General features: G+C 42.6%; 27 protein-coding genes and 1 long non-coding RNA gene across 40 annotated transcripts in view; 14 read left to right on the forward strand and 14 right to left on the reverse strand.

Moving 5' to 3' along the window:
• The first annotated feature begins 6,186 nt into the window (after positions 1 to 6,186).
• On the forward strand, positions 6,187 to 36,951 carry LOC121622287 (prospero homeobox protein 1-like). 2 transcript variants are annotated; one of them, XM_041959214.1, is made up of 5 exons: positions 6,187 to 6,513; positions 9,542 to 11,611; positions 15,512 to 15,619; positions 20,791 to 20,985; positions 33,500 to 36,951. In XM_041959214.1, the coding sequence occupies exons 2-5, from the start codon at positions 9,608 to 9,610 to the stop codon at positions 33,683 to 33,685; spliced, it is 2,493 nt and encodes an 830-aa protein (XP_041815148.1). In that variant the 5' UTR covers positions 6,187 to 6,513; positions 9,542 to 9,607; the 3' UTR covers positions 33,686 to 36,951. The 2 variants fall into 2 exon arrangements, with proteins under 2 accessions (XP_041815148.1, XP_041815149.1); XM_041959215.1 differs by lacking the exon at positions 6,187 to 6,513 and adding an exon at positions 6,693 to 6,800.
• A 24,479-nt stretch (positions 36,952 to 61,430) lies between these two features.
• LOC121622029 (N-lysine methyltransferase SMYD2-like) lies at positions 61,431 to 69,922 on the forward strand. The gene is made up of 12 exons (XM_041958811.1): positions 61,431 to 61,600; positions 63,362 to 63,425; positions 64,477 to 64,587; positions 64,675 to 64,735; positions 66,243 to 66,367; positions 66,515 to 66,582; positions 67,265 to 67,367; positions 68,176 to 68,286; positions 68,494 to 68,614; positions 68,783 to 68,957; positions 69,176 to 69,284; positions 69,612 to 69,922. Exons 1-12 carry the CDS (start codon positions 61,431 to 61,433, stop codon positions 69,690 to 69,692), a joined length of 1,299 nt encoding a protein of 432 aa, XP_041814745.1. The 3' UTR covers positions 69,693 to 69,922.
• Positions 69,923 to 70,332: 410 nt separating this feature from the next.
• LOC121621947 (tyrosine-protein phosphatase non-receptor type 14-like) lies at positions 70,333 to 106,565 on the reverse strand. Its single transcript, XM_041958690.1, has 20 exons — positions 106,164 to 106,565; positions 95,695 to 96,096; positions 92,832 to 93,007; positions 84,613 to 84,710; positions 83,472 to 83,539; positions 83,035 to 83,105; positions 82,847 to 82,934; positions 82,619 to 82,707; positions 82,380 to 82,467; positions 82,077 to 82,159; positions 81,834 to 81,894; positions 81,072 to 81,150; positions 79,534 to 80,003; positions 78,117 to 79,442; positions 76,308 to 76,448; positions 75,004 to 75,222; positions 73,579 to 73,707; positions 73,116 to 73,350; positions 72,495 to 72,658; positions 70,333 to 72,351 (listed from the first exon to the last, which is right to left on the reverse strand). The coding sequence occupies exons 2-20, from the start codon at positions 95,866 to 95,868 to the stop codon at positions 72,223 to 72,225; spliced, it is 3,888 nt and encodes a 1,295-aa protein (XP_041814624.1). The 5' UTR covers positions 95,869 to 96,096; positions 106,164 to 106,565; the 3' UTR covers positions 70,333 to 72,222.
• A 14,295-nt stretch (positions 106,566 to 120,860) lies between these two features.
• Positions 120,861 to 126,207, forward strand: LOC121621853 (pro-opiomelanocortin-like). 2 transcript variants are annotated; one of them, XM_041958537.1, is made up of 3 exons: positions 120,861 to 121,103; positions 124,212 to 124,306; positions 124,730 to 126,207. In XM_041958537.1, exons 2-3 carry the CDS (start codon positions 124,220 to 124,222, stop codon positions 125,315 to 125,317), a joined length of 675 nt encoding a protein of 224 aa, XP_041814471.1. In that variant the 5' UTR covers positions 120,861 to 121,103; positions 124,212 to 124,219; the 3' UTR covers positions 125,318 to 126,207. The 2 variants fall into 2 exon arrangements, with proteins under 2 accessions (XP_041814471.1, XP_041814470.1); XM_041958536.1 differs by having other exon boundaries at positions 120,862 to 121,103; positions 124,180 to 124,306.
• A 1,092-nt stretch (positions 126,208 to 127,299) lies between these two features.
• On the reverse strand, positions 127,300 to 158,456 carry LOC121622078 (protein EFR3 homolog B). Of its 4 annotated transcripts, none has more exons than XM_041958902.1 (24): positions 158,324 to 158,456; positions 157,752 to 157,890; positions 147,918 to 147,994; positions 144,875 to 145,002; positions 144,160 to 144,310; positions 140,628 to 140,749; positions 140,144 to 140,293; positions 137,305 to 137,439; positions 135,720 to 135,798; positions 135,128 to 135,263; positions 134,816 to 134,977; positions 134,447 to 134,558; positions 134,005 to 134,056; positions 133,011 to 133,183; positions 132,821 to 132,896; positions 132,561 to 132,722; positions 132,094 to 132,225; positions 131,936 to 132,003; positions 131,701 to 131,828; positions 131,146 to 131,237; positions 130,936 to 130,984; positions 130,564 to 130,670; positions 130,411 to 130,460; positions 127,300 to 129,866 (listed from the first exon to the last, which is right to left on the reverse strand). In XM_041958902.1, exons 2-24 carry the CDS (start codon positions 157,756 to 157,758, stop codon positions 129,761 to 129,763), a joined length of 2,454 nt encoding a protein of 817 aa, XP_041814836.1. In that variant the 5' UTR covers positions 157,759 to 157,890; positions 158,324 to 158,456; the 3' UTR covers positions 127,300 to 129,760. The 4 variants fall into 4 exon arrangements, with proteins under 4 accessions (XP_041814836.1, XP_041814837.1, XP_041814835.1 ...); XM_041958903.1 differs by lacking the exon at positions 158,324 to 158,456 and adding an exon at positions 158,145 to 158,163; XM_041958901.1 differs by lacking the exons at positions 157,752 to 157,890; positions 158,324 to 158,456 and adding an exon at positions 154,394 to 154,514.
• A 5,561-nt stretch (positions 158,457 to 164,017) lies between these two features.
• On the forward strand, positions 164,018 to 173,403 carry si:dkey-206f10.1 (adenylate cyclase type 8). The gene is made up of 20 exons (XM_041959374.1): positions 164,018 to 164,173; positions 165,428 to 166,171; positions 166,764 to 166,913; positions 167,147 to 167,277; positions 167,479 to 167,590; positions 167,688 to 167,815; positions 167,978 to 168,136; positions 168,258 to 168,492; positions 168,649 to 168,819; positions 168,933 to 169,033; positions 169,556 to 169,757; positions 170,016 to 170,108; positions 170,263 to 170,423; positions 170,548 to 170,629; positions 170,773 to 170,931; positions 171,167 to 171,313; positions 171,662 to 171,754; positions 171,887 to 172,001; positions 172,148 to 172,350; positions 173,188 to 173,403. Exons 1-20 carry the CDS (start codon positions 164,018 to 164,020, stop codon positions 173,401 to 173,403), a joined length of 3,558 nt encoding a protein of 1,185 aa, XP_041815308.1.
• A 3,571-nt stretch (positions 173,404 to 176,974) lies between these two features.
• Positions 176,975 to 187,994, forward strand: parp1 (poly (ADP-ribose) polymerase 1). The gene is made up of 23 exons (XM_041958394.1): positions 176,975 to 177,171; positions 178,885 to 179,047; positions 179,281 to 179,396; positions 179,488 to 179,702; positions 181,594 to 181,684; positions 181,820 to 181,936; positions 182,177 to 182,353; positions 182,523 to 182,685; positions 182,780 to 182,920; positions 183,037 to 183,276; positions 183,384 to 183,449; positions 183,527 to 183,659; positions 183,761 to 183,956; positions 184,061 to 184,189; positions 184,753 to 184,836; positions 184,966 to 185,088; positions 185,175 to 185,303; positions 185,427 to 185,525; positions 185,654 to 185,806; positions 185,970 to 186,097; positions 186,198 to 186,259; positions 186,462 to 186,576; positions 187,134 to 187,994. The coding sequence occupies exons 1-23, from the start codon at positions 177,049 to 177,051 to the stop codon at positions 187,213 to 187,215; spliced, it is 3,045 nt and encodes a 1,014-aa protein (XP_041814328.1). The 5' UTR covers positions 176,975 to 177,048; the 3' UTR covers positions 187,216 to 187,994.
• LOC121621771 (adenosine receptor A2b-like) lies at positions 179,779 to 180,873 on the reverse strand. Its single transcript, XM_041958389.1, has one exon. The coding sequence runs from the start codon at positions 180,871 to 180,873 to the stop codon at positions 179,779 to 179,781; it is 1,095 nt and encodes a 364-aa protein (XP_041814323.1).
• Positions 187,995 to 188,628: 634 nt separating the features above from the next.
• Positions 188,629 to 197,218, forward strand: lin9 (lin-9 DREAM MuvB core complex component). Its single transcript, XM_041958395.1, has 15 exons — positions 188,629 to 188,668; positions 189,648 to 189,680; positions 190,260 to 190,351; positions 191,566 to 191,679; positions 192,788 to 192,918; positions 193,175 to 193,300; positions 193,473 to 193,630; positions 193,856 to 193,989; positions 194,163 to 194,291; positions 194,829 to 194,930; positions 195,027 to 195,107; positions 195,216 to 195,341; positions 195,544 to 195,726; positions 196,014 to 196,111; positions 196,244 to 197,218. The coding sequence occupies exons 1-15, from the start codon at positions 188,638 to 188,640 to the stop codon at positions 196,347 to 196,349; spliced, it is 1,644 nt and encodes a 547-aa protein (XP_041814329.1). The 5' UTR covers positions 188,629 to 188,637; the 3' UTR covers positions 196,350 to 197,218.
• A 216-nt stretch (positions 197,219 to 197,434) lies between these two features.
• mixl1 (Mix paired-like homeobox) lies at positions 197,435 to 198,966 on the reverse strand. Its single transcript, XM_041959303.1, has 4 exons — positions 198,870 to 198,966; positions 198,537 to 198,757; positions 198,259 to 198,385; positions 197,435 to 198,012 (listed from the first exon to the last, which is right to left on the reverse strand). The coding sequence occupies exons 1-4, from the start codon at positions 198,964 to 198,966 to the stop codon at positions 197,435 to 197,437; spliced, it is 1,023 nt and encodes a 340-aa protein (XP_041815237.1).
• A 3,264-nt stretch (positions 198,967 to 202,230) lies between these two features.
• On the forward strand, positions 202,231 to 211,119 carry acbd3 (acyl-Coenzyme A binding domain containing 3). 2 transcript variants are annotated; one of them, XM_041958385.1, is made up of 8 exons: positions 202,231 to 202,522; positions 204,532 to 204,673; positions 205,125 to 205,265; positions 205,483 to 205,641; positions 205,972 to 206,146; positions 206,402 to 206,657; positions 207,318 to 207,605; positions 208,590 to 211,119. In XM_041958385.1, exons 1-8 carry the CDS (start codon positions 202,255 to 202,257, stop codon positions 208,802 to 208,804), a joined length of 1,644 nt encoding a protein of 547 aa, XP_041814319.1. In that variant the 5' UTR covers positions 202,231 to 202,254; the 3' UTR covers positions 208,805 to 211,119. The 2 variants fall into 2 exon arrangements, with proteins under 2 accessions (XP_041814319.1, XP_041814320.1); XM_041958386.1 differs by having other exon boundaries at positions 207,321 to 207,605.
• Positions 211,120 to 213,274: 2,155 nt separating this feature from the next.
• Positions 213,275 to 317,329, forward strand: nhsl1b (NHS-like 1b). 3 transcript variants are annotated; one of them, XM_041958358.1, is made up of 8 exons: positions 213,275 to 213,745; positions 295,664 to 295,816; positions 299,844 to 299,971; positions 302,358 to 302,556; positions 305,135 to 305,266; positions 307,144 to 310,467; positions 311,533 to 311,665; positions 314,719 to 317,329. In XM_041958358.1, the coding sequence occupies exons 1-8, from the start codon at positions 213,427 to 213,429 to the stop codon at positions 315,392 to 315,394; spliced, it is 5,064 nt and encodes a 1,687-aa protein (XP_041814292.1). In that variant the 5' UTR covers positions 213,275 to 213,426; the 3' UTR covers positions 315,395 to 317,329. The 3 variants fall into 3 exon arrangements, with proteins under 3 accessions (XP_041814292.1, XP_041814293.1, XP_041814294.1); XM_041958359.1 differs by lacking the exon at positions 213,275 to 213,745 and adding an exon at positions 255,243 to 256,713; XM_041958360.1 differs by lacking the exon at positions 213,275 to 213,745 and adding an exon at positions 265,240 to 265,308.
• A 2,196-nt stretch (positions 317,330 to 319,525) lies between these two features.
• On the reverse strand, positions 319,526 to 323,406 carry hebp2 (heme binding protein 2). Its single transcript, XM_041958937.1, has 5 exons — positions 323,362 to 323,406; positions 322,970 to 323,071; positions 322,244 to 322,379; positions 321,448 to 321,628; positions 319,526 to 321,300 (listed from the first exon to the last, which is right to left on the reverse strand). Exons 2-5 carry the CDS (start codon positions 323,042 to 323,044, stop codon positions 321,117 to 321,119), a joined length of 576 nt encoding a protein of 191 aa, XP_041814871.1. The 5' UTR covers positions 323,045 to 323,071; positions 323,362 to 323,406; the 3' UTR covers positions 319,526 to 321,116.
• Positions 323,407 to 324,606: 1,200 nt separating this feature from the next.
• On the reverse strand, positions 324,607 to 334,930 carry cmtr1 (cap methyltransferase 1). Of its 2 annotated transcripts, none has more exons than XM_041958504.1 (24): positions 334,748 to 334,930; positions 333,291 to 333,395; positions 332,934 to 333,085; positions 332,590 to 332,748; positions 332,280 to 332,372; positions 332,085 to 332,156; positions 331,491 to 331,585; positions 331,016 to 331,088; positions 330,720 to 330,918; positions 330,505 to 330,623; positions 330,215 to 330,311; positions 329,938 to 330,070; positions 328,836 to 329,015; positions 328,693 to 328,749; positions 328,509 to 328,566; positions 328,308 to 328,376; positions 327,866 to 327,997; positions 327,357 to 327,482; positions 327,041 to 327,132; positions 326,891 to 326,959; positions 326,558 to 326,605; positions 326,330 to 326,442; positions 326,039 to 326,147; positions 324,607 to 325,862 (listed from the first exon to the last, which is right to left on the reverse strand). In XM_041958504.1, the coding sequence occupies exons 2-24, from the start codon at positions 333,388 to 333,390 to the stop codon at positions 325,727 to 325,729; spliced, it is 2,481 nt and encodes an 826-aa protein (XP_041814438.1). In that variant the 5' UTR covers positions 333,391 to 333,395; positions 334,748 to 334,930; the 3' UTR covers positions 324,607 to 325,726. The 2 variants fall into 2 exon arrangements, with proteins under 2 accessions (XP_041814438.1, XP_041814437.1); XM_041958503.1 differs by having other exon boundaries at positions 334,534 to 334,930.
• Positions 334,931 to 347,716: 12,786 nt separating this feature from the next.
• si:ch211-225h24.2 lies at positions 347,717 to 361,964 on the forward strand. Its single transcript, XM_041958892.1, has 4 exons — positions 347,717 to 348,107; positions 354,050 to 354,106; positions 358,872 to 358,987; positions 360,124 to 361,964. Exons 1-4 carry the CDS (start codon positions 348,021 to 348,023, stop codon positions 360,560 to 360,562), a joined length of 699 nt encoding a protein of 232 aa, XP_041814826.1. The 5' UTR covers positions 347,717 to 348,020; the 3' UTR covers positions 360,563 to 361,964.
• Positions 361,965 to 362,472: 508 nt separating this feature from the next.
• Positions 362,473 to 378,446, reverse strand: fbxo25 (F-box protein 25). Its single transcript, XM_041958442.1, has 10 exons — positions 378,390 to 378,446; positions 377,432 to 377,610; positions 370,370 to 370,473; positions 368,863 to 368,912; positions 368,636 to 368,728; positions 368,445 to 368,538; positions 365,662 to 365,846; positions 365,209 to 365,391; positions 364,677 to 364,820; positions 362,473 to 363,298 (listed from the first exon to the last, which is right to left on the reverse strand). The coding sequence occupies exons 2-10, from the start codon at positions 377,557 to 377,559 to the stop codon at positions 363,209 to 363,211; spliced, it is 1,071 nt and encodes a 356-aa protein (XP_041814376.1). The 5' UTR covers positions 377,560 to 377,610; positions 378,390 to 378,446; the 3' UTR covers positions 362,473 to 363,208.
• A 1,807-nt stretch (positions 378,447 to 380,253) lies between these two features.
• On the reverse strand, positions 380,254 to 383,436 carry fam110c (family with sequence similarity 110 member C). The gene has a single exon (XM_041958601.1). The coding sequence runs from the start codon at positions 383,280 to 383,282 to the stop codon at positions 382,239 to 382,241; it is 1,044 nt and encodes a 347-aa protein (XP_041814535.1). The 5' UTR covers positions 383,283 to 383,436; the 3' UTR covers positions 380,254 to 382,238.
• An 8,899-nt stretch (positions 383,437 to 392,335) lies between these two features.
• On the forward strand, positions 392,336 to 407,542 carry acp1 (acid phosphatase 1). Of its 2 annotated transcripts, none has more exons than XM_041958906.1 (6): positions 392,336 to 392,399; positions 393,216 to 393,289; positions 394,010 to 394,123; positions 403,392 to 403,453; positions 404,425 to 404,530; positions 407,237 to 407,542. In XM_041958906.1, exons 1-6 carry the CDS (start codon positions 392,357 to 392,359, stop codon positions 407,312 to 407,314), a joined length of 477 nt encoding a protein of 158 aa, XP_041814840.1. In that variant the 5' UTR covers positions 392,336 to 392,356; the 3' UTR covers positions 407,315 to 407,542. The 2 variants fall into 2 exon arrangements, with proteins under 2 accessions (XP_041814840.1, XP_041814841.1); XM_041958907.1 differs by lacking the exon at positions 394,010 to 394,123 and adding an exon at positions 394,195 to 394,308.
• Positions 407,543 to 410,469: 2,927 nt separating this feature from the next.
• Positions 410,470 to 413,822, reverse strand: LOC121622324 (ALK and LTK ligand 2-like). Its single transcript, XM_041959274.1, has 6 exons — positions 413,565 to 413,822; positions 412,737 to 413,084; positions 412,308 to 412,361; positions 412,022 to 412,102; positions 411,838 to 411,912; positions 410,470 to 410,660 (listed from the first exon to the last, which is right to left on the reverse strand). The coding sequence occupies exons 2-5, from the start codon at positions 413,026 to 413,028 to the stop codon at positions 411,848 to 411,850; spliced, it is 492 nt and encodes a 163-aa protein (XP_041815208.1). The 5' UTR covers positions 413,029 to 413,084; positions 413,565 to 413,822; the 3' UTR covers positions 410,470 to 410,660; positions 411,838 to 411,847.
• A 50,490-nt stretch (positions 413,823 to 464,312) lies between these two features.
• On the forward strand, positions 464,313 to 464,840 carry LOC121621594. The gene is made up of 2 exons (XR_006007652.1): positions 464,313 to 464,637; positions 464,737 to 464,840. It is a non-coding gene; the product is annotated as an uncharacterized LOC121621594 (long non-coding RNA).
• Positions 464,841 to 466,232: 1,392 nt separating this feature from the next.
• tmem18 (transmembrane protein 18) lies at positions 466,233 to 469,103 on the reverse strand. The gene is made up of 5 exons (XM_041958077.1): positions 468,469 to 469,103; positions 468,177 to 468,294; positions 468,007 to 468,061; positions 466,695 to 466,788; positions 466,233 to 466,593 (listed from the first exon to the last, which is right to left on the reverse strand). Exons 1-5 carry the CDS (start codon positions 468,559 to 468,561, stop codon positions 466,495 to 466,497), a joined length of 459 nt encoding a protein of 152 aa, XP_041814011.1. The 5' UTR covers positions 468,562 to 469,103; the 3' UTR covers positions 466,233 to 466,494.
• Positions 469,104 to 469,212: 109 nt separating this feature from the next.
• On the reverse strand, positions 469,213 to 473,390 carry LOC121621593 (uncharacterized protein C1orf115-like). The gene is made up of 2 exons (XM_041958078.1): positions 472,935 to 473,390; positions 469,213 to 471,115 (listed from the first exon to the last, which is right to left on the reverse strand). The coding sequence occupies exons 1-2, from the start codon at positions 473,247 to 473,249 to the stop codon at positions 470,978 to 470,980; spliced, it is 453 nt and encodes a 150-aa protein (XP_041814012.1). The 5' UTR covers positions 473,250 to 473,390; the 3' UTR covers positions 469,213 to 470,977.
• Positions 473,391 to 474,203: 813 nt separating this feature from the next.
• On the reverse strand, positions 474,204 to 486,703 carry si:dkey-119f1.1 (uncharacterized protein LOC557127 homolog). 3 transcript variants are annotated; one of them, XM_041958336.1, is made up of 27 exons: positions 486,636 to 486,703; positions 486,082 to 486,245; positions 485,769 to 485,904; positions 483,979 to 484,084; positions 483,602 to 483,738; positions 482,907 to 482,968; positions 482,706 to 482,786; positions 482,463 to 482,564; positions 481,887 to 482,006; positions 481,663 to 481,761; positions 481,218 to 481,364; positions 480,295 to 480,383; positions 480,041 to 480,205; positions 479,297 to 479,475; positions 478,854 to 479,055; positions 478,608 to 478,722; positions 478,290 to 478,450; positions 478,058 to 478,193; positions 477,618 to 477,698; positions 477,352 to 477,522; positions 476,763 to 476,900; positions 476,461 to 476,606; positions 476,148 to 476,273; positions 475,864 to 475,969; positions 475,497 to 475,649; positions 475,263 to 475,360; positions 474,204 to 475,043 (listed from the first exon to the last, which is right to left on the reverse strand). In XM_041958336.1, exons 2-27 carry the CDS (start codon positions 486,205 to 486,207, stop codon positions 474,953 to 474,955), a joined length of 3,273 nt encoding a protein of 1,090 aa, XP_041814270.1. In that variant the 5' UTR covers positions 486,208 to 486,245; positions 486,636 to 486,703; the 3' UTR covers positions 474,204 to 474,952. The 3 variants fall into 3 exon arrangements, with proteins under 3 accessions (XP_041814270.1, XP_041814271.1, XP_041814272.1); XM_041958337.1 differs by having other exon boundaries at positions 486,082 to 486,223; positions 486,636 to 486,692; XM_041958338.1 differs by having other exon boundaries at positions 486,082 to 486,218; positions 486,636 to 486,657.
• Positions 486,704 to 487,263: 560 nt separating this feature from the next.
• ak9 (adenylate kinase 9) lies at positions 487,264 to 499,768 on the reverse strand. Its single transcript, XM_041959375.1, has 35 exons — positions 499,753 to 499,768; positions 499,458 to 499,555; positions 498,803 to 498,866; positions 498,669 to 498,721; positions 498,434 to 498,530; positions 498,179 to 498,291; positions 497,834 to 497,986; positions 497,536 to 497,658; positions 496,995 to 497,069; positions 496,675 to 496,776; positions 496,326 to 496,465; positions 495,898 to 496,220; positions 495,390 to 495,508; positions 494,911 to 495,058; positions 494,704 to 494,800; positions 494,514 to 494,599; positions 493,794 to 493,988; positions 493,170 to 493,306; positions 492,782 to 492,985; positions 492,419 to 492,694; positions 492,211 to 492,332; positions 491,601 to 491,820; positions 491,398 to 491,466; positions 491,100 to 491,315; positions 490,615 to 490,833; positions 490,289 to 490,505; positions 489,975 to 490,176; positions 489,705 to 489,851; positions 489,363 to 489,580; positions 488,834 to 489,030; positions 488,489 to 488,658; positions 488,217 to 488,315; positions 487,915 to 488,017; positions 487,647 to 487,761; positions 487,264 to 487,472 (listed from the first exon to the last, which is right to left on the reverse strand). Exons 1-35 carry the CDS (start codon positions 499,766 to 499,768, stop codon positions 487,264 to 487,266), a joined length of 5,142 nt encoding a protein of 1,713 aa, XP_041815309.1.
• A 388-nt stretch (positions 499,769 to 500,156) lies between these two features.
• On the forward strand, positions 500,157 to 549,556 carry fig4a (FIG4 phosphoinositide 5-phosphatase a). Its single transcript, XM_041958485.1, has 24 exons — positions 500,157 to 500,365; positions 500,521 to 500,631; positions 502,336 to 502,434; positions 503,618 to 503,741; positions 507,332 to 507,488; positions 508,101 to 508,151; positions 509,093 to 509,256; positions 510,271 to 510,399; positions 512,470 to 512,570; positions 513,436 to 513,598; positions 516,559 to 516,656; positions 520,128 to 520,261; positions 521,095 to 521,211; positions 523,113 to 523,158; positions 523,561 to 523,709; positions 523,889 to 524,055; positions 526,868 to 527,006; positions 530,284 to 530,342; positions 531,186 to 531,333; positions 531,641 to 531,724; positions 534,790 to 534,988; positions 541,253 to 541,347; positions 544,148 to 544,222; positions 548,581 to 549,556. Exons 1-24 carry the CDS (start codon positions 500,363 to 500,365, stop codon positions 548,756 to 548,758), a joined length of 2,790 nt encoding a protein of 929 aa, XP_041814419.1. The 5' UTR covers positions 500,157 to 500,362; the 3' UTR covers positions 548,759 to 549,556.
• Positions 549,557 to 558,930: 9,374 nt separating this feature from the next.
• On the forward strand, positions 558,931 to 559,938 carry LOC121622300 (G-protein coupled receptor 6). Its single transcript, XM_041959229.1, has one exon. It carries the CDS (start codon positions 558,931 to 558,933, stop codon positions 559,936 to 559,938), a length of 1,008 nt encoding a protein of 335 aa, XP_041815163.1.
• Positions 559,939 to 570,741: 10,803 nt separating this feature from the next.
• Positions 570,742 to 573,269, reverse strand: ccdc167 (coiled-coil domain containing 167). Its single transcript, XM_041959114.1, has 4 exons — positions 573,145 to 573,269; positions 572,834 to 572,928; positions 572,619 to 572,671; positions 570,742 to 572,051 (listed from the first exon to the last, which is right to left on the reverse strand). The coding sequence occupies exons 1-4, from the start codon at positions 573,193 to 573,195 to the stop codon at positions 571,933 to 571,935; spliced, it is 318 nt and encodes a 105-aa protein (XP_041815048.1). The 5' UTR covers positions 573,196 to 573,269; the 3' UTR covers positions 570,742 to 571,932.
• A 451-nt stretch (positions 573,270 to 573,720) lies between these two features.
• Positions 573,721 to 576,716, forward strand: part of kif25 (kinesin family member 25) — a 7,798-nt gene continuing 4,802 nt past the window's right edge. The window contains exons 1-4 of the mRNA XM_041959376.1: positions 573,721 to 573,789; positions 573,936 to 574,001; positions 575,126 to 575,248; positions 575,415 to 575,556. Of these exons, the coding sequence (XP_041815310.1) occupies positions 573,721 to 573,789; positions 573,936 to 574,001; positions 575,126 to 575,248; positions 575,415 to 575,556 (400 nt within the window). The remainder of the gene's footprint in view (positions 573,790 to 573,935; positions 574,002 to 575,125; positions 575,249 to 575,414; positions 575,557 to 576,716) is intronic.

The raw sequence follows: 576,716 nt of genomic DNA on the forward strand, positions 1-576,716 counted from the left end.
GGCGGCCCAATCTCCTCTGGTGTGAAGGGTCAGTGAGAGGTCAAGAGAGGTCACCAGCGAAAGGCCCGTGTAGCATGGGTGGGGGGCCGCTGAGTGCTGGGCCCAGACTTCCACGCCGGGGGTCAAAGGTTACGCAGATACATAAAGCAGACAAAGGGTGCCAACAGGTAGGAGACATGTGTGAATGTCCACTGCTGTAACAGGAGAGCTCGCTGCTGCAGAGAGCTAAACTTATAACTGGAGACCAATGTGTGTGGTGAGAGAGGCACTTTAAAGCTACTTAAGCCTTGTACATGTCACTTCATACCCTATAGACGCCTCTCTTTATAGTATTTGGGGAAGTGCAGAAAGGCTGAAGCACAGGTAACTGATCACTAATTACTCTTAATTGCCTCAGTCAGCTACAGAAAGCTCTGCGTGTGAGTGTGTGTGTGTGTGTGCGCGCGCGCGCCCGTTAAACAACCATAGTCGTAGAGGCTATTAAAAACTCATTAACCTGCGTTTTATTTGAAGCCCCCTGCCCCCGTCCATCATGCCCCTAATGTATTTTCCGTGAGGGTTTTTTTTCCCTTCAGATTTAATTTAGCTCCTCTTTGATTTTACGACTCGCCTCTGTTATTGTAGGATATCTTCTCCTTTCCTTGTAATTTTATTTTATGACATGGAGTGAGTCGAGTACAATACGCCCCCCGGGGAGGACCACTTACCTCCACGCCAACAAATATAATTACCGCTGATCAGAGGAGCGAAAACAGACCGCCGCTTATCTGCCACAGACCGTGTTTTTTTTTTTTTTTAAAGAAGTATAGTCGCACTGGAGGATGATGGCTATGGAAATCTAAAAAGGAAAAACGCAGAGACCCGCACCCTGCAGGTGGTAGAGGGCTTGCTGCCAAACTCCATTGAAAAATCTGGAAATTCATGATGCTTTGTTTATGAACAAAAAAACATACATTACAGAAAATTTATGAATTTATAATATAAATCCCCGAACCCCATTATTAAATTCGGCCCTCATAAAGTGCCAAACAAGAACGTTTATTTTAATTAAATTATAACTTTCAGAAGTGCTAACCCGTTATTCCCTCAAGCGTATATCAAAATAGCCAACACCGTGGGGCGGTAGCGAGCAGCGTGGGCAAAATCTAAAAGTTGATCCACAAATCAAATTGAGCCAGTCAAGCCAACTTGAGTGTATGCCGGATGGAGCATACCGATGGAGCAAACGTTGTTAAAACAGCAATTCAAGTCATTTAACAAAACACGAAGCAGAGAACGGCCGCGTTCAAATTATGTGATTATTAAACGGAGTTTGGCGTGGATTTCGACCTCGCCTTGAAACGCACTCAAAGCAGCCGGAGAGCCAGCTGTGACCGCGGCCTTGCCGTGAATAAAGCGGACTAAGTCACCGCCAGAAGTAAACAGATAAAGTCCTTTCGTGTTTACCAAGTAAAGTCCTCTGCTCCATGTTGACAGGTGAGAGTTCATAGGAGCAAAGTTGGTCCCCTCCCAATGGAGCTGCCAGCCTGACTGTGTAACCCCCAAGAAATGGTGAGTGTGTGTGCAGCCTGTGTGTGTGTGTGTGTGTGTCAGACAGAGGGAGAGATAAACAGGGAGAGTTGCTGAGGGGGCTCTTTGACTTTGAGCGCATAAGCCCTTATTTCATGGTGCCATTGTTTGTTTTAAGGACGTCAGGCTTAATACAGTTCCAGGCGATTTCCCAGCATGTCTGTCCGCCCAAGCACCTCCAAGGCGCTCTGTGTGTGTGTGTGTGTGTGTGTGTGTGTGTCACACGTGCGCGCGCGCCCTTCATTCTCGTTGACTTTCGCCTAACCCCCTTTCATAAGCAGCGATTTTAAAAAATGTGTCGACTTTCAAGGTTGTGCGTAAGACACGCTGAGAGATCTCGAGCTCTGTAGAGTTTACTGCGTTATTTCCCTGCTCAAAAAATGCCAAACGCGTGCCTAATTTCGAGGATTTTACACACGGCTAAGACTAATTATGATGTTTAGAATATATCCGCGGTTTTAATGAGTTTGGCCGCAGCCATATTCCCATCAGCCTTACCGAGCAGCATTCTTTTAATTGGCTATTATTTCCTGCGCAGGCCAGACATGGAGCCTTATTTAATGTTAGAGCAAACAGGTTTTTATCACGTCCTAAAAACAGGGTTTGTTCAAATCCAGAAAAGTGTTGCAGTGCTGTGCAGGCCGCGCGCGCGCGTGTTGAGTCCGTGAGGAAACAGGGATGGTCCAGAAAGAATGTGCTCGACTATAAATATGAATTTTCACATGTAATAGTACAGAAATGTGTGTGTGTGTGTGTGTGTGTGTTGATAGTTGATAGTAGATTGTTATTGATAATTATCATCAGGTTACTCAGTGTTTGGTTTTTCACGGTCACGTTCTCTTTACATTGTGTCATTTGCTTCTGCAACAATGGTCAATACCCATTCATGCAAATAAAGAATATTTGAGCGAGAGAGCGAGAGAAAGAGAGAGAGAGAGAGAGAGAGAGAGAGAGAGAGAGAGAAATATGCAGCATGTCTCACTGAATGCGTAAAACAGGCCACAGAGGATGACCAACCTCTCTCTCTGTCTCTCTCTCTACCTCTCTCTCTCTCTCTCTCACATACACACACACACACACACACACACACACACACACACACACACACACACACACACACACACGCCTCCATAATCGCCTAGAAAGAGGGATGTGGGTCACCGGGGGCCACACAGCTATCACAGCCCCATAGCAGCCAAGAAGTAATATCTAATAAAAACATCTATGTGAATTTCTGTCATTTTACTACATTTTTCTTGTGCGTGCAGGTCACGCAGGCTCCTTTTTTCCGAAATGGGTTTTGCCTTGACTACAGAAACAAGTGCGATACATATTTTCCTCCAGCATCCTCATCTTTGATGGTGAAAGCTGAATACATTAAGTGCTGGACACGAGGCCCAACAGGGACTGTAGAGGCTCTGAGAGTCAGACGCCTACTCACTTATTCCACTCGGACAAATCCTGCATCCTCCTCTCCTCTCCTCTGTCCTGTCTCCTAAACCTTTTTATTCAGGGACCCGGAGACCTCTCCGGAACAAAACAGCTTTTAGCGCTGCCATCTCTCTCTGCTTGTGTTTTCGCAAATAGCTCTCCCTCTCCCTCCTATTTCTCAAAACAGAAAAAAAGAAAAAAAAACTGTGTGTGAAAAGAAATGGAGCTGTTGTAGGAACTCATCAAGTCATTATCTGATTAATGCCATTTTATATCCGCTGCTGCTCAAGAGATTGCTTCTTCTCCCGAGTAATATTCATTCTCTCAATAATAATTCAGGTAGGTTCAATTCAGGAAAGCTCAGTTTGGTAGTGTTTGTTGATTTTCTGCATTCAATTCGCTCCAAGAATAAGACCAAAGACAAAGACCCCTCTAGTAACAGTAGATGCAATAATAATAATAATAATAATAATAATAATAATAATAATAATAATAATAATAATAATAGAAAGACAGTTGGCCCCGTCGTTGATCTAAATTAATACTGAGGAAAAATAGGCCACTGGCTCTCCTCCACTCCCGCATGCCATCACCGCGTGCCCGCTCTTATTATCACTTAATTGTGGTCAGAATGAGATTTTAAAAAACAAAAGAATTACCTTTATAACACCTCTGGGAGAAATATTGTTTTCACTGCCTCCCTCCTTCTGCTTTTGGGCCCAGCTCTAATAAATATGTCAATAAATTCTGCCATCAGTGCGCAATGCCAGAGCGCATTATCAGTCTTGGGCATCGAGGTGTGTCGCACTCGACCCAAAAGAGGGGGGGGAAGTGAGTTTGAAATAAATACACGGGTTGATCCACCTGGAATGGGCCGCGATAAGAGCAGCCAGTGTGAACCAACACGTTTCCTCTACACCTCATCCGAGTCTTCCTTTCCCAAACACGCGCTCCTTTAATGTCCCGGCCTGTTTTTCCAGCCTGTGCGCGCACCGACGGCACCCAGGGGAGCCGAGGCCAAATCAGCCACAGGCCAGCGAGGGGAGAGCAGGGGGCCGGGACACCTGCTTTGGAAAAGACACTCCAGACACTAAACTTTGCTGACTTCGTTGCAATTCGTTCGTCCTAAAAAACACTTGCTTGCGACATGGAAAAGAGACTCGCCTTTTCCTTTTTGGCCCATGACAGAGGAGCATATGGAAAATAAGATTTATCGTTAAGTACTTTAGGATCCTGTTTGCGCAGAGGATAAAAAAAGAAGATTCTGCGTGCGACAAATGAATCCAAAGTGAAAAGCTGGAGGGGAAAGGGCAAAGGCACGCTGGTCTGATAAGAGGAGTGCATGAACTACTTTTCTCTTAACTGATACCAATAATAATAATAACACTATTACAACATTAATAATAATAAAACATATTTTATACGGTCGTTATGAAATTAATTTATAGGTAATTTGTTTAATACGCGGCTTACGCGTTCTCTAATCGCAGAAACGCAGGCTGAGGCAGATGGATGTGACCTGCTTCATCCACAAATATCTTTACACGCGATGGGGAAAAATCTCTTGTTATAGATTAATTTCAACGGCACAAAAAAAACATAATTTCCTAAATAATATTGCCAAACAATTTGCGCATACACCTGTTGTGAAGGTCGAATGCTAAAATATTTGCAGAGCACACAAACTGCGGTGTAGTTCTAAGCATCCAATTTGTAAGAAAGCAGATGAGGGCGAGCAGCCGTCACCGTCTCAGAAATCAGAAGCGTCAAACGGGTTTTTCTGTGGCGAGGATCAGGTGTCAGCGTCCGCGGGGTTCAGTCTTACAGGTGGGCAAGCTCCAGAGGGAGAACAAAATACCTTACAATTCACTGGAAACCTTCACATCTGCACACACGAAGGTGCATTTTAGTTTTCATTCACCATCAGCTTCACTTAATAATCGTTTTTCTGATGACGGCGCACGCTTTACGCGCGGGGATGCTTTAGTGGCAGGCTGTGGCTGCGAGTGACAGACGTTTCATGATGATTTTCGGCTCTTCACTGAGCGTTTCACAAAGAGACGCTTAGCCCTCCTCGGATATTGGCTTCCCTGGATCATCTGAATTCCAAAGCAAAGCTCGGAGCCTCTGCGCTGCTCTGCTTGTCCATAAATCAGACTTTGCCGCGACCAATGAGAAAACTCTGCGCGTAAAATATCTCTACATGCCACTTTGAACCTCCAATACCCAAGTGACCCGCTGCTGTTATTCCCTTTGAGAAGCCGCAGTCTAAATATGCCCCGTGTTGTCTTTGCATTGAAAACATCTATATGCTGACGTTTAAAATATAAACGCTATTCAGACATGTTAAAAGATCCAATTACAAAGTTGGTTATTACTAAAAATGAGCGGAATGTCAACGCGTTTGAATAGACTCTCGAACACAATCGAAGCGTGCATTAACAAGCGATGAAAAAGTCGTTTGGACTGTAAAATACACTGTTAATTTGGAATTTTATTGCCACGATGAAGCCTGAAAGGTGCCTGGAAACATTTGCATTAAAACGGCACAAAACCATCCGCCTCAGCAATTCATTCCATGATGCATTCATCTTAAAAAAAAAAAAACAACAACAACAACACGCTTTTATGCTTAAATGCACTGAATCCACACACACCCGGGGAACAATCTCACTTGTTGCCAAACAAATCGACTACTTTATCTGCTTGTATCAAGAATTTGATCTCATTTTCTTTAAACTTTATTAAAAATCTCTTTGAATCAAGCAGCAGTGACACTTTACCAGACATTCAAAAATACACTTTCCCATCTAAGAGTTGAACATGAGGATAAACAACATGATCAGATGCAGACTATGTGTTTTATTGCGGCTTAGGTGGTGTAATGTCAAAGTGCGGAACGATTCTTACTCGCGCAGTCGTTGATTTGGGAAGAAAGAGATTAGTAAGAGTGGTATTTCCTCTTTTTTCCCCCCTCTCTCTCTCTCTCTCTTTTAGTTGCATGCTCAAGTCCCATTCTCTGGTCAAGTTCAGTGCGTTGTTCTCCGGCCCGGACGGACGCTTCTTATTGGTAGGTTGCGACAGTTACATCACGCCGCTCATGACGCGCACGTCTTCCTGTTTCCTTCAGCCGCGTCTTAAAGTGAATCTTAGTGGCGGAGGAGCGCTCCAGCATCCAGTCCTCTGCATCCAGTGCGCCTCGGAGACGCACACACGCAGTCTCTCTCTCTCTCTCGCTCTCTCTCTCTCCCTCTCCCTCGCACTCTCTCTATGTCTCTCACTCTTTTAGTCACAGCAGAGGATAGAGGGAGAGACCGACGCGCAAGAGCTCTTTTCATCTTCTATATTTTTTCCTATTTTGTTCCTTTCGCTTGCGTCGCCGACTTTATTCCGGCTCTCCCTTCTCTGAGAAATTGTTATATCCCAGAAATCCAGCAATCCGCCGTGCTCTGCGTATATCCTCTCTTTTTTTCCGCCGTAGGAGTTCAGGTTGTCCCCCTCTTCATCTAAAGGGTAAGTAACCTTGTCCTCGGATACCTCCCTCTCTTGTTCTGCCTCGCCTGCGCACGGTGGGCGGAAAAAAATAAACAAATCAAACATCATTAACGAGGAAATTCATTCTGGCCATCGGCAGCTAATCATATCTATCGGGCATTATTTCGCTCGGTTTGGGTCCCCTTGTCTTGGTGTGTGGGGAAGAGTTGCGTGAGCAGCCCGTGCGCTGTGCGGGGATGATTTGCGGACGGTAGCTCAGCCTTCCCCATCAAAGCGGAGATCAAGTTGATTTGCAACTCTGCGAAGTAAGTTTGGGAAGCTTGTTTTTCTTATTTATTTATTTTCATCAACTGGGTCCGTGATGTAGAACATGAGCTGAGATCTGCTTGTATTTGGTATAAAACCGTGAATTTGCTATAACCTCATGTTGTCTTTGTCCTGTGGGCTAAATCTCACTTTAACGCCTCACAAGTCCATTTTTGCTAAGACAAAGTCCTCCCCCGGGCAGCTGCGGAGCTTGTCACTTCTCCTCCTTAGTGAATTTGGTGTCTTTTCCTCTACGGCAACACTCTTGGACAATTGTTGTTAGTGCGCAACTGTGTCTCTCATGAGTTTGGACATTTTAGTCTGTCCATTCACCATCAAATGCGCAAAGAAACAGCCAGGCCTCACTTTAACATCTCATAGCGTTGATGTTGTTGATTTTTAACACCTGAAAGCTACAGAAACTGTAGATTATTTTAATTTAGACCAACTTTCAGATCAGAACTCCACATTGTTTTGTCTCTCGTCAAGGTTTAAAGGTTCGTTTCGGGGGTTTGGAAAAACAACATCAGGCGTCCAGGAAAGAAACGGGTTTAAACCACGAGGTGAAGATCTATAAAAGTTGGAGTGAACATCAACAGCTCGTTCGAGTTCATGGCTTGAAATTGTTGAAAGGATTTTTAGGAGAGGGGGGAGAGAGAGAGAGAGCGAGAGAGAGTGCGCATGGGCAATGGGAGACAGGTGCGCCGTCGGAAAAGACAGGTGCTGGTGACTATTTCAAGCTCATTGTTAAGACCCTGAGGCGATCAAGTCAAGTTTTTTTTTTCTTGGAGATGTATCACCTCTTGTCTGAACTGCTGGATATGGCTGTCAAGACTTGGGCCAAAGCCATTTATCAGAGGGATGTGTTTTAGAGTAGTGGCGTTACTTCGGTTTTTAGGAGGAAACATTGACCTGTTATTCCAGCACGTTTTGATTTTTATAGTTTCATCTTTTGAGTTTGCAAAACGCCAATTTACAAAATGTTTTTCAATGTGTGTCACTTGTGCGGTGCATCGCACTACACAGCGTCCAACAAAGCCAAAAGCAAAGTTGTGTGTGTGTCTGAGTGTGTGTGTGTGTGTGTTTGTGTGTGTATCTGTGAGGCTAAGAAAGAAGAGAAAGAAGGCTTTCTTTTTTTAAAACGACCTTTCACATGTGGCCATAATGTCAAGATGACACAGTTTCTTTTAGCGCGAGCAAGCAGAGAAACATTCGAGAAAATGTTTTTAAATCTCTCTGGAGTTTCCAGCACTGACACTGAGCCTATAGAGAGATGTCTCTGAATTACTTCTGTCTTACAATAATACAGCAAAATTTAACACAGGTTTGAATCAGTCGTTTGACGTTTATTTTAATTCAAAATCACATTTTTTTTACAGGTAATTTGCAGATGCATCTTAAAGTAAAGTTCAAGTGAAGCAAAGAATAATATATTTATTGTTTTTGTTAAATATATGTGTATATTTTATTATTATCATTTTTCCGCTGAGCCATTGTAAGTCTTAATAAGGGCTGGTGTTTTCCTGAAGAGTGTAAAAAGAAAAATGTAAACTGTTGCACCGCTTTTATGTCGTTAAGGAAACATTATCAAATGTATCAATTTACTAACCGCAGACATAATTTAGTTTTTTAAACACAGGCATACAGATTAAATTGTCTCTGATAATATCACCACATTTGAGATTGGACGCATCTGATCTGGCTCTGACTAAGACACTGCCACCGCTGCTTACATAGCATTATTGATGCAGGCCTGTACGGACAAAACGTTTTGCTTTCAGAGGGGCATTAGGGTTTTTGTAAGAGCGCTTTACGTTACTCCTTGCCAGAGTTGACCCTCATGACCTATTCATTTGAGCAGAATTAACTGCCCTTGCCAGATGAAAAGACAAACAAAAAACACAGAAGTGAGCTCATGCTGGCACCAAAATCAATAGGCCTATTTTGTGTTCCTTTTATGTGTCACTCTCTCCATTACTTAAGATATGATGGCCATATTGATTAATGCGGACGCAGGACTTGCACTTTAAAATTACACAATGTGTAAACATGGTTTAAAAAGAAAATATTTTGTAGAATTGATCAAACGATAGCTCACTTAACAGGATTTAATAAAGAGTATTTAAAGACATGTGCAATGTGCACTGCCTCCTCTTGTTCACCACATTTATTACTCTTACCCTATTTCTTTTAATTTTATTTTGTAAATTGATAGCTCCTCTGTTGGCTCACACCACACAAAAATGGAAATGAGGACAAGTACTTAAGTAATTATCATAATTTTATGCAGCTTTGTGTTCCGTGGGAACTGGTTCAGTGTCGCGCGGCGTGTAACAGGGGACAGGATAAAATGTAGGACTTTGCCCTGGAATGTCGAGCCAAGGCCTAATTCTGACCCCATCTTGCCTGTTCTCTTTACCCCTCTTCCACTGATCCTTACTGCCTTATTTGAAACATGGATGTCCCTGTCTTTGCAGAAACATATGAGGAGGGATTGCCAAGGGGTTTGAGACAAAACTCTTCAGTTTATGTCCATAATGTCGGCTTGTGCAATCCTTTATAGGCTGATAGATTTTTGATTGTTTCATTCTGTCAAAAACTTTCAAGCTTTTCTATTCAGAGTAAATTTAGTTTTTGAAACTGAAGTGTTCTAGGACATGTCCTGCCTGAGTGAGTGATTTAGCCTCTGAAAATATTTTTCACTTTGGTGAGTCATGCATCTGTGAATTTTTGCCCGCAGGTACTCAGAGGCTTTGATCCTAGAGGACTGGGTTTGTGGGATATGGCCCAATAGCAGCAGCCCGTGATGCCGGACCATGACAGCGACTCCCTCCTGAACAGACAGACCAAGCGAAGACGTGTGGACATTGGTGTTAAGAGGACCGTGGGCAGCACAGCCTCCTCCGCAGCAGCAGCCACAGCAGCAACCACTGATAACATAGCCCGCGCCAAAGCAGCCATTTTCAGTGCCATGAACTCTCTGAGCTCCCACTCTCACCACGGATCAGACACAGACTCCATGGAGTGCTCTGTAGTGCAGCCACATGGTGGGCCTGGCGTTGTATCAGCCAGCGACAGTGAGTCCAAGTCCAATGTACTCCGAAAGCTACTGAAGAGGGCCAACTCATACGAGGACACCATGATGCCCTTCCCTGGCACCACCATTATCTCCCAGCTTCTCAAGAATAACATGGCTAAAAATGGAGGAGGACCCGAGAGGGGAGAAAGAGGGGACAGGGGTGACAGAGGGGACGCCGGCTTCCCTGGATCAGGGCTCTCCAACGCAAGTTCAGATGCTCCCCAAGAGGATGCCTGCAGTAACTCTTCCCAGGACAGCACCCCTCAAGAGTGCTTGTCACCGTTCGGTCGTCCTCCTGGCCTGGCCACCTTTGACATCGAGCGTCTAAATGACGAACACCTGCGTGCCAAGCGAGCCCGCGTAGAGAACATTATACGTGGTATGAGCCACTCACCCAGCGTGGTGGTACCTGCTGCTTCCCGTCATGAGCGTGACCATGAGATGGACGGAGACCGGGATATGGAGCTAGACTGCCCACCCCCTCAGTCTCAGCAGCAGGCCCCCAGCAGCCCACGGGGAGGCGAGGTGTGCAGCAGTAGCAGCCGAGAGAACAAGCGTAAGCAGCGTCTCCCTCAGCAGCAACAGCAGAGCTTCACCCAGCTGGTGTGCCAGAGGAAGGAGCAGAAGCAGGAAGAGCGACGGCAACTGAAGCTGCAGCTGGAGGACATGCAGAAACAGCTACGCCAGCTGCAGGAGAAGTTCTTTCAGATCTATGACTCTACCGATGACTCAGAACACAACGACCTCCACAATGACCTCCACAATGACATAGGAAACATGTCTGAGGACAGCCCAACCCGGTCTGACACTGGCGGTGATGACCGGGGTGGAGATGATTTGCGCTCTGACAATGAGATGTCTGACCTGGACCCGGGCCATTTTCTGGACAGGGCACGAGCACTGCTTCAGGAGCAGGCCCTGCTGGCGGACGGGGAGAAGCCCAGAAGAGAGGGGCTCGGCCGGAGCAAAGCACAGGGAGGTCCAGGTTCCTCCATGCATGCTGAAGGTAAACAGCTGGCAGAAACACTGAAGCAGGAACTCAATTCAGCCATGACCCAGGTGGTGGACACTGTGGTTAAGGTGTTTGCCAAGCCTCCACGCCCTACACCCCAGCAGGCCTTCCCCCCACTTTCCATACCTCCTGAAAGATTTCCCACTGTTGTCAATGGAGACAACCCCAACTTCCACACCGCCAACCAGAGGCTGCAGTGCTTCGGTGATGTCATCATTCCCAATCCACTAGACTCCTTTGCCAGCATGCCCGGGATGCCAGGCGCCACCAATGACCAAACAGAGGCGCTGCCTTTAGTCGTGAGGAAGACACCCACTGAGCACCACCACCAGTCCTCAGCTGTGGGCGCACATGGCGGGCACCACCACCCCGCCCTTCACCCCTCCTCACTCTCTGCCTCCATGGGCTTCAGCCCCCCATCCTTTAGACACCCCTTTCCACTGCCTCTCATGGGCTACCCTTTCCAGAGTCCCCTTGGTGCACCCACAGGTGGCTACACAGGGAAGGACCGTTCCTCACCAGACTCCATGGACCTGTCCCGGGAGACCACCAGCCTGAGGACCAAGATGTCATCAGGTCACCACCTGGGGCACCACCATCGCTCCTGTTCACCAGCGCACCCCGGCAGCACAGCCGAGGGACTCTCCTTGTCCCTCATCAAGTCCGAGTGCGGTGACCTCCAGGACATGGCTGACATCTCACCTTACTCAGGCAGCAATGTATCCTTTAAGAAAGTCTGGGTGGAGTGCGTGTCTGAGCGAGAGTGTGTGTTTTGACGCGGTTGAAAGGCAATGATAAGTGAATGGCAGTGACCCTGATGTTTTAAACTCTCCACGGTCCAGTCGAGACCAGCTCATGCCTGTGTAAGCCAGGAAAAATCTGATTTCAGGTGGTAATTCCCTGCAGAGACAGGTGCGAAACATTGCATCTGAACCACAAAGAGTTAAAAATCAAATCTCTTTTAGCCTGTTTGAAACTAGCATAAGAATCTGAGAAATTGTTGATGAATCACTTTTCCTCCCACTGCTGTTCTCTTCTCCATTGTACTGCATTGTTGCATTTATTTTTATACTCATACCTCTTCCTTCTCCCAGCACCGTACAGCCTTTTCTTCCATCTTCAATCCTAAGTGCTTTAAAAGCTTTCTTGTCACATATCACTTACTCACAAAGATTAGGTCCCCATGACATTTACTGCCCCAATTCCTTTTATAAAAAAAAAAAAAATGGCCTGAAAGAACAAGGAGGGAGATAGCATCCTGAAACTTGGCACACAATGGTGTTATATGGCCTCCCTTATAGTTTAACCCCAGTGTGCCCCAATCATACCCTACGGATAAAGAGGCTATCCCCTATGGGAGGCTCAAATTGAATCCCCCGGGGACTCGGGGCTAATAGCTTAAACAGATACATTCAGTCCCTTCTCTGTTTCCCCTATACCTCCTTAGTCCCTAAGTAGTCAACACCCCTTAACCCTTATGAAAGTTTGATTTGTGTCACGCTGGTTGTCCTTAGAAAGCTTTGTCTTCACGTCGTTTACATTCAACACATGCTCAAGAAATTAATCCAACAGCCTTTTACCTGTTCTGGCTTTATTAGGCAGGTTAACATGTGTGTTTAACACTTTGGATGCCTTGTTTTTTTTTGTTTTTTTTTGCTCTTGCGTGTACCTGAGTGCCAAGCCTTGTTCAAGCTTGTGTCTTTTTGTGTGTGTGCATGTCACAAAAGGTTCGCCTGAGGACTCGGTAAAGATGTATATTTATGATTGCTTGTGTTTTCTCTTGTGTTCCTCTTATCATCCATCGCTGTTGTAAAAAGCCCACAATCATTGTCGTTTCTCTTCTCTTTTTTTCATTTCATAAAGATCTGTCAACAGCCCGGGGGGCCCTTCGGCTGTTGCTTGGCAGCCAAATACTTCTTTTTTTGTTTTCCCTCCCTGCAACCCCCCCGCGCTCCCTGTCTTTTCTTTGAAGCGGACGTTAACAGGTGTTTGCAGCGAGCTGTTTATCTTTCATTACCTCGCCTTGTCTTGTCTTCTGACCCAAGGGTGAACGCTTTCCAGAGATCCATAATCCTTTGCTTCTACGGGCTCCCGATGGAGGGATGAAAAGAGAAAAGGGAGAGAGACATACAGAGACTGAGAGAAAGTAGAAAACAATCAAACAATAACCACATATGCCAGATGCTGTGGCTTTCATTGTAGCATTTATAAATTCAGGGCATTAACAGATGTACTCCCCCAAATGGAAAGAATAGGCAGGACAATATGTCCACATGTGTTGTTTTATTTTTGATTCCTGGAGTTTATTCCACAGGTTTAGGAACAAAGTTTGGCATTTACAGGATATAGTTTTACACATTTTTTCTTATATGTTGTGTGACATTTATGAATCAATTTATTTGCAGTTGCGCTCTTACAGCTGGTCCCAGTGATGTAGAGTTTTGTCATATTTCCGTAGCTTTCTTTTTTTTTTTTTTTTTTTTCCCGAGCCTCAGAAGCCAGAGACAGCTTGTCAGACATTTTGCGAGGTGTGTTCAAGTTCACCAGCTCTCGCCAGCATTATGGAGCAGATGGCTGCTATCAATTTCCTCATTTGTTCTCAGTCCGACTCCAAATATTCTTGTCCTTACACCTGGAATTAGGAAGAGGAGCAGCTATTTCCCTCTCATGACTTTGGGCTTTGGGGAAGTGTTGTGAGAATGATGATGTCTTGTCAGATGTGGCAGGCGAACAGTGGGCCAGCTGGTATGAGTGCACCATCATGACAAAATAATAGCCTTGCACGCCACCCCTAAGTCCAATCACAATTACATTTGCAAGCTGTGAGTGAATTGGAGATGAAAATGCCTCATCAGGAGATATGAAGCTTCTTAATTGTCGTCTGAAGGGAGGTGATATTGTGTTTATGGCCGGAGAGGCAAAACCTCGACGTCTTTGTTTTAAAATAATTTTTAATTCCAGTGATAAGGGGAAAGCGATGCTAATCCTAATTGAAAAAGCAAAAACAAATTAATCCAAGTGTAAGTGCGCAGCTTTCACAGCAAATAAATCCCACCTTGCCTTAGTGAAAAAGAGCTCCCTTTTCCTCTGTCTCTCCCTCTCGCTGTCTGAGGATCCATTGTATCGCCTCCACTTGGAGCAGATGGTGTGGTGTGGAGAGTGAAGTGCTGCTCTTTTGGCCAGGCCTGACAGAGTAACACCAGCCTGCCAGGGTTTCCCCCACAAGACCCTCGCTGCGTATACAACCGACTCTCCCTCTCTCTCACTGAATCAGACAAAGTAGACAGGGTCTTTAAGGAGCCAACCCAGTGTGGTTCAGCATTTGCTGGCTTTGCGGTGTAACCCCGAGGCCAAGGGCAATCCAATCTAGCAGCTGATGCCTTCTTCCCACTCTATAGTTACAGCTACATCTGGACACTTGACTGATTTTAATGATCGCAGCCACCCCTGTAGATCATAAATAATGTCAAGCAATGTATTTTGTCCACTCAAGTGTAAACAGTCTTCATGAAAACTTCGGGCTGTGTCTTCTGTGTAATTTAAAGCCCTGTCTTGCTTCTGCTTGATGAACACCCTTGTTGAAGCGGCCTGAGGTTTTAACACGCAGCCCGCCCCCCCATCGCTGTTCCCTTTTCAATGTCTTATCCTGCAGATTGATATTATCAGATGCATTATACGGCTGTTAATTCACCATGGAAATGGCTTGGGCCGCTCGGTGGCGCAGATGTGTTTCAGCCCCCCCCATCACTGGCTGTGTCCAAAGCCTCAGAGCCCCTCTTCTCCTTCTCCTCCTCCTTCTTTTGCTCCTCCAAGGGTTTGGCAGTGGCAAGAGAGGCTGGGGGGTAGGGGTGGAGCAGAGGGAGGAGGAGGGGGATGTAATTGAAGGTTGGAACCAAGCTTTCCCTCAAGGTGCCCCCACCAGCCCATCTCCATCCTCTCTGCTGTTCAATCCAGGCGATCCATTAGGAAGACAAGGCCTCTGACATGTATTTGAATATGGCCTGCGAGTGTGAGGAGGTTTTTCATGTTGCTCGGGCCAGTGTTTGCGACTATCTCCTAGACCTTGTTTTGTCACTGATATGAGGCCAGCATCACACAGTCATATTCAGGCTTGGCATGTGTTGTCGCCAAGCCATTAGGCCTTCTTGCCCGTCACTGGCGTTAACTGCTGTCTTTGTCTGTGATATGCAAATGTCTCCTTTTTTCTTCTTCCTTTTTTTTTGGGTGGAGGTTAGCGTGGGGTGTAGGCAAAGGCGTTTGCTTACTTTGACTGTGAAATGAGCCTCCTTATGTAAAAGCATCGGCTGTACTGCTGGCCAGCGTTTTATTTACCGTGACGCTCTCACACCTGATACGGACGATGCTAATTGCAAGCAAATGGTTTTGCTTTGGTGCACTGTCTTCAGCCCCCCCCCCTCCTCCCAGCAGCCCTGCATTCATGCCTGGAAGGAAATTTGGTTACCCTTCATCCAAATGACGATTTCTTGCCAATCTCACTGCCAATTATTAGCACGCACATATTGTATTTGTGTTAATATCAGTTGCTACATTTGCTTGATCTGCCATAAGTTGTTTCCCTCCAAACAGTTGTTAATGTCCTTAATGGCAGCTATTTGCAGATCCAAGAGGGCCTCTCTCCCAATCATCTGAAGAAAGCCAAGCTCATGTTTTTCTACACCCGCTACCCGAGCTCTAATATGCTCAAGATGTTCTTCTCTGATGTCAAGGTAAGTCCAAACATGCTCTTCCTCTTCAGTCCTTTTTTTAGTTTGCAACCTTTGCCACTAGCTTCCTTTTTAACGTTGGTACACACCGTCTCCGCTCAGCTATTTTCAAGCTCATTTGTTGGAGCATAATCTTCTTCAAACGGTGGCTTCTTTAGCGGCGTGTAACAAGTGTAAAGATGGATGACACTCTGGCGCATCTGCTCTCTCTTCTCTGTCTTTCTTCCCTGCACAATTGTTAACGGACCTGCTTTAAAAGGGGAAGTTTGACTTATTATTTGCGATGTGCCAGCTCTGGTTGCTGAGAACAGTGTACGCTTGTCTGTCTTGAAATGAGGCCCTTTCCCTCACTAAGTTATGGTTTTATGCAAAAGATGAAAGAAGAGGAAGTTGAATGGGTTTACATGAGGGAGCTGGAGAGCCTATGAGTATTCTAAAGATAAAGAGCGAGATGAGTAATGGAGGGGTGGAGAGGGCAGAGAGGAGGATGGAGCCTAGAGACGGAGGAGTGGTTATCTGAGCAGGTGTAGGGAGGATGGTTGGATAGAGGGAGGGGAGAGGAGAGAGAGTCGGTTTAGGGAACATGGCAAGGATGAGCGTTGGCTCCACTGGGAGTTTAATGAAGGAAATTTGGAAAACAAAGCACAACAGCACAATGGCCGTTGTAGTGTGCGCGACCGAGTTTGTTTGTGTTGTTGTTGTTTTGTGTGTGTGTGTGTGTGTGCCCCTCTCGAGCCATACGGAGGGGTAAACACTGTGACATATCCAGGCCATCTTATTCAAACGAGAAGATAAAGGTCCCCTTTTTTTCCCAGCTGCCCCCTCTTGGACGCCGCCGCCGCCGAGCACGACTCGTGGGTCACGTGAATGTTCCCCCAGCCCGTCATTGGTCAGGTCGAAAATGAGGGAACGTGTTGGCAGAGCGGGTCGGCACCTGCAAACGTTGATTTGTCACAAAACTCCTGAATATTAAAAGCATCCCACTGATCTGACATCGGTGCTATTTGCCGTTTGCGTAGACATTTAAGACTCGAATCACTTGTTTCACTGACAAATCACCGCAGATGAGCTGGCCTCCTCATGAATGGCCTCATCAGATACTTAAACAAGGTCAAGATAGTTAAGGGGATTATGAGTCACACTGGTTTGTTTTTGTTTTCAGTGGAGGACAATGGACTCAAGCTGTAAGTTTGTAGACATGTATGGGAATGAGACTGACTATCTAATTAGATTCAGCCAATGCGGCCTCTTAGTGAGTGGGTGTCCTCAGACATGAGTCTTGAAGGCTAATCAGGTCTCGACTAATCAGGTCTTGGCTGTCAAGAACCTAATGAACGTGGGAAGTGGGTTGCCCTAACAACTGGGGGACGCCGCGGCTGTTGTTCCTCGTGATTAAGCTCCTTTTAAGACTATTGTGACTTTTCTTGACTTTTGGTGTTTGTGAAATGTTTTGACAGACGTGTCATAATACCATTGTTGGTGCTGCTAATGACAGCCTATAGTATCATCCCGCTAGCCTTGAGACTCATTATTAATGCAGACATTGTTTTGAGGGAGGGCAAATAATTACGGCAAGTTAATGAACAGATTAAATAAAGATTCAGTCAAATAATAAAGTCAGCCATAAAGTTCTTGCCTTTGTAAAGCGATAGAGTGAGTGGGTGTGCTGTATATTAATTATAGGCTGGATCGGGATGTACTGTATGAACGTTTTCATTTTTAAGCAAAGACGACCTGCACACACTCACACACACACACCTTGCTTTCTTTGTCTGTCTCTCTGTGGCTCTTTTAGCGACAAGCCTCAGTATTTGGGACGGCCATGTGCTGTGGAGTGGCGGAGGTCAGGAGGGTTTTCCCTTTTCTATATGTCATTCCTTCTCTTTTCTTTTTTTTCGCTGATGGTGTGGCATGGTATGTGTGCCTCGGCGGGGCCGGGGAGAAAGAAAAGCCAGCCGCTGGATTTGAGTCGCCGCAGCAACAAAAGCCCGCTTTCCAGGGCCGCTTTTTGTGTGCAGTCAGCCAATAGGCAGCCGGAGATTATCTCCCACAATTCACCCCTGCGAAAACAGGAAACGTTGGAAAGCCCTGATGACTGTGAAGGGGCTTACGAGAGAGAGAGGGAGAAAGAGAAAGAGAAAGAGGGAGAGAGGGAGAGATGGAGGCCCGCACAGGCTTCTCTGCCTTTCTGCTCTCCTCTCCGGTTGTTCTGGATGTAGCTTAGCACTCTGAGGTCATCTGTGTGCTTTCTGCTCCATTGTCGACCACTATGTCAGGGAAAGCGTTGGCGAGAGACGCACTTCGGGTTTTCATCCAAATGCTTTTCAGCCAAATTTTTTCATCCCAAACCAAAAAAGAGAATTCCACTCTCTGTATTAATAAATCAGCTGATGTGTGTGCAGACGTTTGGACCTGATGGTCAAAGTGCCTGAATACTTCTGGCAGGCGACTAATATAGTTTAGACCAAAGATACTTGAGTGTTTTCCTATTCTGGACTTAAGTGTGCGCCTGTGCATGAGCCGAACATATGTGTATGTGTATGTGTGTGTGTGTGTGTGTGTGTGTTTGTGTGTGTGTGTGTGCGCGCGCCGCTGTCTGTCTTGTGCTGTTAGCACTAAGCGCTGACCTTTCACAGGCTCTTGAGTGTGAGTGTGAGAAACACGCTCTCACTGTCTCTCTCTCATCTGCCTCTCAGCCAGGCGCGGGCACACACACACACACACACACACACACACACACACACACACACACACACCCTTATACACACTTATATGCTCAAAATGCAGTGCGTCGACACACACACACGCACACACATTTTCCTCGCTGCATCTCATGTCTGTGCCGGCTGACCCCTGCCAGCTCTGATTAAGGAGCTGCAGTGATGTGCTCCTTTGAACCAGCACTCTCCTTTTACGCTGAACACACTCGTCCTCAGCCGCTATCAGGGGTCCTCTGTCCCCCACCAGCAACTTAATGAAACAAGACTGCCGGAAGCGGCAGGGGGGGGGCTGCCAAGTTGATGCAGATATAATGTAATTTAGTGCATTTACCTGCACGTACAGTAAATATTGCACGCTTTGTGTGCTCCATGCTGTGATTGAGCGACAGTTCAGTTCACTCGCACGGGCCCCCCCAATACATCTTCCCCTGAGCTGTCGGTATAATAAAGTAATCCTTGTCCGAAGTGACAAATCTATCCGTCACCCGGCTGCAGTGACACCAAAGGTCTCCTGCATGAGCGATGGTAACTCTTTCACTGACTTTAATCTCAGGATGTAGCGCTCCATCCTGCACGCGCCTCAGACGCACACATGCACGGCCGGACAGCCAATTCGCTAATGTCTCAGATTCGCAGCCAATAAGACTCGGTCTGATCTTCCACAGCAGGACGACACCAACAACTTGAGCGGAATAGTGTTTTTGTGCTGTCACACTCCGGTAGTCGGCTACATTGTGTGTGTTTAAGAATAGCCCCGTGCAGCCGATGTATTTGTAAGTGTCAGTAGTTTGTTTGTTTGACACTCCGATGTCACGACCCCAGCTTGCTGACTGCTCACGTTCCGACCCTCTGCCCCCCCTCACCACCACCAGCGAAACGCCATTGTCCGACGGCGCTGACCTGCACCCGTCCTCCTCTCCTCCCTGCCCCCTCCCTTTCCCTCCCTCATTTCCCCATTTATGCTCACCCTGCACTTTACGACAGCCACCATGCTACCCCTCCTCTCCCCCCATACACCCTCCCAAACCCCTGCCAAACAATGTCAAGCGGACTTATTCTTTTCCACTCCGCCATTATGTCATCTGCTGATCATTCCAGAAAGGCATGGCGCTCTCCTTTAGCCCCCCCGTCCCACCTTGGCCCGGCTCGGTCCGATTCACCAACTTTCCTGCCTGTCTTTTCCGTTCCCTCGCCTCGCCCTCCCATCTCCGTGTGCTTGCGTGCGTTTGACTGCCATCCCGGATCGCGAAGAGTGTGTGTGCATGTTTGTGCGTGTCTGTGTGTTGTCGAACAATAGCCGGAGCCTAATCTCCATGTCAAAACCGCTCTGCCTCCCCAGCGAGCAGTCCGCTCAGCGTTTAGTAGCGTTTTGTCCCCCCATTCTTCCAGCACCACAAAAAGAGCAGAGGGGAGGGGAGGGAGGCGTGAAGGCCTGTGTGTGTGTGTGTGTGTGTGTGTGTGAATGAAGGGTGTGGGTGATAGTTAAGGGTATCAAGCATTTCACAGGCTAGAATTTAGAATTTGTGAGACGTAATTTCAGGGAGTCTCTGAGGAAAGAAGGATTGTTTGACTGTTTTTAAGGTTTCCGTCAAGAGCTTTCAGTGGGTCATTTTGGGGTGACCGGGCCAGGGGGCTACCCTGAGCCCCCGAGGTCCTTATCTAGTGGTCTGGATGTTTGGACAGCGTTTTCACTGCCCGAGACCAGGCGGAAAAAGAGCCGAGGCTCTTAATAGGTTTACCTCGTCCTATTGAATCCAGCCGAGCGGCACAGATCAGATAGCCACAGTCTTCTCCGCAACGCTTATCGTCTCTGTCTTTCTCTCTCCTCCTTTTTTTTCTTCTTCTTTCTTTCTGCCTGGGAGGTGCGGAGAGGGGAGGAGAATCAGGGTGTAATTGGTGAACGGGGTTAAGTACATGTTTGAGCCCCCTGCGGGCCAGGGCGCTTCAGATGATGACTTAATCGTTTTTCTGGTCAATTATGTGTTTGCGGTCTCGCGCCCACCCCCCCTGCCGCCCCTCCACCTCTCTCTCCACTCTCAGGGTTATGATAGGGGGGAGGTCTGCTCCCAGTGGGGAAGATGAACCACACACACACACACACACCCTCACTCCCTCTCTCTTTTCTCTCTCCCCCTCCTTGCTAGCTGTCTTACTTAATGTCTCTATTATCTTCCTTCACTCCACAACCAATGTGGACTCTTTCATCTTTATTTCTCTGTTTTTCTCTTCAGCCTTTTAACTTCTCACTTCAGGTCTCGACTCCCTGATGTGAAATGACATGCTGTCATCCTTGCACGCCTTCTCGCTCACACTCCAATCCAATGCTGAATAAGGTTTAGACATGACAGTCTTCGCCCTAAACTGCTTGCGTTGATATCCGCTCAAAATGTCTTTGGATTTCAGGTGATTTAACAGCCTGAACCGCTGCTAACTCCCCCTCATCTCTCGTTCCAGTTCAACCGCTGCATAACCTCCCAGCTGATCAAGTGGTTCAGCAACTTCAGGGAGTTCTACTACATCCAGATGGAGAAGTTCGCCCGCCAGGCCATCAACGACGGCGTCACCGGCAACGAGGAGCTGAGCGTCAGCCGCGACTGCGAGCTCTTCCGAGCCCTCAACATGCACTACAACAAGGCCAACGACTTCGAGGTAAACGCCAACGCTTTCAGCAATTTCGAGAGGAGGAGCCGCGAGCGCATGCGGTCAGAAACGGTGAATTTCACCTGATACCTCGTGATGCAGACGGGTAGTGTGACACCGTCTCGCTGTGTCCTCTCTGACACCGCCTCGCTGGGACTGCTCTCGATGCTGAGTTCAAGTCTCTCATACATCCTGCCGCAGTCTGCGCGCCGCACGACTACGTATGTTATCGCTGTCCTGTGAAAACCATCTCTGGAATAGCCTGAAGCTCTTTCTTAGAAATACCTACAGAGAATTATCTCCACTTCTTTCTTCAGTTTATCTGAAAAATTCAAAATCACCACATTTGGAGGTGAATTTCACCGGACAGCAATAATATGAGGAAAATCATTTTTTTTACTAAAGCGTGCATCAGAGGCTTCAGCCCTACATAGATGCGAGGAACTCTCATCCAATGAGGAAGAAACCTGACTGACACCTTGCTCGTTTTACCTCTTCCTCACTGTGAATTTCCCGTCAGTGGTTGTCTGCGCGTGTGTGTGTGTGGCTGTGTTTTTGAGAAACATTTTACTTCCCCGTCCTCATTTACCTATCATCTGTCTTCCAATGTATTGTAATCATAAATTCTCAGCAGGCAACTTCACCTTTAATATGTTTCATTTCTCACACTTCCTCTTTTTGCCACGGCCTGTGTGTGTGTGCGTGTGTGTGTGTGTGTGTGTGTGTGTGAGAAACGTTTCAGGATCGCCAGTGCTCTCTCAATGTCAGCTGACAATAGACCTTTAAAAGGCTTGTGTTAAGAAGGACCTGGAGTGATCTGGGTTTGTGTGTGTGTGTGTGTGTGTGTTTGTTAGAGAGAGCGTGTGTGTGTGTGTGCGCGTGTTCGTGTATGTGTGTGAGTGTTTTGTTGTTGCTGCATTTCCCAGTGTCCTGTTCACCTCGAAGGGTACAGCCGTCCCTTGGACCGGCCTGGCATGCTGGCAAAGCACTTCTCCAGCATGTGTGTGTGTGTGTGTGTGTGTGTGTCACTTTGAGGGGGGAAAAAATCTCACTGTTATCAAGGTTAAGCGTCCTACTGTTTTAGTGAGAGGAAGGGGAGAGAAAGAGGGGGAGAGGGGGAAGAGGGAGATGGATAGATAGGGGATAGAGGGTGAGAGCTCTGAGACAAAGGAGAGAGCGATGAAGGGAGGGAAGGAGAAAGGGAATCGAGGGGAATGGAAAGGGGAGAAAGAAGGGGAGAAGGAGAGAGGGGGGAGGAAAGAGAGATGACGTGCAGGAGAGAAGTGCCCTTGCGAGCAGTGGGAGTTTTGCAGGGCTCACATTTAAAGTGCTTCACTCTCTTTCTCTCTGTTGACGTCTATCGCTCTCTGTCCGTTATTCGTCCACTGGGGCTCCTCTGTGTGCACCCAAACACACACACACTTGCACACTCAGACACACACTTCCCCACATCCATCTTCAGGCCTCTTTAGGGAGGCTTTGAAAGACTCTGGCAGGCAGAAGCACTTGTATATATGAGGTCTCAATAAGCCCAAAGTCCATCAGAGCAAAGGACAAAGAAAAATGAGACGATTCCTCCCGCTCGGCTTCTACGGCGGCTGCAGCGATGATGTGTTCGGAGGCTGGGGGATAAGTTCGAGATGGAGTGAGCTCAAATGGGTGCAGCAGAGTTCGGATTTTTACACCACCGTGTAAAAGCCAATCACAGTAAGGAGGACGACACCCACTACAGGATATAGAAATCCCAGATGGGGAAAACACAGAGCTTCATAAAGCTTGATGTATATATATCTTTCTCCCTGAGTGAATAATCCAGAATTTAAAACTACGCAAATATTGCTCATTTCAAAAGCTTCGCTTCTGAGCAAAAGATGTCTCTGAAAAGTCCACCCTCATCCTATGTTTCCACACTACACTTTTACAAGTTGCATATCAGACCACAATTACACAGAGAAACTTTCCCCTCTGCGCAAGCTCAGACAAGCACATTTGAGGAGGTGTGGACTTTCATTCGGCGCACTTGTGCCCTAAAAATAAGTAAATCTAACTACGCGAGGGTTGTATTGCGGAGGGGCGGAAACTGGACGCCACCACTCAAAAGCCCATGTCTTTGAATGAGGCTGTGTGTCAGAAAGAAAGAAACTTCAATGCATCCGAATGATTTCCAGGTTTGCGCGACTCTAGCACGCTCTAGGAAGAGCAAATCCCCAAAACCGTTTGCACCCAACGAAAATGTCCAACAACCACCCCCCCCCCCGCCCACCGACAGCCACCTTCTTCTCATGAGTCATATCTCAGACAAAACTATCATTCTTCTCCTGGCACCAGGAAGCTACTGTTGAAATGGGCTTAAGGGGAACAGCCTATTTGCATACATAAATGTGAAAATTTGCAAGAAGACAGACAGAGAGGAAAAGAGTGAGAGAGGCCAGGTGAATAAGTCTTCTGTTGGCCGAGGAGCTGCAGTAGTGGAGGAGGGAGGGAAGGTGTTTTGCATATTAAGGTTTTTTTTGCTAGGCAGGTGTCTGAGAGATACAGGAGCTGATTAGAGTTTAACACAAGGAAAATTTGCCCAGCCATGCAAATTCTAACCCCCCTGACAAACCAACCGCCTTGGTGAGCACGAAGACTCTGTGTGTAAGTGTTTGTGTGTGGCTTTTGGTGTGTGTGCGTGTGTGTGTGTGTGGGAGTTATTTGTGTGTATGACCGTGTGTGTGTGTGTGTGTGTGTGTGAGTGCGGGTGCGTGGGTTGTGTGTTTTTCGCTGTTTGATGTTTGTGTGGGAATGGTGTGTTTGTGTGTGTTATGCATGTGCATGGACACATTTGTTATGTTTTTCCGTCTTGAATGTGCATGTGTGTGTGTGTGTGTGTGTGTGTGTGTGTGTGTGTGTGTGAGTCATAGAGGTAACGTGGAGATGGAAATGTACTGGATGTGTATCAGGATGCCCCCAAGGCCCTTTTCTGTGGATCTCTCCCCTTTCTCCTCCACCTCCTCCTCCTCCTCCTCTTCCTCCCCTACCTGCCTGCACCACCACTTGAAACAGGAGCCTACGCAGATTCAGCAAGCGCACACACACACACACACACACACACACTGAGTTTTCCCTTTGCCAGATTCTGCATCATCAAAGTTCCATCCACCTTGGTGGCGTCTTTGGAATGAATATGTCCTCTGTTTCAGTGATCACACACACACACACACACTCACACACAACACACACACACACACGTCTGTGGCCTTTCTTGTTTGATGCTAATCTGCTCTGTCACTGTGCTGCCCTAATACGCTCCCCATCTCCCTCCCAGCTCCTCTTTTGTCGCGATTGTTTCCCCTTTTCCTTTCATATCCCTCCTCCCTCGCTCCCTCTCGTCGTTCTCTCTTCCTTCTGTTGCCTCTCTCCTTTCATTCTTTCATCCTCCTCTTTTGCATGTCTTCCGTTACTCTCCCCCCCCTCTCCCCTCCGTCCTCTCCCTCGCTTTTCCCCCCATTAGGAAGTTTTAATGGCATAATTGTCACATTCCTTCTGGCACAATGAACACCAGCGGTAATTAAAGAGCTTGCCGTTAATTACCTAGACCCCGGCTCTACTTTCCTCTTTTCTCAGCCCCCCTCCTGATCCCCTCTCTTCTTCTCTTTCTTCTCCGCTTCTCATTCGCTCTGTCCATCGCCATCAAAGTCTTCTGAAAACACACCCGGCCTCCCAAAGCCTTGACTTTGAGCGAGCAGCGCTTTAATGTGAGGACTCAAGTGAAAATTCTCGCTTAGTGTCCTTTTCTTTTTACTCCGCAGCCCCCACTGTCTGTCTTTGAACCCCCAATGACAACACACATCATCTTTCATACGACAGGAATGTGTGTGACCTGGTAATGGGCTAGAGAGAGAGAGGTGGGGTCTGATAAAGAGGCAGTTTTATGATGGCTCTGGGAAACTCTCAGATTTCCATAAGACAGACTAGGCCAAGTTTCTTCTGTCAGTGACCACTCCTCCCACAGAGGACACACACACACACTCATGAATACACTCGCACTCATACACACCTCGGCATTTAAAAGAGGAAGTCCCTATGATCTCTATGTGAGAGGGAGGGACCAGCGCACACGGTGACAGGCCTTCGTCCTTGCACACACACATGTGGGTATCATGTGTCCTCCCTTATCAGCTGCTCTTTCTCCTATTAGAAAGACGTCTCACTCTTTTTGTCCCTCTTCCTCTTTTGTCTGTCCATCCGTCTGTCATCCCTCTATTTGAATAGATAACGCCCCTCCACGGACGCACATCTCCGCTGTGCCTTGACCAGGAAATGACAAAAGAAAGTTGGGCTTTTTTGCTCCCAAGCTCTCGTCCTCCCTCGCACGCCACCTCTGCCTTTTTCCTCTTTTTTCCTCCCAGCTTTTCCTCCCGCCATCCCTTCCATCTCCCTCCTTCCCACTCTCTCGGTGTCTCTCCCAACTCTCCATCCATTACCAGAGCCACAGAGAGCGGAGAGCAGATGCTGTCTGTCCAACCGCCGTGCCCCATAGCATTGTGTGCTTCACCTCTCCTTCCCCCCTCACTCCCTCGTTCCTCCTCTTGACGTCCCTCTCGGGGCTCCATTTGTTCTCCACCCAGAGAGGCTAATGTCTGTTTTCTCCTCCTCCTCCTTTTCCCCTCCCTGTCTCCCTTGCACTCCTTCATTCCTGCCCTGTTTTTTGGGGAGGTTCTCACCACACAGGGCACAGAGTGTGTGTGTGTGTGTGTGTCTTTGACCGGGGTCCGACCTCAGGGAATTCGAGGTGAAAAGGTCACGGCCGTTGCACTGGATGCACGGGCGGCAAAGATACAGACACAAACAAGTGTAAACATACATGAGTACCTACAAAAACCTACTTGCACACAGGTGTGGTGTTTTCTGCGAAAGGCTCTAGGGTTCTCTTTGAAGGGCGATTGAAAACAAAAAGAGGTAGAAGATAGAGAAGAGAGATGAAAAGCTGGCGGTATAGATTTAGGTTCAGAGCTGCCAAAAATACAACCGATACAGTTTGCCAGTGGGTTTATGTCAACTACACACACATACACACCTCCCCTAACTCGCTTCCTCCCCCTCATATCTACAGTATCTGCTGTCAGTCCCCTAATCTCCACTGCTCCCATTGAGAAAAGGTTGCACCAAACTCTCCTACACGTTCATCTTGCATGCACGTTACAGCTGTGCGGCATCATATACAGCAACAAATAATGAGCAGAGTACGGGCCGTGCTTGTATACCCACATGCAATCATGTGTGTGTGTGTGTGTGTGTGTGTGTGTGTGTGCGAGCAAGAGGACACACCAGCTCCAGTTTGCAGAGATGGTACCATTAAGGCAGTAATGATGACCTGAGGAGAGTAGCCGTCTTATGTTGTGAACTCATATTTATCATTCGCAACGTGAACTGAATCGCAGATGTGATGGATGACGCAGGGTGAGACTCGGAGCGACAGATCCAGATTTTCATCCAAGCGTGTGCCGCTGTTTTACTGTCTATATATAAGTCCGTGAGAAGTCACAATTTTGTGATGCTTAAAGACTCGAAAGTTTGCTTTTTTATGCAGATAGTTTCAGTTTTGTTTCCCCAAGTTTGAGGATATCCATCTCTAATACAGTGGAGGGGAATATCATTGCGTCTGTGGTGCTCAAAGCATCAACAGTTGTCATTGGAACTACTTTCTTCAAGAAAACCAAAAAGCAAAATATATGATATTAAAAGCCTAGATACTATTTGAAGTTAGTGGGGAAAAAATGTGTTTCTGGGGGGGTGAGCCGACCCTTTAAAGACAGACAGGTAACAACACTGAGCTCACTGTACACTGCTGGTCCCTGTGGCAAATGCAGCTACAAAAAAAAAAAAAATTCTAACAAATCTGATATTATTTGATATTACCGCTGTGATGTGAGCGCCATTTACGACTTGTCTTGGCCTTTTTAGATCTCTTGGTGAGAAGAGTTAGGGAGAGAAGAGAATAGAGAGCAGGATCATCTGCTTCTCAGTGAATAGCCGGGGGCTATTGAGGGCCCCCGTTTGACGTAGTCTGACAGGTCTTTTCTTCACCACGTGGTGTGTGTGTGTGTGTGTGTGTGCACGCTCATACGTGTGTGAGATGTGAGAATAAGCCACTTTATTCTGTGCACTGATTAAATGACCAGAGCCGTGTGTGGAGCCTGGGGCACCAGGGGTGGCGAGGAATCACTTAAACATAAAGAACTACATGATCCCCTCTCTCCTTTTCTCACCTGCTCACACACAAACATCTCCTCTCGCTGTTCCCTCCTTCCTGCTTTTCCACCAGCACCACCCCTCCTCCTCCCCTTCCTCCTCCTCCCTTCTTCTCCCCCCTCCTCCCTCCTTCTGTCCCTGGTCACCTTGTGAGGGGCAGCCTGCTCTGTGGCACAGCTGCTGATTATGTCATTATTTCTGGACCATTTTGGTCTCCCTCCGTGTGTGTGTGTGTGCGTGTGTGTGTGTGAGACTAATGAAGCGTGGCAAAGGGACTCATGCCAAAATGACCAGGGCGTGCATCAGAGCTGCAGATGTGTCAAAGCAACCCCCCCATTCACGCACACACAGACACACACACGCACACACACACACACACACACACACACACACTTCCCATTTCCCTTGCTGATGCCAAACTCTCCCTCCTTCAAATCCAATCTGCATTATTTTTCTTTCTTCTCCTGCCATCTTGTTCTCTTACTTGCCCTTCCTTCCTTTCTCCTTCCATCCATCCATCCATCTTCCATCCTCCCTCCTTCGCTGCAGCTCCTTGCTCTCCATCCTTTATTGTTTGCCCACCCACCCACACCCTCCTTCCTCCAGCCCCTCTATTCTTCCTCTCCCTCCCTCCCTCTGTTCTCCCTCCTCTCCAGATGTCCTGTTCCTATCTTCCAGACTCCCTTGCTCCTTTCTTTCCCTTCTGCCTCCTGCCCTCTCAGCCTCTCTGAGCCGGGTTGACTTCCTGACCTCCAGAGGCCCCGTTACAGCGCTCTGTGACCCCCCCTTCGTTCAGATCGCTTTCTCTCAGCCTGTGTCCGCCATAGAAGCTCAGACGATGAATTTTTAAGTCTCTAAACAAGGGCTTGAACTGTGATTTCTTGCTTCTCCTGCTGTTTGCAATTCTTCTGAGTCCAGATTATTTTTCTGTCGGTTGTCTGTGGCTGTTGTCTCGCTTGATATAAAGCTAGCACCCTCGCAACGACCCCCAATTTCTATGAAGCAAGGGAAAGAGAGGGGATGGCAAAAGGGAGGAAATACATGTCAAAGAGGCCCTGATATGATAGGAATTCTCAGCCTGTGTGTGTGTGTGTGTGTGAGTAGGGGTGGGGGGTTGAAGCAAGTTAAGGTGGAGGGAGGAGCGAGGAAGATGGGATAGGAGAGCGACTTCATCAGCGTCTTTGACCCTGTCCCGTCCTTGACTCCCCGGCAGAGGTGCACCTTGAGAAGAGCCCATGTGACGCTGGTGCTCATGCTCACATACGTACGCAGACCAGACAGCAAGACACACACACACACACACACACGTATGCAACAGCCCCTCAAGGCTCCATGTCCTCAAGGCTATCAGTGGAGTGAGGGTGGCCGGTGTTTGCTCAGCTTTGAGGCCCGTTTCCCATCCCAGCAGGCGCGTAAGTGCACCTCGCGAGAGCTTTGAGGAAAATTCAGGACAAGCGGATGGTTGAGAACATGAAGAAAATGAAGCGCTTGGGAAGGAAGCGGTTGAACGCGAGACTCGCTGCGACTGCGCCCATTCTTTTCCTCGCTGGTCGTTTGGACTCTTCAGCCATGGCACAGTCTTATCAGCGGTAGAGGGGGTTGGGGACAAGCGTAGCGAGGGGTAGGAAGAAAGGGGACATGGGTTGTGTTTGCCTAAAGTGACAGTGTGGGCCAAGGGCTTATCAAGGCCTTTGTAGATTATTGATCAGAGCAGATACGCGAGGCACAGGGGCCTATGTGTGCGTGTGTGTTGGAGGTTCGGGAAGCTCTGGCTTGACTCACTGCAATGTCTGCTCAACTTCAGGTTCAACTCTTGTTTTTAACCATGTGTTTCGCTGCCAGCAGAAGTGAGAATATTCTTAAGAAACAGTCAGTGTAAACAAACACATTACACATCGATGCCAGATGACCCCATCTGTGGCATTTGGGGCATTGCAAAATCTATAAATTCCCTGTCTCACACACCCACACACACACACAAACAAACACAATGACCGAAAAGCATGGGAAGTGTTGGTATTCCCAGGCTGAGCTGGGGTTAGGAATTAACCTGGCTGCCAGCGGGGGCTTCTGTTGTGTCCGTGCATTTCATCCTTCAAGGCTGCAGCTCGCCAGCGCGCACACTCGCTCACACACACGCAGCCTTATCTTCCAGGGTCTCGTCTTGTTTGGCCAACGCTGTGCAAATAGAAGGTGCAATACATCTCCTGACAGTTCCCAAAAGCAAGGGGGAGAAACACGTTGGCCAAACAAACAGCCAACCCTGAGTCAACGAGAGAGAGGAGATTTCTCAGGCTTTACCGAAACACAGGCAAAGACACACACACACACACACTTACACGGTGTGTGTAACAGTAGCCTTTATCTGAGGGCTTGGGCCTCCGGCTACCTTTTTAAACGTTTGTCTAAGCAGTCTTAAGACAGGAGCCGCTGCAGGAGTGAATAGCTCCCAGCAAGCCGTCCACAGGCTCCTATTGTCCCCCGTCATATTTTATTATCTCATCAAAAAGCAGGAAATCCGATTCCCTCTCTCTGAAAAAGAGCTTATCCGTCTGTCTCAAAGCAACCTGTCACGAGAGAGGGAGATGGAGAGAGGTGGAGAGAATGGAGGAGAGAGTTGTGGGGGGAGTCAGTGAATGAGAGTGATTAACTGCCTCATTGCGGCCTCTTGTCAGAGAAGTCTCTCTTTCTTTCTGTCTCTCTCTCCTCCTTTCTCTTTGACTGGCATTTACCCAACGCACAGCAAAGGTTAGGCAAACGTGTGCGTATCAGAGACCAGCCTTTTCTCCTTTTGCTGATTCTTTTCTCTCATTTTCCCTCTCTGTCTTCCTCCTCTCATATTATGTTACTCAGGGGCAGAGCGGCAATAATATCCCTTTTCATGAAGGCTTTTGTTTTTTTGGACCCCCCCCGCCACACACACACAAGCACACACATCCATCCTCTCTGTCTTTCTCACACCTTCTGTCAAAACAAAACTGCTATTTTTCCTGAAGGCCATATGATTTTATCAGCAGAAAGTGCGTGGGACACATGAACTTAACTCAGGCTCATCATGGCTGAATTTGAAAATGAATTTTCACGTTCTCATGCCCGCTGTGTTTCTCCGCGTCATGACCGTGAAGTTGTAAATAAATGCAAATGCAGATTAATGACAACAGCTGTGAAAGTTAAGAGACGGCGGAAAGTTGCCTCCGCTGCCACGCAGCCGCTGACCACGTCCGAGCAGTATTACGTCATCATTTTCCAAAAACCTCCACGCTTAAAGGCAAAGCTGGCATTTTCAGACTTATCCGCCCTGGAGACGGTTTTTAAAAAGCTCCTGTCGGATGCGAAAAACTCGTCATGTGGAGCAAAAAGCCAAAAGAAAAAGGCGCGTTTTCAAATGTAGCCGGCATAGCGCGGACGCACTCTCGGTCACCTCGTTTGCCTTTTCCAGGCATCATTCCACGCACACACAACCCTCCATCCATCGCTCTGTACTCTTTTTTTTTTCCCCTGCCTCTCTCCCTCCCTCCCTCTCTCCTCCCCTCTTTGTACATCTGTCCTTTAATTTTGGGCTCTGCTGAGAAGTTGTTAAAAAGCCCTATGAAATATGTATGAAGGATTGTGAGCCACGCGATTGGCCCCATTTACCGGACAGCCGAGCGAATGAACGGCCACACTGGATAATCCCCCACAATGCCTCTGGAACAAAGGCCCAACAGCTGACCCTAGAGAGAGAGATGAAGGGGGGGGTAGTGGGACAAGGGAGGGGTTACAAACAGTTAAGGCTCACTGCTGGTCAGGAGGCAGCTTGCTCACATACACAACTCACACGTACTCGCAAAACAAAGGCTTGCGGGACAGGAATAACTCCCTCTGTTCTGTCGCTCCGCTCCCTCTCCTTAGACTCTTCTCGGCCCCTCCTTCTCTTGCCATCGCTCTCTCCCTCCCTCCCGTTCTCACTCTCTCGCTCTCTCAGTCAAGAGGATCTGAAATACCAATACCCTTTTCTCCTTGACATTGCTTTCTCCTTGCAGTCAGCGTTTTGCTGTCCTTTTATAGTCAAAACGTCAGGAGAAATTCCATGCAGGAATATTCTTAGTAATGCGGCACTCCCTGCGTCTAACGGCTAGGGCGCTGTGCTGCACCGGCCCGTCGGCGAGGGCTTTTGGGAAGAGGGTGCGCACGCCCCCACGGACACTTACGGCGCGTACACACAAGGTTGCCCTCGCGTCGGGGTCATTGTGCCAGTATTTCAGAGACGACAGCAGTCCAAACAATGAATTAAATCCACTTCCATCGCACCAGAGGGGAATTCAATATTTGGGGAATTGGGTTAGCCTGTGTGTTTTCTCTCTCTCTGCCAAACACACACACACACACACACACACTGTACAAGCTCCTTATTCACGACTCACCTTTTCACTTGCGCACTGGATAGAGATATGCTCACACACCAGACACACGGGCATCTTAGCCTCCATTCATCACCCTGAGGGGGGTGGGTGGCTGTCCCGTGTGTGCAAGTGTGTATGTGGAGAGAGATGATTGTGTGTTTGACTGTGTGTATGTGTGTGTGTGTGTGTGCGTGTTCCAGTGGCCACTAACCTTGCTGTGTCCTGACACTCCTGATGAGTATCTGCAGGACACTGGAGGAGAGGAGCGGAGCGGAGTGCGCACTGTCAGGCATTTGGGCAAGCTGCTGTATATGTGTGTGTGTGTGTGTGTGTGAGAAAGTGCGTGTGTTTGTGTGCGCACGAGCATCAAGGGAGGCGGGCAGGGAGACAGTCAGCATTATCCAAGCAGGTGACCCCTGAAGGCTGCGTCGCCCTGGAGCTTTGAGTCGAGGAAAGAGACTCAGCCAAATACACCAGGGTAGCTAGTGTGTGTGTGTGTGTGTGTGGTGAGCATTATGTAGAGCTCTGTAACAGTACAGGATGTGTCATCTCCTTGGCACAAGGAGGTGTGTGCACCGGTGTGTGTGCTCACGCCTGCATGAGTGTGTGTGTGTGTGTGTGTGTGTGTGTGTGACAGAGTGTTGGCTTGGGGGAAGGTGTCACAGATCTTTGCCAGACTAATCATCTCCATGGTGTCGGTGAGCGCTGCTGTCAGGGACACTAAAGAGGCGGCGTGTCTCCCCGTTCCCAAAGCATTTAGTGCTTCCTCTTTCGCCAGCACCTCTCTGCCGCTCTTCGCTCAGCTCCGCTTTTTTGTTTGGTCACAGATTTACAGTGTGACTCGTAAAGATGTCACGCCCGCCGGGTCGTGCGGAGGGAAGTGGGAGGTGGAAGAAACCTGAGAATTCACAAGAAGTGACTTTTCTCAGGCCGACGCCTCAATTAGCTTTTAAGGAAGTAAATACTCAGAGGATGGAGATTTATGGTTTTAGATCCAGCGTGACATGTCCTACAAGGGAGGAGATGGAAGTGTTGAGCGTAATGCAAGCGAGCGCTGCTGCAAAACGACAGAGCTGGGAAGGGGAAGGAGCCCGGTGACTGGCAGGTGGAGAGCTTTGAAGGCTCCAACAGGAAACTCTCCTGCTTCATCAGTACAAAAGATGAGCAGCTGCGTGAGAAAGCGTGCGGTTCTTTGATAAGACGCCAAAGATACATAATAAAGTATAAGGAGAGAAGTTAACTACGACTCCCGAGGAGCGTTTCAGACATATTCAGCTGCTGAGCTGAAAACGATGCTGTGAGCATCAGGAAAAGCGAGTTGTAGAACTCTGATGCAATTTAAAACAATTCATTTTCCAGCTTTGAGTCAATCCGAGATGATTTTGGCAACCATCACACAGTGCTTTGTTTATATTTGAAACTACAAAGCCCTCTGAATACGATGCAGTCCTGATTCATTCCTCTAACTGGCAACTGAGGCTTGTGGGTATTGCATTGTTTACATGTATCCACTATATCAAACTGACAGGAAAAATGGCCATAATGTAAACCTATAGTACCCCTGAGTTACCAGTGACATTCCTTTGTTTCTATGCTGTGTTATGTTGAGGATTCTTCAAAAACTACAGAAGAACTACTAAAGAACCATCATGGTGCCAGATGTCGGGTTTTCTTTTTTCTTCTGTTTCTGCTTTTAGGACTAAACTGCGAAAATGATGAGAACCATTATAAGAAAAACATAAACATCTAGAGAAAACAGAGAGAGCAGACTCAGAATCATGATCAGGACTGCACCCTCAAAGCTGATTCTGCTCTTACAAATCCATGTGTGCACTCAGAGTTTGTCTCGTGCTCTCTCTCAGATCCACAGACGGACAAACATTTCTGTCCCTCTTGTGTCTTTAAAGGTCCCCGATCGCTTCCTGGAAGTGGCCGAGGTCACGCTGAGGGAGTTCTTCAACGCCATCGTGGCCGGCAAAGACGTGGACCCGTCCTGGAAGAAGGCCATCTACAAGGTCATCTGCAAACTGGACAGCGAGGTCCCCGAGGTCTTCAAGTCCCCCAACTGTCTCCAAGAGCTTCTACACGAGTAAATTTCTCCTCCTCCTCCTCCTTGCTCGACGCTTTGCGCTTTTTTTTGTTATTTTCTCTGATTTCACAGAATTTAAAAATGATGTTCTCTTTTGTTTTTCCTGTTTTCCCCCAACTTGATTGAACTCTGATTTCCCGTTTTTTATTTTTAAATTTTTGAATGTATGAAAGTTATGAAGTAGCATTCCCAATCTGAAGCCTCTGTGGCAGTTCCTAAACGACCTAGCTATTGTGTTGTTGTTCTTATATGATAATTACCATGATGGTTATAATTTGTTTTGTTTTTCTATGATTCTGAACTGAAGAGACTCTCATCTTACTGGGTGTTTTTTGGACCGTGTGAACCCTCATCCATTTTGGCCTGTTTTACGATCAACACTAACTAAGTCCTCGGTGTGTGGAAGGAGTTCCCGTTGACACGACTAAGAACATAGGCTGGGTTTCCTAAAGACTTTACTCACGGCACCCAGGGGCGTCCCTCCAGCCCAGTGGGTGTCCAAATGAACTGTCCCTGTGAAGTGGGTGCCCAATAGACTGTGCTACTGAAGATGTCCCGAACAGGACAGTCTCACACACACACACACACACACACACACACACACACAAGGCCTAGTGAGGTTATTAATGGACTAAGACTGGACTCGTGGTACTGGTCTGTACTAGTCTGTGGGACTTGGACTGGTTTCAAATAGCTACTGAGCTCTACCATGTTTTGAAGTGTGTTTTCCCCGCAAGTAGGGCATTGTGTTTATTGGCTGTACATTATTATTTTGATTATTATTATTATTGTTATTGTTGTTTCTGATTATTTGTCATCACTGCTTGCTGAAGATTGGCACTTCGAGATTTGTTTGTCCCTTGATGCCGTTGCAGAAAAAAAATAAATTATTGCTATTAATATTATTCCACAAGAGTTTAGATTCTGAAATATTTCACCCCCATTTCCCATCCTCGTCCTTACTCTTGTTTTTGTTCGTCCACCTCTGAAGTGGACTTTGGTTTATTTCATTTCGGGGTTTTTTTTTTGTGGTCGGGGTCTGGGGCAACTTGCCTGGAAAGTGTTTCGATCTGGAGTTTTAATAGAGGGCCATCAGAGCAGGCCTCTCTATACGCCTGTAGTGACTAGCCTATCCTGCACAGGAACAGTCCAGCGGCATTGCCAAAGGAGGAGTTGGGCTGCAGAAACACATGAAGTAAACGGTGCAGAAGTATAGGGATGTGCAGAAGAAGTGTGGCCTTTTGGTGCGTGACTAAATTTCTATAGCCACTCCGGCTTTGATAACTTTTAGCTCCCACTAAAAGAGCCATTAGTTCTGGCATCAAATTAATCTTATTTGTCTAATTACCTGTTCAGGATCGGTGAACATACACAAAAATGCATTGCTTTTTTTTTTGTCTTTTTATCGCGCTGTTCACTGAATAGCTCATGTGTGAGATGGAGTCAGCCTGTTTATATGGCAGGCTTATATTGTGATCATCGTATACAAGGTGTAAATGACAAGTTATCTCAATAGCAGCTGATACTTGAATATATCAGAATACTGTGGCGATCTAAAGCACAGCGTCGCTGAAACAATACATCATTCAGCACATACAAATAGAAGCATCACAGCGAGGAAGATAATTCAAGGAGGGCAAAAAGAGAGGCGAAAATAAGCTGAAACACAGGCATTCATTAATTCTGCTTCAAGTGCAACTTCCCCACAAACAACGCACACATGCACACACACACACAGCTCCTTCCCTCCACATTCACCTGCCTTTGAGTGATCTAGCCCCTCTCTCGCTGCAACAATGCGAGGTCGGAGGTGAGCACTCACCCCAGGGGTAGATGGAGAAGCTCTCAGCACTACAAAGAGCGGGGACAAAGGCGCAGAGCGAGGAGCGACACGCACCTGAAACCCTCAACTCTGTCCCTCCGTCCCGAACCGGCAGCTTTTAAGACCCAAAAGTGAGATTCTGTTGAGGCCACTGTGCCCCGTTTGTTGAACGCCATTCCTTTTACTCTTACCTGAGATTCTAATCCCAGATTTTCCACTTGAGTCGTGTCTGTAGTGTTTTATTAATTTCATCCGCCCTCTCAGGCTTTTAAGAATTTTAAGAAGCGGTTAGCGTTAGTTGCCCTTTTGATGAGGTAAGTTTGGAGCAGTGAGAGGACTTGAATGCTGTCTAGAGTGCGTGCGAGCTGTTGATCTCACCTTGGCGACATTATCTTACGGTGTGTATGTGTGTGTGTGTGTGTTGTCACAAAAGATCAAAAGGGGCGGGTTGCTTAACCTGCTGACTTGTCTAAGCGAGACAAAGCGCCCGACAAAAGGAGTCAGAGAAAGACGGAGAGCTACTCCCTTCATTATGTCCCCCCCCCCCCCTCCCTCCTCCTCCCTGGACAGCGTTCTTCTTAAGATCCAGAGCCCTGAGAGAGCGAGTCGGACATATTTCTCACTGAAGGATGGGCCAGGCCCTGCATGTCTCAGAGTCTCAAAGCACCAGCCAAGGGCTCTAAAGCACCACAAAACAAAGGAGAAAGGAAAGGACACTTTTATCTGATGCACAGATTATTATCGCTCTCCACCCTCCCCCTTCCTGCAACCCCGCCCTAAAGTTAAAGAGTTCCAGGATAATGAAGACTTGTGTGCTAAAAAAAAGAAAAAAAAAAAAAAAAAAAAGGATTAGCAAGACCTTAATACCGTGTTGAGAATATTTTTGTCAAGTTTTCCTTTTCTGGGGTCGTTTGATTTTAAGGATAACATTATTGAAATACATATATAGCCTTTTTTTAAAGAATTGTAAAAGATAAATCTATGGGAAAAAATATATACGGTAGTGGACGTTGTTTGGAAGGCGCCGTTAGAAATCGTTTCATATAAGAAAGCTTGAGGGTATTTTTAGTGACGGCTTTGTTTAAATCTGTATTCTGAATAAGTGAGTTGTTGGTAGATTAGGAGCAATAGTTGTAGGTTTTTTGCAGGTTTTGTGACCACTTTTCATTTTGGTTTCTTTACCTTTTTGTATTGTGCTGAATGGCTGTCCTCTCGAGATCAGAAAAATAAACTTGGAATATGTTTTCAGAGTATGAAATATTGTTGTTGCTACTGTAAATACTGTCAGGACGAAACAAAGAATAGCTGTACAGTTTTTTCTATTATCACTCAGAGTGCTAGAGACGGGTGGGAGCGGTTAAAAAAAGAAGGGTGGAGGGAAAAAAAAAGAGGGATGACCTGCTCTCTCCAACTGGACTCGTAACCATTCTTCCAAAAAAAAAAAAAAAAAAAAACCCACAGAGGAGAGGTTTTGGTTGTTGTTTTTTTTTTCCTGCCATGCCTTTAACGGGGTTCTGTTTCCCGTCGGCAGCGCCATTGAAATTGCACCAGCATCCCTTTCTTTAATTTTTGCTTACAGAAAGACGCATTAGGCTGGCGGTCGGGCAATGATGATGTCACGGAGCGGCCTGTTGGCAGTCTGCGGACCCGGTCTTGTCCAAAAACAAGGGCAGACTCCCGCCGACGTAGCTCTAGATTTGACCCGGGAGAGAGACAGGAACTCATTATCATCAGCAGAGTAGTGTCATGGAGGGGGCACATGTTGTACAGTAACAGTTTAAAAAGAGACTGCAGACAGAAAAAAAGTGATTTATACCCTTTTTTTTACCCGGTTCAAACAGCTCGAAGACGTTTGGACTTTCTGTGGAATTTCTGTAGGCTTTGCATTGTGTGCATGTGTGTGTGTGTGTGTGTGTGTAGATGTATATGAGTGTGTGTCTGTGTGAGAGAAAAGACCGATTATGAGAACCTGTGAACCAGTGAGTGACACAATTCTCAACACTGTGGCCCCTCCCCCACCCCTGGGAGTACCATCCTGACATGTAAATGATTCTCATTAAGCGCTGGCAAAGTGTGTTTGGTGTGTGTGTGTGTGTGTGTGTGTGTGCGCGCACGTGTGTGTGCGTGTTGCGATAATTTCCTCTGATCTGTTTTCTGACCTGTTTGAAAGGGGTTTTTTGTTTCTCGATGCTTTCAGTAGTAATTCTTTTTTTATTATTATTACATTGCTCCTCTTTTTCTTTTCTTTTTTTTGTAAATATCGATGACGTGGACTTACAGTGATAAATACTGCCTTTGTGTAACTTAGCAATATGTTATGTAAATAGTGTTTTGTTGATGCTTTTTGTATGACATTATTATTCGATTCTAGTGCAGTAATTCCAACTGGAACAGCCATGTTTCAATTACAGTTTGACTAGTTACACACAGGTTGTAAAATAAAACTCATGACATGGCTGCTTTTTTTCTGTTATTGGTGTCTATTTGTCTTGCAGATTTTGTGTAATTTATTGGTTTAATTTATCCTAATTTATTTGATGTTATTTTCTTTTGTTTTTTCAAACAGGGAAGGCTGTACTGCATTTCATTGAGTAGAACCCACTTAAAAGATTTTGATCCTTATCTACCGAATATTGAATTTTAAACAGGAGTATTCTGACGTGCTCGTTCAATTGAGGGAAATGACAAAATGGAGATCTTGGCAGCTACATGGAACTGGACAGTTTAAAATAAAATCTAAAAAAAGGTTGTTATGTTTTGTTCCAGGACAGGGCCGAGGGTGGGCTAGAAAGCTGAAACTAGTTTGAAGCAGTTTTGTATTTTCTCTAGAGATTTTTTTCCCCCTGTGTTGCTTTGGCCCAGCCCAAAAACAACCAGTAGTCAAATTGCCTTTCGTGCCTTCACCCTCTATGAACTGAATGTATGTGCAGTATATATGCAAGCTTGTGCAAAATGAATAAAAAATGGAAATAAAAATGAAAAAGAGAGTAGAAAACGTCTGCTGTTTATGGTTCTTTTATATCACCTTCTGCAAGGTCTACGTATGGTGACAAAATGTATTATGTTTGTGTGTGTGTGTGTGTGTGTGTATTACTTACACTGCGGGTATCAAAAATTTGGGGTTTCGTCTTCCTTATGGGGACAAAGCCCCATAACATAAACCATTAAATTTAAGGGTGAAGACTTGGGTTAGGTTTAGGGTAAGACTAGCTTCAGGCAAATAGCTGTTATGGTAATATTTAGGATGAGTCTGTAGGAAATGAATGGAAGTCTATGTCAACCCAAAAGTGATGGAAACACGACTATGTGTGTGTGTGTGAGAGAGAAAGAAAGTGATTTAAGTTATATAAATATGTGTGTATTACTGAGCCATCTCCTATCTTGATCACTGCATCACTGACTACAATGTGTTTACTGTATAGATACTTTGTCCTGTGTGAGTGAATCAGTACTGCGCCGAGTGATTCAACGCGCTAATGAGAGGTTTGGCAGCAGCGCACCAACCTCCCGGCCTAGTTTCCTCCACAGACAACTGCAGATGCCGCCTTATCGGGCTAAACGCAAAAATCGTCACAGCCAGGCACAAACACACACACACACACACACATATAATGCAATCATCGCTTTACAACACTAAAGCTGAATAAAGATATCCACTAAAACACGTGGAAATGTACACAAGTGCACGAAAGATTTGGCAAATAAAGACTAGTTAAAAGCTCAGGTGAAAGTTGAAGAAAACAGAGGGACAGGAAATGCGGGTTTGTTCTAATTAGAGCTGCAGCTAACGATTATTTTCATCTGCGATTAATCTGCTAATTGTTTTTCTCAATTAATGATTTTGCCAAAAAAAAAAAAAAAAAGCCTCCTACAAATACCTGTGGTCATTTTCCACAGCCCAAGGAGATGCATTGAAATTGTTTGTTTTATTCAACCAAGAGTCCAAAACCCAAAGGCGTTCTGTTTGCCACAATAAAAATGATTAATCGATTATCATAAGGATCGGCTGTTGGTGTGTACGTCTTTGTGTGTGCGTAGAAAACTCCAAACACAAAACAAAAAAATTTGATCCAGCACACGCTATGAAAGAAAACGCTCCACGTTCACACGTATCTAACATTTTCTGTGGTTATCTTCTCTGCTGATGAGTTTGTGAGTCTTTTAAGAAAAATACAAGATATTCGCAAAAGGCTCTGAAGTGTTTTCTCTCTGCGTCATTTTGCTGTTTTCTTATCATGACCTCTGCTGTGCTTTCCACCACGCCTGCCCGCTGCTCTGTTCCTTTTCTTCCTTTTGTTCTTGCCTGAATGCTTTTCACTCTTTTTGCTTTGATGCTCATTTTTTTGAGTTGCTTCTTTTGTGTCTTTCTTGCTTGCTTGCTTTTATTCTTTTTTTTTCTCCTCCTCTCCCGTGTTCCTTTTCCCTCTCGTCCTCCGCCTGCCTCCCTCCGCTTGCCTTAACCGGAGGCTACAGCTCCTTAGGTTGGGCTGAGACAGCATCTTTGTACAACACCGACCGTCTGCTCTGTAATCAAATACCATCTGTCGCTACATCTGAAGACTCACTCTCTCGCTTCCTCCATCACACACACACACACACGCACGCATGTAGGCACACACATGCACAAGCACACACACACACACCACATCTGTGCCTCCCACTCTTGAACAATGTGTGTGTGTGTGTGTGTGCTTTTCATGTACAATGACCCGTGTACTTACAATCATTCCACCTGATTCATTCTTGGCCTGCAGGGAGGAAGTCACTGGAGTCACTTTCACCACTTCCTGTTTTTTCCACCTCTCCCGCTGGGGGTTCAAAGGTCATTGTCTTCAGGTATATCCATGTTTGTTCTGTGGCTCTGTGTGTCAGCAAGACCTTGGCTGCTGTATCAGACGGGAGATAGTGGACTTTAGTTCCTCAGTCTTAGATCAACGGCCCACTATCTCAAAGGCTGCCAGCCTTTCCCAATGTTTGCCCAATGTTTGTCCCTGCTCCGGCACAGAAAACGTTGACACGGTCCCCAAGGTCCCTCTCCAAGTCCCCCCTCCCTTCGCGGTCGCCTGTTATCACACGCTCAGGTTCAAGAACATTTTCTGTTTAGTGTTAAGTGTGTTTTTTTGTCAGTTGAAATAGTTTTCTTTGAGCTTGTACAGTATGTTTAGCGGAAAGTGAGTTTTATGGCTCGGCGGAAGTGGAGGATTTACAGCACGCCGACCCAACAGCAGACGGAGAATTGTTTGGTAAATATCACCACACACATGCGCTGATGTAACTCCCCATGCTGAGGAACCTTTGTGACGAAGAAACACAAGGACTCAGGACCTCATTTCGATTTCTTCTCTGTGCGATCCTCCTACCAGCGACCAAAATGAGCTGTCCGCCGTTTGAACCATTTTGACACCTACACCTGCAAAATGACTGTGGGCTTGAAACTAAAACAGCAGAATACTATTGAAGTTCTTCTCCATCAGAGGGCTTTTGTTTACAGAGGATGGCAATCTGTATGTATGTGTGCATCTCCTTTGATTTGCTTAACAGTGCATTTATTCCATCACTGCACCAAGAATCAGCAGTGGAATGTAACTAAGTACATTTACTCAAGTACTGCACTTCAGTACAAATTTGAGGTACTTGTACTTGAGTATTTCCATTTTATGCAACTTTACACATCTACTGCACTACACCTCAGAGGCAAATATTGTACTTTTTACTCGTTGTCTGACTTACTAGTTACTTTTCAGATTACAATTTACCTTCCTGTCCAGTGAAAACCATGTATCTTTAAATGCAGCTAAACTGAAGGATTACATGTTCCTTTATGTGCTCTACTACTTCTTATGTTAAATAAACTATTTAAACCATCTTGGATTTGCTGGAAAATGAATCTTACAAAGCTGAATACAGGGTTATTAATCTGAGAACAGGGAGGCTACAAACATATAATGATCATTTAAAATATGATGCATCGCTGCAGATTAAACTACCCGACAGCATATAAAGTCCTTAAAATGAGCTCAACCTTAAACATCCACAGCAGTAACATGCAACATACACATGAATGCAGCAGTAATATTAATCCACAAACATCATATATAATAGTAAAACACTGACAAGCAGCATTTTACTGCACAACAAGTGCTTTTACTTGTAGTGGAGTATTTTCACAGTGTGGTATTAGTACTTTTACTGTCGTAAAGGATCTGAATACTTCTACCACCACTGCCTGGAATGTAACTTTTCACACAAAAAGGACTCCAGTTTCAATCAAAAACCATGAAAACAGATTTCCACATAGCACAGATTGATGGATTCATTCTGCATGTGTTAGCAATTAAACAGAGGATTTCATCTATTGTGGATGGGACAACACACTGGTCTTGTGCTCCAGAGCCACTGGCACAGTGCTGCCCACATTTGGCATCAGTGATGGGGACACCTAGTGGTCAGTATGTGCAGCATGCACTCTGTGAGTGCTGTTACTGATGTATGCTTCATATCATCTACATGCGTTCTCTGCCCCTTTCGTATTTGTCCGATTCCGTTTGTTCTTCATTCATCCTCTTTTGATTAATTTGTGCTTTATTTATCCTTCCTTTACATCTCCGAGTCACTTGCATGCGTGTGTGCATTTGTTTTGTGGAATTGGAAGATTCCAGTTGGACAGATCATTGTGCCCCCCTTTTCCTCCCAGCCTCTCTCTCTCCCTCTCTCTCTCTGGAAGGCTCCAACGCAACTGGAGCCTCGGAGGCTCAAGAGAGGAGCCTGGGAAAGGAGGAACAAAGGGCCGTCCGTCTGCAGCCATCACCACTCCGCACCACCTCCCCCCACCCCCCTTCTTCCCTCCCTCGGTCCCCTCGCCTCTCTTCCCTCTCCCCACTGGCCAGCGCCCCAAATTAAGACTTCAGACAAGAAAATGGGCTCACTAAAAAAGGGAGAGAAAGCGAGAGAAAGCGAGAGAGAGAGAGAAGGAAGTCCATAACAAGCCAAGAGGAGCAGAGCGACAAAGCCTCTGTTGTTGGATGGCAGGGCCCCTCTGTCGCTCTGTGAGGAACTGTCACTGTGTCAACTTGGACCCCTTGTTGCGAGTAACACAAACACAAACCATAATGAACACACACACATACAGGACCAACACGCACAGGCAAAAACACGCTGCAGAGGACACGCACTAAAGCGTACAGTGTGTGCACACACAAATCATGCCAAGAACATACTGATACTGCAAAATTAGTATAGACAGTGTAGGTGAGAAGACAGCGGTGGTGAATCCCCACAGCACACCTACATTTTGACTGCCAAGAAAGGTGAGGTGTTAGGGGGGCAAAGTGAGGAGGGAGGTACTTCCCTTAAAAATGAATGAAAGTGAAGGTTTGTGAATGTGCGGTGTACACATGTGAGAACATGTGTTGAGAGTAGACAATGGCAGGACAAATGAAATATAAATTAAAGCAGGACACCTATTGAGACAAGGCCTTCAAGGTGCACTGGGGGCCCCGGGGGCAAACACCTGCTGTAGGGTCTTATTAAGTGCGCACACGCACCACACACACACACACACACACACACACACACACACACACACACATACACATACACAAAACGCACAGTATCAGACAGTGCTTGGTAAGTTCGTCAAAGAAAGATCAAAGAACTGCAGATGCCACCCCACCCACCCCAACAAAGAAAGAAAAAACAAACCTCAGCACACTTTGGAAGTGGAAGTGGTCACAGGGGTGTGTGTGTGTGTGTGTGTGTGTGTACATGTGTGTGCTCGCATAACAGTGCATTGGGGGCAGAGATAGAGACTGAACTGGTTTGGCTTCTTCCAGTCTAAACTGGGTTTAGTGGGTCCAAGACAGATGGCACTCAGGGCAAAGCCGGTCTGGGCTCTCTTTCTCTCTCTCTCTCTCACACACACACAAACACACATCTCTTTTAATAGCCATTATTGGCATCCTTTGCCTCTTCCAGATCCCTGAATCAGAAATCACAGAGGCCCATTATATTTCCTATTGACCCATTTGGCAAGATGGTGGGAGCATCGAGTGCTGGATTAAAACGAAAGCAGTTTATAATCCAGTAATTCTAATGTTTTAATTACTTAGATGAACAGGAGGTGTTTGAGCAAAGGCTAATCTCTGAGACATAAGGGGGAGAGAGAGAGGGAGAGGCGGGAGGAGATTTGTCTTTCTCCTTTGCGACACACACACGCAGGCTTACTCGTGGAATATTAGCGGCGTATTAAAGTTTATCACCTGTTATCAACACAGATTAAAAGATTCGCAGACTTTGTAGTTCATGTTAAGGTGAGGCCCACAGAGCGGAGGTGCGAAACGATTACCAAGCCACTGCGTGTTGGTATGTAATTTACATTTGCATTTTACTTGTTTCGATCCCCACTTCTTCCAGTTTGAAAAAAATCAGCATTTTAAGGCTAAACTGGGTGAAATATAAGAAGTATTTTTTTTTTACTGGAGACCTGGTGTATCTTGAGTGACATCCATGGCTGTAACTGATCCCACAATTGTCTTTGATAGCCACCCCTCCCGTCAATCAGCCTGTAGGACAAAAGCTGCTAAACTGAGGCTGATGACCTCATGCCTGGGGTCTGCTCCATACCGAAGGGGTCTTAACACCGTTCAACTTGCCCTTTGTGTCTGCAGCCGTTTTTCAGACACTGCCGAGTACCGAGAATCGCCTCGCACCATCTCTCGAGGCTCGGGATGCACGCGCGTACACAAACACATGCGCCGTTGAGCCAGGAGTGAGCCTTAAGACAAGGGGTGACAACCGGGACAGCTGCAGGGGCTGGAAGCCAGTCTTAGCCCCCCCCCACCACCACCACCACCACTACCCATACCGCCTCCAGCCAGCCAAACAAGCCATTGTTTCTGGCCAGGCCCTTTGGTATTTCATTTGTCATGAAATGGATACGGACACGGGACGACCATGAGGCTCTTTCTCCAAAAAAGAAGCTGCTACTGCTGCTGCTGAGCCCAGATTGTTAACTCCCCTCATCCTTAACCTTCTCGTGGAGCTTGCCCCAAGCAGCCTGCTCTGAACTATTAATAAACCTGCTTTTTCCAAGGTAGAGATGCAGGGAGGGGGTGGTCCGAAGGGTATTGTTCTCCAAAAGGGTGTAAGAAGAAAGAAAAAGGGAAAGAGTGAGCGTGTAGGAGGAAGGGAGGTGAGCTTATGTGCCAATCTGTTTTTGTCATCCTTTATGATCTCCATTTTCCCAGGCTTCTCAGTGGACATTAGGCAGGTCAGGCCTGTGAGCCAGGTAGGTCGTCAACGTCCTGCTCAGCTGCTGTCGATCTCTGCTGAGAGTGAGTCTGGTTTTGTGGGTATTATGACAGAAGGGCCGTATCAGCCTTTCAATAATTGGCCAACCTTTACACGTCCGCATGGCTGCTCTACGCTAAGCTATTCACGCATGCCATGTCTTAGAGCAACTTTCAACACGTAGTTAACAGCGAAAAGGAGGAACTGACAACATACAGCTGCTCATCTCGCGGCATTCATGAAAACAGTGAAGACATCATGTTCATCGCCCTCGCAGCTCCATCATCTTGAAGTCCCCAAGACCCAAAGAGTTCACGGGCACAAAAACAATACCCCTCTATCTCCGTCAAGGGCATTCCTTGGCACAACAATAGGACCATCTCCTCCCCCCCGTATTTTCCTTTCCTCCCCTCCCTCCTCATTCTCCAGCCCCTCCATCAAAGAGCATTCCAGCTCCAGAGCCCCCTAAGCCCTTCACTCTGGGCCTGTCCATGTGACACGGCACGCAGACAGTCATCTTTAAGAATTGATTCACTCTGGTATCCAAAGCCTATGGAGCCTGGCTGCCAAGATACCCAGCATAGGCGCCACTCATGGGCTCCAGGTACACAACAGCTGCTCCCTAACAATAAAGGCAAAAAATGGAAGGCACTCAGGGGGAAGATGCAGCCCTAACCTCCCTCTCAAGCCTGAACTGGTCACCTTGAGCCAGTTGTTGCCTGCCTGCCTGCCTTCAGAGACGACAAAGGATTGGGTCCAACTTTGGGATGAGGGTGGCGGAAGGGGGTGGCCATTGAAATAAAATCACAATGAAAATGGAGAGGGAGGGAGGCGCGGGACAAAGAGGGAGAGGAGAAATATTTTTCCCTTCCTTGGAAGAAGCGAGCACTCGCGGCTGTGCTACCAAGATGGTACCGAGCGACACATGGGGGACCATAAATAAGACGGTGGCATGTTGTTTTCTTCTGAGGCACGCTGTGTAGTCGCCTGGAGGTCAAGTGAAGGAGATGCAAGCCATCCCAGAAACCTCACACACACACACTCACAGAGAAGTAACACCGGGTATGTCGTGATACTACAGATAGAGATCACAAATCAAACCGAAGGAGACAGGAGAGATATTACCTCACCTGAAGTGTTTCCATAAACTCCAGTGTACCAAAGCCTTGGGAAGTGGTATCACTATTCAAGCAGGTCCTGACCCACACACACACAGATTTATGATGATACAATCTAGCACATCATCCATCATAAATAAAGGAGATTAAATGAGGCTGTGTGTATAGTAATTCCACCCTCCGAAATTATATATACTGTTGAGGCACTGTATGGTCTAAAAACTACAGACACAGATTCCAGGGCGGTTTAGGAAAGAGCAGGCATGGCGAAGGAGGAATGCAAAGGACCGAAAGGAGGCAGAGGAAGCAAAAGAGGATGAGGATGATGAGGACTGAGAGGAACTTGGCATCACGAGTCTTCCTGTTAAAAGTGGAAAGGCCGAAGAGGGAACGCGAGAGCGATGGAGAGACAGGGGGAATTTACCAAAGCAGCTCAGGAGGGCCCTCATTACGATATTAAACAAGATTTAATAAGTGAGAGTGATTTGATGAGGTGATTATCCTGGCCCATTAATCAAGCAGGCTTCTGGCCTCGCTGTAATATGGCCCATCTTTCCCCCTATACCAAAGCCTCTTTAGATGCTGAGCTCCTTACTGCGCTAACGCCGCTTCAGAAACAACACCAGGCATAAAAAAAAAGGCATATTACGTCTCATCTCTCAAGCCTGTGGGTATTTCCAATGCTCACTCATCCCTCCACCTCCCTGTCCGCTCTTGTAGTGCATCTGGTAAATTGAACTCCTTAACATCTGGGTCAGAAAGTAAAGTCTTATCAGAGGGAGCTAAGAGTGATAACTGGCAATGATAACGAGAAAGCATCTGTTGGCTTTAAGGCTTTTGGTTGGAGAACAGAAGGAAGTTGTGCGGATTTCACTGGATTGTTGGGTTTTGTACAGAGGTAGGGGAAGCGTGTTTGTGTGTGGGGAACTGTGTGTGGATGGGCTGAATCATAGAGCGCTTCTTAGGAAAATGAGGCACAAGTTGCATTAGGACATGAGAGCGAGCACAGACTGCTGTTTATGCTCAACAAGGTCAAAACAGAGTAATAAGCCTGGCAGACCATGCGAACCAGACCCTCTGGGGCTACAACTAGGTTTTTATCAATTAATTGTTTAGACTACAAAATCTGAAAACTAGCCCATTACAATTTCCCAGAGCCCAAAATGGCATCTTTGAATTGCATTTTTTGCTGCACCAACAATCCAAATCCCAAAAGACGGTCAATTCACAATAACATAAAGCAGAGAAAAGGAGAAAATGCTCACAGCTTTGAAAGGATGGAACCAGCACAAGCAGCTGATATAATTATTCTGTCAACTGATTAATTGATTTTCTTACAACTCATTTCAGTTTTAACACTGTAATTTCTGTGTATCATACAGTAGGATATATAATGTGATGTACAGACGGAGCGTATCTATGCTCCCAGGGCCTATGTCCCCTGGTTAAATAATCTGTTAACACACATTAAACCTCCGACTGTGTATGGGTAGGACCCTGGGAGAGCACATATGTAGCACTGGGAAACATAGGACCCTTTGTCATGCACCCATTATATGCCATATAAATATTTTTAAAGATACATAGAAATGACCCCTGTGCAGCAGCTATTGCCAGAAAAGATGCAAAAACTGCTTTTCAAAGGGGTGAGCTTCATTTATAAAATTATTTTGGCATGTTTGGTAAAAGTAGTTCATTAATGTGGTATGAAGTCTTTCTCCCTGTTTTTAAAGGCGATGGGGTTTGATTTTTTTCTGACAGTTGCGTTTTTTTTGAAGCCATTGTGGATATAATTACTCATAACAGTTCTTCAGCTGCGCACCAGATAAAATCCGATGCGGAGAGTTTTTACTTGATGTTTCCCACTTTGGGCAAAAACACCCTCCAGTGCCACAAGCTGCAAGAGATGACACATAAACAAAAAAACGGCTTAAACAGATAAGTTGAGGTTTGTTTTGTAGGTGTGCAACTTTCTCCTTAAGCAAAATAGGTTTCATTAATGTGCCGTCTGACTCATGTATTTAAAATGTTGCCTTTATATAATTGTTTACTTCTGACAGTTCACCTTTCCCTTCATGCAGCCATGTTTGTGTAATGCTGACTAACTGCCTTGGGGTTAAGGTGAGGGATCATACAATTTACAAGTTGCAACTTGGGCATCGAGTAGCATTTCACAGCACATTTAAAAGAGTTGATCTTGCACCTGAAATGCAGCGTTTTACTATTAGTCTCAGGAAGCAGCTACACGTCTGTGTAGGAAGCAAAATGCATCACTTTCTGTGCACGAAAGGAGAGAAAAACAGCTTCATTTTTAAGGCAAAAATGCCAAACACTGATTTCACCATCTGAATTTGAGTCTCTGCATGTCTATGCCATATAGGATAGTAAACTGAAATCTTTTGGTTTTTGGACTGCTTGGCTAAAACAAGAACAAGTAACATTGTGATTAGCAATTTCAGCATTACATAAGAAATTAATGAGTTCATTGAGAAAGTAAGCAGCAGCAGATTAATGAAAAAAAAATCATTGGTTGCAGGCCTGTTCCAGTCTCAAGCTTTCACGAACTGACTGCAGGATGAATCACTCGTGTGCTATTTTGGTGAAATGAAGAAACAAAATGGACTTTAACATAATGTGAGAACACTTCAGACTATCGCTGTGAAAGTCCAGGCACAGGTAAATCAAGAGAGCCCAACAGCAAGACATCCTGTCATTTTCTCCTCACACTAGAGCGAATCATCCCCATATAGGGCAACCATGCACCTTCAAAACTTTAACCTTCAGTGGGTACACTGACCGACCAAGTCCACACTGGCACAGCCCAGATCCACATATCTATAAGATATGTAATTTACTATGTGGAATTACATGATAGAGCAACTGAGTCAAAGACAAGAGGTTAAATAAAGCCTCAAGAGTGGGAGAGAATAGGTATTACAAAGACAGCCAACCCCCCCAAAAAACATTTTAAAAGCTCAAGTGGAAGAAGATTACCTTAAAGCAGGCGTGGGACGGAGCTTTTTCTGGGAACTGCCAGAGTGTATTAATACAATAAGCACAGAAAATATAATACAAGAATGTTTTTATCAACGTAATCCGGAGAGATGAGGCCGAACCAACCTGGAAAATAATCCCAAGGAGAAGGTCCCCTGGTTGACTGACACACAAAGACACACACACACTTATGGAGATGCGCTCACACACAGTGTCTCTCTGTGTCTCGTCCTCGCTTCACATAATCGAGAGATAATCTTCAAGAGGATGTTGTCTCATCTTTACTGCGCCGTCCCGAGCAGCAGCAGCGGTGAAGGTCGGCAGGTCAACCGCTGGGTTAAGCTATCAATGAGAGGTCAGTTCGCTGGTCTTTCCATTAGTATCACATCTTCGACATGATGCTCCAGCATTATTTGGATACTGGAAATGTTAATTTGTTGGCAAAGATCCTGTTTGATTTAGGCTGGATGTAACTCCTCCACTCTTTGCATTGGAGAATATACCAAAACATGGAATAAGTCAACTGTAACTACTTTCAAATCTAAATGAAAACTACCCCTTTTATCTATCTATTTATTTTGACACTGCATTTATTGGCCTTCAACTATTCTCTTTTGTCTTTTAAAATGTTGATCTAATGCATTTCTTTGCCTCGTGTGAAGCACCTTGGGTTGCCTCTATCTTTGAGAGGTGCGCGTTCGCTTGGCCTGCCGTTATAATAAAACTGATAGTAATGAAATAAAGCAGCAAAACTGTCATTGAGGAGCACGTTGAGGGAAGAAAGTCGGGGTGCACTTGAAGGACAGATACAGCATTTGGTAGCTGACACTCTGACAGTTGTAAGACAATGTCGCCTTGGCGAGTAACTTTCTCTCTCTCCCTCTCTCTCTCTCTCTTTCTCCCTCTCCCTCTCTCTCCCTCTCCCTCTCTCTCTCTCTGTATCTAAGCAGCATAATTTGAGTAAATGACAGGGGAACATCTGCTGTGCATAAGAGAGAGGCCAACACTTTAACATGCAGATGTCTCTCTCCATCTGCATTAATTCAATAATTACCGCAATGGAGGGAGGGGAAAAAATCTTTTTTTATAGCTTAAGACAATGTTATCTGTGCCAGTTGGTATGGGGAGGGCAAAGGGGGGGTGAATGTGTGTGTGTGTGTGTGTGTGTGTGTGTGTGTGTGGGTATGTGTGCATGTGCTGCTGGAGGTTTGTGAGAGGAGGGGTAGATTATTACACCATTTAGCCAGAGCAAGCTGTCACATTGCGGAGAATCTCACTAATTCCATTGTGCCCTTGGTGAGTCACTGGCAGACTCCAAGTGACCGGCAATGCCTCAACGCCACCACTTGGTCACCGGACGATCAACCTGCTTCACTCAGGGTGCAACTGTGTGTGTGTTCATGTGTGTGTGTGCGTGTGTGCATGCATTTGTGTGGGTCAGATGACTATAACCTGTGTATTTTAATGCTTGTGAACGTGCGAGTGTGTGCATTAGGGTGTGCTTGCATGTGCGCATGCAACCACATCACAACTCAAGCAACAACCTTTGTATGTGTGTGTGTGTGTGTGTGTGTGTCCATGTATTACCCATGTTGCGGGGACATAACTGTGTTTACACAGTCACATTGTGGGGACTCACCTTCTTTATGGGGACAGATTTCAAGTCACCATAATGTAAATCATTAAATTTTAGGGGGAGAACTTGGATGTGGTTATGGTTAGGATAAGTGTCCAGGAAAATTATGCAAGTCTATGTAATGTCCCCAAAAATGATGGAAAAAGCTCTCTCTCTCTCTCTCTGTGTGTGTGTGTGTGTGTGTGTGTGTGTGTGTGTGTGTGTGTGTGTGTGTGTCTGCACGCGTGGTCGATCGCGCGAGAGGTGACGGTATAGCACAGCCCATCGGGCGAGGTCTCCGAATCGCCAATTAAAGGGAATTTGAGGCACAGTGGCAACACCAGAGAATGACAGGTCAAGGCTTTGACATACTACTAAATCAGTCCTTGTGGCATTTAAAATGTCAGGCAATCATATTTTGGCTGGCACCATCAATTACAATGAAAATACTGGGCCAAGGAGAGTATTAACATGTAATGGTTTCCATTCAAATAGAGCTAATTACTTTATTGAAAGGTGGGCTCCAATATCTAATTTTCATCAAAAGCATTTATAAAGCAATCAGACAAATCTGATTATAATGTCCTTGTTAAATGAATGGAAGAGACTAAAACTGCAAAATTATTTCAATGATAGTATGAGGTTACTTTTTGCACACTTATGGCAATACAACCAGGAGTTTTGTTTAAATCAATTATGCAGAGATGAAAAAAAAAAGAAAAATCCTAATTGTGCTGCAACGGTCGCAGGTTGTACAATAGATTAACTTTTGTTCTAGGAAAAAGGAAACCGATGCACCGACAACCTGTGAGGGTGCATGACCTCTCAAATAAAAGGTCACACTGTCAATACGTGGCTTATGGACACACACAAACAATTAAAGGATGTATCACTGTGCATATACGATTACACACATAAATAAACATACAACCTGACATAATACCCGTGAGCATGCACGCACACGCTCGCACCGCCACGCGGACATCCGTGCACGGTCTCACACACACACACATCTGACTCCTCCATGCCTGCTAAACATAGGGACAAAGGAAAATATCTGTATACTTAGCAGGCCAACTTCCTTTGATTGCAGCAGTGCTGCTGTAGGAAACAATGCACAGGCGCTATTAATACACCAAGGAGAAAGAGAATTCCTCTTAGAGGAAAGCTCAAAGGAGCCACCGGCCAGGCTATTTACAGACTGACTGACTGATTGAATGACTGACTGCACTATACTTACTGTAGTCTCTGCGTCTTGTCTTACTCGGCTCCTTTTTTCTGCAAGGACTCTGACATGCTGACACATACAGTACATTGCGCGTTAGAGAGGCAATGGTACATATTGTTGCATAATACCGTCTTTTACACATTTTGCTGACTTTTCTGCAGGGTTCAGTGTACAGATATCAAATTGAAGCAAGTGCATGAGGAATGTAACAGATCTCTTCCACTGCTGTATCACATCCACACGCCTGTGACATTTGACTGGCGGTAAATAGCCACCCGGCCACACTTATGATCGCCTCTCCTTTCTAAAAGTGCCCAGTTAAAGAGCATCAAATCCCCACTCGCTAAACCCACACAAGCCCAACCTTCATTAGCATAGCTAACAAACTCCCTGAAAGAGCAACAGTGAAGGGAGAGAACAATGGCAGTCTATTAAAGGGGGAGATGAGGGGGTGAGAAGGGGGGGGGGGCTATTGTTCTGGTCTTATTTAGCCCTCGGTGTCACCCTGCAACTGTTGTCACTTCTAAGTTTAGCCGAACGGCTGAAGAGGACAGTGAAGAGAAGAAGGAGGAGGGAAGGCAGGCAGAGGAGGAGGAGGAGGAGGAGGAGGAGGAGAGAAAGATGGAGGACAGAAGGAGGGTGGACAGGGAGAGATGGTGTGAGAAGATGGGTTGAAGGGCAGAGTGAAGCGATGTTAGTCTCACAAATGTTCACACAATGCAAGTCAACTGCTCTGAGTGAGAGACTTAAACAATGTCACCAAGACGTTCAGGCCTAACAAAATATGGCTGTTTGCAGTCATTCCACTGCAGATGAATTATATCCCATTACAAGCACTTAATAAGGATAAATACTGCATAAACTGCAATTATGACTTTAAGCAGATTTGTCTATTTCAATTAACAATTAAAAGCCATGTTTTAAAACCATTTTTTCTCAACTGGCCAAAGCAGTACTGCTTTTCTGACTAATTAATAAAACCTCTTTTTTATCTTGTCTCATAGGCTACTTGAATGTGTACAAGCAGCCAGCACAGTGGAGTACCTGAAAACACTGACAGATTCACCACCCGATAAAGCTGAGTCTTTTTTAGGACTGCAATAAGCCTTTATTTTCATTATCAATAAAAAAGTGAAACATCTGAATTCTAATTTCCCACAGCGCACTGGTGACTTTCTGTCTTCAAAGAGTTTTTTTTTTTTTTACACAAAACATGGCCTGATGGCCCATGGCCGCCACCAAACATCCCATGTAGGCTCAAGTTTCATCAGAGAGAGATGACCCGTCTCAATGAAGCTGAAATAAAAAAATCCCCATTCTCCAAGCCGTCGCCAATGCAGCGTTACTGTGGACAGCTTTTACTTCAACTTTCTACAAAAACAGTGAACAGCACTTGTCACCGGCTAGCTACCGATACATCGGGGCTACTGAAGTCTGAGCTTTCAGAGCCAACTGAACTGCTAACGCAAACCAGAAAGACAAAAGGCAGACTATGAAAAGACAAAACATATTTTGACAAAGCACGTATTATAGGCTTTCTACAGCTTTTTAAAATGTTTTTATTGCAGACATGACTCAAAAAGATGAACTGACTAGGAGAACTTGTGTCACCGTTAAGTTGTGTCAAATTGCCTTAAATTGTTTTTACACAAGTTTGCATTCGCATACATACAAAATGTACTTTGGCCTCTAAATTTGAGGGCTTAGCGTCTTATTTTGTCTGACCAACAGTCCAAAACCCAAACATTTTCAGTTTACTATCATGTATGACAAAAATAAGCATCAAATCCTCACATCTGAGAAGCTGAAACCAGCAAAGGCTTGGCATTTTTGCTTAAAAAATCACTAAAACGATCATTCAGTTATCAATTGACTAATCTTTTTTGCACCTTATGTAAATTATGCATATATTCTGTTTATTTCAAGGTCTTACAAAGTCAATTCACCTCAATTAAGATAATTACCAAGTTGTGTAAAGTTGATTTAGTTGAGTCAACAAGTGCTGAAAGCAGATGTATCCTGATAAGCTCAGACCCAAACAGAAACTTTTCTCCTGATTGAGTGATTCCCCAACTCTCAAGCACTTTGAATTTCCTATTGAGTGAGTTAAAAAAAAAAAAAAAGAAGTGTAGCACAGACACATACGAATGGAGAATTTTCTTCTGTGTGTGTGTGTGTGTGTGTGTTGTGTACTGAGGAAACAGAAACAGCAGTGTCTGTGTTTGAAAGGCATGAAAGCAAACCAGACTACAAACAGACGGCCAGAGGAGCCAAAAGAAGAAACGAGGCAAGACCCAAGGAAAAAGAAAGAGGGAGACAGATTAGCCCAGCTGTCTGCTCATAAAGCGGCTGAGGGGTGAGGCGCTAAGCCCTCCAGTGAAAGCAGAGCTTAGGTGGGTGACACAGGGCAGTGGACCCCACTCAGCCCACAGTGGCCTACAGCGTAGGGCCCGAGCCAAAGCAAAGACACATGGATAAACAGTGGGAGATGAGGCTCCGCGCCTGCAAAGCCCACAGGGCTAAGACGGCAGAGCAGGCGAGCAGGCAGGCAGGCAGGCGTCACATTCCCCCCCAGCCAGGAGTGGAGACAGGGGGGTTAAGGCTTAAGGCTTGGCTCCCTAACTGGCTGACAAGGGAACGAGAATGGTAGACACTGTCTCAGTAAGTGAGTTCATCATCGCGAAGAATGTGGGTTTACTGTATACTGCCTGGGTTGGGCTCAGGAGAAGAAAAGAACCATTACACAGGGTCTTGGCAGGCACCCCCTCCCAAAACACAGCCCAGAATTATCAATTACTCTGTCCCCGCTCTCTCCATTGGACGTAAACAAGCAGCATCTCTCAAGCCGTGCCCTGCCGATGACCCCTAGTTAGCGCAGCAGCCTGGGAGCAATGTGCGATGACAAGGTCATGAGTATGAAGCGAGGAGGCCTCAGTCCAGCACTGCGGCGAGACCGAGAGTAGAAAAGGTCTTTAACCGCACTGGATTACACACACAACCCTCGTCCGCGACCTCGTGGCAGAGGGGCATTAGCAGCTGCCGTTTTACGAGGTCCCCGAAGTGACAATGTACTGCGTATATCCATCAGCAGCATGGCCATAAGTTATACATACAGTGTCTTCTCAGGGTGTAAAAACAGCCAGTCTTTATGCTGTTTGATCCTTGAAGAGGTGCGAGGTGAAAAGGGCTCTGACAGCGTGCAGATAAATAATGAGACGGTAAAACTGTAATGGTGATGCACACAGAGACATAGACTCAATAGCAGAGCAGTCGAAAGCAATCAACTGTTTACTACGCAGAGGTCAGCAACAGGTAAGAATCAGTGAGGTAAAAAACAAGGTGTAGGCGAGTAGAACCGGGGACGGGCTGTGGCCGAGAACAAGCAGGCAAGAGACATGACCGAAGGCTGGAACACATGAGTACATCAGCTGAACTGGCAAATGAGTGGGGCAAGTGGGCTGGTATACCTGCTGGGCAGCTAGTGAGGAGAACAGGTGCGCTGGAGACTAAAGGAGATCAGGTGGCAAGAGCATACTGAGGGCAACTACAGGGCAGGTGGGGAATGGCAAAAAGAGGTGAATGAACAAAAATGACCAAACGGATAGCCGATGTGACAAAAAGTGTAGATTTGTCATAAGCTTTTGAGCCCTGTGTGTCTTCCTAAGATAACTTACTAATAAAAATACACACAGAATAATACTGATACTGCAAAGCATTGCGTGTTTCCGTTGATAAACCACCACCTCCACCCTGATTTGTACAAAGCTCAGATACACGGCGCTCCATTGTCTGTTGTCTGGACAGTGTGGTGCCCCCTGTTGTAGCACCACGGTCCTGTGTCAGCCAGCCATGTCTGTTTGGTTTGCAGCATCGTTTGCTGTTTTAGACATTTTAATACAAAGACTGAAAATGTATTTTTGTGCTCTACATTACAACTTTGCACATGTGAAAGTTAAAAGAAGTTATTTAGCAACTCATTTTATTTTCCCAGCTTTTCCTGGGTTAGAACGCAAACAAGGCGACTTAAACACTTAAAGGGGGGCCTCATCTCTGCCATGAGCCTGAACACAATCACCTGTCTACAGCTGTGAGTAACAAATATCTTTCTTACCAGTTGAGTTGTCCATTATTTACTTGAGTAATCAACAGTTGTGTGTCTAAAATATCTGAAAATAGCAAAAAATGTCCATCACAAATTCCCTACAGGCCAAAATGATGTGTTTCAGCCTGACGTTCTCTTTTGTCCGACCAGCAATCCAAACAATGAAAATACTGAGTTTACAATCAAATTTAACAAAGCAGCATTTTTTTATAGAATTGAGTGACAATTGAAAAACAGACATAAATGATTAACAGAGTACTTAAATTGTTGCTTATGTTTCTGTCAATTCACTAATCAAACTGTTTTGAGGCAGTAAAGGACTCTTGCTTTTGTCAAGGGCAGCGACTAAAATTTATTTCCACTGTGGAATAATCTGCACTGTTGTTTGTTGGTCTATTAAAATGTCGAGAAACGGTTGGAAAACAATGCTCATCAGCTTCCCACAGCCTGAGGGGATGTCTTCAAAAAGCTTCCGCAGTCTGATCAACAGCCGAACAAACATATTGACCTCACGACACCACAGAACAGTGAAGCGAAGCTAATCCTCACACTGGAGAATAGAACTACAGAACGTCTGAAAAATAGCTGAACCAATTAATGTGTTATCAATAAACTTGTTGATTAATTTCCTGCCAGTTGACTAATCAACTAATTAGCAACTGTCCTTCTATTTGTAACTAAGACCAGTCAAACTTTGTGGAAAGATGGAGGACAGAAGAACATATGTTGAGCAAACATGTTCAAACTCTGACTTTCGATTAAATCTATAATAATTGGTTTATTAAATACTTTAATTTTAACCAATACAAAACGGTTTGGATCCACTGAATTTCAGCTTGCAAGACAAAAAGAAGCCCTAAACTCATCTCTCAGACCAAACAGGTCAGGCCGACTGTATCTGTTTAATACCTCTGTCCAGTCTCTTTCCTGTCCTGTCTCTTATTCTGTTGATTTTTCCCTAACAGGGTTTCCTTGAGAACTAAATCTACTTAGGATTTTATTGTTTCTTATTATTTCTCGTCATTGGAAATTATAATCCCTTCACCTAATCCCCCTCTCCCTCCCTCTCTTTCAGATCATATTCATCAAGATCATCCCCTCTGACAAAGCAAGAAATCAGCACAGCGGGGAGGTCTAAAGAGAGCACGTAGCGAAACAGGGGGTTTCTTCCTAATCAAATCAGGTTCCTCTGATGTAATCAAGACGAGACGCCAAAGACGACGACATAATCTCACGGGGACATGCCTCCCTTGCTTGTGCGTTATTAAAAAATGAGGAGGAACAAATCTTTAGATTGAAAGACTGGAAAAATGGAATTATAATAAATCGGGGGAAACTGGGGCAAGGTTGGATAAAGCCTTCAGATACAGATGAGGGACAAATCTTCATAGTGGTTTGTGCTTGTATGTGTTTATGTGTGTGTGTGTGTGTGTGAGGGAGAGACAGACAGACAGAGAGCAGGCGTGTGTGTAATGTGTTTGCATGGTTGCTTATGAAATATTTCAATTTACTCAAGATCAAGTCCCTGACCTGAGCACTCCCTCTCTACCTCTGTAAAAATCAGGAGTGCTGTTCGTCCCACTAGAACTCACTCAGTGTTGTCAGATGATCTGTCTGGATCTGAGGTGAGTGGTGGACTGTGATGCATCATGGAGGGGCTTCTCAATCATTCAAGGTTGCACTTACAATTATCGCCCACATGATGGCACAATGTGACAAAAGTGGACATCAGCTGAGAACCTGAAGGCTCTTTCGAGTAATCTGGCCTGGTCTGATCCCCATGATGAATGAAGAAGTACATATAATGCATAATGTAAACAAAGCCAGTTGCGACAGTTGAACACTCAACTTCATGAATGCATTTTGTGCAGTGATCTGCAAATACACAGCTGCCACAACACAAAGAACGACACTATGCAAGGAAGTGGGCATCAGCTGCCAATACATACCTGCCGCTCACCACCAGGTGGCCTTAGTGAACTACAAAAAACAGCATCAAAACTATCGAGATGAACTGTCATTACACAGCACGTGAATCAGATGTTTGAGGTAGATATTGGAGGGCACAAAAACTTTCAAAATACTTATTATGGCTGCTGTTTTGCCTGCAGGTGGACAACCAGTTTGTCCTTTAAAGAGCTAAAATAGGCCGATGTGCCGCATCATCAATCGATTGATGATGAAAATAATCATTATTTGCAGCCAGCTCAAGGTTGCAGACTATGATGCTATACTGTACACTGTCAGGCAATTAAAATGGTCTAATATCAAAGATTTCACCACTCAATTTATCACATGTATCTGTCTTGTTCATATTTCTGGGTCTACTAGGGCATTGATACTAGTGCTGCCTTTGAAATCATCATCAATAAGATAAATAACCTGTATTTAATTCAGTGCATTAACCACAGATAGACATTGCTGTCTTTTTTTCTCCATTAACAAATTCCCAAAAGATTTTCCAGATATTAAATCACAATATGTATCACTATCTTGATAAAAAAATCATCTGTGATTGAGGATTTTATCAATATTGCCCACATCTGTAGCCTATCACATCCACTGAGTGGTCCACATGACAGGGGCCAGACCGGGGCTGACTGTTCTTTGAAATGGACCAGTTGAATTAAGTGCTCATTTTAGCAGTGGCCTCAGACAGTCATCTCAAGAGATAAGGTAGGACAATGTGGTGAGTTAATAACTTGAGATTTGTAGTACCCTTCTGTTGTGGTCGAATACAAGAAATCACATCAAAAAGAAGCAATGCCACAAATCATATATACATGGCTTACACACTGTTGTGTAACTTACAAAAGAAAACACAAGACAATATGCAGCACTACAAAGCCTATACTTGAAACAGGTACAGACTGAATGCTAAAATTAGAAACATTCTCAGATTTAAAAGTTTATGTTCACATAAAAATGTATCAAGGCATGATAAACAAATAGCTTACACACTCTTCTTATATGTTTGGCATACAAGAACAGCCTACAGGGCCTACAGTATAATGACTCATTATACAGCAAGATGAAGAAATTCTCAGAAGCAACTAGCAAACCTCTACAGGCTCATTCACATACCACACACCATCAACAGGCGACTAAACATCCAATTATGATAAAGAGGGAAAATTATTCAAAGTCCCTGCAGACTTTGTCCCTGCAACTGTGAAAATAGCACCAATAACACAACAGCTTTACAAACAAGGGAAAGGCTTAAGTACATAAGATAACTTTATAATGTTAACAACTAAACAAGAAGTAGTGAAATACACACAGTCAGAGAGACACATTTAACCATCAGAAACAGCCAGCAAAGAGGCAGACAGATACATAAATAAGCAGATGGATTTATCTGACTCACGTTGTTTGATGCTGAGGTCCATCCTTTCATGGAGATGAGGTGGTGAATATCCATGTCATGTAGTCCCACTGCACCTAGATTAAATTAGCATGTACTGTCTGCCTTAAGAGAAATTTGTCTTGGGCTTTTGAGAGCCCCAGTTGATGTAGCAGGGTAAATCAAACTACAATCAAACTACAGTTATTTTTAATAATGTTGCACTGACTAGTGCTGTGATTGCTGACAGAATTTCTCAGCTTGTCTCTCATACAAGTCTTACAAGCACACAGTTAGCTAGCTGATGTGGTTAGCAACACTTGTAAACAAGCTAACTTTCCCACCTGTTTCATTTAGAAAAGGTCCCACTGCATCACTGCTAACTAGTATGTCTTATGGAAACACCGTCAGCTAGCTGATATGGTTAGCAACACTTGAAAACGAGTTCACTCTCCCAGTTGTATAATTTAGAAGACTCCCACTGGACTTCATCCATCACTGCTAACTAGCTAGTCTTACAGAATCAAAGCATCTGATGTCATTAGCACTAGCAAACTCCAAAAGCTAACTCTCCTAGTTCATTCATTTAAATTGTTATCTGGCTTTCTGTCATTTATTATGAGACAGCAGTATGACTGGCTTCACAATTTACATAATAAAAGAGCTTCTTCACATTCACTTTCCTTCAGTGGCTTCTTCTATGGAGTTTTACGGCAGTTGGCATCTATATAAGTAGCATTACCACCACCTACTGGAATGCAACAGCTTCACAGTGAGAATTATTGACAGTATCCACCAAAAGAAGTCGCATGTTCTTACTTCACAAACACCTGAATACCTGAAATGGCTCGGCCTTTGCTGACATCGGCATGGCACTTACCACTTCCTTCTGCAATCTCTGTGCTCTGAGTGGGAAACAGTCCACACAGCTTTTGTCTCCAAAGTAATGAATTTTCAAGACTTTGTCTCTCTGTCCCTTCGACACACACTCGATGATGATTGACCCACTCCTTGTAATCCCTCTAGATAAATGTCTCTGGTCATTGACTGACTGGAGTCGTTTAAACCACTCTCCTTCCTCCTTCTCTTCTTACTTTCAAATCATTTTATGTGTTTGTTTACAAATTTGTTCTCTGACTCCATTTCCGCTGTCCAACCCTCATAGCTAATATTCCCAGTTGTTTCAAGTATGAAAAACTCCACTGCAGTCCATCCACCACTGCTAGATATCTAGCACATCTAACAAAAATACAGTTAGCAAACTGATATAGTTAGCAACACTGGAAAACAAGCTAACTCTCATGGTTGTTTCATTTATAAAAAGTCCCACTACACTTCATGCATCACTGCTAGCTAACTAGTATATCTTACAAATCCCCACTAGCTAGATGATATGGTTAGCAACACTTGAAAACAAGCTAACTTTCATGGTTGTCTTGTTTATAAAAGAGTCCTACTACACTTCATCCATCACTGCTGGCTAACTAGTATGCCTTACAGAAACACAGCTAGCTAGCATTAGCTGATATGATTAGCAACCCTTGAAAACAAGCTAACTCTCCCAGTTGTCTTATTTATAAAGTCTCACTGCACTTCATCTATCACTGCTAGCTAAATAGCATGTCTTTAAAAAAGCAGCTAGCTAGTTCATATGGTTAGCAACACTGGAAAACAAGCTAACTCTCCTGGTTGTTTCATTTATAAAAAGCCCCTCTGGGCGTCATCCATCACTGCTAACTAGCTAGTCGTACACACACAAACAAAGCAGCTGTCATTAGCACTAGCAACATTTACAACAAGATAATTCTTCTGGTTGCTTTGTTTCAATTGTAATCTGGTTTTCTACGGTATAATATGAGACTGAAGTATGACTGGCCTCACAATTCACATAATATAATAACTTAATGTTCCTTCTCATCTTCTCACTACATTTACTGACCACTCATTTTCGGAAACCTAATTAAAAAGTTGAGAAAACAATTAGAACTGCTTGTGACGTGATAAATGTGATTATTCAGCATTTGATTACAATGACAGCGATAGGTAGATTATTGGAGTGAGGGAATACTCTAGATGACTCTTTAAATCCATTACTGGGTGCTATAGCAACAGCTCACTCCGTGTCTCTGGGTGTTAGTCGGACTATTATTGGGAGGGTGACGCCCCAGGACGCAGCTGGGGTGCGACCGCGGCGCCACATTCCACACCTCTCCCAGCGAGCGCACTCGATTTCGGCACGATGACGGGCAGCATCGAGGGGCTGGAGAGGTTTGAAAGTCCGGGGAAAGGACGAGGTCTCCGCGTGACCAGACCCTTTAAAGTCGGGGAGCTGCTGTTCTCCAGCCAGGCGTACTCTTACGTGCTGTCAGTGAAGGAGAGGGGCTGCTACTGCGAGTGCTGCTTCACCAGGTGAATGACTTGCCGTGATACAAGAGCCTCCTCTGCATGTCCTGCAACACTACATTTAATTTCTTATTAGATCTGAGTAAATTAAATCCTTAGATTATCAGTTCGTTAGCCATTAGTCTTTAATGCAGCACGTAACCTGCTGACCACCACACAGCACCATAAGGCTACTTGGCATACAAATGCATTTGCATGAAATCTATTTTGGTTATGAGGCTCGTCTTCCTGATTGGTGCTTCATGTATATCCTGTTCCACATGTCTTTCTGCATACCTGCTGTGGCCCCCATATGTGTGCTGAACATTAAAAACATATGTTGTCAACTGAATGGCATCATGCTTGCATAAGATAGTGTCTCTACAACCAGCTGGAAGTTAGTTGTGATCCATGAAGGGGCTGTAAATTGAAAATAACGCGTTGGTGATCCGTCATGTGGACACATTTTTATCGTGTTTAAATCCGTTTATTTAGATACCGGTGAGAAAGAATAGAAATACAACTGCATTTATTCTCCTGAGAACATGTCAAGATTACAAATTTAATCATAAATCATGTTCACCATCCAGGAAGTCATTCTGCTTGTGTTTGATTGCGCAATAAGAAGTTAAAATCTAATCTAACGTTTAATTTTAATGTCATTTTCTTTGTCCTGTAGTCTACAGGTTGGTTTTGGTTGTGTACTGTGATGTCAAACTCCATCTCTCTCTTGCAGCAGTTTACATGTTTGTTATGCTTAACATGAAGAAATGAAGGTTCTGTGAGGTTCGTTATGTATGATTTACATAAGAAGGTACCATCTTTTGACCTCTTTAACTGATACCGATGTACTGGGAGATGTGCGCTGCTTGTGTGACAGTTGCTGATGCTTTAACTCTCTTCCTTCAAACTGATGTGAAAAGTTGCAGAAGTCTGTTTGTGCAGTCCGGACGCAAAAAGTAGACGTTTAAAGATGTCTTCTCCCCCCAGTCCAAACTCTAGCTGTGAGCTCTTTTCACCCTGACGCAGTCCTTTCCAACTCACTATAAATGCAGCCTTAGTCTCGCATAAATAGACCTTGACCTTGTTACCCTCGGAGACGTCTCTCCATCTTGGCAAGTGTAGGGGGAGCCTGCACAGCATCTGCTGATGCAGTTATAGAAAACCCCTTGTTTTGTCAGAGAGGATCAGAGATTGATATAGCTCACTGTAAAAGGTCGCAGCAGGTGAAATAGAGTGCAGACTCTGTATGTTTGTAAAAACCAACCATCACGGTGAAACTTGTGGTTGCGCCTGCACTTTACATCAGGTAGACTGTTCCAGCTTCAGCTGGCCGTGTTCAGCCCCCACTAACCTGCTTCTCGGACTTGCCGTCACTACCAAGTGTCTCCAAAAGATTTTGGATGGACTTATGGACTGCTTTATGGTAGAGAGACAGCTGCTCCATCATAAGGTCAGCTCTATTAATACCACAGAATGTTTAAAGCCCTTCATTGCTATCAGTTACGACAGGCCGCTGGCAACTGCTGCTTCCTGTCTTAGAGCAATGGAGCAAGATGTTTAAATGTCCATACACACACACACACACACACACAAACAAACACAGACAAACACACACAACCAGACACTCCACTAGACATTCAGCAAGATAACCTGCTATCTTTTGAGCTCTGCTGTCCGATGTTTGAGTGTTGTTTCTGTGTCTGGGAAAGTAAATTAAACAAGGATGAGTGAGGCTCCATCAGTAGCTAATAAAAGCGAATAGAATCTGATTTTTGTCTTTCATAGGAAAGAAGGCTTGGCAAGATGTGGGAAGTGCAAGAACGCCTTCTACTGCAACGTGAAATGCCAGGTAGGAAACAGCTGTGGGAACAGAACGACTCTGTGATGTAAAGATTCACATGTTAGTGGCTGATGAACAAAGTCTCATTAATCTGAATGATTTGTGTGAGCCTTGATTTTTCACCTTGCAGCACCAGCAGTTTAAATTTCATGTCAGCTTCATGTTCACCTCTAAAACAGGTGACTGAATTCCCTTCACTCTAATGGGAGGATGCAGATCCAAGCACAGCTAAACCTAAGTACAGCTCAGCCCGATGAAATACATCTTAGACCAGGGCGGCCCAAAGAGGGGCCTGTGGGCCAAAGTTGTCCCACCATAAGATTAAATATCAATTGCTGTTTTATTTGTGAGGTAGAAATGCTCTTAAAAAATGTAGGATCCCTGATTATTAATCATTTGCACAGTGAGCAGAGTGACACTTCGTGCAGGAAGTCAATCAAGTAAGGTCCAATGTGTTTGATTTAGTGGCATGTAGTGATGACTCAACACCCTTCACCTAAACCTCCCTTCCAAAGCGTGAACCTGCACAAGCCGCTCTCTAGAGCCAGCGTTAGGTTTGTCCTTTCTGGGCTACTGTAGAAACATGGCGGGCTCCGTTGAAGAGGACCACTCTCTCTGTAGATATGAAGGGCTCACTCTGAGGTACAAAAACACAACAATTCTTAGTTTATGGTGATTATGCACTAATGAAAACATGCTTTGGAATATTATATTCAGTTTCTATAACATACTATGGTTAAGCATGAGCATGATGAGATGCATATGTGATAAAATTGCCCTCACTTGATAATAATGAACTAAATCACAGAGGGGGACCGAGCAGCCGATGAATGGGTCAGTTTTCGTACGGAGGGTTAAAGGGGTGAGGGTAGCATTGCATTAACACAGTGTGGAGTCACATTCCACCATGATGCTTAATGCCTCAGCTGGTGGTGTAGCTCAGAGGCAATATACGCCAACTGTTGTGGCTTTTCCTGTGGTGGGACCTAAACTGCAAATAGCTGAATCGGCTGTAAACTGCTGGGTTGCTGTCATGATGTCTGCGTGTGTTTGCGAGCAGAAGGAGGACTGGGCCATGCACAAGCTGGAATGCTCTGCAATGACCGCATTCAGAGAGAGCTGGTGCCCGTCTGAGATGTCCCGCCTGGTGGCCCGGATCCTCGCCAAGAAGGTTGGACTGTTGATAAAAGTCGCAGTGTCCTTTGTCTGGCACGTGCCGCGGTTCAGTGAGGTCATTTTTATTCATCGTTTCCCACAGAAAACGCAGAAAGAGAGATGTGCCTCTGAGAAGATCCTGCTCATAGGAGAGATGCAATCACGTGAGTTGTTGCTCTTTGGGGATGGCCCTTACAATCCCAGCTGGAAAGCCGCTGCAGATTCAGCATAAAGTTTCCAGAGACTCTGAGTCTGTACTTCAGCTTTAAGTGTCCCGAGATATTCCTCTTAAAAAAAGCACAGCCCATTCAGATTAGACCGAGAGAAACACGCAAGGGCTCATCTATATATATCCTATAGCTGTGGGTCGAATGGCCATTAGTAAACATAACAAGTGTAACAACTTGAATGGGAAGCAGGAGCACTTGAGGCTAACACGCGGTGCCGACTGCATGAGTGTCAGTGATGCTGGAGCTAGTTGATCGTATTAATTTACAGTTGAAGTTCAGTTCAAAATCATTAAAAAGTATATTACAGTAAAACAGAGTTAAATCTTTATCATACAAGAGCCAGTGGGTTCTGAGATTGCAAAACCACACATGCGTCTTTGAAGGAAAGAGAAATGAAAGGCTCCCAACTTTGGCCAATGCATTCAGCCTCTTTTGCTTCCCACCTGGACTGTTTACCTGCATGCAACCAAAGCCCGCTCAAACGTGATTGGTCAGTACTACGCGGACTACAAACAGAAAGCAGAACGCATCCGATATTAAAATCTCGTCCCAAACCGTCAGCGGTTTGTGGGTAATGTAGGCACTAGGCACAATGTAGGCATTTTTCTTTAACAATAAAACATTTTTGTAACATTTTTTAATAAAGAAACACACAGTTTTGTCAGTGTGAAAAGTTCAGCTTTCCTTTTAAACACTGAGTTGGTGTGAGTGTCTGGCGTAGGCGAATAAAGTGACTGGAGCGTTATGGGCCAGGGACAAGACGCAGACACACACACACACACACATTCTGGCAGAGTGTAGTACACAGATGATGTGGTGACAGAGAACCTGTTCCTGCCTTGGCATGGCGAGAGTGACGGAGGAAGGAGAGCTGTTTATCTCAGTCTATTTACAGTTACAGACCAGGTGAAAAGTTTTCTAAACCAGCAAAGATCATCACAGGAACTGAGCTTGAATTGGATGTCGCTCACATCTCTTCAAAATCAGATATGAACCAGGTCCACAGCTTAATTGCAATTCACTGTAATCTGAGCATCCCTTTGCAGCAACCGTGCACGCAATGTGACGAGACTGGGGGTGAGAAATGGTAAATCAAACACAGATTTAAGGACAGACTGTGCTCTAAGGTAGCTTCAAATAGCAGCAAGATATTGCAATTCACTTAACTGGTCACTTGTTTGTGCAGATAAGATTTCCTACAAATGACCTTGCACAAAATAGTGTTTCATTTGGTTAAAGAGGGGTGATATCAGGACGGTACGTTGTGCTCTGTCACTGTATCACTTCTTAATTTTAGTCTGGCATCAGAGATGTTTTATATGAAATCACAGTCTAAATTAGATACTGCTCACAAGTCTGCATGCTGCCCTGGCTGAACACACGTTAAATTAAAAAAAAATACATGCTGGATCAGTCAAACAAAGATGTCTTCTTGCAACAGACGTGGACGACGTGGATAACGAGAAGAGGGAGATGCACGAGGCTGATGTGGCTGCGCTGCATCGTTTTTACTCCAAACACTTGGAGTTACCCGACCATAAAGACCTGCTCACACTCTTCTCCCAGGTACACCATACATACACACACACACACACACACATACACAAATACAAATGGATATCTACACGTACTCGCATTTTTGCTGTAGCACTAATCATCAATCATTTAAGAGGAAAGAAGCAGATTACATACTATCTGTTCTTTATTCAACAGGTTGCCTGTAATGGTTTCACCATAGAGGATGATGAACTGTCCCACATGGGCACTGCAGTCTACCCGGAGTAAGAAGGAAAACTTACATGCACGCATACGATTACACTGTTATTCTGTACTGTTTCAACAATGCATGCAAAGGTACATTCATTTTATTTTGGGACGTTAGTCGCTGGCTTTATTCTCCCGTCATTGCTCTTGAAAAAACACACTGGAGACAGAACCAGAAACCCCTCACAAAGAGAAGATGTAACCAACCAGACAAGCCATGTTACTCTATGAATGCAGAATGCTGCAACTGGCAGGAGTTATGTTTAAAGGACTGTATCCAGAGCAACATGTGACATACATCTAAAGACCGGCAGTTCCCAGCAAAACAATCCTTCTCCAGTTGCTGCGCTGGTCTCCCTGCTGTGGCTGAGGCTGTTAAGTCGTTAAACTGGTGAAGGTGAATTTGCCCACTCGGCTCCATTTTTAAGCTATTTCCAGCCTGCCACCCAGGTATCAGCAAGGTCGCTAGCATATTTCAGTCGACTGCACCCGCACACACAGAGAGGTCTTGAGTGTCCTCAAGACCTCTCTGTGTGCGCAGTCGTGGCATAGTGATAATGCCACTTAAAATAAACCGGTTATGTCACCGTTACATCACTGCTATGAGCAATAAAAAGCTGGCACTTTTGCTCCAGCTACATCCGTTGTGAGAGAGGAGAGAGGTGGATCTTTACTCTGATCTGTGTCTTCCCTCCACAGCGTGGCCCTGGTGAACCACAGCTGTCGGCCCAGCGTCATCGTCACATACAACGGGACGACGGCTGATGTTCGGGCGGTGCAGGACATGAAGCCCGGAGACGAAGTGAGGAAAGGCAACAGCTGCCAGTAGAGGGGGTTGGGTCTTAATCACTTTTGTTTTTTCTCCCGAGCGTGTGTGTGGCAAAGGGAGCATGGGCAGAGTGTGTGAGCTCAGTTTGTTGGATCGGGGGATATGTTTGTTGTTTAAATGACACACTACTTCCTTTTCATCCTCCAGTAAGATATAGGAGTCAATTAAATGATGGTGATTCCTGCCACCTTGTGATTAAAGAATAGTTCAACACTATGGCAATATGCTAATTCAGTATCTTGCCAAGAGTTGGATAATAAGATAGATACCACTCTCGTATCTGTCCATTAAATATATAGTTTCAACCCAGAGATGCTTAATGTAGCTTAGCATAAAGACTGGAAGCGCGGGGAAACAGTAAGCCTCTCCAAAGATGTTTCTGGCCGGGCTCAATAACTTCCTGGAGTCTTGTCATCACCTCCAGGATGCAAACAACCAGGTGAGACTGATTGCTTTCCATAAGGGCAGAGCCAAGTCGGCTGTTCCCCTACATCCAGTCTTTGTGCTAAGCTAAGCTAAAAGGCTGCTGACGCTAGCCTTTCATGTGCCGTGCATACATGAGAGCGGCCCTCTCACAGAAAGAAGGAGAATAACCAGATTTCCTGAAATGTAAAGTTATTCCTTTTTTGGATCTTGAAACAAGGTGGACTTTCACTGCTGTCGTAGGAGAGTGTGTGTGTGGTTCGAGGGGGATGGGGGGGTGCAGCAGCTGATGACAGAGTTTATTTTTAGGAGTTGATGCATTATTTAGGATTGTCACGTGTGTCATGTCCACCTCCAGGTGCTCATCAGCTACATAGACCTCCTCTATCCAACAGACGACCGCAACAACAGGCTAAGAGAGTCCTATTACTTCACCTGTGAGTGCCAGGAGTGTAAAAGCAGGTCCAAGGTAAGACGCCAAAGGAAGAGCAAAGCGGATAAAGACTAAATTAAGTGATTTGTTTCGGTTAGCAAACACAAGCAGGGACCGTTTATGTGTCATGTATACAGTGTGTAACATGTGACTTCCCTCCAGTTTATTTTTTTACATGGCTGCCATTGTAAATCACATTTTAAAAATGCTCCTCATGCTCGCGTGTCCTGCCTCCACCTCCAGGACAAAGCAAAGCTGAAAGTGCGAAAGAAGGGGGACCCCCCTGAGCCGGAGGTCATCAGCAACATGGTGCGCTACGCCAGGAAAACCATCAGAGAGTTCCGCGCCTTCAAACACACAAAAAATATCCTTTAATACCGCTGAATAACAATAACACCTCCACTGTTGCACAGTGCGGTAAAGATTTGTGACGCAGAGACGTTGCTCTTCCAAAAAAAAAGCAGCTTCAAGTGATCAGAGGCCCTTTGACATTTTGGCCGCTTGTGTTGACGCAGCCTTGACTCTGTGGCACCCCCTAGTGAGCTGCTGGAGATGTGTGAACAGAGCCTGGAGGAGATGGGGGCCGTCTTCGACGACTCCAACGTCTACATGCTCCACATGATGTACCAGGCCATGGGGGTTTGTCTCTACATGCAAGACGCAGACGGAGCTATCAGATACGGCGAGAAGATCGTCAAGTGTTTCAGGTGCGAAGAAGCACATCTTTGTACACACCGTCCAAACCACGCAGCTCAGAAATGACAGCGGTTCTTGTCCTCCACTTTTCTGTATGAATACCGTACAGGAAGATTATAGGATTATAAAAAAGGTGTGATATCATGACATTTTGCTTATGTTCATTTCTCAAAAGCAATGATGTACCTGTTTAAGTTTAATCTGCACGTGTGATCTCTCTGCAATGCAGCAAGCTGTATTCAGCCTACTCTCTGAATGTGGCCTCCATGTACCTGAAGTTGGGCAGGCTGTACATGGGGCAGGAGAGGCACTCAGTGGGCATCAGCACTCTCAAGAAGGTAACATGACCTGCTGAGCAGGATTTCAAGACATAATAGGAGGGGATGAAACAATCACTTTGCCCCCATTATTTAAGGTCTAGCTGAAGGAATAGTTTGTTTGAGTGAACAAAGAAAAATTGATATCACCCTCATATCTGTATGGTAGATGCTGTATGAGGATGGAGCCAGCAGGAGTTAGCCTAGCCTACAGCTAATACTTTATTCTTGTTGTTGTAACAAGTGAATTTTCCCGGCGTGGGATCAATAAAGTCTTATCTTACCTATCTTATGTCCTTGCATGCTGTGAAATGTTGTAAAATTAGATTTGTTTGTGTGTTTTTGCAGGCAGTGGCCATAATGGAGGTGACTCATGGGAAGAATCACTTCTACTTGACAGAGTTGCGCAAGGAGATGATGCAAAAATGAAGTTAAAGAAATTGTGACTTTCCAACCTGGCTGATCTTAAAGGACTGCAGACACTCCTCTGATGAGGAGCTTTAAGGAACTGAAGGCACTTACTGCTCTTTCTGGTACTGAAGCAAAGAAGAAGCGCATTCATGTTTTTTTGTTTTTTTGGTATGAAATGTTTTTGTAGATTTCACTTTTTACATCAGTGTTATGTATGCAAGAACTTAGTCTACTGAATGCAGGATACTGTTGCACCAGACATGCATTTAAAGGTGCATTTTACTCACGCTGACCATAATGTGTTTAAGAGCGATTTCCTCTTTGTTTCGGCTCGTGACTGACACGTCAGCTGGACCCTGTCATCCATCAGTCGAGTTGTTTACATACGTGTGCAGGGGGTCAAATGCAACAAAATCCCTGTCAGCCAATCAGGACAGCTGCCTCACCACAAGGGGCCTATTAAAGCTGCAGATTGTGCCCGAGTCACAATGGAGGGCTGTGGTAGAGCACTGTGTCTGCATTAACGCCTTGTGTGACTGTTCTGTGCTAATTAACGTCTCCAGTACCGCAAGAGAAACCCTCTCCAACACACAGATTATCACCAGCTGAAAGAAAATGATTTTAAAAATTCAAAATAAAGGCATTCATGGCCACAGTCTTAAAGAAAATAAGGCTTTATTGCATAATAAGCAAGTACGACAGCTTCATACATGTCTGGGGAGAGAAAACAAAAGACTTGAAGCACTGAAAACGCATATACAAAACATATGTACACATACTTTGAAAAGGTATTTGGGAGTTTTGCCAAAAAAAGGGGAAAAATTAAATATTAACAAATAGAGGAATGCCGTGTGAGAAAATACTGTCACAAAGAGAACAGAAGTGCAACAAAACACTTATATGTCAAGAGAGCATAAAGCTTATACTTACTTGAGAATATATACATTAAAATATAAAAACGCATGCATAGTTTATTATGTTGCGGTATTTTTAGGGTACCAAGTCAAACAAAAAAAGAAAACTATATAAAACATTTGTAGAAATCTTTTCTCACATGCCCGTTATATACAATGTTACTTTGGACATGGCTGGCTTTGCATTCAGAAAAATAGAAAAGTATATTTAATGTAACATGTAAAAGTAATTTATAAACAGGATGTAGGAACATGGCGGCACTTAATTATTGGGTTTGGATCAGATTATTAGAAGCGGCTGCCTTCTTTTTCTGTTTTTGGGAAACTCAGTTGTGTCACTTTTATTCTACTATCCTTCAAAAATAAGCCAAGATATCAGCGTTCCTCTACTGCAAAGTCTTTACCAAAGGCGTTAGGTAAATTATTTGAAATGCTGTTTCTGTAATAATAAAACACGAACTATTAAGTACTGATTTAAAGATTTAATCTTTGGAGGTTAAAAAAAAAAAAGATTTTAGTTTATCAAACCCATCCAGGATCCCAAAACAAGGACAGGGATGTCAGCCAGGCGGCTTCAATAAGGCACAATGATGCAGTATTTACAGTATTTGTTGTATAAGGACACAATTCTCTATTGAGTGCATATGCAGTGAGTAAAATTATACTTATAAATTATCTCCAAAGTCACTGGACCAACACCTTTTAGACGTCTGAAATGCTTTCAGGTAAGAAATGCGATGAGACACATTCGATCGCAAGGAGCTGTGATTCAGATGAAAATGTGAAAGATGGACCTCAATAGAAACGCGTCAAACGAGGCTGCCCAGGAGGGGAAATGAGAACGATCCTTTTGACAATGACGAGGAATACAGTAAAAACTATGACAAAAGATGAAAAACAGTATTTGATCAGTCAACGTGCTTGTCAACGCTCCTCCGCTCAATGGCAAAGGTGAGCACAATCTCGATAGAAATAAATAAAAACATTTGTTACAATGTTGAAGTAAATATTTGCTGTACTAATCAATACTCTGTTAAAAATAATGGAATTTTAGAACAGTGATTTAAAGAATACTTTCGTTTGGCAAACTCTTTCAGAGTATAGAAAATAGTAATATAATACTGCTGCCACCTACTGTTCATGCAGCATAGTGCCATTTCCAATCACGGCTAAATCATGGATGAGAAATGTAACAGGCGGGCAATCAATCCGAACTCAGATTTGATTTCTCGAGAACACGTTGGGGGGCAGACAAACACATTCACACCTGCAGGCAAAACAAGCTGCGTATTCACCTGACCTGCATGGAGAAAAGGCACGAGCATGCGTTCTCCACACAGAGGGACCAGATCTAAGAATGAAACTCAGGGGGACAAAAGAACGTCTGAATACACTGATTAAGGTTGTCAATTTCTATACAGGCCTACACGAATCCTTCCCTCCCTTGAGTTGAGCTTGTGTGAAAATCCGCTACAATTTCCAAAAACTGCCACTTAGAAAACTCAACACGAATCTCTGCTGCTATCGGTTAAAGTGTATCTGCTGTACAGTCCTGGCGTTAATTTGAAGTACCGTTGTCGTTATCTGGAGTCGTTTTGCCACGTCGGGTATGGTCAGAGTTCAGGATCCCGGGCTCAGATGAGGCGGGCGTTCTTGAGGGACTGGATGAGGACCTGATAGACGAACTTGTACTGGGAGATGGTCTGCACCATCAGCATCCTCTGCTGCCTCAGCCCTGACAGCATGGTGGGAACCTCCACTGGCTGAAGGGAAGAAGAGACAGGTGGTGTTTGAAAAACAAGAAATACACATTCAGCTACATTAAAAGTCCATTAATCTGCCTCCTCCTCCTCGCAGTATGTCATGAATTTGCAACGCCGACCCCATGAGCCCACTGTCCACCCACCTCGTTGTGCTCCAGGCAGCTGATCATGAGCTCAGTGAGGATGACCACTCCGGTGCGACCCACCCCGGCGCTACAGTGCACCACCACGGGGGGGTTGAGGCTCTTCGAGGTGTCCAGCATGGAGTTAGTGTGTCTCCTTACAGACTGGATCTCCTCTAGGTAGGCTGCAGGAAAGAAGAGGGAGACAAAGGTAAGATGTGGGCAGCGTGTCCGCCAGTTTGTGGGATGTAGTTAACTTTAACTTCTTTAAAATAATCACAATTACACTTATTTGCTTTACTGCTGACAGTTAGATAAGAAGATCACTACCTTTCTTTTGGCTGTCTGATATATATATAAAGTGTGTGCTCTTTTTTAACCCCTGGAGAGAGTAAAGATAGCTTTTCCCTTAATGCTTACAGTCTTAACACTAGGCTAGGCTAACTCCTGCTGGCTCCATCCTCATACAGCATCTACCATACAGATATGAGTGTGATATCAGTTTTTCTTCGTTCACTCAAACAAACTATTCCTTCAGCTAGACCTTAAATAATGGGGGCAAAGTGATTGTTTCATCCCCTCCTGTTATGTCTTGAAATCCACACAAACTGATGATGATAATGATGACGCGGTCCCACTCACAGAGGAATCCCTGGACATATTCGGGACAGCCCTGCTCCGGCCAGTCAGTGTACTGCAGGTGCCAGACCGTCCTCTCCTGGCCAGACAGCAGGTGTTTGACCTTTAACCCTGTGGTGGCGTAGCAGCCTGAGTCTGTGCGGAATTTGGTGGTCACCTTGAACTTGCCATGCGTGGCGGAGTTGTGTTTGGAGCCCAGTTTGGGCCAGTAGCGGTGACTCTTGGACCTGCCACCCTCCTGATTGAAGGATGAGTACGGATTGGTGATTGGAGGGAAGGAAAAGAAGAGAGGATGAGGGGAAAATAGAGGTACACAGCGAGCTCTGACACTGATACATAAACACAAAGACACACAGGCACACTCTCACTGTCGTCCTATTTCTCACACACAGACAGGCGCCAGCTGTCTGCCGCTGAAAAACATCCACATCTGTGCGCGCCATGTGTGTGCAATGTGTGTGTGTACCTCTTCGGCAGTAACCATGGCGATGACGTTGACCCCCTGCTCCCACACCATCTGCCAGAAGTCGGCACAGGTGTTGGCTAGCGGGCCCTGGGTGGCAATGTAGTGCCACTCCTCCCCTCTGATCATCACCTGGGAAAACACACACACACACACACACGTAAAGAATCAATTAGTGCACATCAAGATGACAAGATGGGTAAATAAACACATTTGCTCACTAATAACAAAATTTAAATTACAAATAAAAACTCACACACAGGCCAGAAATGAATGAATTCATGCTTTTAAAACATATTAGATGTCAGCAGGTAATTTACACACATCTGCAGTATTCCCATCCACCACTGGAGGGCAGTATAAACGTCATTTTCACCCACAGTTTAGTCTTTTCCCTCCTTTACAAAACTATCAGTCCCTCTTCCTTAGCTCTCCTCTGCTTGCCCTCATTACTAAACTTCACACAGCACTGAAAAACTTACCATCTTCAACACACTCCTACCACACAGACTTCAAAGTGCCATTACATAATGAGCATGTCCAGGCTAATTCCCCAGGCCACCTCGTGACTGTAAACACTGTATTAAGAGATGGATGGGGAATAAACAAGGCCCATTGTTCTGCGGCAGCAACCTTAAATGACGGGGGGACTAAGAGGGTTACACCGTGATAGGTGGCGACTCAGCGCCGCTTTGGTGCGCACGCACGACATGCAAACTCATGCTTGTGCACACTGTTCGCAACGACGAATACAAGGGCTAGTGAGAGCAGCTCAGGTTGACTTAAGAGGGTTTGGAGTTTGGACCACATTCTTTGGGAATTCCACGAGCTCTCCAAGCTTAAAGGCCCAAACAGCCTCCTTTCAGCTGCCTTTCATCCTTTCCTCTGAGCCATTCCCCGCTTAAGAATGACCACAACAAAGACGAGCAGAGAGCTGCATGTATCAACTTCATGCTCGTTGTTTTAATTCATGCCGTCTGATGTGGTTGCTGCAAAGCACTCTGAGGCTGTAAGCGTGATTAAGAGTCATACGCATAAACCTGAATCTTATAAAACACTTCGTGAAATATTCTGGAACTAAATTTGAGTGTGATTCAAATCCGGGTTGTCATCAAAATCCAGTGCTGCATGATGTTTTCTATCTATAGGTGTGTTTTCTGAAGTTTTGGAAAGATACCAATTGACTTAAACGTCACTCGGGCTTCCACTCACTGAAGAGACGAAAGACAAGACTAAAGTTGCCATATTTCCATCCATTTGAGGTTAGCGCTCTCTTGTTCTGCACTGTGTTAATGACACCTGACCGCAGAATTAGCGCCACCCACTTTATCTCAACGTAGCAACTCTCAGCATTCACATAACAGCAGTGGATGGAACACCTCCCACCTTTCATGAGCAAACATGCTTCACGTCGCATAGCGAGCGCACCTTGATATGCGAGGCATTGATGTAGCCCGTGTTGTTCTCCTTGTTCGGCACAAGCTCGACCCGATTCTCTTCGTACGGGACGACGTCGCGGAAGCGGTTGCGCTCCGTGTTTTCGGGCAGAGTTGCTGTGGTGAGGACGCAGTCTGCCCTTTTCTTGGGAACCTGCTCGTACTCGGTGAAGACCCGCTCCTCCTCCAGCTTCAACTCCAACGTCTTACACTGGCGGGTGAAAGAAAGAGAGAGGAAAGGGTGTTAGTCATTGAATTCCAAGCAACACATCATTCAGAGGTTTCTCTTTCAGTCCCAGAGGGGCTTTTATTCATTTACATTCCACCATATCTAAGAGACTATTCAGACTGGGGGTAATCCAGACATCTCATTATAATATACGTCCACATTTCTAAACTCTCGTCATCACTCACTGCTGAATACCGACGATCAAAGGAGTCAAAGCATAAGGCATGAACGCAGCTGTAAAAGAGCAGAATATGCAGTGGTGGTATTCATCCTGGTGGGGGTTCCTGTTTATTAGGCCAGTCATGTTTGAGAGGGCAGCGTCTGTCTCTCTCTCTCTCTCTATCACTCTTTCTGTGTGGCTCTCTCGCTCTCTCTCGGGTCACATTCTTAACATACCGACGGGCCTAGAGGCGATAAGCACCACCGTGCCACGCGTTCCACAGCCCACTTAGGGCTTGCCCCCGTTAGCTTAGCAACAGCGGGGACAAAGGCTGGGTTTCACACCTCCGCACTCAACGGACAGTATTTGTGAAATGAAATGCATGAAATAGCGTGATCGTCAGAGACTGTCTTCGAGTCTTAGCGGCGACAATCTGCAGCCAAGCTTCCTTTCTCACTGCCAACAGGTTAGGGGGCTGTAAGTTAGACATTAGTCTGGCAATCGTTAAAAGAGCATGCAAGCTTTGAGTTTTTTTTAATTATCCAATTGAAAGAAAAAACTCTCAACCTAGAGTTGTGTAATTGTGGTGTGAGAATTTTCCATCTGAAAGTGTTTGTTTACGTACTTTTTGAGCAAGTGTGAGTAAAAAAGAAGGCTTGTATCGTATCTACGCTACCATAAAATTTATGTGAATGAACCTATAATTTTCACCTTATAAAGCATCCCAAAAGATTTGGGCAGAGCAAGATCTGCTAAAATGAAACTACTTCAACCATAACACCATCATCTATCAGCCAAGAGCACATACTGTCTCATTAAAAAAAAAAAAAAAACAAGCATAAAAGGACAACTGATAGAGTCCTGACACAGCTCCACCTGTTTTATACAGTAAGAGAGGACATCTTACCCGTTCGTCGGTGGCAGCCTTGGCACCGTCTTCCGCGGGACTTTCCGGGACGGGCATTCGGGCCACGTAGAGGCCGTTGAGGGCGGCCATCATCAGCGGCCTCTTCATGGAGTCCACGGACATCTTCTGTCTTTCCAGCGTCTTCAAGAGAGAGGAAAATCCGGGTGTCATGGTTACAGGTACCGGCAGCATTGCGCGACTGACTGACCTGCGCCGGCCTGATAACAGCGAGCGCGTACATGTGCGCTGTGTAGAGGTGGGTGGGGTGAATGTGACGTGTGCGCGTGTGTGCGTGTCCTGTTTATAGGCCAAACCTGGCTGTACCAATCCCCTTGTATTGGGTCCAGGTGTGAACTAACAAGCCCCGTATATAAAGCCTATTAGGAGTAGACTTGCAGCTTCTTATCCATCTCACTTTACTTATTCTAATGCTCTCATCCTCGTTTTGTCCTTCCTCACATATTTGTCATTCTTTGAGTCCTTTGTTTATTCCCACCTACCTCTTTGGCCTCCTTTCCCTTACAGAACACACGCTCCCTCTGTCACCCTGTCTTTTTTCCTCTCTAGCACACTAGCCAAACTCTGACCCAAATCGCACGGTCCCTCCTTCCTCCACGGATTACCTCTCCTAATCTCTGATGCTATTAAGCCTTCAGAACAGCTCCACCCTTCATCTCTCCACCTCCACCTCTCCTCCGTGGGTCGGTCAAAACAACAGCTTGGGGGTCACCAGGGGTACCCTCTATGTATGAGATGAACCAGATGGAACAAATGAGGGGTAACAGCTTTGGGAGTTAGAAAGAAATAATGATAAAATATTTCTGAGTCTTGTTGACGTGGTTGCACTGCTGGCCACACCAGGTCACTCCTGAAGAACACAGGAGGTTTATAGCAACTAAGTGAGGCGATTACATGATTTAACTTACACCTGCACTCTGGTGCTGTGTCAAGTGTTTGTGCCTCAACAGAGAGCCGACCTGCACAGAAACACCCAAACCCAAAGAATAATCTGAGGGATTTGTGAGGGTTTTAGCTGCCTGGGGGGACTCAGAGCCTAGTGCTACCCTCTCAGATGCTGAACCCCGGATTACTGCTAATCAGGAGCTATGAAACTAGCTAGCAAACAACAGACTGAGATATTTAGAACTGTACCAGTATGGTGGGGGGTTTTGTCCAGTACAAAACGATGTACTTACTTTCTTACTTTTTATGTCATGATTTGACATCTTGCTTAAAAAACATATTATTTCCTTATACTGACACTATGTTCCTGAGGTTTTGTCTGTTTTTTCCTCTGTTGAAACAGGTTTTTGGGAAGATTTTCCTTATTTGAATGGAGGGTCTAGGGACACAGAGTGTTGCAGGCTGTACAAATTGTAAAGCCCAGATGAGGTAAATTATGATTTGTAATATTGAGCCATACAGATAAACTTGACTTGGCGTATTTATGTTGATTAATACAATCAAAGTATAATAGCATGACTGCAAATACCTTACATTCATGGAGGTTCTCATTTAAACTGTTGATTATTCTACTTAATTAAATAACTTAAGTACTGTAATTTAACAAAATCATTTAAAAATCATTTAGAATACAATAGTATACAATCTAAAATCGTATAACAGAGAGAAAAGCAGCAAAGTATTGTCAACATGGCTCATTATCTAACAACTGACTAACTGATTAACCAACCTACCATTTCAGCACTAATAAACAGCATGCATTATTAAAACAGATGTTGGCACAAGCATGAAACAACTATGGATTAGCAGGCGCAGCAGTACTGATTTACTGAATGACTGTCTTACCCTCTGAGCGATTTCCCTCTCCACTATGCTGTCTTCTAAGGAGAACATCTCTGACACCGGCCTCTCTTTGACCGGCTCCTTCCTCACCCTCTCTTTCACGCTGGTCAGGTCCGGTTCTGAAATGGATGGACCTAAAACTGCTCCATTCACTCCACCCTGGTCCCCTCGGGTCAGTGTCCCACCACCGCCTGCACCACCACCTCCAGGTCCGTTAGGGCTCGGCCCGGTTTTGAGCGCTCGGCCCTGGGCTTGGTGTGGGTCCACCGGTCCCTGGTTGCTCTGGGGTCCTTGATTATGGTTGTGGTGGTGAGTGTGGTTGTGATTGTGGGTGTGGGTGCGGATTTGAGCATTGCTGGGAGGTCTAGGAGGGCCAGGGTACTCTGGAGGGGGTTTGTTGGGCAGCTTGGCCAGAGCAGCCTGGAGCTGCGCGCTGATGCTGATGTCCTCATTGAGACCTGGGATTTGAACATCCAGCTCAGGCCTCTCCTCTTCCTCTTCCTCCTCTTCTTCACTCTCACTACTGTGTATGAGCATGGTAGCATTCGAGAGAGTCTTTTGATGCTGGTAGGCCACTGGCCCAGGTGGTGCTACAGAAGCCTCAGGGGCTTTCTGGGCAGGTATCTGCATAGGCAACTCCTGTGGCTGCTGAGGTGGAGGTTGAGGCTGCGGCTGGGGTTGTGGCTGAGGGGTTTGGGGCTGGGGTTGCGGCTGAGGAATGGTCTGAGGCTGAGGGGGCATCACGTGTTCTCTGAGAGTATTCCTTCGATGAAGGGGAGCATTCATGCCCTTCATAACCATGCCCTCCATCCCTCCTCCTCCACCCCCTCTCATGCTACTGATCACCTCCATGCTGTGTCTCTTGCCCAGGGTGGAGCGGTGCTTAGCAGCTGCTGTTAAAGGTTCACTAACCTCCTGCAGGGACTGGTGCACCACGGCCGAGCTGTCCGGCTGGAAGGTCTTGACCGACAGCTGCACCATGCGGGTGACCAGCTCTGGGCTGCTGCCCCCGATGCAGCGGTGACGGTGGCTGGCCAGGTCTGGGGTGCTGGTAGCCGGGCGGAAGGAGCTGGAAGGGTAAGGTGGAGGAGGGCGCGACATGTGGTTTCTCAGCATGTTAGCTGTCGCTGCATAGCTTCCTGCATTGTTCCCCTGTTGTTTGGCATTTGCCAGCTCAGGTGTGCTGACAGTGTGAGAGATGGAGCTTCCTACTCCTCCAACCCCGCCACTGCCTCCACCTCCATTAACGCAGGGTGAATGACAGTGGCCCTGGCTGTTGGCTGGTCCTCCCTGATGAGGGCCATGGGACACAGGCTTACTGTAGCTGATCTGCAAGGTGGACATTCACAGAAAAAACAGTGTGAGGTGTAGAAAAGAGGAAGAAATGACAACCAATCAAACACATAGCGTCCACCTCTACCTGTGGTGTGTACTGTCCCGGGTTGGGCCCCAGGCCATGATAAGGGCCCCTCTCCCTCATCTCTGGCTGACTATACACCAGAGCCTCAGGCTGGCGGTAAGCACACGCATTACTGATGTTCAGACTCCGCAGCGATTGGCTGTGGAGGTCATGGTGAGCGGGAAGCATGCGCCGCTTCTGCCGCATGACAGCATCATACTCAGGCGTGGGCCGGTAGGACGGAGCGATGATGGCGCTGTGGCGGTGGCTGGGGATGTAGTCGGGGCGCATGAGCTCACTGCCAGGGATGCTGAGGTTGGAGGACATGGGCGAGGGCGGGACGAAAGTCTGGGAATGATTGAGGGAGCTGAGGCTGGGGCTGCTGTACATGCTCCCATTGGGCACGGTACCATTTCGGAAGGGAAAGTCCACCTGGCAGCGGTCCAGACTGGTCTCTGACTTGTAATAGGGGTCATCATGAAAGATACTGTCTGAAGATCAAAAGAGGGAGGAAGAAATAATGAAAAAGGAGGATGCTTCCTTTCTAGATTTGTGATTTTTTTTGTATGATGTATCTTTATACATCTGTTCAAACATCTGTTCAAACAGCTGGTGGAGTTCCATGCTTCAGCTTTTCATGAAAGTATTACAGAATACAGAACATGATAAACCCACACATAATTAAAGATAAACTCAAACTGATAAAACAGTATATAAAGTAAATGAAATCAGGAAAAAAAATGAATATGGATTTTGTCACAGAAAAGCAACAATGGTGGACAAAAGTTTCCTTTTGAGCAAACCTGATTCTTTTTAGTTATTCAGACAATGCTGCGCTGGTTCTAGTGTTTTCCAGTGTTTTGGCTTAATTTTTTAGCTTTTGATGAACAATACTTGTGGCACCCGAAAGGTGTTTCTAATGTGGCAAAAATCATTGTTTGGGTCATTGTTTGCACTGCAGTAGTAACTACAGTGGAACAAATCCTAAAAATGTCCTCTCAGTCGTAGGAGTTGTAGTAAAACCAACCATATTTTCTTCCCACCATCAGGAGACAGTGGTATGCATGTTATTCCTCTTTATTCAACAAACAGAGAATTCTCTCGTGTGAAACTATCTCAAACCCACAAGCAGGCAGACATACATAATCTCCATCCACACAAACGGAGTGTGATGCCTGAGGTCACACTACAGAATCACTCCCACGCGGAGCAGCACACCCAGAATGTTTTTCCACTCGCTCCGCTTTACTGTCGGGCCGACGCGAGTGAAGCTCCTCGGATTATAAGGAAGGCTGAGTGTGTGAACGAGTCAATGAAAGAGCGAAGCGCAAATGAGGTCACTGCTCGGCATCCCAAACGCTGGGCTCTAATTGGCTGGGAGATTGTTAAACTACAAATGGGCTGTGAGTCACACGCCTGATGGGAAAGACACAATTAGCTGAAATGCTTCAGTTAGTATCAGGGAGGCTGAAATCTTAAATCACACTGTGGTCAAAGCAGTGAGCTGGAAGGGCTGAAACTGTGTCTAAATGTGTGTGTGCGTGTGTGTGTGTGTTTACCTTGAGAGCTCTGCGTGTCCTGATAATGCTCTCCATACTGGGAATGCATCGACTGGAAGTTACATGACTGAGGCCGCGGCTGAGTGAAGAAACACATTTTAAAAGGAAATTCAATTTAAGGAGATGCAGTGAACTGTTGTTCTCCATTACTTTATGCACGTCTTCATAATCTAACCTCTAAATGTCACATGGCAATATTGCCTCATTAAAAGTTTCATTTTTGTTCGCATTATGAATTAAAGCTGTTACTTGACTTTCTTCCTGTCTTATATTCAAACTGCAGGTGACTGCGAGCGACCCATGTCTACTTTAGGGCCGTGAAGCTGTCAAACACCAAAGCCTGCGGTTCTCCAGACAGACATCCGAGCACTCCAGTTGACTGACTGAACAGCTATTGTGCCACATTTAGCCGAGCCATTGTCTGGCCAGCAGGGAGGGAGAAGCACAAATCACTGCCTTCATTGTCGCACCGGAAATCAGACCAAGCAACACCCTTGCAAACTTTCCAACAACACCCACCACACCACCAACGCACGTTAAAACCAAGGCTCCATGGCACAATTAAGAGCTGGCCTGAGTGGGAGAGCGGGGTCAGATCTCTAACCACGGCCGTTTCTGTCCTCCCTACCAAATTCTCCCTCTGTCTCCTGGCTTCTCGTCTCATTTATAAAGGTCAGAGGCAATAATAAACAGGACTGTGTCAAACCACTGAGCAACAACCAGCCATGTTGTACCAAAGCAAGCAAATGTTTCTGATGGTACCAGAGATATGCGGTGGGTCCAGGTGGGTCTCCTCCTGATTGGTGCAGGTGAGTGAGTGGGCCTAAAGAGAAACAAACGCATTTGGTGACAAGGTTACTGTTACACAATGTTTTTTGGTTTTTCATTTTTGCACAACCTTCAAAAGGTTGGTGAACTGTATTTTAAGGGAAAAGACAGATAAAACTGGATAAATAAGTCCTTCGATGGCCTTCGGCTGGCCTCTCTGGTGGCCTCGAGACTCACTCTGCACAGATCTTGTTCTGTTTGTAGAATTTGTGTCTGGCCGTGAAAAGACGAGCGATGTACTTGGCCATTTCCATATCCTCCTGCAGATACAAACACAGGGAAAAACATTGATATTTCCAATGGACACAGTCGTATTTATAGAAAATCAAGAGTCCCTGTATTCGCTCCTGTGCAAGGATATCTGAGAATGTGTTTGTGCATTTTTTTTTTTGTTTAACTTCCCACTGGAAACCTTGTGTAAAGCATGTGTGTGTGTGTGTGTGTGTATGTGCTGAGACCACCTGCAGACACAACACTCACCATGTGAAAAAAGATGGTGTCGTCTCTGCTTGTTATCTCCACTGTGATGGCTGACTTGTTGTGCGCTATGGTGCCGATGTCCTTCCACCTGTCATGCACAGGGAAACACACGCACAAAAAGGCACGCAGGGGTTGAATTTTTTTCCCACACGTACTTTCTTGCATATTCGTTCGTTTGTGTTATCCCACTACCTCACAATCACAGACGCAAAACAGATGAACACAGGGGGGAGACTTACTTGTGGAGCATGATGGATCTGCCGTTTCTGTGTTTGGCAAACACCCCAATGAAGGACACACCAATGAAAATATCATTGGTGTAGTTGTCCTGTGGGAGAAGAATTAATAAGTGAAGCTTTTTTATTATCAAAGAAACTGGCTTCACTGTATAAGTGTGTGTGTGTGTGTGTGTGTGTGTGTGTGTGTGTGTGTGTGTGTGTGTGTGGGAGGCTGGTGGTGACATCTACCTTAGCAGGAAAGCTCTCCTGCCCGAAGCCGTCCAGTTTCTCCACCTCCTTGATGTACAGCAGCTCTGCTTCAGCGGCCTGCATTCGACTGCAAAGCACAGACAGATATAGCAGGTACTGGGTATCCGCCTCATTGTCTCTGAATCTTTTTCACGCATGCAAATAGTATAAAACCAAGCTGACAGTACCAGTGGCTTTTGTGCTCCTCAGCAACTTTCTGGGTCAAGTCCTTCAGAACCTCTTTTCCATTGGGCCAGCTCTGACAGAGAAAATGAGGAGGAGGAGGACAGGAGAAGAAAGGAAAGGGAAGCAACAAGTGATGAAGGATTACAGATAGAGGAAGGACAAGGTAAAAACACTTTAGAGCTTTCCAGCTAAGCTGTAGTCAGTGGTGTAGCAATGAGGATACGCAGTAGCTGGCAGCGGAACAGAGTTAAACCGTGTTTCATTCATGTAATACATTTGGTATCCACTAGATCTTTATCTCAGCCACTCAGCTTCTTGTTTTTTCTGTCTGTTTTCTGCCTGTCAATCAGGCACACAGAGGTGACACAGGAATGTGTGCCTTCAGGCGACACACCGAGACACAAGCACATATTTGAACAGCGAAGGTTTGAGGACTCACCACTGGGAAGAGCACGTACTCCCTGAGGAAGTCCTGAGACATGAACTGAGTGAAGTCTCCGAAGTCAGCTGGAAAGCATAAAACACACGCAGATTTATCATCGCTCAGGTAAAAAAACAATGTGAAGCCTTTTTACTGTGTATGAACGCAACATCACATTACCTACAATGTAGTGTTTTTCATAGCTGCGTTAGGCTGTTATGGACTGGAAATAGACAATGCTTTTGTTATTTAAAAAGAAGAGTTATTGTTGGCCTTCATCTAAAAGGTTTTGTCTACATAGCTGATAAGATGCGGTAAAACCACATTCATTCCTCAGGAAATTTGTGTGCAAAAGATGCTAACATGAGAAAATATCATGTCAGGATAATTACAGTCTTTCCAGTTGACACCAAGGTAAAAATTGATGTTTTCTCTTTCCCCATAAAATTATAAAATCCACCCACATTCCAGCAGTAAATACTGAGCACAACAGGTCTGCCTTGTTCTAAGTAACACATTTTGATATCAAGACTGAGTTTTATATAACATTTTTATGGAAGATATTTGGACAGTTGCCACATTAGGGAAGCAAAATATCCAGTATATTTCAGCTGATAGTCTTCAGTTAACTCACAAACTAATTAGTTCTCTTGATTAGTTTACAGAATGTGTTACAAAAATAAATGTCTACAACACACTAGTAATACCCACACCTGCACACAATCTCCATAACATGCTCAGATAGAGCCTCTGTGTGCATCCTAAGTGCTGCTGCGTTGTCTGTCAGACAAAGGGAAGTGCAGCAGAGGATCCTCGTCTCCCGGCAGATAAGGGTCTTCCTGATGCTACCAAGGCTAACCTTGGAACTAGCGATAAGCTAACTGTCTGTTTACATTCCCCCTGAGACACAGACAGCACCCAGGAACAAGACTGAGGAGATGGAGTAAGCTTGTGTGTGTGTGTGTGTGTGTGTGTCAAGACTGATACCATAGGAACTCAAGTGGACTGGGCTCTCCCAGTGGTATGCAGCCATATTAGGTAGTGAAGTCAAGATGACCTGAGAAAGTGTGAGTTTGAGCTCACTCTGTCTCTCTTGTGCTGCCTGTCTCCCTCTGGTAGATTATTCACATGGGATGTTTGTTCATGCACGTGTGTGTACCTTGTACTGCGAGGCCCGCTAGTATGATCCCCTGCTCTACCGAGCAGTGGAGACGTCCGTCCAACACCTCCTTCTTCACCTGCAGGTAATACTGATACCTAGGAAGAAAGAAGGAAAAAGGAGATTAATGTTTGAGTGTTTGACTTTGATAAGAAATTAATGTGCTTAGCCACGCTAGCAGCTAGCTGTCGGGATGGAGATATTAGTTTGTCGGTCAGTCCGTCACTTTGGTCCATACTGACATATCTTGACATTTATCAGATGGATTGTGCAACCATTTATGGTGTCCAGACGATGACTTATAGATCAGGTCAAAACCAGAATTTGCTCAATACTTTGGTTTACGACCAAATACCTGAAAACTAACTTCCCTGAGTTTCCTCTAGTTGGCACAACAACTACTGCAGGGATAACTTTGACCAAACGCCGTAGGTCGACCTGAAAACTAATGGCATTGCCATCGGTTTTGTGTTTAGTGCTAATTAGCAATGGTTAGCATGCTAACACACCAAACTAAAACAGTCACAATGATAAACACATATACTCGGTTCACATCAGCTTGTTAGCATGCTGGAGAGCTAACATGTACAAAGTGACAATATCAAAACGCCAATGCCAAGCAAGTATAATGTTTACCTTGTCGACCATTTCAGTTTAGTGTGTGAGCATGCTAACCTTAACCTAACCTTTGCTAATTAGCACTAAACTTTGTTGTGCCTGAATACAGCTAGCATAGCTGTAGACTCCTAGGCTTGTTCAAACTGCAAATACAGCCTTTGTACCACCTAAACTGTGCAAAAAAAAAAAAAAAAAGAAAGAAAATCTGACTCAGTGGGTGGTAGCATATTAGTTTTTCAACTTACCAGAATTTGGTTGGTGGTTAATGTTATTTTTCCAACTAGCCACACTGTCTCTGAACGCCACTTATATAAAATCGAGTTGGAAAACATGATGGGTTTCAGTTCAACACATTCACCCAAAGAAAGTAAGAAGAGCTGTGCTTGCGGCGTTGATCATTAGCAACTGAAGGATCGCAAGCATCCACTGAGACACCACAGAGAGACATATTCTTCTGCTTCTGGTTTGTGCAACAGAAAGAATGCGTCAAGACAGTATTGGCAACGGCATTAGCCGGTTCAAACAATGCCAGAGAAGCCTGCTGCAGAATCCAAGTGAGGAATGAGTGAATCACCTCTATTTGAAATACCAGTGACTCATTGCTGAGTTGAGAGGAATGTCAAATGTATACCAGTAGGGGCCAAACATTATGGTTTATGGAGTCTGTAAAATTTCAGCCAACAGAAAGCATGTTACACGGAGCTGACGCTAATCAGGATTGATCTTAATCTTAGGTAGGACCAACACAAGCTGGACAAAAGAGAGTATTTGCTGTGTGAATGTGAGGCAAACGGGGGACTCGGCGAAGTGGTTTTGGGCAGTGGTGGTTTTGCCAAGTGTAAACTGATATGATGACACTGTTCAGATTGTTGAGCGGCCCTCGCACAACGTGGTAAAAGTCCCAAAACCAAGAGGCCGAAATACGCCGAGCTCCTTAAGTCTCTGAGCTCCTTTTTGTCCACTTTTAGCTGTGGTCCAACTGGATGTTTGTCTTTTGAAGAATGGAGTGGCCACACAGGAGGAAAGGGAGAGCTGTCAGGGTGACCGGGCCCGGCTGCATAAAAACTCGCGCACCGTTTCCTGTTTGTTGCCATGGTGACCGCGGGCCGAGTCTTTCCAATGTGGGCTGTGAGACACCTTTTCTGCTGTGTGCGCGCGGTCACACGCAGCCAGAAAGAGCTCCGAGTGGAAGCGCACATTGGACGGTCCGTGCCAGGGTACACAAACGTCTATGTGGAAACCACTGAGCTCTACATGCTTAGTCATTCACTCAGCCTTCCTCTCAAACACACTGACAATACAAATTAGTTTGAGCAAATTCAGTTTTCTTTCCTCCTCGCTGATTCATTAGCTCCATCTGAACTATGAAGTTCCCCTCAGAGTTTTGTGCCCTCCTTTACCTCCTCACATCTTTCATGTTCATATTCCCCTTCACATCCTCTCCCCCCACTTCTTCTCAGTCTTTTCTTTTTTGAGCTCCACTCAGCATACTCTCGGGCCTATAATCTGACCCCGCCCTCCTCCCTCACCCTGTCATTACACTCGTTGGCTAAGCTGCCATTCCGTTCCCGTGGCAACCCTCTAATTAGCCAACCCTAACCGCCGCGGCTGCATCGGAGGGGGGAGGAGCTTGATGCGGTCTGGAGGGGAGGAGCCTCGCGGGACACAAAACCCTTCAAATGATTGTGGACTTTGTTTTTACAAACTCTCAATGTTTTCCCAGCGCTCTCCATATGGGGTCTGGGGAAATGTTGAGGTTGGCAGCGGTTGGTTCTCATTCTGAGGTTCAATGGTAACAACATGATGGTGTTTATACATATGCGAGGCTAGCGGTGGAGAGGCGGACAGTAAACTGTTGAAATAACTATGAACAAGTGAAAGCGTGACAGTGAAAGGCAGTAAATGAGAGTCTCAGAGTGCTCCTCATGGAAGACCCACAAAACATCACATAGAGCAGCGGTTCAACCTTTGAGGCTTCTGGCTCTTAAAACAAACCTTGGTCTACTTGTGAACCCTGTACACAAGTTGCGTATATCTGCATGTTGTGGCCAGTCTAGTTTTTTTTTTTTTCTAGTACTTTTCAGAGGCCCAAAGAAGTTAAAATTATCTTGCAATTCATGACAAAGAAATGCAAGAATTAGAAAAAAGTCTGAAAATATAAACACATAATTTTCTTTATGGTAGCAAAACTTGGATTGGGCGATATGACCTAAAATGTAAAGACAACTATCAACTAAGATAACATACTTCAGTATCACAGTAGCTAACAACCTCTTAGTTGCTTAATGAGTTTAACTACAGTACAAGGTTTTGATTGATAGTTTTATCTTGGGCTCGTGTTAATACTGTAAAAACAGTCGATATCCAGCACTTGATTTTGTTGTTTTTGCCATCCGTCTTGTTTACTAGCAAGATAAATGATCAAATTTACTCTGAGAACTATAAATGAAATGGTAATTTTTTGTGGATGCATTTCCTGTCTCATACTGGCTAACTTCTGATACATTTATCCTGTTTAATTACGGTATAACCACTTAAATACAGAGAGCTGTTGGCTGACTGGTTGGCTGAAGTTCTGGTTAGACAGCTTTAGTTGTTGTTGTTGTAGCAACTGTCACTTTATAGATATTTAAATGCTGCATCAGAACACATTTATGTTCAGTGCAAGTTCAATGTAAAGCCATACAAGCCTTACAAGATAATGTTTGTGTTTTAGCCTAGCCCCATAGTGGCTAGTCCACATGCGGCATATTGAATCCACCATATAAAGATAAACTATATCCATCTGAAGTCTCAACATTGCTAAAATAAAGACCATCCTGTCCTCAACTATGTTGATACTTGACAATGATCATAAGATCTGCAAAGTTTTGCCTGTGGAGTTACAGCTACTATTCTCTAACAGGGTTTATGTCCAAAGTAAAGCACAACCAACAACACTGAAATATTACATCTAAATGCCTATCTGTCCCCATTCCTCTGGATAATGTGCAGAACACAATGTCAGCCATTTCTAATAGGACTATTCCTTCAGTGTCTAAGGAAAGTCTAAGTCTAAGGAAACTGTCACAGTGAGGTCTGTGGATTATCCAGCGTAATGGGAATTCTGTCATTTTCTCTGCCACAAGGACCACAAATGAAATTCCCTTTACCTTTATTGCATTGGGATGAGCCTAAACCTCTGACACAAATCTTAAAAACCCGAGCTAATAAAACCAAATCTGCATGGCTACATACCATCGGAGGTACTTGAGAAAACATGTTGATCTTTTAAATGACTTTGAACAAGTAAATAAAATATACGCTCCATAAAAACATGATTCATTTTTGTGTCACGTCCTACAGTGTTGTCACGTTCTGGCCACAGAGACTATTACGCCTAAGCCATGTCCACAAAGACGTCATTATGGCGACACACACCTGGCATGTCAGAATGACATCACTGTGCTGTAATAACAGGTGAACATACAGACATAGACATGAGGTAGGGCTTTCTTCACTAAGAGTTACTTGTGACTTCCACCATGGCAGAGTGCTCTGCTGGCACTCCAGGCGCCACACAGGCACAAAGAGCCCTTTATATGCCCACGCATGTTCAAGCCCCGCTCAAGACACACTGCCAGATGTCCAAGTGGCCTGGACAACAAGCCTGCGAGCATATGTGCATGCATGCATGAATGTGTGTGTGTCCATATGCCTCCTCCACCCCCTCCACCTCTGCAATGGTATGACCCTGATCACCCCCTCAACCCTGGATGGGTCCAGACGGCTTCTGTGGGAGGCAGGAGGATTTCACTTTGAAATGTGTTGAATCAGCAAGGGGCACAGCAGAGTACAGCTGTGTGTGTGTGTGTGTGTGTGTGTGTGTGTGTGTGTGTGTGTGTGTGTGTGTGTGTATTACTCACACTGTAGGAACATAAATCTGTTTACACAGTCAGACTGTGGGGTCATGTCTTCTTTTTGGGGACAAAACGCAAGTCTCCATAATGTAAATCGTTAAATTTTAGGCTGAAGGCTTGCGTTAAGGTTAGAGATAGGTTTGCAATGTCCTCAAAAGTGATGGAAACACGAGTGTGTGTGTGTGTGTGTGTGTGTGTTAGCGAAAACTAGCTGAACAAAGCTAGGATTTCAAGGCTACTGGTGCTGTTAGCCTTGGGGGCTGCTGAGGCCAGCTGGCCTCGCTCCGGTCAACAGCTTTCTGTTTAGGTTCCTTACTTTCTCTCTCTGGGCCACTCTGCCCCTCCTTCATATCAGTGAGACGGAAGAAACAGAAGGCTTTAACCACACACACTGTCTGCAAGATGTGTGTGGGGTAAAATCCAAAGATTTTCAAAGAAAGAGGATATCTCATTAGCAAAACACTCCAAACAATTTGTGTGGATTTATAGGTTGACATGTAAAGGACCATTCTGGCTAACGATCCTCCAAACTTCAAACCCTGTGGTTTATCCTTCTGGCCATTTTGGTGGGAATGCTCCTACAAAAAACTTGCTCCGAGGCATTGCTTTTTATTAGCTTTCAGCACTGCAGAGCATGCACAAAGATGTGTTCGCAGGAAAAAAAACAAAAACGAGCAAGAATGCCAAAGAACGTTTGTTTGTATTTTAGAGAATCTCTGGAGATGAAGAGGCGAGGACAGAGACAGGGTGAAACATCTTGACTGGAAACATCTTCTCTTGGCTTGAGAAGCATTTCACAAAACAAGCTTTTAAAAAATATATGGAGAACTTATCTTACGGTAATAACTGCAACTATCAGGACACAGTGTTTATATGGGCTCAAACTATCTTGCATTACTGCCTTAATTGCTTCATAATTGGATTACTGGTGTGAATATGTAGCCGGTCCTCACACACATACACACACAAAAACATACTTTAGCCCCCTGCTCTGAGTAATTTTCACAGCTGCGTGGCGGGAGGAAGAGAGGGAAGGAGAAACAGATGAATGGATGAGAGAGGAGAGGGAGATCTAGTATCAGGTTACACATCAGTCAAACACTGAACTTCAAAGACCTGACCACATTATAAAACTCACATTACGTTCACAGTAAATCTCATTTACTCAGACGAGACACAGTCAACACTCCGTCTTTCTGGTTTCTGGCAACCAGTTGTGATGAATTCGTTCGTAAAACCTACTCCTCTGTTGTTCTTTTCTTACCGTCCACACTAATTGCTGCTAAAATGAACACCCATGACCTACATCTCAGCTGGAAACAAATTTAACTGCATATATTTTAAGGTCACAAAGTAGGATGTAATGTTCTTATTCTAAAAGCAACTTTCCTCCAAAAGGGGTTTTGTGCAACAGTAAATCAAAGCACCCAAACAAAAAAAAAATCCACTCACTCCTACTCGAGCACAAACATACTATTCTCTGTGGATACATAAATATGTGTAAGTTCCAGCAAAAACACATGCGGGCAGCAGGCTAAAACCGCATAAATAACAAGGTACAAACCCAAAGCCAAGTCTTGCTGCCAGACTTTTACTTTCTCTGTCCCCACTTGCCTTCCTCTTCGCCTCTGTCATTTTTTTCTCCGACTTCTGCCCCCCCCACCCTCTCAGACCAGGTGTGGGGAAAAAAAAAACAAAGATCTGCTTCACTGGATCTGACCCAAATCGACCGTAAGTCAATAGATCACCTGCATTATAAAAACAGGGCTGTCAGTCGTAAGTGTTATCATTGCCACGCTGATTGATGGGAGCCCTCAAAGGAAAGTAGAGACAGTTATAAGAGCAAAACATGCTTTTAAAGATTTGGTGAACCCTTAATTAGGTGATAAAAAAGATGTGTTTTGAACTTCATCAAACAAGTTGTGAGGATTGTCCGCAACTTGATGTGAAGAAAAAAGGGATGAGGCTTTTAGGACGGCTTGCCTCGGGGAGCGCGTATGTTCTTACAATGTGCTGTATTGTGACTAACTCTTCTGACAGGGCTGCAGCTGGCTTCTGAGAGGATTCTTGGGGGAGTGTGCGAGGTGTGTGAGGTGAGAGAGTGTGTGCGCGTGTATGTGTGTGTGTGTGTGTTTTGTAAACCAGACATCCCCCACCCCCTTTACCCCCAGCACTTCTGCTCGGAGGAATGTGTGGTCCGCCTCCTACGCTGGACGGCTGTGCCAACATTCCTGACTGAACAGAAAAGGAGAAAGAGGGAGAGAGAGAGAGAGAGGGGGAAAAAAAAGGAGGTTGAAGGGACCAAGAGAAAGAGATTAAAAATGTGGGACGAGAGTGATGTGGAGATCTGCTCTTGATAAAAAGGAGTAGGGGTGACACTATGTACAGGGATTGTCAGAGAAAGAGAGGGGGCTTGAGAAAAAGAGGAGACCATTGTTCCTTAAATTGCCCCTAAGGCCCCATCATAACCCCTTCAACCCCATAACCCCTCATACACAGACACACGCACACGCACGCACACACACACCACAGAGAGACAGAGACACACAAACACAATGAAAGCCTGCAGGGGTTTCTTGGAATACCATCCCTTTACCAGAGCAGATCATGGCTTCTGTATAACGAACCTGCAGACGCACACACGCACGCATGCATGCACGCACAAACACACACACACACACACAGAGTGAGTGCATCAGGGTAATCACTGACTGACAAATGATGATTTTGTTTCAATGTGTAGTCCTGCCTCTCAAAAATACACACACACCTTAAAACTAACTGCGTCAAAACGTCAAGCTGTGACCTGCAGTCGACCTTTCCCACATCCAGTGAAGCAGAAGCCCCGAATTCACCAGCTCAGTGCGAGGCAGACCTGCCGAGTGTGTGTGTGCATGTGAGTGAGGAATCTGAGATGGCAGACTGTCCACTACACACTGACCCCTGGATGCCCTTTTCACAGCAAGCTAAAGGTGCTCATTCACACCCTCCCTCTCTCTCTCTCACACACACACACACAAACACAAACACACACACTGTGGTATTAGGAGAAAATGGCCGCTAGTGATGATGCAAATATACCATAGCCTGATAACCAGACTGGCATGGCATCAATCTCATCCACGCTCCCTCGCTCAGTAGGGAGGTGACAGCCCTGTTCCTAGCTCTGATTGGTCGCCTGTGTCTCTAACCGGGGGAAACAGCCATCCAGGGTATTCTAAGATCACACATAAGATGTATCACACGGAAGTCAAAGCAAATAATGAACCTTACAGGCTGAAAATGCACAAAGTAACATTGATGCAAGTCTTTCCCTCCTACAGTATGTCATCAATCAGTGTTACCATGGTAACAGTGATAGATGCTAGTTTTTCTTCCTCCTCACAGACGCATAAGCTTTAAGTTGTGTTCTTGACCAAACTCTACCTCTGTGATCAATGATAATACGCACATGATATCAGACACTAAAGGCCACTTCTGTTCTATTTCTGCTTTACTATGTTTAGCTCAAGATATATGACAATATGGCCAGTTTGGCTATATTGGCTATGGCTACATGGTATTTGCACTATTACAGATTACAACAGAGAAATTTACAAGGCACCAGTAGATAAGGTTGTTGCTGTTGTAAGTGGATATAAGCTAACACAGCAGGTATGTGGGTGTCTGAAATACTGTAAGTGCTGTTTGGAGACTCTTTACCTGGTAGCTTCTTGCTCCAGCCGGGAAACACTGGGCACGTAGAACATGACTCCAAAGAAGAGCAGTGGCTCATTGCCAAACTTGTCCAGCTGCTTCTTGAGGGGTTTCTCCAGCTCCACCCAGCGCTGGGCCGGGGCCTGGGTCTTCCCTTGGAACCACAGCCCAAAGAAATGGGTCTGGAGAAGTAGGGAGAGACAGAGAGAGGGTCAGTGTGGTGCAGAGCGTCAAGGGATGGAGATGAAAGGAAAGGAAACAGGACAAGATGGAACGTAAAGAGGAGAGTGGAAGTGGGATGAGGAGGAAGCAAAGAAAGGATGAGTTGTGTGAGATGGATGGAGAGGGATAAAGAGGTGGAGGAAATGACTTGGAGAGACCAGAGGGAGACGGAGGAAATGTGTTAAATGGAAGAGGCAAAGTGTTGGGGTGGGAAATATGGGTTTGTAGAGGTGGGGAGAAATTGGTTTAGGAGGGAAATTGGAAATTAGTACAGAAATACATTGGGGACAACTGAAGAGAGCAGAGAGGAGATTAACAAGCAGCTGAAATACAACAAGCACATATTTTTCCTTCAAATCTGATCAAACCTTTGATGTCAACAGCGTAACTCTATTAAACAGAAATATTAGAGCACACTCACTGCCAGTAAGATTCCCCCAGGGGAAAAGAAATAGGCAACCATCCTATCTGACTAAATCAAAATGAAGACTAAGTCTCTCACTCATGATTTCATCATGAGATCCACATGTTATCTGAAAATGAACCACAACTCAGCTGTATTAACAGCAGAAACAACACGACGACAAAAGGCCCTTTGAAGTGATACGATCAAACATTTAAACTGGTGAGCAGCTCATCTAAAACATGTGGTCCAAACAAGAGCAAGCGGGTAAGCAGATGAGCTCAGAGGTGCTGCAAGAATCAGCCACTACCTCAACTCTGAACGCAGTGCTGGTCTGCTTTGGGGTGGTTTCTTGACATTTGATGATTCTGACATTGAAAACACAATGCTAGAAATCCTGTTTACATGGACCTGGGGCAGGTTTGAACATGCTGCCATGCTTTGCAACATGATATGATTTCCTGTCACGTTCCACTTATCAAAACAAACAAGCTATGCATGAGCCCTGAGATGTGCACATTTATCTGGAATTTTGGAGATACAGTAATTTATGAAACATTTGCTTTTGTAAGCAGCCCTCACAAACGGCTCTTTTGAGCTGCTTTGGTCTCATAAATAAAGATCTTGCCAAGTTTGTCAAGCTTTTTTCATAGTTTTAGCCCCCGTACGACTAATGAGACACCATGTTTCATTGGCTTCATGTACGTGTGTCATTCATATCACAGGTAAGCGCACCTGTTCACTACTGTAGCGAAAAGTCGTAAAGCTGCAGCTGCAAGGCCGCAAACGCTCCTTCCTCGCATGCAAACAGACACACACTCAAGGCCTTAGGTACCGCAGTAAAGACGAAAACAACAAACTCAGAAGGACACACACACTGAGTCCTGAGATGGCATGCGTGCAGGGGGGCAGACGGCAGATGAAGCTGAGGCGTCACACCACCTTATTTATGACATCGCTGACACCTGGTAAATACCACAACACTGTGTGAGTGCGCACAAGTACGCCGCCCCTCTCTCTCTCTCACTTTGTCAGCAGCTCCAGCCGGCGCGGACACACAGTTAAACACACGTATTCATCAAGCTCAATCAGTCGTCACCCAAACAGACACATTCTTTCTCTGATGTGTGAACAAACTGGCCTGTCACACACACAAAGCAACCCCACGCTGCAAGCAATAAATCCCATGCGAAGCTGTCCAGAGGGAAGACGATGCCTCGCCTCTACCTGTGTGAGTAGAGTGAGGTGGTCGTTAAACCTCGTTGAGGGGAAATGTAAAGACAATCGGGGGAAAGGGAGGGGAGACGCAGCGAAAGCATGGAGAGGAGGGGTGGAGTGAGTGGCACAGGGGGATGAGCAGGATCTCTTTCCTCTGCAGTGAAAAGAGGACAGAGGTAGCCACGCTTCGTTAGAGACAGACAAGGACCCTGCAGGAGAGAGACAGCAGAGGGCAGGGAGACACACTCAGGGTGTGGAGAGAGACGCGTGGCGATCACACACACACACGCACACACACACACTGACAATGCATTCATGGGGAGAGGGGGAGAGTCAATGTTTTGCTTGTCTTTATTATGTCTGTGCTGCATATGGCAACATATACAGTGACACAATATTAATTTGGCTCTCGTCAGAGGTTTTACCAGACATTTTATACCATGATAGCTCTTCCCTTAATAAATCTGGATTAGAGCATTATGCTATTGGCCAAAAATATCTGACAGGTACAGAATTGATACAGGATGAACATTTAAATAAAGCAACGAAACACAAAAAAAGATGGGGATCATTTAACTCCAAGTCTGGCCTCCCTGCATTGGCTTTCCATTCATTCTCACATTGATTTAAACATTTTATTGTTGAGCACGAAGGCTTAACGTGAGCAGGCCCCAAATCATATCAAACATCTGCTAACGGCTTCTGAGCCTGGGCGCTCCTGTGAGATCAGCCGATGGTGGCTTCCTGGTCATTCCCAGAGCCTGTCTGGTGACTAAGGGCGATCAGGCTTTTGCAGTCCAGGCCCTACAAACTCTGGCTAAGATAATGCTGCTAAATCTTTCGCTGCTTTTAAATCTTTTCTATTTTATTTCATTGCATTGTTGATATTTGGTTATCATCGTTTTTATCTTTTGTGAAGCACTTTGCAACTTTGTTAGGAAAACTGCTATATAAAGTGAATTATCATCATCATCATTGTTATTATCATTACGCACTAGGGCCACATAATAAAATACTTGTCCTCACCTCCCGTAGTTCCAGCCTTTGGGCCACCGCCTCCAGACATTCCTGTCCCGTACTCTCCACTGACAGAGTGCATTCAATCACATTGGTGTCCAGCAGGCGAATCCGTGTCACAAAGTAGTTCTTGCTCAGGACGTTGTAGCGCCGTGTGCGCCGCAGCTTCAGCCGGAAGGGCATGGCTGGCTGGAGGTCACGGCAGAGTCAAAGGTCAAAAGTCAGTTGGGAGCAAGCAAGCGGAGAGAGGGGTGGGCGGGCTCTATGACCTGGCCGCTGCCCTCCTCACTCTCGCACGACGCCAGCCACGCCACCGGGTGGAAAGATGCACCCTGGCAAGGCGCTGGCCCATTCCCAAAGATGTCCGGAGAGGAGGAATAGGACGACGAGGAGGGGGAGGTTGAATGGGTGCTGTAGGGATGAAAAAAAGGAGGATTCGTCAATAACAAGAAACTATCTGCAGAGTTTTGTGTATTCTTTTCGAACTACACGGTGCTCTAATCAGTAAACATTCTTCCTATCAAACCCTCCCATGCCACAGCTCCCTGTATTATCGTCCTGCAGCCTCCCATAAACGGGCAGAAACAAAAAACAGACGAGGCTAGCAGAATCACCGGCGATAACGGCAGCGGGGCTATGATGTTAGCAGAGGCAGGAATCGCTCGGTAGCAGACGGCTTTATCCTATAGTTATGGCAGCTGGGCTCTCTCCAGCCCCATGAGGCCCGGCGTCGGCCAAAGCTGGGGGAGACAGAGGCAGAGATGTAAGGCTACGGATGAATGGACATCAAACAGCCGAGCGCAGACATCCATCTGAACCCGGCAGCTGGCTTTGAGGAACTAATGGAGCTTCTAAGTCTCATATCTGCCTGTGTGGGAGGCCTTTCCTTCCCTTTTTATCTCCCCTCTCCCTCTCCCTCTGCCCGGCTGCAGCACAGTGCCAGACATTGTAGCGTACAGCGTAGCCGCATGTAAGATCACACACATGCTGCGGTGGCACATACACTTCCACAGGCACACTTTTTGTCCGCTAATGCCACAAAACAGAAAACGTGAATGCATGTTGTCAATGAGAAACTTATAAAACTGTTAACTACTGCAGCATAAGTGAGGAAGGTGACACACACACACACACGCACGCACACACACACACACACACACACACACACACACACACACACACACACACACACACTGTGGTTTTAAGGTTGAGACAGGTCTTTGGGGAACACTTTGAACACATCTCTGGGTTAGTCATCAGTTCTTAGCTTTCATGTCTGTGATGAGGAAAGAGCTTTTGAAGTAAGGCAACACAAACACGAGCATATTTACTACATATATTCGCACCTGTAGTATAAACAGTATGCAGCACTGAGAAGCAAACCTAAAAAATGTTCACACAGGTTAAAACCCAGCTTTAACTTGGGCGATTAGCCACCAAGTGATTTCTTTTACGGGATAATGCCGGTGCTGTCAACGGGAATTAATTCAAATAGCTAAAAGCAGTGTCATTTCAAGGGTGGTGGCCACTTTGTAGCCTTGTTAGACAGGAACTAGCCCACAAAACCAAAAAAAAGGCTCCACACCCCCCTAAGCAGGGAAAGAAGAACTTCTCCTCAATACAAAAACACTGACAAAAGTCGCAGAGAAAACTGGCAACGCACTGCAGAAACTTCAGGAAAGTGCACAAAAACAGACACACAAAACAGCAAAATGCACCGAAACGAAGAGAATGTGTGCAAGTAGGAGAAAAAAAACGTAAACAGGAGAATGAAAAGACCAAAATACGGCACGACAATGCTCCAGTGATCAGGAGGTAGGAGGAGGAGAGAGGGAGAAGGAGGAGTAAAGATGGAGTGGATGTGTTGCTTCTTGTCCTGGGCTCTGGCAATGTGCTGTTGATAGTCAGCTTGGACCCCGGCCCAGATTCCTCTCTACACTGACTGGAAAAACAGAGCACACCTGACACAAGTATGCACCACAAGGAAGGAAAGTGTGTGTGTGTGTGTGTGAGAGAGAGAGAAGAGCGGGGGAGAGAGACCCAGGGGGGCAGGGAGTCTTGAATGAGAGAGGGCGAGAAGCTACAATCTGCTGACTTACAGTCATGTTGTTTGGTACGAATTGAATCACACTTGCTTCACGCTTGTCTTTTGTAACAGCCGTGCCCCTCTGGGAGCTGTAACACATTCCTAACCCCTGAATCCATCAGAGACAGCTCACTGTAGTGTGGCATCATCTTATTGGTGTGTTTTTTTAACTGGGCGTTCAACACACACACACACACACACACACACACACACACACACACACACACACACACTCACACACACAGCAAGAAAGCCACAGCATGTGAATAACTGGGCTACAACGGGTGAGTAAATCAGCTTCGATTTGGGATATGTGGCCACCGTGACCCCGGCCGTCACCCAACCCGAACCACGGCCCCTCTGGTCCTCCCCCCCGGGCTCGGGCTTAGGGGAAGTGACATCACAGGTTGACGGTAAACCCCCCCCCCAAATGCCTGGAGAAATGTTCCCAAGCACACAGGCCCTGCGAGATCCCTGTCAACAAGTATACAGACGCAGATAAATACACAAAGACACAAATAAAGACGCATACTTTCACTGTGTAGTGTACAAACATAGACATGCATGAACAGGGAACACCGCAAACACACACACACAGGATCACACACACACACACACACACACACACCCACCAGGTTCTTCGGAGGTTAGCCAAAGGACCAGACAGCAGTTAGTGCAACTCTAAACTAGTAATCAGTGGCATGGTTGGGAGTGTGCGGTTGAGTAAAGCCAGACAGACAGACAGACAATAGCTTGGGCCTGAACCCACTCCTCGACAGAAAAAAAACGCTGCTTCAACGCCGCTACAGCACTGCAGCGACATTCTCTCCTGACCGTCGTGTTTATTTCCAGCGTGCAAAAACAGCGTATACGTTTATGAATTTGCACATTGTAATTTTGTGGCACGGAGAAAACGAGAGGGAAAACTGAGGGAAGAGGTTGTTTTTCTTTTTCAGAGTAGCAAGCTTTAGCTAAATATAAATGAAACCATTCCCATCTTTTGTTGTGCTTTTTTTTTTCTTTATCCCCCAAGACTGGTGTGGTGAGGGGCAAAAAGGTGAAAACAAAAAAGGGAGATTTTTTTCCCCCTTTCTTCTGGGTGTTTAAAACCACATCACCACGAGCGTATCCTTCCTCCAGCGCTGTTGCATTTGTTTTATGAATCAGTCAAGATAAAAAGTTCTTTAGAGTGCAGGAATCGATTCATAAAAAGTCATCAAAGAGTAAACTCAAAAAGATGAGTCTGACTTCGCAGACCTGCACACTCTTAACTGAACAACAGAATAAAGAGGTGCACGTGCTCCCACATGCAGTTAGACAGGCAAACAGCTCTGTCAGCCTGCCAAATGACAAATTTAAAGAAAGATGGCTGATTATTATTCCCAGCATCTGTAGCTCTGTCACAGCCAGCATGCTGATTGACCCTCCCCCAAAACAGCGGTCGGCCAATCGCAGCTTAGCAACTGTAACATCAGAGCAAGCAACAGATTTCTGCACGTCCCGACGCAGTGTGCATGGTTTCGGTTTATGACCAATATAGTCTTTTAAGAGTTTTAGTGGTGGTCTTTGCTTTAAAAGTTTTAGGGATAGGTTAAACTGTGTGTTGATCTGCTTTAACAAACATGCAATCAATAGCAACCAACTCCTGGAGCTAACGTTAGCTTGATTAGCTAGCTCATCACAGTTGATTGAATCCACCTGCGACAGGTGTCGCCAGCCACAAAAGAGAAGCCTGCTTTTGTTGACCTCTGTCTGAAATGAAGTGGTAACTCTTGCCCTGCTATTATTATAAACTGCGTTACGTGCCTTGTGGGAAATTGACAGGTGTAGCAACAGAAGCTAGCAGAGGCAGGGTGATACGTGTCTACAGCTCTAAAACTATTTTGGCACAGGTTTCCCCCTCAGGGTGTGATGTTTTGCTACCAGTCACCTCTCAGGTCTGGATTCAGCGCACAGAGGCCACCTGAGAATTATAACCCAACCAAAACAGCCAGCCTGGCAGCATTACACAACAAAACCACAACCAGACTGCTGCTCATCTGCAGTCCAAAAAAAGCAGGAAACCATAACGAACACCTCAAATGTTTAATTTGACGTAATTGCTTTTACATTATTAACACACTGATTACTAAACAACTATTCCCGAGTGTCTGTCTGTCTGTCTGGGTGCTGTGTGCAATCCATCTCCCTCCGTCTCAGGGCGGACCCGTCTGTCGCTTTGCCCCATTCACATCCACACAATAGCGGGAACAAAACAGCACTTTGTCGCCTACTGCTAAGACCATTAGGCGCAGGCCGCCAAGAGCAGAGGACGCAAGTGTAGCGTGCGTAACTCAATCAATCTGATCTCTGTTGCTCGTCTCTGTCTGACATACCAACACCACCCCCCTCCGCCCCTCCTGTTACACATGGGCGCTGTAGCAAAACAAACGGGTTAAGTGCTTCACAGCTCGTAACTGCTCTTCCTCCCGCATACTTGGTCTGTGAGACGACACCAGGCCTGGATCACGCAGCGGTGGAGTGCAAATCAAGTAGTATTTACAGACTAAAGATTGCCTATCAAACTTGTTAATTCATTTTCTGTCAGTCGCCAGACAAATCCTGTAGTCCATAAAATGTTGGAAAATAGTGAAAATTACATTAAATTGTTTTTGTGAACAATGAATAGTCAAAAACCCAAAGATATTTAATTTACGATGATATAAATGAGATAAATTAGCAACTTCTCACATTTCAGAAGCAGGAACCAGAGAATGTTAGATATTTCTGTTTGATAAATGACTTAAAGATAGATCCACTATCAAAATTTTAGTTTAGTCCATCAATTAACTGACTAATAGCGTCCAAACAGTCAGAACACTTGAACCGTACACATCTCATAACTAAGCCACCTGTTACTCCGAGCAGAGCTAAAACATAAGATTTTGGAAAATACTATTACTGTCTGACCAAAACAGCAAGATCTGGTCTGAGTTTCCCCCAAATCTTCTTAAGATTCTGATCCTCTGTTACCCCACAGGCTCACCACAGAACCAAGACAAGCTCAGTGGTGAGATGCTTTGGGGAAATACGGCTCTGAAGTCCACACACATTCCTGGACGCATACAGCCAAAGTTTACCTGAGCAGCAGCAGTTGCTAAGGGCTGACCCTGGATCAGACTGTATTCTCCTGGCAGTAAAACACACACTGTTGTCTTGCGCTAAAAGCACACAGAGTAAAGTGGGGTCAGGTCGGCTGTCAGCTCCAGGGAATGGCCAGCCTGGTAGCCGAGCAGCTTGATGGTGGGTCCACAGGGTAGAGAGGATGGAGTTGGAGGATAATCTGATCCTTTAGAATGGGTGAACTATGAAATACAGACATTTGGGCCTGTTGCCAGGGGGCAAGCTAATCAAGGACAGACTGGACCTCTTTCACTGGTGAGCAACGTTAGGTGTGCACATTTTCTGTATTCATTCATATTTGTGGGCCAGATGGAAAGCTTTTGGAGGCCAGATGTGGGCCGCCAGCCGCCGGTTGATGATCACTGGAGTAAAGGAGCATGCACACTGCCCACCATGCCTAAGGGACAGCAGGACACACCACGTCTCTGTTATCTGACACTTCGGCCATGTGGGTTTCTGTCTGACCCAGAGGACAATGTGTAAGTGTGTGTGTGTGTGTGTGTGTGTGTGTGTATTGTGTCAAAAAAAAAATCTTAACTTTGCTCTTATGTTTCCTCCGCTTAAAGGAACCTAAATATACATTCCACAATATATACTGTATACTTGCTTGCACACAGTCCTTTACACACATACAAACACACACATGCATGCACACAAATACTGTCTGTCACACACACAAACATTAGCAGCTGCAAACAGATGGTGGAGGCCAGCAGCCAGACAGTATGTTTCTAACAGGCGCATCTGCTTCTTCACTTTCCAGCTCGCTTTATTTCCCCCCTTTCTCTCTCTCTCTCCACCTCTGAGACAAAGACACACACACACACTTACACATGTGTGCACACACACACACACACACACTTACAGTTCTCTCTACTACATGAGAGCACAGCAACGGTGACAACACATAGAGCAGAGCATTTGCACAGAGGTGACACCCAGACGGCGAAGGAGTCTTCTCTGTAGCTTTGCACACTCTCTTTCCTTCAATGTCTCCTCGCTATCTCTATCACACACACATACGCACTTCTGCACAGATGAAAGGGTTCAGCTAAAAATAAAAGCTAAAAGTTAACCTTAATTCAGAAATGTAGTAATTGCATGCAAAACTGAGAGCATATTCCTACATCCTTTATTGTATGCGAGCTCTGCTCTGGAAAGACAGATGTTAATTTAGCAGCTGAGTTTGAGAACCTTTAATTATTCTGTGAATAACTGCTACTATCAGCAACATCAATTTAATGCAAGTAGGACTGCTCTAAAAAAGACCCACAATATCTTCCACTTGCAGAGGATACTTCAGCCTGAAATTCTGGATCTTTGTGCATGCCTGGATGCTACGTGCTCTGCGCAGTCCTTGTTCCATCCTGTGCAGTAAGAGGTGTCAGTGCACATTTTAGTATCTGAGTTTGACGGACTTTGTGCATCCAGATATTTTGCAGCAGCAGATAAACATTACTCTCACAAGTGCTAATTTGTCAGCTTCTGATGCTTTGTAGTTTTGACTGAGTTACGGGTGTAGACAGATGTAGGAAGCAAGATAGAACTGTCAGCACAAATCTCCAAATCACCTTACAAATCTCCAAAATCTAAAAAGATGTGGTTTCTAGAACACAGAATAACTGCTGCAGATCATGATTTGGGAGGATAATCAAAAGAACAAACTCCACTTGTGCTCCATAAAATGATAAAATCATGTGGTTTTCCAGCTCTGTGTTATTGATAGTGGACATCTGACAGCACATGTACTCCTAAGAGCAGGAAAATAACAGAAGGATGCATTCATAGGCTGCTGCACTGTGCCACGGTTGACAGTACTAGATAGGGCATGCTCGATGTTTGAGGCTGGCATAGCCATCTAAACACTGTCACAAGAACATGAAGAGGGGGGAGGATCAAAGAGGGACGCCGCTTAACACTGGCCAGAGACTGGTTTTCCAAACCAACAATGATGTAGCGCTGCCGACTCATCCTGCAGCACTGAAATCTGGGAACTGTGGGCATGGAGGCAGGGAGAGTTTGGAGATATAATTGAGGGGAATAGTGCAGTGTGTGTGTGTGTACACGTGTGAGTGTGTTTGTGTGTCTTACAGATGCACACAGAGCGTTGGTGATTCCCAGCACCCCAGTGAGAAAGATAAGATACGTGAGGATACAGAGATCAGGGCAGAAAGGGAAGAGGAGCATGACACCGGTGCTTCTCAGGCTGTTATCATGTTGGTACAGTTGTTCAGGAGAACGGGGGTGAGGGTGGAGGGAAGGAGTGGGTAAACACGGACAGTGAGACTGATAGCGGCGGCTCTCCACCTCAACAACAGAAGCATGGGACCATCAGTCATGTGTGTTGCAGCCAAACCACGATGCTGTTCACATTTTCCATGCGCACCCCCCCCCCCTTCTCCTGGGAACCACATCACACTCACACAACCACACACACAAATACACACACACACGCTCAATCACCAGAAAGCCACTCAGTGTTTTCTCACTGAACCCTGTGGCACGAACACTAACAGGGACCTCAACAGCACTGAGTTTACAGGCCTATGAAAGCAGCAACACTTTGGGGTTTGCTACTGCTTACATCCGGCTGCATCTAACACACATCATGGCCACCAGGAAAGGAAAAATCACACGTTTTAAACTTGAGATCAAACGGAAAACGTCTCCGCTTGATGCTCTATTAGAAGTGGGCTAAATCCCGCGCACGCTTCCTCGCAAAATACCCTTGAAAACATGCGTGCCGCCACATCACAGGAAAAAAAGTCACATGCCTCCAAACTTCAGGGCTGATCGGCGGGAGAGGTGTCTGACAGTGACTGACAACTCACCCGCAGCACCTGGAAGGTGCCTAAGGTGGAGTGTGGGAGAGTTGGGGCAGGTCGCAGCACGCTCTCCGCTCGGTTGTTGTCTGCCCGGCTGCCAGAGAGCACGGCACTTACACAACTCACAGATCCTGTGACCAAAGCATCCCTGCAAGTCTCAATACACTCACCACACACACGACTTAAAAACACAGCGTGCACAATATTGTATATTATACTACACCTTTTTAACAACCTTATCATTAATTACTGCTTCCCAAAACTCTGACTTTTGATGTATTATTTGTTGTATTATCAGAGGTGGGTGATACAGCTACACTAACATGACAATCATAAGGATTAATTACATTTTGAGATTCAACTAATGACCGTAACTATAAGCAATGAATCTGCTGATTATTTCTCAATTAACTGCCATAACATGGTGAGACATGCCCGTTGCAATCTCTTACTGCCCAAGGTGAGATCTTCAGGTTGATTGTTTTGTCTGACCAACCGGTCAAATATATCTAATCTAATTTATGATGAAGAAAGCATAGTATCCTCACATAGCATGATTTAAGATTAATTAATAATGAAATTTGTTGTTATATTTGTTATCCATAAAGCGATTAATGGGCTTATCGTTTCAAAACCAAAGCATATCTTCGGAAATGCAAAACCACATTAAAGGGATTTTTATCATTAATTTGGACAGCGTTAGTTTGCATCACTACAGTTTCTCAAATTCAAATTTCGCGAAAGAGAAAGAGGTCGCAGCCTTTTCCAGTGTTATCATCTTGCCACTGCGGCGCTGCAGAATAACAAGAGAACCACAAGTTCACTTAGAAGGAATTCTGTCTGTTTCTTTGCCTTCAGTTCAACGGCTACACCAGAGATGCTAACTTTTCTCCCTCTCGCTCTTCCTGCGCTGCAGCATGAGCACTTGACCAAAATTACAAGTATGTTTGTCCCACATAGCAATCAAATGGCCTTTAGACTCAAGCGACCACTGGCTGCACAAACAATAGCCACTTTTCCTTTTACATGCAGGCTCACATTATGCAGTAAACACCTATTATAATCGTACCACGCTGACCTTAAACAAAACACGCCTGTGGGACGTCAGCAGCACCTCGAAACTTTCCTTTTATGCTTTCAAACAAGACGGAAGGATACGGAGGGGGCAAAAAATGAGCAGCACCGCCTTTCTGGAAGTAAGTAGACACATATTAGATCTTTAAACACTCTCCTTTGTGTGTAAACAAGCCTGATCACAAAGGAGATGAGAATGGATGGAGCAGGGATGGAGGCTACGGCGGAACCTACTACTCTGGCTTTTGGTCCTTTAAATTCTCCACCAGTGTTTTTAAAGTGCTGTGTACTCCCCAAGCCACTTGCTCTGGCACCATATAATTTACACAGCATGCCTTTGAGCTTATAAAGATAGCCAGATGTGTGTGTGTGTGTGTGTGTGTGTGTGTGTGTGTGTGTGCGTGTGTGTGTGTGTGTGTGTGTGTAGGGCCTACGCCTCCTGCAACTATGCTATATTTGTCTTTACAGAACTCTCCCCTTTTTACAGTAATGGTGGCAGTCCAAGGTGCGTGTCCAAACACATCTTGTTCACGCAAACATGCATGCTCTGTGCACACACACACACACACACACACACACAGGGTGAGAGCACGACAAACAGCCCAGCAGCAAGGTGGTAATGTCATCATGGCCAGGGTTAAACACACACACACACACACACACACACCATGTCATCCAAGCCCATCATGTCCAACTGTAACTGGACGACTCCATGAATCGTTCACAGTCAACAAGCTTCTGTCCGTGCAGGTTGTGTTCAGTGTAAAAGGGTCATTTCTAGGTGTAATAACAGAGCAGGATCTAGACCATCCAGGTGGTGTAAACTCTGCCTGGCGTGTGCCAATTTGCCTCCCAGAAAGATGTCCCAACTGGATCCCAAAGGGGGGCTGGTCCTGCAGAGGGCTGCAGAAAGTCCCATTTAGCCAAGTGTGTTCATTTAAATTCAGGGTTAGCTCATTAACTCTGGAGAAGAGGGCTCCAGGCTGCCATGATCAGAGGTGTAACCACCGCTTTCCAGTTATCTACAGGTTATTTAGCTCCCTGTGAATATTGGCTCACATCTCATCAAGCGTAGAGGATCTGGGGCTCTGTCTGTATTTTAATGTATGTTTCTGTTCTGAAGGACGGGGTTGGGGGGTGGAGGGGGGCATATTTGGGATCCCCTGCCAGCCCTACGTGGCCAAGCCGTTTGGCCTACATTTTAACACTGCTGATTGGGACTTAAAAAGAGTTTTCCTCCGCTTCCAGATCGTCCAGACGTTTTGGAAACGATCAGCAGCACAACCACACACTCCTGGAGAAGCCTTTTTTTTCTGTTCAAGACAACTCACCCTCGATCCTGCGCTACATGCCGTTTTCTGCTCCCCGCCGGAGAAACTCTTCTTTACTCGACGGCGTTGAACTTCACAGCAAAGAGATAATCCTCATAGAGTGGTGTTTCTTTTTTCCTCTCCTCTAAATACGTTTAAGTTCCCATGCGGAAAACAAAATCTCGAGAGACTCTGGAATCATTTGAGCGCAACTTTCAGAGGAAAAAGTCGCAGGGGCAGTCGCAAAAACTCCACCTGGAGCTGCTTCAACTCCCAAGGTTTTTGGGTTTGTTTTCTTTTTGGTCTGTGTTAAGTTTTTCAAGGAGAACAAAAAGCACAAACAGTCACCAAAAGTTCTCCAACTTGACCGTGAATAACAACGACGTGGTCTTCCTCTCTCGCAGGGACTGTACGTATGTTTATAGTAGTGGTCCCTCCAGTCCAATGGAGGCGTTCAGGAAAGGGGAGAGAGGAGCCTGTGCTGCGTTCAAAAGCGGCAGAAAGTGCTGGAATCACGAGTTTCACGTTGAACGTCCTATAAAGGGGGTGTAAAGCAATGGTTCGGGACCTTCACAAAGGGTCGCACGCAAATCCAGGGTGGTCATGAGGCAGTTAAAAGGATATTAAAGCAGAAAATGAACGTATTACCTGTGACAACATAGCACCAAATTATGTATGCTAATTTTCAGACATGTGTTGTTTTCCAAATGAATTACAGGATAATTTTAACTCTACAAATCACGGAAGTGAAACAGGAGAGAGGGGGAAGTACATGAGATGGGGTCACAAGAAGGCATAGTTTTGTTTCAAGAGGTCACAAACCAAAAAGTTCCGAACCACTTGACAAAAAGTATATCTGAGGTGTTTGACAGTTGATGGTCAACATCATGAATTGCATAGTAACTTCCTTAAAGAAGCAGTTTGACATTTTATTTTACATTATTTACTTTCTTGCTGAGGGTTAGATGTGTAAATTGATACCGCTTGCATCTGTATGTTAAATATGAAGCCACAGCCGGCAGCTGTTATCTTAGCTTAGCACAAAAACTTGAATCTAGCTCATAACCCCCAGTTAAACCGCAACTTTGTCATTTTTACACTTTGGTGTCTGTACAGATTATCCAACAACAACATGTACAAAGTTCATAAGATCATTTTAGAGGTGCTGGTCGGTGGATTTTGTTTCCTTTAACAGAGCCAGAGTAGCTATTTGCCACTGTTTCAAGTCTTAAGATAAGCTAACCAGCTGCTAGCTGCTTATGTTTAGCATACAGACATGAGAGTGGTATCAATATCCTCTTCCAACTCTTGGTTGGAAAAGCGAATCTTTTTTTCCTCCACTGCTACACATCAGCAAAACATAGCCACAAAAAGCTTCACCTGACATAACTGAAAAGCGGTACATACAGCAGAGTACAGAGGCCGCAGCCGTGGCGGGGACCGTGAAAGCAGCAGCGGGCCCAGATGCCTCCGGAGCGCCGTCCCCTCCGCTCTGACATCACACCGGAGGAATCTGAGGAATGCCGGGCTCCTGGGAGAAGTCCTCCTCGTTTAATGGTTTTCCAGGGGCCACAGAGGTGACTAAACGTCGAACAAAGGAGGTCCCCTCGCATATTTGTGTCCCCCCTGTTTTGCCTTTTGGCCGGGGATGAGTTAGAGCCTCTGTGGGGCAATTTATTTGCATAAGCTACATTTTTACAACATGTAGGCTTTAGGCTGCCTATAGGCAAATTTGGACATGATTTCACACAATGTGTAGTATATTTTGGTATATAAGCCAATTTCTGAGCTTGTCCTAAGCAGCACTTAATTAATGAATGTGTTTATTATAAATATAAAAAAAAGTTTAACATAAAAAGTGTCATGGACTTCTATAATTAACATTATATTGTGAAATATATGAGGAGGATAGTATCTGGTGTTATGTGTGATTAAGAAAAGGGCTGGGCCAGGATTTTCCATTGTTAAGACATATATTATAGACCTATATTTCCATTGTTCATCCCCAGGCGGCGCCATATAATGACACTTTCTGATTTGTATTTTAGCATTTATTAGTTGCAGCCTATTTTTTATACATCTTATCTTACTACACAATGGTTTTTAAAGCCTATCCCACATTGCAAGGAAAATCATTCTGGTGCAAAAAACTGCAAATGAGTTGTACATACCATTTCTTCCCCCATGTTTCTATCTTTATGTTCAATTCCACTACCTTAAACCACCTCAAACAAGTCAAACTTTATCTCATTTAATACGATGCTTCTGCTGCAGCATACTGTCACCCACCTGCTATCATGCATGCTGTTTTGAGCCCTTGTGAGTATGGTCCGTAGTGGTCTCATTATACCTTTTCAAAGCAAACTATAAACTCCAAGCATCAGACAAGGAAATCACAGGAACCTTTAATGGTACCACAGGGGAGTAAAAAAATACAGAAAAAAAGAAATTTCCATTCAGAGTCCTGCAAATTTATTAAACAGTTATGATCATCTGTGGCGTTCAATAAGAGAAAAAGTAAAAAAGGAAAGCATTATTTATAACTATTTGCACATTATTGTGGTTCTCTGAAAACTACATACTGATATGTTATGCATTTGTTTGTGATTTGTGTATTTGCATAATAATAGTGTAAAAAACAAAAAATAAAACAAGCCTTAAGTGAAAAAAAACAATTGAACTCTGCAGAATAACGGCAACTCTGCCTTATTTGTGACTAAATTCTACCCTCTTGTGGCGAAAATGCAACTTACAGCAGCAGCAATGATTATTATAGAGTGGCACTTAAACGTGTGTTTACAAAGCACCAAAAAAAAGGAGTAAAACATGATTTTAGTCTATAGTATACTGTAGAGCATCTAAGAAGAAAACATCTAAGCAAGTATCTTCTCTGATTGCCTAAATCAGTTCGAATGGACACACATTATATTTGGCAAGACCTTTACTGGTGTACACCACTGCAGGCTGCAGTGTTTGTCACATTATCTTGTAATCTCCTATGTGATGTGATGACATGGGACATTTCTCTCTTAGCGAAAACAATTCTTGTGAGCATTTAATGGCATTAATTAGGATGCATCACTGGGATGGTTAAACCGCCTCTTCAGTAGGCCCTCTCTAAAGAAAACTTCCAACCTGAAGTTAGTAATGTACCTTACCTACTGTAACATTTCTGGCCCCCTTAGTTTTACCCTCAATTAAGGGGTAAAAAGGGCATAACAGTGAAATATTTTCATCCCAGGTCATAAGCGTGGGACCTGTTTCATACATTTAATCTTTTAATCTATTTACTTTTTCAAAGAGTTACTGTTTTCTGCATGAGTGTCAGAGCCCAAACCATTCTGGAGCATGTTAGGATATCAGCCATTGTAAATTTAATACAGGCAACTGCAAACAAACATCAGCCTGTGAGTAGACGTTTTACAATATCAGAAGCCTCAGTCTCAATATTGCCCCCAAAAGAAACATTGCATTTTCACAACAGGTTTCAATTCTTTTCCTCTTCTCAAATGAGAAACTGCTACCACTGTGCCTCTGCCTCATAAAAGCTCAGGTATTAAATTTGTTGGGAGGCATTCTGTGAGATCAGTAAATGAAGGAGAATTGGTGAGTCAGGCTAAAGAAATGGATACAACAAAAAGGATAAGCACAAGCGCTGCAGACAACATGAAATAAAGGTGAGGTAAGTGTAAGAGCATCTAAGCAAGCTTAATTAGTTTTTTAAAAAAGGATGTCAGAAATTACATGTTTTTTTTCTATTTGAAGTACTTTGGAAAAAGGCAGAGGACTGTGCTTCCTAAGGTCTCCTGTGGGAGATGCTGTGGGAGTGTAAAACAATGGCACCATTATGAGACCTTCATTCCTATTACATCCAGTGTGAATTATGTTCTGCTCCACTTGCATTAGGGGGGGCTGAGCATGTGTCTACCCTTATAGAGGGCAAGAAGAAGAAACTTGTAGGAGTTGCCCTTTAAAGTATGATTAAACTTTGGATAATTGGATCACTTGCAGCATACAATGAAAGCAGTTACTGCACACTGTGGGAAGCCTGATTTTATCTTAACACACTGGGGCTGTTCCCATTACCAACCATAACAAAGTTAAATGTGGAACATTGTGTGATAACATTCTGGTAAGTGACTAAGAGGTTGTTTGTGTGTTGGTCCACAGGAACAGAAAGTTAAGCCCTGTCCCCTTGAGGAATCTATTAACATCCGCAACATTAAAACGTTGGCATCTGGGTTAGACAGACTGAAATGAACAAAACTTTGTTGTGTATGAGTTCAGTACACACATGGAGGCAACAATCTGTATGCTTGATATTAGAAAACATTAAATTACACAAGCAGAGAGATGATTCTGCTCATCAAGCTGTTAAAGAATGTCATCTGGAGCAGTTATATTTCAGCAGTTTCAGGTGGAGAGTATGAGGTAACAGGATGGTATAGCTATGTGATATTTTATAACGTGAACAGAGGAACATAAGACCTGTATGGAAGGGGTGGCAGACCAGGGTCAACACAAGCAAACCCAGTGACGAGCGGTCATGAATCCAAAGTCCAATAAACAGGCAAAAACAGATACAGATGATTTGGGAACAGAAAAACATGAAACTTACACAACAATCTGGCAAGGAACAAAGGAATCGGATCATTACATGTAGTAAGGCTGATGATGGAATGAGCTGCAGGTGAGGAAGCGGGCTGGGAAGTCAGCTGCAGAGCAGATGAGACAAAGTCAGAGGGCAGCACTGAAGGGCCTGAGCAAACAGTAATGTGTGTGAAGAGGAGCGACAGGGTATACTATCAAAGGAGGAAGTTCTTATGCTCCATGTGGTGCCAGTTCTATTGAGCCTATGGGAGATGCACGGAGATTAAAAATATTCACCCTGGCAAATTAGATCAATATTATTAACAAAATCTGCATTCCTCATTCCTTCTCTTTTCCTTTTATTTCAATCTGGAGGCTGATTTACAATGATTAACAGGGCTAATAATAGCTTACATTATTAGAACATCACATATTCAAATGAAACATTTACATACTTCCTCCGATTACTGATCATGCATTGATAGGCTACAACCATTAGCTATCAAACAACAAAGCCATAATTCATGGCTATCAGAAAAATCTTATTTAAGTAAAAGTTCATAAGTATAGTCAATAAAATGCACTTAAAGTATCAAAGTACTAATTGGAGGCAGATGTTGAGGTGGACCGAATGAAGTCTGATTGCTAAGACCTAGCTGCTAACTGTATAAAAATTCACCCCTCATACAGCTATCATGAACCAGGCTGTAAATGTGTTTTTTTTTTTTTTTCTGCTGTAAAGTTGGCCATGGGGTCTATGGGGATTGACTCTCTTTTGGTGCCAGCCTCAAGTGGTCATTGGAGGAACTGCACTTCTTAGCACTTGCTGGCTTCATTTCTCAGCTATGGAGGTTGCCACTTGTGTGGCTGCAATGTTCGTTCATTCGCTACACAGTGACACAACATCCATTTTTCTTTCATACTTTCCTTTGCCAAGACTACTTCTTGCATTATTGTTTACAGTCTGATTAGCAACTTGAGATGAAAAGATCACCGTAAACAGATGTATGCATATGAATGCAGATTGATCCAGGGTGGAAAAGCTAATTAAAAGCTGAATTTGACCTCAGACGACGGTCGTTGGCTGGTTGGGTCCATGGTTGCGCCTCTTTGCCCTCCACTGCATGCAACCAAACCCTGCTGAAACACGATTGGTCAATGCGACTCTCAATACTAGCCTACACCAAACTCCAAACAGAAACCAGAATGCTACTGGTACCAAAATCTTTGCAGATTCGGCATTCGTGCACAGATACGTTTCTAGAACGTAGCAGCTGAGCTAAATTCACATGAGCCAGTTTGACCTTCTGGAGCTGCAACCTCCTTCACGTGCCATTACACAGACGTACTGGCACAGCATTTACCACTAACAGCTGTGTCATTCAAACACTTCAACAGGTGATGTGACCAACTGGCATTTCCCCTGTGACATCAGCTGTTTCAAGATGCAGCTCTTAAGAGAGAGAAACAGTTTAGTGAATGTCAGTGAAGTAAAATAGACATTCCTGATTAGTAATTATTGGAGTGATGGATAAAAAGATGAAGAGTTAAAAGGTTTCTGGGTGCCATAATCTTCCTGCAAGACTGGAAATAAAGGTACTGCTCACGTCTTCTAAACTAAAACACTAACGCACACACCTGCGCCTCAGTGTTACCTGTGAAGCGTTCGCTCGGCGTGTTGGATGAAGTCCATCGGCTCACCTGAGGCGTCCTCACGTCTGGCTTGAAGCCAGAGCAGCTCTCCTCTGCGGCTGTTTGGATTTGAGGAAGTTCATCGTGGGACGCAGAAACTTGTGGGCGTTTCGTTAAGATTTGTTCAACCTGAGGCGGATTCTGGTACAAGCCGGCATGTGTTCAAGTGCCCTTAAGTACGGCGAGAGGCAGAATCCATCTTCTAGCTAAGGCCACGGCCACAGTGAAAGGATACTTTTGAAAACACACATCTCTCCCTCTCTGTGTTTTAAACTCAGTGTTTCCCGCCCACAAACGCTCAACCTTTCTAACATGCTCTTCCAAGGTGACAACTTCAAAAAAGGCCTGCCTCACACCGGAGTGCTTGGAGAAAATGGAGCTTTTAAAGAGATCTGATGTTTTACAAGCTACTGCGGCACGTAAACGTGACTTCTCACTTCTTTTCACTCGAGTCTCCCCTTTGAACCTCAGCTTCTTCCTCCCACGACGCGAGGGAGGAATCAAGCCATCGCACATTAGCCAAAGGGGACGTTCCTCCTCACTCCGGCAATATTTTGAAGCGACGTCAGCCTATTCATGACGCACAGTTGCATGACCTGACACTGAGCTTGTAATGGATTGCTCTAGATAATGAGAAAAGCAGCAAATACCTCACATAAAGTCTATAATTGGTTTGTAAAAGGTTACAGGCACAGTAAGTCCATCCATTTCAAGCTGAGGTGGCCTGTTATGGGGCTAACAGCCTATATAGTGGATGTAATATCTGACTCTGCAGCTTTGGGGGGAAATAATTGGACTCTCCTCCTCTCTGTGGAGCTGAGATGCACTTGGAAACGAACAGAGGACATCGCAAATAGAAGACGCCCGGCTGGCTAATGACTAAACAGGAAAAAGGTGGCATGGTGTTTTTTTATGATTCATATATTATTTAAATCACAAACAGCAAAGAGCTGGAACAAAAGAGCAGAAATGAGGCAACATCTGACACGTGAATTAGACTTTTCAAATGTATCAGCGTCAGGGTGGACATGGCTGTTGTTTATTAATCTATGATCTATTTGCTGTGTTCCCACATACAGTTTAACAAAACAACAGGGTAGCAGTGACACAGTGATGGTTATTCTGGACCCCCACGTAGTCGGGCACAGAGACTGCATGCTGCCTCCGCCTGCAACTCTGGAGGTCTAGTTTTTGACAGAAAGTTGAATATGTGATATATTTGAGCTCTGTTGATTCGAAAATGTTTAACGTCTTTGTGCACTTTTTTGTTTTTTAGAAGAATGGCTGGATCAGAAGTTGCAAACAAGCAGTCGCACATTTCTCTGCTTGGAGACGTTTCGGGACCAGAATTTCACCCGGCAAATGTTTGACAGTGCTTAAATAGGGGGTAGCAGTAAGTCTGCAACCAACCGCATTCCCCACATGCAGCTGGAAGGCACGAATAACAGTTTAGTCATTGTAATGAAAGTCCACAAACACGGAGCAAGAAGATCATAAATGCACCCTCAGAACGCTTACATTAAATGGGTAGATTAGTATAAAATGAGCTCTTGAAGCCGTGAAGGCTAAACTGTGTTCTCAAAAAAGATCCAATCCGAATTATTGCAGGTTTTATTTGTAGATAAACCGCCATGCTACATCTGCATGGCGTGTGAACAACAACAACCCTGCACAATAAATGCAACAAAGCCTCACAAAAATGCCAAAAGGCAAACACTACATCAATATGTTCTCATAAAAAGTAACAATAATCAAATTTACCTCCATCCTATTAAGACTGCACACATAAAGTCATGTAGGTCCTTAGAAATAGACTGTACAGCCTGCAGGATGAGGTTGTTATGTTGTATTTACTATGAGCAGTCTGTATTCATTTATTGTTGCTAATTTTTCCTATAGGGTCGTCTTCAAATGTAACCGCGATATTTGGGAATGTATCAATTTAAGAAGGCAGCTTAGCTTTTGGGGCTTTAAGCACTTCTTTTACTGTAATTTGATTGTGACTATATAAACAGAGGTTTACTTTTCTGGCTCCATGTTTGACATTGGAGGCTGCCATACAGTAAATTGTTGTTTGGTTCATACCTTCCTGTTGCATGAGTGGAATATAATTGGTTGCAGATTTTACAGACACTGACAATTGGAAATATTTAAATAGGCCTATTTCTTCCTGTCACAAACCATTTGCCTGGTGAAGGTCTAGCACAGAAACATTCCAAATGAATGTAATATCACAAGTTAGACAGTGTGCAGGTGCTTGTTTCCAGCTTTTGAAGTGATGAATGACCCGTCAGTGGTGTTCACCGATCTGTTTATATGTGCAGCAAACACAACCCCACTTACAGGACCCAAAGGTAGGATGATTTACGTAACGTAAACCATCACTGCTTAAGGGTAAAATCTGTCAATGTTCAACATTTGAGTGCGATCGACCTCCAGTGTTGTGAAACCACGTTACGTGGGGCAGAAGAAATTCAAAGAAAGTGTAGGCACTCGATTTCTGCGGCCTCCCACCTCCCTACCTGCTAGTCATTGAGAAGCAAGGCAAGCAAAGTCGCTAACAGTTGCAGTGATGGGAGATACAGGTTGCAAGACAGACGAAGGAGATGAGGATTCACAAATAATCCCGTGGGATTTATAATCGGAGAGAAGACCTTTACTTGCCGCCCTGGAGAACGGATGAGCAAGGAGGCGAGGAGGCAGCACAATTGCCGGGTGATTAGTTAATCTAATTAATTCCATTCTTTGTTATCAATTCGTCTAAATTAATTGTATATATATAATCTGTCACAGGCAGACTCACTCAGTCTGAACGCCTGTGCGACTGCGGCTTGTCGAGACTGGTTGCTCGCGGTAGCCAAGCGACACTTTGTCATGTGTTTCTGTTGTATTTACAAAGCTGCTGTGGACGGCTGTATGTTCGCTCATGCATGGGGTCGGGGGTCATTCAAGGATGATGATCTGAGTGCATTTTTTTGATGCATCATGCTTATTTTTTAAATTAATCAATCAAAATTTACTTTGACGACCCTAATTATTACCTAATTGGAAAAAAAAAATCCCCTGGGATTGCAACAGTTTGCCAAGCAGCCGCCCAGGAATTGTGGTTGTTACTGACAAAACCAGCTCAACTCAGCTCCTTTTGGAGCTTTCAGTCGGTCCTCTTCAGCCAGTGGAGTCCGCTCAGTAGTTTGCTCAGGAAACTTTACATGTTCAAACTCTTCATCATCATCGTGGGCAGATAATAAGACACTTTCCTGTTCCTCTGGCGTGAACTTTCATGAACAATCTGGAGACATGGTTGAGGGTAGAGCCCCATCTGAAACATGAACGGTGTTTGTTACATTTTTGTGAACTCCCATCAGAGTTAAATCACCATCAGGGAGGACGCAGCCTCGGCCAGGTCAACAACACTGCCGGGTGGTCCTAGATTTCACATTACAGCGACGATGAATAATTGCTTACAATTTGCCACATTTATTACACTATTAAAACTGCAGTTTTTTATGTACACTCCCAATGACAGATGAAAACTGCGATTGGAAAATCACCTTTATTGTAAGGGAACCCTGCAGGCTCTACTCATCTTGTAGTTGCTGCTGCTGCTGCTGCTGTTGTTGTTGTTGTTGTATGTCTCAAATTCAAGGTACTTCTACTTATTTTGAGTGTTTCCATGTCATGCCACTTTATACTTCTACTCAACTACAATTCAGGGGAAAATAATGTACTTTTCACTTCAGTACATTTATTTTACTGCTACCAGTTACATTAAAATTGTACAAATTTGAACACAAAGAGCTTATAAATTACGATGCTTTGTTATAGGTTAAACCACCCACCACTACTGGAGCAAAAATGATTAGTCGACTGAGAGAAAATTAATTGCCAACAATTTTAGTCACTGTTTAAGTCATTTCTCATGCAGAAATGGATTTTTTGGATTATTAATTTATTAAACACAGCAGTGTGAAGGTCTCACTTTGAGCTTTTACAAAACAATATATCGATTAAAAAGAACATAATCAGCAGATTAACCCATAGTGAAATGAATGATTAGCTGCAGCACCTTATACAAATTATTTCAAAATGAGCTTTGTTCACATGGTGGCATGATGAGTCCATGTGGTCGTGGCACGCATGCTGTTCTCACCTGTTTGTGGCCGGTCGCTGCTGTGAGGGGTCTTTGCATGAAAAACTCTCAGTCTCAGTCAAACAGTCTGCTTCTCAGATCGTGTCTGATGGGAGTCACTCCCACACAGACGTCCAAGAGGGATTTGATTTGTGTGATTACTGAGCAGCTGGAGGATGTCGTCATGTGTTAAGTAATGTCCCAGCACGCCCTCTGACCTTAATCAACCCTACTGATGAACCTATTTTGTGTAACTATCAAAAGCATGGCACAAATGCTGTAGCACATTTGATGAACGTGGCAAAACATGGAAATGAGCATAAAGCATACACCGGATTACAAAATTGTTCAGGTTTATCATATTAAATGGGCTTTGCATGAACAAATATATATTCACCAACAATTCAGTCACAGACATGTGTTACTTATGTTTAAAGTATGTCAAATAGGCCCTGCAGAGAAAATGTCAGTAACACTCAAACAGACTTGTTTTGGGTTTGTGGAAGGCAGTGCTGCGTACAAAATTCTGTCAGTGGCATCCACAGATACAGAACATGATGAAAATGCATTTTATTTATCCAGGTTTTATAGATGGGGCAAGTGTTTGCTAAAACTAAAACACATTAGTCCAGTAGCTCTGGATATACTGTAAATATTGCCAAACACTGTATTTGTGCATCATATTGTTTCTGAACCAACGTCATACGTAATTTTTCGGTCCTACATGCTTATATGCAGCATGAGGTCACAGTTTGATGGTTTAATTGTACGAAAACATGTCATGGGTCTGACATTAACACAAATATTTGTTTGGACTTGATCATCTACTGTTCAGCGCAGCAAACCCGTCAGATGTCTCCTCCAACCTGCATCTGTCGTGGTGAGATCTGAAACGATCCGTCTTTTGCCTTCAGACCCTCTAAAACCTCTGCGGATCGAGGAGATGATAATACTTGTGCACATGGCAGTTGGTTAAATGGCAGAGTCTTTATCAGGCAGTGATTCACACCCGGCACAGCTTTGTCTGGGGGTTGCATTATTATTAAGCGGTGGAAGTAAACCACATCAACAGGGAGATGAAATGCGCTCCTGAGTGCTGCTGGAATGCATCATCTCCATTTGTTTTTCACCTTTATTTATCCATCGAAGAGGTGGCTTTTTATTTGAGCATTCATACCCAGTAATGAGTCAAATTCACAAGGAGGAGCCGACCAGAACAAACACCACCTGCAGATGGAGGCCCACATGGAGGTTAAGCGGGTTAGATCTATACAGGCTTTGGCACTTGTTGCTGAGGGAGAAAAGACAATTACTCCCACTTCAGACTAATCAGGCTTAAACTCCTTATTTCTCATTGTCATTTTAATCATCTTTAATCTATCACTATCATGCTCTATTCTATTCTTTGACTTCAAAGCTATAAATCAAACAGTCAGTCATGCAGGATTGAGGATTATCTGTTTCTCCCCCTGCTGACACTGACACCTTTTATGTATTTTAAAAAAAAAGCTCAAACAGCTGTTTTTCATCCATGTTTCCTTCGTGCGATTACAGCACCACCTTTTGCACAATTTCATTTTTAAATTGCATGTAGATGATGTTCAGAAAAACAGGGGTGCCAGTAAAAATGTCCGTACACATATTCGGGTGTAAAAAATGTTGCAGTAAAACTGTGAAAATAAGGCTTAAATCGACCGGGAGAATCACTTCATTCATGCAAGCAGGACATGATAAAAATGCCAAAACTCATTTCACGTTACATAAAATGCATAACAGCGAGACATCTCCAAAGCTAAACAATCCGCCCATTAAATGCACATGTGCAGAAAATATTCTAAAGTTTGATTCAACAGGGTGTCAGTTTGCAGAAGAAAAAAGGCATTTGTTTCTCATTTGTATAGGAAGGGCAGAGGCGCAGGGCCGCCCAAGACTGTGCGTCATTCGAGTTCTTATTCATGCCTGCTCGAATAGCTCACCTAGAGATAAAGGGTCGACCGGGATGCAACTCCCCTTTGACAGGGTTTTTAAAGTGGTTCTCCTGATTGCTTACTCTTAAAACAAAATGTCTCCACCTCTCTTCTCACTGGAATGGCTGGCTGTGTTGTTGATCGAGTCAAGAATCAACGTTTTAACACAAACGCTGGTGCCGAACCCCCCTCTGGAAAACGTCCTTTGTTCTCATTAATGCAACAATAGATTCTGCAAGGTCACGCTGCAGCGGACTGCAGCCTGGAAAACTGTGTGTTGGGAAAGATGACAAGAATTCAACCTCGATGTGCCCTCTTCACAGTTAATAAACTCCGTATGTTATGATATGTAAGGGATGGAATGCTGTGAGCAAAGTCTTTCTTCATAACTGTTAGAGCTAAATAGCTTATTGAATGCTTTAGGCTTGTTTATTAACAGTAATATTAACATTAATATGAATTGCTGCAATGGAGCATGGTGTTAAATCATTTGGTAATGATTTAAAGTCATTCACCCAAACAAGTGAGTCTTTAAGATTTGCTGCTGCCTCAGCGTTTGTTGGTGAAAGTGTTACAGTCACAGGAATGTGGACTTTCTGTCTTAATTCATGCCTCTGTGACACTTTTAGCATCCTGACACGGATGAGTAATGTGAAGCCAGGCTTTTATTTTCTTAACCGTGTTGTCATTTCAAAATGAGCACACTTTAAGCACAGTGACATCTCGTGATTCGGTTCTCCTGTTTTCCATTTCATCTTGACCACAAAAGGGAACACGGTCGACTCGCTGGAGAGGGAAAAATGCATTGGTTCAAATAAGAGGACCTTTCTCTCCACAACAAAGCATGTCATGAACATGAATTGTCATTTATTTAAAGCAAGAGTTATTTCATAATTTGAGGTTTTGTGAAGTCATCACATTTGTGAGATCCTTCCAGCATTGCTTGGTGTATTTTTATGACAGTAATGTTTAAACTTGTACACACACACTGCTTTGAATGTCGTTTAGAGTCACACCGTATATTAATGCCCTTACGTATATCTGCACTTACATACCATGTGCATACCATGTGCACATGTACATTTAGTGCAGATATCTTGACATAGTGTTCAGGTGGAATTAAGTTTACCTGCTGTGGCAGAGGGAGCAAAACTTCACGTTCATCAAGATAATAATAATAACTGTGTTTAAATAATAATATATTATATAATTATAATTAACTGAAGTAGTTCAGCTCATTATCTTAAAATGAATCACAGCATGATTCATGTTTTCAGTATTTATTCACACATTGTAATCACAAAACAGCTTGTTTACTGTACATGATAACTGTGCTACTTTGCGCTGGTTTACAGGTTTGCAGGAAGCGAACAGGTACATGTCACCATTTCAACACTATCAGCATATCAGCATTTGCTGGCAAACTGCATTTAATGAACTAAACAACAATGTATTTGTTGTTTAGTTACTTTGTCCTCTTATACAAAAATGAACAAAACAGACTGTGTGTTATTAATCGGTGTCTCCTACAGCAGCTGCATGTTGCCTCCTCTTGTCCTCCATCAAAGTCTGGCTATTCTGTGTGCTTCATCCTTGTGCATTATTCCTTTGATCTACAGTCATGTAGCAAAGAGAACGTGTACGGTACTGACATTTAACATGTGAAAGGAAAGTCATTTTCTTTTCAATATCACAGCCTTTCCTTTTGTAAAGCATTTTGTGTGTGTGTGTGTGTGTGTGTGTGTGTGTGTGTGTGTGTGTGTGTGTGTGTGTGTGTGTGTGTGTGTGTGTCTTCTCCATTCACAGTGTAGTAATGACATCCAGCCAGTGATTCAGGTCTTCCTAATGAAGTTTCCATTCAGGGATCCATGCACACGTTTTAAAGCAGGACAGCAGAAAAACCGAACCAATCAGTCAAATTGATTAACACACTTCACTGAGGCTCTCCAGCCTTCTTTAAAGGATGTTGCTCTCGGTGATTAAATGTGACCTTTTAGGGATTTAAGGGCTGGGATTTACAGACATCCACTAATGAGCAGCAGTTTGTTTTTATCGGTGTATGGTAATTTAAACATGCACTCAAGAAATTCACCTCATTGACCCAAAACATAGCAATTACCCATTAAGGTTATTCTAAGGCTTGTAAGACTACAACCAGAGGAAGAAGAGGAAGGCAGCAACTTATCAAATAATTCACTAATGCTTCACCTGTTGTCTGGTGACGTGAGCTGCACCATTTATTAAAAAGTGTGTGGGCGGTCTTTTGCACCAACCATACACAAAGACATAAATGCACACTCCTCCCCATCCGGAGAGGAGTGTGCAGAGGAGACCCCTTACCTCGATCACACCCAGAGGCCTTGACACTCCGAGCTCCATACCTAATGCGGCTATAAAAAGAGCTTTCCTCCTCTGAGGAAGGAAGGAACCGCAGACCCTCTCCAACGGAGCATTTCATCACACAGCAGAGAGAAAGCAGCAGAGGAGGAGAGGGATCACAGCGAAGAGTCGCCACTCCGGAAGATCTGTGGACAAACGGAGGGAGGAAAACAAGAAGAGGGGAGCCCAAAGCGTTTGGAAAAGGTAAAAAAAAAATTGTCCTGAACTTGTTTTGTAGATTGTTCTGGATCTGGATTGTTGTTAGCCTCTTGTTTTTCTGAACAAGTGAGCACTATCGCATTGATTAATAACACTCCCTGACTGATTGATTTAGGATTATCCAACATTTCCTAATGTGTACGGCTGCTTTTGCTCTGTAAATTATCATTCAAATGCATTTATTTTTCATAGTTACACCTCAGCTTTTTTGTCCAGAGTTTTGTTAGGTGACATTTGAATTGCTTTCCATTAAAATGTAATTCTTCAAACACTAATCTAACTTGTATACACCCTTTAAATTACTCCGTGTATCATTAACACATATGGTTTCAATCTATTTTGATTGCAGCTCTCGGGCTTCTCTCATCAGAGTGTGCCTGTGGAAAGCAGAGCTCAGCTGAGTGAGTCATACTGTAGGAAGAGTGTAGACGAGTCTCTGCCAGAGTTGCAAAGCCGATGGCCCACCAAGGAGTCACTCCTTAGAATAATAGAGAAGGGTGGGAGAAACAGCGAGATGCAATTTACCAACAAAGGAAAGAAAATGAAATCATCCCCTGTTAGGCACCGAGATGAAGAATGTGGAAAAAAGGCGGGGATGGGATTTTCTGAAGGTGCCTTAAAATGTTAATATGTAGAACAGATGATGACTAATTAGTCAGTGTTTAATCTCAAAGTTTAGTTTAATTATTCTCTGTTGTCCAGGTTCTGTAAAAAAATTCTAAAAAAAAAAAAAAAGGCTTGGCATGGGAAGAGAGGAGGAGGAGGAGAAGTGGTATCAAAGATAACAACAAGGAGATATAAGGAGGCGTCAGCCCAGAGGGGATGTGTCATAAGGGAACTCATTCAGTGCTGTGATCTATTGAAAGAATCAGTTTGTAAATATACCTCCTTACTTAAGAATGAATATATTGTTTCTGTTATGTTTGGGGCCGATATAAATGCAGCCTTTTTCTTGCATGCATCACTGTTTGTGCATTGATCTCTGCCTTTAAATTGGGACAAAGGCAACGTTTTTTTGCCACTAACTCTCACAAAGCGGCTTTAAGTCATTCCACCTCACCTTTCAGTCCCCTCTCTCTTAATGTTAAATAGGCTCAGTATAGGTGAGGAAATTCAAAGCCTACTCACTGAGGCAACGAGTCACTTAATTACTACCATCATCTCTGTTGTGTGTCCTTGAAGAGGTATAAAGGGTCTGTGGCATTTCTTTTTCTTTTTCTTTTTCTTTCTTTCTTTTTTTTTTTTTTGCTCCAGCAGGGTTACTACATTCAATTCTGAGCCACTAGGAAAATGTATATCAGCACAGCTTAGGGATTGTGTGGAAATGATGGCAGTGGGGAAGGAAGACAGGAACTTATGTTTGTTGTTAGTCTGTTTTTAAAAAAAAACAGGATCTTCTCCAGGGCCATCAATATTTGTTTTGGACCCTTTGACTGAATCTGCCTCAGCTTGGCTGTACTTTCAGGTTCACTAAGGTAAAGTCAGTCCCACCAGTCAAATGTGTATCTGCTGACAGCACAACTGAACAAACTCACCTTGTTTTAATAAAGGAGTCAGTTAATTATCGTCCTGTTTCCATCACGCCCTTGCCAGCCGTGATCTGATTTCACGCTGTGTGCAAAAGTGGTTATACACACAACAGCCCACGCTGGCTTGATGTCGTCTTTCATTACGCCCTTGCAAAGATTTTAAATTGACAACAACTGTTGTTTTGTAGGCACATGTTTGATGAACGAATGGAGTCAGTGCAAAAAGCTGCATGGCAAAGTAGTGTTTTCTGTGGCTGCTCCTCAATTAAAGTCACCCCATCATTAATATGTTTAATGCTTTGAATGTGAAGCAGCAGCAGCAACGTGTTCAGTTTGCATTAAACCTGACTCGATGCAACTCTGTAGGAGGACGAACAGTAAAAGTTGAGGCCGGTGAGAAACGAATTACACGACATTACATGCATGCTTCGTTTCTTTTGAGTCCCTCGTGCTCATGAAGGAATCTTTGAATCCAGCGTGGGGGTTGGCGGACCCCGCCGCTAACAATGAAAACTAGTACCAAGAGAGGTAATTACTAACTGTTGCATTGAATGAATATGCAGAAAAGGCATCCATAAGGGGGATCAAAAAGGTGTGTTTGATCTCATGAAAACCTGAAGGACTGTAACTGTAACTTTATATGATACATTTAGGCACTTTAATATAGCTTTGCTATGTTGCCCACTAAAATTGTGGCACGCTCCTCACTCCTTACTAACTGTTAAGATACACGTCACCCACGGTCTAAAATAAATGCAATACAGAGACATGATTGTTGTGCGCAGATTTTGGCAAAACACACCTTTATGGTGTTTTATTCTATTCTGCTTTTATGTAACTGTTTTCAATCTTTTTGTTATTTTCAACTGTAACTCTCCCAAGATAAAGATCATATAAAATCTGATTCTGGAGAAGGAAAAATACAAAGAATCTGACCTGCTCCCTTCTCCCATCTCCACTCATCAAAAAGAAAAAACACATAATCCACCTCCTCTTCTGCCTCCAGAACCCATAATATTTTCGTGCAGCCCGTCAGTGTTCAGACTACGATCCCTAATCAAACCTCTTTTGGGAACTCTTAAAGAAAAGGCCCCGCTCAAACATTCTCCAGCACTTTCATTATCAACCACTTTAAGTAAGATTAATGTGCTGCTGATAAACAAGACCATCTGTTACGATACATGTGATGCTGGCTGGAAGGGGAATGTTGATTAATGGCATTTGAGCTCACAGTTCTTATTCAGCCCTGACACACACACACGGCTACAAATCCACAAATTACCTCAAAGATGCCGTTGAAAGGCATCAAGTTAAGTGAGGAAGGAAGGGAAGAATTATGCAAGTGCAATGATCGAGAGACACCTGCTGTATTTCTACACAAAAGTGGCAATTTCTTCCTATTTAGGCCTGATTAAGTGAATATTTGAGCCTGTGTTATTAAAGTCTTTTCTGTGTTTTGAAGAGAGTTCCCCTGCTGTGGTTGACTTTCTTTCCAGCTCATAGCCTCACATGTGTTTCTGTCCTCCACCCAGACTGAAGATGGTGTGTCTGTGTTGGTTGTTAGTGGTGGTGATGGCATTCGTGTGCGTCCCCGGGTCTGGCTCGGTGTGTTGGGACAGCGCCATCTGCAACGACCTGAGCAACAGGGGAAGGATACTGGTAGGTCTGGTAGTTTTATTTAAAAAATGAGTCTGAATCTGGAGTGATGTGTTTCTCAATCCGTGTGATAACTTGAGCAGCAACCTTCTGAGAGCTTTTATCAAAAGATCTAGAGAGTTGCATTGATATCGTCAATTTCCAAAATCCAAACAAGGATCGAAAAGAATCCTGTATATTTATATAAGTTAGAAATTTTGGTCATTCAGATATGTACATTTGAGTGTCATCAGCATAATAACGATCAGTATCTTTGTTATTTGGCAAATCATAAGATGACAGGAGCATCTGCTTCAATAAATCAGTATAAAACCGATAAAATCCAGTAAATTGCACATTTGTGTATCATCGTCAACTCTTCTTGCTGCACATGAATCACAGATAACAGTGCTTTTGAAAATGTTTGCTGTGATTCTTTCCATGCAGGACTGTATTCACCTCTGCATGTCCGTGATCCAAACTGAGCTTCCAGATCTCAGTGCTTTGGCCCTGAAGATTAACGATGACGATGACATCTTACTCAGCATCCTCATGGCTGCGCTGGCCCCTGAAAACAAGATATCAGCTCTGAAAGCCCACAGCGACCAGCGACGGTCCTACTCCATGGAGCATTTCCGCTGGGGCAAGCCCTCTGGCCGCAAACGCCGACCTGTAAAGGTTGTCGCCACTTCCCTGGAGGGAGGGGGCTCCTCTGAGGGTGGTCTCCCCTCTCTGGTCCGCAGGCAGCTGAGCAGTGACGCTGATGAAGCAATGGGGGACCTGAATGGGGAAAATCTTCAAAACCAGGGATTGGTTCCGGTGAGGGTGAGGGCCAGCTCTAAGTCACACGTCCAGTTGAGCTCGCAGCAGAGGAAAGATGGGACCTATCGGATGAGTCACTTCAGATGGGGGAGCCCACCTGTCTCTAAACGTAATGGCAGCTTGACGAAGACGTGGGAGGAGAAACCTCAGAGGCAGCTGGCCAAGCTCTTCAGGAACATTATAGCCAAGGATGTGCAGAGGATAATGGGCTAAATGGAGGATGGAGAAAAGGGGGAGGGCCGGGTAGTTGAAGGAGTCTAATAGCCATTGCATGTTAGTACCCTCAGATCTTAATTTTAAATTACAGAAGCTTGTCCTTATCATCATTAGCATGTTGTTGAATGTCTTTTCTGAACCAAAGGTTTGTCTCATTTAAAACTTAACAAAAAATAAGAAACAAGGCAGTTTTATGATGAATAAAAACTATGACGCACCCACAGGCTGCCTTGACCCTCTTGGTCTGACTGGAAAGCTTTCGGAGGAGTATTTCTTTCATGTGGGAAATGTCACTATTGATCCAAAGGTTTCATAAAAGGAAGCAAACAGAGAATGCCTTCCCAGGGCAAGAGGTGGGCGTGAAGAAAGTATTTAAATGCACAGTATGTAATTTCTGCAGCCAGAGGTCTCAGTCAAAACAAAGAAGACAAAGGACACAGTTTGATGACGATTACGTGAAGTAGTGTGGGATCACGGGAGTTGTTGTCTTCACCACTGCCGACGAAAATCTATCCGGCACGACGAGGCAGTGCAAGTTTCATTCACGCTGCGTTTCATCACGTTCAGCGACTCTGTTTCTCACTCTCTGATCATCATCTGCTGTTTCCTGTGTCGCCACTGACAGGCGGCCACACGCAACACGCCAATGCCTTGAACAAAGCTACAGATTTATCTGGTTTTGAACATTGTTGCAAACATTTGGGATAAAGGAAGTACACAAGTCAACAAAATATATATGTCGTTTTCAGACATTTCTAGGTGGAAATGTTGCATACTGTGCATTTAAAAATCTAATAAGAATAAATATCAATAAGAATAAATCCAGTTTATTTACAGAGTGGTGTCTTTTTGTAAATTAATATAATATTAAAGATAATTCTTTTTGTGGCAAACAATAATGGTGATTGATTCATTGATTGATTGGATGAACACAGACTGACTGAACTGACTGAAAAACAAACAGCAAAACATGAACTTTCACTGTTACGCCGTAACAAATGTGAGTTATATTTGATTTTAAGACAAGTGGTAGCATTTGTCAGTTAGAAAAATAGGCCTTGCGACAAATCTTTATAGGCCACCTGTGAGTGAAGAAACAAACGTGCACCCTGAGGGAGCAGTGGTTGAAAAACAGTACACTCTCATAGTATTTATTAGATGAATGCAGCACCTTCAGAAACCCCGTCACGTGTCAAACAGACAGTGTGCATCGGCTCAGGGTTGCAGTCAGGAGTTAAAACTATAAACAGGGATATGGTTGAGCCCGTATACAAATCATAACTTTGCTTAAAGGAATTTTACAGCATGTCTGGTTTGGATAAAGAGAAATTCCCCCAAAAAAAGAAAGGGGAGAAAACTGCAGTACCAGGACTTAAAACTTTGTGGTGGAGTTTTCTTGTTTCCTGTGAAGCATCTGGTTGAATTTGACATAAAAGAAGAATTCACAGCCAAGCTCGCAGCTCCGCGAGGCCGCCGGGGCTTGTGGGAATGTTATTACTTATGCAGGTATTTCCCCAGAAAACAATGTTCTCGACAGTGATATTTTCGGTCTGACGGTGGCACTAGATGACAAGTCAGGGAAATCAGGTTTTTACAGTTCATGGATGTCTGTTACAACCTTCTGTTGAGGGCTGTGGCAGGAGGAGAAAAGACACTGCTAAAATACACGTTGGATATAATTCTGATAAACCTGCCAAACAGATGGCAGGCATGAAAATAGCAGATATGCAACAGAAGCAGTGAGGCAAGAAGTGCAACAGAAGCAAAACACTGTCTGTCACAGGCAGGTAGAGAATAACACTATGAACACTGGTGAGGAAACGTACATAATACTGTGAACATTACAACTGAGTGAGCGCTGAAAGTTAACCAGTCATCTGTGTCTGCATCAAATCTGAAGCCTGCCTCCTCTTCCTCATGCAGGCCACATTTGAAAACAACAATAACAGAATGAAATCAGAAACAGACCTTTTGTGGTTACAGACAAATTTATTGTAGAACACAGCAACGTCACTAGCATGCAAAGTCAGGTATGACACTCGTAAGGCATTTTCTCCATGTAAAAGCTGCCTTTGACACTAGGTAATCCAGTTTTTAAAGTGCAAAGTTCACAGAATGAATAGATTTGACCTACAGCACTACGTTGTAAACAGATCTATTAACCAGACATGTAATGACAAAAGTAAGATTGGATTACCGTCAGTTAATATTACATTACACTATGCAATGACAACAAGCACACTGGCAGATTTTACAGGTCTTCACTGCGAAGTTGCAAGATGCCGAAAAGACAGTTTCACGAGGTGTCACTGGAAGGTTCAGACAGCTGCACATTGCTCTCAGATATCTTGCTCTTCACTAATGTGGTGTGAAGAGTCACTGGACGAAAACTGTAAACTGTGTTTGAAGAGTTTGGTCTTGGATAACGACGATTAAGACACACATCTGCATGACTGCTCATAGACTCACTCACAAAAAGGGTGGACACTCTGATACACTGGCATGTGTGGACATAAATACACATACAGAGGACACTACGTTGTTAAAAAAAAAAGGGGGGGGGGGGGGGGGTAAAACAACTGGACTGTAACACATGACAATGAGGGACAAACCAGACTTTGTTTACATTAAACGAGATGGCTGCAAGATGGCTGCAACATGGTTCACGCTCGATGCATTTAACTCACAGAAGCACAGGAGCAGGAGGCTTGTTCTCTTACAACATCACAAAACTGACCCATCACAGCACCACGACAACAGACGGTACAATTTCAAACACACAAAAGGATGTGCTACCGACGGTTGGGCCGTGTAAGCCAGGCGAGTGCCAAATTATTGCCATTATACTTTGTTTTCATACCTGTGTGTGTCTATGTGCACGCGCACGCACAGAAATGGCTTTTAGACTTATTGAAATCTTGCTGAATGAGACGGGTGCACAGCTCGGAGGCTGCAGCAGTAGCATGGCGTAAAAAGAGAGTGCAAACTCATTCCAGAAAGACTGAGGGTGATGAGAATACAGGTCATGACGGCGGTGCTACAACCTGTCTTTCACGATTCTATCAGATGGGCTCGTAAATACTTCATCAGGACACATTCAGACTTCATTAGTGCGACGCACTGGCCTTGAGATGATGCAGATTTCTGCTGCGGGCTGTTCAGACCCTTGTCGACAGACCTTTACGATTTCATGTGTTGCTTGTTACTTTAGATTTCAACAAAATTATCTGAATACTAACTAAGTAGCTTCCTCCCTCATCTACGGACACAATCAGTGCAGTGGCGGTCTAAAATTTGAATTAATATACAGAATATATACACACACAAAAACATCCCTACTCTGTACATCAGCTTAAAGATTTATATATCTCTCTGTATATACACATTTATATGGAGAGGAGAAAAATAAAAGATCCTTAATTATCCTCTAGTGTCTGATCTGGTAAACATCACGGTAAACACTTCAGATGCTTGGTGTGGACATGACTGGCGCAGTGTGTGTTTTTGTGTATGTTGTAACTTGAGTCACCTGTAAGGCACACTCACTTAGGGACAGACAGACAGAAAAAAATCATAATAATTAGGTTTTTTAAAAAAAAAAAAATTCAACCAAAAAAGCTTGGTGTAAGAAAGAAATGCCCGTCATGAAAGAAAAAGCACTTTTGGCTTAAACGATAAAGCAAAAAAAACGGTGAAGCATTAAACACTGAAGCTGTTCAAGGGCTGAGTAACAAGGGAGATGAGGAAGGAAGAGCTTCATATATATCTCTCCATACTTCAATCAAACATACACAACAATACACTGACAGGTAAATTAAAATTCATCTAATACACATATGCTCTTTCTGGCCATAAAATCAACAAACGTACAGTCATAAAACGAAACGTACAATGACGTGACAAATAAGCTGGATTGGTCAATTTAATTTTGTGATCAAGGGTCGTATGGCACCCTGTAAGGGACAAATGCGTCAAAAGAATTGCAGTGCTATCAAACATGTCCAGTTTCAGGGCATGCAACGAGACAATTCACTCTAAAGCCGATGAAATAACGTTCAGTCTGTCACTGAATTTGTCCTCACAGTTCTTGGCTATTTCTAATGAGAACATCCACCCAGTGGAGCTTCTACAGAGATCTAAGGAGAACTTAGGAGTTTCACGTGGAATAAGTTTGTTTTACTGCCGCATTTATTGACATTTGCCAGCTTGTTTGTGGCTGCGATCACAGGCCAAAAAGAATTGTCAGCTAAGTTAATCAAGAAGTGGCTTGTTCTTTAGTTGGCTTCAAACAGCTGTGGTTTTCTTCTGATCCACTGCGGTTGTTTGAGTCCATGATCCAGATGCTTTTACAGTGAGGATCGGCTGCCCCTCCCCTGCCCCAAATCCCTTTCCTGTCCTCAAATTTAAGTAGTTCTGTAACTTTGCTGTGGACTGTCTGGCCTAGTACACACAGAGGTCAGGAAACTTCATCTCGTAGATGGGGACAGATCGACTCTGGCTTTGGCCGTAACCTGATGAAATGGTTCCAGATGGGCTGGGCGGGGGTCTGAATGGGAAAAGGAAACAGTCAGCGGTCATTGTCATCATCAATCACTTGGTCAGTGTCGCTGCCATCAATGTCTCTGGTATGACTCATTATAAAGTAACACATTAGAGTACCCTTTGTGTTACTTCTAAAATTGAAGTATTCATAAGCAAGCTGTTACTGCGAACACTTTCACAATGTGAAAGTATTCACACTATTATGAATTTGTGGGTTAGAGGGACGAAAACATCACAGTGAAATGCAAATTGTGCCTTGGCGTTAAGTGTTTGTCAGCTGCAAAGAGCTCTACTTCAATTCTGAAGAAGCACCTGCAAACCAAGCACAACTCCACAACACTCAGGTGCCCTCAGACTCTAATGTACTTCAAATAATTCAGCTCTTTTCATTGCAGCTGAATTAGACGTTGTATGAACTTGTTGAGACTATATGAATTGGACAATATAATTAGTTACTTTTTAATGGCAGTAATCTTGTAATGTAGCAAGTTCCTTTTAAAAAAGTAAATACTATTTCATTATAAACATCACAAAGTATCGTCTCCTACCTGATAGTAATCTCAAAGATCTGATTAAGTTTGCTCTGCAGTAGTGTCGCCTAGAAGGGACAAAAATGATCATATAAGACAACAGAACAATGCTGAAACAAGAAAAAAAGTTTGGAAAACAATATGGACGACAGAAAAATGCCGTTGTTGTACCCTGGCACCGCAGTGGGCTGCTATCTCCTCGAAGGGGGCCTTCTGAAACTTCTCCACCACTTGTCTCCTCCGCTCCCTCTCCTGCTCCTCCATACCCACACTGTCCACTAGAGGGAGACGAAAACTGTGTTTAAATTTCAGTAATGCATTATGCTGCACTTTACATTCTATGTTGACAATGTGGCATTCGTATTTCCATTATTAAATTCACTGAAAAGTAAGTAAAATGTTATTTTCTTTGCTTTCAACTACAATGACGGCACATTAATACAAATCAAAAGAAAGTTTTATGAAATAGGTGTGGTGATCCTGTGTTAGTATGTGCTTTCATTAATACTTTAACAACACAAAAGTAAAAGTGTGTGAACATACCGATGGCATTTTTCAAGGTTTCAAATGTGATCTCCTCTGCTGGTGTCCTCTGCAGAACAGAACAAATGAGTACAATGCTGCAATAACTTAATACGTCCTGAGAGGTATAAAGCTCTCTGCTAACATGCTTGGAGAAGGGCTGCACTTCCTTAAAGCGGATATATTTGAGTTTGAGAGCACAAAATTGTTGGAAATGCTTTTTGCCTTCACCTCCTCTTTCTCTGGACTGTTCCGGGACTCCACCTCCACCTGCAGTGAGATGGTCTCCCCAATACTCTTTCTCTTGGACAGACGGTCCTCATCTGGAAAGACAGTGCAGATTCTTTCTTTTTCTTCTTTTAAAATCAAAAACTCTTAAATAATCTAAAACCATTAAAACTGCACGTTTTGATGCATTTATTGAATACGTAAATACAGAGTTAGCCCTAATAGAAAAACAGAGAGACTTTGATGGTCTGAGAGTTAGAGAAGGATCATCCTTCCACTCAGTGATCCTGGCTCGAACCCCAGTGCTGCCCTGATTGAGTGTCCTTCAACCAAACACTAAATCCCCACTAGCTCCAGGGGAGTAGCTCAGTTCTACATTTCCATACAGGAATCAATAAAGCACCCAGACAAAGTTGTAACATGCTGCCAAGTCAATAAACATTATCACTATTTACTGGAGAGAGGAGCCTGTTACTCATTGTAAGAACTCCTACACTTTACCACAGTTAAGGTTCAATGCTACACCATAAAACAAGATATACTGTTTGAACTCCTTACCGGTAAACTGCGGCACGTAAGGCGTAGCCAGTCTCTCTGTGTTATAACCACTACCTCCAAGGACCTCAGTGATCTTCGACTGGAGGAACAAAACATCCCCTTCTACCTTCTCCAGTGACGAAGGCAGCCTGAAGAAAGAGGTGATTTTTTTATTTCCATTACTGCCTTCTTAAAAATCAAATTGAATGTCTATATGGTTTGGGAGAAAGGAGAACTGAGTGTGGCTGGTACATACCGGGGGTTATCAATAAAGACACCTTCAGGCAAAAGGTAGGGACTTTCTTTCTGTCTCACCTCAATTACCTGAAGGGCAGAGGGGAAAAGGCAGTTTATTAAAAGAGGTTCTTGGCATTCAGACACACGCACACACACACACAAAGCCCAGGCTCAGACCTCGTGTATGTGCTGGCAGAAGGCTGGGACGGTGGTGAGCTGGCAGATGAGGTTGAGGTAGGCGGCGGCGAGGGCATGAACGGCGCAGCGGTTGAAGACAGGCAGAGCCTCATCGGTGGAGAGAGCCAGATCCTGCACAGCAAAGGCAGAGACATCTGCAATGATCCCTGGAGTGTAAAACACCCCAGCTGAGGAGCTCGACCACATTAATTCCTCTCGACTTGCACTCAGACTATAGGTTTTATGAAGACTGTGCATCTTAATCTTGTCTCAGTATATCAATATTTAGATGCTTTATTTATTTTTAGTTTAACCACTCATCTATATAAAAGGTATTTCTGGTTTTATCTCCTTATTTTGTGCTGGCAGACAACCATGTCTGGGAGTAACGACAGCAGTAAATGCCTCAGTTATTTCCAAACAAAATAAATCAACAAGTAAACATAAGACATTGCGTGCATCGGTACCTGCAAGGCGAGCGCCAGGCGAATGAGGTCCACCACCACCTCTTCGTTGGCCAGCTCCACGCTGAGAAGACCCAACAGAGCAAAGAGGGTCTCGTAGTGCAGCCGGCCGCTGCTCTGCTCCTTACAGCCCAAGTAGATGTGTCGGTACAGCTGCTGGCCGTGCTGTGAGAAGGAGGATGGTGAGTCAGAAAAAAGGGATTTCAAGTGCTCTGGATTTGCGAGTGAGAATATTGATATGTTGAAACATTCAGAAAGCCAACCTTTTTCATGAATAAGTTGTCCTGTCTGGAACATTTGTCAACTTTGAGCTTGAGGACAGAGATGTCTGAGATGATGCTGCATAGAAAGAAGACAAGGATTAACACAGACAGTCAGTGACGTACAGCTAAGCTCCAAATTAGACTACAAACCTGCGGGCGGACACACACACACACATACACACACACACACCTTATGTTGGAGAACTTGGGCGTGTTGTCGTGCCTGTCGATGAGACTGAGAAGGATTTGGAGCACCAGCAGCCGGACCTCTGGATCCTCTGTTAGAGAGAAGGACAGCAGCGGCTCCAGGAATGAGCTGGGCAGCGCTGTCAGCATGTTGGTGGTCTGGAAACCTGCCGTTACCTGACAGATTGAAGATCGCAAGCAATTAATGGTTTACAATGTTCCAAAACATGAAGAAAATTCATGATAAACACTTTGCGGTTGTGGCTTGGCCGTTGTAGCGTGCAAGCTATAAATAATGCATTATTCCCTACACATAATCTGACAGCTCTGGCTGACCATTTTTATTTGTAATCAACACCACATCTGGAGCTCATGACCTAGACAAGCCTAATGAGGCCACTGACTGAGCAGCTATGTGATCTTAATCTAATGCAACTGTTCTGGTGTTTGATTTTCTTCACATGAATTAAGATGCTTTCAAATGAGCACAGATTAAATGTTGAGTGAAAGCGATAACTCTTCTGGGCTGATGTGAGCACTGGGTGTGCCTCCCGTTAGTCCCACACTCGCAATCAAGTGCAGGAGAGAAACACCAGACGATCACCAGAAACGTAGCTCTGCTGCTTTAGCTCACTGGAAGACGAATGTGAAGCTGAGCGGATAAATGAAATAATGAAAGATTATGGAAGACCATAAGAGCACTGCCAAAACAAACATGGATAGAAAATGATTTTTTCAAGAGCTGTATGCTGAGATGATAGCTATTGAGAAGTGAAGTGTCACCCTGACTGATTGGACTGGATTGGTCTACAGTTATATCACTGTCATGAACTCTTTTCTTAAAAGGATAAAATGCACTGGCTCAAAAGGACAGACTGAAAAATAAAAATCTTAAAAATTAAACTGGTGATCGTCACCATCTGTGTTAGCCTCTGCATCTTCAAAGCCACATCTTTAGAGCATTCTAAATAAACAGTAATGCGGGGTTGAAAACATACCTGGACCAGGGACTTAAGTAACATAACCTGGATCATCCTGGTACCCTCAGGCCTGGAGATGAAAGCAAATTAAGATGCACATTAAAACTCTAAGTCACCAACCTTCAGGTCTACACAGATTTATTTACAAAGTACTTTTGATCGATGGATGGAATAAGAAAACAGCCGGGTGTGAGTGCACAGTATGTGTGTCCTGAGCACATGCTGAACAAAGGGAATGTTTTTCAGGCTAACTTTTTTCAACACCACCCTGGAACTGTCCCTACAGGCCATTTTAACCATCCTGAAGTGAATGTGAACCATCCAAAAACCAAAATCCCTCTAGTCTCAGAGGTGTCCCGGAGAAGATCTCTGTTCGTCTCAAACACATTTCTAAAGTCCCCTGGATGACGGGACATGTTAGTCTCGAGCCCTGGTTTCTGGGATTTGTGAGAACACTGACCCGGAGCCTGTGGAGGGCAGAGCTAGGTGAACCCCAGGGACAGGGATCTTGCCCATGATGAAGAGCATGACCTCCGATCTCTGGTATGTTGGGAGAGTGTTAGCAAATGAACCTGAAAGAGACAGAAAGAGAGAGGACAGAGAAATGAGCATCAGATGGATGAGAGGAGGATTTGGAGCAAAGGGTAAAAAAAAAGAGAGAAAAAGGAAATTAATACTGGTCTGCACAGAACGTGTGCACACAGGCGTGAATTCAAGCACAAGTGAGATAAACATAAGCACAGCAAACTGATCCAGTCCATGAGCCTGTCTTGCGAAGCCTCCCCCACACACACGCACACACACACTCAAACACTGTCCAAAGACTCACCAATGGTCCTGATAACAGCCTCCTGTAACTGCCTCTCCTCATGAGCTTTGATGATCTTGGTGCCGATGTTGGTGCTGCCGTCATAGGAGCCAGTCAACTCGTAGTCCACGCTCAGACGGAGCTGTCGCAGCAAGGTGTTAAACACCTCCAACACTGTGGGACCTGCATACACAAGCCGTGAATAATCAGAAGACTACTTTACCCAGAAATACAAATTTGCACCTGATGTGTGATGTACTTAGTCCCCCTTACAACGTGCCACCTGGGACCTCGCTGCGCATGTGTGTGTGTGCAGTGTTTCAGTCTTCTCACCTACAGAGCCGCTGGCAGCGATGGCGGCTGCCTCCAGCAAGACTTCCACTATCCCTGCCCGCACGGTGGCTGAATTCTTGCTGTTTGCATCCAGGTGACCGAGAAGCTGCTGGATTACCAAGTGAGAGTGCTGGGACTAAGAAAGGCGGAGAGGAGGAGTGAATGAATGAATGAAACCAGAGGGACAAAAAAAGAAAAACACAAGAAGAAAGAGAGAGAAACAGAAGTGGCAGAAAACTGGTAAATCAGAGTAAGTCATTCAACCAGGTAGCAAGACTAAAAGCTTTGGAGATAAAACATATCACTCGCAGTTTTGATTCAAGTCCAAAATGAATCACAGCTGTGCTGAAGGGTTGACACCCAAAATCTTCAAACATCTCTAATTTTCTGAGCTATTTTGGGCTGTAAAACCGTAGCATCTCGATGAAAACACACTGGATTTTGCACTGCTAAATTGTGTAATAACCACCTACAAGATAAATTGCACAAAATGTTTCATTTGGACCTGGATTTGAGGTCAATGGAGTGAAAGAGACAAAAACAAGGGGTGAGGAAGAGGCCTTTGTGGATATGTAGGCACTGTATCACTCACCTGGATGGAGTACATGATGATTTTGAAGCAACGCACAGCAAAGGTCTTTCCCTCCCATAGAGAGTGGTTATCTAAGTGCCTGGGGGAACACAGACAGGAAGAGAGGGATGCGGAAGATACAGAAGATGTAATTATAAAGCGCCAGCAGTGATAGAGAGAAGCATGGGATAGAGAGCAAATTTATAGTTCCCCAAAAAGCCCAGACATCCAGACTCCATATGTATTTTGCATTTAAGAATGATACATGTATTATAATGTACTGCAATGTTTACAGCCAACAATCAATAATACAAGAATTTAAAGACACACAAACATTTAATTCTTTGTTGAATATAGTCAGGATGTTGATGTAGGATGCAAAAAGTGCAATAAAATAATAAAAAAAAACAACAATCCCGATCAATAATAACAGTCAGGCTGACAACATCCATTAAACACAATCAAGATAATTACTGCTGAGCAGTTGATCGACTTGCAGGACGCATGGAGACAGAGAGGTGGGGACAGAGTGATATAAATGCGTAAAGCATGAGGCAGAAACAGAGACAGTGATGGATGGAGAAGGGCTGGTCTCACACAGCACATGACAGGTGAGAGGGATTGAGGGGAAAATTGAGCAAAAACAGAGAGAAAAATGGATGGATTGAGTGTTCAAAGGAAAATTAATATATCAATTTTTTATATATAACTGCACAAGATAATGGTAGCTAGAGTTTCACACCAATGGATTCAGGCTTTCCATGTTGTTATCCATATCAGCTGTCAGAAAATCTGTATAATAAAAAAAACATGCCCTCCTGCAAGCACATGACACATGTATAAATACTGGCTGACATATTTTATCTACGGTATTTTGCGGTGGGTCTCGGAACTCATTTAGCTTTACCTCATGGTCAGCCTGCTATTCCCACCATACCAGCAACTTCATTGAAATATAAAAGAGGAAGAATTACAAACACTGGCTGAGATGCAGGGAACGAAGCCAAGAGGGGCAAAGAACAGATGGAAATACAGCAAACAAATAATTAAAAGTCAACACAATCCCAAAAAGAATGGGCATTAATGTCGCATGCAGGGAAAGGGAACGGCTCAGACGAAACAACAGTAGAACTGAATTGATTCAAATGAGGGAGAGATGCAGGAAGCGCAAGATTGACAGAGAGAAAGTCAACGAAAAACAATAATCACCAGAGGACCAGTCTTGGAGACATCAAAAGTTAAATTAAATCATGAATCATAAAAGATGATCTGAGAAGCAGGATGAAGCTGCGAAAAAGCAGGGAATCTGCGATGTCTTGTCACAAAATCACAACCTTGCAAGCCAAACCTCAACATAAACACAGTAATATACAACATATATGTCCCATCTGCCAATCATGCACTCAAGTCTAGTCAAAAACAACTACGTAACCTTGCATCGACCTTGTCGCGCCCCCCCCCAGGTCCAATCACTGCACAGACAAAAACGCTGCAACGTAGCACGAAGAAGCATCCTTCCTTCAGGTTTGGTCAATACGTCAACAACAAATCACAAAAAGACGATAGATATTGTGCGCCTAAGAGTTTGCGGGGCTGCCTCACTCACATCAGTACAGGCGTGACGGCATTCTTGATGTTGCCATAGGCGGCTCGTCCCAGGAGCTCCCTGAAGCAGCGCTCCGTCAGCTCCACCGGGCTTTCCTTCTCCTTCTCTGACGCCTGCAGCGGGGAGGGGGAGCGGCTGGCAGCGAGCGGTGCAGGTGAGGAAGCAGAAAAAGAAAGAGAGGAGAGGAAAGAGCAGGGAGGAGGCAAGCAGAGGGAGAGAGGGAGAGAGGGAGAGAGGGAGAGAGGGAGGGAGGGAGAGAGGGAGGGAGGGGGAGGCAAGTCGCGAGGGGGAGAGAGCAGGAGAACAGAGAGAAGGGTTTGAAATCAATTTGATTCAATAACAGTAACATTTCCACAAAGGCTCAATTTTTTTTTTTCACAAAAACTCTCTCAAGAGTGCTGTGTCACTGTAGCGTTCTCTCCTGAGGTGACTTTCCCTCCGCAGTTGACCCGCACTGGAAATTTGGCGACTGTGTCGGCGTCGTGTGTGTACACATTTGTGTATTGCGCATCTGTCATCACCGTGGGGGATATGTTCGTGTCTAAGTTTGTACACGAGTGCAGGATTGTGTGTGTGTGTGTGGGCACTCACACCGGCTCCAGCCTTTCGTCGTTCTCATGCATTGTTAAAACCTCCACCATAACTCTATCTTGGTCATGACTAGCCTCGGGTGGTCCACCAATGATGACATTATTTATTAAACAGCTTAACTTTTTCATCTTGCCTGCTGCTGCTGCTGCTGCTGTGGAGGAAATGTGACTTCCTGCCTCTCAGCAGCTCTTCTAACTTCACTCCATTCAAAAAAGGTAAACAGCAAAACCAAGAACACAGGACTACCACATCGGTTTAACTCTGAGGGTCAGTTAGCTATTTTCCTGATTAATCGATTGTTTAGTGTAGAAAATGTAAACAAAAATGTGAAAAATGCTCATCACGATTTCCCAGAGCCCAAAGTGACGTCTTCAAACCGCTTCTTATAGCCAACCATCAGTCCACAACCGAAGGACTCTTTATTTGCTATTATAAATGATTAAAAAAAAGCTGCAAATTCTGATATCTAAAAAGCTGGAACCAGCAAATGTTTGACTTTTTTACTTGAAAAATGACAGAAACAATTTATTGATTATCCAAACAGCTGGTGATTCATTTTCTTTCAAACCACCAATCGATCAATCGACTAATCGTTGCAGCTCTGTTGCTCAGCCGCTCTCAGTGATCCGTGTCCGATTGAAAATGCATCTAAAAACACCCACAGGAGACTTGCTGGGGTCACCCTCACATCCTTTCATGGCACAGGTTTGGCTAATGACCTGGAAAGTCACACGGAAACATGGGGAGAAATCAGCACCATCTCAAAGCTCATTTGGCTCCTGCTATCTGGCCTCGTATCTCCTCCCACCCAACACTTCACAGAGGCTGTTTTAGAGTGTGTAAAAGGCACGTTTCAGGCGAGGATAATTTCTGTAAAATTTCACTGCTGAGGCGCCTGGAGGGAAATTTCTTGGGGACCCTAAAGCCCTCGCAGGCACCTTCACACCACATTAAAACAAATTAATCATGCTGGTAGTTGTTCTTGTGGTCTAACACTAAAAACAGCGTCCTGATTTTCTCCAGAAATAAAATTTATACAGAAATTAGATTCAAACTTCAGAAGGCTTTGCTGTGCCTGACGTTGATCTTTAAACTTGTACATGTGCTCGGGGATTAATGTAGAGAGAAAGGCACCATCTGTGAGTTTAATTAGACTCTGCACTGACTGCTGTGGATTCTACGGCTGGTAATGACTGGCTAAACTCAGAGTGTGGAGGAATGGAGGATGCACAGCAGGGGCAGGCCTCATAACACAGCGAGCGAAGGGAAGCTGAGAGGGAAATGTCTCTCTCTGTTGGAGTTTGTCCATCTCTTTCTGTCCATCACTCTACTTTCTATTATCTACCCTCATCCACCCAATCTTTCAGTGTTCTTCTCTCCACCCTCCCCCTTTGCTCCCCTAACCCTCAGATGTCGGCATTGACGTCAAAGTCAATTTCAGCATGTGGAATACTGCCAAGAGAGGGAAGCTCCAGACTCTGCATCGCTCTCTCTCTCTCTCTCTCTCTCTCTCTCACTGGCAACCTCTGCAATGCTTGCTCTGTTTGTGTTTTTACCCATTGCACTATTTCTGTTCATGCTCTCCCCCTTTCCCCCCCTCAAAATCTGCTGCTGTCTTTGTCCTTGGATGCTGCAGGTGGGCAAACAGATGACCATAAGGGGACCGGGGCTGTCAGTGGTTCACTCAGTGGTGACAATGATGATGAATGATGTGAGTGATGGCAGACCAGACTGCCAGGACAAATATGGCCTAACGAAAGGCACAATGGCTCTGGACCGTGTGACCGAGGCACAGCGGGTCAACACTGACGCATTTTGGGTCATCAACTTTCTCACCCATATGCTGGCACAGTCTGGCCTTTTGTGTGAGGATGACACACCACATCTACCATTTTTACCTGCATTAAACTGCAGTGAGGATGTAACTTTGTCATGGGCCCCAGAAACACAAAATGCCAGTAAATGCCAATACAATACAGTAGCTAATATTCATAACGGCCAGTTTAAGTCTTCTAGTCAGTAAAATCTATATGAAGGAAATTGTGATTTAGGAAAAAAAATACTGCAGACAAAAGATGGAGTCATCTCAAAAACCACTGGGATATGCCTTAATTATTACCTTTACCTTTATAATGTTATAAAGCAGATAAAACATCCAAAACACTTCCATAAAACATTTGTAACAGGTCTAATAGTGAAAGCAACACACATAACCCAACCCACTGACATTTTCCTTGTGAGCACTCACCTCTCCGTACGCTCTCCACTCTGCAGGTTGAAAAGCAGAGAAGGGACGATCTTGTCCATGTGCTGAGGGTCCCAGATGTTGGCCTGCAGCTCATCATTCACCGTCTTCCTCACCACACCCTGCAGGCCCTTGATACCTGCCATGCGGATCCTGCAGGTAACATTCAAAGACAGACATCATTTGACTGGTACCTGAATCTATAAATGGATGATTATATTTAGGAAATCATATTTTTGTCTCATTTTCAGTCTGTATCCATGTGTCTGGCTGCCATCCTTTAATTCTGCAAAGCTATATTTAACTGTTCAAAGCTGTAACTGCCTATTTTCAGCTGAAAACAAGATTGCCTTTAAAGGATTTGTTTAAGAAGATATAAAAATGCCCAGGGGCAGTGGCAGTCTAAAAAGGACTCCCTGAAGCAGTCTAAAAACAGCAGTTACTGAATAATTCTGCCTCTAGCTCAATCAAGCATCTGTCCACTCACTTGGTGCGGATGTCAGGGTCCTCGTAGCTGGAGTGGCACATCTCACTGAAGCGTGACACAAAGAAGTCATAGCTGCGGTGGTACGATGGTGTGTCCTCTTCTATGTTGGCAAACTTCACAAACTGAAAGGGGAGGAAAAAGAAAAGAAAATACATCTTCATGTCAAACTGAATCTCTACAACTCTCGCGGCTTACAGTTATAAGTCTACTCCTCAAAAGCCCAAGTTTATTAAGAGTTTATTTTTGCATTTGGTGAATGGTGAATATCTCCTAAATTAAAGTCAAACTACAGCACCGTAACATCTCATTAGGAGTGAAAAGCACAGGGCAGAGGGGGGCTCTCCCGCTGGGCCAGAAAATGTCACCATTTAAACATGCTGACATTTAGCTTCACAACACTCTCCAATTAATAAATTATGGACTGGATTACTTTAGAGCCGAAACAGAAAGGATACTACCTGAAGCAAGAATTATAGAATGAACATTCAGTGGAGCAGATGGTAATTAAAGTACATAAATTACCCTTTCAAAAATACAGGCTGGATGAGTGCAGTAATCCAAAATGCAAGGCTAAGAAGAGGAGAGTTTATGTAAAAAATGTAAAAGAAGCCCCTTGTCGATCTATTTCCTGCCTACAAAATTAGTGTTTGGAGTGGTTTTGAAATTAAATGAAGTACCCTTGAACAAATTAAATAAAACGAACCGATAACTGCTCTTGAGATGCTGCAGTAAATTTCTGCAGCGGTTGATACCTCGGGGCTGCCTAGTATTACTGGCAATAATGGAGGAATCAAGGAATCAATGTTTCAACTCTCTGTCTGCTGAAAGGAACTCTGTCTGATTGAAAGCTTTAGGAACAGGGTCTAAAACCACAGGCGATGGAGAGCTGAGGTTATAAATGTTTTTGTTGCAACCAAGACTACATCAGGAGAAACTAAGCCCTTCCCTCAGTCTTGTATGCCACAGCCACTCATGTACTGTAAGTAACAGCGAGTTGACAGAAACACTGACTCTGGTACTGCTGTGTTGAAGATCTGGCTCGTGTTAGAAAGGGCTCTGCTGTACAAGGTTTTAGGTCAGTGAAACGGCGTGTGAGAAAACCTGCGGGGCTTGAGTCCTGTGGTGATAAACTCTGTAATCTGCTGCCTTCACCTCTCTCCGACACTGGTCCAGATGAGCCGTACAGTTCACACCAAGAGGGAAAGATGCCATGTCCATCTTCACAATGCTCAATAACAGGCACTGTGATGCACAATTAATTATACAATATGGCCTAGCATTTGTCCTAAATACACAGCGTGTGCAAGGGAGATTGATAGCACAAAGATTATGAGAGAGAGGCCGGCGTGTCTCGTCAATCTGTGTGGATGACTGCGGCGCTTTGCCAGTGTGGTTTGCAGCTAATCTGATTTCCTTTATGTGTCCTCTGCTGACCCAGGCAATAGCGCTGATAGCTGCTCCCCACATCTGAGGACACTCATCACTCACGCTCCTTCTGCCCACCACTCTGAGCGCTGATCTTCCTCAAATACTAATATAGTGTTCCCCTCAAGGTTAACATCTTTTACTTTGTGCCGTCACATCAGGAAAGTAAATGCACCCTGTCAACTTCTGATTAGATAATACCTCTAAATCCACTGAAATGGGCTGCATCTGATGCAACAGAAAGGCACATCAGACGCACATTAGTGACCAACAGTTCGAGGATGTGGTATTTATCTACATTTATACTAGCAACCTGCCTTAGCTTTTTTTTTTTTTTTCTTGTGACTAGGGTTTAATCTCAGAAAACGGGACTCCCAGCAATAGCAATCCATACAATGTCCTGTTTCCCCAGAAATATAATAACAAGAAAAATGACATTTTGAACACACTGAAACATATTTGGAAAATATGCACACCTACAACTTTCTTGAAATATATGCAACATCTGTGTGTATGCACCGGTGGAACTCACTGAAAGCTTATTGTAATTCATAAATACATTCGACAGTACGGCGAAATGTCAGAGCAGCACTGAAGAGAGACGACCATAGTCTCCTGATCTACCAAAAATCTCACTCCAAGTGAGGGAGAGCTTTTTAAGATCTTTGCTTGTGAATGATGACTTTATTTTCACTCTTTTTTCCCCCGCTGCGCCCTTACTTTCGCTCCTCTCCCAATATTTTCACATCTAACTGGCTGAATAAAGGGTTTATTTTGGCCGAGTCAGAGTCGGTGGTGATTGTTGGAACGGTGGAAAGGCAAGCTTTATTTTCTTTCTGTCAAGTCTGAATGAAGTGTGTTTTATGATGACAAAATTACTGTTTCTGTAAATGGAGTCTGGTGGCTTTGGTGAGAGTGATACAGCTGTTTCTGGTTAAACAAAAAGGATCTTGCCCTTTAACAAAAAGGTATCTTTGTAGGGATCCTTTCCATAATGTTGTCAGACAGGTAGAATAACAATCTGAGCCTGTCTGTGGCAAAAACAAACACTTTTAGTGGACATGCACTGACTGTCTACAAACGCCCAGGGGATTACATTGCAGCCCGTTTCATGGCTGCCAGGTGCAGTGCTCTCACTCAGTACTGGACCAGCTTCAAAAACTGTTGGTCCCATTAGTCACTCCAGCACAAAAAAAAACCTTAGGAAAATGTCTTAACACCCATTTGTCCCGGGCACTGAAATCGTCCAGGATGCATGGACTGGCTTTTCAGAATGGAAACTCTGTATAGAACCAGTCTAAGCTTGATAGAACTGTCAAACATCAATTGAGGATGAGGATCAGCAAACAGATCACAAGCAAAGACCTTGGCATTTTATATTCCTCACGGCTATAGCAAAGCTCAAGCTGTATGCTAAGTTTATGGTAATTTTAATGTTGATTAACATAAATGGCACTGTTTTGCCTTAATTATTATTACCAAGAAATAACACACTAAAGATGTAACTGAAGTTATACTTTATAACAAGCAGAGATGCCAGGATTGCTGGGATAGTGCATTTCTGTTCCCGGGAAAGAAAATGGCGTCTGGCTTGGCCAAAGCTTTGTGTTTGTTTTTTTAATATTAAATTGTATTTACAAAGATAATTTCAATGTTTGTTTGCCAAGCTATGAATAGTTCTTCTTCTTCTTCTCAAAGCAGCTGTGTATAAATCAAATGTGCATAAGTATAAACAAACATTTTATTTTTTTTTAAAAAATGCCTGCGTTTGGCTTTGGCAGTAAACTGAAATTGTACATTTTTCACAAAACTACAATAAGTGAAATCATACAAAGAGCAAGTCAAACAAAGTTGGACAGTGCATTTACCGTTTGCCTGAATGCAACGACAAACTTTCAACACTAAGTTAAATCACTTGATTTGGCTATTCTAATGTTTACCACACAATGTACTTCTTCCAGAATTATAGCCCAAACAAAATGCAAATCATCATAAAGAAGGAACAAAGCCACCAGGTTTTTTAAACGTGCAGGGTGGTTTCATAGCCACAAAACTATACAACAGCTGAAGGATTCTTTAAACTAGTAATATAATCCTAGAGACTCACAGAGTTGGTTCCTAGGATCTGCAGGCTGGGTTTGTCAGACTCTAACAGCTTGCGCACCATCTTGAGGAAACTTTCCACAAACAGGTTGATGCTCTGACAGTGGCAGGCCATCAACAGCTGGTCCAGGGCTTCCATGGCTATGCACACATACCTGAAGAGCAGGGGCAAGAGACACAGAAACATCTGGATGACACCATTAACCCTGTAGGCAAATATATTACGTGTGTCTAGATATTATATATGGCTAATAATAAAATAAATGCATGTAGTCTGAATGTCTATGTGCATACGGCAACAGAAAGGAAAAAATAATAAGCTCTGCAAGATAAAGTCTGGAGACTTGCACACTGAGCAGTTGTCAGCTGGCCTCTGCCAAGCGTAAATGTAATCTGTACAGGCTGTTTGCATTGCAGAGAATCAACACGTGAATCATCAGTGCATCCTGGCCATGAGTCATAAAAGACAACAACTTCTTTGACACATAAAGTCAGTACAGCATGTACAGAAACATCACCGTCGCTGAACCTACACAGCGCCTCTCTGTCTACGTGGCTACGACTTCTTCCTAGGATTTTAAAGTATCAGCTTTATGGTGTTGAATTCAAATCAGTTAAAATGTGGCAGAGAATAAATAATACAGTATTTGTCAGGGCAGAGGCAGCTGAAATGTTTCTCGAGAGGTCATTTTGAATGGCGACTGACTGGTGATTCTCACCCGTATCTGTGTCGGGCCACATCCCTCGACAATCTCTCAGACAGGTAAGCTCCGATGCGGTCGAGCTTCTCCGGAGCTGACAGGGCGTAGAATGTCAGCTTTTCCATGTTGGCCTTCACCAGCCCATCCTAAGGGGGTGAGACAGAGGGAGACAGACAGAGAGGATGAAAACAACATAAAGAAAGTAAGGAAGAAAGTTTAGGGTTCTCACTCACATGGGTTAGTCACTTACAGGTCAGAGATCTCCTCTGACAGTACATGAGGCTGGCATGTCCACTTAACGAAGAGCCAGCAGGTTAAGACAAAAGAGCTATCTGAGCTAATCCAATATTATGTGTACTGAAGCTTATACTACTCAAGGCCTAAATTGTAAGAGTATAAGTAGATCACAAAGTTTCACCTCATACTTTCCCCCTTGACCTACTTTGCTGCTCTTCAGCCTGGTCAATGGGGATGAGGGAGCTAAAAACATCTATAGTCCATTGAGATCCTGTTTACATTTAGACATGCAGGTCCAAAAAGAACAGAACATTGGGTAAACGCTGTTTTCTTTCTGTAAAATGGTAATATCTGTTAAGACTGTAATGTCACGCAGACATGAAGACTGGCAGAATTTGTACCCTGTGCATAGCTATGTAAGGCAAAGTGGCTCTAAAAATACTAACTGTAATACATGGGCCAAATATCATTCATGATTCATCACAAAGAATCCCAGCAAGAAAGCATCTGTGCAATGTTGGAGACGAACAGGTCAGAACAACATGCTCTGACTGACACGAAGATGGCTTAATGATAACTGGCTCTCCCCTTAGAAGGAAGAAACTTTTCATTTTTTGTTTAGATTTTGATTTTATTAGTCAGATATTCCTCTATGAAGGTTTATTCTGTTCATAGAAAAAATGTTGTGCTCTACCTCTAATAGTCCTCGTTTACAAATTGAATATTACTTATTTAATTGTTCAGTATGAAACAACAGACATCTGTGTGTGGGATGTGAGGATCCTTAAAATAATATCTGCACAGATGTTAAGTCCTGATAGTCCAAAAGTCTGACAGATCAACAATGAAAACTACTGTCCTTGTTTTTCAGCTCTCCTCTCCCTGTGCATTTTGAGTATTATTTAAAGCTTGAATTTCTTTAGGGGGAGAGGGACAGGCCAGCAAACAAGTCTTGGCAGCCAATTTATATTCATTGGCATATGATGACATGTCTTAAATGAAAATGTAAGTGAAAGTAATATGGAGACTAAACCATAGCAGCAGCCTATCCTGTCATACAGATGAACACGTATTGAAAGAACAATCATTAGAGGCTGGTAAAAGCTGAATATATTGGTCTGATTTATCAAATTGGGATTGGATCTAACAGGATGTGAGTGGTTCTGTGACTTCCTGTACAGACTGACTGCAGCTTTTTGTCACTGCCCCTGCTGCCACCGCCTGCTGGAGGCACAGCTCATCTCAAATGATTCGTCTGTGTAAAATGACCATACGTGCAGGAGAGTGTAAGCAGCACTGCTGGCCGAGCCCTCTGCTTAAGTTAGTTTGAAGTTCTGTCGGTAGCTTTATGTCAAATAGCATCAATTGGCTGCTATCACAGCAGATATTTTGACGTGTTACAGCAGGACTCACACAGGTGCAGTTAACATTAACAATGGTTACCTTATTTAGCCTAAGATTTTCCAGTTCCTTGGTCCTGCTATTGTGCATGCCCACTCATAAACATGGCTTCCTGGCACACCTAAAATAAACTGGAGCCTCATTAATTTGTGCTTCTCCTGCAAGGACAAGTCAAAGTGTCTGTTGCAGAAAAAGGGAGTATTCCTCTCATCAGAGGGTTGTTGTGGAGATCAGCACAGGGTGACAGCTCTGCTTCTCTAAAACATCCTGTGGCTGGAATCCATTATCGATTACACCACCAGAATGTTGCAGCTGGCTATAAAACACCCTCCAGCTGAAAAGCTGATTTTTGGCTTTTGTTCATTAGAGTCAATCATTTTGTGCAGGCTTCTGTAGAGTGTTAACAGAGTAAATCAAGGAACGTCTACGTGACTCTTTGTAGTCTCTTCCCCTCCAATAAACTTCACAACCAATCAAATTTAAACTAGTTGTGGACACACAGCTGTGGGGACATTCTTTGTGTGCAGAAGACACACACAGCAAATACAACTTACACTTAAGCCCGTTACCACTAATTATCTGGGAAAAACACTGAAATACAACAAAAATGTACAAACTACCACAGGTTCACACAATGTGACACAATTCTGAATAAATGTTATCAGACACCTTCATTATTAGCAAGCTGCTGGGATACAGTTAGTTACAGTCAAGGCAGCGTGGAGCCAAACTTAGAAGTCATTTTTGGGCGCACAATGAGCAGGTGCACATGCACGAACACAAACGTAAAACAGAGAAATTGGATCAGTGTGTTCTCGTATGCCCAATGCATTGCAGTTTTGGCCACAGACCTGACAGGTAAAGTGGGTTACTGCAGCAGCACAGAGGCACAAATGAAAAGTTTCCTCTGCAACAAAATCAGCTCCTTCTTCTCCACCCAAATTAATTCTCTTTATGAGTCATCTGTATCAGATCCCACTTATAATCTGAGAAAATGGTAGCGAAGATGAGGTCTGTGGTTTGATACCAACAGCTTTGAAGGAGATAGTTAGGTATGGAGGTGGTGCAGAGTTTTCTTATCACATGTATCTCACCCTTCCTAAGTCTAAGACAATATCATAACGTGGTGTTTATATTTACCTGCCAAGGGACTGCAGATGGAAAGCTTCCAGCTAAATCTGGTACAGTGCATTATTTCTCACAGTTTCTTCTCACATTTTTGAAATGTGCACTGTTCCTGCATAAATTAAACTTAAAAACTAGATGTTTAGATAACAATCACCTTACCAATAATGAACCAAAGGCAATAGAAAGATCCATACAATTTCTATACATAATCATAGAGAGGACAGGGGAATAGCTATCAACTTCACACAAAAAATGCACATGTTTGGGTTAGGAAAGTGTCACTTAAGCGTCTCACCTCTGGGTCTTCTGGGAAGATGTTGTCTACCAGTCTCTTGTACCGAGGCCTGAGCGCCCCACAGCAACCACAAACCCCTGAAAAAGACATGGGATGAGGAGGAAAATTAAGCGCTTGAAAAGTAAGTCATACAAAATGAATGTGCGTTGCTGTGTAACAACTGTCAGATTGAGTCAGCAATGAAAATGCAGCACCAGCTTGTAAAATAATAATGGGTAAAACTAACAAGCAAATATTGACTACAGCCTCGTCAGTATTATTGTTAGGGTCTTACTGAAGTGTCACACTTAAATATAAACGTGCACATTGTTAATTATAATACGTAGGTGCAGTTGTCTAGTCTGTCTAGTTAGCTAAAGTGTAGAGAAGCAGGGTACTTCCTAGGGAGCTGATGAATATGGAAAGACGAGACAGACTGGCCCAGCTCCACCAAAAAACCCAAAACATAGCAACAACAGACAAAACTGCATGCTCAAAAAATACTGAAGCTGCCAACTGTTGCATTAAAATCAACATGTCAGTACTGGCTTGATGCCATCACTACCTCCGAGCCCAACATTAAAAACATTAAGATATGCCCATCTATATGAAGCTTCTGGTAAACAGAAGCTTTGCTGAGCGATGCCAATTCTGTGCAAAGAGATTTTAGTAGAGCCAGATATGGAAAGAATGTGGTCACAAGACAAATACAGACACAGCAATGTTGCTCAGATGATAAAACACACACACAGACAGACAGCCAGACAGACAGACACACACACACACGCGCACACACACACACACAAAGATAGAGAGAGAGAGAGAGAGAAAGGGAGAGAAAGAGAAAGAGCGACAGAGAGAGAGAGAGAATCTCTCACAATGCTATCAAGATAGCCTTGAAGAGAAAGGTGCAACACACTGAAGAGTGATTTTTCTGACTTTGCACTGAGGCAAAGCAGGCAGCAAAGAGAGAGCTGGATTCTGATTGGTTGAGGGAATTCAGCAGTAGTGAGTCATAAGGGGACCCTGGGAGAATGTAGAAATGGGGAAAAATGGGATAACCTCCAAAAACCCAAGATGAATAACTTAACCCTTCATACAGCTCTGCATAACAATTATTATCTTTCAGCTCACATCAAACAAGGATATGTGAGATTAGGAGTCACAAAAGGTAATGAAAAAAAGCAGGTTGTTATGGCGTCAGCAGTGCAGTGAAGTTTAATGAAGAATTTGATAGCCTGACACTTCCACACATGTCAGACAAAAGTAAAAGTAAAATTTGCTGATGTGCAGAGAGCACACTGACCAGACATGAACAAGATTACCTGCTTACCTTACCTTACCCCCAATTTGCCACCACATCCCTCACAGCATACAGTATCCATCATACAGCAGATTCTCCCTTTTTAATGCTGCACCAGAAATACCTAAGAAATCTGATGAACACTGCTCACACCATGTGACACTCCTACAGGGAGTAGACTGCCCAAACCAGCTGTTCACTAGCGCTACACATCCTAAAAACCCAAAAATGTATTTTCTCAACACAAAATGGACCAACTAGGCACATTTCACAGCGACGATAGAGGCAATCAGCTGCCAACGTGCGCCTCACGACTCACAAATGCAAATGGACAAGATGAGCTCGGCTATAAAAACACTTCGCAAGACACACAGGAACCAAGTTTCCTGTTCAATACAGTTGATTTCCTTGTGATATATGTACAATCACAATTTACAGAAATAAATGAAAAGATTTAAACAGAAAACACCGGAAATAAAGTTCCCAGACCGTTGCAGCAAAGACCCCAAACAAAACATTTGGCTGTGACTAACAATTATTTAAAAGATTTAGCAATTATTCAATTAGTAGCAAGTTCTGAGAAATGCCCAACTCGCCTTCCTAGAGTCTTCAAGTTGTTTGTTGTCCAAAACCTAAGGATATTCAACTGACTGACACAAACAAAAGCTGCAAATCCTCACATTTGGCAAGCTGGTGCCAGCAATTTTGGGCGGCATTTTTTATTTAAAAATGACTTAATCGATTATTTTCTGTCAATTATGTAATCTTTTTTTTTTTCAGCTCTATCTTATCTCACCTGAATGTCTTTGCCAAGTGCATCCATTCATACAAAGTTATTTTGTGTGAATGTGAGTGTAAATCCAGTGAGTGAACTAGATGTTTTAATGAGGAATAGCATACTTGAAGTTCAATATTTTGGTTCATTCACAACTTTTCAAATCTGTAATGAGGAACACAGCGTGAGGATTATGAAAAGAACGTGTCCTATGTCAAAAGTAATTATTTCAAACAATGTGGCCTTAAAACAGTGTTGGTTAGCCCATATGGGCACTGTAACTCCATCTTTTACACCAAAATAAATGCAGCTCTGTTGGCAATGAATGGCAAAAATTTATACAAAGTACTTTATAATTTGCACCCATTCACACACTGGTGGCAGACGCTCCCAATCTGGACTGACCATCAGGAGCCATTTGGGGTTCATTGCCTTGTCAAAGGGCAAATTGACATGCAGACAGGTGTAGCTGGAGCTGAACCACCAACCCACTCCACCTCCTGAGCCAAAGCTACCCCAAAAATATTCCCTCCTCTGGGCCACGTTCCTACATTCATTAGCCTTGTGTTATTATCAGTGACCTGCACCTGGGAGGAGGGCAGTCAGCATGGGCAGGATGTCCTTTTAAAGCCTTTTAATAGAGTAAAAGGCATCTTTAGTGCCTTGACCACTTAAAAGTCTGTGTTTCAAGGTCTCTGTCTGCTCTCTAAACGTTCTGATGGAGTCCGCAGCAGGAGCTCTGCTGGAGCTCAGGCTTATCTCTAAGAGCTGCATGTCTATTCATAGTGCTGCTCCTCTCTCCTCCATCACTTCAAACACTAATGAGACCTCTGCACCCCTCCCTCCCTCCCCCTGTCCCTTCCTCCCCCTGTCCCTTCCTCCTGCACCCACCCAACCTCCCTGTACCACCCTCTCTCATCGTTGCTGTATTGGCCCGGGGCCTGAGTGTAGGAGTCGCTGATGAATTAATGAAAATGCAGCAGGTCCCAAGTGTAGAGCGGAAAGGGTGGAGGACAAAGAGTGACAGAGACACAGGCAGTGAAAGAGAAAGAGAGAGAGGATGGAAGTGCGAAGGGGGAGGTGGACTGTGGTGCATGGAATGAGTCACAGATTAGTGCTACTTATTGCATCTTCTCTGTCCAGTATAAATCTGTCCTGTCCTCTCTGTCAGCAGTAGAGGGAAGAGATTTTTTGGGAGGAGTAGAAAGAGAGGTAGCCTCAGAAACATTTTTGTTTTGTTTTTCATGGGAAAACTTCAGTAATGTTACTGTGCCAAAACTCAGTAGGTGTAGCAATTTACATATAATTCAAACCCCTGTGATGTGTTATGATTGGTAATAAACAAATATTCCTATTAATAGGTAGTGTTCTATATTTTTCATTTTTTATTGTGACCTGAAAGTTTCTGCTATTGTTTTTTTTGAGGCCGATTACAAGCAGCGTTAATATAAAATTGTACTGTACATCTGAACAGTTTTTTGAGACAAAAGCCAATTCATCTTAAAAAAGGAAAGTAGTGTCTGCATTTTCAGAAGCTTGATGAAAGGCAGTTGATGCGTTGGTAGCTCAGAGTGGCACATACCAGATACTGGACACGATAACAATTAATGCTAAAGGACCAAACAACAGCTCCAAAGACATTCAGTTTAAATTATATGTAACGGAGCAATTTTGCCTGATAATGATTAAACTGTGTTGAAAAATTTGTTGCCAATTACTTTCCAGTCAATTAAGTGATTCATTTTTTCAGTCCTGAAACACAATGGCGTTAATGAACATTAACATATTCAGCTTCCGAGGTGCTCATGACTTCGAAATGTGCTGCAATACCACGTTTATGCTGGAAATGACACCAGCTGCCTCACTTCCACTGCAAGACAATGCTGCAGCTGTGTCGAGTTTGTGTAAACAAAAAAAATCAAAAGAGTTGTTTAGCGTTCCTGGTGTTGGTAATGGTGGGTTAGTATGGAAAACGCTGAGGAGGTGGGCGGACAAGAAGTTGGATGACAGCGGTGTAAAGCACACATAGGGGGTCTCACGACATCCACCCACTCTGCATGGCAAGCTGACAACACGTTTAGGGGCTGGACACTGAGCTCCTCCACAGTTCCATACACTCACACATGAGCCTACACACAAATGTGCACACATACACACACACACACACCAAAGAGGATGAAGCAGAGGAACAATGAATTATTGGTTGTGGGTAGACAGAACAAGAAAATAAAGAGAGGGTGGACATCTCTGCAGCCTGGTGCACCAGAGTTGGGAACTTTAGCCTGTGAGATGTCTCTTACTTGCTTCACTGAATGGATCGTAAGCAACACATCCATGAGGGATGAATTTACGTGTGCATATGTGTACACATGTGAGGGGTCTCCACCCCTTAAATCACCACAGCAAGGAGCCAGCCAATCACAATGCTATTTTTGCCCACATAACAATGGGTTGGTGCATTAACAGATTACACTCTCCATTTCCCCCCGGATGTCAGCTTAGCGTTTCCACTTCAGGGAGAGAGTGAGAGAGGCAGAGGGAGATAGAGAGAGGAGAGAAAAAAACGCATGCATGAAGTGACAATAATAGGAGAAAACAAAAAAAAGACATGAAAGACATGTTTGTGCATGATAACATTTAAAAAAAATCCTTCACACCCTTACACAAACACAGTCAAGTAGGAGTGCTGCTCTGTGGGCCGCACATGTTAGCACTGGGCAAGCACCACAAACCAAAAAAGTTCTGCATTAACTTCTCAGGAAATGGGAAACTAATCACAAAAACACACACACACACAAGGTAGTGTATGACAAGAAGCCCAGCGCATCTTGCAGCGTCATATCTGCACCTGCTGTCCCAAAGCTGCTCTGTTGTACCACGAGTCACATGGCTGACAAGAGAGGGTAAATATAGTCCTGATGCCCTGCAAGGAGAATATTAAACACACTTTGGATCTGTGTGTATGTATATTTGTGCAGCTGAGAGAGAGACAGAACCGTTGACACACATTTAGACCTCACCTTCACCTGGGGTCATGCAAAGCACTGGTTTTACAGGCCACGCACACGAGCATGTATACAAAAACACAGCAGCAGACAGTGTACAGTCTGTCGCCACCTCCATGCTGCATATGCATTTACCTGTGCAAAATACATGACACTTCTCATGATGCTTACAAAGCATGTTGTCCTTCAGGGGTGTTCTTACATAAGAGAGGGGGAGATCGAGTCCTGCTATTTTTACATCAGCAAACAAAGACGGGAAAATTGTCCTTTAACTGTGGATTCAAACGGTGAAATTCACGCACACAGCCCAATCTACAAACATGCAGAGCAAACCAGACAAGCGGCGAGGAGAGTGTAAGCAAATAATGAATAACGAGCAAGGCTGATTCAACAGCCAACCAATATGCACATAAGCTGTTGTTCAATGAGCTGAGGAGGGGAGGTGAGTATCATGGAGAAGAGGCTGGTAGCATGATAGAAAGCATGACAAAGAGAAAGAAATGTGAATTTTTGTCACTAAGGTACGCAGAGAATGACAGCTTTTCAAGCCCATTGCATATAGAACAACAATATGCCATGAAGAGCCCCATCTATTGAGACTGCATCTTTAGGATATTGAGGCGCACACGTACCGCACACACACTTTGCTGTATGTACAGCACATGCATTTTTTTTTTCAACCATCTATCCATGTGCACTAAGTCAGACTCAAAGCACACATCCGATACAGTGTGGGTGGCAGTGAACAAGGCTGGTATAATGCGACCAACATACTGATGAACAGACCCAGCTGCCTTCAAATCCCTGTGACACAAGGCCAATCCGACACGCTATGAATCACAGTCAAACAGGCACTGACGCTGGGATGTGAGGGGCTCAAGCTCAGAGCACCATTTCCATACAGTAGCTCACCAATGTACTGCACAGTGAAGCCTATCCCAGCTGCCTAGCTGATCTTCCAGCGTGCAGTGTCTGTGTTGATAATTCATTAGCCTACAAACTAAAGTCTGTCCATCAATAGTCGGCAATGACTACTTTTTTAATTAATGTTAATCAATGAACCATATACAAACATGTCCCAGTAACACCAGAGCTACAGCTAACCAAGGGCATATTCTCATGATGTGAACATTACAGAAAAGTATACCAAATTTAAACTTTTAACAGCACATCCACTACTTTTTCTGATTTCAGAGACACATGAATCTATCACATGCTACCTAAAATACTGAAGAATCATGAAAAATAGGACAGGAAAATTAAGTATCTGTACAGTGAGCTTCATAGACATCATACAGAGTCTATCACACAGGTAACAACAACAACGCGTTACAAGTGCAGAGAGCACAATGCTACCACGTCAAATAAAACAGAAGGAAAAAGACAAATGTAAGACAAAATAAGTATCTATTACCAAAAATAAACATCTTCAAAGCAGCTTCTCCTTGTAAGCTAACACTGTAATTTAACAGAGCGGTATCCTCATGAGGGTCCAAGTTCCCGAAAAGCGTTTGTAGGAGACATTGCACTCTTGTGACGGCTGTAGTGTCTGACAAGAACGCTTAGAGGAAACGTGTTTGCAGAATGTAAGAAAACTGGCTGAACGCTGGATGCTTCACATAACTAACATGCTTACACAGCCTAGAGCACACACAAACACACAATGGAGGAGTGATTGTTATCCTTACCGTACATCGATCGTGATGTTGGGAGTCTCTCACTACAGACGCTTATGTTTCCTTAATGCAGCTTCAGTCGCTCATACAGACACACTGCCGTGCCAAGAGGCACACTGAAAACGCACACAAACACGCACGCACTCCGGGATAAATGCCTGCACGTGTGCTTGGAGCTAAAATGTGCGCCGTGATTGGTGCAGAGGCTGGCTTGATGCAATGAATTACACACACTCTTGCTGCCGCGCAGACACGCACACACACACAGGCACATACACACGCGCACAAAAGGGGGCTGAAAGGCAACGTCAGAGCGAAGCGTGCCGTGATGACCTTGGATTTTCCCGTTTGCCTTCTGCAACAGCGCTCCTTCTAAAGGGGGTAGTGCAGATTTCACACGCAGGCACACATACAAACACACCCACCTCACTTATAATCATTTCTCCCAGTTGCAGAGAAAGGAAGAGAAAAGGGGGGGGGGGGGGGGGGGGGGTGAGAGCAAATGAGAGACAATGTACACCACACGGATAGGATGGGAGAAGACCTCCCACCCACGCAATCTCCTTTTCTCCCTCCCTCCACCCCCTGCTAGCATCACTCTTTCCCTCCTCTCCGTCATTAATCTTCCCATGCCTCCTGCTTTACTTACTCTCAGATTTTCCTTCTATGCTTATGCAACTTTCTACCCTATTTTCCTTCCATTTTCTTAATACCAAAATGTCTGCCTTTTCCCCTTTCTTCATTTTGCCAGGGAGGGACATTTTTCACAATCGGTGTCTGGTGGACACCTCAAACATACCAGTATTTATCTTACAATCAGTCACTTTTTCAGAGCAAATACATTGCAGAAAATGTGTGCTTGTAATCTGTAGAAATGCAAAGCTGAAATGTTGAAGATGTCACAGTTTGCTCTTTCTCTTCCTGGTTTAAATTTCCAAAACCATACTGAATAAATAAAGCACTTTTCAGCAGCTGCCTTGCCCCACTCTGATAGCAGAGCGTCTAACCTGCACATGAATACACCACATGAGCAAACCTTTCCAATCAATTCATGCTTTTATCTGCGTTACCACACAGCCATAACTGTGACAACCGTAAAACCAGATATGATGTTCACATAATTGGCTCTAATGTACAAGTTTGCAGTGGAAGCATAAACCTGATGCTGCTGCAGTGTCCAACTAAAAGCATGAACAATCGCTTGAAATGAAATGTATGCCCACTCAACCTTTCTGGTTCACATTTTGTCATTATTCCAAACTGCAGTTTATAGATGACATTGCATGCATTTTCAAGCATTTAAAACAAGGTTTTTGGAAACATGTAAAATAAAACCAGCTTATACAGCGTCCATCCAGGATCCATTCCAAAGCTTGGTTTTGTAATTACCAAAAGTGCTCAGCTGTCGTTGACTGCACAAGGAGAAGAGAGTGGGCTACATCAGGACTGTTTCAATGAGTTAGAGATGGAGGTGAATTGTTCTCAACTGGGCAACTAATAAAAAAATTCAATCGCAGCTGTTCATCTTTGGGCTCATCCTTAGCTGTATGATACTATCACTCGCTGCATCTCACTGCAGCTTGGAGCAGATATATTTGTGAATCTTTTTTTTCTACATGTGTTAAATAACAGGGGTCTTGTGTGACATCACTTTACATTAGTCATCTACAATCAAGCTTTATTATCCTCATTCTCACATCACAGACCTCCCAATTGCTGGCATAATCGTCAGTATTCCCTGTGGAGCCATATGCATCTCATTCTGATGGAAGAGCCACATTCCTCTTAAGACTGAGAGCATTTACTGATGTCAGATTTTATGACTCAGTCAACGTAAGGCATAAAGTAAAAAAAAAAAAAGGACTGAATGAATTTTCCCTTTAATCAGCACTTTTCAACAGCAACCAATCATAGCCTCACCTGCAGGCCTACTCAAGTGCTCAAGTACCCTCAACAAACTATGAAATAAGCTGAATCAATTTTACAGGGAAGGGGGAAGTTCACTGCAAGTCAAGCCCCAAATGTTAAGGTTCGTTTGCAATATAAGATGTTTTTGTTGGGCATCATGGAGTCGTATGGAAGAAAGCAACTTTTTGAGATAATTCTCTGTGCACAGCAGAGAAGGAGCCAGAGAGAGAACAGAGGAGATGGTGTTGTCACTTACCCTTGCCAACGCGATGGTCCAGAAGGGTACGACAGTCCAGTGCCAGCCTCTGAGAGGCTGGGACATCAGGCGCAGGCAAGGGCATGGCAAGCAAACAAATGCACAACAGCTCACGAACACACACACAACCAAGCACACACTACTCCTTTCATAGACACAGAAAAGCTCCTAACAAAGCCAAAAGCACAAATGTAACACAACAAGCAGCAGGTTTTGGTTGGTTCTAACCTTGTTTTTTAACTGTTGAAAAATATGGCTACCAATAAACAAAAAAAAAAATCTGCCTTCAATTTCACAATTCCTTGGCAGAGAAACTAAATGCAAAAATTTACTCACTCACATGCAACCTCAACTGCTTTTTGGCGGCAATAGACATATACACTCAAACATGTATTTTTCCCGTGGTCAAGCCTGAACAGAAAAGCCAACTCCAACTTCTGTGTCAAGTTTCACGCTCAGACAAACTCACAAATTCACTAGAGTCCCTGCTGAACACCAACTTGTATGTCCCTGTCTTGAGGCTTCTGAGTAATTAATGTTAGTACATACACAGATTGACCGAATTAACGAAGAGATTAGCGATTAGTCCGTCAATAGCAGCTCTGCCCTCTGTGTGCGCCTCTCTCATTAATAAACATCTCACTGACACAATGGACCTCACTATCCACCCCAAGTCTCTCTCTCTCTGGGCGAGAGACACAAAGAGACAGAGAGTGGAGGACGGAGAGAGGCAGGGAGAGAGGGGCACTGTGGGACAGCTATTCAGTCAGTGGGCTTGAAGTTCAAGGAATGTGGCCATCAACAGATGCCAACACGGGCAAAATGTCTGGTGAGTGATTACTGAGCAAATGCACATATGACACGCTGCAAGAACAGTAGTATGTCCTCAAGAAGACAGCAGGTGTTGTAGGCAATAGTTTGGTGCCGCCTACCTGTCATGTTGGATGCTTGTCACAAGGCGGCGTTGCTCTTCCAGGATCACAGAGGCAGGGAGATGGATGGCACTTCCGCCCCGAAACGAGTCTCCAAGGGGGCTTCGAAAATCAGGAAAACCGCTGGATTGTCTTTGGCCTATGGAAGTTAGTATGAAACAGAGCCGATGGGGAAATATTTATTGTTCGTATTTACACATGTTGGCTCTAATCAAAATACGGGAAATACCAAGTAACTATGGATAAGAAGATAGTGTAACTTACTACATCTAATGCTGCTACATCTTAATGTAGTTCTTACATTCGGACAGAAATTCCCAATCAAGACAGTTGCTAGTAAATTAATTTAACGCTAATATTAGCAATGCTAGCTGTCACAGGTTTAACACCTACTTTGTCTTCTTGAGGTAGATTAACTGCTTCGATACTTTTCCTTGCTTTCGATAAGGTTTAAAAATAAACTTACGGTTGTCAAACCCCACAAAGCTAACTCATATTATTCAAAGCTAGCAACCGTCTGTGCTAGCAGCTAACGACAACAACGTTAATTGGTGTCAACGCCCATTACTTACCATGAAGTGAGCAAAATTGAAATCCTGGAAATGTGTGGCATACGGATAGTTAATGTCAACCACCTTGAATAAAGTTCAACAATGCCAGGACAACAGACGTTCAGTTAAACCAGCGTTACTGTTCCTCAAGCTACCAGCTGTTGCTGGCTAGCTGTAATATATGACAGCCCACCACTGTACAGCACCTTTACTAATGTCTGAACACATGCAGCCCAGAACCCCAGTAACGGACCAGTCCCTGCATTTCATTCACTGGCTAAATAATGGAAAAAATAAACATAAAATCGTCCAAATACTTGGCCAAATCTTTGACTAAATAAATGTTTTAATATTACAGCACTATTTGATATTATCTTGAATTAAATATTACATATTAATATGTAAATTTATGTAGTGGTGAAGGAAGTATTCAGATCCTTGACTTAAGTGAAAGTAGAATTACCATGGCCTGAAAATACTCAACTCAAAATGTAACTACTATAAGTACAGAAGTATTATCAGCAAAATGTACTTGCATGTACTGCATCAAAAGTAAGAGTAGTCATTACGCAGAATGGCTCCTTTCACAGCTATATACAACTGTGATGTTATATTATTATAGAATATACATACTAATACTATACTATAATACATACAATAAGAATATACTTACAAATACATGTAAGAGCATTTTTATGCTGTCAATGTGAAGCCAATTTTTTAGCAGTATTGTACTGCATCATATGTAAGCATACCAAATGTTGTTCTTTGTCAGAGTAACTTTAGTTAGCAAATACATGAAGTGGAGTTAAAAGTACAATATTTTCTGCTGAAATGTGAATGAAAATGAATGATTACTGAAACTCAGGATATGATAGCACTGATCTAAAAATCAGTATTATACAGGCTGTATCTGTAGATGGCTCCTCCTGGTTTTGAAACAAGTCTGTTTTCCACCAGTTGGTGACAGCAGTGAGTCAGGAGAATCTGATAAGAGATTTTTATGCGCAAAACAATCAGTTTTCTGAGATTATTATCATGCCTATTTGGTTTCATTGCAATAAAATTTACTTCAGGACGATGTGTGATAATTGGTTATACAACATGTCACATTTTCCGCCACCTTTTCTGAAGTCTAAACTTGGTGCTTCGCAGTAGACCACTTAGCATGCTCAGGGCTTTAATTCCCAGGGTCTTTTAACCCCAGTAAGCCATCAGATCCCTGAGTCTTTAATGTGACACTATTTTTGTCCTCCTATGCATTCCTCTGCTGCCGTCTCTTTATCTGTTCAGCCCCCTTCAGATAGTTGCTGGTGTGGGACCCTTTTTAATAGGGATAATAGAGCCTTAGCTGTGTTGAGCTAATGTCGCCTAAGCTAAAACGTCTGGGAGGTCCTCATTGCAAGATAAACTTGTAATTGCAAGTAGTTATTGTAGTGCAAGAGTAGAAAACCATTTGCAGAACTTTGCAGAAAATGTCAACCTCATAAAGTAAAAGTAATTCAGGGTGGTTCCATGGATGGGTTTCCAAGTGGGCCTCTGTGATATGATTGCTATTAGCATCTCTTGTTGCACAGGCGAAGGGCTCAGTCAGTATATTGAAAAACTAAATGACCAACGTGTCAGTAGGAAAGTGTTTTAGCACAGTCTCTGCTTTGGTCTGCATCTTTCTTTCACTTTGACCCTGACTGACCTGTGCACGTCTTCACTTTCAAGAGCCTTTAGCAACTGACAACAAAGGCTGACGTGCATTCATCTTGCAGCTGTAGCCTTGCGCACATGCTTACGCAGCACGTTTGTCATAGATACAAATAGACCCCAGTGTCCAGCAGAAGTGAAAAGTTTGGCCTGCACAAAGGCCACAAGGTGTATGAGGATCAGCTGATTAGTGGACAGCCAAGACCTTAATACTAATTAGCTTCTGGGATTTTGCCCTTTAGTTCATCCTAACTCCTTCCTCAGGTGGACAGTTCACAGGCACTCAGACTCACTGAAGAAAATTACAAATTGGATGTGAACCATAGCGAGACATTTGCAGGCATTAACTGCAAAAGCTCACAATGAACACAAAGATTAGATCAGATTAGAATGATCTACAATGATTTACACATTCTCTCTTACTGTTTATAGTAACAGCGGCCTCTCATTCAACATTTTCATAGGCGCTGTATTGGATGTGTCTGCGTACAATGCTTATGTGGAGGCAGTTATAGTAGAACTAATTGCCTTAGACCTTGCAGCTATTTTTAGATGTACAGTAATCAGCAAGAAAGGTCTGAGCTGAGTAGTTACGGTGAGACAGATGGGAACTCATTAGATCAGCCTTAGAGGCCTTGTGCTGCCTGGACACAATTAGCAAAGCAAGTCTCAAAAACTTTAACCAGCTTATAACCATTAGGGACCACAGGCCTGCTGATGGTATTAGCCCAGTGAGAGCTCATCACCATCAACACCGAGACCTGTTGGTCATGTTGATATTTTCTTTTGTTGGTCTGCGTCTCCCAGTTTCTTTACCTTGTTGATAGATAGTACGTTATGTGTAAGATGGCAAACAAAAGTATACTATAAACAGGTAAATTCTTAACTGTAGCAAGTGGATCTAAACAATCTGTCTCATTTGTCGAGGGATCACAACATTAAGATGCATGATGCTAAGAGCATTTGTGCATTGCTCGCAGAATAGCATAATAGCAACCAGCCTAATACAGCAAGGACAGCCATAAAACAAAAAGACACAGTGCAGCACTGTTTTCACACTCTTTAATGTGACCGTGCAGAAAATAATTCAGTTAATCAACATTTTGTTCAAAGGGTAGAAAAAGATCAGAAAGTAGATTTAAAAATGTTGTGAGATCTTTTTTCCTGCTTTCTGTTGTCAAAAACAGGTCTAACGCTTATTTTAAATTCCCAAATGATTCCTCTGTTGGACCAATTTAAAGCCCAATGAGAAGCAGCTACAGAGATAAAGTTGTCTCATGTTGTATTATAATTGAAGGGAAACAGCATTTTGATAAGGTCTATCCCATAAGGTGTCCTAAAGCTCCCACAGTAGCTTGCAATTGTATGAAGCACAATAAAACATACAAAAATGTACTTATTTAATGCATTTATTTTTCAGCTAGAAATCTAAATATTTTCTTCAAATTGTTGCTCAGATGGATGTGTAATAGCCTGTCACGCCTTCTTAGAAACAAACAAGTTTGAGGCAGTTTCATTAGCATCCATTTGCATTGAATCACCCCAGGTTGCTGTTACCATGTGGGAGATGATTCATCTTCCATGCTCTCACAGTCTGCCTGGTTTTGTAGGCTTTTCGGTAATGTTTTTAACTGTTTACCTTTTTGCCTCTAATTGCACATTTGCATACCGACATAACCAAGAGCACCAAGGCAACACAGAGGTAGCAAGTCTGCTTTCAGTTTCTATGATGGCTTACAAATTTGGAGTAGAGTCAGTGAAAAAGAAAAATGCAGAGTGTATGAAAAAGCTCAGATCATCATGCTGTTTAAATTAACTGTCAACCCTGCTTTTTCATGATTGGGCCGACCTGGCCAAAGGTCGAGAGCATTGCATTTATCTCGCAGTTGTCTTGGCAGCAATGATCTCAACTTTTACCGGCCAGTGAGAGTGGCTGCTGACTAAGTAATCCTCTTTGCACTCCTCACTCCTGCAGCTCGGCTTCGTGGCACTTGCTGACTTCATTTCAAAACAGTCCAGGTGGTGACCTACAATCCTGCCACTGTGACTCTGTGCATCTTGGCTGGACCTTTAAATCCACTTCTCTTCATCAGTTTTACACACTTCATCACAGTGGGGACTACTTCAGGTGTCATTCTCCCTTACATGGATTATGCCTTAATTTTCAGATCTGCATACGATTCCTGTACGATGGAAAAAGTGGACGATGACGGCCTGGTCGTATATATATGGCAAATGCTGGACTTGAGGAGTGGATACACAATATGTAAAACAATACAGGTCAGTTTTGAAACTCTTGTTTGTCAGATCAGTAGAAGGCCACAAGACTAACTGGGTAGATCTTACAATAAAATTGTTATTTATATTACAAGTGTTGGAATTTTGAACTCTTCAGGTTTTTTCCTTCTCCATGCACCCTGGAAGTAGTGCCTCCTCACAGGTCTTGTTTTCCCAGAATAGATATTATATGTGGAGCCTAAATGTATTAAAATGTAATTAATTCTCTCTAATGTTCGTTATGTGAACAAGTATAGAATAAAATGCTGCCATGTGAGAGTATTCACTCACAATGTGAATATTTCCAGCTGCCATAATTACATAATACCTTAATTAAAAATGTGTCTCTCCTAATATGAAGTGTTTTATAATATCAAGTCTGTGAAGTGTGGATACATGGTGAGAATGGGACTGGTGACGGTGGACTGTGAGTGGGTGGAAGAACAGCATCCAGAGCCAGAAGGACCTGGAGGAGTTTAACTCTGGGTATTAACCAGCTCAGGTCTAAATCTGGCCACCAGATAATTTGTTGGAAATCTGCCTTTCTTCTGGCACACACTGTGTCAACACGTGGAGCCTGGCTCTTTCCAACATGCTGAACGTGCAGCAGAACCAGCTCTCTCCGCATAGATCAGCATTTTAAAAAGCATTTGAACATTGAAGATGCTTTCATATGATTCTTTCTGGAAGGTGTGGATGCATTTATTTGGAAGCATGTCCTGAGTGGCCTAAGTGGTGGATCATATCAGGAGCCACAGAGGCTAGAAAATTACTGTATATACAGCAAAAAAGAGCAAAGCATTCAAAGTAAACACTGCTTGACAGGTACAGTATGGGAGATGTAGAGATGATGCAGTGCTAAATAAGGAGGTGGATAAACTTAATCTCAAGCCAGCAATCATCAGAAAAGAAACAACAAGAACAGGAACATGAACCAAAATCTTCAGAACTTTTCAGATGAAATTATAAATCTTAACTGTTTAGAGTAAAAAAGAAAAGAAAAGATGGATTAAAGTAAAAAAAAAAAATAGTGAACTGAATTTAATTGGGCCTGCTTTAGATTGAGGACAATCCATAGACGTTTAGATAAAAGCAGAAATGATGATATTTAACTCAATTTGTTAGATGTTGATGTGGCTTTGCTCTTCGGTTTTGGCATGCTTAAAGGAGCACTCCAGCAACTTGATATTGCACTTCTAAAAAGTTAAGAGACTCCCAGAGAGTCAATTTAAAAAAAAAAAAAGAATAGAAGAAAGAATAGAAGAAAATCGAAGCAGCAGAGGTTCAGATCCTGACTTTCCTTCCCTACTACGAGTAAAACTCCAGAAATAGTGGATCCTACATTTCCCATAATGCAAATCAAAAGTGTCATTCACTATTCCCTTGCCTCCAACCTCTCTGCCTGCTGAAGACCCATATCCCTCAAACCCTACACCTCCTGTTTGTAAGGATTTCGGTTCTAAATTTTGTAGTCTCCGAGGCTAAGCTGACGTAACCCTGATGACATCACTGTGACATCATCAGGGTAGTGGTACGAACCACGAGTAGTTTACTGAAATTTATCAGACTGATGTAGTGTTCATTGTGTTGATCATGTGCGAAAAGCACATTGTGTCCTGAAGCAATACTGACTTAGCACTAACCACCATCTTCGCCTCTTTTTCACCTCCAACAGTATCTCGAGGCTGCTGCCTCCTCCTGATCTGAGACCAACAGATGAAGTCAGCAAAGGTCATCGCCATGGTGACCTTTGCTGAAACAACACAGGTCTCCCCTATGGAGCTGTGTGAGCCGGCCTGTCTGACCGCGACCCTGTCCCCTGGGCTGCGGCGGAAGAAGATGCTTTGGCAGAATGCTGTAAAACACATCATTATCCAGCAGGAGCTCAGCGCCCAGGTGATTGTTTATCCCACAGCAGCAGTGCAAAATAACTATGTACATTTAGTCAAATACTGTACTTAAGCACAGTCTTTAAATATACAGTACGCTTGTATTTCAGTATTTAATTAACTTCTAGGAAGAAAACTAAATGAAATTGTTAATTTTAAACTTTAAATAAAGTTAAAAAAAACTTACAGGATAAGGGCACAGTGAAGACCTGATTATGAGCTATATTCACAGAGCCGTCACTCTACTTAACAGCCTTGTTCTTCATTAGAAAGGTACAATTAAAACAGACAAGGAACTAATTGAACCATGCCAAAGAGTCATTGAAAGAAAACATTGAATTTGTCAAAAAAAAAAGAAGCCTATTAAATGTGTATGATTGTTAAAAATTTTCAAAATACATGATATAGGCAGAAAATTGTACAAAAAGTTCATTAAAAATCAGAAAAACCTCAACTCTGAGGAAATATTCACAGGAAATAATCGGATCATAATTCATCCAAATCTCTAATTTTATACAAACATTCTGCAGTTGTTGAGTTCACTATTTGGATTAATTGCATTTATCAGTTGTTCTGTGCTATTATTGTTATGCATTGAATATAACATGAAATATCCATAAAATATGTTACATAGTAAGGGGTCGGCTGTTTACTCACTTATAGAAAAAGCGTCCCTCCAGAAAGGAGGTTGCCAAACAGGATCGTGCGGACTGTGTGTACCAGAACAGACATGGTGTCCTCTGACCCACAGCCTCATTTCACACAAACCAAAGAAAATTGAACTAAACTGAAAGTCATGATTGATGTCTGTGTCTGACAGCATGAACATGAATTAGTGGACCACAGCAGAGTCCAGACCCTCATGCAGTAATGTAATGTCATAATTCAATTAATGTAAAGGAGCAATGGCTTTAAAAGACCAGTTCCAGAACCAATACACTTACTTTTTTTTAATTGTTGTGAGATATCAAACAGATAGATATGCATCACAAAATCAGAGCAAATACAAATAAAACTATCTACATGGACGCCACAAGGGGTAGTGAGAAAATACACACACAGTGCTCATAGATCAGTCTCTGAAAACACAGTTAAATGGCGATTATTAAGAACTGTAGACCAGGTAGATAAAAGGACACCTGCTTTTTAAGTGGCCATTATTAGTTTGCTTTCCACTGTAAATAGTTGAGCAAAGAGAACCAGAACAGGAAAAGTGTGCGATGTTACAGTCAGCACATCTGATTTCATGTTGTGTTGACAGGTGGGTGTGGAGCCAGCACAGAAAATCTTTGTGACGGATGCCTACATGCAGGAGATCAACAAACAAATCCGCAACAAGGCCTCACGCGGCGTCACAAAACGGCGCTCCTCCACATTGAGAGTGCACACTTCCCAGTCTCGTGACTCCACCTGCACCCACACCAGCGTCAGGAGTTCTTTCAACGACTATGCCAGCGATGCAGACTTCTTTCTGCACTGGGGCCGCACAATTCATGGGGTCTACATACCCACCCTGAGGCACACCTTCAAGTCTCGCGACCTGGAGAAACTCTACCAGCAACACTACTCCCACCAAAGACGCAACTCTCTCGCCATCACCAATGTGATCGATGCAGTGGCCAAGCTGCATGTGTTGGTTCTGTACCTGGTGCTGACCCCAGAGGCGGTCACAGACACTCTGCGGGGCTGCCTGACCGGCATTTTCATGGTGCTAGCTATCGCACTGTGCATCATAGTGTTAACCTGCAAAGACTCCATGTCCCCGCGTTGGCTTCACTGTGCCGGCCTCGCCAGCTGGCTGTCGCAGACCACGCAGGTGCTGGGAGGACTGGTTTATGGACTGGAAAGCGACCCTTCGTGGTATGTTCTGTTCACGTTGTTCGCCACATACACGCTGCTGCCGTTACCTCTGCTGTGGGCCATATGCGCCGGCTCCCTCACCTCAGCGCTGCACCTTCTGCTGGAGATAGTGCACCACTACAATGATGCCGTGCTTTTGAGAAAGGTGAGAAAATCATCTAACTTAAACTGTTTTTTTCTATGTTTTTCAAAACATTGTTGAATCTGCAATTTGTGGAAGTTCAGTATTATCAAACCAAAACGTTCTTTTATACATATAATATACATATATAACATTCCTTTATTGCTTTACTTTCAAAGTATGCTGTACTATAAAATATTATAGTTTTCTGAGGTGTCTCATATGTATTTATATCATACCCAGTTTTAAGTTCTGGATCCTAAACTGGAGGTTTGAGGCTTAATAAAACACGGACTGATAATGTAATGTCTGTCAATGCATTTTGCAATACCCAAACCTTTTCAAAATGTGCAATTCTCTCTTGAGTGCACCAGCATATTGTGCAGAATAAGTCACATTTTATCCATGCTTTCGACTTATTTTACTGTTATTACTCCCATCTACAGCTCCAGATATTGTCTACAAGCTTACTAAACATGCACATTTTCCCTCTGACATCCCTCATGATGATTAAAAAGAAGAAGATGACCCAATTTCCTATTTCTTATCCTGTTTTTGCAGTAGGTTTTCGTGGTTAATATCAATTGTATGAATGCAAAATCTCTCTGGGATGCAGGTGTTTGCCAAAGGCCTGCTGTACCTGGGTATGAACACAGCTGGCTTGTTCATCCACTATCTGACAGACCACGCCCAGAGACAGGTTTTCCTGGAGACACGGCGCTGCATTGAGGGTCGCCTCAAACTAGAGCAAGAGAACCAAAGACAGGTACCAGGACTGCTGCCCTGGTGCTATAGATTAGCCATGGTGGAGAATAAAGTCAGAGATATTTTGGCATATATTTGTTTTCACTGTTCTCCAGACCTTGGGAGACAGCTTTTACCAATGTTTATTTTTTAAAGGATTAAAAAGCACCTGTTAAATTCTCCTCTGACCTGTGTATAAGCAGGCATCATGCTGGTTATAAGCTGTCAAATAGATTTTATTGTTTTTCCACACAGGAGCGTCTGGTGCTGTCCATCCTGCCTCGCTTTGTTGCCTTGGAGATGATAGCTGACATGAGCTCTCTGGAAGATGAACTCAATCCTCATGATTTTCACAAGATCTATATCCACCAGTATAAAGATGTCAGGTACACACATACGCACAATGTTACTATGTTAGTATTTACAAGGCTCATATAAGAGGATTTTAATGTTTTTGTTAGTGATGTTATAGGACTTGGTGTCACATTCAGTTTTGCGTGTGTTCACTGGAAGCAAACAGTTCAAGAGGAATTTCTGTTATAATGCCACTTCTTTTACAACTCTCTCTCTCTCTCTGCTCCTTGCAGCATCCTTTTTGCAGACATCAAGGGTTTCACTCTGTTGTCCATGAACCTGTCGGCCCAGGATCTGGTCCGAACCCTCAACGAGCTCTTTGGACGTTTTGACCGACTGGCTGATGTGAGAATTCAAGCTCTTTTGTCTTGAGGTGACATATATTTGACGCAACTTCCATTCTGTCAACACTTTATTTCCTCTTGTCATGTCCTTATCGCAGGAGCACCACTGCCTGCGGATAAAGATACTGGGAGACTGTTACTACTGTGTGTCTGGGGTCCCTGAGCCACAGCGTGCCCATGCCCGTCATTGTGTTGAGATGGGCCTGGCTATGATCAACACCATACGGTTGGTCTTAACGCACTGGACTTCTTGAGGGGTTATCACACTGCCTCCTGCAAAACACCTATCAACTAAAAAACAACAACTAATGTCACTTCTTTTGCATTTCAAGAGAAGGCAGCAAGAGAATGGTGTAAAAAATAAGCATATTCAACTGTTGGTCACCAGGTACGTACGGAAACAGCTGAACTTTGACATGGACATGAGAATCGGGATCCACTCGGGCTCTGTCCTGTGTGGGGTGCTGGGCCTGCAGAAATGGCAGTTTGACGTCTGGTCCTGGGACGTGGGCATTGCCAACATGCTGGAGGCCGGAGGCATACCAGGGTGAGCGGCCTATGCTACGAGTGTTCAGCGGAGTAGCGCTCTGATGTGAACATGTGATCTCTGTCTGGGTGTGCCTCGCTAAAAGGTGCCTTTGCCCTCGTTTTTGTTCTCTCTCATCCAGACGCATTCACATCTCAAGGGCCACTCTGGACTGTCTTGAAGGCACCTACAAGACAGAAGCTGGTCATGGCCGCGACAGGAACGAGTTTCTGAACAAACACAACATCGACACTTTCCTCATCTGCCCTCAGGAGGGAAGGGACAATGTTGACCATACCGAGCCCCCCAGAGTCCTGAAAACCAATCGAACCTGGAACCCAGAGATGCCCTTTGGGAATGCCATTGACATGAACAGTGTAGGTGAAAGGATACAAAGAGATTGTTGGTCCTAGGTAGTAAAAGATTTCAGTTCTAATACCAATGGCACATATCTAATGTTCTTCAACCGTAAAAGATGAAGTTCATCAGTATTCACCAGACTGATCTTACAGCGTTTTGTTCTTTTCTTGCAGATCCTGGCCTCCTTTACGAACGGCTCGCTGCCCAACATATGGCAGTCCACCTCCAAGGAGATTAACAAACGCATCAAACATGCCATTGAGGTTCGAAGCAGTGACCGCATGCACAGGGAGCACATCACTCCTCTGACCCTGGTGTTCAAAGACACACACATCGAGGACAAGGTGAGCAGGCGTGGACGCTGGTCCAGGCGGTGTTCGGTAGGATGAAGTGAGCTGATGCCGCAGAGCAAACCGCTGACTGTGACCTGTGTTTGATCTCTTTTGGGTTGGTCCAGTTCTCCCAGATGAGAGATGAAATGTTTAACTCCAACCTGGTCTGCTCCTTCATCATGCTCCTCTTTCTCATGTCTGTCCAGGCCCTCATTCCTGCACCCAGGTAGGACACCAGCAAAGCTAGCTAGCTAGCAAAGTTAATTTAATTTTTGTGAGTTTATTAGACTTGAATGGTTCATTTATTCCCTTTTATTCAAAGTCTGGAACGTTTTGAATTAATGTTCAAGGACAATAATATTTTCACATCAATATTACCTGGTCATTGACATTTTCTCCTACATATTACACTTGGAGTTTAAAGATATAATGAATTAGAGAAATATGTAATAAATCTTAATTAAAAAGTTCTAAATAATCAGTTTTTTTCTGCGTTTTCTCATTGAAAATATCAGCTTTCATGCACATGTTGGTGTAATCCTACTTACTCACTGATTTTAAAGCTGTATGTGTAGGATTACTTTTTTTCTTTGGTGCCACCTGGAGGTACTATTAAGAATGAAATATTATTTGAAGTTCCTTTAAATTCATACATTTTTAAGAGTGAATGGCACAATTCCTACCTGATTTATCTTCTTTACTTCTGCACTTACATCCTTCCTCCTGGTCCTCTGCTCCTCCTCTGCAGGCTGTTCCCAGCCGTCCTGCAGTTCTCGGTCTTCCTGCTCGCCTACATGCTGCTGCTGCTGCTGGCCCTGGCTGAGGAGTTCAAGTGGGCTCCTGCCGCGCTGCAGCACTTCTGCTGCTGGATCCACGAAAACAACAGTGCCCGCAACCTCCTCACTCTCACCGCCATCGTCATCAACTTTGGCTTGGTCTCTACTGACATGGTGAGAGTCACAGCAGCGCAGGGTCACATTTCTATGCAAGTTTCTTTTCCCTGCAACTTTCCTCTCTATAGTTTTTCTGTGCCTGCTCTTTGGAGGTTGTCATTCTGACTGGCATTTTAATCCAAATATAACTAAAATCTGGAAAAAACAGCGGAAATCTTTGACATGTCTGAGTAAGAAATGTGTATCTGTTACACTGTGACACAGTCTCTTGTTAGTTATCAAAGGTTTTGTGTGATTTGTATGTTTTGCGTCCAGCTGTGGTGCATCCTCACAGACACAGGAGATGCTGATGTAATGGACAGAACCAACACTGCCTCACGTCCACTCACAGTCTGCACTTACCCCGAGGTAAGGACGTTTAGGAGGTTTACGGAACATCTGTCATCACAAACATCTGGTCTTCGGATGAAATGTTGCTGACACATTTTCTAGACTGAAACTCATCTCATTCAAGTAAACAGTGTCATTGAAACGCATCTTCTTCGCCATCTTGCCTCATCAGGTCTTTGTATTGAGCGGTGTGATCGCCATGGTGACCTGCGCCGTCTTCCTGCGTCTGAACTCTCTGCTGAAGCTGGCGGTGTTGCTGCTGGCGGTGGCTGTCTACTCCTACCTCATCCACCTGGCCTTCCTCACGCTCGCACGCCACGACGTGCCGCACAGGTCAGCGTCAGCTCAGGCTGTGACTTTTTTTAATGCTTTTTTTCTACATTCAGTTCAATGTTTATGATTGTTTTGCTCACTGCTGAACTCTATATTCCACCTCTCTCCATTAATGTCTGCACAGTTCTCACTATGTCAGGAGAAAAGGCATTTCCATCCTTCTCATGGCCATGTTTATTGTTGCGGTCTTCTACAATGGACGTCAGGTAGAGTCTTCCCTGTTTTAAGCAAGCTGCTGTTTAGTTTGCTCTAACTGTGTTAGAACTGCCACACTGAGCAGATGGGTAAAGGAGTGTGTCGCACGCAGCCAGGTGACCCCGGGTGCTTTTATCTCTCCTTTGCTTTCCAGTGGGAGGCCACCGCCAGACTGGACTTCCTGTGGCGTCTGCAGGCCCAGCAGGAAGTGGAGGACATGAGAGAACTACGGGAACACAACGAGTGTCTGTTGCACAACATCCTGCCAATGCATGTGGCGCGACATTTTCTGGACCGGAGCAAGAACGACGAGGTGCAGAAAACATGGCCTCTGACTATGTTGATTTTGGCCTTCATTGCCTTTATCAGGGGTGCAAAAATATAGGGACGATAACACAAGTCTATTTAAAATGATATTTTTTAAATGCTGATATATGAGTTTATTTGCTGATGCAGCTGACCTCATATGATCAAATCAATCTGTACACACTCAAACAAAGAAAAACATCCAGTCACTATGAAAGTAAACGACGCCATTTCCATTTCAGGAGCTTTACTCGCAGTCCTACGATGAAGTCGGCGTCATGTTTGCCTCCATCGCTGGCTTCAATGAGTACTTCGAGCAGAAAGAGATCAAACACGAGGGAGTGGACTGCCTCCGACTCTTGAATGAGATCATCGCTGGCTTTGATGAGGTGACAATGGAGCTGGAAATGACTGTGTTCCCCTGTTTGTTAGATTCAGATTATCTTTTGTTGTTTACTGTTAGATTAGATCAAAATCTGAATAAAGTGATATACTGAAGTGTCACAGCTGCGCTTAAAGAGTCATTTGTGCAAAGTTGTACAGTATAGAGATACAGTATATTCTGTATGCTGTACATAAGTATTCACCTTCCTCTTTAGCTGATAACAGGGTTTAATCTAAGCCATGATGTTGACAAATGGGATTTCTACCCAATGAATAACAGCTGCTCTATACGATACGAGATATGATCTATGTGTAACTTTGCCTCTTTATCTCTAAATGTTTCTTCTGCTAAGCTGCTGGAGGAGTCGTACTTCCACTATGTGGAGAAGATAAAAACCATTGGGAGCTGCTACATGGCTGCCTCTGGCTTAGCTCCAGACAGGCAGGTGGGAGATCCTCTGCACATGCAGCTCTAACTTGTTTGTTTGGACTACATCTGCCCTTCCATCATGCAGTCTCCCCTCTCCCTGCCTCTGTATCTAACCATCCATCCATCTCTCTCTGCCTCGCTCTCTCAGGCGTCAATGGATGAATGGAATCACCTCAGCGAGTTGGTTTTGTTTGCGTTGGCAATGCAAGAGACCTTGAAAGAGATTAACAGGCACTCTGCCAAAAACTTTCAGCTGCGTGTGGGTAAGTGGCCACACACACACACACACTTGTAAACAAAGGGTGGTTGATATAAACTGCTCTCTGCAAGGATTTCCGGTGTCATTGACTTAATACTAATTCACTATTTGCCTAAAGTGAATTACTCGTCTGTGATACATTTGAAACAGGCATCGCTCACGGGCCCGTGGTGGCAGGGGTGATCGGTGCCACCAAGCCGCAGTATGACATCTGGGGGTCAACCGTGAACCTGGCCAGCCGCATGGACAGCACAGGTGTGAGCGGACGCATCCAGGTGCCCGAGGCCACGCGCAGGATCCTGGCAGAGTGGGGTTTTGTCCTGGAGCTGCGTGGAGAAATCTTTGTCAAGGGGGTGAGCGGCAGAAGTGAAACTTTTCCCATTGCTCATAGTTCACATCATTATAAGAAAAGGGTGGAGCAAGCGTTACCTTTCTCGTTTTCTGTTTTTGGACATATAGCACTGAAATGCACTCAACACAGCGTCATTTATTCTTTTTGAAAACACAACAGTTTTATTGCATCGCTTTTCTCATCAGCTGTCCAACAGCGATGTTAAATTAACCACTTGCATGTCAACCTTATAAGTTACCTGACTTCACACTCACTTACATGCAGTAAAAAGTTTATGTAAGTAAAAGTACAAAAGTATTAGCATCAAAACATACTGACGTAAAGGGACTCATTATATGGATGGATTTGAATTTTTGATGCATCAATGTATTTTAATTGCACATAACGAATAACATCAATGATGCTCCTGTTCATTTTCAAGTGTCCCAGTTAACCGTCCGAGTCATCCAGCTTGCACAATACTGAATGAAACCTCTGAAACCTGCATGCCTTAATCCAAATCAGTTGTTATTAATGCTGTGAGTTGCACATTTTTGTACCATGTTTAAAAAACATGCAGTGAGGAGAAAGGGAAAAAGACATTTACAGTAGACACCTGTGTCAGGGATCAGGAATGGACAGTTCAAGCGGAGAAATAAACTCTGCTCAGCATGAGAGGACAACAAGGCAAGGGGGACATCTGCTGGCGAAAAGAAAACTGTTCAGGAAGAGGCGATTAGAGCATGATATGTGTAGATATTACTGCACTGTAACCACATGTGTGATCTTGGCAGTAGAAATCTAGAGGGTCGTTGAGACAGGACGACCGCACTCAGTGACCTCTGCGCTGTCGCTGCAGGTGAGTGAGCGTCAGGGGAAAGTCCGCACCTATTTCATCAGCACCGTGCGCAGCAAGAGCGGCAACGTTGGAGCAGATGGCCGCTTTGGGGGGCGGACAGGAGGACGCATGACGCTAGCAGGAGTGGTGTTCGGTCTCGTCCAGGCCAGACACAAGGAGAAGATGAGAGAGACCAACGGGGGGTTCAGCCTGACTCCCCACGCCCTTCAGTGCTGAGGGGGCTCTGAAGGTCAAATGACGGCAGGTGGAGGAGGACACAGACCGGGCTGATTGTTCCTGCCGGTTTACAGTTTTGCTATTTTGCGTTTCAGACTTTGCCATAATTAAATTAGCTGCACAAACAGAGAAGAGGGTGTAGGTGTTGTCCAAAGGATCCAAATCCTACCAGAGCCTTTGTTCCTGTCTCCTCCCAGACTGCGTCTTCCTCTGCGATCCTTTATCTAAAAGAAGAAATGTTAAAGGTTTTGGGTTGTTTTGTGCTTAAGAGAACTTGTCCAAGTGCAGGTTTCACATTAAGCTGTGTGTTAGTAAGAACCTAACTGTCCTACTGGCCTCTTTTAGTCTGAATAGGCATCTTGAGAGCACTGCTTTCTGTTTTTTTATTGCCATATCTACACACTATGAGCTCTATTTTCAGTTCATGTTGAACAAAGCTAAAGACCAACATGTCTTGTTATGGGGGGCTGGGATAATCCTCCAGCACATCCTTACACCTCTAAGCCAAAACACAGAGTACCTCAAAACTACCAACCTCTCATAGACTACCGATGGCCTATATAATAAAGTGTTTTTTACTCTGCGTCACTCTTACAATTCAATACATTTTGTATTGCGAGTTTGAGGCATTATTACTGCTATTCAAGCTTTTCAAAACATCTGCTTTAGTCGGACTTCTTCTCTCTATCTGCTCGGTTCCTTTTTCTGTAAACACTTTTCACCTGTGTGTAGCTCCCACTGAAGTGCTACCTCTTGTCAGCTTTGATGTCAGTGTTGCTCTGGCTTTCTGAGATGTTTGTCAAATGTGTGCATGTGACAAATCACGCCGTAGCCAATTCAGTTTTGCCTCAGAACACAACTACTCTCACTTCCGTTACTTAAATGCGGTTACATTTCCAGCGTAGCAGTGGAACTCAACAAAGAGGTGCGTGTCTATCTGTTCAACCAACTTTTTTGCCAAAACCATCTCCCACATCACTCTTCTTCTTCTGCTTGTTTATCAAAAGCAAATGACACAGACAGTTGCTTTGATGTGTAATAATGATGTAATAACATGTTATATTGTAGGCCTGATGCATATCACTGACATATGAAAAACCCCATGTCACTGCAAATTATTATGCTTTTTTTAATGTTGTAATTGAAAGATGACAGTCTCCTCTGTGGGACTTTTCTCTGTGGGACATTTATTGGGTGTATAAAACCTTTTCAAAAACTCAAAAAAAAGTTTAAATTTCAATCCATTATCACAATGTAGAAAATTGGAAATCATGTGTGTGTGTTGTGTAGCTCAGATTTGTAGCTCAGATATGTTTAAAAACATTACTGGGCTGAGCCTTTAAAATAAGGCTGTGTTTTCTAAAAGTTTGGCATCCTGGAAATGTTATGTATAACAGCAAAATGGTTATTAATTTTTCCTCGGTATATTATGTTTGTTTTTTCATCATTTTTACAAAAACATTTAATAGTCTACATTTTCTGCTAATAAAACCAGTAATGACAACAAATCTGACTGGTATTATTTTGTTTTAATTGTTCAAATGATTCATGCATACCTGGGTTTCCTTTATGCAGAGTGCATTTACACATAATTTATCTTTTCCTCCTGCTGGAAAAGTCTGTGTTTAAGTTTATTTTGGACCTGTCAAAGTAAGGTCTTCAGTTACTTTACAGTCAGAAATTCGTACAATGTTTAAAAATAGTAAAAACGTGTGTCCTCCACCGGAAGTTGTGTATTGTAACTTGCCAGCATCGGCAACCAAGACGTTGGACGATTTTTACTGCACCTTTTCAAGGATATGCATGTATTTAAGCAAAGAGGGATGCTTTAGCAGATTGGAGTATCAAAGATTGTGAATACATTTTCTTCAATTTTATCCTTAAACTGATTAATCTTTCCGTTATTTGGTATCAAATCCTAAATAAATCGTTCATTAAAAACAAAAATACTTCGAAGTGTGCCTCCATGATCGATGCTGACTTTCTTTGCAGGACGATTTCTCCTGCCTCGATTATTTCTGGCTGCGACTCGCGCGGGTATTCTACGGGCGACTCCTCGATCGTTTATTGTAAAGATGGATCACTACTAGCCGTAAAAATTGGTTTGTCTTGTTCTTGCTTAAGATTTTTCTGAGGAAGATAAAGAAGGATAAACACAATGAATGTATATAATGGCGTCTAATGGCCCTAACACATGTACAGTAACCTTTAAAGAAGTAAACAGATGTTTAGATATGAGGATTTTAAAATTACTAAGGTTATAAATCAAAACACACCACCCCACTCCCTTAAGAAATATTGACTAGTCAAATATTTCATGTTTCATCTAACTCCTCAGTTATATTTTTTGTTCATGTAGATCAGTAACTTACACTGTGGCTGTAGCAAGTCACAGTCAAATCACATGTCAATTAGACCATGTCAAGTCTGAAATCCTTGAGCTATAGTCCAGGTTAATCTAATTAAGCAACACTGCAAGTCATTTGCACGTGTTTCAGGTCTCTGAATGGTCATAAAATGATTTTGATATTTATCAGCCAGGTCATGCCGAGCAGTGCTGTGATGATGGTGCAGGAAGAACTCCGCTGATACAAGCTTGAGTTGAAGAGAACTTTATTAACAAGCAGCATCAGATCAGCCGGCCATCCAAGAGAGCCTCTGGCTCAGATCAGAAGACTCTGCCCTTGACATACAAACAACACAATATATGGCATTGGTATGATGTCTTACTCCACCCGTTCCTTTCCCTAACTCGAGAACAAAATCATATTTTAAGAATTGTCTAACTGAGAGTTGTTTTCCTCTGCTGTTACCAATTATGCGTGTTGACCTATGTCTATCTTTGAAAGGATTTACATCCAGATAGGCCACTATGCTTATACCACCACATCTGGTCTCCTTCTTGTTGATCTGATCCTGCATGACCTCACATACCACAACCCAGACCGGTCAACATTTTAGACCTCAGTTTACCTCTGATCATGCTGTTGTTTGATATTGGATTCATCTGATCATATACTTCAAATTCAAGGCTGTGGTATACCTTTCAATGCATATATAGGCCTAAAAATTAAATAGTTCTACTTGAGGTGTGTGTTGATACAATGTGTGCCTGTTGCAGTCTCTTTTAGGTACTCTTCATTGTTTCAGGTTTTTTCCAGTCAAATTTTGAGAGTTGAGTTTTTAACCTGTCACATCTCAAGTCAAGTCCTAGTCTTACATCTTTTTTTAATTTATGTGACTCAAGACAGAGTTTCAAGTCTACCGAGTAGTTAACAGATGAGGATACAGGTACCAATCCACAGCTGGGACACTGAATCTCTACTGTACCTTTAACTCTGGAATAATCTACAGCAGAGATTTAGATTTTTAATCTGGTTTCAGGAGAATCCTTAAAGTAATTGTTAAGTATAAATTCTTAGTGGTAATCTATAACGGAAAGCTGCTGATGCTTTGTTGGGAAGGTTTGGTGTCAGGAAACGTGTCAGAGTGAGAACTCTTCGCGCGTGTCTTCTCTCTGTGGTGCCGTGCAGGCACGCGGGCTTCGCCTCTCTGCTTGTGCGTTGATTGTTGTGGCTCTTCGGGATCCGGAGAAAGTTCGCCCCGCGGTCACTTCGCTTTCTTCAGCAGTGCTATTGAACAAGTATGGCAGACTCCCAGGAGGACAAGCTTTACAAAGCGGAATATGCCAAAAGCGGCCGCGCGTCGTGCAAGAAATGCAAGGAAAACATAGCGAAAGACTCGCTGAGAATGGCCATCATGGTGCAGGTAACGTAGCGACGTCTGGAGTCAGTCCATCAGGGAGAAACCTGCTCCGTTAGCTAGCTTACTGCCAGAGCGCTATCCTCTCAAAATTATTGTTCATTCTGCGAATATAGTGGCTATGAATCAGCTCACCGGAGAATAAAAATGTGTAGTTTATAATGTGGTTTCAGTTGTGCCACTTAGGCCCTCGTTAGCATTTAAATGGCTGACATTGTCTGTTGAGTCTTGTTCACAAAGAGCCGCGCAGCTTTTCTTACTGCCGGATTCTCTCACTAATTCATCCCGCTATTCGTGACAGGCTCGCCGATACGGTTTTATGAAACTTGAGATTATTATGAGGACGACGACCGTGCAAACGACGTGTGAGCGAGCGTCTGCGTCAGAAGGCGAAAATCACAACAGCATCACCGCGACGTGAAGTCTGTCCGCCGCCCCACAGAGAAATAATTAACTAAGAGGCTAAGAAAGCTCCTGACGCGGCTGCACACAGTCTGCAGCCTCCTTACTTTTTTCAATCCCTTGACATTTCATTCTGAGGTCCAGTCAAACCGGATCAATATGTTTTAACGTGGGTCAGCAGGGGCACGTGCGCATGACGTTTTAATGAATGGCCATGTTTCAATAAGCCATTATCGTATGATCTACAGAGAGTTTGTGTTTGTAGTCTTGGTAAAACTGCTCTCATACTGTGTGTGTTGGTCTGGAAAGTACTGTGTCATGCTCATTGTGCCCAACCCACTTGGACTTAGAAGATGCCACACAGCATTGCTTTGGTGAAACGTGTCAAGACAAGTGCATACTTTCTTACATAATTGTTAGAGCTGCAACAATTAATCAATCAGCTGTCAACTATTAAATTAATTTTCAACTATTTTGAAAATTAATTGGTTTGAGTTTTTAAAGAAAAAAAGCTAAAATTCTCTGATTGCAGCTTTTTAAATGCGAGTATTTTTGCAGTTTCTTTATTCCTTTATGACAGTAAACTGAACATCTTTGGGTTGTGGACAAAACGAGACATTTGAGGACACCATTGTGCACTTTGGGAAACACTGATCGATGTTTTTCAGAGTTTTCTGACGTCTTATAGACAAAACAACTAATTGATAGGTCGAGAAAATAATCAGCAATGAAAATAATCGTGAGTTGCAGCCCTGTGTATAACTGCATTTAAATAATTTTGTATTCTTCCCCAATCTCCACAAATATAATGTGCTAAAAAAAGTTTTCTTATCCAAAACGCAGCTCAGTTTTTTTTTTTTCACAATCATCAAACCACTGGACATGAAGTTTAGCCCTTAAATCTTCATAGTAATGAGCAGTAGAATAACGTCTCACATCTCACCTCCTCATGGAGACCATTAACATCCCTGTTTCACTAGTGAAGTATGGTGTACAATGAATGTGATCTTTGACTTTTCTCACAATATATTATAGATGTTTTTTTATAAAGCAACATGTTCATCATTTAGAACTGTTAATCTGCTATAAGTGTCACATTTATGAAATCTGTTTTATGAAAAATGAATAAGTCGCACAAAGTCAAGATTACCTCACAAGTTCAGGAGTGTCCTTGAAAAACGTCCCAATTAAAGCTCTTTCATGTGAGCTGCTGTTAGGACACAGCGTCTCTGTTCCACAGCAGGACCGTCTCACATGTAGGTCATCCCATGTTCACTGTAAACACTAAATCTTCCCTGTTCGCTCTTTGTCCGGCAGTCACCCATGTTCGATGGGAAGGTCCCCCACTGGCACCACTTCTCTTGCTTCTGGCAGCGAGCAGCAGCTCAGTCCACTGCTGACATTGGTGGGTATTCTGACCTCCGCTGGGAGGACCAGGAGAAGGTCAAAAAGGCCATTGAAAGTGGTGGAGCGGCAGGAGGTCAGTACTTGTAGCATTCGATGCCATTGATTGTTAAAATGTCACGTTAGCACACACAACATGTACAGATGATATACTATATAATTACTTTATAATTAGAATTTACTGCCTGTTGTGTTAAAATAAGCATTCAATTATAATTAAATATTACTAATCTTCAGGAATCTTGCACACCTACAGTATATATATGCTTTTTATTACTTGATTACGATTGGATGACTTCCGTCTTGCAGGAAAAGGAGAACAGAAGAGTGGAGCTAAAGGAGAGAAGACACTGAATGACTTTGCAGTTGAATATGCCAAGTCAAACCGCAGCACATGCAAAGGCTGTGAGCAGAAAATAGAAAAGGTTAGCAGCATTGTTTTCACGTAACAATTAATAGTAACTAATATAAATAATCAGTATGTTTAATATGACATCCTCTGACCTCTTCTTTTAGGATCAGATCCGTGTATCCAAGAAAACTGTGGACCCAGAGAAACCCCAGCTGGGTCTGATTGATCGCTGGTACCACACTGCCTGTTTCGTAAGCCGTAGGGAGGAACTGGTCTTCAAGCCTGAATACAGCGCCGCCCAGCTGAAGGGTTTCAACGCACTACGGGCAGAAGACAAGGAGGAACTTAAGAAGAGGCTCCCTGCTGTCAAAACTGAAGGGTGAGATGAAGAAAAGGGGATAATATTGTTCCCTGCAGGTTGGGTTAGCTAGCGTTTGCATTTTGACATTCACTGCTCAGGTCCGGTCCGTCCTGTCTCTGTCATCACCACTAGCTACAGTTGAAGCCTCTCTGTCTCCCACCGTCCTGCAGCACAGGAAAATTGCCTTGAAGGTGTCCCTGAAAGCTGTCATCGTGTATGCGTACAGGAAGGGGTTGACAGCAGAGTTTGCATGTGACAGGATGATGGCAGTGAGCAGCAGCTCTAGAGGCACGGGGCAGTCCGGGCAGAGCAGCAAGAGGCAGTTGATTATGTGGAGCGGGATCCAGCAGACTGTGAAGAGGAAGAGAACCAGGAAGAGCGACGTCGCGGTCTTCACCTCGCGGCGCATGCTGGCGGCAGCTCTCATTTGTCCCTCTCCTCTATGCTCAGATGCGATGCGCCTCACCTGCTGCTTCACTGCGACAAAAATCTGAGCGTAAATGAGAAACATGATCACCAAGGGGGTGAGCACACAAGCAAAGAAGTTGAAATAGACCATGTAGGTCATGTCCACCACCAAGACAAAGAAGCAGTAGCCGGAGTCAGGTGGCGTCTTGTGCCAGCCCATCAGAGGCACAAGCCCGATGAGAAAGGCCAGAAGCCACGTGGTCAGGATCACCAGCACAGCGTTGCGAGACGTCATCAGGACCCAGTAGCGGAAGGGCATGAAGATGGCGACGTAGCGCTCCACAGCCACCGCGAGCAGGCTGAAGATGGAGCTCTGGGTGAACATGATTAAAACGCTCAGCATGAGCAGACACAGGTTGAGATTGTGACGCGGCAAACCAATATCAGTCAGGATGGCGCAGGGAATGGCAATCGCGCCCACACAGATGTCCGCGACTGCGAGCGAGACCAGGAAGTAGTTGGTGACGGTGCGTAACTTTCGGTTGAAGCCCACGGCTGCACAGACCAGTAAATTGCCAACGGCGGAGAGAAAGGCGATGACGAGCTCGGCCGCCACGTACACCACATTAGGGGAAATCACCAGGTCAGTGGGTGGAGGTGGGGGAGAGGGTAAGGAGGAGGAAGGAGTGGAGGAGTTCTGGAAATGCTGCAGGAATGATGGAAGCGATGAGTTTCTAGTTTGGAAAGAGTAGAGGCTCAGCTGTGCAGTGCTGCTCTCCATGGCTGTCCTAAAGAGCGAAACAAGGTTCAAGTTAGAAGTCAAGCTGAGCTGCTCAGTGTGGTGATGCAATGGAAGAAAGCAGCGAAATGACTCACCAATCTAAAGCAGTGTGGCTCTTTACAACAAGTGTCAGCGCTCAAAAAACATTCATTGCGTTCTTCTGCCAGCAGCCGTCCTGATACTGGACCCCTGTCTTTTCACGTTAAAGATCACACTTCTGCTTGAACAAATCTGAAGGATGTTATTTTATAGAATTCCCCTCTTCCCTCTTGTTGTCAGTTATTGTCTGATAAGGGATGTTTGCCTTGTTTTTTTGTTTGTTTTTTTTCAGCATCCGCTGCTCAGACAGAGGCTGACTACTACTCAGTGGTCATTACCTGATAAGTGTGGCCTCATGGGGAGGCTGATAAATAAATGTTTCTTGTCAGGGCAGGGTGGATGATATCAGCACTGACACCTGGGATTGTGGAGACATGTAGCTGCTTGTGTGTGTGTTTGTGTTCATGAACTGATGAGGCCCTAATGAATTTGTCTAATAAATGAAGGTGTCAGACTGAGGCTTGTTTGTTCTTGGCTGTTTTCCAGTATCCCCGTTGGCCACATTTAGGAAGTTGATATGGATATTTTTCATCGTCTCTCTGTGTTGTTGTGTGCTGAATGATTGAGATAAACAAAACAAAAGTTTGGAAACTTGTTTTGAACTTCTGTTTGCTGTTACAGGAAGCGTAAAGCGGATGAGGTGGATGGAGTATCAAAGAAACAGAAGAAGGAGGAAGAGGACGAGAAGAAGAAGCTGGAGGAGCAGCTGAAGGTACTTTTCATTTTTTAATAATTTTAAACATCACATTTACTGATCTACATAGTAAACATCACATCACATATTATGTTTTTGTTTAATATGTGACTCTGTGTTTGTTTGTTTTTTTTTTTTTTTGTATATCTGTAGAACCAAAGCCAGCTGATTTGGGGAATTAAGGACAAGCTGAAGAAGTTTTGTTCAACCAATGATATGAAGGAGCTGCTGATTGCGAATGATCAGGAGGTTCCCTCAGGAGAGTCCAATGTAAGAAACTTATTACACTCCCACTGTGTTCATTTGCATAAAAATAATATTATATTTACACAGTGAAGTTGAGTTTTCTTGTGTAATTGGGAATATTTGCACCCATCATTTAAATTTTTCATATCCTGCTTATTTTCACATATTGTTTTTTTTATCACAGTCTAACGTGGATTATCAAACCCATTTTTTGGCAATTACTTTGTCATGTAGAAACTGAACCATGTGTTGTTTAAATGACAGGTGGTGGACTCCCTGGCTGACGGCATGGCTTTTGGTGCTCTTGAGGCATGCAAGGAGTGCCAAGGCCAGCTGGTGTTCAAGGGTGATGCTTATTACTGTACAGGGGACATCTCAGCCTGGACAAAGTGCGTGTTCAAAACCGCAACACCCATTCGCAAAGACTGGGTCATCCCCAAGGTAGGTCACCTCATTTCATTTCTCCTTCTGCCTCTTTATATAGTATAACTTTCCATGCTGAATCACCAGGTGGTGGATAAAAATAAGCTATCCTTTCAAGAGAACAAGAAAATGCTGCATATTCCTGTTAGATTTTCCAACTTGAAATATTCTGGCTTTGTCATTTTAGGAATTCCATGAAGTTCCTTTCCTGAAAAAATTCAAGTTCAAGCGAAAGGACAGGGTTTACCCGAAGGAGGCTCCCCCCCAAACCCTTACTGCAGCCAAAGCAGAACCATTGGCGAGTGCGTCCAGTGCCCCGACTGAGCGACTGCCAGAGGGAGCGCCTGCAGGTTAGTGAAGAGACCTGAACACAGATTCAATCAGAGCACTTCCACGCAGTCGTATTGTTTTAACGGTATAATTTTACAATATCTGTGCTTGTAGACAAACCTCTTACTGGTATGAAACTGTTGGGTGTGGGCAAGCTGAGCAAAAACAAGGATGATCTCAAGGCTGCTGTCGAGGAGCTGGGCGGGAAGATTACCGGCACAGCCAATAAGGCCTCCCTCTGCCTCAGCACTAAGAGTAAGCAACCAATCAAAAGCAAGAATGCTTGGGCCAGTCAGTTGCCGTGGTTCCTTTTTGAAAAGCTTACTGAAGAACGTGTTTTATTCGTAACATGTAATCTAACATTTTCACAGAGGAAGTGGAGAAGATGAGTAAGAAAATGGAGGAAGTGAGAGACGCCGGCGTGCGCGTGGTGTCTGAGGATTTCCTCACAGACATCAAGTCGTCAGGTAAAGCCCTCCAGGAGCTGGTCTCCCTGCACGCCATCTCGCCCTGGGGTGCAGAGGTCAAAGTCGAGGCTCAAGCTCCGTCTGTGGCCTCCAAGTCTGGAACGCTGGCTACCAAGAGCACTGGCAGGGTGAAGGAGGAGGAAGGTAATTTGTCTTAAAGGGCTGATTCATTTAGGTGTGTATATGTATATTATTGGACTGTTGTGCTCCCAGGTGTACTTTAATAAATAACTGGATATGCACTACTACAGGCGGTAGCAAAACCAAGAAGATGAAACTCACCGTGAAAGGAGGCGCTGCTGTGGATCCAGATTCAGGTAGTCATGAGTTCCCTGCATAGGTTTTATTTTCTTTCCCTTTTTGCAGCCTTGACTGATGATTTTTATTTTCTCAGGTCTGGAGAACAGCGCTCATGTCCTGGAGCAGAGTGGGAAGATGTACAGCGCCACGCTGGGTCTTGTGGATATTGTCAGAGGAACGAACTCCTACTATAAACTGCAGCTGCTGGAGGATGATGTACAGAAGCGGTCAGTGTAGCTGCAGAAAATTATTGCACTTCTATTGTTTTTGTAGCACTGAGGTTATTAAACACTGTCTCTTACACTGCCCCTCTTTCATGCCTGTGCAGGTACTGGGTGTTCAGGTCATGGGGCAGAGTGGGGACCACCATCGGAGGAAACAAACTGGACAAGTTTCATGACAAGAACTCTGCCATGGACAACTTCCTGGGTGTGTACAAAGAGAAGACGGGCAACAACTGGGGCTCCTCCAACTTCACCAAATATCCCAATAAGTTCTACCCCCTGGAGATTGACTATGGACAGGTACACACAACACACAGTGATAAAGGAGCCGCCCTACAGCGCTTTTTCCGATTCGGACTGGATTTAGTTTTTCCCTGTGGTTTGTCGGTCATGTTTCTTGACAGGATGAGGAAGCGGTGAAGAAGCTAACAGCCACTGCTGGCACCAAGTCTAAGCTGGCCAAGCCCATCCAGGAGCTGATCAAGACGATCTTTGACGTGGAGAGCATGAAAAAGGCCATGGTGGAGTTTGAGGTATAACTTCTGTAAAAGAGAAACCATATTAGGCAGATTTAGTTTGTTGTAGCCTGCATCATATCACAACTTCTGTCAATATGGAGAGCTTTTTTAGAATCTGATAAGCTGGACTACAACTTTGCACTCCTATGTTTCTATATATAAATACACAGCAAATAAAAACAATAATATAACAAATAAACAAATTTTTATTTGTCCACCAAGTACTGTACTTCTTCAGCAATGTTTAGCCAAATGGTTGCCAAGCAACACGCAGATGCAGTGGAGAGCATGCTTAAAGATTGGGATGATTATTAACACTTAAGTGGATATCGCCATTAAATGTGCACTTGTTGAAGTTGTGTTCAGTTATGTTAGCGCTTCTCTTTAGGGTGTTTGAGTTTAAAGACTATTTCACAATGAATACACTGGAGCTTTCCGTTTTATAAACTTAACTTAGAGCTATAGTAGAGGAACTACAATGAAAATGAATATTCCACATCTCCATCTCATTCGAACATAAGTTTTTTTTGTAAGGATGCACATATTCGTGTATCTTATCTGTCCTTGTCTCTTGTCAGATCGACCTCCAGAAGATGCCTCTCGGAAAGCTGAGCAAGAGGCAGATCCAGAGTGCCTACGCTCTCCTCACTGAAGTACAGCAGGTCAGTAACCAGCAACCCCTCCTGGACGGTCGTCTCACTTCTCACCTTTCTGTTGGGAGTTCCCTGTTGTGGACTCTCACTCTCTCTCTGAACAAAATCTTTGACTATTTATTTGTTTTTTAATCATAGGCCGTGTCAGATTGTCTTCCTGAGTCCCAGATACTGGATCTCTCCAATCGCTTCTACACCCTGATCCCTCATGACTTTGGAATGAAGAAGCCTCCACTGCTGAGCAACCTGGACTACATTCAAGTGAGACCACAAACACTATTTTCTACTTTACATTCTATCTTATACTGTAAATGGATCTCATAACATCCAAATACATCACGGTTCAGGCTAAAGTTCAGATGCTGGACAACCTGTTGGACATTGAGGTGGCATACAGCCTGCTGAGAGGAGGGGCCCAGGACAATGAGAGTGACCCCATCGACATTAACTATGAGAAACTCAAAACCAAGATCGAGGTGAGGAGTCCTGCACCGTGCGCAAGATTATTTATTTTTCCTCATTGTCCTCTATGAAAACTGTTCAGTGTGGTCATCGTATGAAGAGATGGAAAGATTACATCATGCTATGTTATTTCACAGGTTGTTGACAAGACTACGAGTGAGGCTGAGATCATTATGCAGTATGTTAAGAACACCCACGCTGCTACGCACAACACTTATACACTGGAAGTGCAAGAAGTAAGTCATTTTGGAGAAAGCGTTTTTTCTCATTCTGTCATAAACTGTGTCAGTTCTTCTGTGAACCTCTGTTGTCCAGCATCAACTATCATCTCACTGCGTCTCCCGGCTTTTTTCGCATCTTTTAGATCTTCAAAATTGCTCGAGAGGGAGAGCGCCAGCGGTACCGTCCATTCGAGGAGCTACACAATCGCCAGCTGCTGTGGCACGGTTCTCGCACCACCAACTACGCTGGTATCTTGTCTCAGGGTCTTCGCATTGCCCCTCCTGAGGCCCCGGTGGTGAGTTTTTGCTTGGGGGAACCAAAAGCTGCACCTCCATTTGTTCTCACGCAAGAATGTAATACCTTCGCTTTGTCAAATATCCACAATCTGTAATGTTTTTAGTTGGTTTTCCTCCTGTTCAGTCCTGTATTACATTACCGTTTTGCTTCATTGTCTCTAGACTGGTTACATGTTTGGCAAAGGTGTGTACTTTGCTGACATGGTGTCCAAGAGTGCAAACTACTGTCACACCTCCCAGTCAGACCCTGTAGGCCTCCTTCTGCTGGGTGAGGTTGCCCTTGGCAACATGTAAGTGACCATCTGAGTTTTGTTTTTGTTTTTTTTCTTCTTGTGCTTCAAAAATATGTGATGGTAATGTAAATTAATGTGTCTTGTTTTTATAATGCAGGCATGAATTGAAGAAGGCCTCGCACATTACAAAATTGCCTAAGGGCAAACACAGTGTTAAAGGTGAGAAACCTTTGCATTTCATTTTAATTGTTTTATAGAAATTGAAATGGAATTAGAATGTATTTGAGAAAACAGGTGATATTAATTATAATAACTTTCTAATTGAAATGACAGGATGGTATTATGGTGCCTTGTGTTAATAATATACAGTTTGGTTCGTGTTCTGCTACAAACTTGAATTCACAAACCTTTTTTCTTGCAGGTTTGGGTAGAACTGCTCCCGATCCAAGTGCTGCTGTCACTTTAGATGGGGTGCAAGTGCCCCTGGGAAAAGGAGCCCACACGAACATTGAGGACACAAGTCTACTGTACAACGAGTATCCTTTAACTCTGATGGCCTGGTTTAGGAGTTTGATGATCCTTTTGCCAAATGACCCCACATTTTTCCTGCTTTGTTGTGTGTTTGATTATGTAACAGTGCAGAGTCAAGGTCAGTACATGTTGTTTTGGATACTGAATAAACGGACTCAAGTTAAATCTGTAGCCGCTAATTTGTAACCTCTGAGCTGTTGATTTTTATCTCGGATGGCTGTTTCACAGGTGCGAGGTCTGCGGTAACACTCATCATATCTTATCTTTTCATGTGCAAAGTGTTTTTTTCTAACCTCCCGATCGTGAGTTAGGTCACTTGAAGGCACCAACTGTGTTTCACACCTGGAGAAAATTTGCTATTCTCACATAAACAGACACATAAATGATTGTCTCACTTGGACTAGTGGCAGCCACTGACTGTTCAGTTAGAAACAGGGCAAAAATAGAAACTGGAACTGAAACCTCTCTGTTTGATTATGTACTTTTTTCCCCCCCTCTTCTTTTCGCTGCATCTGCCCTATATCTGCACAGTCTTTATTTTCCTTAACCGCTGCTCCCCCAGGTACATCGTGTACGATGTAGCACAGATTAACCTGAAGTATCTCCTGAAGATCAAGTTTAACTACCAGACCTCCCTGTGGTGAGAGAGACTGTCTCCGAACCCTCTTCAGTGAAAACAAAAACCACTGTTGCCTCCAAACGCCTGGGCTCCGCTCTCTGCAACAGAAGATGTTTGGCAAAGGAGCAATGCTATACCACACTTTACAATGGTTATTGAAAATCTCTAGTCACTTTATTGCTTTTTCATCAGGTTAACTAGCTGGCAGCCTTCCTTAATAATACATTAGGTACTTAAATACCTACTTCAGAGTCGCTCATAAGACAGACACAGGTCAATATAGTGGTTGATAAAGATAAAACTGAATTGAAGCACGGTGCATATTACATAGAAAAGGGTTTGAGTTATTCATCTTCATTCTTCAACAAGCCTGTAGTTGATGAGGCATAGTAATGCAAATCTAGAAGGAGTTTTGAGTTGTGACCAACCCATCTGCAGACATACTCAAACCAATGTTTACATTTTGCTAGGGTTCCCCGTTAAAATAGCCTCTAAGATGAACGTTTTGTAGACTGTTGACTTCAACGATACTGTACAAGGTTTGACATGTATATATTTGTTTTGTTGTTTGTCTCTCAAGCCGTCTTCCTTGCCCAAAACGAAAAAAAACAAACAATGTGGTCAGTCTTGACACAAAGTATTCTGTGAAAGAAACAACTGCCATGGTATGTGGCAAACTTTTTCCTAGTGTTTTTCTTGCTTACCTCAAACAAAATAAAACATTAAAAAATCTCAAAATTTCATGCCTGTATTTTTGAATGTTTTTCTTTCTTGTGCTGCGTGTTTGATCCAGTTTCAGTTCTAGAGTTGATTTCACTGTGGAAATAAATGAACATTTACATATCGAGTTCTTGAGATACTTGATTTATTTCCTTTAAGGGCAGGTCAGGGCCAGCTACTGAAGTTTACTCCAGGATTTAGGACATAGTCAGCAGGATGGTTGAAGCTGGATCTTCTAGGACCTTGTAGAAAATATATAGAAATAACATTTACTCACCTAATTTCCAATTTGAGAGAGGCTGGGTTTCATGAAAGCTGCTTATATTTCTGACATGGTCTTGTGCTGCTGTGTAGACCTCCAGGTAAAAACAAATTGTACCTGGAGGAAAACATTTAAACTAACGAAACACTAGCACCCTTTTCCCAACAATGAAGGAAATTCAAGAAAAAAATCAGTAACTGAAGTGCTGTACGGAACAATGGAGGGATGCTGAATGGCTATTCTGGTTTCCATTTTTTCCCAACTGTTTTCCAAACATTTCTCCTCACATTTTGTACGAGAGTTTTGATTTATATTATGGAATGTAAGTATATTTATGCATATTAAATACAAAGCCATTACTGGTAATTTATAGGATTTTTATTTCTCAAATCGCCCTCCAGATAGCGTCCCGACCCAGAATGCATTTTGACAAGGTCTTTGAAAAAGCGGCGCGGCTAATTCAAGATGGCGGAGATGGACCAGCTGTTAGACGAGAGTGAGTAACAACACATATTCAAGGAGTTTTGTATTGTAACCACGCAGCGGTCCCGTAGTAATAAAATAAATATTTGGTGTTAAATTGCTATCGTTGTCCATGTAATGAATATCGTACGTTTTGGGCAGCGTTCATAAAGTCATTTATAGAAGCAAAGAGATACCGGTCTCTCCAAGTCAGCTAACGCTTGTTAGCAGGAGAGGCTAACCATAGCTAATGTTGGAGTTGAGCAAGTTACTTTAGCCTAACTGGGTAAACAAATAACGTTAGCTTAGCTATGAGCTAACGTCTGTTAGCCTTAGTTCGTAGGCAGCAATAACAAAAGGACTGCCGTAACGTCTCTATCGCCAAAGTACATACGCTAGCTTCTAGCTATCTGCTTTGCTGGGCATAGTTGTTTTAGTCTTCCGTGACACCTTCCTTCTATTTAACGTTCGTTAGCGCTGGTTAACGTTACATGGTCACGCGTTGTATATAATTTTGACAAGCTGGTGAAGGGAAACTAGCGAAGTTATTTGGCTATTAACTGCTGAAGTGGTCATTTTGGGTCGATGTGAGCGTAGTTAATGTAACTAAATGTTATCTCCGGCTTTTAACACAGTGTAACGTTAGCTCGTTTAGCTCATTTCGTTGATATGATCTGTCCAGCTGATGTTATGCCCGTGGTTGACAGCTCAAATTGGGGGTTAGGGCCTAACTGACTGCGCTAGCTATATCTATCTTCATTTAACCTGTCTGGCTGCTTTGAGAGTTTAAAGGACAGCTTCGTGGATGACAGTTATGTGCAGACGACTTCTTTGATAGATGTAATAATTATATCATATTAACCGAAAATTACAGAGCATGGCCTAATTACCTTTTTAATCACAGCGACATGTTTTGCTAAATATTTACTGCATTTTATTGTTGTCTACTATATGTTTTCTAACGCCATTATTGTGTGACTTTAAATTGATGTATCTCAATTTGTCCTCCTCAGGCTCTTCAGCAGAGGCACTTGTCAGTCTTAAAGGTATGTGGGCAGTATTTTTAGCTGTCATCTTTGTGTACATTTGTTCTTGGCACTGTGTGTAAGTAAACTGGCAACTACTGGAAACAGGAGTCAAATTCCTTGTATGCCTAAGCATAATTGGCCAATGCAGATAATTCTGGTGTGATTTGATCTTGTCTGCATGTAGCAGACTAATGCCATAAATTTCCTGATTAAAAGTGGTAAAAAAAAAACAAAAAAAAAACCATCTTAAATCCTTCATTGGATTAGATGTCTGTGTGACATAATGTCAAGCTTACATTGACAACCTACAGTGCCCTACATTTGCGACTGATGCAGTCTGGGGCACAGTGGAACTAATTGTCCTATAATTGCTTTCACGGCTGTTTTGTCCCCATATAAGATAAACGTTTTGTGTTTTTAGACTTTTCATTTCATATCTATTCCAGTCTCGTTTGGAAGTGGAAAATTAATTAACAACCTGTGGGATTTAAGAATAGCTTTCAGCCTGATATATGATAAAGGGTAGGACTCACTGGGGTCTTGTATTGGGTGTTTTTACACTATTTTGAATATATGCATCTTGTTTTGTTTTAACAGAAGGGAGTTTGTCCAACACTCTGAATGAAAAGAACAGCTTCCCAAGAGCTCACAACACCAGGGGAAGACATTCCTCCCTCACAATGGACACTGTAAGAGACACGGTGTTAGTTTGTGAGTCTTAAAAACCGTGAAGAGGTAGCAATAGAGGAGCTTCTGTTATACACTTTATAATGAATGCTAAGCTAAAAAACATTGAATGAAAAATTAGTTAATATGATGCAGTGAAGTACAACACAAACACAGACCTCTCACAAGTTAGCATAGGGTGGAGTCTGCACAATTCAGACATTGTGAAAAGTAAAATTGCAGGAAAACATGACTAACTTCACATAACAATATTTGCAGGGAAAATGTGTTGAATTGCATTGTACTGTATATTAGTTAGAAATTCTATCCATCCTCATGCCTGATTACAGCATGGAGAAAAATACATGTGAAATATTTTTAAGCTGCGACCCTCATATATACATGTTTCATCTCCTTTTGGCTCAGAAACCTCCACTGGTTTGAAACTATGTTAAGAATCGACTTGTTATTTTCTAGTATAGGATTAGAAACTGCACATTAGTGACATAGTCTGAATTTATGCATTTTGTTTGTAGTAGGACTAATTTAAAATAAATAAGTAGATGACATTGTTACTCAGTAATTAAGGGATCCTTGTTTGATATGAAAGTGTTGCTGATGTTGATTATATGGTCACTGTCCATTGATAATCTTATCAGCTGCAGTTAATTGTTTTCTGTGCAACTGTCTTTTCCAGCTGATAAGCTTAATCTATTGCTTCATTACTCTTTTTCACACCAGCGTGATGTGGAAATGCAGATTTGGGAGGAATATGCATTTCACATGCAGCTGGTCTATACATGGTCTGGTGAAAACCTATAATTGTATTTCATTTTGCACTGAAATAAGGTGGTAGTCAGTCTTTTTGAATGTTAGTGGCATTGTTCAGGACCCTTCTGGAAACCTGGATATTTTCGTCTCACCAGAAACTTGTGTCATAATGGCATGTTACCAATCTAGGGGGTTAAATGCAAAGCTGAGAGCTCCCTAAAAAAAAAAAAAACAAACAAAAAAAAAAAACATGCACATGTTTGCCAGAATACATACTGAATATGCTTGATACATGTTGTCTGAAGCAGGTGTAGCTGAAGGGTTGCTTTCATTACCCCCCCCCCCCACACACACACACACACACACTGGACATTAAATTGATTTGCAAGAATAATGCGCACAAGTATTTGCACCCGGCGCATTATTAGCACTATTCATAAACGCCAGCCCACATTTGTCCTTCCAGCCCACGCGGAGCTCAAAGAGGAGCCGTTTGTTTCGGGAGGAGGATGAACAGCCCCAGCAGCGTCTCCCTTCCAGATCCCCTCGGAGGAGCCAAAGGGTCACCACCACACCGCAGGTGACCACTACACACCATGAAAGTGATTAATAGTGACTAGACATCGCCTTGTGATTATACCTGAGCTATGTGAGAGCCGGGGTGCTCTACAGGAAGTATTCAACAGCGGAAATTTGACTAATTTAAAAGTTTGACTGCAGGATCATGAGTGTTTATTCACATTGCTCTCACATAAATGCAAGTGTGCATGTGTTTGTTCACCCAAAACACAATACCTGTACATTAGCTGTAAGCTAGTAAGCATCAATAGGCACCGTGTGTGTCTCTGTGTCTGTTTGTGTGGTCGTTTGTTTGTGTTTAGTTCAGCCTCTGACTTAACTCAGCTCTTACCAGAGATACCAGTTCTTTCTGTTTTCCTCTAGCTCCTCTTACTTTCCTCTCTCTCTCTATACATTCATTAAGTAATGTACTTTTTCTCTCCAGTCAACAAGGACAGAGAGTCTAATTAAAGATACCCCACAGTGCAGGTCAGAACCTTGCCGCCTCACAGCTGCAGACAGGCTGGGAAGCAAGAGTGAAGATAAATCAACTTTTTAGTCCCAAAAGTTTAAAGGATAAACTCTGAGCTCTCCTGTCAGCGAACAGCAGCTCTCTTGCTTGGCATAAGTAAGCACAAAATGGTATTGTCTAGTTATTTTATCTTACACGAGGAAAAGACATTTACTGTTCATAGAAGATGAACTGGAGCCAACATGTAGTTATCTCTTAATCTGCGTTTTTACTCAAGTCTTCCTGTGTTTTAATGTGCGTTTAATGTGAAGCCACAGGTTTTGAGAGTGTTTTGTTTGTCTTTGCATAACTAGTTTTTTAAAAGAGCACAGAGTGTCCCATCTTATTTGTTTAATGAAAGTAACAGGCTGTGGTATGGAATAAAACTCGAGTGCCTACCTCAGCCTCTCCTTTGTTATAATGATTTTAATGATGGGAACAGGAAGTTACTGATGCGTCTGTGAGTGAGTCATTTGTGGTAAATCTTTGCAGCTGTTGTGCGTGGTGGAAGAAAAATGAGAATTGCTAAAGGCCTTTCTTTAATTTATTTTATGTATACATACATACATATATGTACCTGTATGTGGAATGACAGTTGTTTTAATGTTTTTCTTTACAGAAATTTTCTAATGTGGTGACACCAGATAAGAAGGCATCCCAGAAAATAGGGCTGAGATTAAGAAACCTCCTCAAGCTACCCAAAGCTCACAAGTGGTGCATCTATGAATGGTTCTATTCCAATATTGACAGGTAAAGTGTCACTGTCACATTTAGTAGACAACAATTATGAATTGATGTAAATTCTGAGATGCTTTAACAAAGATTAAGATTTTTGTTCATCTGTAATTACACAGAACATGGTTTGAAACATCAGCTGCAAATGGGAGGCAATTTGGATTTTCCCAGTCAAGAATTGGAAATGTTTGTTGGACAAGCTTGTATTATATTATGTTGTGTATTTCTCTCCACCCCAAAGGTTTTTTTTTAACTTAATTTTCTTTTTCAGGCCTCTCTTTGAGGGTGACAATGAATTCTGCCTGTGTCTCAAGGAGTCTTTTCCCAACTTGAAAACAAGAAAGTTGACAAGAGTTGAGTGGGGAACAATCAGGAGACTGATGGGAAAGCCTCGACGGTATGCTGCAGTCTTTAAGCTCTGTGCCTCTACTCATAGTTTTCGTTCATGTTTACCTGCATTTTTGTCAGACGTTTTAAAGTATGTGAAAGTGTTGTCTGTCTGTATCTTTTATAATGGTGTTTCTTCAGACAGGCTTTAAAGGAGCACTATGCTTTGTTGTCCCATCCAGGTGTTCGTCAGCATTCTTTGCAGAGGAGCGGACAGCACTGAGGCAGAAGAGGCAGAAAATGCGCCTGCTGCAACAAAGAAAACTGTCTGACGTGTCAAACTGCAAAGATCTTCCAGATGAAATCCCCCTGCCACTTATCATAGGAACCAAAGTCACTGGTAGGTGACTGAAATGACCACACAGCCCTGGTTTTATGTTAGGTTGTTATCATTGCAGTCACATAACCCACAAAGCAACACCATAAATACAGCGACCTTATAGCTTCATGTTGATTAGCTGATAAATAAATTCAAAGCCTCGAAACAAACAATGCAAGTCAGGGTGTCCCACGTGGATCTGTATGATATTACCATTTCTGATTTTGTTTCCTTTTTGTTCCACAGCTCGACTCCGAGGCGTCCATGATGGGTTGTTCACAGGGCAGATCGACGCAGTGGACACCAGCGCTGCCACATATCGCGTCACCTTTGACCGCAGTGGCCTGGGAACACACACTGTGCCTGACTACGAAGTCCTGGTAAGATTTGTCTGCTGCCTTGCTAAGATAACAGCATGGTCAGTTTTTACCACTTGTACTTCAATTCAAATTAGAAATGCTGTGTCAGAAAAGGAAGTATAAAACAAGAAATTCCTGCCCTAAAAGAATTTCATCAAATTTTATATAATACACCTGGTGTTTGTGTTTTCCAGAGCAATGAGCCCAATGAGACTATGCCCATTTCAGCCTTTGCCCAGAAGCATCGGACAACACGCTACATGCAGAACCTCATGACTCCACCTAGAGGGTCGTACCCGTCCGCTACCACTCCTGTCCTCATGGTACTGTGAACCAACATCTAATGCCAGATGTGCATGTGCTGCATGATCACAATATGTCCCCTTACCAAACAGTTGTTAATGATATTCGACACTGCTTAATTCTGCTGTGTTTGTGAGTGGGTTTATCTGCTACAGCATCTACTTGACTGGGCAGCCAATAATTCCTAGTTTGTTTTGTTGAACATATCAAGTACAAGCAGGCTGTAAATGTGTGCATGCAAAAGTATATTTGGAAGTGTTAGTCAGTGGTTTTTAGTACAAGGGCAGTTCATCCAGTGTCATCATAGAAAAAAAGAACTTAACAAAATCTGCGAACGTTAAAATTACTTCTTGTGTTATCTGCTACTCACTTTCTGTCATGACTCAGTTTGAGCTTTATTCTTAAGAAAATAGATTAAAAGAAGTTAAATACTTGACAGCACGTCAATACTTAAATAGTGGGCATCATACTACCCATCAGACTTCAGAATAATTGCAAATCTCCTCTAGATTGCCTCTGAATACAAGTTACTTCACGTCCATTTTTTGCAATAACAGGACAATGACCCTCTTATTAACCAATCACCATGGAGGAACAAACTGCCTGGTGCTGAGGGAGATACTCTGGGAGGATTTCCTGTCAAGTTCCTTGTCCAAGTGGTAAGTACTTCTAGTCAAATACTAAAATCTAACATCCTAAAACTGTATAACACTTTGTGGTAACAAATTGTTTGCTTTGTTTTTTTCTGTGACTAGACAAGGCTGTCCAAGATCCTCATGATCAAAAAAGAACACATCAAGCACTTGAAAGAAATGAACACAGAGGCAGAGAAACTGGTACAATCATCACAATTTAAAAATGAAAGATGTTTCAAACCTATGGAATGTTTTCTGCGATGCACACATCCAGCCTAACTAAAACTATGGTTGTGCTTTTGTGTTCAGAAGTCGTACTCGATGCCTATTGACCTTGACTTCCAGAAGCGATATGCTACCACAGTGCTTGAGCTTGAACAGCTCAATAAGGATCTCAACAAGGTGCTTCATGAAGTTCAGCAGTTCTGCTGTGAGGTAAGTCAATAGATACACCACAGTCCCATAAATATTTACTGCTGCTGAAGCATAGTACAGGAAAAGTACCTGAGATATTTCATACCCTCCTCTGATATTTCTAGCCTCTCACATCCTCCTCAGTCCTGAATCTGAAAAAAAAACAAAAAAACGAACCAACAGAGCCTTGTTTAAAATGTGAATCACCCATGTGTCCGTCCAGCTTGCTCCAGATCAGGGAATGGTTCCAGCTGACCATCCCACGGAGCTGCGGCGGCGTTGTGAAGATGAGGCCCAGCAGATGGTGCAGCTGAGCAACGCGACGAAGGACGGACAGCAGAGTGTGACAAACCCCAGCTTCACACATCTCATCTCCCGCCTCACGGCTCTGCTGCTACAGATCAAGGTAGAGGATAAACAAACACTGAGCTGCTGCCTCTGCTAATTCCAGCTCACAGATGTCCTAACATACATGATGTCAGGAGGACAGTGGATGCACGCAGTGTGTTAGTCTCTCCTGTTTTTGATGGGTTCATATTGCAGCATATTTTTTTATGGCAGAGAGCTCGGCAATTTGGCAGCAACATCAATGCGCTAATAAGTTTGAAGAACACTGAAGAATATTTAAATGATGGACTAATACTTCCATAACCTCATCCAATAATCTTTGAATTTTTGCCTGATTTGTTACAGTGTCTCGCAGATGGAGGAGACCTGAATTCATTTGAGTTTAAGTCTCTAACAGACTCCCTTAATGACATCAAGGCATCTATCGATCCCTCCAACCTCAGGTAAAGAGACCCTGCAGTGTTTCTAACTTCTTTTGCTTAGCCACGATACACTCAGTGTCACTACCAGTCGCCTTTCAGTCACCCTCGTGGTTCTGTACATTTCTTAAACCCTTGTCTTCTCTGCATTTCCAGCTGCTTCCAGAATAATGTCGAGATTCACGTGGCACACATCCAGAGTGGCCTTAGTCAGCTGGGCAACCTGCATGCATTTGCTGCCAACAACACCAATGCAGTCTGAGTACCTGCATCATCCACACCACACGCAGGTGCATGCACACACAGGTGCGGGCCATTTTAATATCGTCCTTTGAGATGGTGCTTTCGCCTGAACTGTTAAAAGACTGCAAACAAAAAGCTCCCGTGGATGTTGTGGACCACCGCCATGCAGTCTGAATTCAGATGCACAGAATTTTTGTGCTGACGGGAGGGAGGATGTCATAGGTATTTTACCCACCCATTTTATTGTATGAGAATGTTGTTGCACCCAACTGAACACAAACCTGAAAGAATCTTAAATCTTTTGCCACAAATCCACATCTCTAAACTCTCAATGGTTATTTATTGGTTTCATGTGCCAAACATCATTCTTACAGTTTTTATAGTCCATATTTATTTATTTTTGAGTAGGTGAGTATGGTTATGAAACAATATTTTGCTATCTCTGAAGTTTCCTCCTGTAAGTGTTGTGTTCTGTTGCTCCACTGATGGTAAGCACAGGGAGGCTAAAGAATGTTTTATAAAATTGTTTATTGTAGATAATTGTACAATATCTCTGATTATTAGGTCTATTGTCGACATTTCTGCTGTGTATTCAGAAATGGCTTTTATAATTTTGTGTGCACTGAAAAGAGATTTTGGTATTTTTATAAAGGAGAACTCTGGGGTTTTGATGCCTTTTACTCCCTAAGATGATCTGAGCATTTCCATATTTGGCATGGCTGTTGCTGCAACCCCCACACTAAGCCTGCATCTCTGATGTAACCTCTAAAAATTCGAGTCAACTGTTTTTTCCTAGAGAATCTCCTTTTTCAGTTTTGTAAAGTTGTATATGAGAGTGCCTCAGGGCAATTGTATATAAATGTTTCTGTCTTTTTATATTAAACATCATATTGCAAAGCAGTATTCTAAATTCGTAGTCTTTATTAACATGTTGAGTTTTCATTTTCACAATCACAAAGTTTTATTACTATTTTATAATAAATACAAATTTTCATTTTACACAAACAACCAACTGTATATGGCCTCTTCAGATACGTGTAGCTTTCTTTTTACATGGGCTCTTATGATACATGTTGCTTTCTTTACATTGACTCTTATGGTACATCACATAAAACCACCAAAGCCAGCCATGGCCTCGTTTTCCCAGTCAGAGTCCGAGTCGGTAAAGTCCTGTGCCTCAGTGGCGTGGATTGGGGAGAAGTGACTGAACCTGTCTCCTGTGGCCCTCACATGTGGATACTGGACTTGGCATCCGTTGTCCTTTGGTGACGACCTGCTGAAGTTATTCTGGGTCGGAATGGGAGGAATCACGACTTTCATCTCTGGTCCAATGGTCTTGTTTGGTGGGAAATTGTCGTACTCCACCAGAACCTTTGGATCCCGGTTGTCAGTCATGTGCGCTTCGAGCTTGGCGTGGTGCTCATTGTCTTTGGGATACAGATGGACATTGCAGCATGGGACATTAACACTCAGCTCGTGCCGTTGCATCTGCTCAGGTTTCACTCTGGTTCCCTCCTTGTCGTAGATGCAGGAGACGAATGTGTGTTCATAGCTGCTGGGTTTGGTGGGTATACTGGTTCTGTGAGCATCCTCTGTGTTATGGTGCATTGTAGGTCTGAAACTGTCTTCCAGTCCAAAACCTCCTATCCTGTGTGCCTCAGCTCCATGATTGCTGTCATAAACTAAAAGAGGAAAAAAGCAAACAATTACTGAATTGCTTCTGAAATGATCTCTCTCTTGCCCTTTCACACATTGCCTACAGTGGATTAAGTAGCAGTTTTCAAGCATCTTAAATAAAATTTTGGTGGCTTTAAAACCAGTGTCTTCAGTAGCAAATTGCCATAGTCCTGTGATTAATTTGAATTAAATGGCAGGACTAAAAATTATTGTTGGTGGAGGGGAAAAAAATCTACGGCTTTCTGAATTACCTTTCTCTGCGCCCATCCTGCTCTTGATTTGGCTGAAGGGGCCAGCTGCTGGCGGGTTGGCGACCTTCTTGGACACTGATGAGCCAACTTGGCGACGAGACTTGGCCCTTCTGTTCTGAAACCACACCTGAAATTTGTAGGGAAAGAAATGAACGTGAGCACAGGTAAACTCCTATTGATACAAACATCATAGCATCATTTTGGATTAACCGACTTGTGGACTTGTGCGTAAATTACGCATTGAATAGTCTGAGGTGGGATTTAAGATACTACATTACCTGAATTCTGGACTCCGGTAGGCCGGTCAGAGCCTCCAGTCTCTCCCGCAGGTAGATGTCAGGATATTTAGTGTCAGAGTAAACTTTCTCCAGCACCTCAATTTGCTGCTGGGTGAAGTTGGTCCTCTTCCTCCTGTGGGTCAGTATTGCCACGCATTTGTCCGCCCTCTGCACAGAGTTTGCAGAGCTGTAGTAGTCTGCAACGTCCGACGCTCCATAATCTGAAAAGGAAACGTACACACTGTTAAATTAATACCGTTAGAGAAGCAGGAATCTCAGAAACGTGACGCTGGTCTTGTGCGTAAATTACGCACAGCGATGCCAGGCACCCACCTGAGTTCACCATGCTGCTCATCTGCAGAGATCCTTCGTGATACATCTGGAAATGATTCAGATCCCCGACGCGCATATTCCCATGAACTGAAGACATGATCCTCAACTGTTACCTCCTGCGACTGACTGAGTTTGAGACCTGTGCGCTCGCTTGGGTTAAATCCCCCTGCGATCAAAGGTGGTGCTGGCCGTATGTGTGAATGGGGCAGCCATTAGTGCCGGCTGGCACTGCAGCGGCCGCGCAGCAGCTTCAGACGTCTGCAGGCCGGTGGAGGCGTGAAGGCATCACACCTGGGACGGTGGAGCGGCCGCAGGTCTCTTTAAAGGGTTTTTAATGGAATCTGCATGCTCAATACACATCGGCAGTGAAAACATTTATCCGCTTTGGAATGGATGAAGCAGTAACCTTTAGCCTTCAAAGAGAGACAGTGGGAAACTGCCATTTCCTCACCAGGTTAAAGCCTCACAAAGGCTGCAGTTTTAACTTGATAACACAAATGATTTTTTTCCTGCTTTATCCAACAATCTCCTGTCAAATTTAATTTTATTTTGCATTATTTAGCAATAAATCTATTATCTACATACTTCAACAACTGATGGAAGCCATTCTGCACGGCTGTACACCAGTTCACTATGCATTAGGGATTTGTGCACATGCACAAATACCTCATACTGAGTATATTTTAGTGGTATAGCAGTAAATGTGATGAATTAATCCAAAGATACAAATTCAAATAACTTAAAGGGTGTGCCTCTCAAAGTGTACTTAAGATTCTTAATGTAGTTCTGTGACAAGACATGCTCTTTTAAGCTTGTGATTTTCTTATTTGGTCCTGATCTATGTAGGAAGTAATGCCTCCTGTCCCTTTTCAGTGGCATCAAAGTTAATCTCAATACACAAACCACAGTTCAAAAGTAATCAGGAGTGGGCGCTTGTTATTGAATGGATCACCTTCATCTGATTCAGAGGGGGGTCAAGTCAGGAGGTCAGGGAACACCACAGATTAATTTCTTCACACATATGTGGACAAGACTTCCAAGAATCAGCTTTTATGTTTACAAGTAAATCACAGTCAAAGTTTTTATTTTTTTAGAGTGATTTTTCATACATACTTGCACAAGGCCCACAGGCTCAATTTTATAGATCTTACATAATCATTTTGGGTGTGGAGTGATGTGATTATTGCATTAAAGTGGTGATGTGCAAGACTTTTTATTGCATCCTTATTCATATGAGTTATGGGATACAGCTGTACAGCTGGGTTTAAGTCATCATGGAATATATTGCATTTTTCTCTGAATGGGTCTAAGTTAGCATCATACTTCCAAAGGGGCCCTGTATCATGGACCTAAAAAACACCAAACATCATGTCTAGTTAGTTTCTTGTTGATCTCTGTGGGAAAATGACTTGACAGCCATTGTCTCATTTCACATTCACAACAGCACTTACTGATTGCTGTACTTTGACACATACAGCATTGTTCAGGTAGGATGTGCTTGTTGGACAAGACATTCACAGCTCACAGGCTTCTTTGTCTGAGGGCCCTAATTGGGTATTGCCTGTGCGCACAGACCAGATTGCTATGCTAAATCCAGGCTGTTGAAGTTCCTGATCTTTTGTAATGATCAATGACAGCTTGTCTGAGAGCGATCTGCAGATCATGAAATAAACAGTGGGCGCCTCATACATTCATCTGTGGCCACAAATTTCTTAAGATATGACCAATGAAAATATGAATTTAGTGCAGGGACATTGTCATGCACTTTCAATTTTAGTGTTTGCACTTGTCAGGATTTTCAGTTTGGCAGGCCATGATAGAATTTAAGACATTTGTATTGGATCAGAATAGTTTGAAATTGATTCATCTTCATATATTGCATTTAACAGACTGAACTTTCAATCATCAAACAGTAAAAACACTTTGGGATTTCCAATGGCCATTCCCAGTTGTAGACACAAACAAAAGCATTCACACCTTTAAAGTCTGACCACTGTTTAACCCACAGTTTGGCCTGACCACTATACATTTAAGTGCAGACAGACAGGTAAGTTATCCTCAGTTTGCAGGTAGATGTTAAAATGTCAGCTGTCGTATGGGCCTTTGTTATGAGTTCAGTCTTTGTGTATTTGAGGGAAGTTTTTAAGAACTATAGTATGTTCATAGTTTCATAATAAGATTGTGTGCTCGGTGTCACGGTGCATTTATATGATCACGAGCAGTAACTGAGTGTGATGATTGTTGCTTTTGTTTCTGAATCTAAGCACAGAATTGTGAATGTCACAGCAATAAAAAGTGTTTATATTAGAGCTGGATCAGTAAACCACTCGGGCTGATACAACGACAATCAATATTCGCTTCCTGCAGATAAACTGGCATTATTGTAACAAGAAATGTCAGTACAACAGATCCATTTGAGGCAAATTAGGAACAATGTCTCATTTACACAGAGTGCCCACCAGAGAGCACTGACAAGTTTAGTTTTCAGATCACAATTATTTAATAGCCAAATTGAATTGATCCTTCTTTTTGTGTTTATGAAAATTGACTTTCAGCCAATATATTATTATTATATTTAAACTGTCTATATTGATATCATATCAGCCTCTGTCTAAAATGTGGCCATTTATTTTCATTCATGTAAAATAACAATCAGAAGGGAAAAAGTCGCACAACACATCTTGAGAACAGATTGAATTTTTCAATTGTTTTTAATATGTTTTATGTATTTTATTGTGTTTTGTGAGAATTATACATCTATTCGCGTTTCATCTGGCTGCAGAACAAATGCCCCCTTTGGACAACAAAGCTTAAGCTGATTTAGTAGACTAAGATTTTTTTGAGATCAATATAACATATATTTGTTACAAATTGAGACGAGTGAATGTGTCTGAACTACCCGATTTATTGTTAGCTTTTCTTGATCGTCATATGAAGCATCCAATCACTTGTCAGCTTCTTTAATGTGTATTTTTAAAACATCGTTTATTATAGAAATGCATATATTCAGTGCATTTACAAAGATTAATGTCAATTCCTCAGCGTTAAAAGAAAATCAAGATGACATTTTACAATTTTTACCATCACTTTTAGACATAATTTAAAATTTTGCTTTGTGAATAAATTTTCCTAAGCAAAAACACACACAAATGATGAACAAAGAACATGGCACAAGAGTGTATTTTTCAAAATACAACAAAATCTGGAAAAGATTAAAATTAATAACCGTCCAAAGTGTGAAAATAGTAACTTCTGTAAAAAGAAAAAAAAAAGATCTTATCGGATAAAGCTTCGTCATTATTTACATCGGGGGAAAAAAATCTCCCGGAACTTCCGTCAAGTCTAAACGGAAGTAGGTACGTGGCCGCTTCAGCTGACAGTCTACATGATGGCGACAGAGGTTCAGAGCGGCGACCTCGACAGTGCGACTTCCAGCCGGCTCGAAGTTTCCATCGATGGCCTCACCCTCAGTCCCGACCCGGAGGGCGAGCAGGGCCAGGTCGAGGAGCCGGACCTCAAGCCCGCGGAACCCGGGACCGACACGCCGGGTGCCGCTGGAGGCGAAGATGGAGAGTCTGGCAAATCTGCGATAGAGAGGAAATGGGGCTTTCCTTTGCAAGAGCTTTATGGAATGGGCCTTAAATTCTTCAAAGGTATTTAACGTTTGTTGTAATCGCACAGCTTTAACGCACAGAAGCAGCTAGCCTCCGAACCGACCGTTAAATTGTGACACACGTCGCTCCCCGGACGCTGAGGTTAGCTAGCAGATTGCTAACGTTAGCTGTTAGCTGTCACCGCCGGGGGCTGCTGCTGCGAGCCGCAACATTACATTAGCTACATAGCTAACGAGTAGCCAACACCGCCAACAAGCTGTTAGCTGCCTGGATAACAAGCTCGGCACTTCCGAGTTGCCCGTCCGTGTCTCTGTGTGGCCTGAGGACATTTTCATCCGGCTCTTTGCCTGGTGTTGTCTCCCCTCTGGTTACCCGTCTTTGGGTTTGAGCAGAATAACCTGCCTTGCCGTCAGCCTGTAAGTTATGCGACGGCTCCATCAATTACAGACTTGTAATGTAAGAACCCACCCATCATAACTGCATGGTGGTTTATGATGATTTGTTTGGGAGCTTTAAACACGCCCTGCCCCGCCACGGCTGCGGCGGTGTGTCGTATGCGTACGCAGATCAGATCTGATAAATTGTACGCGGACTGGATCCTGCTGTGTTGAAGGATTTGATTCTGAGGATAAGACTGGACCATAGTCTCGTGTTGTTAAAACCAGTTTACAGTGCTGCCCGGAGCGACGTTCTGGGCGCATACAGGCTTGTGTGACCACTAGTATGTTTTACAACCGATCCGCTGCCTCCTATCCGTCCTGTACCACTCCCTGCTGTCCCTACACCAGCAGGAAATCCAAGATAAAGCACGAGTGGATTACTCATATTTGTGTTTCCATGCATACAAACTGGACTGTCTGAACAACTGTTCGTCTTATACATTTACACACTCCTGGGAAGAATGTGCAAGACGTGTACTATTCTTTCTCTGGTTGTGACCATAAAGTTCAGTTTTGGTCTCATCACTCCAAATGACTTTGTTCCAGTGGTTTTGAGGTTTGTCTCTGTGCTGTTTGGCATATTGTAAGCGGGCTGTTTTGTGGAGCTGGCAGAACGCAACCTTGTAGCCCATGTTTGTTCAAGTCCCTCCTTATTGTGCATCCTGAAACAGCAGCGGTGCCTTTTTTGCAGGGAAGCCTGTGTTTCAGCTGAAGTTGCTTGTGCGTTTTTTCTTTGCATCCTGACCAATTTTCCAGGCAGTTGCGGCTGAAGTCTTTGTTGGTCTACGTGACCATGTCTTGGTACTAACAGAACCCCTAATTTTCTACTTCTTTATCAGTTACTTTAAAAAGTTCAGCTGCCTTTTCATACATGTATGTTTGTTTATCCAGCAAAATCAGTGCTGGCCCGGATGAAATGTGCAGCGGTCTCTCTTACTCCAATACAAAACCAGCTATGCAATTAATTTTAAGCTTCAAAACCACAGCCTCATTTGAGTTATGTCATGCTCACTAATACGTGTCAAAACAGCACAGCTTATCCAAATTGCATCAGTCTTTCAGATCGAACTTGTCAGCCTTTGAGGAAATGTTTGAAATATACACAAGGTATAGTCAGTTGTTACTTTGGAAATATACTGAACATTTTCCAGCATTTCTTCTGGGCATTTCTACTGTCTATTAAAGCAAAGCACCTGTGATGACTGTGCAAACAGGTTTGGGCCTGGTTGTCATTCTGTGCAGTTGTAATCTGTGCTTTGTATTTCCAGTCATGTATTTCTAGTCTGGTGAGGGTTAGGCCTAATTGCATAACTTGTATACATAAATCTGATTCTTGCTTCACCTCTGGTTAAGCAAATTTCAGTAGGATTAAAGTGCCATGGGGTTCTTATTAAGTTATAGAGTGTCTGTGGGTTTTGAAAAGGAGAATGGCTACAATCAACAGAGTAATTCTTATACAGTCTATAGTCTTGGAACAAGAACTACTTTTTTTACTACCACGTTGTACTAAGACACAAAGGTGTATTGTAGTATTCACCAGCACTTTTCACCACTGGACAGAAAAGACAAATAAATCCAAACTCACTGCTTCCACGTCGCTTCTCTCAGATAAAGACGGCAAGGCCTTCCACCCAACCTACGAGGAGAAGCTGCGACTGGTGGCTCTGCACAAACAGGTGTTGCTCGGCCCTTACAATCCAGATGCTTCACCGGAGGTTGGCTTCTTTGACGTCCTGGGCAACGACCGCAGGTAACCCCAGCAAACATCTGTGTGGGCACGTGACCTTTGAACTTTTTTCCTGTTTTTCAGGAAATGCGCGCACACGCCTCTCCATTCACTGAAGTGTTAATATGGTTCCTTTATCTCTTAATATTCGTTTATGTCTCAAAAGTTTAGCCTTGTTTCACAGCCACACTCTTATTATTTCAAATTTATTACTGGTTCACTCATTGTGCAAATATCATGTCCACAGTTAAATTATAAAATATTCTTATGATTGTAAAAATGAGGTTTTCCTTGTTTTTTGTTCTGGTCTAAAGACACAATAGATGTTACAAATGCTACAGATTTTACTTTTCCCCAGTTTACTCATTGTAATACAATAAGATCTCAAAAGAAGACAAAAGGTACTTGATGGCTGAGCCTACTTCGCCCGGCTGCCTATTTTATCTATCCTCACCTCCATTCTTTCTGTGTGCAGAAAAGAGTGGGCCTCCTTGGGTAACATGGAGAGGGAGGAGGCCATGGTGGAGTTTGTCAAGCTGCTGAACAAGTGCTGTAACCTCTTTGCTCCTTATGTCACCTCACACAAGATCGAAAGGGAGGAGCAGGAGAGGAAAAGGTAAAGTGCTCGTCATTTCCCCTGGGAGAGATCCCTCTGCCACAGTGTCTAAATACAGACTCTGTCTCCATTTGTCCTATATGCAGCCAGTAAAAACTGTGAAGCAGCAGTGGAAATATTGGACATTTGTTGTCTGCTGTTGTGTGACATTTTTCCACAAATTTAACCATTTCCATCATTTATAATATCCTCTATTATTTTTTTTAATGTACCCCAGGAAAGAAGAGGAGGAGCGTCAGCGGCAGGAGGAGGAGGAGAGGGAGCGACAAAGGCAAGAGGAGGAGAGACGGAGGCTTGAGGAGGAAGAACGGCTGAGGAGAGAGGAAGAGGAAAGGAGGCAGGCTGAGGAGGAGAGGCTACGGGTTGAGCAGCAGAAGTATGTGTGTCTGTATCCCTCTGTGTGTCTCTGCATTATGTGCTTGGGCTTGCAGGATATCGATTTGACTTTAGCATGACTTTTGCATGATCGTCACACTCTCGTGATATTGATATCTGCAGGTCTTTTAGTTCTGGAGCAGGGCAATCATTGCACTTTAGCGGGGTCAGCGCTCAGCTGAAGCCTGGCCCACAGAGGACACTCTCCCCACTCACTATGACTCTTCACTCTATGTTAAAACCCTCAAACTTTCCACTGTCCTCCATTGCCTCCTCTCCATTTCCTATATTTCCTTCCTCACCAACTCTTCTCCTGTGTTCTGTGTCCCAGGCAGCAGATAATGGCGGCATTGAATGCGCAGACAGCAGTGCAGTTCCAACAGTATGCTGCTCAGCAATACCCCAACAGCCCAGAGCAACAGCTGGGCCTCATCCGACAGCTCCAGGAGCAGCACTACCAGCAGTACATGCAGCAGCTCTACCAGGTCCAGCTGGCCCAGCAACAGGTAGCATAAATGTCATTGATTCTTATTTTACGTATCAAGTAGCAAGTTTTAAGCTCCTCAAATAATAATGTTGTTTTGTGATGAGCGTAGTATTGGGCAAACTCCTCAGAATAACAGTTTTAGTCATTACGTGCATATAAATGTGATTCATATGGAGTGTGTGCTCCTTCCAGCAGCATTGTAGAAACATTCTTGGTTATGTCTATAGTTTGGTCTTCAATGTCTTGACTCAGTGTTGTCTTGCTTTGCTCCCAGGCGGCCTTACAGAAGCAGCAGCAGCAGCAGCAGCAGGCTGACTCTATGGGTCAGGGCACCCTGGAATCTGGCAGCTTCAACAGTGGTGAACCCATCGCCGCCTCAGCAGCGGGGCCGTTTTGTGCAGCTTCACCGGCTACTGGAGAGGAAGCCCCCACAGTCAATGGAGGCCAGTCAGACTCTTACTCGGAGAGCATGGACCGGGAACCAGAGCCCGAGCCGGCGGAGGAGGTCTCGGAGAACGGGCCTTTATTAGGTTGGTGGGCCGTGGATGTGTTTGTCTTGAAAAACAAAAACTACTGAAATTGACTTCATGCAGATAGAATCTATATTTTCCCAATTGTGCAGCGAATGGCTACAGGGAACTCTGTCAAAGAAACAAAGCTTTATACCAACACTGAAACCTGATTCTTAACTGCTTTGTCCTTGTTGATGTGACCTGGAGGACAGGCAGGAGAAGAGCTGGAACAAGTGATACACGATAGCCTGCTGGTTTAGGTATCATCCAGCCACACATTCTGCTTACGGTAGAGTACAGCTCTCACTCCAGAAGCGAACAAGGCCTTGGTCTGATTCCAAAACATACATCCTGAACCAAAGAATCCACTGTGGCGGGCTGCTCACTCTCAAAGTAATGCTTTGAGGAAAGATGGATTAGATAGCTCAGTATGCAAAAAACATGTACCCTGCAGGCTCTCTCTTTTTTTTCTCTCTGGCACGCACGCATATACTGACAATATCGGTGGCCTGTTAGTTCAGCTAGTTTTGCATTCAGTCGCTGTATGCTGGCACAAAATCACTTATTAGGAAATTAGGCGAATATGATACTTCTTTCCTAATCAGAAACCCGCACAAGCAGATAATATTACACATTTTTGCAACAGGTTGTAAAAAATCTCTTGTCCTTTGATCACAGCAGACTCCCCACCAGTCATAGCTGCGCCCTCCATGTGGACACGTCCACAGATCAAGGACTTCAAGGAGAAAATCCGGCAGGACGCAGACAGTGTGATCACGGTGGGGCGTGGCGAGGTGGTGACAGTGCGTGTACCCACCCACGAGGAGGGCTCGTACCTGTTCTGGGAGTTTGCCACGGACTATTATGACATCGGCTTCGGGGTGTTTTTCGAGTGGACGGATGCTGCCTCTGCTTCGGTCAGCGTGCACGTGTCGGAGTCAAGTGATGAGGACGAGGATGAAGAAGGTGAGGTGTGGGTGGGAAGTCTGTGTGAATAAGCCTGCATTGTTATTGATGCAAATATTCTGAGGTGTGGAGGCAATGCTAGAGCAGGCTGTGGTGGTTGTTTAAATATAAAACAGCTCCTGGTCAAAGTATGTGTTTGAAAAGTCAGCTTTACTTACTGGGAAGTTGTGTGTGGGTGTAGGGTCTCCTACCGTAATATGTTCATGATTACATAAACACAAAATATTTTTCCAAGAATTGAAAATGGAAATTTGCCAGCTGTTTTTTAGTTTCACTGTTAGGTATAAAATACTGTTGATGAATCATGATTACCCTCTTTTTCCATTTGCTATGGATACCGCGTACCACATACTCTGCTATTTGATGATAAGCCAAGTCATGGTGGCTTTTAATCTTCCATCTTTGCAACAGATGCAGTTGCTTTGAATAGAAATGTCTGTTTTCTCGTTTTGTTTTTGTTGCATTACTCATGGGCCAGTGGAGAGATGAATAACTGGTTGTATGAATGAACTTTTATTCTTATCTCAAGTTTAGAACTTGCTTAGACCATAGTTAAGTATCTCAGGGGGGAGAGAAAGTCCTGCTCTTGTTCTTTGGTGGAAACCAGAGCCGTGGTGTGAATAGAATGAATTCTCACAATATGTTGATAAGATAGAAGGCAATAATAACTTTAATAACTTTAAAGAAACTATAACGAAAAAACTCTTTTGAGCACAGAGTAGTTTTTTGTTTCCTTACTTTGAATGATTAAATTATTTGTGATTAGAATTTTTCTACAAATTAGAATTTACAAAATATAATCCACGTGCTTGCAAAAAATTATTTTCAGTGCATAAAAATGTCCCATCGTGTGCTCAGGATTGAGGCACAAATATAGCTCCATAGTATTAGGGTTAATGATAGTATTGTGTAATTATAGTGAGGATGAGGCTCATTGGTGATTCCCTCCTGCTTCATCGTGATACGTTGTTTTTGTGTCCACAGGTGAGCCTCCCAATGAGGAGGAGAAGGCGAAGAAGGAGGCAGGGAAGCCCCAGGTGGATGAGATTGTGCCGGTGTACCGGCGGGACTGTCACGAGGAGGTGTACGCCGGCAGCCACCAGTACCCTGGCCGCGGAGTCTACCTGCTCAAGTTCGACAACTCCTATTCACTCTGGCGCTCCAAGAGTGTTTACTACAGAGTCTACTACACCAGATAAGCCTGAATACAGACACAGGGGGAGCCAAGGAGTGTGTATGTTCATATGTGTGTATGTATGTGTATGTGTGTGTTTGTTTGTGTGTGTAGGTGGAGATTTATGCTATGGCAGCCTGTATGTGTGTGTGCGCGCGCGTGTGAGGGAGAAAGTGACACCAGGTCTATTCCGGACAACACCACCAGAGGGTGACAAAGAGACAGACTTGGAGCCCATGTTTGGAGATTGGACTGATATGTGTGTGCCGTATGTGTATGCGTGCCCCAAGATACACCCATGCTAGAGCCTGTCATCGAGCCCTTGGAAGAGGAGTGCGTATCCCTGTTGTGTATTCACCACCTGTCCTTGCTGCGCTCACATTTACCAAGCTGTAGGACTTTGCTCTCACATTGTATTCTTTTCACCCTGGGCTCCTCTTCTGTCACCACCCCAACCCAATACTGTCCGACGTGGCCTTGTGGCTGCTTCTGCCTGGCTTTCACGACCATGAGCGGAAACCTGGCGAGTCCGGCATTCTGTGAGCCAACTGTTTCCTGTTTGGTAGTAATGGTGGTTGTTTATCCCACAAGAACACAATGTTGAAAATCAAATTATATGGCAAAAGTACTTCATAACACTATGTTTTCTGTTCCGCAGAGAGCCTCTGGTCTTTGCCAAGTCTCACACACACACACCAGTGCACAAAAACTTAATCATTCTTTTTGATGCGAAGCAGTAGTGTGTTATTCCTCTCCCTAGCCACCATGCATATATGAAGATCTGACGGGACGATGTAGTGGAAAAGTGCTTTTTTTGGCTTATTATCACACAAAACCAGTCTGTCTTTCACCTTTTATTTCTTGACACAATCTGATTGACAGAGTGCACCAGAAGTAGTTTTTTTTTTATTATTATTTTCTTTTAAATGAGTCTACTGGCAAAATCTATGAAGGACAGGCAAGAAGTCATTCCATAGTTTAGCTGAGCTCCAAATGAAGTGTTGAAGGAGAGGGAATAAAATGACATGCACATGAAATCATACAGAATAAGAAGTTTAAAAACAAATAAACATGATCTCTCCCTTTCTCCCTCAGATATGTTTATCTGTGTGATGCAGTTTCAGTTTGTTCCACCTTCAAGCAGTCGCCCCAGTGCTTCTTTACAGCAGTGTTCCTGTTTCTGAGGTTAAACCACGTGACTGAGTGCATTAAATCAGCTGTCCTTTGCTCATCACTTCTTTATGAAGAATCAAGAAAAAAGGTGCTAGTATTAAGACAGACGTATGTCAACATCACCTGGGAGGTTTTTATGTTTATCGTCCTGTGTGTTTGCAGATGCTGTGCTCAGATCTGACACACCTAACAATAAAAATTCTGTTTAGGAGCTCATCATGCACTGTTACATCTCTGCAGCTCTCAAAAATCCATAAAACAAATACTGTGTTGCTGTTGTGTTTTTTTTTCTTCCTGGATTGAATTAACTCAAATTATCATCTCAAATAAGGTATGAATAAACAGAGATTACGTAGATTTATTTTTTTGTCCTGGGTGATGTGGTTGCTTACTAACTCAGCTGTGACAAAGTGTATTCAACTTTTATTTTTTAAGTTAATTTGTTGCCATAATTTAGATTCATTGTTGTTCAGTTCCACATTGCATATGCATGCTGTGTGTACCAACCGCATAGGTGCATTATGAACAATGTGTTCAGTAGGCATCAGAGACATTTGGTTTCACTTGTTCACTCACTGAGCTGTATTTGTACATTTTTATGTGTGTATGGAACCAAACAAGACACAGAGACGGAATGGCTTGCAAGTTGAGTAATCCTCCAATGTCCTTGCTGAGTGTCAATTCATCATATTATTTAATTGGAGGCCACTCCTGCCTCTTTTCCATTCAGTTATTTGTGTAACAAAATGTCACTACTCATGGCTTAACAAAGCCATAAAGTTGAAGAAAGTTCCCATCTGTTCTGAAGTGTGATGTTTGTTTTTCTTAAGTTTCTTATTGCTCACCAAATGGTTTGAGCTGACTTGTTCAAGCCTTGTATGTAAATAATTCTATAAACAAGTTTATGTATGGGTTTTTCAATGTGGAAGAAGGCTACGGTTTTGAGAATCAATGCACTGTAAAATATGGTGAATGAGATATATGTATACATTTTACCCCGAATGAAAGTCCAAAACTCATAGGAAGCGTACAATTGTAAGACCCCACTGACATGACAGACAGAGAAGCTGATCTTTTTGTATTGTTTTGACTTGTTTGAATCTCTTATGAGTTGCAAGATCTTTTTGGGCATATATTTAATCTTGATTAAACTTATGTTCATCTCTAGAATTGGATAGTTTGTCTACTTTTCTTGCTTTCTTAATTTTCATTGTTTTATATGAGCCACCCTTTCAATCACTGCACATTCACTGCCTCAAAACAGATACAAAAAATTACTTAAGTTGGTTCCCATCATCAGTATTACAAGTCAAGATTCCACAAAAGTTGGGACGCCGTGTTCCCGAGCTCACGTAGTAACATCGTTTATACAATCATGTGTTTCATCCTTGCTTGTGAACGACTGAGCCTTTCCAGGATGCCCCTGTCATACCCAATCATGATGCTATTACCTGTTACCAATGAACCTGTTTACCTGTGGAAACATTCTGTTCTATCTACTTTACCCAACGTTTTGGGATTTTACATTTGACCTTTAAACAGCAGAAGGAGGCAGCGTTGGGAATGCGAGGCCACCCAAAAATGGCCTTGGGACAACAGAACAGTATTAGCTTGTTCCTTTTTCCACCAGCGGAGAATGTGTCATCCTCATGCTGCTTTCCTGTCAGACACGTTTCGTGCTGAGGGAAGGACAGATGCGGATGTTACTCATGCGTAACAGGATAATCTATGTTTTGCATGATTGCATGTAAAGGACAGCTGTGTCTGGCTTTTACACTTAATGTCGGGTGACTGCTGCAGTGTATATACCAGCAAGAGAGGAATTCAAAGATTTGCAGTTAGCTGAGTAATGTTGAAACACGGATAGTGGGAATACATGACTGGAAGGTCACATTAGTGGCCCTTGAAGTTGCTGTGTTCGCTTGAAGACACCAGGGGGCACATTAAACACTACAGAGACACGTTTTACCAACTGGACGTTGTTGGGCAGACTTTCAAACGAAGGTACTGAACTATAGCTGAGCTGGGTAAATGGTATGCTATCAATGATGACAGTTTGCTCTTTGGAATTCAAAGAGCAACGGTGGGAATGCCAGGCGGTGGACTGGACACAGGCCCTGGACAAACATGCCTTGTACACACAAAGAGGAGATAAATCAGAGACAAGTGTTCACAGAATGAGGTTTCCAGTGGTTATTTTAAAAGGTATGAGCAAACAACTAGCATATCCTTTGTTTAAAATAAAACCGCTAACGACAACTTGTAGGCTAATGTTACATACGCATTTGTTTTTTTATTTAGCTAGCAAGCTAACTTAACTTGTCAGTAGCCATTTAGTTGTTTCATGGGTCATCACTACAATATCAGAAAACATAAATTTCAAAAAAAGTTTAGGAGTCACCAGATAATAACAATTATGCCCACACTTGTAGGAAATTTGCTGGTAACTGTTAATATGTGTTAGCTTAACCTAACTAGCTCGCTAAATAGCCTAGCATAAAGTTAAATATGTAAGATAACATAATTCAAACTAGCTACTATGTAACTTGGCTCGCCGGTTAGCTAACTATAGTGTCGCATTATTACAGGAACGGGTAATATAAATGTCGTTATTTCTCTGTTTAGTTAAGATGAATAATACTTCTAAAAATATATATAAAATATTAGTATGAGTTTTAGGGGTTCAGGCATGGGTTGACAGAAGTGAAGACACTTAATGCTTTCTGCTGCTGGTTTTGTGTGAGGCTATTAGGTTGACAGATCTATTAAATTAATGCATAAGTTCATTAACTTGCCCGAACCTATTAACTGAAATTGTACTCAATTTGGCAGTGTAACCTTACTCCAATGATATCATTAAAAGTGAATTAAAGAAATTGGTTAGGGTTTAGCCTCTGTTTCATTCTCTCTATCTGTTGCCATAAAGTAATTAGTAACAACTAATGATTATTCCGAGACATAGTGGTTCATAGCGCTTGAATAAAACAGTGATTTTAGCCTCACAATGTGATTCCTTGTCACTTTTCAGTTTGACGGTAGCCCGGGTCCAGGTCCGTTTGGAAGAAATCCGGTCCACGTTTTCCATCAGATCGACGCACTGATTCGAAGGGAGGCAGGTAAACCTCCTTTCTGCATGTGGCTCCGGTTCCAGTTGCCACAGGTGGTTGTAGTATTTTCCGGGTTTTTATTTGTACTTTTCCCTACTTTTCCTTGTGTTTTTTTTCGCTTTTCTCTCCAGCCTGCACTCTGTCTGGTTGAATTTGAATAGACTTTGGGAGGCAACGTCTCCAGTGTACAGCAGCACAAAGTCCCATGCTTTGAAAAACAAAAATATGGCGGGATTGAAGGATTATATTGCCTCGCATATAATAGCAGCCGCAGGACGGCAATACGTCTTGGACTTGTTTTAAATTTGTGAGTTTTTTTGCGTGAACAATTTTCGTTCCTGCCGGAGTTATTTGGTATGAAATAAATATGCCCTTTCATCAGAGGAGCATCGAGCCGCGGCGTGTTAGCAGGTTATCGGCCAGGGATGGCTGGACGCCGGCGGAGGAAAACGGGAGACGCAAACTGCGAAAACCCGTTTTGTTCTCGTCCTTGGATGAGGTTAGCTGTCATACACTGACCAGCATAATTCACCAACTTTCCGATCTTTCTCGACACGCCAGCGACATCTTCCTGGGCATCGAGATGGAGGCAGGGATGGTGTTCAGAAGATCCTGCAGGATCCAGGGACGGCTTCAAAGTCTGCAGGGTGAAATCCACAAGTTTGATCCCAAGAAAATCAAAATCCGTAAGTTTGCAGTGCTGGTGGCTTAGTTTGCAGCGAGAGTCTGAAGTGTGAGAGCTAGTGTACGCCTGTATCTGTGAATTCTGTCCTCATAGCAATCGTGTAGTAAAATTGTAGTAAAATCAGAGGGCTATAAACTTCTAATTTAGAGCCACAGACATGTAATATATCTATTATGAATGTACACATGGCACCGTGGCACTTGTGTGCCATGGTTTCTCACAACAGCTGGATATTTATTAATGCCATAGAGAAATATGGTAGAATATAAAAGCAAGTTTTCATTTCAGAAGTCTGGCTTTGAATTGTATGTATCTGGAGATGTGTCTTTCTTCACTGTCATAGCAACATAATCGCTGGTGTGGAGAGATGCTGGTCAGAGCCAAGGTGACTGTCACATTTTGTCCATTTGAAGGAACCAATGACCAGAGTCTCCTGGGCTCATGGCTTTGTCTGTCTCAAGTGTGTTGACTTATGTTAATAGGGATGTTGAGTCCTGTCAGAAATGATAGATCTCTCTCAGTGCAGTCGCCATCTGTGTTTTAGGTCTTCAAAGGACACCATGATCACAGGGGGGCTTACAACGCTTTTCTTCTTGCCATTTTGTACATGTAAACAAAGTTGGTCAACTCAAAGATAAATGGGAAATCAATTTCCTCTGCTGCAGCCCACGTTATCTTCAGTTGTTTTTTTGAATTGTTTTTGCTACCCTGTTGTCTTACTCGCAGCGGTTATATATTAACTCAGACTTTGACTCATACTATGGCGACAGTGCCAGCTCAAAAAGATTGATACGGCTGTCATTTGGTCTGTTCCAATACAGACCTGCAGTAGAGCCTTTGAGTTGCTCTGCTAGTTCAGACCCCTGTTTCCTATTTAATAGGTTGTTATGGGGCACTGTATATAAACATAGTAGTTAAGGGATCATGTTTCCCATTGATTCGCTGTATGGCTTCTTTGTTTTGTGTAATTTGCCTCAGAAACATGTTGCAAAGTAGGATTCAGAGGACGAGCCCAAGTTCCTCTGAGCTTTGATGAAGTAGGAGGATTTTAAGTTCTGAGTCATGAGCTTTTGTTTCCTTTTTACTGTCTTTCTTCCTATCTATTCACCCTGTGTTGTGTCTGACTGTGACTCACTCTCTCTCACTCTGTCTCCCTCTCACATACACGCACACACACATTCAAAAACTGGTTGCAGGGAAATGATAAGCTGAGCAGACAGTTCCCAGACACACGCACACGCAAGCTGTGTTTAGGGGGTACCTGCGACATGACAGCCACCAGACATTTAACCAAACCCCAGTGCTATTGCTTGGCATGACTCCACTGCTGTTATTATCTGTACCTGTTGAAGTTTTCATGCTTTCCGAGGTGGAGCTGGGAGTTCCTTCTTAAAGCTTAGTTCCATTTAGGCCATACACTCAGTGAATGAGTGGAAGTGTGAGAGAGTAGACAGGAATGCGGTGTGTTACTGAGGGATCTGTTGTTGCGAGCTCCCACATAGCCCCAAGGCCAACAGTGGATGTACAGAAGCACTGAATTCAGATTAATAATGCTAACTCTTTCCACACAAACACCTGTCTTTAAAATATGTATTCCTTCTGTTGCCCTCCAGCATTACTCCAGGAGGCGAGTAATGGATTTGAATAGGTCATCATACAGAACAGCTGGTGGAGTTGTTTTGAGTGGGTATTTGAATGAAAATGAATATATGATGCAGAAACAACTCATCCACCGACAGATAATATTGTTTTGCAGCTTTCGCTTACTCAGTGTTTTCCACTGTAGTAATAAAAAACACCTGACTGCTTCTTGTAGTTTTAACCTTAAATTTGATGAGATCAGGCATTTGACCGGCTCCCAAAGGGAGTTTGCATGTAAGCATCTAACTGTTACCGCTCACTCTGTTGTCTTCAACTACTGTTGGTCAGGATTCCTACTCTAACCTCAGGTCAGAGATGGATCATATTACTGGTGAGGGGCAAAGAGAGGGGCCCCTGTGTGCTGGGGCACTGACACTGAGGGAAGGGTGTTGTGACTGTGTGTGTGTGTGTGCGCGTGTGTGTGTAGTGTCTCGTTTTGCTGTTTGGACGCCGTGCAGTAAATCATCAGGGCCGGTTTAAACAGGGACATGATAGGCAAATGGGATCCTCAGTGTGTATTTTGACTGTCTCATGCCACTGTTCCATCCATTTGTGCAGAGGTGTACTGATCACCAGGTTGGAGGTCATTTACTCCGGCCTCAGAGGGGAACACCTGACACTCCAGAGTCCAGAGTTTAAGCAAAGTCTGGTTTGGCTGACTTGGGTTTCTGCTGTAGGCCAACAAGGGTCAGCTCAGCTCAGCTGTGGCTGTCATCTACTATTGGCAGCAGTTGCACGTTGTTTGACAAACCATAACCGTTTGCTATTGTTGGATAGACAATACATTTCACACTTCACACAGTGCTACTGCCACACCCTGATCAATTAATGACATTCAGACGACTGAGACAATGACAGGACAATTTAGACAGACACACACAGAAACAAGGGTACACTGTGTACAGTCCCAAGGTGCACCCATGGTAACGTCATGCTGTCTGTGACTATGAGAGGAGGATTGTAGGCACTGACGAACATTTGCAGCTACGAGGATAAGGTTTGTGGTGAAAATTTTCAAATCAAACAACTTTGTCTGCTTAAGAACTAACAGGACTCATAGAAAATGTTATACTATAACTCATGCTAAAGTTAAATAGCTTTCATGAATAATTTATTATCATTTCATGTCCGACTGTGTGAGAAGGGTCTGAGAAAGTCTTGGGCCCAGTGGATGCCAGACAGTATGATACAGTATTTGAAACATCAGACTGTGTAATGAAAGCTTGTTGAATCACAGAGCTACAATTTAAATAAAAAAAAACAACAATTTGCGTCATCCATTGTGGGCACTCTAATGTTTTGAAAGTAGCACAACACTAAACAAGCATTGACCATAGTGTTGACTTATATACACAGAAAAAAGGAGGAGCTGGAGGAAGAAAGTATGGGAAAAGAGGGCATGAAGGCAGATTTTGCAAAGTGAATTTGAAGAAAATAATGTGCGAAGGAGTAGCATTATGCTGGATTACCAGGGTATTATGCATTGTTTTATGTCATATTCTGATTTACACATGTGTTGTAGCAACAGTCACAAAGGGTGATTTTGGTCCTAGATGTCTGACACAAGCCAGACTTCTGACACTGCCAGAATTATGATGCAGCCTGATTTTGATTTCCAAAGCTTACAAACCAAGACCACTGCTTTTTATTGCCGATCAGAGATTTAACCACGTTTGTCTCAAAATTGTTCAAAAAAATTCTGGGACAGGCCAAAATTCCACAGTGCAAAGGGCCTTTAATGGGGGACTTCTTAGCCTAAGCCAGTGACATGTCACAACTCTGATTTTTAAGTGAAGTGTGTTAAACACCAAGTCCCCTCTGCCAAATATAGCACTGGGTTGAATAGGGAGTACGCTATTTTAATGTGGAAAGTAGGTCAACTAGTGAAGGTTAATTGGAGTTAGAAGAGACTTAGGGCCTCCCTGTCAGATATATTGATGCCCATGAGCTACCTGCTGCTATAGGGCTCTGAAATAGAGACACATAAACACAAATTGAGCAAGAGAAGCCAATTTGGATTGGACACATGTTTCTGTGCTGATGTCCACAGTCAATCCTTCTCTCAAAGACACTCATGCAAAATGCCTCTGCATTCCTCCCCACATCCTTGTTATTTATAGATGTATGTCTTTGCCCAGTGATCTGTCTTCTGTAGCATGCTATCATGTTTAGCATGTGTTGCTATGGTCAAGTGCTACTCAAGGACCTGTGTGTGCATGGGCACATACACACTTGGCTTGTTTGTTGATGGACATTTTGGCTCAGGCTGCCAGCCCACTGGCCACGAGTGTTTGTATATAGAAGTTCCACCCAGTAGTGACCATAACGACAGTGAAACTAAACAGATTGGATGAGATCCAAGTTGTGTCCCTTATTACATGACAAAGAATAACGAAGTGCAGTCATGCCTACATAAACTAACTGCTGTGTATCATGTTTTAACTGTCTTCTATTTTTCCTGTTTGACACACACACACACACACACACACACACACACACACACACACACACACACACACACACATGCATGGCCATGAACACACACATGTCCACAGTTTATCGCACCTCAGTTCCTTCTAGTCACTATTCACTCTGGCCTGCCATGGTCCCCTCCATTCATTGATAGAGAGCAGTCATTACGCAGCCAGAATCCACAAGTCAGTTCCCACAGGGTTCATTCCAGTGAAAGCAGGCTGGCCTGGTTCTAGAGGTTGACCTGGTCTCATGGGGAACAAAAAAGACGGGTCGGGAGGCACAGAGACAGAGGAAGAAGTGAGAGAAAAATAGGGAAAAAGACTGGGAAAGGGCTGTAGCTTTCCAGGAAATGGAGGGATATTGCCATTGAGCTGCGTCTGACTTGGACTGTGTGAATGTGTGTGTATACATGCAGCCGCCCTCTCTCACGCCTTTGTGCAGACTACCCAGGATGTAGTTGCAGCTCTGGCTCGGGCACAGAGGAGTGTGAGGGAGTGAAAATACAAGGGAGAGATGACTGATGAATGCAAGTCTTGTTCTTAAACCTCTCATGTGTATTTCTCTTTTTGTATGTATATGCACTTGTCAGCAGTCTGTCATTGTTGCCATACAGTACTTGCTGATTTTCACATGTAATATCCCAACTCCAGCTGCCTCTACTCAGTGCTGTCTGACAGTTCTTCTGCTAAATAAAACTAAATCTGTCGGAGACGGATTTGCTCTTGATGGTATGAGACAGAAAAGTTAATAAGGAAATGGCTAAATTTAGAGGTGTGTGTGTGTGTGACTGTGTTTAAGCCCTGGTTTGAGCAGTGTGTGTTAAGCCTGTGTGGACTGCTAGGAAGGCAGTGAATACCAGATGACTCTAATGTATACGCCAGTTTATTTTATCAGTTATTTCATGCCATGCTCATCTGTTTTTCCCATTTCATTGTTAGTTAATGGCTCTATTGGCTCTATTCAGTGCTGAATGTATCATGGAATATTACTTGCCATGAAAGAACAGATGCTGCTTTTTGATCTGTACCTCTGCTGTCTAAACTTCTTGGCCACTAAGAACACCCTTGAACCGGTGGTGCACGGCTCAGACATGGTTTGCCCTACACAGCATAAAGTCTCTAAAGATTTAATCATGGCTGTCCCCACACACAAACACACACACACACACAAACACACGTGCCACGTTCACACACTCAGAGGAGCCAGATGCAGGGCTTGCAGGTTGGCAACTTGGCAGTTGTGGGTGCTGCAGGGTAATCCAGGGTTTAACCAGCCAGCGGGGAGATGAGCAAGATTTAATTCCCACTGTCACGACCTGTGCATGGAGGAGGATCCAGAGATGGACACCCCTCCATTTCTTGGATGGTTACACGTTTGTAAATGCATGCATATGCACACAAACATACATTTTTTTGGAATTTTATTTATAATTGATTGACACACTTTCCTCATTACTAATTTCACTTCTTGAACACACACTTGGTACAGCAGCTGTCAGTGTGTCCTCCTTTCTTTCCCTGGCTGAACCACCAGCAAAACCCTTTATGCCTTATTGAATCACAGAGCTAAAGTATCCTAGAATAATTTATCAAGTTTCTACATGTTAGTCGTAGCACTGCAGGAATATTGAATATATAATGTACAGTATATGCATATTTCTTTGTATTTGCTTGTGGGTTTGACATTGCATTACAACTGATTTATTCCAGAACTGTACACATTGAAGAAAGGTGCAGTTGAAGAATGCATTTGCAGAGTTCAAGCCGAGTTCATAGTCCTGATTTTACACAACTATTGTTTTGGACAAAAAGTATCAGCAACAGCCAGATGTTCAGGTCCAGTTGTATTTCCTCTGGAGAGTCAAACAAGCTGAACTGACAGCAGCGCTTAGGTGAAATCTGTTGAGAACAGATGAGCCTGTTCTCTGCTTTGTTCCCCTACGTTTGACTGGGCAAATTAAAAAGAACCAAATGTACCTTTGAAAGGATTGTATATTCTAACACAACATCTGACAAAACACTTTCACAGCTTACGTTTAGTTTACATATGTGGCTGTTTATCTAAGTCTGTGCACAGATGTGACATGATGCCTCAGCATATTCCATTGTCAGTCACTCTCCCTCTCCCTTTTGCCTCAGCTTTCCCTCCCTCCTTCCTCTGTTTTAAACTCTCTTCCTCTCTCCCCTCTCCCTGTCCTATATTTCTCTCCCTTTCTCTCTTCCTGTTGTTTCATATGGCTCCCAGACCTTTCCTCTCTCATCTCTGTCCATCCTCTGCACTTTGATGTCAGCCCTCATACTGCCACGCTGACCACAACAAAGTCAAGGCCCCTGCTCGCACTTCATCTTTGCCTCACTCTTTGTTTCACTTTTAATACGTGTTTTTGTCTTGCTCTATACATCTCTTTTCTCTCTTTCTTTCTACCTTTTTACTCTTCCTCCATCTATGCTTTTTTACCTCTTTGTCAGGGAGGACCTTGTTGTTACAGCTCCAGTTATGTGCTAAGGTGCCCTGAGGATTGATCATAAACCTCTCTTCTCCTTACATGTGTACTCTATCCATATACTGTAATTACTTACCCATCACAGCCTAGTGAGTGTGATTACCCAGACTGAGGTTTTACTCCAATGAACTTATTATCATAGTTCACAGTAGCCCACTTTCGTAAGTAAAATTTGGTAGATTATGAATATGTACTAGTCTGCGCATATTTGATCACTCAGTCAATGAAGGGATACAGAGATGCTGTTGGTGTCTTGTTTTTCAAGGAAGTACAAGGAAGGCCAGAGAGAGCTGAGTAGGGCAGCTGCAGTCTGCAACTGCTTGTAGATAAAGCCTTGTAATGTAACAATGAGAGACAACACAATATTTATGAGTAATGTATGTCAGTTTAAATCCACAGAAGTCTACAATAAAGGCCTATTGGTACCACTAAAAATCAAATATGTGCCTTTGTCCCTTAGCCAGCTCTCAGGTGTTTACTCTTGGCCAATTTATTGCACTTTGGATACCTGCAAAAAGAGCTTTCAACTGTTGTACCACACATGGCAGCATTATTATTATCATATTATTCAGCAGTAGGTTGTAAACATTGCCTGTAGCAGTGCTTTGCACAATTGTTGGAACAGTCGGGAACTGCCGTAATTAATTTCAAGGTGCAGAATGATCAGATCAGCACTGTTTCATTTGATCTATTTCTTGTTCAGATAATGTCACTTAATGATTGCCAGCTAGCTAATGATGATCTAGTTAAAATCACTGGCTGATGTTCACACGACAGCATCCTCACAGCCATTTAGATGGAGACTCTGTAATTTAGGTCACGCCGGCATTGAGACACGCAACTCTTCTTTTTCCCAGCTGTTTTCAACCAGCTTTCGTTCTGTGGTCTCTATGATAGAGGTTGTTTGCATCTGTGTGAATGTGATGCTCATTGTCACACTGAGAGCCTCTTGCTTTGTTGTGCATTCCTTGTCAGCCAACAAACTTATGACTTATTTTTATAAACTTTTCAGATTTACCCTGTTTCCTTTAGTGCCTGTGCCACCTGCTAATTGTATGTTTAGGGTTTTCATGACAGTTATCCTCTGAACCTACAACACAATGGCAGCTACTGTATGGTTGATATTGATATACCCCTTTCACACAAACAAACATCTTGGGAAAAACCCATGTTTGCAGTTGTTATAAATGGGTTCGGTGAAGGGTGTCACAGGGTTGCAACATGGGTGGTTAAAATAACTACAGCATAACTGTACTATAGCAAACCTGTTGAAATGTTTCATAACTTTTCATTAGGTGACAGAATAAACAAAAGAAATCCTGTAAAGCTACGCAACAACCACTTTAAATGGCAGCAAAATATAGGATTGAAGACATCCTGTCTAATATTACAGTTTAGCAGTGATGTGTGTGGCAGGTGGACAGACAGATAGCCAGGCAAACACACATCCATACAGTACATAATGACATTCTGCAGCAGGTGGGAGCTCGTCTTACAGGAACATAAAGGCTATTGTTATCATCTGCATCTGCACTTTACTGCACTCATGGCCTGGAAACACAGTGTACACGCTCACACAGGCACACATGCACCCGGACTCTGTGACCGCCTCAGGAAAAATAAACAGGGATTTTCTGCCACATCTGTCACTTGTGCCACTTAACCAACACACACATGGAAACATACAGACGCACACGCCCATGCACACAAATGCATTGAGTGGAAGGTCCTGTAGCCATTGTCATTCACATTAGAAGCTGTAGAAATATAGCGGCTTTCTCATCTCAGCAGGCAGCAAATCAAACTGGAAATATCAATATAAACCTGCAGAATATAGAGTGCAGTGAGCCAGAGCTTTATCTGGATCAGTTTTGAAGGCTGAACGAAACAAGCAACAGTTCAATTTGTGATCAAACTGAATATTTGCTCTTAAAAACTGCTCATGGGAAGATGAGTCGTTTGGCCGGAGCTATATTTGTATTGGCAGATGATTCCTTAGAAACAGCTGTCTGTTGTCTCGTTTCAGGCATATTTTTAGTGTTGTAAACACGAGACAACTTGGATTTTGTCAGCTGAATAAACAAGCTGAGTGACAAGTGTGTGATCAAGGTTTCGTCTTAACCAAGCAGACACAATATTTGATATTTGAGGGACGACATAGAATTTGTTTATTCTATTGTGTGAATGGTGAAACACTTGATTCTGCCAATTATGTGATGGAAAAATCCCAGATTTGAGTGGGTTGGATGCATGTGTCTGCTATCAGTAATTTTAGTGTAGCTGGTGGTGGTGTGAGGCAGGTTATTGTGCCACGGTTGTGTGAGCCTTGTGCTTATCATTGCCCCAGTGACTGTTGGAAGACAGAGTGGTCACTACGAGGGTTGGAGATTACCACCAGCACCAAATGCTCCTTACATTACAATGTAGTTTGTAAGATTCTTTACTTTCGTCAGTACCCACCTACAACCCAATAACTGATTGACATTATAATGAACTATAATGATCCAATCTTAAAGTTTTGGTGAATTTTGAATAAATGGGGCACTTGTTTCTGTTTCAAAATGCTCTATTTCCTGTCTTGGTCACCGCCCTCCCCATGTGTGTTTGTGTCAAAGAATGGTGACACCAATCTGTTGTCCTCAGTTCCTGCCAACGGTCAAAGGGTCCATTGTCAGCATGTTGACCTAATTTGTTATATATGCTTTGTATACATATCCCACCATGCTGCAGAACTGTGCTATGTATGCATAACGCATACAGTACATGCATGCATGCAGTATACAGTATGTGGCTTTGGCCGTTTCAGATTTGTCTTGCACTTGTTAAAGTCAATGCAGTTCTGTGCCACTTTATATTCATTTACCAGTTACCTGCTTACCTTTTTATCAGACATATTCTAAAAGCCGGTCTTGATCAACAGTCCCACAATTAAATATAAAAAGTTTGGTGAGCTTGATTTTACACTGTACATTAAGAGAAACGAAGTTTAGTAGAATATGTGAAGAACATCCTCACTCAGTAAAGCCTTTCTGATCTTTTGTTGGCTCTGCCTTTGGCCTCTAACTAAAGAGAATTTACAGTAAAGTAATTAAAGGAATAAGATGCAAATATGCATGTTACCTGATGGACATTGGCATCACACTGTGTGCCTCACCTGAGTTTGAGCTGTTCTCTGGTGTGCCTTTTTTTTTGTTTTCGTAGCCAAGCCTACCAATACAGTGTGATAATTGTTTCACAAACGAAATCTGCCAGTGCAGATGGATGCTTACAACTATCTGGTTGTAAAATTGTCTTTATTTCAGCAACCTGCTCATTCATCAGACCTGCTAATGTCTGTCTTTCTCTCTACTGCAGAGTCAATAAGACTCATGAGGCTAAAAATAAAAGACTGATTGTCCTCCTTGTCTTTGCCTGGCTGTCTTGCACCCCCCCTCTTTTGTTTAGTCACTCTTGATTCAGTTTAGAAAATTAACTTTGGAAATAAAAGAATTTCCAAAATGTGTAGTTTCTCTGTAAATTCTCTCTGTTTCTTCTCTTTGCGGCTGTGTGTTTGGTTTGGACATCTCAGCCTGCAGCTGGACACTGACACAGTTTGAAGAAATGTAGCACATGTTTTTTAGTGCATATGCACCCATACAGAGAGTTTGAGACGATTTGTTTTACTGTGCTAATTAGTCAGTTACTCAAAACAAATAGGCCATAATTTGGTGCTCTTGTCTGTTTCTCCCTTGCCTGAATCAGATTTTTTGGCTGATCATCCATCTTTCTCTCTCTCCCTGCAACGCTGCATGCTGTGTGCATGTGTGTGTCTGAGAAAGCGTCTGTCACTGTGAAGTATGACATACTCTGCACAGGAATCCCCACTGACTACTGAATCTTCCTCTGTAGCAGCTCTAGCTGTCCGCCGCATCCACAGAGACCTCATTGTGTGTGTTTTTGTGTGTATGTGCATGTACATGTACATGTGTGCACTTAAACCTGCTTTCCCCCCTTAAAGCTTCCATCTATCAGTGTTTTCCCTGATACACAGGCTACTACTGCTCAAGTGCTATTTACATGGGCTGTTCCTGTCTGTGTGGGCTATCATGTTGGCCAGCCCACATTAAGTCTCAAGGGTTATGTAAGAGTAAAACAATGATAACATGTTTCTCTGTCCTCTTTCCTTTCCTTGACATTTATTTACCAATGTTCCATGTTTTATTTCTCTTACATTTCCCCCCCCTTTTTCCTCCCTTTTTCATATGTCCCCCATCCTATCTCATGGTTTCTTCCTCACTCTTGGCCCCTGTCATCTATTTCTCCATCCCCATATGCTTCACACTGTCATTTTTCTTCTATAAACATATGAATCACTGACAAGCCTCAAGTTTTCATAAGGTTTTACTCTTTCCCTCTCGTCGGTATTGCGTAAAAGCAGTGCAAACAAATCCAGACCACTTGTTGTGTTATCTCCATCTCCTCTACAGCATGCTGAATGCACACATACACAGTGACACAACGCGCACACACACACACACACACACACACACACACACACACAGTGCAAAGGTAACGCTAGTGCTTTTATGATGGTGTTGCAGTCTATTAAACATGAAAGTTGCCTGAAGGAAAAAATAAGTTCAAGGACTGGTTGTAGCATGAACACACACACATGCACGCGAGTCGGCAAGTAGCCTTGAAGCGGTGCTGTGTGATAATAATTATGCTTTTCAATACATGTCATGACTCTATCTGTCAAAACTCATAATAAAATAACTAGACTTGGGGTCACACTAATGTCATTCAAGGAGCTATAAAGTCAACTTCCACAATTCGCAACAGCAAAAATTGCACTGACAAAATAAAGAGAGACTGAAGAAAAAGAGACACTGTGCTGCAGTACTGCAGATGTTACAACATTGGTTTATTAATAACATATTGCTAGAGAGTACATCATTAGCTGATACATTTTTTTTGTTTTTTGTTCCTTATTTGTGCGGGTCAGCTATTGAATAATGCACCTTAAATGTTTGCCTTAATGTCACACACACACACACACACACACACACCACACACACATATCTATGCACTCAGTTTGTAATCCTACACATCTGTATGTTACAATGCTCTCTGAAACACCCAGCTGTTTTGTACGTGTGTGTGTGTGTGTGTGTGTGTGTGTGTATATGTGTGTGGGCACAAGACCATGTGTGTGGGTTTTTGTGTTCAAAAGAACAAGAGAGCACATTTAGAGGCCCTCCCATGCCACACAGTGAGAGGGGATTTTCGGAGTCAGTGATGGGGATTATGAGGAATATGATTTCATACGGCTACAGAATGGTTAATCTCTTTAAGCCCTGCTGAAGTCTGCACGCCCATTCCTGTAACTGCCCAATAATGGAGGCAACAGAAGAAGGTACGCTGGGAAACAACCTGTGCGTGTGTGTTTGTACATGTGTCTTACCTGTTGGTTTATAAGTAAGATGGGTGTGGAGACACGTAATTTTGGATATCAGCAATTACTTGCCTGTTACGTGAATGTTGACATTTGCACTTGTGCTATAATATCAAAGTGAGTCATTTCAATCCACGTTCCATTGATGTGCTGCGAGCGAGTGCTGCTCGTGTATCATGGCCGTATAGCTGCTGCTGCTGTTGGCCTCACCTTTCTTCTGTCCTAGATGTTGAGGTTTGCAGATTATAAGTATAAACCTGCCTTTTTTCTGCCCAAAACTAATTGTGACTCTTCTGCTCTGAGTGCCTTTCTCAGAGTATTTCAGTGATGGTTGTTTAGGGAGTGAAAGTGTGGGAATTTGAATGGTCCAACCTTTTTGTCACAAACCTGCGTGTCTACTCTTTAGGCTGCTGCCAACTTGTGTGCACGTGTATTGACCCAGCTGTGTTTTTGACCTTCTCGTTCTGTGTGCGTGTGGAAGGAGACCGAGGGTGTGTGTGCTTGAGTGATTGAAGAAAACTATGACCATTATAGCTGTTTGATTAGGTGTGTTCCTTAGCCCAAGGTGTTTTTTAATAAAAGGTTTCAGATACCCATTGATGTTGGTTCAACAAAGCTTTCAGTGTGTGGCCACTACTTGTCCGTGCATTCATTTTTTTCATTAAGAGGTGGAAGTTTTATTCCATTCAGCATCTTATAATAGATTCAAACCTTGCAGACTTTTATACAGTATAGTTGCGACTTAAACCACTGCACCATCTGCTCAGCTCTCTTGTCTGCTAATAGAGAACCTGTGGAAAAGTGTTGAGACTTTTGTAATTGTCAAATTACATGGTAGCAAACATTTCTGTCAAATGTAGTTAACAGAGCAATAAAGCACAAAAACAGTATTAACTAAGGCTACAGTTAATTATTAATTTTAATATTGATTAATCTGCTGATTATTTTCTTGATTAATTTCTATATAATTATGAAATTGTTATAATTTCTTGAAGCCAATGTTCAGATTATCACTTATCATGTAAAACAAAGTAAAACAGAAAATCCCCACAACTGAGAAGAGGTTTTGCTTAAAAATTGAAATGATTGGTGGTCATCAAAATTAATTGATTTTTCGCTGATCGACTGATGGATTATTGTACTGTTTTGTAATAATTTCATCTTCAACATAACATAACATAACATATAACATAATAATATAGTCTTGTTGATAATCCATATTCAGTGAACCATGCATTTGAATAGGTAAAAGAAAATGGAAGAAAATGAATTGAATTAACAGAATTCACATAAACATGGCATGTTGGATATCAAATATTAAGGCTTTGAGGCCTTTTTTCATGCAAGAGAGTGCCAGCATGTAGACTGATGAAAGGAGTTGGAATGATAAGTCGATGGTTATCATTCTGAAATGATCTGAGAGCATCGGTGCCAGCTGTAGGATATGAACAGCATTGTTCAGCGATGCTAGTGTATCAGGTATCTATTTTTGTACACCTGTCAGTGGTGTCATCTGGGCTGAAGTCGTTGTAGGGCAGTTTCACTCCAGTTGGATTCACTGCTGTTTGTTAAGGATCAGGTTTCTACCTCAGGGCGGTAGGCATTTTGTCTGTGCTCAGGGTTTGTGTGTTTCAAGTTGCACTGTTTCCACTGTAATTGTATGGAGTCATGGGGCTCAGTGTGAAATTTTAGTCCAACTCCTCACTTGATCCTCAGTTCTTGTTCCATCGTAAGTTGTGGTGCTTCTTTTCCATCAGATAAGTGAGAAATTTTGCTTCTGTTTTGTGTGTATATGTGCAGATAAACTTGGATTTATTTGGGTATATATTGTGCATATGTCTGAATGTCAGACCGGTCAGATGATCTAAACTTTAAAAAACACTTTTATCTTCTCTTAAGTCCTGTCACCTCTATAAACACTGTTTATTCCCATCCGCCCCCATTTCCTAAATGCACCACACCATCCTAACTGTCTCTCTATCTCTCTGTCTCTCCCTCTCTCTCACACACACACGCACACACACACACGTGCACACACAGACTCAAACGTAACTCCTTCGTTTGATCCGTTAACCTCAATGAGGCCCACCGCAGCTAACGAGGCGGCACCACATAAAAGAACCACCCCCCAGCATCCTCAACCCTGACAATGTGCCCCTACAGTCTCCTTGAATCGAGCTGAATTCACCCCATCAGCTGCGTCTCCTACTGTCGGGGCCTCACTTCCACTTCACCCCCAACCTCTTGGTTGGAAAAACTTTGTCTGGAGGCTCAAAGGTCCTCGAAGAAGATGGAATGGGAAAGCAGGTTAATAAGCCCAGTAAGAGCTCTTGGCCGTGGGGAGCAGAGGTCCTCTGGGCCCCTGATACTCTGGAGATCAGACTGAGGATCTTTGTTGTGCAAAGACTGATCTGGAATGGTCTGGATGGAAATGTCAGATCCCCCGAGGGCTGCGAGGAAAATAGAAATCCATCAATCTTTCTCTTTTATCAATCATTTATGAACAAGTCTGGTCTTTGTGCTGTGCCCTGCTATCTTTTTGCCAGATTTTCCATTTTGTCTTTTATGTTTTCTCCTCTTCCACTCTGTATGATTTTATTTTGCTCTCTTTCTCTTAAACTGCTTCTCATAAACATAAAGTAAAAACTAGGAAACACAGCACTGTGCACAACAGCACCTCCTCCCTCCGTACACCATTTTGACTCCCACACACAACTTTGGAACAAAATTAATGAGTAATGTAGTGTTTTTTTTTGTTTGTTTTGTTTTTTTAATTTAAGGAAAAATGGAGGGCACTTTGGCAATTGCAAACCTTCCCCACTGCAGAGAATATATACAGTGCTGTTACACCTAAAGGCCTCCTGTCAGAAAAAAGTTTAAACTGCAGTTGCGTGCTCCTGCAACACTGAAAACAATAATAAATGGCAAACAAAATCACCACAATTACAACAAGGGTTGGTTACCAATATGTGACTCGATCTTTTATGCTATTCCCAGTTGGCAATATAGCAGGATTCATTAAGCTCCAATGCTAATTCGTTGCTCATCAAACCTATTATCTTGATCTTTTTGTTAGCAAAAAATGATAAAGATTCAGGCAGTTGAACTGATTAAGATGACAAACATCACTGGTGGCATATTATAGCAGCTCTAAGTGATTAACATTAATTCTGTAACTGCTAATTAAATAAGCTAGTTAAACGTAGCTGTTGTCTGCTTAATGCACTAATTTTCAGGTTCTTGCTACAGCTTATGAACATTAGCCTACCTGTTAGCCCATACAGTATATATTGACTCAGGAAAAGGGTCCACCAACAATCAGAGGACCAACAAAAAGAGGACCATCCACTGGGCTTAGTGGATTGAACAGTTACAGGTTGCCAGTCCACTGTATCAGCTTTTTTAAAGGTGAAACACATTTCTGTCCTTCTTTATGGTTTTCGTGCAGAATACATATAGGCACAGTTCATGGAAATGTTCTCTTCTTTGCCTTTTGTTCACTTTAATTTGGCTCAACTTCCAAACCTTACTCAGTCTTACTGTGATATTTAGCTCATTGCATTTCTTCCACCTCCCCCTTCCTCTCTCTTTTCACGCCTCTGTCCTGAAAGAGTTTTTTGAGCTGATCTGTTTGCCGTTCAGGCTGACAAGTCAGGCAGGGCTATACACAACAGAGAGAGGAAAATAGAGGCTAATTCCCTTTGGCACACCAGTGCAGCTACACACTTAAAATTGCACACACGCCAATACATGCACACAGGTTCTTGGCCGGTCTCGCACTCGTCCAGCAAGCTGACCATTCTGCAACAGTCACAACTCAGTGGCTCAATAGAAAGAGGGAGCTGAGAAAGGGAGGCAGCGGAAAGGAGAGGATAAGGTAAAGGAGCTGGCAATGTTAGGGAGGATAAAAGTATCAATAGAAGTGTTGACAGCTGGAATAAAGAAAGCTTTTGGACTGCCCTAATTACAAAATCTTTAAACCTGTCATTTCAGCTTTAGAGTATTGCCATTGTTTGACATTAGGTGTATTTCTCGTTTTTCTTGAAAAATGTAATGCACTGTAAAAGGACGAACAAGCATGTCAGACTGTGAGAGCAGAACAATGGACGCTCTGACACTGGCTGATGTTGCTTATCCTCAAATATAACAGGGCTCCTACGCAGCTCTGAAGAGCCTGGAAATGTATCTGAAACACTGTAATTTTCAGGTCAACTTAGTGATTTACAGTTTTTGGAAAAACACTAAATGTGTCCCAATAGTACATTCACATCCCTCTAGCCCCTCTGTTGTTGCACATGCTGCTATTTGTGGCATTAAAATCATCTTTTTCTATTTAGGGATGTGACATTGCATATGAGCAGGAAGGGGGAGAGAGCAGAGACTCAGAAGAAAGTGGTGAGGTCAGGAGGGGAAGGGGCAGGATGAAGGGAGAGAGGAGTGTTTATGGTAAACAGCCACTAACAACAAAACTGGATGTCCTAATTGGGCAGGGAGGTGTGTGGGTGTGGGTGTGTGTGTTAGAGAGAGAGAGTGAGAGGATCTTCAGGAAAACAGCTGCGTGGCTTCTTAGGGCTGGGGGGCACTAGGTCGGAGAGAGCCCCCTTTACCAGCTAAGCCGTCTAAACACTCACATACACACATACACACCCTCTTGTCTCCTCACCATATGGGAACCCAACCCAGTAGGCCTTTCATGTGGTTGTGGGCTGGGGAAGGAATGGGAGGGGAGGCAATTTCAGGAGCAGGGAGGTGTCACACGAGGTCTAAGCAAGTCTCCTCTTCCATTCCACTCCTCGCCTCATCCCTTTGTTTTTGCTGAAGTCTTGCACAAGTCGGGGTGCATATTCTTTTTTTTTTTTCAGGGATTTGAAGCAATAGAGTGGTTTGTGGTTTGGGTTCAACCCCAATAGTTTCCCATTCTCTGCCAAAGTTTGGGCGTAGTGCTTTTGGTGTAGCTGACTAAGTTTTGCCACATGTGCGCTTAAGCAATTAAAGGTCGCACCCCAATACTTTGTGAAAGGCTTTTTTTGCCCACTCACTCATAACGCGAATGTAATACAATTACACAGGCATTGGCTAGTACTGGAATTAATCGTGTAACTTCTAAATATGTTGTAAGTACATATTCGAAGTGAACATAACCCAGGAAAAGTGGCTTTTGTAAAGAATAAACCCTAACTCTCATTCTCCAGCGTCACCCACACTATTTTGAATCATGTGTTGAAGTACACGGTGATGATGTATGGTGCTGCCCTTCCCATTTCAGCCTCTCTCTCTTCTTGTTTAATCTCTCCTTCCCATCACCCAGTCTCACACAGGAGCCCATTGTTTGAGCTCACGTCTACCAGCCACTCATGGCATGGCCTAGACAGCTTGAAACATAGTAACAGCATAAGTCAAGCACACACACACACGTGCATACATGCACACACCAGTTTGCTCTCTTTGACTGTTTTTTCCTTGTGGGTCACTGGGACACTGTAAATGGAATCAGGTCACATTTCCATATACCCATGTAGAAATGTAGTGTCAGATTTCCAAACTATGCATCCTCATTTCATACATGAACACACACATGCATGCTATCATCTACTTTGTGCATGAGGATCGTATTCTTTTCCCCCGGGTGTATGCATGTGTGCTTTCTCCCTGTGTCTTGTGTCGCCCTCCAGCAAATCTGGATCCTCTCTTGTTTTCAGTTTATGAGTTTGTTTGTGCACGCTTGCTTCCCTCCCTCTTATTTAATTTGTTTGGTTTCCTGTTGATACTTACGGCGAAGATGAGCCTGATAATAACAGAGAAGAATATGATATTGTGGTCAACATTAAGAAACAGTGATTAATCCCAGTTTTATGAGTAGCCCATTTAATTATTTTCATTGCACTGCTAGCATATTGTGTCAACATCCTAAAGGTGCTACATGGAGGTGATTAGTAACAATAAATCCTTGAGGAGACTGGCAGCTTTTATATTAGTAAGGCTTGCGGCCTTGATGTATCCCGTGTGATTGACTGCTTTATGGCACCAATCAGGAAGAGCACTGTTCCTCTGTTCACACAGCTTAGGTAGGGAGTTTCCACAAAGGCACCTTGCAGAGCAATTAAATTATAGCCTGATGGAATAATGACTTCCAATATGTCTGTCATCTTGTGTAAGTGAAAAGCAAACCTAAGAACTAAACTTGACTGGTGGGAGTTGAGGGAGCAGTTGCTCTTTATAACAGGAACCGATGCAGCTTACAAGAAACATGGTCTCTGTTTTGAGAGGCTTGGCTTTGACGACACCCCTGCTGTGACACAACAAATCTTTTCCACCACATTTTCTCCAAAAGTAATTACTGCAATCCAAAGTGCCCTCTGGAGTATTCTTGTAAACATACAAAAGTTATGTGCACATTCAGTGTTACCCATGGAAATGACTGAGGTGATTTATCGGCTGATATTAGCTTATTGCACATATTGTATCAGTGTACACATTTGCCAATAAGTAACAAGAAATGTCAGTACAAAAATGCTATCAAGGCAGATATAAATTGAAGTTGGATTTTTTTAAACTCTCCAAGTATCGGTAGCAGCTTAACAAATCAAATACTGAAGGTATATTAAGTTTGTTAGCAATTATTTAGTCTGAATTATTGATATGATATTACTGAAAGTTTAACTGGAGAATGCTACTTATGAAATTGGTGATCTGCTAGAGAGAAGATGTATCACCCTTTTGGGTTTGTTGGAGCTACAGAGACACTCTAATTGTATCGTGTACACAGAGTGAGGCTTTTTCTCATCACAAAAGATCAGACAAATTGTAATTGTCGTCAAATTAATTACGGAATTGACATTAATTAGCGACAACTGTTGTGATCTGCTGTGGGTGGCATTGGTATTAATCAGTGAAAGCCAACAGGAAAGGCTACATGTAGCATTTGACTGCTGAACCCCTGAGAGACGTCACAGACACATTTCCGGCTGCCTGTATATGTGTGGTCAGTGTGCCCTGCTACTGCGTGGAGGGGACATTTACTGATTACACTCCATTGCTGGCTTTTCTCTGCTGCAGCTGTCTTCTGAGACTGTCCAGACACACATGCACTTGTTTATGTGCACACACTGCTGTCTCATGGTGCAACAACTCATTATTCCCAGAGCTGGTGACAGGTATTCGTACTTGTAGTCATCGTCATGTTTGCATTTTTCTGCCTGAATTCATTCTCTCATTAATCCCTTTGTTTGACTGTGACTCAGGAATCATGGGATTCATGCATGATCAGATGTCTCTAAGCTCAATCAAACATCTTGATTGGCTCACTCTGTGGTCTCACTGGTGCCAGACAGCAAAGCTGGTCCTGTATTTATGTGCATGTTTCTCTCGCTACGCTGATATGTGTGTGCGCCTCTATATCCCTAGTTGTGTTTATGTTTGTCTGATTGAAGGCCTTGTTGACTTTTCTCATGCTGCTAATGAGTGCGAATTTGGCATCAAATGCTGATGAGTGTGAGAAAAGGTCTGGTCTCACACACACACACACACACACACACACACACACACACACACACACACACACACACACTCCCTCAGTGTGAAGGCAGAGTTAAAATGCAGTGTAGCCCATGTGGCAGTGTTTTCACTCCGGCGTGTCAGTGCAGACCAAACCCATTCAACCACAGCAACACAGCTTCACTCCAAGCGTGTACTTCTTCATATTCAAAACAATCCGTAATGCTAGTCGGTCTATTCAGCATTTTTAGAGGGGTTTTGAGGTTGTTGTGTTGTTTACGCTTAGATTCTATCCTTTTTCATTTTGCTCTTGGCTCTTTTTTTCCCTCTGTGTTCATTTTCATGGTTCTCTTTTGGTCTTTGTGCATCTCAGTGTTATACTGTTTTTTTTATTATCAGGGATTGTTTTAGGTAGAAGTAAGTGAAGAGACATGGGAAACAGAGAGAGGAAGGAGGAGAGGAAATGCATAAAGAATGAAAAAGGAGGAAATCCTTACTCTGTGGAAATGTGTGTGTGAATACTGAACGCTGGTGTCACACTTGTGGCTGCCGCTCGCTGATTTTTCACACTTAGCAGATTGTTGACACACAGACTCTGGCAGACAAAAAAAAGTTGCAGAGACATGAGAGAGAAGGAGGAATATAAAGTATTCAAGATGAATGCAGCTAAAAAAAAGGGTTGTGGAAGAGATGAGGGATAGTGAGATTAACCAAGATTCAGTCCACCATGAATGTATAAACTCTGGGAGAACATAGAGAAGAAGAAAAATCAAGACTCCATGCGCATGACTTTTGTAAGAAAAGGTTAAATAAGTTTGATGGTAATTTGGATAGTGTGAAAAGATGAAAGAAAGTGAGCATGTTCATGTGAATTTACAGGGAAATTTGCACTTTTTACTGTACAATATATGTCTGTTCTTGTTAATGCCAAGCAGTCCACCTAATTTTCCTTCCTCTCCTACTGTTATCTTGCCTTGGCATTTAAAGTTAACCTCTCCCCGTCCATACTTTACACTGTTAACCATGAACTAAACCTTTGTCAGAGATGCATTTCCCAGCATCCTGTGGGAGATGGCGCTGTCAACTACATCCTGTTTCATTTCCTGTCCCTGTCGCCATCCTCCCTACACCCCAGACCCTTGACCATATATTCAGACCTCAGAGGAAAAATACTCTTATTCGGACAGCTGTCACATCCCTCAGATTATTCCCCCTGATTGTTCCCCTGTCCAGGGTAGCGTCACCGGCCACAGGACGTGACACGTCTCTCACCGCTGTTTCCTGCTGAATTGGAAAAGTAGAACAGCAGTGATGAATTGGCCGAGGAAAGGGATGGTCAAAAGGTTTCCGGATGCTTTGCAAGTTATGATTAAGGCAAACAATGCAAGCAGCAGTGCTGAGACTTGTTCACACACATAATTACCCTTTTCACTGGCTTTAAACATACTTTAGGTCAGAGCTGATTCTATACAGACTCAAAATGACGTGCTGAAGACACTTGTGGTTGCGGGCCACATCACAGTTTTGATACGTGTCACTGATTGGACCTATTTCTCCCATCTTTTTTGGTTAACAGTGTTGCTTTATGAGTGCGAGTGATGTTTGTGAAAGCCCTCCATAATTACATTAGATAGAGAAAGCTGTTTGTCTACTCAATAGCTGTAGAGGAGTGGATGGAGAGCAGAGAAAACTATTGAGACAGCACATGGACGAAAGCAAAAGAGGGCTGAAAAAGGCCAAGACACTCAGAAAGAAGGTGGTGAAAGGATGCTGCAGAGACATAAGGGTAAATGTAAAGACTGGCAGGTGAGGGTGGACAAAAATTGCAGGTTTTTGAGGTGGTGACGTGGAGTTTCAAGCGAAGAGTGAGCAAGAGACTGCCAACACAGTCAGAGCTGCAGGTGCTCCCAAACATTTTTAAAGACATGACAACTTGCACACGAAATTCAGGAAACAAAGTTGGGTGGACGTTCAACTTTTACTCAAATTTTAAATTTTGTGTCCTTGCAACTAAAGCCCTCTTGAGGCTAAGTTTTCCTTCACCAAACTGACTTATATCAAATTAAACCTGACCATTCTTTAGCAGCTAAGCCCTACAAAGAGCCTATTTCAGAAGTGTGTGTGAGTGTGCACTTGCCTGTGTATGTGCCGATGACCCCCAACTTGATAACTGAAAGGGGCCTGAGGACCCATTAGAAGCACGTACGGGCCATGCAGCATCGCCCCGGCAACAACTGCCACTGGCAGATAGCATCAGCATCACCGTAGCAACCTTGGGGTTGGGAGGTTACTGGTTAGGGGCCCTCTTGAATGCATTACTCCCTCTTCACGCACACCCCTCTTTCTTTGTGACAGGTTTTTGATTGGACAGTGTCTGTGTGGGCTCTCCACACGTGCAGCGAGGCGGTACAGAGGTTGCCAAGTGTGATTGTGAGTGGGGGTGTGTGTGTTTAGTATTTACACTGATGTAAGCAGTGCCAGGCTACTTTTGGGAGCCAAACTTTGCAGTATATTTGTTGCAGTGTAATGATCAGATAACATCATGCCTGTTAAAGGGATTAGGATTTGGAGCCGGAAACAAAGGAGGAACCCCTACGCAGGTAGGCGTGTTTATGTCCGTGTGTGTGTGGGAACATGTGTCTAGGCAAATTATTTGTACACACTCACATGTGTTCACAGCTATCTCACTGGAAGAATAAAATAAGCAGAGGGTGAGACAGGGAGCTAAATCAGAATGTGTGAACTGGAAAAAGAGGCAAGAGAGATAGAGATACAAAGCTTGTGCTAATCATCAAGTAGTGCAGAATGTAGACTGTGAGCTTGCTTTGTTCAGGCTCGTGGTTTGCTGGATGACCTGGTAAAAGAGCAGCAGGAGCTTGTGTCAGTTGAATGGTGGGCAGCAGAATGAATGGAAACTGATGGAGAGATTGGTGGACTTGTCACCGCAGGTTTTTTTTTTCCAGCGCTTTGATTTATATCGTATCAGTGGTGATAGGTAGGCTTTTCTCCTTTAATCTAAACTATTGTGTTATTGCTGATGACTGAGTTATAACAACAGGTCCAGCTGTAGGTTTGTGCATTGTAGCAGGAGTATGCATTGTTTTATAAGTGGTACTGACAAACTAGGATGTCCAGATAGATCCAAGTTCCAAATTATTGAGGGACACAACAAACATATATCTCTGCAGTTTCCAGTCTTTAGCAGGTCAGAAGGTGGACAGGAGTAGTACCACAGGATGATGTAATTACAATAACATACTGTGACTATTTACCATCTGCCATTTAGATAATTTAACCCGTATTATTGAATTATTAATTAGGATCATATTTGGAAACACATGGCACACTACACTTTCCCTCCAGCAGTGGAAAGTGGAAACACACATCTTAAGATGAGGTTGATGTATTTTGTCAGTGTAAACATAGGATTTAAAAATTGTATTTATGCATTCATTAATTATGCTTTATTGGTTTTGCATGCATTGATGGTGTGTTTTCTGTACATCTAGTCTAAATCTAGTGCAATTCAATACAGTCGTCCTGCAATAAATTCAACATATATCTTAAATCTGATATGTAGCTTTGTCAGAGGAGTGTTAAGGAGGAGGCTGTGATTGTGGATGCTTTTGAAATGTATTGCTTTAAACTACAAGGTTTTGAATAACTTGTCTGTCTACAACAAAACAAGATGATAAGCCTAAAAAAGTCAGATTTATTGCAGGGCTGTAGATTAGATTTAACAGAGTAATAATATTCATCAACACATTTCTCTCTCACACATCACACTCTCCCTTGTTGTCTCCCCATTTTATCAACATTATTATTTGCTATGTATTTATTATTGTCTCCCTTTCTCCCAGCATGATTTTATTTTGTCTCTGCATGATGCCTCATTTTTTGTTATTGTTTTCTTTCTCAACCGGAGTGTGATGTGTTTTATGAATGTAAATCTAAAGTTGGATTTGTAAGTAGTAGTATGCAGTATTAGAAATGAATGTATTCAGTTAGTAGCCTGAAAAAAACTGCAGCAAAAAACTGCAGACCGTGTCAAAGAGTCTGTGTCTGCAGTTGGACGTATCATGATCAGTCTTTATCTTGACAGTTTCTGCACTGTGAATAAAGTGAGGGCAAATGGACAGTGTGCAGGATGCTTGTGAAAATTAGTTAAAATACTCCTGTTGTTCATCCTTCACATTTGTTTGTTTTTTTTTTTTAGAAGAAGATGGGTCTCTCTGAACTGAGAATAGAATATTCATATTTATTTTTGATTAAACAGTCATATTTATTTGCGTTTAGTCACATCTTTTATGTATCTCTGCGTCAGTCATCTCATGTCTGAAGCACTTTCTTCATCCTTGTCTCTCTATTCGTCCTCCTCACGTCAGCCTTAATGGCCTTGCTGAGCGCTGAGTCATAAACTGCGGTTGTGAACAGGTTTTGTCAAAAATGCACACTGCCTCCTCTTTTTCTTCTCTTTTTCTCTGTCTTTCTCACTTAATTGGTGGTCAGGTGTTCAGATTTTGCCGTCACTTTCTTCATTCTTAAAGCGTCTGCACATTTTGGATGTTTGCCTCTTGTGTGCGACGTCACTGCAGATAAGACCACATTGAGGTGTGTAAAAGGTGAGCAGGAACACACTCACAGGAGCACATTGAGCAACTACTGTGACTGGCACAGAAACAACTTTTGTCTCTCTGCCAGTAAAGGATCATTTCCTCTTTCTCCACAGACATTATTCACAGCACATTTAAGTGCCTGTGAGCTGGGTTGACAGCTCTAGATAAGCTTAAATCATACATTTTCACAAATCTAGTTAGTTTTCTTATCAAATGGTAGGATAAGCAGACATGTTATAACATGCACACAAACAAAACTTTCCTGAGGGTATTTTTGCTCAGTATGGTCTTCATTTTCTCACAGAAAATCTCATTAGAAATCTCACAGTTGACCTCGGTTTTAAGGTCATGGGTTGGTACATTTTTGGTACTGACAAAAGACAAAAAATGTAGAAAATTCAATTTTTTGTAATTTGTATTGAAAAAGGGAAAACATTGAACAGTGACTCATTGTGTTGTTGAGGCACTCAAATACCTGAAAAAGTCAAACTGTCAGTCAGAAAAAATAAACACAAATCAGCAATGCTCCATTGTTAGACTCTGACCTGTTGATAATTCCTGAACAACTTCTAGTTTTTATGTTTTATTTAACTTGTGTTTATACTTGGCATCGCAACAGACTAACATGCACACCTAAAGGCACACTGTAGCAGAGCTCAAGCACACTACAGTAGGCTTAAATCCTGTATTCTTCAGATTGAGTATGGTCACATATCTATAGAGTTAAACACTATGGAATTAGTTATTGCTTTGGTCTGAATCTGCTGTGAAAACTTGCCTGAAAGCTGTCAGGAGAAGGACTCGTCTTCCACTCTCTTTTTGACACATTTGTGCAATGCTTAATGGTTTTTCTTGAAGTGTTTCCACAGTCAGCATGCACTTTGACACTAATTGTCCCATTTCACTGTAACTAACCGGGAAACTATTTGCGCCACTGTACGCTCCCGTACAGTGGCGCAGCATCAGTACATGAGGTTTGACTAACCGTGGTAAGCTGACTAGCACGCTACCGCTGCTACACAACAATTAGTGCACACTGCCGGGTAAAACTTGCATTCTGAATTTTAGGTTACGTGCATGTGAGTACATGGCCATAAATAGACTAGTTTGACAGGAAAGTTTTGTGTCCTGAATGGTTAGGCATGAATATATGATGATGATGGTGACACTTTGAGGGATTTGATTCATACTTTCCACGCGGAAAACAAAATATTTAAAGTAGCTTTGAGGTACTTTAACAGTTGTGTCCACCAAGCTGTCCTATCAGTGAGGCCACAAAAAGTTTGGATCATTGGATCATGATGACTTAAGATGATTGCCTGTCTTGGTGGACAAACTACGTAATGGACAGACTGTGTTCAGTTACCTCATTTACCTTGTTATAGCTGGCATACACACTGATACTGATATATCTACAATGAGCTTATAAGAAGGAAGGCAATGTTGCTGTTTTGGAACAACTAAAGTCTGTTTCTCTTTGCAAAATGACTCTTTTTCCCAGATTTCAATTTGATTTGAGTGTAAGGAGAAGTTGAAGACAGTACATTGCTGTAACTGTGGTTCTGGTGCAGCCATAGCATTGAGGACCTGTGGTCGCTCTTCTGTACTCTGTCCCAGCAGTAGTGGAACTAAATGCCCACTGAAGTCAGGAAAGCACAGTCTCTGAAGTCTTCCACTGCAGGCTGAGAGCCTGCTCTTTCAGACTACACTTGTATCTAAAAGCACCCATACTGTAGCACTGAACATCCTTTTAGTTGTTTGTTTGATATCTTGTTCCTATCGCGTTTAAATTCACTTGCAGTATTATAAGTCTCTTTGGGCAAATGAGTCTGCGAAATGAAACTAAAGTTCTGTAATGTTGCTCTCTTCTTCTCTCCACATGGTTTTGTTCTGGGACCTGACCTCTACCTGACTTCTATCACGCCCCTCTATGACCCTGCCTGCACAACTTAACAGGTAAGTGCTTTTATTTGACACACTCAGTGTTTTACAAGCTATTTTTCCTCTAATTCATAACACAGTACAGTTTTCACCCAAGGTCCAGATGTTTTTGTAGTAGTCACCTCACCCACTCTCTTCTTACCCACCTATATCTTTGTCTCTATGTTACGTTTTGAACTCCCTATAGACAGTCAAAGTTCATGATTTATAGATTTCTTTTCAAGTGATACCCAGGGGAGCTGGAGGATGTACCTTTTAGGAATGTGGTTAGATGAGGACAACTGTGCTGTGTGTTGGGTGTGGAGACAATTTGCTTGCAAAAGTGTGTTTCTCAGGTATTGGAAATGGCCTAAGGGTTGTACTGTTGATGTGAGAAAGTGAAATAGTGCCTGGTGTATGTGTGAGATCATTAACCTCAGTGTTTTGTCAATGCTATACCATGCAGAGCCCACAGGCGCCATTCTGTTATTCTCTCTCTGTCTTTGTGTAACACACACACACAGTCATACACACTCGCTTTTGGTAACCGCCCAAAGAGACCAGCTCCTTCAGCTCAGGCTTAAGGTGTTTTCTCACTGTTGTGCGCTGACCTGCTCTCACACCCCTATGACCCATATCACTTCTCTTCACACTGGTCCCCTTTCTCTCTCTCTCACCTTCAGCCTGTAGCTGCCGCCGACTTGTCCAACCAGTCCAACAGACCACTTAGAGCCAGAGATTTACAAGCCATTTTTATTATTCCAACAGGAAAAAAATGTTTTTGTAAGGAAGGGGAACCTCCACTCTTCTGGGTCTTTTAAGGGTTTGGGAAGTGCACAAAAGGTCAGAAAAGTGTTGAGAGCATTCATCTGCACACAGTTTGTTGCTGTGAAAGGCAGTCTTTTAAAAAAGTCCATTTTATTGTATTCTTTACAGGGAAAATGCACGTTGATCGACATTGCTATAAATATGGAATTGTTAGCCAAAATGCATATTTTCAAGTGTTGTCCCTTAGCTAGATGTTGAGTTAAACATTAAAACAACAACCCAGAAAGTGTATCACACTGAACACTAGACAAATCTGGGTGAATGTTTTAAAGTCTGGAGCAGGTATGGTCTTTAGAAAATGACAGTAGGAACTGTATTTCCGAGCGTGTGGTTGCTGATAACACCTCTGTGTTGGCAGTAGTTTGAGACTGAGTTGGTTTTCAGTGTGCTGAAGATGAATCGAATACTGTTTGAATGTTTAGTTAAGTTTACATGCTATAAAGTTTGTCAATGAACAGTAGTTTTGAGTGACTAATGGCCAAAAAGCAGTTTTAACTTGAATTGATAAGAGTGTTTGTTTTATCTGTCATGAAGCCACCTGGGGTGATAAATATTTCTCTTTTTTTCCAGTGGAGAAGGCCGATATTCTACCATAGATTTTTATCTAACATAAATCTGTGCATGCAGATGTAGATGTGTGTATTGAGATGTAAATGCCTGTGAAGGACTGTACAGTCCCTCCTGGGTTTTCTTCCCCTAAAATGAGATTAAGTGCGTGTGTGTGTGATTGTGTGTGTGTGTGTGTGTGTTAGCGTGTGTACTGTAGTGCTGTAGGCTGCTTTCACATTCATCTGTGTCTCTACATACTATTAACTCTCCTATTCTCAACCTCATTAAATGAGCCTTTGGGCAAGAATTAGATGAACCGTTCTCACTCTCTTTCTTTCCTTTCTTGTAGGAATATAAAGTGTTTGATTGTGGAGCACAGAATATCTTTTTGTTACCTTAGTAATCACCACTGCACAAAATAGAAGCCGATAAATCTAGAGCCCTCTATAGACGTAAATATTTCTGAATAAATGAGCAAGAATCACACTTGCTGAACACTTAAATTAATATGCACCATTTGGATTATGTCAGTTTGGTGTGGTCTAGGGTTGGGCAATATGTAAAAAAAAAAAGTTTGATCAGATTTCCATTTGCAGTGCAGTGAGAAGAGCATCGCCTCAACACATGAATACACAAATCTATCAAGTGAAACAACCCAAATTGTTCCAACTTTGGCTTAAAGGAAGTATGTGTTCATGTACGACCCCATTGCTCTAAAACGGTTTTCAGAGCCTTCAGTGCGGTTTTGTTTGCCTCTAGACTGACTCAGATTCAGTTTTATCCAAAGGCCAGTGTCAAAGTAATTAATCCATGCAATTATTTGACACTGAAGCAAAGCCAGCGGTGAGGCAACTGTCTTTCATGTGGGGAAATCTGCAGCTATGGCCTGGTTCTCTAATGATGGAGTGACTGTGTTGTCTAGACGAGTAGGAGGTGGAGAGATCGCCCCTAGAAATACAGCAACAGAGAGCGTGTCACCCTCAAATAACTATATTTATACATTTGGCTGAACCAAAAGGCTGTACCCTTCACTTGGCTATGTGAGTCAGTGTTAGAATATGGTCTACTGACTTTTATTAAGGGTCTGGAGACTGTGGAGGCTACTTGTATTATACAGGAGTTGTTAAAACATCAGTTGTCTCACTCCACTGATAGAGGAGTCTTGTTCGAAAAAAAATACTCAACAATTTTCCTAAAAATATAGCCGAGGCTACCTTCTTCTCAACCACTTCTTGCCTTAACCTTTTCATCACCAGCTTTGAGGCATTTTGATTTGTATCCTGTCATTTCCTCATGTTGACAGTGGACACATTCATTTCTCTGTGTCTTCGTACATTGGTGCATCTTCTCTTCTCCAAGTTGGTTTTGGCAGTCACCAGTGTGTCACATGTAGCCAGGACTTAATACTGAAGGGTTTTCCCTGGCTTTCAGAGAGCCTGAACTGTGACCTTAGGGTGGTGGATTTTTCATGAGATTAGACCAGTGAAGTCTCAACACTGCCATCACACTTAATCCGTAGAAGCATTTACAGTATAGTTCATAGCTGTTTGGATAATTACATATCTTCTGTTGTTTTGACGCTGCTCTCCAACGTGTTGGTAAATGCTGTTTCTAGCTACTGATTACAGTATTATTATTATATACAGTATGCAGTACATTTCTACCACAAATGTGAGCGGCCGATAATGCATTCATCACAAGATATAACACATCTAGGCTAAAGTATCCACATTTATCAGGTTTTAATTTGCTAGATACGCCAAATGTTGAGTTGCATTATGGGAAGTGTACTATCCAGTGTTTGTGGAGCTTGACCCATAAATGGGACTAAAACTCATGACTTCTCTGCGTCCACTGCTTTAATTGTGTCCATTTTTAAAGTACAGATCTGTCTCTTGTGAGATTCTCAACTTAGTGAAGGTCCAGTGCAAAACCTCTTCGATAAGAACTTGAGATACAGTGAAAAAATACACAACACCTGTCTTGGATGGGGCTGCATTTCATGTTTTCATTTTCTTTGGTTGGAAAAACAATATTTTCCTCTGGCTAGTAACTGAATACATATGTGCTATTATGATGGGTGTAATGTGTACGGTTTAAGCACCGGGGTGTGAGTTCACATATCAGCGTAGATTCGTCTGCTAGTCTTTTGTTGTCTGCCTGCTACAGGAGGTGGTCACTTGACCGGATTTAAAGTGTGCACACATGGACACATGCGCTAGTACAAGCACATGCATGGACAAGTAAATGCAAACACATATAAAGAGATCACAGTGTGAAATGCACACCCAGACACATGGACGCCTGTACACAGGCTTAGACACACACCTGTGAGCAGCCTCACAGACACATGCATGCAGACAGACAGGCATGAGGACTGGATACACACACACACACACACACACACACACACACACAGCAGGAAAGTCCCTGCTGTGTTGGTGCGACGTGGGTGGGTGGCCGCGACCAGTGGCCTTTGGCTTTGAGTCCGAGGTAGGCTGAGAGTTTGTGTTTCACCCACTCAACGCAGAGACACAAAGACAGGCTGTGTTTGAGAAAAGAGAGATTTGACAAGGAGGAGAGAGGTCCAGAAAAAGGGGGAAAAGAACGAGGAGAAATGTTGAAACAGTGATTTCTGGGATGCGTCAGTAAGGTTTTAGTTCAACAAACAAAGCATGGCGAGGTTCAGGAGGGAAGATGAGACTGAGACAGAGATAGATGAGACAAAGGGATGTGGAGAGATGGAGAAAGACAGATGGGGAGAAGGAAAGAGGGAGAGAAATGGGGGGTGGCCAGATGGAACTCCACTCTTAAAGTTTTGACAGCTCGTGGGAGGAATATCTTTAGGGAACTCTATTTCTGATTGGTTTGTGTGTCGGGATACGTGTGTGTTTTGACAGTCTTGTCGTGTTATATGGTTAATCATAGCATAGCAAACATGAACTCCCTCTTTGTTTATATTACTCCATGTGGGTGTGTTCCACTCAGACGCTCTATTTTGAGTTGATCTATTGTCTGTGTGTGTGTTCGTGTGTGTTCATGCTCGTCCACCATTGCACCCATGGTTTGTCTGCAATGTGCCTTGAAACCCCAGTGTGTAATGGCTGGAAGTCAGTGCTGCCAGCTGGTCTGGCCAGCTACTGCTGATCTGGATTCTGCTCTTAAATTCATCACGAAAAGTTGAATCGCTTTGGGAGCTGGTCTTGGATCAGGAGTAAGGAAAGTACGCCAGCAGGGTGGAAAGAGGTTATAGACAAGAATTTGTGTGTGTGTGTGTGTGTGTGTGTGTGTGTGTGTGTGTGTGTGTGTGTGTGTGTGTGTGTGTGTGTGTGTGTGTGTGTGTGTGTGCTGGTTTGATGTAGTGCTATGAGCCAGGATAAAAGAGGGATGAGCTCAGAATAACGAACGATTTTGCATGTAGTGTGTGTGTGCGCGCGCGCATGTGGGGGTGTGTGCGTGTCAGACGGCTCACAGCTGTAGAGGGCAAAACGCCAGACCTAAAGTCGGCCCCTATTGTCACAGTAACGGTCGGCCTGCCGTCTGCCCAATCAGCATAATTTACTCTGTCTCTCACTCTCGCTGTCTTTTTGTCTTTTATTTTGTGTCTCAATCTCTCTCTCTCTCACCCCCCCTTCTGTTTGTCAGGTTTCCTCTCTTTTTTCTTTTTTAACTCCCATCTCACTGTTGCACTTTATCACTTTCCACTTTTATGTCTTGTTTTATCCCTCCACATTGCCCTCTTCCTCTCTAAATCAGTGTTAATGCCAGCGCTGAGTGTTTCTGGAAGAGCCGCAGATACTAAGTGTGTTTCCGCTGGAGTACAAACCCACACACGTGCACACACACATACACAGCATGATGGGCCACACACACACCAGTCCAGTGCAAGGCTGCTGCTACTGTTATTTCACACGTCCTGGTTTTTTATTAGAGTTTTCCTCTCACTTGTGCGCTTGTTAAAAGGCTTTATACATGTAAACACATGGCATATAATACTCACACCTCTTAGCAAGCTGTAAACTTGCACACGCTGATTAAAAAGGCACCTTCGCTTTCATCCTGCTTTTTTATATTCCAGCATCTATGCATTTTTTCCCCTTTGTCCATGTTTTTTTACACTTTGTATCTGCCTCATACTCCGTGTCAAACACGCACACTCTCACACAAAGAAAGAGGTTTCAGCGTTTGACTGTGGCACCTGTAGTACGCATGCCCCAGTGGGGTTTGGTGGGCGTGTGGCCAGATTGGACTCCTGGTGTGTTGCCAGATTGGCTGTCAGCACATGAGCTGAACTTTGCCTTTGCTTCTGTCTGACCATTCAACCCTCTCCCCCGGGAGTCCAATTTAATTTTAGTAAGAAATGAATCTGAAACCACAGAAAACCATGGCTGAGAGTGCTTGATTTATTAAAAAAATGCTGGTTGCATATTATTATTGTTTTAAAAAAAATGTTGATGTTAAACATGTTTATATTCTGTCCTTACTCACTTTTTCATATTCAGGGTCATGTTATTCAGGGAAATTGGAGCCTTTCATGGAACTTGGCCTAATGAAGGAAAACACTCTGGTCTGATCATTGGTCTCAGGGCTTTACAACAGAGCTAATACCGTAATTTTGTAATGTTTGTATTTCTTTAAGAATGCCATAACACAGTTGCTGCAAACTCCCAGCTGGTGTAAGCAGTCATATGAGCGTCCGTTTTTCCTTCTTATTGTCTTTAATTTAATGTCACATGGTTAGAATCTGCTTAAAGGAATGAGGCTGTCCTTTTTCTGGCAGTGATGAAACAATTACAGTTAAATCCATGTGAAATGCATACATCATTGCTAAATTCATGCTAAATCTGGAATATAAGCAGTTCCAATGAACTGAATGCACACACCGTGAGGTACATACTCACACACAAGTAGTAAGTCAGGTAAACTGACCTTAAATACAGTATATTGGCAGAGCTGCAAGCAATGATAACAATATATACATAAATGGCAGAGATGCTGAAGAGCTACTGAGAAATGACTCTGCTTGGATATCACTGTGGGAGGTCGCTGTTGAGTAGACACACGTGTGTTTTGTCAGCATGTCTTGCTGTTTTCACAACACTTAACATGGATGTGACACATCATCCAGTTTGTAGACATGCACAGCAAAACACACACACGCACCCACAGACATCTGTGCATATGTGTTAGTGAGTGTGTAAATGTGTGTGCACATAGCCGCAGGTCTACATTAGCATGTTTACAGTGATGTATTCATGTATGATAATCTGCACAAAAACTGTACATTCTTCAGACCTGACCGGTGCTTCCCCTTAAACAGCTGCTCGTCAAACTGCCGTCACCACACAGGTTTGGAAGAAGAAAAAAAAAACTTGCGTACACACAAACACACTTTCTCGACTGAGCACAGGTCGTACCTGTGAGATCTAAGAACAGGTTCTGCCACATGTCAGAGTTACGCAAGCCCTGTTTAAACACTGTTGCAATGACAAACATTCTTCCCAGCAGTTCATAAATACAGTAGACAGAAGGCAACACCTTTTGGGCAGTCAACTTAGACTCAGCTCATCATAAATTAATACTTAAATACTTACTTTTTAATTAAAAAAAAAAAAAATCTTTATCTGTTTTGTACTCAGATTTTCAGATCGGTGTGTACACAGTGTGTCATTTGCATGGTGAAATGCAGGTTTGTCAGTTTACTCAGGGTGAAAGACTTGTTTCCTGTCAGGTTTCAGATTTCATAATGTGCTTGAGAAAAGCATTTTCTAGAAGTCATATCTGTTGAGTTTAAAGCACTAAAGAGGATGAATAGAAGAAAGTAACATTACATTTAAGTGGATACGTAACCCTAAATAGAAGTCTTCTCGCTTCACTGAAAAATCTTCACACATCATCCACAATCCTCTTCTTATATATGCTGGAATTCACCATCTGTACATGGTTTTATGAATTAACATAGCCTGTGTGAAAACTTCAATGCATATGTAAACCACATCTGGCCTCAGGTCTGCTGGAAAAGCTCCTCCACTCAGGCATGACTGATCAGGAATGCACAGTCGACCGCACCCTTTCTCCCCTTCAACCACTGGACGCAGGCCTGCTGTGTGTGTGTGTGTGTGTGTGTGTGTGTGTGTGTGTGTGTGTGTGTGTGTGTGTGTGTGTGTGTGTGTGTGTGTGTGTGTGTGCGTGTGTGCGTGTGTGTGTGTTAGAATGCCCTGCTCAGATTACCAGAGTTCATTTGTCTTGTAAGCTATAGTGCCACTCCTTTCTCAAACTTTAATTCTTTTGCTCTAGTCTCACCTCATTGCTTTCTTCGCCTTTCCTTCTGTCTCTCTCTCTCTCAGTCACACAGACTAACTGAGACAAGTCGTCTCACCTCGTAAATCTGCAGCATGAACACAGGGAGTCTTATGAGCGCCACTGTCATGATCGTGCTGGAAGAAGTGCATTCTCCAGCCCTCATGCTGGACCTGGCTGTTTTAACAGATGTGGCTCAAACGCACACCCAGCCTGTGCTTCCTTGTTCTTTCTCTTGACAGTGCGCACGTTCATAAAGTATTTGTGTGTGCATTCAGTAAATCTGGCATTCTCTGGTTTGGTGCAAAGATGTTCAAATATTCACATTTGTGCATTAAACAAATGTGACTGACTTGTAGCCATACTTGAGTTTGTAGTCGGCTGCCGCTTTGGGGTCAAGGGTGAGAGGTCAAAGGTCAGTACCTTCTTCACTTTTCTCTTTGTCTCTGTGGATAAGCTGCACCCACAAACGACTCTTAGATACACATATGCACACACATATATACACACACATTCTTAATTGCATACACACAGGAGGGCTGTGTGAAATTGGTGCTCACAGCTAAGCCAGCAGCTTTTACCAGAGAATAATAGAATTAAGCAACACACACACACACACCACTTTCTGCTGGAATAATGGATGCTGGGATAATGGAGCACGTGGCCAGAGGAATGAGGGGATTTGTCTTCAAACCAGAGTGAATTGACAAGGATTGACTCCATGGGTCTGGACCGGCTTAGTTGCTGTCTAACAACCCCACACAGGACCCTATATGTGTGTGTGTGTGTGTGTGTGTGTGTGTGTGTGTGTGTGTGTGTGTGTGTGTGTGTGTGTGTGTGTGTGTGTGTGTGTGTTTGGGGTGGGGGGGTGTCCTCGAAGGCGGCTGTTCCACAGAGGCCAAATATAGTCCTTGAATGTTTGAAATAGCAGTGTTATCCCTGACAAAAGATTGCTATCTTTGCGCACACGCACACATAAACACACAAACTTTATTCCCTTCAGGCCATGAGATAATGTTGTTTATTGACTGTAGTCTGATATTTAAGTGTGAGGTATACACATACAAACACACAGACCACGGATACACAGTTTTCCAGCCCATTTAATCTTTCAATGAAGACTCAAGGCTACACTGACCAGCAGAGAATAATTAGGAACTCAGAAGATTTTTCAGTCTAATGGTGGCCCCACGTGGTTGGAAATGGTAATTACACTTCTAATAAGGCAATGTGTAACAGTTACTATACACTTAGATTACTGAATATAATTTTCGATATTTGCAAAATACTTGCAAAAAAGAAAAAGAAACATTATAATGATGACTATCAATGATTTTCATGGTAAATTAATCTGTGGAATGTTTTCTCAAGCAAGTTAAAAAATACTGAAAAATGCCCAATATAGTTTCTCTAAATTCAAGGTATAGTCTTACAGTTCCTTCAAACAAACCAACAAAAGGAGTAAAAAGGAGTAAATCACACTTTAGAAGCTGGATTTAGAGAATGCTGGAATATCACTGAAACAATTATTTAATTATCAAGTAATAATTATGATAAAAATATTTTTTTGCCCATTGAAAAATCAACTAATCACTTAAAACTCTAAAACATAACATATATTATATAAGAACAGATAACATTGTCATCCAAGTTAATTTCTTATAGTAATAAGTCTTTTTCATGTTTAAGAATATGCACAACAAATCACAATCAACAGACGTCAAAGCTCCAGAGAGTCAAGGGCCTTCGGTGACACTTTCCACTGCCACCAGAGGGCTGTTGCTGGCCTGCTGGCCCTGCCCTGCCCCCTGGAGGTCTGAAGTTGCTAAGCAGCTAACCTCATAGAGAGATGTTTTATACTGTGACTCACTTTTTCCTCATGCTCCTGGTCTATTATCATGTGGATAAGTCACTTTTATCCTGTGTCACCTGTTTCCTCCTTAGACTGCTTGTTTTATCAAGTTGACTTACATAAGAATGTGCCATCTTCATTTTGTACCGATGGCCTGTGTGTGTATATATCTTGCCTGTGTGTGTGTGTGTGTGTGTGTGTGTGCGTGTGTATATGTGTGCTTGTTCATTCATTGTACTGAGACTCCCAACAGTAATAATTAAGGTCAACCTCTCTCCACCCTTCCCACCTGCCATCATTCTTAGTGGCAGTTTAAGTGCATTGTGCCACCATATGAGGTTAGTCTATGTACTCTATTGACCCTGTTGGGGCTCAGATGGCTAATAGAGTGAGTTGTCCTACAAGGACACACACAGGCGCGCACACACACACACATATCGACATATGTGCATATGCCTTAATATGTATGTGAATACATAAAAGGGAAAACCTTTCAGGCCACACACCACACAACAGATTCAAGCGCTATACATCAGTGTTATCCCACACACAAATCATGCGGTTTCTTTGGCACACCACATAAACACCCATGAAATCACATAGTAGAGACTCTGTCAGTGTGAATGATATATCACCTCTTTGCAAAGCCTCATGGGAGTCTGAAGAGGTCACCAACACTCTTCTGACCCTTGCACTAAAGTTACAACAACGCAATTTTGTGTTGCTTTTTGTTCACTGCTAAGCAGTTTTATTAATCCAATTAATGTTAATGATTGCTGGCGGAAGACAGTGAAGGACAACTGTAGGACGACTTTAAAAAATGAGGTTTCAGACTTGCCCTTACTGACTTTAATTTTTCATGTGTAACAAACATAACGTGCGTTTTAAGAACAGGAAAGGCTGCATAAATTATTTTCAGGGAGGGATAAGAATACACTGAATATGTGTCTACATAAAAGAATGGAATATTAAAGAGGAATAAGATAAAGAGCAAGATAAGCTCTCAGGTTCAAAGAGAGGTCAGGGTTCAGAGTTCTTGGCATTACAGGTCAAACAGTAGTCAGGAGGTGACAGCAGATAACACTGTCTTTAGTGTTGTTTAGTGAAGATAAGAACAGGATCCAGACAGGCACTCACTCAGCTAAACTTCCCAGCAGCTGTTGCTTGGCAACTTACAGTAATGTAATGTACTAATGTACAGCGGCATCATGTCATTTTATTTGATTCTATTACGTCTGAGTTTTCTCTAACCTATTCAATATTGTGCTTTGCAGCAAGCGACACACTGTCACGTCAGCAACCATAGTAATCACTGTGGAGAGCTTAAACATGCGCTGCAGGTTGTCATATGCTTAGGCACTCTTTAAACTTATTTGTACAGTTTGCTGTGTGTGAGTGGGTGTATGCGCGCTTGCTGTGCGCACCTGTGTGCCATGTGATATCTTCCTGTCTGAATCGGTTTTACCTTTCTTGTTGACCAAAGGTTCTCTTTCCGTCATCTTGGCTCGAGCTCAGCTAGCTATGCCACAGCCTGGCTGGGAGTGAGTTTGAACTTTTATGGAGGGTCAAAAGTGCACTGCTGTAAGGAAAGCAGATTTATAACAAAGACCAGAGCATCTTTGCAGAAAGTTATACAGAACAATAATCATTTGTCTTGATTATCTTCTTTTCATAGCCAAAATTGTAATCAGAAGTAGTATTTGATTAAGCGCCCTGCCCTAATTGATAGAGAGTGTAAGCCATCAGAAAAATACTGTCAATAAATTCTTGCAAACACGACCATGAAAGCACAGTTCTGCACGCACACACATGCTTGCATACACTACATAAATGCATTTGAAAATTTGACAAGTTTTTGTCTAAGTAAGGAGAAGAGGCCCTTCTTACCCTTCAGCAAGATTCCAACACCTCCTGCTGGCATCTAATATAGAACGTACAGTACACTCACTCACTCACTCACTCACTCACTCACTCACTCACTCACTCACACACACACACACACACACACACACACACACTTTTGGGGATGGTACATAGACTTACATCCATTTCCTAGAGACTTATCATAACCATAACCATAACCTCTGCTTGCCTAACCCTGACCCTTACCCACACTTTAATCCAAGTCTGGGGATGTTTGTTCCTGTGAGGAAGGCAAGTCCCTTGACTGTGTAAACAGATTTATGTCCCCGCAGCATGAGTAATTATTGTCTACACACACACACGCATGCACACACATACACTGATTTAATCCAAAACTGACACATCCTGGCCCTTAATTTCTACCGTCACCTGGACTAATTATAAACTGAATTAATTTTATGTTGATCCGCATGCGATTGCAGTGAATCTAAACTGGGTAAGCCAGTTGTCTCCCCCATGAGTCAAGCTGTCCCCAGTCAACGGGTTCGGTTCGGTTTGAAATTTGTCTCTAAATGTGGCCTTTTGACAAATGCACACACACACGCACACACATAAACAGCAACTTCCATATAACTGTCACAGTAAACGTGGGGTGCTGTCTGGTAATAAAAGCCTTCCTCTGCGGTGCAGCTGAACCCCTGTGTTTAACTGGCTCTGTGAACGTGTTACCACTGAGACACACACACTGTGAAGCTGTACTTACTGGGATTTGAAATTTGGCAGGCACACTCAGCCAAGGCTTTTGTCTTTTTTTGGGAGGGAAAAAAAGACAATTGTGCACTTGTGGACACACTAAATGCTACTTTTGTGTGTGTGCGTGTGTGTGCGCTCTCATGTGTTGCATTCAGGTAGGCTTGTTTATCTCCTATATTTACCCTTTGTGTGACAGTGTCTGGTCAGTGTGTATCGATGTCAGGCCTCTGATGTCTGATTGGGTTACTTGGCAACCAGGTTGCTCTCATGATCACCATCCCCTGTGTGTGTCATGCAAACGGGCGACAGCATGTCGAGTGTATGTGTGTGTGTGTGCGTGTTTGTGTGTGCACCAAGGTAAAACACTTTTCACCTTTGTGGTGTTTATTTAGCAGGCTATATCATTTGGATGGCTTAGCTAAACTCTCTTTCATTTTGAGGGAAATTACAGGATTTAGTTTTTTCAGACTCAGATGTTTTATCTTGGCAATCAGTGGTTTCAAAAGACTGTTCACTATTCACTGTATCCACGTTGTCATCTGCAGTTGTTGTTTCTGTTTCTTACGTGTTTCTTTTACTTGCTTTCTGAGAAGTGTCACACTGTCATACGTTTCTGCTATTTACTTTTGTGTTATGTGTCTTTTTGATGCAAGGCTGTGTGGATTCAGTTTATCTTCTAAAACCCTTTAATATGATCTGATTTCATGTAATTTAGCTTTAATTATGCCAGAAGCTTAAGTTTAGCCCATCACTGTCTGGTCTTGTGTTTGCTTTGCCTCCTGTCTCCTTTCTTATCGTGTGTGAGAGGAATGTCCCAAACTGGCTTTGTGACTTGTACAGCCAGTTTAAACAGCAGTTTGTTCAGCGTCTCCATCATTTCACTGCTGGTCACTGCCACATGACTCTAATGATATGATGATCATAGTGATCACATGTTGATGCTTCCTTGATACTATGTCTTGCCTGGAACCTTCAGAACGTGGTGCTGAAATGACTGTAAGCTCGAATTGTGTGTGTTTTTAATACCAAAAATGACCAGAAAATGAAAGGTATGTGATGTACCACATCCGCTGATATACTGTAGCTGTGAATTAAAAGTTACAAAGAAATACAGAAATTAAAAATGCAGTATTAAAATTCCCCCTCTCTCAAAATCATAGTTTTTTTTATGTTGATGTCATCTCATAAGTTCTTCATTTTGTTATTATTAAACACTTGAGTAGTACGGCCCGTAATTTGCCTCATGATCATCTGACACACATATAAAATTTTAAATTATGAATTTCTATGGTTTCATCTCTGCTTTATAAGTTCTATAGGTTCTTAGGTATAGGTTCTTCAAAGACCAAATATTTGATTGGGGTCTTTGTAAATACATATTGAGGCAACAGATGAAAGCTAAACTGTTACAGATTGATCTTGACATTCTCCTCTGACCAGAAGCAGCCAGACCAAAGCTGTTAAATGTCCACTACACCGCCATCCAGTTGAACGAATTGATTATTGTCCCTGGTGTCACTCCTCTGTGTGCAGCTTTAAGGGAATGAAAACAAGGAGATTTATGGAAATGGTGAGGTGGGGGTTGAACCAGGATGCTGACCTCTTATGATGATCTTTGACTTTTCAGTCCCCTTCTGGGAGTTATGGTAGTAGAACAGCTTTTCCTCCTGAAAAGAGGAAATCAATAGACTAAACTGGTCCTGACTCCCCGTGTATTTCTTGCCCTGCATTTATTGTAAATTGTCTTCCACATTGGCTTCCTGGTGTGAATCAGAACAGAGTTGATCATTTCCGCATCAGAGCCAGTTAACATCTGGCCCTGCACTGTTTTAATCACCTTTTTTCTTTTTATACATCATGTGGTCCCTTTTAAACTGATCCCTTTATCGGTGCACAGAAGAGAGTCATGCCGGTTAATTATTGAAGAGACTGTGGCTTTATGTGCCATCAGTGCAGACAAAGGTCTTAAAATTTGTGTGTGTATGTGTTTGTAAGTTAAGCTGGAACATCAGTAGCAGGCAGTTGTCCCTTTTGTGTAAACAGCTAGTGCTGTGATAGTAGATTTTCTTTCTCTAAAGGGAAAAAGAAAATGAGTTCAGGGACCTGTCAGAGCCATAGGGGTTTAAGTCTAGGTTTACACCACATCCCAACCACGAATCTGGCATCGGCTTTCAGCTGTGTAATGGATCCACAAAAGGATATGCACAATAAGGAGTTATAGCTTTAAATCAGTCTCCACACTGAAGCCACTTCCTCCAATACAAATCTTCAGGTCTAATCGAGGTTGTGTGAATGGGAACAAGGTAGTGAAAGGGATCGATTAGGGTTAGAGAATTATTTTGAAACATGTGCTTCATGCACATAAATAGACACATTCACACACACACATTGCTGATTTATTGTCACACCTTGGTGGTCACACACTCCCTTCTGCGGTTACACATGGGTGGGAAAACTCCTCCTTCCAAACGCACTTGTAGCGTCCCATAAAGATTTTGTTTTTGTCCCTGGGGCCCTCTGAGTGCTACTTTAGCCTACCTAAATATATATTTTACAAAAGAATTAACACAGATAGCATATTTATCCTAAAAATTTTGAAAACAAGAACCAGTTCACTATGACTAATAAATCCGTGTTGGTTGGGTGTTGTCATCAACCTGTTGTTGAACCGTGTTTGGTGTTGTCTTTACTTACTTTGAATTTGTTGTTCAACCAGTTGCCTCCACCACCTCAGGCAGAATATCAGCTACAGTAATGCTATGAGTGTCCTCTAACAGTTTTAAGATACAGCGTATTGAAACATACAGCTGAGTGCAATAAACAGTCTTAAAAATAGTGGTTTCTTTGTGCATTGTTGGTCATAAGAGAAGTGACACTGGAAATGTACAATATGTTGTCTCATAGTCATAGTGAATCACAACTTGCTATTAGTGTTGGGGGGGGGGGGGGCTTGATCAAACGCTGTCTCAGAAAAAGAAGCACCTGAGGGTCCAGAGATGACAAGGATAACGAGGAAAGTAAACAGGAGTCGGGGAAAAAATCGTGTGAGGCAGGGAGGAGTGGTTGCCATGCCGGCAAACGGATGGAGGGGAGGGGCAGAGATCAGGGATCACAGAAACCAAGAAAAAGAGGGAGGGACAGAGGGAGGGAAGGAAGGAAGAAGGGACAGGCTGACTCGTATTTCAGCACCGTGGCTACTAGGGCTGGGTGTAATCCTAACCTTATAGTCACAACACTTAGTGAACTCTCATAGACAGTCACACACTTAGACTCTTGAGGACTGACCAAGACCGGAGTTCAGGGAATCCTCGCCTGCACGTACTTCTGATCAGCCAGCCTGTGCGTCACACTACGTGCGTGTTCAGCAGGTGTGGGCTTCCCTTCCTGATTCTTACTTGTGCTGATCAGCTGATTGGAGATTCAGATCCAGATGGCTGTCAACACCGAGACCTTTTTCACAACATCAGCATACTTGGCATGCTCCTTCTTCTTCCTCCAGTGACGACAACGCACCAGGGAGTAATGCAGCCAGAACAGCACAGAGAAGAAAAGGAAGAGGGTGTCGGCAAGAAGTTGGGTGAAATTCTCTTGGAACCCTGAGAGGAGGTGTCAGCTTTGCCGCCAGGCATCTACACACACACATAATAGAGGATCCCTTGGAACTTGTGGCGGGAGGATTTCATATGCAAGTGTGTTTGCGCCAGTGTGTGAGCATGCATGTAACTTCATCAGGCTGGGAATAGACCCAGGGACGCTGAAACCTCTTAACCTCCTGGTCCAGCCTGGCACTGAGACGGTGTGTGTCAGCTGGTGTGTGTGTGCTAACAACTGGAGATAACAGCTCTCAAGGGCACACATGGTTGTAAACAACAAACACGGACTTGCTGCGATTGAAAGTATCTTAATATAATTTGGAAATGTCTCTTCACCCTGTCATGCACCACCAAGGAATATTATAGTCAACAGTGAGTGTGCACATACAAGTGTGCTCACAGGAGTGTGTGCTGCAGAGAGTTGGTGATTTTTTCCACATTGCTGGATTGCCTAATTAACCCTTTTGGATTTGGGAATCACGCCCAGAATCTTTTAATACAAAGGACAAGAAGAAAGGAAAAGAGTTTATTTAAATCTGAGTTTTGGCGTGCGACACACAAGATTAATTGAAGGAGAAGGAGGTTGTAAGTTCAGACCTTCTGTGCCAGAGTCATGATGTGGAACAAAGAGAGTGAAAGAAAAACTGGTCTACGGCTGAACTTCCACCTGGAACTAATTTAATTCTTAACATAGAATCTGAATAGTTTGAAGCATTTCAACGTGTGCAGACCTGGATGCTGTATTCAGAAATGTTTGGAATGATTCAGACGTAGAGTGAATACCTGCCACCCAACCTAAGGATCTACATCTGAAGATTGTTCTTCCAAAGTAGCACTTGGTTTTAAAGACATTTTAATTCTACATCCTCCTGTCTCGGACTTGCTTTTTCCCTGAATGAGAATGAGAGGGGACAGGAGGTCCTCTTCCTTTCGTAAGGAGAAACCCGCAGGCCTATCCCGGGCTCTCAGTTGGCTCAGCGTGTCCACCCTCTCCCGCCAGAGCAGGCGCATCTTCCACAGCCAGAATGAGCTCCACGCCATCCACGACCGTCAAGCGCACCTGTACTCGCACACTCACCTTCATGCTGCAGACAGAGATGAGGAGGATGATGATGACAACTGGGTGTACCAGCCACAACACAAAATAGGTGAGAGGGGAGAGAAGAGAGTAAAGTCAGCACTTAAGAGATGATCTGAGTCACTGCTTATTGATCCTGTTTGTTGGGTGTCTTTATGTAGATGCACACCCACCAAACCACGTGGTATGTTTGTCTTGGCTGCATCGCAACTTGTAACAATGCTTGGAACTCATTTGAATGGATTTCTGTTCTCATTCCCTACCAGGAAGCCAGTGAATGACTTGTTTACATGCACAAGCAATGTAAGAAGTGGGTCACTGTCTTTTTATGGCCCCTTGTTCTCCATCTGCACGTTCCTGGCACTTCCTGGTTGCTATAGGGAGCGAGCGGGAGGTGGCCGCATTCAGCGGGGCTGTTCGGGGGTCATTTTGTGTGTGCGATAGGTGAACAATGATGTGTCAGGCCGGAAACAGGTGATGTCACGGGCTCGGTGATGTCACAGGCTGGTGGCGATGTGAGCACAGAGTCTGGTGCCAGGGAGCGGGTATGTGTTTGCGCGAGCGTGTGTGTGTATATGGAAGCTTGCATAGTTCATCACTCGGACTTAATCACTTGGAAGTTATGGTACTGTAGAATAATATATTTTCTTCACAGACATTTCTAGTTTACATTTAGACAACTTGGCTAAGGTAAGAGTGCCATTTATTCTTCTCTCAGTACAGTACCTCATGGTATTGTGTTTCCTGACTGGGCTCATTATTTATTGATCAGTTCATTAGTTGTGTGTGGACATGCATGTGTGTGTATTTGGTCAGTGGTGTCAATATGACTTTGGGGACAATGGCTGTAACTGTAGCCTAACCTTTATCTGAAAATGGAAAAAGACACCGATGCCTGTACTATAGTCATTCCGAGCTGAAGTGACGGGTCTGTTTCAGCTGGACTCCCATCAGGAAGGACTAGTTTGACACCCATAATCATCACTCACTCTAATAATACCTATATATTCTGATGTGATCACAGAAGTGTCAGCTTTTGAATACGGCAAAACAATGCAATGTATAGGAGCTGTTTGCTTTGCTCATGGTGCATGCTGCCCATGTTCATATGCACAGTTCTGTAGCAAAGTATGCTGGCCTCTTGATATTTGGTCAGACAGGACCTCCTTCACTACATTTCTACCTGTATTTACTTCCTGGCTCCCGCTGCAGACACATTTAACCAACTGAACCAAGACGAAAACAAATCAAACACATTAAAAAGATTTGACAATATAAATATCATGTAGCGAAGCATAAGTTGCCTTTTTTTTTTTTTTTTTTTTACAAGTTTCAGACTCTTTTTGTGTTTGCTAGCCTGCAGAACAATGATCTGGCTCAGTTGAACCCTGCTGCATACAAAGCAGACTTCCTGTGTCTTAATGTGGCCTCCTTATGAGTGAACAACGCTGCTGGACTACGATTATCTTCCATCAACATACACAACATCTTCAGACTTGGCCTATCATGGGTGTTTATTATTTAAAGCATATTTAATAAATACGTATGCTTTAATGCATCTGTTATTGCTTTTGGCTACACTGACTGTGGCTCTTAAAGACTCCTGGACCTACCTAAGCACACGTTGCCATTTTGGATCCCTCACAGGAATGTGGAGCTTGTTGCTGTTGTTGTCGTTTATTGCATGTCTCAATCCTTCCTAGTCACTTTATCACCTCTGAACCTGCCCCTTCCTAAAACAGCTCAGGGCTCCACATGGCTGGCATGGTTTGAGGTCCTCACATTTTTCTCAAAGTCAAAGGGTAGAAACTGTGGTCACCATTTTGGAATGAGATAACTAAAACCAAAGCTGTAAATGTTCACCATGTTATATTTGTTTGCGTAAAATTGTGGTGTTGATGATCTCAAGGTCTCAAACCGACAGGTAGGTTTAGGTATTTTTGAGCATGCTGTTTGTGCATGTGCAGAAAGATCCTTGTGGCTCCATAGCTTTCATTTTATTCCTCTGTTTGATCTGTCTATCATCTTTACCCTCTTTGAATCTGTCTATCTTGTCCGTGTTTGCTCCCTCCTGTAGTTCTTAGGAAAGCTCTTCTATCTGGTGCCTTTTTGACACAGATCCTAATTTCAATCTATGATAACTGTGCATTTACTTGTTAAATTTTCAAGGAAGAAAGGGGGAGTGTTTATTGATTTTGTTATATTAGCTAAGAGCACAGCTTGGAGGTGGAGAGGGTACACTGGAGAATGAAGACAAGCAATAAGGCTGATGTCTGTGTTAGGTCAATCCATTTACACTTTGTGTGTTTTGACTGCTAGATTTTTGTTTTTCAGAGTCTAGAGCTCCTAGTGTGCTTTTTTCTACCTCACACACCCTCTTTTTTTCTCTCTTGCTCGCTCTGTCATGCACAAAGTCTGTATCTTTTTATAGCTAATTCTAGGCCAGACTAAGTGTCAGAGACGGGTCAAAATGAAATTATTCCATCCATAGCACACGGAGACAAGTGTACACACATACTGCACGCATGCACACTGCACACCACACAGAGGAAACATCTCATAAGAATCCCCTCTCTAGTTTGAACCTGAAGTATTTATAACATCTGGATCTTGCTTCCCAACTGCTGCCAGGACCCATTACAAGTCACATGGGCAGCTGCGCACTGTGCCTGTGTGTAAATATAGGCCTAAAATGAGTGCCTGTGGCTCCAGAGCCTGCAATTTTGACTCAGCTTCCAGCTCGATTGGTTGGGTGTTTGCCTCGGTTGCCAAAGTAACGAGTGTGCGAGTGAACGCTTCCTGGTGTGGCTCAGCTTGACCTTCCTATTGGGGCAATTCTGTGCCAATCATGTGTGAGAGAGCCGTCTGTTGCACAAGCTGCTATTGGCTGTCGTGGTGAACCTTAATTGACTTGAGTTGTATGGGATTAGAAAAATTAGAAACAGAACAACACAAAGCTAATTAATTGTAGACGTCTTGTGGATTGTTCTGCCCAACATTTCATAGAGCCAAACATCTTATTTATTAATATTCATTTTAAAGCCAGATTCCTGGAGTAAGAAAACTCTCATTTAACCTGAGAAGAATCAAGAAAAATGTGACTCCATATACTTCTTCACCAGCAAAAATTACACAAGGAATCGAGAATTTGCTTTAGGAATTGTACTGTAGGTGAACAGTGCTCCTTCTCCCAGTTCAGTAACACTTTCTATGAAGATCACATCTATAGTGCACTATAGTTTACTTACTGTTCTCCAAGCATTAAATACTTTTTAAGCCTTCATTATACAGCGTTCAGTAGATAATAACATGGGTGGAGAGGGAGAGAGGAGTGTGACATGCAACAAAGTTCCCTGGCTGGAATATATGGCATGCAACTTAACCACCAGACCATCAGCTTGCCTCAAAGATTTAATACCATTCTGTTTTATGAGACCATCCTGGAGCTGTTCCACCACCATCCAAAATTTGTTTGACTTTTTCCTGCTGTGAGCAGCTCCTCTGTTTACTTTGTGCAGAGTGTTGTGGGACAACAGCACACACATAAAATCAAGTGGGTTTAGTGTGCATATTGAGATCTCACATACTCACCACATACTCAAAACCTTGGCTTGGGATACATTTCTTTTATGATGCCCACCAAGCTCTTATCATAAGGACCAGAAGCCTTCAATTGGCAACACTGGTGAAAAAGAGGTGATTGTGTTATCACTGTTTTTTCTCAGCTTCCTCCATCAATACTTTGAACTCACACCTCTTCTCGCTGTCTCCTTTCCTCTCGCTCGTCTTTGCTCTGTTACATGTATACACAGGGACACAGTGACCAGATCAATCTCCTCAATCAAACCTATTGATCTCCCCGTTGTGGCTGTATGTCTGAATCAATCAGGTGACAGGCATTATGGCTGCTCTGGAAGGCCATGCCAAGAAATGGATCGGACGGTGGGGTTCCCCGGCAGGCTGTTCAGGCCCCTCAGGCCTTCTGAGCCTGAATCTCTGTATGGCTGGGGATGTGGGCTTTACATCATTACTGTTTGTTACAGTGTAGGCTGTTTATGTGTTGTGTGCAGCAAGTCTCCACATGAAATGAACTTGATGACTCGCTGAGATTTACGTTGTTGGCAAGTAGGAGTGCACCGTGTTAACATGAAAGTAAGGAGATTGAAGGATTTAGTAGAATTTCGTGATGTGTTTCTACGGTATGTCACCTTGGGTTTTTTTTACCTTCATTTCCAAATTTAGGGGAACAAAATATTGACCTAAATATTTACCATAACTATGCACACCAGTGTTGTGGCAGCCAGAATTGGGTCTCTCATTATAAAAATGCTGTTAGCAAGCCGTTAATGAATTTAGCCTGTATGAAAAGGTCTTAATCCGTGTGAGGTATGTAGTGAAATTTGAGAGGATTCAGAAGAGGCCAAACTCTTGTGTGACAGTTTTTTAGTGGGGTTTTGGACCAACTAAGGGATGGACACATTTCCACACGCACACACACAGCTATACACACTCATCATGGTTATGTAGTCCATGTGTAAATCCAGATTAGCAGATGATAATTCGCTGTAGGGGGGATGTGATGTATAAACCAGCAAGGCCTCATTAAAAGACAGACATGGAAATCTGGTGATGTGGCCGACAGCCCAGGGCGTATACACACTGCTACTGTAAGCAGAAATATATGTACACACAACTCATGTGCACGCTTAATCTTAAAAGAAAGACATATTAAACTGTTTCTAATCGCCTTTTTCCTCTGTCTCTCCTATGTGCTGACGATGATATGGTGATTTTCAGGTAAGTCAAATCTTTTTCTCTCTGATCCGCATCACAACCTTGTTTTTATGTCTCTATTAGTTGATCCCAGATCAGACCTACTGCATGCTGAAAACCCTCACAAAGCCTGCCACGCGTCGCAGTCGAGTTTTAGCCTGCATTAAATCGCATTAACTCATATTTTCCACTAAAAACCAAATCTCTGACCTGCACCACCTACCTTTTTGTATCGTATTGTGTGTATATTATTGCCTTTTGTATTACGGGATCTAATCCATGACTGCCCTGACTCGATGATGAAAAGGGGGATATAGAGGATGATGGTCTGTAAGGGGATGGGGTCTAGAGGGCTTATGTTGAAGGAATGCACTGATGTTGTCCCAACACAGTCCAGAGGTGAGAGATTATAATCCACATATACAGCAGCTGTGATGATGATCTTTTTCAGTCACTGTCAGCATAAATCCAATCATGCTTTCCTGTCATATGGTGTGGGTTTTCTATCTATTACTGCTGATTACTGATCAATCTGTTTTAACTGAGAGGTGTGGCAGGGTCAGATTTGTCCAGGTTCCCTCTCAGTGCGTCTCCAACTCTTTGAGCTATCGATGTGTGATGTCAGCTACAGCAAGCTTAGCTCTTATCTAACTGTGTTATTCAGTTTTATCTTGCACTGACGCAGAGCTCACAGCTGACAGTAACAACTTGTCGTGTTTACGCTGCTGCGGATACGATGTGAAGTACACACAGTTACTGATGCTAAAGACAAGATGTTATCTATGGGCTGTTTGGCATGATTCAGCCCTTATGATAGTGTTTTATTCGTTGACAAAGACTGTATTTTGGAGAATGGCAACAGTGGTCAGTTGGAATGCCCCTGAATACAGTCTTTATATCCTGTAGTTACAGTACAACTGCCATTTAACCAGATGACCTGTGTTGCCACGCAGTCCAGAGCTGAAATGTCCTGAAGAAAACAATTTTTAAAATCATTCAGACTCCACAGCTTGAAAAAAATGAAGGGAATTTGCATAATATTATAATATTATAGATATAATATGGCATAAATATGACAACAAATAAAAATAGTGAAATAAATGTAAAGAGTAATAACTGATAGATGGATAAGTAAAAAAAGTAAATGCTACAGAGATGAGACATTTGGCACAGTCATTAGTCATTTAGGCAGTTTCACCATATAATTAAATTAATTGTGTTTTGGTGTAGCATGATGACAGTCAAACCAAGCCAAAATGTTGCCACACAGATTGAGCATGATTTTTCAGAAAATCAGCAAAAGAAAATGCCAGTTGTTGCGTGTTTCCATCCACCATTGTTGTGGGAATGTTAGGAGTTGGGCACATTAAGATAGATAGTTGGTGCAGGTAATTCTCCAGTCAGGGGCCGTTGAACCATTGGAGAATAAGTAACGTAAATCATCTAAATATTCCTCAGGGAAGAAGACGTTGATACATAGCAGGTCAATAGCGAGCCCTGGCCTTCATATGAAAGTGAGCAAACAAAAACATGCTCTCAACGTGAATGTTTAAAAATAGGGAAGAAATTCCACCTCTCTGCTTTTTACGACTTCATCTCGGTGAGGCCAGTGATTAGGCAGACCTCAAGTGTTTCTTCAGAGTGGAGGGTTTTATGGTGAAGGTTAAAGTGAAAGCCATTTTGGGCAATGCAGCATCCAATTAAGGTGGAGGTTTGATGAAGTCAGGTTTTATTGGCTGGTTTGATGGGTCTATTCAGGGATTTGTGTGCATTTTAATCGTTTATTATTTCCATGGTTGTGTCTTTGTGGCGTTCTAATTTTCTGCACACTTGCAGAGGGGCTCCATATCACTCTTACCGTCTCTCTATTACAAACACACACACACACACACACACACCAATCAAGCCATAATTGGTGACATCTGGTCGAGGCAGACGTGTCATAGCCTGCAAGCCATGTTGCGGTGGGATTAACGTGTTCATAACACACACACACACACAGACACTCACTCTAGTCTGTTTTAGTGTCTGACTGACAGACCTGATGAAGTGACTTTCTGTTAAGCCCATGGCCATCATATATTATAAAAACCTGTGTAAAGGATTACAACCCAATGTGTAGAGTAGTTTAAATGTCACTGTAAGCCTTTATAATGCTTTATGATGACATATTGCAGTAATAATTCAAAGTATGAACATCATAGTTTTCAAGGTTAACTGTCACAATTGCTATAATTACACTAACCGTTTTGCATGAAAGGTCACAGTGCTGTGAACATGATGGTACTAAACCATGATGGATGCAGCCATGACACCTGTAATGCCACTCTTTGTGTGCATCAAGTAATGCACACAGTACATTCTGCGTGTTGCCTTTGCGGGTATCAGTAATACATGATAAATAGAAATTAAAGTGTGGAATGTGTGAGTCCTCTGATTAGTGTTTGAAAGATCTGCTCATCAGTGTAATCAGTGGATGCTGTGTTTGATCAATGAATGAAACCTGTGCACTCATAATACGTTTATTGGTCCCACATTACAGCTTGTTTAATGAGGCTCAAGCGGTTTTTACTTTGAAGCTTAACCAACCCTTTAAGCGGCAATCAACTATTTTGCTGTATACGAAAAAAGCCATTACAGAGCCTCATTGGAAATCAATGCCATTTTGTATTCAGCAATCTACTCTGGAGTGAGCCAGATTTTGACACATTCACTATCTGTTGTCACTGCGTTTGGATTTTGGCACCCCACAGCCCATTTAAGGACACTTGTGCTACAGTTCTAATTATGTATTGATTTGGGGTATTTTTTTGATGAGGGTACTATTTCCTGTCCTTTCAAGGTTGCTTTCTAAAAATTTCTTCTTTTCTTCTGTGTGATTTTTTTTTTTTTATCATAGTAATATTTTAAGGTCTCTAAAGCACTGAAGAACTCAGTTTAGGTGATCTATAAGAAGTGCTACTGTTGTACCCCTTGAAGTTGAACAAGATGGAACTTAACCACCAAAGGCGAATGGTATTTTGACTTGGCAGTGTGTCCACAGTGTGTGAGTGAATCAGTATTTCTGTCTCTCATCTGTGTGATGCTGCTGGTATTTCAGGGCGGCCAGCGTGGAGGGTTTGGGATGCACTGAGCTTGTAGCTGCTTCTGATAACAAACAGTTGAATTGTGGGGATTAAAGTGATTATATTTGATCAGCACACAATGGATCGGCCTCAAGCCGGGGCCCCCTGCCTCCCTCTGAACTGCTGACTGCCCAGATTCTCTACAATCACAATCCTCGACGAGGCTCATGCTCTGTGTGTTTGTGTAATTTTGTTTTTATTTTTGCCTGCCCAAACAAGAGCATTAGATCTCATTCAAATTCATTTATATACTAAAAAATGCAACTTTTCTATCTGCATTAAGGACACTATGGGGTGACAGCAGCTTCAAGAGTTTTAGATGGAGGCTGGGCTTCTGGCTCTCAACCTCTTAACACTGATGGGGGCGGAGAGATGGGGGGGTGTCAGTGTGGTGGAGAGACTTTCAGAGTGATGCAGGGAGGGAGAGAGAGAGAGGGGAAGGAGAGTGGGGGGGTCGCAGAGCAGTTTCCTGCGGTGTAGAAGTTGGCTAGCCGCCACTCAGAGCGTGTGCATGTGTGTGTGAGGGGAGAAAGAGAGGGAGGGAGATGGCAAGAGAGGCAACGGGAGAGAGGAGTGTGTGTGTCGGGATCTGTGTGTCTGTGTGTGAACGCGTTGACCGAGCTCTGTAGAGAAAGAGGGAGAGGGGGAGAGAGGAAAGAAAGAGGGAAATCAGGAAAGAGTGAAGAGGAAGACCAGAGAAAGAAACCGCTACTTGTCTCTTTTGGATAAATGGGGAAATAAGTGAGGAGCCATGTTCTGTCTGAAAGGTAAGTGTGTAAATGTGTGTGTGTGTTCATTACATGTGTTCGCATCACCCCAGTGTGAGTGTGGGACTTTTCCCCCAGACTTTCTGAGACAAAGAAAAGTTGAACTCCATCTCTCTCCTCTGTGTGGAAACTAATCTCTGTCACAGCGGTTTCCTCCACACAATATCCTTCCTCGTGTGTTTCTCTTTAGTAAAGGAACCTTCCTCTTTTCTCTCTTTAATCATTTCTTCCTTTGTTCCTTTTTCTGGCTCTGACTTGTTCAGGTTCACTGACTTTAATCCTACCTCTCCTTCTTTTTTCTCTGTCTATTTGCTTTTTTGATTCTTCCCAGTTTCTCTCTGATTCATTCTTGACTTCGGGGAAACATGAAGAGGTACCAATATTGAAACCCCTCTATGCAACTCGCTCTATGAGCTTTGAATTTGCTTAATGAAACTTTCTAGTGTATTTTAATGGAGGCGAGGGATGTGTGTTTGTGTGTCTGAGTGTGTGTTGTCCACAGTAACAGCTGGTGGAGCAGCAGTTGCTGGCCGCTTGTCCTGCAGAGTGGGGCCATGTGTTGGCTATTACTTGACTGGCCAGTTAAAGTATAAGATAAGAGGTAAACTGGTTCCTCTTTCACTGGCAGCCTCATTTTGTCTATTCTCACACACTCTTGTTTCATTGCTCGCCTATATTGCAATATACTTAATGTTCAGTGTATGACTGAATGCATCCAAACTGACTTCACTGTCAGCCATGTATGAAGCATGAAGGCATAAAGGTGTCCAGTAGATGATGTGATGCTACTCACACAAAGAGAAACAGCAGCACGGGTGTTCACAGGTTTTGCTTCCATTGCTTTTTGACGAATGCATGTTGATGCACAGTTGTAAGAACATCATCTTCACCTATCACCATCTCAATGAAAATCCTTAGGGTTCTGGGTTCTTTTTTCCTGCACCGGTTCGCACATGTATTGCCGAGCAACAGTCAGCCTAAATTGTAATGTACAAAATGAGCTCTTCAAATGCAGGAAACAACATAAAACTTGGAAGCCGTGAATGTCTAAGTTGAAAAATATGTGGCAACACCAGGCCTACAGATGCAATAAAGCAGGGAACAAAATGGCGCTCAGCTGTATCTTACTAAATGGTCCAAACTTCTCTTATCTTAGAAATGAGGAAATCATTTCTCTTGTGAGCTCAGTGAATTTTCTCTTTTTGTAGCCTGTAGATTTATGACTTCCAGAAATGAAGTAATATAAACTGAGCACTCCAACTATTTGTGGCACTATCCCAGTTCATCAGCTGTACACGGTGATTTATGTTGTCAGCTACACAGTTTCGACGCTATGTGACTGTGGTCAGATTTGGAATATGGAGACGAACAGATGTGGGAGTTGTGTTAGGGAAGAAAAATCTGTTTTGTTCGATGAAGTCATTCACCATTTTTAACAAGATGGCCTGCTTGGTGGAACTCTGCATGTTCTGCTTTGTGTGACCAACCAGCCAGTTGCATGGAGGGCAGGAAGGTCTTTTAACATGACAAACTGACCTAAATACTGTGCATTAAGTTAAACACTCATCCAACCAGTAGATTACTCTGCATTGGTTGCCAGCTTCAGAATGTCTGCTTATGTTATGATTTAAACAAGTCCCCTCGGTTGCCAACTCTGGGGCAGATGTGACACATATTCAGTCCATGTTCCTCCACATCCAGCTGTGGCCAGAGTAGATTCTCATCTGTTTTGAGGACACACTCACTCCGCTCACTCCCCCTCTCATAAAGCCTTGCATTTTTAGTGTAAGCCCTTTGCTTGCCAGCCAGACCACTTGGTGTGGCTTTTGGTATATTACATAAGTTATTTCCGCTCTTGAGCTCCACTCCAGTAGAGTGTGTTAAGGAGACATTAGATGGGACTGAGTAGGGATTAGCTGGAGTGATTTTGGAAGCATCGTGCTCACTCAAATTGGAGGTTTCCTGCAGTGTGAGGGGTATGGAAATGCAACATTTCTGTCCATGTTAGTGAGCATAAGCCCTGTCAAGCAAACATATTGCACAGACCTCATCCTTGTTGTGAGGTCAGTTAAGGGCAGATCAGGCCATGTCCAATCTGAAGGAACATGTCTGAGTGGAACTTGCTCCAGTGTTCCCTGTTTGTTTTCAACCGCTCGGACGTGTGAGCGTTATAACGGTTACGACATTCGAGGGTGAAGATGCAGATGTGTCGATTCAGCTGTGCACAGATGCTCCGTTTATGAATCGAGCACTTAGACTATATGAAGGCCAAAACCGTCATCCAGTTTAAATAGTTTAGTGTAATTATGTCATCATATGAAGTATTCCTAGACTTATCTAATGAATAAACTAATGTTTTTCTTCATTTGTTTGCAATAAATGCTATTGAAAATGAAAATATGAATCTGTTATTGTATCTAATTAGTCTTTTTCAGCATTTGTAAGTTAAGTTGTAAATAAAACTAAAAGGTTCAATTTCGATCTGCTTTTGTTGGATGAGAAAGCTGAAAACTCTGCAGTTTTCGCTGGCAGCCTAATGTTCACAACATGTAGCAAGAACCTGAAAATGAGATGAGCAGTGATAAGATATGAAATGTGTCTTCAATATGAATCTTTGCTAAGTACAAACCCTGGCTGGCAGAACGCATGATAACCAGTGAGCAGCCAACAGTTTAATTACAGCTGTTACGAAAGTAACGTTAAGTAGTGACAGCTGATATAATCTGCTGGTGGTGACGTTGTCATTTTCACCAGCAAAAGTGATGTTTTAACTCCAGCTAAAAAGGAGAGACTGTTGCCCGAATGTCTAGAACACAGTATCCTTTATTCCAGCCTGATGTGTTGGTTTGTGTGTGTGTGTGTGTGTGTGTGTGTGTGTGTGTGTGTGTGTGTGTGTGTGTGTGTGTGTGTGTGTGTGTTATGCTGGCATGATTGTGTCTATTTTACAGGACCTATGTTTAAACTTTGATTGAGGATTTTTGCAAACATGGTTGTCTGCGACCTACACGCATGTGTGAATTTATTCCAGGAATGTGTGTGTGTGAGTGTGCGAGAGAGTCGCACACAATCTTGGGAAGACAGCAGGAGCTCAGTGTGTTTTTTCCTCAGGGCAGCTGTGTTAGATTCGGCCTACAGGCCACTGACCCACATAGCTATATGTCTAAACCTATATTTAACCTTAACTCCTGCAAGGCCTTCTAATTAGAACTCTCATCATCTATCTGGTACTTACACATCAAGTCAGTTTTCAGTCTGAAACATTTATCTCACTTATTAATGCAGAAACACTCGATTATTGCCCGTTTTTTTGTCCACAGCTCCAGAGTTTCCACATTGGCATATTTGCAACGACATGAGTTTGTGAAAGTAAATTTTACATTTCCTGCTTCAGAACATTTGTATGTATTTGCATTATTGGTAGTGAGTATTTGGTACTGTGCAATAGAAGAAATACTTTTAGATTTTCAGGAATCATGTGCAACCAATTGACTTTTTTTTTAGCCACCCTGTTAAAGTTCCTCCCTTGTCAACCAAGACAGTCCTTCAATAACCAGTGCACCTGTGCTGTGTGTCAGGAGAGACTGTGAACCCTTGACCCAGTGCTGACCTTCCCTCTGGCCTTGTGGGTAGTGGTGTTGATGGACGTTCTCACACTCGATGTGGCAGGCTGCTTATCTCCAGCGGAGGGGAAGAGAAGAGGGGTGAGGACAGGAGAGAGGTGTTGAGGTGTAAACGGCAAAATACGTGATTTCAAACATTTTAGATGATGGCGAAGGGCTTGGCTGAAACTCATCTGTTTTTTTTTTTAATCTAGTTCGACAACTTCAAACTTGAATCACTGTGAAATACCGCTACATGGCTTGATAATGAACCTGTAGCTTTAAAAGATAGGTAAGGCAAACTTATATAAATAAATACTTATATTTATAATGAGATATTGGTGTGTTTGGGCATGTTCCCACCTACATCTTGATCTTGAGTAGACAATACCTATGTGTTCGGAATCAAAAGACAAAGGCAAATATGGCCATTTAGAGCGCTGTGCAAAAAATAAAAGTCTCACTGCATGTTGCTGTTGTGTACCAATTATAAGCTGTGAACGATTCATGATTACCACTGAAAATATAAGTTACATTTCAGGAACCTGGGCTGTTGTAGGTCTTCAATTTAAGGAAATGCTAGCTGCTAGAATTGAACTAATTAGCAGGTATTTAAGTAATTTGCAGCAGCTGATTAGTACCTTTCCTGCAACATTTAAGTAGTTGTTCCTGGTTGGTTAGCTATTTTTAAGGTCTATCTCAAGTACATAACTAATGCCAAAAGCATTGAAAATTTCATTGACATGTTCAATGACAACAAAGACTCTTGAATCTTGAATCTTGAATTTTTACATTTTGACATTAGTGAATTTTGCAAACTTGTAAATTAGCATAGGATTTAAGGAGGAAACTCAGCGAGATGTTTACCACTGTGGTCTTGATAGGTAAACAATAGATGGTGAAGTTCCAATTGCCTGTGAATGGACTCTGCCAGGACTCCAGTGAACCTTTTGTCCTCTCAAAGGGGTTTACAAAACAATGGCTTTCTGCAAAGTTTTGATGTTTAGGCAGATATTGGAGTCAGTAAGGGGGACTTATTGTATTTTTAGTATGAGACAGCATGTCTTATGAGGAGAGGAGCTGTGATGTTTCCAGGGACAGTGCTGGAAAACTTTTGTTGTGGGTCAAGTTTGGAAAGACAATGGCTGACTCCCTGTGGATGAGGGGATGACTTCCCCAGACGAGGACAAACTCAGCGTGCAGGTGCTCCTCTTGCTCCATTCAGACCTATGTGTATCCATGGTTACCATTGTCCCTTCTCCAAAGCCTTCCACTTTGGCTTCCCCCACTCACAAACACACAACACACACACATACATACACACACACGAACGCACACACACACACACACACACACACACACACACACACACACACACACACACAGTCTATGTGCACGTGAGAGTATGCTTAGGCACATTGAGTTTATATGGATGTGCACACACACTGTCCTGACTTGAACTCAACATGGATGTTGCATTGTTCAAAAGTTGTGATACCCACATGCACACATGCACACATGCACACATGCTCATGCACACACACACACACACACACACACACACACACACACACACATCTCACTATATAATCCTCATTCATGGGCAGTGGGCTGTGAGAGTCTGACCGCCATGCATGCTGGGTCTGGACAAGACCTGAACATTCACCGCCAACGAAGACGCACACATTGGTTCTGTGTGTGAGTGTGTATATATTCAACTGTCACCACCACAAAAATACTGTACATGTTCCTGCTTGTAAAATTCCAATAATGTTTGTCTGTGTGTCACTGTAAAACCACCCCCTGTTGTGATGTTATGATGCTATTATGCGTGCAGGTCTGCATGACTTTAGACCCCCTGATGTTGTTCTCTGTGTGAACTGCATGACCCACTGTGTCTGTGTGTTCATGGATTTAGGGCAACAACAGTGTTGAGTGCAATTTAGGCCACAGTCAGAATCTTTTGGCTTGCCCAGTGTGTCCACATACTGTTTTAAGTGTGTGGGTGTGTGCATGTATACAGTGGTTTGTCCATTATGTCCTGTGTGTGTGTGTGTGTGTGTGTGCGTGTGTGCATTCAGTGGTTTTGGTTTTGTAATCAGCTTGTGTGTTGGCTGACTCACCATGCTGTGGAAATGATAACCATCGGTAATGGCTGTTTTAGCCTCTGGCTATCTGCTGAGGCTTTGGCAGGATAACAACAGCACGACACAAACACACATCCACCCACACACACATACACGCACACAGCCTATCCCTTTTCCCCCAGAGTTGTAATAGTTTGCATGTACCAGGGCTGCGATTATTTTTATTATCGATTAATCTGCAGATTATTTTTTGATTAATCATTTAGTCTTTGAAATATCAAAAATAGTGAAAAAATCCATCCATCCCAGTTCCTAAAGTTAAAGTGATGTATTCAGATTTCTTGTGTTGTCTGACTAACAGCGCTAAAACCAAATATTTTGTTTGACAGTGACGTAAAAGAGAGAAAAGCAGTAAATCTTTATTTTGGAACCAAGCTGGAACCAGGGAATTTTTGGGCATTTTTTAGTATTTTTACTTGGAATAATTACAGAAATTATTACTTGATTATTTGTCTGTTGAATGACTAATCCATTAATTGTTTCAGCTCTAGTACACTTTTTAAAGTATTTTTAAGTACATATTGAGTATTGTTAGCCACCACCAGAGGGAGACATTTGCTTCAGTATTCTCAAATAGTTCTTGCCCACTTTTCATTTTTCTCTTTTCTTCTTGCTCTCATTTTTGTTTGTTTTTGTATTTTCGTATTCGACCCTTAATTGGTTAATGGGAGATCACTGTAATATCCAGCCTTCAATCCAGTCCTGCCCTCTACTGGTCTTCATTTTATTAACCTGGGCATATCAAGTTTATCCTGCCTCACAGCCAAGCTGATTAAGGATCACACACACACACACACACACTCACAGACACACACACACACACACACACCCTCACCTAGCAGGTTAGTATGATGTTTTTTTTTTGTTTTTTTTTTTACCACTCATCACTTCTGTCACCATGTTTTTAAATCTGTGTGTATCTCTTTGTTTGCTCCTTATCTTTTTATCTGGTGTCAGGTTGTATCTCTGGGTCAATCTGTGCCTTAGTCTGTGCTCCTCTGTCAGTTCAATTGTTCTTCACAACTCTTTCTTGCGTGTATCCACTTCAAATAATTAGGTTGTGTGTATTTTCCGCTGGATCTCTGTAGTTGGTAACAGCAGCCAGGTGAGGGTAAACCTAAAGCAGTAGGTTGATATTTGGCCCACATGCTGCCTTCCTCGCACTTGAGTTTGCGTCATCCGAGTTAACCAGCTGACACACACCACGCCAAGTCTTCTTGAACTTCCACACATTTGAGCACAGAAGGTGATGTAGTCAATTATCTACAGCCTGGTGTCCATCTGTGTTGTGTGTGTGTCTGTCACAGTCGCAGTAGGGCTGGAGGCTGGATAATCTGGGTTTACAGATTAGAACAGCAGCGTCGAGGAGCAGAGGAAAGAGGGAGGAGCAGGAGCCGAGAGGAGAGAGGCTGTGTGGACGCCACTGAACTATGATGGTGCTCTGTCTCAGATAAAGGATCCTCTTAGACAGAGAGGATGCTCTTAGACACTGCAAACTTGTCTGAACACTCTTTTGGAAGCCTTGTTTTTTTCTAACTTCCTTTCTAATTTACCAAATGAGGTGGTCGCCATCTTTGGCCATGAGCTGGTTTCTTGACTTTTTGTGGATCTTCTTTTGCACAATTTGCGGTGATGCTTTTGGGTCACAGCAAAGGAAAACATGCTTTAACCACAAGTATTTCCAATAACTGCCTTTTGTTTTCTAAACCTCATTTCTGAATCTTTGGAGTATTTTTGAAATTTCTTGCGGACATTTTTGGGAGTCATAATTCCTGTTTTTGCAAGCTGCCGGGGTGTCTGCCAGACGGCTGACTGATAATCATGCAAGGTTTTTAATAGCATTATGCTGCAATAATTCCTTGGAATATTTGTTCTGGAGTTAAATCTTGTAATCTAACACTGTGCACAGCCTTCCTTTGTCAGGCAAATCAATGCAACTCAATAGAAACCCCTGAGAGAGGGAGAGGAAGGACAAAAACAGTAGGAGGAGACAGAGAGGGGATTGGGTCCCCTGTGGGTTGCAAAAACCTCCAAACCTTCCCAGAAAGAGAGGGGGAGGCCTATTGAGAGTTTAGGAGGAAGGGGGGAGGTCCGCCACACGCACACATCCTTAACAGTCACCCCTCCATCCCGCCACCTCAAGTGCCCGTCCAGAGAGAGAGAGGGTCGTGCAAGAAGGAGGAGGAGTTGGGGGCTTTGGTCCTGGATAGAGCAGAGGAGGGTGGGTGTTGGGGGTGGGGGGCTAGGTCTTAGCCGGGGATGATCACATACGTGCACTGTCTCTCCTCGGAGCCGGTGGTCAGCTGCTGGCACAGGGCCTGCTATGAGGACCCCCCTGGCGAGAAGCAAACTCTGTGCTCCTTCCAGTCCGCCAAGAAGATGGGGAACAGCCTCGAGCCCCAGGCCTTCCCCAGCCCCAGGCCCGCCAGGCCAGAGGGCTGCCTGCGCAAACGTCTGCTTTCAGTGTCAAAGGTCCATCAGAGGCCGGACTCTCTCTGGACACCCAAACCGCTGCTTGGACCAGTTGCCAAAGGCTCACCGGGAAAAACACAAACCTTCCAGGATGGCAAAGGTACAGACTAGAGAGCAGAACATACATTATTTACTGTCATGGAGTTTGTTGACTTGAAGTTGTGGAGTTGGAAGCCAGAGATTTGAAGTGGTTAAAGTGTCTAATTGCTCCTCTCTACTCCAGACTGTTGTCAAGATTTGGCTGTAGCTCTGTTCCTTCTCATTTTAACTGATGATTATAGGGGTTCTTGCCTTCAACTTTGGAGCTTCAACTTTGGAGCAGGACTACTCAGGCAACAGTCTCTATGAGCCTTTCAGTAAGACCTAACAGACTTAACATGACACCACATTGCTGTTTTGCTACAGTTGTGATTGTTGTATTTTTTCTTGGCTGGGAAACAGGCTCCTGCTTCAAAGTGAACTTCAGTCACCTAAACAGTTTGTGGGAGTTAATTATACGCTGTAGGTCACAGTGTCAGAGAGTCACGACACATGCGGTGGAAGCTTTTCCCAAGCAGGGCTTTGTCTCCTCTTATTAGGTGATTTCCATCCCCTTGTAAATGAGTGGTCTGTGCCGTCTGTCTTTGTGTGTGTAAGTGTGCATCCTTACGTGTGTATATGTGTGTAATGCAGGGCGTCCCGTGCAGCATCAATGCAGATTGTGGCTTTGTGACCTCAGAGACCTTTGGCCTTTGGTGGTGGCAGAGGCTCTCCAGGCAAGAACTGGATGAACCCCGGAGAAAAGCTTTCATGAATGCTGTCGCTAATGCTAAAATATGTGACCTACCATGTAGCACATTAGATATTGTCTGTGACATCTGTGTTATGTTGTATTTGCCTCAGGATAATATCATTTCTGCTTTATTATATGCATATTTAATTACTTTCATACTGTGCATGGACATGTGTTTGAGCTTGCATTTATTCACTCATGCACATATTGTCTGCATGTTTGTCTTAATGAGTGTATGCCCATGATGCATGCTTGCATCCAGACCATGCTTCACTCTCTTTTGGGACAGTAGGACATCTCCCCAGGGTGGCCACCCCTGGGAACAAGACACAATAGCTAGCAGCTGGAGGTGATGGGCCAGGCCTGCATGGAAGTGTAACAGAGCTGACAGTATCGGGGTGATGGAGCTGACTGGGTTACAGAGGTGACCCACTTTCACCTCTGCCCACTCCATAAAGGAGCCATCAGGGAGATGAGAGACAGTGCTGAACAATCTGTCACATGATCATTATTTAGCTGAAAGAATACTTAAGGATATGATATAATGCTACTTATTTGTGCTTGTAATGCGAGTGATCAGCCAAATCGTTGTGACAGACAGAAATGTAGGATAAGTTAACCAGAAAATCCGGTCTAGGGGAGATACTTTCTCTTTGCGATAAAACTTTTGTAACTTTTCTGTTTTTGTTGTTTCTCATATGAAGTCTTTTTCTGTGCAGCCCCTTTAATTACTGCGTCCTACTGTCTTTCTGCATGGACATCTATCTAAAACTGAATCACTTATTCCTGTGCATTTAGCATAACTATGCTGCCAGACGAGTGCGGCCCGTCCTCACGCCCGCTTTGGCTAACACGCCGTGACAGCTCAAGATGTCGCCACCATGGGTACAGTATTGTCTGGGCTCTGTAGGTTGAATCAACCTCCCAGTCGCTCTGTATTCATGCACCGCTGAACAGACGACCCTCAGACACGCTCACATTTGAGTTTGGCTAATATGTCCTTTGTGTGTGTTTGTTTCTGTCTTCCTCTATGCATGCCTTGTGTTTTTACTCTCTTCCTGTTTTCAACCCGACTCTCCAGTTCTCTCCATAACTCTTCATTTTCTTACAGTTGATTGGGAATGGAAATACTCATTTTCCTTCCATCAGCTTTTCCTCCTATCCTCTTTCTATTTTATACCAGTTTAGTGGTGGAGCAGGTGTTGCACCGGATCCCCCATAATCCCTCAGTGGGAAGTCAGGTTCAGCTATCGACCAATCACTGCCAACAGCTCCCGGGGGAAGAGCACCTGAGGGAGGCCAAGCTTGTAGAGTAACTAGATAAAGCCAAATGAAATGGATTGGCTACATTTATGGGGGGAAGCGCTGCTGAAAATCAGTTAGGTTAATATAATTGTGGCGCTGGGACTCAGGAGCGGTTTGCTCTCCTCCTCCTCCTCCTGCTCCTAAGCTCTTTGTCATTGTCTCCCCTTCAGTGTTTCGTTCACACAAACATAACCACATTTCCCATATTTTCAAGGCAATAAAAACCTGGGCAGGTTCACCTTTCATTAGAGCATTAAAAATGCATGCAGTCATTGTACTGTTGGTAGGATATTAGATGAAAAGTGTCCATGTCTTAAAAGAGGACACAAAGAGTGTCCATTTTTCTAATCCTTGCTCTCATCCTCAAAAGATTGTGGATAGGAGACAAAAGAAGAAACAAGGTGAAAGATGCTCATGTTCTGCTCTCTTTATTCCTTCTGTCCCGTCTCCTAAACCACTCTAGTTATTCTAAAGTGCCCTAGGTTGATGTGACACTTAACTAGTCTTGCTGTTTGACTGTCAACAAAACCGTGCAGAAAAACATCCAATCAAAGCAACTGTTTCCCCTCATTCTCACATTTTAGGGTTTGAGGTGAAACGCCATTCAAAACAACATAATGAAATCTGTTTGTTAGTTGCCCATTCAAGGCGAACACCTACACTCATACACACCCAAACATAGATGAGTAAAGACAAGTACACCCTTAGTCCTGAATGTGCATGACCCCCCCTCAATAGCAGGTTGGAGGTGGCAGAACAATGGAGTAGAGAGCATGACACACAGCTTAATGAGATGGAGGAAAGAAGGGGATTTCTCTCACACACACTCACACACTTTTGGGAATTGGGGGGTCAGGGGTTGCTTATGGCCATTCAACTGTAAAATGGGTTAAGGCTCTGTTTTCCTTCAAAGCAACTGCCTCAATCTCTCCCGCTCTGCTTCTTCTCCCTGTCATTGATTAAGTCTTTAACTGTGCTTGTGTCCGTGTGAATGAGTGCATGTCTGCTCTTTTTTTTTTTAAATACCGTTAGTCCGCTCTGAATTTAAAAGCTACAGCAGTCCTATCCGTGTTGTCTCAGTCCACGTTTTTAGACATTCATTCAGTTAGGAGATAAAGGAGGTGAAGGGTGATCAGTGGCTAATAGCTAGCTGTGTATCTAACAGATGGAGACCTCTCAGCTTGTTAAAGGCCTAATAGGTAATGGCTGGCTAGTGATTGGCTAAACAGGTGCTCCTCCATCATGTGTGACCAACCGACTAATGAAGTCATCACTGACAAATATTGGGAGGTAATTGAGTTTTGTGGGGTTCTCTGTGTGTGTGTGTGTGTGTGTGTGTGTGTGTGTGTTAGTGTCTTTGTGTTTATCCACAGATCCCAGGTGCTTTTTCAATCATGGTTTAATCTTTTCTGCTTAGTTGTCATTGCTGTGGAGTAGGTGGCACTTAATTGATTAAACATTTTGTCCAAAAAGTGTCAGAAAATAGCGAAAAATGCCCATTATAATTTCCCATACCCCAGGGTATAAGTGACTTGCTTTGTAAGACCAACAGTGCGAAACCGAAATGTGTTAAATTTAGTATCCTCACAGCATATCCTCATATTTTAGAGGCTAAATCCTCAGTATGTTTGGTACTTCTGCTTGGAAAAGGACTGAAACAATCAGTCGATTAACAAAATGGGTGCAGATTAATTTTCTGTCCATCAGATAATTGTTTCAACTCTACTAGCAGCCCAGTTCTCTTTCTGCCCTTCTGCTTGTAAAGTGAAGAACACAACTTCTTGTATGTTTAAGGTTTTCACAGCCGACCTGAATGACTAATTCTTGTATGTATCTCCAAGGTGTTTCTGTGGAGCTTGATGACGTTTAGATAAAAGCATTTTGTGTACATCAAGTTTCTTTTAAAGGATTTGGAGATTTCCTTTTCCTCATTTATGATCCTGTTTTTTGTCAAGGAAATAAAACATGAGAATCACCACAACTGACAAGTGAACTCCCAGTTTGGTCATTTAGATCATAAGCTGGAGCTGAAGCTAGCGTGCATGTGGTTTTCCCGGGGAGTCGGTTTTGTCTTTCGGTGTTTGTGCCTCGTTTGCCTGACAAATTTTTATAGATAATCCAGTCAGATTAATAGTGTGAGTCTGGGTGCTCAGATGGCTTTTTATTTGGGAGACTGGAAGCGGTGGTCGAGGAGAGGGGAGAGGAGTGAGTCAGAGGGAACAGTGTTTATTCCAGGAGGGATCAGGTGTAAGGAACCCTCACAGCAGCATATGTGTGCAATTGAGTCTCACTCAGTGGGTTGATTATCATATCAGGACATAACAGCCAGATAATCACTAGACTCTGCAGAGACATTTACCCCTCCATTAAACAAATAGGTCAAACACAGGGAGCTTTGAAGTGGCAGAGGATTCATTGGTTTTAATAATAACATGTACAAGAACAAAACCGTTAATTGTTATTATTTTAAATTCTTGTTTCCTTCTTCACAATTGTCTTTCTTTTTTCCTTCGCTCAGTCTGTGAACTTTTACTGAAGTATGTTCAGTGTGTGGTTCTGCTCCTGCTGCCCGCTCCCTGTTGACAAAGGGAGCCTCCTGGAGGTTGGGGGAATGTATTGCACCACATGGCAGACACATGATGACAGGCACTTGATGAAAACATCATAGCTGACACAGTTGAGTCGAAATAAGAACGTGACTTTGTGGTTTGCGTGTATGTATGTATGAGTTTTCTGTGTATAATTACAGGTGTGAAACGTCACCTTTTAGGGTTCAAATGGATCAGTTAATTGGCTGATTATATTCATGATTGATGGTGAGAAATGTTTGTTGTGTACATGCTGTCAACTCACAAGTATCAGTCTCCTCCATTAGCAGTACAAAGCTCATGTTTTTATTCTAACAGAAAAAAAATCTTATTTTTTTATCCCCTGTATAAAGAAGAAGTCATGATGAGCTACGACTCATCTGCACTGGAAAAACAATTCCATTTAACACTGTCATAATACCCACAGACTGAAAACAAATGCAATTTCAAGACTTAATCTGGCCTGTGTTTGCTCGAGCAACAGCTTTTGCCCAACTGTTTAGCCTCAGTCAGTTCAACACTGGTCTTGTTGTTAGTAATTGAAAAAGCCATAGTGCAGGTTAAGTGCGTTTAAGCACTCCGAGGCTGCGCCAGCCTCAGTCACAGCTCATTTCTTTAATGAGCATTGCTATTAGAGGGAGCTTTTTTCTACCTCATGCTGCTTCGAGTCTGGTCCTATGAGGTTTCTGGCCCTGTTTGCCCTACTGACCAGTCTGCTCTCTGTCTGCACACATGGTTACATTCCTGACTTCTACTGTATGGTTCACAAAAAGTGCACACAAGTACATCTCCTTTGATCCAAGGAAAATTACATAAACATCTGAAAGAAACGGTTGAAAGGGTGTGCAGCAAACAGCTAAATCATGCCATGTAGATCAGTACTTGACTGTTTTGTTTGCGTAAATCTAAAAATCAAAAAGAAAACAACAGTAAACAATCAAATTGATAAGTAAAGCAAAATGTAAGTAAACATATTGAACTGATAACAGACATAACATTTAAAATGTAAAATACCAATAACCACAAATGAATAGTGTCATTGCTCTGGTCAGGGCACTTTGTTCAGCCATCTAACCCATCTAATCTTTCATCACTGTAACTCTAATCAGCCACAGACCCCCCTCATTACTCCACCATGCATCCCAGCACCAGTCTCCCTCTCTCTGCCTTTTCCTCCAGGTCCCTTTATGTCCCAATCAGCTGGAGGTTCCATTAAGCCTCAGAAAGCAAAGCCAAGCTTCTGAAAAGCTCATGTCCCCCCATAGAGGCTGATTGTAAAAGGAGAGAGAAGTGAGGGAGGAGGGGGAGAAAGTGATTTTAAGAGCCTCTTTAAATCTGTCTCGTTAATGAGTTGTCCTCGCCATGGAAACGTCTCTTTTTCGAGGGTTTTCCACTCCACATGCATAGATGGATTACAGTTGAGGACAAAAAAAGAAGGAAAAACATAGAGAAAGGGAAGCTACAGGCATTTGCTATGCTTGTAAAACGACAGTGGAGGGCAGACAGGTGACAGTTTTACTCTAATTTTATTTGTTTATAGCAGAAGCTACATTCCTAGACAGTCGTTAACCTTTTTTCCAGGAGCTATGCAGGATGATGTTGGAAAACCTATTACATTTATGTCAGTTGTTGCAAGCTTTCACCACAAGGTGGCATCATAACACAGACAAGCTGAGGGGCTAATTCTGTGAATGACACAACAGTGCTTTTAGCCTTCAGTTTCTAAGTTCACCTTTGTATCATCAGTTTTAAACAATATAGAAATAACTGACATGCACACACACACAAACACACACATAAAAACACATTAGTGCATGAGACTTAACTGATCAGATTATGGTAATTGTGTAATGTAATTACTTTCCCATGAATTAATTGCCTATCAGAGAGAACCCACCCATTTATCCACACTGAAAAGAGACATATGAGGTGTCACAAGGAATTTAATTTGGAATAATGGCAGTAAATTTTGGGAGTATTTGATCAGGGAGCTGGTCTTGTTTCCCTCAGGGCCCATTAGGAGGGCACACTCATTGCATCCAAGAGAGATCCGCTCTCTCTATTAATGCCTCCATCCCTCCATTATTGCTCAGATGGGACAGAAGGGGAGGGGGGTAGGCGGCCAGAGGGAGGGGGAGGTGAAGGGGTAGCTTATTAAAGAAGGCGGTGGAGGAGACAGCGAGGGAGTGGAGGGGTGGAGTGGAGTTTGGGGTCCTGCTTTTTTTTCCCTCCCCAGACAGCGTGGGATTATCAATGGAGGAACCCAAGGTTAGCACATGCAAGGGTGCGCACACATGCACACTTCTGCATAACGCGTCCCTGAGTCTGTTTGAGATGTCAGATGTAACCACCGGTTACAGTGTGTCAGTGTGTGTATGTACATATGTGTGTTTTATAGATGATACTGATCCACATCATCCTATGAGCACTAAGCCTGTCCTGAGACATATTTAACTCTGTCTTTACCCTGGGATTACATCTCTAATACTGTGGCAGCGCTGCATTACTACAGTATAACATCCAGTAACATCCATGTATAACACTACAAAGGATAGTGACAAAACCATAGCTGTAGCTGACCATGACCTCTGGTGCTCGTTTGTGAAATGTGATCATTAGTATAAAACAAATCCCTATATAAGTGAACAGTGTGTTAATTTTCTTTGTGTGTTGAGGATATTGTCCACTTCAACTGAGGAGAGTTTACTTTAAAGTGTCCACACCTTGTGAAAGCAATTTGGACTCTGTGTGATAAGCTCTAACAAACCAGCTAACAGAGAGGAGATGGAAATTAGATCAATATTGCAGGCCTGATGAACCAAATCCAGCCAAGCATTGTAAATGTATTGGTACATAACAGTAATCAATGCCAGCCACCAGAACCCGCATCCGATTTCATATCTAACCTCCCAATTGTGCTCCTGCCTCGAGGCTGATCGTCGTGCACACTTCCTGAGTTTATCATGATTGGTCAATTGGTTGTATTTCTGATTTGTTGATTGGATGGTTTGGTGTTGCAGCTCCCCCCTCCCGTCCCCGACTGACCTACTGTTGCTGATGAGGTGCAATGTGGGAAGTGGGTCAAACAGCATAGTGTCAATTATGCTCCAGTGGTGGAGGAACTGTAAATAAACACACATGCACACATTGTAGTTGATATGGCTATAACCCAGTTCCCATTGGTACCCCTGTGCCTACCCGATGCGCGCGCACACACTCATACACACACATTCGGCTTTCCTTGCTGTGATGCAGTCTAGCCCCAGGTGGCTTGTTGCTTTGTGCCCTTGAGCGACTGGAGGCACTTAACCTAAATTAGCTCAGTCTGTCCCTGTGCCTCTGTGTCTCATCCTTAACATGAGCTAAGCACGAGGGTCATGGTAACAGCAGAAGCAATGTTGTGCTTTATACCCAAGCTACTGTGTGCAGCAGTATAAAATAAAGAGTATTTATCACCTCCGCTTTCACCCGTGCTGATGTTTAAAGGCGTCATGTTTTACAGGTGATTGGATATTAAACTTGCACTGCTGTTTTGTTGGTAAATCACTCTTGATTGGAGTGTCAGTTAAATGCATTCAGTGTAAAATGTGCAGTGAAATATTGATGCTAATGAATCACATTGTTAAAGCAAATGAAGTCATATTCCAGCTGCTACCTATTGATTGCTGTCATAGTCCCAGCTTGGACATTATTAACATCATACTTTTAATTAAACCAGTTCTGAGGTTCATGTGTGGTGCCTAAAAGTCTAGAATTGCAACAACACATGCACATACAAAATGTACACAGTGCACAACCACAAGCGCAGCACTCCAGAGTGTATCACATCTGTGTGTTTGTGTCAGATTTATGGCATTTTGTGCATGAAGTTAATTAGAAAATTGGATTAATGATGGTGTGCTGCTATGAGGAGGAGAGAGGGAAAGCACACACACACACACACACACACACACACACACACACACACACACACACACGCACAGGCCCTTAGGAGAGAGGAGACAGACAGACCTGGTGTTGAAATGTAGGTCAGGAAAGCAGCATGGCAGCTAACATAATGTTGTGTGTTGCATGTGTGTAGGTTCGTGTGCATTATAAGCTGTGTGAGGTTACATGCTTGTATGCACATTGACTATAGGCACATGCACATATATTGTCTTATAACCTATATGTGCATGTACGTGTGTCTGTAGCAGAAACAAAGACACAAAAAGGATAAAGGGTACAGGGATAGTATAGTAAGCTGGACCTCTTTGAGGTATAACTTGTAACGTGTGATTAGGTTTGTTGTCTAAATGCAGATTGTAGAAACAGCCCCATGCACTAATTCACACATGCACAATAACATGTACACCCATACATACAAAGCATGTAGAGTGATGTCATTGCTGTAAGCCATTTGAATGCACAGGACCAGTGAGACACACAAACACACTTAGGCCTTGTGGTTATTGATGTGGAGGGTCCAATGGAGAATGAGACGGGCCAGAAGTCGATATGAGTGGAGACAGTTTGGCTGGATGGTAATGGCTCTTAATGTAGTCTGAGGGCTTCCAGGGGTCCGTCTTTATGTTACACTACCAGTGGCTGGATGGAGCTTTCCACTGGGAACTCTTTTTATGATAGCATGTCACACATGTATTACACCTGCAGAGTCAGAATAGGGATATTGTTTGTTGAATAATTGAATGCTAAGAATTGATTTTAAGCCAAGGTCAGCACTGAATGACAACCTGTCTGCTGTACAGCCGAAATGCTGCTCAGCTACGGCACAATACAGTCATGGAGTGATGCACGTGAAGACAAAGGATTGATTCTTGACCAGAATTAAAGGATAACTTTCGTTTTTTACAACCTGGACCTTATTTGTAGCATTAAATACGCCCATTTACTCACCCAGACAACTTTGGTGGCATTTGGAGTCGTTTTGAAGAAATTAGCCCCAGAGGAGCAGCACGTATATCCGTATAATGCGAGTACTCGGGCATCCATGCGCAGCCTCTATATAACGCATAATCTGCAGCGAAACTCGTTCATATTCCAATATTTTGTTATGATATGCTGGTGCTATTCCCCTCTGAGCCTGTGGTGGCATGTGGGTGAGTAAATGGGCGTATTTAATGCTACAAATAAGGTCCAGGTTGTAAAAAACGAAAGTTATCCTTTAATCAAACAAATACAAATAGTCTACAGCTTCGCTCGTGGCTCTGTGTGGTTGTACTTCAGCAGAATGATGCTGTAAGCTAAATGCTAAAGCCAGCGTGCCAACATGCTCACAATTACAATGCCAAAATGCTAATGTACAACAGGTTTTGTTTACCGTCTTCAGTGAATTTGTTAGCATGCTAATAATTGATGAGCGCTAAACATAAAGAGCATCATCGGTTTTCATAGGAATAGTACGGGACAAATGAAAATTTTGACCCAATAATGGCACAAAATAAGAAGTCAGCAATCACCAAACTTATTACAGTTCATGCTAAGGGGAACATGAATGCTTTCACTAAATTTCACTACAATCCACATTTCCATCATTGCCCTCAAAAACTATATTAGTCGGCCTCATGGTGGCACTAGAAGAAAAGTCAGGGAATTATGAAAGTTATTAAGATGTCTGTGAAGATTCATCATCCAGGTCATAGTCATCCAAGGAGGGTTGAGTCAAGGGCAACTGGACTTGCTTGTATAAACTTGACATACTTATAACTTATTTCAAGTTTCTACAACCAAGTCCAGTTGCCCTTTATTCAGCCCTTTTTAGATAGGGCTTAGTCATTAGGATACATCCTCTTGGCACTTTGGATATTCTTTCAGTCTGGACCAAAGTGGTGGACCGACTGGCCGTCATTGCCATCCATTGAGCCACATTGCGAGCATGGCTAAAAGACTTGTTGGGCCACTTGAGTCAAAGTTCAACATGTGGAAAACATGCACTGAATGTTGTCCTCCCAACTTACAAACTTTCCAGTTTCCAACAGGGGCCTGTTTCAGTTTCCTCTTATTGTCCTGCCAACGTCAGGGGGGGTGACAGACCAGTGGGGTTAAATTGCATTAGATTTAAACTCTGTTGCTAGGGTATGGGGGGGTGGGTGGACGTTTAGCTACAAATCCATCTTGATGGGGACATAAAGCACCTCAAGTTAGCAACAAAACTGCCACCCTGAAGGCACCAAAAGCTCAGGCGTACAAATCAGTTTGCTCGTAAAATAACAGCGTTTTAATTCCCTGCTCAACGGGCATTTACATTTGTGTGACCCGCCTTGTATTGTGGACATGGGGCCATAAAAGTTCGCTTGTTAAATGAAAGTATAGGAAGGACTTATTTAACCGTGTAGGCCTCCTTGTCAGTTTGTGCTCTTCCAGCTGTTATTACTATTAGGTGACCTGGACTTTGTTTTTAGGCTTTTCTTAGCTGTTCTTGTTTTGTTACTACAAGTCTTGCTTACCAATGTTTTTCAGTGCAGATTAGAGTCTAAGGCTGTGGACTTGCCTTTCCACAGTCTCAAATAGAGGCACATATATCCGCTATCTGTCCTTTCTGTCTTTCTTTCTCTTTCATCCTGGCTTGAATTTCAAAGAGGGTCAGCAAGGAGCGCACAGGTCAGACGCCAGCCGAGGGAAAATTAGGCATGACCGCCAAGCCTGCTGGGCCTTTGTACATGTTTGTGTGTATTATATGTGTTTTTATTGAGTCTCTACCTATGGCTGTTTTGCATGCACACTCCATCTATCTCTCTCTTCTCGCTTCATCTGTTTCCATGCCCCCCACCCCAGACTTTTCTCTCCCAGCTGCCTTTATCTTCTCTCTCTTTCTCGTTTCTTTTGTCCCTCTAAACGCTGCCTTCTCTATCCTGCCTCGCATCACTGCTCTGCAAAATGGCTCTGCCTCTGCCACATCAAAGAATCTTTCAACATTTTCGGATGCAAACTTTGCCTCTCTTTCCTCGTGTCCTTTTCTGAAAGTCTTTGTGCAAAGTTTTGCGTTTGATACCATCTCCATTTTTCTCTCCCACATTAGTATTGCGCTTCCCTTTTCAAAGACGTCTCTCTGATTCACACACACGTCAAGCTGTGTGAGAACAGCTACAGGGTGTTTGAACAGAAAACAACAAATACACCTGTGTCGCCACATCAAGGCCAGGATATGCACATACAGAAACAGCAAACACGCAAAGATCAGAGGCTGGTTGTGTTAGTGATGGTGTGTGCATGCTCATGCCGTAGTTTGCGGGGTGTCACACAGACTTAAAGGGTTTTCTCATGGATCACAAAGGAGGAGCAGCCTATAGAGGGAGGCCCCACTGCCTTTCATTGAGAAGAATAACCCAGCGTACACACAGACACTCACAAAATGCAGTGGTTTTCATTGCTAAATTGAATTCATGTAAAATCTCCCCAGTTTATGCTGTTTTTCTTTTTTTTTTACTTTGGTATAAGATTGACAGACATCTGTATGTGTGTCTCAGTGTTTGACTGGATTGAATTCACACTTAAGTGTTGTACTTTTCTAAATCCCCATTGCACACACACAAAAACCCTCTCACTAAAATGGCACATTGTGTGCCACTCCCGTAGATTGAAGTACATTCGTCCCCCTCAGCCTGGCCTCTTTTAACCCCACCATATTCTGCATGTAATCATGCAAATGCACTACTGATGGGCCCATTCAAACCCCCCAAAACAAAAGGCTTGTGGCCACTGACTTTCTGATGGTAAACAGAGAGGGGTTTGCTGTCTGCAATAACAACAGTCGGTCAAATTGAGTCATAGAATAAATGTTGTGTTGTTGGGTGATCTGTGTGTTTGTATGCAGGTATGTAATTTTTCTAACCTGTATGTGCACACAGTCATTATTGTCACTATGGGATATGAGATTGTCTGTGTGAATGTATAGGTTGTTTGTGTGTCCGTGTATGTGTGATGGAATCCCAGCTGCTTCAACAGAGTAGGTCAGACGGAAAGACCAGAAGAGGGGTGAGGGGAGGACGGAGGACTGTCGTTACCCAGTAACCTCTGTCTGCTAAACTGACGGAAGTGCAACAAAAGAGAGAGAGAGAGAGAGACGGACGGGCTGAGAGGGAGACAGCAAGAGTTTGGTGTCAGAGAGAGGTCATTCGGCAAGTGCTGGAGCTTGTTGAACTTAGTGTGTATGTGTGTGTGTGGGTGTGCGATGTGCGAAGTGCGGGAACCTCCACCCCATGCTAAAATCATTAGTGCCAGAAAAACAGATATCACAGCTTGTTTACTCAGCCTAGTCTCTCCATCACCTTGGTTTCTGTCTCTCTCTCTCTCTGTGTGTGTGTGTGTGTGTGTGTGTGTGTGTGTGTGTGTGTGTGTGTGTGTGTGTGTGTGTGTGTGTTTATTCAGGAGTGAGTTCGAAGTTTAACTTTGCTTTACTGCCTTTTTATGAGCACTATAGGGAGTTGTTTCCATCTTATCGGTTTACATCCTTCTTACCCATCTTTTAGGTTTGTGTTTCAGGTTTATCAGCATCATCGAAACACTACTGTATCATAATGTTGTTTCTTTTCACTATCACCGCATTGATGCCATTTAGTAAAGCTGCATTAGTGCGAAAAAAATTAAATGACAATAATGATACAGTTTGTAAAGGAATTCTTGCATTTCACCATGGTTTATTATCATCATCTTACATACTACCCCCAGCCCCCCCACTCATTCCTGATAGATTATTCATGCCTTGCTCTGGATCTCAGAGAGCACCAAAGCGATCGGGTTCCCATTGACCCCTGATGCTGCGCTTTCATTCACAGAGATGTAGGGATGAAAGAAAGGGGGAAGGGATGAGAGAGTGAGCATGTTGCGCTACATGATATAAATTATAGATTTCCATTCACAGAAAAAGAGAGATAGGGAAGTGAAAGACAAATATGATGTAGGGTATATATTCATTTTTCCGGCTTTTTGGCACATTTCCTGTTCAATAATTTACAGTCACATGAAATCTATGTAGGAAACATTTGTTGAGCCTCTTCCTTTCCTTTTTTCACATTCTTATAAACAAAATGTTTTAAGGGGGCATGTCAGCTTTAAAAGTTAAAAGAAAGATGAGTGCTTTTTGATGGATTCAAACCAGTGACCAGCCTGCACCTGTTTACATCTATTCACATGTTTAGTAGTAACAACGCTCACAGATGCAAGCTAATACTTAGCTTTGTTTTAGAGCCATCACATTTCCCTGCTTATCTCCACCTCACAGGTTTTCTACCTATTAAGGGGCAAGTAAAATCAATACAGGCTTGATTACATTAGCAGTCATGAAAGCGTTCATGTCTAAAATAAAGACAAGAGAAGACAAGAAAAGGAAATTGGGGTTGGGAGGAGGAGGAGGAAAGAGAGGGAGAGAGATTTGACATTAGCGGATCAGATAGAGTTGAAGGGTTTTAGGGGGTCAGCTTAGCTCTCCCTTCCTAAGTCCAATTAGAAAAATAAAAGCTGAGACCTGTCAGATGAAGGGGAGGTGTGTGTGTGTGTGGATGTCAGATTCAGGCTCTGTGGGAATTTGAACGGATGTCTGATAGACGATATTGAATGAGAGAGGGAGGTGTGTGTGTTTGGGGATTGATCGAATGATAGAAGTAGGGCCGTGGAGAATTGAAGTTAAATTCATTAGTTTGGGATAAAAGAAATAAGTAAAAAGCCGGGTGTGTATGTTAGGTAGTTTGTGTAGCAGCAGTAGCCTCTGCCAGGTTGTTGTTGAGATCCAAAAGAGGTGTGAAATCTGAATGGAGAAGACAAGAAAGCAGGAGAGCAATAACAGGAGGAAGAGCAGGAACATCAATCTCTCTCCTTCATTATCACTCCGCCACATTCAGCCTTGAGTCTTAATAACGTCTGTTGCAACAAGACCTGTTAATTATTCACACCCCCCTTCCCCACATTTCCTCTTTTTTACCCTGTCGGTCACCACCTTTCCTCATGTACATGCCGCTTGTTGTTGAACAAGAGGAGATAATCACTGTTTTGCCACAGGCCCCAATACTAATGAACATGTGTTGAGATTCTGTGTTTGAATGCTAACAACTGCTTGATAGTGTCGTCAGTTTTATCACCAATTTAAATGATAAGATGGCTACAAAACCTCACAATTTAAGACAGTTGTAATTATCTCAAAGATGACCTGAAGAATACAATGTCATGAATTTCCATGAAAGGATTGTCAATTAGTTGATCAACAGGAACTATTATAACAAGTACTGCTTTAGTATACTGGTAGTTAATTCATCTTTACTCATTTTTCATGCAAACATCTATATTTTGTAGGTTAATCATTAATATCAATCCTAGAATGTTTTCTGGTATGTGATTTTAAGGATTACGGCTAGGTTGTAAAAAGGAAGGAAAAAGAAAATATTGCCTCGGCTTCTGTAATCAGGATGTAGCCTATTAATTGTATAACCAAGGGCTAATATGAGTAGGACTGCTCGTTAATCATCTTCATAATAATCCCTGATGTTTGTTGTGCTAAATAAACTCTTCCTCTGAGGTCCAAGCTTCATCCACTGAGTCCTTCACGCTTCCCTCATATGCTGCTTCGAGTATGAACAGATGAAAGATTGATATTGTTTGGGCTGGGGTATACGGGGTGGGTTGGTGGGGGTGCTTCCATTCTCCGCTGGGAGTGAGTGGACGGATGTATGGACGTATGGCTGAATGGATAGATAGCCCTAATCCTAATGGTGGCCTAGATTAGAAGCCCTCCTTCAGCGGATAGAGTTGTTGACCTGTCTGTCACACTGTGCGTGTATGTGTGTGTGAGTGTGTGTGCATGTGTGCGTGCGTGTTGACACTGTCCTGAGAACAATAGGCTCTTTAATGAGTGTTGCTGCTTGGGCTCGCGTCTGCATAAATGATCCTAATACTGTACGCGTGCCAAACAGTACGAGACACAAGCCAAACGGAGGCTACAGACAGAACATGTGGACTCAGGGAGGAAGATTTTAATCCTTGAATTAATGCGTTTACTCTGAACCTGAATGGGTTCCTTTTTGCTTCTAACCTGCGTTAAAAGTAGGGGTGCAATTAATGACTATTTTTATATTGTTTTTTTTGTCTGACCAACTGTCCAAAAACCAAAGATATTCAGTTTACAGTGACATACAACAAGAAAAGGCAGAAAATCTTTGCATCTGAGAAGCAGGAACCAGTACATGTTTATAAGTGTTTTATTCAGTTATCAGAATTATTGCTGATTCATTTTATGCAGATACACTCTTAATTGGCTAAGTTTTTCAGGACTAGTTTACAGTCCTGCTGACACTGCTCAGCTTTGACATGGTCAGCACTGTTTCTGTAATTACTGATTACAGTTATGTATAGTTTATATGAAATTAGTGTTGCATGATTATTCTAGCTTTGGTGGTGCCTTGTAGGCCTTTCAACCATAAATTTCAGTCTGCGAAGACTTGAACTAGATTCTAAGTTGTATTTTAACTTTTACTTTAGTGACCTAAAAACAACTTTGTGGCACCTGCTGTGATGAATCTCTGGTTTAAACATTTTATTTCATTTCACATTATACACTATCTCATATAAACGTACATTTTATCTGATCTGCATGTGTCCATGTGGAAGCTAGTAAGTTGTTAACCCATTACCGCAGTATTTTATGAAAAGGTCAAACACAGGTTGAACTTTCAAGAAGAAAATGACATTTACAGAGACATACTACCCACATGTAGAGATCCATAACTCAAGGACAAGAGCAACCACAGACACCTTGAATAGACACTTGAACAGCACACAGTAGACTGATGTTAGTAAACAAACATGCACACCGACAAATCCAAAAGCACTCCAGTCTGGCTGAAAGGTTCAGATGACCAAGGTCGGGGGGGGGGGGGGGGGGGGGGGGGGATGAGAGGGAAAACCTTTTTTACCCACAAATTCAAGGATCATTTGCAGTCCCATTCAAGCTCTTGTTGCAGCCCCCTCCCTCATCGCCACACACCCCCTCCCTCGCCTCTTCAACCATTTGGGCTGAAAAGAAATACGATCGAAGAAGGAGGGGCAGCTCTTCCCTTGTGGGTGTGTGGGCGTCTGTGTGTGTGTATAGGTACGCCTTTGCATGGGTTTGAATGGGTGGGTGCCAGAGAGTGTGTGTGTGATAGATTGTGAGCCGACTGGACAATGGGAGGATTGTATGTGATCTATATTAATGTGGCACGGATTCAGTGGCCATGTGCGCACACAGCAGGCTGGGAATGATCAGACAGAGGAAGAGAGGCTGATGGAAAACATCCAGAGAGAAGAAAAATGGAGATTTATAAAGAGAAAATGAGCACAGTCTAATTTACTTTTCTTGGTTTTAGACACTTTAGATAGCTGAAAACAAGGACAGAATCTGCATAGTCCTTTTCAAGACCAGAGTTATGTTGTTTTACAAACCATAACATGGTACAAAATGAGATTAAAATGGGATAAATGTCAGATTTCAGTGTGATTTATTGTATCTACTGATACAATGACATGCAGGTGAAAGCTGCAGCCTCCTGAGAACACCTTGTAAAAAGCTCAACGTGTTTTTTGTAAGTTTGCGCAAGGTTTTCCTGTAGAGGTGGCTGATAGTTTAATCAGGTACATAAATATTCCCCAGATAAGTCGGTTGTGACGGTGAAAGCGGCAACACGCTGATTACTTTTTGCAAGAGCTGGGCACAAAGTATGGAGAAGAAAAAAAGGAGAGAGCGATCAAATGAAATGAGAATCGTCCTTCACGGCAAAATAGCATGAGCGTGCCTGCTCGCCCTAATAAAGCATGTTTAACTTTCAGCTATATTCTGAGTCCCGCAGAGGAGAGAAGAAAGAGAGCGCGAGAGAACGACTGGTGATGAGAAATAAAGGGAGAGGCAGCCAGAACTCCTTGGTAACCAGCACAGAGGAACAGAGGGGCCGGTCCTACACCCCTCCTGCTGTGTGTGCGTGTGTGTGTGTGTGTGTGTGTGTCTCCGAGGACTGGACTGCCTGAGGGAGGAGTGGCGGCGGTGGTGATGGGGGGAGTGGTGGACCGGGTGTGTGTGTTTAGAGAGAGAGATAGGGGTAGAGGCTCATTGTCAGCATAGTCGACACACACACTCTGAGCCAAGCTGCTGTGTAGTGACAATGTGAGTGGAGAAGAACGAACGCCAGCAGTTTTTCGTCCCATCTTCTCTCTCTCTTATTTATTCCCTGGATATCTGGGTTTTTTTGTGCCATACAAGGACAATTTTTTTTTTTAAGAGAGACACACACACTCAACCAGAATAATGGTGTTTATTGGGACCTCGTTAAAATCTGTGATTAAATACTTCAAGAGAAAGGGTAAGATATGTTTACTTACCTTGTAAATCAATCGCTGATTTATCATATGAGTAGTTTGGACATGAAAAACTAGAATAAATGAGCAGCATTTAAATATAATTTGCACTGTTTTACATCATTTTGACAGGACATGTGACTGTATGAATTTTCCTGCAGCTTCGCATTTATTGCTAATTTAAAAAGCCATTTTAAATCACTTCATTGAAACATTTCTGTATCAAATGTGGAAATGCGCCAGCTTTCGTGATTTGTATATGATTATATATAACTACTTGTTTCCCGTGGGCTTATGGCTTCACTGCTGTCTCTGCTGAGCCCATAGACAACCCTCTGTTGCACCCTGTTACCAGGTAACCACCGGGCCAGGACTGCACAGAGGCGACGACTATTAGCACTAAATGACCCAACAGTGTTTGTAAAGGTGGCAGCTGGAAGCACTTGAAATCACTGCTACTCTATTAGAAATAGTTGGACCTTTTTCCGCCTTCTTGGAGCAACTTTTAAGTGTTTTGGTTTTTTATTAGTGTTTATTAAGTTGTGTTTGAGCTGACTTAAGCTTGATATTAAAAGACACCATACTAGATCCATGTGCCATGCTCTTACAGTAGATTGTGTTTAGGAGGATTAGTTAATGCTCTTATTATTTTATCAGTGGCTGTGTATCAAGCATGTGAGGATGTTTAACAAAGACCTGGTTCATGCGGGGCAAGCTGCTTGTGTTGGCTCTAATCTCAGGTGTATTTATAGCATGTGTGTATGTGGGTGCTTTGCAGTCAAGGCTGAGGTGATGTTGTTAATCATTAGCTCAGCGTTTTTGTACTTCTCCCGTCTTAACTTGCAGTCTTGCACATGCCTGCACTTTGGTCCTGAGCTGAGCTCCTTGCAGTCCAGGGGACAGTGAGCTTAACACTGAAGAAGGTTCATACGCTCAGCTTTTACACATCATCAAGGGTGCACAAACTTTTGAGACATAGAAAGAATTACAATTAATTTGGGCCCAATGTTAAAGACTACTACTTCAAATTTGACTGTTAAATGAATATTTTTAGGATTTACATTATCAAGACTACTGTTAAAGAGGCATATTCCCTAAAATAACTTAAAATAAGATGCTTTTATGTTTTTGTGCCCTTTTAATGACTTGATTGTGTGTTATATTGCAAAAATTAGTCTGACCCGAGCCTATGGTTTATGAAACACGATTTGTATTATGCACACAAGTCAATGCTTTATTGGTTGGTAAGTGATCAGGGACGCAGTTCAGGATTAACAGTGACACTGTCAATGCGATTTGATCATTGTTATTGATCAGTTTATAACGCCGGTGTGTGTGTGTGTGCATGGAGATGAAGTTTTCCACGGATTACTGTGTGCAGCCTTTACCTTTGATGCACCATGCAGCCTGTTTGTGTCTTTCTGAGTTTTCAGTAGCCTGTTTGCTCTCAGTCTGTGTTTGTTAATGTGAGCAGGGAGAGCTGGGATGTCAATGGACAGAGGGATTAGTAGACTTCTGAAAGACTTTCGCGCCACAGTCCGGTGTGTGTGCGTGAGACTGTGGGTATGTGTGTTCAGGGGCTAGAGGGTATTGTGGCACTGAAAGGGCTGATGTGGAGACTGATGCAGAGGGACAATACAGGCTTTGTGTCCATAGACCCCATGTCCTTGGGTCTCCTATAGCCTGGCCCAGGTCTATTCAAACCCCATGGTCAGAAAGGGGGGTGGGGGAGGGCTACCTGTGCTGAGTTTGTGTGGGAGAGCAAAAAATTTAGAAATGGATTTCAATAAGAAATGGAGAATGTGAAACGCTTATTTAGACAGGCAAGCTGCATTTAAGCATGGAGTCATACACAGCTGGGCCATCGCTGCCTTGCTCATAGGTACGGTGTGACAGGTCTTTTGAACTGGGTGGCACTGTGAGATCCAAACCAACTTCTAGTCTGTTTTTCTAATCATCACACCACAAATTTCCAGTGAGCTGCATGCAAGCACGTTTTGTGAAAACTGTGTGTGTGCGTTTTACCCTCATGCAGCTCTCCAGTTCCAGACTTGTGGTCAGAGGAGCTTTGCCTCGTGATGTATTTCATTGATTGTTCTGACCGATGCAGACAGCATGTGTAACGACACGGGCAGACAATCACAGTGACACACTGTTTTCATATACCCAATATTTAGCGGTTTGCACTCATCACACACCCTTATATAATGCTAACATGCAACAAACCCCCTTAAGGTTTGTGGTGTGGTTGTCCGACTTCTCCTTTTGTCACCTGTGCATCCAATATTTGCACATACTTTGGTAGTTTGTTCAAATTGCACGGAGTGCCAGACATGTGTAATTATTAGAGATTAATTCAAGTGAGGCTACAGTCACACAACATGCATATTCTGCATGATTTACTTTTCCTTGTATTTCTGCAGCATGCATTGTACCAGGTGTTATCTCAGTCAAATGGTTATTTTAGCTGAAAGCAAGCGAGCGCTGTTCGACTTTAGCTTGCTGTCTGTGTGTGATATTTGTACTTGTCTGTGACTAAGCATGCAAAATGTGTAGGCTTGGAGGTTGTGGCAAAATTTGAAGTGGAGATTTGTGAATGAAGTATTTGGTGATAGAGTGTGTGGGGACATGAGTAAACACATGATGCCTCTCCTTAGCTGGAGAAGGACTTAACGGCTACTCATTCTTCAATGAGCTGTAGAGACAGACGTTAAGGTACCGTTTGGTCAGCAGCAGCAGCAGCAGCAGCAGGACTTGACACACTGGACTGTCTCATGAATCATCCGAAAAACAATGCTCAGCTTTGCTGTGCTCGTTAGGTTGCAGACCTGTTATGGTCACAAAAGAGCAAAGTTGGATGGGCCAAAGAAGGACTTTAATTAATATGCTCAGTGAGACCAGTCAGAGGTTATCTGTATATCAAAGCAGTTGTCTCACACTTTCTCCGACGACCAATTTGCGGTCATAGGACCCCACCCTGTACTTGTACCTCTGTGCTTCTGTCCTCCCCCGACACACACAAACACAGTCACTATGCATCCTGCAATGGCTCATTAACACCTGTGAAAAAGCACTCAAAGGAAAACTGTCCACAGCCCCTCTCCTTTATCCACCCCCTTCCTCCTGGTTCCTTCAGACATCTCCCTCAGTCTCAGTCAGATGGACATGTTGTGATGGTCAGGACAGGGACAAACAGATAGCAGTGTTATCTAGAGTGAGGCTTAATGGAGCTAGTCCTGCATCCACGATCACCAACTTTGGCTTGGATACGCTCACTTGGTAAGCTCAAGTGTGTCTATGGTTGTGTACGTGTGCATGTTTGCTGATATCAGTATTTACGTTTTGCTGACACTTATGTTCAGAGTGGCCTGCAAATGCAGCATGGGAATGATCCTCAATTCCTGGATCACCCAGAGAAGAAGCCACCCCCAGTTACAAGGGAAACAAGGAAAAGCTCCTTAAAGTCTTGTTTTTTTGAGGATGTGTGACTCAGAGGAGTGCTCTAGAAAACCCACATAGAACCTGGAAAGGTTTTTTTCCCTTTGTTGTTGGTTTTTATCTTTTCTTAAATGGTCTTGAGCTCTAGCTAAATGTTAAATGAGGGCTTGGTACTAGTGTGTGCAGTGTTGCAGTGCCTTATTGTTTTTCATAAGTTGTTTTTCTAAGGACAAGTTAGTTTGCTTTAAAGCTTTTGTGAGTTTTAAGTAGCCTGTATTTTTACTGAATTTCTGAGCTTGGTATCATCAGGTTAGTGTTTCCCTCCAACTTACTCTTGATCTCTCCTCCCCCTCCCCTAACTTGTGTGGCCTACTGTGTTCTGTCTCAGATACGTGTCATGTTGTTGGTGTAGAGTCTGACACCTCCATGCAAAGCACCACCTTCCCCTTCCTTTACTCCACCAAGTATAATCAAATTCCCTCAGGAGATAGCGCTGTGAGCACAGGAAATGTTGTGCTCCATAATTTACTGTTTTCCAAAGGATTGATTTTAGAATTAGTGAACTTTTCTACAAAAATGTATTTCAGCTTTGTCTGGGTTATCTTTTGCTTGAAGATGATGCAGTAAAGGTTCCTTCGGGAAATCGACTAGAGTCTGTAAAGGTAGAACCATAAGTCAAGATCAATCAAGTTCCATAACCTGATCTGTGTGTCTCTGCAGCTGTGTCTAACCTGGATGAGGAGAGCAAGTGGACGGTCCATTACACAGCTCCGTGGCACCAGCAGGAGAACGTCTTCCTACCAGGCAGCAGGCCGCCCTGCGTGGAAGACCTCCACCGTCAGGCCAAAGTCAATCTCAAGACAGCCCTGCGAGGTAAGGACCTCTCAAAGTGGACCTCGTCAGAGAGTCTTAATGGATCTGATATTATCACAGACAAAATCTGATTTAGAAGAGTCATTTCATGTGGAGAAGGTGACTATGATGTGTTTGCACTGTTTCGGGTTTCAGGTAAAATTCTTGTATATTGTAGGTAGTGTAGTCATAATTTGGACGTGGATGGTTTTTCACCCTGCAAGAACAAGGTTATTTGGTCATTCTCGGGTACGCTCAAGGAACCAACAAACCGCCAGTTTTATTTAATATTTGGCGATGGGCAAAATATTACTGTTATATTATCTCCCAAAAAAACATGAAATATGTACAAAAAATGTGAAAATGATCAGATCAAACGTTAGAAAAGCTTGGTTGTTAATATATGTGTATTAGGGCTCCAGCTAACTATATTTTCAGCCATCTGCAGATCATTTTCTCAATAGACCGATTAATTAATTGTTCAGTTTGACACATCCAAATGTCTTGTTTGGTCTGAGATTCAATTTACAATAATTTAAAACTGGAAAATCTTCACATTTAAGAAGCTGGAATGAGAGAATTTTTGTCAGTTTTGCTTGAAAAGTGACAATGACCATTAATCAGTTGTCAATCCTGTTGCACTAACTGTTCATTCTCCAACTGACATGTGTCAGTGGAATTACAGTTCAAATAACAAAGTTTCTGAGTCATGCCCATAGCTATCGCCAATAAATCATTAAAATCCATATCAGCCAAATGAGCCATAATAAAAACTATGACAAATCTCACTAGTGGGTGTGTTGCTGGACGTCATCACATTTGGCATCCGGTAAAGGTCAGCTTTCATTGTCCACAACATTGTTAAAATTTCCAAACCTGTAATTTGCGTTCAGCCTTAAGTTTAGTCAACAACACATCAGTGGGAGATCCCCTTCTTCCTGTTTGTCCAGTAAAAGTAGAGGACAAACAGACAGCCTTGTTGTCAAACAAACAAACACAGGGAGTCAAGTCACAGCGGACTAACAACTGTTTGAAATTGCCACAACATTTCCAGAACAGGATGTGGGAATACCAGTAAATACCAGCACCTGTTTCACTGAAAGTTTCTGGGAAAGTTGTGTTTTCCGCCCATTTCTCAGATAACAGTTTTAGAGGCAGGTGTGAGAAAAAGCTGAGAAGTGTGTGTATGTGGGTGGATGTGTAACAGTAAAGGCTTGTTGCTTAGGTGTTACAGTGGCCTTGTGTGCCAGCGGATAAAAAACGAGACTGATAAAGGGAGATAAATAGGGAGGGTCTGGTTGTAACCTGACGCTTACGGTGTGTAAAACATTAGTCACAACACACACACACGCACACACACACACCTTTCTTTGTCTTTCCCATTGTCTGACCCCTGTGCTGTTGCTGCTGCATATTACTTACTGCAATATAGATGTTGCTAGGTACGCAAACACCACCTGGGAGGTTGCCTAAATTCAGCCACCCCCCTCATCCTGTCACCATCCTTTCATCCTGTCATCACCGCCCAGCCCCAGGGGTCCTAACTGAAAGACAACAGGTGCCCACTGAGAGCACCTGTTCTGTCCATTTGAGTCTTGACATGTGGTTTAGCGCTACAATTCCCAGCAGAGTGTGAATATTACACATCTAGCTACAGCCAAGCCATAAGGAAAGAGCTTTAGTGTTTTCTTAGTATTTTTTTTAACAAAAACAACAATACAGCTCTCTCAATGGCAATTCAGCTTCTATAATTTACATTTGTAAGAGTATTAACTGTATTTTTCCAATGTGTTTTAGAATTTAGTGGTTATATTAGAAGGCTAAAGCCCCGCTCTCATGCACGTGTAGCCAGTCACTAAATCCAGTGCCACCAGCCTTACCACATCAAGGCACACGAGTCCTGCTCTCTGCTCTGCAAAGCAGAGTAATCAATAACCAATCAGATGGCGGTGTGCACCCACTCTGTTGTTCCTTTCACACACTTGCATGTGTTTCAGCTTGTGTTTTATCAGTGAGGCTTTTGCAGGCGGCTGGCGAGTTACAGAAAAACGTGCTGGCAGGGTCGAAATACATCAGCGAGGTTACGTAACAGATTATTGTCAATAGTATTCAGAGAATCATGCATTATCTCTAAGGTCGCACAGAACGTCAAAGATAGTTTATCTCCATGATCTCACAATGATCGTCCATTCTCATCATAATCAGCTTGACAAATAAGTTAACTAACATTAAAACAGCTATAATTGATGTTTTTGTAATTTATCAAGTGACAATTTGACGTTATGAGAGGGGTTGCTCGTAGTCGCCTGAATTATCGCCTAAATCTACAACTACCTTCTGTTTCACTGAGAGTTAGAGAGTTTCAGCTCATTGTTTAGTTGTCTGGCTCAACTCTGCTGTTTTAGTTCACTGTCACTGCTCTCATAATGTTGCTTTTGGCCACATCAGATAGCTGCTTTCTTCAAAACAGCTGAAAACCTGCAGTAGATTACCTGCTCAGACACAGTTAGCGACTAGTTTCTCTGGCATGTGTCTACAGTGGCCCAGAACAGACAAACCAAACATTGGCTCGATAGAGTGCCTTTCTCATTTTGCATGGACATTGTAGGGGAGGGTGAGGTGAAAGTTATTCAGTTGGTGGCAACCTCACTGCTAGATGCCACTAAATCCTACACACTGGACCTTTAAAAAGGTTAAAAGGTGTCACATGTCAATGTTGTGCTCACAACTTGTGTCTGCTGTCCCCTAAGTTGCCAAAGACATGAGTTATTGCAGGTTTAATGAAAAGTTGTACAAGAAACACTAATATGGCAGCTTGAACCCGGAAGAAGAAGAAGGTTTTAGGGTCACTGCTAAATGGTAGACACATAGTCATGATCAAATATAAGATTAGAATATAATTATTGTTAATTACAGGTTACTCCAAATAGGTGTAGTGTATTCTTTATGCTCGTCTTCTCTCGTGTCACTTAACAGTCCCTTCCTTCACTTCTGCCTGGCAACAAGCAGCGTTCAGCTCATCAACGTCTATTTATTTTTATCAACCGTCCCCAATCATGCAAGACCAATCATCTTAACAGCTCCGCTCCCCCGTCATCATCCTCATTATCATCATGCTTTCTAAATGCCTTCTTCCACACCGCTACCACATCACCTCAGCGTTACAGTTGCTACCTTTGCCAGCCCCATTAGGATCCATTAACTGACAGTATTATACATGCACCAGTGTGTATCTCTGCAGAGCCAGGCTGCAATTAGCTGTGGAGATAAATGGCACATAAAAGGGATCAAAAGCAGCATCACTGAGGTGCCAGACTGGGAGTGATGTGCATGTGCTTTGTTACACATGTTATTCAGCAAAAAGGGAATTTGATTGTGAATCACACACTGAATAAATCCCAAAGGTGCAAGATAAAAGACCAGAAACGTTTTTTATATTTGTATGGGTCAGGGATAATGTGCAAACAAAGACAAAAACACATGTTTGTCAATTGATAGGAACATATATATAATTCTTCTTCATGCTTAAGTTATTTAAATAGAAATGTGTGAGGTTTGTCCTCACACATGTTACAGGTATTACCAAAAGCATACAAAACCCCACTGTGTGTAGTCGAGACTGTTGAAGCCGTACTACATGAATATAATTAGCTATTAAAGGACTAGACAAAGGATGCATTTGTAGATATTTGCAGAGGGAGAAAGAGAGAGATGATGTGCTAAATGCCCCCTGAGGAGGGGGGATGGAGGAGAGAGAGGGATAGCTCTGCCATCTGTGTGTGACAGACTGAAACTGATATCCCCCTCCTCTGGTTACACACACACATTCATTTATAAACTCTCTTCTTATCACACACTGGCATACACACACTCACACCCACACGCCACAGCCCCGTCGCAGCAGGTGGCGACGAGAGGAGGTGTGAGCAGCACTTGGCAGCGTCCAGCGGGGACGGCACCCACGTGACTGACACGCTAATGGAGACCAGTACAATCCAGTGTTCCCCTGCGTATGTAACATATATCTCTGTTTCTGCCTGTCCTGCAGAATGTGACAAACTGAGGAAAGATGGTTTCCGGAGCTCTCAGTACTACTCCCAGGGTCCCACCTTTTCTGACCCCTCACAGTCCAACAGCAGCCTGCAGGACGATGAGGATGATGACAATGATAAGAAGGTACAAATATGCACAAGCACCAACCACACATGCACACACAGGTGTCCAGGTGTGACACACACTACAATGTGACTACATACGGGTGCAGTACATATACGTATGTCGGTATGCAGCTTTACAATCCAATGCGGATTCAGCTGCGTGTCAACTCACCTCCAGTGATTTAAACAGTGTCAGTCTGCCCTCTAGTGGTCAGACATGAAAACGTTTTCCTCTCTGTCCCTACCCGGCTTCTCTTTCTAATTACTATCAAACTATCAACTAACAAACAGTCATTAAAAATTCTTCATCTCTATTTGACATTGTTCTCATGTACATCAGATATTGATGTAGTAATTAGAATTAATGGTAAAATGGAGAACTAGCATTAGCAGTCACATTTTATTATGATTGTCAGCACGAATCACGAAAAATTAGAGTTGAATTAAATGTTCAACTCACTCTGTTTTATTTTCACCCCATTTTCTGACCTGTCATCATTTTTCAGGCAGAGCTACATACACACAAAGAATAAACACTTCATTATACCTCTCTTCGCTCTACACTTGGTGGGGCTGTTGTTTGTCTAATTTGCCAGTACGATAATTCAAGAGGGTGATGCATGGAGAGAGACAGTGAGAAAGAGAGGCAGAGGTGGAGAACAGTGGCAATCATCATAAAATCGTTGTCATTTTTAATCTAAATCTAAAAAATAAATCTAATGGGAAAATAACACAGGCAAAAACTAGTATTTATAGCTCTTTTTCCTGGCAGAGCATTAGTGTGAAGTGAAGCCTCATCTCCATGTGATATGAGGGGTCCTGAATGGTCCAGAGGGTCTTTCTCTGTTATTATCAAGGTCTCCTTTGTCCCCCAGTGCCCCTCAATGCCAGCCACTCATTTCATGTCTACCTCGACCCTTGACCTTCATAACAAGCTGTTGTCTTTCCAAACTGTCGACTCCCATCTCTTGTTGTCCGCCTTTCTCTCTACCCCCTCGCCATACCGCACTTCAACCCACAGCAATCTCCTCCTCCTCTCCGCTTTCCTTCCCCTTTCCTATTTTCCGCTGTCTGTCCCCCTTCCCCTCTCTTCCCCGTCACTTCCTGTTGTCCTGAGGCCAGTGAGCCTAACTTTGCCTGACAGCAGCATCAAAAGGAGAAACAAGGCTCCTGGTTCAGACACAGTGATGCAAAATAACAAGCTATGCTTACCACCAAACTTTTGCTCAGATCCTTTCTTCACCCCCCGCCCCCCTGCTGCCGCCACCCATTTATTCATCCATCCATGTGTGGTTTGTATGAAAAACCTTATAGCCAGTCTGATGGTTTGGATTGTCAGGATAAGCCGTAATGGACGTAGGGAAGGATTGCTGGATGTATTCTGGACAACTTTATTTCAGCAATTTTCAATCTCGGACCGACAAACTCGAGCTGAGGAGTTCCCACCAGCCCTTTTTGTTCCAGATGCAGTCAGGCAAACTTTGGGTGAAGCAGCGAATGTCTGCCCATGGAATTGATCTATAGTCAGAACAATTAGGGGTTATTTGTGTTCAATCTGCTCTGAATTCCAACATACTTCTGATTAAAAATAATGCTTTCCAAATCTCAGACGGACATTGACTTAAACATTCAGCACGCTGGAAATTTCTGCTTCTCCTGTCGGCAAACAGCTCCGTTTCAAGCCTAGGTGCTGCAGCGATACGTTGTTTTGTGTTGGCTCTTTGCAGTAAATTCTACTTCAAGATATTAGTGTGTGAACGCAGTTTAATGCATGAGTGATTCTCTCTTTGTCCTCGCTGTTGCTCTCTTGCTCTTACCCAGCCATCTCCGACTGCTCCATCAGATTACTGTGATAGATGTGCGTGTGAGTGTGTTTATGTGTGTGTGTCAGCGTTTCCATTTGTGTTTGATTGCTCGTGAAACATGTTTGCAGCGTCACAAGCTTCTAAAGGTCACAGCAATGTAATACATAACGTCTGTTTGTGTGTGCCAGTATATTTCGTACAGCCTGTCAGTTATAGTGTTGGAGTTCTATAATATTCAGTCCACACTCACGTTGCGTCTTCACTTATCTCGACATTTAAACAGAACATTTTTGTTCATCCATCTGTGCTCTGAGTCAGTGTGACAGAATTTTTGTTTTCCATTGCCTTCCATTGCCGCACATCGTCTTGCACCCCCTCACCTCTGTCACTCCCTTTTCCTGCCTTGCCTCTCTTTCTCCTTCTGCATTCAACTCTCTTCTTCCTGCCTCAATTACCTGCCGCTGTTATTCTCCTTTTCATCCCTTGTTTCTGTTGTCTCTCTCTCCCCTCTGCCGTGTCTCCACTTTTTCACCTTTCCTTCCTGCTTCCACTTAATGTTTTTACATCTCGTTAACCCCATTCCTCCACTTTCTTATGTAGTCCACAGCTTCATCAGCAGAGGACGACAAGTCTCAGCTGTCCATGAGGCCCCAGACCCCGCTGGGTGAAGGAGGGGAGGGGTCCGAGGTTGACGGGCAGGTGTTATGGAACAAGGCTGTGCCCCTCCCCACCCCAGAAGAAAAGATGAGGCAGACGGCCAAGTCCGTGCCCACAGACATAGTCGCCATCAACGTCACAGGTAAGACCTCTTGGTAACTGCAATCTTCCCACCATTTTGTCCACTTCTCAACTTCTAGTGAGTAGCGATCAATCGTCATCGGTGTCGGTAGTGGAAAACAAACGACCTGCTCCTCTATTTCCATACTGAATAGCAACACAGAAAGATCAAACTACTTTGAGTTTGATCTGGTTTCATTCATCCCTGGAGTCTGTCCTGTAACATTAACCTCTCACCCTTAATCACACATTGTGTTTGTCTTAAATGAATTTTCTGACATTTTATTGACATTTACGTGATTGCTGTATTACTGAGAATAACGTGAGAAGATCTATATCAATTTAACAAATAAACAAGAGCATTTACAGTCATACTAGCTAGCAGGTATAATATTTACCATGTTCATCATCTTCATTTAGCATATTAGCATGCTTTTATTTGTGAATTAGAACTAAACACAAAGTACAGCTGAGGCTGATAGGAACACCATTAGATCTGCCTCTTGATGTATTATAATAAAAACATTAAAAATGTTGACCTGATGGTGGCACTAGATGTAAGACAGTGGATTAGCAAAGTAATTATAATTCATTCTGAGTGGAACATGAATGTTTCATGACAATAGTTGTCAAGACATTTCAATACCAACCAAAAATGTCAATGTTCAAGAGGCCGTACAGGAAATATCAAGAGATCACCAAAGTCAGTAGTGTCTGTACAAATGTCTGTGGCAACCCATACGTGTGTCTGTCATCGGCACCCCGATGACAGAGCCATGTCGCTAGCGTGGCTAACAACAAACATGCCATTTAATAATTTGAACTGTCATATTTACTTGCAATATCTAGTGATTTTATTGATCTTCTAGTCTAATTCTCAGTAAGGCAGCAAAGAAGGGAATGAGCCAGACAAGCAAAATGTCAGACTGTTCCTTTAATCGAACCTCTATGGCTAAGTGGATATAAACTAATCAATTACTGTATCCAGTCATCCACAGAGGAAAAAACTGTATGTGTCAGTCATGGGTGTCTGCCTCTCCTCCTGCACCTCTGTGAATATTCCCCTCTGCCTTCATGCTTCTTGGACACTGACCTTCACCTCCCTTTATGCGCGTGTGAGCGAAGCATTTGTGTGTGAAAATCGTTTGACAGCTTATCCGAGGGTCAAGGCTTTTCACTGACTTTATGTCAGATCACAGGGCGTTTGACAGATGAACACTCGTACACAGCAGAACGTGTCGATGGAATTCCCCTGTTAGCATGTCACATTTTTCAGTGCGATGTGCCACACACGGGCCACACTCATACAGACACAACGTCTCTTTTAAGCCAGTTCTGATGATTAATATAATGCGCTGTAGCTTGTTTGATGCTTCACTCGTGAGACATAAAATCCCATTAGACAGATATTTTATATGCGGCGTGAAAAAAACAGAATAAAAAGTGGCAGTTCAGTATCAACATCTGAATTTAGCTGTTGTCGAGGGCATTTTACCTGTGATCCTGTCATCCTTTACACATTAATGAGTGCTTAATGTGGTCCAACTCCACATAAATCACTGTTGTCTTCATCTCCTGCCACTTTAGATTACAGAGACAGACAAAGTAAAACACACACAAATAGACGGAGAGAGAGTGAGATCAGGGACTCTTCTGTCGCGTTGAGGGGGGTTGTGATGGACACTATCTGCCCTCATATCAGTTTCTATTTCCCTGACGCCTGCAGGCTGTCTCCAGCTCGCCAAATAGCAAAAAGAAGAGCAGTTGCTAGTGAGATATTACTCATCCTTTAGGGAAACTGGACAGAGAGTGAGAAGGATATTGAGAATCAAAGACTGTGTGATTGTGTGCTTGCTACACCTGTCCTCTGTCCTGTGCATGTATGTTTCTGTGAGCATGCAAGCTACATCTCACCTATCTTACAACATGAATGTTTACACTTCAGTCACTTATATTCAGAGCTGGAAGTGAACACAAATCATCAGCAAAATTTGCAGCTTGGCTAGTAAATGAGTGAAAATGGCTGGTATTTGACTTATTTTTAAAGCACCTTTGCTGATGGATGAAAAAGTTAAAGATTCATGTCATTCAAATGACAGAGAAACATTTCTCATTCACCTCTAGAGAAATAATGCAGTATAGATACTTTTAGTTGCATCTGCCTGTGTTTAGAAATCTGCCTCCACCACAATAAATGGAGGTCAATGGAATATTATTTGTGGCGCTCACAGCATTGAACATTTACATGAGGGAAGCCAACAGTTACATCACCTAATTTAGAATTAGAGTCACAGTTATGTAGTTAATCCCCTGAGAACGATGACACATTTTTTTCAACTTTTTCAACTGTAAAATGTCACAATTAAAAAAAATTCACATCAAGATTGTTTAGAAATAAAACCATAAATATCTGCATGAGAAACAGTTTTCTCATAATTTGGTTGAACTGACCCTTTCGGTTTCTTGCCCTGTTCGTGTCGCATGTTCAACTGAGAAGAAAAACAACCCTTCTGCATGTTGTTGAGTTTGTTCCTTCCGACTAACCTACTTCTGTTTGCCTGTGTGTCCGCCTGCCTTGCTCTCGCCCTCCCGGCTACCAGGGGCAGTGTTTGACCGACAGGCGAGCATCCGGCGCTCCCTCATTAACACTGACACCGTGTCCCGCCGGCCCAAGAAGGTCAAACGCAGAAAGACTATATCAGGGCTGCCTGACAACATCAACCAGGAGCTAGGTATGGATCACTGAGGGGCAATGTGTTGCCCTCTACTGTCCACAGACCTGTACCAACACTCTGGACAAGCATCCCTCCTTATTTTACTACTTCTTATAACCTTACTCTGGATTTATGCTTTTATCAAAAACAACTTACACAATGAGTGGAGAATTAACTCACCCCACCCAAGTTGTTCTCAGTAAATCATACTGAGAGGGAGAAAATGACATGTGCACGTCCACAGTGTTGGATCAAGGCCCTGCAGTTGTTCGGTCTTACCCTGTTTCAGTTCTACATACCAAATGTCCTCATTTGCTGTCCTCCACCCTGTTTAACCACATCCACAGCCAGGAACCAGTTATGAAATCATTTTCAGTAGCTTTGTGATTTTAATTTGACCCCTTTTCCTCCTCTAGAAACTTTTGCCTTCACAGAATCTCATTTCAGACTTTGCCTGTTGTAAAATCATGCTACACAGGACAAGTTAAGTGCAGGGTTTGCCATTCTTTAATACGCATTGTGCCATAATCCTTTGGGGTCAACTTTCTACAGTCCTTTTTCTGTGAAATGTGTGTGTTAATTGTGTGTGTATGTGTGTGTGTCTGTGCCTTAATCCCGAGGCCATATTGAAAATCTTCTGTGTCCCGTGTGTGTCTTAGCAGCATGTGCTGATTATGAGAGTATGGGTTCGTGATTGTGGCTTCTTTACAGACATCACAACCCTCTACTTTTTATTTAGAACACATTATCCTGAAACCCTCCAAATAGATGAGGGCTAAATAACAAATATGGTTCAGAGGTCCCCTACCATTAGTTACTCAGTTGAGCTGGGTGTTAAGCACGCTCTAAGCTTACTAAGCTGACACTGCGCTGTGCCGACTGCACCGCATGGCTGGTGTTTATTTACACGTCTCTGAGCTGTAGGATGGCAGCAGCGTTTAAGGAGAATGTCATTTCTCTGTGTGATAAGATCACCAAGGCTGATAGGAAAAGAGCTTTAAAGTCTGGTTAGTGCCCAGCCGACGACAGCCTCTGAATGTCATGATTACTGGGCCGGGGTAATTGTCCCAGTGCTTCATCCCTCCCTCTCCTTGCACTAGAGCTGCCTGCAAAAGTAGACCTGCAGCTTAATCTATCGCAGCAGCAGCAGCAGCCAAGCTGTCACTCCAGCTTTTAGCAAAGGAGGAAGAGAGTGTATGTGTGGTTTAGAGAGAGCGGCACAGGGGGAGAGAGAGAAGAAAGGACACACGAGTGTGTATGTTTTGGGATACGCGCATCAACAGGAGAACCACCACAGATGGGAGACACACTAGACATCCTCTCTCGTCTTACAACTCAGTCTTCAAATTGTTTGTTTACTAGCCGGTATGTTCGCTGTGTGTGTGTGTGTCTGTGATACCTGCATTTCTGTTTGTCCTTGTGTCTACAGCCATCTGTATATTCTCTATGTTCTGTCCTGTATGACAGTGCATGACTGTGTCAACATTGTGCAAGGTGCACATGTGTATTTGTGTATGTTTGCATCCATGTATGTGTTTGTTTCTTAGCTGCCTCATGTCTTACCAGCTGTCTGTCTTGGACCCCAGCGGACTGTTCGCTTTTCTATCAGACTGAGCCAGAGCCAGAATAGAAGGGAGTCTCTCTGTCTTCCCTCATATCCTTTCCTCCTTAATGAGGAAGACCATAAGTTATTAACACATGAGACATGGTTACAGCAAATCAAATTAATTAGCTTTCATGTGACTACAGTTCATATGACAGTCCAGCCAAAGGAGCAGAAGGCATTGTGGCTGAGGAAATTAGAGAGAGGAAAGAGAAGGGTAGTGGAGCGAGAAAGCACAAGCGATTGATAGTTTGATCATATGTTTATCTTACTTTCTTTCTTCCTTTGACAGCAGCAAAAGGGTACGGCGGAGATATCCGGCCGCACTCCATGTTCATCCCAGGACAGTACTCCACCTTGGGCCGAGTTGGGAGCGTCAACTCAACACTCCGACGTTCGCAGACCAGAGACTCAAGCTGCCAGACAGAAGAAGTGAAGATTGTACCGCCGTCCATGAGAAGAATTCGAGCTCAGAGAGGACAGGGCATTGCTGCTCAAATGGCCGGCATCTCTGCCTCCTCCTCCACAGGAAGTATATCCATCTCGAGCAGTGACAGCTCCGGGATCTTGATGCTGCCACATCAGTTTAACGGAGATCCTTCCCGGTTTCACAGTCTGCCCCGACAGGGTGCCAGGGTGTCCCTCAGTGCTGACCCCATCTATAGTAGCACGCCCATCAAGTCAGAGGAGCAAACTACACCTCAGAGGCAGATTGGAAAGCTTCAGGTTGACGATACAGTGGTGCACATGAGAAACGCCCCAAGGACAGGCACACTGCCCAGGCCCAAGTCTCAGGAGTTGAGGGGGACACAGGCCAGTGATTGGGGTGGCAGTCCAGCATGTGTGGTCTCACCGCATGCTGCCTACTCCACCTCACTCATACCTAATGCCACCCTATCTAACTCCTCTGAGGTCATTACCCTCAAGACCTCCGGTCAGCTCTCCCACTCCCCACTGTCAGCTTACCCCACAGCTCGGACGGCTTCCTCCACCAACACTGACCCTCTGATCTCCAGTCCAGCAGCCTTTACCCACAGCTCCACCTGCCCAGCCTTGGCCACTTCTACCCCCACTCATTCACAGCAGGATGGTAGTCTGGCAGTCGCAGCACCTGCCAGCGAGTCAGGGCACTCGGACAGCAGTGTACACAGCCACAGCACCTTGGCCCCAACTCCACCATCCTGTCTGCCGGAGGAGCAATGGATCTACGACACGCCAGAAAACGTGGTGATTCCACATCGTACTCTCACATCCAGCTGCTCCACTCCCATAAACCAGCTGTATAGCAGCCTGGACCTCTCCTCCCGGACCACTACTGACTCCAGCTCCCTCTATTCCCAAGACAATGATGGATACTACACCTCCATGCACATGGACTCAGGCCTGCGCTCCCGCAGCCATGGCAGTGGGCACGGGGCGGCGGCAGGACGGGCCACCAGACACAGCATGTACGAGTGCCGCGAGATGGCCAATCAGGAAGACTCTGGAAGCTTGTACAGTGATCGCTCTCTGTCCCGGAGCATCTCCCTTCGCAAGGCCAAGAAGCCTCCCCTGCCCCCAGCCCGCACAGACTCTCTTAGACGCAAGCCCGGTGCAAAAAAGCCCCTTGGAGGTGTTAGCGCCATCAGTGGTGCTAATGAGACAAACGGAGCCATGCTCAATGAGTCTCTAATTGCCAGCTTGCAGCAGAGCCTACAGATGGGGCTGAGAGGAGGGAAAGGAAAGGGGGCCTCACCTTCCTCACCCTCTCACAGCCCGAGCAGTGACTATGATGACCCTTGGGTGCTACGGCCACGCAGTCAGAGTAGCATCAGTGCAGGTAGCTCTGCCGCATCGCTAGCAGCTAACGCCAACTGTGGCGGTGTGTCCAACGTGTACTCGCTATGCCATGTGACGCCTGCTCAAAGCGAGACCAGCAGCTTGCGCTCGGACTATGCTGATTCCTGGGGCTACTACATGGACTACCCTCATAACCACGGCGACCAGAGGGCACAGACCCCTCCGGCCCACGCCGCTGATAGCATGTCGGTTGGTGCTCATCCAGGAGAATTACAGAATGGAGGTGAGATTCACAACAGCCCGGCCCCGAGGGCGCCAGACCAAGAGGGAGGAGTGGCAGTGAAGCCCAAAATGTCCACTTCCTCACCAGACAGGGTGCACAGACTGACCTCCCCATCTAGCGGCTACTCAAGTCAGTCCAACACCCCCACAGCAGGAACCCCCGTGCCCTCGTTCGTCAGGTCCATGTCTCCCTCGGGCAGCCGGCCCAAACCCAAAGTGCCCGAGAGGAAGTCATCTCTCCTCTCCTCTGTATCCATGTCCTCCTCTTCCACCTCCCTTTCCTCCAACACCTCTGACTCACTTAAAAGCTCCGGGCCTCCTCCACCACCACCTCCACCTCTGTCCCTCTCCTCCTCCTCAGCTCCCAACACCCCTCTGAGCCCACCTCCACCCTTCCCTGCCCCTCTTCCCCCAAGTTCCAGTGCAGGCACTCCTCTGCCAGCTCCCCCATTACCAACCACTCCACAGGGTCCAACTCTGAGCCCACCCCCTGCTTGCTCCACCTCCCCAGAATTCCCTCCTCCTCCATCCCCTGAAATGCTAATCCACCCCAGTTCATCCTTCAATAGGAGCTTTAGCCCCCCCCCTCCACCTCCACCTCCTGTCCCCTTCCTGGGGCCACCTCCACCTCCTCCACTGCCTGCTTTTGTCCCACCGTCCTCCTCTCCATCTTTTGTGAAGGCAGTGAAGGATGATCTTAGACCAACTCTTCCCAGCAGCCCTACTCATTCATCTAAGCCTCTGATCACCCCGTTTGCGCTGCAGAGTGTTCAGCTCCGCTCTGTTAAACGGCCAGAGATGGAGATTAACGGCAAATCAGACCACAGCAAAGGTCTGGAAACAGGGGTGGACCTCCTTCAGGGTCTAAAGCCCCAAATCCTGGAGAAGTCTCTTTCCCTGGATCATCCCTCGGGGTTACCACTGTCAAACTGCTCCCCAGAAGAGGATTCACGTAACTCCTCACCTTCACCTGTGTCTAAGCTCTTACAAGAGCTGTCTTTAGACTGCAGTATCACAGATTACACACCAGATAGCGCTGTCATAAATGGAAAAGCTGAGGATCAGAGTTACTTTCTCTTAAACGGAAAAGAAAAAGTTGAATTGCCCAGTCCCCCACAGAGCTCCCAAAGCTCTCCTGTCAAACAGAAGCCCCCAGCAGTCTCCAAGAAACCCAAAATCTCCTTTCTCCCACCACTTAGCTCCCAGCCAATCACTGAACAGGTTCCATATCAGCATGAGGATAAGACCAGCCTGTTACAAATAGAAGACCAAGTAGATGCGCCGCAAAGACAAATAAAGCAAGAGGAGAAAGAGAGTAAAAGTGAGCAACAGGAGGAAGAGGAAACTTCAGAGAGCGCCGAGCTTCTGGCAGGGAGCGATGAAACGTCCACAGTGAGCCAGGACGAGTCCCATATCTCTGCTTCTGCTAACCAGGACACAAGTCTTGATGATGGACTGTGTACCAACGGAGAGGCTTATGAAGAAGAGGAGGAGGAGGGAGATGGAACAAGTAGCACGACTGGATCTGTCAGCTCCAAGGAGGACGACACTGGTGGTGAGTGTGACTGAAATTAGTTAACAGGTGGATTTAATTTATCATGCTTTTTTTTCTCCACCAAATCAAATCAGAAACCTTCAGTGTCAGATAGTGTCAGTCAAAACCGTCATTTACCAGTTAGTTAAGCCTGTTACCACAATCCTGTATAATTGGTAGTGATGCTGCTGCCTGCTCGCTGTGTGTCCAGCTCCTCAGACAGCTGTAAAATTAATTTTGCCCTCCAAAGCAAAGGATCCAAACTTGAAACCACAAGCTTTTAAAGGTTGGAAAACTGTGAAAATAGCGCAGGAGAGACGGCTTATCTCTGGGACAGCACTGCTGCAGCCTCTGGGATTCATCCTCTCTCACTCTCTCTTCTACTCATCCTTCTATATTTCATACGCAGAGATCTCTTGTGGTTGCTGTCCCTTCGTTTTTCCCGCATTGCTATTTTTTTGTGCCCCCCCACCACACACCTCAGCCTCCACTGTCTGCCCGACTCCTCTCTACCATCCATTCTTATAGCCAAACATCCCATTTTTGCCTCTCTGCTTTTTTTCCCCTCTTTTTTACTGTTAATCTCTCATCCTCAGTCAGCCCCTCTCTCGGTCCCGCTCCCCATCTATCCCTCCTCTCTCTGAGGTAAGGGAGGGGGCAAGTGTCCCAGGGGAGATGCTGTTCATGGTTGGAGGGGGGAGGGGCTGCATCGTATCAGAGGGGAGGGGAGCAGATCTGGTAAGGGGATGAAGGGGAGGATGGTGAGAGCGTAAAGTGAGACTGCCTGCAGCGGCTCAGGCAGTCGAGGCGCAGACGTGAGCGCGGAGGTTGAGAGGAGGAGGAGGAGGAGGAGGAGAAAAGAGGCTAAACTAGAAGAGAAGAAAAGAGAGGAAATCTAGAGACAAACAGAGAATGTAAGAAGACAGTCCAGCACCTCCTCCGTACCACTTCAGATTTTATAGGCAGCCAGGTTAATGCGACGGGATGGTGGATTCATGAGTGTGTGCTGTGCTGAGTAAACCTGAAGCATGCATGTTTGCTCTCCCGTCACTGTGTGTGTTTAACTTGCGTGTCTCTCTGTTTCAGGTGAGGTGTTCGACTCCAGTACGGCTGAATCGTCTCCGGTCCCGTCAGCCAACGGGGGCTCCGAGGAGAGCATGGTGACCCCGACTCCCTCGCGGGCCCGAACCACTGAGGACCTCTTTGCGGCCATTCACAGGTACGTTGATGCATTTACCTCTTTTTTTTCCCCCACTGTTACTCCAACTTCTTCACTCCTCACCTGTTTCAACTCCTGATATATAATTTCTTCCACTGAGCTAGTGTATTTTTCCTCTCGTACTCTTGTTTTCTGTTTGTTTTTCCCTCCATCTTGGCCCTCTCTCTCTGTCACCTTCTCATTTCCTCTTTCTCACCCCCTCATAAAACGTATCACCCTGAACTCCAAGCTCCTTCTCCCCCTTCATCCTTCAACCCATAATTTCTCTTTTCCCTCTCCATCCCCCTCCTCTTCTCCTTCTTCTCCTCGTCCTGCCCTCTACCTCTCAGTCATAACTTTACCCAGCGCTGTCCCATCTGCAAGCATACACATCTGTCAAATAGCTAGTCTCTGGAGTCTCCCAGCCCAGGAGAGAGTGGCTTTTTCTGTCCCCGCTCAGTGAGGGGACTGAGTCAGAAAGCAAAATCTAGTCAAATGTTTATTGAGGCATCCGTGTTATTGTACTCACATTAGCGTTGCTCATTCTCAGCCAGAGAGAAAAGGCGGTCGCTTCATCCATTATTTAAATACTCGACACCCTCCGGTCCTAATCTAGGTTAGAGGCCACTGGAGAGATTTCACTCTCTCTTGCTCTACAGTCTCTGACATATATTGCATACGTGCTCCCGTGCTTCAAAGGCAGCAAACACATAAATTTCTCATGCAGCCCGCCAGTTTGTGCTTCACGGTCACGTGCAGCGGCAGTCGGAGTTCTCTTGAGCATCACAGGATTCCATTTCACGGGATTTTATTTCTGCTGGCGACAGATTGTCGATGTATTTATGGTGCCCACGTCACTTGTGGAAGTGCGATTTATTGTGCAGCTTAATTAGATGTGAAGATTGTGTAAGCATGTGTGCATAAATCTCACAGTGGGACTGTGTTTGTTTACCACTTGCTTTGCTGGTCTCCTCTTCCGTTGCACCTCCTTAGCACAGAACCTAAAGAATCATTTTACAGATTTTTGATAAGTGGGAAGTGATGACAGACTCCTGTTGGGGATGTCAAAGTGAGAGGAAGCAACAGCTGTGAAGCCAAAAGGAATTAACGCACATAATCACATGCACAAATTAAGAGGTAATGTGCAAAAAAAAAAAAGAAGGGATCTTAATAAATTGAAATTCATTTGATAGACTTTATTTGGACACTTTGCCTTGAAATATTTAGTTATTAAATTCAGAAGCATATGATATGTTGTGCTCTGGAATGTACTCCTTCAAATTCACGTACTTCTTGCACCGATGCTGTCGACCTCACTTCCTTCTTCACCTCTCTGACACGTCTCCTCTGCCCCGTCTCACCTGTCCACCACCTTTGTTATTTTCCACTCTGTCATTTCACTTCCTACGTTTTCCACCTTATCCCTCTCCTCCTCTGGGAAAAACTGAGAATGATGAAAACCTTCGATGAAATGCCTCCACAGCAGCAGCAGAAAACGCACCTCGTCCAGAGGGAGATCCTCCAAACCAAACGTAATACAGCCAGGAGAAAGAAATCGATCAAGTTCGAGATAGGTCTTAAATTGCAGCCTTGTTTACCTCTACGGCCGAGATTGGTATCGCTGCCTTTCTAGGGTGGCTGTGTGTCTGCGAGTTTAACAAACCGTGAGTTCAGTATGGACGCCTCATGGTCGACTGAATTCAGGTGTGAGCGTAGGCACGTGTGGATGTGTGTGAGAAAAGTCTTATGTAATGCTGATGGGCTAATGTGGCGAGGGAGCTCACAGGGGACGACACTAGATGGAGGTTGAATTTGGGGCACAGACACATATTTTGCAGGCTTTCTGAAACAGAAAGCAGACTGAGACTCTCTCACAAACCATTTCTATCCTCTCGCTCTCCCCCTCATTTGACCTTCACACGTGTATGGTCGCTACAGGTTATTTGTCCTTTATGGAAGAATTTCTTTTTGTAGATCTAATCTGGGGATTAAGGATCTCACTGCGTCCTTCACTGCTCTCTTTACTTTCAGCATCAAATTGCTCTCCCTTATCGGAGAATCTATATTTTTCATGCCTTTAATCATCTCTGTCTCCCCTCTCCTCCTCTCTCCCTCCTTGTGCAGAGGGGGCATGCAGTGGGTGGGTGCAACCTTTCTAGAGAGGTGCGAAGTGGCAAGTAGCCCCTTCACTTTAATTAGCCAGCCTTGTTTCTGCCATCACGGTGATGCTACCTTTGGATTAGTAACAGTAATCCCAAAGCGCAACCCCCTGGACCTCGGACAGATTAATAAGGCTGTTTTCCTGCTAGCCCTAATCTGCTGTTTTCTGCCAGTCGCAGCTTTATTGCTATGCTTTGGTGCAGGAGTTATGGACAGTGTAGGCTGAGTGGTGCAGTCAACCACTCTGATCCCCCCCTGCTGTGCGGAGGCTGAACTGTCCTTGTGTGATTAAAACTGCTTTGGGCACTTTTCCCAGTTTGTGTTTTTGATTAATTTCATTGTGCCGCGTCTGAGCTTTCCTGCTGAGGTGCAGTGTCTGCAGCTTCTCTCAACTCATTGGATTTCTCAAATAAAAATGTAGAACTCTTCTTCTCATCGCCCTTCCTTTCCTTTTATTTTTGAGCATCCACGCCACTCAGTGCTCCTTATTGTTTTACTTCTTTAAGATTCGTGCAGTGACGCATGATTGCTGGGGGCAGTGCTGACATACGGCAAATTTGGGACAAAGATTTGAGGCGTGTAGGCCAAGTGCTTTAAGTGCGATCTTTTTTTTTTTTCTTCTTCTTAGCACCGACAACACAGAAACATTCACAAGGCTGCTTTCTGCTCAGTTAAATGAAGTCCCATATGCTGCAGCCTCATTTTAATTTGAATAATTGGATTTGATGTCATCGTTTCCTGACAAAACTGCCCCCAACTCTTGCATTTCTTCTTCTTATTCTTCCAGTTCAATTTCATTTCCATTAAATCATTTTACTTTTTACAAATTCATTAATCCTGCTTGTACTCACTCACTTACTCTGCAGAATTTCTAGCAGCATGTCATTAATCCGGTTATCCAAATCCTACCCTAGGTCAAAGCGCAAGGTCCTGGGCCGCAGGGAGTCTGACGAGGACAAGTCCCGAGCTGGGAGCCACCCACAGTCTCCACCCGTCACCCCGACAGGCATGACCCCAGGGACGGTGTCCTCCTTGCCCCGTCAGACAGGCTCCATCCAGCGGAACCTCCGCAAGTCCTCCACCAGCAGCGACACCTTCAAGGCCCTGCTCCTGAAGAAAGGCAGCCGCTCAGAGACCAGCTTTAGGATGTCAGCCACTGAGATGCTTCGCTCCACTGACCCCCGCTTCCAGAGAACACGCTCCGAGTCAGAGTTGGACCCCCCCACTGCTTCCCCCTCCTCACCGATGGCGCCACACAGCCCCTTAACCTCCCCGGGCCGTGGTAAGAGGGCGACAGATGAGTGGAACCGCTACGAGGCCTTTTCTCTGTCCTCGCCGACATCATCGTTCTCATCAATGAGCGGCTTCAAGTACGGGCGCTCGCGTACGCCGCCCTCTGCTGCCAGCAGCAAGTACAACGCACGCAGCCGAATCCTCAGCAGCCCAATGACAGTAATCTGTGAGCGTGAGGGGGAGCTGGCGGAGAGTGAGTACGGAGACACTGCAGAAAGTCTGTCTGGACCAGCGGCCCAGACTCTCCCTATGCTCAAAGACTCCAATGGCACTTTATCTGAAGAGAGCAGGAGTTAAAGAGCAAGGACGGCCCCTGAGACAGGGAGCTGAACTCACTTGTCATAACCAGGTAGGGGGACAGGAAGAGGAGCCAATAGAAGGCCCTCTAGAGACACCTTCCTGAGCCCCACCCCCTCGGCGCTGCCTCTGAGGGAGTGGACATGTCGGGTCCTGATGTGAGGTCTGAGGTCGCCCCATCGTGGACCAGGCTGAACTTAGTCTGAAGTGGATAACTGGTTCTGCTGCAGCTATTCAAGACTCCATGGTTCTCACTCTCTCCTTTGTTTGGTGACTCACCCTTTGTGTTAAAAGAATAGTGTTTCTTTTACGCCTGGTGTTCTTAGTTTGTTTTCCATTTGTTTTGCTGTTTTTATTTTTATTTTTTACTTGTCCTTAACACGCAGGAACCCTTTAGTTTCTTTGAATGACAAGGTTAAGATGGCAAACTAAGGTGAATTGAAGGAATTGAGAAGTCACGAGTCGTTTGCTTTACTTTGCTGCTGTGGTGCTATGTAGCTAGGCAGGTGGACAGCGTGGAACGTAAAGGCGTGCTGGACGCTCGCCTTGTGAATCTTCTCAGCTTCTGCGTCGCTCCTGTTGGCTGTGGAAAGTGTTTGAGGGCACCGTGGTTTGCAAGTGTTGGCTTCAAACAGCCCATAATACTGTGGGAAGATCTGGAGGATGTGGTACAACAGACAGCTCCACTGGTACAACGTCTTTGTTTCGCTTCGCCAGGTTTTGCTTTCTGCTCTTAGGTAAGCGGTTTAGTTTGCAGAGCTGGTGCGTTCAGTGGTTCAGAGGAAGTGCAGAGGGCTCTGTGCTGCCACCTAGTGGTGGACAGGAAGTGAGCAACAGTTGGGTCCGCAAAAACTCAACCAAAACAGCAAATTTACTCTAAGAAAAAGGCTCACAAAACCTCTATTAAATGAATTTTAGTTTGGAGATTTTGCACTGTGCGTAGGTGTCTTTGTGACTTTAAAAAGTATGTTTTAAAGATTGTTTTAATAAACAAGTGATGTCACGACTTGTGTTTGGAAGTTTAGAACGAATCTATAAATGTAAAGCCGGAAATGACATTAGAAGAAAAGCTAATTTTACTGTCCGGGTCTTTTAGTGATCACGTTGGTAACCAAAGAGCTGAAAAAGTAATCTGGACGTGAACACAATCGGAGAGTGCGGCCGCTCGTCTGACACTAATGCATTTGGTCCAGCTGATGCTAAGTTTGCTGAGACCTGCTAGAACGTTTTAGGGCTTAAATGATTTCTATAACGCTGTTTTGACCTTTCTAAGTTTATCCTTTTGCAGTTATGTATGGTTATGTATATAAATACATAGAGAAATGAGTTTTAAGTAACATTCTGACTTATTTTCCAAGACTTTGTACATTTTTAGACCCTGTGTTTGCTGGAAGGGAGTGGTTTCCTTTTTTTGTAGATTATTTATTTTCACATAGCAGGGCTGCAAAAGTCAACCAGCAAGGTGATAAAGGTGCGGGGAAGGGTTAGACAGAGGGCCACATTTACTACGCTGATCCCACCATTTCTTTCCTTTAAAGGTGCTTCAAAGTTAGAGGAACGCAATAATGTCAATATTTATGCTTAAGCCTTCTACTGCTCTTAATCTTGAGTCATGCAAAGCCCACGCTGGTGCTCGCAGTGGAGTAAATGTGGTCTCTTCAAAGTCATAAACTGAGGTGGCAGGCGTGAGACTTCATAACCTCCTAACAGCCATAACACCCTGTGGTTTAATCACCTGTGACCAAAGTGTGTCTCTCAGCTCCCGCCCGGCCATGATTGAGCACTTTGGGCCCGGGCTTGTCTCATGACAGGAAACGTCTCAATGGCGGGGGGCTCGTGAAAACACGGGAGGACTGACGAAGTGGTGGAGCAGTGGGAGTGGAGCTGAAGGCAGGCTGCTAACACTCTTGTGTATGTCTGTGTAATAAAAACAAGGTGATATTTAAAGAGCTGGTCTCCGTGTCATTTTGTGTGTGTGTGTGTGATTCACGGCCATCTGCCAGCCCTGCACCCCCAAATCACCGCCTCATTAGCGCTGTCGCCATGGCACCCACACTCGTCCGTCATCTGGAAAGCTCCAGAGGCCATCGTTCACCCCCTCCTCCCTGTCATGGGGTCATCACTTATGTCCCCTTCTGGACATCCTATTAGGACACACACTGAATCACAGGCTCAGCCCATAATAGACCTTTCCACTGACTTCAGAGCAGTGTTGAACCACCCGGACTGCCTGACGTCTTAAGCCTCTCAGCATTCCCCGCAGGCCCTCCGTGCCTTTTCCACGTGGAGCACTCGCTCACAAGGGCACAGAAACACCAACCGCCTCTTAGTATTTACAATGAAGCCCCCCCCCCCCCCCCCCCCCCCCTCAAATTCAGCAGAGTCACCTGCGTTGTGTGACACTACGTTCCATCTGGCTGTCAGACAGAAATCAATACAAGCTCTTCTCAGCCATAATCACACTATTGACGCTTCAGTTCTCTCGCTCTCCTGTTACACTGAAGACCCTCTGCATAGTGTCCTTAACACTTGAGCACAGTGGAGAGTCCGGGGGGGGGGGGCTAGTTATGACCTGTGTTTTTAGCGCATGAGGAGTCTCAATGAATGACTCAGCCATGTCAACAGGTACTGCTCCACTTATACAGTCATAAAAAGTAAAATGCAGTGTATTCTGTGTTTTAAACTTGTGTCAGCCCACAGTGTAACTGTGAAAATAGATCTTCACTCAGGGCATTTAAAGGACTGTTTCTGTGGTTTTTGCATGTTTTAGCAACCTTAAAATTATTCATAACTCATTTCCAAAGCATTTTATATTACTTTCCTTCCATTAAAAAACTGTCGGTTTGTGCCAGTTCTCGATGAACGTCAACCCGCAGAGACTGGACAATGCAGAGAATATATGTACTAAACAGGATGTGTTTATTCACACTTGCTTGTATTTGCATTGGAAAGCAGTTGTAAATAGGACTGAACTGAAACTTCTCCCTGTCAGTGTGTTAAGGGAAGCTCCCACTCGCTGATGGGAGGTGTTGCATCCACAAGATACAGTGTCAGAAAACTATTTTGATTTTGATTTCAGTCACTTTTCAAACAAAAATGATTCACTGTTTTTCTTTGTTATTAAAATACATTTGGGATGGGGACCTTGTTGAACAAAACAAGCTTTTCATTTAATACTTTAAGACATTTCACAACCTAAAGAACGAATCGATAAATTGAGAAAATAATAGCTTGATCACTTGTTGCAGCCCTAATCTTAATAGTGTACTAAAACTAATTAAAACCAATGGCAGCCTGAAATAACACTAATGAGAAAACCTGCTTTGGAGAACAGTCGCCAGCAAAGTGAAGTTATCTCACATGCAAAGAAAATACACCTACTGACACCTACTGCTTTGGCAGTTAAGTCCACCTAAACTGCAATATGGGATGTGGGAAAAAACTGGAACCTTCATGGAGTCAAATAAAAATACTTCATCACATGTTTAAAAAAAAAAAAGAGCTCTTTAGTTTCTTTCAGTTCAGCTGTCACCAGAAAATGAGTTTTGTCATGGAAGTATTTTTACATGTCCTCCACATCAGCTGTATCTTGACTGGGGGCCTCCACCAGGCTGGAGGGCGTAGATAACATTAAATTACACAGAACATACAGTGAGCCTCATTATACACTTCCTGCCTGCAGCAGCGTTCCGCCTCACTGAGCGCAGCCAATGAGATCGATCCGACTGGTGAACAACAGGCGAAGACTGCGTGTGCGTGCGCAGAGGGTAAAAAAAAGACGTCATTTCTGCTGAGTGTCCGAACATGATATTGGGAACAATTCTGCCACAAATAAAACAGATGACTCAGCAGACGTGAACCCGACGACGAGACAGCGAGAGGGGAAGGTGAGGGAGGATAAAGGGCGGCGTGGACTGTGGCGAGCATTTCATCCGGCTGATAAAAGGTCACGATCGTCAGAGTGTGGAGGACGGCCTGATCCGTCTCCAATACAGATCAGATAAAGACCTCACAGTGATGCTTCCTGAGGTTCGTCATTCTAACTGCATTAAAAAAAATACCTTCCTGCTGCAGGCATGACAAAAACATAATTACACAGTGCAGATAGAGGTAATAAATGAGCAGAATAATCAATCATTTGATGCTGAGTTATATTTATTATTGATGAGATAATAAATTTTACATTCTTAAACATCATTTAGAGGTAAGTAATACGTAATAAGTATTACCTTCCATGATTCTTAGATCGGTTCAAGTCGTTGATCCCTTATCGGGTTCCATGTAGTGAACGGGCTGTTTCTAATGCATCATGAGCTTTAATGTATCAAACAAACATAATCTCTGATTAAAAAAAGGCTCAGTGTTTATGTTGGCCCGTAAGTGTCACTCTTTGCTAACATCTTAAACACCCAGTGCCAAGAATGTCGGTAGATCTGAGCTTCGAGCCCACAGGCAGGTAACTGCACACTCATTAAATCATCAGAGGGATGTTTTTTTTCTGACGCTTCAGTGATGCACATATGACTGGCCCAGATTTACCGTGACTCAGTCGCTCATCATAACGAGTGTGACGGCGGCGACAGTGTGTCGGGTCTGAGATCAGTTAAACTCAGAGCCACCCACATTTTTCCAGGCAGGTGTTTTGTCACCTTCACAGCTCGACCACTGGCTGACAAGAGGGGGGAAAAAAAAAATGCTCTCAGACCTTTCGCGTGAGCTGCAACGTTAAATGATGGGTTCACATTTTCTCAAGTTCACCTTTAAACACGTTTGTGCATTGAAAGTGTTACTGGTGGCTGGAGCTGCTCCTCCTGGCCACAGAGGGATCTCTTCCTAAGGTGGTTCTCATGTAAATGCAATCTCACTGATGAGCAGCCGTGACACAAAGAGGACATTTTGCACTAACTGTGTCAGAGCTTCATATTGGCTTTGGTTCAATTTCAGAGAACATTTTTATGCAGGAGAGGATTGTGGACTTTGACCCACATAGGAGGTGATCTCTCTGCAGCCAGTGTGGACAGGAGGAACAATTACAGCAACAAAATGTTTGGGGTTTTTTCTCTTGAAGGATCACTGAATAAACGGTAATTAGCATCACGTACAAAACAAAGGCTGAAAATGAGCATATTTCCTGTCACTCATTTAAAAATGAGGTGGCACTTAATGGTTTCTGTGGTGAAAAGATGCACCAAATGAGAAAAGCTGTTTCCTGACTGTTTGGCTCCACCTGCTGGAAACACTGTTCCACTGTAATTCCACTTGGTAGTTGGTCATGACGACCTCTTAGAGCAGCCATGTCCAAACTATTCCATAAAGGGCCGTGTGGCTGCAGGTTTTCGTTCCAACCAAGGAGGAGCACACCAGGCTGGAATCAATTAATCAGATGATCTCAGTCTTCAGCTGATAACTAAGGGATCCCTTGATGTTGATTGGTTGGCCTGGTGTGCTCCTCCTTGGTTGGAACGAAAACCTGCAGCCACACGGCCCTTTATGGAATAGTTTGGACATGCCTGTCTTAGAGCATTTGTTTGCTCTCTTTATCAAGACTGTGAGTGAGTCTGTCATTCAGTAACTTTAAGTCAAAGGAAATAAAGCAAAGCAGACAGAAATGTTCGCATTTAAAACTTCCATTTCATCCATCCAAGATTATGTAAACTTTTTTTTTTTTTGTGGCCGTTTTACAGTTTGAGTGGGCAGAGTGTTGTGTGACCTTTAAAACTTCCTACTCGTGCTCCTTTGTGAGGATCCAGACCTCGTTCCTGCGGTTGGTCAGTTTGAAGGGGCTGTCATACCCGGCTGCGTAGAACGGCTTGTCGACGTATTGGACTCCGTCCCGCTGCAGGCTCTCCAGAAGTTTCAGGAGCTCCTCGCGCTTAATTTTCTCACTGGAGAAACCACCGTAGGTCCTGGAAGATGAGGGATTTTAAGTCATCATTTTATCAGCTCTATTCTGAATGTTTCTGAATCTAGAAATATTTAGTAGAAAAAAGCAGAAAACACAAATAAAAAAAACTTGCAGGGTTTTATACTGATAATGAGTTGTTGTACTCTACCTGACATAAACTCTGAATTCTTTCCTGTGCTCCACAAACACCTCCGGGTCCTTCGGCTCTGGCGGATTGTCCTGATGCTCCTCTGGGATGTAGAAGGATACAGTGAACTGAGATTCACATGCCGGACCGGCCCCAGGGTCCACGCGGCAGGACACAGGAGCCGTCATCTCCACTTTCACCTCTGAGGATCAAGGAGACAAATGTTCAGGTTCAGGCTGACAAAACGTAAAAAGGAAGATGTAAATGTCGTAAGGAACGACTTTGAGGATTGGATTGACATGTAATCAGCTGGTGAATCAAAACATCAGTACATAATGATACCTGAACAGATGGCGGACACATAAACACGACATGTGGCAGATGTGGAGGATTAAGCACCAGGTTTACAGATTACGCTCTCCTCACACTGCAGCGCTCAGTAGTCAACAGCACAAACAATATATGTTCTCATAACTAATGCGGCTGAAAGCTGCTGAGTAAGACAAAGGCAGCGGCGCTGTTACAAACTGCTGAGCAAGAACTAAAGTGCACTGTTTCATCGACTCGTGCATTTATTCATCCGCTCCCTTCTCGCACTCACACCAACTCATTCTGCAACATTCGAACCTCATTGACCGATTGTGTTTAATCAAGTTTCAACACCACAAAGTAAAAGCCTTAGACACGCTGCAACACTGACAAAGTCTCAGCTAAAGACAGATCATTACAGGCTTCACAACAGAAGCTGTACAGCGTGTTTTCTGCCTGTCGCCGTACATCGATGTGGTATTCTGGGAGCAGAACTGAGGAAACTCACTGTTGTGATTGTTGCCTTGAATGTAACTGAAGAGCCTGCTGAAGCCAGTTCTCATGGCATCATCCCACTGCATCCCACTCAGAGTGGTGCTCACCCACTTAGTGGCGTGGTAGGTTCGAATCTCATAGTCTTGTGCCTGCAAAAGACGCACACATGCACAAACGCATCATAGATTCATCTGTTGATTATGTTGATGAAGTGTCAGAAACTAGTGTTGTTGTTGTTTTTTACAAATATAGTAGACCACAACACCACACTTTGGTCAATGCATCAAAATTATTTCTATGTATTAGCCCTTTAGCACAACAGAGTCTAACAGGTAACAGATTTTGGTGTAATATCGCCAGGTGACATCTGCAAACATTTTCATTTGTTCAGCTGTTAGTCCAAAACCTAAAAGATACAGATTTTAAAGAGCCATAAAATAATGAAAAGCACCAAATTCTCACAGTGGAGAAACTGGACCCAGCAAATGTTGGACTGGCTGAAAACTTATGTCTATGATAAGTTCATGTTGTCTAAGATGACATCCTGAAATTAAATGATATGATATAAACAGACAGATTGCTAGAAGGTGGATTCTTTTACAGTTTGGTATTTATGCTTTATAAATTACAGATTTTCTTTCACACACGACTCTTGTCACATGGCGGCGGGATAAACAGAACAACCACCATCAGGCCAAAGGTTTATTGTCCTTTCCAGAGTAATCTGGGAAACATTTACCTCTTTCTTCTCCGCTGTGAAGTGAGGATTCTGCAGTCCGCTTGAGAAGAGAGCTTGACCCACAGCTTTCAGCATGGCTGGTCTAAAGGTGCGCGAAACTGTCTTTTTAAAATAAAACATGGACAAACTCAGCCCGCTGCAATGCATCGCGTGTAGAGTTAGGCAATATTATATGTGATTCTGTGTAACCTGTCACATCAAGTCACATGAGGCTAGTTATGTATCCAAACGCACCTTAGCTTATGAAACACTTTTAGAAATACATATTCCATTAATCTGATAATTCGCAATCGGTTAAGTAATCCTTCAACACCTAATTTAACTTTTTGATAAAACAATGGTTTATGAGTTGTAAAATTACTGCATAGAAACAAAAAGATAGAGATAATTACCTGGAAACTTACGCTCCCAGACACTACTGTCAGTGGGTGGAGGGTTTGTTTTCATAACATCGCTTCCTGTTACATAAAACTGAAATGTGATTGGCTGAGCGAGTGGAATTTCAAAATAAGAGTCCCGATCTTTTAAAGTATAAAACTTCTGACTTTGGGCTCCATTTTTAATTAAGGTTGAGTGTTTGAGGCTCCTCAACATTCATGCAACTAATTGAAGCAGGATTTAGGGCTAATTTAGCAATTACTAATTCAAATGAGGGCACAAACATATAAAGGTGTCAAAACTGAAGTGTGGGGTTATTTTTAAGGCAAAATATTAAAAAAACGTTTATTCGCGACCTGGCAGAGAGCTAGCTTATACTACCTGAGAGGACAGGTCCGTTAAAATAATGTACAAAACTGCAGCCCGAAGCCGACTAGCTTTGCTTATCTTAGCTTAGTTTAGCTTAAAGATTGCAGACGGTGAAATAACTACTGGCTCTGTCCAAATCCACTTAGGAGCACTTCTTAAATAAGCTCACTAATTAACACGTTTGTTAAATCGGTGCAAATAGTATAATATATAAGTTTAATGACATTTAATCATTTTAAGGGAGTTGTGTGCTCGACTACTTCCGTCAGGCAACCAACTGCAGAAAGTAGGAAGTTAATGCTTCCAATAAATTTACAATATACAATTAACTTCACAACTGGAAGTGCCTTGTCTTCACTTAAATGTCTGAATAGTTTATATAGTGAAAAAAATACTGGTTGGGGGTTAGTTTTAAGACAAATTAGGGTTTTCATGGCCCTGTTGTAGACAACTACAGATCCCCTTTAAGATCACGTTCAGGTGTAAGCGGCTTTTTGGTTGATTACTTGTAAATTTGTTAGTGATTGTCAATGAACAGTAACAGTATAAACTGCATCCTACATTATCAGGTAATTTTGTGTTCCCGTATCAAAATCTACTTCAAACACTTTTATAGTTTGATTATACTGTGCTCACATGCATTTTCACAAATAAAGGTGTGTTTCATTGAATTATCTTATACTAATTGACATACAACCTGGGGCAGGTGGTGTTCCAGCACAGGAGCACTGCTTGGTTTCCAGGTCTCTATGTAAAATATAGTAAAGTTGCCATCTCTAGTGTGCTTGACGGGTACTTGAAGGCAACAGGGCACTCTGAACAGCTTTATCCAGCCACGGTTATTATCACTCAGACTAAAGTCTAAATTAAATCTCAGCACGCAGTTGAGCGTTATTTCTTGGAAGAGCATCTCCCCTTTATTTACCACATTATCATTATTTACATCAAAGGGATTGCTAGCTAACTTTGCAAGAAGAAAAATAACTCATTTGCAATATTTAAGAAACACACAGTCTGGGCGATATGAGGCACAATCACAAAGAGGTGTTGGAGTAGAAACAAACCTTAAAGGACCACATCAGGACACCATCCAAATTTTTAACACACACACACTCACACACACAGACACACGTGGTGTGATGGACCAGGTATGAATGTGAAACAGTGGCTACATCTGTAACTGAGCAAGATTAAGGTGTTTGATGTGTTGAGGCTGCAGTTTTGCAGGTGTGACAATAAGAAGCCTGTTGGGGTGAGAGCCTGGTCAAACAGATCCAGGATCAGGTATATTTCGAGCAGGCTGTAGAGGCAAGGCAAGCGAGACTGTGTTTACAGATGCATAGATTAACAATTGTAACTCTATCTAGCATAATCAAAATTGTAGATGCATCTCTCTTGTGATGTATGCACACACACGCACACGCAAGCTTTGTATGGACGAGGAACTGGAAAACCTTCATCTACAGGGACATGCAATCCAATGTAGAGACAGCAACAGCGTTTTGTCTCCATATTGTCCTATGAGGAGAGTCTTATTCATTACAATTCATAGAGCCAAGGGCAGTGGAAAAGGCAGAAAGAGAGCGGTTTGTCAAACATCCGTTGCTTACACGGAGTCCAAATGTCACTGCTAGAAATAGCAGCAAACAGTTCATCACTTCGGCCCCAGAACTCCACTTACAACCTGGTAATAATTTCTCTGAGCGACATGATACGGAGGAATCATGTCGCATGGTCTTGACAACAGTTATAAAGCAGTTTATTAATTGATATTTAACTGGACAATAAAAGCAGGGATTAATAAATACTTGGATTTTCATAGATTATTGAATATATATGATGGTGTTGATGCGTGTATTGGTAGATTTAATTTATGAATCCCTCTTTTAATGTCAAAATAAATATCAGTTAAGGTATTGTGTGACAACATTTGCTAAGGCTGTACATCCTCCATAAGTTAGTGCATTCTGCAGGCTGTGGCTGGTGAAGCTTTGGAGCTCTGTCAGTGTTTCAGGGCTGGTAATTCTGGTGGACGAAGGACAAAACATAATCTTTGGACAGTTTCTCAGGGTCCATCCGTGTCTGAGAATCGTGGACAATCACCCCTTCCACCCAGGCCCAGAAGAGCCGCTCCGAGTGGCAAACACTGAGGACGAAGACAAAGACAGCACACTGTTCATTCATCAGATCATCACCGCTGCTGTTGCATATGTAACAATTCCTTTTTCTATTATACGAGTGACAGAACTGACTTATTCAACAGGTATAAAAATAAATTGATTATTTTTAAATTGATTCAGCATGGATAGAGACGGTACATACTGGAAGGGGGCAGCAGAGTTGGGTGGCATTTCATAGGTGGAGTCCTTGGTTATCTTATTAAAGAAGAACTTCATCTTGGAGTTTTTACTGTATGCCATCGTCCACGGCTCTGAGGGACGGAAAGGGAGGAGACGTGTTTGTCTTATTAGACAAGTAAAAAGACCCAACAGTTCTTGACTACAAATACTCCAAAGTGCCGACAGGACTGTTGAGGCTTCGATGTAGGTCAAACAAATCAAAGATGGGAGAGGATTTAAGTGTCATTTTTTGATGAAGAGCACATATACACACCATTGACAGTCTTAATGATGTAAAGGCCGGTCGGAAGGAAGTGTCGGTCATCCCTGCCGGTGTAGGACAGACGCGGGACACCTCCTGAACTCTTTGTCACCTTCATCTCTAGTCTGGACGAGGAAAAGAAGAGAAAATAGGAGAGAATCCTTAACATTTAGTTGATGATGATAAAAAAATTGGCCTGATATTCTAGAGAACATGTTGAGTACAGTCACCCTGGCATACCTGACAAAGATTTTCTCCATTTCCTCCAGCCTGTAAACCTCCTTGACTCTGTTCGGGAAGAGAAAAGATACATTTAACACGTTTGTCTCATACGGCTTTTCAATCAAGTTCAACCAACCAATTAAGAATAATAAAAAAATACACAATTTATCAATATATTAAAAATTACATATCAATTTTAAAAGTTTAACTGATGTTATAAAATGTTGGCAAATATTTTCAAAAGCTAACTGTGGTATATGTGGAATTATGTAAGTGCAAAAGATGAAAAAGATCCCTGCAAATCAATTGCAAAGCAGCATTCAGAGCAGTTCCATTCATTACAATTACTACCTGATAGGGTTCATGTCTGGTCTGCTGGGTTTGGCCACTGCCTTCACAAACTTCTCAGCCATCTGGATCCTGGACGACAGCCATTACTTAGTAAACTATAGGAAATGAATAAAAGTGCAAGCATCAATGATACAGGTGATGCTGTCCTACCTTTGGTTGAAGTGCTTGTCTCTTACGTCAGTGCCGTTCAGCACCAGTGCATCCATTACGTGAACTGCATTGATTCTACGCTGAGCTTTGCCCTGAGGACCAAATATAACTTATTTACACATGTAAAACCATTGCAACCACATAGTAACCACAAACTCCATGAGAAAGCATGTCAAAACACAAGCGCACATCATCTAGTGAGACAAACTCTCATTATCTCAGCATTAAGAGAAATGGAGCCAAGTTTAAAGAGGCTGGGATAAAGGCTCAATATTTCATCCGTTTGGCACTTCATCTATCCAGTCCCTCCTCTCACCTCGCCCTTCAGCTCTTGGACTATCTCCACACTGAGAAGTGTATCTCTTGGCAGCTCCAGCTTGAAATTCTCCAGTTTCCTCCAGCGCACAGGCATCTTCCCATCCCACGTGTATATCTGAGACTTCTACACAAGCCAAGGGGAAACAGAGAGAACGGATAAAAAGATGAAAGCAGGTTCAATCACAGGCCAGCGTGTGTTGTAAAAAAGCAGTAAAGCCTCTCTGGTCACAGCGAGCCCTCTAGATAAGGAATAAAAACATCAGGGATGAATACATTGACCTGGCAGCTCTGTATTTTCATCTTTTCATGAAGAAAAGGAAACAATATCACACATAAAATAGCTGAATTGATGATACTGACCTGGGTGTGCAAGAGTGCATTAACAGCTGCTATCTGCTATCAACTATGGATAAAAAACTGGGTACAAAAAGAGGAGTGTGCAAGTTGTGTGAAAAACACATAAATACAGTGCAGTACGACACAACACAAGTTTCTCATAAGACTCACCCCCAGCGACAGGAGGAAGATCTGCTCTCCACCTCCCACAATGCACCTGTGGTCCAGGATATGACGCAGCTTCTCGATTGTGCTGGAGTTGAGAGGTGTGAGTTTACACTGGAACGACTCCACGTCTGAATTCTGGGGTGCAACAGGTGAGACGAGAGGCAGAAGGACAGATGTGGAGACACATTTTAAATCAGCCCAGTTGTAACAGTGTTTCGCAGAACGTATTTGAACAGCCCAACTAAATATATGACATTTGTTTTATAATCAGATTTCAGACCACTACCTCTGGGAAATACTCAGGCTTAACCAGTCTGAATCAGTGAACAAAGATGCTTAACATTTGTATTTTACTTTCATTATTAACAAGTGGGAAAACTGACACATTTATCAGCACTGTATTATTCCCAGTGGGATTTCTTTAATCCCAATTTTATCAACCGACCTTAACCAGTTCATAGAATTTAGACTTTGGATCCGAGGAAGCAGGAGTGACTCTGGCCTTGTCAGGGACCTGGAAATGGACATATTTATAGGTGAAATGACACAGAATAAAACCACATTATTCAACAAACTTTATTATGCCTATTGGTTCTGTTTTAGTCCAACTTCACTGTAACACATGTATCACAGTTTCTACACTCACCCCCCAAAGTTTCAGACACTCCTTCCTGATGTCTGCTTGCTTTGGCTCTGAATGACTTCTAGAGAACCGAAAACAGTGTCACACAGTCAGTTACATATATATATATATATATATATATATATATATATATTTATACTGCAACAGAGATAAATACACACAGACAAGTACAACAGAGGTTACTCACGGGTCCAAGACAAAGGCGTGGATCTTAGCCAAGGCCTTGATCTGGACTGCACAGAGGCTGCAGTGAGAGTAAATACAGTTTCTGTCAGTCACTGAGTTCGACGTGAAGAGGCGAAGGCCTCTGTCAATACTGTGTGTCTCTACCTCTCATTGGAGTTAATCATAAACTGGTAGAAGTCGGTGTCTTCCTTGATGATGCTCAAGGGAACCACGTCTGTGACGTCGGTGTCTGTGTTCTTCAGTTGGTTCAGCTTCAGGTTGACTCTGAACATGTATTCCCTGACAGCGTCTGAACCGGGCTTCAGACCACGACACACGATGTACCTGCGGGTGGCGACGAGCGGGAAGAGATTTAGAGATCTCTTCTCAGTCTAAATCAAAGATTGGATCCATAGCAGAGAGATGGTCCCATTTCTTCTAATTGAGATGCTGCACAGGCAACTTTTCCACCCAAACCTGATAGTAAGTTTGAGTATGGTTCACAGTGAAGAAATACTTCACACAGGAAGTGACAAATCCAAATCTGAGACTAAACATTAAGGTTTGTTTTTCCAATTTGGACTGGAATATTAAAATGAAACAAACTGCCACTGTGATACTCCGATATTCATGTTCACATGTGCCACTTTTCCAAAGTTTAAAAAGTTACTGGGACTCTGCTGAATTAATTTACAGCTTCTACCCACCAGCTACTAAGAAGAAATGAATAATACAGATTACTTGTGTCTACGGATGGGTCATGATTTTCAAATAGTAAATTATGTAAAAATCTAGTAGTTAATGTAATTATCGTCTTAAATAAAATAGATTTTCCTTGTTTTTCACTTGTGTGTGTATGATATAGTTCATTGGGTGATGTGGAGGGTAGATCTCTCTGGTGTATAGCCACTGTACATGCTACAGGTAGTGAGTTTTAATAGTCAGTGTACAAGTAAGCTCAGGTTTCAGCCTAATAGTGTTAGAAGGCTGTGTGTTTGCTGCACCAGAGGCAATTAAGTTCCTGGAAATCTTGTGGGCATTGTAGTTTTGCTCTCACTTGGTGCAGCTAATGTACAAAACTGCATTTACTATAGTAATATTCATTTAAAATATATTAATGACAAACTTGCACTTCATAATTAACCACACAGATCTTCCTGCACAGAGGTGCACTCTCTCTCTCACACACACACACACACACACACACACACACACACACACACACACACACACACACACACACACACACACACACAGAGAGCCCTACCTCTCAGAGTTGGCGGGCCTGCTGGTAACAGGTTTGAAGAGAGAGATCCTGTCGAAGCAGAGGTAGAGCAGGTAGATCAAACCCACACTGAAGGGAGTGAAGAGGTCAAAAGTCTTGCAGACGAAGTGACCACCTGGAGAAGACAAAACGTACCAATGTAGTCTGATACCAACCCAAATACTGTTTTCATTGGTTTCACAGTACGTTTAGGACACCAGGAGTGGTCCACTTTGCAGGTATGCAGATAAATTCAGTGACTCACACAGCATACACATACCTGTCCTGAGAGTAGAGATGGCCGTGAGAAACTGACAGAGCAGCAGCTGTTTGCTCAGGATCTCCTGGATGTTTTCCTGGCCTTCCACAGAGAAACCCTAACAGAGACCAGAGTCATACAGACAAAAGTGATCCAATCACTACATAAAAAGACAGAAATCTCGGTCCAACCCACCAAGAGCAGGAATCTGTGACCTCGTCCTCTGTTTGATATGTAAGTTTTAGATTTTTCACAGCAGAAGAGTAACTTCACATATAGTTTGTAGGAAAGAAATTATGAAATAGCCTCACCCCATCTGCCATGAGGAAGTGCAGCCCTCTTTTTTCTGTACTCTCCAGGACAAAGTTTCGAAAGGCAGTTATGTTTTCTGGCCGTGTGATGTCGCCGTCCCCATCCACCCCGCCCTCACCTGGGACACACAGAGGTCAAGCTTCCACTGAATCATTCATCACCTGTGACACGACCAGTTTCTGTTCTCCCCTGAACGTGATGTGTATGCACCTACCATAGTAAGGCTCAAACAGCTCGCTTGGTGCTGCGAAGAAATCTTCCAGTTTGAAGTCACAGGGTCCTTTCAGCGTCATGCCAAACCCCTTGGCATGCCAACGCCTCTTCCAAAGTATGTACTCTGAAAAGCCTCCAGGACCTGCACAGACGTCGCCGAAGTACAGAAGCTCGCCCTCGCGGTCCTTTGTCAGAGGTTTCTACAAAATGAGAGAGGTTTGTCTCACCATCTGTTTCTATGGGCCTGTGTGTGCAGTTCAGTGCAACACATACCGGCTGTTACTGTGACCAACTCACCCCTTGTGAATCCTTTGGGTTGGTGAACATATTGTCAAAGCAGTGGTCGATGTTGGACATTTTCATAGCTGCCCTAAATACAGAAAGAAAATAATACAGCTTGTCATTGTCTTTAAATGGTTGTCACACTACAAAGTACTCGTTATTCCACATGAAACTTCAGAGTACACAGCTGGAACACAGTGGAATTAACTACTAGGAATGGGAATACACTTCCAATATAACCATGGTGTTAAAATAAGCAATTCTATGCAATATAATATACAATAATCGATTATAGCCTGTGTTACTAAAGAATAAGACTTCTTACTGAAGTATTTCAAAAGGCAGGCATTTATCATCATCATCATTAAATGTAATTATTAATTTGTGCTCAGTAATTAAGTTGATAAAACCTCAAAAAAGGAAATGACTTATACAATATTATGCACACTGATCATTTGTCTACCCTGTTGTTAACTACCTAAAGACTGACCTGTTGAGGAAGATGCCTCCTCTGATCATCTCGTAAGGATTAGAGCGTGTCCGTGCTCTCCTCATCTCCTCGCCTTCCAGGTTATCAAATACTGACTGAACATCAAACACACACACACAGTGGTTACACAACTCAGGGAAATAGGGATATACCCAGTGTAGAGTACAACTCACAGAGCTTTGCACAAAGAAATGTCCACTGACATCCTAATTCACCACGATACAGTGAAAAAAATTGGTCCCAAAATGCCAACAAAGGACACATAGGCAGACACCTAAACGGCCTAAACAGCCTCTCCAATTATAACACCACCTTTCACACCATACAAGAGACATACTTGCATAAAGTCAACACTAACATGCAACATTCAGACTAAATTAAATACAGCTTCATCAGTGAACCATGTTTTTTGTTGCAGGGTTAATGCCTTCTAGTGACAACCGTGATTTCAAAAAAGTTCAGACGCTGTACAAAAGGCAAACACAACCAGAATGCAATGATTTGCAAATGAACTGTATTTACTAACAAAGGTTTTATGAAGTGTTCTTGAGTACTTGTAGAAAATGTTGAAATGAAACAGAAGTTATAGCTCACCTTGCACCTTAGAAGAGTGTGCAGGAGGTCTTCAGTGCAAAACTCTGTCTCATCCTCAATCTTAAGTTTTCTCTGTCAGCAGTCAAAAACATGACTTCAGAAACATAATGTATTTATATGAGGCTAAAGCATAGGCCTGAGTAAGTACTGTGCAGGATATATATCTAAGCATGTGTCTGAAGTTCTTGTACTTACCCGTCCAAGGATCATCCAGTCCCTCAGCTCATCTGAATCTGGGATCTCTGTGGTGCATTCTGGGAACCAGTCTACCTTCTCTATGGCACTGGGCTGGACAGACAAACAGAAAACGTGACAAATGGAGAAATTCAAAGGAGATGGGCAACAACAGATCATCTCAACAGGCCATCATGATATACACGGGAGAAAATAGTTTCAGTATTAAAAGAATTAGAAGAAAAACTATCGATAATTCACCAATAAACATACAGTCCACATAATTCACAGAAAACACCACTAAAAATTGTTATTATTTACTGCTGCATACCTCTGGTTCATCGCGCCAGTCGACATTTAGCTCCCCCTGAAAGCCCTGCAGTGTGAGACCGAGACCTCTTCTCCCTCGCTGAGTTGAGGCCTCAACAATCTCTTTGCGTCCCTGGCCAAACTTCCCCAGACCTTCACCCTCACGGAAGCCCATCTTGGCCTAAAGTTGTAAGAGAGGATAATGGAGTTAAGAAAAACAGTTAAAAATTCAGTTTCTTCTGAATACTTATGTAAAGTAAACAATAAATATGTCATAATCTATTTAAGGAGCTTAAATGTACAATCAAAAAACAGCTCTGAGACAGTCAACTGTTAAATATCTATCATTCGTGTTGATTTCATTACCATGAGTTTCTGTGACACACTGTTGTACATAGAGAAACTGGAGGAGGTCTGTGTGGCGTCACTGTCTTGGTCATCAAAGGATGATACGGAGGGCCTGGAGAATCCCTGTCTTTGATCCTCCTGGTCACTGAGGGAATCATTTTGGCTAGAGTCTAGACAGGACCACAGACACACAGGTACAAACCAGGTAGAAACAGCAGCAGGCAGAGACACAAAGTAAACAAACAAACCTCTAAAGCCATCACAACTAATAGCCTGACATTTCTTAGACAAACAACAAAGTGGTTTTCAAAATCCACTATGCAAATTATAATATCAGATTTGACAGACACTGTTACTGGGGTAACATTAATATACCTTGTCTGGATAACTGTGACTCCTCATCTGAGCTGCTGTCATCACGAAGCCTCTTTGTCCCCTGCAGTGGTGCAGACGCAGCCTCAGCTCTTCTCTTCATCGTGGCTGACAGAGTGCAGAGAGGACAAAAAGAATAAGATACTCTGTCCGATGGATGAGGTGCAACAGCACACAGAGGATACAGGAGAAAACCAAGAACTGTGATTAAGGTAATTTTAAAGAAAATGACATGGACAAAGCAGCAGAATCTACCTTCAATAAACAAGAAGGGCAGAGGATACCACAACAGCAAGTATAACAATGATGCATGTATGAGAGACAGCCAGAAGCCTTGTGATGTATATTACTGAAGATTAAATAGTTAGTCAATTAACTGATTAATGGATGAACTGAAAATCTAAATGTATCAACTAGAAAGTGCATGCAAGCATACATTACTGGTTATTTACAACGTAAAAATGCAACATGCAATGTAACATTTGCTGACTTTACAAATGAAAATTGTTTATTTGTTGATGTTATTAAAATATTTTTTAAGCAGCTTTAAGCCATCACTTCAGACTGTAAAATTTTGATTGGCATTAGGTTTAACCATTACAAAGTAAACAATTAATGTATCTGCTGTGAATGATTAACAATGCAAAGCTACCGAGTTGCAGATTTTCTCCCAGATAAACATTCAACGTACGTAAATGACATAAGTCTGAAGAGAAGGAAAAACTGATGATCAGTCCTTTGAATGGTGAGCAACACTGTACAACAGCTGATGCTACCACCAATACGCTGCTCTGCACTCAGAAATGTTTGGTCTAAATTGAGAAAAAGTGCAAACTTGCTTTACTCTTAGTCATTCTCTTGGGTTTAATAAGGGATTTTTTTATTTTACAAAATCCAAGTTAAACACGAGCAAAAACATGTATGTTTAGGTGTTCAGTGACTGTATTGTTTTCTATCAGATGACATCAGATGTAGGTAAAAGTAGCAAAGCCATCATATATCGTTATTATCAATATGTTTTCACATTACCACACATATAAACAGTTCACTTGGTTATCTTGGGCATTAACGTTGACCCCAGTAAGTGCCTTTCATTACATTCAAAAGTGGCATAGACTGTGGCCAGTCAACATCACAAGTTATAACACAAGCGCTGTGTTGTTCCTCCACGTTGCCAGAAGTTGACAATTAACAGCTATGTTAACGTTAGTCTAAAAATAAATTTCCTGCACATTTGAAACGTTACCTTTGTGGTTATGTTGCAGTTAGCACCAGTCAGCTAGCAAAGTTTGATAAAGTCGGCCCATGCCACTCTCCAAGATATATTTTTGCAGGAAAACACAGCTTAAGTAAACAGGTTTGGCTGGTTACTATCAGTGAGGGTGTTTTCTGTGAAACGTAACTGCGCAGCTGTAGCAGCATTAGCTGTTAGCTAGCTAAATTAACCAGCTAGTTTTTACCAGCTCAGAAGAAAAACTTCACTCTTCTGTGGTGAGACTGCAGCGACTAAACGTTAATCCCACATACGTTTCGAGATTTCTCAGTTATATTTTTATTTGCATGAAAACTTTAACAAAAATATACAATGTTTTTATAAGTTTACATTAGCCCGCGTTCTGATTTTAGAGCCTTCAGGGGTCCTTCCTGACTGACGACACGCAGTAATGATGCGCGTGACGTAACGGCTGTCTATATAAATGCCTGTGTGTTTTGTTTATCTATTTTATTTTCAATGTAATTTATCGCTGTCATTTTATTGTGAACCCTGCTTGGATTGCTTTATAATGGATTATGACTGTTATATACAAAGATAGTGCCTCTTTGTTGATGATATGACATTGAATCAAGGAAGAAAAAATGTCTGACAGAGCACTGTAGTGACTTTGCATTGATCACAAAATTATGTACTTACACAGTAACAACATAGGACTTCCTTCCTTCCTTCCTTCCTTCCTTCCTTCCTTTCTTCATTCATTCCTTCCTGTTTCTTATTCGTCACAGGTTGGTAGGTTAAGGTGAGCAGCTTTTTATCACTGACACTGTGGCAATGGCACCTTTACGTTTATGTGGGTGCAGACAGTTTGAATTGTCTTGTGCCTATGAATAACATGAGCTGGGACTAATTTACATAAAACTTTAATTGCATTGTTTATTTTGTGTGATTAAGTGATTAGATTTTTCTTTAATCAGTCTTGCAAGTTCGTTACGTTGGGCTAATCCGTTTTTGGCATGTGAGTTAAAGAATCCTGAGCTCTCCGTCAAAACAATTATTGGCCTATTTCCAATGGTACTTTACAATAGTTTATGAAAATAGCCCCTATGCTTTCCTGTGAAAAAGAAAGGAACTCATTAACATGTCAGCACAGCCTTTGTGGTTCCAGACTGTCTGCACATTGAGTGAAAATCATTTTCTCTCCCCCAAACTAAATGAATAATCTTTTCAGTGCATTTCCAAAATGTGAGCTGGTCAGCAAGGCGCAGTAGATACTGTAGGGTCATTAAGTTTCAAGTAAATGCTTGTCTTTTTCGTGACGCAGCTTGAAGCAAACCTGTCAGTGCATCGCATGCCTTCACTGATGAGTCTGTGAAATCCTTCTAAGAAGACACAGTGTCAATATCCTGTTTTCGTGACACAGATAATAAGAGGAAGCACTCAAGCTCTTCTTCCTGACAGTAATTCTTTGACAATTTTCAGAATATTGAACAAAAATATTCTAATCTGTATGGGCCTGTTTTCTACAGGATATTGGAGATGGCCTCATTGACACATTTTAAACTATTAGTTTTGATGTGTGGCACAAATTGTGTTGATAGAGCACACAGCTATTTACCCCCCAGTCATGAACCTGATTCGCAATATTAAGACATAGGAAATGTATGGATGGATAATGGCTGAGAAACTGTGACAATCATGTTCCTCTATGTAGAAAGAATTCGTGTTTTTGCTTTAGTTATACCTTGAGAGAGCCGTGACAGCATCTACTGTTGGAATCCAATTGGCCTTCAATTGTACCTAATTGTTAAACTGCCTGTCTGTGACCCCAGCAGACGTCATTACAGCGTTGCTTTGTCATCTGTTGATGGGTTTTGTGTGTCTACCTGGATAATTGGCCGCCAGTGGACTTGGAACATCTCTCACATATTAATCCAACTCAACTCCAGTTGCTCTGCTAATCCTGCACTGACACAAAAGCACATTCACACGAAGACACACACAAACACAACACCATGTGACCAGCTTACGCAATGAAGCCAAGGCTTTATGTACTACCTATAGGCACTGCTCTCCCTCAGGGGAGATCATTACAGTGCAGGTGTGTATCTGAGTGAAGCAGCGAGGAGTGTGTGTGTGACACCGGGGAGAACTGCTTCTGCCGCTGCTGCTGCTGCAGCTGCCGGGGGAGAAGATCCAGGCCAAAGAGACACAGAAGGGATTCACCAGGATAAAGCTGCCTAGCAGGAAGTCCTGAGGGCAGGTTGCAGAGGGCTTTTTTTGTGGTCCCAGCTGTGAAACACTGGAGAGAACAACAACAATGTTTTTTCGCATCCCTCGACTGACCCCTGGATATATTAGATACCTCCAGGTGCGTAAGATGCTTTAGGGCATTTTTCTTATTTAGATAGATTAATGATTAGTCTTGGACCTAAAGGGACATCTGCAGTGGCGCAACAGTGGAGCAAATTCCACGAGAGCCTGTAATAACAAACAACTGTTGCACTCTAGAGCCTCAGTCGGGCACATTTCCCTCTCGACTTGCTTCAGTAAACAGTTGATGTTGCATTGTAGCAAACTTAGAGAGACTTAGTTTGTAGATTTAAAACATAACAAGCCACAGATTTCTCTTTATGCTGCCTTCGGCATGCATTAAATGGATTATCTGTTTGAGTTAAGCCATTTTATGCATACCTGAAGATAAGTTAAATAGAAATTAGATTTGTATCGAACTCACTTCACCGTTCTTAAGGCTCATTTTAAACCGATGCAACTGATGGGCACAAAGTGTCTGTGTCATGGCAGGATTTAGAATAGAGGATTACAGCAGCCTGTCTTTGAATGGATTTGAATCAGAGATGCCTTAGCTCCCAGGGGTCAGGTAAAAGGCCCTCTAATTGGATCTCTAGAGGACTAGCATGAGATCCCAACAGGTATTTCAGAGACCTGCAGCTGGATTTAGGAGCCCACAGTGTGGCTTGTGTTTGTTGTTGTGTTTGTCAAAATTGGACAGTGTCAAACCTCATTATCTGTGTCTCAGCTCATCATTACATGGTGTGAATGAGTACCTGTTGTGCACTTTTATGACTAAAAGGATGCCGCTCTGTTGCTGTCTGTGAAGATCATGTATCTCCAAAATATCAAATTTTAACAAGCTACAATCAACAGAAAACATCCCTGTTTTCAGCTTTGGAACAACACATTTTTCAGACAATCCAGTGGCATTTTAAATGCTTTGTTTAGTGCAAGAAAACTTTGAATTTTCTTAACATTAAGGAGCTTAATCCTTCAGTTTTTTTTCCCCAAGATCCATGGTTTTCACTGGACAGCAACTAACACCTGCAACAGTGATGAGCTAAGAAAATAACTGATTTTATATCTGACTCTAGGACAAATCTTGGATTGGTTCAAATTTCTGAGATGCCCCCAAACCTGCAGAGGACTGACACACAGGCAATGACTGTATGAGTTGGTTCAGTATGTGCTGAAACTTGACAAAATGGAGGTTATAGTGCGACTCTTCCCTTACGGTAAAACCATCGCTGGGGTGAGACAGGTGTGTGACCAGAATCACCTCTTTAAGGACTCCACAGCAGCCAGAGCCAGGAGGAACGCTGCTGGCACGCTGCCTTGGTCCCTGGCGATGATAGCGCCCGGTGGTGGCTGTGGTGACCCCTGCTCTCTCTTTCAGACTCAGGCAACCCAGACTGTGCTGCAGAGCCGGGAGGCCCCTGTGATGCCGCGCATGGCCGTCCTGCTGGGTCTCATGGGGATCGGCATGTCCGGCTACAGCTCCCGCCAACTCACGCTGCACTGCAAGCCGTCCAATCACCTCTTCAGATGAGACGGATGGAGGACGCACGCACACACATACTTGTACTTCTGTCCTTGTGAGGATCCTTATTGACATGATGCATTCCCTATGGTAACCCTGACCATCACAACCCAACCCCTACCCTAACCCTGACCCTAACCCTTAAAACCAAGTCTCAACCCTCAAACAGCCCTTGTCCTCACTCTGTTGGTTACAAACTTGTTCTCACTATGTACCAAGTACAAGAACACACACACACACACACACACACACACACACACCTTTTACATAAAAGCTAGTTTGACTTTTTGGGAAATCTGCTTATTCCACCAGTTTCTTGGCTCTGAGCTGTTGCCAGGCAACCAGCAGAGACTTCAGGAAGTTAGTGGCTGTGGTTGAGAAAGACAGAGCCAAAAAGAGCCAGGTAGCTGTAACCTCATTTAAAGAATGATAATTGCATCTCATCTACGTGTATGTAAATAAGTGTATTTCCCAAAGTGTTGAACAGCATTGTGGAAAGATTCAGGAGCTTGAGGGAAGCGATGCTACCAAGTTCTATGTTTCTGCTTCTGTTTGTGTGGTTCAAGTTCAGTGTCATCCTTGACCTGGATTTCATTGAGATTTTTTTGTGTTTGAGATGAAAAGATTGTTGCCTTAAGGCTCCGTTTGTGCAGTGAAAACTAAAATACCCCCCCTCCTTTCAAGCATAGTGCAGTGTCTCTAATATGCAGTGAAACAGAGAGGCAGCTTTTGATGTATTTGATGGACTTGGTTGATGTTGAACTTGAACCACAGCCCCTCCCTCTAAGCCTTATCGTGGGAGTCAGAATTTAGATGATTTTTCCAAACACGGCAGTAGACTTTAAAGACACGTTTCTAAATTCAGCTTGAGCGGAAGTCGCTTCCAAAATCCTCCGTCTTTTAATCGTGATTACTTTTCCTCTGGCATTTTGGCAATTTCCATGATGCAACACAGAGCTCCCGGGCCCCTCCTCTCGCGGGTTGCAGCCAGCGCTGTGACATCTTGACCCGTTTGCTTGTCCGAGACAGGAAACAGAGCAAGACATCACATCAGAAATGGCTTGCACTCGGATCAAGCCTTTGTGACAGTATGACCTCGCTCTTGATCCTGGAGTTGCCAGTATGACTTTTAGCCTTTCTGGCATCTCTCTGCTTTGTGTGTGTGACAAAATACCAGAGGAGCAAGAACGGAGCTGCTCTCAATCTGTTTGGCTGCCTCCTGAAAAATGCACAGAGAAAATACAACTCAAGCAGAAACATAAGTGACATGTGATCTTTAATGTGTGAATAATGCTACTTTGCACTTTTTTGTGTATATACCTTGTACATAATGATGTACATATCACGTTGATGCTGTATGAGATTAGTAGGACATGACATCGGGTGCTCCCAGCCTGTGTTGTGAGCTGGACAGGGCGACATCCAGCTGGACTGACACACAGCGCTGCTGTGTTGTTGTCAGGCAGAGGAACCAGGACAGCCACCCTGGGTTCCACCTGAACCGACATGTGAATCCACCCGGATATCTCCCGGTTGCACCCCACTGTCAGACAAGATAAATGTAGATGAATGACCTCTTAATGGTCTCTTAACATAGGTAGAGTTATTTTATTTTATTTTTTTTTTTGGGGGGGGGGTGTAAATCTGTTGTGCGCAATGCTTTGTAATGGAAAAAACATGACTTTGACAGCATATGAATGTATCACCGACGAAGAATGAAAATTAGCAGTTATACTGTAATTGTAAAGGCAGTTCTGTGTCCTTCCTGCTCTGGTTAAACAGAAGAGAGGTTATTTCTATGTCTAAGGAAAGATTAGCATGATACCAGGTCACAAGGTGTGTGCAGTGATACAGTGATCCCTCACAGATCCTCTTACGATACCTGTCTTTTTTAGACCAGCTTATACTTACATATGAGAGGGGTCACTAACCCTGAAATGGAGACACGTAAGAGTGTGACTTCAACAGGTCTGGTTATTTGTGTCCTTTGAGCTGGTGACAGGGATTTAAGTTGAATAAAGGCTTTCAATAATGATTTTGAATAATATGGTGTTATTTATCATTTATTGTTGCTGTGTGGCCAGTTTTTGCTCAGTTTAGCTTGTTTGCTGACTGTTTGTCCTCATTGCGGTACAGAGGCATCAAATGCCACTTCAGCAATCTTAGCTTGAGTTTGTATTGACATCTCCCTTAAAATTCTGTATAGTTACCCTAATAATGCGTAAATTAACACAGATTTTCAAGTTCTTGTGTGGTCAGTTAATTACAATATATATAGGGGTGTTTTTGTATTGTTTATAATACAGATTTGCATATGCCTATATAAACAGGGTTTTGTTTATTTTGCAGTTTTGCATTCAGATGGGTTGTGTAGTGAGTTTAATTCAGCTGCTTTGGCATTAGGCGTGTGCTGATTGGCAATCAGATCGACTATCTGATCTTCATTTGTTACTGTCGGACTTTGAATTAACTTGACCAGAAAAACTATTTTTTTGTGTGTGTGACTAGAGAGAGAAACTCAGGTGACTCAGACTCAGACCCTAGGTGTTATTCTTTAGATTGCCTTAGTGATGTGGAGCATTGTAAATGCCTAACAAAGCACCTTTGAAAATGCATTATTTTGTATGATTCAATCACACTGTATGCAAGGAAAAAATTAAAAGGTTGTAAACAACTGGGCAGATTTGTTTATTTGTCTCCTGTGACTTTCTGAAAAATACTGTGAAGAAAAAGAAGAAATACCTCCTTCATGCACTAGAGGTCAGCATAGATTTCCAGCATAGATTTCCAGCACATATTTCCCACACAGAGGTGACAAATCTGTAAGCTTTAATTCTCCATGATCCATTAAGGTGTGCAAATGCGCAGCCTGTACTGTATGTGAGTCCTGGAAATGACCCCAGTTGACCCTACACAAGCCTTGGCATTTGATTAGTGAACCAAATATTTCCCTAAATTTAGTCTGTCAACCATCAATTCAGCATAGTTTTCATGCGCAACATTTTGGTGCTCCAGCTTCTGTGACATCTCACTTGTTGACAGATTGATTCTTGCTGATTCACCATCGCTCACCTTCAGGCCAGCTGATCTGGCCGTCAGACAGTCAACTCCAGTGCTGCGAGTTAGCTGCCAGTAATTAACGCTCAAGGCGAAGTGTTCTGACCCAGTTATAGATCTAAGCTGCTTTGGAAACAAGCCCAAATCTATGCCAGCGGGAGCCAGCCGGGGTTGCACTTGTGTCACTCTGGGCTTAAGGGGAACTTAGAGTTGAGCTTTACGGAGAAAATGTGCGGAAATATACAAGGAAGTCCCAACACCGAGAGCGATTAACACAGGTTTAACCACTAGCTGGACACCAGGGTGAAACACACCCGCTCATCTGGGCTTTTTATCACATTCCCAGCCTCGGGGAAGAGAGGAGCCAGGAGTGAGGAACAGACAGTTTCTTACTTTACCTCAGTCTCTCCAAGTTCACACACACACACACACACACACACACACACACACAGAGGTCCATTGTGTGTATGTTTCAGTGGCCTCTCCTCAGGAGGCTCTGGTTACCGTCTCTTACAGCCAGCAACAAAGAGCTGAATGTCTTTGCTACCAACGAGATGGATGAGAAGGAGTGAAGGACATGTCCACAAGGTCTTCTAAACATTTAAAGGCCCGATACCGCCCGTGTGTGTACATTCATGTGCGTATGTGTCCCCAGAGGAGTGTTATGTCTGCGAGACTCTAATCTTACAGTATCATACCTGTATCAAATGAGAGCAAATACCAAGAGTAGCCTGATATGTCTCTGTGTGCTGCACCTGTGTTGAGCTCTGTAACAGATGCTTCAGGTGAATAAGACATTCAGAGAGTGCAAGAATAAGTATATTTACTGAAAAAAACAGTATGGAGGGAATGCATTTCAACCTCTCACACTATCTTTAAAAGACAGTTTCAGATCATGCAAAGTCTTTACAAGTAAAGAAAATGACAATGAGGTCATTGCACATCGCTGCACAGGCAATATGGCCAAAGTCAAAGGGTGATAGATCAGCTGCAGGCGACACTGTTAACGCAGAAATACAAGCATTGTTCCCATGTGTCACTGAGCACTTTCTTAATGGCCATGGAGTCCCAAGTTCAAGCCACAGTGTTGGTAAGTAATGAGTGAAGTGTCCTCGAGCAACACACCGAATCCCTCTCGGCCCTGGGGTGGCTCTTCTGTTGCAGATTTTGACCTTTGACTTCCTCATAGAGGGGATGTAACAGGTAACATCTCTCAAGGGTAAAACAATATGTCATCATATCAAATTACTTTGAAGAGCTCAAAGTTTACAGCCAAAGTTTCTTTCACAGACATGGAATGGAAAATGGACTCGCGTTTAAAATTTCCCTCAAGTGCAGTAGTCATGAGAAAACTTTCTTATAAGGGAACAATGGACATCTGTCTCTGCAGAGCTTAAGGGGTGGAGAAGGGCTGGTTGGCAAGGTGCATTTATATTGAAATATCACAATGGATGTAGCAAAGTACATAAAGGTTGTCAAAAAGTACTTTAAACTTTACTTTAAAGTAGCTATAATCAAAAGACAATGCGAAATGTTGCTTGTAGTTGAGATTCAGCTCATTGTTTAGCGGTCTGGCCTGCAGCTTGTTTTGCTTCACTCTCATAGTGTTGTTTTCGGCCGCAGCAGACAGCTGCCCGGTGGAGCAAAGAGCTAGATATTTCTCCTGGGAGTTGGTAGAGACCAAAAACAGAGCTAAAATAGTGAAGACTGGACTTGCATTTGTCAGTTGGACAGAAGCACGTCTCCAAATCTAGTGCTAAGATGCTCTGTTAAATGTGTAAATGCAACTGTTAGTTAACAAGTTCACCATATCAGCTCACAAGATATGTCAATGTGGTGTTCACAAGTTGTTTCCACTGCCCCCATGTGGTCAAAAGAGTTATTGCGGATTTAAGCACATTAATTTAAAAAAAGAGTTAACTTACTTGTATTTGAGTAACATTAATTCACGTAACAGTATCTGTTATCACTTTTGTCAACATATGGATTTTAAATGTGCTCAGGTTTATTTTCATCACTGTATATATTTTGTCCCCCTCTATTTATTCACACACAAACATAAACACATGGTGCACCAGGGTCAGGCATGATGAAGCACAATTCCTTTTTTAGCCTGGTGGATTTGTCTGTTGGTGTGTGTGTGTGTGTGTGTGTGTGTGTGTCCTCAGTGACGCAGCACATTTGACATTTGTCCTCCCTTTAAATGGCTCTTCCTGAACTGCGGAAGAGCTTAGCCTTGTTTTAAATGTGTTCTCTACCCTGAGCTCATTAAAACACCTTTTCGTTGTCATGCACACACACTCACCCCCCCCCCCCATGTTAACAGATGCATGCATTATTATTTTTATTACGCGCACCTTGTTTCATGGCTAATTTACAGACTGACAAGGGAAATAGCGGCTGTGTGGATGCGTGACGTTACCTGGCAGCTTGTTACCAAACACAAGGAAGTGCGACACATCCAATCTATTTTAGGTCTGCTGTGCAGAACTGATGAGGTGTGACTCAAAATTACCTTGTTGTGAATGAGATTAAGTGGCCAATTACAAGTCAAAAACATTCTCATGCATGTATAAAAGGGAAGCTGAACTCCTTACAAATGTGAGAAGGTTTGTCCACAGATGTATGAAAGAAATGGTGGAAAATAGGCTGGAAAGAAATCAAAAGTTTTATTTCCTTCAAAGCACAACTGCATGCGTGAAAGAGCACAAGCTTTCTTCTAGGTCCTGTGTTAAACCTACAGTAATGACTCAGCACTTCAAATCCACAGGTGTCCAACACCCAGACTACCTGCTGCACAGCTTCAAGACCCCCCAAGATGTTTTACTTTTCCATTACTTGATCCCCACTGTTTCTGTCTCTGACCTTTGACTTTCTCTGGCAAAGGCTTTTAGTTTCCCACAACCAATTCAATAAGTAAACTTAATAAGGGGTAGGATTTTTCTTAAAAAAACAAATGAATACTTTTTTTTTAACTTCACATGAAAAATATCCTCATAACTCTTTAAGAAAATGAGCACACATACGCTAAAAGAGTTCAATTTAAATTCTATAAAGCAGTTTTAAGTCACTTGCCAGATACAGACTGTTCATTAAAGCAACACTGAGGAGAATCTCTAAGGAACGTCTTTGAGTGTTGGCCTGTGAACATAATTAAACTTTAATCTCTGTTCTTGGCCAGCGAGTTTTGATGTGGTCCCGTGGGTTCGCACTGGACAGCCGTGTGACCTGTGAATCTCATCAGATGGCTGTTGAGTCATGGTTAATCTCAGCAGGCTCCTTCCGGTTGCTGAGTAGCCATGACAGGACTGAACTGAAAGGATCTCTGTCGTGGTTATTTTAGCAATGCTTAACATTCATGAGTCATAACATTTATGGAATGCAAAGAATGGTATACAATGTCATGTGACCAAGTAAGACCTCATTGTTGCCTTCTGTCTTTGATTTACTAATTAATATCAGGAAACATGTAACCTAATAACTATTGTCTTGTTAAAAAAATTGTGTAACTTTCATTTAATTACACCTGCAAGCCACTAGAGGGCGGCAGAAACAAGTGGTGAACACAACACAGGCTTATTGTCACTTTTTAAGTTGATGTAATTACTCATCAAGCAGTTACGGAGCAACATTAGCATTAACACGCTTCTGGTAACCTGGTGAATTTGAGTCTAATAGTCACTCTCTTTTGCCTCTATTTTGGTCTCCACCAACTCTTGAGAGAAATATCTCTTTAGCTGCTAAATGCTCCACTATGTTTACTGCTATGTTTAGCTAATGGCTGAAATTGTTTTGCTGGGAACTGTGAGAGTGAAGCACAAACAGTAAAGCTGTGGGCCGTAAAATCCAAAAGACGGGGCTAAAAGTTGCTCTGTGGAGCTGAAGGGAGCTGCACAGTCAGGTGGCAACTCTCTGTGTGACCATTCGTTAATACGAAACATCGATTATGGCCACTTTGAAATAATAAGTACCAGTGATCTAAAGGAATTTTACAGCAGCAGCACATTTTTCCGAATAACACCTTTGAATTCTGTCATCTCAGTGAAGCACAATTAAGCAATTAAGAGGTGAAGCACACTGGCCCAGGCACTCTTCAGGCTCGAGCTGCAGTTAAAGCCGTACAGTACATCTGGGTCCACGTGAGACGTTCAAGGCAGGTTGGATAATCCCAGCAGTGTCCCAGCGTGACTGCTGTGACCCTGTCAGACCTGACCTGCTGTCTCAATGATCAGAACAGCTGATGTCACGGGTTCCTCAATAATACACATACAGAACATGCTGACACACATACAGTACATCATGAAAGGTTGTAATCTCTAAACAGGGCTGGATTAACCCACTGGACGGACCCCGGGACAAGAGTTAGACGTGGGCCCCTAGTTATCCTTCAGTGAGTGGTAACGCTGAAGTTTAGTTTAGTTTAGTTGCTCATTACATTTCATGTCTGTTCAGTGAAAACCATGTATCTCCAAAGTATGTGATTCAGAATTTTTTTCTGATAATCTGAAGGATTAACTTGATATGTTAAAAAAATTCTCCTACTTCTTAAAATAAATAAACTATTTAAACCATTACGGATTATCTGGAAAACACATTGTCGTGAAGCTAAAATCTGGCTGTTTTTCTGAGCTCGTGAAAAGTTGACTTTTTGGAGATACAAGGTTCTCACAGGACAGCAAGTGTACAAACACATGACAGTCTTTTAGAATATGATACAGATACGCTGCAGATTAACCTACCCGACAGAATATAAAGTAGTTCAAATGAGCTCGAGCAATGATTACTTTTACTTTTGATACTTTAAGTACATTTGCTTACTATACTTACAAGAAAAACTACTTTTTACGGTGCAGTCTTCCCTCACAGCCTGAGGAAAGAAGCTACTGGGCAAACACAATCAAGAGGATTGATTAAGGACACACATACTAGCAACCAGGGCCACTTAGACTGTAAATAACCACTGCAGACATACTGTGGGAATTCATGGCCCAGATACGGACAGTTGATGACCCTGTGTCAAAGGGCACTGACCTCCCTGTTGACAGCTGATGGTCAGCTGGTGCTAATGAAGAGCTGACACCAAACCATATCAGAGCAGCTGATTATGAACACAAGCATGGTTGAACAAACACACATATACAGGCACAGGCAAAGTAACATCACAAGCTGACACAGTGCTTTAGAGCCAAGCATCGCTTTCAGTACCGGTCTAATCTGCAGCATTGCTGGAGCTGACTGAAGCTGCATTATTACATTGTTCGGTGTTAATTTCTTGCTAAGCATTGAATTCTGAATGAAATCACAACTGTCAATGAACTTTTTCTGGGCAGAAAAGAGTGGAAAACTCTGTTTCTTCTGTTTTTTTTAAAATGCAAATTCGTACACATCCAACAATCCACATTCCCCGCTGACTTACTGTATAATGTGGACATTGAATTGGGCATTTCAGGACCTTTGAATCAGGTGAGTGGTCTTAACCGGAGCTAAACTGTGGCTATTTTAAGAGGTCAGCCCACCAGCATAATGTGTCATTTGTTTCCCCTGGCGTCAGAGGTCTTAGAGGGAGAGAGAGGGAGCGAGAGAGACAGATTTAATTTTTAGTGAAATATCTAACCACTAACTCTGAGAATTCTTGGCTCCTGTTTGTATAAAACATTATACTCACACTTCTACTCGCTCTCCGAACAGGAAAAACTGTGCGCACCACAGACATTCCTGTGAGACAGAGCGGTGGATTTTATTTTATCTGCAGTAAACACAAGATCAGCCTTCAAGAGTGAAATATTAAGACAAACCTGTTCCGGCTGTTTTCATGTCAGACACAGATTTGAGTGAAGGATTGATTTAGTCCCCGAAAGTGGAGGAGATTTGTCTTATTTTGAAGTCTGGGAGACAAAAATATAGAAAGATGGTGAGTGAATGAAAAAACTCAAAAATAAACCTTGATTTGGTTTGTTTCTTTCATTTTTATGTGGAGGAGGTGTTTGTTTTTTTTTTAAAAGCAACTTAGATTTTGAGATTTCCTGCTCATCTTTTGAGGAGATCCCACTTTGCCAAACACTGATCAGACATACACACTCATAGTAGAAATAATGGCAAGACAATAACTAATAGGCTTTACAATTCCATGTCATTAGAGGACGTAAATCCTCAGTTCATTCAGATCCTGAAAAAGTTAACATTATTTTGCATGAATGCGTCGCTCAGTGCTTGCATTGGCCAGAGATGAGACGTATGACCCCTTCCTCCTTCTGCCATGGCAACTTGAAGGAACCGGGGCAAGGGGGGGATATGGGAGGAGCGACGGCTTGAGGTCCAGGTGGTCGAGCCTGCGTAAAAACGCACCGAGCGCACGCCAAACACTTACGAAAAAGCGAGCGTGATTAAAAAAACCCCCACAAAGCTCGGCCCTTCCAGCTCCTGGCACCTCTGTGAATGAATAAGCCGTTTGCGGAGAAAGCCTCCTGGATTTGCTGCTGCAGAAGTAACCGAAAGAGCGGAACGCGCTTCGGAGGTGCGTCGCTGCGATCGCTCCTGAAAACTGAGGGGAAATATTAGATTTGTTTTGGCCAAAGGAGGCAACTTTTTGAAAAGGTCAAGACGGCTTGTTTCAGCGACAAGAGGAGATATGTTCAAGAAAAGCAAGAGTAAAGTGCTGGTGGATTATGCGTCAGAGGAAGACGACATGTCCTGGCACTATCATCACTCCTACAAGGTAATGAGACGGATGGGAAGGAAAGTCAGATTCACTGCTGATGATGGCAAGCGGTTACGTTTCTTTGTTAAAGACATAAAGAACATGGCTCACTCTGTTTTCATACATCATTCAACTCTTTCAGTACATTTCAGGATATCTCTGCAATCTGGGAACAAGTTTCAGGAAAACCACTCAAAACGACCATAAACCAGATTTAGTTTTAAAAACGCTTAAATGATTTGTTGAGATTTTTGCCATGAGTCAACATACACAATATTATGAAGTAAATGTATGATAATACCATTAAAAACTAGATGCAAAGCTTCATAATGAGGCACAAAGCTGGTTTTCAGGCGCATCTTTACACTTCCTCTCCTGACTGCTTTATTGAAGTTGCTAAACTTCCTAAAAACTGACAAATACATCTCATGCTTCAATTGAGATAGTGGAGCAGAGGGAGGAAGAGGAGGAAGAGGAGGAGGAGGAGGACAAGTGCTCTAACTCAGAATGTCATGTCAGCTGAGGAGGAGAGTGACACCAAATGCTGAGAGGTCAAAGAAGAAAAAGCCCATTGTAAACTGAAGTCAGCTCATGATTGTCTCCACACACGCACACACACACACACACGCACACACACACGCACGCACACACACACTTGATCATACAAATCCATTTCAAAGGTGAGCAGCGGTGTGTGAGGTCTAAGAGCCTCGGTATCATCTGTATCAGCACTTGCAAGCAGCTGGGCTCTGTCAAGGTTTCGGGGGGGCGGTGTACAGGGGAGAATCCATGATAGCACACACACACACGCACGCACACACACACACACACACACACACACACACACACACACACACACACACACACACACACACGTAAGGCATCCAGCAGTCCTGTCATAAGAAATAGCTACCTGGCATGTTTATTCCTTCTTGTAGTAGAATCCACTTGATTCATAGATTTGGTTCCTAGTGGAATTTAAAGGGGACAAGTTTGAGGTGTTGACCTCCAGTTGAATTCTAGTCATATCTAGAATTCTTCATTGTGCTTTGTTTTACGATAAACCCTCAGAATATCTGGATAGATACGGAAGTTAAAACTCGCACTGTAGTTTTTCTTCATGAAGGTTGGAGTCAGGATGAAGTCAAAATAATGTGCTATCATCACGCCTGTGGTAATCAGCTCGCCGTATGTGTGATAAAAACTTCTTTAAACTGAGGAATGAGTCAAGGTCTGTGGACAGAGTAAATCAATATAGTGAAAGTTTCACAAGTGTGTTACAGTGCCTGAATAAAAGTACACATTAACAAATAAGATAGAAATCCAGGGCGTGAATACTTTTTTTATTTCATCAGAGAAAATATTTAGAAGTTTAAACCATGTCAGCTTTTATTCACTGCCTATTGCGCCTGCAATTACTGATGCACAGCATTCACTGGATGCATAAATGTGTCATGTGTTTGGCAATTGGGAAGATCAACCAACACTATTTCCCAGCATTTTTCATCTGTTGTTGTGATAATGTCGAGATCTGCGACCCTTGGCTGACTTTTATTGGGTTCTTAACTTCCACCCTGGGAACCAGCGCATGTGGCCCTCACCTCTGAGGGGCTGCTTCGAGTTCAGCTTGTGCGACTCTGTTTCCAGTGGTTATGACCCACTTTGGTCATAAGAGCTGATCTGAGATCAGAGCAGCGACTTCTCCTTAGAATTCCTGGGAAAGTCATCTGGGAGGTCTCCTTGTGTTGCCATGGCACCAAAGTACATCCAGGGGCCAGGGGTCGGATCATAAAATGTTGTAAACACGGAGATGAGGCAGATCCAGCCCGGCAGTGATACAGGATGAAGCCAGGATAAAAAGTTATGATAACACAGTCTGGACATGCAGGCTTTTCCTTCCCCTCATTCAAATCGCAGCACCTACACTGATCACCCGAGAGAGAGGCCTAAAGATTAAGATTATCTGAGGCATTTCTGCATCATGATCATATTGTACATCTGTTTAGCCGCTCCTTAAATTCTTCTGGGGATCCGGAAGTCGCCAAAGATAATCAAACATGTTTGGCCGAAGTCGTAAATGTTTAATCAACTTTAACTACCACACCCTGATTCCACAAAAGTTTGATGCTGTGTGAAACAGTTTAACAAAGCTGAGCTCATGTAGTAGCATCCTTTATACCATCATGTGTTCACAAAGTGTTGAAACTCGCTCCATCCTTGCTTGTGAATGACTGAGCCTTTCCAGGATGTTCCTTTCATACCCAATCATGATACTATCACCTGATACCAATCAACCTGTTTACGTGTGGAATGATCCAAACAGGTGTTTTTGGAGCGTTCCACAACTTTCCCAGTCTTTTGTTGCTTCTGTCCCAACTACTGTTTACCTTGTCTTACAGTATATATTGTACCGTTCAGTATCTTAGAACATAAAGAAAAGCAGCAACTCTTCACAGTTGAGAAGCTGGAACCAGTAAGTTACAGTCATTCCTCTCTGAAGAATGACTCTAGTCATCTAAATTGTTACCAATTAATTTTCTAATAAGTGAATTATCAATTAATTCACTAGCCTAACTGTTTCAGCTTTAGTTAAAAATGTTAGATTAACATGACAGTAACTTATAGTAATTAACTTTAATTGGTCATCAGTATTATTTCTTTAAGTGTCAGTAATGTTTCTTTGAATTAAGACGGATTCAGGGACAATAATATCTATGAAAAAATGAAATAAATCTCTTTGTCAGTGGAAAACAGTGTATAAGAGCACCATGGGTAGGCTGTGGTAAAATGTACAACAACATACGAACAAAAGGTGGACAAAAAAACAGAAACACCTGACTTTTTAATCCAATACAATAAAATAATTTTTCCAATAAATGCCTTTGTTTATCCAGAGAGGTTTCACACATATTCATACGTGGAAACTGCAGAACAACCACAGTCTGATCTGATGGCTGCTGGGCATCCCGGAGGCCTTGCTGCGCTCTCACTGTCTCCACCAGCATTTATCCTGGTTGTAGTTTACATGTCCGTTGATGCTCAAGGCAGAACATAAAACACGTGGTGCCGGTCAAATGAGTTGATACTGTGTCCAGACAGACGCAGTCAGACACCAGCAGGCAGACAGACACAGACAGACAAAGGGATAATACATCCACAGACACGCCGAGGAAAAGAGGGAGAGCACAAAATGCAGGATTTGAAGTTAATATCTGTCCTGCCTCCACAGCGCTCAAGGGCGCCTGCAGCACAGGCCCGGTGCAGCTTGCTTTCTCTATTGAAGTTCAGCGGGCTCTAAGAGGCAGCTGTGAGCTCGCAGGAGGTGCGTGTGCCTGTTTGCCTGTGGCTTAAAGCGGTAACACACCTGAATACTTCAATAACTCTAATTCCACCATCGGGAGCCCTCTTTGTGAAGTGGGATCGTGAGAGTGCAGATCAGGCATGAACACAGACTTCAGACGGGCTCACATCTAAATCATTAGTGGTGAGGATGAGAAAGGTAAAGCTGAGTGGATCACCTGCTGAGGGGGAGAGGAATCAAATGTTTGTGAGTTTGGTCTCTGGAGATCAAACCAAGTCATCATGAAGGAGCTTTTTTATATTCAAAGCAAGTTTGTCACTGTGAAAAATGTAATTATTCACTTTCTTCCTGAGGTTCAGGCTTAAAGGTCGACACCACTCTCATATCTACACTAAACGTGATGCCGCAGCCAGGAGACGCTAGCTTAGCTTAGCACAAAGACTGGAAACAGGGGGAGACAGCTAGCAAGGCTGTGACACACACAGACAAAAACCACAATTTGTCGATATTACAACAATAAATGAGATATACTGTGTTAATTAGTAAAGTTTAATGGATGCTAGCAGGCTGAATTCATGTCATATCATTCAAAGCATGTGAAAATCAATCAAAATAAGAAGATCTAGAACACAAAAAATACAGAACTCTGCAAAATTTAGTCTATTTAAATTATGTGTTTGAAGGTTAGCAGTCAGGGCAGCCATCGTGTAATAATGTGCAAACACCTCCAAGTCAGAAAAACAGGACATTTTCCTGTTTTTTTCTCATTTCGCCAACATGTTGTGAATGCAGCGAGAGCCAGGCTGAGCGCTTCCTGTCTGAATGCTAAGATAAGCTAAGCTAATCATCTACTGGCTGTCTCACATTTTCTGCACAGGCGAGGAAAGCAAATAGGCGTATTTGTCAAGAGGTCGAACTGTTCCTTTAAGCGTATTTGGCCCGGTGTGTTTTGTGAGTGCCTCGGTTTGGAGAATGTGGCGTTTTGTTGTCGTGCAGCGGCTCTTGGAATCTGCTGTCGGTACTCTGGGATTGAAATTCACTGTGCGTCTGTATTGCCTAGTAATCTGGCTTTTTGAAACACAACACCGTGCTAAAATTTACACACTTGACACACAGACTCAGTCAAAAAGGGAAAGAGAGGCAGACTGAAGGGAAAAAAGCCCCCCTGAGGTGTGAAAGCAGAACTCTTGCTTTCTGTTGTTGGGAGAGGTTTTTTTTTTCAGGGACACTACTCTCTCTCTCCTGAATCTCCTCCCCTCCTCACTCTCTCCCTCTGTTCCAAGCTATTAATGCTTTTACACTCTAACAGTAGTCAGCAATGAGTGTGTGTGTTTGTATGTGTGTGTGTGTGTGTCTTTGATCAGCTCAGGTGGCGGAGACCCAGCAGACTTTGCTCAGACATGTCCTCGTGGAGACGTTCGGTGTTAGAAGTTCTTACAGCTTTGATCATTTTACAGGAATTCTGGCTCCGCTTCAGTAATCTCAGGCTCAGCTGCACGTCTGATGACTTCTTGCTGCCCTCTGCCTATGATTTAATGTTTTTAAGTCTTTTGGAACAAGTCCAAGTCAAGGCATAAGATGTCTGTGACTACAGTAAATATCAGTCAAAATGGACTTTTCAATGAATGTAAGACTCGAGGAAACAGATTGTCGTGAGTGGCACGATAAGGTTTAACCCTCAGTGTAAGAGCTGCAGGTTTTTAGATATCTTTGTTGGTTTGTGCACAGAATTAACCCATCTAAATTTAGCTGTGGTAGCCATTAATCTGGTTGCTTCAGCTGCTTTAATTCAAGGTGTGGGACCAGGAGAGGCCTGTCTGAAGCTGTTTTATTTGCTTTCTGTTTGTTTTGGGATTTTATCAGAGAACAAATTTGAACATTTTTGCATTCAAGTCTCAAGTCTTTAGGGAGGCAAGTCTTTGTAATTCAATTAGATTAATTTTGTTAATCGTGACTTCCTGACAAAAGAGAGAAAAACTCAAGAAAAAAGAAGGAAGCTGTAATAAAACTTCTTTAATTAATAACCATATTGTAGAAAAAGTTGCCCAACTTATGCTAAAACTTCATTTTCGTGATTGCAGTCCAACTCACTAGACCTACAGCAATATGTATTCATTAATCATTATCACTGTTATTATTAAAATTCAAAAGCTTATCAAAACAAACTTGCAAAGTGCTTCACATAAAATAATAAAAACAGTGAAACTATTACACAAATGGAAAATGAAAAAAAAAAAAAGACTCTGGAGACTGAAGGACAATGGGACCAAAATAGCTCTACTTATATACCCAAATAGTGTCATGTACTGTTGATGCAGTAGGTCATGAATTTGTTTTCTCTCTCTTTTGTTTAAATCTGCCCTCTGAGCTCTGTGGCTTCCCCTCATCCTCCCCAGCCCTCCATCCATCCATCCCTCCATCTCGCCGTCCAAACATGGCGTGTTTATGTTACGGCTTTAAAAAGGCTGCACTCTCTTTTACAGGAAAGCCTGCACACACTCCACACACACACACACACACACACACACACACACACACACACACACACACACACACACTTCCCTGTGCTGCAAAGTGTGGACGGTGTTTGTGTTTGGGGGGGTTGCTGTTTGTGTTAACTCTCTGCTGTTGTGTGTGTGTGTGTGTGTGTGTGTCTCAGGACAAAGACATAGAAGGAGAGGAAGAGGAGGAGGACGCTGTCGCTGCAGTATCCAAGGTAAACAGCACAACTTCACAGCTATTGGGATGCAACGCAGACACAAACACACCATCGGCCTCCACACTTATTCTCCATATCCTTTGTTAAACCTCAATGCACTCAGCTCCTAGCTGTCAGGTGACCAGAAAGTGTTTGCCGGTGCAGCTGAAGTAAAGCAGGACGGTCAGGATACTGAGGCCGCAGTGTCTATCTGTAAACATGCTGTCCCCTGCTTTATCTGCAGCCTTATCGCTGGAACGCTGTCTCATTTGTTGTTACTGTGCACGTTACCTCTGAGGTCACTGTAGATTAAGGGTAAAGATTTAAAGGATAATTCTGGTTCGTTCTATTTTCTATTTGTAGTTTTGACCACCATCAGAGTCAAGAAGGGGCGAGAAACACGAGCAGTCCGGTGATTATAGTTTTAAAGTTTAGTCAACTATCAGCCGTCTGCTGCAAACATCCGTCACAGTTTACAGACCGACTTCCTGCCTGCTGTAATTGTGTGCACACAGTTTTCTTATACTTTACTGAGTCCTTTTTGAACCTTTTGTTAGATTCCTTGGTGTGGGAACCTCACTGTAAGACAAAAATCGCTCGTCCATCGTCGTTAAAGTAGCCGGCAAAATGACTGGCGTGCAGCAGCTTTCTTTAGCAGATATCTGTGACGGGCAGGTTGAAGGCACAGTTGATTTTGGCCAGCTCTGACCACTTAACTCCCTTCTGGGTGGAGATACAGGTCACTTGCACCAAACATCATGTCTACCATTCCAGTGGGTTATTACTTGATGCTAACAAACAGATAAATCTTTTTTATTTGTTTGTTTGATGTGACTGATCAAACTCCCATGTCCTCTTGTACGTTGTGCTTGTGTTTTTGCCCTCTACTATAAATCTAATTTCCTCTTTAGGGTCCGTAGAGATCTGAACTGAACATTTCGGGTCCACACAGTGTCAATTTCACCTGTGTGTCCATGCATTCCAGTCCATGTCTGACTTTATTGGAGGAAATTACTCTAAAACATCAAAATATACCTCAGATTACAAAAAGCTTAGCCGATAACATTCGGCTGTAAGTCTAAATATCGTCAGCTGGCTTAGTGTAATTGGACATTTACCACTAACTCTAAACTGCATGACTCTGCTAACACTTACACACACACATGTATTTCTTTCTTTCTCTTCAGTAATTTTTAAATTACTGTCAATATCATATCATGTGCTGCTGTTATTTTTGGCATTTATGTTGCTGTCGTAATGCTGCAGTCTTCAGTCTTTACCAGCTAAGACATTCGATTTTAAGGATTTAGGAGGTATGTCAGCTGACTGTTGATTGTTTGAAACACTGATGAGTGCCAAAACTAGATCCAGGGAGTATCTCTTTCAGTTTAGATAAACAGTTTGCATTATAAAGTGAGGATGCTTGGTGGTAAATATGGTGAAAAATGGTTTTATGATGAGGATAAGTGGCCTTTGTGTGTGCAGGCAACTTTATTCGCAGCTGTGCCCACTCTCCAACAATGTGTGTGTGTGAGGGAGATTATGTGCTGTATCTTTGTTCATGAGAGATGATCTGTACCGACAGCAGGCCTTTACTCACAGGTGTGGTCGTGTCTGAACTCTTCTGACCATGGTGCAGAGCTTGAGGGTAAACCTCAGATGCTCATAATGTATTGTCTTTGAACTCTGGCTGGGGTCCTGCTGCATGTTTAGCTGCTTCAGTGGACTCAGTTCTCAGAACATATTTCACAACCTGTCCTGTTTGTGAGGATACGGGTGGCTGTGCTGGAGAGGGGAAGGAAACGCGGCATTCTTTCGAGGAGCTGGCCCTTTTGGATGGGAACAATCCCCGTGGAAGAAAAACAAGGCTGAAAATAGCCACAGACTGCTCTGACACCGTGGAGGGCTACAGTTCTTACACCACCGGTTGTTTTATGCTCATATTAGGGCACGCAAAGTGGATGCGGAGGCCTGGAAGCGGAGGTTACCTTTCGCTGTGAGAGGCCGATTCCATTTCTAGGTGGAGGAACCGTTTTGCAACATAAAATTCATCAAGCAGCATCAAGTACTTCATAAACATTCTTGATTTCACCCTTAAAAGCATATACAGTATTTTATAAACAGATGTCAAAAGGACTTACTGTACTGTGTCACAATGTGATTCACTTCTATGCTCGTGGTCAAACTGCCACAGTGACTGTCATTTGTTAAATGAAGCAAATCTAACTTTGACGATATTTACAGCGACCCATTTAACGGTGCTAATGTTTAATAGTGCTGAAACAATAAGGAAGTTGATTGATCAATAAATCCTTGAAAGGAATAGTTTGAAACTTTGGGAAATGTGATTATTCACTCTCTTGCTGAGAGTTCAATAAGAACATCAAAGCCATTCTCATGTCTTTATGGCAAATACTGTAGCTGCAGCCAGTTATCTTAGCTTAGCATAAAGACTGGGAATCAGGGGAAACTGCTAGCCTCGCTGGTCTGGTCGATTTTAAACTTTGGTTTTTGTCTAGATTAGCCAAACAAGATACGGTGTGTTGATAATGAGGTGGATTTTGTTACCCTCAGACAGAGTTAGGCTAACTGTTTCTCAGTGTTGCTCCATCTTGCTCCATAAAGGTTATTTTTCAAGCAAAAATACCATCATTTGCTGATCCCAGCTTCTCAGATTGATTGATTGATAATGGAAAATCGACAAAGAAAGAAAAAGAAGGCAGCAAATGTCATGGACGTATCAGAACTCATTAAAAGTACATGCTGAGCTGCTGACACCTGAAGCTTAGGCTTTCAGACAACCTCCAGAAGCAATGATCTGGTTGCTGCTATAAAAGCTGTTAACCAAAATTGGCAATATTTCCTAATTCCAATGCCTCTTTAATCTCCCAGCTTCCATCTCTGGGGTATGGATGGAAGAATTTGGCCCAATAAGAGCTCTATTGTTCTGCCAGGGGTGGATCAGTCGGCAACGTTCCCCCATACAGCGAACCCCAGTGAGCTGGTTGGTTTACCACGGTGCTTTTTGGCCGGAGAGATTATTGGGCACCGAGCAGCTTTGGATCTAGAGGCCTGGAGGTTAATGCTGAAGAGAATGGCGAATAGGCAGGCCTCTGTATGTGCACACATGCATGCGTGCACATACACAGCTGGAATTTAGCTCCACACGCACATACACACAGAAACAGTCGGCCTGTTTCGGCATCTCTGGTTTCTGCACTGCAAAGCTCGAGCTACGGCAAACCCGACCCACGCTTTACACTTGACGGCACACGGGAAACAAGAGGCAGAGGGGAGACAGAAAGAGTAGAGACGGGGTGTTGAAATAGCTGAGACCAGAATTCTGTAAATATTTTTGGATGGTAAAAAAAGAAAACTGGCAGCGTTGTTGCCCTCAGTCATGCTCATAACGATGAGAGGTGAGAGGAGGATTGATTTGAGCAACAGCGCCTGTCTCCTTATGAGATAGCAAAGTTAGGCTAAGCAAATCCATCAAATGTCACAGAGTTCTGAGCATGAGAAGACAAGCTGTTCAGTATAAACTCATGTTATCTAAACTGTGACATTGTGAAGCTTGACCTCAGACCTGGTGACAGACCTTATTGTATGTGTTCCTGTTTGGTTTGAGGAAGCACTGCTTTCATGGGCAGGTAGTTGTTTGCTTGTTGTAGCCACTGTCACATCCTCCCGTCTCGAACACAGAGAACGAATCAGGTCGAAACGCGTGTTGGTGTTCTGCGTGCACGCGGCTTCTCGATAGGTAGAACATAGAAACAAAAGAAGCCGTTCAGAGGGGTCGCCAAGGTCGGGTGCATTCATCAAACAACAGTGAGCACTGAGAGTGTTTTGATAACGGTAAAGCAAAGGCTCGCACGGATGTGAGTAGGAGTGGACGCTACGACCTTGACAACTGACGTTGGGAATTCTTCCCAGGCATGAGGAGAAACAGAGCCAAAAGTTTGTTCCATAATCGCTGTGGAGGGCGGTATCGGTGCTCGGTGGAAAGCTGCGAGGGCAGGGAGGAATTTTGATGTGACAGGGGAGTCCGGGGGAGTTTCAGAGGGAGTGGAGGGTCTTCCACTGGAATGTGCCGTACGTTGCTGCCAAGTCAATGCCACTCAAACTCGCTCTCTCTGTATCTACTTACCTAGAGTTCAACATATTAACAGGAATAACAAAGTTGCTCTGGTATGTTTTATAGTAGCATTATAGATTTACCTTAAAGAAGTAGTTCAATATAACATGATATCAGTTATGTATGTACATAAAGAGCAATGCTACAGCAAGCATATGGTTAGCTTAGCTTAGCACAAAGACTGGAAATGGAGAAAACATGAGCCTAACTCTTTTCAAAGAAGGCACCTACTAGTGGAGAAACTTCAGGATAAGAAATAGTCCTACCGTAAAACCTCAACATGTCCTTGTTACACTTAAGTTTGTTTTTTCTACACTGAACGAGACATAGTGTGTTAATATTCGTGATCGTTTCCTGTCCAGTTCCAGTCTTTGTGCTAAGCTAAGCTAACCAACTGACGACAGTTTCTCCACATTTACCACTGAGTCATGAGAATGTTATAAATCTTATCCAACTTGATCAGTCTCAACGTTAGGCTGCTTTCTACCTGGAAAGCTCACTTTATGAAATCAGCTTCTTCAGGTAGCATAAATCCCTCACAGGCACCAGAGATAATAATGATAAGCCGATATGCAGCAGATGAGGGTTATCATTTTAGCTTTGCAATTCAAGATCAAAAATGCTCTCTTGTCTGGTGGTTTCTTTCAGGAGGCCAAGGTGAAGAAGATCATGTCCAAGAAAGAGAGGAAGGAGAAGAAAATGTTCTCTTCTAAAGATGACGAGCACTTCTTGTTGACTGGGGTGAAGCTGGCTGACCGCAGGGGGTGAGGTTACACACACAGTATATTAACCCTTATCATGATGTTGCTCCGTGTACCCACCAGAATGAGTACTTTTAAAGATAGGTTCTGCTTAGTGATTTTGGCTTTGTTTATCATAGAGACAGGAACCAGCTAGCCAGGCAGTCTGAAGTTAGAAAATTAGCCTACTAGCACCCCCAGACCTCACTACTAGGCTCAGTATGCTAAGCTAAGCTAACTGCCTGCTGACTCTACTTTATTTAACCCACTGACATGCGAGTGCTATCAACCTTCTCTTAACTGTCGCCAAGAAACTAAATAAGCATATATATCCTAAATCCTAAAACTTTTCCTTTAAGTACATTTAGCTGCTAATAAGCATTTTTTTTTGTTTGACCGACATTTTAAAGACTTCTTTCACCACTATCCGCCATTTTAACTACATGTTCACTGACAGCTTGCTTTTCAAGGACAATATACATGAAAACTCAATTTAGATATTGGGCTAAATATTACATATCAGTCAACAAGCCAGGAGAAGGCTCTCCAAAAGCTATGTACCTAACCAGACTGGATTCCAATGCATTATATATGGGTACCTAATAAAGTGGCAACAGAGTGTAATTTAAAGTCTGTTGCAGAGAATTATTAGATTGTCACCTCAGCCTGAACGCAATCAAAGTGAGAGTTATTGATTACTTTACAACAATATTAGCTCTGTGTAACTGCTAAAAATCACTTCAAGTATTTAAATTGTATGTCAGACCTGGTTCACATCATTGTCAGGGGCCATTAATGCTTTAAGTGTGTGGAGCAAAACTATTTACAAACTTGATTAGAAATAATGGAGTCACGTCCGACCACTTGTATCTGTTTATATGTAAGACGGAGCTTCATTTGCCAGTAGCTGTTAACTTTCAGGCTCCTTGAGGAAGTGGAACATGTATGAAGAGGAAAACCTAAATTAATCACTCCTCTGTGACAAACAACAGGGAATTCCTGTACAATGGCTTGCTGTATGGGGAAAATTCCACCCTCCAGTGAAAAGACCCTCCATGCACGCCCACATTCCTATTTATAGTTAAGATGTGAGCTGTGAACAGGTTGTTCTATATGCTGAAAGTTTGTGCTTCTCTTCCTCTTCCTGGTTCTCTCTACAGGTCTCACAAGAAGATCAAGGATGATGAGAAGGAGAAGGAAAAGCAGGACAAGCCAGAGAAGGGCCACTGTTTCTGGGAGAGCGTCACCATGACGATGAGGCAGATCTCACCCACCAAAAAACTGGAGAAGATGGAGGGCTGGGAGTCGCCTCACCTGGAGAACTTAGCTGAGACTGGGACCGACGAAGCCCCAGAGGATAAGAGCCGGAAAGGGGACTCTCCAGTGTCCTTCGCCGACTCTCTAGGCCTCCCATTGGAATTGGCTTCCTGGGCGGGCCGGGGTCTTGAGGAGGACTCCTCCCGCTATGCTAACCTGTCGGACTCCAAGGATTCAACAGCTGCCGTCAGGTGGACAGCCCGCGCCAAAGTCAAGCTGGCCGGCATCAGCAGGATGAGCAGAGGGATTGTGTCAGAGAGCGCTTGGGAGGGCTTTAAATAGTGGCCATTTTACCTTTGACACCCTCCCTCTTCACCCATGTACCATCAATAAAGTGGATGAAGACCTGAACCAAATATCTGCTTGTCTCTGTAGTCTAGTTCTGGATGAAACCAGTGTTAATTCCAACTGGTACTGAGAGGCTGTAGTCAAGCCATGAACAGGAAAGTCAACACATTTTGTTTGTTCTTTTTATCTTTAGACTTTAAGTCTTTGAAAACTGTGTTTGTCAGTTTTCTCAGCAGGCTTTCTTGGCAGGACTGCCACTTATAAATAGCTGACAGAAACAACAAATAAAAGCCTTAAACTACTGCACCATTTTAACTGTGATATACACTGGCCTGGAAGTCAGATAATCTATATAGCCAAGAGATGAGAAGAGTGATTTTCATATAATTATTGTGAGTGATGATAGTAGAGAACCACTGAAGAATATTCTAACCTGCTACTGAAGACTTTGTGTTGGTTTCCACTTCCTTTCTGTCTATGCACCATCTGAGTGAAGAATGTGAGTCTGAAGCCTTGATTTATGCGTAAAGAATGGGCTTCAAATCTGTGCAATCATGTTTGTATGTGTGTGAAAGAGAGGTTAAGAGGAGAGGAGGTGAGTTTGTGGATTGACACGCACCCGCATCTGTTTTAGTGAATCGCAGCTGGCATCGCAGGGGAGATGTGAAGTTCGGTGGTTGTGTTGGAAGTGTGTGGAGGTGAAAAATGCAATGTTCTTTAAAAAAAAAAAAAAAAAAATCAAAGCAACCCCCACAGTGTCATAGACTGATACATGTTCAAATCCGATGCTGAGTAATATTTATAAGTGTAATGATCAAAAGATAAAAGCCAAACTCTGTGAAAAGCAGTGACTCCTTGCATACACCTGTGAAGTGCCTTGTATCAACACAATGACATCATGCATTTACTGTAAAATTGAACCAGACCAAATCAGAGCACAAACCTGCTGTGCTCGTTAGTGTCTATGCAGGTGCAGGTGGGTCAACCCAGCATGCACCTGTGCTGCACCAGCCTTTGAGACACTTCCTGGTTTTCAGTTACAAACCAGTGTCCTTGGATGTCGTTTGCTTCAGTAGCAGGAGCAGCACAAGTGCTTGTGTGCTACATTGTAAAAAGCTGGTCAGTTGTTTAATGCTTACCTGTATATTGTATAAGACTGAGACACTGTAGAGTAATTTCTGCAATGATTTTTCTTTTAGGTTTATGAGAAACTTCATGCCACTGGTCTTCGCTTTAATCTGTTAACTGAATTTCTTTGATACTTAAATCTGCTTCAATGCAGCTGAACATGTACACAGATACAGGTCCACTTCCAGGGATGTCTGTATCCTGTATTTATTCACTAAAAGGCTGGGTCACATTTTCTCAAGCAGAATAAAGATTTAGTTTGACTGTGTGGCTCTGCTTCTTTCAACAGTTTGCATTGTGGAGTGTATCTACGCCTTGATTTACCGGACTCTGCTTTCACCACCCAGATGGCTTTTGCTGATATCGTGGCCAAAACAGAGACAGCCTCCCCAAGTTCTCCATCAGCAGGCATTTAAAAGCGCACAGTTCCCACAGAAATGTCTGTTCTGTAAAAAACACTTTGGCTCAATTCCTCTCAGTTTATTTCAATATTGCATTGTGAAATGTCAAAGTAAATTTTAGAATATGTCCCCTTGCGTATAACAAGTTACCTCCCATTGAACCGCGTAGAAAAACCGAGACTGGAGCATAATCGGAAGAATATTAATAATTAATGCTCTTTTTGTTCAATGACAAGCATTTTTTCCTTGATGTTTCAGGTGAAAAGACATTTATATCCAAATCCAAATGCAAGCAGGGTAAACTACAATTAGGTCAAGTCTGAAAAAAGATCTTAATACAATCGCTGTGATGCTGTACGAAATGAAAAACAGAAACAGGTTTTTAGAAATATTTAATTACTGTACACCTAGTTCCTGTCCCATATAAGTCACAATAGTACCATATAGTATGGGAGCAGCAAAGGAATATTACAAAAGTTGAAGGAAGGATACAAAACTCTCCCCATAAATACTGTTTTACATTTTCTCTGTTGTCACTTGACAGCTCTGACAAAAGTAGATTGTAAAAACTTGTACGGCTAAAGGACTTTTACATTATTTTCTCTTAGCGTCAACGCTTCCAATGTACACGGAGCACAGATTCACAAAGGACAACATACAGTACGTAAACAGGGACCCCAACACGACATGCATTCAGTTATTGCAGAATAATACCACCAAAACAGAACAGGGCGAAAAGCATTAACCCCATTATTTAACCCCATTAAATAAACAACACACAAGTCGCCTTATTCTGCCACAGTAAATGTTCACCTTTTGTCATGTAGAAAAAAACACTACCTATAATCAGTAACCCATCATAAACATGCTACAACAACAGTTCCTTTTATATTTCACCCATCAGCAACACTGTCAAAACCAACAAACATACACGTTTAATCTTCCCTGCATCTCATGGAAACACTTGTGCGTAAGGAAATGCAGAAATAAAAAAAGTCCTCTCTTTCAGCTGAAGCCCTTTGTATTCGGGTAAACGACATCAAGGTCTCGTGCACACTCTCGGCTCGCGAGTGAGGGCCAACGGACGCTTCGCTTGAAGAGCGCGGAGGCTTTAGAACTTGAAGAGGTCGATGAAGTGCTGCGGAGAGATGGGCATGAGGCAGCTGTCTGGGTCGTTGGCTGTGCATGGATGGCCACAGTCCTGCAACACAGTCAACAACCATGCTGTTAGAAAGGGGGACCAGGACCATACACTAAAGAAAAGTAATACCTTATGCACGTGTATAAAGGACTGGCAGTCAAGTGTAATTCACTGATTCACAGATGTAGAGAGGAACTAATCTGCAGTGCATTTATATTACTAAGACTTTTGCTAGTTTATGTTTTCATTTTAGTAAAGCAATAGTTTGAAACTAAAATTTGAGGTGGATATATGTACATAGTGCTATTAGAGGCCATTAAATGTCAGCAGAAAGAGTGGCTCTGTTTACTAAACACACCTCCAGCAAAACATGATGACATCAAGTGAAACAGACAACAGTACAAGACGAAGCTCAACACATGGAAAAAGATAAGGTAGAAATCAGATGATCTGGGAAACACGAGACAAACTGGAGAGTGAAGAAATACTGATGGGACAGAAAGTACCTTGAATAACAAAGCCAGGTGGCGATCCTTAGGGAATCAGGGAGAGGGGGAACCAGGAGAAGAGGCAGGAAGAAAAGGAGACAAGCAAGGAGAGGGATGCAAAGAGGGCAGAGGTTAAAAAATACAGGGAGGATTACAAGCTTTTTGGTAGTAAATAATCACAAGAAGGGGGGAAACAAAGGACCAGCAGCATTTTTCATCCATTCCCCTGAGGATGTTAACTCAGTTTCTGAAAAATGTGATCTTTGTCTTCCACGTCATTTAAGATCAGACCTCTGAGGACAAACAAGTCATGTCTTTGACCTTTGACCACTACATATACACTACATATATGAGCACATGAGTACACAGACCCCATTGTTGACAGCACGGATTACCATAACCAGCAGTGATGATGTGTGCTTACAGTATATGTGACTCATTTGTTCCTGTTGAGTAATCAGAACATTGCTCTGAAAATGGAGGCATTTATTTATACAGCCCTGAAGTTTTACCTGTGATTTGATGAGCAATTAGTAAAAGTCAAAAGGCGACATCAAGCTCTTTCTCTTTAGTTCAGAAAGCCAAATATTTACAGTGTTAAGTTGGGATTTCTACATGCTAAAGACAGATATTAGCGTAAGAGAGACCAAAGTGTCTAAAATTTTCACAAACAATAATGGACGTTTTGTCTCTTTGGCCAAGTAAAGACAATGTGTTTGCATACAAAAACTTGATACTGATCTGGCAGACTGTCACGTCATGTACTGTTTAAGCTCCAGTATACAACACTGAAGACTAAACCAGTGAGCTAAACTTGTGCTCATTGTTGCCTTCTTTTAATGTTTTCCTCCAATTTAACGTGCACCCCATGATCAACTTCTGATAAACAGTATCAATTTGTCATGTGGTATTTCCTACATGACATTAATGTTGCAGGTGAGTTTGTTTACCTTCCAGAAGAGGATGCTACAGTGTTTGCAGAAGTGCAATGTGTCTCCGTACTGCTCCTTCATTGGATAATGTTTCTGCAGGGTGAAGTACATCAGCTTCCAGTCCACATTATCACTCTTGGTTAGGACCAAATTCCTACAGAACTGCACAAGGATGGAAGGAAACACACAATTAAAACACCTTTTAAAACACAGGGGAATTGGAGTGTAATTATAACTGGAACACAGTGTAATTAGATTTAATTAAGGACAGTTTGCCCTTAACACCAATCCGGAGTGGGTGTTACAATATGTGTAAGACAGTGTGTTTGTGTGTGTGTTTGTGTGTGAGTCAGTGAGAGAGAAAGAGAGAGAGAGATCACCGTGAGCAAACTGTGGTAATTCTGCCCTCTAGTGGTCTATATGTGAACAACTTCACAGCTTTTCATCAACGTTTAAGCATTTTCCTTTTAAAATTCTCATTAAAATCACAGATTTAGCTGAAAACACTCCTCATCCATGTCTGATTGCATTGAACACGTAGTTCTCTCACCTGTTTGTCTGAGAAGTGAAAGTGGCAGAGTTTCTTCCACAGCATCCTGTTCTCGCTGAGGGACTGCAGCGTGGGCGTGGCTTGTCCCAGGTTAATGATGTCATAGGCATCAGATAACTTGCAGAGGATCTTGTTCTGCATGTGCAGTGGCAAGTCATTGAATGACCTCCCATTGCACATTTGCTGAGGAGACAATTAAGAGCAACACATTCAATTCAGAGCCTGATGCATTCAATGACCATCTCCAACAATACGTTGTCAGTACTTCTCCTTCCATATTTCATGTTCCTCACTCAGCCTACAAGTGGGAGCAGTAGATAACCTACTGCTCATGTGGTCATAAAGACTTTCATATTTTCAGCCAGCTTCCCCTTTTAAAAGTCACATTTACATACAGGCAGCTTACGGGGTGAGCGACAGTGGAAAACACACAAACACCATTAAACCTCCTACCTTGGGGATCTGCAGGTTGTTGAGCTGCTGCTGCCATTTGAAAATGGTCTCCAGACGACACAACCAGATGTTGATGTTTCCCACGAGGACACACCTGCCAACGTGGATGGTCAGACTGTGCAGCGTCGCGCTCAGGTCGTGCAGCAGGTCCTTGACAAGGCGCGGATTGTACTGGTCCTCCAGAACTAAAACAAAAAACATGAAAAACAAAGAAAACATTAGGTGCAAATATGTGTGCCCAAATATTTCTTTTTACCACCTAAAAACACCTGCCATGAAAATCAAACTGCAGAAACGAAGGGTTGTTTAAAGAAATCCTTTTAAAGCAAATTGCTGAAAAATCCCTGTATTTTTCTGGCAGGCCAGAACTCCAGACTAACTTCTTCCACTAGTAGCGCTGGTGCTCCTGGTTAAAAGATGCAAGCACACTGTTTCCAAAAACGGTCATAAAATATGACTAAATGGTCACAGTCTGGAACCCCGCAGGCAGGGTAGGAAAAAAGAAAAAACAGTTGTGAAAACTATTTCACTGGGCACAGTAGATCTGTATTTTGCTCCATCAGGCAACACAAACCCCATAATGATGGAGCACACTGGTCCTCATGGTTTTGTGGTTCAGTGCAAAAACACTGTTGAGACTGAACAGCAGTCTGAGAAACAACATCTTGTTCTTGCTCAGAGATGTACCATTTGTTCGTTCTGTAAAATACGAAGCTACATTCCTCACAGCTGGTCTAACTAAATCATGAACCAGATTGTATGTTTTTACCAGGCACCTGGCTCAACATGAATAGCGATGAGGCTACAACTCCTACCAGTCAGTCAAACAGGAAGAGAGAGAGAGCCGCCATCATCATCATCGGCAACAGTTTAGCTGCACAAAGGTGGACCAAGCAGTGCTCACTTGAACAATATAAAGGCCTCCAAAACATTTATCTCTATTTCTTTATGAATTCTCCCAGCTGGCTGCCGTTATTATCACCAAATAGGATAGAAAAAATTTAAATGGAGATTTTAAAGTTCATATCAACAAGAGTGCTGACTCTACGGCTAATACATGAATCTGCTTAAAGCCCTTGAACATGTCCAAGAGGCCTCCCACCAGCATGACAATATCTTCCATTTGGTAAAATGTTTCACCACCACTGTATGTTCTGTATGCCCCCACTCAAGGTTAAAAAGAAGAAACATCTCCATGGACAGACAATACTATCTATGAGATCCAGAGATCATGTAGAGCAGCAGCAGCATGTCTTTTACGTAATGTAATGTAATGTAATGTAGCTTTGCCTTTCCAGAAAGGCTTTTTTTCTATCTATCATTACAGATAACTCTAGAATACTGTTTTCCACTTCTGACAGAATCCTGCCCCCAACCCTGACCTTCTAAGCCAAGTCTTTGCTGCTAAATGCAAAGAATTTGCATGTGTCTATGAGTGTAAAATCACAACTACCAGAGCTGCCATTGCTAAAACTACTGCCGACCCCTGCAATCAATAGCATGAAAGGCAGGCAACCATGAACAAATTCCCCAGCATCTCCACGCACTGTTACCCAGAGCAAACAGACGTCATGTTGTCTCAATAGTATCTGTCCGGAATCTTATTGACACATCCCTTGGAACTGGAGTTTGCCCTGAGGCCTCTGCTGAAGGAGGCTAATCTAGACGACTTCTCAGCAATTTTGACCTGAATCGAACCATTCATTCTTAAGCAAGATACCTATAAAAGTTGTTTTTCACCAGATGAATAACTTTTTAAAAGACATATATTCCTCAGAGATTTCAACCAGGTTTCAGAGCTTATCATAGCATAAAGATTGCTCTCACAAAGACAGTTGACCATCTGAGACTTAGTGCTGATGCCAGCAAGGTTTCGGTTCTGGATATCTCACATTTCAGTGCAACATTTGACACAGCTGACCATTAAATTCTTTTAAATCGCCTTGAACCTGGGTTTCATAATGTGTTTAAAACTGGCTCTGTGCATGACAAGCACATTTTATGTTCACCTTGGGGGTTAAGTGTCAGAGAACATAACCTCTGGTTTTGCACAAGAGAGCTGCCTTGCCCCTCTGCTGTTCTGACTATTAAGGTGATACCATGAGGGAACATAGTTTACATAGTTACACTGATGATACATAACTACACACATCTGTGAAGCCATGTGGTGTAGATGCCTTAAGATGCCTTTTGCCAATACAGAAATGAATAACAACTTTCTTAAATTACATGAGGATCCTATAGTTGGCGCTGAATCCAAAAGGGAGGAGCTGATTAAATCAAGCAGCCATCAGAGTTGCTGGATCAAACCAGAAGTAACAAGTCTGGGTGTTACTTCAGACTCCGACTAGGGGTGGCTGATATGGCCAAAATCACCTTCATCCTGTTCTAGCTTACTGGAAGCACTCTGTTTGGTTTAGGTGAGGGATGGTGCCTGGGTGGAGCGTACAGGAGATCAATACAACATCTATTTTAACCTATCCGCAATATCAACGAAAGAGTGGAAAGGAACACACAGGCAAGCAGAAAAGAGTATGAAGCAGCTCTGTGCAATGCCATCAACGTGCCCCCTCGCTCGCTGTGTAGCAGGGCGGCAGTGAAAACAGCTTAAGGGATAGCTTCAGCAGAGGAAACGGTAGTTTCGGTAGTTCGAGCTGCATGTTTTGTATGAAAGCTGCTATGTAATTAAAGTTTATAATAATAATTATAATAATAATAAGAAGAAATAGTCTGAATTTACAATATGTCCAATGAGTAAGTAATCAATCTAAGGGTCTTCTTACCTTTGCGTACAATCTTCTCCAGTATATTGAAATAGTTTTTCTGGGCAGCTCCACTCAAAGATGTCAGCTGAGACTTGGCTATTAGCTGGAAAAGCTAAGTGAGTGAGACACAGTAAGACAGTTAGCTTGCACAAGTCGTTAAACAGCCTCAGAAAGATTCTTAATCAGCATGTGTGGTCGTTATCGCTCACCTTTGCAACATAGTTAAATCTTCTCATGTCCTGAATGGCACTGGAAAAGTCTAGACGGTTGAGGGCTTCGCCAAGCGTGCAGTATCCATGGCGCTGTGCGTTAGCATGAATATATGCACACACACATTTTATGAAAGAATGATTTCATTAAAAAAAAATTCCGCCTTTTCAATCAAATGCAAGTAGATCCTTCATGCGAAAATTCTTGTAGCAGTGGCAACACTCACTTCTTTTGTGCTCCCTTTCTGCACGTAGATCCATTTATCTGTGAAAACAACTGGGCACAGAAAAATAACCACATTATTCATTAGAGCATATGTGTTTGGTGTAAATGTACATGCTGTCTATCAGGTGGATGCAATACGATGAGCACCTGTGCAATTTAATGCAACCCTAGTTTCTAATGCTTTTGTATTAGACTACAATGTGAAGTATAGTGTCCTTACTATTTTTCCCTTCCCTATATAGGCGTGAAGGGGGCCCATAATTAACATGCAGCTCACTCAAAACCTTTCTGCAATAGTATGAACAAACACTACTTCCACAAATGTAGAATTTGCTGTAGGGTTGTGGTACTTAGTTGCAATAGATTGCATAGGTGTTAATAATGTTGTATCAATCCTCTGTATGTGCTTTGGCATTCAAATTGCAGAAACTAAATTAGGATTTGAATAATTATCTTGGGACTTGTTAATGCCATTCAGCTTTATCAAACTGCCATTGTCCCTTTCCATAAAGTTTACATGATCTGGAATGTTTGTGCCGAGGTGAGAAGAAGAGGAGACGGCATTCAAGACAAAGCAAACAACATGAAATGTCTAAATTGTTTTTCAACAAGTTTGACATGTCAGACTAGTCTGACGCTGAACAGAGCCTCAGGTCCTGTTGACACAATAGGTGTGAGACAATTCGACCTGAGGCCATATTTACAGCCCTCAGCTCATTTGGCCTGTTGTTGACCTGCATACCAGGTCCACACAGGTACCAGGCCCCATTATCTACACTCAGCACTCTACAGAGCTCATGCATACCTGCAGACTTTCAGCAAACAGACTGAGTATCACATTTTGTTGATAAGCTGCAATATTGAATGAAGTAAAGGCATTAATGTTTTTCACTGTTTATTTTATACTATGCAACTTAGTATATTGTTGGATGTAATCAATAACTATCAGGTCATCAGACATCAGGTGTCAAATAAAGTGGAGTATAAAATACAATACTTGCCTCTGAAATGTAGTGAAATATTAGAATGAAATACCATATAATGGAAGTAAACCTATCTTGAAATTAAAATATTTGGTTACATTTCACGGTAGTTGAACTGCACAGTCTATCTGTGGAGATGCAGACCACTCAAATCGCTTTTTAACAGCCACATGTGCAACACAGCATTGTCCGAAACACTGAAAATGTTCCCCTTCATCTCAGTGACTTTCACATTAGAGCAAGTGTTTTCTGTAATCTGTGCAAAAAGAGGGTTGAATTCCACTTATGCATGAAAGATGGAAGATTTAACTGAAGCTTATCTGTAAATATATGTCGAACTCAGCTTCAATATGACAGTCTCAGGTGATTAATTGCCAAGTGAATCAAAAGCCTCTGGTCTGACCAGGTGACCCCATTACTGCTAATAAGACTTGTGCCATTAGTTATTCTGCTGTATTTTTTTTCTTTAATTTTCATACCCCAAACTTTTTCATGACAGAGTGATTATGTGTTGCTGAGACTCACATTGAGATTTGGTGTTATTGTTGTACAGGTCCTTTTTCCTCTTTGAGGTGGCGAGCTCACACACATCCCCGACAAACAGATTTTCTTTGTTGTCACTGCAGGGCCTGTTTGGACAGAGGAGGCATGGGAGGAATTTGTTAATAACATTGCACGCGAGTGTGGACAGCACACCTGAAATGCAGCGTAATTACAAACAGTCCATTCTGGGGCAGCAAGCTGGAAAAAGCCTGTGACTGTTTATTGATGCTCTGTATATCACTCTGTTGCACGGCGCGACGGGTCCAAGACAGTTTAAGTACTGCAGTATTTTGAGTTTAACGGGGCCAGCAAATACTTGAGTTAAGATTATGAATGCACAGGTTGCCAGAAAGCAATAGTAGTAGTAGAAAGTGAGAAGTTCTTCTGGTCAAGAAGCTGCATTCAAAAGCATAATAAGCAGGTCAAGACAGATGAGTCAGAATAATCAAGATGTGAAATTATATTGCTTCTCAGAGTGTTGTGATGGAGGGCACACAGCAGATGGCAGACATATATCAGCCTGAGAGACAGAATAACAGATGTAAATCAGTCTTTTCTGAGGAAACAGGAAAAACTTTTCGAGACCTCTGATCTCTGTTATTTCTGGCTGTCACTCTGGGCCTGCTTGATTGATAACCGGCCTTGTGATTACTGATAAGACAGATCTTAACAATTGGCAGCAGACCGCAACTTGACTGATGTTGACATGGGAGGCTTGAACTGGCTCCAACGTAAACACGAAGGGAAGTGCATGGTAATATAATGGATGCAGATTGTCAATGGATGTGTGTTTATGAAGGCATGCACACATGAATCTAAATGCTTTACGACTGTGAATAGGCCTGCTTTCAGAGTACTTCTACTGTGAGATATTTTTTTCTAAGGCACAACACAATGAAATTGCACAAAATAATCCCAATCTGAACCACGATCTGTTCCTCTGTATCAGGACACTCTCTAATGACCCTCACCTGACAGATCAAGGGCTGGACCAGACAGGCAATTGACTCTCCATGCATTAATAATCCTTGGGCTGAAGTTGAGCATCCAGCCAACTCGGGGATATATGGGTCAGCAGATTGAGAAGCAATACCTTTAAGATATGTTATTGGTATTAGTACTAGGGGTGGGCAATATGGCCCTAACATATCATCGCCATGTTGGAGGGAATGTCGGTGATAAAGATAAATAAAGAGCACAGCTGAAGATTTGGCCTTGCTACGCTGAGCTGTAGTTTGTCTGCTTGGTTTAGAACTCGCAATAGCTGCTGAGCTCTCCTTGCAGGATTTTTGGCCGTCCTCCGACTCACCCGAGGGATTCTGACTGAGGTGCCGAAAGAAGTTTGTTGTATTCCCCCCTTTTGTTGTTACAGTCTTGCAGTTCTTACATATTAGCGTGATTTGTTGCACATCTGATCCGTTGCACTTCCACACCACTGCACTCGCTCTCCTGTGCGGAACAAGCTCCTCCACCGTATTATTGCATTATTTGATACGTGAATGATTAGTTGTGTGTTTTCAACAGAATGTTTGTCTTAATTTGTGGTTGTTGTGCTAGAGCTAAGCTAAGCTTGTCCATCTGAGAATATAAACTCTGCACAGTTAGACTGATACACTTTACAACCTTCAAACAAGAGTACGTGTTTTAGTTTTTTTTCTCCTCTTTCTTCACATGCTCAAAATAGCCTTTCGCCCTGCACTGTGCACTTTTTAGAACAACTGTGCACCCAGGTTTCCCTCATAAAGAGAACGTGGATAATTCACAAGGCATATTAACTCATGCTGTTTTCATTTTACAACAGATTGATTATGAGGCTTAGCTTGAGAGAGAATGATTAAGGAGATGGTTGCATCAAAAACCAGACACTACAACCGCTCCCAGAGTATACGCATCTATTGTCATGAAAGATTTTCTGTTCATGAGTTTTGAAAATCTGGACGAAATATATTTGCTGGAGCCAGACAGCTAGATAATATATCAGTCAGAATCTGAGGTCTTAAAACACATGCAACAAATTTACTTTTCCTCCAGCATAAGTGAAGGCATTTTGCTTGTCTGACTGGAAAGTCAACTGATTTGGAGTGAATGAGCTCCGCAGTAATCCCTCATCTCCATCCATTTATCCATTTGCACAGACTCATGTGCAATTGGCACACAGACACACATGCAAGCACAGTGATCTGTCACAGTGAATTACAAGTGAGGAATGCAATTGCTTTGCTTTTTAATTTTTTTTTTTTTTTTTTTACACAGGATGCATGTGGAGCACCGGCTGCTGCAGAGCCACTGGAATACATCACACAGCAGCAGCAGCGTTCAAAGGATTCCTGAATATTTACATTATTTTCTCAAATGCATGGGATTAAGGGGTAATTGTGCAGTCAATCTAACTAAAAAAGGAGTGGGACCCAAGAGGAATTACAATAGTAATGTTTCATAGTTTTCATTGGTCCTAACATCCTCCTGCATCTGAAATTTAAAGTATTCCTTCACCAATTTAGTGGAAGACACTCTTTAAAGGTCAAAAGCAAGTTTTGATGTATTATTATTATTATAATATTAAAGTGTCTATGTACACCTATCCAACATATCTGGTGTCTTTTGGCCGCTTACTCTCTGGAGCTTATCCTAGCTGACATTAGGCAAAGGCGGGGGACACCCTGGACTATTCAGCAGATTATCACGTAGAGACAAACAACCATTCAAGCTGACATTCACAGACAATTTAGAGTCACCAGTTAAGCTAACCTGAATGTGTTTGGAGTGTGGGAGGAAGCTGGAGCCCCCGTAGGAAATCCACACAGACACCACTCCACTCAGAAAGGCCCCAGCCAGCCGGCGGGTTCAAACCCAGGGGACAAAGGGTCGGGTTGACGTGGAGACATGGAGAGTGTGTGAGAGCTGACTGGTTCTACTGGCAACTTTCTATTAAAGTCTTTACCCTACTCATCTGCAGTGTCTTGCTCTAAAGCTGTATAGTCCTCTATACTTTTTATGTTATTTGGATGTCCCAGGGGATCACATTAAACATTAAATTAAAATTAAACATTACTATTGCACTTTTCCTTGGGTAAAACCACAGACTGACTGGACTGGAGGGTTACGTAGAAAGTCAGCTTGAACAAGGAGGAAAACAAACAGCGTATGTGGCTTACATTTCCCTTCTTTTACTCACTGTAGATGCATGCATCCCAGTAGCATTATTACAAGCTTTGCCAAGCGCAAAATGACGAAACAATCAAAGAAGTTGATTGTCAGATAAAGGATCTGTTGCAGAGATGGACCGTGAAGTCACTTTCCAGCACTAATCTGGCTCTTGAGTGGTTGCAGATAAAAGGTGACAGAGGTTTGTTGACGTCAAAAGACACATAATGACCTAACCTACTTGTGTAACACTGTGTACCATACCAGCAGCCATCATAATGCTCTTCTTTCTTTCTGGCCTGCATGTGTCGGCCTGCCAAGCGTACCTCCGTCGCATGAAGTCACTGGCATTTCTGAGCGGGGCTGCATTTGGAGAGCGGCCAAGTTGAACAGATGATGTCATCAGTGATTGTCTTATGTTGTGTCCTTGTTGTGTGAAAAGACTGCTGACAAGCTAATGTGGCACTGCGAGGGTCTGTTGGTTGGTTGATCAATAGAAAGGGCCACACTGTGACTGCGAGGGAGATATCACCAACTGGCACCCTTAACCCTATCAGCACCAGCGGGACACCAGCGTCCCCCTCCCTGTTTACATATGTCAGGCTTCACCACGCCTACTTCGACAACAAACCTGTGACTTATACTATACTGCTAATGCTGTTGCCATTTTTTAAGTCTTCTATTTTTATTGTGTACGTATTATTCAGATTTATTTTATGCACATTTTTACTTATTAGACTTATTCAACTGCACTTTACTGTAATTGCACTTGTTTGATGTCTTTTTTTTTATTATATTTGTTCTTTTTGTGCAAAATGTTGCGGTGAAAACTGAATAGTGAGAGAATGACAATCTGTTCCACTTGTGCCTCGCACTCTGTTCAACAGCAGCTCTGGTACTTTCATGCAAAATGTGCTACCAGGTTTAGTTGTAACCTCTGCTTACATATTGTTAAGGTGATCCAAGCAACAAGTGTTCATTAAAGTTTGGCTCTAGCTAGTCCTCCTTAGTGAGGGAAGAGGCTAAACAGAGTACATTGAATAGTTATGTGTGTTATTTATTGGTTAAAATGCTTTGGTAAAGCATTCATACTCTGGGTTTTGACTCTGACCCCCTTAAAGTCAGAGAGGGTAGGGCTTGTTGTTTTGAGAAAAACCTTAGTAAAGGCTACTTCAGTCAAATATTTGTTGTTACACTTTCTAAAAAAATTTTTTCATTAGTTATCATGCTATTGCAAGCTTGTAGTCCCTGTCAGTTAGACAAAAAAAACCGCTCAGATTTCACTTATTTGTTGGTTGAATTACTGTTGTGTAGTTATATATTTCGAATTTACAAGAAAAGCAAAGTATGCATACACAGCCCATCATAAAGTTGAGTGCAATAATTCACAACAAATATTTCTTTGTTTTCAAATAGCTCTGGTTCTCACAAAGCAAACATGCAATATGTCCACATTTGAAGGTAACATGACACTTTGAGAGAGAGATAGATGCAAGCAGCACAAAGAAATGCTAATCCATGTGCAGTATAAACAAACTAAAAAACCTGAAACTAGAAAACCTCCTCCGTTCTCTCCCTGTATGCGACCACTCATTGCCAGTTGGCATGCGTCAAAAGAGTACATGTTTCCTGCAGATAACAAGGCGAGCTCTCCTGCTGGGAGGCAATCCCGACTGCCCGCAGGGACACATGTAATACAGCCCAGAAAGACTGGAGTTGTTTTAAGTTCAAATGCTTTGAGAGCACAGTCGTAATTACAGTCTTTCAGCCCGCCGAATGCCTTTGGGAGGGACAGCATTATTGAAGCACAGGACAGGTGATGTTTGAACTACAACTTATTCTTGTGTGCTCCTATCAGAAGAACTGGTATGTTAACATTCATGACACAACTCCAAGGAAAGACCCCTGGGACAGGATTCACAAGTCGTACCATCCAAACATAACTACAGGACACAGATATTTTACAAGAAGACCAATATTGACTTTCTGTACTGATCTAGCACTACACATGCAGGATTTCAGGGCATCTGAAGGGGATCAAGGAACAAAGGTATAATGCTGTTACCTGAGGCTTTAACTCAGGCTTTAACTGTTTTGACTAAACAAGTCGCACGACTTCCTCATTAACAACAAGAGTGTGTGTTATTGCTCAGAGGGAACAGTTTAGAGCAGAAAGTCAACGCAGTTCACACACATGAACATCTGACCTGAATATTTCAGAGTCTGATCTTTACACTTCAACTCTAAAACATCTTCTTCTGTGCTACTGTGAACTTCCACATCAATTATTGTAAGTAGTTATCTTTTCTTTAACAGGACACACTGACAAGCTGGTGCACTCTGGAGTGTCTGAACTAAACCCTTCACTCAACTCTGCCCATTCCAATGACATCTCTTTGTGACAACAACAGGCTGCAATTGTGGGATGCAAATCATTTCATCAAAGACTCTCTGCTATGGCCCTGATAAGAGTTGGCTGAATGATTTTTCTTTGTAATGCTGAGTAACTATGGCCTTATCCGTGTAATTCCATCAATAAGTTTGCCAATGTTATTACAATTTACTGACTTCCTGTCACTTTTTCCAGTTCACCTTGATCCACCACATTTCCACCACAGGCCACAAGTTCAGTTTGTGCTTGTTTAAATCCAACTCTATCTGTGTCCTGAAGGAAATTTGGTTTGCAGCCAGACATCAACACACTGTAGCTCACAGAAACACACTGATTAACAACAACAATCCATGTTAAAAACAGATCCTTTTTAGTCATGGTAGTCTTGTTTTCGCTCAAGGTTTACAACACTGACATACAACAAACATACTGTTTGGTTACACGTCTTAATCCATCTCTCTCCCTTCATTTCCTGACAGCTCGTGACTGTCCTCTGCCTAATAAGGTGGAAAATCCTCCCAAAATAATAGGTATTTTATGGAAGTTGGAAGATGTCTGAAAACCAAGTCAACACTCAAAGTGAGCCTTGGCAGTCAGTCAGCTGTAATCACTTTTAAATAGAGATGCAGTGCTAATAAGATCTAATATACTGTTGTCTATACTGGTGTACTGTAGTAAGATTTTGAGCAACCTCCAGTTCTGATGCTTATTTCAAATATTTAAGTAATGCTACTACAGAATAAGCAAACCTTACCATTACTTTAATTACACTTATTGTCGGACTCTGAATATAAGTTTATGGTACAGTAATCTTGCTTTCATTCAACAAAGCTAAACCTGAGGGCAGCCTATTTTTTTACTGTAAAGTGGAGGGCTGGATGACACGGTTGAAATCAATATGTTAATAACACGTTTCAAGTATACAATATTGTAATCAAATTGGCGTCAAATTCAGTGAACTGTGCTCTACTGTTAATTAAATCTGACACGACTCAAATGTGTACAGCAAGAACTCCATTAGCTCATTTATTACTTTTTAATTACATTTTACTCCAAATCATTACTTAAGGCAGCAGAAGCGTCACACATTATTATCATATTATCAGAGTTCGATACCACTAAGAGTCAGTACATGTTTATATCGAGCTGTCGTCCAGCCCTTGGATATACTTTGCTTGTAGAAATACATTAGAACAGTGCATGAGAGACAGTGGGCTCATGAGGATACAGTGAAAATACTAATTTTATACTTAGCTGTATGTGACAATTGTCTACTGAGGATCTTATATATTTTAACATTTTGTATGCAGTCAGTTAAGTCTAATCTAACCTGACAAGGACTCATTCATTGAGTTTGACATGAACAGTACTGGTGTTAGAGGGGGACATTTTATTGGGATTCCCATGGGATGGGAGTCAATTTCACTCATCAAATCAAAATCCACTCCAGTGTCACCCTCTCACTGAGACAGACATAGATGATAAAGGTGAACAAGTTATAATCTTACTCTTTCAAGTCTATCGCTCTGTTGTTATCTTCCAACTCGTGTCCATACAAGAAAATCCTCTTCCAGCCATGCTCTGTCTTGGTCCAGCTCCAACCTGGTGACCTCCAGTCCTTGCCCAAGAAAGGCATTCTAGCTGAAGGGGAACTGTAAGCTGAGAGGGTCGCTGCCACTCCAAGCACCTGGAGGGTTGACAAATAGCAGTATTTATCTTTGGGCTCTGAGGTAATGAGGCAAAGGAAGGACCTGGTGCACATAGTCCAAATTCATTTTCTCAAGCCAAGTCAAACAATCTGCCTAGACACCAAAAACAAGATGAAAGATTCAAATGTGAACATCAGAGCTACTGAGAAATATCAACCCATCAGACTTCTGACAAAAAAAGAAAAAAGAAAATGAGTGACTGGACAGCCAAACTTTGATCTGAATCTGTGAATAAGATCTTTAAATTGCATCAGTTTAAATTGCCTCATTAACATTGCAAAAAGAATTCAAAACACATACATTTAGACTTATAAATACAGCAATGCAACATATTTAAATTCTCTCAATAACTGTTTAAATCAGACATTAATTCAAATTATAATGGCCTTACTTTGCTTGTTCACATCAGCTTGTCTGACACTAACTGCCAAATGAACAAGAAGGCCATTACATTTGTAAACATTGTCTATATTGAGCCTGTTTTCGCGATGTTACACGTAAACACTGAGATGCATAATGGCACACCGAGTCAAACTGCTTTAATAACACACCTGACAACGACGGTGACGCATTTACCTTCAGCATTTGAGAAAAATAACAGCGTTAGCGAAATCAGTCCAAGTCGTTTTAACGTTTTACAGTAAAAAATGAAGATAAGACGAGCTGTCAGCCCGTTCAACGCACATAATCACGACGGGAAGAAACTAAAGAATCTAACTTACACGACAAAAGAGGTGTGAGTTTCTACAAAACAAACCTTGAGCGACTCCTTTGTTGTGTCTTCTTCTGTTTCTGCACCTCGACTCCTCCGCCTGCCGTGTTGGAAATATTGACGGAAGTAAATACAGTGCGGACACCAGACTTCGTCGACGCCCCCTTCTGCTCTCTGATTGGACGTCACGTCAGTATTTATCTTGTTGCTACCCAGAGTCGCCTCGCTGATTGGCTGGTCGCTGCTGTCAGTCATGTTCTTTTTTTAATACCTTCTGTTTTGTTGGGGCTTTCTTCTACACGTGACCGAGGACTGCGCACATGTACTTAATGTTTTGATTTTGTGATGGAGGATGGGAACGCGACCACTGGACTGTTGTGTGACTGATGAAGTGATATGCAAGGAACAAATCTAAAACAGAGGTAATAATACTTTTAAAGTGCTGCATTAATACATTATTCTATCAGCCATCAGGCGTCAATTTCAGACCATAGAGTTTATGGTATTTTATTTTATTTCACTGATCTATTGGTGTAGGAACTTCCTGGTCTGATCATATACAGTTGTATCATTGTCACTTGTGTTTACCTTGTCTTTTGGGGATATCTAAATCAAGTCTAAAGCCATTCAAGGTAAGTCACAAGTTCATTTCAGCAAGTTCAAATCAGGTCAGAAGTCTTCATAGGCAAATTCCATGTTGTGATGCAGATATTTCAGGTGTCTAAATGACACAAATGATGGACCCCCCATGTTTATCTGTTGAAAGGTGGACAGCTGCTGATCTTAAAGCTGACTTGACAACATGTATGCAAACAGATTTTTTGACATCACAAGTAGTGTGGATGTCAATCGTGGTCCAACTCAACCATCTATTACTGCAACAACATCAGCGTTCCTCACGCAGACACGGCCAGTGGCCGCCAGAACCTGCAGTGGGGTTTCAGGGCCTGCTGTCACTCTGGGGACTGATCCTGCCAAACAACCAACTCTCCTGAAATGTCTCCTTTTTATTGCACTTTATCCTGAGAATACCAGTTGCTTTATTGTGTCACTAACGTGTTTCTGGAATGAAACCGTAATTTTGCTCCAGTTACTTCCACTCTCATCAATACTGAATGGAAATAATCTTTCAGAAAAGGAAAACCTAAAGGGGGAATATTGAATTCCAAGTGGCTGAAAATGCGTTCTGGTTCCTTTTTTTAACATGAAAAAAATAGAGAAGCGACAACATATAATTCGCTTTCCTTACGAGGAAGCCAAAGAGAAGACGATACGCTGACCTGATGTCAGGGTGCAGGAACAACGATGGAAACATGGATTTCTACCACAAAGAGGCTCAAGACTCAGAGCAGTCAAGTCCAAGCCAAATTTTGAGCCCTGATTTTTGTACCATACATCTGACTTAAGTCATGAGTCTCAAGTCCTGTGACAGGGACTGAATAGCTGCTGCCATTAGATATTAAGATTTGTAGATAAACCACTAATGCAAAACCTGTTGGTTTACCTTCCTCAAATTAACTAAAACTAGCACAACATGTCAAGCATCCACCCTGATTGGGGTAATATGTGGTAATTTCTCTTCTGAGCATTGTTTGTTTGTGATTACAGTGAAGGCAGAGGGTCAGTATGGCCGGCCTGGTAACATCAGTTACTTAACACAGTAATTAGCTTCAGTGGTGTTGTTAGATGCTGCCACCTTTAGGCTCTTTACAGTAAATTCAAACAATTTTCAATCACTACAAGAAGTTTGCTGAACTGTATTCCCACTGATACCTACTGTAGGCCTTATTGATACATATGTACTAGTCTTTCAAAATAATAGTGTTATATCTATAGAGATTTGTTTTTCTGTCAATTGCATCTGATCAATTAAATGATTTATCCAACATTGTTAGTAAGAATAAGAAGAAACTGCACCCCAACACTTTATTTGACCAAAAAATCCCCACTGAGTCATCATCAGGCAAAAGCTGTTATCCTGCACCTGGGTTTAATATATGTTGTGCACACAATTTTTTACTAGATTTCAGCAACAATTTACTTGTAAGTAAATAATTATAATTTAATAGTATAAAACAATGTTATGCAGGCAGCAGCAACCCCAGATTGAACCTGGTTTGGGTAAGGGGTGGAGTGACATTGCAGTAGTACTTCAGCTTAGAAAGCAGTAAATCTTTTACATGATAAAACCTCCAATAAAATAAGAAACTTACAAGCTTACAACAAGGCAGACAGTGTGCATTTTAGTCAGTAATGAGTGCCCTTTTCTTCCTGGCTGAATCATCAACTGAATATTAAGATTGACGTAAAATTTTGGCAACAGTGGAGAGGACGAGACATGACTTGCCTCGATGCAAAATCATCAGTCGGGCTTCTGGGGATGTGAAAGGTGTGTCTACAACACGAGTTCACGTGTAGCTACTCACATATGCTGCACAAAAATGTTGATTTGTTTGTGTGAGAGGGAAACAGAGTGGGTAGTAATTCTGTTTAACACACTCAGTCATCATGAATCTGTCCTTTGCTTTTTTTCCCACTTGGGTTACAGACTCTCAGCTTTGATCAGCACAGAAAGTTGGCTAACAGACAGAAAGAGAGAGAAAATGGTGAGCAGACAAAGCAGACAGGGATTTGGGAGGAAAGTGGAGATACAGTTTCAACGGGTCACTGGACTTAAGCCTATCAGATTATCAGGTGCATTCCTCTCACACAGGACTCACAGAACAACTGATTATTATTTGGCTGGAAAATAACCACATCCTACAAGATACACTTTTTACATCAGCAACTATTGTGTGTGTGTGTGTGTGTGTGTGTGTGTGTGTGTGTGTGTGTGTGTGCGTGTGTGCGTGTGTTTGTGTGTGTGTGTGTGTGTGTGTGTGTGATGGAAAGTACACCTTTCACCTGGAGAGAAATGGATGAGGATGCTCATTGGATTATAAATTTAAGAGGCAGGTTACATAAATGGTGATTTGAGGGCACTTTCATGGTTAGTGGTCTAAAGACCCAGCTGAGGATCATTTATGAACATGAGTATGAAATGCCATAACATGCTCAGCCTTTATTTTACTGGCATCACTTTCTCATGATAATTTACTGTTTTATAGCACAGTTTTAAGGCATGGAAAAAGACAATTTTTGGGTTGCCAGATTGTGAAAAATCTCTTTGAGGGATGAACACACACCTTCCAGCAGATCTGGACAAAAATCCATCTATTAACAACTTATTATGAATGGATTAACATTTGTGGCTATATTATTACCAAACACAGAGGTAAAACAAAGGAGTTTTTCACAACCTGGCAACCCAAAATCCGACCCTTAGATCATGAGTGTAGTATTTACTAACCATCAATAAATCCATTATGTACAATTTAGAGTATGAACTGTTAAGTAAAGGTGAGTTTTAGGGAGTTATTTTATCAAAAAAATTAAGTATTCAAATAAAACCCATTTAAATACTATTAATTGAACCCTAACGTATTTGGAATTTTTTTATTTTTTATTTTTAGTTTATGATGGATCTCACTGTCCATTATTTTTCATTCAATCACAATTAAATGTACATTTTGAAGATGAAAATGTTAGGTAACAGTTTTGTGTTCTTTTGTGTGTGATGAGGGGGTCTTTGTGGCCCCCCAACCTGACAGAGAACAAGCTAGGTTTCTGCAAGTTTGAACAGATGCAAACACGCTTTTTTTTGCACAGAAGTGTCTGCTGAAATTTTCACACACACATACCGTATACACATAAACCAAAGGAAACAATGATATAAGCACACAGGCACACAAACACACAGTGTTTTGATGCATGTTCTGCATTAAAATGTGATGAATGGATAAAATGTATCATCTGCATGTCATTGGTAAACACATGTGCAGAGAAAAAAGAGTCTCAGTCAAGATCTCTTAATTTCTTTCCAGTCTCGATAGCATTTTTGCAGCTGTACAGCCATTTGATAATCCTTGCATTGCGCTCAATAACTGACGTCCCCTGACGTATCTTTCCATTCAGCTCATCCTCCAGGAGTCCGTCGCTGTCACCGCTGTTCTTGGAGAAACCGCCCTCTGATGTAGAGACGCTGACACTCCGGATGTTTACTGCAATTTCATCTGATCGCGCCGAGAAGTTCTCCTTCCCCAAAGACTCGATCACCTCACCGTCCAGCCCGCAGTACTTGAAAAAAGTGTCAAAGTCTGCAAAGTTTTTGGAGTACCTGGAGCTGATGTCAGAGTGGGAGCGACTGACGCCTTTGCCGGACCTCCTTTCAATCTCAAGAACCGCCAGGAGTCCAGATTTCTTCCCAACACCAGCTGTCACCTTTGTCCCAAAAGCAATGTTTCCCGTGCTCTGTCCTGCTACTCCATCCCTCCTCCCCGTTGATTGAGAGGAGACTCCATGTGAGCTGCATTCCTTTGCTGCTCCCTCAGGTGAGGTGATTTTTTCCTCGCTGCCCTCAGCGTCACAGTCCTTATCAGCCACCTCACGTAACGGAACATTTTTTTGCACAGAGCTGAGCAGCAGCTTGCGTGTAATGTGGTGTTTCCGGTCATTTGCCGACCCTCTCAGTAACTCACATTTCTGTCTGTAAAGCAGAAGCGAGTCTGGTCGTTTCTTGGAGCTGGACCGCCGTACCTGTGAGCATGTTGGTGCACCACATGTAGCCTCTGTTGACTTACCGCCTGTGACACGCTTCCAGCTACGGTTCGAGCTCCGATTAGAAGACCCAGTGCTGCTCACAGAGGCTGATCCAAGACTGATAACTGGCTCCTGAGTTGAGTTGACCACCTGCTGGCTTTTGACATACTTCGGTTTGCTTGCGGCGAGCCTCTCCACGGCACTCATGTGTCCTTTAGTCTCACTCTCCAGTTCCATTTGTTTTCGAAGGTATTCAGGACCCTTCTCCAAGATTTTTGATGTATCGCTAGTTGCCTCCATCGTGGCTTTAATCTAAAATTCAGATCAGTTATTTCCAAAGAGTGGGTAATCCTTTAGTGTGCTGTCTCTCCAGTGTTAGAGGTAAAAGATTCCATTCAAGCCTGCCTGAGCACGTATCACAACAGGAGAATTCACCTTGTCTGTTCAAACACATTACCCCACCCATTCTGCGCAAGGCTAGTTTTAACCAAACACAAGCTTGTTCAAAGTACACCTGATACCATCACAAGTGGGAACAGTGAAAGCTGACACTGCTGCAGCTTTTTTTTCTCTCGTCCTGGTGGAAATGAGGGCCTTTATCCTTGTTGCGCAATACAGGATGGAATCTTACATTATCCCCTACCCTCCGCTATCTTTTATTGACTCGTTTACCAGAGACACTGACTCATCAAACAAGCTTGACGCTCATTACAGTATAAATGTTGTGCAATATTAATCTTTAAATCATGCCATGACTACGATGTCTGCCAGTGGGTTTGCAGTAATTATTTGTCAAAACCATCAAAAACTATTGTCCAATCGTAAGGACCCAGAGAGGAAAGATGTTTCATGCATTATTATGTCAAGATTTTGATTTTGTATTTCCTGAGTAACTGTATCTTACTTTGAAAAGTCCTTTGCAATTACCATTTAGTGTGATTAGGCATTTTAGATGGATCCCTCCAGCTTGTTAAAAAAAACAAAAAACAAAAAAAGGTTGTATTTATTTAGAAAACACAATCACCTCAGACCCCTGATCTGCAGTCAGCCAGTAGTCCTTCATCTTGTAAGCATGTCCCATTTTACGGCCATGGCCTAGCAATGCAAATATTAATTGGGTCAAGTCAACGGCACAAGCAGCTATAACCCTGATATATACCTGTGTATCCTTTGGACAAACACTAAAAAAAACAGTACAATATATAGAGAATATATTTAATGATTTACCTCTTCAAAGGTTGGGGCACAGTGTAAAATACAAACAAAAACAGAGTGCAAAGTTAAGTTTATGTGTTTGTCGACATCTAGCGATCAATTGGCGGAATAGGGCAGAAATAGAATATATGTTTTCATTCATGTATAATCACCTGAAAAATTTTTGCAAGTTTCGCAGCCACCATAAGTTCTCGTCTACGCTTGACGTGTGAGGGTTCAGCTGGTTGCAATCTTCAACCTCACCACTAGATGTCACTAATTCCTACACACTGGTCCTTTAAAGGAGAGAGAGGAAAAGCAGCATGAACATGAATTGTATACAGGTGTTAAAATATTCAAGCTAGAAAAATCTCAGGTTCAACACTGGCACAACAGTGCTCAGCAAGTGTGTTGAGTCCCTGTCGGCTCATTACAGTCTCAAGATCATGGTTTGACTGAAATGGATGGAAATTATAGAAAGAAAATCCCATAAAAAAAGTAAAGATGTAATAACCGACTCCCTGTTCTCTGCTTCCATGTGTAATTGGAAACATTCACTGAACTATAATCTGAAACATCTGTGTACAAACTGAATCTTGAAGCAGCTACAAGAAGTTTTCAATGGTTATGAAACAGTCTCAGTTTAATGCTGATGCCTCTATAGGACCTGCATGAGCAAACAAGACCATGAGCGAGAAGACTGGCTATTTCTATGTAGCTATTCATAATGCCTGTTCTCTTGTCCAAATCAGTCTTGCCAGCCTTCAAGTTATGTGCTTGTAGTCTTGGACCAATCAGCATCCTGTGAGGAAGGTTCAGGTGTGACGACAGCATTAGACGTGACTGTTCACTTGAAGAGCTGTTGTAGCATCGGAGAAGGCCTGTCTAGATGAAAAAGACATTTTCACTCTTTTCCCAACAGACTTCGGCAAAAACAACTTCCTGCTACAACGTACGATTTGTTGATCTCTTTGATTGAAGTCAGACTTCAGTTAGGTGGTGGTGGACGGATGGTTCTTCCAATCACCTGCCAAGTATTTTTTGAAAGCGCCTGTCCTTTTCCAAACAGCTTCCATGGACGACTTTCTAGATGGTTCTGTGTAGCAAACCATCTGGTGCATCAGGTTACAGATTCCCTGCAAAATCAGACAAAACAATTTGCAGCACGCAAACCAGAGGAGCCAATGTTTGCATTTTTTCGGGCAATGTTTTGTAGTGAGTAGTACATTAGCCAGTTGAATTGAATTGTTCAATTCATCCTGCAAACATCTGTGTTTAAAAAAGAAAAACTATTAAAGGTATGTTGCCTCTTTTTTGTTTTTAACTCACTCTCAAAACAAATGGTTGTGCTGGCCAGATTGAGATTTTTACGTCACAAGGAGAGGGTGCTCATGGGACATACACACCTTATTTGGGGAAACACTACCACTTTTGTCCACAGGGGTCGCCAAAATCAACACAAAATGAAAGTCCCTTGTGGTTGTAGATCACTTGAGGGCAGCACTAGAATACATAGTGTGAAAGTCATTAGAATAAAGGCTTGCATTGCTTTTGACTTAATTGCCATACAGTCACTTAGACTGTCAGAATCAATCCTCATTTCCTTCCTTTAAAAGCAAATACTTGATATCCAGTGCAATCATCCAGCATTAAAAAATAGACGCTGCTTTCCTTCTGCTTGATGGTTTAACGTCAACAGAAACCAGTGACCTAAATGCCTTTTTATTGATTCTCTGAATTCATTCACCCCTGCTCCTCAAGTTATTACTCATATTTTTCAGTGTTTGTACATATCACACACCACATCTGTTTTTCTCGTTGACTGCATTTATCCAGCGGTTTGATTTACTTTGATTGGCTTCCCTAAAATCACAATGAACAGTTCACTTGGGGATTCTGCAGAGTTTACGTGTACTATGTCTTTCTTTGACCTCTGTTTCAAATTAGTAATGATCACATGGAGATACATTCTCAGATTTTGAAGTCTGGCGATAAGAAGATGTATGCCATCTGTTTGCTAGCATGTAAAGATTAGGAACATGAGGTAGACAAGCATGTTATCCATAAATAAGCATTTTTGTCAGGGAGTAGCCCTGAATTTAAAGGTATTTAAAATAAATACTGCACAAGTCATTCCTGTACAACTTTTGCTTCTTGTCTGCAACACTGTCTAAAGTGATATAGCGGCTTTGTGAGGGTGTGCTAACACTTTCTACTAGCATCAGCGTGCTAGCATACTTGAAGTGGAAATGCTAACATGCTGTATGTTCATACGTATAATGTTTACTATTTTTCTTCTTATTGCAGTCCATCCACTGGTTGTTGTACAGTAATGACTAATTCCTTGTTTGTATGCGCATCAAATATATCGCGAATCAAATATATCAAGGTTTAGATAAGCAATAATTTACAGTATGTTAAACACACAAATACACTCACACACCAAACGTCACCAGAATAAATGTTGCTATTGTACATTTCTGCAAACCAGTGTGTGTTAAGGTCTGGTTAGATTTAGACACAAAAACTACTTGCTTAGAATTAGGAAAAAAATCATGTTTTCACTTGAAATATCCAATTTAGTCGCCACAAACGCAGCTGTCGCAGCAGTCTGCTGCTTGGCAGACACTTACGCTGTCAGGCCACCATCCTCCCCTCCACCTCAAACTCAGCTCATGTACACGCACCAGTTAATCTGAACGACATCAGTTTGATACCTATTGTAGAAACATTGATATGATACAAATGAATGTACAATGCTAACATTTTATTCTGGTAAATGGGCTGCACATGTTGAAACTAAGTGCAGTTAAAGTGTTCATAATCATTTGTCTGATTGACAGCAGAAACCTGTTTCTGCTTAATTGGAAAGAAAAGAGAGGCAGCAGACTCAGGGAGGGATGGAGGGGAGCGGAGTAAACATGACACCATTAGTCACTTTTCCCCAGAGCCCTCTCACTTTTATTTAATTCTTGCCTTGTGCTGCTAGTTGGACAAACATATTCTACACTTTAATGTGACACCGCATCATCTGCTAATTGTGTTTTTATTGAGTCATTCACAATAATTACCATCCCTCCTTGAGACGTGAATGAAACTGGCTGACTCAATTAAAAACAGCTTGCAAATTATGAGATAATTGCTGCAGGCATCTTTTGCTTGCAGTTATTGTTTGATTGTTATGTAAAGTAAGTGATAATTGGTAATTATGCATGCAGTACTAATTACCAGGAATATAAGGTCACCTCCCACTCAATTAGTGTCTATTTATCACAAGCTCATCTTACTGTATTTGACTAAACGAGCATGTTTGGAAGATGGCTGCTGCAGTGTTTTTCATGGTACATCAAAGGTTTTCATTTCCTTCCACTTAATCTTTTCCTGTTGACCTGAGGACAGTAACAAAGTCTCTGTCCATCAAACACAGTGACGAGAATGGCTGGTGAACACAGTGAAGCATTTACAGAGCCCCCCAGGAGTTGGTGGAGACCAAAATAGAGCCAAACAACAACAACAAAAAAAAAAAAAAAAACTTCGGAAATGACCAAGTCATTAAAGTCTAATGAAGACAAGTGACAGGTATTTGAATGTAGTCAGATTGTCTGGTTAGTCAGCCCTACATAATCCCTCTGTGCTTACAAGAGGTCCAGACTGATATTAAATCTAAATTAAATAATCCCACTTTAGTAGACATAGAAATTTTGCAGGCTAATGAGCACAAACACTTTCTTTGTCGAATAGCCTCCAACCAGTCCATTTTCTTTTCACTGTGCACACACTGAAGTGATTAAACTCTCACTGTGGTGAAAAATTGTGATGCACCAGGCATATAAACCAGTGATATTTCAATATCAGAACCATGCTTTAAAGTAATGAATGCCATGCATGAGGAAACAAATGATTCGTGAAGTCTTTTGAATGGCAAAATGTGAATTATTAGAAATAGCATTGAAGTCCGACGTCTCATATGAAGTTAACAAGAGTGTGAACTGGAAAGACAGCAATGGATGTCTTGGATCATCTCCACAAAACACAAGCCAGGACTTTGAGCCCAGGATTTCTTAACTTCCAGTTCTGCATTTATACTTGGCTCAACCTATATATATATATATATATATATATATATATATATATATATATATATATATATATATATATATATATCTTTTTCCTCGACAGTAACTTCCCTTATATTCAAGCCCTAATCATTGCCTTGCAGAAAAAGAGGCGTTGTTGCTAATATCCTGCAAATTCCTTTGTTCTCATTCTGCATTCCTCCATCCGGCAGCTCCAGCAGGTCGGTCCAAAATTAAAATGGTCAAAACTTGATTCATTTTTAACCGATTTTCAAGCAGCTTAGTTTGCTACAAATGCCAGATTTTCATTTTTTAATTAGTCAGACCAAAATGCTTTATTTTATGTAGACAGTAACAGTAATTCTCCTGTAGTAGCCTATAACATTTAAGACAAACATACCCTACTTCTAAGTATACATTTTTTTTCTTGAAAATGTCATTTTAATTTTGGAAATGGAGATTTAATTAAATTAAAATGACAAAATTCCAAGAAACACCAAAATTAAACAAATAAATTAAATAATAAATTAAAATATTTTCAGCATCTTACTGATAGAGAACTTTAATAAATCTTGTTTGTACCTGACATACAGTCATGTAAACTAACTTAGTATCAGTGTTTTTGCAAATGAACTCCAGTGCCAGTTTAGTAGGTATACCTAGCTAAGTAATTAAGTAATGCAGTCTAATACAGTGCTCAGCTTTTAGTGAAACTTGATTATGATTATGGACACAATTTAAGCTCAAAAGTGTCAAACAATGTATGATGTACTTTAAAGTTAGTTTTCCGAACTGAGAAATCTGTGTGTATATTAGCAATGGCTAACAACTTCGTAACTAGCTTGGCACTGACATTGACGTTGCGTTGTACAAGCTGTGATTTGAGCATCCTTACATTACTCTGTGGCTCCTACATTAGTTACTTGGTGTGCAGAAGGTGCTGATCAATGCTAACATCAGTAGCTGAGCAGCACAATAGGTCGTCCCAAATGAATGAAATGAAAAAAGGAAAATTCTGCACATTCACAATCTAAGTTTAAGTAAATGTGAGGTTTTAACTACTAGTGTTGAACACCTTTGCAAAAGGCATGCAGAGGTTTTTAGGGTGTTGCAGACATGCACAACAAATATGGAGGATGTTTGTGAAAGAGGGAATGGCTACATGGACACTGACTTCACTGTTTCCACTTGGTTTCAGTTTGTGGCAATATGTTTGCAGTTCGGGCCACAGCTGTTGTGCTAAATGAATAATTGTTTTTGAGAATGTAAACTCTGTAACGACGGATTTTGGGCAGTAATGAAAAACTGCCATTTTCTGGTTTGATTTGACTCCAAAACTAAGTTAATGCCCCCAAAAAAGTTAAATCAGCCATAAAAAACATTGGAAACATGCTTTGCAAAACAGCTTTACAATGCTGCTTTCTTTTCAGATAGCATGCTTGCAGAAAACAAATACAAACTCTATTCACACCATCCTTACATACCAGATACAAATCCTTCCTTTCATCCTTTTTTGACTGCAAACCTTTTAGAACTTTACATACTACAAAGTGTGATATTTTTTTTAATTTCTCACTTTCTTCAAATTTAATAGTGACATCTGATGTGTATGTTTGAGGTAAAAGGGAGCTAGAAATCCTTTAGCTTTCTTTGAGGAGCCAGGGGGGAACAACACTACCCAGTAATTATTCTGCAAGTACACCTAAGTCCTCAATTGTTAGATATTCAGTCTACTCCCATAACCACAGTCATGTTTGCCATATCTTGCTGGGCTCAGTTACTTCTTGTTGTTTATCCAGTTGAATTACTCATCCAGAACCTTTTGTTTTACCAGTTTGAAATGAGAAAGATGTAATTACACATTTCTGCTCACATGTGGGGTTGGTATGAAAGAGGACTTAGGGAGGAGCCAGTGATGAATATGCTTACTTCTTCTGCATCCTCTACATCTGCATTTCATTGTTAAATGTGAGGCATTTTGCTCTTTCCCCAACACATAAAACGCAAACATCCCAAACATTCCTCAGCAGTGAATCACAAGATTCGTCTAAACCTCAGTCGAGGAAACAGTGAAGACAATTTCAGAAACACATCCAAGAAAAGAATTAGAAGACAAAAAGCAGTCCATGTTCAATCAGCCGACAATCTTTTTTTAAATTTTGTCCATTATGAGCATCTCTCCACAATCTGCTTGTCCACTCCAGACCACCTGTCACCTCTTCTTCATCGGTTTACTAATAAATACTGATCACAACCACAGAGGAGAACCAGGCTACAGTACATACAGGAGGGATAATGACTTAATTAGTTACAGGAAGCAAACAGAGCGAGTATGAAATGGCCACCGTTAGTGTCAGATCTTCATTGATCTGCTCTGAGGGCATTGCAGTTGGGAATACACACATTGTTTTTGTCAGATTCAGGTTTTTTCTTCCTTTGAACTCTGGGGTTTATCTTCAGGCTCCCTTCCAGTACTGCAAGCTCTTGTTTAGGGATTTAGGACCAGATTTAAGGACACGTTTCATCAGCTGCTACAACATACATACTGTGACACATGCATAATTGTTAAATGTCTGTTGGTGAGCCGAAGCTCGTTGCATATTGTCTTTATCCCGACTTCCCTTTTTTTTAGATGGTCATTTGTTTTGAACAAAACCTTTTAGATAGGGGTTACTCTTAGCATGTGCACTTGTGCTGCCATAGATGCTGATGCAGAGGTCAAAAACTGCAGCAACACATGTAGTTTAAAGAACAGCTTCATCATGAGGATGAAATGCATTTGTGTCACAGCACAGTGTTGTCTGAGCTTTGACTTTCGACTGGAAGCGCACACTAAAGGCTTGCAAAGTGAAACAGGGCTAACACCAGCTAGATGAAGGCAGTACAGTGCTGACTGTGTGAGTATGTGAAACCTACATCAACATCACACAAGAACAATTGAGTCTCTTTATCAGCTGGGAATTGGAATTATTTCAGAAATGTGAGACACAAGCTCATGTCAGAGTTCAGAAAGACTGTTGTACAACAACCTGTAAGCTGTTGTTATAATTGTCTTACTTTGTCTAGGTCCAGGATTTTCTCATGACCTGCATATTACACACCATGACTCAGCAAAGTATTACTCTGAATATGGGAATGCTCCACAAGTCTAGAAATAGTGAGCACTGTGTCTTATTAAGGGACCCATGGGGCTGATCTGAAGTGACTTCAAACCCTGATTTGCTGATGTTGTCCTCTTACAGCACAAGTGTGGCAGTAACTTACACTGGTTAATGGAACAACTGTAGCCAGATTATGTCTCTAATTTCTGTCAAGGAGGAATTTTTTAACTCTTTTTTTTAGCTAAAATTAAAGAAGTTTTTTTTTTCTCCCTTTAACTCTAACATCAATCAGCACTTCAAAACTGACATGGACTCTACTAGCCATAACATAATTGCAAACGTTACAGGTTAGTGAGCCAGATTCACATATGCTTCATATCATCACAAAATTGTACTGTCATGTCCACTAAAACATGAATGTACTGAATTGGATACCAAATGATTGGTTAAGAACAAGCTGTAACTACAATGAACCTGCAGTCTGCACATATTATGAGCAAAATATATTTAATTATCATTAATTAAATACATTAATTATTATAAAAAGTAAAAGTACTTTTGAGGCAGAATGGGCCCTCTCTGAGTGTTACTGTTACTCATGCATTTATTTGAGACCAGCATTATAATAGCTGCTAAGTTTTGATGTTAAAGTTCAATCTACAAAAATGCATAACTTTACCGCACTTTTATTTGCTTATTTAGTTATTTGCTTTCTACCTGTATGAACCGCAATTGAAATGCCTCTCGGACCGGCATTTTTTTTTTTTTTTTTTTACACATCATGTGTCACATGACTCAAAAACTTCAGCGATTTCTCCACTTTTAAAGAAAGGGAGATTTTAGCACCTTAAAAATCATAAATCAAAAATCCTATCTACGGCATTTTCATAATATGAATCCAATCCGAGTTGTAAAAAGTTAAAAACAAAAATACGCTCAAATATTTTGTTCAGGCACGTGTTGGCCACTACCTGCTGTGTCATACAGGACCCTCTAAAACTAAATGGCGACCACTAATACGAAGTCGGTGTTGTTCGTTTGCCTGGGTAAGATATGCCATTTAACCTCAGTTAAACCCATTTGCTCCTCAAAATATGACTGTAGTAAAGAAATATCGCATACAACCAGTCTGATTTATATCACGTGTATAGGTGTTAGCTTCATCTAAGGACGCCCACTAAAATGTTTTAGCTAGCTAAGTCGCTAAATGAATGAGTGGAGTGCGATGATGTAAACGGTCATACAAACATTTTACTCAAGCGTCTTTATTTTGTTGGCATGCACAGCTGGTGTCAAGCCAGGTATGATGGAAAACATCAAAGTTTTGTAGAAACGTAAAGTACGGTTCACCAAGCCAGTGCTAGGGAAGAGTTTTGATGACCCGGAAATGTCAATTTGTGTCAGGTCATAGTCCATCAGGGAACTTTTATCAGCAAAGTGGTTTATAATGCGTTTCCTGGAAATTCAGTTTGAAAAATAAAGGAATATAATCAGAATAAAACACAAAATGGGCTGTATATCATTATATTACCCACATCTGCTTGTCATTACAATTAACTGCATATTTGAAAGGTTTCTGCCCAGTGTCGTCTGTTCTGCCGTTTAGCACATGTCCATCCTGGGGTGCATGTGTCATGCCACCAAGTGCTTACAAAATAAGCACTCCATGATAATTGGCTAAATTTTGAAATTGTACCTTGCAATAGCAATCATTGCTACAGTCACGTTGTCGTGTTAGGTTGCATGTAAAGTAGCAGCATTTGCCATATATACAGTATCTCAATGGAAATACCTGTTGACTTGTTTACATTTTTTAGAAACATCTTATTAAAGTTTGTCATGGTGTTTGTGGTTTTGAACAGGGAATATTTGCAGATCCCCCATTGCTGAAGCTGTCTTCAGGAAGATGGCAACAGATGCAGGCGTTGTTGATAAGGTAATCAATCATTATTACAATGTGCAGGGCAGTATTTATAATACTGCTCATTGCTGGTATTTGTTTAATATTACATCTACTGACAATTATTGGCTGATGTTAGAATTAACACAGTTTTTAGAAATATTATTTACAAATAACCTTTTTTAAAAATCTTTCCTAGGATTATGTCATTTAACAAAACGGTTTGTGCCTCATCATTTGCTACAAATAGCATGTACTGCACATTACTAATGACTATTTTTCAAAGCATGCCTCCACTTGTTAACTGATAGTGGTAAATTATTAGATGTTAATGGCAGATTAAAAAATGCCCTATCTGTATTGATTGGGTTAGGTGATAATCATAAAAAAAATATAAGATATTTTTATACAACACTTTGTTATCAACAGTATAGAAATATTCACACAAAAAATACTAGTGGGTGATGGGACACTGTCGTTCAAATGGTAAATAGAATTGATATAAGATATATAAATAGAGTAATATAGCTGAAGTAAAGTGAAATAAGTAATCATTAACAGGCCTAGCAATACACAACAATACATAACTAACAATCCAGCTGCAGCTTCTAAAAATCATGAATGAGGGCAGGATGCGTTACACCTCTTGAGTCTCTTTTGTAATTGTGTCCTCAAACATAAGACATCACCCTGTAAATTCTGTACATCTACCACATGTCTGTACGTGAGTATGAATCATTTTTTTGCTCTGCCTAGTGGAGGATAGACAGTGCCGCCACCTCCACCTATGAGATAGGAAACCCTCCAGACCACCGCGGTCAAGCCTGCATGAAGAGCCATGGCGTGCCCATGAGGCATGTGGCCAGGCAGGTACGACCAACCACCTCTACACCTATATTAGCAGTAGTTAGCGCCCCCTTTTTTGTTCTCTGTTGTTGCAGTGGGTCATAGACAGTGGTGCCACATCCGACTGGAATATAGGCAGCACACCGGATGCCCGTGGTCTGGCCTGCCTAAGGAAGCATGGCATTGAGACGAACCACAGGGCCCGACAGGTACAACCAGATATCCCGTGGCTCCTCTCACCTCATCAGTATTTGTGTGTATGAGTGTGATGTTGGTAAGATGATGCCAACTACAGCGGTCCCCAACCCCTGGGCCGCGGATTGGTAGGATCATATGATACCAGGATGGATCATATGATACCAGGCAACACAAAAGATAATTAATTAATTTTGTTTTATTTATTACCTGAGTCTGAACAATCTTTCATTTGAAAAATGACCAGATTCATTACACAGTGGAGGCGACACAAGCCACAAGCGACACCATCATGCTGGCCAATGTACGCTCTTTGGACAATAAACTGGACTACCTACGCCTTCTACGGACAACCCAGAAGTCTGCGGGAGAGTGCTATGTGTATGTTTTCATGGAAACTTGGCTCAACAACAGCGTAACGGACCATGCCATTCAGCTTGAGCGGCTAACCTGCTATCGAGCAGACAGAGCTCTCGCTGAGGGAGGTAAGACACGCGGCGGGGGACTCTGTGTTTACATCAACAATGACTGGTGTCGTGACGCTGTTGTGATCTGCAAGCACTGCTCACTACTGGTGGAGTTTATGGTCATAAAATGCCGACCCTTTTACCTCCCGAGGGAGTTTACAGCCATACTGCTTGTGGCTGTTTACATCCCTCCGAGCTCCAATGAAAACAACAGGAGTGAGGCATTGAATGAACTGTACCAACACGTCAGTGAGCAGCAGACTGCCCACCCAGATGCCTTCCTCATCCTGGCTGGGGATTTCAACCATGCAGACCCAAAAAGGATGTTTCCGAAGCTATACAAACACATAGACTTTCCAACACGTGGACATAACACATTGGACCAGGTTTACACCACCCAGAGAGGAGCTTACAAGGCCCTTCCCCTCCCCCCACCTCCGCGCCTCTGACCACATCACACAGACGTCGTCACTGCTTACATCACCAAATGCATCGATGATGTAACGAAACAAAGACCATCACTGTCCGGGCCAATCAAAAGCCATGGCTGACAGGAGAGGTCCACAGGCTGCTGAAGGCCCGTAACACGGCCTTTAGAGAAGGAGACGAGGAGGGCCTGAGGACAGCCAGAGCCAACCTGTCACGCGGCATCAGAGAGGCCAAGAAGGTGTATTCCAGGAGGATAGCTCATCGCTTCAGCGACAGCAGGGATACGCAGAGCCTGTTGCGAGGGATACAGACCATCACGGACTACAAACCCCCACCACAGACCTGTGACAGCTCCACCTCCCTGCTAAATGAGCTAAATGACTTCTTTGCTCCCTTCGAAGCACACAACAGCACACCTGCACAAAAATCCCCATCCCCTCCCGGCAAACAGGTGCTGTCGCTGTCCCCTGACAGTGTGAGGAGGACACTCAGCAGGATCAGCGCTCGCAAAGCTTCTGGTCCTGACAACATTCCTGGTCGCGTGCTGAGGGACTGTGCCGGAGAGCTCACAGATGTCTTCACAGACATCTTCAACATCTCGCTGAGCCAAGCCGTTGTCCCCACATGCTTCAAAACCACCACCATCATCCCTGTCCCGAAGAAGTCGTCGCCCTCCTGTTTCAACGACTACCGTCCGGTAGCCCTCACCCCCGTCCTCATGAAGTGCTTCGAACGGCTAGTGTTGAAACACATCAAGACTGTCCTCCCACCCTCCCTGGACCCCTTCCAGTTTGCTTATCGGCCCAACCGCTCGACCGATGATGCTATCTCCACTGCCCTCCACTCAGCCCTCACACATCTGGACAAAAAAGACTCTTACGTCAGAATGCTGTTCATAGACTTCAGCTCAGCATTCAACACAATCATCCCACAACAGCTCATCACAAAACTGGAAAAGCTGGGATTAAACACCTCTCTGTGCAACTGGCTGCTGGACTTCCTGACTGGGAGACCTCAGGCAGTTCGGGTCGGCAGGAACACATCCAGCACCACCACACTGAACACGGGGGCCCCCCAAGGATGTGTGCTGAGCCCCCTCCTCTTCTCAGGAGCGAGGTGAGCCGCCTGGCCTCGTGGTGTGAACACAACAATCTCTCTCTGAATGTGGAGAAGACGAAGGAGATTGTTGTGGACTTCAGGAGAAGACGCCCCCAGTATGCCCCCCTTACCATCAATGGTGCTACGGTGGAGAGGGTAAGCAGCACCAAATTGCTGGGTGTGCACGTCACTGAGGACTTCTCCTGGACCACCAACACCACATCGCTGGCCAAGAAAGCGAACCAGTGCCTCTACTTCCTCCGCAAACTGAGGAAAGCTAGAGCCCCGACCCCCATCATGCACACCTTCTACAGAGGCACCATCGAGAGCATCCTGACCAGCAGCATCACTGCGTGGTATGGCGCCTGCTCCACGTCCGGCTGTCAGGATGCTGAACTCTCTCTCTCCCCCCCCCCCCAACAACACCAGTTGTTAAGCTAATTCTTTTTGCACTACCAGTTACATTTGCACTTTTACATTCTCAATGTTTCATTGTTTAGTTTGTACAGTTTTTATTTAGATTGTACAGTTTTTATTTATCTCTCTCTTTTTTAATATATGTCCTGTCACAAAGGGTTGAAGAGTAACGTAATTTCGACTCTCTGTTTGTCCTGTACATACTGCAGAATTGACAATAAAGCTGACTTTGACTTTGACTTTGACTTTGATTCTCTCGGTTACATCTCGGTCACTTGAGCACTCAAATTTAACCCACAAGCTAGCAAAATGAGTAAAAAACAGGCGGAAAGGTCCAGTGAAGAGACGGAAGAAGAGCCTACGACTTCCAAGAAAAAGACGCTTTTAACAGACAATACCAGGAGTCCTACTTGAAATATGGATTTGTCGTGACAGGTGATTCCCACACACCAAGCCCGCTCTGCATAATATGTGGCGACCGGCTCTCTAATGAGGCAACAAAGCCTTCAAAACTGCTTATGTTTACAATATAAACAATCTACGTACACCCCCTCCCCTCCCGGGCCAAGGTAAAATTGTCAAGCGGTCCACGATAATTAAACGGTTGGGGACAACTGGCCTACTATACAGCCAGGTGCTGCTGTTGTCACTTTGTGTATGACTAGCTGTTTTCCAGTTTAATAGTGGTTCAAATAAATTGCTACTTTAATCTTCAGCTGCATGCCAAGCTCTATGTGATCGCTCTGTCAAAACAAGCTCACATTCATCTGAACTGCAGCTGAACTGTATGCAATGTTTGGCCAACAGTGATTCAGAGAAACGGCAAATACCACAAGTGTGTGTAATAATGAGTTATGTTCAGTTTTCATGTCTTTCTTTGCAAATGGTAGAATAGAAAATTAGTTTCAATTTTTTTAGTGTCAGATTTTCCAGTTTAGCCCTGTGCTTTATTAAAGATCTTCTACACTTGACCACATCTCCAGCACACAAATTGAAAGCATTAATCATACCAAGACGTTTGCTCTGGATGAAGGGAACAAACCCCTGTTGTAATGATCACTGTAGAATGGGACTATGATCAATAGATACGGTAATAAAATGACTGTACACATAATGTATTATTTGCATTTAGTGTTAAGCCGTTTTAAACTGCTAGAGAAAAAACATAATGTAGTCATTGGTGGGCTACTACCTTTGCACAAATATTAACTGATGTTGGCCTAATACAGGGTTTCTTAACCCTGTTGGTGTATGACCCCTCAAAACTGGAGTTTGTAACATTCGAGAAACGAGCAAGAACAGATTTTGAAAGTATACAACAGAAAAATCCCATCCTTTCCTTGGGGAAAGGATGGGGCAATGAGTGAATGACTGCCGTCTGAACGTAAAGAGAATTTTAAACAAATACAACATATAATGCTTCTAAAATACAGTACCCACCCCAGCTTTTAAATGAAGCTTTGTCATGAGCTCTACTTGTAGGTTTTATCTGTCTGTGCAAAGTGGCCAATTCAACCAAAGGTTCAAATTGTTTCATTCAACTTGACGTGAAAGTTTTCTTCAAGCAAAGATTAGAAAAAGTCAGGAAAAAATAAACAGAATTGTCTGTAGCATAAAAGTGTTTTTTCTGCTTTTAATTATCTTGTGACTCCTTAGATTTATCTTTTGACCCTTTGAGAAGTCCTGACCCCGCGTTTGGAAACCACTGGTTTAATATAAAGTAAATCTAACTGTATTATGGAACAATATACACCTCCAATTATATGTTTTATAGAACACAAGTTTCTGCATGACTAACACTTGAATTCAAAAATAACATTTTTTTAATTTACTTGCACAATATTACATTTATATGAGATATGGCTTTATAATGGCATACATGGTGAAATAAATGACCTCATATTGAAATGATATGAACGGTAGAAATACCCCTTTAAACTAAACTTTTCTCTCAGTTAAACAGTGTGCTGGTTCACTGCTGAGTGAACTTGGGCAATTTTTAACCCAATTGTATCATTTTCTTAGAAATATCTTTACGTGTGTTTGTCTGAGAAAGTCACAGAGAACGCCTTGGCCAGGCCTGTGTCTATACTGTCGTGACAGAGCCAATCTAGCAATCATTGTATCACCTCGCAGCATGTGTTTCAAATCCTGAAACATGCCTGAAATTACACCAAGATGTTTGTCCATGTAGGGCCTTCAGGCCTCACGCAGTACTGGCTTATCCTCAACGCAACTCCTACTCCCCTGCGCCCTGAAAAAAAAACTCTTTTCATGTTCCCCCGAGAGAACTCCAGGGGTTTCACCCTGTGCTTGAGGTCTGCTGAGATTTGGTGGTTTGTCTCATTGCAAACCATTCAGTCAGACCCTCATCTAATCTCCTCAAAGGAGGAGGAGAAGGCTCAGTCCTTGGCTTAAACCCATTCAAATTCACGCAATGAGCTTTGACAAGCCTTTGCTCTTTCCTCTTTTCCTTTATCACCCTCTCACTTGCTTTTGCTCCCGCCCTTTATTTTTGCCTCTCTTTTTTCCCAACCCTATCTGTTTTTTTGTTTTTTTTTTAAACTTGTTTAACTTTGCTGAACTTCTGCCACTACATGTATCCCAGCAGACTGGCCAAGTGGGAGATGCTTTGGAAACCACATTATCACTAAGTAAACAAACATGTTTATTTAATGGAACAAACATGCTCCAAAGCGATCTATAACAAATTGTGTGACCTATTAAATACCTTATGAGAAATTGCCAAACAGACATTAAATTGAAGAGGGCTGAAATTTTGATGTCAGTCTCATCAATACGTTATCATTGAGTCAACATTCAGATAAAGTAGTTGCCAATGTTTTAAACTGAGATACAGTCCAGAGACAGCCCAGGATTGCTCTGTGAGCAGTCATATAATTGGTTGTTGGATGTCATAGATTATATAGATTCTTTAGATTTTTGACTCAGTACTATTATATAATATTATTGATGTTGTTCGTTAAGTACAGTAGTATGTAATAGATTTCAAACATTTACGATCTCTTTGCATGCCAGTCTGCACTTATGAATGCCCACAGTAGTTATAACCATTGACAAATACATTTATACACACTTGCATACAGCATACAACTATTTTATAGTGTGCTATCAACCAATTACTAAGTGTTTATTTATTGTTTTTAATAAGTTGTGGAATTTAAAGTAAAGGGTTGGCAAACATTTTAGTACAGTTTTGTTTCTAAATATTTAACTTATTTGAGTAGTAGTTGTAAATTTTGACTTTTCATAGTAAGAAAAGCACAGATGTTATAATTTATGATGACTTTGTTATATTCTTTTCCAAGTGTCCTATTAAGCCGAGTGAGCCAACATGCACATTAGAGACTCTAGATTGCCTGAACCTGAAACTAAAGCAGCTAAATGAAAGTCAGCCATCTTTCATTTTTATTATTTACACCTGTGCTTTTTCTCCTGTGACATGTGAGAGCGTCTTCTTTGAAAAGGCCTGTTATTGGTTATTTCCACACAATTTTACGATATCTCTTTATGTTTTCTCAGGGCTTTATCATCTGTTCAACGTCATGAACCATGCAATGTGTGTCTCCTTGCTCATTCCTCATTTGCAGTAACAGTAGCCTTGCAGCTCGCTCTCAGTCAGACATTTCAGAAATCAAACCGAGGTGACTGTCAGCCTTGTGAGAGGGGTCGCGTGAGCCACTGTTTTCAGTTCCCTGTTTATTCCTCATTTATTGTAACAGCCTTCAAACTCACTCTGAGCCTGATATTTCAGAAATCAAATTAAACATCGGACTGCACCCCGTCCTGCAACACCTCAACTCCCTAGGGACACGTGCAACAATCCTGTTTGACGACTTCAGCGTTCAACACCATCATCTCAGAAGTCCTCCACTCTAAACTCACACAGCTCATTGTGCCTTGCTCCACCTGTCAGTACGTCACAAACCTCCTGAGAGGCAGGAGGCGATTCTGGGGAAATCATATTCAGCACCTGGACACTCAACACTGCCACCCCAGTAGGGATGTGTGCACTCCCCCCTGCTCTTCTCCCTCTACACAAATGACTGCGCTTCAGTAGACCCACCTGTTAAACTCTCGCAGATGACACAACTGTCATCAGCCTCATCCGGGACAGTGACGAGTGATGAAGAGCCGGCCCTCTGGAGCTGAACATGCTCAAAACTATGGAGATCACAGCGGAATTCAGGAGAAGCCCCACAACACTGCCCACCATCGCCATACTCATCCACACGGCATCTGCTGTGGAAACACTCAGGTTTCTGGGATCCACAATTCCAAGGGACCTAAAGTGGCTGTATTTCCTGCGCCAGCTCAGGAAGCGTGCAACCTGCCTCAGGAACTGCTGATCCAGTTCTACACGGCAATCATTCAGCCTGTTCCCTGTTCACTCGTCACTCTCGGGTTTGGATCAGCCACCGAACAGGACAGAAGCAGAGTACAAGAGATAGTCAGGACTGCAGAGAATTGGTCCAACCTGCCCTCCATTCAGGGCTTATACACGTCCAGAGTCAGGATTAGGAAACATCACTACAGGCCTATCACGCCCTGGACAAAACCTGTTCAATACAGTGTCATTAATAACACCAAACATCCACTAACTTCCATCATAGATTTTATTTTTACAGTTTGAATACATCGTTTTGTTTTTAACATGTGTATGTACATAACGGTCATGTCTGTTCCTTACCCTTACTCAGCTGTCTTGTCTTTGTTCTTTGCTGTTCTGTCTATTCCTGTGGAAGTGCATTGAGAGCGATGAAAGACTGGAGTCAAATTCCTTCTGTGTTTAATGAAGTATGCACATACTTGGCCAATAAAGCTGATACTGATTATCATCGTTTGAACCTGCCCAACTTAAACTGTGCTGTGTGTGTCTCGCTGCTTAGCCTGCATATGCAGAAATCAATCCAAGGTTTCAGAAATCAACCCAAGGTTCTCTGTCAGCCTTGTTAGACGGCTTGCATGAGCCCTTTTTGACAGGGGATAGCCGCTTTTTCAGTTAGAGTGCGAGAGCTAAAGGTAGACAGGAATAGAGAGATCAACAGCCGCTGTTATTATCACTGCCACAGATTACCACCCTGTGTGAGAGTGTTGGTTTTCAAATGGAAAATGAAGTGATCGGGCCCTCATGGCTGCAGCCGTACACTGTGGGAATATAAACATGGATCCAAAACAGTCATAATAAGCATCTGTTTATTCCTCTCTGGTTACATGAATGGCTACAGCTGTCTCTGTGATTGAATGTGTCTATCTCAACATCTGGAGCGATGAATTCTATTCATGTCTTGTTCTTTTGTTTTTCTCTGCTTTCATTTGTCTCCTGCTGCTCTTGCCTTTTCCTTGACATTCCTATAAATTTACTCAGAAGACCAAACGGTTCAGGATGCTGCCTGTTTTTTTTTTTTTGCTCAGCTCCTTAAATCATCACTAAGTACAGTGAATGCTCGGCACAATACTCCTCCACAGCCTTACAGATGTGCTGCTTATGCCGTGTTTCCAATTTTGTTTTCCACTAGTACCTTGCAACATAGGTGGGATTTTTAGCTGATCATCACAGTGTTGCTGCGTGAAACTGCCATGAATCATCTTAAGCATGATACAGACATATGAAAAAGGGAAGATATCGAGATTGAATGCTTGTCACAGCAAGGAGACAAACTGTGTTTTAGAAAAGGCTCAATGCCTCAATAAAAAAGAGTTCGGGAAACCCTATATCAGAGCATAGATTACCAGACGACTAGCCTAATTTTGGTGAAGGTTCTCTTCAATCAGTGGTCTGCAGTGTTTTCACTCTGTCGTTCAGATCGATTGAGCTTGCTTGGAACCTCGACCGAATTGATTGACATTTGACAATTAAAAAAAGAGCTAGTAGGGTCTTGTCAAGCTGAGCTGTACCACTTGGTGGAAATGCAGCATTAGATCCCTTTCATAAGCCAGTTTTCTGTGAGTCCAGAATTAGGATTAAGTTGTTATCCTTACAATTTCTGCCCTGGTTGATTTGGCACACCTGTGGTTACCATATTAATAGCACATAGTTTAGTACTTCATCAAAAACATCCTTGAGCAGCCGTTTTGTCAGAAATACAACAACAAAAAAAAAAGCTGGTGTCTCTGTTTGCAGTGCAGCCAAACAAATTCAAATTCTTACATGAAAGACGTCAGTCAACAACAATCTGAATCCATATTGCTCACGGAGCTAACCTTAGTGACAAATACATTGCATTTCCTGTGGCTGCTTCACAATAAAAGCCACCCCGTGTTTCTCTACTTCAAAGCTTTATTGCGAAGCAGCAGCCGGAAATCCAATGTGGGAACGGTGGGAACTCCGCCACCGACAATGAGTCCAATGCAGGAATGGCAGACTCTGCCACTAACTTCTGCTTCCATGTAGCGAGATAATTACAGAATGTCAGTAGACTCCTGAAAATATGCTGACCATAAATAGTATCAAACACATGGTTTGATTTCATGAGTCTTTCTAATTTTAAATGTGCATTTCAAGGACCAGACTCTCTATTGTTGCATTGGAAATGATTGATTTTTACGGCATTAGACTGAAGTGTCTTCGAAGGACCGGAGAGAGGCTCAGCAGTCCGTACTGTGTTTCAGCACAGAGCCAAATGTAATATTTGTTTTGTCCTCCATTTCTCCCTCAATTCCAGGTGACCAAGGAGGATTTCATGAGCTTTGAGTACATTCTCTGCATGGATGAGAGCAATTTGAGGTACAGTTATTTTTTCCCACAGCCGTCGTGTTTATTATTTCTGTGAATGTGGAGCGCTGCTGGCCCAAACAGTCGCTGAAAGCGCTGGTGTCATGTGTTGAGAGTCTGCCTTACTTATTAACAGTTCCCTGGGATCAAAAAAATATTTGCCTTGAAAGGGGTCAAGCGAGGTTATCCTGCTAACTGTATGGATTGTGATCTTTGCTACTTCTTCACATGCGCACGAAAATGGTGGTAACATTGAGCTATAACTGACGCGTAGGTGAATGCCTCCCTTTAATGAGCAATATCCTTTCTTAAGCTCTTTCCAAAGGTCAGGGGGAGGGATATTTTTTGATACTTTGAGCGTTTAGGGATCATTTTGTGATCACATGCCTATGGCAGATCTGATCTGTAAGCAGCTTACTGAGTTCTTTGGATGCCTCTTTGCTCTTTGGGCAGTTTTTCTCCCTTTTCCCTCCCACATTTTTTTTTTTTTCCACAAATGTTAAGCTGACGGGAGTGAGAAAATTAAGCCCCGTCCTAGACAAAAGGTATTCCTAGGTTTACTAGGTTTAGTTTTCTTTTAACAGAACCCATCTTATTGTTGTCAACTTGAAAGTGTTTAATTGTTTGACCTCCTGTTTTAGTTTTTTTTTTTTACTTGAGTTTGAGTTAAACAGGTTGTATTTTTTTCATGCCCTGTACTCTTAAAATGTTACCTGAAACAAGCTTATACCATTGTTGTTAGTGCTTTTGGGAAGTTAATCAAACATATAGTATTATCATGGGGTTGTTATGTTCTGTCCATGGAATATGTGTTTTTAACATGACAGCTCTGCATGCAGGATAAGATGGATTTCCTATCTCATATCTGAGTGGCAGACAAAAAAAACACAGTATAACATTACCTTCTGTCAATCTAAAATGAGCCGATATTTATTCTGCAGATGTTTTTTCTCCTGGAGTTATGCGTTTCCTCTTGTTTTCAGCGAATTGAACAGGAGAGCAAAGTTGGTGAAAACCTACACAGCAAAGATTGAGCTTCTTGGTTCATACGACCCTCAGAAGCAGCACATCATCAAAGACCCGTATTACGTAAGTATTCAAGTAAATTCGCAGGTTGAATATTTTCAAGCATAATTAAGTTGGTTGAAACGCTGAGGTGTTTGGGATGATATGTTGAATATTAGTAGGGCAGCAGTGGTAAGAGTCTAAATAAATTGAGGTTTGTAAACTTCAAATTTATGCGTTTTTTGACTCCATTTAATGTAAATGTCATCAAGTGTCAATTAATTTGCCTAAAGGAAAAGTAGTTGGGATGACTTCCTGTTAAATTAACTTTTGTTAGTATCAAAAGTACCAGAACTATTAAAAAAACAAACATCAATTATTGACATAATGTGTCTTTCTTCAAGCTGGGGAAACATTTAAAAATAGTCATAATAATGATTATTGCTGTGGTATCAAATAGGTTTTCGGGGGGCTTTACAAACTGAACTTAAAGCTGCTGATGGTGCCTGTCAGTTATGTCTGTATATCAAAAACATTAAAGTGTCATGTGCTCGTCTTGGAATGGCTGTGCACCTGTTCAGAATGCTACATGTAGTAAGGCCGGTTTTACAGACCACAAACAGTGCAGCACATGTTACACAGTGATGTCACTTTATTTAAAGGCAGAACATGTCTGTCTTCTGGCACATGTGGTAGCTCTGGAGAGAATTTACTCTCCATGGGGAATGATTTGATCATGTCCAGACGCGCTTCCTGAAATACAGCAGCGAACCAAAAACGTGGCGTAGACTGCGACAGTAAAACAGCAGCACGGTCATTTTCTTGCTCACCCAATAAAGGCCAAAATTGTAGTCATAAAAACATTAGTTTTTTCAACCCGTTCAGCCCAGTGCACGCCACAATAAATCACTTTCATAAAAACGTTCAATTACTTGGACACGACCATAAAAAGTCTTTTCTGTTTTCAGATTGCCTTTTCATGTTCCGTGGCTCGCTCGTCCTTTTCGTTCCTTGCGTTCTTTCTGCGCAGTTAAAAAGTCCTGCGAGTGATTTGGACATGAGTCTTTGCCTGTTTTTCAACATCTTTGAGGGTTATGGGGATCTTGAGGGTTATTGATGAAAGGCAAGAGTGGGAAAAGTGCAGTGAGTAAAGTTTATGGAAGGCTTGAAAGCTTTATTAGAGATGATTATTTGTCAGTATACATTTAAAATGATCTTAAATTGCCACACTCAAACTTTAATAACATATTTAGATGAACTACTACTAATACTAATGCAGCTAGAAAAGTAATAATATGCTGTGTGGTTTTGATGGAAGAGGTGCAGCTAAAGCTCTGTTGGCCTAGTAATAAAGCATTTGTGCCCATCTGCAGTGCTGTATTACATCTTGTGGAACCAGGCTCCCAAGATGAAACAGTCGTTATAAGTGGCTGGAAGAAGAGGCTGTGGTTGACCGCAGCTGATCTGATTCTGGTGCTGTTTGTTTGTCTCCGATTTTGACCTTTTTTTGTGGCAATCAGCATGAGTGTGTCTTCTTGTAGCTCTTTTTGCCAAAAGGAATAGTGAGTGAATGAATGCTCTTCACAGTCAGTGTGGTTTGGACACTTGACAGAATTGGATCGCGCTCTCTCGTGAGAAACCACATGGCATGACAGCAAAATGAGCCAAGAGGAATAGGACTGTCACTGTCAATTTGTCTGGATAAATGGAGACATAAGTTTTGTTGGCCGTTTAGTGTGATTAGAATGTCAAGCTTGCAGAGGCACAAAAGCACCTTTCTTATCCATGGCATTTTTATGTGTTATTACTAGGCACTACTTCATATTCATAGCTTACCATTAAAGACTTTTATCTTTAAAAATCTTGAGAACGGGCGACTTATCATGGCTGTCACATTTTCTGACACTGTTAATTGAATATAATTTCATTAAAAAAACAATCAGGAGAATAATCAAAAATGGATATAAGTGTTAGCAGGTTACTGCGAAGGATCAAATCCATTCTCTCACAGGGGAGTGAGGAGGGGACCAACTCCAGGTCTAAGCCAGTGCCTTGGTCAGGGGCACTGACAGGAGAATTAACATGTTTCTAATGGTGGGGGAAACTGGAGCACCCAGAGGAAATCAGTGCAGAGGCGGGGGCAGGGCATGCAGACTCCACACAGAAGGTCCCGACGCGGCAGGGAGTCGTACCTTGGACCTTCTTGTTGCAGCCACGTGACAGTGCTAACCACTGAACCTCCATTCTACTGTGTAAAATGATGATAGAAATCTTAAAATGACCTTGTAATATCTTTAAATGTTTACTGAACTGTGTCTCCTCTTGGTGGTTATTGACCACAGTGGGATGGATAGAAATCTCTATTCATACCCGAGTAATCACAAAATGTGGAGTTTGATCTGGTTAGAAAGGATTTTCCTTAAAAATCCATCAAGGTTTCTGCATCCTCTAAACCAGAATTTAAATAGCATGCCTGCTACTTTTGGCAGCGTTTTTCTCCCTTAGGAAATGCCGTGTTACCAAATTGAGTGAACAGTTGAAGCCAGTTGGCAGTCTGGGATCTATTTCCTTTGCAACGACTCAACAATTTAGTCCTCAGAATGGGGAGTTGCAACTAATTTAGCGGTTGAGTGAGAAACTCACATTTTATCTTGTTTTATCAAACCACATCACAGATTTTGCCCTACATATCTACAGCTGTATCGGATATTCGTGTAGATTCATATAAATACAGTGATTCAGTTCATGGCACTTATTTTAAATTTCATTTATTTCCGTTTCATCTTTCAGGGAAGTGACGCAGACTTTGAGAAGGTGTACGAGCAGTGCGAACGCTGCTGCAAAGCGTTTCTCGAGGTGAACTCCTAACAACATCCGACCTTAAGCCATCTGCACTAAATCTGTTGGAGAGAGCGAGAAGAATCAACCAAGTATGCTTGATCCGTACCACACAATGATCAGTAAGAAAGAACCAGAACATTCTGTCTCAGTGTTGTAAATGTCATACAAACCATATGTGGTGTATGTTTAAGAACATGCTGAATGGACAAGATTGTCTACTGTAAATTCAGGAAATTTAATAAAATAGATAAATGACTGCGACTATTGGAGATTTATTTTTACACACAAATCACTCATGTTAGATTTTGAACATGCTGAAGAATTTCCATGAAAGTATCCTGCAGATGAGGATCAATGACTGGACAGCGCTGTGGTTTGCAGGTCAAAGGCTAAGACCGGGGTCAAAGTCAATGCTAGCCTAAATGCTAATCTTTCTAGATATTTTGTTGGACTCTTGGCGGTTTTAGATTACTTTCTTGGCACTGCTTTTGTTTGTGTTTGGTATACAGCTCTTTTTTTATCTGGCCAATATTAGATATCACGTGTATCTGATAAATATTTAAAATCAGAGAAAAGTAAACAGCTGCTCTCCCCCGTTTCCCTCTTCCTCTTTGTAGACGCTCAAGTTATTCTTGCGGTCTGCCAGTCACCAAGTACTACTTAAATGCTGGTAATCCCAAAAGGAAGGACTCATCAGTGCCAATTCAAATTACCTTTCAATGTGATCAGCTTTCACAAGGTAGAGCTGACACTGAGAAACGGCTGCAAATCATTAAACACAAGTGTGGAGCCAAAGGTTCGATGAGCCAACTGGTGAGTGGAGGGTTTCTAAATTTTTTTGTTTAAATTTCTTCACCTGTTGAGAAGGCTTTAAAACATAGCAGATATATCTATATCAAAATTATTCCTCTGAATCTTCTGGACACAATGCGATCTTTCCTGCGCTTTGCGAAATGAAGCACAAGAAAATGATGGCTACAAGGTTCTGAATACCTCACCACTTTGGGAAATCTCTTGTCTGCACCCTTAATGTAAAGCTGTAGTTACAAATTGGTTAGCTTATCTTATTTTAGAGTACGGACCACTAGTGTGGCTCTGTCTGAAGGTAACATAATCCACCTACCAGTGCCTCTAAAACTAAAGGCACCATTAACCTCCTGAAGTTTCCCTGGTTGCCAGGCAGTTGCTCAGTGCCAGGAAATAGTCCAGCACATAACCTCTCATAAAACGGCTAATTATACCTCTGTACCTCTGGTTTTTGTCCTTATTAAACATAAGAGGTACAGCATGTTAATTAGTGAACTTTTAGAGGCGCTGGTACACAAACTTTGTTACTGTTGGACAGAGCTAGGCTCCCAGTTTTCCCCTCCTTCCAGTCTTTTGTGCTAAGATAACCGTCTGTTTGCTTAAACTTCTTATTTACTGCACATTTAAGAGAGTGGCATCGACCCCATTTAAGCCTCTCACCCAAAATTGTTGCCGAAACCAAAAAAAATTATGTTTCTAAACAAATACCTGCTCCCAAAAACACATTATGCACCAGTTGAATCATGACAGGAGATGTCTGTCTCTGAGACCTCCGCCTCCCCTCACATACAAAGACGGTACATGGGATTTCATTTGAGGGCATGCAAGACATTCAACAGCAACGTCTCGTACCAAAAAGGTTTAAATAATTTCATCAGTCCTGCTGGTTTGGTTTGGGACACATGCTGACCCAGGGCACTTTTGTTGCATGTCATCCCTTTTCTTTCCCCTCATTTCCTGTCATCTCTGCTGTCGCCATCACATAAAGGCAAAAAAAAAAAAAACACTCCAACAAGGGAGATGTATTAATTGGTCAGCGCACTCAAATTACATAGAACAACTTCTCACTTAACCCAAGTGTCCCCTTTATTCAGCGTCCTCATTATACTGGATGATCCACAGAGCACGGTGTCAACAGTGCTTAGTGTGAGGTCCGCGGGTTGTATGGCATTTTAGCTAATTTTGATAGCTGACAGTGAAGACGGACGGGAAAAACAAGGGAGAGGCAACAAAGTCAGCAGCCAGAATTCAACTGGGAGCATCACATGACGTGCTTCCTACACCACTCAGCCACCAGGCTGCCTCCAATATCTGCTGTTTCAATGCTGTGAGCCCCGCAAATGAACCTCCGCACACCTCAAGTGTGGTGTGGCAGCAGAGATGTCACACTCGCCTATCTTAAAAACAAGTACGCTCACTCACACTCGTGTAAATGTTCACAAAAACATTGTCCGTTTCAAACAAAAAAGCACTTCACCTCGTCTGCCCGCTTTAAACACTCTGTCTATAACAACTGTGGGAATTTGACCAAATCTGCAGTCATGTGGTCACTCAGGGAACATTCCACTTTGCAAGAAAACACTGCACCAGACAACAAAGACCATTCACATTTGTACCAATCTTATAATTTATTTAAATATATTTGACACACATATGTATATAAATATATATGCATCTATATATATATATATGTATGTAGATTTAACAGCCATTTGATAAATGCCAGTCACTTTAATTTATGGTTTGTAGGTGGATTCCTCTTATGCTTTGCTTTACAGTATGTACATATTACTCTTGTTTAAGAGGTCAAGGCTTGTAGTAAGTACAGTGGAACCTCGTGACAATATATAAATATAGACTGTACCACGCACTACCACGATCCACAGGAGGGCTGTGACTTACAACCACCGCTTCTTTTTGAACGTGTCTGGCAAAGACGCGGAGAAACGTCGATGCAATTAATAATTTAATCACAGTTCTTACTCAGTGTGAGCGCACGTGGGTGAAACTATGGCATGACGTCCAGCCAGGGTCTGTGAGAGCCTTCCGTCTGCGTAATGGGCGGTGCAGCAACCCAAAACGCTCAAACAGAGCAAACCAACCACAGAGAGCAAGTCGAGCCAAAAACAGTACATTTGGATTTTGCTCTTTTCTTAAAGAAATGAACAAAATAAAAATATGCAATCCCTTTTTTTTTGTTGTTGTTTTGTTTTAGCGACATCTTTTTGGACGGCAGCGGGGGGGGGGGGGGGGGGGGGGGGGGGGGGGGGGGCAGTGTTTTTGTTTCTCTCAAACACATGTATTTTTTCTTCTCCACTCTTCAGTGTTGTCATCTTTATCTTGGTCTGGTTTTGTTGCTCCCTCGTGGTGACAGCCAACCATCGAGGCCCAGCCAGAGCGGTGGGTGGCGGTAATCCACACCTTAGCAGAACAGACCTCACTGAAGGGCAGTACTGTGCCTAATATCAGTTGGGGCTGGTCAGAGTATTTTAGGCTTCCCTCTTACTGTCCAAGGCACTTTTTTCCCAAGTTTTTTTCCTCTGGAGAACTTGTATTTGGCTTCAACCTGCAACAGATAGGAAGTGAAATTCAGCACAGTCTCCGGCTTGGCAGCACCTTACAAATTCCTTCCTTTCCAAAAAGAATCTTGAACAATAAATCAATGAGCCTGATTTGCCACAGATCTGCCGCTCCTGCTGCCAGAGCCCTCGCATATCAACACAGCACGCATATCATCACTGTGAACAATTGTCTTTTTCTCCACACAGGAAAACATGAATCTTTGTACTGTGGACTTAAGCCCCGACTCACACTTGCAGCGGTGGGAAAAGTATTCAAATCTTTTACTTAAGTAGCCGCACCACAAAGCCAATTTCAGCATGACCTCCAACTTTCACTGAAGTGAAAGACATCAGCAAATAGATTTAATATATATATAGTACTGATGATGTAGAATTGAACATTCTGGAGTATTATATTATTGGATTATTATTGTTGTTGCATTCGTCTGTGAGCAGCATGTTAGTGCTGTATCTGGTCATGATGATTTTATGCTGTCGGGTAGTTTAGTCTTAAACAATGCATAATTTTTATTAAGTAATTGAGTAAAATCTTTATCTGCAAAGTAATAATAGGTATAAAGTCCATGGATAAGATGGAAATACTCGAGTAAAGCACAGTACAAGTACTACAAAAAGTAATGAGTAATGTTTGCTGCTTTCCACCACTGCTCTGATCTAATTTGTGCTGCAAACTAACATTACATTCACTCAAGTTGTACTTAAGTAGGAGTTTGAGATACTTGTGCTTTTTTCAGCATGTCCATGTTATGCTACTTTATACTTCTACTAGACTACTTCTATTCCTATCAGCTTTTACATAAAAAATATGAATAATATCTAATATACTGTTAGAAACAAGCCAACATCATATAATCAAATGAGCTTCAGCTCCACAAGCTGCAGCAGTAAATGCTACTCACACATCAATGCATCACTAGAAATAATCCAATAATCAATACTATAAAACAACCTGTACTTCCTCCACCGCTGCCTCTTTGTCACATCCCTTTTGCTACTTGAATCACTTCCTGCGTCAACCTGCACGACTCGCACCCGGCGTCACCTGCTCCAGCCCACCTGGACTCCGCTTCCCGTATCTCACACACACCAGCACTCTGTCACGTGTCTCCTCTTTAAAGCCATAACTCTTACAGCACATCGAGTGTGATTGAATTGAAATACCTTGCGTGCGCTACCCCTCCGTGCACTGCGGACTGCCGGCTAGGCGCGTGAGAAGCCGCGCGCATCTTTTGAAGTCTGAGAAGAAGGAGATAGAACAAGAGATTTACAAGTGGTCGCCTCTCGCGCAGGGTGTTGATTTTTGACTGAAAGAAGAGGATGATTTCCTCGCTTGTCAGAGGCTTACATGCAGGTATCGTGCAGTCTCTGGTGTGGTGGTAGAGTCTGTACACGTGCTTCCTGCACTTGGGACTGAAGTAGAGCGGACCTGAAAGAGAAGAGCAGCCCAGCCTGTATGAGAACATTTCCAGCTCCGCAGCCAGCTGCTGACATCTGCTTTTACAGCCATACCTATCAGTCACATCCCTCGCGTTTTTGTCTACCTCACGCATCTTCCCTCCACCCCATCATGTGCCATCTCCTCCATTTAGCGCCCCCCTGACTTTGCACAGAGCTTTGCGTCAGCGCCTCACCTGTTATATGTTTTAGGAATTTCTCCTTCTTTCGGAGATCTCTGGGGAATACGACTGTGGAGAGAGTGAGAGAAGATGGAAAAGGTGTCAGGAAGGATGCTTTTCTCAATGAAAACCTGGGTAAACTTTGATAGCTATCCAGTGAGGCGAGCAGAGTAAGGAAATCATTACAAGGGGAAAGAAACACACTTTCCTTCTTATCTCTGGTGGTATCTAGCCATGCAGATACTTTATTTTTTTCCAGGTTTTGAAATATCTGACCCTGAGTGGTCTAACATCTGCATGGCTACATATCACTGAAGGTAAGTCAGCACATGTTTTAGGTCACTATAGGACGCTATCCCACCAGGCTACATCCTTCTTTATAGGCTACAGCATCCTCTGAGATCCGACACAAGGGCCACGCCCAGACGCCAAGCCGCCACTCACCGACAGCCTTTTCCTCTCTGTTTGTTTTGGAGCTGCGTAAAACCTTCGGTTCCGCCGGAGGGCTCCCCGTACGCGCCGTCGACGGGGCTTCCGTTTTCGCGCCGTGGCGACCCCGGCTCTCCTCCACGTGTTTAATGATCTCCACCATCCGCCTCAAGTCCCGTTGCGCGTCCCTGCCGCCCGCGGCCGCAGCCGCCGGAGCCGCCGAGGGCGCGCTCTCGCCGCAGTGGCCGGTCAGCGCGCACATCAGTAGCGCCAGTCCCATGCTGAAGTGCCTGCGCAGTCCGCTCATAGCTCTCGTGGAGTGAGAGAGAAGGAGAGAAAAAAAGTGAACTCCTTCCCCAGCGCCTCTGGGAGAAAAAAAAAACAATTAACCGGTCACCTGCAAGGAAGATCAAGAATGCATGTCAGATCAAAGTGGTTCTCTATCGTTAAGTGATTCAGATCCTCTGAATCCGCTGAGAACACGCTGGACAAGTACTATAACTGCTGACTGACAGACCAGACTTTGACTTGAATCTGTCCAAATCTACTCCTCGTGGTTATGCTTCATTTTTTATTTAGACAGTCAGTTTTATGAAATCTCGACGCGCAAACCCTTCACTGGATGCTACCCTGCCCGCAAATCAATATTAGTGGGCTACAGGTGGATTCGTTGCCTCTATGTCTTTATGGCTTTACTTTTTTTGTATTTATTCGGGAAATCTCTGTGAGTTCGGGATATCCTTTGCAGAAGAGAGTTAAGGACAAATTACACACACACAACCCAAGAGCGGCACGACGTTAGTTAGGACAGAAAGTAATTCTGTGTGATAAAAACATCCTTACCTTCAGGCCTCGATAGCCCTCTCCAGTTCTGTATGATTCCGTCCAACAACGATGAAAATGGGAAAAAAGTGTGCGCAACTTTAGGTTCCTGCTCCCGTCCGGTCCCAAATATGTCCCCTTAAAGTCTGCTCTCATGGAGTAAACATCAAAGCTTCTGAAGCAGCTGAGCATCCGCGGTCATCCTCCGAACAGCGGCCGACTGCGGGAAGAGAGCCGCTAGACGGGCTGAAGGATCCGGCGCTCCAAGTCCCGTGTGCGTCGTCGCTGAAGCAGCGGCTCGGTCGCCCTGAAGTGAAGCGCACTTTTTATTCAGCCTCGCAGACGCGGTGATCTGTCCCCTGTGGGTTACTCCGACGTGTCTGTGATGACTAGAAGACGCATTATTGGCACTCCCGAAGCGGAAGGTCCACTTGAGTTGACTGACCATCGCTTCACGCCGTTTGAAGTTTTCTGTGACCCCCCCACCCACCACCACCAACCCCCCATCGCCCCCCCCTTTCCGTTACTCCATTTATCTGTGCGATACGCAGTTACAGGAAGGGTTTCTCCCACTAATACTTCCACTGAAATTTCCAATCAGCCCAGTATAGAGCGCAGATACCGGCATCTTAGTGGAAATACTCCCATATCCTCCTTGTGATTCTCATAACTTCATTATGAGCCACTGCGCACTTTACATCCATCATGGGAATTGAAAAACGACCACTCACAGTTTAGGGATGTGTCCTTGAAAATTAATTACGCACGGGTTTTAAAACCTATTGCGCTACAGTTTCTACTCAGAGCAACCGACTGGGCTCCACAGCACAGTGGAGGTTTACAAAAGGTTTCTCGCCATTGGAGATTAGTTTGTACTAGCTGACTTTGGTTGGTACCCTGAAGCTCTCTGTAAGTCGGGGCGTGTAAATGGCACGCCCCACCGCCCCTCCACTCAAATCTGCCTGACCAGTTATATTTATGTTATTTACTATGTATTAATGTTAGGAGTACACGGTGAGGGGAATTTCAGAACTATGAAAGTAAAGTTAATGGAGCGCCACAAGTCGAACTCACTGGTCTCATCAAACCATAAATGCGAGTCTATCTCTCATTTGTTTCGCCATTATCTGATCATTGCAGGCTCATTCGTATAAGAGCTGCTTGGACCGAACCTCCACGTTTTCGCTGCAAAGTAGTGACTTGCGTGGCCGTGCGTAAAACCTTGGTGCTGAAAGGACAGCGCGCACTGTCACCCAGCGCCAAACCTCTTCTCCAATGACGAAACATGCGCATGATAGCTGGTGATTCACTCCAGGATGATCGGTCTTGATTTTTGTAAATCAGAAAGAATGGATCCGACTTCTGAGAGGAGTAATAGGCCTATTCAGTATCATTGCTTTGTGGTTTAAATATTGTGGGCTAATCCTACAGACTCTGAGTTTTGCCGCCGTCGGGTGAGCAGAAACCAGCGCGATGATCAGCACTGTAAACAGATCTGCTCAGGTTGGGGGAGCAGGCAGGTGTGACAGAGATTATCCTGGTTATCAGCACATTTTTGACACAGAGTATATCCACCCATGATGGAGTATGCTGGAGGGAGAGCGTACATCTGGAGCAGAGCCCCACATGCCTGTGCAAAACTAAATTGAATGCAGTTTTTCCTACACAAAACAATAAGGCTAATCAATGTCACTATGATCAGAGCAGGACTGCATGTGCGCTGATAGTTGTGGCTGTTGATATATTATTTTTCCCAGCGCAGTTTATGTGTAGCTGAATCTAAACTCAACATCAAGCCAATGAATATCATTGGCTTTTCTTGAATTCCCTGAAATACTCTGTAATGAAAGGCCGCAGTTTCAGCAGGGGGCATGGTTCTGCAGTCACTGTATATCCAGATCCTCCCAGCGCTCTCCATAGCTGTACTGTCTCATCCCTCTTGTGAATAATAACAAACAGCCAGCACTTTGGCCGCATGTGAGTCCAGAAACCTTTCCATATGGATGGTGAAAGTTAAACGACTGCCGAGCCCATCAGCCACATGGGTCACATCCGATCTCTCCAGTCTTAAATTGAATTCAGTCAGAGTTTCAGGGGGAAAAAAGTCAGCATTTAATGAATCAGTTTAAATGGCTAGAAAAGCCAAAGGAAGATTGATGTCTTCATAATTGCCACTCTTCTTCTAAACGGTCTGGCAAGCAGGTGAGTTAAGACAGAAGAGAAGCTACTGTGCTCTGTGTGTTTTGGCACTTTGCTCGCTGTCCGGTTCAGCGGGTCGCCCTCATGTTTTTGACCGCTGCTGTCATTTTGCGGAGATCTCTGCTGCACATCATCCTCACTGTGCGTCCACGAGTTTGACAGTGCGAAGGTGAAGGCCGACATTGTGATATCACTTGTCCCATGTTTGGATATGGCGTATGATCTTGTTTAACTCTGCTTTTTATTCTCATGCGGTTGTATGACCTCTCTAAACCTCAATACAGTCACATGTGAAACTATGCTGTCCAATTTGTGTAAGTCAGTGAGTCATGTTCAGATGATTTTTAGTAAACCACATGTGGTGAACCTCACAGATGCAGTTTGGTGGTCGCTGGTTTCAACACGCTGATTGTTTCGTTCTCCTTTCCCTTCTGAACTCTGTGATATTTTTAATTTTTTTTTCCTGAATGTCATTTTAATTCACCTTTTCGAGGAGGATGTGGTCGTTTTTCCACCAACGTGCCCCTTTCTTCCTGTATTTCTTGCCAGAGTTGAACATTTCACTTCCTCAAGGTGTTATTCGAAACTGACTCTCTTCCCTCTTTTTGCTTACAAGCATGAAATAGAGTATCTACACTTATTTCCCTGCCAAACATGACATATCGCTGTCCTGCCACTGGTGTCATGCAAGACTTTTTCTCCTCATGTTTCTAATTAGATAAAAAATTCTCCTAATAGATAAAAGTCCTTTCTTTCTCATTTTATCTTTCACGACTTCTTTATCTATCTCGGCTCTCATGCTTTGAGCAGATGGTTGGCTTTTACTTGAGATTAGTGGAGACTGTAAATTGCCCTGTTCAGTCTGTCAGCACATGTATTGAATATGGACATTTTTTGTACCCACAAAGAAATAGGACTTATAGCAGGATACAGCTGTAGTGTGTGTGTGTGTGTGTGTGTGTGTGTGTGTGTTTGGTGGGGTGAGGGTGGTTATCAGATGACTGCAGAGAAATGGAAGTGATTCTGACATCTTAGTAAACTCACAGAGATGGAGAGATAATGTACTGCCTTCACCAACTCGGTGGTCTGTTGGTGGGGGAAGAATGAGCGTTTTGACGACAGTAATAGAAAAAAACAACAGACGTGGTCAGCATCAAGTTGCGCAACAGATACCGACTGAAGTTACATTACTAAAGGCAATATATCTGATTTAAATCCCTCTGGGGCCACAGAAGTCTTTTTACAAGTTTTTCACCCACGATCCCCAGGAGTGCAAAATCGATGCAGTTCTTTGAACATAAACACAAAGAAAAACAGTCCTGAAACCACACATTTTAATGTCAGAGGGGTAGGGGAAGGGGAGGGTGGCAAATTGCAAGCAGCAGGAAAACTCGGGGTCAGCATGAGGGTTAAAGTAAGCCGAATGAATGAGTGCCGTCAAACAACGTCTGTGCCAGCATGAACCGACAGCAACGCACATATGAACAAGCTAGAGAGAGACAATACACTAAAGAAGTGATTCTTGCATTTTTTTTAAGGTGGGTCTATATATGTTTAGTGAGCAGTTTTTTTTACAATTTAATACATCCACAGAGTCAAACAATGTAAAGGAAGCTGAGTGAGCATTAAATTTAGAACAACATGGAAAAGGCAGTTTGAGCAAAAGAAGAAGAAAAAACCAAAAGTCCTCCAATTTAAATGACAAAATATGTTGTTTGTAACCACACATTTTATGATCTGATGGCCCTATCAGCAGATGACATGTTGTAAAAATAATAACGTCTCAGTAAACTAAACTAAACTGTAATTGAAAAATAGTGCTGATACTGTAGTACTGTCAATGACTAACAACAATAATAGTATAAATGAAAAATACAATAGTAATAATGTGAACTGACACCTTTACAGCAGCCGTTTTACAGTTACATGTGTAAAATGGAAGAAAACTCTGAAACGCTTCCTGTCTGCAGTACTGGCCATCAAACAAAGTTTTATTTAAACATCAGACCTAACGGCCAATACTTTGTGATGATCTGCTAAAATGTATAAAATTTGATTTGAATGTCTAAAGTCCTCTGCAGTCATTCAAATGTGGGTTCACATGCCAATTTGAAAGAGACCTAATGGAGTATGGAACAGATTATTAAAGGTGATGCACATAATTTCGTTGGCTGATTTCAGCGACTATATACCAATGTGTGATTGACATTTCCCAGAGAGATTTATGGGATGGAACCAAGAGTAATGAGCATCATTTAAGACAGCCCTTAAGACTGAAAACAAATTAGACCACAGAGTATAACAATATGCCAAAGATGTTCTGTTCAGATTTTTTACATGCACCTGCCAAAACAATGACTTCATCCTAACTGTTGCCTTTGCTTGGATAATTTCACCCTGCTTTTCAAATATGCACTTTAAATTAAGCGCTTTTAGTATTCAAGAAACTCTAAAGCTGAATTGTCTTACATGTTTTGTCAAAATGAAAAATGGGTTCACGTTTCCTGTTTGCAAAATTGCAGGTTTTTGGATGCAAGTTTGGCACAGATGGGCCAACGAGGAACATGCTCCTCATCCAGCGATGCACGGAAGGAGGCAATGTAAAAACGCTTAAGAGAATAATGCTAAAAAGAGGAGAAACGGCCGCAATCAGCAGCCCTCTCAGGGTGAGCAAAGGTTAGAATAAGAATCTGCAATCTGTGTGGGTGTGCCTGCGCAAATATTGTACATGTCTGAATGGAAGAATGTGCACATTATAAATCACTTTCCTGTGATGGGGAAAGCAGTGGGCAGATCGGGGATGGTGCTGAGCTGACATGTGGTGGGATTACTTCAGCATAGTCTGCATCAAAAAACATCAGGAAAAAACATTTACCTACTTAGTCACTCCCATATACATGACTGTGATACCATGATGACTGATGTTGGGGATGTTCAAGTTTGAATAGCGGCTGTCATGCTCAATTTTCTCCAATCAAACATGACATTCAGCTGGAAACACAGTAGTTAAAAAGGGGCACCTTGATGATTAGCACATTCCACCTTCGTAACCTTCTCAATAGCATCAGCAGGGGAGCTGTTAACACAAAAAATCTGCAAATACTTATACGAATCTTTGACGTTTTTAGAATGCTAGATTTTGATGTGTGTTAAAGGATAACTTTCGTTTTTTACAACCTGGACCTTATTTCTAGCATTAAATACGCCCATTTACTCACCCAGACAACTTTGGTGGCATTTGGAGTTGTTTTGAAGAAATTAGCCCCAGTGGAGCGGCGCGTATATCCGTATAATGCGAGTACTCGGGGCACCCGTGCATAGCCTCTATATAATGCATAATCTGCGGCGAAACTCGTTCATATTCCAATATTTTGTTCTGATCTGCTGGTGCTATTCCCCTCTGAGCCCGTGGTGGCATGTTATCAACATCCGGCGTCTCTAGGCAACTACCTCTGATGTGGATGATGTCATTTCCGAACGCCGCGCGCCGCGAGCAGCCAGCCATAACACGGCTAACTCTGCAGCGGTCGGCTAGTTTAGCTGTAGTTCGCGACTGTTATTTTTTACAAAATGGGTGAATATTTTTCTGACTCTGAGGTGGTGGACGATGACTTTGTTTATGATGGATGTCGTAATCGTTTTGAGCCAGAGTACACGGACGAAGAGCTCATTAAAAGGAGGATGCGGAGGCAGAGAGAGGAACAGCTGGCCAAAGAACAACAAACGTCTGCGCGTCCACGAGTCCACCACGGGCTCAGACGGGAATAGCACCAGAATATCATAACAAAATATTGGAATATGAATGAGTTTCACCGCAGATTATGCATTATATAGAGGCTGCGCATGGATGCCCCGAGTACTTGCATTATACGGATATATGCGTTGCTCCACTGGGGCTAATTTCTTCAAAACAACTCCAAATGCCACCAAAGTTGTCTGGGTGAGTAAATGGTCATATTTAATGCTAGAAATAAGGTCCAGGTTGTAAAAAACGAAAGTTATCCTTTAATTGCCACAAGTTGCAAATTTTCATGTGAGGCAAACGTCTTCAAACCTCCAATAACTGAATTTTTGTTAGCTGTTAGCTGTTTGCTAATGTGCTAGCTAAATGATGACAGTTGCTTATTAGTAAGCTGATACAGAACAGCAATAGGATTCACTTGCTTAGCTCTTCTTTTGATATCACCCGTACGCTGAGTTCAAGAACCATTCGCTCACTGTGTCTGTCGGTGCTGGAGAGTTAACGTTCAGAGGACTTTCAATGAAACAGCAGCTGCCAAAAACAGCGCTGCAAGAGCAATGCAAGTGAACCAGAAGAGTAAAGTATGTGGGCAGGAAAACCACAACATGAGCTGAATGTGGGCTAAAATGAGCCAAGGGAAACCGCACAGGTGATAATTCCTTGCAGGTTTGTCAGTGTGAGTTGATACATTATTGCTACAAAAATAATCATCGCTTCTTTGGTTTAAGAAAAATATGTGGTGTGGAACATCGAGATGGCCAATAAAAAGTTGTCCCACTCAAAAACAATGTCAAAAAGTCTTGTGGAAATAATTTGTGTAACACAGCAGAGTCCTCGGCCCCCCCATAATGATACTGTGCCACATGGAATCCACACTAGACACATGCACATATATTAATGTCACTGGTTATTAGGGATTGTGCTCTGAAAAAAAGGTTTGGCTGTTGGAATCATAAAAACCTGCTGTCAGTGAATTCGTACATGCAGCTGCTGCACAACCCGGATGAACTGGTGGTTTCTGTGTTGCACAGTGAAATGATTAGTGGTAAATGGCCGCTATCAGCGGGATATGTACAGTATGTCATACATGCATATAAAATGAGTTGCAGAGAAGTTAACTGCACAAGCACAAGTCCATATTAAATGCAATTCCTCTTATTATTTAAGTCTTGGCCCATTTTTAATCTAATAGGAATTCAAAACCACACTCCTCCCACCACACTTCTCCTCCATGTAAGATACATATGTTTGTTATTACAGGCTGGAGTCAAGAAAGTTTAAGTGAGAGGGTAAGTAATGTTCTTTAACACACTCCTCGGACTGTCGGTTGCATTGTTATTGCGAGGCTTTGGTGCTGACTGGGATGTGGTCAGCACAACTTTTGCAATCTCCATCTGGCCGCCAACCTTCTACTCCTTACTTACCGCAACTAGAAAAACACATGTTCAGTTGTTTTATTTGAAGGGCAATTCAGGTCAAGCCTTGCAAACACAACTACCTCTCATGATCAGGGAAGGAAATATGCAAATCTTGTTAAAACACATAATATTTGTATGCAGCTGACGGTAACAAGGAGTGAGCATGATTGATGATTTTTTAATTGCAACGAAACTGGGAACTATTATTTCCTTTGTACTACGGTGGATTAGCTCACTGCTCAGGAATGACACCGTGGCCGAAATTTGTACTTTTGTAATTTGCAAGTGTGCACTGACTGTAGAGACCTCACTTACTTGAGACAATTCTGTTGATTGAGTCGCAGTTTCTATTATCTGTTGACAAGGAGCTGGGGGCTAGCTATTGCTTAGCCAATAAGTTGGTATGTGCAGCCATGCATAGTTGCAGCCAGAATGGACGGAGGTCGGACAGCCGTGGTCGTTAGGGCACCTCTGCACCTCAGCAGCTATGCAGAGTAATAATAGTATGTGTAAATAAAACACATGCCATGCAGCAAACATTTTAACCTGTCAGAGCAGGTGTGAAAAATACCATTAATTATGATTTGTGGTGATTTCATTATAATGGCTCATTAAACTATACCGGTAAGAGCCGACATTGGCAAATGCAGGCATCATTAATGTTATTAAATACACCTGTGCTCTTCCTGCTGTTACAGGCCTGTTGTTGAGGAATGGAAAGCAGGAACTTCAGGCACAGACTATGCTCATTTGGTTTGTGTTATAGACTGTGAGGAAGTGACATCTGAATTCAGATCAGTGGGAGAGGAAAGTAGACAGGTTTGGAAAATTGCTGTTGAAAGCACACATGCGACACGTGGTAAAGTGATGCCAGCAAGCACAGTGTGTTGTCAAAGTTCACAGTTCATAAAGCCTGCTGCAAATTTGGGAAACCATTCACACCGAGTCACTTCGTGCATCATGAGCGGATCTGACAGCTATCGGATGTAAATGCATCCAAGGAGGACTGAAAGGCGATATCAAGATGCCTTCTTGCCAGATGTTATGTTGAAAAGGTGTACAATGCAATACCTTATGATTACATCCCGAATGCATCTACATCAGTAAGCAGTCCGTGGAAAAAGCCTCTACAGGGCAGATGATGGCAGATGAAGTTGAAATTACAATGAAATCAGCCATTGTTTTCCCTCTTTGTAAAAGTAATTCCAACACACACGTTGCTGAATCATCTGTCTTATTGTTGTAACTCAGCTGCTGAAGTGCGCAAGTTGTTCCTCTTCTGGCGCTTCTGGCCAAACAGCTTCTGGTGCATCACCAGCACCACAGGGGCTTGGACTGTGGCTCACCCTGATTTGAAAGGACAAGTGTAAACAGCAGCCTGTGTGCTCAGTAGTGTAAAAACCATATTGCTCTGCAGAGATATGGGGGGAAAAAAATTACACGGTCAGATGAGTCATCCTTCACCATATTCCTGAGTAGTGGGCTATGCAATGGTGCTTGATTTTCCTTTGCTTCCATTATTCCTATTGGAGCAAGTAATCAGATTTTACCACAGTCCCTTGGCGAGTGTAAATCTGAACCCAGCTCAAGTTCCTATTGTTCTGTTTGATTTAACTCAAAGCCAACTTCAGACAGTGGGAACAAATTATTTCAGGACGTGTCTTGAATTGGAAACTGTGAAGACCTGATATATGTCCAGTTTCTGCTGGTGCTTTCTCTCACACTCAAATTCAAATGCACTTTATTGGTATGAATATTAAGGTTACACTGATGCAAAAGCTAAATGATGATTATTAAATAACCTTGCACACAAGAAAACGAATCTCTCTCTTTCTCTCTCTCTCACACACACACATTTTCAGTTTGCCCACCCTTATATTATTAAGGGATGTTGAGTCGTTTGGGCTCCGTCTTGTGTTTTAGCTAAATGACGACTAAAATTCAAGCCCAGTCTTCTGCATGAGTTACGTGATGGTGAAGATTATGATCGTCCACGTAAAGGCATGAAGAAGTTCGTTGGAGGGGTCTTCACATCTGGTGCATGAGGTGTAAATGTGGCACAACTATATATTTACCCAGTTTTGTTTAGACATTATCGAATAAGAAATACATTTGAGCCTATAACCATAATCAGTGCAGGTCTGTATTGAAGCACTCATTGTTCCTGAAAGTATAATCTCAGTTTCTTCATGTGATCTGACCCTGTGGTTTGAACCCATTGAACCAATGGAGCTGAAAAGCATGGTTTGCTTATGCGAAGCAGAATGAAAGGCATCCTTATTTTCATCCAGATAACCTTCTACCAGCTAAACATCACTGTTTTGTGTCAATTACGTAAGATTTAACACAGCATTTCATGTTCTGGTTCCTTATTAGGTCTGTTACTTTTGGCGATAATGGAGATAAGATTTTGATTATGTTTTTGTGGCAGACTCCAGATGCCATTTAAACTGAATTTAATCACTAATTTATGTATTATCCCCTATTAATGGAGCTCTTCATACCCTGGGCCAAAGAGGTCAGAGAGGCAAGGGGATCACTTGATTTCTTCTTCCTTTTCTGAAATGTATTTTTCTTTTCTTCAACAACGCAGCAGGTTTGTAATACATTTGAAACACCAGCATGCAAAAGTTTGCATGTTGTCCATTTTTATACCACCCAGACAAACAGAATGTGAAATTGTACAGAAATGGAAAGTAGCAGTGTCAAATAACACACAGCACAGATAAAAGAATAAAAATAACACCTCCTCCTGCCCACATGTCAAAGTTTCCCCCAGGCGAGACACTGAACACCCGGTTGCTCTCTAGCCACTGAGGATGCACAAGCAAGTGCATTCCTAATTACTGGTCCCAAGCCCGGATAAACAGGTAAGGATGTGTCAGGAAGGGCATTTTAAAAAGCCTATGCCAAACCAAATACCCAGATATCCATGCTGGGTTGGGTGTGGCCCAGCCTTGTAGATGATCCGCTGTGTCAACGCGGCTGAAGAAAAAACAAAATTAAAAAAAATAATGAAAATAATAAATTAATAATGGTAATATATTCATTTTTGTAACACGCAGCAAAATACCTAAATAATGTAAGCATGTATAATACTGTAAGATGAAGTACACTTGACTCAAATCTGTGTGTGCACCCCAGTCTGCCAAAAGTTGAGAAATTCTTCCTTGTGACAGACTCTCTGTGAATGTGCAAAACCCGTTTCTCAGACCATCGTGTGAAATCATTTGTGAAACCATTTGTGGTCACTTAGCTGTCCTCCCGCTGAAGCAACACGATGATAAAAGGAGACCACACTCATCCCTGTCATCCAGAAGAATAAAATATTTATTTTGGCAGCCGTAGATTAGCCTGTTCTCTGGAAGGCGATTGGACAGTGCATTATCCTTTCTGCTGAGTTATGTGTACTTTCTTTCAAGCAGCTGCCTTCAATGTGCCGAGAGATTGATAAAAATGCTGAAAGGGGAAATAATAAGGCAGCAATTATAAAGAGTACAAGACATTAATAAACGGACAGCAGCAAGTAAAATACACAGCTAAATAAAGTTTTGGTCATACCAGAATTGTGTGTCATGAGGAAATGTGTCATTCTGGAAGCTTATTGACGTTATTGTAGAGCTCCGTACCTGTCAAGCTAACTGCAAACTAGCTAGATAGCTGCGAACATGCTAGCTAGCACCAGTCAGTCACAATAGCTCCCCATTCTTCTTTTTATTTTACCTGTTAACTGAATAAACCAAAGTAAACTTGGCTATTTACTTCCCCTTGCCATTTTATTGTCAGAATTTTACATCACATTAATCAATAAAGAGCTATCGAAGAGGGAAAAGAAGCTCTACCTGCTAGCAAGCTAGCTAACTGTTAGCTCAGTTGCTCACTGTTTATATTTGCACCATCCTGCTTCCTGTCTGCAAATCATTCTTCCTACGTGATGCAGTTCATCTCCCAGAGGTGGTTTATACAAGCTAACAGAGCGACATTAGCATCCTAAATTTTCTTCATCCCTTCCAAAGTCACCACTGTCCAGAGGACGTCGTCGGTCAACAACGTGAAAACCCCAAAGCTGAATTCATTTGCGCAGGTTTTTGTGCCGATTTCCATTAAAGCTGAGTGATTTTGCAGGCAGATGTCACTGGTTTAAATGCAGGTGGTACATGACAAATGCCACACTAGATCATTAGTCATCTTTGTTGCTTGAACTTGTGGAATGCAAGTCCAGCTGCCCTCAGCTTGACTTCTCGGACGGATCATCACAGATTTGGAAAGTTAAACTTGTTTATAAGGTAATTGTGCATTGCATATATTCTTAAATAACAAATAAACTCATTGATTCAGGAAGTGAACTTTTCATGCATACAGGACCAGTATACCTTAAGGTGCAAAGTAATACTCCAATAATTCAAAGTTATACTGTTAGAAAATGCTTTGGGAGTAAAGGCCTGGATCTCATGCTCTGTCAGCCAAGTCCAAAACAAGAACATTTGGAAGAACAAAATAATCTCTGCCTTAGCCAGTCCCGGTCTCCTCCTTCACTCTGTTGGCTGCCTTTTTCTTTTGATCATCCAGTGTTTTTTTTTTCACCTGTCTTTGCATAATAACTCTTAATGTGTGTTTGCTATTATCAGATTATTATCCCGCCGAGTGCCTGTGTGCGATCCTCGGGCTGAACACCAGGTGCTGGAGCTCGTCGAGCCTGCGGACATGATTGGGAGCCTGTCTTGGCTGAGAGAGAGCATATGTTTCCAGCACGCTATTAATACAGATGGCTGATTACCCTTGTGCCCTGTGTGTAGCAAACTTTGAAGTGCCTCCACATCTGTATGAAATGCAAAGATGCAAGATAGTAAAGGCGTGATGAGTGAGAGCTGCCGCCAGCAGATAGTTTGTTGGTTTAGTAGCGGACTCTCGCAAAACAAATGAGACAACGCTCAGGAATTTGTTTGTTTAGGCAGGATGCTCCAGTGTCTTCCAATTTCCAATTTCCGCACCTACTATGTTTACTTATTTTATAGAGCTGGAGAGATGACAGAAAGACCAGCAAACTGCACTGAGGCAATGCCCCGAACTTTATGAGTGAAATAAAGCCCATGTCATTGAGAGCATCCTGACAGTAGCCCCTGATCTCAGAGCTCTACTCATCCAACATCCCTCTTTTTTTCATCATTGACACACGATTATTCATGCCTCATCTCCCGATCTGCTGAAGGTCAACGTAACTTGCTGGCCGCCCGGCATGCTTGAAACTCTATACTGAGTTTCTGTCTTGTATCCAGGATCGAGTTGCTGAAATCACACCATGTGCTTTAAGGCAAAGGAGCCCTTCCCAGATGTCGTTCTCCCTGGGAGCAATACTAGCACACTTCTCCTGCAGGGCCTCGACCACTCGGCATCGGTGCCATTGGATATAAAAGCTGGAGAGAAAAAGACAGAGGGGGAGAGAGAGAAGGAGAGAGAGATGTGGTTGCGTCAGCGCAGTGTTTGTAAATGTTTGAGAGAGTGAACGCTTTGGAAATGGAATTTCCCCTGGGAGAATAAATGGTATGGTTGAATTGAATTGAATTACATACATACACACATATAGGTCGAGCATGGAAAATGACGATACGAAGTACAGGAACAGTTTCTAAATAGAAATACAACTGAAATACCCTCCAAGGAATACCATTAGTATTAGATTTTTTTATTAGATCAGAGATAATAATTAATTCCTAGAAGGCTCTCGTTAGACAACAGTGTGTTCTCGAGAAAAGACCTCACCATCTCTGTACGGAAAATGCACTCAGACACGGATCAGTTACTGTAGCTGCAGCCATCGACTGGGAGCCAGTTCTTTGGAAGAAATGCACTGCTTATACCATTATCTATGACTGCATGAGTCCTAGATGACGTTATTTGTACTGCACATGTACACAAAGGTTTTATTAAAATTCAATCAAGAAAGCTATTCCTCAACTTTGTGTTCTGATGATAAGTCAGTCGTTGTCCTTGTCTGAACTATGGACTAATTACTGAGGGAAGACAAAAAAAAACAACAACAAAAAAACAGTCTAGACATTATTTACCGGATCAGGGTGACGTAATAATCCTCTGACACGCCATACAGTTAGGCCTCCATGTGACCCTGGAGGGATTACAGAAAGCAGCAGTCATGTGTATCCAGCCACTTCCAGAAGGGATTTTTTTTGCTAAAGCACGCAGGGTTAGCCCTCTTACATTTGACTGATTTATTAACTGTTTGGAGAATACTTGCCTGTGGTTGTATTATGTATCATCCTTTTGGTTAAATGCACAAGTCTTTATTTAGTACAGAGTTAAAAAAAAGTGACAAGATTTCCACTTGAAACCAAAGGAAGTCTTTCGGTATAAGGATGATGATGCGTTAGTCTGTGTCTTGCTGTACGTCCAATTTAAATACCCTGTCTGTGGCCAAGCCAAGACTGCTTAAAAACATGTTACAAATATATACTTTTTTTAAAAAAAGTAAAAAAATTATGTGGTGTTTTTTTTTGTGGAACTCATCAACAACTTTTGGATGCACTAGTGGATTTCTATGAAATTTGAGACAAGATAAGATAAGATAAGATAAAACTTTTATCCCCAGCCAAAGAAATTTGGGCATTACAGCAGCATGTAATAGCAGTTTTAAAGAAGAATAGCAACAGAGAATTCAAAAAACGAAATACAAAGTAAAAAGCTGACTTTATTTATGTACATATTATACAAGCAAAGTAAATTGTTGTGGTGGTTTGTATTTCCGGTGCACTTATTTTTCATGGTCCACTTATGTTGTTGTGTGTGCGGCTAACTGTCTTTGTCTCTGGAGGCAGGCACCCTTCCCCCCGCGGCGTCGAGGAGTGATTGGACACACCTGAAATCACTTCCGCAATCAAGACGCCTATTTCTAGGCTGCTGAGAGGCTCCTCGACGCCAGAGTATACACCGTCATATCGTGGTACCAGTCGGCTCTAAACCTGCTTGTGGTAAACTATTGATCTTTCAGTATAGAACTTTTCATGTGGAGTAATTTTGGTCTCCTCTTTTTTTGTTTTCCAGTGCCTCTCGTGCCCGCACAGCCCAGCACTCTCTGGACCTCCTTTTTTGAGTTTTGTTTGTGGACCTCCTGCCTCGTGTGCTTATATTGACTGTTTGTTGAGTAAATAAATCACTGTTAACCTTCTCCGTTTCCGCTCCTGGGTCTCTCTGCACCCTACACGTCACAATTGTGACTATATTAAAAAAAGGGAGAAAAAAAAATATATAAAAATGAACATTGCTGCAATAACTGGAAAAATGTAAAAAAAAAATGTATGCTCATTAATAATAATGATAAATAGTGTTAATACTATTGCACAGAAGAATAAACTATACAAAAAAATGTAATATTGCACAAACTGTATGAGTAACTAACACAAACTGTACTAATGAGCATATGTTGGCATAAAAGACAAGGAGCTGCTTAGGGCCCCCACTGTGTCATGCAGCGGGGGGGTTGTCCATGATCGATGTCAGCTTGGCTAACATCCTCCTCTCACCTACATCCTCAGTGGTGTCCAGAGGGCAGTCGAGGACAGATCCACCTCTCCTGACCAGTTTATTTAGTCTCTTTCTGTCCCTCTCAGAGCTTCCGCAGCCCCAGCTGACCGCTGCGTAAAAGACTGCAGATTCCACAGAGTCAAAGAAAGTCCTCAATAATGTCCTACATACTCCAAAGGACCTCCGTCTTCTCAAAAGATGGAGACGACTTTGACTTTGGCCCCTCCTATACAGGGCATCAGTGTTCCAGTCCAGTTTATTGTTCAGGTGTGCACCCAGGTAAACCACGTCACAAATATATACTTTGGTTTAAAAAAAAAAAAGTAGCGTGTTTTTTTGTGGAACTCCTAAACAACTTTTGGATGTACTAGTGGATTTCCTTGAAATTTGGTACAGATATCCAGGTTTCCCAGAGGATGAACCCTAAAGATTTAGGAGATTTCCTCAGACGTAATTTGTGCTAATTAGCAAACGTTAGCATACGGTATATTATGCATGCTTAGCATCAGAGTGTTAGCATTTTCATTGTGAGCATGCTAAGCTAGCAATAGCAAATAAAGTGCAAATAAACACTGGAACACACTTTGCCAAAGAGTATCCTCACAGATCCCCACAGTGTTTTATAGAAATCCTGACAAGTTGACCACCACGCCATCTGTTTAGCCGTTTACTGATAACCCAGATCCTTGTGGGTTCTCAGCCATTAAAGAAAAAGTCAGAGGTTAAGGGTTTTTTATCAACTGGGTCACATTTTTGTAGCACTGGCCTCTGATCATTTTGTTCCATGCGGAACCAGTTATGATAATATTTCACGGACAATTTCAGTGATGGGTTGGTCCAAAATGAGCAAATTAAGTTAATGACAGGTTACAATATTTAGAGGCATTGAGATACAGAGGTTAATCTGTCCTTCTTCATTCCTGAGAAGTAATTTACACTTTTCATTTCAAGTTTATTGATGGACCAAGTACATTATCTGGTTATGATATGTGAGAGGAAAAGACACACACACACACACACACACATTTCCCATCATCCCCGTTTTTCATGGGCACCCTCATCCCCCCTTGTCACGTGGCCAGTGTGCGCTGCATTCCCGTTACATCTTCTCAGTCTGATGACAGAGCAGGATAACCTGACCTCATGCATGAAACAGGATATTGTCTGTGGCGTAACACAAACATATGCACACAAATACAGAAAAAAACACACACAACGCACCCCCCCCCCCCCACCCACCCCCCCCCCAACAGTAGCAAAATCGTGCATACAAGAGTTTGCACATGAATGCAACATTGGTCTTCATCTCTAATATTAATTTGTTTTACAGAAACTTGAGGCCTTTGTACTGAGATCTGTCTGTTGCTGAGTTGGACAAATCAAAACTGACTCCTTTGACTATTTCCAGAGAAAAAGAAATAGAGAAATAGCCAAGAGCTGCACGAAACTCTGAAGGGAGACCATAAGACAACAAATGGGAGAAGGGAAAATGTTGATAGAGAAAGAGAGAGAGAGAGGGAGAAGGCACAAAATAAGGAGCATTGATAGAAAACAAGATAAGGGAAAGGTGGAATGAGGACAGATGGTTAAAGGGCATTAATGCAATTTGTGTGCGATTACAGAAGCCAGGAAAATATGTACAGAGGTTCATCAGTGGACACTGATGGAAAAGGAGAAAAAGGAATGAATAATCAACAAAACTGTTAGACCGATCATCTGTTCTGTGATGCTGGTGGAAAATAACTGTTTTCTTTTGACAAACTGGATTAAATTTTTCTATGGCTGTGGCCATCATTTCTATTAGATATGACAACAGTGTTCTCAACAATTTAACTCCTTACTAAGCCCTGCCCCAACCCTTAGTTACTGTTGCTGTGCCTGTCAGATTTACCGTCCGATATTAAACTTGAAAAAATGTGCCCTGATTTCATACAGAGGTAGACAAAAGTAGCTTCTCATTTCTAGCTGATGACCATTGATTTGTTGGCTGAAATGACGACTGGCTTATTTCACCCCAAACGTTCTGCCGCCACAGAGCTCTACAGCACTTTGGTATCCATCTGGGCTCAGTCCCAGGTCCTCTTTTATTCTTGTGTTTCATTCACTCCTCAGTATGCAACCATACATTTCTGTATAAATGATGTAGAACCTTGAATTGTACAATGTATTGCGCAGTTTAAAGGAACTGAATCTCGTGTCAGGGTTGAAAGCGCGCTTTCTCCTAAATGTTTCCTGTATGTTCATCAGTGTAATCAAACACAGTTTTCCATATGTTCTTTATATGTAACATGTTGAACATATCTCCTATATTGCACAACTTTTATGAAGCCTGTTGCAGGCTGTATTAAGCAGGTTTCCTTTGGTTTGCATTCATTGCCTTGGGTTATTTCCCTTATATCTTGAGTAAAAGACCATATTTTAGACTTTAGACCAGGCATGTCAAACTCATTCCATAAAGGGCCGTGTGGCTGCTGGTTTTTGTTCTAACCAAGAAAGGGCACACCAGGCCAACCAATCAACATCAAGGGATCACTTAGTTATCAGCTGAAGACTGAGATCAGCTGATTAATTGATTCCAGCCTGGTGTGCTCCTCCTTGGTTGGAACGAAAACCTGCAGCCACACGGCCCTTTATGGAATGAGTTTGACATGCCTGCTTTAGACTGAAGTAAGTTGCTACAACTTTCTCTGCTATAAACACGTAAATTTGATTAACAAGTCTACTATACAGTATTTTCCCCGGTGGCATGCATGGGCATCCTCAGACACATAATTGTGGGACCCACTGTGATCCAAAAGTTCCACCTGGTGACTTTAATGAAGACATAACTGTTTTTTTTTTTCTTTTTTTTTTTTTGGCTGGTCGGGGTTGTGACCACACACTTCTCCTTTGACTGCTAAGTCAAAGAAGAAAACGTATTTTCTTCCTCATAATAACCGTAAAAACAGCACATGCTTATTTATCCTACAGCGATTTTCCACTCTTTAGATTTTTCGCAATGCTCTCAGAAGTGCTTTCAGAACACAACCATATTAGGCCCATATACATATTATGTTCAACTGGCAAGTATTGCATGGGCACGATCTACAAGATATTGTGGATTTGTGTTTGTTTTATTATTGGTTTAGTTATTTTCTGCAAGATTTTTTTTTTTTGAATTTTTCAAATGTGCTTTTTTATTTCTAGATAGTTCTTTCCCCACTCGATGATCATTAACTCGCCATCTTGCTTAAGAGCAAGAGCCCTGAAGGTGGAAATTTAACCCTTAACTCTTGTGGTTGTGCAGAGAGGAGGAAGTGTAGCATATAGAGTGGATCATTATTAGGCATTGACACAGCTTTTTTCAATCTATCCTATTTCACTTCATTTAAAGGCTACAAAGCACAAACATACACACACACACTGATGGTCACACATGCTGTCTAGCAGAGAGTCATGTAGAGGGTGAACAGGGTGTGAAGAGTGGGAGGTTTCCTCAGTCTCTATCAAGAAGATTCATGAGACACAAATCAGCTCATAAATTTCCCCCATCAAAGGGCATCACGGTGGTGCAGGTGTTCCACTTTGCACTTAAAAGGCTGCATCAAGACATACTTAAGACAAAAATATTGTACAAGGGAGTTGACCAAAGACATGCACTCACATACAGGAATTTTAGGGAGTAACAGGGTGGTAATATAAAAAATGTACTCTGAAACAAAGGCATCTTCATTCAGTACTCAACAAACTTTTCTTTCCCTGAAAAAAGGGTTTCAGTATTTTAGTCCAAATCTTATGCTGGTATGTAATAATAACCTACACTACAATGATGTGAAGAGGTTTGAGCCAGAGGCTGGGTGTGGAGAGTCCAGGCTTCTTCTTCTACTTTCCTGGAAGTAGATCTGCGACTTATTCTCAAGTTTGTTTTTGCTGCCCTCACCAACACTCAGCGACAATTAGAGGTGGCAGTTGTTTGCCGTTTGCTCAGTTTGTGCAAACTTTTGCCGTCTACAGCACACCGCAGAGTAATTTGAGATAGTTCTATTAAAAATGTAGCATCAAAGCTGACATACTGCATTCACATCTAAAGTAATAACACTTCAACACATGCCAGTGTAAACATACAATACGGCCCGTCTTGGATGCAGTGGCTCTTTGGGAAACTAACAGGTCATTTCGCAAGACTGTCTTTAAAACACTCAATAACAAAAAATACACGACCAATTCAAGTGACCAAGGAAGAAAGGTATTAAAGCAGCATTCACAGTGAGTACAGAGTAGCTTCAGTGCACTGTGGTGTAAATTCTACCACTGTCAGAGCAGCCTGTCAGTCAGTGAGTGGGATGACTTATTCATGCTCATTAAACCATGCAGTGATTGGTCCTCTGAGATGGAGCCCCACCAAGGAAACAACATATTTCCCAAGTCAGAAAATGTCGATTCAGAACATATGTGAAAAATGTTCTCACAACGCATCTTGTCTATTTTATCTGTATTATCGGCTCTAAACACATCATACCTATCTGTTACATACATTTGACATGAGTAGCAATCAAAATTGAAAACATGTATTATCTTGTTACCTTGAATTTTGAAAAGTTCAAATTTAATTCTGAGGACCCTGTGAAAGCTCCCAGAGAAGGACGCTCAGATTGAGTGGAGCAGAAATGTTAGAGTTGGAGAAGAGACACAACATGTGTGCTGTTAGAGCATGATCAAAAATTATATAAAAAAATCTACTCTCTTCCAGGATATATTGTATAGTAAAATGCTTAATATGAATATAGTTGGTTAAATTGCACTATAGACTTCTTGCTTGGCCTAAATTGATTGAAATTGGGTCACTTGTTGTGCATGTTTATGTGAGTGTCTTAACATAAAATAACATTAGGACGTGAGTGATTATGACCATAGAAGCACAATTAAAATATTAATGCATGTATACTATAGATACATTTTCTGTGATGGAAGCAGTCCCTTCCTTCTTAAATTCAAACACAGAAAACCTGATTGATGCTGTCTGTTCACCACTGCCTAGGAAAAAAATGCTTTTATGTTGAGAGCTACATGAACCATGTGAACACATGGCGGCAAGATCAAACTGCCGCTCCTTTTCAATGGGCCTGGGTAGTACCATTGTCAAACTGTGGCTCAAAGATGATGAAGTGTCGTGATCCATCGGGGTGAATGTCTAACTCCGTGTGACACTGACCAACCACCATCTCTCTCATCCTGTCTCAGCTAACGGCCTCCTCAGCAACACCAGCATAAGTAAACCCCAGCCAGGCGTTCAGCAACGGAAACCGTCGCGCCGGAGAGTCCGGGCAGAAACACCGATGTTGAACTGGCGCTGCTTTGGAAAACAAAAGATGAAAGTGATGCGTTTTCACAGCTTTTGATGCTGATAAATTGCATTTTGACAGCAGCCAGTGAAAATATGAATAATACTGACACAGACACACACCGAGTCAAAACAATTTCAGCACATCTGCCCAAAGGCTTGTCAAAATTTATAAGGCGTCATGGCCACTGACGTCCGTGGCCACATGGCGACATAACATTCATGCTTTGTCCAACATCGTAACAGAGTCACAGACATCCTCGGCGGGAAGCAAACACTCGCCAAAAATGGGACCATCTACTCACTGAGACTATTTTCTACTGCCATGAATTCTTTATGTATTCTATGAGCAGCTTTCTGGACCAATTTAAATGAAACTCTCTGTTCGTGCCTTAGATTAACATTTACAGCTAATGGAGTCAGACGGTTTGTCTGTCCTTACATTATAAATCAATGCACAGGCATCATTGGGAAAGAGTGCACATGCATTAACATTTTCTCTTTCTCAGACTGTGCAGGCTTGAGCCAGCAGTAGAAAATCAAGCGCTCTTGGTGACTAAAGCTCCTGCTCTCTTTCAGATTTGCTATAATCCATTATTTTAGCTGTTTAGATATTAGAACAATGATCAAGCAGATTTTGTATTAACATGTGCAGATAGGAGCTCAGGCATGATGGAATTTTAAGAGCTTTGCTGTTTTCTTTGTTTTGGCAGGTATAGCGTGTCTGTAGTATTTAGCAAATGTTCCAAAGGAAATAAGATCTTCTTAGTTTGGCTCCTGGGTTTTATTGCTGTTTTCCTCCCATCGCTGAACTCATATCTCAAAATGCTTTTAATGCCTTTGACCCTTGAATGCTGCTTGAGTGAGATATGCGCTTTGTCCAAAATCACATTCACTCATTCTGTATAATAATATACAGCAGATTACTACAGTATATATGAGGAGTAAACTGAGATTTTTTTGACATGGCCAAATCATCCTTACCTTTATGAATCATCACTATTTTCTGTTACTACCAACAGCTGTAGTGCATCTTTTAAGTTTCTTATCTGTCAAATACTGCTCGTTGCATTGCGGGATTGTTGAAGGGCCAGTTTACTCCATTAGAACTGCTTTTCAGATGGTTTTCAGAAGGCCCCTCCCCTCACATCTTAGCTTTAGTTCTGACTGAGTGTACATCGCCCAAAGAAGCAGGTAGCATATGTTCCTTGAACATTTCTTTGTGGTTGCATTGTGGGAATTTTTGAGGGCACCATTTTGTGCATAAATTTCACTCTCAAAGAATTACAGAAAGTAAATATAGTGCACAATATAGGTAAATAGGTGGCTTCTTAGAGGGCTGTGTAATCGTTTTTAGGTGTTATATAATTACTAATAGATATGTTGTTTTATATGTACTTATCTGGAGAGTGTAGGTTTTCTCTGTTTGTCCTTCTCCCCATCGTTTGTCATGTCATTTTACGAGTTGACGTCAGAGAAGTTATAAAAAAAACACTGCAGTGCGCCATGGAATCCCCCCCGGCGTAAGTCCAATGAAACGCCTCATTATTTATTGACGAATAGGTCAAAAAAAAAATAAACAAAAGCAAGAACATAAACATTTCACCTCAGGAAGCCAGCTAAGCTGTGTTTTGAAAAGATGAATAATGCAATGCAACAAGACAGAAATCAAAAATGCATTGCCTGAAACACAAATATATCAGTAGTGTTATCTATACAGCTGTCTATTGTGTTCAGAGGTGTGTATACATATTGTATTAGGATACATACGCTGTGTGGAAAAAAAGCCGCCAGATGATGTTAAATGCTGAAATCTAAGATATTGTAACAGTAGCAGAGGGTAGTAATACGAGTAATACGAATAAAAAACCTGAAATTAACATAAGTTAGTTAGAAGGCAATATCTCTTTGACATTTTTTCTAACTTGCTGGCATTAGGCAGCGTTAGCTGCTGGTCATACCAGACCAAGTAAGACGAACAATAAACTGCCTGAGTGCATTGAATTGAGCACCATTACATGCCATTGCTCATGAAATCAACTATTCGTTTGTGAGAGGAAGATTACGTTATTCTGTCTTTCAAACGCTGCATGGTCTGGCTTTAAAGGTCAAAGACTGGCGCTTTAACTTATGAGCGGATGCAGCTTGGGGTGAAGGTTATACTGCAAAACGTGATGATGGAACAACTCTTCAAATTAATTTTCAAATTAACATGCAACCAAAGCAGAATTTGAGGGCAATGTTTAGCTTGTCTCTTTTTTTGGGGCCATTTAAAAAACAATGCAAAGTTTTGTATGCATTTGCTTTCATAAGGCAGTGGCAAATAATTCACTTTCACAAAATGTGACACTGAGCTTGTTTTTTCTTGTGTTTGATACGTTTCCCTCTCGTCTTTTCTTCCCGTCTCCCTCAGACTTTTTTTCCACCCTTCATCCATCCAGTCCTGTTTCCTCCTCCTCTCCTGTAGACAAGCGGGGTCACTTTGTGCCCATAGATCAGAGGCCCAGGCGAGAGCAAGCCCTGGGCAGGTCAGAAAAAGACGGTGTCCAGTCACACAGGCCAACTATCTGTCTGACAGCTTGATGCCTGATCTGCAAAGCCGGCGGTCACATGTTTCACAGTCTGAGCAATAAACATTCTGTGTTTGAAAGATGTATGTTCACATCTTTCATACTTGCAGAGATAAAGGGAGGCTCTATGAAGTGAGGGGAGATATAGAGAAGGACAGGAGCTGAACCACCACTGATGGAGGAGTATGTTACATGACTAATTACATCCAGAAGGGAACTAAAAAGCCTCTTAATTTTTACTACCTTTATTTCACAAGCAAATTGAAAACACTTATTTCGATGATCAGTGTGTAAATTAAAGTCACCAATAATGATTATATTGTCATAACTAGAGCTGATAATAGATAACAGCTCAGAGAAGGCAAGAAATTAAGGCAACGCTTTGGTGGTCCATGAACACTAGCTGCAAGAATGGGCACCTGACATTTCACAGTGCTTTTGTTTCCTCTGCGCACATGTTGTAGATTGGTGCCTATGTGAGTGTGTGATGAGCTGCAGGTGAGCTTGGAGCTGTGAGGTTGCAGGTTGTTCCAGGGAGCCGATTGGTTCCAGCCTTCAAGTTTGGGGCATAAAGGTTAGCTTCCTGCAGGTCGAGGGGGCTCGCCTCTCACCACTTTCAGCTACATGTTTCTGTGTGAAATGTGTTTAAATAAACCTTAACATGGTCACACATTCTTTGTTGCTGGCGACTTTTTGTTTAGCCAGGTTTCAGTTAAAAATAGGCAGTCAAACTGACGTTCAGAAATAAGATCATTAATTAAGAAAGTCTTGTTGTTGAGGTCCATAACTAATAGTTGACCAGGTGTAGGGGCATTAGAGCTGTTATAGGGTCCTAGTGCCACATGAGTGATGGAGAAACATGAGGAACCAATCTGACAGGCACTAGCACCCTGGGGACGTCATTAGTGGTGGGACGGGTCTCGTCTCACCATCGAGGAGATGTTCTGAGGAAGGAGCGCGCAGGTGGGCAACACAGTCGGAGATGTTTTGGGGTGAGTAGCTTTGCCCCCAGCCAGTTAGGATATATCCACTTCTAAATAACTGCCTGTGTTCCTAGAAGAGGTTGAAATTGTAGGAGACACTGTGGGCAGTGCAGGCTGATGAAGAGGAGCGCCTCTCTCTTGTCCCGGACTGGGACCAGGACTGGTGCTGGAACGGCCCAACTTTCTTCGACCAGGCGCTGGACTGGCTGTGGGCTCCAGGCCGACTGTGGACAGATGTTGCTCCAGCTTCCACAGCACATCAAACTTGTTATGCAGCTGAATAGACCCCGGTGATGGAGTTCCTACCTCGGTTCTTGTCACCTCGGATGACAATCCAGGGTTGCGAAGGAGCAGGTGTGGAACAGAACCATGCCTTGGGTTTGGCTCGCCACCTGGGTCAGGGGTCCTCCTCCTGGAGTGATACGGTCAGTGGCTCTGTGGTCCAGAGGGACCAAGCCAGGGAGGCATAGTGTTCATGCTGAAGCCATCCAGAGCAGTTTAGAGGAGAGGTGAGTGGTGGCATTGATAGAAAATGTCCGTGCTTCTTCTTTCATGGTTCAAGGTCGTATCAACAATTCTATGTTTTTGTGTTTATGCTCTTGTTTCCTCTGCGCACATGTTGTAGATTGTCGTCGATGTGAGTGTGTGATGAGCTGCAGGTGAGCTTAGCTGAATGCAATGGCTGACTGCGTGGTTGCAGGTTGTTCCAGGGAGCCGATTGGTTCCACCCTTCAAGCCCGGGGCATAAAGGTTAGCTTCCCACAGCTTGAGGGGGCTCACCTCTTACCACTTTCAACGACATGTTTCTGTGTGAAATGTGCAGCCATAAACCTTTAAGTGGTCACAAATTCTTTGTTGCTGGTGACTCTTGGGAAGAGGGGAGTCCTGATTGTTTAAAGATACTTTTAAAATGACACATCTGGCTGGGAATGGAGAAAGGAGAGCCCCCAGGAGCTGAGCAGCCAGCCTTTTAGACCGAAAGCTTGGAGGCTGGAACAAATCAGCTTCCTGGAACAACCTGTACACTCACACTGTTAATCATTCACTCAGTCAATCAGCAGAGCTCAGCTGCAGCCCATCACAAACTCAGTGGATACCCATTACCCAATACCCATTCAACCACACTATTTAGTATGCCAGAAAAAGATTTAGTATGTCCCAATGCATAGTATGTCAAATGCAATATGCCTTCTTCATGTGGTTGCATTTTGCAGTATGCAAGCCACCATGTTTTTCTGGCTATTCTTACCCACAATCCTCGGCATACCTTAAATCAAATGAGGCGCTGAGAGCAGGGCTCATACGAGGACTACAGCTGCATTCCAAGATGCATACTTTTCCTCTTTACTTCACATTTCGCGCTATGGACTGCGGCAGATGTATGAGCTACAGGGTCAAAGTTCAAGGTACAATGTTACAACAATGCTGGATGACCCACTTGTATATATACTGCATTCAGCGGTACATGTTGGGCCATAGAAAATATTCATATGACCTTTGGACCATAACACCTCTGCCCCTAAAGACTGACCATTCCTGCTGAAATGTCGGATTTTTAAAGTGACAGGAACACGAAAGGGCGTCAGCCACAGTGTTATCCTCCCTCTCTTATGCTAAAAAAGTAGTAGCAAATGAGTGGGTGCCACCCCCTCTATGTACAAAATGAGGTGAAGAAAACACCACAAATCCAAACATGACAAAGTGGCTGCATTTACCAACAGAAAAGCAGAAACACATGTCACCAGGGCAAAAAGTGGAGTGCAACAGCCACAGACCACACTATACACCATACACCAACACACCCAGACCCAACGAAATGAACTACCGCGACCGCAACACAAGACGGATGCCATGTGGTGCTCAGCCGTTCACACACTGTTAGTGACTGTGATGGATGCAGGAAACCAGCGACTCAAGCTGACCTGATGAACTGAGAGACTACACCACCACTATGGCCCTGTTCAGGCTGTCAGCCCAGATCTCATCTGGGCAGATCCAGATTGTATCCAGATCGATTTTAAGAAAGCGTGGACAGCAAAAAGCAAATGACATCGAATCCTGAGTGACAGAAATACATCCAACATGTAGTCAGGTAAATGATGGGGTGCAGGTAAATATTGTTCAACAGGACATGCGTTTACATGAACTGACATCTTACCACATGATGTTGAGGATGTGAGCCCTCTGTGGCTTGATCCCGTCACAGAAAGCAGCTTATGTTGATTATCAATAATTCATACAGGTTAAAGAACAGGCTAACATAATGCACATATGTAATGCATACTGTAGAGGCTGTGGTGGTATGGTATGGAGCATCATTAAATGAGCAGCAAGTCAGCTGGTTTCAGTCATCAATAGAGGGCAGGGTGACATGGTGATGTCCAGAACCAGGACTGCTCAACCACAGCACATATATTTAAGACATGAGGATAATGTTTTTTTCGCTCGTGACCTCTTTTTGTTTTAGCCGGTCTGAGTCATCATGTCCCGCCACAGGTTTCATGGTATTAAGACAACCGCTTTGGCTTATCACATTAGCGATGACATCATTCCTGCTGCATTCATTCATTTGAGTTTAGAAAGAAAGTTGCAGTCTGCGTTTTCCCACAAATGCTATTATGTTGGAAATTCTATTATTGTGTCCGAGTGGCCAAAGCACACAACCGATATTTTACTTTGACTCTGTGACAAAGGCCGTCAGGTGCGACGTATGAGCCCCAGCCAGCGACTGATGAATGGGAGAATATATTCTTTGAGGAGGGAGACAGCATCTCATCCTTACTCATCACTGAATATTTCTTCAGGAGATAAAAGGTATTTTCTGTGTGGCCTTTGAGGTCCCAATATCCCTCACTCATCTCTCCTTTCATCTCCGCCCCCAGCGGGTGAACACCCTTTGTGCTTTCAGGAGGTGTTGTTGGGTGTTTACATAACCTACAACACTTTGTCATGTAGTGGGAAATTACCCTCAGCGACAGAAATGTCTTTGCCGGGGAAACGTCTTCTCGGCCCGGGCAGGAACCTCGGCGAACATGGCCACTGACGCAAAAGGGCGTCGGCGTCGGTGTGGGGTGGTGGCAGGAGTGATGTTTCATTATTTGGTTCCTGAAATGTAAGCAGAGGAGATTGAAGCAATTCTGAATACATGACAAGGATGGGAAAGGGTAACATGGTTTCTCAGTGGGTACTATCACCTCTCAGACGCCTGAAATATCGGTGGCCAGACATTCCCGAGACATGTGGGTGTGACTGTCTACATAAGTGCGTAATGTCTGTCTGATGTCTGTCTGATGGACTGGCAAACTGGCCAAAGTGTAAGCCTGCTGTGTTCTTGATGGTGGCTAGCTCCAGCCGGGCTTAACCTGGAGAGAAACGATAATAAACAGAACGACTGACTCGGAGGGATTAATCAAGAGGCATTATGGGATCAAGTTAAAAGGGACGCGACCACTTTCTCAGATCCGAAGACGCATTTTTGTTGTCTGGTCAGAAGGCACGGACACAGACAAGAAAAGGGGCTTTTGGGTTTCTTAGTGCAGCCACTTGGAATAGTTTTCAGAAGGAACTAAAAGAAGACTGGTACCCCTGTGGAAACAGGGGGCAACAGCTAATGCTCACCAATTGGCATATTATACCCCCTTTGTTTAATCTGTACAAAAAACATCTTTTGTTAAGTTCCATGGTAAAAACATGGTAAATGCTTCTGGTCTTAGCTCTTTTCATTTTGCATGTTTGCCGTTTCACTCTGTTTTCGTCTCGACCTGCTTGTTTAGGTCTATATAGAGGTTGGAGAAGCGGCTTGTGACCGGAGGGTCGCCAGTTCGATTCCCCCCACCGGACTGGCAGAGAAACTTTGGTGTGGTGGAGTATTTACTCCCCCCCTCCATTAGCCGGCGCCTGATGCGGCAGCCCACTGCTCCTGTGTGTCTCACTGCATGTTGCATGTGTGTGTTTCAGTAAATCAGCGATGGGTGAAATGCAGAGACTAATTTCCCAGTTTGGGATTACTGATTGAAAAATAAGAATGAAAACATTATGCAAATCAGAAGAGCTCATGTGTAAATGCTAAAATTGAAATCTGTAATTAAAAAAAGGGAGAATGAAAACATCAAGGAAATTGATGTTTGATTTTTTTTCACTGATGCAAAGTCATAATTCCCACACAACGCACCATTACTGCTTTGAGCGGGTCACTCCGATCTGTGTGTGAAGATCCAACATCGTGACAAGTTCATGCCTGATGATCAGTAGGGAGCACTCAGCTTTAATTCAGAAGATTCAGGGCAACATTGGCAGAGACCTGGATGAGAGAGCACTGTGCATTACTGTTTCATAAGCAGAGGAAGAGCAGGCATCCAGCAGCCCTCTGCCTGCGGTGCAGAAGGGAAGACATGTGGAGAATTAGCATCCTGCCTTGATCTCATTTTCTCCAAACAGGCAACAATTGCGAGAGTACATGTTGTAAAACACGAAAGTAAAAAGAAAAGTGACAACATGATGGAAGGGACAGAGCGCATTTGAGTTGTAAGAAACTGTTCTAGTGTGTGCGTCAAACGTTTTCCACTCTTATTACATCAAGGCACGATGCCGCATGTAGTATAGTGCAAGGACGTTTTTGTCCTCTTTTAAACCCTTTAATTTCTGTGCTTTTGCAGACATTCTGTTAATTCCAGAGTGAATATGATTAAAAATACACTTTCATTGCTTAAAGTAACCATGTGCACACAGACAAGCATGTGATATGATAGAGATGTGATGATAACCAGACGACAGAAACTCTCCGATGCATTCTCTCCTTCTGGTCTTGGTCAGCACTTGGGCTGCAGGGTTCTAAATCAGCTGTGGCTGATTTAGAACTTGTTCTGGTGGGAAGACCAGATATGAGAACAAGACAGTAGTCCAGCCTGCTCAATACAAAAACATGCATTAGTCTCTGTTTTTCAGAGAGAGAAATGGTTGCACTTAAGAAATATTTTTGAGCTGATAAAAAGCGGATTTGGTGAAAAACTCCACATGAGTCGAAGACCACACAGAGGTTTCTTTCTTGTTGGCTCGGCGGAAGTCCAAGGAAATTTACTTTTGCGCACTTTTTCTTTCTCTGAGCTTTTGAACCAGTGACTAAAATATCAGTTTACAGGTACAGGATGCAAACTTGAAGGCAATGGCAAGAAACCACATGACAACTACAGTGATCTGACAAGGGAGCAAAGCATCTGAGCTGGTATATGGAATAAATGGCTGACGAGGGAATGAGGTGCAGGAGGGGAAGCTTAGGTCAGGGGGGTGAGGTGATGGCAGATGGGAGTGGTAGTATCTCGAAAGCAAGGAGAAAAGTCTTAGGGACCTGATGGACTGTTGAAGAACAGGAACCATGGGAACTACAGGACCTGGGGAAGTGAGAGTGCAACTGCAGGAGGGGACATAGAGCCAGACTAACACAGACATTAATATGTAAAATACATTTAAATCAATTGGTCCTGTTTCCTCACCAGGAGACACAGCCACATAAAGTTGTGTGTCATCGACATGACTATAGAAAGAGATGCGTCTCCAAGGGATGACAAACATATTTTAAAAAACAAAGTGGCCTTAAAACCGATCCTTGGGGAACCCCACAACTCATTTTGGAAAACTTACCATAAGTTGCAACGCCAGGAAGACGATGAAAACGAAGAGGAAAACTATCTAAAGTTTAGTTAGACTCATTTTAAAAAGTTAGCTTTTATTTAAAACCAGGATAAATCTCCACAGAACTTATAGAGGGCCGATCTTGTTGACCATTGTTGGAATTGAACTTCCTGCATTTGTTGCACATGCTATGCTTACTGGAGCTGTTATAATGTCAAAACATACACATCTGTGGATAATGAGCCACAGCAGCCTATCTGCCAACTTTAATGATGACTGTGACCACTCCAAACCCTCCATCTGCACCGCCCCTGCATCTGCTTCACATTCACAAGTGGATTTTCACACACTATAGAGAGCACACAACAGGCTACCTGGTGAAAAGGAAGAAGCACAGATTGTATGATTAACATCTATACCTGACATGGCACGGCTGACTAGAGAGTTTGTCTTAAACATCATTCAAGGTGAACGTAGCAGACTGATTCACAAGGCTGAAGCAGTGTGAGAATTTGACGCTCGGACCCTCCTGATGTGACACATTTGCACGTGGACGTGTGATGAAGATGATGACGCATTGGCCTAAATGAGTTAGTTAGATGAGTTGAGATAAAGGACACATTTCTCAGCGACGGAGGCAAAGAACAAAGGCTTATGATTATAAAAATTCAACATTTTAATAGAAAACCAAAGACATTCTCACCCCCCCGCCCAGCTCCACCATCACCATCATCCTGCACACCACCCTCTCTTTCCTCATTTTCCATCTTCCTCAGCCAGATGTTATCTTTTATAACACGGTCAGTCACCCAAAGCACTTCTTTTCATCTTTCAGTGTTCAGTATGTCAGTCAGAGCTAGTGTGTTCTTTGGCTTATGTGTTATGGATAATTGCAATTTAATGGTACTTTACTTGAAAAATTGAGAAAAAGAGAGAACAAACATTGAGATATGGAAACCAAGCCTTCCCAGTCAAACACTACCTCATCCCACGTGGAAAAAGTGAAATATGATCAGCTTTTATGATGGATGGTGCATGAATGTGACCTCAGCCAAAGGTCTTCAGATGACTGATGACCAGAAAGGGTTGTTTGCAGCCTCAGCTGAGTCAGTTTAAGTGACCCAGTAGTTCATGTTTTCATCTTAAATCAGCAATTTCTTCATGCAATTATAATTAATTAAAACTTAATTTTGTTAACACACACCTCTGGAATATGCACTCAGGTTTACAGCTAACAAAGACTCATCACTCTCATGAGAAAGAATAGTCATTGGAAAGAGATTTTTTTTTAACATGAAATTCATCATGAGAATTAGCTTTCATCTGAAGTCTTTTAAGCTTTTTAATGTGTGAAAATTATGGGTTTTGTTTGGTCTGACACACCCACACAGGCACATGGACTACTTTGTCAAGTGGAACTTTAAAAAAAAAAATGACATAGCTGCAATATCAAAAGAAATCCCCAATGCAAGACAGATGTGGTTCCTCTAAGTGAATTGGGTGACAACAAACTCCAAAATCACCAAAAATCCTGGAGAAACCAAATATATGCACACTATCCTGTTCTCTGTTGGTACAGAGCAACACACTTGCAGGCAGATGGTGCATTCAGGGACCCTGATACTGTTATTATCATGCATAATATACAGGTCTCTTATGTTTCATGTAAATGCCAAAATATGATCAAAAACAGGATGAGACTCAGGGCCAGGATGCTAGTGCACATGTACTTTAAACTTCACTCAATGTTTGGTTTCAGTATTTGGTTTCAGTATTGTCATTTTCATATTTTTTATTGTTTTTGCCATAGTGTATTCCATATTGCCTGTGTGAGTCGCTGTGTGTTTCAGATGTTCTTATTTTAACACAAAGCTTGCTGAGGAAACAGATCAGCATGATCAATAATACAGCCATTCATAATATGTCAGTAAGCATTTGACATGCATGCACAGAAGGGATGGGATCACTGTGCACAGGTCTCTGTACAGCCAAGAGAACACTCAACCTCAGGGTTTCCTGCATGACTCGCCACCCACAAGGCTGCTGAACCCTCCCACCGGGCCTCATGGGAACTTTCTGCATTAAAGCTCGTCTATGTCGCAATATTCTGGGACGTCACCGCCAACCTCCAGCGCCACCTCCCCTCCCTCCACAAGGGCAGATGAGTCACAGCATGAACAGTGAGTAGGCTGGACATTAGGTAAAGCGAATGTATGCGCGGCAATGTACAGCGCCAGGCATCGAGAATCATTCTCTTGTCAAACATTTGCATGACTTCAAAGCACTAATCTGTCAGCAGGATGTTAAGGAGGAAAGGTGGACTCAGGGGTTTGTAAAGCGATGGATTCAATCTATCACCTCCTTCTCTCTGACAGCACTAACTATAGCTGCACAGAGGAAATGAGGCAAAGTTCTTAAATTCATCACAATAATGGGCTATGATTCATGCATTTCAGATAAGCGCACCAAATTGGCATAAGTGACAATGGAGACACTGTCCCTAGAGGGTACACATTGTCCAGACAGACAGATATGTGTGAGAATGGACATTAATAAGCTTATTTCATTCAGCAGATCCTCCATCCATGGCTCCATTTTCACGCATTCAGCTATTCAGCTTCTCCTTTAGGGCTGGGCAGGACTGCGTGTAAAGTTGACTGTCTGCAATTCTCCTTTGATGAATGCCGAACAGCTAACGACCTCAGGTATTTTTGTGTGTTTATGTAACTATTTGTGTGTGTCCACCCATGGATTTATGACAGTATACTGGGCGTCGAACACATTTGGCAGAATCTCTTTGGAAAGATATTCAGCTGAACAGCAACCTGCCTGTCTGATGAACTGGTGCTGAACGCCGTGTCCTGCTCTGTGAACTTGATGTCTGCACTCTGACATCTTAAATTCTTCAGATTTTACAATGACCTCTGCTGTCAAAAAACAAATGTTTCATTTATGTTTCTCTGAATTTCAACATTTCACTGTTTTGAAGAATGACTCCTCTCTTCTAATCCTCTTTGTCTCTCCGTCTCCATCACCTCGACTCTTCTGGTCCTTCTTTGGCCACTCAGCACTTCTTTTGTTGCGGTCTTGCTTTTTGGCGAGGGGTGGTTGGAATTCTGGGTCCATCTGTGGGACCAAACCATTTTTCCACACAGAACATTAAATCAAGTTTTCAAACCAAAGATGGGGGAACTCTGGTTGATGAATTTGGTGTAAAGACACGACATGATGATATATTAGAGTACAAAAACTGTGGGCTGACTTTAATTCTATGCATATGTAACTACAGGAAAACTTTCTAACAACTTCTAGGAAGTTTCCAAAATGTGATTGGAATTAACCATGTAATCTGGTACCAATTACAGGGAAAATAGAGAGTGTGTTGAACTGGTGTACGTGCAATTAATTAATTCCAGTGAATTGCTATCCTAACTTGGAGAGTCTTTTATTCAGTGCACAGAAGGCCAGCTGTCCATGCTAAAACGGAAAATGTGTCTACAGACAAGCAAACAATTCAGTGGAAAGTTTCCAATTACAAACGAATGATGAATTCCCATTTACTCCTATGGTCGAGAGAGATTTGGGGTGCTTGTCAAAAGGAAAGGCGAGAGGGTGCAGGTCGGCAAGTCTAGGCGGCAAAGAGAAATAGAGAAGTTAGTAAAGGAAAGGAGGCAGTTAAGAAAGCAGTGGAGGAAGGCGACAGAAGAAGAAAGGGAGGGAATTAAGGTGTTGCAGGAGGAACTGAGAAGCAGGTTAGCAGTACTCAGAAGGGCAGAACACCTTAGGGAGAAGAGAAAGAAGAAGGAACGTGCAAGGTCAGCATTTTTTAGGAACCCCTTTAATTTTGTGAAAGGCTTGTTTAATCAAGAAAAAGGAGGGCAACTTAAGGCAACGAAATCAGAGATTGAACAGTATTTGAAGTCGACGTATTCAGATTCAAAGGAGAATAGGAACATAGGTCTTCCACCTGACATGCCACCATTAGGGGAAGTGGAGCAGGAGATGGATGTGAGCCCACCTAGGTGGAGAGAAGTGGTGGAGGTGGTTAGGCGTGCAAAGGCTTCTTCGGCCCCAGGGCCTAATGGAGTCCCCTACCGTGTCTATAAGAGTGCACCTGGCATCTTAAGGACACTATGGAGATACCTGAGAATAGTTTGGGAGAAACAAAGTATTCCAAGAGCATGGCGCAGGGCAGGAGGTGTCTTCATCCCTAAGGAGAAGGAGTCATCGGACCTTAGCCAGTTTCGGATGATTTCTCTCCTAAATGTTGAGGGAAAGATCTTCTTTAGTATCGTAGCACAGAGGCTGGCTAAATACTTAGAAAGGAATGGTATGATAGATACGACAGTGCAAAAAGCAGGGATACCAGGATTTGCGGGATGCTTAGAGCATACTAGCATGATTTGGCATCAGATTCAGACAGCTAAGAGGGAGAAAAGAGACTTGAATGTTGTATTTTTAGATCTGGCTAATGCGTTTGGGTCAGTGCCACATAACCTTATTTGGAGTTCCTTTGACTACTTTAAAGTGCCGGAGATAGTTGTTAACTTGGTGAAAGCATATTTCCAAGACATCAGACTGTGTGCAAGTATCGCAGAGCTCACAACAGGCTGGCAAAGATTGGAGGTTGGTATTATGGCAGGATGTACAGTGTCCCCGCTAGCTTTCACAATGGCTATGGAGGTAATTATTAGGGCTTCCAAGTGGGTCGTAGGTGGAGAGAGACGGCAGAATGGAATGCGTCTTCCACCAATTAGGGCTTATATGGATGATATGACACTGCTAACTTCAACAGTGCCATGTACAAGGAGGTTGTTAGATAAAGTCAATCAGAATCTCAAGTGGGCTAGTATGAAGATTAAGCCTAGTAAGTCAAGGAGTATTTCAATATACAGAGGGAAAGTAAGTGATAGAAAGTTTGCTATAGATGGTGAGGAAATCCCAACAATTAGGGAGAAAGCAGTTAAGAGTCTAGGACGGTGGTACAATGTGGACCTGAATGATGTTGAACAGGTTGTGCAATTTAGAAAGGATGTTGCAGAAGGGCTGGAGAGAATAGATAAATCAGGGCTCCCAGGAAAACTGAGGTTGTGGTGCTTGCAGTTTGGCTTGTATCCTAGGTTAATGTGGCCAATGTCAGTATATGAAGTCCCATTATCTGTAGCAGAGAGAATGGAAAGGCTAGTTAGCTCTTATATTAGAAAATGGTTGGGTGCTCCCAGGTGCTTAAGCAATGTAGCTTTGTATGGGAAAGGAATGCTTCAGCTGCCAGTATCCAGTCTAACAGAGGAGTTTAAATGCACTAAGGTTAGGACAGAACTTTTATTATCTGGGAGTAAGGACATGTTAGTTAGCAATGTGGTTCCGAATCCTTCTGGGGGGAGGAAATGGAACCCAAGGGCAGCAGTGCAGGAGGCAGAGGCAGCTCTTAGGCATGCAGAAATAGTAGGAAATGTTCAATTTGGCCGGGGAGGCTTGGGGCTTGGCCCAGGCAAACCAGTGTGGAATAAAGCAGGTCTAAAGGAGAAAAGAAAGCTTGTAGTGGAACAGGTGCGTAGGCAGGAGGAGTTGTTAAGAGGGGCAAAAGCAGTTGGTCAAGCCAAACAGGGACAATGGTTGAATTGGGAAGGTGTTGAGAAGAGGAAACTTAGTTGGAGGGACCTGTGGAATATGGAGGAAGGCCGTATTAAATTTCTGATAGGGGCGACATACGATGTGTTGCCAACCCCGCAGAACCTAAGTCTCTGGGTACAGGGCGATCAATCGTGCCCACTCTGCTCAGGTACAGCAAGTTTAAAGCACATTTTGTCAGGTTGTAGAATTAGCTTATCACAAGGCCGGTATACATGGCGGCATAATCAGGTGCTGAGAAGCTTAGCCGCAGGCATTGAGGAGAGAAGGAAGCAGGTGAATTCTGGAAGTTCTAGAAAGGAGAGGTTAGATGTGCAGTTTGTTCGAGAGGGGGAGAAAAATAAAGCTGCTAAGTCAGGGAGAAAGCAGGGAGGTGGCTGCCTGGTAGGGGCTGATGATTGGCAAATGCAGGTCGACTTGGGAGGACAGCTAGTTGTGCCCCAGGAAATAGTTTATAGTAATCTGAGGCCAGACATTGTCTTATGGTCCATGAGTAAAAAGACTGTGTATTTTATTGAGTTAACAGTCCCTTGGGAAAATTCAGTGGAGGCAGCTTATGAAAGGAAGAAGACTAAGTATGCAGATTTAAAGACAGAATCTGAGTAATGTAAAGGGTTACTCTGTAGGCTGTCAAATTAACATTCACATGTTTTCTTGGGACTGTTAAAAGATTCTGTGAACATTGCATAACTTCCATAACAACGCTCACACATCTGGCTGAGACAAACTCGAAGCAGCGTCTGCAAACGCTATCCAGCTCTGTTCCAGCGTCGGTAACAGCGGCTGCAGGCCCGCAGTATGACGAGACCGCTGATCTCATCGTTACAGCCTGGAGGTCAATGGTAGTTCCCTGCGTCGAGGACAAGTTGCCTGCCTTGGTGATGTAAGAATTTCATCAAGGACCAAAGAGGAAGACTTAGCATAGAGTTCCCGATATGATCTACAGCTTCCCACAATGCCACTGGATACCTGTAACAGAGAAGAGCAGTCACGGTGGGAGTGCCAGTATGTGCTTAAACAGGGGGAGTAAGATGCGGAGGAACCCTGAAGAGCATGACGCTGGGAATGATCTCACCTGAGACATGAATCTCACAAATATCATCAGTTTTTTTTACTTTTCTCCATCTGGAAAAGAAGTTCAGACATCTGGTTTGAGGAGTATTTATTGCATGAAGTGAGAACACAACACCTCTTGAATCTAGTGATCTGATCTTGACGATAGAAAGCCTGTGATGTGCCAGGGTACGCCCTCAGACCAGACAGTAAGTCTTTTAACGGAGTTCATGAAATCAGACTTTTTCAGTAAAGACCTCACTGTTTGAAATAAACTGCAGCTATCAATTTTATACTGTTCTCTTATTCTATTTCTCTTGTATATTATGCTATATTTGCTTATAGTATAGAAGGGTTTTATTCTGATATTCACTGGAGACCAAAATATGATTCACAGAAGGGTTTTAAGAGATAAAACAGCTTACATTTGTAATCCTTACTGTCATGTTGGAATCAAACCATTCCCGGCTGATGTTTTCAATAGCTCCTCTGAAAGCGGACGATGATGAAAGAAGGTGGTCATCATCTATCTGGACCATGTCCTGTAGTAATTCAACAGGTTGATCGATGACTCACTAAGCGTGAGTCACTGAGTTCAAGCTCTCTATGGCTGTTAGTCTGTATCATGCATGGAGACATACTGGAAATACATTTAGAAAAGTCACATGAATGTAATTTATTTCTACTATATGTCATATTGATTTTATATATATGTCATGAATAAATGTACAATATATCCTACTGTGATGACTGGTGGTTTTATTCTAATCCTCACGAGACAGAACCAGGCTTTATACATGAGCAGTATGCAGAATCTGTCAAACAATATATATCAATATAATCATGTATATCACAGTGACTCATTCAGAAGCACACACTGAGTGAGTCATCTGTCACTCCGTATCAGTTACTCCACTTTCTCCTCTCTCCCCCTCTCTTGTGTCTTTATTGCATTACAGAGCATGCCCAGACGCAGCATGACTTAACTGGCAGGGACACACTGCTACTGGACACCACCACCAGGGGAAAGTCTGCTGCTTTCAGTGCTCAAAGCTGCATGGTAGCATTTTATTTCAACTCACTTGCCCCTATGTAGCATTTATAAGTAGTATATACCAGCTGTAAGCAACTGTAAGGACATTTTCAGGACAGTGTGTCATGCTTTTGCAAGGCCCTCTCCTGTGTTATTAATATTTTCTTTTAAATATGACAACACCCTCCCCAAAAAATGACACTATGAAATTGGTACAAGTCATTTTGGCATTAAAGGTGGGGTGAGTCATTCTGGAGAAAGACAGCACTTCACAGTGCAATTACACGTTAGCAGACCAGATCTGAATCCCTCTCAACCCCCCCGCCCTCCCTCTTGTCCTGTGCACGAGCGCGAACGCCACCTGTTGCTGATTGGCTGGAAGAGTGTTACGAGGCTCGGTCAGCGTCACCTTGTTTGTTATGCTGTTTGCAGACCCAGGGCTGTGCACATAACCAGGTTTTTCCTCAGCACACACACGGAACAGACAGCTGGCGGACCACGAGGATATTCACTGAATTTCAAATGCGGCAAATCACAACCGCTTTTTTTGGTCTCTTAAAACCAAAAGTGCACTGCGATAACTGATTGTTTTGGTTTTTTGGCCACACGGGGGCAGCAGAATAAACTTGAGAACACAACACTGACATATCATCACCTTTTAAGTTGAAATTGTCAGCAGTTGCTCATGCGCACATCCGGCAGTTATTTGGAGTCGCAACCTGACAAACGTAAGTCCATTTTTCACTGTCTTCTTGCTCTGATTTTGGTCTCTACCAACCTTAGGCGAAATTATCTGCCTCTGCTAAACGCTCCACAATGTTCGCCAGCTACTCGCTCGTCTGTCTGTGTGTGTGGCGGAGCGGGTTTTGGACAGTGGGTCTGTCAGAGCTTGTTAGCAAAAACAGCTGCCTGCAAACAACAATGCTATGAGAGCCGTGAGAGTGAACCAAAGCAGTAAATGTGTGGTCAGACATCTAAACAATGAGCTTAACTAGCATTAAAGCTCTCTAAATGTGAGGAGCCGCAGATTCGGGTCATAAATGACTGACTTTCTGACTACCACATTGAGAAAAATGCTTTAAGGGAATCTATGTTCAAGCTCCGCAGCCATGCAGGAATGTGGATTCACAACCAGTACAGGATTTGTGGAAAAGTGGTAAAAACTGCTCTTAATTAGCATAACATTGTAATAAACACAAAGCCCTGCCAGAAGTCTTTACCAGTAGATTATACAACCACAGATGTTGAGAACCACAGCAAGAGCCAACATAAACTGTATGGAAATGGTGAAAGAGAACGTTGTGACAGATGACAAAAACACTGTCATGACTTGAGCTCATTTCCTCTTGTGCTTGAGATATAAACTCAAAGAATCCACGGCAGTATCTCATCTACACAACATCTGCTCCTTTACGTTTCATACATGGTAAAGAATGCATTTCAGGATTAGCTGGCAGCTGATCTGGCGTGCAACTCAATGGAAAACATCCACGAGCAGTCAGAGGAGCGGCTTGTGAGGGTGGCTTGCAGATGCTCGTCTGCAAAATAGTTGAAACGCTCACAAGAGTTCCACGTAAATCTTAACACATGTAGTAGTGTACTATATATTCTGCATAATGAGTCATGCTTGTTGAATAAAAAATGATTTGTATACACATTAGGCCTGGGCTGTAATTCAAGTACATAATTCATCATTCCTAAAAATAATCAAAATAAGAATTTTGGAAAAATGAAAGATAACCAGTCACTGCACATTTCACCCACATCTGTTACATGCAACCTTACACTACTGCCAATATCTGACGTAGATGTAGAGGGTCCTGCAACGATTAAGCGTAACATTGTCGGACTCGTGACACACACTTCTTCAATCGTGACCAGAACTGATGCAGCAGAACCAGAGATGTTGCCCCATTTATTTCAGGTATTCTTATTCCTTGTTTAAACGTCACTTGAGGCAATTTATGAGACTCAAAATTCCCTCTGGAGCCACAAAAAGGCTTTAAAGAGGTTTTCCCACACACAGGAGAACTCCTCAAGACCTGGAAAAAGACTGTGATGTGTAAAATTGGTGCTCTTTCCCTTGACGACCATGACAAGCAGTGGGTCGGTTATTAGGCAACAAAAGAAAACTGTGCAGTCAAACACTGTTGAGACCTGCAGAGCTTCATTTAGTTGAAATCAAGCAGTTGCCAAAGATACAGTAGCAAGTGTGTCTGAATATACATAAAGTAATGCATGTGACATTTGATGCAGTGTTGCATGCATTAAAAACATAGTTAGTAGTAGTAGTTTGATATTGAAGATACTTAAGGGGAAATAAAAGTGGAAACCAGCTTTTAAGGATTATTATTATCAGAAGCATGATAATTAGCGTATGTTCAGACACAGTCAGAACCTGTATGAACTTCAGCTTCAGCTCACATGTCATAATGTACGGACATGATTCATCCTTGTTGAGCGTGTCAGTTTTTGCGGCAAGAATCTCCAAATGTTTCTTAAAGTGCTGTTATGACAGTCCTGCTGTTATAGAAATTGATTTCAAATTGGCAACTTAATGGGTTAGGATTTCCTGATATGTCAGGTCAACCATAAACAAGGTCTGGGGATAATTAACAAGAGTCAGGGATCACTTTCGTTTCCTTTGACACGAGGCAAGATAGATGATCATGTTAAACTGTCCCCCCTCCATCGGCATTTCCCAGCACAAATCATTGTAATCATCAGCCGGCCAACTTGGCCCACCTACTTGTTCTCTGTCGACGAATCTTGTGGCCCAAGGCTCAATGAGTTTGTTCCTTTCGGCCTGAACACTTCCGCCATCACCTCCACTCATCTTTCTAACAGGTGTTTTAACCCACAGGGCCGCAGCTGACTGGATGTTGTGCAACACTGCATGCAGCTGCCATATCTGTGATATATGAACTGGCTGATGTGGCTGCAACTTTAACACCAATCAGATGAGAAGGATGGTGCTGGTGTCCACACTGATCTTTAGTCGAACAGGCTAAAATGAACTCCTCTGCTTGTCTCAGTGCTTTTAGACTTCCTCCCATTAGGACTTGTGTGTGTGTGTGTGAACGGGAGAGAGACACCTGCTTGTAATCACTATGGAGAGGTCAGAGTGCAACCTTTGATGCTTCATCTGTTTGAAGGACTCTTCACCACCATAATTTTTTTTTTCTCCTCCCTGTCCTCATAGATAACGACTGCAATCCAATCACTCATGGCTACACTTAAGGATCCTGACAGATGAATGTGGGCAAAGCAGACAAACATATATGAGATGCACCTGGGAAAACGAACAAAGGGCGATAACAAAAGAAAAATCAAGAAGGTGCGAGCTGAGCCTATGGACAGCAGGACCTGCCTCGTGTCATTTCATCCATTCTGCCTCTAGCAGTGCATCCTCAGGCCTCTTTTCAACTAAAAAGAGAGGGCACTCTGGAGCTATTTTCTCTACATTTTAGGGTTTTGTACATTTCACTAAACTTTGGGGCGACTGAACTTGGCTTTGTCAGACATACTCTGAAAAAACATGATTTCCAGAGCCAGTGGGTTAGATTCTCTATAGAAATCTGGTTTGGCTTGGTGAAACAACTTAACATCCAGAAAGAAATTTGAATTTTAATGTGGCCAACCCATGACCCAGATTTCAAACCAGGTATGAATGACGGAGGCTTTACCCAATGGGCAAGTATAGGACTCTCCTCATTATGCCAATTAGTCGAAAACCAGGAATCTTTAGACTAAGAGATCACTCAACAAACTATATTAAGGCGAAATGGGAAAAAGAGTTGGGAATCGTAATTACGTCTGAAGACTGGACAAACATAATTAACACACAAATTACTACTACAGCCTCACAACTATGGAGGGATTTTTCCTGGAAAAATTGTATTCGATTCTTCATAACACCAAAGCAAAGATCTAAACAGACAGGACAACAACCTACTCGCTGGAGAGGGTGCGGACACAGTATGGCAGATCATGCATATATTCTGGAGTTGTACCATGCTTAAATCCTTCTGGCAAGAGAGGGAGTTCAACGTATTATCAGTGAGGTCTTGCAGTATAATTTTAATTTCACTTGTTTATCATTTTACCTGGGAATTATGGACACAGAATTTCCAAAAAAAAGACAGATACCTCCTAAAAATCTTTATGGCTGCCAGCAAAAAAGCCATAACAAGAAGAAGGCTCAATACAGAACCTCCCACAGTTAATCAGTGGGAAGCCATAATTAAAGACATCCAAACAATGGAACTACTGACGTTTAGTCTCAGACTACAAAGGGACAAAGGTGATGCCCTCTGGGAAAAATGGAGCACTTATATTACAAGAAGAGGTGATTACCAGCCTTAATGCTTCGTATATCCTGGTTTCAAGAACGACTATAACCATATTGCTGTAATGTATGCGACACATGACCTACTTGCAACCCCCCGGTTCCCCAATGTTGTGTTCACGAGTGTTCATATGTATATGTGCATTTGCATATGAATATGTAGATGATTATTTAGTCATCTGGGTGTAAGCGAATTTGTGTACTCGAGATATCACGTGCACAAACATATATGTGCATATGCTTTTTTTGTTTTGTTTTGTTTTGTTTTTCTTTTTGATGTTTCTTTTTTGTTTATAAGGGCACATCTTGGCAAGCATTTGTACTATTTAGCCACATCATATTGTACCCATACCTACTTTTGTCTATTACACTGATGCTATCGATGTCTTTGTGCGAAAAAACGTAAAGAATAAAGTAAAAAAAAAAAAAAAAGGCATACTGTGTGGCAGATTTAGTGCAGCCTTCATGGTCGTTGCCAGCAGAAACACAGGAAATAGGACCCAAATGCAGACAACTGAGGCAGAGCTGTCTGCTGTCTTGTGTTCTGTTACCAGTTGACACCTGGAAGGTTCTCAAGACGTCATGGTGCACAATTTCAAAGGCCTACAAGCAAGACAGTAAAAGCTGCTGTATTGCTACCTCAGCTATATTTCTCAGTAGCGTGGCGGTAGCACGGCTGTTTTCTGAAACAAATAGCTAAATAAAACTGCTCAGGATCACAAAGCGAAGCCGGTGTTTATGTAGCCGAAGACAGCGCTTCCACATGACGGTTACATGGCGTACCAATGCTCGAGCTCTGGGTTACCTGAAGACATATGGCGGAGGGTGAGGACAGCGAGCAGCCGATCCCGAGGGATCTTTATTCTTTTTCCTGTGCCGGCTTGAGTTGAAATTTTCCATCTTGACTTCACAGTTTGTCTCGTAAATGTGCCCGAGTCTAAAGGGAGCACACCAATGCAAGCAGAGGTGCACACACACCAACACACACACATAAGTAAGATAGCATATAGCATAACAGTTATTTTGTGGAGCACGTGTTTTTTCTTTGTTTTTGTTGCCATATTGGTTTTGGAGCAGAGACCACAGCTTATTAGCAGTTAAACTTGTCATTTGTTCACACTCTACCAAAACTACAGTGTCGGTAGAGTTTTTGGGTCTGAAACTCATGACGAGGATCACTGCCGGAGAGATGGACAGTGAGCTGGCTGGCAAACACCTTTTGTAACAGCCTTGACATGAGGAGGAAGGTTAAGCTTGGTCTGTAATTGTGCAGTTTGCAAGACAAGGCTGGGACCTTTTAAATAGGGTGTAACCACAGCTGTTTTAAAAGCGGCATGACTGATACCAGAACGGAGGGATTTATTGATGATGTCTAAAGGAGGGTCTCCTATCACGATGAACAGGGCTTTTATGAATTTTCCAGGAATGGGATCCAAATAACATGTGGTTGGTTCAGAGCTGGAGAAAATCTGGGAGAGAATGCTTGAAAGAGCTGGATCTGACAGAGGTGGCGGGTGGTTTGGGGATCAGAGGAGAGGGGCACTGCCATACCTTAACTCATCGGTTGTTAAAAACTTCACCTGTAAAAACTGGAAACCGGTGTGAGGGGTTGTGCACCATCTGGTCTGCGCTTTGTGGGACCATTGTTCAGCAGGATGACGACCCAGAACCCACATGAAGTGAGACATAGAGGCTACCTGACCGAGAAGGAGGGCGATGGACACAAATCAGATGGTCTGGGATGAGGTGGACCAGAGAGCCCAGAGGAAAAGCCAACAAATTTAGAGTTCAGCATCTATGGGAACTCCCTCAAGACAGTTGGAAAAGCATTCCAGGTGAAGCTGGCTGAGAGAAACAGTGTGCACAGCTGTCATCAAAGCAAAAGGTGGCTATTTGAAGAATCTTAAAATATAAAACAGATTTTGCTTACGACATACAAACATTTTGATGTATTAATCTTCAGTGTGTAAAATAATCAAAATAAAGAAAAACCACTAAATGAGAAGGTGTGTCCAAACTTTTGACAGGTGCTGTATATGGACAGGTGAATTTGACTCCAACTTTAGCACTAATCAGATGAGAAGGATAATGATGGTGCCCACTCCATTATCAGAATAAACTTGTCTCAAACTTGTCAGTGTTTTGGCTTGTGTTCACTACAGGGAGGTCACTGTAGCTGTCACAGGAAAATGTGTTTCTTTTGTACAGAGTTTTTTGTTACTGCAGAGAAAATGTCTTGTTTTAAATGTCTGCAAGTTCTTTGTCATGTTACTACCACCTGCTGGTCACATTACATATTGCTCTAAATAGTCAGCATGCAGCGTCACATGATCAGATACAGGAAATGTGCTGCCAGGAAAACAGACGCAGAAAACGCACACTGGACGGTGAAAACAATAAAATAGACGCTAAGGGACTGTAACAACTCCTAAATTACTGGTCAGAAGGCGCATACGGTATGTTTTTGTAATTTATTTTGAACAGATGATTTATTTAAGTTTGAGGATGTGTTTGTGCTGACAAATGCTTGTTTTTGTATTGTTAATTTTGCACAGTTTTTCACGGTGTTTGCTGTGCGAAGAAGAAAATAAATGCTGGTCAACATCAGTTGGAGCGTGGCTTATCTGTACCAGTAGAAAACTTTGGGAGCAGTTATAGTGAAAAACGTGGCCATTCCAAGACTGAGAAGCAAGATTCCTGCACGGCCATGCTTCAAGGACTTCACTGCAGCCCGCACCAAAGATCTGCCTCCATATTCCTGCATCAGCTGGACATCCGAACTGCAGTGGCCCATTCCAGTCGAGTTCATGAGGGACCAAGGTAACATTAAAGGACAGTGCAGTTTTGCAATAAGTCTCAACGCCTTTGGGATACCAGGTCAGACTGTATCTTAAGAGTCTGGAAACAGTTTGTTTCCGAATTTAAAGCCATTTAAAAACAAACAAACAAACAAACAGCAAACTGTGTTTTGAAAATGTACATTTATTGGAAGTGTGCAACTTTTGTGATATTGTTTGATAATTGAGATAGTGTATTTTCCTGGTTGTTTTATAAGTTTCCGTTCATTGTTTAATATTTCAAAGGTTGCAGTTCAGTATTTAAGTATTTTTGAAAATGGAACATAGTACATTAGAAACTCGTGTGTTAGAGGACGTACTTGCATCCTTAGAAGATGAGAAAGCACAGTTGGAAGAGAAATTAGAAACTGAACTTGAAGATTCTGAAAGAGAAGAAATTCAGACACGCATAGGAGAAATTTGGGCAGATCTTGAAATACATAAGATAGGGCTGCCGCAGCCACTGGCTCAAGTTGAAACAGAGGTTAGACGCTCAGAAAGGGAAAGAAGCCTAACAGTAAAAATGCTTGAGTTTAAAAGGAATGAAATAACAAACAAGGAAAGAAAGTTCATGTCGTCATATGTAAACTTTAAGGCAGAGGTACAACTGATAAGGTCTAAACTTAAAGAAGAATGCTGTAAGGCTGAGTTAGGTGAAATGATCAAATCAGTAGAAAAATGTGAGTCAGAACTAAAGCAAGAGTATGAGAGTTTACGTGCACTGACAGCACCATCTCAAGACATAAGAAGGAAGATGGATAGCTGCACTTCAGTTACTACTGAAATAACTCTGCTCCTGAAAAGGCGCTATGCAGATGTTGATACCAAGGAGTTTGATGCAGTAGCTGTGAAAGAATCACTCCTTCAGTTACTCCAAAGAGAAGATGCAAGGTCAGTTTATGGATCAACTGTGTCAAGAGCTGAACGGAGTAGTCAGCGAAGTCATAGTCAGCAAGGAAGTCATGTATCTGCAAAGAAGGCAGACGCAGCTGCACGTTTGGCATCAAAACGGGCTGAAATAAACAGAGAAATGGAAATCTCTTCCCAGAGAAAGACAATTCTAGCTCAGCAAGAGAGGTTAAAAATGTTGGAAGATCGAAGGGATCTTGAGGCCATAGAGGCTGAATACAATGTGTATGCTGAAGAGGAATCAAAATTGAATGCTGAAATAAGAGATAGTGAAGTAAAAGGCACTTTACTGAGTCAGCTTCCAATGCAGCACAACAGCGCTCCATGCACCCAAGTTCTCCTAAACATGTCAGCTCCCCCTTTCTCTGAAGGTAAATGCAATAAGACCCCCCACAGTGATCCAGTCTCTCACTGTGACAAAAGGGTAGAGTCACAAAAAGGTGAAGCCTCACTAGTTCAAGCACTGAAAGAATCCTTGGCAATGACTAGACTTCCAGCACCAGAGCCGTTCATATTTACAGGAGACCCACTCAAATTCACTGAGTGGCGCACCTGCTTTAAGGCTCTAATTGAGACAAGCTGCACAGATCCAGCACATAAGCTGTTCTATTTGAAAAAATACATAGGCGGAGAAGCACTTTGTGTATTAGAAGGAACATTCTATCGAAGTGATGAGGAAGCATACCTACAGGCCTGGGATGCCTTAAACAAACGATATGGTCACCCCTTTGTAGTTCAAAGAGCCTTCCGTGGAAAACTGAGCAGCTGGCCAAAGATTGGATCAAAAGAATCTCTTAAATTAAGAGAGTTCAGTGATTTCCTCATTTCCTGTAAGAATGCTATGCCCCATGTGCAAGGTCTCAGGGTTTTAGATGACTGTGAGGAAAACCAAAAATTGCTACTGAAACTTCCTGACTGGGCAACAACCCGCTGGAACCGGCATGTCACTAAAACACTGAATGAAGGGAAGACATATCCGGGTTTCACAGAATTTGCAGACTTTGTGGCTGAAGAAGCACGCATAGCATGCAATCCAGTATCCTCCCTGTATGCATTAAGGCACATATGCGAAAAACCTGAGAAGGAACAGAAACATCTGAAGGCAAGTGTCCTGGTGGCATCAACAAAGGTATTTAAAAATTCAAAGGCCACAGGTACATCACAGGGTGACAAGAGTTCCAGACCTAGCCCTTCTGCAACTCAGAACAAAGGGCAAATTAAATGTATCTGCTGTCAACAAAATCATTTTATCTATAAATGTGAAAAATTTGCTGCAATGTCTCTTGAAGAAAGGAAACAGTTCATTATGGACAACAAAATGTGCTTTGGCTGCCTTAGAGTTGGCCATACCTCCAAAAATTGTTGCCAGAGAGTCACTTGTAATATTTGCAGGCGAAACCACCCCTCTCCTCTCCATGAAGAACGTCTGCAAGCAGACAAGCCTGAAACACCATCACACGAGGAAAGAGATTCAACCGTTTCATGCAGTGTGAGAGTTGGCAACAGTGATTGCACTTCAATGATTGTTCCAGTGTGGCTCTCTTGTGCAGCAGAGAAAGGCAAAGAAATCTTGGTGTACGCACTGTTAGACACACAAAGCAGTAATACATTTATTGACCAAGACATTTGTGAAAAAATTCAGGCAACCACTGAACCTGTTAAGTTAAAACTAACAACAATGACTGACAGGGGTTCAATCGTGCCTTGCCAAAAGGTGGAAGGACTAAGAGTAAGAGGGTACCATTCCCAAGAGTACATTGAGCTGCCACCTACATACACTAGAGAATACATTCCACTGGAACAAAACAGTATTCCAACTCGTGAGACAGCGAAAAGGTGGACCCACCTTCTCTGTATTGCAGAGGAGATGCCAAATCTGTTGGACTGTCCTGTAGCACTCCTGATTGGTTATGACTGTGCAAGGGCTCTGAAACCAAGGGAAGTCATACCAGGAAATGATTATGATCCATATGCAGTCAAAACAGACTTAGGATGGAGTATTGTGGGATCCATTAAACCCTGGACCAGTTCAATGGATGTAACAGGGGTCTGCCATCGCATCTCTGTTAAAGAGCTCCCATCCATCACCCCTGCCTCTGTAATCAAAGCATTGGAAAGGGATTTTCTAGACACAAACCCTAAAGAAGGGAGTGTATCTCAAGAGGACATTCAGTTCCTACAGCTCTTGAGTGGAAATATTAACCACAACAAGGAAGGTCATCTGGAAATGCCCCTACCCTTCAGAGAGCGTCCACATCTTCCAAATAATAAGCAGCTGGCTACATCTCGCCTAAAGCATTTAAAAAGAAAAATGGAGAAAAATCCCAAGTACAAAGAGGACTATGTGAAATTCATGGACAGTGTGTTTGAAGATGGTGATGCAGAAGAAGCAGACGACACACCGAAGGATGGTAATACATGGTACATTCCACACCATGGGGTGTACCATCCAAGGAAGCCAGAGAAAATTAGAGTTGTTTTTGACTGCTCTGCCAGATTTGAAGGCACCTCTCTAAATGACCACCTACTGACAGGTCCAGATTTGACCAATGCTCTGGTAGGAGTCTTGTGCAGATTTCGCGAACACCAAATCGCAGTCATGTGCGACGTGGAAAAAATGTTCCACCGCTTCCACGTCAGCCAAGGAGATCGGGACTTCTTAAGGTTCCTGTGGTGGAAAGATGGGAACACAGATACTGAGCCTAAGGAATATCGCATGCGAGTGCATATTTTTGGAGCAGCATCATCTCCAGGATGTGCTAACTTTGGCATGAAGCACCTAGCCAGTGAACATGAAAGGGACTACCCCTTGGCAGTCAGCTTCATTCACAAAAATTTCTATGTGGATGACGGGCTCATCAGTTTTGATTCAGTCAACAAAGCGAAACAGCTGGTCAATGAAGCACAAGAAATCTGTGCTAAAGGAAAGTTGCGCTTACACACATTTGTGTGCAATAACAAAGAAGTCTTGGATGCAATTCCAGAGACAGAATGTGCCAGTGACAGGAAAAATGTGAATCTGAACTACACTGAGATTCCAATGCGTAGTGTATTGGGAATAAAATGGGACGTAGAGGCCGATGTGTTCTCGTTCAATGTGGCCCTCAAAGAAAAACCAGCCACACGGCGAGGAATCCTAGCAACAGTTGCAAGCGTGTACGATCCATTAGGATTTCTCTCTCCCTACATCTTGTCTGGAAAACAAGTGCTGCAAGAGATGTGCAAACGTGGTGTTGGATGGGATGAGCCTGTTCCCCCTGCACTTGAGACCAAGTGGAAAATATGGCTCTGTGACTTGGAAAATCTTCAAAAAATTCAAATACCAAGATGTCTCATTCCTGAGAACCTCGGCACGATCCAAAAAATTGAGCTGCATCATTTTTCAGATGCCAGCAGCAATGGCTATGGGCAATGTTCATATATCAGGATTGTTGCTGATGAACAAGTGCATTGTACACTGGTAATGGGTAAAGCCAGAGTGGCACCCACAAGCATTGTCACCATCCCGCGCCTTGAACTCACTGCAGCCACAGTTTCTGCCGGAGTAAGTAACTTCCTCAGAGCAGAGCTTGAGCTGAAGATAGATGAGGAGTTTTTCTGGACAGATTCTCGAGTCGTGCTTGGGTACATTAAGAATGAAGCTCGGCGCTTTCATGTTTTTGTTGCTAATCGCGTCCAGAAAATAAGAGACACTACAGATCCAAGACAATGGTGCTATATTGAAACTGATCAAAATCCAGCGGATCATGCCTCTAGGGGTCTCACGGTGGCAGGCCTGATCGACTCAAACTGGCTCTCTGGACCTAGGTTTTTATGGGATCGAGAAATTAACATAAACCAACATTCCCCAGAGCTTCTTGTTGGGGACCCAGAGGTAAAAGTCCTGAAGACGAATGCAGTTGAGACAGACAGCTTTCTTGAGAGGTTCTCAAGATTCTCTGACTGGAATACAGCCCTCAATGTTGTTGCAAAGATTAAAAGAATGGCAAAGAGAGACAAGTCAGGGCACATTAGTGTGGAGGAGAGAAAAATGGCTGCTTTTGTACTCATCCAGGCAGCACAAAGAGAGGCCTTTGAAGAAGAGCTGAAATGGTTCAGTCAAAAATCAGCTAAACTACCAAGAACTCATAAGATGTACCAACTTGATCCCATCCTTGTGAATGACCTGCTTAGGGTCGGAGGGCGGTTGAGAAAGTCTTCTGCATCATTTGAGTTGAGACATCCAGTGATTCTTCCTAAGGAAGGCATTGTCACAAAACTTGTCCTCGACCACTATCACAAGAAAACACAACATCAAGGTCGAGGCCAAAAACGAACTCAGGGCCAATGGTTATTGGGTAATAGGTGCTAGTAAGGTAGTGGCCAAACATATTAAGTGTTGTGTCACTTGCAGAAAGGTGCGTGGACCAGTCGAAGAGCAGCGCATGGCTGACTTGCCAGTTGACCGAGTAGATCCCTCACCCCCTTTCTCATACACTGGACTCGACTGTTTTGGCCCCTTCTACACAAAGCAAGGTCGGAAAGAATGTAAGCGATATGGCTTGTTGTTCACATGTTTAAGCTCCAGAGCCATTCACATTGAAATGCTGGTGGATCTCACCACTGATGCATTTATAAATGCTTTGAGATGCTTCATAGCAATCAGAGGAGCAGTGAGACAGATTAGATGCGACCGAGGTACAAATTTTGTCGGGGCAAAGAATGAGTTTGAAAAGGGTGTGCTGGAGTTAGACGAAGAGAAGATTTCTACCTATTTGGCTACAAACCAATGTGACTTCCAAATGAACATTCCCGAAGCAAGTCACAGGGGCGGAGTTTGGGAACGCCAGATTCGGACAGTCAGGAGTGTAATGAGTTCTGTCTTAGCACAAGCCACAGGAAGGCTAGATGACACCTCATTGAGAACATTCTTCTACGAGGCCATGTCGATTGTGAACAATCGCCCACTCACTACAGATACAATCAGTGACCCCACAAGTGTTGAGCCTTTGACACCTAACCATTTGCTCACGATGAAAATGTCTCTGCCCCTTCCACCTCCTGGCAAATTTGTCAGGGAAGATTTGTATGCCAGAAAGAGGTGGCGGAGGGTGCAATATCTAACAGAGCAATTCTGGAGCAGGTGGCGCAAAGAATATTTGGCAAACATAAGCCTAAGACAACAGTGGCATGCACCTAAAAGAAATGTGCAAGTTGGGGATGTAGTGATAGTCAAGGAGGACAATATTCCCAGAAATGAGTGGAAATTGGCCAGAGTAGTTCAGACGAGTGAAGATGATGATGGTCTTGTGCGAAAGGTTAAGATCCAAATAGGACAGAGGGATTTAGGGAAGAAAGGTGAACGTTTGAAGCAACTGTCGTTTCTTGAGCGACCAGTTCAAAAACTAGTAATACTAGTTGAAAATGAGTCCTAGACTACAGTGTCAAGGTACAAAATCTGATAACACAAACACAGAAGAGTGGTTTGCAGGTTTGAAGATTAAATTGTTTTGACGTTATTGAGGCAACATGGTTTGATGGTTGATTGTCAATTCAGGAAAATTACTAGATTTAATGTGTTTAACACATGGATGAATATAAATCTTTGTAATTTTGGTGGCAGTGTAGCTGTCACAGGAAAATGTGTTTCTTTTGTACAGAGTTTTTTGTTACTGCAGAGAAAATGTCTTGTTTTAAATGTCTGCAAGTTCTTTGTCATGTTACTACCACCTGCTGGTCACATTACATATTGCTCTAAATAGTCAGCATGCAGCGTCACATGATCAGATACAGGAAATGTGCTGCCAGGAAAACAGACGCAGAAAACGCACACTGGACGGTGAAAACAATAAAATAGACGCTAAGGGACTGTAACAACTCCTAAATTACTGGTCAGAAGGCGCATACGGTATGTTTTTGTAATTTATTTTGAACAGATGATTTATTTAAGTTTGAGGATGTGTTTGTGCTGACAAATGCTTGTTTTTGTATTGTTAATTTTGCACAGTTTTTCACGGTGTTTGCTGTGCGAAGAAGAAAATAAATGCTGGTCAACATCAGTTGGAGCGTGGCTTATCTGTACCAGTAGAAAACTTTGGGAGCAGTTATAGTCACAGTGCATCCTTTTATGCTTCATCACTTTGAAGGACACTTCATCACTACCATTTTTCTTCTCTCCTCCCCGATCTCACAGATAACTTCAGAAGGCAATCCAGTCCCTGATGCAGACACTCAGGGATCCTGACGGATGGGTGTGGGCAAAGCATACCGACATATATCAGATGCATCTGGAAAAACAAATTGAGTGATATGAATAAAATAAAACCAACAGTACGGTTGAGGTAAGACGTCAGCTCTCCGCAGAGATAAAAAGTTAAAAAAAAATTAATTGAAAAAGGTATGAGTTGAGGAAAAAGAAGACAGCAGGACCTCTCATGGCATTTAATCCACACTGCCCTCTAGTGGTGCCTCTCCAGGCCTTTTTTTTTTTGCAGCCGTAAGAGAGAGGCCAATATTTAACTATTTTCAGTATTAACCTCTACATTTTAACAATGTTTATTCATAAAATGACACTTTCTTAAATTTTGAAAGATTTTCTTCGGTGGAATAGTTCAGTGTATATTTCCTGAGCAGCGCATTTGTGTGTGATTATGCATTTCTACCTGTTTTGAATCATATTTTGATCCTGTATTTTGCTTTAATATTTGCTAAATGAAAAATATTCAAGGACACATCATACTCATTTAATACACAGATAATCCATGCAAATGGCATAAATAAATTATTTAAAAAATAATAATTCATAACAGTAACATGATAAGCGGCCATACGTCATTAAGCCTATACACCTGTGTTTCTTCTGCCTCCTCTGTGGCTGTGTTGCTACTGTAATGACACCTGCAGTGAAATGTGCTGTTGTGGCTGTTGAGGAATATGTGGCGGAAAGCCAGCCGGAAACTGTGACAGAAACAAACCTTAAATGTGCCTGCCAGAGTGTCGAACTCTTGGGGAATAAAATCTGGGTGTAAAATCCCAACAGGAAGGAGCAGTGTTGGACTGTGACTGTTTAGGGTCTTTCGTGGTTCCAGCAGGAAAAGCACAGCTGTGAATAATAAAAATAATGATGGCTAAATTCCATTCTGCTGCTTCAGTTTCAGGGTGCTGGTCTTGTAAATGCTGTGCAAAGAGCTTAGCACAGTATCATGGAACTTTCCTATGAGGTGAAAACCTTTAATTTTTTTTTTTTTTCAAACTAATTTTTTTCATTATGCCCTCCGTTATGGACCGATGATTGCTCATCAATTTATTCTTAATCCACAGTCTTCCTTACTCAGATATAAATGATTTCATAATAACACCTTACGGTACAAATGTTCTTGGAAAAAAAAAACTTTCTTCCTCTGTCCTCGGTCCATATACTGCCCTTTCGCAGTCTTAAATCTAAATGACACACTGCAACATTCCTCAGCCTTGAAATCAAGAGTCACATCAGGATTGAAAAAAAAAACACTTTATCTTTCTTTGTTTAGTTTTACTTTAAAACAACATTAAACAAAAAAAAAAGAAAATCTCATAGTTTACAACATCAACAGCATTTTTCAACAGCCGTTACCAGAAACACACATCCAGTCCTGACCCGACACCAATGAGCAATCCTTTTACAGTCACAAGAAGGAATCTGCCTTCCCTCTCCAAAAACTCAGGATTAGCATACTGGTTAGACACTGGTTCCTAATTCCTCCATTTTTGGACATAAGTAAAGGGATCAGTCATTCTTCTCTCTCTTCTCTCTGCGAGCCTTTCGCTTGAGCTGAAGTGTCTTCAGCTCAGTCATAGTGGAAAAGGTCCTGTGCACCCACACCATCTGCCAACGGACAACACACACATTCACAAGAACAGGTGCTGAGTAGTGCTTTCAACATTTTATCTGATGTGACAAGGATGAGGATAAACGATAAAGCTTACCACAATGATGACGGTATTCAGCAGAAGAGGAATAGAGTAGACCAAAGATATGAACATGCCCTTAGAATCAAAGTACTGGAAATTAGAGAAAGACCTGGGGGGGGAAAAAAGAAAAGCTTAATGAGATTTTCCAAATTAATGTAGAGTACTGGACACACCTTCTCATTCAATGGTTTTTCTCTGCTTTTATTATTTCCTACATTGTAGATTAATACTAAAGACATCAAAACAATGAAAAAACCCATGTGGAATTATGTAGCAAATAAAAATCTGTTTTGATTTTATATTCTTCAAATAGCCACCTTTTGCCTTGATGACAGCTTTGCACACCATTGGCTTTCCCTCAGCCAGCTTCATGAGATCCACCTAGAATGCTTTTCCAACTGTCTTTAAAGGGTTCCCATAGATGCTGAGCTCTGATCTTGTTGGCTGCTTTTCCATCACTCTGCAGTCCATCTCATCCCAAACTACATCAGCTGGGTTTAGGTCAGGTGATTGGTGAGGCCAGGTCATCTGACACAGCTACAGGATTCATACAGCTTTGTAAGCACTTTTAAAGCACCTAAACCAAACATTTCCTGACCTACAGAAGTTTACAGAATTTCTTTATACCCACAGCAATCAATGTATATTGTCACTTTGTTTATTTTACCAGTTCATATTAACTTTGACTGTACATTGAGATCATGATTATTTAGTGCTTGCTAATTTTGATGACAGGAGATAAACAAATATGACGGTCAAATATGAAATATTTTATAGATAAACCAACATATTATGTTAACAGTCAAGCATTTTTCAAGGATTATAGTCAAATTTAAGCATACTCCTACTGGTTGACTGGACTGTCATTGCTATGGCAGTTTTTGCCATAATGAGGATTACTACTACTACTACTACTACTATTACAGGGTTACTTATTGCATACCAACTCTACATCTGCAAAACACAACCAATCTTCTCAAATGTATTAAGAAGGTCAGAATTTCCAGTAGTTGACTTTCGACAAGGTGAACCTCATGATGGTGGCAGAGAAAATGCCAATCATGTCCAAAGCTATCATCATTGCGAAAGGTGGCTACTCTGAAGAATTTAAAATATAAAACATATTTTGCTTTCTTTACTCTTTTTTAACCACATAAGTCCATAAGTCTTATTTCATAGTTTTGATGCATTTAGTATGAATCTGCAATGTAGAAAGTAATAAAAATTAAGAAAAAACACTGAATGAGAGAGTGTGTCCAAATTTTTGACTGGTTCTGTACGTGTCCTGTTTTTGCACAAGTAAAACAGTGCTGAACAATGGTCTCACCTCCAGTTCATGGCTGCAAGTTCATTTAGATATTCAGCACTATAGACCAGGCCAACTGTGGAGAGAGATAATGTCATGTCAGAAAATAAGCAATTGTTGAACTACTCCAAACAAGACATACAGGATTTACAGATACTGTTAACTGGTAGTGTTCTTTCTTATTCACTTACCCATGAGCAGAAAGTGACATATCTGAGCTCTGTAATACCTGCAGGTGACCACAGTCAGGCACAAACACACAACATGAAACACCAACAGCCCGATGAGCCAAGGCTCCGACCACTGCACCTACGAATAAAGCGAAAACCACACGTTGGGCAGCTGTTCCCTAAACTGGCCACCGCATCGGAATGTAACTGGGTGGCTATTATGTTAACTAAAAACAACTGCTCTATTAGTAGTGATAGCTAGCTAACTCACATTTAGCTAGCCGCTCGAGTCAGGAAATGAAATGTTACTTACAGACATGAGAAAGGTCCATATAGATGTAATCCTTAAGTTGCTGAACCCATCAAGAGGAACAGAGCTAATATTCTCGGGTTTCTGGTTCGTCATCTTCACAAAACCTTGGTCGATGGCGGCTAATGTAAACAAGCCAAGACTACAACACCGTTCAGGAAGAGCATCTACGCTACGGACGAAGTACTTCTGTCGCTGTAGAATTACGTCACACAGGCGACTGCTAATGCGAGTACAAAACCGGATGCTGGGAGTACAGAGGCTGCCAAGCAAGTAGCGCACGTTTTTCTACTCCATCGACAAACACACGCACTCGGGAGCAATTTGGGGCACAGTTTGTACACAGGCTTGTGGAGATATGTCGGGCTGTGCGAGACCAGTGGTTCAGTATCTTGGGGACACTTGGACAGACTGCAGGGGTCAGGGATCGAACCACTTTGATTAGGGGCACTTGATAAGGCAGTGGGGGAAATGCAGGAATTGGAGGATCTGATTCAAATAACTCTTTTTTTTTTCTGGAGATCAGCTGAGCCCTCAGCATCCAGGATTGTCCAGAATTAAGCTGCATGCTACTGATGAGTTGTTTGTTTTATCTGTGTGTTGTTGCTGGTCTTAGGGAGATATTTGGAGTGAGCATTTCTTGAATCATGTTTTTACCATATGATCCAATAACCTGTACCATGTATTGGGATCCATTCAAATCTGGACGACGTGGGAGCCGTTGAGAAGAACGACCTGTGAAAGCCCAGCAGCCTAAACTGAGGGTCACTGTTGACTGCACAGAGGTCACATGATTCACACACAGCAGCCACACCACCTTTAAAGCTTTAATTGGAGTCACAATTCAAGGCACCCTGTGGTGCAATCTCCAAATAATTGACTGGCTCAGTCTCTGGAAAGGAGTTGACAAGGGAGTCAGGAATCATGGAGTACCTGGAGCCAGCGGGTGAGATTATAGAAGGCAAGGGCTTCCTGATTCCAAAGATATTGGAATATATTGGGGCCAAATTAATCATTCCATCTTTCAAGCACCAAAGCCAGTTCAGCAGAGTGTAAATGGAGAGGACCCGGCCATAGCCGGACTCTGTATTGTCGTTGCTTGAGGTGGATGAAAGAGAACCAAATTTTGGATTCCTCACCATAGCAGGCACAGTAAATCAGATATCCTGCTTTTGCATGATGACGAATTTCCAGCGTCTTCTACATCTTGAATTAGCGAGCACACAGCCAGTCTGCTATTCTCACCTGTGGTGCAACCGGTCTGTAACACCAGACGCCTCCTCTCCTCACCAGGAAACAACAGGAGGTAAAGCCTCCCAGAGAAGTTTGGGAGTGTAGCCAGGAGCCCGTCTCATCTGATAAGCCCAAAGTTAAAATTGAGTCATTATTTTATTACCCGGAAATGCTTCTGAGCACTCAAACTAACTTTAATTTCCGGTTATTGGGCGTCTTTATTTTGTGTAACTAACAGTTCTTGTTTTCCTCAACAGCAACAAGTGCTTATGTCATTCGAAGCAATAATAATAATAACAAACCTCTCTGTCTTTCCTTATGAAGTAAATAAGTCTTCTCTTATTTTCACTTGCATAAGTTTTAGTGTCACTTGCCCGTTCAGACGTTGTTAACTAACAGTGTTTGATGCTCGGCAGAGGATGCTCAATTAGACAGGAAATCTATTAAAGAAAAAAAAGCAGAATAACTAACGCACGGAAACATTTTATCACACACCAACTCACAAATATCATGACTTACAAAACCTTTAAAATGGATCAAACTCACACAGGCACAGAAAAGCTGAAACGTCGCACCATTACATTTCAACCAGAGAATCATCTTACACTTGCGAAAAATACTCTTGAGATCGGCGGTCCGGTTGGAGGCACTTAGTCATCTTTTGAGGTACCTCACTGATGATCACTTCCCTGTTCAGTCCTTCCTGCCCTGATCCACTTTATCTGCAGCTACAGTAAATAGTCCTGGCGCTCCTTTTGCTTGAGGTTCCACATTCCCACATTATCCCTCTGCACACATGCAAACACCAGCAAGATGCTCCAACAACAAAAACAACAAAAAACATCCTCAAAGTTAAAAAAGGCACATAAGTTTCTCAGTGTCTAAACTGGAGGTTAAGTGCATGAGCGGTATGTGACTTAGGCTTAAGGAGCACATACATGAAGAAAGTTATTTTACAGACTGGCTCTTATTTTTATCTTAACTGCGTGTATTTCTGCAAATCTGGATCTCGATGGATCTTAATATATTAATCAACGATAAGCTCAAGATGTCACAGGAGGAAAAGCGCAAGTGTCTGATGTGAAAAAGGCCTATTTCACAAAGGCTTATTATCTTTACCACTCAGTTACCTAGAGCACAACGAGCATATTTCAGCAACAGCTTGTGAAACGCATATAAAAATGTGATATCAAATACACAGACATAAACATATGAAGAGTCTTTGGTCGGTGTCTGTGGGTTTGCTGGTATGTACAGTTTGAGGCGCCTGTGGCTCAGCTCAGGTGGTGTTTCTTCCCGGGTGGAAGTCAGGCACAAAAGTGGCAGCCATTGTGATCGGAGTGGAGTAGCCAAGGGCGAAATTGTACAGACCAAGCATTAGACACTTCCATGTGGCACGAAGTGCTTTACCAACATTCTGAAAGACAAACACACAGGCGGAGATTAATCGCTCGCTCTGCTGATTTTAACACTAATGCAGTAAAGATCAATTAATATAGATCAAGGTTGAGTTAAACCCAGGCACCAAATGAGACAAAACTCCCACGCAGTCCAACACTAATCAGGTGGTCGATCACCCAAGCCCCATCGCTGATTTTGACAGAATTAGGTTGAAAAAATATGGGCTTTAAGAACGGACACAGGACGTGAAATCAGACAGAAGCCGTTAAAAGAAGACTTGCACATGTGGTGTTTTAGAACAATGGCTCCACAGGAGGACAGAGAAGACAAACAGAAAGCCCCGTGAACACTATTGTCTCCTGTCCTCTTCGAGCAGGAAAGGGCTGAGCGACCGGGGCGGAAACAGGAAGTCAGACGTTTGAGAGAGCGGAAACAATCCTACATTCTCAGTGTAGTGTGTAAAAATGACTCTAGTTAACCTTATTAATACTCTAATTTAAACTTAAAACTGATTACAGTGTCAACTATCACATCAATAACATAAAAGGTACAGATTCTACACAGTATAATTGTTTGACAAGTCATTTCCTCTTCATAACACTATCAGTGGCAGCATGTGTTCACAGATTTATGTAGGTCATGAAGAACTGATAGGAGTCTGTTACAGCTCACCATAAACAAGAGCACCAGGTCACTGATAAACTGATATGCCATATGTATGTTATGTATGGATCAGATTCTATCATAAATTAATCAATTCAATCAGTAAAATACCTGCTGATTCTCTCCAGACTGTCCTGCAATTATTCTTAATGGAAAAAGATTTGATGGGTGATTTTTAGAGGTAAAGGTGATTTTCATGATATTTAGCTGATTTGTTGTTGTTTTTTCAATAGTCATCAATGCATTAGAATAACTTGATTTATTGATGTCACATTGAAACCGTCGGGAGTTCACATTTCAACTCACCCAAACTGAAGCTACAAGAAAAGAAAAAAGTCGGATCAGTTCAAGCATCCTCATACAAGACGTACATTATTAACAGGTTCAAATTCACCAGACACTCAACATTACAAGCAAAATGTTCTAATCTTTGAAAACTAGATCCCACTTTCTCTTGTAGTGTAAATATGAACTGATTTACGATTTGCCGACATCTCATGAACACGAGCAGCTGATAAGAGTCCGTTAACGTGCAATATTAACAAGAGTGTTGTTAACCTCTTGCAATAATGTTGTTAGAGGTCGTAGTTTGTCGGCCAGTTCCTTGTCAGTCACACGTGAGTGTGGGTTGTAAAGCAGTCTGGTAAACAGGCCACTGATGCTGCCAGAGGAACTCATCGTGGCTCCTGGACAGATTAACCAGCAAGCCAGAGAGGAGGCACGTATGCAGCTCTAAAGCCTCGTCCAACACGAGCTGGTGCTGGCTGAGATTACTTACAACATGTCATCATAATTGCAAGCTCTTTTTTAAACTGGGATCAAGCTGGTTTAATCTTATCCTGGTGACTGTTCAGTGATTTGTGTATTTTTCTTTATCATCTCAGTCAACACAAACTAAATGGGGGTGATTGTGCAGCAACATAGAACACACAGTACCAAAACAGCCCACACACTGTGCAGATGCATCCTTCAGGGTTATTTATAGCATGAGTGAGACACCATTTGTGCAGCTGAGTTTATCTGAGAGTTTTTGCAGTTAATAACAAACTATCAGAACAATTTGATTAATGCTTGTTGAAAACAATTGTGCTTCACATTCTAGAACACACACACACTGTATCTGCAAGTTCATGGAATATCAACATTTTGAGAAAATGGAAAGAGAGACTAACCTTCTTTACTTTTTTGTACTGCTCCTTCTTCCTTTTCTTCTTCTCCTCTTTTGCCCTGACATGTGCCTCCTCATCTATCAGTGGCGCGTACCTCTCTGGCAGGAAGGCGAAATGGATTTCTCTGCGGCACTTCTCAGCATGTCTGCTGTTGTCCACCGCTGGCTGGCTGTCACCGTGTCCAGAGCGATGCAGGCTGTCCTGCTGGTGATCCACGCAGTCCACATGCCGCTCATATTTTGCTGCTTGCGCGTTCAGAGTCTCCGCTGCTGCTGAATATCTGTCAGGCAGCATCGATGGAAGAGATTTGGGCTTCATGTTGTCAGCTTGTTGCAGCTCTCGGGGATGTAATACAAAGTACCACTTTCCCTCAGGAGGTTAGGTATGTTGTCAACAGATGTTATGTGCATGAGTGGAGGTGCATTCCAGTGGACCGCCTTGCGTGCAGGATTTGGCACAGAGCCCTTAAAGGTGCAAATCCCTCCTCCCCCCAAGACTGGCCTTAACAAGTCTCAGGGTTTCATGCCGAGTGATTCAATGCAGATCCAAATCAGAATGACTTTTATCCAGTGGAGAACGAGTACAGCTGAGGAAAACATCATCATTATGTGCTCATTGTGTTCTGTCACACTGCGCTAAAAAAGAAAAAAAAAAACAAAACTTGAAATAGGATTTCCAGTAAGTGACAGACTTGAGGTGGAAAATCTCTCCACTACAGTCCTGAAATACACTTCCAGTAATAAAAACATTTTGTTCACATGAAATCAAAGATGTCTTGATTCTCAAGGGTGCTGTGGAATGTAGTAATGACTTGAGGTGCTTGATGAACACACGTGATTAACACCTTGGTAACTAAACATGTATCAATAGACTATGTCTATTTAACAAGCAGGGTGCAGTACATTTTGTCCTTAGTTTGGTTTAACAAATACTAAATATTACTTACAATGACATAATTCATTCCTTCAATTTGACTGTTAATTTAATTAATTAACAGAAAAATAATATTTAATACCACTTTCAATACCATGGCAACAAGAAAAATAAGCCCCAGGCACAAAAAACCCCCAGAAAAAGTCACTGAACACATACCATCACATTTGTAATAATGTTGATAGTAATGGTTGAGGACTGGTTGATTCTCTTCCTTGGGCTAAAAATCTGATGATAGATCTGTTTTTTATAATGTTTTTGATGAATTTTATAATAATTAATATGATGAAAGCATCAATGAGTCCAATCTGTTAGAAAGGATTTCCACACACTTAGATCGACAGTGTTTTATTATGGAATGGTCAAACAGTTTATACATTATACATTTAAAAAGAACTGGAAGAAACATTAATTCTTTACTGAAAACTCAAACATGACCAAAAAGTGATGCTTAGTCCACACGTATGTGTGTATTTACGAAATACCAGTCCATTAAAAAAAGAAATAAATCCACACCAGCAATGTTTAAAAAAAAAAAAAAAAAGAATGAATAACACTTTGTCCATGTGAAAAATGCAAACAGGTGCCCATATAATCCTAACCATAAAGCCAATCAGAACCCTGAAAAAAGCAGCTACTAGAGGTCCAACTATGGCGAAGGCATGACCCGCTTCGCAACAGTGGGATTCTGAAAGTCGTGAATGGGTCTTGTCCAAGACCAGCGCAGTGTGCTGTGGGAGCGTTAAGATTATGCAACAGTGATCATTGTTGCTCATTCTGACACCTCGATCCCTCATTAACAGTGGAAGACTAACTGTGCATTTATATGTGAGCATGCATTCGTCATGTTAGCAAGGTTAGCACCAGTACTATTTTGGCTACATCTGCCATTGCACAAAATGCCTTCATGTACACAAAGGAGATAACGGTGAACACCATGTTGTCTGAAGCCTATGACTGTGTTTGTGTGTGAACCAGAAAAAGGCTACTGGAAAAGGAAAGTAGAAAGCCCTATGTTATGAAAAATACCAGAGTATGTGTGGACTAGCCATGAATGTAAACAGAGTTCCACTTCCACTCTGGCAACATCACTGGTTTTCGTCTTGACTTTGTGTGCTTTGGCCACGATCTGGATCTTTGAGACGGAGGATCCGGATGATGTTGCTCTCTGGAAGCGACCTGGAAGAAAAAAACAAGAAAGAGGATGTGACCTTTGAGGTTAAGTGGCTTGTGCTCTTTCCCAGTGAAACTAAGAAGCATACTACAATCACATGGCCTTTAACTCTTGAATAGGCAATATACTAAGTGAATATACAATAACTAAGTCAATAAATAACATCTGGGTGGTCTAACTGCTTTGACATACAAGTATGTAAACAAAGATGTGTGATTGAATACCTCATGCTCTGTGGGGTGAGGAAAATGAACTGTCTGTAGCGCTGACTAGCAGCCACCTTCAGCATCATGTCCATTGATATCCTCCTGTTCACCATGTCCTGATTGGACGAAAGACAACAAATATTTGGGTCATCTTTTGATAAATGAGGCGAAACACAGTGAGACAGACCCTCTAATGCCCATTTAATGCAATGAAACGACATGCCAATGTCAATACAAACTGGCTCTTCTTACCATGTAAACATCAAACTCGTCAAGGCAGCGGAAAGGCGCCTCTGTGATGGCCCAGAGAGAGAGGACAAAGCAAACAGTCGAGAAGGAGCGCTCGCCTCCAGAGAGGGAGCGCATGTCACTCAAGTCAGCCTTGTTTCCCTGGCCCGGCTGCACCTACAGAAGAGCGCACGAGAAATCTGGTTTGTACGAGAAATTGCTTTGCTGTGCTGTATCGCTTAGTTTGTCTCCTATAGATTAGAAGCTGCAAAGCCAACGGCTGAAGAGGCTTTGAACTGAACTCTGGACTGAAAACGCAACTTGTGACCCACAGTTCACAGGCATTACATAAAAAGGAAAATGAGGCTAATGTGTCAAACGTTGTTCTTACTGAGATGGAGAGGGTCTCATTCCTGTGGTCAAAGGTCATACTTCCAGTGTAGCCTCTCTGGGCCAGCATGCTATCAAAGTAGTATTTACAGCGGGCCGAGAGGAACCTAAGACAGATGCAGTGGAAAGGGATTAAATGGACAAGGAAGGAAGAAGGAATGATAACAAACCGAAAAATCCTTCACCTTGAAGAGAAATATAACACCAACCAAGTTGAATAATTTTTAATTTCACATTCTCTTGAGCAATGGCAGTGTAAAGGCCATTTTCTATTTTACGACTGACCTCCTGAGCTCAGTGTAAACCTGGAGTCTGTGGTTCATAACGCTGTCCAGACTTTTGATGAAGCTTTTGAGATTCTTCACTTGCTGTGCCATGTTCTTGTAGGTCTCCAGAGCCTCCTGGTACTGCCTGGATGTGGGTAAGATAATGTGAGAGAGGAAGGTTTACATGTTAAAATGAATCACCGGATGTGTGTGGTTTCTTCAGTTTGTCTTGTTACATGGAAAAAACAAAGGTGTAGCGACATTTCCTGATAAAATTACACGGCATGGCAATTATTACATTATGATCTGATACAAGGGTCTGAGTAACATACTTCACAACTTCCTCACGGTCCCCCTGCTGTTCCTGCTGGGTCGTGATCTTAACCTTGAGACGGCTGATCTCACTGTCCAGACTTCTGGCTGTCCGTCGTACCTCCAGACGCTGCTGACAGATTTGGGTGGCCTTTGCCACAGATGCCTGAACAGCAGGGTGAAAAAAAAAAAAATCTTGAATTTCTGAGACTCAGTGCATGTGGAACTGCAGTGTACACAATCTTTTCCATCAGTCATTCAATGGTCTCCTCTGTGTTGCCCTGTGCATATAATGACAATATAATATTTCCGTATAGCAAACCTGAAGTTCTTGCTCCTTGCTTTCCAGTGAGGCGTCAAGGGTCTGTATGTCGCGGAGATGGGCACTGCGTTTCTCGTCATAGTGTTTCTTGTGATGCTTGCACTTCATCACCTCCTGATCAATCTTACTCAGCTCCTCCTGTAGCAGTACGTAAAGGACATGAGTGAGGAGCTGGCGGCCTCTGGGATATATAGAAACGTTCTGATTTACTATCAATTAACAATTTTTTCCAGCAGTATGAAGACTCAACTTTAACCCCCTTATGTAATAAATGCAAGGTCATTCCTACACTAATGCAAACTTAAAGCTTCTTGCAGCTTTGGCAGGAAAAACCTCCCAGCAAATCAGGGAATTTATCAGTTCTCACCCCTGAGAGTGCCTGAGACACCACCAGGAATGTATTTAAACCTGATTAATAGAAAAAAGTAAGAAGTTCTTCAGGAGCAGCTGCAGGAAATGCCTGCACCGACAACTGCTTTGAAGTTGTATTTGGAACAGCAATCTGAGGGTAAAATATGCTGCTTCGTGCGCTGTATCCATTGGCACATATGGTCAGTAAACGCATCGGCATTTCAACCAATCCGTTTACCTTTTTGGAGTCGGCCTCCTCAGCGATCGTGTTGATCTGCTCTTTGTGCTGCTGGTACTCCTGCTCTGCCGCCTCGTAGGAGGCCTTGTGCTCAGCCATCTCAGCTTGTGCCTCATTGTACTTGACGCGCTTGGACGAGATCTTAGTTACAATCTCCTTGAGAGCGTCCTCCTGTGGTAGAGTGGTGACGGCAGCATGTCATATGAAGTGCCCGAGCTGAGTCTGAGGTCTGAGTTTTGTACTGCATTGATGTGTTCCATACAAACCAGGGGCTTGAGGTCCTCTGACTGAGGCTCCTCCACATTTCTTAGGTCCGTCAGCTCCAGCTCTAGCTTTGTGGCATTATTCTAGAACAACCAGACAAACAGCAAGAGAAATTTCAGAATCACATCAGAGTAGAATATTAAGAAATTTGATTTGGAAATCTATTTTTGATTCAGCAGTTTTATTCTTCCAACTGAAAAATCATCTGTTTATATTACATGTATGCATCTGTTTGAAATAACTGTTTCTCTTGTATAATGTCAAAATCCGACAGAATATTGAAGCAGTTAATCCAAAAAAAGATTTGGGTTTATAGACAGTATGTTTTCAAATAACATGGGACAAAATTAGAGAGGATAAGGAATTATCAGTAGATTATCAAGCCTCCTTATTTCACAATTTCCTGGGGTCATGATATTCTTGTAAGAGGTAAAAGTGTTACTTTGGCTGTCTTCTGATCTATGTGGGTTCTTCTCAGCAGCCCTTCGTTCTGTTTGATGTCTTCATCTAACTTCTTCATTTGTTGCTGGAAGCGATTTCCCTGAGCTTTCTGGTTTTCAATCTCCCTCTGCCGGTGCCTGAGAGAAAAGAGCGGAACCAAGTCATTTTCAAACGCCAAGATACACTAAAAAACTCAGCAGGAGCCGCTCCTGCTGAGCGGAACAAATACACACCTGATCTCCTCCTCGACATCTCCCGAGAGGCAGTTGGCTCTGTTCTGGTCAGCAGCGTAACTGCGGTTACTGAAGATCTGATCTCCCTCCTTAGAGAAGGCCTGGGTGCAGTTCCGAGGACAGTTTCTGCCCTGCATCACTCTTCGAGCCTCTGCACGATTCTACACAACCATACATGTGCACACACAAAACCAAAAAAACAACTCTTGTCAAGGCACCAAATATTCACAGTAAGTTGATGGTGGCATGGTGCTTCAATCATGAACCCATCTTTGCAGACAGTTTACATCAGCTTCAAATCGTGTTTCTGGGACCTACCTTAATGAGTAGAATGCTTTCTACACCCCTTTGATCAATCAGGCAGTTGGCCACAACTGGGTCCTCAATTTCTAGAGCCTGAAGCACGGAGGGGTATTCAGGGTGGTTCACGGCCCTACAATGGTGTGAAATCATGTTATCACTAGAGTACATTTCAACTAACATCAATTTGAAATGACCAATGCTATTGTTCTCTGTGAAGGTCAAAACCTTAAAGCCCAATAAAAAAATGTTTTTTGTCTTCACCTCCTTCTCGTGTCATGGACACTTGGGAGAAAAGAGCAGGTGTTGATGGCAGGTCTGCGGCCAGTAGGGTACACTTTGGCCATGAGGTTCTTCAGCACCCTCTCATCATCATAGTTATCGCACGTGAAGGCATGCAGCTGGCCTTTAAGACATACTTCTACAGCCAGGGCCAGCTCTGGGTCCTTCAGACTAATCAGGTAACCTGGGTGAAGGAAGTATAAAAAGAGGTTTTTGTCACAGTTGCCATCTTTTGGCACAGTTCGTAGGAGGACAAAACAAGAGTGAAACGATAGAGAAAGTGACCTATTACATATCTATTACACTGACAGACGAAGTGTGCTTCAACTTTGGGTGATTTGGGGATTCAAAAGGCTGAGAAAGGAGTCAAGGCCTGGGTGCCATAAACATTTTCCACCTATGCACAACTAGTAACCCAGTCCTACCCAGAGGTCCTCGAGGTCTGTGCTTGAACTGGCCCCTTTTGTGAGCTTCTTGGATGGCGTTTAGGAGTGCAGGCATGTGCTCTCCAAAACGCCGCAGGCGATTGGACCGACTGCTCTCCAAAGTCTGCAGGTTCCTTCTGTTGCTGTCCATGGACCTATGGAGCATTTCCTTCTCTCTCCTGAAGGTAGAAGGAGGCAGGTGTTTTCGTTATGTTAGAGGCTGTTGCTGTCCCAGTTACTCCACTGCAGTATGTATCCTACAGACCAATAAATCTTCTCCTAATTGGATTTATTTAGCGCAAGAAGTTTATAATCTACAAAGGTCTCTTACCTTCATTTTTAATTTGGGGTGTTCAACCCATCAATGTTTTGTAACTCTACTGCTAACAAGGGGATTAGACCTACCGGGACCAAAAGACCTAGAACATTTAATCCTGCTTAATTTATGAACTGGCTGTGAGGTAGAACTGTCAATGAATATTGTAAATTCAAACACATATTCAAATTGTTAAATTATCCAGACACTGAAAATGATTATATGAATGTAGAAAAAATAAAAAGCAGCACCACCAGCTGAATGCAGTGCATAACGTTTTTTTTTTTGTTTGTTTGTTGTTGAAGGATAATCAAATGTCATTTGTGGCCAATTTTGACAGTCCTACTGTGGGGAAGAGTGTAAGGAAGTTCTTGAGCTGCCCCAAGCATTATTAATTTATCTTCAGTTCCCAGTTTCCATTTTCCTACCTCATCTTTCCTTGTTCCTCCTTGGCACGGCTGCAGGCATGTTCGTACTGGTCAATCTGCTGGCCCAGAGTGGAGATCTGGTGTCTTAGGTTTTCCAGCTCAGCCTGTATTTGCTCCATACGCTCCATTCTGGCCTGGCTCTCCACTCCTGTTGTCTGACTGATGCTGGAGGGATAAGCGGAGGCGACGGGGGATAAAAACATCTTTCAACTTGAATACAGCACAGAAGATATGAAAACAACACAAAGTCATACCTCAGCTGGAGGTCATTTATCCTTGAGGACAGTTGATGCTTGTCGTTTTCCAGGTCCCTCAGGTTAGCTTTGCATCTGTGGACAGTGACCTAACTTGCACACATAATCGAACAACAGAAACACTGGTTAGTTTCACAACAACTGTAAACAGCCCTAGATTATACGTAACAAGATAAGAATACACAGCTTTTTACTCTGGTCGACCTCACAACTGTATGCCCCCACCAACCATCTGAAGTTGCAGTCTGTCATTCATCTCCGTTAAGACTCATACAATATTTGCAGTTAGCACTTAAAAAAGTTTTTTGCATAACATTATGATGCCACAGTGAAGCTGACCTTTGACCTTTTAGATGTAATATGTCATCACTGTGTCATTTTATCCAATTAGACGTTTGTGTGAAAGTCTGTGATAATTAGCACAGGAATTCTTAAGTGGCCAAAAAAAGGTGTTTTGTGTGGTCACAGCGACCTTTGACCACCAAATTCTAATTAATTGAAGGGTTGTGTCAGAACTAATAAAATTCCCTCAAGCAATTTCAGAGATACTGTGTTCATGAGAATGGGACGGACCCGGAAAATACTGCCTTTGGCCACGTCTGTCACCAGCACAGCGGCATAAGACATGTTAGCAACTGAAACTGCAATTTTGATCCGTTGATTAAAATGTCTTGCTATGCCATAGATATATCATAGATAGACTGTCACCCTATTTCCATTTTCTACCATATTACTACCTAATTTACTGGGAAGCCTGAATACCCTAATTGTTATGGATGCCATTCAGCACTGTAAACAAAGCCTCATCATACGCCAGTGAACATCACAATTGAAGCAACTTCACTCCCAGTACTCTTCTAAAAGTGACTGGACTCATTGACAATACTACCTTACAGCCCGAAATACATTGTCTGAACTCTGACCTCGCTGGACTTGAAAACGGTGTTTTGTCTCTGGACCTTGGCCTTGAGCTCAGCACATTTGGACTGATGCAATGAGAGTTGTTGTGTGATCTCATCCAACTGTTCCTGGGTCTGCTTTTGCATCCTCTCAGCTGCTTCCACTTTATTCTACATTATTGCATAAAAACAGATCAGAGGAGTAGGGGATTCAATGTTAGAGGACAGATACAGGCAATACATGGACAATTAAAGAGTTCTGGTGTGAGTTATCAAAAAGTAGTTTGTTTGTTCAATAAGTATTAATTAATGGTTATACTATAAACACATTGAATGAGACATGTGTTATCCTTGAAACTAAAAAACAACATCTAGCGTTTAGGGGTTGTCAATCTTGATGCTGAGATTCAAATACACTTACACAATACAGTGCTTTAAAGTCTTGAATTTATGGCAAATACTAACTCACCTTCCATTCATCCACCTTCTGATCATATTTTTCTGTAGCACGGCTATTGGACTGCAGCTTCTCCTTCATCGGCTCCAACTCCTTCTCCATCTCAGCCACCTACAACATTTAAGTCGCAGTCAATAATATTCAAATGAACAAACTTTTAAATAATTACTGCACTAATCCAGTTTCCCAGGGATGTGGGGGAGTGGCTGAAGGGGAAGAAGAGAAAATAATCTCACCAGAGCCCAAGCCATTTGCTTCTGCAACTCCTCCAATTTGGTTTGCATTTCATCAAGTGATGCCAGACTCTTGTAACGGTCCTCTTTCTCCAGGTACTTCCGCTTCAGGTCTTTCAAGCACTGTAAGTCATAATCAACATATTACATAGTCATAGGAAACATGTTTAAAAAGAGGAGTAGCTATGATTTATAGGCTAGCTACACTGTTCAAAGGATTAAACATGCTATTCACAATGAAGACTTGAAAGTGTTTTACCAGTATATATTCTAGCCCTACATCAGTGTTATTAAACTTGCAACAGCTTATTTTTTGGCCACTTGGGGGCAGCAGACACACGCTGTGAGCCAAAACAGTACATATACAGACCAGACACCTAAACAATGATCTGAAGCGCACCATATGGCTCTGTAAAACTGAGTAGAGCGGCAAATTCTGGTGTCTCTGCAGATTCATCACTTTGAGTGACCCCTCTCACCTTGTCACACTGTTTCAGATTGTCAGTTAACACATTGTTATTGTGAAATATATGCTATAACCACTTTAAATATGAATATGTCAAGAGGACTACTTCTCACTTCACTATGTTGTTCAACTTTATCCTCTGTGATAGCCTTGGTGGTTTTGATGTAGATGAAGTCCTCTCTCATCTGCTCCAGCTGGGTAGCTTTCATAAAAAACTGCAAGAGGGCAAAACAAACAAATGAATCAATGTGCAACCAAAAAAATCTGTCTCAAAGTTCACAAAAACACACAAAAACGACACATGAAAGATTCTCAAATCTTTAAAAAGTTTAAAAACTGCTTCCATATATAATTACCTTATATTTGTCCCCCTCTCCTTTGGAGTGTAGGAAGTATTTGCTCATCTCTTGAGTGAGAACTGACACGGGATTGTTGACCTTTGGAAAAAAACAAGTTAATACTGACTTCCTCTCCTCAAAACAGTAACACAGGTTTAACATTTTGTTGTAGCAAAGTTTAAACAACATTGTATTCTATACGATTTTCAAAGCACACACCTGTATATTAAAACTGTCCAAGATGGACAAGAGTTCTTCCTTTTTGTTTGAGACAAGATAGCCTGTAAGAGGAGAAAAAAAATCCTAATGGTCAGAGAAATATTAATTTGCGTACTAATATTTCAAAAACATTTTCCTTTTCAACTTCACTTTTGCTCTTCAGATTTTTTTGTCATGTAATCATTATCTGTTAATCTTCCAATTTGATTTTGATCAATCAAATAATCCTTTAATCTATAAACCGTCAGAAATCTAGTGCTCGAGGTGATCAAAATCAAATTGCTTTTGAATTTGACAGTTCATAACCCAAAGATATTCACTATACTATAATGTCCAGACATGGAAATGCAGCAAGTTCTCACATTTAAAAGGCAGGAACCATCAAGTAAAAAATTGCCTAAATGATTAATTCATTCCCAAAATAGGTACCGCTTAATTTTCTGATGACTGACTCATGACTTGTTTCAGCTGTTATTTCAGCTTCCAGCAACCATATTTGTCCTTGTGCTCTGCACTTTAGCTTTAAGGTCATCGACTGTTTTAGAAACCTGTGACATAAACATTGTTTATAAATGTTTCAAGTAGTTAACAGCTAAAATGAATACTTGAATATGATATATTATTGTAGTACCACAATGACGCAGTCTCTTACCAAAATACTGTAAGAATAATCCATAACTCTTCACAGTCTTTACCTGATTGGTTTCTCAGTTTATAGGTTCTCAACCCCTCACGTGTTATCCTCATGTCTACAATGATGATTGAACCATACACCTCAGGTCTGTAAGCATCCCTTCCTTGGTTACGCAGGGTGATCGATACATCAGCTGAGCTGAGGAGACAGTAACACACATTAATCCTATTGCAAGTCAAAGCATGGAGCTTTTAATAGAAATTACTTGGCATGTGAGACATGCGTTCTTTAATGTGCGGAGTGGGGGTGAGAGGGGGGTCATGTGAAATCAAAGAGTTCTGCCTAAACTGGCAGGTTCTTAAAGGTAACTACAACCTGTATCAGAAAGAGCATGACAGACAAAAGACTCTACATCACATGGTGTGGTGCAAAGTTTACCTTTCTCCTTCCTTCACAAAACCTTTGAGGGACGATCCTCTGTTTGTGGCCTGTGCATTCCCGCCTAAGGCAACTATAAGGGCTGTCAGGATGGCACTCTTTCCGCCTGTAACACAAGCAGTTTGTACACAGAAAAAATATTTAGACACTGTAATAAACAAAAGAACTCAATGGAAGACAAGGCACAGACAGGCAAGAAGGTATCCCAGAGAGAGTTTTAACCTAAATGTAAGAACCTGACTTAGGTTTACATAAATGAATGATTTAGGGTTTGATCCATTACAAAGATCCAACTTAGCGCTGAGTTTGAGCACACCAGCTTAAAAACATTTTTTCCCAAGAATATGTGTGAAAGGATATTGCTGCAACTGTCTTGCCGTTCAGGACCACACACTTTCTCTCCCTGTCCACACAGGCTGCATCTCCATACCTCAGCCGGCAGCCAGTAGGATTACAAAGCTGCCGACTCTATCAGCAGCACAGGTACTGTGAACTCTGCAACAACTCAAGGTGTCGAACCTCCATTTCCCCGGAGGGGATATTTCTCCCTGGTTGGACGGTATTGAAGTTGTCGTGTCCACTGAAGGTTTATGTGAAGTGCTATTTCATTACATTGTTAGTTTGCTAATGAGTAGATTTGAATGCCGTGACTCTGCCAAGGGTTACATTGTTGCTATGTTGTATTGTTATGACCAGCGGCTATAGCGTTCATTAGTGCAATGCAGTCTTCATGTTCATTTGTTAGATGAAAGGTCTAGGTGTGAAGTATATTAAGTCACAGAAAAGCAAAGATGTAATATCATTAGCTGTGTATCCTCATATGTACTGCTTAGCTACACTATAGAGAAGTAATTCAAATATGCACTGTACTGGCACCACTTTAGCGCAGCAGGGGGCAGTGTTGACTGTGACATGATAAAGTGTCCTCATTTAAGGCAAAGGGTGTGTGCCTCAAGTTTCTTGATGCTAGACTGAAATGTCTTCTCTGGTATCACCCCATTGGTGCGTATTATATAAGACGTAGGCAAATATTTAATAATCACTGCATACTTATTCCATGCAGAACCACATATCCACTTCAACTTAAGTGTGTGTTAACTGTGTGGCAGTGTTTAATACAGAGTTCAGACCTTCAGCGGCATCTCTTGGTCTTGTTCTCACTTTTCTCGTCAGTATCCTCATTATCTGATTATCATTATTATGATCATTATTTTCATCCTGCCAAGATCAGCTCCTCTTATTACGGTAACAGGTTTGTCTTCAATAATAATAATTATGAATTTAGCAATCTGTGACACACGGACAATCCACAATTTAAACTTGCAAATTGTACCACTGTCCCTTGATGTCAAAATGTGTACCAGCTACACAAAATGCAAACAGGTTGGCAGGTCTGCAGTGCTCATTTCTTAAAATCTTGCTACCATGGAGATGAACGTAAAACATTGTTTACCTGATGAAAGTACCAAAATCTTGCTAACAAGTGTAAGATTTAACAACATTAAACAGTTTTTAGCACTAAAATAATTCTTATTTATAAGCCAAGATAGTTTGCACTTCCTGGTAAGTAGAAAAATGTCATTTATCACATCTGTTATAACATTAACCTCCCAAACAACAAGTTAAGGCAAGTTCAGGGCATCAATCCCTAAAGCAACAGGTACAGATCCTTAATAAATCTGGTTTCTGGCATAGGAAACAAAGACTTATCTCAATTCCAGTTAAAAAATCTGAATACTTAATCAGTGCTTCTTTCTGGATTACCTCACTGGTTAAATGGTTACACTCACTTCCATTGTTGCCGACGACAAAGTTTATATTGGGACCAAAAGTGAACGGGCCAAGGAGAGAGTGGCACATGAAGTTCTTCAGTGTAATGCTCTCCACAATCCCTGCGTCACTCACCACCCCACCAACAGTCAGCATCTAAACACAGATTATTTATGTCAGAGTATGCCCCAGAATACGCCACGTATATGATACAAGTGTTAATATTAATACATTGAAAGTTTCTTAACAATATAACAAACAATTACAATCAACTAAGGGTAACAGATATAATGTCTCTGGAAGAACAAATTTTGTAGTAGTGGCAGTACAAACCTGTTTCTTCAGCAGATCATATTGCTGGTCACTGTCATCAATATTTTCATCTGTCACTTCTTCCACCGTGGGTTTGATCCGTTTGTGGGGTCTGTCACTGACGGAGCTGCTTTCCCTTCGTGACATCTCGGGCACAGCTAAACTACCAAGTGGTAAACACCAAACTGAAAGAGAGTACACGCCATAGTTCCCACTACAGAGTCAAGCTGTTGCTCGAACTTTTAACAACGACTAACTAGCGTTAGTTCTCCAGCTAAAACGATCAACTACAGTCACTTTTGTTGGCTTTGCAAGTTCGCGTAATGTCTTTAGACAGCAAACTTTCGGAAATGTGGCCGAAGGTGAAACTAAAACAGCGACAACAGCAACAACAAGGTTAGCAAATCACATCAGGTTAGCCACCTTAAAAAATCTAGCTTAACTGGTTCAACAACGCTACATGCTAAACACAACGTTAATTAGTATCTCGCCAAGACGGCAGCTGAGTATGTTGTGGCTAGTTTTGAGTCGTTATAACAACCTGAAGGACTGACATGATGGTTATAACTGCTTACCTAGCTGGCAGCAACCGTTGACAGTGCAGCAAACGATGGGGACGACCACCAGACCACAACAGACTCGCGCTCACTGTTCGCCGGGAAATCTCGCGTGGATACACGAGATTTTTTTTTTTTTTTTTTTTTTTTTTTAGTGTGGCCTTTGTCATAACAAGAAACGCAAACGGAAACTTTTACCACGCTTTCAAGTAAGCTACACTTTAACAAAAGCCCTCACTCAAACTGTTCAATATATAATTAAATAATAAATGTATTAGCTATGAATTCGCATAATGAATGATAAACCCAGCTAAAGCATAGTGTCAGCTTCTGCAACTGATCTTATTTTAATAAAATCTACTTAATATAAATAACAATATAGACAAAATCTCTACTTATCAACAATAGAAAAAGCCTGAATTTTCTTTGAGCAGTGAAAAGGAAAACAATGTATAGTTTCTAATCTTTGAACAGAAAAGGGATTTATTGTAGCAACCCAAAACCAACCCTAACAGTGAAGGATGGTTTACATGCAGCTCTTGATAAAATCTATTCTTACAGCAGCTCACTTTTAAATTACTAAGTTGTCACTAAGTCCTTCACACAATATAAAATACCAATAGTCAAGGCCTCCAAACAGGCACAGTTAAAGCACACTGCTGGCCCCTGGCAAGTCTCCCAAGGCCAGGAACCGATTCAGTTTGAATTCAAAGTCAATGGGGCGTTCACTGGGAGGCCTGTAGTTCCCTCTCATTGTTGAGCTCAGGTAGGGAATGAGTGCACAGTTCTCTTCAAACAAGGCCAGCTTCTTTTTGTACTTCTGGCTGGTATAGTCCGTGCTGTTGTGGTTGAAAGCTGTAAAAAAATATGTGATTTAATTTATTGGTTGGATAAAATTCTACCAAAGGTACAGTAGGTAGATAAATAACATAGTACTTAAAATCCTTACCATCATCCTCCTTGTAAAGTTAAAGCAATTAACACATGGTTTCCCATTTTGACCTACAGCAACCTCACCATCCTGCCTACCTTTCAGATAGAAGGCCACATAGAGGAGTGCTGATCTTTGTATACTGAGGAAGGGATACTTTGGTTTGAGACACCCGACAGCTGTCATGGCCTTGATGACTGCTACTGCCACACCCTGAAAAAAAACAGGTGCAACTAAAAGCAGGGCAGATATCAAAGAGACTTCAGAAATGTACATATATCAAATGTTAAGATTACTAAGACAGCTGCAGACAGCATTGTTCCAGAATACTGTGATGTTTTTCAGATGTTTTTGAGTGTGTCTGACCTGTTCCAGGTAGCCCAAGGTTGGAAGAGAGGTGAGGGGTACAGGCTCACAAAGAGGAGGTACTTTACTGGGCAGCTTCTGGTTCCAGTAGGTTTCAGGAATCCTTGACAGACAATATATCAACACCAAATTTCTCTTAACAGACTGATGTTTATCATGGCCACATAACACAATGATGCCTTAATAAAGTAGCAGAAAGACTTTCAAATACTATTAATGTGCACAACTGAATAAACCTTGTGGAAAGAAAACATGACTACGTAAATGGCATTTCTAAAATATACATAGTGATAGCCCCACACCTCAAAAACTTGTCCTGTTTCTGCGTTGTCTCAAAAACATAGATCCGTTCTCTGTATTCCACAGCATATTCCATCTTTCCTCGAACCAGGGACTCATACCTGCGACAAATAAACCTTACTTTCTTCTGGGTCTTAGAAATGTGAGAGAGTGTATTCTCAAGACGTGACAAAAACACACTAATCTATGTGTCAGAATTAGGTTCTCTATTGAGTTGGAAGTCAAGAGATAGAGCTGGAGTTGGACTTGAAATTTGAATAGGTGAATAGTGTACCTTTGCTTTCCATCCAGATAAGTGACCGGGCAGAAGCCCTTCATCTCAACTTGCTGCGGGAACCTGTCCTTCACCTGACTCTCGGTTAGCTTTCTTGGCAGCAGGTGGGGATGTGGGAGAGTGTGTGGGCAGCCAGGAGTCACAAACTGATCTGGAGTGATCAGGAACCGCTGTGGTTGAGAGAGCAACATAAATTGTTTTTTCATAATTTATTTGTATATTAAATCAGCTATTATAAATATAACTTGTATGTAAAATGTTTGTATTTGTTTTTCTTGCAAGATTTCACAGACATGCAAGTCTGTGTGCAAGTGCCTTTAAAAAGTGCAGCTCCACTTCACTGACCTCTAAATGGTCGTCGCCACACATCTTGTAATAGTGTCCCCTGTGCTCAGCAGCATGAGTTAAGGCTGCAGTTTCAGAGCAGTTCACCAAGTGGTGATGCAGAGCAAGACAGACAGGGCAGTACTGGCCAAACTCTCCAAGCCGACACTGCAGCTCCTTGGGTGTGATGCACAGCCTGTTGATGCAGGCTGCTTGTCCTGCAAAGTTAAAATGCATGTGGAGGATGAAATAATACAAGTAAACATCTTAAGAGTGATCTAGATTTACCCTTATTATTTGCTCATGTTTAATTTGTCATTTTGTCTTTGTTTTTGCTTGTTTTTCTTTTATTCCTGCAGCTGGATTTGTAGGTTAATTTTTGCAAACTGCTCTGAGCAGCTAAAGCGGTAGATAGTAAGTTGAAAAAAAAGATATCAAATGCATCCTCTTGAATTAAGGTTTTCAATTCATATAGTATTTGGCATTATATTTTACTTGAGGTGTAAAAAGTTTTGCTGAGCTGATACTTTGATAAGCTTCTTGTACTTACCGCTGGCCGTCTTCTCCAGGTAGCTGTGGATGTATTTCATGCTGACGCTGACCTCCTTTAAGACGCTCGTCCAGATCCACCATTGGCTCTTTAAGCCATCAAGCAGGATCCAGTTCTGATATTGTTGCTGGAAGTGTTGCCTCACATGCTCCACCTCCTGCTTGTAACAGGAGTTACGAATGTGGAGGATCTCGGAGGTATCATGCTTCAGGTGAGGCCTGCGATTGGAGGACATTTTGTTACATTAACTTTGAAGGTTTGTGATTTTAAACAGCTCTCAGAATTATGCTTTCTTAAAATAAAGTGTATTTATAGCTGCTAATGAGTAATGTGTTCTCTGACTTGTTGGGCTTGGCCTTGTCCACAAGGCCTCTCCTCAGCACCTCCACTGTGTCCAGCTCCAGCTCAACTACTATCATGGGGATGATGCCCCGAGATCCCATAAGCTCTGCCTGTTTAAGGGTCTTTGGAAAGCCATCCAACACGTATCTGGAATGCCAAGCAGGAATAACAGCATGTGCAGATTTCTCAACAGTCATAACGAAGAATAGAGTCTTAGTCTTGAAAGTTTAATAACCATCAGTGTTTAAATGGAACAGGTCCCTGGCTTACCCTCGAGTGCTGCAGACTGAACTCATGAGTGCCACCTCCAGAGACTGAATGGCCAGTTCATCAGGCACAACAAGTCCCTGGGAGAGATGCTTTTTCATCTGGACAGCCAGATCAGTGTGGCCCTGAGTGTTAAGCACCATACGCATGACACCGCCGATAGACAGCCGGGCCAAACCATATTTCTGAGCAAACATCTGCGCCACTGGAGGAAGAAAGCAAAGTGAGAGAAACAAAGACTGAATGAAAGAAAGAACAGATAGATACATGCTTGAGAAATTTTGAGTAGATAGTTTTTCAGCTGTCTTGAGTCTTACCAGTGGTTTTTCCAGATTTGGGTGGTCCAACCACAGCCATTTTAACAGGTAGGGATGGGGTGGGCTTTGGCTGCCTAAGGTACTTCAACGGGTTCAGCATAAATGTGTTGCGGTTTTCCTTGGATGCAAAGAAGTAGATGAACTGATGGAAGATGAGGGGATATGTGGTACTAAGAGGCCACTGCAGAGGGTGGATCAAATCTCTCTCTTTGTATTGCTGTTGAGGGGGTATGTGTGCAGATAAAACAGCATGTTATGATACAATATTATAAGATTCTGTTGATTTAAAAAAAAAAGACATAGTGGCCATTCCTGAATTATGCTACCTTTACAGGGTCATAACAGCCAAAGGCACTGTGGAGCTTGTAGGATGAGAGCAGCAGCTTTTGTGCTAGGCTGTATGAGATGGGTTGGCCTTTTTGGAAGAGTGACTCCCTGTTGGTCAGCAGGGGCTGGATTTTCTGCAGCAGCTGATGGCGCACGATCCGGAGCTTGCGAGATGCATTGATTGACACTTTGGGTATGTTTTGTTCACTCAGCAGCTCCTAATGATAATAGAAAGCAGAATATGTGAACACACATTATGCAGACTACATAAAGTCACATTACATGCACCATAGGTTCAACTTGTGTCTCGTAAAGTCAAAGGATATGTTCTTGGAATCATAATGTCAAATGTTTGTTCAGGTACTGTATGTCTGTAAGTATCAATCAAGTATCTATAAATAACAGCAGAAATAATATGGGTGTGCGAACCAAGTATGCATGTCTGGCTAGTTAATGGCCTTCATAGGGTTTTATGTCTTTGTACCGTCACAGGACCAAGGATGTTTTCATCAGTCACAAAGCGCTCTTCTATCTCCATCTCCAGCCTCTCAGATGCTGCCTGCTCAGTCTCCTCATTCTCCATGTCTTCGTTATCCTCTTCTAAAGGAAACTCGTCCTCCAGCATGGCCTCTATCTCATCCTCTGTGTTGTCTGCAGCTTCATCTTCTTCATCATCTTCTTCATTCTGACGATACCTGAACTGAACAGGGATTGGAGATAGGAGGAAGGGGGGTTTAAGTTAATGAAAAGGGGATGGCAGTGGTTATGATGACTTTGCTTACCTTTGTTTTGTCTGCCTTAGTGCTTTGTTCTGCCATAAGTTGAGCTCTTCTCTTGGCAATGTTCTCCTCCTGTACCAAAGAAATAACTAGAATTGCGCCAGATACTCACATAATCTATAGGTGTTGTCAGGGCAGTCAGCAGGAAGAATGCTTGATAATAAAGTTGACAGGAAAATCATTCTACCAAGTTGCCACTGGCTTACCCGGTTTTTCTGACGTAGATCACGAAGGAGGGTCAGCTGTGCTTCACGCCGGTCGCAACGTTCACGCCAGTTCTCCAGGTATTTCGGCATCAGACGCTTCTGAACATCTGAGACATCCACTGCCATAATTACCACAAGGTCAGGGAAAAGATGTCGCTGCAGCATGTACTGCACCTCATCAGGGTTGTGAGGAAAGCCCTCCAAAATAAAACCTGTAGACCTACAAGATGGAACATGTGCAGGTCAATAAATGCCTTGTGCTGTCTGATGTTAACAAAACATTACGTTTTGACATTTGGGAAATAAACTTATTTACTTTTTTGCAGACTTAGATGACAAGATCGCTCTAATGTCTGTACGTCTGAATATGAAGCCACACCTGCAGCCAGCTAACTTAGCTTAGCACAAAGACCAGAAATGGGAATTTGATGTTTTTACACTTATCTTTTTGTGCAGATTGAAGAAATAAGATACAACATGTTAAGCTTTAGAGGAGCTGGTAAACCTGCCTGGCTGCTTCCCCTGTTTCCAATCTTTAGACAGCAAATAAGTACATTTCCTGAACTTTTTATATAAGGACGTGTACATGTTCGTGTGTGTCTATAACTACATGTATGGTTCCTGTTTCCAGTATGGCCTGACAACCATATCCAAGATTTGTGGACTCAACGGATCTCCATCAGACAGGTAGGCTTTGATGGCCTTTTCCTCATCAGTCAGAACCGCTTCCTGCTGTAGACAAACAATCATAATTCATCATAATTTTATTCACCATAATAGCAGAAATTATGCTGCAGAGAAAGTTTATCAAAGCTGACCTCCATGTCATTCATGTTGGCAGAGGTGTCATCAGTCTCCTTCTCATCCTCGCCCCTAGCTTCCTTTATCAGGGCCTCCAAGTCCTCTGCAGACTCCTCTGAAGACTGTACCTCATCAGCATTAGTAACCAGCTTCTTTGTCTTGGCCATGATGAGCATTTGCAGCTGCTCCCTGAACTGAATATGGAAGATGCCAAGCTGCTGGGCGAGCCACCCACCTTGAGTGGTCTTTCCGGATCCTCGGGCGCCAAGCAAAAAGATCCGCAGGGCAGGAGGCTTGTACAGAAGAAGATAAGAAACTTGTTAGATTTAGTTTTTCTTAGTGTGACTTCTTTTTCTTCCTCTTATCATGCCAGCTTGTACCTTGAGAGGCCCAGTCTGTGCAACAAATTGTGCAGGATTTTGAAGGAAGGAGTCCCTGGCTTCTACGTTTGAGAAGCAGAAGGTTTTCTCACGGTACTTGGCTGCAATTTCATCCGTACAGGGCCACAGAACGTTTTGGTTTTTTAGGGCCACGGGGCAGAAATGATGGGTATCCCCAAATAATCTCTTTGCTGTTGCGTACCCCTGCTTGAAAGGACGGAGATGCTGTTAAAGGTTTGTTTATAGTATTAATTGTCAACAAAGTACAAAAACTGGCATTTACCATTATTCTCTTCAATTATAAATAGGATTATAAACCTTCAGTTTATAAAGTCAAAAAAGTCACTGGCTGAGGTATTAAAGTTAAAAGACTTCTTTGTTTACTGACTTCATCTTCCTCCTCTGTTGCGTCAGCATCACTGCTGCCTTCCTCGGCTCTCTCCAGCTCAGCTAAGGCCTCAAAATCCTCTGCCTCCTCATCCAGGTCCACCGCTGACAGCTCCCAGGACACGTACTTAAAGGGCTCTTAAGTTCATGTGAATTAGAAGTTCATCTTACCAAACATGACATCTAGTAGAATCCCATTATTAGAGAAATCATTAAAATTCTATGATCAATTTAAAACCTTTGTCAGAAGTACATTATAGATTTGGGTTGATTAACTGAATAAAATGAGTTAAATGAAAAAAAAAACACCCTATTCATGCCTAAAACGAGTGTCTGACCAATGTTCCTCTTTCACTGTGATGTAACCTCTACTTATTATTAATTTCGTACTTGCATAATAGTTCCTTCACTCAAGCAAAGCCAGGAAAACACGAATGTATTAAATTGTTGCTGTTTCATATATAACAGAAATATTTGTCTCTGTACCTCTTGTTTAGGAAGAAACAATAAAAACACAATGCAGGAAAGAGATTTACTTAAAACATGACTCTCCATTCTGAACATTGAAAAGACGTGTGGTTTGTGATTTAACAATCAAGAGTATGATTGATAACTTAACACTCACCCTCCATCTGAAGGACCATCTCTTGAAGCAGGCCCTGAGGACTTTTTCCACCAATCTCCAGTATTGAGTGGGCGACAGGTAAAGCAGACTGCATTTGCTCCCATTCTAACTCAAACTGTTGCAGTTGCAGTTTATAGTCATTCATCTCTGGGCCGTCTGGATAACCCAACTCCCAATGATCGGGTAGTGCCACAGCTTGAGCAACACAGAGAGGAGAAGGAGACGAAGAGAGTTAAAGATGGAGGGGAAAGTTGTCAGTTTGTCAAAAAAAGGTATGAGGGATTTGAATGAAAATTGGTGGACAAAAGTGAAAATTCCTACAAGGTGTGATATTAAAAGTTTCATCATAAACAGATGAGTTCTAGTACTCATTCTTGTCCACACTAATTAATTGGATGACACATCACAGAAGAGAAATGACGAGACACGCTCACTCATTGACCTGAATTTGCATCTTGATGACAAAGGTAATATTTCTCCTCTTACAACTGAGTCATGGAAATGACCATTTCTGATTTGAGAAACAACAGCATGTAATAAAAATTTCTCACCTTGCTATGTCCTACCTACCTATGTCAGGAAATTCAGGGCTGGTGACGTTAGATTGTTCAGGATTTTCTATGGAGAAAAAATTAACAAATGCTTTAAAAACAATGCTTCTACTGGATCTGGTAGCCGTTATGAATCAATGGCTGCTTTACATAGACAGACAGATAGAACCTTCACTCTCTTCGACAACTGTCTCTAGATTTGTTTGAAGGTCTGCGGGCTGGGCCTCTACCTCGGATTCTTGCTCCTTCTGGTTTCTAAAATTGAGAGAACTTAAACACAAAAACAAAAGCTGCATAAGAAATCCAATTCTGATATACCAACCCACAAAACTGTACAGCATCATTGCACCTGCACTCACGAGGCCTGTTTCTCCTTCTCAGATTGTTCGTCCTGTAACCTCTTGATCACTGCTTTGTCCACTCGTTCCTTGTTCATCTCATACAATCTCTTCAAAACTGTCCAGCACATTCAAATGATAAATGAAAAATAACACAACTGAAATGTAGACACAAGGCCATATATTTAAATATTATATTGTGCCATGCATGGTTGCTGAGTCTTGTACCCTGATTTCCATGACTGTCTCTGAGACAGAAGAGGATGTCAGGCAGGATTCCAGCTTGCTGTAAGGCATCCATTTGGGAGAGGTTCTTGGGAAAGTTGTCAAGCACCCAGCCGGTCCTGACATCTGCACTAGTGTCTGCCTCTTCAATCTATAGCATCAGAATTATTAGCAACACCACTGCAAACTGCTAATAGATGTACTATATATCTAAATTCCACCGCAAGATAAATGCTTAATCAAACTCTAGGCAGTTCATGAATGTGGTTTAACCTTGACATTATACTGTACAGTATATGATAAATGTCAAATGGCAAGAAGTTAATGGCTTCTTACAAATAAATTCAGTAAATAAGTTAAAAAAAGAGGGGGGTGGTTAGGTATCGGGAATTGAAGTGGTGTATATAAATATATGCTGATAATCTTTTAGGACCAAAAAGCTTGTGTGAATGCAGCTGCCATGTTTCAGATTTTTGACCTACCTCTTTTATGTGTGTCTCCAGTACCTCAGCATACAGGCTGAAGGGAGATGTGTTCATATGTTTGGCTTCTTCCAGCGCAGAGAGCACCATGGCTTTTACCTCTGGATGATTCTCAGTCACTGAAAACAGCAGAAAACATTTGCAGTCAAACACAGTATATACTGTCCAGAACTCTATGTAATCTCTGACACTGAGGTCCAAAACTATGGGACACAACACAGCACGACCAGACTACCACTTGTAATATGTACAGTACACAGTGTGTGATGATTTTTTTAAATGCTAATTTAAGATGAAAAAAGTAACATCTTACCTTCTACGGAATTGGTTTCATCTGATAGAATAAAACATCAGAACATTAATTCTGTGAATAATAGTTTGTTGCATATTCAAGACATATGAATAATACTTTATACGACATGGCATTGTGTTAGTCATTGTCTCCTGCACTATATACAAGTGTACAGGTGATAGTGAATGAAATCATCATCAACAAGGCTCAACTTGCCTGTATTCTGTCCACCGTCTAGCTCCATCTTCATCTTGATTTTCTCTATAGCGACCTGTGTTGTCTCCTCTTTGATTTTGTCAAGTCTCTCCTGCTCAACCTTGGCCAGAACTGGCTGCACCAATACCTCCATGTCAAGCACCAATGCATTGTAGTGCTGAGCTAGAAGCTTACATAGCATGCTCTTCCCTGCCTGTGGAGGTCCAATGATGGAAACTCTGCAAGGAGGCCTGGGCATTGGAGGAAGTAAGTACCGTCGGGGGTTTGTCATAAACTTTTGGTAGGCTTCCTGAGATGAGAGGATGTACAGTTTGTCCTGGAAGCTGCACAGGGGTTAAAATAAGAGTTGGTTGACATTTTCACCCGGTCTTATTTGAAGCTATCAGATAGATGTCTCGCCTGGCCATCACCTACACAAGATCACTCACCCAACACATAATTCAGGCTTGCCAGGAATGACCTTGCCCTCCTTCAGAGCAACAGGACAAGTTCCACCCCAGCGGCTCCTCCTCCATCTAAATCCAGGGGCCACTGTTCTGGAGGAGGACATAGCTCTCAGTAGGTCCTCCTGCAAAAAACATGGAGTCTGGATTAAACTTATTCTATTAAAATTAGGAGTGGATTCAGTGCAGGGAATATGTTTTAAAAGACATATTCTTGCATCTGCATCTTTCTTTTATAGCTCATAGGTTGTTGTGAAACACTGGTGTTTTCTGTGTGTTCATGTAACTGATTGTGATTTAAAATAATATATGAATATGGTTAATAATGGCAGACCGTGTCAACATTTGCTGGCATTTCTTCATCATCAGCCTGGTGGAGGAGGACTGGAATAGAGACATGCTTTATTGCCATGGATCCAAGACGGGACATTACGGACTACAGACAAAACAATCAACAAACTAAAGTCAGTCAACAGAATACAGCGGTAGCTCAAAAATGGTGCTGTCTCACAATTAAGACAACACCAGAATATCACTGGCTGCTAAATAAAAAGCAAAGCATACGATGAAAAAAATGTTATTGTTTACTTTATTGTTTGTAAAGCTGTAGCATGTTTTCTCTGCAGATGGTTCATTTCTGCTGATTGTGTTTACCGAGTGCAGCTCTTCAGGTGTGTTGTTTCCATCCAGCTCCAACAGGAAAAGGGGGTTATGGTTCATCATGTAGTCCTGAAAAAATATTGGTGAACTTACAAATTACTGGCTCTAAAAAAAGTTTTGTTTAAGTAATAATTATATAATTAAAATAATAATACAACATATTTAGTGACCCTAATGATCTAAACATACTGATGGGGTGGCATCCTAAATAAAGGTCAAACTTTTAGGTTACACAAAATCCGACCACACTGATCCAAAGCTGACAAAGCTATAAAGGATTTTGAAAATTGTCTCTGCACATTTGCGTGTAAGAACAATGACCTTGATTGCTCCATCAGAGCTGGCTGAAATTTAACACTTGACTTCACATAATCCAAAGACAAAGATGATCATTTGTACTGTGTATGAAAGGGATGTCTTCATTTCAAAATGATGATCCTGACCAATAGCTGCATTATGTGTGGTGAGTGAAATGCTTATGGGACTTAATTAATGTGTGAGCCATTCAGAATTTTTGGGTAAGTGGGTAATTCACCTCCAGTGGTCTGAGCATTGTGTCCTTATACATGTTGATTCTAGGAAAAGCATTTCTAGGTAAATTCTCTGGTGTCCACACCATCTGGTCAATAACATCTTTTTGGAGTTCCTCTTCCACAGCCTGCAAGAAACAAAAAAACAAAACGATTAGCATAATAGGAAATCATGGGTTGACAGCTTTCTAGTTTAATGTTAAAAAGTTTGAGATTGTGATAGGAAAATATAAATTGACTGAAAAACGTGAAAAAAAGGAAGTTTAAACCCAGTGGCAAGAGTTGTTCTCCATTGAGCCATACCTGTTCCTCCTCATCCTCCACTTCCCCATCCTTGTTCTCCTTCTTCTTGTTAAACACCTCCTCGCGCTGCCACTGATCCCTGTTGTACAACTGCCCTGTCTCTGGGTGCTGCTTAAGACCTGACAGCCTATGGACCAGATCCTTGTCTGCACACTGGTGGAAAATGGAAGTGTTAAGTTTATCGTCAAACCAAGCTGAGATGTACAAATCTTCATCAGAATATGAACTTTCAATATGCAAGCGTTTAAAAGGTTAATTTAACAAGAAAATAGGTTGCTTGAAAAAAATTAATGAATTGCATCTTGATGCAATGCAAAACTTTAAGTAAAGGACATGTGGGTAAACCTTGATGTTGATGATGAAATCAGGCGTTACTTTGAGGTTTTTGATCAGCTCAATCTGCTCAGGAACCTTCAGACACTCTTCTGACAAGAACGGCAGGCAGCTCAGTACATACCCTGTATTAGAACACATGTATTATCAGCTACAGGCAGTGGCAGAGCTTCTATCGTGGTGTTTTGAATGACAGGCTTCTGTGCAATTTGAGCACATGATGACTTTGCTGATGCTGATATAATAAACATTGAGCTACACATTTACCATAGTGCTCCACATCTGGTGAGTGAAGCCTGGCAAGAATCAGCTGGAGCACCATGTCTTCTGGTATACTTTTGCCTCCAGATAAAATATTCAAGAGCTAAATTTGTCAGAAAAAGCAATTCATTGACCACAAACACACACACATATATATAAATAAACATATACATGGAAAACACATGACACATAAAGGGGGCAGTTAACCATTTTGTCCTGTGACATAGAAAATTACACTCACCTCTATGCCTTCCTTTGTTTTATTTTTAATGTGTGTGTCGAGCAGATCTGTATCTGAAATATTATGACAGCTGGTGAGAAATATCTCATATCTCATGCTGGGACAAAGACCAGAAATACAGCAACTGTACTTACCATCAATTAAGACACACTTCCAGGATGCTGCAATTTTTTTGGCCAAGGTGGATTTGCCAACACCCTGCCACAAAGAATGCCACAAAATTGACATGGAGTCACTGGGTCATGTGACACAGAAGGGCTTGAAAATTGTGCAGTGTTTGGGTGTGCCTTGGTTCAATTGTGGGTGCTGGTGGAGGCACTCTCGACAATGTTTGTGGCTGAATGTTTAATACTGCACCCAGCAATGTTCAGTGTTAAGCTACGCTCTTATAGCCTAAGCACTATGAACTTGATTTGTTTCTAAATTATCTGGATAACATTTAAAAATGACACGATTACACACTTGATACTCAGTGTGTTTACTTTTTTTGACAGTATAGCCTCATGGTCCATGCATGTTTGAATCATCACAAAGAGCATTTGATTTTTTGTGCCTACTGGATAATTAAGAGGGGAATGATGAAGAGGAAACAATGATGGGACATTTCATTGTCTATATACAGGTGTGCTCAAATGGTCTCCTACTACCTGAGGAAGATCTGTCATCGAAATACTTATATTATATTTCTAAAGTATTTATGGAGGTTTGTGTAGCTACTTCTTGGAAAACATTTTTTTGTTGTTGTTGTTGTGTGTGTGTGTGTGTGTGTGTGTGCGTGAGAGAAAGTACCGGTCGTCCAACTATGATGAAGCAGGTGGGTTTGGCAAGAAGACTGTCTCTCTCAGCTTCATCTTCTATTAGGTTGTCCACTAAACGGTCTATTTCAGCTTATTGAATATCAATACACGAGGACAATTTAAAGTCACAGAACAGACACAGAACAGCGTTATCAAACTGTAACGTTAACATGTATGACGACCTCGCGTAAGTTATCTATTCGGTCGCTAACGTTACCAGCTAAGTGCCGAGGGAAAAGTTAATTGCCATAGGTATTGCTGTCTTATTTCAAAAGAAGTTTACTCACCGTTGCTTTGGGTCATTGTTTTATCGTTTTTTAGCCCGTTTGAACTTTTTATAATTGCTTGTTAACTAGCATTTGCCTAGCTGTATGTAACCTAACGTTTTAGCTATCCAAGGTAAATAGTCACTGTGCGGTTACCCTAGCAACTAACAAACTAAAGAGACGGGGGTATGGCTTTGCACATTGAATCAGGCTAGCTAATGCTACCGCTAGCTACTTCACGGCTTTCACGCATTGTTTGCCTCATTAAAAGGTGTGTATATTCTTGGCTATGAATAGTTATAAACGCACACAGCTGTTAATTGCGTGTGAAAAGACACAAATACATTGAACGTCTATTATGAATCGCAATTTTAGAACTTCGAGCTTTTTGACCCTGCGAGGCACCGTATCGGTTGACACTCAAGTCAAGTCCAGACAGTCATGACAGTCACCTGACTGAAACAATTTCATGTTGTGTCCTCCTATGTGCTACCCTTAAATACTTTGACAGATTACAGACACGTTTAATTCATTAAAATCGTTCAAAGAAATTGGCCTGCCTGCCAGAGGACATGCATTGTTATCATCGTTGGGGCTGATGTGTTGCTAACGCAGCTAGCTAGCTAAATTGATGGTGAGTAACGTTACTTAACTATGACCAGGAAATTATGAGGGTCAAAATAAGATGCACACACAGTGACTATAATTGTCAACGTTGACTACGTGCCTCTGATTTGTTGTATGATGTGAAATAATGGACATACATAATGTGTTTCGCACGCTTTGCAGCTCCTCTCTTATCTGGATCGTGACTGTTTGGAGAATACAGAGTTAAAAATGCCTCAGTCAGCTGGTATCATCAGTGGGATCCAAAGGATGGTTCTGTATGAAACCAGGGCCGTAAGTCTGCTATGATCTTCTTGTTTTCATGATCACTGTCTTATCATTACTCTCAAACTCTCAATTCAGGGGTTACACCTGCAAGTAACCTCCAAAATGTCTTAAAAACATCAAATCTCCGCCATGTTAAAGTTGCTTTTAGGCCCTTCTGGTGCTTCCATGTAAATACCAGTAAAAACTGCAGAGATGAAGTGCTGATCGAAAGGATGAGGAAAAAAACATTTTTTTATGCTTTTATGATTTTTATGATGAAGGAAAGTTAACTGAGCACACCTGTCCCGCAACATACATCTGCAACAAGGTGTTTAATATCCATACAGGTTAACACCTTTTCTCCCTGGAGCTACATAGCCCCAGTTTTTGGCTCGAATGTAGTGGCAACACAAGTGGCACAAATCGGGGTAAGGAACTGCTCAGTACAACCAGTCTTTCCTAGCTCTGATGGAAGTGCCATGCTAAGGCACAACTATGCATTCTCAACATACAATGCTGATGGCACATTTTCTCTGCTACTCTGTGTGTATAAATCGATGACATTCACAAGTCCATCTCTAAAGGCCCAAATCCATGACTTGTTTAAAGAATTTATCGGTCCTGCATAAATGTGATCTCTACTGATGGATTGCCTGATGTTACTCATGTAAAAAAGCCATCCATAATCTATGATTTAACATTAAAAAAGTTCTCATGTAAACAGAAGGGTGGAGAGGAATGGAGAGCTCCTGTAGGATTGTGATTATACCTCAGCAAGCACTAGATGGCAGTAAAAGAGTGTTTGTGATGATTTGTAACTCCAGGTGTATTCCAGTCTCCTGTCTATTTTCTTACATGGATTTGTTTCATAATTGTCTAGACAGTCAGAATAATTTCATTTGCCAGACAAAATTACCTGTAAATAGAAGTTTCCATAATATATGCATGTGTGGCAAGACGGGACAACATTTGTCACAGTTGAGTTACCATAATCTCTCATCGAACCTCTTCCTGCCCATTTTACTGAGCAGTGGATAAACTGACTGTCTAACTATTGTGGATAAAGAGCGCTCCATTGAACACTTGGAAATGTGGAACAGGACAAAATGGCCCTATTGGTTGCGGACTGTACTGATACATGGTGTTCCAATTTAACTCTCTTTGGTGGATAGAAAATCTTAAGCCATCTCGCAAGACAGTGTGAGAAAAATAATGACTCAAAAGACAAAGTCATACAAAGAAGACACAAATCTTAACAAGGAACATGTTAGAATGTAGCATTGTGGTCAAATACGTGCCATGCTCTCATGTACCATGTGGACTGTTGCTACTCTAAGTCCAGTGTGTATTCTCATAAACGATTGTATGAAACATATTATTTTGTGTGTAATTTCACAAGTCCATTTCTGCTTGAGTGGCTCATTGTGGAGAGAAAATGTTCCACATTATCGGAAAAAAAGACCCAAAGAAAGTGAGACTTTAACAATGGAACTGTACTGTAGAAAGCTGGCTTGTAGTAAGGCACACTGTGTATGTCTACTGAAATTTGAAAACACGTCTCCTCTAATACACATTCTACTGTGTTGTCTCAAAATTAATTATAGAAACTCAATTTGACTGAATGTCAACCACGAGAAAGCTTTTTGCGCTCAAGACAAGTATCCACAAAATGTTATGCAATCACACGAGTAAATGTGCAATCATGCTTTTACATGTATGTTTTGTCTCCAGAGGTACTTTTTGGTTGGGACCAATCAGGCACAGACCAAACACAGAGTCCTGAAGATTGACCGCACAGAACCCAAGGACCTGGTCATAATTGACGATAAGGTAAGTGCAGAGTTTCCACCAGTTAGTACAGTGCTAATGTATATGCTTATGTAATACAGTACAGCACGCTTGGGGTAAAATTGTACAATCACTCAGCCTGTCCCTAGTGTATTGTGGATGACAGCTCAGCTGATGAGTACTGAGCGCACCTCCTTTTCTTCGCTACTGCTCATTACCAGGATCTATGAGCGGGGAGTTGATTTGTTTGTTCATGTTGTGGGTGATTATGATTATGATGTGTTTGTTATTATGAAGCATCCATGACTAAATATCCATCACCCCACGCTCTCATTCCTGCAGATATTACACTGACCTCAGGAAACCGTGTTTGTTTTTCATTTGATTGGCATAGTGGAGTATTTTATAAACAGAGTGTAGACGCTTAAGAATGCACTGAAGACGTTGAGGTGAGCAGGTTTAAAGCTGGAGACTCAGCCTCATCTTTCACTTTCTCTCAGCTCAGATGTACAGTAAAGAGAGCTGGCACGGCACACATAATGAAATAAAAGGCTGCATAGAACCTCTTTGTAATCTGAGATGAATAAAGAGTATACAGTGAGCTCATGAACCTAAATACATTTTATTAACTCTGTGTGAGTTACTGAAAGTTGCAGAGGAATTAATTCAATTGCACATTAAAATAAAATCATTTAAAAAACACAAATACTTTAGCATGTATAGTGCATTACTACACTTTTCTGTTGTGTCTGTTCTGCAGAATCCTAATTGAGAAATCTATGATATGGATAAAGAAGGTTCCTTTGCAGTTTACTTGAATGCAAAGGTTCTTGTTTAGATTTTTTCTTTGGCGCAGAATAATAAATACCACATTCTTTGTTTATCCATTGCAATATTGCAGAAAGAATTTAGATAACAGCTAATCTGTTTTTGTCTTAATTGCCTCACTGAGAATCAATCTAAGCCCTTTTGTAGAAAATTTGGGGCCATTAATTAAACAGGGCCAGCTAGTCATTTACTTATTACTGCATGGAAAAGAATTCTATTGTGCAAGTCTTACTGGCTCTGAATTACATTATTAGCGAAAACCTGTCCCTCATAAGCATCAGTTTTTCTTGTAAGAAAGAAGTACATCATGCCCTTTTTCCTTCTGTTGTTTCAAGGTAAAATGAACAATATTGATATGATGCACATGACTAAAGTGTGTGTGTGTGTGTGTGTGTAGCATGTGTACAATCAGCAAGAGGTTCGGGAGTTACTGGGCCGCCTGGACCTGGGCAACCGGACCAAGATTGGCCAAAAGGGTTCCTCTGGCCTGTCCAGGGCTGTGTCAGCCTTTGGTATTGTGGGTGAGTACAATCCCTCCACTTTCTTCACTGGCGTAGCAGCAACCATTGTGCGGCACAGCGATGCACCTCATCTCCAAAGCATTAGTTCTACAGCTGTGTGTGTTGACCTGGTTTTGCATATTGAGTGCTGAAGATGGAAAAACATAAAATAAAAGGAACACCTGGCAGTATAATGTAATTCACTACAATATAACCCCACTGCCACTACTTCTACCTTTGGGAAGCTTATAATGTTCAATTTTCAGCTTTGAAATAATGAGCATCAGTGGTGTATTCAGAAACAGCGAGAAGCTTTTTCACATTTTGGTTACTTTCTCTTTTCTTTTGTAGAAAATCAGGTCAAAAGAAACTGTAGCTATATTGTTTGAGAGAGTTGCCTTTAATGTAGCAGTGGTATACAGTGAAGGTTTGTCACATGAGAATTTTGACTGATCACATGTGTAGCTGATTTGTACATCCTTTGTTTACATCCCTGTTGCTGTGTGTAAAGTAATTACTTGGTCCTTAGTGTTACAGAGCTATAAGTTTCATGTATGCACCGCATCATCAGTCCTCAAGTCCTGACCTACATTTCAGGTTACACACATTTTAATACAATCAGCAAAAGATCCTCACCTTGGTGATCTAATCAGGACATGTCATTACTGATCCTCGATGATTCCCCCTTAATGACTGTTTCTTTGTACTCAGGATGGTAGATTGTTTGTCATACATTTGTGACAAAACAATTGTGGACACTTTAGATTTTGGTGGATTTTTGTATTAAATGCTCCTTAAAATGTGTTATAAAATCTGCATGTAATGTTTTTTTCAAGTTTAACAAAATAAACTATCCAGCTCAAAACCATTTTGATGAGCAAGAATCGATAAAACCAAACCTTGATCTCAACAAACCAGCTTTCTTTCAAACATGTCACTGCCCAAGAATGTGTTACCTTGAGAACCAAACCAGAACAATTAACAAGGTTAAGAGCATGTAGCCATGCTAGGCTTCACTTGGGCACAGTGATGCATTTTGAGCAAAATGCTAACTTTAACATGCTAACATTCTCACAATAACATAAATAAATGAATCACTACCATGCTGATGTTTAGCAGGTTCTATGTATTCTATGCTCCATCCACTAGTTCTTGAGATATTTCAGTCTTGACCAAAGTAGCGAACTAACTGACTGACTGACCGACTGACTGACTGACTGACTGACTGACTGTGCCATCCATTGAGCCACACCACTAGTGTGGCTAAAAATATGTGTGAGGGTGCTTGTGTGTGGTGCTGTATACATTTCCATTCCTGGCAAAGAAAGCTGCTAGCAGTTGTTCAACTAATGTTGGCCCTTTGAAGGCATAATAGTAGCACATCTAAGATAATTCGGCATCATCGTCGAGGCTGTAGATGGGCTGGTCACGCTGACACAGACAGACTGTGACTTTGACGTCTGCTTGAATAAGTGTGATGCATTTTTCCTCTGTGCCCTAATGCCACCTTTGTTCGTAAGCCCCTATCTGCCGAAGTCACTGTGTCATATGGAAAAAAAGAGTGATCCAGCCACGTAGGGTACAGTGTATTCCTAGAGCCCCATTGCCTGGCACATTTCTTATTACTGTATATAATGAGTACCATTATTGTAAGTATATTTTTATTCACTTTCATTTGCCAGTTTTGTCAGTCTGACCCGTTGCTGGCAGGAAGAAACACAATGAACTAATGTAGGAACTGTCGGTCTGTAACGCCCCAAGTGAAAGAATATTAAGTGGGATGTGGAAGTATAAATTGCTGTCTTACAAGGCCGTAGCTCAGAAGCTTAGTTAATTGTCATTGTGCCATAGAAAATACCTTCTATCTACAAATTTGGATACACCACCTTCAGATAAATGCCCAATAACCACTCTTAATCTCATCTTAAGTCATTGTTAGTCTAGTGGAGCATGCAAAGGAGTGTTCTTTGCAAATTTGGGTAGAATAATTTGAGTTATTTTGCAGAGGCAGAGTCAATGAAGCCACACAACCATATAACAAAATGCTACAAAGCTACATTTTACCATGCAGCTTTTCATTATTCCCTGTACTTGGTGGACACTGTCGCTCTTGTTTTATAGTAATTTACCTTCCGTAAATATCTAGTATAAAAGTTGGAATTATTATATGATGTTATGTGATGCTCAGTATAGCAGTATAGCATCAAAATAGCATTACTGACCTATAATTTCTTAAATTTCTATATACAAAATGGGCAGACATAATGCAATACATGCATTAGGATCAAAAGCCAAAGGGTGACCACATGTAACAGCTTGTTGGCCTTGTTAGATACTGATAAGTATTCAGGTAGGAATGGAAAAAATATCAAATGATCTCAAACTTACTGGCACAACAGCAATTTAGTGTTTAGACAGAAGAGGTTAAAAGGAGGTTTAAAATGGTGCAATTGTCTCTGCCATCCATTAAACATATAATGTGAAGGTAGCGTTAGGTCCTTCCTTCCCGGTAAACGCCCACATCTTTCAAACTCCACGCACCCAGTTTGTTATGCAGGCTTTCTGGGAAACATTTGTGGTCTCCAATCCTGAGTAGAGATATCCAGCTTATGTGACTTCAGTTATTTTCTTAGGTCTAAGAAAGCTCCCTGAGCTACATAACACATTATACAACTGTTTTCACAGGCTGAGTGCTACTTGGTAACTTCATGACACACACCTGTTGCAGTGGAGCACCATTAGATGCATGAACTATACATTACAGATACTGCGTTGACCAAATTCTGCTAACACTGAGCCTGAAATATTTAATTTATGGCAGTGATTATGAGCTCATCAAGCTAATTTATTTGTTTATGTAATTGGTTGTTTATACATCCATGGATCTGCATCATCGTGTATGCTGCTGCATTTGTAGCACACTCTTTGTTATGTGGAGGGTCAACACAATATGAACCTCACCACCCTCATTTGTCATCTTACAGCACTACATTACTGGGACGTGTGTGATTAGAAATAGTCCGAATGCGTGAGGACTTCTTATTCTGTTGCATCTTGTGTCTAATTTGTAGACACAAATTATCTGTCGACAGATTAGTTTTAGCAGTAATATATTGAAGGCATTGATGAAGCGGCTATTACTAATAATATTCAGACTGATAAAAAACACATACAGACATCATCCACAACCATCTGTTATGTATCATCTATTATGTGACACAGATGAGAAAATAGCTCATCAAAAGCTGAAAACAATTATTGACTATGTTGCTTTCTGGGTCAGATTTTAATTATGTAAGACTGTAAGATTGCAGTGTATAGGTAATATAGCAAAGTATGACACACAAACACTCATGGTCCACCTCCACAAATGGAGTTGGTGACTTGTTCCTATTGTCAAAGCTTTGGCTGATTTGCAGGCAGCCGACAGCTTGACCTACATATCTATTTGCAGGGAGGTTTTTTTTTTTTTCCCCTGACGCTCAGCGGCGCCATGTGGAAAAACTCAGGTTATGTCAGGGGTAAGGCGAGAGGAAAGTTCCTTTCAGGAAAATCACATTTGATTAGTTTATTCTAAAAGATCTTAAATTTGTAATTTTTCTCCTTGACAGGGTTTGTCCGTTTCCTCGAGGGGTACTACATTGTGTTGATCACCAAGCGTAGAAAGATGGCAGACATCGGCGGCCACTCCATCTACAAAATTGAAGACACCAGCATGATCTACATCCCCAATGATTCGGTCAGGGTTACACACCCTGATGAAGCAAGGTACTGTCGCGTTCTCTTTTACGAGTCATGCAGTGTTGCTATTTGCAGCATGCAGTCATACTTTACTTTCATATGTTGGCATTTGTGTGTGTGCGTGTGTATGCCTCTTCGCTCTCATTTGCTCTCATGATATGACATTGATATTGAAGATATGAACTGCTGCCCTTTTAAGGCATGCACCACCATTTATGTTAATCTGAAGGTTATTTAACACAGTCTCGTGTCTGAATGAGCACCACTTTTACTTTCACAACCAGCATGACCCAGTAACATTTCCATGACACCTTCAACAAAGAACAAGTCTGAAGTCAGTGTCATCAGATTAACATAAAGGCGGCAGCAACAGCGGCAAAAGGTACGACTTGCCAAGAGAGATTAAATGCGTGCCTTGTAACGTTACAGCCTTTCAAGATCTGTGAAAGATATACCAATCACGGTTTCAATGGCATTATCTCTCTTGCACCTGGTGCCAAATATCACGTGAGGATCGGGGGTCTTTCTGTAATTTGTGCAGTCATGTTTGAATAAAACCACAGGGAACATACAAAGATTACTTTTCTCTGATACTTGTTTCAGATGTGTGTTGGACTGACAGAGTTTTTGCCCCCCTAGATATGTGCGTATCTTTCAGAACGTGGACCTATCCAGCAACTTCTATTTCAGGTAAGACAGTCCAAATTCTCACAGAAAAAGACAAAAAAAAATCATGTCTACAGTGTCATACTGAATCACTACTAAGCATACGATATATCTATAAATATCGAGGAGGTTTAATAGACCTGCCCTCACCCTCCCTTTCAAAGCTTTAGAAATACTTTAATTATACAAATCTTGTCCCAACAATCAGCAGTCATGGGCTCCTCTAAGCAGCAGCCTTGCACTCAGAAAATGTATATTCTGGAAGCAAACACTACATTGTCTGCAAAAACGCTGAAGGTGAAAAGAGGATGGCTTCCACAACAGAATAATGATCCTAAACAAACCTCCAACTCCACAATGGACTACCTCATGAGACGCAAGTTAAAGGTTTTGTCCCTCACAGTTCCCCGACCTAAGCCCTAAACATGATTGAGAATCTGCACTTAACACAAGGCCGACCCTGTGTGGCGACGTTCTGAGCTCATGTTTTAGAAACATCTAAAAACGGCCCATGTGGCCTTCGTTTTCCTGATTTCCATCTTGACAAGTGTGCCTGTGGCTGACATAAGGAGTCTACACACAGCCTGAAGACTGGAATGTTTCAGTGATAGTTCACAGAAAGGTTTTTATGTCTTCAGTGTCAATTTGTTGATTGTTTTGTGAGACTATTTCATGAGTATTGGTGCAAACATTTTTTCAATAAGATCATATCAACAACTAAAGACGACTATCTTTTAGGTTTCATTTTTCATGTATCCTATTGTACATGCATATGTTATCTAATGAAAGCCAGGACTTCTCGGTCAGTTTTGTCCGACATGAAGTACACTTGATGTTTCCAATGCTACGACGTGTGTTGAAATTGTTTGAACTATCTATTTCTGTAGTTTGAGCTCATCTTAAATCCATTATGGGGCGGTACAGGCTGTCCCTGTTTGAAATTGTACTGCCGTTGTGCCTTGCAGCTACAGCTATGACCTGAGCCATTCGCTGCAGTACAACCTGACTTTGCTTCAGAGGCCTTATGAACTGTGGACATCACCAGAGTCCTCCTCTGAGGAAGAGGTACAAACACAGAGCAAGCAAGACAGCTTCGACATCTTTGAAGATGAGGGTTTGCCTACACAAGGTAAGCGGAAGTTAATCAATAGCCCTTGCTGTATATTCCTTCAGTTTGTGCTGTTGGCTGGAGAAATCCTTGAAAGACCACTGGTGGGAGATGGAGCATGGCTCTTTTTAGTGCAGTTTAACTCCTGTGTTAATGACAATAAACTTTATTTTGATTATTTTAAGTTCTATCTTAAATGCAAGTCTTATTTTCGATAACTGTCTGTCTGTCTGACTGCTATTTTGTTTACTCCGAAATCAATACTATACATTTTTTTAAGTTGGATGTATTTAAGTATCATCAGCATTTATATTTTTCAATTACAATAACGGCAAAGGGGAAATCAGTAAATTTAGCTTTACTTGTACAGCTAGCCTAGCCATGGCATTAGCTATCTTTTTGGTTTTTTGGTCTATCTGTATGGTTGGCTGTTGCTCTCGACTTTACCTCTGTTTTGTCAATACTGAAAATTTAAAAAGCTGTTTTCACAGAAAGTACACATTTCTATAGCGTACTGATTCTTTATATTCTAAAAGAGTTATTAAAAAAGTCAGATCACGTTTCCTTTTGACCAAATAGGTGGTGTTACTGCGTTTTGCCTTTTTAGAGAACAAGCCTCCTCACATAATAATTTAAAGATAATGTTAATGTAATGTAATGTTTTTTTTTTCCTGTTGCCATTAATTCTGATAAAAAGTGGAAAGTCACTGATGTATTTTTCTTTGTCAGAAGCATCAATTATCTGTTCTCCCGCAGGTTTGCCTGTTTTGTTGAAGTCATTGAACTACAATGAAAATCCATTGAGGATTACTTAGCTTTGCTTGGCTCATTTGTGATGTCTATTTTAATACAGTAACATAAAACTTAATCCCAGATACACCAATTTAATACAAATGTTTCTAAATATGCTCTTGTTCTACAACCTGTGTTACCTCAGCTTTTTTCCATTTGTTGCTTTCTAACTGATTATTTAGTCTGAGACTGAACCAGTAAAATGATCCAGAGGTTTTATGTGTTCCTGCTCTTCCGCCACAGTGGTTTACGGCATCCAGAACGAGCCGTACTACAAGTACGTGTGGAACGGAAAGCTGCTGGAACGAGTCAAGGACATAGTGCATCATGACTGGCTCATGTATATAATCCACGGCTTTTGTGGCCAGTCCAGTATCCTTTGAGCGTTGTTGAGCTGTGTTTGTGCATTGCACAATTGTTTGCCTGTGTGTCTGTGTGTTTTTTTAATTGGCACCATCTACTTGCTGCCTTTGGCATACAAACTGTATAGTGCTTTGTTGGGACGTCTGTCAGCATTGAGTCATTTTATCGATCACACACTAGTAGAAGACACAACTCACTCACAATTTCGGCCTTTGTCTGCACTCCCCCTCATCTCTCATCCTCAGCATCGCCAGTTGTACTGTGCGTGGCCTCTGCCAGAGCACGTGGATTACACTGTGAGTGAGAGTGTGTGATTCATCACAAAACTGCAGAAGCAATTCGTCTTTGTTTTAGGCTATTAAGCAGCTGTTATCAGGTATGTAAACATTGGCACTTGCGTAATTTCTCCATCTGTTATCTGCAGGGAAGATGCAACAACTTTGTTCATATTAAATCTGATAAGATTCGCGGTTTTTCATTTTGGATTGAAGTCAAATCACATGTTTGTACATGCATACACATATTATGTTGTTTGTCTTTTTATTTCAGTGCTACTGTAGCTTTTGCTCTGAAGCTCTGACTAGACACAAGCTGCATATCACAGATTTGAATTGGGCTCTACATGAATAATTTCCTCTGGATTTTTTGAGAAGCTTTTGTGGTATTGATGCATGGGTTTCTGCTGCAGAGGGGCTTTGGGCGTTTACTCGAGCTGAGTAAACAGTCTGATTTATTATGGTAAAAGTTTGCCTTAGGTTCAGGTTTCAGATTTCAATCATTTACCATCAAGTCTAATTTGCATAAATCACATTCAGCAGTGTAAAATAGCTGCCTCTTTGCCTTTCAGTCAAAAAAAGTTAGTCTTTTATTTTTTTAACAGTAATTTATTTTTAATGAATTGATATTTCTATGCCAACTTTTCTGTTTTTGTGTTGCAGCAGGCCGATAAGCTGAGGTGAACTTTCCAGCAAGTACTGGTATCAACACTGTTGTGTCTACCATCAGGCAGTGTGCTGCCACTGTGACATAGTGTGGGCACTCTGAATTTGGACAATTCCTGGAAACTGTTTAGCCTTCAGTACCGTTTTTTCTGAGAGCATGAGAGGATGGATTGGTGCAATAAGAGAGGACTCAGCGGATAGAGTAAATGCATGAAATTCTAACAGAGACGCAAGCAGGCAGGACAAAAAAGATAATCTGGAAGAAACAGATGAAGAATTTTTCTAGGATTCATTAATTCGGTTAATTTTTTCCAAAATGTTCATACTATAGATAAGGACACCATTTGTTTGTGATTTGGAGGTGTGTTGTTTTTTTTAGGTGTATTAAAGGCTGTTAGTTTAGTGGATTGCTTCATATTGTATAGTTCAAGGTTTTGTTTCAGTTGGCAAATGTATCATGTTTTTTAGCAAGTAAGATTTAATTTTAATTGCAACGCACCTCAGTGACGCCTCAGACTGCACTGCAACATCTTCAAGTGTTTGCTCTTTAAACCAACAAGCCCAAATTAGCAATAGCTATAACTGTACCTTCATGCATTCACGCACAAGCACACATGCACTATCTCACTCGGCTTGAACAGTTCATCAGTTGTCCTTTGGCTCATGCCCAACCTTTCCACGAAATCTTATGTCTGTGAATCCATTTGGAGCACTTCCATTAGCATTTCCCCTTTTGGCAAATTGGCATGAATACAAACACAGCACTTGACCTCCATGCCAGATTTAAGCCTCTTAGGTCGAAAACTGTGGCCACAATAGGGTGGGGAAATTTTTGTGGCCCGACTGCCCAACCAAGAGAGCTATAGAACAACTGGTCGCATCTAAAAATGCCTCTTTTTAGTACATGAGGGATGATAATAATGATATCAGTAATATTAATGAGTAATCATTTCTGAGTGAGGCTCAATACAAGAGTGTGTTTTGGGTGGGAACTACTAGGGGACTGCAAACAATACAAATTTAAACTGATAAATTAAGAACTATGATGAATGTGAATATTGGTATGTGTTTACAAGCAAGTGATTGTGTAATGTTGTCAGTGGTGTATTGTCATTCCTCCTTTACCCAACAACTACAGAGCTTCTGATATACGGCCGACCAGTTCACATCACCCTCATTGCCAGGCGTTCCAGCAAATTTGCCGGGACCCGCTTCCTCAAAAGAGGAGCCAACTGCGAGGTACAGCGGTTGCCGAGGCAACAGGGAAGAATAGATAGTGGAGACAGGGCTGGGGGCCACGGGGATGATTGAGATGACTCAGGTTGATCACAGGGGGTTAATTTGACCTGCTGCCTCTTCCTTGACTATGCATGACTGTCTGTGTAGGTGGGAGGAGAGAGGAATTATAGGAACCACCGTAGATTTCTTGTTTCTGTTTGGACTAGAATCGTCATATCAAGTTTCACATCAAATTTTCACAGTTTCCTGCTGTTGTGCTCAAAGTAGTAGCTATTTCTCATCGTAGCTTACTGTCTGATTGCCCTTTATCACAGTAGATAGTTTGACTCGTGGCAGGAAAAGAGCAGGTGTAATTAATGTTGTTAATGATGGCTCTGTTCCATTTAGGTGTATCAGTAAACCATGTCAGTGAGCCGACATGCACCGTGGCAGGGCCATACAGCTAGCGAAACTGAAGCAAGTGCAGCCCTTATTAGTATTAATTAAATACACCTGTGGTTATCCTGTTGTGTGATGTAAAAATGTCTGCTATGAAAAAGACCTGTGGGCCAAAATTGTGGATGCACTTGATAAAAGCATGTTGTTCATGCTGAGGTTCAAGGTTCACTCTTGAATTTTAGCACCATGAAGTTCATTTAATAGCTGCTTTGGGGCCTTTGATCATCTCAAATCATCTTCAGCTGCAGATGGAGTTTGCCCAGTTGTCATGGACTGTAAGATGTTCTTGTCTTTATTGACCTTGATCATGTCCATCTGGTGATGAAGGTCATGTAATATGATGAAAAGCTCCAGAACAGTTACTAAATAGACCTTGTGGTGAGATTGTGTGCTCAACCTTCCAATCTTTGTGTTTTTCTGTTTCCAGGGAGATGTGGCTAATGAGGTTGAGACCGAGCAGATTGTCCACGATGCCTCAGTTATGTCATTCACAGCAGGGAGTTACTCGTCATACGTCCAGGTGCGAGGTTCAGTCCCACTCTACTGGTCCCAGGACATTTCCACCATGATGCCAAAGCCCCCAATACGATGTAAGACTCCTGATAAACACCAGCTCTCTTTCTTATGGTGTACATCCGCAGTTGCCATTGTATAATAGGAACTAGAGTGTAGTGTGTAGGCTACCCCAGAAGATTACTGCTACCCGTGAATGCGGATTGTGATATGGACTAGTCATATTTTTAATTAGCTATGTTTTGTTGCTGCTAAGCTGTACTATCATCTTCTGGATTTTAAGATGAATGGCATTTTTTCCGCTAGGGCCAAATGCCCAATCTCGCAATGTTTAGAAAAATGAAAAATAATTTGTGTGTCTGCCCCGTGATTCAGACCCACTCGAAAATTTAATGGGCTCTTTCTTAGCCCTACACCCTTACATCAAGTGTCATGGAAATCCGTAATCCTGCTGACAAACAAAACGGACTGAAAACATAACCTTGGTAGGGGTAAAAAAAAAAAAAAAAAAAAAAGGTATCATGGCTTGGATTATTGATGGGTGTCCAACATCTGCTTTATAATGGAAAAGGTAGATAGTTGGCTGCCCAGGCTTTGTTGGAACATCTTTCTTTTCATCTTGGCCATACATAATAAAGACCTATAACAAATGAAAGATACTGATGTATCCCCAATGAGTGGTTAGGTATTCAGTACCACAGTAGGTGTTTAACTATTTCTATTTATGATGCTCAATGTATTCATTCTAGCAGCTGTCCAGGACCAGAAATAACTTTGCGGGGATGGAGGAAGAATGTAATTGGAAAAACTGCATTAAAATAAGAGAGTGGCATTATACCAGGGCCATTCTTCTTAACACAGATAGGACACAGATAAGAAAAATAAAAATGAAATAGGTGAAGGCAGGACGCCCCCCTCTTGGTTCTCATCTTTGTGTCCATTCTCTTGTCTTATTATGAGCAGGATAAATACACAAAACCAGAGTGCCGGAGGGAGGTGATCAGGTCCCAGAGACTGATGACATTGGAGAGACTGCTGTGTGTGTGTTTCTGGTTTGTGTAGTACACAGGAAGACACTGGTGTATGTGTACAATGCCTGTATCAAATTATAATACCCACCCCCACCCCCCCACAGTTTGCCCTTTAATTCATCCTCAGATGACATTTTCTTGTGTGAGATAGAGACACTGAGCGTGTCCCTAAGATCCCTCTGTGTATCAACTTACCTCATCGCCCTGCTCCCACTTTGATCCTTAAAGACAGTCCTTACCTGACATTTCCCAAATGCTGCCCAGTTCTTGCACCATCACTTCATATTTCACTGTGTGAGTAAGTGTAGTTTGACACAGTTTGCCCTTGGTATTGGTCTACTTGGTTCACGTTAGTTTGACATTTAAGGAACGCCGCTTAATCGCTTTCTTGCCGAGAATTAAATGAGAAGATTGATGCCACTCTCGTCTCTACTGCCAGCAGGAAGTCACTGTGCCAGCCAAGCAATTATCTGGCTCACAACCCCCAATGTAAAACTGCAACATTACATGCCATTTTTACACAACAGAGCCAGGCTAGCTATTTGTCTCTGTGCTAGGCTAAGCTAGTCATCTGTGACACAAACGAGAGTGATACTGCCACAGCCCAAGACTTTGAACGGCCCACATTAGCTTTTCTGCGAATGTCTCATTCTTCTGTAACTTTCACGTCTGGGTTGTTGGATGTTTGAGTAAGCGACCAAACCCACGTCCACCATGGAAAAGTGCACCACCATCAGTTAAAGCAATAGTTTGACATTCTGGGAAGACCTCTTACTAGCTTTCTCGCTGAGAGTTAGATGAGATGATGGATACCACTCTCATGTCTGTAAATATGAAGTTACAGCCAGCAGCCAGTTAGCTTAGCTTAGCAAAAAGACGAGTGATATTGATCTCATCGAACAACAATTGTACTTTAGGCCAGTTCTGATGCTTCCTTACATCGTACTGTCTGGCAGTGGCTACAGTTCCAGTAAAAGTTTGCTTATTTCGTCTGTTCACGCCACAGTCAGTGCGCCGCTGTCAATCAAACACATACAGTGACACACTCACTCAGCGGGATAAAAACTGAATCGTCTGATGCTTCCCAAAAGACTTTTTTGTTCCCTTATAATAACGAATTTGATGTTATTTTCACTGCAGATGATCATTTGGGCCTTCTTAGTCTGTGACCGTAAGTGTTATGAGACTGACATAAAACCTACATTCAGTACAGTTGTAATATTTATTTGATTGTGATGCAGGCTGCATAGAATGAGACCTATTAGAAGAATCCAGGTCAGAGCCGGTTTGAGTTCGTAGTCTGTACATGCAGAGTAGAGACGACCCTATATCACACCATGCAGCCCCCCTGCCTCAACTCTGCCATGACTGTCAGGAGTCATTGTTGCGTAAGTGTATATATGTAGAGCGTTTACGACTGGCCTGGAGTGGGAAAATGTCTTGGTTGTGAAGGAGATGACCTTAATAGGTGACTCCTCTTCATCATCATCGTCATTTATCAACATTCCCTTCCAAAGGTAAGATAAGAATGTTATAGGGTGTCATCTCTTCATGTTGACATAATCTCTCATCCACCCTGAGGCCTGAGTACAAGTGCCGTGGACAAATGACGATGATGAGATGGTGGTGGAGTGAACTTGAAAACTATGCGCTTGAGCTCGTGTTTGTATCTGTGTTTTTGAGAGCCGTCTGGGATGAACTGCGACGAGTGTGACCTACTTCCTCTAATCTTTCTTGTGGCTGCTTCACTGCTCTGATTTGATGGCAGGGCGCAGGTGTTGGGGCTTCCCAGGCAAATGGAGGCTTTGAACTTGATTTTGAGATATAGAATGAATTGGAAAAATGGAGGTTATCGCAGGTAGCAGTGAAAAATCAGCACACGTGGCTCTGTGAAACAGATCCTATCAAAACTAGTAGCTCAAACTTCAGTTTTAAGATGCTTGATGCCATTAAAAAAATGAATTTCCTGTTCAAATCGTGGACATTCTGTTTGTATTCTCTTTCAGTGGACCAAGCTGATCCATATGCCCATGTAGCTGGTCTCCATTTTGACCAGATGCTGCAGCGATTTGGCTCTCCTATCATCATCCTCAACCTGGTCAAGGTAACATAGGTGCATACACACACACACAGACACACAACTTTTTGAGGTCCTCAGCTGTGGCAAATGATATGCACATGATGACACCCCTTTTGCTGAACTGGTCTAATAACAGATCCCACTAAAGTTAATACAACTGACAGATTAGAAGAAATATTTTTGTATTCTTGTCAAGAGAACTCTGCTTATATGACCATGTGTCAAGAGACACATGGTCATATAAGCATGCAGGGTCTCTAAGAGTGCCTTGAAAATGTTGAATTTATTATTTGACATTATTTGCAGCTGTGAAACAATTTGGTATCTGGAATTACAATCATTTAGCACAGGGCATGCAGCTCAAGGACATTTCTAAATAATACATTCAGGACAGTTTCTGCAAGGAAAATTAGGAAATACGTACATGGAGATACACTGGTGCAGTCACAGACACTGTTCCACTCAACAGGTCAGGAATATCTACAGCGCTGTAGGATCACACACCTGAGGAGATCTAAAAATTACGGGGAGAATGGGTGACTGCTGATGATCACATCTCTTTTTTAATATTGCTCAGTTCACATATATGATTATTTAATGGCTCAGAACACCTTTTTTATAATAGATATAATAAAAATATAATAGAAATATAAAGATATGACAAGGTCTATTTTGTAAAATGCTGGAGTTTTTTAGAGGACATGCTTCTTTTTTCTTTAAGATACAGATGTGGATCTTTGTGGGTTGTTTAAATGTCTTTGGATGAAATATGCCCAGTATGTGGAATCACTCAACAGGCGGTTATCTAATTGTACACACCGTGATTGTGTAATTGGCCAAGCCTTGGGCTGATACTTGGATTTAGTTGTTGCTGTACGGACTGGGGTCTGGTGATTACTAGCAGTTGAAATGGTAACGTGAATATTGATCTTCATCAGCATTGCTCTGAAATCCCACACAGCAATGATGAAAGGGAAGACATCACTGCACACATGTACACCTGCAAAGACACACGAGGCTTTTACCACTTTGTTCCATCTCATTATTTTGCTGAAAAATCAGCATTAATTATCAAACTGCTCTTGAATTAAGAAAAACAGGCATAATATGAAAAAATAATTAAATCCCCAAGAGACGGGATAATGAAGCTTCGAAAAGCATGATGCTAATAAAAAAGCCACTCAATCTTAAAAAATACACAATAAAGTACATAAAAGGTTCTTGTTTTTTCATCTTCATCCCTATTCGCAACGCTGTTAGGCACTTTCTCATTTGAGCCAGTGCTGTAGTAGTAATTTTTGCATCGCCTTTTTAGCATACTCACACATGGACACACTTGGGCACACAGCCATACACTCTGTAGCTTGGGTTTCAAGCTCACGTTGTCACTCCCAAGGGGAGCCGTGAGACGAGGGACCAATCACAGACTTCCAAGGTCCGCACAAGCTGCAGCCATGTGATATGCGGAGGCTGTGAGGAGTAAGGGAGGGGATGCCCAGCTTGTACACTATACCCTCCTCTCTTATCCCAGAGAAGACAGAAAGAGGAAGGAATTGGCAATTAACCATGAAATCATGACAGTCCATCTCCCCACGGTGGTGATGGGGGTCGGCGCGGCGGTGTCAACTCCAAGGTGGGTGCATGGTTTCGTCATGGTCAGTGCGTGTTTCTCGGTGTGTATGAGGAAGAGTGAGAGTTCACGTGGCCAAGCATGTGAATCACTTTTCCAGCCAGCTAACTTAATTAGAGTCCATTTGTTTTGACTGCTGGCTTTTACTCTCCCCACACTGACATTTTTTTTAAAGTATTTCATTTATTCATTTCATTTTAACCAGCATGATCTGTTAAGATCAAAATCTGCCCAAATTACAACAACCACCCAACATAGAACCAAAACACACAAAAGAAAGAGGAATACAGATGAGACAAGCACAAAAACGAGTCATTAAACACAATCTTTAACTGAGCAAAACTGTTCATTAAAATAATTACACTCCCTGCATTATGTCCATGCCCAGCCCCCTCATGTATGTACATGTGTGTGTGTGATTTTTAGGATTCATGCTATCATTCATGATCTGCAACTGCACCTTTTGTACACCCACAATAATGACAATTACTGTGGCATTTGCATGCTGTTTTGTACCTGTGGACAGCCCATGAGTGCTTTTGTAAGTATATGTGCAGTATATTTCTAGTCTCTCATGAGTGCCTAGAAAGTGCGAGTGTGTCTGTGTATGTGCCAGACCGTATGACACGCTCTGCTTGAATGGGAGAGGAAATGCATCCGTAATTTGACTGGCTGCTGTTGTTGCTTTGCCGCTGCTGGATGTGTGGATGGAGTTGTGAGCTGTTAAATGATGCATCCAAGCCCATTATCACCCAGGGTGAGCAGTCAAGAAGACACAGTGAGTGGAGAAATAACTTCATGGAGAAATAACATAATGGGCGGTGTGGCTACAGGTCTCAGAGGTAGACTGGGAGTGTGTGCGTGCATTTTTTATAAAATATATGTATGTATATTGATTATCATCTTATTTTCCTCAATTAATAAATATTTAGACCTCAGAAGCAATGAAACCAACAGCCGTCAGGCTTTTCAGATGAGTTTAACATCAATAGGAATGAGTGTCCTCATGTAAACCACACCCATTTTTTGCTGCAAACATTTTTCACAATTTCTCAACATTTTGCAAACATGCATGCAGAAAGTAGCCCCAAGTAGTGTGTTTTTTTTCTTTAACTCCCTTAGATCATAATACTTACATAGAAAAGCAACTTTCTATTAGTGTTGTGGGATAAGTGTTGTGTGCCCTTATTTTTAAAAAGGCTTATCCTGGCAGACATCACAAACAATCACTTGAGATTTAGAAAAAGCCCAGGTAAGACATATGTGATGTAGACTAACCATTTTCTTATGTGTGAAAAAACATACATACTTCATCATGTTGTCATTCAGCCTTGTCTTGCAGAATTTGCCACAGCAGAATCATTGCTTTAAATGAACAGTTTAACAGACCAATGTCAACTTTTCGGTTCTACATATTGAATGAAATAATGAATGATGGTCACGAAGTCATGCATCAATATTTGTGTTCTCAAATTTGCCCTAATTTGCACTTTAACTCTATCAAGATTCGGCCCTTAATCCCACATTTAGCACCATAGGAACCAATTTGCACAAATACCACGCAGAGCTGCACCTCTAGCGTATATCCCCCTTGTATCTGCAGCATCTATCCTTGGTGCTTTCACTACATATATCACACTCTGCTTTGATCCGGCAAATTATTTCTTATAGCTCTGTTTCTCTCTCTGGTGTCACTGTGGAGAAGATCTAAATGGATCTTTGTGAATGCATCAGTGAGAACAGGCATCTGTCACATGTCTGACTATATGTGCTGGTGTCCTCACGGGGACCTTTTAAGGATCTGGAATCCTATTAGAAATGTACGTTAACAACCGGCATACGCATATCTCTCTTTTGTGCTGCAGAAACGAGAGAAAAGGAAACATGAGAAGATTCTGAGTGAAGAGCTCTACCCAGCTGTTATCAACCTGAATCAGTTCCTCCCTCCGGAAAACTGCATCGACTACATCGCATGGGACATGGCCCGCTACACCAAGAGGTTGCGACAATAAATGTGCACTTGTAGTGAGCTGAAATTTGCTTAAAAACCCAGCCTTTCTTAGTGTCACACTTTAACTGTCAACATATCAAACTCACTTGGATATATTAAAAAAATTCCAGCTGCACAGAAATGAAAAATGCAGACATGATGCAACATCTGCAATGCAACCGCAGAATCTTTTAGTTTAGATCTTAGATATGTTTATAGATCCATCCAGTGTAAAGCAATGATTAATGGTGGTTTCACACCATTAGTGCAAATTGAGCAAATAGTTTGCGTGAGCTGGTGTGGAGAATGAAGAGCAGCACAAAGTAGCTGCCTAGCATGTTACGTACTGCATTAATTTGCCAATTTGGTATTGGTTGTGATTCTGGCAATTCAGATGTATAAAATGAACTTGAATTTTTCTCTTGCTACCGCCATAATATCCACCTCTCGTCAGTGCCAGAGTCCCATTGTATGTTTGTGTTGGAGGTCAGTGTATTTGGGAACCCAATTTAATTGAACTGAAAAACTGCAAAACTGAATAACCTTGAGAATGAAAGGGGTGTGGGCAAATCAGCTGCTCTCTCATTTGAAAATCATGGCCTATCTCTGTGAAATGTAGCACCTGTTTTTTTGTGTAAAAGCCCTGTTAGGATAACTATCCCTGAAATTTGGCCTTGCTTGTCTTGTGTCAGGACCTGGAAAAAAAAATTATGGTAAAGAAGCACGTTATGAAAGCTAAAGGTTTTGTGCATCATCACTCTAACTCAGTTACAGCTACGGAAACACACAATTGATTTTTTGGGCAAATATTAATATGATTTTACCATTTTTCTTTCTCTTAGCAAATTGTGCAACGTTCTGGACCGTCTGAGTATGATAGCAGAGAACGTCGTCAAGCGAACAGGCTTCTTCATTAATCGCTCTGACTTCTACTGTCACACCCTCAGACCAGACGACAGGTGCGCCTTTTCTTGTTCTACACTGTTGTTTCTCTTAAAAACAAAAAAAGCTGACACAAACACACTTCTGGACCAGATTTCAAGATTGGTTCAGTTGTAAATTGTTTGTTCAATGTGTAAATTGACACACAATTCATTGCATTACACTTCCAAATGAAGCCAACCTTAAATTAAAATGAAACTTATACAGAAACTGCTCATGACAATCATCTTTGGGTACTTGAAAGCACCCTCACTTTTTGCAAGAAAACTGTTGAAATAAGGATCGGTCACATAGGGTTGAAATGAAAGAAGGTAGCAGACTATCCACCATTGATATGAAAAAAGTGTAAGAAAAAGAAACCATTTGCGCGACCACACCACCATCTTTCCTACATTTGCATGTCAGGCTCAATTTTTCCATGGAGGTTGTATTATCCATTTTTCTGTTCATACATATTCAGAATCATACATTTATCGACACTGCTTAATTTTCAAAGTCTCCAGATATGAATTCTTAATGTAAATTATGCCTGATGGCCGTTGTGTGGAGGAGAGTTTTCGGCTAACGGGCTGAGTAGATTGCTCTCCGTGTACTTAACGCATAGCTCTTCCATTGTCTGCACGTCTTAATCTTTTTCAGCCATCATTACCATTCTGTTACATAATCCAACGACCACACCGTGGCCAGTGTTTATTACACTCTCTTTGCATTACCCAGTGCAATCTAGCATTCTTTGTAATACACTCTCACTTCACGCTCATGCACATGTGCTCTCCTGTGCATACACAAAAAAATTCCACCTCCATCACATGCGCGTCTCAGTTTGTGAATAATAAACATTGATCAGGGACATTTGTTCACATTTACTTTTCCTTATCATGCTGTTCGCATCTCTCCTCTGTCCATGTTTTCTCAAACACATACATACGTGATACTTGAACTACCAATTGCCCGTCTCAATCGGGTCAGTGAGTTCATACTGCAATGAGACACGCTTTGTCTCATCCCACCCCTCAACAACTATTTTATTTATTGTCAAGTCTCCCTCTATGAACAATTTGGAGGCAGTTTTTCCTCACGGAGTTATTCTCACTTTGCCTGCTGCTGTTTTTTTGTAGAGCACTTTAAAAGGAAAGTGACGAATGAGAGTGTTGTATTGAATTGAGGGGAAAAAAGAATGAATAAAGACAGAACCCAGAGCCAGAAGTGGACCATGCTTAGTATCTGACTGTTCGTGGACCTTAAAATCTAAAAGCTAAAATTCATTAGGTTTTTATTTTAAAGAATATGCTTTCCGCAAATATGTCCCCCTTATACAGTTCAGCATTTGTCAGGTTTTTTTCTAGACTGTTTTGGACCAGTCCGTATGCTAAGCTAAACTAACTGGCTATCAGCTGTAGCTCTGAATTTACTATATAGACATGAGAGTGATATCATTCTTCTCATCTACAACTGTGATTCCAAAAAAGTTGTGATGCTGTGTAAAATGTAAGTAAAAATAGAATGCAATCATTTGCAGAGAGAAGTGACCTGAGTCCATGTAGTAACATCCTTTACACAATCATGTGTTCACAAAGTGTGAACCTCGCTCCATCCTTGCTTGAGAACGGCTGAGCCTTTCCAGGATGCCCAATCATGATACTATCACCTGTTACCAATGAACCTGTTTACCTGTGGAATGTTCCAAACAGGTGTTTTTGGAGAATTTCACAACTTTCCCACTTTCTTTTCTTGGTCCCAACTTGACTCATTCTGTTTTATTTGTGTTTTCCACAGCGGTTCAACTCTTGTGAAATTTGGGTTGTAGCTCTGAGCAAGAGAGGCAGTAAAAATGTCAAACTCTTCCTTTTAAACAAGTTAAAATGTATTATTTATACTTTCATACTAGTGCATTAGTCTGTTCTTTAATTTTTTTCAGGTGGGGAGATTTAGGTGGACACATGGCAGCCAGTGGACGAGTGCAGGTATGTCACATAGCAAATAGGTTTGATGTGCCTTTCTTGTCGCAATTCTGCTTTTTCGAGGATACTTGTTATAAATTGAGTCATAGAATCATAGAAGCCACACATCAGTTCGTTTTATTGAAATATCTAGGCCAAAGAAAGTGTTTTTGTATATAATGTTTATTTAAAAGAGGATCAGCATTAATTGCCATTGCTACAAAACTAGGCCAATGCATTGAGCGGCATAAGGAGAAGTATTATGGGTGTTCATGGAAATCTAGATTGTGCATGCAGTGGTCTTCCTGGAATGATCTAAGCTGTTTAATTGCACTTACATAAGGTAAATACATGGAGATCTACAGAGGAAGTCCTGTAGATTAATGAAGAGGTGTCAGTAAGTTTCATCAGTCTTTGTTGTTGTAGACTGGTGTGTTGCGGACCAACTGTGTGGACTGTCTGGATCGGACCAACACCGCTCAGTTCATGGTGGGCAAGTGTGCGCTGGCCTATCAGCTTTATGCACTGGGAATGATTGACAAGCCCAAACTGCAGTTTGATACTGACTGTGTGAGGTAAAGCTCCTTACTTTATCGTATATTTCAGGGCGATATTTCGGCTGTCCATTGCCTGTGTGTTAACATGTGCATTTGTGTGTTATTTGTGTGTGTGTGTGTGTGTGTGTGTGTGTGTGTGTGTGTGTGTGTGTGTGTGTGTGTGTGTGTGTGTGTGTGTGTATGTGTGTGTTGCCCAGGTTGTTTGAGGAGCTGTATGAGGACCATGGAGACACTTTGTCGCTGCAGTATGGCGGCTCCCAGCTGGTCCACAGGGTCAAAACCTACCGCAAGATCGCACCTTGGACACAACACTCTAAAGACATCATGCAGACACTGTCACGCTACTACAGCAATGCTTTCTCAGGTGTGTTACACAGACCAATACAGGCGCTTAGCATTCCTCTTTTAGCTGAGTTGGCTTTTCATCAAAAATGTAACATTACACCAGGACTGTTCAAGCCAAGGCGAATATTTAGATAAATTGACACATGCAAAAACACCGATATTTACATGAAAAAATGTGCTTATGATGCACTCCTTCATCTAAGTCAAAACTCATTTCTCAGCATAGGGAATATTCTTTCAAAAAAGATTCAGACAAACTACTGGAAACTTTTCACACAGCGTGACCCTGCTCGGCGGTCAGATCATGATCTTGGAGCTGATTTAACTTGTCTGCCGTAAAGCTAAGAAATAGCCACAGATGCAAAGGCAAGCTCGATGACTGAGACCGTTTGTCATGGTAAGCTTTTACAGCACATGGTACATTTAACCACATTCATGGGCAAACTCAGCTCTGATCACTCCTGTATTGCCTTTTTAAATCACTTCTTGTATTTTTTGAAATACTTCTTGTAACTTTTTAAGTGGAAAATGTCACCCAGCACGTTACATGGATTCTTTACACAGCCCGAACATCACATCATACAACATCATATTTTTTTGTAGTTTTAGTACAGTATGACTAAGTGCAAACCTTTTATTTATCCAAAACTCACACTGTTACATCCAGCATAGCTTCCTGAAGACTGTGGGTAACGATAAACCGCATGTTCAAAGCAATTTTTATATGACATTTGCAATTTTTTATGAAAAGTCTTAAATTTATTGTCAAAAAAATCGATATTTGGATGACATTTGTTTTCAGATATTGTTATCTGGAGATTTTTTGGCCTCTCTTCCAATTTGCAACCAGGATCTAATTGGCAATCAGTGCTTGATAAAGTAGCATTGCTATGCTGTATGCAATTTGGATTTCTAATAATTATAGATGACAGCCTGGCTTGTAGTTTGATACAGTGTGCCTATGAGAATGTGCATGAGTGCACACGTGTTTTCACAACACCTGCAAATACCAGTCAAACTCATAGCATTCCCATCAGCCTCAGCTGTACTTTATGTTTGGCGCTAATTAAAAAATGTTAGCATGCTAAGATGCTGGCTAAACTAAGAGGGTGAACATGCTAAACATCTTACCCGCTAAACATCAGCATGTTGTTGTCGTGCACCCCTAATAAATAAACCGTTTCTGAAAAGCACGCTTGCATTTTCAGACATGTACATGCGCCCAGTAAAACCTCTGCTCTGTCAAAGCTCAGTCATTGGCTATCCACACCGTAAGCATTAATGGCTGATGTATACTTTTCTATCTCTGCCAGCTTCTCTCTAACCCACAAATACATCTTGGATGCACATATATACAATACATCCTGCTATAGGCTTTGCAGCCTCTTGTGTTTGTTGTGATGAGACCAAAGAGGGGGAAGTGTATTTCAGTCTCACAGTAATACATCTTGTGAGACTTCTGTTGCATGTGTATATTATATCCACAGATCATCCATAACTCTTATCCCATATCAAATGAATCTCAGGCTGACAATTACCAAGAGAAAAGGCCTGGTAGCTGGCTTTAATAGAAGCCAATTAAGCTTTTAATTCTCTCATGTGACTGTTGGAACACTGTGCACGGGGCTTCACGGTTGGGGGGTGGATTAAATGGCACCAAACTGCAACATGCAAACAAATTGCCACATTCTGAACACGCAAACACTCACAGAGATTATTTTAGCACACTTCCATAGCCGAACATGTTTTGGCTCAGAGTGTTTTTGCTGGTAAGATTCCTGCTCATGTGAGGAGGATGCATGGTGGAGTTTACACGCATTCATTAATCTCCAGCTTTGCAGCCTCTTCTCTGTTATTCCCAACATGAGTGGCTTGTGGAGTGTGTCTTGAGGGACATCAAATTTGGCACCTGATAAAGCTCATGTAACTGAAAAGCATTTGGTGGTTGACGACAGCAGAACTGAGCCTGAAAACTCGCTGTTGTTTGTCATCTGTGTGGGAGCCACAGGAATCTGTACAGTTGATTCTTCTACCAAGACAAATATCTCAAATCCAAATGTACAATAAAGTATAAAATTAAAAACCTAAACCTAAAGTATGCAGTATCATTGAATTATCTTTGTTTTTATGACCGGCTTGTTATGTGTGTGAAGCACTTTGTAACATGGGTTTATAAAAGCGCTCTGTAAATAAAGATTGTTATTATTAGAAATTAATCTTATCACTTGTTAGCCTTTTCCAGAACTTTGTTTGTTCACTGATAACGGATGGTAGAATATGATATACTGTATGTGCAGCTGAGTCATCTCCATGACAACTGAGCAAACATCCTCTGATGAAGATGGTAAAATGCAGTTAAAAGCTCCAGGAAAAGCGAGTAAATTGACTTCACGGTGTGATTATCTCGTCCAAGATAAACAAAATATTTAATTAATTAATCAATTAATTATTCGGTCCATAAAATTGTGGACAATGACAGCTATCCTAAAGCCCAAATTCAAAGAATTCAAATAGCTTATTTTAGTCTGAAGCACAAAAATGATCAGTTTAGTATCACATAATGTAAGGGTTAGGAAAAGTGTTTGAAAAATGACAAAAATGATGGAATGACTATCAAAAATCTTCGAATTGACAGAAAAACGAATTTTCTGTCAATAGATTTATCAACTCATTGCTTCAGCCCTAGATTAGTGTGTATTCTTGCAGTACGCAAAGATCACTCAGCTAGACCCTCATTTAACATCACAAGTGAATGATTTGGTAAAAATATTGAAAATCTTCTCGGATTAATTTAATGTCTCGTCTTTATTGTGTCCACGTTGCTCCTCCAGATGCTGACAGACAGGATGCCATCAACCTGTTTCTCCAAGTCTACCAGCCGTCAGAGTCCAAGCCGCACCTGTGGGAGCTGCCCACTGACTTCTACCTGCATCAGAGGAACACCATGGCCCTCCCCCAAGACAGACGCAGGTGATTACCCACACATTTATACACTGACTGCACACACATGCACAAATCTGAACAAGAACATACTGTATTTACATAAATGTATTTACTTCTGAATATAGAAAACTGCATGAAAAGCTGTGTACATGCATGAGACATGAAAACACACACTCACACAACACCAAGTTCAGTTGCTCTTAATGTTTTTAATGTTTGTATTGATTGAACAGCTCAGTGGGAAATCACTCACAAAAGATTAACACCTGCACCTGTTTTTTTTTTTTCTTTTTTGAAAGCCCAGGCTGTACAAGTGACATTGTTCACGTGAACATGTGGGTGGATTATTATGTGATTGCTTTTGTGGTCATTCTGTTTGATTGCTACCCAGCCTCTCTTTTTATCTGGACAAGGATCACAGGGCTTTGGCCTTGAGGTGTAATTGTGTGTGTGGCTATCCTGAGGTCTGCTCACCACCGCAGCCCGATGTGTTGTCCACATTACTCAGCCACCGTATCTAAACAGGGTTTATAACAGGGGTTCTCAAACTTATTACTCAAAGATCTGCATCTGAAGGTCAGAGGTCCAGAATGATTGGCGACAACAAAATAATTTTTAATCAATTAATTAACGTCTCATCTGTTGTGAGTCAGCCAGTATGAAACCGAGGCTTATAAGACTCGACAAGACAGTCTGTATCTGTTGTCATATTCTGGGTTTTGGGTTCTGGGTAACTCTTTTGATTCAGGCTTGTTGCATTTACTGGTTCCTGACAACAGGATTAAGAAAAACATTCTTCTTTTAATCTTTGTAGTCTGTTTGTGTAGCTGTTTTCTGTCCATGCTTTTGCTATGTCTGGTTTCTCACTTGGTGATGATTCAGTGCTGTTTTATGTATTTCCTTAGTTTTCATCAGTTTTGATCCACAGCAGTTCTGTCATTGTCATTGTGTGCATGTGTGTGGGAGAGTACTAGCATAAAAGTTGTTTTTTCTCCATTATCTTCATGCTTACATAAGATGTAGACCCAGTTCTCTACTCTAACCCCTATTCCAAAAAATTGGAACGTTGTGTAAAACGTAAAATAAAAACAGAATGCAATGATTTGCAATCCCTTTTCATCTTATATTCAATAAAATACAGCACAAAGGCAATATATGTATAGTTCAAACTGATAAACTTTATTGTTCTATGTAAATATATGCTCATTCTGAATTTGATGCCAGCAAGACAAGTTGTGACAAGAGCAAGAAAAGACTGGGAAAGTTGTGAAATGCTCCAAAAACACCTGTTTGGATCATTCCACAGGTAAACAGGTTGATTGGTAATAGGTGATAGTATCATGATTGATGTATGAAAGGAGCATCCTGGAGAGGCTCAGTCGTTCACAAGCAAGAGTGGGATGAGTAAAAGTACGTGGGCACACAGTCCAACAGTTTAAGTTTCTGACAGACAATCACATTTAGTGATTTCAACATCTACAATCCATGATATCATTAAAGGATTCAGAGAATCCAGGGAAAACTGTGCATGTAAGGGGCGAGGCTAAAAAACCAGCATTAGATTTCTGTGACCTTCAATCCTTCAGGCAGCACTGCTATCACTGAGTTTCCATGTCAGGTTTTCCTTCATCTCCATGAATTATTTCAACAACAACTTGACACTTTGGAACAATTTTGCTTTGTCTGCTGCCAACAGCTCCACAGTAGCAACAAGGCAGTCCTTCACAAATTCTCCTTTTGAATGATGTCTCCGCTTCTTAGCCATTAGCTCTCGCACCACAAAACTTCCCTGTCAGAATGTGGTCTTGTGAAAGCTGATTGTTGGGCCTCCAAACTTCTGCATCCCCACAACCTAGCTTAGGCACACTGGCTTGCCTGTTACTTCAACCAACAGATAATTGTTTGTCCATTGTCGATTTGTTTTGGAAAGAGCAACACTTTGCATCCATGTGCGTTTTGTTGAGAGGCAGCACGATGCATTGACTTGACATCAACCGCTGCGTGTGTGTTGCTTTCAGGGGCTGCTTGGAAAAATGTGTCAGTCTACTAATTTACTACTACTTTATCACGTTGTCAGAAGCTAAGATTCTACCCTGCAAGGTGAAATCCACATATCAACAACATCCAGAGATGCCCCTGACTCCTCTGGGCCCGAGCTCATCAGAAATGGACTGATGCAAAGTGGAAAAGTGTGCTGTGGTGTGACAAGTCCACATTTCAGATTCTGTTCTGATGTTTCTGGAAATCATGGTCATTGTGTCCTCCAGGCTAAAGAGGAAAATGACCGTCCAGATTGCTACCAGCATAAAGTTCAAAAGCCAGCATCTGTGATTCTGTGGGGGTGAGTTAGTGCCCATGGCCGGGGTAACGTGCACATCTGCGAAGGCACCATTAATGCTGAAGGGTGATGCAGGTTTTGGAGCAACATACGCTGCCATGCAGACGTCTTTTTCAGGGACTTCCTAGTATATTCCTACCAGCCAGTGCCAAGCCACTTTCTGCATTTGTTACAACAGCGTGGATTTGTGTAGAGAGAGTGCAGGTACTAGACTGGCCTGCCAGTTCAGACCTGTCTTCAGAGACCCCAGACTGTTGAGCAACTGAAGTGGCACATCAAATATGAAAAGGCAAGAATTTCACTTTAAAACAATTAGTGTCCTAATTGTTCTCAAATGCTTCCTGAGTGCTGTTAAAAGAAAAGGTGATGTAACATGTTGCAGCCATCAACTTCAGAGTGAGTGTATATTTACAAAACATAATTAGGTTGATCAGTTAGAACATCTTGTCTTTGTACTATAATATATATATTATAATGATAATAATAATAATTTTGAAATTATTGCATTGCAATGATTTTGAAATTATTTGAAATTATTATTATTGCATGTGTTTTTATTTACATTTTACACAGCGTCCCAACTGTTTTGGAATCGGGGTTGTACATGCCGCTAGTTTATGTGGCCACAATGGGCCAAGGTAGGTCAGCCATTATTCCCTGAAAAAGAGTGGGTGGACCTGAATTCAATTCGGCAGCCACACACTGCACTTTTGCTCTCAAACTCCCGTAAGTAGCACATCACACACTAAATCATAATCAGTGCATTCACTCAAATTGGTCATATTAAATAAAAGGCTGATGTATTCAGGAGTTTTTCAGTAGGTGGTCCAGCCAATTTTCAAGTCAAGTCAATTTTCGTATCTAGGTTATGTTCAGTTCTGTGACAGTGCGGCCTGCAGAACATACACCAGTCAGTGAAAAGTTTTCTGAGTGGTTTGAACACGTCTGTATCTTTTCTGTCTCCAGCTACACTCTGTGGTGGTCAGCAGGAATCTTGTCCTACCTTCCTGTCGCCTATGATGAAGGTATCTCTTCAACATATCTATATAATATCTGCAGTATCCGTAATATGTAACAGAGGTATCTGCTACAGACAAATGCCTTGATGTATTTTATGAAAATGTTACTTCATATTAAGGTTCAAGACAGAGGTAAATTGTTAGCCCTAGGAATTTATCTATATTTGTTTGCATTTACCATTGGCAGCATTTTTAAGGTAAAAGGCTGCCGATATTCTGTACTTTTTTTACTGTCAACAAATCCGATGAAAAGACACAAACTTTCCAACTGCTCTCCAGCTTCTTCAGCCTGTCTGTGGCTCAGTCCCATGCGTTCCTGCTCAACACACGGGTGCTTTGAGCTAATGCTAAGTACAGCTGAAGCTAATGGGATGGTCATTAGTTTTATGGGTCTGTGACCTGGTGGCACCAAATGAAAAGTCATTGTAATTCATCCTCAGGGCAGCATTGATATCCCTCCCAAATTTCATGGTAATCCATCCAATTAGTTTGTGAGATATTTCAGACTAGACCAGAGTGGTGGATCGGCATCTTCGCAGCTCAGAATACAAGGCAAAAAAAGAACTGGAAACAGCAGCAAACAGTGTTTTCATATGCAGATTTGGTTTGTTAATTAATATTTATGGCAGCAGAAGAGTGTGTGGGATATTGACAAAATAAACTGCTGTGCCTATGTTCATCATAATGAAAATGCCACTAACACTTGTCAGGAGGATGCATTCGCAGTTGGTTTTGCGCTTTTCATGGGACACATTGACAAGGTATCACTACAATTTTAATGTCTTGTAAACGTTGTTGTTTCTGTGTGTTTGCTTGCGATTGCATTTGTGCGCTCCTGTGTGGATACAGTTCCCTGTGAGGACACCATGAAGAAGGTCAGAGTGAAGAGAGTCAACCGTTTTGATGAGAGCATTGACATCTACACAGAATTCTTCAAACCTTATGAACTTACCTCCTTCGATGACACATTCTGCATCGCCATGACCAACTCTGCAAGGTGAATACACACACATACAAACATATAATAAACACACAAGAGCCTTTACACAAAAGAGATTTTGGACATAACAATAACAACAAATTGACTCGGTTGCAGTCTACAAGCAGAGACATTGTTTTTACAGCTTACTGCTGTGAAGTTATTGCATAAACATTGGGGAAATGTTTGTGTTGATATTGCCAAGTTGACCCAGATTTTGTTGATGACGTCTGTTAAATAATGTACCAAACACTCATTAGCCATGATTGTTGCGGTACTGCGGAGTGTCCGCTAACGGGTTTCATTCTGATTTGTGTTCATAAAGGGAATTTATGCCTAAGACAGTCGGAGTGGATCCAAGCCCATTCACAGTTCGTAAGCCAGAGGAAACAGGAAAATCAGTGTTGGGGTGAGTCTGTTTTACATGCACAGGTTCACAATAGTGATTTTTTTTTTTTTTTTTTTTTATGAAATAAATCCCATGTCACTGTGCCCTCATACCCACAGCGTCATTTGACACTGTGTTCTCAGGTAACTACAAACAAGGCCCGGTCCCTTTTTCTGTCATTGTTTAGAACACAACTGTGTGTGTGTGTGTACATGTGTATTTATTTATTACAGGAAGCACTCCTGCACACACATCCTGTTTGAAATAGCTTAATGCAGAGCTTCTCCTTGATTAGAAGCCTTAGAGGCCTGCTGGTGGCACGTAATTGTCTCCACATGAATTCAGCACACCGTGACCACTGCGACACTACAGCTGATGATCTCATGTTCTGTATTGCTTCAGTGTTTTCCTTTAATGCTTATTCTTTTAATAATTCTCATTAACTTCCACAAAGTGGTCACTAGTCTTTCTGAGGCCCACACGAAAACAATAACGATAAAAAGAAACAATAGTTTTGCTACATAGAATCTCCACAACAAGAAACAAACCAAATATAAAGATCAGTGAATTTGAATACATAAATACATGAAAAAATGAAAAGATCGCTGTCTAAAACATTAGTAAAACACAATGTGACATATACTCAATTGCATACAGTACAGAGACAATGTATTTGATGTTTGACCTCATCGACTTCATTGATTTTTGTCGGTATATACAGTATATTTTCCGAATCGTGTTTCAAACAAGTTGGGACAGGAGCAACAAAAGACTGGGACGCTTGTGGAATGCTCCAAAAACACATGTTTGGAACATTCCACAGGTAACGTAATAATAAAATGACTATTTCACTGAACAATGAAAAAAATATGAATATATGCTAAATAATAGGCAATTAAAATATTAATCAAACGTGGTTAATGGGATTTCTGTTCCTGAACCTCAGCGCACAGCGTCTGCACATCACCGTGTGCGCCGTCACCTGCATCTTTACGCAGGATAAGCTGTCATCTGTGAGCGCGCGCGGTGTTTGTTTCAAAACGAACGAACTAAAATAAAATACATTTTAAATAAATGCTCATTAATTATTTTCAAGAGCCGCATCAGAGGGATGAAAGAGCCGCCGGAGCCGCGGGTTGCCGACCCCTGATGTAGTGGATGCATAACGCAACCCCACGGTACTTTCTATGCGCCTTATAATGCGGTGCGCCCTATATATGAAAAAAGCTTTAAAATAGGCCATTCATTGAAGGTGTGCCTTATAATCCGGTGCGCCTTATAGTGCGAAAAATACGGTAATCTTATTTCTCAACTGACAATAAAGGCTTCCATCTAAAAAGATGGATTCCTGGCATGTATCTCACCACTCTGAATCTTGAATGTCAATCGCAAATCAGTGAACTCCAGACTTGTGCTTTTTAGATCTTCTTGTCAAATTATCGTCCGTGCATCTCGCTGCCATTGATACAGCCTGTGAACGCAGCACATGTGTGAAAATATGATCGTATGGAAGGTGAATCTGTAACGGTACTAGTTCAGTGCCGTTACTCATATCTGTCTGTAGCATGACTGATGTGTGTTCCTGAACAGAAAATGTAACTCCGCCACCATCCTTGACAAGGCTAAAGCATGAGTAGTGCCTGAAGGAACAGACTCTGGATATCTCATTAACCTTGTTCCTGAGGCTGCATTTGTTTAGTTAAGCTGATACTGAACCCTTCCTTGGCAAACATAATAAAAAAGATTTACCGTAGTAACATTTTTTTAACTCCTTGGTAATTTTAGCACATCCTTTAAGTCAGTGAAAAAACACACATTTTTATAAATGTAATAAATGATAAATAAGCTTACATTTATTTAGATTCATCTTTGCAGCACAGGCGTAAAGGTTGTATCAATCCTTTTGTTTGTCTGTTGAAAGGCACAGTATGTCTGACTCACTGGCTCTGCTCCCTACCACATCACGTGTATGCACAAATGCCTACAAATGCATCCACTCATCCATCTTCTTAGCCACCTGACCAGGTGGCAACATGGTGAGCAGAGAACATATGTTAGCTCCCTCTGGAGTAACAACAAGCTCTCTCTCGCCCTTTGGAAGCTGTCATCCTTCCATGTGTCCTCTCCACTGGTTCTTGCCTGATATATCTCCTGAACAAAAGGCAGTGGCTTGATTGAGACTATCCAAACTGTAATGAAGCCCTACTCTTCCTTCGTGCTACCCAAAACTCATGACCGTAGGTGAAATTATTAAAATATGGCTACTGAGCTTTACTTTGAGGTTAACCTCTCTTCACCATCACCAGATAGCTAACCTAATTTTTGAAAACATGAATGGGATTTTGTGGGACAGGATCATGGCATTTTAGATACAGATCTTCATCCTGTCTGTGTGAAACTCAACTGCAGGTCATAGAGACATACTGTATATTGGCCAATATTCTTCTATATTTTCACATCAACACATAGCATAAACAGACATTCATGATTATGGTCTTGAAGTTTGCATTCTTAAAAAAAACTGTCATTGTGCTGCTGTTTCGAGATACAGTTGGCATTTCTGCACTGCATTTTCTTGCAATTTATCGACTCTCTCACCATCAGATTACAGCCAGCTTTCACAACAACTCCCCTTATTCACTGATGTGGGCACTGTCCAGAACTGTCCCTTAACAATAAACTGCAGGGAAAACGAGGCCCTTTCTGGCTGTTCTTGCAGAAGCAAACACATGGGAGAGGGAGGAGTTTGGACTGGTTGTGAATATTTCTGAGTGATTTTAGAAAACATTCAGTGAGTCACGTGGGCTTTTTTTGGCAGAGGTGGAAAAAATCAGAGTTGCAGAATCAGGGGGACACTCAAGGCATCCTCCGTAGAGGGATGATGGGTCTGACCAGAAAGTTTGATTAGTCAGGTTTCTTTAGGGAGGAGCTGCAGAAGTACATGTTGTCTTTGCTGCTGTGGTGGGTAGTACACAAATATTCTTCAATATTATATATTGCAGTTAGCTGTATGCCAACTACCTGTCATTGTGCATGTGTGTATTTACACGACATTATTTTTTGTGCATGCTTGTGGATTTTGGCAGCAACAAGAGCAGTAAGGAGGAGACACTGCTCCAGAGGAAGACTGCAGCCAGTGCACCTCCTCCGCCGAGTGAGGAGGCCATCAGCAGCACGTCAGAGGACGACTCAGAGGAGGACCGCGACGACGACGGATCCGTGTCCCAGCGCTCTACCCCGATCAAACTGCTGACAGAGTCTGGCGAGAGCACTCGCACACAGGAGGTATGATAACACAAAGCATCTAGTGCCCCGTCTGGAGATAGATTTACATGCTCAAAGACAAATGAACACATCAAGGAAAGACATTTCCACTGCTGCATTGAGATATACAATAAGAAAACGCGAGCAAAACAAAGCCTGTATCACTTTGGAGCCTTATTGTCGTTGGCTGTTGTTATTATTACGAAAGAAATAAAGCAGCCAAATCATAAAAATGAGATCCTCTAGCAATTCAAGGATGTGTAATCTCATCTAAGGACCTCAGGGAACTGTCATTGCAGCTCAGGCTAGATTGATGCCAACTGTTTGTATTTTGGGTCTCGCAAGCATTTTGCATTCCAATTTGGGTATGTCACCATAATCGTATTTTCTCCTCTTCACCTCCCCGGCGACCTCCATAGGAAATTAGTTCCGTTTTCTCCTTGCGTCATACGGAAGAGTAGACGTCAACTTAATCAGCCTCAGTGACAGGGGTTTCCAGAGCAGTGGGCCTAAAGGGTTTGTGTTAATGTTGGATTTAGGGAAACTAAGAGATGTGTGGTGTTTATGTAATATGTTGTTGATCTCTCTTTGAAAGTGGCCTTTCGAAAGCTGGCCAATAATGAATGTCTGAATAAGCCTCTTGGTGCTGACTGGTATGGCATGACTCAGACATGAAATGAGAAACCAACTTTTATTTAATGACATTTCAATTGAAACGTAGAGAACAAAGGGTAAAAATAACAGTCCTAGTATTTTTTCAGTCTCAGTTACCCTCAACGATCGACCTGTGTGGGTTCTTCAGTGAAATATTAAAGCTGAAATCTCTAATATTTTTATAAATGCATCATTCTATCCAATTTTTTGCTTGACAAAAAGTGTACATTTGTGGAAGATTTCTGAGATTTGTGTGAGTTTTCAATTTCTATGGAAAGAATTGTGATTATTTACTTCCTGAACACGACTTTTAAAACAAAAAAGATTAAATCTTAAAGCTGCAGGAGGTTGAGCATACACAATGCAAAACCTTCCGCCTCTCTCTCTGCTGCCTCGTTATCACTCCAACCAAACCCACAAATTCGATTGCCAACAGAGGGAGCACAACCTCGTGCCTCATAGGGTCTGCTCTCCCCGGTGTGAGCCTCACCAAGACCCCGGTCCCTCTCACTGTCTTCTCAAAGATGCCCCTACAGCTCCTCGAAGCATCGGGACTTCAGAGGCAGCTGCAACATCTTCCGACAGTGGAATGAGAGGCTATTACACTACGTTCATACACGCAGACACACACCCACACAAAAAGCACCTGACTTAAAAGTTGCTCTCCACTATTGTCATCATGCCTCTTTGTCTGATTCGAGCACCATGGCATGTGGAGCCTGGTGATGTTCATGCACATGTTTTGTACTATATGCCATTGTAGGCAAAGGCAGTATTGGAAATTTCTCACAAGTTGCAGCTTTTTTGCAGGATTTTCCGCCACTTGATTTCACTCTCACTCTCTCCAGTGGTGGCACGGCGCTGCGCTAAAACAAATTCTTCAGATAAGTATGCCTGTGCTAGACTCGGCTTTCACCGTCTAAAGGGATGTGCACACGCATCTGCATTCGTATAAGAACCAATAAGAACGTCATCTCTCTGAAATGACCTGTGATTGGCCAAAGCATCTCGTTAAGGGGCTCGATTTTCTACAGCTCCAAAAATGAGTCAAGAGGAGGTGCAGAAGGCTAGTTTTCTCTCAAACCCTTTCAATTACAATATGCTGAAAGGTTACAATGGAACTTTTGCCCAACGATTGCAAAAACAGAATGCCAACCACAGCTTTAAAATGGATTAGAAACCCATTTTTGGTTTTTGGTTGACCTTGAGGTATTTTTGTCTTGGCTGTTGAATACTTTTGTTACAGTTGCGGTTATTCTGAAAGTTATGACATCATCTGTGCAGGAAGAATTCTTTCTGAAACCAGCCTGCCATGTCTGCAGCTTCTTATGCAGCACACTTATTATTCAGTCCAACATGACCAGGATTTTGGCTGGATTTGATAGAAACGTTACCCCTTTCCAGTTCTTGTGTTCTCCTGTACTGCTTTGATGGGAAATGTAGCAGAATGATTCGGTCTTCTATTGCATCCTCCTCAAAGGCCCAGGTATAATTAAGTCGTGTATGTAGGACATGTGCAGTGGGATTTGGTCGGATAATATATGGTCACCTGCAGGTGTCTTGCCTGCCTTAATTTTTTAACGTTTCATTTACTGTCCTCTTTGTGTTTCTTGCAAAGGTTGATCTGACGGCTTCCTTGTTGTCATCTGTGATTTTTTTCAGTCAAGTCTAGAACAAGTCAACAGACAGACAACATTAAAGCTGCATTAATTTCTTTTTTCTTTTCTTTTGGCCACTTGGCTTTAAGATGAACTTGAACATAATATCACCTCATAAAGTTTGAACAGTCTCCCAATTTACAGATCCAGCAAAGACAGGCCAACATCAGGTGTTTCTGTCCGCCTAATGAATAAAGGTCCAATGTTCACTCTCCGCCAACTCCTGAAGGAAATATCTGGCGCTTTAGCAGCTGCCTTCTGTGGCTAGAAACAAGGTTGATGAGAGCCGTGAGAGTGAACCAAAACAGTGAAGTTGCAGGCCAGAAAAACAAAACAGTGAGCTGAAAGATGCTAAAACACTCGTAGAGCTGAGGGGAACTGCAAAGTTTAATCATATCGCTCTTGTGTTCGTCACTACGAGAGACATCACATTACATCACCTCATTCTGTATCATGGTATTCTTTTACTAATTTTGACTCTTACAATGTAAAGTGGAAGAAAACTTCTAGAATCTCTGGACGTCATCATTTACTCACCCACAGATAAGAAAAATTTCACATCTTATTGCTGTTTTCTCACCTGCACTACTATATATAGCGCAGCACATGCTGTGACGCGTATATGCACAGCACTGTATACTATAGATTTAAGTGCGTCATCACTATATCAGTATCTATTTCACGCCCCAGGTGAACTGGTTACACATCTGGTTCACATCTCCCGTTGACCCAGATTCCATGCCACAGCATGGAGAAAGAGCACGTTAATCAGCTCAGGTAGTAGGTCAGTGTGTCAACAGGATGAATCAAACGCACCACGAAGTTACATCCTCTCGGAATTTCTTGGTTTATAAGAATCTCACGATGCATGAGCCCCCAGTGAAGGGTAAACTCTTTATTGAGACTGCTGGTTACTGCCATTGTGACAAGAGTGAATGGACTCTCTGTCCTAATATACATACATAATGACTGATTCACTCTCATGCAACACATTTGTCATTCCTAAAAGATGACTGTTTGTGGCCACAGTTCCTGGTGCTTTGTTGGCTGGCGACTCTACAACCGAGCAGCCCTGTGAAAGGAGTCCTGTTTCTCCCACAGTTGACTTTGGCGATCCCCCCGACCTCATTTAGTGCCACCATGAGGTTGACTTCTGTGGTTTTGAGTGTAATGTCTCAGCAGTTATGGATAGATTGTCATGACATTTTGGTTGAGATATTCATGTTCCATATTAACAGTCCACAATGTTCCTGTCTACTTGGTCCTTCTTTTGATTGGATCGTTTTTGATTTGGCTACTTTTCTTTTTGTGCCATTTTTAGTTCTCATGAAGCTGCTTGTGTTCATTGTTAACCTGTTACATTTGAGAAGCGCCCAGTGCGAGTTGAGAAGAATGATACCACAGCCAGGAAGCGATTAGCTTAGCATAAAGGCAGGAAACAGTGGGAAACAGCTAGCATGGCACTGTCTACAGGTTCAGAAATCGACCTGGCTGCACCTCTCCTTGTTACTGATTAACACCTTATAACTGCAACAGTGTTTTGTAGAAATTATAGCAACAATGTATATAATGTTTCTCAGTTTCCATCTTCGTGACAATTTCAGTTTTACAAGTCAAAAGCTTGTCGGTGTTAGCTGCCAGTCACCACAATGATGGATACTGAAAATGCTACAAAATTGGCTTTTTCTTTACAAGCATCAAGAAAAGATTTAACTGAATAGAGAATCTGTGCAAGAGAACTTTCAGAAGGACCATTTTTGATCTTTAGAGTTAGAGGCGACAGCTCTCCCTCATGCTCCATCCATCTCTTTTCCCTCCTGATTTATGATGTGTTTTCCGTAAGCTTTCTGTACGTCTCTGGTCTGTCTTCTTGGGGACTTGAGCAATGAGCTGGTCATGAATATTTCGGGCTGGACAGCTCGCTCACGTGTTGCGAGCACACACTGGCTCTCACGCGTCTCACCGTCGCTGCCTCCGAGCCCGTCCCTGAGAATGGATTGCCAGGGTGCCGGTGCAACACAAAACTGTTGAAATATTTAAACATCAGATCATTACGACGTTTTGCCATGTAATTACACATGCTCATTTCATATTCCCCTCAAGAGGGGCGTGTGTGCGCTCACATGATCATGGATGGATCTGCAATGCGTGTGGGTGTATGTGTATGCAAGTGCGTGTTTACCCACTCGTCTGTGCTCTCACATGCCACCTGACACTGTGTGTATGCTGCAGTAAGTGTGTGTTCCCATGTACTCTGCCTTTATGCGAGACTCTGTGTGTTTTTGTGATTTTGTCTGTATGCCCGTGTGTGTGTGAGTGTGTGTGTGTGTGTTCACAGCTGCTGTTTCTTGGACATGGTCCTGGAACACCCTCATTCGTTCTCCCCTCCCTGCGGATCAATACTAATACATTGAAAATTTAATGCATTATGTAGAACGTATTGCTGCAGTGTCAGAAAACAGTCAAAGAGAACAATGGCCTTGCCGACTGCTTTACGGCCACTCCTGTTACATAACGAGCTTCCTTCGTTCTTCGTACAGTCGGTTTATAGAAAGGTTAATAATGTGTTCAACAAATAGTGGTATTTGCAGGACATTTAAAAAAAAAACTTGGGGAATAAAACGTTTCTGTTAAATCTTACTAGAAATACAGGTCTATAAATGGCATCTCAAATAATTTGTACACATTTTACAATATTCCATCAATATCACAATATAAGATGACATAAACTTTATCTAAAAGATCTGTTTTTTAATCATTTTTTCCCAGTGTACGTGTATGACACTAGTATTCAGATCACGCTCACTCACAAACACAATTTAACACCGTCCCTGCAATCTCGCACCTCGACACAAGGCAATATGGGTTCGTGCTGTTAACATGAAACTCCCGCCCCGCCGCCAACATGTGAACACTGACAGATACTGAGATTAATTGGACCGGGCAACGTTTTCTCACTCTTCACTCGTCTGGTTTCGGTGAGCACGTGTCCACTGTGGCCTCATCGTCTTGTCCTTAGCTAACAGGAGTGTAATTTGCCCCACTCTGCTGCTGCAGGCCGCTGTTTGTTCCACTGTTCAGCAAGTTGTGTTTTCAGAGAAGGCTTTCTGGACACCACTGTTGCACTGTATGTTGCATTTTAAATAGGAAGCTTTTTTAGCTGACAGTAGTGCTTGATATTATTGCTGGTTTGAAAGGCAATCTTGTTAAACCTAATTTTTTTGGTTAGCCTTAATGTGGCTTAATTGCTTGTTTTCTAAGAAGCTGAAAACTTTACATCAGTCATACCCTGGGAATTAATTTTTGTTTTTCTTTTTACATGCTGTTCTCATAGCATTGTGTAATGTTGAATCATCATCAGCAGTTTTGTGATTATATAAGCCACATTTATCATTATTATTATAATTGATTTTAGGTCTTGTTTCATATATTGTGCATTAGTGTGGTTCTTTTACATGTTGTTCTTACCAGAGCATGATCATTGCCTCTTGGTTATAATTTCATTTTCTTCCGACTTGTCTTTGCTACCATTTATTTTTTTATTCCATTTAATTTTATTTTTTTTAAACTTCCTAATTTTCAAATAAGAGGAAGAGTTCAGATTACGTGATCCTTTTATATTAAACCTTTTAGAATCAGCATATTAAATTGATGATCTCGTTTTATGATTATGTCTCTACAAACTTTGGACACCGTGTGCAGGAACCCCAGGAGGGCACTGCCCCTGAAATTGAAACCACCTCATCAGACATCTACAATCAAATTACATTGAGAGTTGCTTAGATTACACTCCTTCTGCCATCCTAATGAGGGAATCAGTTGTAGAGAAGCAGCTGAACCTGATGACCTGTCTGTATGATTTTTTTAATATTTTTAGTTGCAGCTATTTAATTCTCTTTCTTATTCTAAAACCGTTTTCCGTCTCAGTCAAATGCACCTGTAGCCTCTTACCTTTCCCTTCTCACCTCTTCAGGATATCCAGCAGCAGCAGCACCTTTCCATTAAGGAGCCATATGGACTCAATCTTGCTGAGTTTCCGGCTGAGGAAGACCTGCTCATTTATGAAAGGTGAAGGGCCGGCACCCACATGCATACATGCACAAATACAGTGGACAGGGCTTTTACAGTCTTTTAATTTAGGACATTTGAGTTATTATAATAACTAATGTCGTAATTGACTTATTAAGCAAAGCAGGTTATTCTTTCTCTACAGAATGCTGATCTAAGTGATGACAAAGATTGGTAACACATCCTCAGTGGCCACTTTATTAGTTACACCTGTGAAATGTAATGCAATGTGCTACAACAGCTCAGCTTTAAATTCTATGTTTACAACGATAATAATGTTTGGTTTTGAGTGACGCTATCAAAGAGGTATTCATTTAACCACGTGTTTATTACTGAGGGTGTAGTTTGCGGCGGTGTTGAACTGGACTGTGTTTTGTTGAGAAGTGTTTCTAATTAGGTTTGGCCCACCACATTTACAAAATACGTTCCTTTTGATTCCAGTAATGACAATAATGCATTTTTAGTGACCATAGGTGACCTAAAATGCACCAAATTTCATGGCAATCCATCCAGTAGTTGCTGAGATCCACACCACATTTCCATGCATTAAAGTGTCGATATAGGCTACATAATAGATCAAGAAAGAAATGATGGATGGATGCTGTAAGGCAGAGGGAGTAACACACACACAGTTCTGGGCTTAGTTGTGTCTCATGCCTACCAACTCGAGCTGGCCTCTGTTTGTTTGTTTGGCCTTCAGCTCTTAGTATACTGCATGTCCAGCAAGTTTTTTGCTGCCACGTTGAAGCAAATGCCTGCAAATCGAAGTGGTCCAGCCTTATTTTCCGACTGCCTCTGCGTGTTTAACTGCTCCTGAGGAAAAGTCTTTTTATCGGCATGGACAATGTACCCAACGCCGAGACAGAGGTGAGTAACAAGCAGTCAGTGTCAGCAGGCCCCTCAGGGTGATTTGGGTCATTTTGCAAAAGGGACATCAACTCTGCCCTGCTGTGTGCATCGCTCCTCTGACCCTACTGCTTGTTGTCCACCTCCTCCTTCCTTTACCTCTGAGTTTCATATTCTGTCTGTCCTTTCTTTTTCATTTTGTCCGTTCTCCCTGTTTGCTCCCAGCCTTGTTGATGAGACACGATGAATAGCTATTGTCAGGCTCTGAACACAACTATATGTTCTTTGCCTGCGAACTGCACGTTTGATACAGTGTGATGCTTTTGATGGAGCTTTACACTCAGCTATTCTAAACCCACTGAGGATACCTAGTTCAGTGTATTATTTCCAATAGTCAGTGTATGCTTGTGTCTTCATCAGTCATTACCAATTGTAGATTAACAAGTCCACTGTATATTTTAGCAAATGTATGAATTCATGAATTTACTCGGACGGTTCACGCCTCCGTGTTGTCCATTAATTTCTGATAATGGACACCTCCTCGGGCATTATCCCTTACTTATCCTCTCAGTGTGACCATGAGCTGTCATCAGCTTTTCCAAAAAGAGATTTCTTAGGGTATGCTTCATTTGAAGGCGTTGTGGAGGCCTTAAGAGGTGAAAATGTTCAGAGAAAGCAATAATTAGAGAAAAGTTAGAAAAAAACCCAAACTTTTTAATAAAGTATACGTACAAAATAGCAGATTTTACGGTAGAAGCACTTTTGAACTACATATCCGTCTCCATACCTATCTCTGATTCTCTGGTTCTCTTGTTTTTTGAGTTAAATAAACACCCAGGCAGTACTGTACAATCGACAGGATGCTGGCCTGTTTTGCAGCATTTTTCCTACTGTGGAAACTGGCCATGGCACACTCCCTTTCCAATGTATTAGCTAGCTAAAAACTAAGGCAGTCTAATGCACCAGCCCTGCAGTAAACCCTACCTTCTTAAAGGTATTAATGTTCACTTGTTGTGGAGGCTGGCATAAAGAAGGTAAGGATGATTGAACCTAATGGTCATTTTGAAGGCTTTCAAGATTCATAGATTCAGGTGCAGCTACAATAAAATGTGACAACAGAGAGCAGTCATCACTGGTAAAATATTTTGTTGTTGGTATATATCAATGATGAGAAATGAGCTAAACATGTCAGTTGAGGAATGGTCTAAAATGCACTGAAAGCAGCTGGTTCAGAAATTGTCTCTGCATGTGGAAGTACTGATCTGAGATCTGCCTGTCTTAACATTGATTGCAAAGAGGTCCTGTGAAGGAATGCATGGCAAGATTTTTAAAAAATCCCACCATCTTACAGCTTTCCTTTAATTCTCTGATCCGTATCTCTGACTTTAATGGCAGGTGCAGATTTGAGCATGATTGAAGCAGAAAAAATTAACTTTAAAAAAAGAGTCCAAATTGTCGTAAAGAACGTAGTTCATATCCTCCGACTGTGGTGCCACATAATTAGAATGAAACTGCATTCATTATTGAGGCTGGAAGTTGGAATGGCTCCAAAGATGTTAGCTGCAGCCACAGCTACGCTAATCAATGCATTAATATTAAAAATCATAAGCAAGAGCCAGAGGGGAACTCTCAACTATTGCATATTATTGTGTCTTTGCCACAAAAATAACCCACAGGGAAATTTGTGGTTTGATGATGATGTGCTCTCGGATCTCGACAGACGGGTTTAGCTCATCTCTGAGTGTTAGTATTGAAAAAAAATATGAACCTTAAATTCAAAGGGTCCTGTAGAGATTAGTTACGCTGTTATCCAATTACCTTTTGTTGACGGCTCTTCACATGATGGCGATAGAAGGAGAGGACAAACACGTGTTCAGTGCGTGCGTATACTGTAGACTTTTCACATGGATTGAAGTTGTTTTTCATCTTTATGTGTTTCTTTATTTTCCTGCAGGTTTGCACATCTGGGCGAGAGCCAGCACAGGGTGGAAAGAACCGAACACATAAACCTGGCAAACATCATCTGCTTGTGAGTAAAACATGTCACACCTCAATCCAAACGCGCACAGCAAGAAATAAAACCCAAACTCAATAATCCTCACTCACGTGTAATGTTAAGCATTATGTTATAATATTGGTTTGTAGTTATAATCCGGTGCTTTTAAGTACCCCTGAGCATTTCCAGTAACCCTGGGACAAGTGAAAACAGTTGCTCTCGCTAAGTGGTCTCCAGGGAGGCTTCTAGCTGTGTGTTGTTTAATCTTCATCCCTTACAACCAAACACTCTTTCTTTACTTCTCGTCATCCCTGCTATTTCCCAGTCAGTCCACCACTTTGCGGTCCTGCTCGCTGCAGCCGTGACCCAGCGGTACATGGATGGAGTATTTCTTTCCTCCACCAGATTCAAAATCCAACCACACGTGGGATGGCAATGTGCAGCCATAGAGACGCACGAGCATGCTCTCTCATTCTGGAGCCATCTCTCTCTCACACACACACAGACACACACACGCACACACACACACACTCACACACTCCCAGACAGCATCACAATGACTATCATCAGGATTCCTCTAAATATGTATTCTTTTGAATTCTTACTTTTTCCCTTGCTCTTTCCCCTTTTCCTTTCGCCCCCTCTCACATATACTGAATGCGTCTGCTTTGTTCGTGTTGCAGCACCACTGGGACTCAAATTAAAACAGGCTCCGGTTTTTATTTGATCATATCAGAGGGAATAGATGGCGAGACGCAATGGCAGCCCATGTTTACTTCATCAGCCTCTTTTTATTCCTCTCATGCAACTTGATTCTTCTTTATTACACATTTACATGGATACGCTTATACGCTGTACGCACATACAAAAAAACAGGCATTTTAAAGGCATATTTCAACAATTTGGGAAATGCATTTATTAGTCTTCTTGCAGAGTTATATGAGTCAGTACAACTCTCATGTCTGTATGCTAAACATGAAGCTCCAGCAGCCTTGAAGTAGTTGGACATAAAAGAAAGAGTCGAGAGGCGGCATCGACACAGGAAGAAACGAAAAGGGTTGTTTTTTGCTTTAAAATACATCCAGGTAACCAGATGGATGTTGAGATTAGCTACATGCATCATAGCTGGATGGAACATAAATAGATGTGATGGAAGTAGTGAAATGATTTCTGCACAGAATGGAAAAAAATGGTGGAGAGTGGACAAAAATATATCCACGTGGTAGTGTTTGTCTGCATCAGAGAGAGAGAGAGAGTGCATGTGATGGAGATTTCTGTTTGTACAAACCTTCACTACTGGCAAGCTTTATGAGAGGACCGTGAGGTAGAAGTCGTGAGGTAGAAGTGCTCACTCGTTCTTATGAGGCAAACTATTAAATCAGCAAAATGAAATGAAAAAAAAAAACACCAAAAACTTGCCCCCAAGAAAATAACGTAACGTTTAGCATGATCTTATCATGTTAGCATGCTGTCAGTTGCTAAATAGCTGTAAACGCAAAGTAAAGATGACTCTTATGGGAATGTCAGATTTGCATGAATTTAGTTATGAACCAAGAGACAAATAAGAAGTTTCACTGGTGATGATGATGCCAGATGAAAGGTCAGGGGATCACAAAAATGATGACGAGCCATCCAGAGGGGCGTCATGAATGTCTGTTGCGGATTTCATGTCCATCCATCCAGTAATCATCTTTTCAAATACTTCCAGCTGTGCTGTAAGTTTGAAGGAGAACAGATAATACAGCCCCTTCCAGTCTTTCTCAGGACTGTGCTGCTGTTATGTGGAAGTAAAGCCTGTGATGCAGCCAGGGTCTGACAGTTTCATCGATCGCTGGACATCTTACAGAAGCATGAGAGAGAGAGGATGTTGGATGAAATCAGTACAGAGCTGTTTAGAACCTTTTAAGTGTGAACACATGACTCTTTATGCCTCTCTTTGAACACGTGACTCTCTTTTTCGCACACACATGTCGACTGAAAAAGAAATGCTGCTTCTTTTTCGGCGCGGGTGAAAGTTGTTGCACGTCGAACAAAGGTGGCATCTTTTCATCCTTGTGCTGTTTGAATCTCCACTTGTCCGCCCCTATATTCACCTTTCATCACTCTGGCCATTCATTAGTGTCCATCCATCCATTGCTGTTATCCCCACGTCAGGTCCACGGGCTCCGGCAGGTGTGTCGGTTGTTGTGCAACAGTGCTATTCTAAGACACTGTTACGGAGGCCAAAACGTGTTTCCACTGTTAGGAGCCATTTAGTCTGTGGCCTCCCACTGTGTAGTTCCTCTGCTGATCCATCAGGCATAGGCTAAGCTGGCTCAATCGGTGGGGATAAAAGCGGGCAGGATATGAATGCTGTGGCAGATTCCTGTTGAGAAGCATCAGTGAGTTGTGATTTGTTTCCTTCTTGAACTCTAATGAGCGTTTAAGTCACAGATGCAGATTAACTGACAGTTATTACTGACTTAAACAAAGATTAGTTACTTTAATATCAGATAATTACTTTAAAATGAAGTGCAAACTGTACTCACACAATATGGCCAAAAGTCAGTGGACACCTGACTGTCACACCTATGTGAGCTATTTGGACATTTCACAACACATTTCTTGAAGCTCCTGATTCACTGATGTTTCTTCCAAAGGCAGCAGGGGACTCTGTAGCGAGTGATGCAACAGATGACAGGCGATTTTTACGCGCTGCCTGCTTCAGCGCTCGTTGGTTTGCGCGGTCTACCGCTTCTTGACTGAGTTGCTGTTGCTCCCTGGTGCTTTCACTTCACAATAGTAGCACTTAAAGTTGACCAGGGCAGATCAAGTGGGGCAGAAATTTCACTAACTGACTTGTGGCAAAGACAGCGGCACATTTAAAGACACTCTATACGACCCTTTCTGAATGCTTGTCTATGGAGGTTTCGCGGCTATGTGCTGGATTTTATGCACCTGTTAGCAACGGATGTGCCTGAAACACCTGAACTCAATAGGTTTAAAGGTTTAAATTTTAAATAAGTTATTTGCTGATACTGTACATCCATTGTACACATGTTTAATTGCCTGATTCATAGCTGACTAAGGTCAGAACCATTTTGGCTCAAATATGTTCAGATTTTGGCACAAAGTGAGAAAAGGCTGCAGGAGGGTGTGTCTTTGTGTTTCCATCCACCCGTTTTTATGCAATTTTTCAAAAACACAGTGGAAACACAGAAAATAAAAAAAAAAAAGTTGTTCTTTTAAATGCACCATCCTGCTGTGCCCTTCTTCTCTAATGGTTTAATGGCACCCAACTAGAGAATTCGTGCCACCAGCCTTTATCTTGAAACAAGTCTTAAATAAAAATTTGTGGTACATTTGGATGGAAGCCTAAACCATATATTCAAGCCCTATTCTTCCGATGAGCCAGGGAGCAGCCTCAGGTCCTCGACCTGGGCTCTGCTGGCTATTCCTGAGTCCAAGTCAAGGCCAGAGGTGACTGGGCTTTTGTACTCGGGGCCCCTCACATCTGGATTTCCCTGCCCGAGGAGCTGAGGCTTACAGAATCAGTGACATCTTTTAAATCACTCCTCTTTTAAAAAAAAAGCCCTTTAATGATTCCAGCACACAATATGGCAACATGTCTTACCAGTTTTTTGTCATTAGTATTTATCTGTATTGTTGTTTTATGCCTCAGTGCTGGTATGTCGTAATCCTGTTATTCGTAAAGCGTGTTGTGACTCTGTTTTGGAAAGCACTGTACAAATGAAGTGTATTATTATTATTACTATTATTATTATTCAGTGCTGGTCTCAGCCTCCTGGTTGCTGTCTTGGGTGTTTAAACCCACTAGATCTGCTTGCAGGTCTACTTATATCTTAATTTACATCAAACCCTTAGTTGAGGACTCCCTGATGACACTTACAGTTCATAATTTAATTCTGTTATGGTTTCGATGAAGCCAGTAATCAAGGACGTGTGTTTGTACTGCAGCCGTGGGTCTATGCCGGCTCTCACTGGGGCCTCTGCTGCTGTTGAACTGGCTGATTCAGTGGTTGACCTGACAAGCGCTCAGCTGATAATCCACTCTTAAGATGACGAGACATGCGTTAGAGTCGAGTTTCTGGGAAAATACGAGTAATTCTGCTGTAAAAGCGCCCGTCTCTGCCATCCTTGTGCTGTTTCCGTGGCCCTCTTCATGAGGCGCTCTTAAAGATCTTGTTGGTTGGAGCCAAACATTTTTCTAGTCCTAGATGCATTTTAGCATCTAGTGATAATTATAGATAAGGTAGTAGCCATTTTCCCCTGATGTGAAAATTAAAACATGATAGCTTATCGCTAAAATTAGTTCTCCAGTACATCTATTTTTTGAACATGCTCGAGTTCACCTGTCTTTTTCCCTCCTTTCCACCCTCCCTCCCTCTCAGAGAGCCGGTGTCTTGCTTCCCCGAGGACAGCATCTACGCCGTTTCTCCGCCGCAGGTCGACAGAGACAGCCGCGACGGGTTTGAGAGCCACGTGATGACGGGTCAGGGCCAGATGAGGGTGCTGTGCAGGGACGACATGTTGATGTACAGGGAGTACGTCAAGAACAGATACATGTGACACACACCGACTCTCCGTTACCGATACGCAAATCCAGATGATCAGCTCCGGCCAAGCAGAAAATTTCATCTTCAAGACTTGACAAGACTTCACCACAGGACGTAACGAGAGATGTTCTCTCGAATTTGTAAATCTATTGTGCTTCAACCGACCACCTCTTGGGTTTATTTTTCCGGCTTGGAGTAAACTGTCCGTTATGAAGAATGTACATCTCATATGTCCTTCATTTGGACTAAACTTTGCGGGTTGATTTTCTTTTTAATCAAAGTAATTTGTGTGTTTTAACAGCTTCACTTTTTTATTTATTCAGCTGGCTGGTGCTTTTTATTTGTTCGTAGTGTTATTCTCCTTTTAATTGCAGCTCTTTTAAGAAAGTTGAACCATATGTACATTTTGAGGATGTAAAATGATGTAAATTGTTCTGACTCTTCAGTTTTCTGAATCTTAAACGTTGGAGCCATTAATGTGAAGGCAGACCCAAAGATCATGATGACTGATTCTTTCAGTTTTGATTCTCTTTTTCATTCATTCTGTTAAACCTGTGGCAGAGAGAAGCATTTTTTATTTAATTACTTCAAAACATTCTCAGACAAGTCGCACATGATGTCATACATGTACTGTAAATGTTGACTCTTTTTTTATAAGGTCATCATATTTCGCACGTTGCATTATGCGATTTGATTGAACCTGAATGTTGTTTGTCTGCACACCAAACACATTCTGATCTCTTGATATTGTGGGTTTTATCAAACCCCATTCTCAGTCCAGTTTTCTGTAAATGCATTTCAGACATGTCAGCTCTAGCTCTAAATAAAACATTTATTTATTAACGCGATGTGACAGATTTGATTGCTGTTGCCAATAAGCTGCAATTTTGCTCCTCTGCTTTTACATCTGTGCTCTACTCTTTTGTTCTCCACAGATATTTTTCTCTTTTTTTTTACATGCAAATTAATGAATATTGTTCCTTTCATGCGGCCTGTAGTGTTCTTCATCTGTCCCACTCACCTCCACTGTCTGTCTCTCGTTGCCTTTTCACCCATTAATGCACCCTATTCGCTTTTGTTCTGCCTGTCGCACTTTCTCTTTTTCCCCTCGCTCTTTTCGTACTCAGCTTTCAGCCACAGGTGTCAGAAAACGTGAAATGCGATGAGGACTGCCTTTCCTGTAATACACATACGCATTCAGTCAGCATACTGATTGACCACTGCTCGCTGCATCGGTGCCTCGTGAGCCTAAGGACGGGTGGTGGGGGGCGTGCGGCAGAGGAGGGGTGCTTCAGCATGTGATGCTGGAGAAGGACAGGGGAATTATACACAAATAAATTCACCACTTTATTTCAAACCCATCCAATACAAGAGGAGTTTGGAGAAGCAAAACGTGTTCCGTCCATCTTACATGTTTTCAGCAGCACTATCATAATAATTACTAAGAGCTGGAAACGACAGATGTCTAGAATACCATCCAGTAATAACACATCTCACCTAAAGTGAAGACAGCCTTTCACCTGTTGGTCGCAGTGCTCCAGTCCCTCTTTTTTCTTTTCCCCTTGGAAGCCTCTTAGCTGACTCAGGAGACTTCTTCTACAGCTTTGCATTGTTGGTTGTTAGCTAGTAAGGCGGAATATGGCTCAAGTCCGGCTGCTTCTGTTCTTACCTGAGATGCTTCCATTGCTTTCTGTCCAAATTTTGTTTGCTAATAAGAGCAAAGCAGCATTAACAGCAGTAACTGAGTATGTATTCCAGTTTAGCATTATCATGAATGACGCGTGCTGCAACCATCACATGCTCCACGCGGCTCTAAGTTCTCTGAATCCTTGTTTGCTAACTAATGCACTGAACTCAGCAGCGATGTGTAGGTCTCGTGGTGATTTTCTCAGAAGTGGGTTGCATGATTTTCACATCACAGACGCAGTAAACTAGCGCCGTGAATCCGTAATAGATGGGGATAATATGGGATGCGTACCTCAGACCATTTTGCAGTTATCCTACTTGCTGAAAGTAAACAGAATGCACACAGCATACATGAGGAGGGCCCACATGGGTATGCACTTCGCTTGTTATTCGGCAAGGAAACTTGCTGCATTGCAGTTATTTAAATTATGGTGATTGATAACATATTCAAGAGCTGCCATGAATGAAATTTTGGGCCCCCATTCAAATATGTACTTATATTTTCTGTGTATGTTCTGCCTGGAATATATAAAAAAAAATACCTCGCTTTTATTTTGATTTTGCTTTTACGGGCCTAAAACAGCCACATTTAAAGGTACTGACTCGAAATATGATCAGAATCTGCCTCAAAAAGTCAATCTGTGTAACATAGTAGCCATAATTGTGAACATTAACTCGGTAGCTGCTTGTAGACATGAACCAAAAACTCACTTTAATGTAAGTGGGTGTCTTTTTTAAAGCTGTATTATAAAAGGCCCTTTTCGTCAGACACACACCGCTGCTGACATCTGCTCAGACCCATCACCTGTGTTTACAACCAGCGCTTAATTTCTCAACACAGTGTCTAGTTAATTTAAACACAAGATACTTGTGCTCAAAAAGAGGATTCATTCTCAGTGAAGAACCTTGGAGCTCTAATCTGCCTCTATACCTGCCAAAGAGCAGTGATTCCTAACACGTCTCTGGGGGTCATCAGGTGGAAACCTCCCTTCAACAGTGTTTCGCCTACTTAGTCCCACTACACCTCCAGGAGGTTAGGCAGTGAACTCCGGCGTCCCAGAGTCACCCCCCCTAGTGCCAGTTCACACTGCTCCTACACAATCCAAACAGCACCGCCACGTTCAACTGACCCAGAGATGCTCCAGGTAGTGGCCAGTACCGATGCTACCATTTAACTATTGCTAATGCTACTGCTAACCGCTAGGAAGAACAGAAGAAGACAATACAGTTCCGATGCTACCATTTAGCTAATGTTATGTGCTAACCGCTACCTGCTAAGAGGAACAGAAGAAGACAATAGCGCTAGATTCACCTATACCGTTAATGTTAATTGCTAGCTACCAATACTAACTGCTAAGATACTATCATACTCTCACCGCTTTAGCTATTGTTAGCTGCTACAATGCTACCACAGGCCTAGATGCCACATGTAACTGCCGATTGCCACACTACCATCATCTACCCCTGCCTCTCACCAACTGCACCAAGAAAAAGCGGGGTGGGAATACAAACCCTGGTTCGGGTAGGGGATAGAAAATAAAGAGGTAGAGTCAAAAGATGAAAGTAGGGATTGGATACAGACCCTTGTTCGGGTAGGGGGTGGAAAATTTAGAAGGTGCTGAAGGTGGAGGCCTAAACCACAGACTAGATTTAACAGCCTCTTCTAACATTTCCTTCAAGAAGCAGCAAACCCTACCATTTCCTTCAAAAAGCAAACAGAGCAGGAAAACAAACCCTAACATTTCCTTCAAGAAGCAGACAAAACAGGAAAACAACCAAAAAGATCAAAAAACAAGCCAACTCTGTGTCTTACCACGCAAACTCACCTGAACAGGCCGCATGGTCCCAAAGAGAGACTCTAGCTGGCCACACCCCCACCTTATCTAAACTTCCTGGTTCTCTTCCTATTGGCAGAGCGAGAAGATGGGGCGGGGAAAGCAGAGCAGAGGAGAGGTGTCTTGTTCAGACTTTAACCTCTTCTCTTGCCGGGTTAGGCATGCATGTCCTCTGCCTGCCCCCCCACTGTCCCTATTTCACCCCCCAACTACTATTATTTCTCCTGATCCATATCCACTGACTAGACCTAGCAGCCTCATCTGACATCTCCCTCACTGTCTTTCTTAAATTTTGCCCATGCACTCCCAGCTCCCTCAACAGTGAAACAGCTGACCCTGCAACAAAACCTCTACACCCCACTTCAACCGGACAGACCCTGGTCTTCCATCCCCTCTGCTCAGATTCTGTCTTTAAATCTGCATACTTAGTCTTCTTCCTTTCATAAGCTGCCTCCACTGAATTTTCCCAAGGGACTGTTAACTCAATAAAATACACAGTCTTTTTACTCATGGACCATAAGACAATGTCTGGCCTCAGATTACTATAAACTATTTCCTGGGGCACAACTAGCTGTCCTCCCAAGTCGACCTGCATTTGCCAATCATCAGCCCCTACCAGGCAGCCACCTCCCTGCTTTCTCCCTGACTTAGCAGCTTTATTTTTCTCCCCCTCTCGAACAAACTGCACATCTAACCTCTCCTTTCTAGAACTTCCAGAATTCACCTGCTTCCTTCTCTCCTCAATGCCTGCGGCTAAGCTTCTCAGCACCTGATTATGCCGCCATGTATACCGGCCTTGTGATAAGCTAATTCTACAACCTGACAAAATGTGCTTTAAACTTGCTGTACCTGAGCAGAGTGGGCACGATTGATCGCCCTGTACCCAGAGACTTAGGTTCTGCGGGGTTGGCAACACATCGTATGTCGCCCCTATCAGAAATTTAATACGGCCTTCCTCCATATTCCACAGGTCCCTCCAACTAAGTTTCCTCTTCTCAACACCTTCCCAATTCAACCATTGTCCCTGTTTGGCTTGACCAACTGCTTTTGCCCCTCTTAACAACTCCTCCTGCCTACGCACCTGTTCCACTACAAGCTTTCTTTTCTCCTTTAGACCTGCTTTATTCCACACTGGTTTGCCTGGGCCAAGCCCCAAGCCTCCCCGGCCAAATTGAACATTTCCTACTATTTCTGCATGCCTAAGAGCTGCCTCTGCCTCCTGCACTGCTGCCCTTGGGTTCCATTTCCTCCCCCCAGAAGGATTCGGAACCACATTGCTAACTAACATGTCCTTACTCCCAGATAATAAAAGTTCTGTCCTAACCTTAGTGCATTTAAACTCCTCTGTTAGACTGGATACTGGCAGCTGAAGCATTCCTTTCCCATACAAAGCTACATTGCTTAAGCACCTGGGAGCACCCAACCATTTTCTAATATAAGAGCTAACTAGCCTTTCCATTCTCTCTGCTACAGATAATGGGACTTCATATATTGACATTGGCCACATTGGCCACACAGTGTCTAAAACTAATTGAATTTGGGTCATTAGCGATCAGCAAGTTCTCAGCAGATGTAATTATCATAAAAACCGAGGTCATGGTGACATCTGCAGCGAGGCAGGTACAGTGCAGTGGGTCACACACATTTATCAGATTATGTGATCATTTCTTTGTTTACTCCTTTTGTGAGTGAGCCACTTCCTTGGTTTTCCAGGAGCGATAGTGTGTGTGTGTGTGTAAAGTGTGTAAGTGTCCTTGAATACAGCTTCTGCCCTAAGAAGCGAGTGAATTGAGCTGTTAGATCTTAACAGTAAATGTGCCAGTTTGGCTGTTGCTGACACATTTCATCTACATTTTCCACCAGCGCCTCCCCTGTCTGATCATTGTCCTCTAAAATCGTTATCCATCTCCCGCCACCTCCCATAATTGGAATTTTCTTTGTCTGTGCCGCTTTATTAATGGCCTTTTCTCTGTATAATTAGAGACATGCTCCATATTCCCGAGTAACTCCATAAGGGCGTTAAGGTAAAGGGTATGTTTGTGTGCGAGCACGTGAGGGCACGTGCGCACTCTTGAAAATGAGAGCGCTGCCGTCTGTGTTTGCAGGCAGGGGGACTGTAGGCGGTTAGTGTTTGTCTCCCAAAAGTGTCTGTTTTGAAGGGAAGAGAGGTATTTTATATAAGGCCGTGTTTTTTCTCATGTTTTTGTGTTCCTAATGGCCGGTGTCTCATTACACTGAAACCTCTCAGCACACATGGGTGAGGATGAATAACTGCATGTAGTTACTGATATTTTTGGGCAGCTCGCTCTTGCTCGTCCTCACAAAAATAGAATGAAGATTGAATGTTTCTGTGCGGCGCCAGTGCTTCTGTTTGAGGGGAAATTCAATTTGTTTTCATTTGGTCCATCATAGAAAACAATCAGAAATGATTTTGAGATGTATTTTGGTCTTGTGTGTTGTTGGACATCTGCCTAGGTCTTTGACATGAGTCACTAGGCACTTCATGTGACCGCTTAGTTTATGAATGAAGATAACCCCCTTCCAGCCCCCGCTCCACTGACAAAAGGTGGCCAAACAGCTGTTGCCTGGAAACCAAAACTGGTTACCATATTACTATGCCGCTTTGAATCTCCCACTACCTCCCACTGCCACTCAACCTGTCATCCATTGTCATATGACATTTAATTGGTACAGCAGTTTTGGTTACCAATCACAGTACAATTCACTTCTTTTGATTTGTTTATATTCATATTCATGCAAATCAACCAGTTCTTTACTTCTCCTCTGATTTTAAAGCAGAGTTATCAGAGAAAAAGATGCCAAAGTAGATGATTTACTGGAAAAGGTAAAAGGGAATAAAAATATAAACAAAAAGAATAAAAATAAAAAAGAGTAAAGAAAAGAAGTGTATCAGGGCTGATTTCAGAATAATAGCTTTTTTTTAAGAGCAGAAAATAAGGCAAAGGGGAGTTCATCTCTCAAAGGAAGATGAGAGCACTATCAGTACCGATTGGATACAACAAGTGTTTGTTCCTAGATGAACATTTACATGCTGACTGACGCGTGTCAGCCTGGTGTGTGCTTTGTGTCTGAGATACCGCCACTTGTTGTAGGTATGCAGAGCACACAGCGCTGCGAAACTGATCAAACTGACCTGTTCCCGCAAGCTGGGAAACAACGTGTACAGGAGAGACACACGTGCACACGCGGGGACGGTGGCGGGCTGAGGTGGTTAAACCATCCCCGGGGTGTATCGGATTGCTAAGCTAACTTTCTCCCAGACTGCATTAGCTTGTTAGCCAGCCCTTTATTCCATCTGTTACGCCTACTTGAGCTGCGTCTGTGTGTTTATAATGGCTCACATTATTTCTCTCTGTGGCTCCTCTCTTGCAGTCAATCTCTCTCTCACTTTGTCTCATGGCCACACAACAAACGGCAGGCACCAGTTAACATTAGTTACACCTGCTCCCCATCTATTCAGGTGGGCTAAACTTAATATTAGCTGCACCTGTGCTTTTTCTGCTGTATGATACAACTCAAAAGGTCTGCTACACATTTGGTGTATCAGTGTAAGAGCTAAGAGAAGGAGCTAAGCTAGCATTTCCAATAAGGGTTCGGGACAGAAAATGGCATGCTAAATGTCAAATTAGTTGCATTATCACTCTTTAATGGATGCGCAAGGAAAAAGCAATGTATCACCAGTGAAAGAGCCCAACACATTCGTCATCTACAGCAGTCTAACAGTAAATTCACAGTGACCTAGCTAGTTGTTGCCTTAGCCACACATTCAGCTAGCATAGTGGCTAGTATAACACTAAACTAATCATAGTCAGGGTCAGTCAGCTAGCTTAGTCTGCGGCCAAGCCAGGAGCTGTGTCAGACTCTAAGCAGCCCGGCTTTAAGTTAATGTCGGCATGCTAACGTGCTCACAAGCACGTGAACCTGACTGTTAGCATATATTCATTATATTCACCATTGTAGTTTAGCATCTTAGCGTGCTAACATTTGCAAGCTCGCACCAATTTCAACGTGCAACTGAGGTAGATGCAGCAATTTGGTCTGAAAGCAAAGTATGAATGAATATCTGTACGAACTCTTTAATCGCAAGGCGTTTTAGCATTACAAAGTAATCCTGTCCGGACCAAAGTTGTGGACAGAGAGACCGACGCTGCCGCAACTGATCTAACACGTCAGACTACATACAGATGCTCAAAATAGCAATGGCTAATGCAACAGCAATAGATAATGGTTCAGTAAATGCGTTGGAGAGTTGATAAAGGATGCTCGCTTGGTCACAGATGTGGCCAAAAAAAAACAAAAAAAAAAAAACTCAGGTTGCCATAGCAGCAGAATATTCAACCGAAACCAACTGCTGGTGGCAGCAGAGATAGTAGATGGAGATATTTGAAGGCTGGCATCAGCACTGATTTATTGCTGCCAATAATCAGAGCTGCCCACAGATAAATGCATGTTTAAATTCCTGAGAATTTTACTTGTGGCTGCAAGAAAAAGAGAAACAGCATGAAGACCATCATGAGGCTCTAAAACTCTCCGAAATGGGTGAAATTAGGAGGCGTTTAGGACCAGCTGACTCACTCCACCTGCTCAGTGTGAAACTCTGGAACAAGCTACACCTTTAATTTGTTCATCTGCGAAACACGCGGATGACTTCGCAGCAGGCTTATTAACAGTTGTGACGCTAATACCAACTTGAAGGCTGATATCAACACTTTCATTAACTTTTTATTAAAACTGAGTGATACTTTCAACAGGTTTTCCACTGAAACTGGAAGCTAGCACGTGTGAACAGCAATCTGGCCCCAATTATTCATCCTGAAATTAATTTAACCAATAAATGGCGCATAAATCTTAACGTGTAGGGCTTTTTTAAATACTTTATCCCCCAATCAGAGAGACAAAGAGAGGGAGGAGAGAGAGAGAGAGAGAGAGGAGGGGGACAGAGAGAGGGAGAGGAGAGAGAGGGAGGAAAGGGAGAGAGAGATAGAGAGAGGGGAGAGAGATGAGGAGAGAGAAAGGGAGGTAAGGGAGAGAGAGGAAGAGAGAGATAGAGAGGGAGAGGAGAGAGAGGTAGGAAAGGGAGAGAGAGGTAGGAAAGGGAGAGAGAGATAGAGAGAGGGAGGAGAGAGAAGAGAGGGGGAGAGAGAAAGAGGAGAGAGAGAGAAAGAGGGAGGGGGGAGAGAGGCTCCCTCTGCCGTGACGTCAGTCAGCTTTAAAGCTCCCCTCGCGTGTCTCCGGTCGGTCCCCTCTCGTCCTCCTACTCCTCCTCCTCCTCCTCACAGTCTCCTTCCTCACCGAGCTGCACACCGGCCAATGCTTCACACCACCACTGCCCTGGGTGTTTGTCCCATGCGTGGGAAGCACAACAAAATCAAGGGCTTCACTTGAGAGGGTCCACAGGAGCGAGGCAAAATAAAGGGGGGACAGCTGTTGCGTCCTTTTTAGTTTGATTTCTTGACATTTTCCGGTCGGACGAGGAGCTCCGCGGCGACAGTCTCAGCTCGTACCGGTTTATCACGGAGGTAGGTACTAAACTTTTCAGACCCTGCTGCTGGTCGGAAAATTACAACATATAATAGTTTATGTTGGTTGCAGATGTTTAATTTTACTTTGAATTGTCTCTCCAAAATGGCAGATCGGTCGTAACACGAATGAACTCATATTATAGTTATCACATGATATCATTTATCAGAATGAGAGAACACCAAGACATATTACAGACGATCGCCTTTTTATTCCTTAGTAATTCTAGTAGTTATGTAGTTATAAAGCAACACACTGTGTGAAAGCCTTTATAAAAGTATTAAAAACCATTTGTAGACAAAGACCAGAGAGCTGATGATGTGAATGAGGTTTTGTTTTTATGGGCTGTGACATTTCAGCACCGCGGACAGCTCCCGTGCTCCACTAGTACAACTTTTACAGGGGAAATCCACCCTAAAACAGAACTTAAATTGCGCCATGCTGGTGGTTTTCGGACCATAAGTTAAACATTTAAAAGGCAGATGGTCGTTTAAGCTAAAAAATCAGAGCATTAAAAGTGGAGTTCATTCGTATTTGTCCTTTAAAGCGCAGCATTTTGTTTTAGATATTCCATCTGAATCATCTGGAGTTGAATGCAGAGCTTTTGCATGTAAAATGCAGGTACAAAATTGAGCCATTTCGGTATTTACTCACTGTGGAGCGACCACAGATTTGAAGATGTGTCAGCTGCAGTCTGCTTCTCTGCTGTGCAAGTCAAATTCACAAATAAAAAGTGAGCTGTGCTCTAAAAAAAAGACAAAATCAGTTTTCGGGTGGATTTTCCTTCTAACTTCTGCAGGAGTCTTGCAGCAGTTTTGCAACTGCTTCACTCTTATTCCTATTATTTTTTTGTATGAACTTTTGCATTGTGCACTTCTGTATTTCACTAAGTAAACTTACTGCAGCACGTCAGTTTAAACTTCACTCATGAGCAATGGCAGACAAACACCCTGATCAAGTGCCATTGAGCAAGACGCTGAAACCTTACAAACACCACTGGTGCTGTCATGTAACACCCCTGACTTCTGACCTCCTTTAAAAGAGACTTTGCCTTCACTTTGTCATTAACAACCCAATCTGTTCTCATTCTGCCCGCAGGACGAAAGGACGACAGCGTGGAGATATGAACGAGTCGCTGGTGGTGAACGACTCCTCTGTGAGCCCTGTGGCTGGAGAAGCTCTCCCATGGATGGAGGCTGACTCTCCAGAGCACAACCGCAGCCTGGAGTTCTCCACCGCCCCGTTAGACTTCCCCATCAACCCGTGGGACATTATGCTCTGCATGTCGGGCACCGTCATCGCCTGCGAAAACGCTATAGTGGTAGCAATCATCTTCTACACACCCACGCTGAGGACTCCCATGTTCGTGCTGATCGGGAGCCTGGCCACGGCGGACCTGCTGGCCGGCATGGGATTAATCCTGAACTTTGTGTTCCAGTACGTGATCTCCTCTGAGACTATTAGCCTTATCACTGTCGGCTTCCTGGTGGCCTCCTTCACTGCGTCCATCAGCAGCCTTCTCGCCATAACAGTGGACCGCTACTTCTCCCTCTACAATGCTCTGACGTACTTCTCAGAGAAGACGCTGCAGTATGTCCATCTGATGTTACTGGGGACCTGGGGGGTGTCTCTGTTCCTGGGCCTGCTGCCGGTGCTCGGCTGGAACTGCCTGGACGAGCCGGCCTCCTGCAGCATCGTTCGCCCTCTGACCCGGAGCAACGTCACGCTCCTGGCCACCTCCTTCTTCGCCATCTTCGTGCTCATGCTGACCCTCTACTTCAAGATCTGCAAGGTGGTGTGCCACCACGCCCACCAGATCGCCCTCCAGCAGCACTTCTTTGCCACGTCGCATTACATGGCCACTAAGAAGGGGGTCTCCACTTTGGCGATCATCTTGGGGACGTTTGGCGCCAGCTGGTTGCCCTTCGCCATCTACTGCCTGGTGGGCGAGAAGGAGTATCCATCGGTGTACACCTATGCCACACTGCTGCCAGCCACCTACAACTCCATGATCAACCCCATCATCTACGCCTACAGAAACGCGGAGATCCAGCGCTCCATCTACATGCTTCTCTGCGGCTGCTTTCAGGCCAACAAGGCCTACCGGTCCAGGTCACCAAGCGAAGTCTAAGTCCAACGCTCTTTTTCTGCGTGAGTGTATGCGTGCGTGAGGAAAGAGAGAGCTAAAAGACAAGCCACCCTGTGACCACAATCTGCTTACAACTGACAGTGAATGCTTTACAAACACAACTTGGGGGGGGGGGGGGGGTGTAATGCCACAAATGTGTCTCTACTGCATCTGCACTTTACTATGTCTCAACATAAGTTAGGGCGAGATGTTGGAAACGCTGTGAACAAGAAACTCCTGTGAAAAAGACGAAACAAACCTGTGAATGTACTTACATGAGAAAAGGAATGGAAAATCTTGCACTTTAGTCTGTGTGTTTTTTTCAAATGCCAAAGCAGTATTGTATAGCCCTTCATGTGTTTAAATGTTTGAACCTGTGAGTGCCGTGTGCCATTTTTCTATTTTGTATGTTATCGTCCGTTGATGTACGTTTTCTACGAGGAGGAATAAAGGCATAAAAATCTCCATCACGTGTCTTCACTGTAGCACGTTTCTTTGAAGGAGTCCTTGCGTTACACCTGACTTGTTTTTAGTTTTTTATGTCCTCTTCACCTTGCGCCAGCCTCTGTCTCCGGAGCGCAGGTGGGTCTGTTTGAAGAGACTAATGGTGCATTGAGAAAGCAAGTACATAGCCCCGGAAAATAGCTTCAATTTACACCTAAGACACATTTGACTCCTGTTTGCTCAGTCTGTGCGTGTCATGTGTGTGTGTGTGTGTGTGAGAAAGAGAAAGAGAGGGACTGAATGAGACAGACAGACATATAGAGATGCAACAAACATGTGAAAACGTGCCATGTGAGGCCCTCAGGATAAGCAGCTGTAATGTCTGCCCAACTATTAAGGCTGCAGAAGTCAAATGAGCACTTCGCTCTTGCAGCTCACCATCCATGCAACTCCTGAGCGAGCTCGGTATATGGTCGCAGTGATAAGATACGATGCACTCTGCTGTGAGAGGGGTTGTTTGGACTGTTGCCTTATCTCTCGTCGTCTCATCAGCATCTACAGCTACGATCCGGGAGTTAAAAAAAAGCAGCTGCAGGCACGTGTAGGCGTGTGTGACAGGGAGAGGAGAGTGGCGATAATAAGCCTGTCTGCTCTCCCGTGTCAGCTGCCGTAAAAAGCTCCGAATGAAGCTGGCAGCCTCGGCAGCCGCAAACACAGCCGTTTTTATCTGCCGGGCTGTTTGAACAGGGAGCGGGTGAGGGCGTCAGGGTGCCACACAGGCCACCAGGAGGCCTGCCCGTGCAGGTGCACGTGGATCTACTTTGAAAAGTTTTTACATGCCAAGCTTTTACTGCCGTTATATAATACACATTAGTAGCTAATGTGCATTAATTGACATTTAAGATGAAGCACCAGGAAAAAACGTAGCTCGATTCCTGGATTTTGAAGGACATCCACCTGGGACAGGCTACATTTAGCTACTTCAGAATCGGAGTCCTGGTGACTTATTGGGTGTGAGGGAGCTTCACTCACTCAAATCAGGCAAAAAAAAATCCTTTATTTATGCGTTTAGTTGAATATCAGGTTTCGGGTAATGTGTCTGATTAACACATTTGCATTCATGTTTTCATTTCAGAGTTTGTTTCATTGTTTTCCTCCTTTCATTTCTAATCACTGTCCTCCCTGAGGTCCACTTCCTGGTTGAGGATTGCGCTCTAATTGGCACATGGTTGCCCCCCACTCCACCAGGTGTTGGCAATGTGGACTGTACCAGGTGGGATTTTGGCACGGGGGGTGCGAAGCAATAAGTTTTCTTTTTGTATTTTAATTCCTACCAGCCTTGGCAAAATTAACTCTAGCGTGAATAGTACGCTGTAGAGTTATAGTGCATCTTAATGCCTCAGTGGAACGACTGATGCTACTGACATTCCTATTAGCTTCAAGCTTAGCTTGTTTGTTTAAATGCACCTTTGCTATTAGTTTGATCTGGAAGTATTTAAATTCATTGTTTGATTTATTTGCCTTTTTGTCTGTGTGCTGTGGAGCCCCCTTTATGCCCCTGTCTTGTCTTTGTTCTTGTATTGGTGGCTTTTGCCTTGTATATAATGACATTTAGAAACAGTAAAAAAAAAAAAAAAAAGCAGAGCTCTGAATCAACTTCCTGGACATTTTGGTTCTCCCAACCTCCCAGACTGCCTGCTCACATCCTGATCAACAGGGTTTTAAATCTTTACCCTAACACTGGCACGCTAAATAGAACGGAGCCACCACTAATGCTGTTCGGAACAACTTTTTCTACTATAACATGTCAAAAAGGTCTGCTTGTTAGTGTTTCATTAAACCACAGCTTTAAATCAGCTTGAAAAAGAAATGTAAGTTGGCACAGACATTCATGCATCGACCACAGAATCCCTTCTAAGGCCACAGTGGAAATGTTTTTTCGCGCGGCCTTTTACTTGCTCTCCCGCGTTCCCTCGCAATTATGTTCCCACACAATACTCTGCTTTGCTTTACCTCTGAGTCATGCTTTAACCGTCCGCATGTCAACGGTAATCAGCTTGGGGAATCGTATTTTGAACATAGCCCACGCATGCCGACGAATCATTAACATGGGTTATGTGATTACTGGAAATAAAAAGCTAAATTCATGTCTACAGCAGGATGAGCAGTAAATGCATAGTATAGAAATGTATACAGATGAATCAGCAGTGACTTACTTGCATTGTCAACCCACCCAGTTAACCTGAATATAAACTGGACTGTACTGACCATACAAATGCACACACGAGGAATTAAGAAAAGCTAAGAAATTTGCTCCACTTGATACCTGATTAGAGGTGATGTGAAATGAATTAAGGTAACTTTCTAAATGCTCTCATGCACAACGGACCTTTGGACTGGATTCAGGTCAAGAACACCAAGATCCCGATGCAGGGCCCTCCTTGTCTCTCAGCTGCAGCAGCATGTGTGTGCGCTTCAGGTGGGCTCTTTTCACGACTGCTTAAAACTGGATCTTTAAAATAAATAGCTCTCGTTTTGTCTCGGCCGGAAAGCTCGATCCCACTCAACAGCTGTCACGCAGCAGCAAACAGGGATCACCGCACTTGCTCCCCATGTGGACTACCTATTGTAATAACCTCCAGTTTGAAAGCCCTCAGTCGGTTTAAGGCTGATTATGAAGTGGGGGAAAGGTGAGGGATGCTGGAGGCCACTAATGGACTGTACACTGAGGCCTGGCCGCTGTGAGAGATGTTTGTTCACCTTGTTTTTTTCTCCACCTCAACAGATGTTGCTTTTGGTCACCCACCAAAGCAGGCAGCCGCAGGCTTTGTATACAGGGCTCAGCGAGTTAACTTGTGGCGCGTGGCTGCGGTACATAGTTTCACATTTTTTATGCAGGTAAAGCTTGTTGAATTAACTCATTTGCAGATGATGAAGCCACTTAACTTAAATCACACTGTTGTTACACTCAGTGATCAGAAAAATAGAAACTCTGAACTGAACTGTATTTCTTACTGCACCACTGTGACTATAGACTTATCATACACAACTATACAAACCAGCTGTTTGGTTGCTGTTCAGCAGCATGTGCTAAGCACACATGTATTCGTATTGAATTATCAAATTTCCTTATTTTAGGCCACTTTAAGGGTCTCCTGTTCATGTTGACTTAATAGACAATAGTTGACAAACAACGTGGTGGTAGAAAACTTGAAAACGTTTCACCTTAGGGCAATAGTTGGTAAAACAATCTCAACTTCTCTCACCTGCAAGAACTGAGTTTTTGGCCACTTGGGGGCAGCAGAAACAACCTGCAAACACAACACTGACGCGTCGTCTCCTTTAAAAGTTGATACGGAGAACTTGTTAGCAAAGGATTGCTTATATACATGCCCAGGAAATATCGAGTAACAATAGCATTTATTATATGTACTGTTTCTGGCCATCTGATGGATGTAAGTAAAATGTTTGCTCTCTTTAGCTGGTGGTGGTGACTAGGTGGTGCATAGTCAAGTTTTAGAGCATTTTAGCTGAAAGCGACACAGTGAAAAGTGAACCAGAACAGTGAAACTGCAGGTCAGAAAACCAAAACAAAGAGCTGAAAGATGCTAAAATGCTCCTTAAAATAATATATATATATATATTATAAATTATATTTTGGCTCGTTATCCTTCAGCTTTCACCTTTTTGTTTCAAATCTCTTGCATGTGACTCCACCAACCTCATGCGAATGCAATTCTTCATTGCCAGAGCACTGTTTCGATGAGTGCACCTGTGACACTTCATGCAGCGCCCGTCGGCTATCCATCAGCCCTGGGTGCAACGTCCACACCTTGGGTACACAACACTTGGGATGTTACATGTTGCTTGTTGACTCATGAACATGATGTGTGGCAGCAGTTAGTGGAGCCAAAGGTGGTCTCACGCAGAGCTCAGCAGGGGTTTCTCTTCTCCTGCAGGTGCACAGCACAAAGCTTACCGTTTCACAACTGTGGAGGTTATAAAGACACAATTTTTGACTTCCTCTTGCCACCACACACATATTTATTTGCGCATCACTAGAGCTTAACAACAGCTTATTTTATTAAGAAAGAAGCCGTTAAATATATTTAGAAGTCTGCGTCATCCCTTCCTAACAGCAAAGTGGACTGTTTATTGTTGCACAGGTTCATATTAACAACAGTGAAATTCGCCTGTAGTCCCCTCACTTTGATATTACATCCATTAGACTAAATAGGGGTTGGTAGCAGTGTTTGAATTATGTAATGCTTGATCAGTGCAGACCTGAGCAGCTTTCCAGGCAATTACCAAAGTACACAGTCGAATGATTCCCTCATTAATAATATTAATTACAGTGGTGTACCAAATGCTCTCCATAGAAACATTACTATTACTCAGTAAGCCATTAGCTCGATGGAAAAGGCTTTAGAGTTATTGATTTCATAATCACACAAATTGCAGGTTTTCGCTCAACCTCCTGTGCTGTCATTTCATATTCACATGAAGGTGGCGTCGCAGGAATGTTTGAGGCGCACACGGTGGAAAGGACAGACACAAACAAATCGACAGTGGCATCGTGTTTGATCTTACTCCTCATGGAGAGCGCGGTGGTATCCAGGGGCATCCACACACACACACACACACAAGCACAGACACAAACACATGCTTTATCTCTAGGACAAGCAGATGCAAGCCCACGCCGGCTGCATAAAATCTGCTTTGCAATAAAAGTTATCGTCATTTGCCTTTGTTGCTCAGCCTGTGGCCTGTTCAAACACTGTGTGCGCGCTTGTGTGTGTGTGTGTGTGTGTGTGTGCCTGTCTGTGTGCACATGTTGGCACAGGACTGTACTGTATGCGTGTGCTTCTTAGTAGCCTGGCACCTACCAGGATTTGTCATAGGCAATTTACCAGATCGTGGGTGGGTGTGCAGTGCATGTGCTGTCTGTATGCTGTGTGTGCTATGTATTGTACAGTATATGCTGCCTGCATGCAGTGTGAAGGTGTGTGTGTGTTTAGAGAGAGAGAAAGAGAGAGCAGCCCTAAACCAGGCCCAGGGGACATTAGCTCCTCTCTCCCGGCTTCTCAGAAAAACATTGTGTGACGTGGCGAGTGTGGGTGAGGGACATTTTTCAAGGTACAACGAGCTTAATACGTGTTGTGGACAGCAACACACAGTTTTCCCTTTGTGCTCGCACTAATTATGTCCACTTTAGAAGTTAAACCACACATAAAAAGGGCAGAATGACCCTCTCTTAATGAGAGATGCATTTATTTAATGTAAACGTTTTTTTTTTTACCCAATTTCGGAGTGATTAATGGTTCTGGGCAGATTGAAATGTGTGAATATCACCATAAACAGTGGCAGGTGCATCCGTGCATAGGCTCTGAATTAGCATGCAGTATGTGGATGCAACGAGGCACTGCATTATCACACCAGCTTAGGATGATCAAACCCCAAGAAAAGCGTTTCCAAGTATGGATGAACAGTCTTCTGCACCCTCGCTCATTTCTCCACTGATTTGTTGACAAGACCTCTCTCAGATGCTGATTCAGTGGTGACATGTTACCCAACGCATAACACTTTAATCATGTATTTGAGCTACTAGTATCATTAAACCCTCGACAGATCACCTTTGCCTGTGTTCACATGACCCTGATAATGAACTACAAATTCCTGAATGGAGTCAAAGCCAGAATTTTTGGTCACGTTGTACGTTTGCCCTAAGTCTTCAATGTTATACAATCCTCATTTATAGCAGCTGGTTACTTCACAAATCAAATAAATCGTTGAATTGGATGTGAATGTTCGTGCAGATAAGGTCGCAGGTGTTGTTTATGTCACAGTTTGGCTTCGATTTAATTGCCATACTCTCTTAATGTGCAGTTTTCTGTTCTCTATGTTTGATCATGCTGATGCTGTTACTTGAGTCAAATGAAAACTGTGGAATACGTGACAAGGATAACCTGTTTACACTGAGAAGCTGAGCTGTTCTGATTGGATCAGACAGAACTTACAGTTAACTGTAGGTTCTGTATTTTTTTTGCATAAAAGCTTACATTTTATCACATAGCTGCAAATGTTCACAGTCAATTAGGATCAAAATCCCAAAGAGAATCTATACGTGAAGACCATTAGGCTTCATTTTACAGTTTGAAATAATGGCAGAATTAAAACACCTGGGTAGCCACAATACCATGTGACCTGCCAGCTTTGTATAGAGTGAATGGACAAGGCTCAACAGGAGGTTAGTGTCTGTATCCATGGATTAACTCGTGGTTCTTCTGAATGGCCTTCGCAGACAAAAGGTCAGAAGAGAGCAAAGCAGGGAGAGAATGAAAGTAGTATGATGTATTATTTACAGTTTGTCATGTTTCATAGCTGAGATCGAGCAGGCGTCTGGGATCACATGTTATTAGACAGACTGTATATGCCTGTGCTTGTGCCGTAAAGATATTTTGGAGAAAAGCAAATAGGAAGTGGCCGATCAAAGATCAACCACGTTCTGGTTTAATTTGGACTCCTCTATGATATCCCCTGTTCAGCTTCGGTTTCCACAACCAGCGCATTGCAACAACTCAGGCAAGGAAAGAAAGTATTATTCTGAATGAAATGTCTCTGAAATGACTCTCCTGAGTGAGACAGGTCGGTTCGACCTGGATGATAATGAGTAGGCAGATAAAAAAAAGTGATGATGTTGAGCGTGACAAGTTTTTGAACCTCCGCCTCGTCTGGACAGCACAGACTAGTGTAACCTCCGTGACCGAACAGCTCGACACTTATTAAGACGCAATTCTGCAGCAAATGAACTCTCCCTCATGCCACCAATCACTCTCCCATCCTCCCGTTCTACTTGACTCTCCTTCTGTTAAAGAGAAACTCCCATTTTCTTATGAAGAGATTCATCACCGCTTTGACTCCAGCGACGGTGACTAATGTAGAAATTAGGTGCAGAGGGGAAGAATTCAGTCATGACCAGTGTCAGGACTTAAGAGGATTATTACCTGGGCATGATGACTTAACTCCTATTATCACTCCACTATTCGCAGCCATTAATTCTGCCAATTTCAAAGAAGTAAGCTTTAGATGCTTTCACACGTGAGTCGGGATGACAGCTGGGTTAATGTGCATAAAGTGTAATTGTGTAAATACGGCAAGAGCATGAGAGCAGGAGTGATTTCAATCCCAAAATAAATGTGCTGAGCTGAGAAATGATGTGTCATGGTTTCAAGTAAGTATGAGAGTGAGGTTAAGACAAATTATGGACTTCACCACATACTTGGTTATGACGTGTGTGAGAGAGTGTGTAGGAGTTATCTAAGATTTTCTTTTTCTCCCTATTAAGTTATGGTCACTGAACAAGTAAAGAGAAATCTCAGGGACCTTATTATTATTATTATTATTATTCTTACATATCTTAATATTCACATCTATGACTTAAAGTTGTCTGACCACAAGTAGACTACAGCTGGTACTTACAATTTTGAGGTTTCTTTACTCGAGTACTTTCACCTTTATGCAACTTTATCGTTCACTCCACCACAGTTCAGAGGCAAGAATTAAACTTTTTATTTTATTCGTCTTACAGTTTGTACTTAACATGAAAATTAAGATTTCATAAAACATAATGCATTATTAGACTAAACTGCCCAGCTGTATATATATAGTATAGGCCATTTTCCTGCATCACACGTACTTTTACTTCTGATACTTAATTTTACTTTGAGTCACTTTTCCTGTATTAAAACATGATCTGACTACGTCTATCACTGACAGTCGATACAGTCACAGTACATTATGCACTGGCACTGCATACATGTAGCCACAGAGATATGTGTAGTGATGTTCAAACAGCATACAAGACACATTTCAACTGAAATGCGACCAAACATTTGATATAAAAGCTTCATGATGTAATATTGCTCTGGCGAACTGGCCCTGAAGGGGCAGCGAGGAGGACGTCAAACAGCTTACATAATGAGATGTGACCCGAGTGCAGACGCTGAACCTGCACCTGCAGCAGGTGAGCTCAAACATCCTGCTGCCTCAGAACTAAGAGAATTCAGAGGGACGTCTGGCATTTTGGTGCTCAGACAAACCTATTTTAAAATAATTTGTTACAAGTCATGTACTTTCATAACTTGAGGCCACTTAAAGCAAAGCTGCACACAGGGTCAGCGTCTGCCTCTGCAGGACCTGTTACTCTCATGTATTTTAGGAAGAGCAATTATATAGCAGTTCACCAGCAGTCAGGGTAATTCACACACAGTTCATTACACATTTTAAATAAGAAATCTCAGTCAACATTTTTATATCTAACACTTTTCAAAGTTTTCAAAAGTCAAGTCTAGAATTAAACAAAATCATTAATGGCAGTGTTATTTGCCAAAATATGCAGACTAATTTATGACTTGTTGCTGTCACATTTGAAGGTTACATTTAAATGTTTTTAAATTAAATAACTTCAGCCACAAATGATTATTTTAATATTTTCGGTGGCCACGATCATCCTTTAAATCCCACAGAAGTGTTGCATAATGGGCTTGTTTATGTTTGTTTTTTTCTGGGGATGAGAGATGGTGAGTGCGTAGGCGTGTTGCGGACTGTGCTGCTGATACTGGAGCGTGTAGGAGGGAGGGCAAATCAATGATTATTTGCATGGCCGTCCTGTCATGCATTTAACTGGATTACCACCACAACCAAAGATCTCCCCTGTGCACCCAGAGCAAAGAATGGGACATCATTTTAACTGAAGGCTGAGTCAGGTTATATTCTATATTTTTATTGGCAAAAAATACCACGAAAAGACAAAAAGCAGACAATTCATTGAGTCTGAACGCTCACCCCTCTGCTCCTTTGTTGTCCAGAAACTATTAAAACATCAATGGGATTGTTGATGTGTTTTGTTGTGTTGATGCACTGGGTGACATGTTCCATTATCATGCTGAACTTGAGCACTGTAGTTTATTCAGTTTAGTTTACTCACTACTAATATGTATTCATCCACATCTTAAAATATGCCCAAATGCACCATTTTCTCCTGCCTGAATAACATTTAGTGTCCCGCTGTTGCAGGAAATTAAGTTAAAAATTACAACTATACATTCATGACTTAAGATTTTCAGTATGGGCTTGGTGCCACAGACAGCCTGGGAAAGTTTGAAATTATTAGAAGATGGACAAACACGTGGCTGGTTGTGGTCTTTTCATTGGATTTGTTGAGAAGAAGAAAATAACTAATATTATCAGCAGTTTTGGAAGAAAAAGTCAGATGTTTTAGTTACTATATGTAAAAATAGCAATACCAGACCATTATATTACTTTATACACTGCTGGGTGAATTTTCCTCTGGGGATCAATAATGTCTTATTGATATTAGCATATCATAATGTATGAATATATTTTGTATTATTAATCTGATCTCTTTCAAATAAATGCAGTGGAGTAAAAATGACAATATTTGCCTCTCAGCTGCGATGGATTTGAAGTACAAAGTGGCAGAAAATTAGCCCAGGGAGTCGCTGCAAACCTTCACATTAAGGCTACAGATTAAACTTCACCTCCAAACCTGAACATACATGTTTTGTTTACAGTCCAGCAGAGGGGCTCGATGACAGAGCGGGCGAGAACATGTTTCGCAGGCTGCAGTAGTAAAAGATAATAGGATACAACTCACTGACTAACCAACATCACACACTTTTTCTGCCTGGAATAGCACTGACACAGTTTGTCCAGGGGAATGTAGGCGAGAGCAACACCATTCTTTGTCTGCTTAGATCTATTTCAGTCCTGAATGGGAGCGTGGCTAATGAAGAGGAGACAGGCTGAACTTATTCTAAGTCAAGAGAGTCGTTATAGACAACGAGATGAGAATCAATATCAGCAGTTTTTTTCTTAACCCACTCAGGTTGGAGAGAAGGCGTTAAGACTTTTTACAGTCTTGTCCTCAAACTGTCCCCCAGTGCTTCACTATTCACTCCATGACTGTGCTGGATGAAAAATTACACCTCCTCTGTATCTGCCTCCAGTGTCAAACAATAAACTTCCTGATTCGAACACGTCTGATAACTCATCCACCAAGTAGTCTGGCCCCTTAACATGTTGACTCTTCAGTCAAACTTTTTTATCAAAGTACATATATTCACCCATAACTAGTTGCTTATTAGCATGTGTATTCGTGTGTACCTTAAGATAAAGCGTTACAAAATATTCTGTTGTTTTGTTGTACTAGTTTGATGTTTTAGGAAGAATCCCGAATTCCCTCTAAAAATGACACATCCAATTATAGCAAAGTTGGGCCTCTTTTAAAGGTATGAGTCATGACTTTAGAAATAAGAATGAAAGTTGAGGGGCTTTTTTTATAACTGAGATTTTATAATACCGCACTACAGATAACTAACACATGAATTACAAACAATACAACAAATATTCTTCCAAAACTGATATAAAGTGTTTAATATATACCCGTACATTTAGTACAGTTATAAGGACCAAACCCAGTTTTCATACCCTCCCCTTTCATGTGTTAAAAGACATTTGTGAACATATTTGGCATTTTTAACTGTCTTTAGCAGACAGGTGCGTTCTCAGCATGAGTATCAAAAACAAGACAGACATTATTCAGGCTCTCCATTTGCTGCAATGACAAAATTGTACAACTCACACTGAAAAAGACAAACCAAACATTATGAATATCTTCATTCATCTGACTGCATATGTGATACAGTATGTGTACCATGTATTATCACATATGTGACTGAAAAGACAAAAGCAGGCATCACTGACACCATCTGATGAACATCATTTTGATATATTGCATGAAATATTACATAAGTTTGTTTGTAGCATAAGGCAGCTATTTAGGTGAAAACTGCTGTATATACATTCTTCTTTGCGTTAAAAGTCATTATATACAGTAAGGTCTTTAGAGAGCAATGAAAGTTGGGGAAAACAATCTCATGTCACAAAATCTACTGGGTGAAACCATCCTGTGTCACCTGCAGTACGGTATGGAAGACCAGTCTGTGGGCTGGGATTATTATGGGATAATCAACAAACAACACACTGATGCATTTTCATTTTTGTCGCTTGATGGTTTAGCATTACCACAAACTATATGATTGCTGTTAAGATAAGGCAGCAGCCTTCTGTTCACATAAGCCTGTGTAATACCAAAATGATGCACTCGCTCACACTGACGTTTATAAAAAGCTTCCAAAAGTGGGCGAAAAAGAACTTTGAACTTAATTTGTGGATATGCTGACGGAGATTTGAAGTGAGGGCAATAATTAAGGTTCCAGTATGTTTAAAACACAAACTTTGCAGTCCAAGAAGCTGTGGTGGGGTTGTGACTGTGCAGGACAAACGTATGATGACCAGAGGAGATCACAAAAATGACTACGGTGCCATCTAGAGGCAGACGTGAGGTATTCCATCAACACAGCTCCCGAGGCTTTCCCATGTATTTAACCCCTGTGTATACAGTCCTCATATTTCATTTCATGACAACATTGTCCAGTGTTGCAGCAGGTCCCCTTCAGATACCAGGAGGGATCATGAATCCTCTTCATTGTAAAAAAAGACATAGTAGAAGAGAGCGCTGACGGCTAGCAGAGCGACTGATAGCAGCATGTTCTTCCGATTCTCTCCTCTTAACATCTCCAGCTCCTTGTCTAGAAAAGAAAATCAAAACCGACGTGAAGGCCCTGATGTGTGGCAGCACTGACCTGAATACAGCAGAGAGGAACAAAACCGGCAACTGCTCCACTAGTGCTGTATTGCATTAAAGGCAGACTGAATGTAAATGGGCCGCATTACACTGGGTTTCACTGAACTTTCATGACCTGTCATATGACTTTTCAGGAGGAGCTCAGGTCATTTCTGCAGCTTCAGAAATGAGTCCTTCCTGCATTGTGTGTGTGTGCATGTGTGTCTATAGTTTGTCTGCTGTGTGTGCATCTTTCTGATCTTCCATACTGCTTTCATTTCTTGACTTTGGATGCTATTCAGTGATACATCTAAACAAAATGGATGTAAAGACAGTTTCTGTGACTATAGAAATGGTAAACCGACTGCACTAGTCATTCACCCATTCACCCATTCACACACACACACACACACACCAATGCAACAACCTCACAGGAGCAATTTCAGGTTCAGTGTCTTACTCGCCATGACATCTGTCCATGCCCACAGTTATTTGTCAAGTATGAATAAGCAATTCATGGACATCCACTTACCTAACTTTTGCACCCTCTCATTCATGATTGTCATTTCATCCTCCAGCTCCTGCCTGTGGAGCAGAAGAGATGATGTCAAGCACCACCGTGGAGAGGGTATTACAAAGATATTCATTAGGTTTCATCATTGAAAGTACAAACTGACAACCGCTAACGAGGTGTTGACAGTAAGTGGTATTTTAAACCGCCATCATCAGCTCCCTCGTCATCCTCACCTTTCCTTCTCAGAGAGTTTCTCCTTCCTGCTCCTGAACTCTGCCCTCTCCAGGTTGTCTTGGCAACGCGCCCGCCGCTCCTCCAGTCGGTCAATCTACAATAGAAACGAGTGAGATAGACTTCAACTTGGACAACATTAACTGAGAGAGTTTGGTTAGGTCAGCAGACATGACAGTGAATGAATGAATGCATTGAATTTGTGTAAGTTGAATGTTAGCTAATGTTAGGATGCAGTGACTGTTAGCTTACGAGCTAGCCTAGCAACTGGCTAGCAAGCTAGCTAGCTAAAGACAACGTTCCGGCGTCTTACCTCAGTGGCGACACTGATTTTCTCTCGTTTCTTCTCTTTTAATTTAGCCATTTTGTGACAGAACCACTACTAACAGCCTTATTGAGTTGGACAAACTGTGACTATGCGGAAGTGTTATTCTTCTTTTCTTCCTTTGGGCACTTCGCTCCTCAGAGGCTTTGCTGCCCTCCATCGGTGCAACGCCAACAAACGCTCGGAGTGACAAACTCTTAATTTAGACCAGCAGAGTGCTGAAGTCGTGTGCGTCTGCATCAGTTTAAAGTAAGGTCGTGCCATGTCATTTTAAGACATGAAATATTCAATATTTCGCTCTCAGAAGTTGCAAAAATGATCACGTAAGCTAACGCATGTGAAAACACTTCCATGGCTACAGCTGAGCTGATGTCCCAGACAGGAAGCTGTCTTCACCCCTCCCTCTGTGAGGCGGACAGGTGAGCAGAGCGGAGAGAGCCGCTGTTGACCTGCGTTAATCGCATTATATGACCCGAGAGGACACGACTTGATCAGCTGGGAAGGAAAGGGACGAGGTTGTCCATTCTCGTCTCTACTAGCTTGTTTTCCTTGAGGAAAAAAAAAATGCCTCTCTTTATAAACCGGGACCAAATATTTGCCCATCAGGTTCACCTGCTGGAGCACAAACTGAGGGTAAACTCCATTTTAGTTAGTGAAATTAGTTTATTAGAGATTGTCCACCTATTTGTATCTTATTAGTGTATTCTAAATTACTCAACACATGTGTGTATATGAATACCCAGACTATTTCTAATGATCTTTGTGATATTTGTTTTCAGAGTAAGGAGGAGCGCATACTGGAGCTGGAGACAGAGAATGCTATTCTTCATTTACGACTGGCCGAGGTAAGAAGATTTCTGCCATTCATTACTGACAGGCTTAAACCTGAAGGTCTCCCTCTTTGTTCTATTCTGTTCTACTCATGATGAGCATATTCATTCCCAGTTGCTCAGGAAGGTTTTTGTGTGAATGTGAGTTTCATCTGAATGACTTTTTGTGCAAAGTGTGTGTTGTAGACGCAAAGTCAGCAGGTTTTAACACCTGTGTGACTGTGAGGTGAGTTGCATCACGTGATTCAGTGTCACTTGAATGTGTATCCGAGAAGCCTGCTCTGTGTTTGATGCTAATTTATTGCTGCATGGATCCAAATATTCTGTTGAACAGTGGACATCAGCTGCACCTGAATGGCACAGATGCAATGGACAGACGGTTGATGCTGTCTGTTGAAGATACCAGCAGACACCAGATGTTTACTAAACTCACCTACATGCTTTATTTCCTATATTTCCTCCAAGACACAAGTATGTCTGTTATATTATGAGACAGAAAATCATCCCAGTCGACCTCCTGTTCAGGTGCTCAATGCCAGGCAAGTTGTAAGCCGGTCACAATTATTACCCAAAGTAATATGTCTAATTGGGTTTTATAACCGCTGACATTTTGACATGTAATTAATAGCATTAATTAAGAGTGCCAGTTCCAGGGTCCTGATTATGTGCATGCTTGCTCGCAGCCATGGCTTGTTGGGGCAGATAAAGTGAACAGGAGTAATGTTATTGATTACACCTGTGCTTCTTGTGATCCAAATACTAACGAATGCACACAAATTAATGTAGTTGGATCATGAGCTTCCTATGGAAGGAGTAAGTAATCCCTGGTCATTTCAAATAGGATGCTATGACGCTAAATAAAACAATTACCGCAAATTTAGCAGCGGATCGGTGCAGGTTTTTGGAATGAGGATAGATTCTCCACATTTTGCATGCTGTATGGCACACTGGAGCAAGCCATCTTTTCGGGAAATTTGTCAGTTTCTACACCCTTAACTACTCACAATTAAGCATCACAAGATGCAAGTCGGGGATAACCTTATTTCAGCTGCTAGTCATACTGTAGCTTGGCATAAAGCAGTAAGAATGAAGTGGCACAGCGGTGCAGACTAAGTATGTTGATGTTCTATCCTTTCCAGTGTCTGGGGAAACTCCGTCGGGACCAGGAAGAGGAGACAAAGGCTGCGGACCATCATCAGCAGCAGAGGAACCCACAGACGATAACCCGGTCAGCCCTCGCTAAACTCCTTCCCGAGGTCCAGGTACAAACGTGATGAGATGTGAATGTGTGTGTGGAAGCTGTCTTTACATCTGTTTAGCTGATGCTTCACTGAATAGTATGCAAAGTCATGAAAGGAACAGACAAACCATCGACACACACACATACAGAGCCCTACACAATGTGCCCTCTCTGTGTGTTTGTGGCAGGCTGTGAAGCAGGACTTGAGTGAGGTTTTTGCCGTGTATTTGAGTTTTGCCACTGAGCTGGAGGAGCAGAGCAAGCAGCTGCTGGAGAAAGTGGAGCGGGCCAGCTGTTCTCTAAACGGTCACCGTGCAGACGAGGTTCAGGGTGAGTATCTGAGCGCACGCCACCACAGATGCAGCATCTTGGACACCTTCCTTAGGTCAGGTGTCCGAAGGAATGATTGAGGTTTACTGTTGGGCACCGTTTTGGCCGGTGTTTGGAGGTAGAACATCCACATTTTCTACCTCTCACTTCCAATAACTTCTCTGCTCTGCTCACACACTCCATCCCAAAGTGGTTTATAGCGCAGGTAATCCTCTCACGCCGTCCCTCCCCTCTTTGCTCTCACCCCGCCCTCTGCGGTTGTCCAAGGTTGACTGTCCTGGTCTGTGCAGTCAGCTGCTCACCGTGCCTGCGATGTTAGGCGAAAGATGATCTCGTCAAACACTTCGGCCCACATAAGCCGGAGCACATGCTGCGCACGATGCTGCGAGTTGCACCTTTTATTGTTGATGTTAGATTAGGATGTAAAAACGTACCTGCACTGAATGGAAACTGTTCTTAACCCTCATTCGTATCCACTTCTCTGGATTATAATTTACTGCTGGGCGATTTCACTTTCATTACGTTTGCATCGCATTTTATTTGCTACTTTTCTCATAATTATTTAGGGCTGTTAATTGGTTTTTACCTCCATACTTTGAGTTTTTGAATGTTCATGTTTTATAGAGCTGCGCTGGTTCTGCAGTGGGTTGGTGGGTTTTTCATCAACAGGTGTACTCAACAGGTATCTCATTGGTAGAGTAATAGTGTCAAAGCCTGGAGCTCTTTTTGTGTTTTTAATTACAGGATTGGGTAACTCTCATTTTGGATGCAGCAACAGCACCCAGAAACGTATTTATGTTCTTATTTTATGCATTAAAATGACTTTGCAGGGAACATGCCATATAATAAACAAATAATGCAAATAAATTACAGGTCCACAGAGCCAGTTAATGCTCTGAAGGCTTTAAAGTACAGAAATATTTACAATAAGAATCAGAGGTTTGTTACTATTATGGGAATAATTTATTTTCGACACTATTCACTTCTATTTCTGTTTAATCCAGTCTATTCCTGAATGTCTCAGCCTGTCCTGTGTGAATGGAGTAGTTTGGTTCCAAATGTGCGTGTGTGCTGCAGGATTAAAGACTTGGCCTGAATTCAAAGATTTACACCAGAGGACGGACGCCTGCGTTACAGCCCTTCATTCACTTTACAGATCT

Source organism: Chelmon rostratus, chromosome 18 (assembly GCF_017976325.1).
Source record: "Chelmon rostratus isolate fCheRos1 chromosome 18, fCheRos1.pri, whole genome shotgun sequence".
NCBI classification, from domain to species: domain Eukaryota; kingdom Metazoa; phylum Chordata; class Actinopteri; order Chaetodontiformes; family Chaetodontidae; genus Chelmon; species Chelmon rostratus.

Coding starts and splice junctions, on each gene's coding strand:
- si:dkey-206f10.1 (XM_041959374.1), top strand. CDS start 164,018: ATGGTGACCTTTGCTGAAACAACACAGGTCTCCCCTATGGAGCTGTGT. Junction 169,034..169,555: donor GCCCTCATTCCTGCACCCAG/GTAGGACACCAG, acceptor CCTCCTCTGCAG/GCTGTTCCCAGCCGTCCTGC. Junction 169,758..170,015: donor GCTTGGTCTCTACTGACATG/GTGAGAGTCACA, acceptor TTTTGCGTCCAG/CTGTGGTGCATCCTCACAGA.
- LOC121622078 (XM_041958901.1), bottom strand. Junction 132,897..133,010: donor CCCAAGTTCTCCAACATAAG/GTGTGTGTGTGT, acceptor CTTTCTATGCAG/CATCATCTCAGACATCTCTG. Junction 132,723..132,820: donor ACAACTTATTCATGAAAAAG/GTTGGCTTTCTG, acceptor TCCTTCTCACAG/CACGGCCAGCAGCTGTACCG.
- lin9 (XM_041958395.1), top strand. CDS start 188,638: ATGGCGGAGATGGACCAGCTGTTAGACGAGA. Junction 191,680..192,787: donor GGGTCACCACCACACCGCAG/GTGACCACTACA, acceptor TTTTCTTTACAG/AAATTTTCTAATGTGGTGAC. Junction 196,112..196,243: donor ATCGATCCCTCCAACCTCAG/GTAAAGAGACCC, acceptor CTGCATTTCCAG/CTGCTTCCAGAATAATGTCG.
- tmem18 (XM_041958077.1), bottom strand. CDS start 468,561: ATGACGAACCAGAAACCCGAGAATATTAGCTCTGTTCCTCTTGATGGG. Junction 468,295..468,468: donor TATGGACCTTTCTCATGTCT/GTAAGTAACATT, acceptor CTTTATTCGTAG/GTGCAGTGGTCGGAGCCTTG. Junction 466,789..468,006: donor CTTGCAGCCATGAACTGGAG/GTGAGACCATTG, acceptor TTCCCCCCCCAG/GTCTTTCTCTAATTTCCAGT.
- nhsl1b (XM_041958358.1), top strand. CDS start 213,427: ATGCCCTTTCATCAGAGGAGCATCGAGCCGCGGCGTGTTAGCAGGTTA. Junction 213,746..295,663: donor TCCCAAGAAAATCAAAATCC/GTAAGTTTGCAG, acceptor GTGTCTCTGCAG/CTGTGTCTAACCTGGATGAG. Junction 295,817..299,843: donor TCTCAAGACAGCCCTGCGAG/GTAAGGACCTCT, acceptor CCTGTCCTGCAG/AATGTGACAAACTGAGGAAA.
- LOC121621771 (XM_041958389.1), bottom strand. CDS start 180,873: ATGGAGAGCAGCACTGCACAGCTGAGCCTCTACTCTTTCCAAACTAGA.
- acp1 (XM_041958906.1), top strand. CDS start 392,357: ATGGCGACCACTAATACGAAGTCGGTGTTGTTCGTTTGCCTGG. Junction 403,454..404,424: donor ATGGATGAGAGCAATTTGAG/GTACAGTTATTT, acceptor TCTTGTTTTCAG/CGAATTGAACAGGAGAGCAA. Junction 404,531..407,236: donor TCATCAAAGACCCGTATTAC/GTAAGTATTCAA, acceptor TTCATCTTTCAG/GGAAGTGACGCAGACTTTGA.
- acbd3 (XM_041958385.1), top strand. CDS start 202,255: ATGATGGCGACAGAGGTTCAGAGCGGCGACCTCGACAGTGCGACTTCC. Junction 205,642..205,971: donor CTACGGGTTGAGCAGCAGAA/GTATGTGTGTCT, acceptor TCTGTGTCCCAG/GCAGCAGATAATGGCGGCAT. Junction 206,658..207,317: donor GGAGAACGGGCCTTTATTAG/GTTGGTGGGCCG, acceptor CTTTGATCACAG/CAGACTCCCCACCAGTCATA.
- LOC121622287 (XM_041959214.1), top strand. CDS start 9,608: ATGCCGGACCATGACAGCGACTCCCTCCTGAACAGACAGACCAAGCGA. Junction 11,612..15,511: donor CACCTTACTCAGGCAGCAAT/GTATCCTTTAAG, acceptor AGCTATTTGCAG/ATCCAAGAGGGCCTCTCTCC. Junction 20,986..33,499: donor ACAAGGCCAACGACTTCGAG/GTAAACGCCAAC, acceptor GTGTCTTTAAAG/GTCCCCGATCGCTTCCTGGA.
- LOC121621593 (XM_041958078.1), bottom strand. CDS start 473,249: ATGAAGCCCAAATCTCTTCCATCGATGCTGCCTGACAGATATTCAGCA. Junction 471,116..472,934: donor AGTACAAAAAAGTAAAGAAG/GTTAGTCTCTCT, acceptor TTTGTCTTTCAG/AATGTTGGTAAAGCACTTCG.
- fig4a (XM_041958485.1), top strand. Junction 507,489..508,100: donor ACACACCCTGATGAAGCAAG/GTACTGTCGCGT, acceptor TTGCCCCCCTAG/ATATGTGCGTATCTTTCAGA. Junction 512,571..513,435: donor AAAGAGGAGCCAACTGCGAG/GTACAGCGGTTG, acceptor TTCTGTTTCCAG/GGAGATGTGGCTAATGAGGT.
- fbxo25 (XM_041958442.1), bottom strand. CDS start 377,559: ATGCCTTTCTTGGGCAAGGACTGGAGGTCACCAGGTTGGAGCTGGACC. Junction 368,913..370,369: donor CAATAACACCAAATCTCAAT/GTGAGTCTCAGC, acceptor TTCTGTGCCCAG/TTGTTTTCACAGATAAATGG. Junction 364,821..365,208: donor TTCACTTCTCAGACAAACAG/GTGAGAGAACTA, acceptor ATCCTTGTGCAG/TTCTGTAGGAATTTGGTCCT.
- ccdc167 (XM_041959114.1), bottom strand. CDS start 573,195: ATGGCTAAATTAAAAGAGAAGAAACGAGAGAAAATCAGTGTCGCCACT. Junction 572,672..572,833: donor AAACTCTCTGAGAAGGAAAG/GTGAGGATGACG, acceptor TCTGCTCCACAG/GCAGGAGCTGGAGGATGAAA. Junction 572,052..572,618: donor TGAGAGGGTGCAAAAGTTAG/GTAAGTGGATGT, acceptor TTTCTTTTCTAG/ACAAGGAGCTGGAGATGTTA.
- fam110c (XM_041958601.1), bottom strand. CDS start 383,282: ATGGAGGCAACTAGCGATACATCAAAAATCTTGGAGAAGGGTCCTGAA.
- LOC121621853 (XM_041958536.1), top strand. CDS start 124,187: ATGGTGTGTCTGTGTTGGTTGTTAGTGGTGGTGATGGCATTCGTGTGC. Junction 124,307..124,729: donor GCAACAGGGGAAGGATACTG/GTAGGTCTGGTA, acceptor CTTTCCATGCAG/GACTGTATTCACCTCTGCAT.
- hebp2 (XM_041958937.1), bottom strand. CDS start 323,044: ATGCTGAAAGCTGTGGGTCAAGCTCTCTTCTCAAGCGGACTGCAGAAT. Junction 322,380..322,969: donor TCACAGCGGAGAAGAAAGAG/GTAAATGTTTCC, acceptor CGTCTTTTGCAG/GCACAAGACTATGAGATTCG. Junction 321,629..322,243: donor TCAAGGCAACAATCACAACA/GTGAGTTTCCTC, acceptor CTTGATCCTCAG/AGGTGAAAGTGGAGATGACG.
- si:ch211-225h24.2 (XM_041958892.1), top strand. CDS start 348,021: ATGTTCAAGAAAAGCAAGAGTAAAGTGCTGGTGGATTATGCGTCAGAG. Junction 348,108..354,049: donor ACTATCATCACTCCTACAAG/GTAATGAGACGG, acceptor TGTGTGTCTCAG/GACAAAGACATAGAAGGAGA. Junction 354,107..358,871: donor CTGTCGCTGCAGTATCCAAG/GTAAACAGCACA, acceptor GGTTTCTTTCAG/GAGGCCAAGGTGAAGAAGAT.
- parp1 (XM_041958394.1), top strand. CDS start 177,049: ATGGCAGACTCCCAGGAGGACAAGCTTTACAAAGCGGAATATGCCAAA. Junction 179,397..179,487: donor GTGAGCAGAAAATAGAAAAG/GTTAGCAGCATT, acceptor CTCTTCTTTTAG/GATCAGATCCGTGTATCCAA. Junction 183,957..184,060: donor TGGAGATTGACTATGGACAG/GTACACACAACA, acceptor GTTTCTTGACAG/GATGAGGAAGCGGTGAAGAA.
- mixl1 (XM_041959303.1), bottom strand. CDS start 198,966: ATGTCTTCAGTTCATGGGAATATGCGCGTCGGGGATCTGAATCATTTC. Junction 198,758..198,869: donor GAGCAGCATGGTGAACTCAG/GTGGGTGCCTGG, acceptor TTTCCTTTTCAG/ATTATGGAGCGTCGGACGTT. Junction 198,386..198,536: donor TACCGGAGTCCAGAATTCAG/GTAATGTAGTAT, acceptor TACAAATTTCAG/GTGTGGTTTCAGAACAGAAG.
- LOC121621947 (XM_041958690.1), bottom strand. CDS start 95,868: ATGCCCTTCCGGCTGAAGCTGCGGCGCACACGGCGCTACAACGTCCTG. Junction 84,711..92,831: donor CTGGAGCAAGAAGCTACCAG/GTAAAGAGTCTC, acceptor CTTTCTTCCTAG/GTATCAGTATTACCTGCAGG. Junction 83,540..84,612: donor AGCGGGCCTCGCAGTACAAG/GTACACACACGT, acceptor TATGCTTTCCAG/CTGACTTCGGAGACTTCACT.
- LOC121622029 (XM_041958811.1), top strand. CDS start 61,431: ATGACGGGCAGCATCGAGGGGCTGGAGAGGTTTGAAAGTCCGGGGAAA. Junction 68,287..68,493: donor AGTGTAAAAGCAGGTCCAAG/GTAAGACGCCAA, acceptor CTCCACCTCCAG/GACAAAGCAAAGCTGAAAGT. Junction 69,285..69,611: donor GCATCAGCACTCTCAAGAAG/GTAACATGACCT, acceptor GTGTTTTTGCAG/GCAGTGGCCATAATGGAGGT.
- ak9 (XM_041959375.1), bottom strand. Junction 498,292..498,433: donor ACCAGATGTGGAGCACTATG/GTAAATGTGTAG, acceptor GTTCTAATACAG/GGTATGTACTGAGCTGCCTG. Junction 492,333..492,418: donor CCAACATGAATGACATGGAG/GTCAGCTTTGAT, acceptor GTTTGTCTACAG/CAGGAAGCGGTTCTGACTGA.
- cmtr1 (XM_041958504.1), bottom strand. CDS start 333,390: ATGAAGAGAAGAGCTGAGGCTGCGTCTGCACCACTGCAGGGGACAAAG. Junction 331,089..331,490: donor GGAGGCATCTTCCTCAACAG/GTCAGTCTTTAG, acceptor TTCTGTATTTAG/GGCAGCTATGAAAATGTCCA. Junction 328,567..328,692: donor CACGCCTTTGTCTTGGACCC/GTGAGTAACCTC, acceptor TCGGTTCTCTAG/AAGTCATTCAGAGCCAAAGC.
- si:dkey-119f1.1 (XM_041958336.1), bottom strand. CDS start 486,207: ATGTCACGAAGGGAAAGCAGCTCCGTCAGTGACAGACCCCACAAACGG. Junction 485,905..486,081: donor ATGATCTGCTGAAGAAACAG/GTTTGTACTGCC, acceptor ATCTGTGTTTAG/ATGCTGACTGTTGGTGGGGT. Junction 483,739..483,978: donor TTTGTGAAGGAAGGAGAAAG/GTAAACTTTGCA, acceptor CTGTCTCCTCAG/CTCAGCTGATGTATCGATCA.
- LOC121622300 (XM_041959229.1), top strand. CDS start 558,931: ATGAACGAGTCGCTGGTGGTGAACGACTCCTCTGTGAGCCCTGTGGCT.
- LOC121622324 (XM_041959274.1), bottom strand. CDS start 413,028: ATGAGCGGACTGCGCAGGCACTTCAGCATGGGACTGGCGCTACTGATG. Junction 412,362..412,736: donor CAGAGAGGAAAAGGCTGTCG/GTGAGTGGCGGC, acceptor CTCTCTCCACAG/TCGTATTCCCCAGAGATCTC. Junction 412,103..412,307: donor ATTCCTAAAACATATAACAG/GTGAGGCGCTGA, acceptor CTTCTCTTTCAG/GTCCGCTCTACTTCAGTCCC.